The following is a 570,432-nucleotide window of genomic DNA, read 5'->3' on the forward strand; positions in this document are numbered from 1 at the left end:
TACTATTTCTTTATTAACAATAGAATACAAGTTTATAAGTCCACAAAATACATGTCGCCATATTCAAACAGGACTTACGACGAGCATAGTCGTGCACATACTCGTATAAGCAAGCGCCAGATCATAAAGTTCTTTCATGATAAACAAATTAGAAAATAGTTCATTTTCTACGTTATTGAAAATGAAAATACAGGGTGATACAAAAGAAAAATTTAAGGTGCAAACAAAAAACTCTAAACACTATAGACCTTGCTCGCTTTCACTCGACAATCAAGGAAACTAATATACAGGGTGATACAGAAAGAAAACAACTTCATTTCAGAATATACGTCAACGACAAACTTTCAAACACTACAATTATGGCTATATTTTCATGTGTTATAAATGGAATTTAACATGCAGGGTGTTGCAAAAAGAAAATTCATAGATCGGAACGAGACACTTCAAAACAACAAGTACAGCTCATTTGTGTATGGATGTCAAAGGAAATTGAGATACAGAGTGTCTCAAACAGAAAATTGCAACTTGCAATTGAAAAACAACCAAAACCTACAACTAAACCTTATGTTCACTCAATGAAAAAAAATGCACAGAGTGTTAGAGAAAGAAAACAAAAAGTTCAAGAAAGACAAGAACCAAAACTACAAAGACAATCTATTTTCCAGGTAACACCAGAATACAGAAATGGGTAGGATGTTATACGAAGAAAACAATTTATAATAAAATGCAATATTATTTTTTTAATTGTCCCGCTTGACACGCTAATTGTTGATAAAATACAAATAGATTTAGCAAATTAATTCAACGGTTTATTAGTGTGACGCGTAATGGAAACAAAGATTCGCGATTGATCATCTTATTTGGTTGGAGAAAACTTGTGACACAACCCGTCGTGGAGACGACAATTTCCTGATTAATTTTACTTACCTGGTAACTCCTATATTTGCTAATTGAGAACCAACAAGGTCTATTCTAAAATTGAGTTCAGTATAATTCCACAGGTGAAAAATAATCAGCGACGGCCGACGGAACCACACGCGAGCACAAATGAACTAACGATGAATCTGCGATTGATGAACATTTAACGCGATTCCAATATATGCCGTTAATTGTTTGTGGAATATAAACCGATATGCCTAATTATGATTGGACGAAACAGAACTAGTTGATGAACGTTGATGAACACGCGCGATTTACCTGGCGCCCGAAATAAAACTACAACGAGCTCAGTCTACGTCGACAACATGCGGTCTCTATCGGTTTGCGCTATACTTGCTGAACGCGACCCTGGAGATAGGTGGTTTCATTTTGCTTGTAGGCTGCAGTCAACTCAAAACAATGTTTATTCACGAATACTAATAAAGGTAATGGATGCCATGAATAATAAAATAAATAAAAATGTTATACGCAGGGAATACAAAGATAAACAACTACATTCTAGAAGGAAATCTAAAATCCCAGAAAGAGATCTTCCTAAACTTCAAAAAAATCAAAGATTTTTTGAATAATGAACGAGAAATTGAAGCCAAGCATTGAAGCAGATTCCGAATATGTCGAATTTTCAATCTGTCTCGTTCTATAGCTTTTAGTTAATGAGATAATAGCAACTGAAATATTGAGAAACACGAGTCTTATTTTCCCGGTTTTTGTATGGTATCTAATAAAAAAATTCCCGTAGATTAAGAATATGCAATTCATTCTTTTCCATCGCTTTTATTTTATAATATCGCGGTAAATGACAGTTAATAATGATTAATTTGTCACAGAAAGACAATACATGACAACACACATGTTCTCGACAATATGAAAACTTACTTGGTAAGCCACTTGCACCGCAATATGTGTAGCTAAATATGTAGTTGAATATATGTATATTCCATATTGGAGTTGGCACATGCACCGACGGAAACAGTACACTAAACATTAAATTCACATTTTATAATAAAGTATTCTATCTTCGTATTAATGTAATAGTCAATTTATTCTAACTACCATTAAGTATTGATCGAATACAGCGCAAATCACTGAATTAATTAATTAAGAACACAGGTAAAGCCGACCACACCGTCCGACGGCAGGAATAAACTATTTACCAAATGTCGCCGTTGATGTCAGCAGCGTGCAGAGTAGGGTAAAAGAGGGTAATGGGGGTCACTTAAGGGAAAACTCAAATATAATTTAAATTATAAACAAAATACTTATTGCAATCGCTTATAAGCATTGTTTACTTAAATACCTATTATTTGAAATAATTTTCGGTCACTTTGACAATCAATTTTGGATATTATTAAAGTTTAAAAAAAAAACAGATTTGACTCCCATTACACCGACATGCGGGTAATGGTGGTCACCCTGGGAACAATCGGAATCAAACGAAATCTAGCAGATATCGCAGACATAATATTCCGCAAAGTCCCACCCAGTGCATTTCACATGAGCCCATAGCCCACATGAAGTGCATCTGAACCACATTTAATTGTTTTTTTTTAAATCGTTGCACATTAGACATCAGTTTTCCAAATCTTCATCCTCATCGCCCTGGCATAAGTCATCAGTGCCAATATTGGAATCATAAGTTTTGTTACTTTCCCGCAGTATCGTTTCTGCAAGAAGGCTATTGAAAAATAAGTCACATTGCTTTTTATAGGCCATTTAAAGCGGACTAAAGACAAAAACGTCCATTGGGGGTCGCATGACTCCCATTGCCCACAATTGCACTATTGTGAAAAAAAAAAAAATATTTCTTCACAACATTAATGTAATCTGAACTGCATATCACGATTTTGAATGTTTAACTAAGACTATATAAAGTTTCATTCGAATATTGCAAGATATTCGACACTTATCGTCTAATTTGCGTGGACGTAAAATTAGATCAGCGGAGCTCAAAAATAAAATATTGGCGTATCTCAATGATACACGCACCGATTTGCATGATTTTTCGGGGGTGGCACTGGGGGCCAGAACGGAGGTAGGAACGCCGTTTACGCGTTACTCGTAACTATTGTTTCGTGGATATATGGGTGACTCCCATTACCCGCTGACTCCCATTACCCTACTCTCCCTACAGTTTGCCTCAGGTAACATTGGGCGCAGCATCACACACAAACCCAAACAGTGCTAACACGCACTACAAAAAACGAAAACAAGTCTCGAAATTATGTGTATACAAGCCAAATTCTATAAAATCAAACATAAACATTAAATAAATAACTCAAAACTTGTCGCAATTATCTTCTCCCACTACTTCTGCAATATGTTTTGTTATCTTAAAAGTCATTTATTAATTTTATTAATTAGTTTCACATAAATCATTCGTTTTAAATCTTGAATCTTTACATGTGGCATGGATTTCAAATCCTCATTATTCATTTCAGTAAAGAAATTATCACATTCCACAACATGCAAATGTATTACTAAATGCTACTTTACTAGCTATTAAGCTAGCTATTAGATTACGGTAACATCTAAATTTTAAAATGCAACAATATTAACAAAGAAACATGATTATTGATTATAATTAATAACATATAACATTTCTTTACTATCACATACTAAACTAAGTTTCAAGGGCCTACAGAACTATTACAAGGATTATGCAAATTTAAAACATGTAGTTTTACCCATGCAGGATAGTAGTACATATAACTTATTTCAATTTTATTGCTACCGTAATACATTTGTAACACCATCATCAACTTAATAAAACCAGAAGTAAAATTTTATATAATACTAGTTAACCCGGCAAACGTTGTTTTGCCATATAAATTATTTTTAAGTTCTAGATAAATTCTAGTATAGACAAACAGTAACTTACATATTATAAGTATGTAAGTATGTAAAACTTGATTAACTAAACTAATCGTGTCAAATACACATAAAATTAATAATTTTATTATCTAAAATATAAAAATGAATCGCAAAATGTGTTGGTAACCGATTCACTCAACAACGCCTAGACCAATTTAGGTAATTTTTCTTTTAATATGTTTGTTAAAGTCTAAGGGTGGTTTTTTCGGCGACAAAAATTGGAATTATTACCGGTAAAACGGGGAAAAGCTGAGGTTTCCTTTTTTCTATTGATTAACGAAACAAATTCCGCAGCCTTCTTCGACTTATTTTTGATTTATGGTTTTCTACTGAGTTTTCTTTTGTCCACTGACAAACGATACAAATTCCGCAGTTTTCTTTGATTCATTTTTGTTTAATTCTTTCATTTCGTTTTTTGTGCAACGTGGTTAATTATCTACGATCACTAAGTATTGCATGTGACACAATTCGGGGTGTTTTAGTGGGTCCCACTAATATAATTTGTTCTTGAAAGGGTGGCGAAAGTTCGTGGAAGCGCCCTGTCAACGGGGTGACTGTTCTATTCAGGAGAATTTTTTGAACCGACTATAAAATAGAGAGGAACAAAATCTGCCACATTACAATTTTCTTTAATAGAACGAAGTCTGTTGGGTCCGCTAGTTATGAATAAAACAGTAATAATTAATATCAGAGTTACACTGAGATAGCAATATGATAATTGTAAACGTTACTACTACACTTGATACATATACCATAATGATGGCCTAAAACTGTGTAGGGAGTGAGAGAAGTCTTATTGTATGCGTGAAACAGGAGACCGACTTCAGTCTCATTCCTTCGAGCGGGATGAAAAAAAATTAAATTACCGAAATTGCTATAAAAATATAGGGGTTGGTGATAAAAAAAGTAAATATTTAGAGTTGTATGTATTTTTTTAATGCCACATTATATAAAAATAGAAACAACATTTTTTGTCCAAAATTTAACAAAAATTAAGGGTGAACAACCCTTATTACTTAGAGATATGAAGAATAGATAATATCCGATTCTCAGACCTATTGAATACGCATATAAAATTTTTCTTTGAGCGACATGAAAAATGATTAAATTACTAAAATGGCTATAAAGAAATAGGGGTTGGTGATAAAAAAGTAAAAATATAGAGATGTATGTATTTTTTAATGCCACATCATAAAAAAATAAAAACAAAAGAATTTGTCCAAAAATTAAAAAAAAAGTTAAGGGTGAACAACCCTTATCACTTAGGGGTATGAAAAATAGATGTTAGCCGATTCTCAGACCTACTAAATACGCATATAAAATTTGGTAAAAATCGGTAAAGCCGTTTCGGAGGAGTACGGAAACAAACACTGTGACACGCAAATTTTATATATATAGATTTATGTTTTATGAATTACTAGCTGACCCGGCAAACTTTGTTCCGCCTCGCTTTTCACGTGCAATTTTTTATTCTTCTTCAGTCCTTTCATTCGCAATCCTTCGAATCCTAGTTGCATTACGGTTTTGTCGGATAAGATTTGATCGTTTTGGTCGCTGCATGTTGAGTGGGGAAGCTACGAAGCATCGCACAAAGAAGAGACGGAGAAAACTCGTTTAGTATCTTCCAAAGAAGTTTTCATTTCAAAAAGTATTAAAAATGTATCCTACACTTTCTAAGTCTTATTCAAACAAACACATCAACCGAGCAACTTCAACCAACCCGTACAAAGCCACGCACTTCTATGCTTAGGGGGACGCTACGAATCGCACAAAGGGGAGACGGAGATAAAAAAAAACATTATATTTGTGTGCTCTTTTTCTCCCGTAGGCTAAACCATATAAGCGAATATGTTTGTTTCCTTTTAGTGTCGTTTAGTGTTCTTTAAAGGAGTTTTCACTTCAAAAAGTATCCTAGTAACCTTCTCCAAACAAAAACATCAACCGGCCAACTTCAACCCACACGTACACACATACACACGTCTATGCTACAAAGCATCGCACAAAGAGGAGACGGGGATAATAGAAAACTTTGTATTTGCGTTCTCTTATTCTCCCGCAAGATAATCCATATACGCAAATATGTTTGTCTCTTTTTAGTGTCGTTTAGTGCCCTTTTAGAAAAGTTTTCACTTCAAAAAGTATCCTATTACCTTCTCCTGGCCCTAAGCTACCTCTCCACCAATTTTTAGCTAAATTGGATTAGCCGTTCTTTAGTTATAAAGGAGTTAACCAACACGACTTTCTTTTATATACATATATAGATACTAGCGACCCGCCCCGGCTTCGCACGGAAGTAAAAAACCGCATCAAAATCCGTTGCGTAGTTTCAAAGATTTAAGCATACAAAGGGACAGACAGAGAAAGCGACTTTCCTTCTCCAAACAAAAACATCAACCGGTCAACTTCAACCCACACGTACACACATACACACGTCTATGCTTAAGGGGGGAAGCTACGAAGCGTCGCACAAAGAGAAGACGTAATAACAGACAAATAATTAGCAATAAATTAAAATTGGGCCTATAATTTGAGATTTAAACTATCCTATCTCTCAAGTTGGATCGAACTGCACATGGTGTGCGAATTTTATTATAATCGGTTAAGTGGTTCAGGAGTCCATTGAGGACAAACATTGTGACACGAGATTTATATATTATATTAAGATTAATGTATCAGTGTGTCCACCAAGTAAAGCTTAGTTAACACACACGTGGTGTGTAAAGCGTACTTTAACTTTTTACAATATTTAAATGTCAGTAAACTTATGAGTAAGAACCCGTGATGCCATTTTAGGAAAGATGAATATTTTCGACAGTGACTATCATCTAAACTAAAGGAATTGCAACCATAAAATTGTTGATTACGGAAGATTGGAAAATTCTCTATCAAATAAAAATTTAGAATAATTTAATTAAACGGAGTAAAAAAGTCAAAAAACGCCACTAAAAGTACTAAAAAGACACATTTTTCCATGTTTGGCAATTTTATTCAATCGCGAACATCTCGTAAACCAAAAGAGATAATTAAGATCGCATCGCAGCGTCTCAATCTACGGACTATTCTCTACAAGATAGGATAGTTAAAACAGAAATCTGAGAGATGAAATTTTAATTATTAAGAAAAAATTGCCCGGGGGAGAGGTGCTTGATAATTTTTATCGACGATTTTCGATAATTAATATCTCTTAAACTAAAAGAGATAACAACCAACGAATTGCTGATTATGGAAGACAGGAAAATTCTCTATCAGATAAAAATATAAAATAATAATATTTCTAACAGTAAAAAGTCATAAAACGTCACTAAAAGTACTAAAAATTGTCATTTTTTATTTTTGCCAATTTTATTTAATCGCGAATATCTCGTAAACTAAAAGAGATAATTAAGATTGCATCGCAGGGTCTTAATCTACGGACTATTCTCTACAAGATAGGATAGTTAAAACGGAAATCTGAGAGATGAAATTTTAATTCAAAAGAAAAAATTGCCAATTTCGATCATTAATATCTCTTAAACTAAAACAGATAGCAACCAACGAATTGCTGATTATGAAAGACTGAAAAATTCTCTATCAGATAAAAATATAAAATAATTATATTTCTAACAGTAAAAAGTCATAAAACTCCACTAAATGTACTAAAAAGTGACATTTTTGAATTTTTGACAATTTATTTTAATTGCAAATATGTCATAAACTGAAAGAAATAAAAAGGAACGAATCGCAGAGTCTTAATTTATGGACAATTCGTTTTAAAATAAGGTAGTTAAATTAGAAATTAAAGATATAAAATTTTAATTCTTAAGAAAAAATGGGCAATGGTGGTGCTTGATTTATTTCCACGATTTTCGACAGATCTTCAAAACTAAACAAGATAGCAACTAGAAAAACGATAATATAGTATTCAGTGAAATCTCAGTAATTCAAATTCGAATTAGCGAATTTGTCGGATTATCGAGGAATGCTACAATCCGGATTATCGCGGCTCCACTGTATTTAGAAACTATTTCGAATCAAGTGGCTTGTGGCAAGCTACGAAGCATCGCACAAAAAGGAGACGACGATAATAGGAAGCACTGTATATCAGGCTAAACCATATAAACGAATACGTTTGTTTCTTTTTAGTGACGCTTCATTAATTTTGACATCGGAACGATTCTAAAGAAGTTTTCACTTCAAAAATAAAAATATCACGAAGGGTTCGCGAAAAATGAGTCGGTTTCCACCAAAAGTTCAGAAAAATGCGGAAAAAGAGTAAAATCGGCGGTCATTTAAATATAGTCAGGGCAGAATTTCGCGGAGGTCAAGAGGTGCATCGTCAAAAATCATTCTTGCGCTACTAGAATCCGAAAAAAATATCAGAAAGGGTTCGCGAGATATGAACCATTTGCCACAGTAAGTTTTGAAAAATTCGAAAAAAGAGGCAACTTTTGCGTGTGTTTTAAGATACGTAACAAGGCAATAAATGTTGGACGCGTAAATTATAATGAAAAATATGATTGAATTAGAAACTTACGAATTGTTGTGCGCATCAGTCACCAGGGCACAGCAACTGCTGTAATTAAAAAAAAAAAGAAGTTGAAACATTTCATTAGATTATAGAATAATATATTCATACATCATAGAAGAAATACAATATGTGATGTTGAGTTAAAAGTTACTTACGCAAGGATAATGATAAATAAATCTACATGAGGGCCATCCTATATCCGATTCATTTAGCGACGGACACCGAACCTTGTTATTTGCACACGAAACGCGATCAAATATCTACCACTTTTGTACAATAATGTACATCAAGCGCGTCAATAATAAATAACATTACTATAGCAGTTACAATTGAATAATTGATTGATGATCAAATATAATGCAAATTTAGAAAGCAGACGTCTGAACAAACAATACGAGTCCGTCAAAACACGTAAGAACTACCCAACGATCGGCACGAAACTGGCTGCAAACCATCGATAACACATGCCGAAGCCGAGCAGGCAACGATGCGATAGTTTACGATAAGAAAGCAAAGAGATTTCAACGACGACACTCGGGGACCTCATGCGTTGCATTCCACGCTGAAGCGATAAATATGTAAATAGTGTTCAAAACAAACACAATTCTTGTGCCGAATGCCCACGTTTGCCGATAAATATCGAAATAAACAATACAATTCTATTTAATGATTTTTAGTTCATGCTAGTGCCATCTTTGAGTGACCGGAAATTATAAATGGCCTTTCAATTTACAACATGATAATTAAAAACAACAATTAGTACTGGAGATACAAGGTCTAGCATTAAGTTGTAAAAATTTAACAAAAACATCGTTCTTTGCTGTGTTGGGTACAGACATTGAAACATTTTCATCTTTCCTAAAATGACGAAAGTTTGGCCGTCACGGGCTCTTAGATTTTATACCCTATTTTTTAATAAAATAAAGATGATAACCTTTTTATTTAAATTTAATGTGTCACGAAATATTTATCTTATTTTTTTACGATAAATCAATGTATTGCAGATTACAAGGTACTTGAAGTGAATGAGGTCATGTAAGGGTTTTATTAATAAATTTAATAAATGTCAAGGTGATTAAAACGTAGTACAACGTAGAGCAATTTGAACAGATCTGTATCTAAAAATTCTCAGAGGGCAAGTAGCATCAATATCAATTCCGATTTTGCCAGTTAAGTTTGAATTAAAACATTGCAATTTCTTACTCTTGTTCAAGAAAACTCCGTAAATTTTTTTTACTATTACGCTTTTTTAGACATTGTGACCCTCAACAACAAGTGAATGATGGCTCCAACATTTAAAAACAGCGTTATACAATATTAAAGTTGTTGCAGAGTAAATTCACGTGTGCGAACTGAGAAGGTTACGTACTTGAAATGTCGGCCGCCAGTTGCCTTGAATTTGAATATTTCATATGCGTATCTATGGCTTATGTATAGGTACAAGCAAGTATGAAGCTATGAAGTGCGGAGTATCTTAAATGCGAAGCTCTAATGTGCACGTTCAGAAGCAAGTCATTGATTAAATATGCGCGCACAGGAAATTATTTATCAACCGCATTTACACCAGCCGATTTACTTTCCCTCTCTAGTGCAAGTGTAGTCAACTTGGTAATGACGCAGTGTTATTTATTTTTAGTTTAACTTTTGTAACCAGGGAAATGTAGCAGACAGTTCATCATAAAATATAATGTTCTTTTTATTACCCTTGCTTATCTAAATAGTCTTGTTAAAGTGATTAAGTGCTTTCTAATAAGCAATAAAATTTAATTCCTTTGCCTGTTAGTAAGCTCAAAAAAAAAGTACCGTAATACGCATTAATAACACGTGTCAAATGCGCAGTTAAATATAATTTTGTAAATTCATGACTTTCAAATATTAGCGTGATTGTAGCAGTCTTATTAAATACTATGCGCAAAAGTTAAAGACCTTATCACAAGTCTACTTGTAAATCTTGTAAATATTGAGTAGTCAGCTATCAACGCGTGAATCATAAAAAGTAGTCTCGAAGCGTCATTCGAGTTTCGTGCTGGTGTTCAGTCTGCGTTGTGCCTTCGAGGTAGTTGGACGTAGCGCTGAGGCAGTCGGAAGCAAGTTCAGGTAAGAAAACAAAGAATATAATACATCCAATCATAGGTACAATTCATTTGGTCGAACATATTGTATTAAAATTAGACTATAGCTTATAACTGCAAAAATCTAATATTATTTATATTCTTTGGAATTGACATATATGCATATTTTAAGATTAAAAAAAATATTTTAAGTATTTTAAAGTAATCATTTATATAGTTTGCCCCACATAGCTAGGACGCAGAGCAAATGTGTTACAAGTTCAATGCTAATAAGATTGCGAACCCCACCACATCATGTAACATTGAGCTCGTGAACATGTAATTATTATTCAGGAACCTACTGCGACTGCCTCGTACATGTCTCTTCTTATTCGCGTCGTTCTCCTTCTAATAACCTTCAGCACTTGCTTCAATATAACACCATTAGTTCAATTTAGTTCTTCTACCGAAACTCATCCATACAATCCTTCGAATGATTTGATTTGTTACAATTAGCAAGATTTATGACGCTACTTCTCGTTCCGGCCGTGCATCTTAAACTAACCGATATTTTACAATATAAACTGACCCAAATATATTCATGCAGTGAGTGAGATTTGTAAATGGTTCTCTATAACATTTCCTTGACCCATTATCGGTATGATAATGTTTAAATAGCACCGAGACCTCGGACACATTTGATCAAATTTATGTGATTAAATGTTCCGTGATTCACTAAAATCGAAAACCCCAAAGCGGAAGTGGTAAATCATTATACGCTAATATTTACACCAAATATAAGTGATTAATTTTTATTACGTATTTAATGATTTTGTGTCATGTTTAGGAGCATTAATCAAATGAACTTTTTGAGACGAGGGTTTCGAATGGGTGCTAATTTAAACAGGTAAATTATTACAATTGAGTTTACTTTGAGTTTGAGTCAAAGTTTATTCTAAAAAAATATTTTAAAAACACTGCTTGATTATACTCATCTTCCAGAAGATAAATCTATTATATTTGATTTTGCAATAGTAATAAATTACCGAGTGCTCCTAGCTGGGTTCTGCAAAATTCAAGTTGGCAAACAAGTTATTATTTTACTCAAAAAATGCAAGCCAACTTGTGTAGGTTCACATTTAATATTTCCATATTAAAAAATCTGAAAGTACACATAAAACATTGAATAAACCTAAAAAGAAATTTTATACTTCAGAACCATGCCAAGTTTACAACACGAAATAGACACCCCTTTTGAAAAGGCCACCTTTGGAATGGGATGCTTCTGGGCATGTGACTGCCTCTACGGCGCTACTCCAGGAGTCCTCCGTACTGTCGTCGGTTACTCCGGTGGAACTAAAGTAAATCCGAAATATCGGGACTTGTAAGTGAATTCAAACAATACATACTGTGTTGTAATTATTGTTTTTCAATTGAAGAGGTGACCACACTGAAGTGATTGAAATCCACTTTGATCCAAAAACAGTGAATTATGACAAACTACTCTCGCTGTTCTGGAACAACCATGAATACGGCCTAACTACCAAAATCAAGCGCCAATACATGTCTCTCATTTTATATCACAATGAAGAACAAAAGAAAATCGCTGAACAGTCCATGGATCGTGAGGCTAAAAAACGCAACGAGAAGTTAATCACAGAAATTGCACCAGCACGTGAATTCTATCCGGCCGAAGAGTAAGTAAAAAGGTAGTGCTTAGATTCTTTTTAACATTTTGATTTGTTTAGTTACCATCAAAAATACAGATTGCAACGGCATCCGTGGTTGTGCGAAATGCTCAAATTATCTCCACAGCTACTACAAACTTCGCACATAGCGGCCAGACTCAATGGTTATATCGTCGGTATTGGAAAAGAACAACATCTGGAAAATGAATTGCAGGGCTTTGGTTTCAATGAGAAAATGATCGAATACGTGAGAAAAGAGTGGCACGCAAATAAAGGTGGCACTCTCTACTGTTAGTTACATACATTTCTTCATCTTCAATAAAATGGAGATCAGTTTTATAGTGCCTTTAATAAAGACGCAACAACTTTTAATTTAATAATTCAACAATCTAAGAAAAAAACTTTGATTAAACTACAATGAAACCAAACAGCAGAAATCTCAAGTCCAAGGATAATAAAAGAGGATTCGTAAAAGTTGAACTAGCAAATAAACATGCTATGAAAATAAATAATTTGGCAGTCCGCTTCGTTGCTAAATCACAAATCTATCTGTTGTTATTAGAATTATCACTTAGTTATTTAAGTTAACTATGTTTAGATTAGTTTTTAAAAATTGATTACCATCAATGTAAAGTAAATAAAACAAGTATTCTGTAGTTCATATTTCAGTTCAGTATTTGATTTCCTGTTCTCTCTTCATAAAAGAAACTAGAAACGTTTGCAATGATTTTCGTTTTTTTTTTCTCGCGGAAGTCGATATTTACAAGAAATATTAGTAAATCTGTTACAGGTTGGAAACAAATATTGAATGTACGTAATATTCACTTAATTAGATTGGGTTCAGAGTTCTATGCTGGACTACGCCTATCTGCGTCTCTTTGTTTTTGTTATGATTTATGTATTGACGCTAAGCGCTTGCGACTTGCGAATTTCATTAATATGACAAAACTAGGGGTATATTTTGTGTATTTCCAGTGAAACCGACGAGAACAATAAAGTGTGTTGGAGGAAATCAACAATTGTTCAGTGCCAAGTTGAGACCGTGCTTTTCTATATATCGTTGGCGAGCGTTCGCGATTAACTGAGCCTTGCGTTCCTGAAAAGAGAGCGTGCGTTCATTGGCTGACTTGCCGAATGTCGACGCCGCCGTGTTAAATGGGTCCTTGTTGTTGGCCGTCACGGTGGGCACGCGGATTGGAGTCGAAGAGCGCGTTTGCGACGATGAGGAAGACGTGCCCGTCGACGGAGTAGGAAGAGTTTCCGGCGTGTACGTAACAAGTCCTTCCAGAATATTCGTTATTGTTACATCAATATTTCTTGTCTTTGCTGTTCCAACAAATAAACATGATTTAATAAGTTTAATTCAGTAAATTATTATAGCAGTTACCTAAATCTCGGTAAATTACGTTAAGGGGAACCATAGGCAAAACCTCCTTGACTTGTCTTCCCATCCTCTGTATTTCGGCGTTTATCACCGCCATCTGCGCATTGCGCACTGGCACATTCTGTATCCGCTGTTGCTCTATAACATATCTCTTTTGATACTCTTTCATGTCTTTCGCCGTGTACTGCGTCGCCGTAACATTGAGTGACTTGCCCATGTCAAGCTGTATCTTATTGCAGAACTCATCATCACTGAATGCCTTCTTCTCCACCGACGGCAAGAACCTAATTCTGTACACCGTCATAGGCGAAAACATGTAATAGAATAAATTGCTCCAGTAGCTCGAGTCAATCGTGCTAATTGCGATGTTAAAAACGGGACGCCTTGTCTCAATAAGAACTGGCTGTATTTTACTAGCAAGTGAGAATTGCCAAGCATTAAACTTGAGTAAACCTTTGCCATTGGTCTCAGATGTTTCTGGTTGCAGAAACAAGGAAGCCTTACATCTTGTGTTAAAATGCGCAATATTGTTTTTCAGACTTTCCAAGTTGGTTAAGGGTCCAAGAAACTTTTGCCCAAACAATTTTGATAACTGTGTATCAAGAGTAGCAGCAGGCTAAAAATAATTTTAAAATTAAATGCAAACTTGAATGAATTCAAAAAAGAAACAGGAAACTAGTGGTTGCATAATTGTAAAGCAATAAAATTAATAATACTTACAGTTATACATTGTGTTAAAATATGAATTACAAAACTATCTAAAGCCGAAACTTGATTTCCCACATAGGCATCAACATGTTCCTTCCTCTCTATATTTTCGGCATTCACCGAAATGCCAAACGTCACGCACAGCAATTTTTGATAGATGACTTGCAAGAATTTAACTTTTGGAAGTACTGTGGATAGTAGTAGAACAATGAGCAATAGTATTAATCGCACTAGCACAAGTAATATTCCAAATGGTAGATACAATAGCAGCAGAGCATTTGTGTCTGGAAATCTGTGAAAAATACCACACATTAGTTACAATTGCTCAAATATAAATCATTGAACGATTTTATGAATAAGCCTTTAGAACTTACCTGCTGTAATTGAACAATTGCTTTACTTCAATATTATTTACCATGATCCGTGTGTAGTGCGCGCGTAACGCGTGATCGTGCTTGATTATTTATGCAAAAAATAAATATTGTGATTCCAAAATTGTTTGTAATGCATTCGTCCCTGGTCGAACGTCGTCCCCAAACGAAATTTCAATTGGAATATTGCGAATCGGATTTTGCGATGGACAATCGCAGTTAGTCGTATGCGACGTTTGCGACACACCAGCAGGAACGATGGTGAAATTTGCGACAATCACTCCGCGTTAGCACAACACCGCGCACAACGGTAACGCGGTAACGTATGTGATTCTCGCCCCGCTTTGATTCACGAGCTTCACGTATCTGGTTTTGGATTTTACCGTAGGACACTTGGTCGCAATCCAAGAGTGCAAAGCAAAACAAGGTGTAAATCCAACGCGAAGATAGGTTACCAGCTGGGTCTTGACGTCACAATAAGCGTGATTAGCGTTCTAGACACGAAACGTCAAATTATATTGGCGTCTCGCTTGGATCCAAGGATTTTTGAGTCAGATTATTAAAACGCGAATAAGAGTGGAATAACGATAAATGGTAGAAATGGTAAATGTTAGATGAAAAATTAACTTGGTTTTTAAAACAAGTAAATTTCAGTATTTAACTAAAATGTGTACCAAATATTTTTTCTATTTTGCTCGAGGGTATTATAAGACCACTTTTACAGTCGCCATGGAGTTTAATTATTTATCATAAAACATATCATAAAGCATAATGTGACCAAGAAGTAAAGAGTAATTGACGATACATTATTCAATCGGCTATTTACAGGTTTATGGCTGGATAATAAATATACTTAGTTCACTAATTTAAAATATATTTATAAATAGCCAATACATTCTACCGCAAAATGTACTCAAATATAGTGATTTAAGATTTTTGGAGACATGCTTATACACTTGTGACGAATTGTATAAATATAACTGTAAAAATCATTTTACGCATTCAACCAAATAGATCATAACTAAAGCGTCCATTCTTTACATAATAAAGTAAATATATTGCTCAATCTTAGTTTATCTAAATAGATTTTTAAAGAGTTAAAATGTAGGCAACTTTTTATATACATCAAAGCGTCTTGTTTAACCTTACTTTTTCCTATTTTAATTATGAACTGTATAGTATGGTGATACTGTAACATTTTATTACTTGGAGTTAAATTTTGCAATTGCCTAACAATTAACGAATAGTCTATACATACAATGAGTGCGGAAAATAACGTTTGCTGTCACAAAGATAATCTGCCCACTAACAAGTTGAAGATCCTCGCCATTCACGGATACCGGCAGAATGCTGAAGTTTTCAAAAACAAAACTGGATCATTTAGAAAAATGTTACACAAGTGGGCTCAATTTACTTATATAACAGCACCACATAAGGTGCTTGTAGTAGAAAATGATGATACAGAAATAGGGCAAGCTAAGGATTTAGGTAATGATTTATAGAACTGATTTATAAGGAAATACACAAATGCTTATATTTTTAGAGCAATATGGTTGGTTCTTTAATAGAGAGGATAATTCATTTAGAGGTATCAGAAAAGGTGGTCCAGCTATTGGCTATGAAGAAAGCATCAAACTAATTGAGAAAGTTGTTGAAACTGATGGCCCTTTTGATGGCATTTTTGGTTTTTCACAAGGAGCATGTTTTGTTGGATTATTATGTGATTTACAGCATAGGGGCAGTAAGTATAATCATATCCTGATAAAACTTTATAAGTCTAATATGTTTTTGTTTCAGTGTTACCCTTTAAGTTTAACTTTGCAATCATGTCATCTGGATTCAAGTCTGGTAGTCTACCACACATGAAATATTATTCAGATACTATTGCCATACCTAGTTTACACATTTATGGCACAGCAGACAAAATCATTCCAACTGAAATGAGTTCTGACTTGGCAAGTTGCTTTGATAATCCAATGGTGGTCACACATCCAGGTGGTCATTATTTACCTGCTACTGCTACACAGAAGCATGATTTTCAAGCATTTATTAAGAATTTAAGAAGGTAAAACATTCACAGAATGTGTCTTATGCTAATGAAACAAATAACGAGATAAATAATAAAGTGGAACAATGAAACTCAAAATCAAAGTTTTGTTACATGTATGCACCTTTTACTGCCAATTGGTCAGCACCTTCATTGCCCTGAATTCCAGCATGTCCATTCACATGTTTCTAAAATCATAAATAACTATCATATGAGCTAAAAGGAGTAAATAATAGGGCTTGTTATTGATGTGACAGGCACATCTTCCTCATTTTATAAAGGCTGAAAGTTTGCGTGCGCATACCACTAATTTAGATAAGAACAATCATTCACGATTAAAGATATAAATTCTCTAGAATTTTGAAGAATTCAGTAATTCATATCAAAATGATTGGCCTTTGCATTATGACAAATTTAATTTATCCATTTCAACCATTTTTTATATGAAAATATATATTTCGTGTAAAACTACTTACATATTTAACATCATTTAAGATGTTGGCATTCTTTTCCAGAATCAATAATTCTTCCTTATTAATAACATCCTTTCCAGCTGCAGTTTTCCAATTGTTTCTTTTCCAGTTGGGCATCCATTTTGTTACACAATCAATAACAAATTTTGAATCAGTGTTAATTTGAATTTTTGCAAGATCTAAAAATATTAATTAATTCTGTTATGTATTAAATGGTGCAACCTTGGTGTACCATTCATTTCTGCAATTTTACAAGCTTCAGCACAAGCTAAAATTTCAGCAGCATTATTGGTCTGCCTATTTCCAGGACATGGTTTGCCAACATTCCTAAAATCATTGTAACAATGTTTAACCTAACATCATGTTTTTAAAAATAAATCAATTCTGAAAATACAATGTTATTTATCTTAGTTATACTTACAATGGATGATTTTCTCCAAACCACACACCAATTCCAGCCTTAGCACCACCTTTTCCATTGTTTGGACAAGCACCATCAGTATAAACAACAATATAATCTCCATCTTTATCAAATGATAATTTGGCTTTCTTTACCTTCTCTAACACACCAACACCTGAATTACATTGTAACAGTCTTTTTTGAACAAGTGGTCCAACATCAACCAATTTATTTATTGATTCTGCTTTAATTATTGGTGTGGCTTGTCCAGATTTGAGAGCATGTATCTCAGTCTTTATCCCTTCAACCTCAGCTAATAAATTCTGTATTGCCAATTCAGCCCTTGCAACCTTTTGCTCTAATCGCACGATTTTCAGTTTATTACTAAAATTGATTCATAATATTAATAAAATACTAAATCTTAAAGTTACTTTAACATTTACCTATCCATAGTTCTGGTTAATACTGATGATGGGTTTAGTAATTTACAATAAGTTAATACTTGTAACATGTAGTTCACCAAATATTACATTTATTGAGAATTTAAGCCTGCCACTAACCACTTTGTCTGCAACCGAGTTCACCTTTAACCTAAAATAATTTTCAGACATGCATGAAATGGATGTTGTTGAATCGGAGATTTTATCACTCCTTAGAGATTTTTGCAAAATAGTACCCCTGCATATAGATAAATGGAGAGATGTGCTAGATCATCTTCTAAACAAAGTAAAAGGAGTTGTCAACATGTCAGAACAATTGCAATATGTCTCAGAGTAAGAATTACATTATACAAAGAATATAAAAGTAATGACATTATTTTTAGAGCTAATATAGAGCACATGCCCAATTTCAAACTTGCTCAAAAAGGATTGAGATTCAATATCCTAACTAGTATTGAAGAGGATATGAAATTTGTAAGAGATTCTATGTAAGAAGAACATATTTGGTTGCCTACATTACTTATATATTATGATAATTTAAATTTATTTCAGAGACAAACTTAGTAGATTCAACACTCAAATTAAGGATAAATTGATAAAACTGGAAACTGCCTCATTACAACTTGACTGGGAAAAAGGAGATTGTACTTTATTACAAGGGACACCGGTAATCCCACCCTTAGGAAGACTTCTTCAAGATGCATTGCAATTTTATACATTTTTTGAAAGTGCATACAAAAATATGCAGAATTCGACAAAAAGAATGAGTTACTTACATCTAGACAATATGAAGCACTGGGAAAGTACGTTTATGATCGAGTTAGAGAGTAACCAGTGTGTTAATGGTTTACTCGCATTAACACAATATGTTGATAATGATGTACTAACATAGCTTAAGATAAAATGACTTGTTCACATGTGATGTAACTTATTTGAATGTAAGGAACAATTGGAAGGCAGAAGTTAAGCGTTTCTGTTTTCTCATCTCTTGCATTTATGCGTGGTTTTGCACTCCGTCTGCCTCATTTGCGTTGTTTGTGAGCCGAAAATAAGCGCAAGCGTCGAGACAGTACGTGGGTGGTTGAATGAACCCCTCGTGTGCGATCGGGGTGAGCGAGTGACGGTAGCCCCGTGACACGGTTTCGTCTTTTAGCGCCGCGCGTCGGTATTGATTTGCCCGATTCGCCGACGGCGGTGGTGAAGGTTTCGCGCGCGTGTCCAGAGTCGTTTCTGTGTCAGCCGGAGGTTGAGACCCAACCGAACAGTGAGTGTCCTCACGAACCGTCCACCCTCAACAAGTTTTCGGGTAAGTCGTCTGAATTTTCTTTTCATCGTACACATCCGATTTACACATCGCGCTTATATTGGTAGATTGCAATTTAAATTATAGCAGAAATAACATCGTAAAGTTTACGTTCATGGTGTGATAACTTAATAATTCCAGACGTGTTTTGTATTAACAAGAAGTTTAAATATGAATCGGTATGGATCTGGTTATTGAATACATGTTGGCGTCGGTTTTGGCATGGTGCCAACACATTAAAATGAAGGAGCAAGCAACGGAAACAATGGTGCGTTGAGAGATTAGGATAATCAATTAAAAACAGACATTTCAGAACAGACATACATTCTTATTTTACTGAATTGATTAACTGTAAAATAATGAATTTAAATTCCATTGATTTATTCGCATTAAACAGTGTAGGACTAAAAAACAATGTCGTAGTTAATATGCTCACAAAACTAAGTTTATTGTTTCGCCATTTTGCTTTTATGGCATCTTCAAAAATAACGTCCAAGAGGTACACAATGCAGTTTAGGTTTGTTTTATTTGGAAGGTTTGGCATTAATAAGGTGGGATACGTTTTGTGTAATCCAATTGCCATCCGTTTCAAAGCCATAAAATTGGTGTTCACAAAATCAATAAACGATTACCAATTAAATCTACTAAATAATTAATTACTCTTTTCACGCAATTATAATGAATTTTTAAATAAAATATTTTGAAAAATCCTTATTAATTCTTGTAAATATAACTATAATAATTAACATTTAAATGGTATAATGTTATACATATCACTATTAGCGAAAAAATGTTATTATTTTCCGACAACAATATAAATAAATCGTTTTGAATTGTATTTGATTCACTCGATATTAATTTAATTTAAATTTACAAGAAGATAAACAAGGAATTCATATTTTGATATGGTCATTTTTTAAAATTTTACTCTTAGTTACTTAGTTCTAGTTAAAGTGTTTTTCTATTGAACAAAAAAAAAACAAGAAATTAAGAATGCCTCAAGTCACATTCCGTTGAGTAACTTACTTGAATACACGAAACAAAATACACAAAATCACATCGATTGTTAGTTGACCGTTTGCTTTGAAAATTTTATATAATCAAACGGGTGCAAAGCGTGCCGCCCTCGCAATTTTATGCATGCAATTTATTGCTGCCCACGCGCTTTGCTATATTCGCCTGCTTGCCTGTGGCGGGTCGCTTACTGGCTACAGTTGTATCGATTTTACGTGTGCCGGCGCCTCCGCCACGTTCTTCCTTTTTACTATCAATGGAAACCTAGACTACGTCAGAGGTTTCAGCAAACAGTGACGTAATGTGAGTACATATTCGGATCACACAATGCATCCAAACACATTAAAAGCAAAACCACCAAAAATGAATTCTAAGCTATCGCAAGACGTGCGTGCGCATTTTTTCTTCGTTTTCCCAGCGTTAAGTAAATAAGTTAAACTCTACTTCTTTAAGTTAAGACCAAGAAAACGTGGTATGAAATTTAATCATTTTTTTACAGGCATGGAATTGTGATGCTTGACTTTATCATTGCTCTGCTGAGGTTGCCGTAATTGTTTTGCTGGTCACGTCGTCTTAATCGAACAAACATGGCTAACACGGCGCATTTGGTACGCCGACAGAGCTCGCGCGATTTAAATCCTCAGCGGTCTTTTGATCGGTTAGAATTGAAGGAAATGAGAGGCCGCTTGGTGTTAGAAAATGGCACCAAAGGTGCAGGCAAATCCAGCGGCGGTGGAGGTTCTTACGGCGCTACGAATGCGGCTTTTGAAAATACTAGCCCGAACAAGGCTGGTCATCTTATTTCAACGGCTGAGGCAGCAACGGCCATTCAATCTTCAGGCAGCAGCAAACGCAACTCGCAAGATGGTGGCAAAGCAGTTTTCAAACCCGATTGTGCTGAAGAAGAACGCGAGTCGTGGGATTCCAAACTCACATTTATACTGGCTACAGTGGGATACGCGGTTGGTCTAGGCAACGTATGGCGCTTTCCATACCTGGCACAAAAGAACGGAGGCGGCGCGTTTTTGATACCCTACTTTGTCATGTTAGCTATTCAAGGAATACCAATTTTTTATCTTGAGCTCGCCATTGGACAACGACTTCGGAAGGGCGCAATCGGTGTGTGGACACAGGTCTCACCCTATCTGTCAGGTAATTCGTCTTTTTTTCAGTTTGATTATGTCTCAGACTCAGACTACTATTAATTAAATCATTCGATAGGAATTGGAATAAGCAGTGCAATTGTGGCATTCAACGTGGCCCTCTATTACAACACCATCATCGCCTGGTGTCTTTTCTACTTCCTGCAGAGTTTCCAAGCTCAACTTCCTTGGGCCGAATGTCCAAAAGTGTTCTTTGATAACAAGACCTACACCGAGGAACCAGAGTGTGTCGCTAGCAGCCCTACACAGTACTTTTGGTACCGCTCCACGCTGATGGTGTCACCGGACATAAATTCGCCAGAAGTGTTCAATTGGAAAATCGCCATGTTGTTGATTATCTCCTGGCTGTTAGTCTACATGTGTATGATCAAAGGCATTACCTCCAGCACGAAGATTGTTTATATCACCGCCACGTTTCCCTACATCGTACTCATTACCTTCTTTTTTCGGGGGATCACGCTGAAGGGCGCTTCCGATGGAATATTTCATTTATTTACACCGAAGTGGCATACGCTAACGGATCCGGTTGTGTGGCTTGAAGCCGGAACACAAATATTTTTTCCTTAGGGCTGGCATTTGGCGGTTTGATAGCCTTTTCGTCATACAACCCAGTCAATAACAATTGTTATCGTGATGCCATTTTGGTATCGTTAACAAACTGCTTCACCTCAATGTTTGCCGGTATCGTGGTGTTCAGTATCATTGGTTTCAAGGCTACGATGACCTATGATCAATGTTTGAATGATCGCAATCACACTCTGAGTGCACTCATTGGAACAAATCACTACAATCATAGTGTGTTGCCAGCAGCGGGTGCCACGTTCGCTGTCAACACCCCGCATGGTATCAAGGAGATTGTTATGCCAAAACTACCCGAATGCGATTTACAAAAAGAACTGGACAATGTAAGTATCTTGCTATTGTAACTTTGTTTTAGTCCACATGAACGAAACAAATATTTCAATATACTTAAGTTCCTTAGAATACCATTCATTTAACTTAATGTTATTTCACATCTTAACACATTCTGGGTTTTTATCTTCTTGTAATCTCAAGTTTTTGAATTGCTTCAATTTATCTCTTTCGTGCGCGGTTTTTACATTCCTTGTTGAATGTCGAGCCTGTCCGCAGCCAGGATCGCGGTACACATTAATCTTATTTCTATACAGTATATGTACGTTAGGGTGGTCCTTAAAATGCATTTTTGAATTTCTTTGCTCCCAGGGGCTTAAACGCTTTCAAATCGATAAAAAATAATTTCCTGAAAATTTGAGCTCTTAATATTAACTTTAAGATAGTCCGCACTCTCAGATAAGGTTTTATGGAGATTACTTGGCAGAAAATGGATTTTAAGTAACAAATCGCGACATATTTATTGTAAATTTAATTCTCCATGTAAAAATACCTCAAACATATTTACTGCACCTATTGACTATTCAAATACTAAGCCTTAATCTTTTTCATATTATCCACTATTGCAGATTTTCGAGTATCACCATAATATTGCTTATATTCTGATAAAAATTGAACAATAAACTCCTATTTGCTATTATTTGCTATATATTCTAAATATTATCAAGTCAATAGGTGCAGTAAATATGTATGAGGTATTTTTACATGGAGAATTAAATTTACAATAAATATGTCACGGTTTGTTACTTGAAATCCATTTTCTGCCAAGTAATCTCCATAAAACCTTATCTGAGAGTGCGGACTATCTTAAAGTTAATATTAAGAGCTCAAATTTTCAGGGAATTTTTTATCGATTTGAAAGCGTTTAAGCCCCTGGGAGCAAAGAAATTCAAAAATGCATTTTAAGGACCACCCTAATGTACGTGTTTATGGGTATGCGTTTTTTGCTATAAGTATTGTTGTGTTCTTTCAGTCCGCATCTGGTACCGGGCTGGCATTTATAATATTCACCGAAGCCATAAATCAATTTCCTGGCGCACAGTTGTGGGCAGTGCTATTCTTCCTCATGCTGTTTACGTTAGGCATCGACTCGCAATTTGGTATGCTGGAAGGCGTTATCACTTCGTTTGTGGACATGAAACTCTTTCCGAATGCTGGAAAAGAGGTGATTACTGGCGGAATATGCGCCGCCTGCGCAGTGCTCTCCTTGGGCTTCGCACACGGCGCCGGCAGCTATGTTTTCGTATTGTTCGACAACTTTGCAGGAAATTTTCCATTGTTGATCATTGCGTTCTTCGAGTGCATTGCAGTTTCGTACATCTACGGCTTGAAACGGTACGAAAAGAAAACAAGTACAAATGCTTTTAGTTGTTTACAGTGTATACTATAGCTATATGTTTCTGTTTTCTAGCTTTGCTGACGACATTGAAATGATGACGGGTTCGCGACCAGCCCTGTACTGGATGATTTGCTGGAAGTATCTGTCCCCGTTGGCCATGCTCTCTATTCTAGCGGCAAGTTTCATCGAAATTGTCACCAAAGGATCTGGCTATGATGCATGGGTGCCATCGTTAGGCATAACGGAACGACATAGTTGGCCGACGTGGGCACTCGTCCTGATTTTCGTATTGATTTTCATGTCAGTGATTTGGATACCGGTCACCGCAATACTAAGGTAGAGTGCCGCATTTGCTGCTTTGCTGCGTAACTTGTATAAATCTACTCTGATGCTTCTAGACTCTTTGGGGTCGTGCTGATTGGTGAGGAGGAAAAGTCCTGGTTTCCGGCAAACGATCTTAAAGAGTTTCACGGTATTATGCCGCATGAGCCTACGCCAGCAGAACAACTTTTGTTTTGTATTCGGCCTGACGGCAGTGAAGGTATTTGCTGCCCAACCTACCACTCCTACGACTTGGACGAAGAGGATTAAGAAGAAAAAACAGAAAGACAATAATAAGATAAGTATTCCAACCACCTAGTTTTATAATGTTGATTTAACGACTGAAAACGTTCGACAATAATATGTTAGAAACGACGTAAAAAAGTCAACTTAATGCCAAAGTAAAAACCCAAAAACAAAAATATTATGACAATAAGCAAAATGAATATATTATTAAATAAGAGCAAGGAAAATCTTGCTATAGTGTTACATTATTCATATATATATATTATTCTGTGAATGTCACTTATTCAACTGAATTTATTGACAAACTCACCAATATTCATGATTAAAGATAGAGAATTTGATAATTTTAATAGATCCATTCCAGTCACTTGCCGAAAATTTAAAGACAATACTTATAATCACATGATGAAAAATTGTCCGCTATTAGTTATAATTTTTCCTCTCATTCAGAGAAAGAAAATTTAAAAAATCAATTTCTATTCAATATCTCGGCGATTGTATAACCAAGTAGTTTTTCATCATCTGATTTTCAGTGTTGCTATTCTTTAATGTGACATGGAACATCTGAGAATGTGATACCGTAATTGCACAAATCTGTATATTTTATTATTTTATCTTTATACTTAAACGCTCATACCAAGAATATCGGTTGAAAATGTGAAACTCGTGTTGCATTAAGATGAGGAACTGAAAGAAGCAAACATATCCATAAATTCAATGGTTCCCAACATAACATTTCAACCCTTTGTATTATTTCATTAACTAAAACGATTTGGGAATCACTTTTTAAAAACAAGAAAATTAATTCAACACATATCGAATATATTTCCATGCAACATTTAAATTGAAATGCTTATTGAAATCATCCCAATGAATATGGTTTTAGATTGCACAAAGCGGCGCTTCTGAATTAATTATTCAATAGTCAATTCAATAAATAAAACAGAAAATAGGTAATAGTTACCGAACTATTTAGCGCAACACAAGATTTGTCGATACAAGTGCATGAATGAATGCTTAATGCTATTAATTAAATTGCAAATGGATGCGACACAATGGTGCAGGTAACGATATGAAATAATAAATAAAATAGTAATGTACTTATATTTGTGTAGCTTTAGTATGTGATTGATCATTGTTACATTGTTAATGTTCAAAAAACAAACAAAGGACGTATTGGATCAACAAACGACAAGATGACGTCGGAAAAGTGATGTTAATTGAGATTTCAAAAGGATGTGAAAGAAATATAAAAATATGTATAAATTGTTACCGTAATTAACATAACAAAAAAGTACTAAATGTTAGCTTCGATTTGATTAGTTATTGACTGATTTACACAGCAATATAATTTGCTAAGAAATTCTAGAACAAGCACAGCTCGTTGGCAATAAATATTTTGTTATTTTATAGTATTATCATTGAGAACAATAAATAAATGTATGATTTTATTACAATCATATACGAATATGTAATGACAATAAATATTACGCATATAAAAAATTATATAAGTGAAAATTTTGAGAAATACTTCCAAAGCCGAAACGATGACAAATAACTAAATGTATTAATAAACCTTTTAAATCGTTGTACATGAACTCTCAGTTTGGGTAAAGTAACTGAAGATTAGTTTTGGACAAATAACTTACGATATACAAATGGATAAATGTTACGAATCTTATAAACATTTATTGAATTCTTTTGATTCAACTCGATAAACCAAATTAAGATGCAGACTCATATGATGATATAAAACATTATAAATAAATATGTGTACATTAACTAAATGAAGAGAAAACTATGAAAATAACAGATGTATAATAATGGAATTTATAACTATATGTATATAACGATTCTTGTTATATTATAAATGAATAAAAGATGTATAAAGGTGAAAAATGTTGCAAATAAATACCAAATGAATGTTGTTCACACATGTTTTTGAAAATTTATTTATTGTTTTAATAAATTACTAACTACCAGAAGGCATAGGTTACGAAACCTTTTGCAACAAAGTTTATTTCCAAATTTTGGAACACAATTACTACCTATAATAAATTTGTGCAACTTGAATGATTTGATTTATTTTCGGTTGCTAAATTATTTGACCGTTTTTGATATTTTTGATATTCGATAATTTGGTGTTATGTTCTTTTAATTGCTAGCATCGAATTTTTCGTTTTTAAATATATTCTGGTTTACGATATTTGAGCTATGAAATGAGCGTGTATAATCAATTTTGAATTGGACTACGGTAATTCAGTATACAAGTTCAAACGATTTAAGCCTGAAATAGTATTGGACAAATAGCCTTGCGTGGAAAATCGTGTAAAAGTGGCATTTATAAAAGGAGCACTAGTATGATAATCTGATTTTGTCGTGTGTTAAATTTCCTAATGCATTATTAATTTGTATCGACTATCGGACTAATCGATTGGAACAATTCCGATGTGGATTACAAGCAGGTGCAGACCAATGGTTAGCAAACAGAAAGAACGAAATATTATTATAATTGAATAAATTACAACTACATATTTGTAATCTGTAGAATTATTTTCATTGTAACTGATTTTTAAAGATAGTAGTAAATTAAATAAAAAAACTATTTTTTATGAGTCAAAGTTTCACAGCTTAAAGAAAACAAAATTTTAACATATGTAGAAAAAATTAAATCAACTAAATAAATACTAAATGAAAAAGTAACGAGATTTGTTTAGTTGGTCCCAATTTAAAAGTCGTTTTGAATTATTATCAAAATAAGTTATGTAGATTACATGCATAAATATTTGTTCTGCTTATTCCTATAGGAATATAGGTCGAATATAATCTAAATTAAATAATAGTATTTTATTCCAAAATAATTTAGTCCTATGCAATCACTTTTGAAAAACCGAGTAAAAACCTATATTTCTTTATAAAGTTAAAATTGGCAGCAATGCTTTATTATAAAAAGCCTAATATACCGCATCAAGCAGAAAATTGTAGGTTCATTAATGCGACGTTGTATTAAAAACTTCTGAATATCGGCATTAAAACCGCATCAACTGATTAATTTGCATTCGGCATTTACGGTATTCGGCTTCATCGCCATTCCCGGCACTGAGACGAAATGCAATTTCGATTTGGACGCGTGATCGTAATCCACAATTCCGGTACGGACCACACTACCAATTATATACTAGGAGTTCCAAGTAATAAATTTATAAAAACTAAACTAAGCTAAAATTTGACAGATCTTAAGTTTAAATACCTATGTATTGTAAAAATAATTTTAATGCGAATAGTTTTTTACAATATCAAAAAACTATATATTTTTAGATTATATATGAGTTTACATGAAACAATCCTTTTATATGCTTACATATCCTTTCAATTCGTATATGACTTTGGCGCGTCACGTAAAGATAATTAATTATGTGCTCCCTTAAGTTTGGGGCCACATTAGCATTAGTCAAATATATATATGTCGCATGGTTCCACTTCCATGTGTCAAATCGCGCAGTTGCGGGCCTATGATTAGGATCAACACCCGTCGCTCACCAGTTTATTCAAAAAGCTTTTTTGCATGGTTTTCGTATGACGTACTCCAATGCCATTAAACAAACGCGCACGGAAAATTTTTGCGTTATCAACATCACATTGCACGCGGCGCTTGGTACTCAACTATAAGTCAACATGAAGTTTTCGTCGTTTTTCACAATAAAGAATAAAATATTCAATATTTGCTGAAATATATATTGCTTGGAACAGCATGTATGTATATAATGTATAGTGTGTGGATGCTGAAATGTGGGTTCATAAAAACTGTTTAGATTAACAGTTTTTCCTTTTTTGTACTTATTTTTTTGATTAATTTAAGGTCGTTGGTTGTAATACCCAAACCATAGACCAAAAAATACTGCAGCTATAAACATAAAAACTCTGTGACACATTATTTCACTTACATAAATTAAGAATTAAGAAATGTATTGTACGGTACTTAAAAATATTTCAAAGCAAACTTCATAGTGAAGTATACTCACATATTATAATGAAATATTAATTTTATTTTACTTTATTTTAGGACTACTTGTATTGATTATGAAAGTGCAATTTAGGTGGTTTTAACGAACTCGTTATTTGCTACTGGCATGAGCATGATTGTTTAAAACACCTACATTATTACCTAATAGTATATTAAGTAACAAGTGGCTAAACGAGAGCATTACAGCTTTAGAGCTTTAACAACGTTTAGCCCCGTGGTGCTTACGCTATTTTTTCTACTTCCACTCTAGTTCCACGATTCGGTTTTTGTATTTCAACTTTTGTATTTTAAATCATCGAAATTTGCTCACACATTACTACAAAATGTACGGTTGTGTGCTGCTCCGTCGACAAATGCGCAGGCACAAGCTCCGTCTCGTAGATAATGTACGTAGATAATGAATATAACTCACGGCGTGGCCGTCCGTATATAAAATACTACTTTTTGTGCCTAAAAACCATGTAAAAACTTGCACTTGATAGGTGGAAGTAGAAAAATACAATTACCTACTAAAAGTATGTATTAATTCTAATTACATTAACCTAAATTTACATACGGTTTTAACATGTTGACTTAACGCTACGTTGTTTAGGGTGTGTATGTGTTCAAATGGAATTGGATATATGGCAATATAGTCACGGGTCGCGTAATTCTACCGAAAGCACAGCCAATTTTACCAATGATTTATAGAAGTGACTACTTGTAGAGACATTTATACTTGTTCATACATCCATTATTAGAAAATATTTATATATAAACTTATTATTCTTTAACGGTATTTAAATTTCATTTTACTGCCAAAAACCCATTACTTTATATTTACAGTGTTAAAAAAATTATAATACTAAAGTAATTCGAGTGTTTTTCATTAATTTTCATCCTATATTTCTACTTAATTCTTAATATATGCAACATGTTTCAAAATATTCAAAATAGCTGTATTTCGTACCTATTCAAAATTTTAATAAAATCATCTTGTTTTAGAACAACCATCAACTCCGTTAGAACTTTGACATCTATTATTTTCAACACTTTCCGCGAGCATACCTCGTTGTCATTAAATTTGCATCCACCCAAAATAAGCAAGAGCTTGAATCCCGCAGGAAATGAGTACGTTCAAAATAATTAACCCCGGAAAGATAAAGGGTATTTTCTTGCCGTGCTGCACCCTGAATATCATGAATAAACATCTTTACCAATTTTCTAAACCATCAGAACTTAGGACTGCCAAAATAATGATCGATGTGTTAAGCCATTCGTTATTACGAGTAACAAATATTAATATGCACATTTAATATTAAATTTAAAGGCAGGAGATTAAAGTTTAGAAAGGTATATGGAAAGGTTATTATATTTTATTAAGAGAGATATGATAGTTAAATTTTTTTGTTTGTGGTGAAGTCAAAGAGTTTTACCTTCACGATATGCATTTTATACTTTCTAGAATATGTAACAACCCGTAATTACATCTTGACAGTTTTGCAGTTTCCCGCCACGTTGCATCTCATATGTGATAACATGATGATCACAAGCTCACGTTATGTCTCTGGACGCGGCAGGTGCATTTTAATTATCGTTACAGGTGGTGCGTACAGGCAAACTGCTCGAATCGATAACGCAAATTTTACGACTACCATTATGCGCGCCATTTCATGACAACTGCGTGAACATATTCGCGCACAATTTATGATCGTCATATACCTACCTGTCTATGGAAGAGAATTCACTTTTAATAGTGCTAACACGTTATATTTGAAATATGTGAAATATTTTGTTTTCGCCCCAGGAATGATCGGATATAACATTTATTAAAGTGTTCTTATAGGTTTTGTATAGAACGTCAACCGTTTTGAGCATATAGCCAGAGCATATACGAGTAAGCCGCCCTGCCGCCTCTACTGCCGCCGCCGTCGCCGCCGCCGCCGCCGATCGTTTTGCGCGTGCCAGCAGGTCGCGCAGTATCAGCAGAGCGCGCGTCCCGGCCGGGTGTCTTGACGTTCGAGCGCTCTTGCTAACAACAAACAAAAAGTCGCCACAGCCGTCACACGCGCATTGCTCGCGTGCACCGCCGTCTCCTAAGCTAACACGCAGATTACACTAACGCTTTTACCATTAATACTATTCTTCACCGCGTTTTTCGCAGTTTTCATTTGCTAATTATTTGAGTTTAATGTAAACGAAAAAAATTAATATTTGAACGGAATCATTGATTTGCAACATAAAATAACATTGCGCGTGGTATTATTAAAAAAAGGAAATTCTAAAAACAACGTTCATTTCGAATGCTTGACGCTCGTTTCTGTAGTCGCCCCTTGACCCGAGTCGAGTTTATGTTCTTCAACGCAGCGCCTAATTTAATTAGATCATTTTGATGTTGTACTTCTAAGACTCGAATGCAATTATATTCCAACTACTATAAAGTGACACAAAGTGTAAAGCAATACTAACGTGCATCTTAATCAAAAACCTAAAATAATTGCGTATAAATCTGTGATAAACCGATAAAATCGTTATCTTTAAAATCACTTTCAATATTAAGTTTGGTTTTGTTTTGCGTTACGTATATTATGTTAACTGTAAATGAAAACTAAACATAATAAATATATAGTATAAACAAAACAACATCTAAAAGATCATCAAATAATGAAGAAGCAAGTGGTGTACGTGGTGATCATCATGGTGGCGGTACTGACACTCCAGTGCGCCGGTATGTCGTTGCGCGGTTCAGATCCGGCGCCGGGGCGATCCCCAGGCCCACCGATCACCACCTTCGCGTCGTCGACACCTTCAACGATGGTCGACCCACCTCCAACGTCTACATTGTTGCCTGTGTCTCCAATGGCGGACAGCTTACGATCGTCTAGCAAGGAACAAAAAAATTGTGATATATTTCGATATGCAAGCGCGACGAACGAAAACGAATCCGACGCCTACAACGTAACGCTCGCCCATGAACTTTTCGACGTTGGTATTTTAACACCGAAAGTCATCTATCAAGGTATATTATATATTACGTAATGTCTGCTATTTATATATAGTTTATGGTTTACCTGACAAGCGTGAATTCACACTCAATATGTATCAGGTTATTTCAAGATTCTACTTAGCGATCTGCTGCATTTTTATAACTGAATTCATTTTAAATAAAAATGAATAAATGTTTGTTATTAATATAATAAAAAATAACCATGACAATCATGTAATAATTGGAACTTAACATGTAATATGTAACTTAATTGGAACGTTGTAATTTAGTAAAACCACAACAATTAAGTAAATACTTGCGCGGATTTGGCAGCAAATGAATCTCCAGAACATTTAGCTTTTGAAAGAAAACTCCAATAAATTGATGTTGTATTTTGTATATAAACAACTAATTGCGCTTTTTTTACACTCCATTAGTTTATTTATTTATTCGATTCATTTAAGCCAAATCCTTATAAAATCGATCCCATTTGCGACCATTAATGGATAAACCTTTCTGGCCTTTCTTTGCTTCAGTTGCTTCTTAGATTCTCTTCTCCACTCACTCCAAGCAAACAAAAATTGAAATCACACTTTTTACATTGGTCGTTTTTTTCAACTGCAATGTTCTATATACATTCGCTTCAAATGTCTGGAAGAAAGAATCTTCATAAAATTATATTCAAACGATACGCGTTCGATGTTTCCCAGTGCGTTGAACAAAATATAGGTCACGTTTTCTTTCCGCCCAACGTTTGCCTCTCGTTCCAGGAGGTATATGTATGCGAACTGGTTTAAGGCTGTGTTACGTGTCACGAAACGCAGGGGATTATTTACGAGGTTGTTTTTGTTCCCTTTGTTTAATGCGTGTGGCGTGTAAGTCTTCCAGGGTTAGGTTATTAGCGTGTATGTATTCTCTTTAAAGGAAAGAAGTGCAAAGAACTCAAGATCTACCATGATGACACTTATAATAGGGAAATTATGATGCATATCGATTGGTTTATTGGCCAAACCAATTCAAAGCATTTTGAAATAAACTCAGTTCTATTCGAAGATATTTACTCGTAACACATTGTAACTGGCACGCTGCCCTGATATCCAGAAACTTTTTCGGAGTTGAAAAGAAGGAGTGCAATTCTAGGTCAATGAAGGTATTAGTCCTTGAGTAAACGGCTAAACACAAAATGTGTTTGTTAAACATAATAGGTACTATAAAAATGTATAAACAATGGTATAAACATTTAAAATGTTTTCATTAGAATTTTTGGCAATGTTGATAATGATTTTCATTAAATTCCCTATGAATTATGGATATACCTATATAAATTGTTAATAACTCTTGCAATTATTGTTTCCCGATATTAATTTTGAACTAAAAAATGCTTGATGCAATTACCTATTGAATGACACGTCGTTCATAATATTTGGTGCTTTTTAACTTAAATTTTGGAAATTTTGGATTTTTTGCATTAAAAAAATAATTGTGCAATGTACGAATAGCCATATCTATATCCAATAAAATTTATTGATATTTCTGAGTGTCCCATCGGACAGCATGCGTCGAGGTTAGATCTAATGGCCGGTGAAGGTCTTTATAATTTATGCTGATTCAAAGCTATAGTGCATATAGTGCATACACTGACCACCTTTGCACCCTTACACGATACATTGGTAAATCCTGCACAGTCGCATTGCCTTTTGCCTTGATGTGCGTTTGTTAGTTGCGAACAATTTGAGCTGAAGCTATAAATAGACGTCCTAGATATGGATATATGTTGGAAGTTAAAGGCGTCCGTACCCGGCGTGGCCCGCCAGAACGGCGTTGGTATAAAAAAAAAAACGCAAACAAATAGGATTGGCACGAGCGGCATTATCCAATCGAAAATAGGGTTGTTCTTAAAGCGATGCCAAAAACGATCCTTTGTTTTCTAATTTTACATCAAATTTGCGAATGGGTTTCTGTTAAAATTATATAAGAATTATAAAAATTAATAAAACCACTATAGGTTTATTACATATTATAAGTTTGAATGAAAATTTATTTGATTATTTGTGAAATTTTCATGCCAAAACCACGATACCAGTTTTGATCAACTTTGAAACAGAAATATTGTTAGGTTCGGATATAACAGACACGCTATTGATGCAAAAAATAACTTGAGGAGGGTAAAATTTGGGAAAGGATGGGTTAATATGGAAATTTAATCGTAATTGTAATTATATAATTCCAACCAAAATAGAACATTTACTTTTCACTAAAATTGACGCAGACAAATTCGCGAGGCAAGCTAGTTTAAAAAACAAAATTAAATGTAACACAAGACAATGTGTAATTCGATGACGTTTCAACTTGTAGAAATTACAAAAACTCAGTAATAATATAAATAAAATTGCTTGTAAATTGCAGTCAATAGCGAAAAGTGTGCAGTAATTAATCAAAAGACGATTGTTTAATTAATATATCTACAATTTTGTTAATTTTACTTCTCTTTTTTGTGACTATTGGTAGCAGTATAACTGAATAAGAAAATTTATTTAATATAAGATTTCGTTATTAAAAAAATAAACAAAAATAAACGCTGAGTAATTGCTGAATGTATAGACTTAATCTATATACGCAAAAAGCCGAAAGTTAAAATCGCGCCGTTACGACAAATACGATTGTAATTCGAGATAGTGAAAAATATGGCGAATATTTCTTCTAGCGCTAGCAACGAACACATTTTGTTTGCCAGGCAGTGCTGACCACTAGCTATCGTTCAATTTATCTAAATGTAAATAATTGTCGGTCCCAACAGCTAAATGACAATACGCTTTTGCTTCGAAAAATGATTTATGGCACCAGCGCGTAGTCAAGTGGAAAGTTGAGTGGAATGCTTAAATTGAGACTAAGGATAACAGCGATGAAATCAAATATATTTCTTGCTGAATGAATATTTATAACATAGCTGCAGTTAAAATTAAATTCAAACAAGATCGTTAAAATGTTGAATTGGTAAATTACTGATGTGGTGATTTAATAATACCCATATTAAGTCGTTAAACTATTTATAGAATGAATGTAGTTTTCTGCTTTGCTTGCCTGGCGCCTTCACATGGCTTGAATATGAGTAGCAAAACAATAATTAATCAATAATTTTAATTTTATGAATATTCAAGGTCATTGAAACCAATATATGAAGATTGTTATAAAATGTAAGTTTATTTTAAGTACATATCTGATAATTAAAAGTAATTAATGACCTTTTCTATTTCTTATAGGTCTATTTCCAAAATTTAAAGTACGAATGTTCTATAAAAATAAAATTAATTTCATTAGTTACATTATTCAAGAGCAATGATTTTATCACAAAGACTCATTTAGACTCACTTATTTAATATTTATATTGTCAAAATCAAGTCACAACTTGGCTAAAACAAAATCAAACAATAAACATAAATCTACCCAAAGTTCAAAGTTACGATTCATCCTTTCATCCGGCGTTCGGCCTTCAGCTTTTTTTGTTGATGGTTGTTATGTTTTTATATTCATATACATATAAACGAATAACGCTTTAACATTTCGTACTGAGATGTAGCCAAACGTGAAATGTGAGAATTCAGAATTTTATTTTTATTTTTTCATGCGATTTATGTGTGGGCGTTTGAAAGGAAATTTCCACTGTTGGTACAGCAATCTCAATATAAAAGCTTAAAAGAGACACACTGTGATATTCTGAAGAAGCTGAATTTCCAATTTCTGTATCCGTATAAATATTGCATTCGTTTGCGTGGCTAGTTGTATAAAACACAAGAATTAATATTTAACTAAACCTTGCTTAACACGAAATATTCCAATAGCATAACCATACTAAGCTAAATTTGAATTTATGATACACGCGTGCAAACAAATTCCAATTATTTAAATTGCTAGCTGCGATTTGTTTAGCGCTGCAGGGCAAGTCATAATTTGAATATATGCAATACAAATATCAAAATATACCGTTTTTATCTACTTCACATTAAATTATAAAATATAAAACTGGATTAATGTCAAAAGGAAGTATCAAACACCGAAGCCTTTTTTGTTCCAATTTTCAACCAGGCGTTGACGTTCCAATGAATAAACTGTCTGAAAAACAGACATCAAATGGGTTACTCTGCCATTTACCTTTTTTGTAGCGATGTGGGCGCACGGCGTGTCTCTAATCTACCATTTTCCTCCTGTCTGAATCGATTCGGAAGTGGCTTAGTCATATGATAGGCGACGTCGTTTTGTGTGTATTAGGTTTTGGCTTCCACTCACGCACGCCCACTCTTCGTATTTTCTTGAAGATAGCAAGGTTTCAAGGTATCGCCTAATGATCGCCTCAATAAATAGACAAAATGTGACTGTGGAGGCGACTAAGGGTGGAAATGAAAGTGTTAACTACTCCAGGAGGCCGGATAGACATTCCTTATCTCGATCGAGTTAAGCGCCGTCGATCGAATGGATGCCACGTTTGTACATTTAAGATACGCTTAATTGGATACCCGGTAAACGACTGTAATTATAAATGAGATTATTGGCACGCACATGTCTGGCTTGGAATTAGTTACCAAATCTAACCTTGAGACACACGTGTTCTAAACGTGAACGTTTTGATCATATAATTATGACATGTTTGTTGTTTATCCACGGAGTAGTATTGGATTGATAGTCTGAGTTGGAGATAGTTTCGAAATTAATAGGAATGGCCAAAAGTTTTGTGCCCGGTGCTTCTGGCATCTACTGTTATGTCGACTGTAGTGGGTCGGTGGACTAATGGTAGTTAATAGTTTTCCTATGGGAAATTTATTGTATTTCCCTAGTCATTCGGAAAGTGGCCTGACTTATACCACTACGCGGATGTGTATTGCTAAGCAGTATCACTATCCTTTATTGCGAACTGTTCACTGAACAATAGCGAAAATTTACGGTCATCTGTAACGCATTGCAAACCAGCCACGCAATCGGAAAACAACAATTGCTCTTCATATAAAACATCATGATGATAAATGGGAAAAGAATCAATAGATAATGTGATTGTATTCGAAATGTTTGTGAAAATAGTTCGTATCCACTCCAGGATCAGTCTGGGCGCTATTGTAAAGTCATAGGACAATCTGCATGCAATAATTGAAATCATTGCACGGCACGGTAAAACTGGAAATCAAAACATAGAGCAATAATCGAAAGCGTCAGTGAGGTGGAGGGAAATTGCGGCGCATCAGGTGGTAAACCTTTCCATTGCGGTGCAAACACAACGCTGCAAATTCAGATTCGAATTGAATGCAAAGCGTGCAAAATCAACATTTGATAATCGGCATGGCGCATCCACGTAGGTACATGCCTCATAGTCGCAAAATTTACACTTTATATTATCTAACAATCGGTACTCATTCAAGAATAGAACTGATCTAAGCACAACCTCATTAATGCAAATTATTAATGATTATTTTGCAATAAATTTCAACTATCAAAATCTTATGGTCTACGTTAAGGTTACTATACTGTTTTCATGTTCTACTTAAGCAACAATTATGCTTCCCGAATCTTGCATGAAGTATTTCCAAAGACAATGGAAAACCGTGAAGCTGAGGCATGCCCTCATTATTTTTGCGTGCTTTACGCTTGCTCTTTATCCTCCTTTTCCTCTATTATGCTTTTGTGTCGGGCTGCGACGCCCTTTTCCAACAGTGGCTAAAATACGCCACGCGTTCGCCAACACAACCGACTATCAACAGACACTTGGACGAAAACACAGACGACAGTAAATACTCGCACGAGCACTGTCAGACTGTGCGATTATCATTTTGTAAATAGTCCCAAAATAGCACTTTGCAGATGAGTAACAAAGGACAAAAGGGTAATATAATTATATATTCGATATTACATTACATTCTCATTACATTAACGTTGTCTCTGCCAATAATTGTACCAATTATTTAAATATATTCAGTTTTTTAAAATAACAACACTCAGTAATAATATTCACACGGGAGTTTCTATGGTATACATTTTGTGTCTGCAAAATATAAAGTACTTAAAACAGCCCAGTATCACGTACATAATTAGGGCAGATGTTAATTTTGTGCCAAGTAAAGATCCAGAAACATTTCGAATAAATTATAATAACTTGAACTTTGACTCAAAGTAAAAAAATATTTTTTCACGATATTATAATCTTCAGGAATTGCTTTTGCAGCATTTTCTTCACTTAAAAAGTTTTCAATATAAACTGAATAGGAACTGCATCGCTGAAAACGTCGCGTGTTAGAGCCTAACAAGTTGGAAAGCAGGTCGCAGATTGGCTAAAAGCTTTCCAGGTTGAAAGCTCGGAAGCAAACTGATGCAGCTGGTGAACCCATGTTACTAACGAACCCTATCTAGCGACTCTACACGTGGATGCAAAACGTAAATATTTGTATTCCATCAACCCTAATTTCATAAGCCCAGCATAAACACTATGAGTTTACCTAAGTCACTGAGTATTAACTGCGTAGTAGTTAAATTGCAGAAACAGTGTTGCATTTCTGCTTTGGTTGAATTCGTATTTAAATAAAAACTTTAAAAAACATGTTAAAAGTAGTTTGCGCGAAAGAGTAATTAATATTTCTCAACTGGAGACAACGTCTCTCTGCAGAGCAATATTTTTTCATTTAAGAGTAATTTGCATCACCTGCGAGTCACTAAGTAAAAACATGAAGCAAAAGTTGGCTCATGTTCTAATTAATATTAAAATGGAAAAATGTTCATTTCAGAGTAACGTTTAAAAACTTTATGTGAAATTCATTCATGTCAAAATGATTGAAGTATAATTTAGCCATCTGGCTATACAGAATAATAGTATAATAATAGTATTAAGTATCAAGTGGCTAAATTTTGATAAATCCGGTGCAAATATAGTAAATAACGCTCTCAGTGAAAATATATTTATAAATTAAAAATGTTGCACAACATTATCACCACAACACAAGTATTCTTGGTTGATTTCACTTATCAAAACGCGTCATTGGCGGCGAATGCTGCGTGGCTTTAACTTAATTAAATCTTTCGAGGCGTTCTTCAACGATTCGTAGTCTAGAAATTGCGCCAGCTTTGCGTGAGTGAATACAAAAGGCACTAATGATAAACATCTACCTACGCGTTGCGTCATTTTCTTCATGATTCAAGCTCGCCACCTATCGTGCATGGTATAATTTACTGGCATATTGAGCACCCTTTTGTTCTGAATTTGCTAAATTTACTTTATTTTCCATCAGTAGAAAATTTTTCCTTGGTGATAAGAGACTTGCTTATTGTTTTTAGATACATAATAAACGTTAACAAATATATTCATCATTTAAAAAAAGTGTAAGCATACAAAATCTTCTCGTTGTTATATAGAAAATGTATTAATTTAACTTGTCTTAGAAAAATGTTGATTGTGTGCTTTGTCAGCAAACAGTTCGTTTGATGTATACCTAAAATTGTACCTACAAGGTAAAAAATTGATGTATTCATTCATCGTTACTAAGTTTTATTTTTGTTTTTTTCAATCTCGTTCCATGCTATGGGTCGCAGGATTGTAGAATTTATGACTATGATTGTGGGACGGTAAACTGAGGTAGACGGGAAAAAAATATCGAATCGATTGATATTGAATCAGTTGCTTTATGCACCAATAAATTAAATCTGAAATTTAATAATCTTCATGAAAATTTAATGATTTTGTTTAACATGTAAATTGTTTAGTAGCATAAAATTTTATAATATAATTTTATTATAGGCTAGAATAATATTTATGAATTTAAGGCACTGTTTTTTTGTTTTCTAAAAAAATGTATAAACACATAATCAATCAGCCATTGAATAAATATTTGAAATAATGTTGCTTTAATTCAAGCCGCCCGTAATTTTAAATTGAGGCATGTTCCATGCCTTGTAAGGTGACAATTTTGGAAATAGCTATTTCAATTCAAAATAATCATCTTTAAGTGTCTTAATATTAATCAACTTATTACTGCAAAACATAATTTATCATTCTTTATTTGTGTCTGCCTAATCATTTTTTGCCCTACTATTAGAAGTTGAATCAATAACTCTACGAATTCTACGTATTGACGTATTGATTCAAAGTAATGACGCTATACGTTGCTTATGCTTGCACATGCCTAACGTGTCCAACTATTTCTAGTACCGTACCACGGCGTCACATTCAGCCGAAGCGAATAACACCACATAAAGGTGAAACGATTTCTACCACAAAACATATTTGACATAATCATAAGAAGGCATTTTTGCACGCATGTATACTAAAGTTTAAATAATATTATATGACTATAAGTACATATTAAAAGATTAGAAGGAAATTGTTTTATTTCGCGTTAATAAAATAGAAAATATGTGATGGATAAATAAATACAAAAAACACTATTAAAATAAATGTGATCGACTTGGTTAGATGCTTACATCCAGAAATATATGCAACAATTCATAGGAATAATAAAATATTCATTTATCTTCTCTATGCAATAAAGTTTCTTTAAGTTTTATTTTATTTTAAATGTGGATTGTATTAATGGCGCAAATAAAAACCATGCTTTGCATGAAAATTCAATTTATTATGCGTTTAAAAATTGTCCAAATTGGCCAAAAGAGAATTATTTGCATCCTTGTTGCTGATTCATTTATTCGTGTTTTTAAGAATAAATTTGAATAATATACTTGTATGTATCATGACGAACATCAAACATTAAAATATGGTGTCAACTTTAGTACATAAAGTACGACTATACAGTTGATATTAAATATTAATAGGTTCATTTAATTATAAAACAACAAATGTAAAATACATTTAATTTTAATAATTTAATTCATTAAATTTAATTAAACCAATTGGACATTAATATAGTGTACCTACTCGTATTAAAAAAAACTATCTAAATCACAATTGCTAGGAATTTAAATAATATTCGCCATAATTTTTCTTATTATACGAATACTTTATATAATTCTAAAATTTTCGATAAATTGATTTGATGTAAAGTCGATGCCCCTTTGTCCAGATCACAGACTCATCTACATGTGTACGAACTGTATTACTGCACTGTTTATGCATTGCTTGTTCAGTGAATAGATTGAGCATGTGACTTGCTAATGGGAAAAAGCACGGTGGTAGTTTCGAACCGCGCATAGAAAATGGTATCGGAGCAAGATGTTCATAGAACACGCAACCATGTAGTCCACTCAACTCGAGCGGTCCATGTCTGTAGTGTGCCAGGACTCGCTTATAAGTGCAGGTAAATTGTTGGATGACGTCAATTGCTTGCAAGGCCGTATTCCTAAGTACTTACGCGGGGTTGCTCGTTTAAATTACTAAAAGGCCGGATGCACTTTAGTGACGCCAGCGACAGGTTATACGCGTGATTATTCACGTATGGGGTGCATAAATTCTTTAATTATGCGCAAACCACGTCAAGGTACACTTTTTAATTATTATTATTTGTAATTATTTTATTATTGTCAATAATAACACTATAAATCACCTTTTTGTGTTTTTTTTATAATTTCACAGGACTATTATAGTTTGAAATGTGCTACGTTAAAATAAAATCAAAATTGAAGTAGGAATGAAATGTATGTATCACTTTCAGAATTTTTAAAGGATAACAAACATATCTATTAAATGCACTTTCAGAGTTAGATTATATAATCATCCTTATTCATTCTATGAGAATTCAAATAATCCGAGAATCCAAAGAATAGAATTTAAAGCCAAATATGTGATTTTCTACTCGACTGCACATATGTATTATTTCTTACCACAATTTTAAAAAAGTCTACAAGATTAATTTTTTCTTTTATTATTTCTCTTCCCATATTGCAAATGCAGTATCCTTCTTCATGTTACGTGGGTTGGGAGGATGCGATCGAGTTTGCCCTCTTGCTGAGAACGACAATCGGTCATGATCGCCATGTACGCAAGGTGACAGCTCTATTTTCGGTCATTAATCTTCGTTTCATGTGAGAGTTGTGGAGTTGTCGAATACATGTTTATTTATATACGTTTTGACGCTTGCATTTGAATAACAATTCCGGCGTATCGAGGACAGGGAGTGCGGGCGCGCCACAATGATAACGCATTGAGCAAATAAATGCGTTTGACGACATTCCGTATTTGAATTGCACAAAATGACATTTCCACAAAGAATGTATATTAGAAAAACTTAGAACTAAAAATTTAGAACAAAAATGTATTTACTATAGTATTACCAGGTTATACCTAAATCTGTCAAAACAATTTCTTTGCGTGTAAGTTCAAAAAAAAACTTGCAATTTAAAAAAAAATTATCCATATTTACTTACAATTTCAACAGTTTTGCAAGTACATATGCGAGTAATGATTAAATTTAATTTTATCAGTAAAAGAGATATTCATCTCATGCAGGTTATGGCCGTTCATATAGAAACAATTTATGCAATTATGCATCCCACACATTTTGCATTATAATTACTCAACTTGCATTATTCTTTGTGTCTGCACTTTACGATGCATTTCATACCAATTTAGGAAAATTGCTAAGCTTTTTGTGGTATTTCCGTTATAATTATATTACTTTTGTGCAGTCAGTGACTTTCATCAGAAGGTCTAAATAGGCAATAATAAAAGAGTCAAATACTACCATATCATCAATATGTTTTCAAAATTAATCGTAACGCAAGCAAACGTTTAATTTGGATCGTTAGGGAGAGAATGTCAATTAAAACGAAGCCATTGAATTTTATACCAAAAATAGAAATATTATCTTTTTTTATATGAAAATTCGTTATGAATAACAAAAAGCACTGTTACTTTTCTTCCGTTTGAAATATATTCTTGCATGCGGCGGCTACCTATCGTTCAATTTATAATAGGATCATATTCAAATGTCTGTAATCCCGAATACCTGCTGAAATTGCTGCTTATTGCTTATTATTGCTTATTGTTGACGTAGGCAAACAAAATGAAAATGCATCATTCTTCGCTTAGCTCCTAATGACATACAATGTAGGAATTGTAATAAGTTTCTATGGGACGCGGAACGTTCAATTGTTTACGTGTGCATTTTAGTTTACTCAGCATGTGCGTCGCATCGCTGGATTCAATTAATTCGTATTGCAAGTTGCAACTGCAAGCGCGACGGCGGGATGCCGGATGGACAAATTACGAATTACCAAATTGTCATCTTTGCAATCCCAGGACTTGGAATTGAAACGCAGAACGCTTTCGAACATTTGTTCGCAGCCAAGTAGTAAATCGAGGGATTTAATCGCATTTCAGTGTCATTTCCAAACAATTTGCTAAGTTCTTTAGCAATCAGGGGTTGAATTCGATCAATCTTACTATTCAAACAAATATTGTTTGCTTGTATCTAGAATTTGAAATATCAAAATAATAGTTTTTAAATTGCAGTTTGTAAACTGGCTGAAATGATTATGTTATAACTCATTAATCAAAATAATAATTCCCTCGGGAGTGGGACGTGTTACGTGTTACGTGATGGTGAAACTTGTTGCAGCTGCAATAGAGATAATTTCATGCCACAAGCTCGTCAACAACTATAAAGTCATTCATTATGTAACCGTCAACTTGCAATTTGCTTATATGCGCAAAGTTAGCCTCTAAGTAAGCCTGCATCAAAGGTGTCAACCTCTGACCATAATCAAAGTACAGCTATCCTTTAATACTCTCAACGCGTCTGAAATAACAATGGTGAACATTACCAACGTCTTTGAAAGCTCTAAAATATATTACTAACCTTTGTGGTACTTAGCTTTATTACATTGTTGGGAAAGTTTGCTTTTTTCTGAAAACTAAAAGTTCAACTTGTACCTACATACACGCATTAGCAGAAACGTGGTACAATTTGGTACCAACCTAGAGATATTACAAACGCCAAGCACGTAGCCAGCTATTGTGTCTCGTGTCGCGGTTATTGTTATACGTTCCCGTTATTGTTACGTTATATTATGTTATATGGTGGTGGTTTGACCGGGCTACGGCATGTTGGGTGATATCATCACAAAAGCCATATGTTCTGAAAGGATGCGGTATCGTCGTCACGTCCGAAGGATACAACTTACAACAGACCACAAGTTGCCGGCCTAATTAACCGCTGACTCGTCGTGGATTCCAGTTTCTGGAAAATTAGGACTCTGAAACGTGTTGTTAGGCGTCTACACTTGAGGTTAATCGACAACGACGATGATTTTTAGTTAGTGTAAGTTAGGTAGCTTATAGTCTTTCTGTACAATAATAAATTACAGATTTCAGTTGATTGAAAATACTAGATCATATATATGCAAGGTATAAATTTTGCGATTCAAGTCGATCTATGTCACCAGCACTACACTGGTTGCCAATTTACTCAGTTTCGTTTTCTATCTCTTGTGACCCCACAGCACCGCATGGGGTTAATAAATTTTGTCTGAACTAGGTCGTGCACGCGCCAAAGGAAAACAAGCAAATTTTTATAACTTGCTATAACTGAACTTTAAATTAGAATACAGAACTATTGCAAGGAAACTTTGGCTAACTTTATTTCAGACGAAGCTTTGGGCCATAATTCATAGTTCCAAAAGTATTTTTTCAAACACCGAACAAATTCTTAAATATTCTGTTAGTAGATCCAACTCACTTCAGAACTTTAATGTATTGGGAAATCATTTACAAATTGCCATATTTGTTATGAGTAACTCTGTTTCTGTAATCTTCAATTTAAATTATATTCATAGTTTTTAATTTATATTTTTGTTTGAATGTCAACCTACGGAATAAGTCCTCACCTGAAGAGTTGACAAATATGGCATATTTATTTTGCGGCAAATAAAACAAGAACATGCTACATGAACCAATTCACTGCCACACAAAACAAGCCATTATGTCTGTTTCATTTCATCAACATTAATCTAACGTGTCATTAACAAGTTGAATACTTTTACGTCTACCTGGGTAATACAATTAAATAATAGATTAGCCATCTCAGTTCTTGATGTCTTTTGCATTGAGATTTCTTCTTGCCCCAAGTTGGTATCTTCGGTCTCTTGTTTTCCTGTCTTACCCAATTTCCCCTTCAATTTCTAGTGTAAGGCTTGAAGTTTCAAGAAGAACTTCAAGTTACTGTTGTGTTAATTTGCTTTGATAGACGACTTTCAATTCGAAGTTGGTTCAACTCGTAACATCTCGAGAAGGGTTCGAAACGCGTGGAGGTTATGAAGAGTTTGAAGTATTATTGACTTACCGTTGATTCGCACCGTCGACATAATCGACAACTTTGTGTTTATCAAATTAAAACACTCTTAACACTCTCTTTCTCACATTGCCAATCTACTACTAATGCTGAGTTACTAATAGTTGTGATGATGTGGAAGACGTTGATAAATATAAGTCGGTGTTGCGTCGCAACGCGCCAATTCGACATGTGATTAATCATAGTGTTTGTAGAAATTGTTTTTTTTTTCACTTCTTTGGGGTCGCCTCGGATGTGGCTACAAAGTGTGATATGAGTAGCTTCATGCGGGAACACACGTTAATCGGCACATAAACAATGCCGGGAAATTGAAAGAAAAACTGTCAAAGAACCTGACATATTATCAAGCACCATCACTTATTTCAAGAGAAAAACAAAATGAAAAAGTATCAAAAACAGAAATTTTGCATTGATTTCCTAAATAATTGAAGTTTATTTGTGATTTGTTGAGCAATTGATTTGTTTGCCACCAGGCATCGTCATTAATTAAGATGATTGTTCGCGGTAAACAACTTAAATGTTTTTCATCCGTTTTCTACCGCTGTGGCGTTTACTTGAAAAGTTTGGTCGACGTATAGGACGCAAAACTTTTTAATTAGTTTGAGGTAATCAACTTACTTGGTAAATGCGTGGGTGCTATTCGCCAACGCGCGATGAAAGCATGTAACTTCTTTCAATGCATCATCCAACCTCACTGATGTGAAAACAAACAAAAAACAAATTCAGGCAACGTCAGGTACTCAGAACTCAGAATCCGCCGTAAAATCTAAACGATATGAGCAACATTCGTGTGCAAACCGGAGCCTTAAATGCTTAAGTAATTTCTTATGAAAATCTTGCCTAAGCTCATGCTCTCAGGGCGAGAGCTGCTACTACTCAAAGCACTTCAGTTTTTGTCATCTGTACGTGAAGTACATGTTCACTTTTACGATGTACCTTTATTTTTGACTCGTCTGCATAGGTTTGGATAAAAAGTTCTTAATGCGCCTGGAGACTCGAGCACAACGGATGTAAGATATGCCTGCGGTATCGAACGCATCTACCCCTCAGTGGGCGATTGTAGATAACGGGAATGTGAATCCGGCGAGAGCGCGACGTAACGGAGTCGCGTAGTCATAAATCTGGCGACAACGATTTGGGTCGAAACGCATTCTTATACTTATACATACGGTGATTGATTACAAAGAACTTTGCTCAACTTCGCAAAACAAATTCAATTTAACAATTTTAAGTGGTGCACTAAGAACGCGTTACCAATATCAATACTCATGTTACCAATTTGGGATGGCGAGCTGATATATGAACCAACATTAAATTTACATTTAGAATGTTCTTTATCAAGCCAAAAAGCAAATCTATAGAGATCAAGTTTGCTTCTTTTAAAGAAAATATATATTAGCGATGTTTTTCGTCATGTGAAGGCGACATAATTTTTAATATTTATATTTATTGTATTGATAATATAATATTATATTTCCAAGTAGTGTTCGAGCGAATTTCGAAGATTTCGAAATACAAAAGTTCAAATACAAAAACCTAAACGTGGAAATAGAATAGGAGTAGCCAAAAAAACCGCCTATCCACTTAATACTTAATATATTATTAAATGTAAGTCGAGGGCCTCGTTAATAAACAAAAATAAATAAATATTTTAAGTGATTTGTTTCATTGTTTGCAAACAAATCGAATTTCAACTTCACGGCTCGCTAGCTTATCAGCCATCCATGAATCCCGCCATTCCGCTCTTTTCGTTTGTTGTATCGTTCGACTCAACCGTTCGTTAAATCGACCCAATTATCCTAAACGATACTCACCGATTGAGGATTGTCGCACACGTCAACTTTCTGTCCTGAAAACCCCGGGCCGAATAAATGGAACGGAAAGAGTCCGGTAGGTCGTTGAACTAAATTCCAGTGTTGTCAGGTGGGGTGAGCTCATATATGTATATTATACGACTGTGGCAAGACGGGCTGTGAAAGTGGAGTATACGAGTACACACATTGACGTCATGGCATCACGAAGATCGATCGCCACCACCTGAAACTATCACATGCACATCGCAAGGGTATAACTTTGTTACGCGGTCATTTTACACTAACTTTATTGCTTCGATTAAACCGATTTTACTGAATTTACAAGAATTTTACACACACGTTCTCAAAGCAACCAAGTTGCAAATCTGCATTTGCAAACCAAAAAAGGTTCCTGTCTCTATTCTACTTATGCTTACCGGCCTCAAGTTTTATCATACTATACCAGGTTTTCGCTGCAAATTTACGAAATAAAACGACCAAAACATATAAATTACTACGTCATAATTTGGGTGCCAGAAAGAAATATTTATATATAGCCTGTGTTATTCATGACTGGAACATATCTAGATTCTTGCACGTTTCACGCTAGTGTACGGTAAGCAAATGAATATTTCAGTTGCGTTAAATATTTGATACTTTTAGGAATAGCCCACATAGCTGGACATCCAGAGTTCGTGGACATGTTTTTGTTGATTGGTTAAAAATAAATGAGCACACCACCAACCTACGAATAGCTTACAAAATTAATAATTCCACATAGGTACATTCAAATAAATTTTATACGTGCATGCATATATAAATACGATGTGGCAAAAAGGTACCTACTTAAATTTTATTTACGCATGTTATTGCATACAAGCGAATGGTTTTTGCATAGGTTTGAATAATTTTCAGTGCAAGATAGGAAGCTCTTCATTTGTATAAGTCAACTCGGAGGTTCTTGTGTTTTGTGTGAATGAATCGGTGCTATTAGAAAATGTCCCACATCGGCGCGCTCTTTCAAGTGATGCATTTGCACGAGTCATGCTTGACCTATATATAAATACCTACGCTACCTAAGGTTCTTACCTACGCAGATTTTATCACCTGGTATTGGAAAACGCAGGAAAACGGCACGGGAATGCGCAAATGTTGCAAATAGCATTCAATCACTACGACTTATGAACCGAACGTAAAAAGACCATATCCTTGAGTTTGTAAAGCGTTCCGAACTGCAGACGCGTGCAAAAACGAGATCGCAGAAATTTATGTTCCAAAATTAGTGAACGGCGCATATTTTCTGCAACTGGCTGCTGTTAACAACCAAGCATTCTGAAGTTTTAAAGTACATAAGCGGTCGTAGACTAGTGGTGTAGAATTTAACAATAGCTCTAAACGCCCCCAAACGATTTTCATTCGGAATTGCGTAAAATATATACACTGCTAACAGAATATCCAGCATGAATATTCATTGTGAAGATGTAAAATACCTAAATATAAAAAATCCCAGCACACAATGGCGCCACAGACGCCAATTTAAAATTCAACGTTTAGATAAGACAGACACGAACAGCAAAAATAGGTCACGTGCAAAATTAATTTGCAAACAATACCGGGAAGTTGACAGCAAACAAAGAGATTGCGTGCGCTCTTCCTTTTACACACTGTATTTATATTGCAGCCCAAATTTTTCATAATGTGATAAATTACCCAACCATCATCTTGACAAAAGTGTGGTCCTGGCTTTGTATGTGTATCTGGTAGAATGAAAAAGAACAACCAAAATGCAGGTTTTGCTTTTTTACACGCCACATTTGCCAAACATTTTAAATTCAGTGACAATAATCAATATGCGAACCGGGGCAAACACCATTTGCCTTTTTATTAGCGTTGTGCGTTTGAATCGGATTTGCAAATGAATAAATCCACAAAAGCAATTTCTGAGTTTAATCAAATAAAAACATATCGATATTACAAATTATAAATACTTGCGCTATATTTCATTACCTGCAAATTTTAAATTGCAGATGAAATAAAGAGCAAATTTCGTTGCTTCTTCGAATCAAATGTAACATCGATCTTGTATCCTGTTTTATATTTTATGTTTTGTTTGGATAAAAAGATTTTCCAGGGATCTTACAGCTAGCTTGGGGTGTTTTAAATCCTCAGTTCACCTGCCTGCACGTGAACTAAACGGTTTGCGAATCAGATGTGCTCTGAATGTGAAAGGAAGCTTCAAGTTCATATTCACTTTTGTTGTTCTCTGCGAATGTAAAAAATAGACGGCAGGCTAAGTCGGATATATATTAACCTTAAACAAAATGATGATCCCAATGTGTGTTTGTATAGATATTTTAAATTAACTGAACACAAATGTTGCAGAAATGCACTATTTTGTTTGTTTAGTCTCGAAGTGCTTCAAGTATTCTGCCTACAGCGTAGAAAAAAGATTGCTCTGGCTTAATTTTTGGGGAACCTTTCTTTTATCATTGTAATGCTACTTGTATTTCATTCGGAAACAGTGACGTATCTTCGATTTCAAATGAAACCAGAAACAAAAGGCAACAACAAAGAACTCCATATTTGAAACCACCAGGGATTCACCTTTTATTTTTGCCGTTTCGTATTTGTGGCTGCAGCTGTTGATAGAAATGCCAACCTGGGCAAACCCGGTGAATTTTTCGGTTGCATTACGGCACACTTTCTACCTCACGATCGTGCTACTCACACACCTAAAGATATTGATTTTTCCGATCATCTGGTCCTTGTGTGCCCACAGTTCGCATTCAGCGTTGTCTGTGCAGGCAAAGTAGCGCGTTCTCATCAGAAAGTTTTGTAAGCGCAAAGAGGGGAAATTTGCTTGACAAATATTATTTCAAGAAGATGGCGAACTTGGAATACAAACTGTGGTTATGACGCGTTAGATGGGCGATGAGGCGAATTGAGAGATATTGTGGAGAGTACGAAAAACAACAAAAAGTCTGACTGTTGCGTCATAAATTTTATTTTAGAAACGTTATTTACGAAATTAAAAGTGAATTTTGTAAGCATTCGCACAAATATGCGATAGTTCATTTGGATGGAAATAGATTATTTTTTCTACTACTTTTTTTCTACTTCTACTTTATTTCCACGTTTGAACTTGAACTTTAATATTTTAAATCTTCGAAATTCGCTCGCACACTACTGGGAAATTTATTACCATTGTAATAAATAATAATAATAATAAAATTATGTTAGAAAACGTTAATGTGACGCAAATATTTATTTTAGGCAAATATTTTGATAAGCAGCAGAGCAACCCGTTCAGTGCTCATGGACGTGCTCAGGAAATGCGACAACTTCATTCGCATTGTGTTCGTTCCAGAAGTGTCGAGGCGGTCACATGGAAAATTACGTAATTTAATGTGAAAATTGAACAGTGGCTTTAACTTTGCCACCACCACCACCATACATGCCTAGCACCAATGATCATGTCATATGCGTGCACCAAAATTTTCACCGAGAGCGAAGAAAATGACTTAATAATGATGTCGCTGCATTACTTACGCAGCAGCAACTATCTAGGTCCTTCTTATGGCCTTTCCGTGCTAGTCCATATCATAAAAATGTTACGACTTTCAGACTGATGCCAGTGAAAGACGGCGTCATCGGCATCACTGTTATTCACGCTTCCTATCTTGTCAAATCAATAATTTAGCAAATATGAACTATAAAACAATTAATACCTAATATGCACCAGATGTCGCTAATGTCGCTAAGATTATTGATTTACTGTAAATCTCAGTGGTTTAAATTATTTAGATAAACGTGAATAGTTATTAGTATTACAGCTAAACTACAATTTTATGTTGAAGCGCATATTGTAAAAGTGTAACATTCTTGTCTAGTCATGCGATTTGCTTGCCAAGGATATCATTCATTGAAACAATGGCTAAATAATAAATGATCGATGTGCGACCCAACCAAATACCCTCGTGCTACCACAGCAACCAGAAGAAAGTGAGAAATAAGCAATGAGCGCACGCTGAAGTTCTCTCCGTATAGAAACCAAGCTGAAGGAGCAGCTCGTGTAAAATATAGTAGTAATAGCAGACTCGTCAAGACGAGAGAACAATATATCCCGCAACGTCGAGCAGACGACGGCAGCAGGCGGCCGTTTGCTTCGAGTAACCATAACATACTATAACTGCTTGAGAAGACGTCATTTTATGAGTTTGTGACGAAACAACGGCCCGCTCCACGCAACAGAGAAACCACAATGCCACGCGTTTTCCAACGCGGCACCTTTGACCTTCGCAATGAAGTTGCTATCATATTCTCCCTTATACATTTCCGTTCTCTTGCAATTCGCTCGTCGAGAGGCATAAAGTGCTAGCAAGTCCCTGGCCAATGTCTCCATATTCAAAGCACTCTTGAACACGTCCAAATGCAATTTGATTTTAATTATTATTTATTACGATGTAAAAATATTAACGATTCTGTTCAATTGTTTTGGCAAAATATTACCTTGTTCAAATATCTTCAAACGTGATCAGGAAGCCATCGAATACTGTTGACGTTTAATATTGAATTACCATGGTTATGTTGTATTGAGTTGATTGATAGCATAATTCATGTGGGTGTACTAATTTCCTTTGGGCATTATTCACTGTTCAACTTCTGACCTTTACATCCAACAGATATTGACGCCTCAGTTTTCCTTCTCCCAACCGACAATGTGTGCGATGTATGTTAAATCAATAAATAAAACAGTTCAATTTAATATGTTTAACGCACTCCAGGCAACGATTTAGTATTCTTTCTTCATGGTATTCGTACTTGAACATCGTCAGTTATCTCAAGTTATGTTTGGCTTTATTCAGGCCGCGGAGAGAAGTTGCTTCATCCACGACTCCGAATGAAAGCACCCCTCGACTCCCGACGCTGAACTGTAAAACAAATGATTTACTATTCATAAGTTAATCTCGCCGACTGGCCCAGGCCAGCCAAAAATACAGATAAAAAACATTCGCGGGCGTATAAATAACGAACTAACGAAAAAAGAATGTAGCAATAAAATTATAAAAGAAAATTGGGTTTTGGATAAATTTTATATGTGTAGGATTTTTGGACGGTAAGAATAAAATGCAGCTATTTTTTTTGAAATTTTCCATGACAGCGTTTTGCATACCCTTACATTATATCCCTACTGCTTTTGAGGGATTCTTCGGAGTGCTTTTTACGACTGACCCTGGAGTCCATGCTGTTGTAAAAGGCAGTCCTTTGAATGACCTTGAAGTCCGCCAGTTTGTGGAGGCGGCATGAGAGAGTCCTTGGCGCATTCGCATCGCAACTTTTTGCAACTTTGGCTTGCTGCAAAGAGGGAAAAAGAAAAGTGTTATTTATTTATTCGATAGTTTCGCTGAATCTTCTTTAAGGATACAGCGAGTTAAGTTACGCGCGCAGCGTGTGTGAGGCGATGTGTCGACAGCCGCCGATATCTGTTGAAGGATGAAGAACGAGACATTCTGGCGCCGCAGCCGCCAATTGCCAGCTTTGCGCCTCAAATGCCTATATAACGCAAACCAGCATGAAGCTGTAACTGTATAGGATCATAAAAAGTATAGCGATGAACAAGCTGCGAACCGCTATAAAGAGTGTGAAATTCAAACCACAACAAACACTACCGATTAATTTGAAATAATATAGTAATGACTCTATATGAAATAATATTAGTATTAAACCTTATTAATGTTATAAATCCCAAAGTGAATTTTTGAAATTTCGAATACACATTTTCAAGAGTTTTGCAAAGAACACCGGTTTTGGTAGAAAATTATAATTTAAAGTAAATTAAGCAAGGAATGAAGATTGGTGTAATGAAACACGCATATTTAATATTTAAATAATTCAATCTGTGATAGATTGTGATTGCTAAAGTGCATACAAAGACTATTAATTAAATTTTTACTAAAAATTAGTTGTTGATACTATAACGACAACCCTGTTGTTATATTATATTTCACGGGTCTGTTGTGTGGCTTTTAGCTTGGCTGCATAAAGTTCACAACGCGACTCGCACGCGTGACATCGATTTTTCGTTATCGGCACTTAAAACACGCCATCGCTCTAACGCACACATTCAACACTTTTAAACAGTCACCACACTTGCACAATCACAAACTTTGCAAAATAGTAAACGAATGCGCACACTGTAATTCCCCTTGTCAGGTAATAAAATTGCATTTATTTGCTATAACTACTTATTACAACCGCTTCTTAGAATTAAAATTAGGAAAATAAATTAAAAGCGTCATATTATTAATATCCATTAATATTGTTATAACATAGAATTTAAGAAAGATTGTAGCATTTTAAAAGTTGTACATGTTTTTGAGGAACTTTATATGTGATGAAAGTTCTCGGGCTTTCCGGACTTCCGCCGGCTCTACTTCCAACTTACAGCTAGAAATGTCCATTTCCTAATATTCCCCAGTGTTTGCTGCTTAAAGTTTTTTGCTTGTATGTTTCAAAAACATTCGATATAATACATATTAATACTTTTACGCGTATATCACTGAAAAAGTTTTATTTCGTTTGAAAATCGCCTGAAGAAAACAGATCACACCAACTCTAAGTCCAAAAAGTTTGCTAACAACAATTCCGTAAAGAACAACAACATTCAGTAACTTCATAGGCGTTATACCATGTACAAGTAATAAGAATGGTGCAAACAAAGAGCTAATTAACAGTCGGAAGAAATGCAAATTTAAAACTTACTTTAGCTCAATGCGTTTTGCACTGTATAAACGCAATATGTCCGCAGTAATAAATTTAAATGAAATAAAAAAAATATAAATGCATTTGCTCTAGCGTGTAGGTTTAATTAACACCTTTGTATATTGCATGACTGCATAATTGAACGTAGGTTAAAATTATCTTCTCTAATGTGTGTGTTTTTTGTGATGCAATAGAGCCGAACATTGTAAAAGTTTAATTGCATAACTAAATTATCAGCTCAATTCTATCGCCTTTCGTGTGTTTCAATTTGGAATGCGCATCACGAACAACATTTATTGTGAGTATACTTGACGGTGTTTCATTGTAGACACTTACTTGTATCTAGGTACGGATAAAACTGTAGAATGTAAATTATTATTTATTTTATGTGTAAATGTAATTGGATATTTTAATTTTTAACAAAGTGTTCGATTACAATTTTATGTTTGGTGGGCAAGATAAAATTTGGATGAATTCAAATGAAGGTGTGCAAGGCACGAGGTTTTCTTATATTCAAACAATAGAAATTGCGCATTGCGCTTGAAATACCTTATATTCTTCAGCAACACTCACCTTAAAACAAAGGCAGTACAAGTATGATAAAAATGACAAAACTCAATTTAGGAATGCAAATTTGATTGTAACTCTATTTGAAGTTGATATTAATTGAACGGTGTAAGTTATAAACCCTGTGAATTGAAAATCAAATAATTTTAATTGGTTATTGTTTTAAAATATAGCGACGCTTTGTGCACAATTCAAATAAAAAGTAATTATATAATAATATTAAACCATAAGATAATTTCATATTCAGTTAAATTTGGACATGAGAGAGAAATTATTTGCTCGACGTCGAACAAAACATTATTCGTATATTCGTCGTCCCGGTAATGCGGATCATTACTCGAGTTCGGTCCGCTTCCACACTTTTACGCATTTCAAATTAATTGGGCACTGCGCTTTTCATTGAATCACAAGTGAATTACGTGTTGCTCAACCTCAAATTTCCTGGAATATCAGAAAATCCATTTTATCTCCTCTTGAAATTTGTACAAATATACGTTTCACCTACAAATATTCATTTGTAATTCAATATTTTAAATTTTCAATTATTAAACTCGAAAACATCCAAAAGATTCTCATTTCTTTAGTTCGAAATTTACTTTGCATTGTTTTGTGCTTTAATTGAGTAATGGCATTCTCTACGGCATTTCTCAAAAAGCCCATGAAACAAAGGGAGTTAATTGATTACCGATTGCCTCGTCAAGTTCATCATCATTAGCCCGCAAAGGCGTTGTACCCATTAATCGCGTCCCAGCTTCGATTCGAGTTTACGTACGAAATTAAAAGCGGTTCGTCTAACTTAACGAGTCTCTGGTGTGATGCAAGTTATTGCATTGAGAAGGCAAGCACAAGGCAACAAGGAAACAACAAAAAATGAGCATAGTGAACAAAAGATAACTCCGGACGTTTCACATCATTAACGTCGTCTCGGGAGCATTGTAACAATGAAAAATTAGTTGTATTGTAATCAATCTAACTTTTTCAAACGGATATTATCTTACATTTTCAAGAATTTAGCTAACTTCGTTTTTAATCATGCTCATGTGTATTTGTTGATGAACTTTGTTGCCTTTCTTTTTAAATATTACTTTTGCAATAGCGCAAAATAATTTGACTATAATTATATTGGTTACAAATAAATAGTTACGATTTATGATTATCATATTGGAAAAGCAAAATAGCTTAAATCATACTTAATACCGATTGCCTCATCGATTATTCAGGGAATTGGCAACCGAGCAAGGCGTGCAATCATATTTTACTTTTATTTTTTAAATTGTGAGCTGGTGGAAATGCGCGTTGCGACTTATGAAAAATTCATTTTTGCACTTTTATAATGTTCGTTCACTAAAAAATTCTTTATTGGAAACTAGTACCGTAAAATCTGAGACAAAATACAAAGTAAAAACTGTAAAATTCAAAGCGCAAACATTTATTATCCAGTTTTTAAAAATTAAAATCAAAATGGCTTTAAAAATAGTTAAACACATTTGGATTTTTTACTGTAATTCTTGTCATTTTGCTTGTCGTAAATACCATGAATTATTAAATCAATTGTCATGTTATTAAATTTCTAATTAATAGCACTTCCTCATCTCCGATGTTTCAAATGGCACATGCTCAATCTTCCGATATAGGAAGGATATCCTATAATATGTATGCGGCCATCTTGGAGTCTCTACTTTAATGCCATAATATTTTCTTTCTTTTGTGTCCGCATATTTTTATTTTATGTTCGCGATTCTTATAAATAACTTGCTGAGGTTTACGATTAGGCGACTGTCATTTGGTTTGCTCGCTTTTCTTGTGGTTTTGCCGATGAATATAGCAAACGGAAATGTGCTCTCGTAAATTTGTGTCCACTTAGCTGGTTGCCTGGCGCGGAGTGGAAGATTTAAGACAATAACATTAAAGAAAGACAATGAAAAAAACGGTCAACGGATGCATTTATAAGGCGTAGCTCGTATCTCAACGTTCAATAAATGTCATGTCATCGGTAATAAACTACTAGATCATTTTGTCGCATTTTACGAGCGGGTTTTGCATTGTTCTGCAATTTTGAAGTAAAAAAATGTGTAAACACTGTTGTTGTTTTTTTCATCTTGAGTTTTGTTCAACGTCTTACACAAAACATTAATAAAATAAATTAGAAGAAGTTTACGCTTTCCATGCTCTTCGACATAAGAGGAAACTTTTAAAATATGATCTTTATTTTATTTGGTTTATTTGTATATATAATGTTTATTCTTCTTCTTGAAAGTTACTGTACCTACACCTATCTCTCTTCCATTTTTTCATCACTCACTTTCATGCTGTTGGTGGAATATTATCCTGGCCGTAATAAATTACATTTACAAATGCTGCCCGCTTTATTTTCCTCGGTTGTTCAGAGTTGAAATCGGAGTCAGTCTAAGAAGACTAATGCGCTGACAAATCTACCAGACTTCATTCATTGTATTCTTGTACGTTCGTAGTTTTTTTATGCAAACTTACTTGGGGACTAGTAACGGTAAATAACAAAGATACGTAAGTCGTGTGAACAAATCCAAATGGATTTCATCGAAAGCCGAACGGCGCAACAAAAAGTTTCATATCACTTCTCAGACGCCTGCGGTGACAAATACGGCGCTGAGGGCTGCTTTCAGCGGCACATCACCTAGCGGCGGTAAAAAGTGTGGCACAAATTTTTATGTGGATTTGTATTGCCGATTCGAGCATAGGTATACTGATGACCTTTAAAAACCAGCGAAGGCGGAAATACAAGTACGCCCAAATGTATATTGCTTTTCGTCATATGAATTTATTCGTTTTAACATATACTGTTATGTCATGAACAAAAACAAAAGAAAATCAATATTTTCCAGTTGAATAATTTATAAATGCAAATATGATTTTGAAAAATGAATGAAAGTCACAGAAAATACTGTCTGACATTTGTATTTACAATTTCCCTTGCGATCTGAGCGTTTTTTTATTGCAATGCAAAGACGTGGGATATAAACGTGTATTTTCCATCTTGTTACAAATCGTATTTTAGAAAATCCCATTCCATCAGCACCAAAAGAATATCAAAACAATGAAATTTTAAAATATTATATTAAAATGAGCATAAATTATTCAAAGGATGTCTTCTTGAAAATAAAAATTATGTAGATAACTTCCTATAGTTAAATTTTAAAAGTAGTAGAACTTCTATTGTTGAAAAAAGTATTCCCAAATATGAATCCTCACAAGATATTTTCTAAGCTTTCAAAGTATGCGAAATTTAGAAAATTATATTTTTGTTATGGCTGAATATTTAATATAATTTTTCCAATAGTAACATTTAAATTGAAACACAATAATTTTTGCACTTGCTTCCTTAATTGTAGAACATAATAATAAAATCATATTTGTTTGTTCTGTTTCAGTCGTTATTACACGATCAACACTTACTTCTCAAGCGATAAGCGATGTTATGGTAACGTCGATAACGCAAAGTGGAGAACCTATTGGCTCATTTTATACCACCGATGGTAGCGAAGAATCATCGAGTAAATGTGCATCGCATCAATACAAAAGCCAATTTAGAGTTGGCGATGAAGAAATCGTGGTTAACTGGACGATTCCAAAGCCTATACACATACATAATCCGCAAACAAATATTAGTTTTGTGTAAGTATACTTTTGTATATTCTAGCTGTTTTTGTATTTTTCACAAACCCAAATTTATTTTAATTCTGTTTGTATCGTTAACTTTGTAATTTAAATTTGTTAAAAAAGGAGAACTTTGAACTTAATTAGCATTCGTGCAATGTCTGTTTTACATTGTTTCTTCAGTGGTCGACTACATTTTAGAACCGTGTTAGTGTGCTACTGGAATGATTGTATTGAATTTTGGCTTTTACGCTTAATGCGGTGTCCGTTGGGTCGTCAGAGAGCCGCAAACCCTCGGTGCTTTGCATATTCATACTGCGTTGCCGCGGCCGTAGTTGCGACACGTGCAACACGTGTCTCTTATACCAGTTGAACAAGTGCGCGTCGCGTCAGTTGAGAGTACTACACGAATAAACGGTGGCGGTGCTCGCCACCAACCGAGTGCAAACCGAAGAGATAAATGATTTTGAAGTTATAAGTTCAAGCGTACTACAGGATTCAACAAGTTTAGAAGAAGAAGAAAAAAAAAACAATCAACAGAAGCAGAAACTTGCATGTGACTATTAGAGTCACATTTGCGCTTCTTATTTTTATAATGTTAGTAATTTTTTAAAATAACATTGACTGTTTAAAATTTTTAATTATTTTACAGATTTTATTCCATTTTAATCTATGAGTAGTCGTGTTGAATGCACCACATTGTTGATGTTAACTTACATCACTTGAATTCTTCTTTTCGACAATTTAGATTCAATTTGCGTTATAAGATTTGGCATTTTCTGACGCATTTTCCGGCTTTGGTGGCTTTGCACACCCGTGGTAATGAATAAATTGGGTGAAATGGGCAAACGCCACCGCACGTTTGATTGGATGATTGATTGATTCTATTCAATCTGCCAGGAAGCTCTGTCCAGAATAATGAATAATCTGCTACTGAATGTTTTTCTACCCTCAGAGTAAAAATACAGTTAACAACAGCGTATTTAAACCAAAATTGTTAAAATTAATTTTAACCATTTTCTAAATTAATGTAGACTATTGGCAGGCTCGCGTGGCGATGTGCATGCTGAGCGTAAGCTAATTCGAGTCGTTGCTGATTCCATGTCTCCTTGTCGGCTTGTAAAGCCCGAAGCGTAGTTGCAAACACAAATAGATTACAAAAGCGAACCACAGACGCCGATCTGCATTAGAAAGCCATACTCGTGAACCTTACCCTCTCACATTTTCACTCCACATAATTGTTTATAATAGGCTCGGTTGCTTTGTAATTAAAATTAATTACGAACGCTGTTTATTCTGCATTATTTTCCTTCTATGGTAAACATTAAATGCGTTAAAGTTTGTTCCAAGCATAATTTGCACGAACGCGCCTCTATACGTCTAATGTTTATTAATTAATTTCTGCATCTTTTCCAGGCTGAAATACAGAGATTCGAATGCTGCAAGTGATTCCAATGTTCGAGTTGTTACGCTACACGTGGCGGTCATACAAGGTAGAGTAAAATTGAATTATTTTCCACAGTGTGAGTGAACGCTGATGAAAATTTAATAACAGGTTTCAAATGATATTTTTTATGAAATTTTAAATATTCATGAACTGAATGTGAAAAAAATTGCTGTGTGAGTGTTTGTTTTGCATATTTTTGGAATGTGTGCTTGCAGCATGTCAATTGTGGTTAAAAGCAACGGAGCGTACGGTGGCGTGGCGCGACGTACCAGCAGGCAACGATTGTGAAGTGGTCTTCCCGGGCGGTCACTCTACAGGCCATGGCATCGTCATCGAGATGATCAAATTGAATACTCCGTGTGCTAAGGGGTATCTCCACTTTGCTGGCACGAACAACACACAGAAATTGTCCTCACCCAGTTACCGCAGTCATCGTCAGGCGCGTTTGTGCGGTAAACTGGAAGAGCTCCCCGAAGCAGATCGACACATCTACTTTCCATCGGCACACAGCTCACCTCTAATGTATATTCACGGATCACCCATATTCGTTCTCTCATATCATCTCGTCGATTATTGTTACAATGTGACATTTACAACGCGCAATGGTACATTTGAGTTGCGTCCCACTGCGAGTGGTGAACTTGAGTGTACCTTTAAGATCAACTTACCATACGGCAATCGAGTAGCCTTAACGCTTCAATTTGGTGGGGATGTGACGACTGTGACCACAGATCGTCCATTATGGAAAAATAATTCGAGTGGATGTACAGGATTATTGGTGCGTTTACAAGATGGTCCATCGTTATGGTCACATTGTAATCGTCCTGGCGACGCTCAGAAAACTGTGGAGGTGGTATCCAGGGCCAATAAGGTTACGCTCAAGGTGACAGTTCACAAGGGTGCTGGCAGTCAATCGCTCGGAATGAGTTTAGGGTATCGCGCCCAACCGATCGAGGAAATGGTTGGGGCATGTGGGTTTGGCTGGGTTGCGCTACGGCAATTTTGCGTGTCTGCTATGGAGGGCGCACGATTGCCATGGGCGCAGGCCGAAATGGAATGTGCCCGCAAAGGGGGCCATTTAGTCAGCATACGCAACGAGCACGCACAAGCACTAATCGACAATTTGTTGTTAAACAGGTACAATACTTCAGTAGCAAATTCCAAACATTCTCGACCGCCTGTCCCAACTACCTTTCAACATGTATCATGATATTTTAGTAAAACGTACTTTATTTACGTTAAATGATCAAATTTCATTTTTAACAAACAAGATACATTTTACATTCAATCTCTTTATCCTTTTTATTTTCCATAATAAAGAATGCCGGCATAAAAGAAAAAAGAAAAACCTACGGCATGACACCCACGGCCTGAAAAACAACAGTGTATACTGAATACCTCACTCACCCTAGTAATTTATCAACGCGATTATGCAAATTTGGGAGTCCCTCGTGCAGGGTTTGACTCATACCTATACTTTTTCCCTTTATTGCTATTTGTCCTTTCTGTACGTTGCACCATCTAGGTTACAATTTGAAAAGGTTCTAATGCTTTGCATTGCAGTAATCATCATTATAATGCATTTTTTGATTTTGATTACTTGCTATTATAAACATATTTTTTAGTAGAATACATCTTCATTATAATAGTTCTTCCAGTCATTTGCTTCACCAGGCTTACCAAATTATGGTCAAAACCTTATTTATACTAAAAATAAGCAAAACTTGCGACGGGACGTGTGAAAAATCTCTCTTGGGCATTTGGTAGTCGTAATAACCGCCGCACTAATGGCCCTCTATCCCAATGTCCGTCTGCGTAGTCAGTGCCAAGTGCCGAATGGCGTGCCTGGTGGTTATTACTCCAAATTGCAATTTCTCTCAGTTTTCATCTAAATCCTGCAGTCTATCTACAACGGAAAGTTACTTTTTTTTTACAAACTTTCAACATCTATTATACTATTGTGACCTGTATTGCGCTATGGAAAGAAACCATTTTATTCTTGAACCATTTATAGAAAGTGATTGAAAACTATTAACTGAAAATAAACAAATTTATGCAATTAATGCTAATGATATGCATAGGGCAACTTAAATGTCTAATCACAACTATTATTTTATGCAAAACTTTCAATTCGGCATAGATTAAAGATCTCTTTCGTACCAATATTCCACAGGGATTTTAAGGAGTATCCCATTATTTCCTTATTTACGTAGGATTGTTTAACATCAGTTAAATTTAAATGAACTAGTACAAGCTATGATTGATTAGGAAAACAAAACCGATTAGCATATAAATTGCCCACATAGCAATTAGCAGAATGAAAAACTGAATTTGGTTTTATTAAAAAGTTTTGTGGAAAGCATTGCATTAGTTTCTTTCATCTATTTACGTTCTTCACCAAGAACACCCATTCACCATATTCTCTCTTTAGTTGTACTTTACGTGTTTCGTGTAAAGATTTACGGACTTGGTGGAGGTGTCAGTCAATGGTAACATTTTTTTACTTCACTTGCGTTCTTGCTAAAGGATTTGAATGTATTCTGTGTGTTGTGTAAGCTCTGCAAATACGAGCGTCTAAAAGCGTCTTTAAAAAAAATAGTCGGTAAAACACCCTCCTGCTTAACCAACAGACGCATTGACCTAACAAGCAGAGTAAACTTTTATTTCGGGATACCGACTCGAATATTTATAACTTGCACTTTCCACTCGAAGCAATCAGTGAATAAACCACTCGCAGGCCACTTCCGTATCCATTGAATCCAATCTGCTTTATTTGACTAATACAGTCTTGGGGGTAAAAATACTCCAGAATTTATTTCAGGTCCTGAAAAAAGGAGAAAAGTGTTAATGTTTTGTTTGTCTATATAGTCCCGGTTACAAGGAAAATAACGCATATTGGATAGGTGCGTCGGACCGAAGCCATGAAGGAGACTTTCATTGGTCTGATGGATTACCATTTTCTTTTACAAGTAGGTGGAGTAAGCCTTAATTGATGCTCCTATTTAACAACAAATAGTTTACCAATGCTTTAACCTTATGTTTTACTAATGCCTGATACAGATTGGTTTCCCGGGTGGTCTGAACATTCCGATTACAATCGACAGCCCAACGATGATGGTCTCAGCGAGCAGGACTGCGTAGAGGTTCGGCGGGTATATGCGTTGCCATCGTCTTCAGGTAGTCTTGCCGCTGGCTACATGTGGAACGATCGCGATTGCTCCACGCCAAATTACTTTATATGCGAACGCCTACAGAACGACGGTAATTTACGAGCAGCACAAAACTAATACGTACCGTGGCATTCACTATGATTTATCTTTCCATCGCCGTTTTCCATTTGGTTTTTGCCTGCTCCACGGTGACGGTGTGCGAATCTGGCACCCTGGGGTCGAATGCTGTAGAACCGCTAGAGGAAATCTGGGCGCCGGATTGCAATCGCACTGTGGTCCTCTCCAGGCAGCAACCACGGGCCGCCGTCTCGAGTCCGGGTTTCCCCCGCCAATATCCAGACAACGCTGACTGCGACACCGAGATTATCGCACCGCCCGGCTACCGACTTGTGCTGGATTTTGAGGAGCTTGTTATCGAAAATGAACCATCGTAAGTATGAGTATGCTTATTAATAGTGCGTAAGATTATTCTGAACTGTAGTAAACTTGTATAATCCTCGTATTGCGTGTGTACCAAATATCTATCAAAATGCAAAAGTTCTGCTTAATAAGCATGCCATTTACAATTATGTAAAAAAAAGCGCCTTGAATTTTAAATTTTTAAATTTTAAAACTGAAAAGTATCATTCTCAGGATTTAGGCAAAACTAAACTATGCAATTTGGTGCACTAATGTTTCAGTCCATAATCTAGCACAATAGCTATTATTGTTTTATGTTGGTGTGGTATATTGAGGAAAAAAAAATTTGTATAACAATGTTTTAACGCATATTTAACTTTTTAGCATTAAAACGGTTAAGTTTTCAAGTTTGTCTTTCAATTTCTCATTTAGTTTGCTAATATTTCACAGTGCTATAAAAAGATGCATAAAAGTCTGAAATCTGAGCAAGTTTGTAAAAGTTACAAGAAGGTTACGCGCGTAGGTGCGTCTCGTAAATTCTAGAGTTATTAAATACAACGTCTGGGACGTTATTGCAGCGTGAGGTTGTAACCCAGGGTAGAGACCTATGATTTTATACTACGTGTTCTTATAACTTTTCATACAATATTTAATGCTACAATGTAACCTTTCAAAGCCATTACTAGTTTAATTTATAACTACTGGTTGGTACAACGTCATTTATTAAATATTTTTACTTTGTACATCAGAAATATTTGCAAAAATTGTCAATATTGTCAATAGATAGTGGCTGGGCAGCCTTTCACTAAACGATCTTGCAAATATACTACTACCATTTCTTCAAATAAAATAAAGAGCGGAGCTCACTATACGATTTTGTTTTCAATGCGTTTTTCTGGTGTTTTGATAATAATTTAATAATATTTGCGTATTTCAGCTGCAGCTATGACTATTTAGAAATAATGGAGATCATGCAAAATCACGCAAATAGCAATGGCAGTAGCAACCACAGTGTCGGGGTTGCCATCGCCACCGTTGGTGAAAGTGATCATAAAGTCGGCGAGACGTCGTCCCGACGCCTCTGCGGCGACTGGAGCGCCAAGCTAAAGTTGTTGCGACACGTGAGTCGTGGGTCGCGCCTCAAGCTTAGATTCAGCTCGGATTACTCTCATCATTATGGTGGGTTCAAAGCGCGTGTCTCAATGGAGAGCGGTAAGAGCTACAACTTAATTGCCGAATAAATAAATGCACCTGACTCTAATTTCTTTATTTTCACATTACGCTTTAACTATATTACTTATATTTATATGTCACTTTCCCATATATGCATCTTCTAAAACTGTTCTATTCTCATTTTGTTCTCTCTGAATGAAAGCGGAATTTGTAATCGCTAGTTAACAATTTAATTTGCACATTGCAATTTTTGCACTTTGCATCAGCACACGGCACATACTCATTAAAGTCCTGATCACAAATGAAATGCAAACAACTAAAATTACGTCGTTCACCGTTTGTGTACGTTATGATGTTATGAAATCGCACAATTTTTCCTGCAGCGATGCGTCTCTCGCAACGTGCAGGTAAGGATGGTTCAATATCATTTGCTAGACTGTGTGTGCTTCCTGATATGCGCTTCTACTTGGGAGTGAAAATAAAATTCCTACCCCTTTTTGGTTGCAATATATAGCTTCATTTCAATTACATTTTATTTATATTTATTTATGATTTTTCTATTTCACAAATATTTTGTTAATATTTTATTGTCAAAGCACCAAACAAACTTGATCAACATTAATGTTGCAAGTTTCCATTAGATCTATCTAAATTACACATAGCATGGCTTTTTTTGTGATACACAACTCAAATCAACAAACATTGCATACTTCATGACATTTTTATTTCAAATAATTTCACCTGCATCATGCTATTAATAGAGAATGATGGTCTTAAATCCGCTTCCCGTTTTATGACACCGATTGTTACATCTGGATAGCTTTGCGACTTGAAATTTTGACGTACATGTAGATATAGCAATTCTCGTAAGCCCTTTTGCAATATTTCTAATGGATTTGCTTTCCTTATGCATATTTTATATATTGTGCTAGCAGATTGCAAGGTGTCTTTCAAGGGCAATTGCGTGTATGAGGTATCACACAACAAATTTATAATAACTTTCTATAGGCAAAGAAAAAATATACAACTATAAAAATTTGGGGAGGGGGAATAGCTCCAATATTAAATTTAAATCAGGTTAGGATTCTTTTCTTGTTCTATTAATAATTCGACAATGGCAAATTTAAATCGTTATTTTTAAAATTACCTCATGATTTACCCGATTATTGTGAATGCCAGTTAAATATTGACATTTTGTTCATTTAATTTAGCGCTGCAATGTTCTGATGATCGCTGGCAGGTCTTCAATCACTCGTGCTACTTATTCGTGCCATTTCCGGAGGTAAACTGGCCCACGGCACAACAGATTTGTCGAGGAAAAAATATTCGCGCACAACTCGCCTCAGTCCTCTCACCGGAAGAAGAGCGTTTCATTACAACCAATATTCGCAAGATGTCAGAATATCGCACAAGCGGTCGGTACTGGCTGGGTGCAAATGCTATCGAAAACGACGGCACCTACAGCTGGAGTGACGGCAGCCGCATGAACTACATGGGCTGGCTGCCCGGAGAAAATCGACATGAAGCAGACGCCCGCTGCTTAAGTATGCAATGGACACTCTCGCCCACCCCGATGCTGCCCAGTGGTTTATATTGGAAAGGTCAGAAATGCGACCAAGTTGGTGGCTACGTTTGTAAGCGAGCTACCCTGATTTCCGGCCAAGGCATCAATTTTAACAAAACAGTTAATGGCTCCGAGGGCAAATTGGTCACCCCAAATTATCCTGGTAACTATCACAACAACCTAGATTTTACAGTACGAATTGTTGGACCAGAACGAACGAGGATTGTGATACACTTCGAAAAATTGGACCTGGAATCACAAATTGAATGTCTTTACGATTACGTCGAACTGAAAAGTTTGAACAGGAATGGCAAACATCAAACCGGCCAAAATGAAGCTGCGGTTAAATGGTGTGGGAATCACGAAACTGACATGAATCGCTTTACTTTTGTGTCCGATGGAAACGAAGTCCAACTACGATTTCACTCTGATTATTCGATCACATATGGGGGTTTTGCACTTAGTTGGCATTCAGTGGATATTTCCAGTTGCCCGGTGCGCACTTTGACAGCTAAAGAGGGCGTTGTAGAGTCACCAAACTATCCTAATTTTTTGTTAGCCCGCTTGAATTGCACGTATACTATTACTGCGCCACCGGGTCGACGAGTTTGGCTCAACTTTGAAGACGTCGATGTAGACTCGCCGGATTATGATGATGAAACACGATTGTATTTAAATCTGGGCGAACATGTTCAAACGTTTAGACCATTTCAAACCGACGAGCTTGTCACTGACGGTAGCTTTGTATCAAACGGCAATTCGCTTAAAATTCGCCTGGTAACCAAAAATCACCCAAATGGCAAAGGTTTTCGTGCAACATACAAAACTTTAACTGTCATTGAAGTGGAGAAAGTCATCCAACTTAGCAATGTTACTGCTGGAATTCTGCTGAACTTGAATTATCCTGACAACGCCCCACATAATGCTGATGTAACGGAGCACTTTATTGCACCATTTGGATACCAAATATCTTTAGAATTGTTCCATTTGAAGCTGAGTGAAAATAATTGCAATAATCGTGGAATGATCGAAGTGCATGACAATTATGCTGACGTTAACGGAACATCATGGTACTTATGTTATGATGAAGATCAAAATGATGAAGAAGATGCCATTATTCCAAAAGCGCCTATCGCATTGACGTCTTTCTTAAATACTCTGCATTTACGACAAAAACATGGCATGCTAGGAATTCCATTGAATGGAACCCTACGTGTTCATCCAGATTTAACGCACATGGAAAAAATCATAAAGCACAATTCTGAGTATGTCGAAAGCTGCCGACCAAACCCCTGTATGCACGATGGAAAGTGCGTACACAACGGAACACAAAAAATTTGTCAGTGCCTTAAACACTTTACAGGTATAGTTTATTAAAATGCTTTAAGATAATTTTAAATATTTGGCAATTTTTGCCCACAGGAATATTTTGTGCGTTAACACATTGTGATCTGGAACCATGTGTTTTCGGTAAGTGCGAACTAACCGAGACGAGCTTCAAATGTCATTGCAAAAATGGCTACGTGGGGCCAACATGTGAACAAAAGAAGAAGCCATGTGAAGGTAATCCTTGCGAAGGTCGCGGTATATGCTTGGAGAAAGGCGAAAACTTCCGATGCAGGTGTCATGCTTGGTGGGAAGGCACACGATGCGAGCGTCGAATGCTGCACATTCCATACAAACCTCTAAGTGAGCGAATGCTACGTGAACCTTTCTGGTTGGGTCTCATGACGGTATTTGTGGTGATGGGAGTCATCGGCTTGGTGTGGTGCGCAAAACGACACTTTCCAGAGAAGATCGAAAAACTCCTCGCCGAGGAGGAAGATCGAAATCGTGGAGGAGGTAATTATTAGGGCTCGCCAATAGTAAGAAAATCTATTCGAATATCATTTTTGCATCTCGCTTTTTTTGCTGTTTTGCAGTTTCGAGTCTTCGCACAGCTTCAGTACGTGAGCAGTTAGCTGCTTCTGGCGCCGCTGCGGTTACCGTAACGCCGAGTCCAGGTCCGGGAGCTCCCCGCTCGCTGTTCGGCCGCCTGGGTATCCGCAAGCCATCCATCCTAAGCCTGACCAGTCCACATGCCAGCGGCTATTCGCCAGCCACCGCCCGAACCTTTAGTTTGGACGATTTGCTCAAACCTCCTATTAGACGTAAGGCCGTTTGTGCCGTTCGTCTGTTCGTGATGTCTCTGAACGCCTCTTCTCTCTATCTCTGAGTCTTTTATTTCTCTATCTGTAACTCCTGGATCCTGCTATTTGCACATTTTCTAATTGTAATTATAGTTCAGCAATTTACAACTTAATAATTCTTCATAAGTACTCAGGCATTCAATTTCAAATATTCTTCGTAGAATTAGGTAGATATATTGATTATAACTGTCTAGTCATTCATGAAGGCAAGACAGTTCTAGTCAATATCATTGATGTTCCTTTGGCTTATCTTCCTTCCAATTTCACATAGTGTTAGCGTGTGGCTGGTAGGTTGCACTATTCAAAGTAATATTAGCAAATGCCAACAATCACTTGCACTATACTTACGTAAAAATAACAAACACATAACAACCGAAACACACATGTGAACACTAACAATTTTGTGTTTATCTGTACTCCGATTGAAGTTCGTGTCGATGTTGTGTTGTATAAGTTCTAACGCGTATTTAACGGTGAACCGAAACGCGATGCGATGCGCTGCAAATGTAACTAGCTTTGGTTCCGAGTTCTCCAAACTACTTTACAACACACGTACCAATTAACACTTTGTCTCTCTTTTTTATGATCAGGTACACCCTCGCCAAAGAAAAAGCGAAACAATTCCACTCCAACCAAAAAAAACGCTGCAGAGAAGAAGCAAATACTCCAACAATTAATATCGCCCGGTGGAAAACAGCACGCAGGCAAGGTGACGCTTGGGGAATTGATGCAAATGACGGAACACAGTGGTGGCTCCTGCGGAATAGGCGAAGTAAATGGTGGGCGAAGTGCCAATCGCAACCGCCTTCATCCAAACGCTGCGGTGAGCAGCGATGACGAACAACAGACGTTTGTTACAAAAGAAACTAAGTTCGGTTCCCCTTCTAACCCCGCATCTACAGCACAAATGACTCTAACCGATCCAAAGTTGGAAAAGAAAGTAACGTTTGCCCGACTGCTCAGCAAGGTATCTGCAGAGATGAACAGCGGTGGCAGCTCGGACTTAGAACTAGGTATTATACAATCGAATAGATTAAGTTGCGCGATTGCACGGCCGAACAGCACGCCACCGTCGCCGTGCGCATATACGCGCTCACCGAACAGCACGTCAAGCAATCAAGGCAGCGACTCCTTCACAAGTAGCGACCTAGCACTACCGTCCGCTCTAAGTTGTAGCATTTCAGATCTAGCCATGTCCAGTCAGGCAAACAGGCCTCGTCTTCAACAGCGACAAAAACCATCCAGCGCCGACTCGATTTTGGCGATGTTCCGAAACTTTTCTTCCAGTTCCGCGGGCGTCAATTTACCAATCTCGTTGATGGTATCGCCATCCACTACACCGACGGCGTCTTCCCCGCAGGATGACGTCGCCGGTGACGATGATTCATCCACCTCATCTGTGTACACGCCTATGAGCATATCTTTAGCTACACCCGACAGTCCTGCCTCCGTTCATCAGCCGCCGACCACTATTGAATTGTGCGTAATAGACGCGATGAGTGCGCATAAATCATCTACAAGCGGTAGCAACTTTTTGCATCCGCCCACCATTCTGCTAGAATTACCAAGCACAATCAATAAGTGCCTTTCACCAATTCGAGAGTTACCGACACCGTTGCCGTCACCGATGCCGTCCCCGGCAGTTACGCCTATGATGAGGCGGAGCATACGCGTCCAAGAGGAGTATCCGTTAAGCGACGAAGAAAATGAAATTGCGGAAATTCCAATTGATCCACAGGCCGAAGACGGACTGATTTTTGAGGAAGCAGCTGTCATGCATCAAAATGCTGCTTCTTGTGGCAATCGGCCAAAGCAGAAGGTGCGTTTTTGAATCATTATATTGCTTTGTTATTTAATTATGAAACTATTTCTTATTGCAGAATCGACCACCTCTTTTGGGTCAAGCGCACTTGCTAATACCCAGCATCAACGTGACAGCAAACTCGTCTCCAGAAACCTCACCTACAAAACCATTAATCATTCCAATGCTAACCATCGAAACGCCTTCACCAACTCTCCACAACGCACCGAGGTTTATTTTACCCGGTTCGCCTCCACCTAGATTAGGGGTAAATTCTTTTCAATTTCCCACGTTAGAAAAATCCAGTAATACAACGACAATGCGTAAAACGTTAAAAGACTTTGATAAACCAACTTCTCTAGATCTTCCTTTCGTACCTCCCATGATTACTATAACTTGCAACATGAGTGAAGCGGAGTCAGACGCCGAGTCAATATCACCGAATATGAAAAACACGGCGTCTTCCAGTGGTATGAGTTATTTAAGTCCGTTTTCCATGGTTTCAAGGGGGGAGCACACTACTTCAGAGTCCAATTTAAGCTCTTCAGGATACTCATCTATGGCCAGCCCTGGTCCGTCTCGATGCGGTTCCAGTAATCCGCTCTGCCCGTCCGAAATGGAAGACCCCGGTCCACTAGGGCCAGGTTCACATCCTCCCTTAGGTCGCCGTCATTCGCCGCTTTTAAGAACGCCCAATATCTCAAAATCAAGCAATATCCAACCTGAACAACGCGGTCGTTCCGATTCCGAGACGCTCTCCGACGATATACTTGTTGAAAGCAATGATGAAGGTATTGGAACAGACCATCTTGATGAAAAAATTGAAGACGGTGAATTAAAAAGTGCTAAAGAATTAGAAGTGTTTATAACCGGAGAACCAGCTATGAATTTTTTGCAACCGCCATCAATAGTGGTGCATGCGGATGCAACAAACATGGATAAACTTCTCAGTCCAGTTAGTAGTCGTAGTGAAAGTCCTCTGAGCGATCGGTCAGGAGTTGGCCGTTTTTCTTCACAGTTCTACGGCAGAAATAAAGAATTTCTACCTTTCACTGATTCCGACGGATTGTATGACTTTTCAAGTTCGGACAAAGTCAACACAACAGGTATTCAATCACATCGAAAAACTGGTAGAAAACGTGACAAAAAGCTCATTCGTCAAAAATCTCCAAGTCCAACCAAATCGCCAACCTGCTATCATCTAGAGTTGCCTTTTAAGACTCCACGAAAACCGAGCCCGAAACGCCGTATGAGTCGAAACACTGTGGTTAGCTCGTCTTCCAGTTCTGACAGCGTAGCCTCCACGCGGGACATCACGAAATCATCGTCAAGTCCTAGCCCAGACACAATTCGTTGCTGGGCTGCAAATCTAGAGTGGCCAGATCCTATTCGCCGCGCCTCCGAGGCTTCGGCAGAAGAAACCGCCGATGTACGTATCGCATTTGCTTCTTAACCGCCTCTGTCTTATATGGCCTTAATCAACTTTTGAATTATGAATATCTGTGTTGATGTGTGTTGATTTGCATTAATCGAATACAACTTAAAGGCTCTTAGGACCATGTCGAGAAAAACCTTGCATGTCTGTATTTTTTGTAGCCCGAAGTTGTAAATCTGTTGATGCGTGATACGACTGACGCAAGCACGCAAATTTCGTATACGGAAAATTGATGACACAAAAATTTTCGTGGAATTACGGATGAGCTTGGCGGATGGCCGCGTGGATACAACAAGTATTTTCATTTATTGCGATTGTTTTTCTTCTCTATATGTTTTTACTCCATAAGTTTGTTCCCTTAACTCTATTCGCTTATTTTAGGCAGACCAACACATCTACAATTCATCGTCAATCAAACTCAATCGAATTGTAAACAACACAAATTCGTAATAATTCACTCTAGTGAAACATTTGGTCAACAAATTAAATTTATCAATCTGCAATGTAAACAGTAGTACTTAGCATTAATTATTAAGATTGTTAGTTTTCTTGCTAGCATTTATATAAAACGCATGCCGGTCGTGTGGTTTAAAATAGCTTATTGCATTAATGGTTGCGAATCTTTTTCTAGCTGCAGGAAATTATGCTATTAATGCAAATATACATCTACTTCATAAATCGGAAAATCTGGGTCACATTGATTGAATAAACTTGAGACTTTCAAGTTTTTCTTGACACTTTACACCCACACATATTACACATTGTAATCGTCGCCTGCTATCATTATAGATAGTTGTACATGTATCCATGTTACCTATATGTTCATAAAAAGTACCTTGCAGATTGCTAAATTCTGTAGTGTTAAAGATGAACCAAGCATTACTCAAACTCGTGCAAACCAACCATTAACATAATCTCAATCAATCGCAATTTGTGCATCCGCATTTTACAAATTTGTGCAAATGACTAACTTTTAACATATCTGACTGCATACATCCAGAACTTGCATGATGATTTTAATCATATAACTGGTTGTTCTCTAGGAGACAAACAACAGCATGCAGTCCAAACACGACGCACCGGCGGTACAGAAAACCAGCAAGATAAGTCGTCTGCGCGCGATCAGCCATCAAATTAGGTGATATGAACACAAATAATAAAACGTTTCAAAGTGTAACTAAATTATTATTTATAGATTTTTGAGGCGCCTTGAGCTGAGTCTAAAACGACGTGAACGCACAATTAGCCCGTCGGAGAGTTTGGACAGTGGTGATGCTGAAGATTCGCCTCGCGCAACGTCACCATTGTTGCATTCCCTGCAAGCACGGAAACCGGAAATGTGCAAGAGCCAAAGTGTTGGTAAAATGTCGAGCAGCACCACAACACCTTTACTTGTGGCAAGTAAAAATCGTCGAGGCAAAATCAAGCGCGGCGAGACGCTGCTCTTGCCTGATAACGAAACGTCCTGGAAGCGAGTTGTTATCACTGGAAGCGGTGGTCACTCAGATTAATTATCGGCCCATAACAAAACAAATTGTTGTGGAAATGCGTTTTTCCTAAGCATATACGAGTACACATATGATTGCATTGGAAAATATTGATACACAACAGGACCCATGAGTTATTATTTTCAAAAGTCGAAATATTTTATTGGATATTGGTTAGAAATTAATATATATATAGTGGATAGACCAACAAATATGAACAGTACTTATTAAATTACCTGCAATACTCTAGATTGAAGTTGATATTACGGTTCTTCAGATGAAAGCCTAAAGGAGTATCCGATATTTCATGCTTTATACTTCATACCATCATTTCACCTATGTTATACTTTATATTCAAACGCTCAAATCTTACTTTAATTGTATAGATCACATCACCACTTATACTGTCTGAAGGAACTAAGCACACATCGAGACATCACGACCATGATCCAAAGGAACATATTATTCTATTCAAGTTCACCTATAAAATCATTTTCTTCATTTAATTTATATTTGGATAAAATGCTACCATGTGTTCGGTTCGATTTAAAACTTTGCCATTTACGTATTCTTCCATGATCTAATGAGACTTTCATTAAAACGCAAGCAATGCACGTGTTTGTAAATAAATCTCATTAACTCGATTCAAAATGGCTAACAACTAGTGCACTTATTAAGTATTTTGTACGTTTTCGTCCAAAATAAGAACGATGAAAACAAGAAAATATAAATTGCTGTAGAATTTAAGAATATGGAACATCAGAAAAAGGCTTTGTATATGAGACTGATTTTCTACTGCTCGAACAAACATTTTAGCTGTTTCCTTAATAAATATACTATTAACGAAGCAAAGTGGACGAATTGAAATGAAGAATTTTGTCAAGTTAAGTAATTAACATGGTAGATGGTAAATATTTGATTATTGGTGATTTCAAATATATATATATATATATATAATATAATGTTAAAGAATACACATTGTACCGTTTATGATTATTGTTAATACGTGATCTTGTTAAAAGAAAGGTACGATTTGTATATAAAATACGAAATACGTTGCATTTAATTCATTTTAAGTTGATTGCACTTTGAATGTTGATAAGTACGTAAGAAAACAATGTTAAACTATCATATTATATTGATATAGATAAGTCTGTATTTTATTACAACTCATTGCGATTTAATCGCATTTGTGTGTGAATTGTATGCAACGAGCATTTTTTTAGTGTGTTTTTAACCACAAGCTGCAATTGATGGGTACTGAGAATCTAACTCACATACTATACAATTCATTATCGCACTATAATTATTTCATGTTAAACTGTGATATTATTTCACTTACATTCGTCGCGATGCATGTTCACATACTTTATTGCACATCAAGTTTGTTCGGAACATTTTATCATGCAATAAAGTGTTAACACTTTCACGAACTTCACTTCTAATAGCAATACTTGGCGGGAACAAAAACGAAACCAATAAAATAAGGAGAACCAATCTTAATTGCAAATAAAGCGCTGTTGTTTTTAACGACAAAATGAATTAAAAAGAGATCGAGAGATCGAGTTGGTAATAAACTTAAGCAAATAGACATTTAAAATACATTAAAAAAACATTAATACACTGTTGTCTTATTCAAGTGAGTTGAAACTTTGGTAGCTATCAAGTTGAACACAATCTAAATAAATACAACTGGCATACAAAAACGAGCAATTATTATAGATTATATACATACTATGAACAATGTAATTATACCTGTAATCAATTATTTAAAACTGAAACTTAAAAGCAAATTCAAGTATAGGCACGTAAACATTCCCTACACTCTTGTAGATGTTGTAGATCTGACTTATACGCAAAATATAGAATTAATTGACAGCATTTGATTTACTTTTATCTTAGGAAAAAACATGATATTGAAGAATAATGATTGTTATTTCGAATGTTATAATTGTACGTGAATATAACACGACAACGCATAAAATTTATTATGACGGAAATGAAATTCTGAATAAAAATTTAGATATTATTTTCTTCAAGAATAAAATAAATAAATCAAGAATGTTTCACAGTTTCCTATTAATTTCTACACTACGAGTACACCTTGTAAAATATTTATTTTAATGTAAAATTATATTTTATTGTTAACTATTTGCAGTGTCGACATTATTGAATCAAAAAACAGGCGATTCGCAATTCGCGCACAAGGTCGCATGCCATCGACGCGCTGGCCTTGCGCATCTCTTGCTTTCTTATCGTAAACTATCGCGTCATTGCTTGCTTCGTTACGGCATGCGCAATCGATGGGTTTGAAGTCAGTTTCGCGCCGGTCGCTAGTTAATCCAGGCGTGTTTTCATCCACTCGTATTGTTTGTTCGGACTTTTGCTTTTTAAATTTGCATTATATTCGTACATCAATCGAGTATTTAATTGTAACTACTATAGTAATGTGATTTATTATTTATGTGTTTAATATACATTATTGTAAAAAGTGGTAGATGTTTGATCGCGTTTCGTGTGCATACTTATGCAAGTGACGAGGTTCGAATGCGGTCGCTAAATGAATTGGATATAGGATGGCCCCCATGTAGATTAATTGATCATTATTCTTGTGTAAGTAACTTTTAATTCAACAACCCATGTTGTATTTCTTCTATGATGTATGAATATATTGTACTTAAATCTTTTGAAATATTTCAACTTTTTTTCTTTTAATTACAATTTGTAGGTGTATAATTCAATCACATTTTTCCTATTTGTATACAGATCACTGGTTGTGTAGGTTATGTTTGGTTGTAGCATGAATTGTCATGTATTTATCGTTTGTTTATTATAATACACATAATTTATTTGCATATAATTCGTATTGGGGCACGTGGTCTAATGGTTCCGATAGGCGTATGTGTCAATACTTATGGTATTTCATTGATTTTGTATTACAAAATATTTAGTACCGTCGCAAGCGGCCATATCGTTACAATATGCAATGTGACAATACCTATGGCAATTTTGCATGCGAAATTCCCCTAAACAAGTTTTCTAGGCGCATTCCCTAAGTTGGCCATCCTGCATGCGACCTTGTTTGTTGCATATAGTGCGCGTTTTAATGCGGCGTGCGCGCAGGATTATCGCGTGTGTTGGGCGCCGTTGCAGATTGTGCTGCGACATGTTCTCAGCGCAGTTTTTTACCGGTTGTCGGTCGGGTCGGGCGTGTTTCTCGTGGCTGTTATCATTTTATTTTGAGTTTGTAATTTGGTAAATCGCGTTCATTTCGATAGTCTATCGACTACATTTAGTTATTACTGACGCGTCTAGTATTTATTATTTGATAATGAGGTGTCGAATATAAAAAATCGTTAATTTTCTTTGCAACTTGTTTACAAGGCACGTTCGCGAGATACAGGTTACATGCAACGTCTTGCAACTTTTGTTGCGATATTATTTGGCCAATGGATTGGAGCATGGACAATCGCCTTCGGGAAAACCGAGAAAGAACGGTACAGTGCAAACTTTTTTAAAATTTAAATTGAACTATTTGGTATTTATATTTTAGATTTTTCTCTATTCAATGATAGGGCAAGAGTGCATTTTTAAGATGCACTCCTGAACCCCCGAGAAATTCGGTCGTAACTGCCTTAAAATGGCCCCCAAAGTTTGCCCTTTTCTTGCATTTTCTGAAACACGCGATGGAAAACAGGCTATATCTCAAGAACCTTTTGTCATATTTTTATTTTTTCTTTATTTAATGATAGGACAAGAGTGCATTTTTAAGATGCAACCCTGAACCCCCGCCAAATTTGGTCGTAACTGCCTCAAAATGGCCGCCAAAGTTTGCCCTTTTCTTGCATTTTTTAAAACAGGCGATGGAAAACAGGTCATATCTCGGGAACCCTTTGTCATATTTTAGATTTGTCTCCATTTAATGATAGGGCAAGAGCGCATTTCTAAGATGCATCCCTGAACCCTCGCGAAATTTGGTTGTAACTGCTTAAAAATGGCCGCCAAAGTTTGCCCTTTTCTTGCATTTTTCAAAACACGTGATGGAAAACAGGCCATAGCTCGGGAACCTTTTGTCATATTTTTATTTTCTCTTTATTTAATGATAGGACAAGAGTGCATTTTTAAGATGCACCTCATAACCCTCGCAGAATTTGGTCGTAACTGCCCCAAAATGACCGCCAAAGTTTGCCCTTTTCTTGCATTTTTTAAAACACGCGATGGAAAACAGGCCATATCTCGGGAACCCTTTGTCATATTTTTATTTTTTCTTTATTTAATGATAGGACAAGAGTGCATTTTTAAGATGCACCCCTGAACCCCGCAAAATTTGGTCGTAACTGCCTCAAAATGGCCGCCAAAGTTTGCCCTTTTCTTGCATTTTTCAAAACACACGGTGGAAAACAGGCCATATCTCGGGAACCCTTCGTCATATTTTATCTTTTTATTTATTTTATGATATGGCAAGAGTGCATTTTTAAAATGCACCTCATAACCCTCGCAAAATTTGGTCGTAACTGCCTCAAAATGGCCGCCAAAGTTTGCCCTTTTCTTGCATTTTTTAAAACACGCGATGGAAAACAGGCCATATCACGGGAACCCTTTGTCATATTTTTATTTTTTCTTTATTTAATGATAGGACAAGAGTGCATTTTTAAGATGCAACCCTGAACCCCCGCAGAATTTGGTCGTAACTGCCCCAAAATGGCCGCCAAAGTTTGCCCTTTTCTTGCATTTTTTAAAACACGCGATGGAAAACAGGCCATATCTCGGGAACCCTATGTCATATTTTTATTTTTTATTTATTTAATGATAGGAAAAGAGTGCATTGTTAAGATGCACCCCTGAACCGCCGCAAAATTTAGTCGTAACTGCCTCAAAATGGTCGCCAAAATTTGCCCTTTTCTTGCATTTTTCAAAACACACGGTGGAAAACAGACCATATCTCGGGAACCCTTTGTCATATTTTATCTTTTTATTTATTTTATGATATGGCAAGAGGGCATTTTTAAAATGCACCCCATAACCCTCGCGAAATTTGGTCGTAACTGCCTCAAAATGGCCGCCAAAGTTTGCCCTTTTCTTGCATTTTTTAAAACACGCGATGGCAAACAGGCCAGAAGTCGGGAACCCTTTGTCATATCTTTGTTTTTTTTATTTAATGAGAGGACATAAGTGCATTTTTAAGATGCACCCCTGAACCCCCGCAAAATTTGGTCGTAACTGCCTTAAAATGGCCTCTAAAATTTGCCCTTATCTTGCATTTTACAAAACACGCAGTGTAAAACAGGCCATATCTCGAGAACCCTTCGTTGTATATAGGATCCATGTGATTTGAAATTTTTTAATGTGATTTTGCTCGCAGAATTTTTTTTGCATTTTTTAAAACACGCGATGGAAAACAGGTTATATCTCGAGAACCTTTTGTCATATTTTTATTTTTTCTTTATTTAATGATAGGAAAAGAGTGCATTGTTAAGATGCACCCCTGAACCACCGCAAAATTTAGTCGTAACTGCCTCAAAATGGCCGCCAAAGTTTGCCCTTTTCTTGCATTTTGCAAAACACACGGTGGAAAACAGACCATATCTCGTGAACCCTTCGTCATATTTTATCTTTTTATTTATTTTATGATATGGTAAGAGGGCATTTTTAAAATGCACCTCATAACCCTCGCGAAATTTGGTCATAACTGCCTCAAAATGGCCGCCAAAGTTTGCCCTTTTCTTGCATTTTTCAAAACACACGGTGGAAAACAGGCCATATCTCGGGAACCCTTCGTCATATTTTATCTTTTTATTTATTTTATGATATGGTAAGAGGGCATTTTTAAAATGCACCCCATAACCCTTGCGAAATTTCGTCATAACTGCCTCAAAATGGCCGCCAAAGTTTGCCCTTTTCTTGCATTTTTTAAAACACGCGATGGAAACCAGGCCATATCACGGGAACCCTTTGTCATATTTTTGTTTTTTATTTAATGAGTGGACATAAGTGCATTTTAAGATGCACCCTTGAACCCCGCAAAATTTGGTCGTAACTGCCTTAAAATGGCCTCTAAAATTTGCCCTTATCTTGCATTTTTCAAAACAAACGGTGGAAAACAGTCCATATCTCGGGAACCCTTCGTCATATTTAATCTTTTTATTTATTTTATGATATGGCTTGAGTGCATTATTAAAATGCACCCCATAACCCTCGCGAAATTTCGTCGTAACTGCCTCAAAATGGCCGCCAAAGTTTGCCCTTTTCTTGCATTTTTTAAAACACGCGATGGCAAACAGGCCAGAACTCGGGAACCCTTTGTCATATCTTTGTTTTTTATTTAATGATAGGACATAAGTGCATTTTAAGATGCACCCTTGAACCCCGCAAAATTTGGTCGTAACTGCCTTAAAATGGCCTCTAAAATGTGCCCTTATCTTGCATTTTACAAAACACGCAGTGTAAAACAGGCCATATCTCGAGAACCCTTCGTTGTATATAGGATCCATGTGATTTTTGCCGAATGATTTGAAATTTTTTAATGTGATTTTGCACGCAGAATTCCACTATTACTTATCTGCATGCCACCTTGCTTGTTGCAAATACTGCAAATTGTATTGCGGCGGGCGTACAGTACTATTGCGTGTTGACGTGTGCCGCAGTTTTGTGCCGGTCGTTGGTTGGGTTGGACGAGTTTCTCGCGGCTGTTATTTTTTATTTTTTATTTTAGTATTCGGTAAATCGCGTTCATTTCGATCGTCCATCGACTGTATTTAGGTATTATTGACGTGTTTGGTGTTTTATTACAAAATCATTAATTTTCTTTGCGTTCGTTGTGCGTATTGCAAGTTGGTCCCATGCTATCAACTTGTTTACACTGCACGTTTGCGTGATACAGTAGGACATTGCATGCTACGTCTTGCCGCATTTGTTGTGATATTATTTGGGCAATGGATGAGTACATGGGCATTAATCTGCGTGGAAGCCGAGAAAGAACGGTGCAGTGCAGATTTTTTTAAATTTTAATTCACCTATTTGTGCATGCATTGTTCCACAAGTATTATCCACATGCGTGCAGTTGACTTAGGCCGGATTAGAATGATATATTGTTATTGTTGTAAACATGTCGTGAACTAATCGTGTTTAGTATTACTGTATTTAAATGTGATTTAATTTTAGGTCTTGGTGAATTTTGCTCCAAATAGTTGCCCGAGGATCAACTCTTGGCTACCAGAAGTGGCGTCCGTCTTGTCCATGTTCCAGCTACCTTCATGCGCCGCGGGAGAGAAAGGTAAAATGTACATTTTCATTGTGTTTGTTTACCGCCATTCCATTTAATTCATACGCGGTAATTAACTATGCATCCCGGCATATTAATACAATAACAAATTTGATTTTAGAATTTGAAGCGTAAATAAACCCGGATGCATACTACGGCGGAAAATTCATTCGATAATCACCTGCGATTCGACGTGTTCGCATATGACTGGTTTTGCTACGATATCAACCAAAGGGACACCTACAAACCTGGTGGAGAGCAAACGGGTTTCGATGGGATGCGAGAATTTGTCACTTATTTTGAAATCGCTTCTTGCGCCCACACATTATTTTTCAACCCAGTACAACTAATGCGCACAGGGAAGGACACAAAAAAAACTTCTCGATTATTAAACCACGAATGCATTCATTTAGTTAACTTATGATTAGCATTGTATATATTTAGGGACCTTTGACAATTAATGTGATGAGTGCTTGTGAAATAACATGCAGTGTAAACACTTTATAACGATACTTACTAAGAACAAATTTTACTCATCTAGTAATTTGCTACAAAACCAGCCTTCTTGTACGTATTTCTACCTCATTATTAAAAAAAAGTTATCAAGAGTTTACATTGTATTGCACATTTAATCGCTTCCCGATTATTGCTGAAAACTGGCGGAGTTGTCTCTGTATTTCTTGGCAGTAATGCGGATAAGGGTATTTGCTAGTTGGCACACTGTTGTCTAGCTTTAACTCGCGTAGGGGACGTTTCTAGAGAAATTGTCCATTGGGTTTGTTGCCGAAGTTGCGTGTGTAACATGTGTAAATTTGGTTGTGCAGTGGAATTTTTACTTGAAGGGTGAAATTGTTTTTCATTGTTATCCATGTTTCAATCATTATTTCTAACTGTCGCTCTCGAAGGGGTATTGTCGAAAGAAACGCAATTCCAATTGTAACGCATTCGAATAGTCCGTCGATAATGTTATAATAATATAATTTTATAATTTGTGATAAGATTATAATTTGTATGATTAGCACACGGGAAACCGGCAAGAATGACATTTTTTGTGTTTCAATGTGCTAATTTTTTATTGTATTCGGAGTCTAGCAGGCGCCCGAATTGTTATAAGATTACGATTATTTTATCAGATTTTAAGTATTAAATTTGTTTATCTTTTTCATATATGATTTGTATTATTAGGATACGGGAATCCTGCAAAAAAATAATCTTTGTGGTTTGATGTGCTGATTTTGTTTTAGGTGTGTAGCGGGCGAACCCGATACAATCATTATTTAATGTGGTTTTAAGTATTCTAGTTGTTTATCATTGAAATGTACAACATGTGTGTTTATTACAAGGGGAAGCCACAAAAGTGGTATTTTACCACAGAAGAATGCCTTTCCAACTGCGGGTCAGTTATCAATTTTCTGTCTTGCTTAGTTCGGCTTAGTCATTTGAGCGCTGTTGCGTGGTGCACACGTGTTTTATTCATTAATCAAACGTAGTGACGACTTCTCGCGTTTCTTGATATTTTATAGTATTACTAGAAACGGTTGACCATGAGAGGCATTTAGTGGTAACATTCCAGTGTAGCGCACAACGAATGATTTGAGTGATTCTTTGCGGAGCGTGCGCGGCGTCCGTCGTATATGTTTTGGTGACTGGATATTTACTTTAAGTTTAACTTATGTGTTTGACGTGAGTACAAGTGAGTATATTTGGAATCTCCGTGTGGAATAGTAGAGAAGGGCGTATCATCAATTACATTCAATTTGTGGAAACGTGTCTGTGCGCTTTAGTCCTTCATTGATAAAAGAACGAAGGAGTACCTAGCATCAAATAAAATTTGAATTTTATTTAATTTTTTAAATCTTACAGTTATCATGTTGTAAATTGTGAATGATTTAGTTAATAAAGGATAATTGAATTTTATATTTTTGTTTACATGTGTCCCTTGTGTTCACTTAGTCGTTTTCAGGATTAGTGTGAGGTCATGTTGTACTTTAAGAGTACACCACAGTATAGCATGGTATAGTAAAGTGTAGTATATGTATGTTGTTGTTTTATTTTACTATAAGACATGAAAACATATATAGAAGAAACCAATAAGATTTGATAAGAAAGCCGCGTGCCTCGCAGGTACGCAGCACATGTTGCTATCCAGTAGATCGGTGGTTCGATCCCCAGTTACAGAAGGCATTTTTCTCAAACATAAAAATATCAGGTGTAATTTGGGTTGCATATGTAAACTCAAATAAAATATGAGAGAAATTGAAATACAAGTGAAGGCACTAAGAAATGTATGTAAGTAAATAGAGAAACAGAGAAGAAAAAGAAGAAAAGTATTGGGGAGTAGAGTAGAGAAGATTTTTAATTTTTTGGCCCGTGTCGTTAGACAGTCTAAGTCACTGCTTCGATGTGTCCATTGCTCCCGGCCCATCCTACAGCTACGCTGTCTCTACGCTTCATCCCCGGAATTATCAGGCATATCAACAATTTTTATGGTGGGGGATCATCCCCAGAGAGAGGGAACTCCTTATAAGGACAATCCTTGTAAGGTCTTGTTCAAATATTTCTAAGTTTTAAGTCGTCTCAAGAGAGACGACACTTGAAAATATTCTTACAAGTTCTGACCTGTAGCTGAAATGAAAAAAGGAGCACACAAATCACACAGGTTACCTTAACCATTTTTATAGAGGGGATCATCCCCTGAGAGAGGGAACTCTCTTAGAGACCTGTTCCTGAAGGCGAACACACACATCAAAGAAGTCAATATATCTTTCTATTTCTTTATTAATAATAGAATACAAGTTTAGATTTTACAAGTCAACAAAATACATGTCGCCATATTGAAACAGGACTTACGACCTGCTTAGCCGCGCACATATCAGCAAGTACTACTTCATAAAGTTCTACTGGAATAATAAAATTAGAAAATAGCCAATTTTCTAGGTGATTGAAAATGGAAACAAATAAACAGGGTGTTACGAAAGGAAAATTTAAAGGGCAAACAAAAAAACTCTGAACACTACAAAGGCAGCTCGTTAACCCTGTATATAGAAAGAAAATTCGAAGTTCAAAACAGAGAAATCTTACAACTAAAGGTGATTTTCAACAAGCTGTTAGGAAAACTAATATACAAGGTGATACAAAAAGAAAATTACTACATCACAAAAGAAAATGCCAAGTTCAAGAACTAAAATAATAGGAAACACTAAATATAGAGTTTTTTTATAGGAAATTAAGGAAAACAAATATACAGGGTGTTACAAAAAGAAAATCAATAGTTCAAAGAAGAAAACACACAACAAATTTAGAAAATTTGTAATAGGAAATTAAGAAAAACAAACATACAGGGTGTTAAAAATAAGAAATTTCCAAATTTAAAAATAAAATACAAAGTTTATATAGAAAAAAACCCGAAAACGACAAATTTAGCCAGTTTTACATTAGAGAGCAAGGAAAATTAATACATAGGGTGATACAAGAAGAAAATCGCTATATTTAATAAGAAAATTCAAAATTTTCCATGCATGGAATTAGATTCACGATTAGAGAGGATGAAACAACGAAAATACAATTACATTTTAATTTAAGAATAAAGAGCTAGAAATTTTGAAAATTTCTTTGCGACGAATTCTCCAGATACGCCACAAGCAAGGCAAAACGTGTCCGCCGACGGCACCTCAAGCACACACGCGGAAAGAAATTTAAATCATCTTTTGCAAATACATAAGTCGCAATAATTAATTGTTAAACTACGAAAATACGTTAAAGAGCCTGCAGATTTATGAAATAAAAAGAAAATGCAAGCAAAATTCACGTTATTCGAAGTCGCCTCCGACGGCACGCATCAATTTTATTTTATTGCGGTACTCACGTTACCTGCGATTTAAGATAAATATGTAATTTTGATGTAATAACGTTTACAAACTTACCAGTGCATCAGATTATCAAAGATAGTACTGAAACAGAAAAAAAACACGTGAGTAAGAACTTGCACTATGATGCACACTTATTCAAATTCATTTTGTCGGATAATGAACATGTACTATTTTAACACACAAATTTCCCGGAATATCCTGCTAAGAAGAGTCGTTAATTACACTTACTTAAATTACGAATAGGATACATATTTCTAAATCCAATTCTCAGCCTCGAAATAATCCAATAGCCGACACGCAAATGTATACACGCGTAAATCATCCTTAACAAAGCACTCCACACGTCTGTTGTCATTTGGTGCCGCAAGTAATGCTGATTTATAATCAATAAAATGTAATGTAATCGGAATGAATGAAATAATGTCGCCAAGCCGAATGCTGGTAAGAACAGACTGAAGCGGTCGAACATTATAGCGATATAAAAACTTGTTTATACACAAACCCCGATAAGCGAGTAGAATTGAAACAGAGCATTTCTGATGCGTACTAAAATAAAATAAAATATAATATATCATTGCATCAGTTGTAAATTTCGTCGCAACTTTAAAAATAAAAATATTGCACCAATAGTTCCCGAGACACAGCCAAATTCTAATTTTTTTAACGCAATAAACCTCAATGCAGGGAAATAATTAAAGAAAAAAATATAGAATTAAAGTACTCATCAGGGAAAATTATTCCGAATTTACTGACACCGCGTCTGCGTGTTATACTAAAAAACTTCATAACTCGCGTTATGGATTTTTCTCACAATAAATTTTAATACAGGGGGATACAAAATTAAATTCTGTATCTAGAAAAATTATTACGAACTTATTGTGCTACCGTGTTCGCGGGTTATACTAAAAAACTACAATTCCTAGCGCAACGAGTCCTACGGCGCACACACACAACTTTCAATATAACTCGGGTTATGGAATTTTCTCGCAATAAATTTCAATACAAGGGGATACAGAATTGAATTCTGCATCTGGAAAAATTATTCCGAGCTAATTGTGACACCGCGTTCGCGTGTTATACTAAAAAAACTACAATTCCTAACACAACTAGTACTACGGCGCACACACACAACTTTCAATATAACTCGCGTAATAGAACTTTTTCGTGATTTTGGATTTACAGGTTTGATTTATGAGTTTTAAATATCTAAATCCAAAATCACGTTGTAATTTTAATAAATAAATATATTTTTATATACATATACAATATGGGTTACGTATTCGACATAGATAGTAATAAAAAAATTATAAAACACTGCAGATGCATATTATGACTAAGTCGATAGATGACCAAATATAATGCAAACTTTGAAACTTGATAAAACAAAACGCATTGCGCGATATACGTCTGGATACGCCAGAGACCGGCACGAAACTAGCTGCAATCCAACAATAGAGCATGCCGAAACTGCGCATGCAAGGATGCGACAGTTCACAATAAGATTCTGTGTCTGCTGCATAAACCCGGCTGGTAAAAGCAATAGATGCAAAGCCAGCGCGTTGATGCCACGCAACCATGTGCACGAATTGCAATAGACACTGTACCTGTCATAAGAACTAAACTAAAATCTGCTGCACGCGACAGCGCGACCAGAATCTTACGCGTAGTATCTCGCACGGCAAATGCGATAATATAAAATTAGCCCATTGGCCGGTTTAGCCTTTAGCTGATTAGCCTGGCTAATTTCGGTTAACCGGCTAAGCCGGTTAGCCGAAATTAGCCAGGCTAATGAGGTAAAGGCTAAACCGGCCAATTGGCTAATTTTATCTATATATATAAAATTTGCGTGTCACAGTGTTTGTTTCCATACTCCTCCGAAACGGCTTTACCGATTTTTACCAAATTTTATATGCGTATTCAGTAGGTCTGAGAATCGGCTAACATCTATTTTTCATACCCTAAGTGATAAGGGTTGTTCACCCTTAACTTTTTTAAATTTTGGACAAATTCTTTTGTTTTATTTTTTTATAATGTGGAATTAAAAAATACATACAACCCTAAATTTTTAGTTTTTTATCACCAACCCCTATTTCTTTATAGCCATTTTAGTAATTTAATCATTTTTCATCCCGCTCAAAGAAAATTTTTATATGCGTATTCAGTAGGTCTGAGAATTGGTAACTTCATATCTCTAAGTGATAAGGGTAGTAATTAATATCCACAACAATAATTATAAAAATATAAAATTAAGATAGGATAGTTAAAACGGAAATCTGAGAGATGAAATTTTAATTCTTAAGAAAAAGTGCCATGAGGGGGTGCTTGATACACTCTTTATCGACGATTTTCGATCATTAATATCTCTTAAACTAAAAGCGATAGCAACCCACGAATTGCTGATTATGAAAGACTGAAAAATTCTCTATCAGATAAAAATATAAAATAATTATATTTCCAATAGTAAAAGGTCAAAAACGCGACTAAAAGCAACAACGCGACAGTTTAAAGTAGAAACTGCTGCATACGGCGTGAGGAGATTTCAACGACGACACTCGGGAATCTCATGCGTTGCACGGCCAAGGCCGTGACTAAAGTACTTTATGGAGCTTGCGCGTGCGCAATTGCCTTTATATATTGCTCCATTGTAAAATTAACAGTAACTCAAAAGAAATCATCGTATTGAGTGTCATTGTTTGGGTACAACTGAACAATACAATTCACATATTAAAAAAAAGTGTTTATTATAACATTCAACATTAGTTGCAGGGAATTTGTGATTGTAACATTTAAATTACCGTGCACCATAGCGTCCATAGCGTTCAGGTTCAGGGGTACATCTTAAAAATGCACTCTTGCCCTATCATTAAATAGAGACAAAACTAAAATATGACAAAGGGTTCCCGAAATAGAGCCTGTTTTCAACTGCGTGTTTTGAAAAATGCAAAAAAGGAGCAAACTTTGGCGCCCATTTTGAGGCAATTACGACCGAATTTCGCGGGGCTTCAAGGATTCATCTTAAAAATGCACTCTTGTCCTATCATAAAATATAGAAAAAACTAAAATATGACAAAGCGTTCCCAAGATATGGCATATTTTCCACCGCAAGTAATAAAAAATGCTAGAAACGGGCAAACTTTGGCGGCCATTTTGAAGCTACTTAGCAAACAAGATCACATGCAAACCCAAAAAACACAAACATTTCACGAAGAAGGGTGAAAAAATCCATCTTTTATGCTAATTTTCGCAAGTCGCAGGTCGAATTTTCGTAACAAACAAATACGAGTATAAGCCGATGGAGAATTTTTGCAGAGACAAAACAAGCAATAAAACTTCTCCGCAAAGTGTAAAATCTATATATATAAAAGAAAGTCGTGTTGGTTAACTCCTTTATAACTAAAGAACGGCTAATCCAATTTAGCTAAAAATTGGTGGAGAGGTAGCTTAGGGCCAGGAGAAGGTAATAGGTAGAGACCGACCGAAATTTCGGTTTCGGTTTCGGTTTCGGCCAGTTTCGGCCAAGAATTCGAGTTTCGGCTTCAGTTTCGGTCAAAAATGGCCGAAACTTTCGGCCGCACCGAAACTCACTTTTCGTGAATTGTCGTGCGTCGCTCGGCTAACTTCGCGGCTAATGGCGGTCGTTACTTGCCATCTTAATTCGCTCATATTAATACTACATTAAGTATCAAGTGACTAAACGAGGACTTTACTCCCGAAATGGATTATGTATCTAAAAAACGTGGAAAAACTGGCGATGTTTAGGTAAAAGTAGAAAAATATGTTTATGTAAATTAGTTTCGGTTTCGGTTTCGGCCGAAACTGATTGCAGGGCCGAAATTTCGGTTTCGGTTTCGGCTAAAATCCACTTTCGGTCGGACTCTAGTAATAGGATACTTTTGAAGTGAAAACTTTTCTAAAAGGGCACTAAACGACACTAAAAAGAGACAAACATATTTGCGTATATGGATTTAAATCCATATCTTGCGGGAGAATAAGAGAACGCAAATACAAAGTTTTCTATTATCCCCGTCTCCTCTTTGTGCGATGCTTCGTAGCATAGACGTGTGTATGTGTGTACGTGTGGGTTGAAATTGACCGGTTGATGTTTTTGTTTGGAGAAGGTTACTAGGATACTTTTTGAAGTGAAAACTCCTTATATATGGTTTAGCCTACGGGAGAAAAAGAGCACACAAATATAATGTTTTCTATTATCTCCGTCTGTCCTTTGTGCAATTCATAGCTTCCCCCTAAGCATAGACGTGCGATTCGTAGCGTCCCCCTAAGCAAAGACGTGCGTGAAACGTTACATTTTTAAAGGAAACCGCAAGCCAAATCAGTGTAAAAGGGAACAAACATATTCGCTTATATGGTTTAGCCTACGGGAGAAAAAGAGCACACAAATATAATGTTTTTTATCTCCGTCTCCCTTTTGTGCGATTCGTAGCGTCCCCCTAAGCATAGACGTGCGTGGGTTTGTATGTGTTGGTTGAAGTTGCCCGGTTGATGTGTTGGTTTGAATAAGACTTAGTAAGTGTAGGATACTTTTTTTAATACTTTCTGAAATAAAAACTTCTTTGGAAGATACTAAACGAGTTTTCTCTGTCTCTTCTTTGTGCGATGCTTCGTAGGTAGCATCCCCACTCAACATGCAGCGACCAAAACGATCAAATCTTATCCGACAAAACCGTAATGCAACTAGGATTCAAAGGATTGCGAATGAAAGGACTGAAGAAGAACAAGAAATTGCACGTGAAAAGCGAGGCAGAACAAAGTTTGCCGGGTCAGCTAGTATGATATAAATGCAACTCGAAAATTTATTTAGACACTAATACTGATAAGCAATCGACGAAAATACGCCATAGGTATTGTCACATTGCATATTGAAACGATATGGCCGCTTGCGACGGTACTAAAATATATGCAAATGTATTATAATACGAAATGATCACGGCCAAGTATTTGGTGCAAAATTCACCACAAACTAAAGTTAAATCACATTTAAATACAGTAATACTAAACACGATTAGATAAGCATGTTCACAACAATAACACGATCGGTCGTTACAACTCGGCCTAAGCAAAGATTTAACTGGACGTCATACGCGTAAAACTTGTGAAACAATACGTGTACAAATAGGTGAATTAAAATTTAAAACAAGTTTGCACTGAACCGTTCTTTCTTGATTTTCCCGAAGAAGATTCCAGTTCCCAAATAATATCACAACAAAAGTTGCAGGACGTTGCATGCAATCTGTAACTCGCGAACCTGCAGTGTAAAGAAGTTGATAGCACGCAACTTGCGATACCTACAATGAATACAAAGAAAATTAACGATTTTGTATATTCGACACCTGATTATCTAATAATAAACACTAGACGCGTCAGTAATAACTAAATGCAGTCGATGGACTATCGAATTGAACGTGATTTACCGAATTACAAACTCAAAATAAAATGATAACAGCCACGAGAAACACGCCCGACCCAACCAACGACCGGCACAAAACTGCGCAATAAAACGCGCACTATATGCAACAAACAAGGTCACATGCAGGATGGCCAACTTAGGGAATGCGACTAGAAAACTTGTTTAGGGGAATTTCGCATGCAAAATCACCATCGGTATTGTCACATTTCATATTGTAACGATATGACCGCTTGCGACGGTACTAAATATATTGTAATACAAAATCAAAGAAATACCATAAGCGTCGAAAGAAAGGATTAACCTTAAGGGTTTCACAAAACTTTTAACACTCTGCGACATGTTTCGCCACACTGTGGCATCATCAGGCAGATGATTATTCATTAAAAGTTTTGTGAAACCCTTAAGGTTAATCCTTTCTTTCGACGATTATAATGGAGTTTCATCATGTAAGTGCCTCAACATTTCAATAAATACCATAAGTATTGACACATACGCCTATTGGAACCATTAGACCACGTGCCCCAATACGAATTATATGCAAATAAATTATGTGTATTATAATATACAAACGATAGTGATCTGTATACAAATAGGAAAAGGTGCAGAAATATTAATTTGTCGCGTAAATTAGAATGAAAAATAGGATTGAATTATAAACTTACGAATTGTTATGCGCATCATTCACTAGGACACAGCAAGTGCTGTAATTTAAAGAAAAAAAGGTGAAATATTTCAAAAGATTTAAGAACAATATATTCATACATCATAGAAGAAATACGATATGGGTTGTTGAATGAACATTTACTTACACAAGAATAATGATCAAGAAATCTTCATGAGGGCCATCCTAGATCCGATTCATTTAGCGACGGACACCTTGTTATCTGCATAAGTATGCACACGAAACGCGATCGAATATATACTACTTTTGTACAATAATGTACATTAAACGCAGAAATAATAAATCACATTATTATAGTAGTTACAATTAAATAGTCGCTAGATGATACAAACAACAATACGAACAAACAATACGAGTCGGTCAAAACACGCCTGGATCAAACAGCGACCGGCACGAAACTGGCTGCAAACAATTACACATGCCGTAGCCGAGCAAGCAACCACGCGACAGTTTACGATAAGAAAGCAAGAGATGCGCAAAACCGGCGCGCGGCAATGATACGCAACCTTGTGCGCGAATTGCAATAGGCACTTTACCCGCGATTTAAACAAAACAAGAATATGCTGCATGCGGCGTGAGGGGATTTCAACGACGACACAGGGGAATCTTGCGCGTGGCATTTCACACGCCGAATGCGAATAGAAAAAAGTTGTTTATACACAAACGCAGATAACAGCATTGCGTTCAAAACTATCGTCGGGCCTACGATTACGGATAAATATAAAAATAAGCAAAATAAGTCAATTTTATATTTTAAGTGCATCGTAGCGGCATCTGTAAACAATTCCTGTAAACAGTTCCTAAATTTAGATTATTAAAAATGATGAAAAATTGAATTCGAATTGTGTAATTTTTCCTTTTCCATTTTTGCACTATAAATTAATATGTAATTATTAAATTTTATTAGGAAATAGTGTTTTAAATCACATTTTTAAATGCAATTAAAAATTACAATAATAGTTTATTAATTTGATAAGAAACTATAGAGGAAATTACATATATAGTTTATTACACTAATTATTATAAATATCGAAAATTGATTGTTAGATTCGTTTCCAGGGAATAATTATATATTAAATAGCACTTAAAAATTCCTTCTAGTAAAATGATTTGCATTACTTTCAACTCAGTGCATTGAAAAATTGAATATAGCATTCAAACATAGCAAATCATTTAGATAGAAATTTAGATTTTAATCTTATTCATCAAATAAATAAATTTGTTCATAAATACTTCCTATACTTCCGCTATAACGTGGAACATACTTATAAATTAGTTCATCTCTCAATTGTTCATCAATTTCATGCTTGTTCTTTCTACATTCATCTATAAAAAAGTTTCCAAAATACTGAGCTGCTATTACTGCATTCCCACCATGTTCATAATGCGGTTCAAACTCAAATGCATTCTTTTCTGGATGAAATTGCACTCCGTAAAATGGTAGTGTTGTATGCTCGTACGAACTGATAAATTCTAACCCATTATCATCATAATTTGTGGATAAAACTCGCCACTCTTGCAGTAAGTTATATTTCTGGAAGGTTTTCTCTGTAAAACAGTATCGATGACTATTTGCCGTTACATTCTCTGAGCGAAGAATTTGTAAAATAGTATCAGGTACATTGCAAAATAAACGACTTGTATTGATATCAGGCTTAAGAATTAACGGCAGAGACTTTTTTCTGCTATTACACTGTGAACGAATTTCTTTTCCACTGAGTGAAGTTTGTATCATTAGTTCCATGCCTAAACAAATCGCCCAAATCGGGTAAAAATCATTGTTTTGGTTGCATTCCAGAGCAATATCGTACAAATATTGACCAGCTTCAGAAAAACCGGAGTTTGTGCCAAATAGTGCCGCACCACCAGGAAGCATTAATCTAAATATTTATATAATTTAAGTAAAAATTGTTAATATAGCTTTATCTTGAAATCTTACCCATTAGTTTTATCAACTATATTCTTGTAATATTCTCGGTTCTGACCAATTCTATAGATAAAATAAAGAAAAAAAATATTTTAAAGTTGAATATCTTTATAAATGCTTTTACCTGATAGGAAGTACTCTGCCACCAGCACTTTCCACAAATTTCACATAGGAAGCAGCTATGTATGAATGGACAATTTCATTCGGGTAAAGATGGCGTACCGAATGAGCTTCTTGTGCCAAAATGCCTATTATTGGTTTATGTGACCCGACAATATTTGGATTGGAGCTATCGTTAACTAAAAGTATAATACATATATAAAATAATTTAAACTGAAAGAAAATACTTTACCATTAATTAAAGGACTCATTTTAACAGGGCACTTCTTGTTGGACTTTTGAATAATTATACAATTATTGTTTGTTATTGATCGGCGCTGCGCATCACAACTTTACAACTGAAGTTCGGAACTTAATAACATAAACAGTCAACATGCCACCAGTTAAGGCTATTTTCATATTCCAATTAATTCATATCTTATTCACTTTTTTATTGTATAGTTCATACGAGTATATATCAAAAGCAAAGTGTATTGCGATGAAAATATTAAACATAGATGACCTTGCTGTTAATAAAACTTCTCTGTGAATATGTTGACGAAGCAATATGGAAATTTTTTAAAAAAAACTTTGATGGAAATATATAATAATTGTAATGTTTTTTATACGAGTATAACTGGAATAAACGAAACGTCACAATTTTATAATGAACTTGAATATTTTTGTTTTAGTTAATATATTATGTTTGTTTTATTATTTGAATCAGACGTTATCATATTATCAACATCAAGCCTACATATTCAAACTCTGATAAAAGAATTGATTGTATAATGCATACTAGAGTGAAAGTAACGCGCGTTGACCTGACCCTATATCATAAATTTACCCATAAATTAAACAAGTAGACTTGAAGTAAGTTGTGGTGTTGGGCGAACGGGTTTTGAAGCACACAACATTTGCCTAACATCAAGACAACGCAACTCACAGTGCGTTGGTGTCTGAAAAGTTTAAAATGATTTCTCGAAGACTGTTTTCCACTACTTCAAAATTACCACCATGTAATTTTGTTCCAAAAAAATATGACGTAAGTTTCTAAATATTTATATTTTTAATACTTGTGAATAAAATGATTTATCCTAGGGTCCAAGTTATGATAAACTGACAAAAATACGAAGAATCAATTTGAATCCAGCACTGACAACAATTTATAAGGATCCACTCGCTGTACACCAAGGTCACATGCAATGGCTCTTCGACATTAACGGCAAGAGATACCTCGACTTGTTCGGTGGCATCTGCACGGTGTCGGTAGGTCATTGCCATCCAAAAATCAACGCTGCTGTGAAGGATCAAATGGAGGTGCTTAACCACGTATCGAATATATTCCTTCATCCAAAAATCCACGAGTATGCCGAACGTCTTACTGCCAAAATGCCCGGTGACCTTAAAGTATTAGAAATAAATAAATAAACTTCTAAAATCTTAATACAATAATGAATTTTAGGTTGCATATTTTGTAAACAGTGGTTCAGAAGCTAATGATCTCGCCATTTTGATGGCTCGATTGTATACGAAAAATTTCGAAATTCTTAGCTTGAGAAACTGCTATCACGGCATGACTTGCGCCACGATGGGATTAACAGCAACCGGAAAGTATAAATATAATTATCCGAATGTTTCCGGTATACATCATGTAATGAATCCGGATGTATATAAAGGAATATGGGGTGGTAAAAATTGCCGGGACAGTGTTGTTCAAACTACACGCCAATGTAACTGCTCCGGAGAATGTGACGCAAAGCATAAATACATTGACCAGCTAAAGGAACATTTTGAGTATACGATTCCGAAATCAAAAGGTTTAGCAGCGTTTTTTGCTGAGAGTATTCAAGGTGTTGGTGGAAGTGTACAATTCCCAAAAGGTTATATCAAAGAAGCTGCTCAACTTGTAAGAGAAAATGGTGGATTAATGATATCTGACGAGGTACAAACTGGTTTTGGAAGAACTGGTGACCATTTCTGGGGTTTTGAGGGACATGAAATCGTTCCCGATATTGTTACAATGGCGAAGGGAATTGGAAATGGTTATCCTTTAGCTGCAGTGGTTACAACACCTAAAATAGCAGAAGCTTTAAATGCTGCTTCTCATTTTAATACTTTTGGTGGTAATCCAATTGCGTCAACAGTAGGAATAACAGTACTAGACGTAAATATTATAAATTACAATTTAAATTTGATATTAATAGTCAGAATTTACTTCATTTTAGATTATTGAAGAAGAAAAACTCCAGCAAAATAGCAAGGCAATAGGTACAAACTTTTTGAAGCAATTATCACAGTTACGTGAAGAATACCCAAAAACAATTGGTGACGTAAGAGGTAAAGGTCTTATGATTGGTGTAGAGTTGGTTAAAAATGGTACCACCGAACCGTTGCTGGATAAACAGATTTATGATGTTCTTAAAGACAAAGGAGTGATTATGGGTCAAGGAGGAGCATATGGCAATGTAAATACCAATAAATTATCAATTGATTTATAAAATTTATAAAATTGTCACAATTTTAAAATGTGTAGGTTATGCGAATCAAGCCCCCCATGTGCATCACACAACAAGACGTGGATTTCACAATGAGCACTCTTCGTGAAGCATTCACACAACTTAAATATAAATAAATGTATCACATTTCATTTACTGTAACAACAAATACAATAATAACTTATCCACATTGACCTTCGTTTTGATAACACCATTGTGGTGTCAGCGTTTCAGCCTCAATTCCTCTCTTGACCAGTCGTTCTCTTTGTCGGTGCATTCTGCTCTCAGCTACGTCACTTTTTGTACTTGGATTGGCCCACAACCTTTCTGCAGCAGCAGCCGCTCGAGGCCATACTCTGCCATCAAGTGCTTCCTCGGACAAGAACTCCGACCACATGCAAACTTCGCCACCCAAGACATTTTTGTGACTAGTCAATTTATTATTATACACAGTCCTCCAACCATAGTAAGTTGTAGTGCCCCAGAAACCGTGATCCAAATACCAAGCGTTCTTTGTAGATATCACCAACCTGTATCCTTTGTTCAAAAGATCATTTGGTAAAGGGTCAGTTGATGGCACCCAGGTTTGAATAACATATCTCTTGGGATCTAGGTACTTTTGAATGACATCTGTTGTTGTCAATTCACTACTCCACAACATGATCGTACTATCTTTATGACCCAGTAATTCATCGTATTTTGCAAGGGCTTTCTCTTGAAATTCACCCCATAAATCCAAGAAATCCGATTTGGTTTGACCTTTACCTTGTGCATGCAGGTAGTCAATAATTTCTTGCGTTGTATTCCAACAGTTTAGAACGATTTCATCACCTCCCATGTGAAATAATTCATTTTGAGGCAATAAGTCAGTTAAGTCATTGTACAACATTTTCAGTACATCGTATACGTTTTGATTTGCAGGGTTCAATTGCCCACAAGGTGCTTCAACGCAGTATTGTCGCCAAGGTTGTTGATTTATGCACACAGCAAGATTACCCAAATTTGCAGCGGGGCCCCATTGCCATCCATTACCAGCATGAGCAGGTGCGTCAACTTCCATAATAATCCGCACACCACGTAATAGAGCATAATGCACCAGCTCAGTAATATCTGCAGCAGTGTATACTTGTTTGTCGGAATAGGCACCAAGAGCAGACAAGTTTGGTAGTTGTTTCGAAACAAACGGAAAACTTTGCGAATCAGTGATGTGCCAATGAAGATAGTTTAATTTTGATGAGCCCATTCCATCAAGTTGGCGTTTGATTGCTTTGACAGAGAAATAGTTCCTAGCCGTGTCCAAAAGAAGAGATCTATGTGGATAGTATGGTTTGTCTAGGACGAGGGCAGATTTTAACATTACCAAACCATCTGGATAGGGAGCCACCATTTGTGAAAGGGTTTCTAATCCATGTCGGGCACCATAAAAATTAGGTGCGATGATCTGCCAAGTTCCATCTAATACCATATTGTTTTTATAGAAGTAACATTATTAATTTAAATTTATTATAATTATCATACCAGTGGTTTGTAGACGGTAACTTTCATCCGTGGTCCAGTCTAAGTCCATACTACCAGATGTAAACGTTACTTCGACGTTGACAAATTGTTCATCGGCTTCGTTGCAGTTCGGACCACATTCAGCAAACAAATTGCTTTGAAATACACCAACAACTTCTTCGAAATATTTTTTCGGTTTACCAGGAGCATCAATTTTAAAGTTAAACCGACTAAATAAAAAACAATTTAATTTAATTCACGATAACTGTTGTAATATAAATTGACCATACTTTGGATGCACTTTCACAAAAACGGTACTGCGGTTGAACTGCCGAGGTATCGGCCAAAAGGCGCCATAATTTCCGCAAACCAAACGGCACATCTCCACCGATAAATATTCCGCACTCGAGTTGTACTCTTGCCGTATGCACTGATTCTTACTGTTACACGTCCATTTCCACAGTTGACCTCTGCAACAATTCCACAAAAATAAACACAAACTCAAAAATAAAACAATAACACAAAACTTACTCATTGCCAGCGACTGCAGCGCCAATAACAAACGCACAAAGCACAATTAACGATCGTTTCTGCATGCTGCATGATAAAAGTCTCTGCGGTGCATTAAATATTAAATGATTCATTTCTGTGTAGCCTAAAGCACCTAACGACCTTAGTAACCGCACGTATTTAAAGTTCGCGTTATGTATACCCGCGCGTTTCTTCGTCGAACGCCTGTTCAATACTGAAGCTAGCGGCTAATGTGCGCTCTCCGAACCCAAGCGTGTGGTGATGCGCGTCGGCGATACACAAATGAATTAAATTAAGTCGAAGCCGATGTTATAATAATAAAACCTAGCGGGAAATGAGCGAGAGATTATCAGTCGACGATACCGAAGCCAGCGAAGCTTCATACAACATAATAGAACCGAACTCGCCGAGTGGAACGTCGAAGCACAATGTTTAAATAGCTTAAATAGCTCACAATCGCGACGAACCGCACGTATTATTTCGAGTGTGGCTTTTTAAATAATTAAATTGTCATTTGCCACACTCGTTTAAATTTACAAACAATACTATCTGTTTTGAGTAGCCTCTTGAAGTATTTACTTGTTAACAATTTGTTACAAAATAACAAAAAAACATGAACCTATTAATGATAAAATTTTTGTATTGTGTGATTAGCGATTGTGCAATCAAGTGGTTTTTATTATATTGGCGTTTTTATTCTTATCTAATTGATTAGCCTAATCACGAATTTTACAACATTCGAATCGATCTACATAGCTAGAATATTTGCTTCTAAATACATATTTTATAATTATATAATACATTATGTGGTTTTAGATGTTAAATTGTTTGACTTGTTGAATTTTGAAAATTAATTATTTACATCAACATCAATTTTATTGTTGTTTAAATGTTCACTTTCCGAAGTGTGTTTGCTCATCGAGAGATCGTCAGGGCCACCTGGTGAGAGAGGACGTGGGCTTGGTGAGCTTCGTATGCTGGGACTGCGACTACTGACGCCTGGAGAACAGGGGCATTGCGGTGGAGGCGGCTGAAGACCAGGATGCATCAGAGGATAGCCTTCTGGTAGTTTATCAGTTGGCATAGGATCACCTGGTAATCCACCACAATGTCTTCCTATAATTGTAAAAATATACAATTTTTAGTATAAAACTTTAAGATTTTAAACCGGATTAGCATACCAGAAATTATAAGTGGTGGTGAAGTTAACCCTAGACAACGCATCCTCCATGCGTCTTGAAGTAGTTGCAGACGAGCTTGTTTACGCCACTTTGCGCGTCGGTTTTGGAACCAAACCTGATTAAAATTGAATTTTGAGATAAAAATTTTAAAATTGTGTTTTAAAACATACCTGTACTCTTGCTTCAGATAAACTTATTCTCAATGCCACTTCCTCTCTGAGGAAGACATCAGGATAATGCGTTTTCTGAAACAATGCTTCAAGCTCTTGCAATTGTTGCGGGCTGAACGTGGTGCGATTCCGTCGTTGTCGGCGACGTCCAAACATGTATTCCGTCAGCAAATCTCCTGGCATAGGAGATAAATAAGGTCCAGCCATGTTTATGTAGTAACCACCAAAAATATCAAAGTTTTTAAACTTCAAACTATCTGTTTGCTTCAAAGCTGCTTCAAATGTAGTAACTTTAATATTTTGATATTTACACAAGTTAATAATTGTGATCACTTAAATGTAACTTTTATGTATGATTTCAAAATTAAGTTTGTTAAGTCGAGAGAGGAGTTCTTCAAGTTATTATCAGTTTAGCGTTTGGTCGCAAACTGCCGTCGGTGGCGGCTCAACTCGTCGTCCTTTGGGGCGCTCGACGATAGCTATCTGTTTGTTTGCCACGATCGCGGCAAGGGATGCTCCACCCCACTTTGGCACAGAACTGCAGCGATTGGTTCGAGCGTCGCGGCGCTCCGCTTTGCAGGGGCGTCGGGACGCCCGCGCACAATGCATGCGCGATTATTGCATCAAAATCTCAGAATCTGTCTTCTATGTTTGATGCTTTCATTATGTATTGATTAAAATTAAATAATTTTAATAAAGTAAAATAAATTATTATCAATTACTATCCAAAAATTATTGCAAACCTTCAAAAATGCAAAATATTGTATTAAAAATTAAATTAAATTCTTGTATCTGCAATATTTTATTATACTGATTTTTTAAATAAAAACACTGTGATACATTCTAGAAAAAAGTGCAGGATGCACGCGCAGCGCACAAAATTGAACGAACATATTTTCGCGTAGACAATGCGCGCATTGTGTCCGATTGTGAGTGGAGATTGTGAGTGGATTTTTTAAAGAATAAAGCGCGCGTTTTTTTTTTGTCGCTCGGCAACGAAACGAGTAAAAAATCGCGTTTTCTTCCTAGACACGCTTGCATTGTTCGCCTCCTCCGGCGAGAAGGCCGAAACGAATAAAAGCGTATACGCGCACGCCGACGAGCGTCTCGCGTAATGAAAATTATGCATTACTTCATATCCGAAGGGCTAACGCTAACGCAACGTCGATGAGGGGGTGGAGGTGCGCTGACGCCGCCCCTTATTCATATTGCTTCTGTTTTTCTTCTGCAAAAATTTTCATTAACAAAACACACAAATTCAAAATAAAAAATACAAGTATTTTAAAATTTTTGATAAATAAATAATGAAAAGTAAATTTGTATGTCAAACCTATGATTTAATAGCGTTGTGGCAATTGCTATTGAAAGTTTACATGTTTTATCATGTGGTGTTCAATCAATGTAATTAGAAATAAAATTATCGGGCACTTAACAAATTAATTTGTCACATTTGGCACGAGCTGCAGCCTCATTGCCGAGCGGCAGGCAAATCGTGGAATCGGGAATTAATTGTTTTGCCGCCGCATAATAGGACTGAATGTAATCAGGGACTGACACGACTCCCGGACGAGAAACCGAAGGGTGGCACATAATAGGCGTGTGCATTCACACAAAAGCAAGCACCGCTATTAAATGCACCAACTAAATATCATCCAAATATAATCATCCCCTTGTCCACTAACAGAGGAAAACGTCCTTGCGCAGTGACGTGCACGTGTTAAAGGGTTTTTGATTTTCCTCGGTTGCGCGGTGCGGCGTGGTTGGATGAAATTGTAGTTGTCGTTGGGGGCGGGCGTTGACGACTCCTTTTATTAATTACGAAACTCGGTGTTGTGACACGAGCGCGCGCCCATTGTTGCGAATCCGATTGTCGTATCGCATCAGATTTCGAGGCTGACACGTCGCATCTGCCGCCTCTGGTCGGCGGCGGCGTCGACGCTCGTCGAAAAATAATTAAACTACGCTATAGTCAACATTTCACGACGCCCTTTCGTTATTGCGTATAATAATCATCATGCTTAACAATGATGAGTTTGCGCGTATGCAGGAGCTCGCTGGTTATTAAGTTTAGCCAGCGACAGATGTGCACTTTGTTCGCGTCTTGTTCATTTGTCGAGTGAGTGTATACTTTGAAAGTTTATTCGGTGTGCGTCTTATCAGATGATGGATTTAGCTCGCTGAACATTCAAGTCGTACTTGAAGTTTACAATTGATTGCAATATCCGCTTGTTTAAAATCATTTTCAAATGTTTCGGCTGTGATAAAATGATTAATCTGTAAGCTGTTGTGATGTGTTTTTTGTTATTTGAAAAATAAATAAATTTCTATTGTGTATTTTTGTATTTGTGTATTTTTTAATCACGCATCGAATTTTAATTCCAGCAAACAATAGCGCCAAATGCAAATAAACACAAAACGTGAAACGCAATGAATAAAATCATACATCCGACGTTCGCCGCCCTCGCGCGCGCACACCCTTCGCTGCGCACAACAATGCGGCGAATTCGAAATTAAAAATCATTCGTTTCCGAATCGAGAACGCGCGCCGCGACGCTCGGCGACGCCCCGCCCGCATTGTTGAAATCAATCATCGCATGCGAATCATTCGTTAGCTCTGGCGTTCGTCATGCTCTTAATTGATTGTTTTTTTTCTCCTGCGAAACAGGCTGTCATCTGCTTTATTATAAAAAGCACTAGACGCAAATAAAAACGTTAAAAGTTTTATTCTAATAACAAAGTGTTGAGTGGTAATTATTTGACATACAACTTGTCAGTTGGATAAGTAGTGTTAAAAGTGAATCTGTAATCTAATCCGACATCATCTTCTTTACATGCTTTACAGACACACATGTCTATTATATCCTAATAGCTTTAACATGCTTTCATACCCTAACATGATCATAAGCTCACTCCACCAGCGTGTAAGTCATACATGTTTTGGTTTGTGCTTGGGGTGAGCTTTGAAGACAGGAGAGATGCAAGCAAATTAGAACTGCATGGGGTCGAGTGTATGCATGAGGCCCGTCAGGGGTGCGGGAGCTTTAGAAGTCAATTGAATATCATTTAACTAAATACACCGGATAAAGAGCACACAAGGTTCTTTTATGCAATGTGTACCCACCTACGATATGTTTATTTTTGATTTGAGTTTTATATTGGATCTGTTTTTCTTTGAAATGTGAATATTTCTATATTCAAAACATTAGTAAATTGCACTTTATATAATACTTGATTTTTGCCAGCGACATATCACATATTAATTACTCGTAACTCTCAATTTTTATTTCAAAATTAATAAATTCACTTTTATAGTTTTTTGTTTAATTTTTGAAGAAAAATATTGTTCTTTTAATAAAAAGTATCCTATGTTATTTACAATAACCTTAAATATATCTATACAAAATTTCATTATGATTGCTCAAGTAGTTTCCACTTAAATGCGTAACAAACATAGAAAATCACTCACACAGCCAATTTTTGCATATATATTATAAGGATGTAGAGATTTCTATTAAACATAACCTAATTTAGTCAACCTGTCAAATATTATGTAGTCTTTGTTTTAGGTTAAGACAATGTGCAGATGGATAAGGTGAGTGCGTTGTATCGTGTATCGCGAAGTCATTAAGAGCAACAGCACGCCTCGTTTGGCACACATTCATGCGGGGCGCGGGGTTGTGCGAGCGCGCGCGCTTCATATCAAAATGAATGCAAACTGAATGCATTTTCATTATGCCCGTCGCTCATTGCGCTGTGTCGCTGTGTCACCATCCTGACAATACTCAACGCGTCGTAATTATTTTTCGTTGTTTCGACGCGGATGAATATCTTTGGATGTAACATGCATGCACACTTCGCAACTGCGTTCCGCCAACTCATTTTCAGTTTTGTAATCTCACCTTTTTACAATCAAGTTGAAACAGTGAAGGAGGAGTAAAATTTAGAAAAGCCGATGATAATATATTTCGGATTTATTTAATGTTTTGATCGAACGGAGTTTTAAACTGTTGAAATGATAAAAAATTTGAAGACAGGCTATTTAGACTCTTAATTGATAATTTTAAATCATTTTTGAGTGTTTTGCATGGTATTTGCCTCCTGTGTAAGAGTTCAACTAAACTGTGCCATAGCATGAGTCTTATCGTTTATAATATAAAACAAATTCGGATTAGTTACAACATTTACATATAAAGAACGGTTGGGCAGATTTTGTTGATCTGAAATTTTAAAAATGTGTTGTGAGTTCCCTACCTATCCCAATAGAATATGGAGTTAAATGACAAAAAAGTTTGTTTTTAGTATATTGTCTAAAATTGTTTGTCAAAAGCCGAAATTTCCACTGCAAAATTGTAAATTTAAGACAAAATGTTCTAAAATTTAATCAACATGCCCCGTACGCGAATTTGTAATGAAATAAAGACGCGTAAAACACAAAACGCGTTTTGATGTCGTGGGCCCCGGCAGGTTCCTGATTCCTCCCGGCCGCAAAGAGCAGAATGCTCCAAGTTGAATACGCGCACTGTGCCGATGATCAATGACGTTAATAAACCGGCCGAGGCAACGCCGAGCCGAGCATTCCGGAGTTGATTAATTAACAACATTGCCCATCGCCACTGCGTACTGCCCTTCTCTTTGGCCGCACTCTCGGCCGTCTGGCACGCGGTCTCTTGTGTATGATTCCATCATAAGCTTTGCGCAACGAGCGCATAACAGGAAAGCCACAGCGACCCGACGACCCAACGTCGAGAATATGTCGATGCATACATTATGCTAACATATAATACCGTTAAATTTAACTCCTACACGAGCATTATACGAAATAATTCGCGATTCATTTAGAAAAAGAAATTTTGTAATTAATTCTCGGTGGCCGCTTTGATTTTCAATAGAAATTGTCCCGACGGGCATGAGAAAGTGCTAAACGAAATTTTCATTAAATGTTTTTGCTTCTTTTGGCGCGCGGCGAATGGAAAACCGCAGGAACTGAGCGAACCGCATTGGAAATTCGGTTTTCTTGCTTTTGCGTTGGAGAGTGTTGAATGTAAGCCAGTTAGCAGGTTCTTTCCATTGCTTTAAAATACTAACTGTTCTAATTATCTTCTTAACTTCACAAAATTACAATTATTTTAATTATTTCATAAAATTAAGCTCAAATACATTGTTATCTAATATTTATTCAATCTATCATTTTAATTAGTGATGTTTACTTTCGGCAAAATGAAATTTTCGTTACAATCTGACATCTAAACATTTTCGCGTAACGACTATCTAACCAACAGACTAATGTAAGAGTATAAGAGTAATTAAAGCATTTGCAAAGCGCTCTTTTTCATTCAGGGTTACCAAATGCATTTGTTTCTTTAAAATTGATATAAAAACATTTTCTATACAATTTTAAAAGAATTATTCATTAAATTATTCAATAAACTATTATAAGGCTCAATTTTTGAGTTTATTTACGTGTAGTTAGACGTTTTATGAATGGAATCTTAGTTAACCCTGTTTAAATTAACGCTGTTCATTAAAAAATTACTTTAAAAGCTGAAAAAGTTTCAGTTGATATTAATAAACCGAATAGACGAAAACAATGCGGTCGCAAAAAGGAGCAAAAGAAAACAGAGCAAAAAATTAATTAAACATGGCCGCCACAGTCACCATGTAACGTAATTAAAAGCATGTGGCTCTGAATGAATCTAAAAAAAAACACACACCCACGCACACAACGTGCGTTGATCATAACACAACATATCGTAATCATTTTTCATTTGTTAGCACGCCGGCTTTGGCGCAGCGCGCATGCAAAAAATGGAAAATAAAATGGGAACCGTGAAAAAGCGCGTGTATTTTTTTTTCTCTGCGCTGAACAAATAAATGCAGGATGGGAGGCGGTGGGCAGGGGCGGGTGTGAGTGGCAAAACAGGCGCTCGGCTCTCATTGAATCATACAGCGGGCGGGCGGGCGCACGCCGCCGCCGAGCACCGAGCGCTCTTTATGTTTTGTGAAATTTTTCAATCAGTGTTGTCGTCCATTAGTTATATTATACGCTCCGGCTGGTTGCTGCGGCCCGGCTGCGCCCATTCGGGGCTGATGCATTCTCGGCTCGCGCGCGCCGAATCGACGAGTGAATGGAGGAGAACAAGGAGGAATTTTCGCATGCAAACGTGCACGTATATGCATACGCCGTAAGGGCGCAAAAGCTCCGACGTAATCAGACTAGTTTGCGCACAGAATGGAAGCAAAATGCGAGGCGCAATGCGAGATAGATAATGCATCTCAAACGATTCGAGCGACGTACTCTTAACGCGCCCAGAAAAGAATATTACACCATAAACGCGTCAAACTGTTCATGTCACTCCACTATAAACAGATAAAAACACTCATCACATACTAATATCTAATAATTTCTATTATTAGTGATAATATTATCAGAAATCAGTTCAAAAATTGGTAAACAACATTCTCCTCGAACCAATCCCATTCAAAACGTAAATGGTTACCATCGACTGATAAAAATCGCAATTTGCCGTTTTCGTCCATAGATCTGAGTCCCAAACGTTCCTATTGACACAAATTATTTTAAAACACATTTACGAACTAAATTCTTCCAACTTACGTCCTGATAAATATCGCTTTCCTGTAAACTTTCAACAACTTCACTCTGTCCGGGTTTATAAAACCCAAACCACTCGGAATCGACAGGTTGTACCATCGTATCCTTTTCAAACTTAATCATTACAAGATTTTCAAGTGTGTCAAGGCGATCAATGTAGTCCTGATTAATGGTCACTTCGTTATTGATATCTGCAAGAAAAGTGCTGGCGTTTTTATATTCCGCTTCGTGTAACGGATCATGCCAGTACGTAGCTTGTACCAAAAAGTCTTGTACCCATCTATGAATAACAAAAACATAGAATTCACATACGCCTACATGAAAATTTACCAGCAGAAACTAATTTAAACTGATTTAACCACTTACTCAATGTAAGCTGCATGAGTTAACAACTTCCGAATGTAATCACACAATGTATGATTCAACGAGCCGCATTGTGGTACGCCGTAGACGCCCTGATGTTGACCGCCGACCGAGATAAGGTTTTTCATTTTTATGTCAGGGCACCGCTGAACTAATGCGCGCCTTGAATAAATAATTATAATATAATATTATAGAACGTTTTAGTTTTTTTCTTAGTTGTCTTACAAAAATTGTCCGCCTTGTGAGAAACCAATAGCGTTGAATCCATTTTGAAGCAGCGGATCTTTCTTGACAAGATCACACGCCATTTCAATTTGTTTATCCGGATGCATAAAATATCCATTGGTAACGTCTTCGATCACATTGTTGCCGATTCTAAGCGAATGCACGTAAACTCCTGGCAATGATTCATTCAAACTCTTTGCAATCGAACCCAGACTGAATGAAAAACAACAACTGTCGCCTAAAGTTAAAAATTTTAGTTTTTATTTAGTTTAAACGTTAATTATTTCTTAACAATTACTTACCCATGCCATGCCACATAACAATCGGTGTGTATTCATCATTTTTAACACTTTTGCATTCTATGCCTGTTAAAGTTGCAAGAAATGCAATGAAAACAAACGCGAATCGTGCTGAATTGCGCGACTCCATGATGCACTGTATTATTATTGTACTGAACAATGTAGTATCGTTCACGGAGTTGAATTAAATGATTAAGCGCCCTCCCTAAGTAAGTTATTGTTGTCTGTTGATATTGAAGACGCGTACTTACAAAGGAAATCGGAATCGGAATGCTCAGCGAACGACGCCAACAACAAATTGTATCTATTAATATTTATCAGTACATACACTCAAGTAATTTGATCAGTACTTGCCTTGTACTTGACCCGCACACCATATTAGAGTAATAATATAAAATATCGTTCCAATCGTTGTTTCATCTCCGTTTACTTTGTTACTAATGCCGTTAGAAAAGTTGTTCATGGTCGTATGTTACACTTGACGATAGGCAACCCAATATACACATAAAATGTAATATTGAAAGGTTTGCTTTGTTTTTTAGAATTTTTATTGTATACGTTTATGTATTCCATATAAAATATGTATATTTGGTCAATTCTGATCTATATAAATACAAATGGCACTTTATGCAGTCATTCATATCATGTCGATTCGGTTGCAACTTATACCTAACTTATGTACAAATTACGCTGGACTAGAATGTGTCAGATACGAGTTGAGCCAGACGTTGGTAAAAATATCGCGTGGGATACACATTTCACTACATGATTTAGTCAACCGTCCGCTGTGTCTTTGATTGCGTTTAGTTTCCACGCCCTTGGCGCAGAGCCATCGCAACATTTCTTCTTCCACCGGACTGACCACGTCGCTCATATCCACTAAACCGCTCTTCTTTTCATCGAAGAGGAAGTGACTTATCGTCTGACTCTTGCGCATCCGGCTGGTACGTCGGTGCGCATTCGATTCGAACTCTATGATATCCTTCATTACATTTGGCAGGATTTTTATTGTGGGGATTTTTCGAGGTGTAAGAGAATTTGTGGTCGGTTGCTTCCGGGACTTTGGTAAATTATCACTGAAAATAAAAAAAATTGTCAGTGATAACAATACTTGGTGATTAATTACTTATAAATTACACAATGGTCATGCAGGATGACGCATTGCAAATACATTTTTGTAATCAAACCTGTTAAGATGAGATTAATTATAAATACTATTGTCTGTTAATGAATCACAACCCAAACAAACAACAATGTGTTTGATTTGTGATAGATAATTTGTATAATAAAACTCGCAACTTATTTTTGTAAAAAATACACAAACAATTCTAATATTATGATATTTTAGAAAATTATTGTTTTACAGTTCGTAATATTCGTGTAATAAACATTTTAACATAAAATTTACCGTTTTGGAACAAACATTTATTTTTGAAAAACCCAACAAATGAAAAATGGTAAACCAACATTTTAAAAATAAAATTATTTGAAAACTTTGATCAAATGCAATCCTAAATATTTTAATGCATACGTTTTCAACCTTTCTATTACGATAGACAAAACAATTACCCTGAAATTGCGTTGTGTTTGATAAACAAACTTTATAGAATTCCACGTGCGACACACGGAAATTTTGTGATTCTATAAAGTTCCTAATCGTCATGCGGATAACAATTTATTACATATTTTTCCATACCCAACACTATCGCAATTTTTTAAATCCTATTGTTCGAATAGAAATGGCCATGATGGACACATGCTTGCACACTTTATTTAATGCGGTGTTTAGGACAAATAAAAATATGACGCAATAAAGCAAACAAGCGCGAAGTTAGCGCGCGCGACTCGGCGTTTGTTGTTTGTGGCACACGCCGAGTACATGTGCACCGAGATCGTTTTATCGCGCGGTTCAGCTCACACACGATCCACGATGACGCTCGAATCGTTTAATAATGTCCACCAACACATTCCTACGCCAGTTACGTTTCGATTTCGTTCGTCCTTCGCGACTTTGTCAAGAATAGAAACTTCTACAACCAGCAACAACAAACAGCGTGCAAATTATACCACAAGAATTTGTTTATTTAATCTCCATCACGACAATGACTCGAGATATATTACATGATGACAATCCAACACTGACTAATTCAAAACAGAAATTATGCATGTCATTATCCAAAGTAAAATCTGAGTGTTTTATGGATATGAAAACAAAAATGTGAAAAAATGTGAAAACAGTATTTACCTTCGATTAGAAAGTAGCCTCTGGAAGAACAAGTGCACGACCCACATGGTGTGCAGCAGAATACTCTGCACCAAGTCCATGGTGCGCAACTTTTAGCCAAAAGTGCGTTGTATTTACGAGTGGCATTAGATCTCTTCGGAAAAAATACGTCAACAAAACGTACCGGTGAGTTTTCGCACACCGCTGCAGAAATCACATGTTCGCGCGCTGGTGGATGCACAAAAATTGCGTGCAAATCGCGCGCGATGAAGTTTTACTCGCAGCAACGAGCGCCTCGAGCGACGTCACCGATGACACCGAGGAAACTAACGCGATAATACGGTTTCTAATTGAATTAGGTGCGCGCTGGCGGTCGTTGTCGTTCGTCCGCGTTCGCATCGACAATATCTTGTTCTTGCAGAGCGCGCGTATTGCTTGTCGTCACGTTACGCACTGGAACGCTAATAGAACAAGCAGTGCGCTCGTACGCTCCGGAATTGTCCAATAAATTGGGTGGAGAGGTCTATTATTCACCGAGACGTCACAAAAAAACAACACACGTCTTTTAAAGCATAAAGAATCGTTTAGCATTAGTTAAAACTTTATAGATTGATCAATAGATTAATATATTCAATAAATTACGAATAGTTTTCATTGTTTTTACAACTACGATATATAAATTGATAAAATCATTTATAAAATATGTCAACCGCATGAGTGGACGTACACAACCGCAAGGTTTTGTTAATTTATTAGATCTGGTAATAAATTTCCTTCGGTAGAGTTGCTGTTGCTTGTACTACTCGCCGAATTAGGACTGACATCTCTTAAATTCAAGGTTGAAAGTAGGGTTAGATTGTCCATCATGTTATAATCAGGTTCTTCTTCTTCCTTTGAAACAAAATCATCTAAATCAGGTATTAGTGATGCGCTAGGTGTAGTTGGTATTTCATCAGTTGTAGCGTCGGTTGTTTCCAATACATCAACGCCATCTTGTACCTCGACGCCATTTTCTATCTCGTCTTCATATGGTTCCTATAATATTGACTAATTAGTATTTAATTGTGTTAAAACAATGATAAAACTTGCAGTTGTGATTGGTGTTGTTGATTTGTATTGAAACGCATTGTTGGACAAGTCAACCTCGACGGGGAAAAGCGCTGGACCATTAAGAAGTGTCAACAAGTTGCCGTGCAGGTCAGCAAAGCCTTGAATTAGTTTAGCCAAGTGTCCACCGAGTGATTGGACGTGTTTGTTGTCTAAAAGTTCCATTTTCACGAGCACGTCTGACCGTAAACGTGCAAACTTTGCACGAGCTGCTTGCCGACATCTTAGGATTAACCTAAAATGGCACCGTAATTCGTAATAATCTGTTTTGGGTCTGTAATTTTTAGGTAAAACTACCTGTACTCATAGTTTCCTGTCTCTACACGATAAAGAGACTCTTGGATCGCCGCATAACTGCATTCTTCATCGTCCATTTCTTTGACTTTCAGACAATACGCCAAGTACTCGAACTTGGCGTCAGCGTACTTCTTGACTGTAAGCCTCGTATCCGGTATGGCTTTGTATAGATAAGTGCCCATATCAGATAATACCTATCGATACAAACAAACTTTACAACTTTTGCAAGTTTTATGACATAATGGGGACATACTGGTTTGACAGCCTTCAACATCTCGTACTCCATTCGCTCCATATTCCGATGTTGCTCGGCAAACAAACGGAAGGCTTCCGAAGCTCGAGGCTGAGGTTCACGTACGGCTAATTCAGCGAAAACTTCTCCCATTTGTTTGACTGCCAAAGACATATCAAAGTGAGCTTTAAGCACACGTTCGCAGTGTTCTACGAGTCCTCTGTACATCAATTCAGTTTCTTGCAACTCTTGTAGTTTTTTGACTAAAGTGTCATTGCATAAAATTGCTCTGGATAGGCCCAGAGCATCTGCCGTTGAAGAACTCATGTTTTCCACTAATCTATGTTTTACTTTTTTTAGAACTATGTCTAAAGATTTGCCTTGTTGTGGATCTGCGTGGAGTTTATTATAATTAATAACTACTTCATCCTAAGTTATAAAATAAATTGTTTAAATTAGTAAACATTGGAACAAGAAAATTGATGTAAAATATACTTTCGCTGCTTGAATCATTTTTGCCACTTCCACCTTAGTTTTTCCTTTAACCGGTTGTCCGTTAACGGAAACCAACTCATCGCCAGACTGTAAAGTACCATCCTTTGCAGCAGCGGTGTTGTCAAATATTTGCACGATGTACAAACAAGGACAAAGCGGAGCGCCGCCGCCGATACTGATGCCGATCAGATTGTTTGCATCCTTTTTAATGGCCACCGTGCCGGATGTCACGGTCATACCCCTGAAAAGCGCCATTGTAAAAGCGGAAAACATTCCAGGATGCACAACTCGCAATATTAACATGGCCGTTTCACCAAGTAGAAAAATTACTTTAAGCATTACATCATAGGTGGCACTAGCGTACGGTTAACACTTTTTAAAAGTTTTAAAATGAAACGGCCAAGTAGGTCACAATAGCACTATGACATTTTGCTGTGTTGTGGTGACTTGTGATTATTGTGAGTGTGTACAAAATAAATATATTGATAATAATAAAGTGTAGCAGTGTGGATGTGACTTGAGTGTTCTTCGCTAAGTTGCACACCTAATCTACAACTTGTTTGAGGCACGTTCAACAATTGCAAATCTAAACAAACAATTGCTATTAGTCACACAACGATTGTGTCACTTTAATAATTAAACTAAAGCTGCTGCACACATAGTTCAAGTGAATTATTAAATCTTTTTTTTGTTGGTGCGCAAGCCGGTATTGTTTTGCATACAATGTAAAATTGCTTAGCCATCTATGCTTTAGTCTACAGTTAAAGAAATAAAACTAGCGCGTTGATTAAAGCAAATTGTGGTCGATCGCATCGACGCATGCTTCAAAAATCACTAGAGGGTATTTACAGCGCTAATTTCGACTAGAACACAACACACTCACATGGTGTTTTCTCTCATTATCGTACTCTGCGCTTCGAACAACAGGCACTCGGCTTGTTCCTCGTCGTCATCGATAACACCACACTCATCGTCAGTATTAGTGGTTTTAGCATCATTTGTTTGAACGCTTTCGACGCTAACGACGCTATCAATATTGTTTGCTGTCGGCGTCGTTGTCGTCGATTTGCGAGACGATTGCTCGCTCGGCTTTCTGCGCATAACATAACACTTTGTTGACACAAATCTAAGTGCACTCAATTTCCCTACGCGAATAATACTTATGTAAAAAAATCTTTGCGTGTTTCATAAATAATAATAAAACACAAATTACAGTCTATCCTCGGATGGGAACATGTATTCTTCAAACGGTGATCTTGCAAGTTGCACGTACATCACATAAAATGTAAGAAATAAAATAAACTAAAAGAAAACTGTGTATATTGACGCGATAGTGAAATTCAACTGGTTTGTTCAACTGTGAGCCCAGCAGGCCGGAAAATAGTTTATCGTTGTGGCGTCCAATTAAATGAAACTGAACAATTTGTATGCGATAAGCCGGGCGCCCACACGAGGTGCACATATGCCACCGAACAACAGGATCCACCGTGTTTTATGTTGTGCACTTCGAAATACAAACTCAACCAAACAAAGCGAACATAATAAAACACGTTCTGTATAATTTGGTTTCACGCCCTGAGTACAAATGAATGAGTTATTATGATTGCGAATCGGTATTGAATCATGTGTATGCAATGATATGATAATGATTAGTTGGTGTAACAATTAATATTAAAGGTGAACGTACAGCTTATCCTCTTCAAGGTAGTAATCGTCGTCGTAATCCCACATCATAATTGTTGATGTGCTATGCTTTATATTTATATTTTATTGTTTTTTTGTGTATAAACTACGTTTCAGACATTATCAGCTGGCCGGTTATGTTGCGTGCACGAGTATACTAGCTGTGAGATGATAACAGAGGGGGCGTCGCGACGCTGGTAAAGTATTGATTATATTTTCCTATTGCGACGGAAATTTAGCCGAGAGAATTTATGTTGAAACGGGTGTTGTAGTGCCATCTATGAAGGAATGCTAATAAGATTACAGCTTATCCGTTGCTTCGATGTTGTTGCTTCTTCGTTTTTTTTGAAAACTTAATATAAAAAACATCGTACATCTCGTGAACTTACTAATTCATTTCTAGTTTGCCAACGTCATATTTTAGCGTAGATGTTTCTTTATACCGTGCATACTTTTAAACTCCCTAAACCTTCGAGAAGAACTTTAAAATGCGCATAATTGCCAAATATATTATATTAAAGAGCTATTAATTTTTTTTTTCTTTCAGTGATTTATCTGAGTTATGGAGAAATGTGTTGCGCACATAAATAAACAGTCATTGATATCGTGTGAATTATGAGTGAATTACAAATGGGGATTTACAAAGTCAAAACCAAAAAAATCGTACTGGCAGAATATGATTTGTTTGTTTTTTACAATGCAGATGTGTTTATGGTGATTTCTAGATCATTTTAAGTTTTATATATAAACTGGATTGAACTAGTATTTATTCAGTGTAGTGTTGATTATATTGTTGATATATTTAATATTTAGATCAATGATTTACTAAAACACATATTGTAGTAAAAATATAGTTACATTTTGTCCTCCAATATTGTATAGTAGTCATAGTAATATCCATACATGAGTCTCAGTTCTGCCGGAGGAAGTGGCCACATGAAACCATTCATAAAATCAACGAATCTGCAACGGAAAATAAAGCGGTTATTTACATCATACTGCAGGACAACTACCTCTTGATAGTACAAGTCTGAACCTATAAACTTGAACTGCTTGTGTAATTTTATTCAGCATGGACGCTCTTGGGATTTTTTATTGTTTTTATTTTTCCAATCGCTTCGACGTAATTGGCAAAATAAAAACAAAACGGCCACTCGGCGAGGTCAACTGGATAAGAACGCCCCACGAACGGCTTGTTGCTGAGCCATTGCATTCAACCAACTCGCGCACAGTTGACGTACTGTTCCGCGCAATCAACTCGCAACATCCGCAGTTATCTCGCGACGATGCCACCAAAGTATACCTACGTGAAATTTCTTCTCGTTCAGTTCTATTTCCTGCTGAGTGCACATTTAGGTTGGGCTGCATACTCTATTCCTGAGTTAACTTTTGAAGCATTAACTCCTACCGGCTTAAGAGTATCCATACCAGGTATGAATAAATTAAAAGTTTAAAAACTTTATTTAGTTTAATAATTTCGGAATAATAATTTTAGATGAACCCGGAATTCGACTATTAGCATTCCACGGAAGAATCAATGCTGAATTAAGTGAAGGGCAACCAGGAGAATTGCACAAAGAAGTTAGGAAAGCAACCAATGGAAGATGGGTCTATGAAGACCCAGATGTCGTACTTCACGTTGGGGATACCATCGGATACTGGGTGTTTGTACAGTATAAGAACTTTGGATTTAGGAAAGATAATTTGATATGGCGTGTAGAAGGTGATTTACAATATATATTTAATAATAATTTATAATAAAATCTTTCATTTTAGAACTGGGCACAAAGAGCCGAACAGGAGAAACAAATTGTGAAAAATCGAAAACAATTGTAAATGGTAAAACTGTATGTAAAGATGATTTAATCTTCCTTGATAGTTTTGAAAGACTAGATCATGATAAGTGGATAGTTGAAAAATATATCCCACTTTCAGGACCTGTAAGTTTACATTTTAAATTTGGCTTGTATGAATTACAATTTTCTTTTGAGTTTTTACAGTTTTTGATGAAATTCACCTAAAAACAAAATATTTCAAAATGGAAATAATTAATTACATATTTGATAACACAGATAAAGATTAATAATAACAATTATTACTTACAGAATTTTGAGTTTAATTACTATTCACCGAATTCTGTTGCTGTGGAAGATTCTAAATTGAAAATATCACCAATACCAAAGAATAATGAAGCAGATATAAGAGGAACATTGGATTTAACATCAGGGTAACTACATACACTAAACTATTACTAGTCCTATTACTAATTATTTTTAATTCGTAGTTGTACAAGACCAAATAATTGTATTTTCCAACAACAAGGTCCTTGGTATCTGCCTCCTGTACAATCAGGCATGATCACATCAAAACTTACTTTTAAATATGGCCGGATTGAAATAGACGCTAAATTGCCATGTGGTGATTGGATATATCCAGGTTTAACTATAGTTTTCTAAGCATTAAATATCCAATTGTTTATAAAATGCTTTATTTTTAGAAATCAGTTTAATACCAAAAGCATACCAAGAAAATGCAAATAAATCGAAAATTGTCATAGCGTATTCACGAGGAAATACAGCGTTGCTTTCCGCCAACGGAGATGACATTGGAGGAAAACTATTATTTTCCGGATATTCATCGAAACCCGAGGAACCAGACCGTAGTAAATTTTTACGATCCACACGAAGTAATGAACCTTATTGTCGCAGAAAGCACAGATTTACTCTTATTTGGGGACCAGGTATTTACTATCAAATTAATTGTTTTAAAGTTTTATTTAATTTTTTTTGAATTTTAGATGAAATATTATCATATATTGATGGTGATTCGAATCCGTTTGGACGAATTGACATGCGGGATCATACCGACATAAGACATGAAGAAGTAAGTGATAATACTTAATAATAATACTAATTAATTGAATTAATAAATAAAATAAAATTTGTTGTTTTAGTGTTTTATTAGTTTGGGTGTGTCAGTTGGCGGAATCAACGACTTTCCAAATTATTACACATCCACCGGTGGGATTGTAAAACCGTGGAAAAACAAAGACATTCTTCAGTTGAAGGAATTTTTTGCAGCGCGAGATAAATGGCTTCTCACCTGGGCGTTGGGCAATTCTTTGGAAGTGGACACGGTGCGCGTTTACGCTGTGTAGTTTGTTAATATTGCCTGTTAATATTTATTCAGATGCTACTTGTTCACAAATATAATTTAATAAAATAAGCAGTTGACTTTCGTAATAAAATATCATACATTTTATAAACTATTAAAAACCTGTCCTATAAACAGGTAAATGCACGGATTGGGCCCTAAAGTCAAAAAAACCAGTTCCACTTTTGCTAAATCTTCTTCATTTGGGCTGAAACCACCGGCCAGAATGTTCAAAATTGTGTTTTTTCTCAGTTTCCTCAAATATTTTGTATTTATCAACGGACAATTACATTTACCTCATATTCATGTAGGATTATTAGGTAACTACATTTTAATTATAGTTTTTTAATGTTAAATCCTTGTAAATTACATGTTTAACTTCCAGAATCATCAAATCTTGGATTATTTCATCATCATGACGATGTTCATCATAAAAATAAAAAATTTCAAGTTACGCCGCTGTTCGAACCATTGTCTCCAAAAGGTTTTCGCGTATCTATTAGAGGTAAGATATTATTTAAGGCTCTATGAGCATTTATAGCTAATAATTTCATTATCACCATACAAATATAAACTATCTTGACCAAATTTCGGAAATTCCATTAATTTATGTTTTCGTTTAAATAATAATACGTTTCCATTCGACAAACTGCTAAACTCATCAAATATTGATGTAGATATACGTTCATTTAGTAGAATGTAAATGACCCAAAGCACTAAACAAACAAAACAAACAAGTCAAACGATGAAGGTTCACTTAATCTGAATACGAACACAATATGCGTACGCCAAAACCAGTTCGATAGAGTATAAAACCAGACGTATAAAAACAACAGTCTCGCGGCTCGTGCAAACCACCGCACGGCAGTATCATGTCGTTGATGTAGTTAATCGGACGTTGGAGACTGTAAAAACCCATATTAGCGACACAACATCAATCAACATGCAGCAATATCTCATTTGTGTGATATTCGTTGCCTGTTTGGCGGGAGGTCATGGACAATTTGAAGTTCCGCAAGCCCTTTTTAAACCAATGTCACCGCAAGGGTTTCAAGTATCAATTCCAGGTATATTTATTTAAAAATATAAAATAAGAAAATTAATAGATTCTTTTAATCATTTAAAACCTCATGGTTAATTTAATTGGCAATAAAATTAACATTTGTCTGCGTGACAAAATTTTCTAGAGAAAACACGATTCGGTTTATTCGGTTTCCAAGGAAGACAAAACACACACCAAAACACACGATTTGATCACACAAAAACACGGCAAGCAGATGAACCAGAAGCATTCACAGTACCACCAGCACTAATTGAACCACTATCGCCGAAAGGCTTTCGCGTTTCTATACCTGGTAATCCCAACATTACAAAAACACATAAATTGCCTTTGAACATGTTTACACGTACACTTCAACAACTTTTATATAACTAAATAATGATTTCTATGTGTGTGTATGTTAATTAGATGTAATTATGTGTTAATTTGCTTAGATCAACCCGGAATCAAACTGTTTGCCTTTCATGGTAAGCTCAATGAAGAAATGAATGGCCGTGAAGGTGGTACATATTCGCGTGACATTATCAAGGCTAAAGATGGCCGCTGGACATTTATTGACAAAACGACACGATTGCGTCCAGGCGATGTAATCTACTACTGGACTTACGTGGATTACTTTGATGGCGAACGCAAGTTAGGATATGTGAATGATGATCAAAGCTATACCGTCACAGAGTTGATTCCGGACAAAACTGTGACCACCACAACGGCACGCACGACCACAACCAAAGCTCCGATAAACAATCCCAGTTGTCTTCCTACTGCGACTAAAGTCAATGGCAAAAAGTCCTGTTCTGGTAAAGTAATATTCCAAGAGAAGTTTAACAATAATTTTATGGCAAGAGGAATTGATAAATGGACCATTGAATGCCAGTTTGCTGGTAGTCCTGACTATGAATTTGTGCTTTATAATAACGATGAAAGAAACATTTACGTAAAGAAGAATCTGCTTCATATTCAACCGTCGCTGACCAATGATAGATTCGGGACAAATTTTGTTGATTCTGGGGAAGGCCTTGACCTTGGCACAAAGTATGATAACATTAATTGAATGCAAATATAATTTACTAATTGTTATCTGTTTCCTAGCTGTACGGGTACTCCGGGAACTCTTCATTGTGAACAGAAACCTCTGGGTTTTGTGATTCTACCACCAGTGTTATCAGCACGCATGAATACAAAAGACGCATTTTCTTTTGCGTATGGAATAATTGAAGTGCGTGCTAAGTTGCCAAAGGGTGACTGGATCTACCCGCAAATCTTTCTGAATCCAAAGAAACGTGAATACGGACGTGGTTATGAATCAGGACAAATTCGAATTGCTTTCCTTCCGGGTAACAGTCACAAAAGCACAAAGTTGTATGGCGGTGTTATTCTGGGTTCAAGTTTGGGTGGACGGTCTTACGCTATGAAGAGTGTTGATGCTCCGACTGGATCATGGTCTGATGACTTCCATGATTTTACTGTCAAGTGGGAACCGGAGAAGATTACTCTCATGGTGGATCATGAGGTCTATGGTACAATCACACCCGAAGAGGGAGGTTTTGCATCATTGGAAAAGGAATTAGGACTTACTGGAGCAAGCAGATGGAACAGTGGAACAGTATTTGCTCCTTTTGACCAAGAAGTAAGTGTTAAATGTATATAAATAAAGTTAATGTACAAAATATGATATATTGATGTTTCTAGATGTATATTTCAATTGGTGTTGGCGTTGGTGGGCATACATTCCCCGATGAACCTACTAAACCCTGGGTAAACAACGATCCCAAGAGTCAGAAAGTGTTCTATCGGGCATTGAGCACTTGGTATCCAACATGGAATAAAGATAGTGTGTTGCAAGTTGATTCTATTCAAGTGTATGCTCTGTAAACGTAACTTAGATTAAGATTTTATGTTTTATATATTTGTACCAAATTGATCTGATTTTTATAATTATACCTATATTATGCTTATCTAATGATATATAAAATTATTTCTTATCTCGTTACACAAATAGTATGAAAGCTGCAAAAGGGCAAAGTTTAAATCGTCATTACCATTAAACAACTGTTGCTGCTGCAACTGTTAAACAACGTATTGAGAACATGACTTCAATTCTTAATAACGTTAAAGTGTTTGCACTTTTCTACATTTACTTATTTACCAATTTAGTCAACACAAAAGAAACAGAAAGCAATAAATGCATAAGATCAGGAACAAGTTATAACGGTGAAATGGTTTGTCAAGGTGCTTTGATAGTCCAAGAGTTATTTTATGACTTGAACCAGAGCGTGTGGACAATTGAAAAATACATTCCCCAAGAACCGGTAAGGGCAAACAGAATTACTGTTTTAACCTTTTATTGTACGGAATTAATTTCAGAACTTCGAGTTTAATTATTATTCATCTGATAGTGTCTATATCCATGGAGGCTCTACATTAAGAATTACACCAGTGTCCATTGATTTCAACGAAGACGTCAAAGGGACACTGAATTTAACAAAAGGGTAGCATTTTTTAGCTTTAACTGCTTTATAACGAAATTACTGAGCTATATCTGTATTTTAGTTGCACACGTTCTGATCCAAATGAATGTTTTTATGAACACATGGGAGCTCAGCTTTTGCCATCTGTTAAATCCGGAAAAATTACCTCAAAATTCACATTCAAATATGGGCATGTTTTGATAGAAGCAAAGCTTCCGTGTGGGGACTGGATTGTACCAGGTTTGAGCAGTTTTACAATAAACTATTATTTGTATTACTATTTAACTTGTATTTGTAGAAATTAGTCTCACACCAACGAACCATCATCTAACACCGAACAACTCAAAAATTATAATTGCATACTCGCGTGGAAATGCGAATTTGCGTTCTGTAAATAGTAAAGACATTGGAGGGACCCTTCTATTTGCTGGATTTTATTCGAATGTTAGTGAACCTATAGTGCCTGGAGGCAATGCCAACTTAGGATATAAACGAAATGTTGAATCGTTTTGTCGTAAAAAACACTATTTTAAATTGGAGTGGAAGCCAGGTATTAAAACTTTAACTTGATTAATTTATATTTATAAATACAGGAAAATTACAGACTCCATATTGGCATTTGTTGATGATGAAAGCGTGCCGTTTGCACACATAGATATGCGAGGACAAACCGAAGACGCAGAAGTATAAATAAATAAATTTTGATTATTTCGTTAAATATCACTAATGTAATTGTTTTAGTATTATATTTCATTGGGTGTGTCAGTTGGCGGAATCAATGACTTCCCTGATAACTACGTATATAGTAATGATTACAAGAAACCATGGAAGAATAAGGACGTCCTTCAAAAGAAATCTTTTTACACATCGCGGAATACTTGGAGATCCACTTGGTCACAGAAGAATTCTTTGGAAGTGAAAATGGTACGCGTGTATGCTTTGTAAACCATTGGATTTATTAATCATGAAGAAGTGAGGAATAAGTGTAGGAGTTTAAGGTCATTTTCAGATTGTTGCTTGAAATATCCAACACAGATAATTTTGTTTAAAAATATTTTTTCAGTGTTTTTGAATTAGATAACCCTTGTAATCTATGATAACCTAAATTGTATTTTTTATCGTCATCTACATTTACTTGAAAATATAATTTACAAAAGCAAAAGTAAGCAAAAGAAATTAAATAAAAAAATCTACATGAAAAAGCAAGTAGAAGTGGGAGCTAGACGTCCCTAAAAGGCTACTCGAACAAAAAATCGAAAAACCTAGGGCCGCGGGAAACCCTTTTTTTATACCTGCGAAGAACCCGCTAAAAGTAGTGGAGAAAGATGCAGAAGATCCGAGTAGCAAATACCTGTGAGTCAAAGAGTAAGAAGCATTTGAGTCAGCCAACTGTTGACAAGAAGACCTGTGCTTAATTTCACTCCATTGTTAATATACACGCAAGAAATTCCCTCTTATATTTAATACTACCACTTTTTTTTTTAAATTAATGTAACACAATACGTCATAATTATTTAAAAAAGAAATAAAATTGAATACAAAACACTTACATTTTCTGAATCTATTACCAAAACTATTTCACTAAGATATTTCAATAAAATAACACATGCACTGACATTTCAATAAAAATAACGTCAGATAATAACATGAGTTACTTCAACACGTTAATAAATCTAAGTACAGCATTGATTTTTGCTCAAGTATTCCAGATTATTCTAACATGTTTGCTTGCATTTGCCTTTACTCATTTCATGACGATCCTCCATTGCAGCGTACCTACAACTTCCGGTCTCCTTGCTGGATTTATCACGCTTCCAACAGTCGTCCAATTAAAAACAGCCCAGATGTGTGCAACTATATCAACTATCTGCTCAATTACCAATAACAATTCTTTTGATTGCAGTAAAATGCAAACGTATAAAACAATGAGTTTTACCATTTGGTATAAACGTCTAGCAATATGCACATGTACAATTCTACAGAGTGTTTCCTTTTCACTTGCACTGGTAAATTTATTTGCTGCTAAAAGCTGTAAGGATACGTTTATGGAGATTATGCATGATTATGGCAACAAACAAAGTGCAAAAAGCATTGTTGATAATGTACAATGGTTTATACAATGTTGCGGTGCTGCTGGTTATAAGGATTGGTACGAGATTAACTGGGGAAACTTTATCGTTGACCTATTTCATCCCAAAAAGTAAACGTAATATATTTATAATACTCATTATAAATCAAACAATGACATTGGAATTTAATGCAGAAAGAAAGCAATTGAACAATTGTTAATCAGCGACACAGATGATTATCCTGATTTGGCGGCGATGCGTAATGATGCTGTGCCATTTTCCTGCTGTGCGGAAGTTGCATCAAGCGGGTGCATCCATCAAAATATTGAACAATTTGGAACCTACACGATTAACTCCCAAGGTTGTGGACACCAATTAGATTTAATAAACTGTACAGTTCTTGTTATGGAATTAATTATTTACACTATTGGGTTGGTAATTGAGGTTAAGTGTTATTTATTTTATTTTCTTCATTCCTTCATCATATATATAAATATTGTTTGTAGGTGATGATGTTGTATTATTTATTTAAATCCCATCACACATTGGATAAGAATTACGTGCGATATGAAAAAATACCAACTACGATCCGGTTGAAAAAGTTTCACAGCACTGAAAAGAAAGAATTCAGCAAGTTTTTGAATGACAACTCATCCGGTGCTGAAATTTAATTTATTCGGGAATGGAGAGATTTGATTAACACAAACATATTTAACTAAAGATGGCTATAAAAATATATTCTCAATTTTAAATATACTTTAGGTGTGTCTGTTCTAGAAACTAATTAATGCATATTTGTACAGAAACTTAGCAGCTAAAGTCGAATATATTAACGTAAACTTGGCAACAAATTGCAGGCCGCAGTATATGGCAGTATAGCTGTCACCTTCGCGTGTTAATAAGTATGATATGGCAGTCGTTCGTATAAACAAATTATGGTTCGATAACTTCGAGGATATTCGCATGGGTAATACTGTTTGTCGGCGAGGCAGAGTTCTTAGATGTTGACGCCTTGCTTGAGCTCCAAGAACTGGAAAGGCACGTGTAGTGTGCGATGTTTGTGCTCGACGACCAAATGCCCACGACGATGCGAAGCACCCACGACGAGAACGGTCTCACCTTTGAGAAGAACCGGCCCTTCACTGTTGACATCTTCAGGGAAGGACATCTTCATCATGCGCGTTTGTGGATAGCCCAGTTTTGTATTTCCGGCGACAGTGTATGAGCGACTTGGTGGTACCGGCGGTGGACGTTCTAAATCTAAACCGAAAAGATTGCACGTTTGTTGGATGATTTTCTGATCGCATTTTTCATTCGGGTCTGGTGGTGGTGTACCCGCAATGGGTTGAGGACGTGGGCGTGCTGTTGCACCCGTTGTACGATTGCTGGTATTAGTGTTGGTTATATTTGCGTTTGCCTTGGGAGTATTGGCAATAATCACTGGTTTCTCCCGACGGACATTGGCCCATCTGTAACGGCATCGCCAACCTCTCCAGGTTGCTTGGATTAGAGTCGCCGATTTTTGGCGTTTGTCAGTGCGTAAATTTTCCAAATGTTGACGAATGCCTTCGCTGAGGAATACGTGACGTTTTCCTAAAGCCCAACTGGTAGATACTGATGGGTTATGATGTTTTGAAATCAAATCGACCACGTACTGAAGTATCAAATGACAATCTTCAGTAAACTTCTCCTCGGTTCGATGCAGGCGTGTAAAAGGAGCCAGCAATCTATATCTTGAGTTAAATGCTTTGAAACGCATCCTGTGTGGATAACCACCAGCCATCAAATTCACAGTTTCCAAAACTTGCAACGACCGTATTTGAGCCACCACTGTGCCCCGATCAAAGCGATTGGGTGTCTCCTGCGAATTACTGCGAATGCAACGCACGAAATGAGGTCGAGCGTGCACGAGAGTACGGAGTAGATTATCAAGTCTTGTGTGGAAGTCTTGTGTCAGCGTTGAAACGGGTTCATCGCCATTGAGCAAATCGGTGTGTGACGTCGGCGAGATTCTGAAACTCACACCGCGCGGCACTTTATCCACCGAGTAAAGCGCCTTTAATTCGCTGCCGAACAAATGAGTAGCAAAACCAAAGTTGCAGTTGTGTTTGTAAAACACTGCCACCAAATCATCGGGTACCACATCTTTATTGGTATCCAGGAAATCCGAAGCGTCATAAACCACTCTTCCTGCAAAATGTTGTATGCCAAACAGACGCGGCTCAACAGATTTCGGCTCAAATAAACGTGTATTATTTTTATGTTGAACTTTAATTTTAGCCACATAGGATTCAGCTGTACCGCGAATAGAACATTCCACATCCAACATACTGAGGAGACCTGTTCTTAACGATGAAATCAAATCAATACAAGGCACATTATCAACATAGTCAACCTCAACATCGCAGCTTATTCCTTCATCTCGACATGATTCAATGCTTGATTTGAAAATATGCGTGTTGTAGAAATGCTGCATGGTTTCAGCACAAAGATTAATACACAAATGCTCCAACTGGCTGGGTTGCGGATCTTCAAACCCAAACATATCCAAAATACCAATGAAACCATCTGTTGCATGACGCACCGCATTGTTCAATGCAGCCATTGATTTACTACCAGCATTGGTCGAACCACCAATAGTTGAAGCATGTTGGCTGGTCACCTCAGCTTGATTATGCACTGATTCATTTGAATCTGAACTCAAAGTACCCAAAGTAGAACCCAATCTCTTTAGGCTATTCGCTCTGCGAACTATGGTTGCAACAGTTCGACAGTACAACGCCTTGGCAAGACAATCCCTAGTCATATTGGACATATTGGCATCACACACAGATTTCACCAGCTGACCTCTAGCATTATGTGTGCGATATGTCAAACCCCTGAAGAGAGAAGCACCCGAAACGCCGAGTAAACCAGCAACGGCGTTCAATTCAGCATCACCATTAACATCCACCTCTAAACCTTTCCCATCCTTAAATTGTACGTTTCCCAATAGAAGCACCGCCGCCAATACTCGCACTACATCTAGGAATGGAATACCCAACACGCCCAAGCATTGCTTCCACGCTTGGAACCTATTGGAATCCTCAGTCATATCCTGTCTGGTGTCACCACTCTGCAGGTATCTCAGATTAGACGGGGAGAAACCGTCCAGGTTAAGTTTAGTACGTTCTTCACTCGACAGCCCGGCAAGCATCTGGTAAAATATGTGGTAGTTCTTCTCGCCTTTGAGCGGTTCTATAACACGAGTCTGATCCAGAAAGTAGCAGTGTATCTTGGTTCGATACAAAGCTCCATCGGTGACCTGCACTTCGATGAATTGTCCAATACGGCTGGATTCTGAATTGGTAGCTGTTTTGGCGGATCCAAGCGATCGGAGTACGGTAAACGCTGCTGCGAGGTGTTTGAATGCGTCGGTTTCTGGCCCGCCACCAGCAACGGCAAACAGTTGACGGAGCAATAACATGGAGGCATGACTTTTCCCGGAACCACTAGTACCTATAAAATATATCAAAATATTTAATCTTAAATCACAAATTAAGCTTTCTATTAAAACATACCCGATAGAATGATAGCTTGTGGATAACCAGTCTCAGATTGTTGACGTACTGCTTCCTGGACAACTTTGTTCAGTTGGTTGCTAAGAGGTAAACCTCGAGTGCTACTCAAAGTCAGTGGATTACCCACATCTCGATAGGGATTAACGCAAAGTAGAATTGGACCAACATTTGTCTAAAATTGAAAGTTAATAAATTATTTTTATTATTTTCTGGGAAGTTTTAAGACTTACATAAAAATTGGAAGCCCTAAAACGAGTCTGCAGACATTTCATGACTGCATCCTCAGTCAGAGGTCCTTCGAGATGAATCAGATCTTCAAGATTAGCACCACCAGAAGGGGTAACAGCAGTAGTGCTGGAAGTCTTTGACTCGGTTTTCAATGTGGCCGCAGTAACGGCGCATGGTGCCACTTTGGGTGGCACCACAGGCTGCGGTGTTGGGGCCGGCGTAGGACATGGTACCGCCGTCCCAGCATTCTTTATCGGTGCCGGCGTACCTTGAACATGCAGCCGATTACGTAGTGTGACCAATTCGGTACTGAGACTACGCAGTCTCTGCTGCAAGTGCACCGCTTCATTAGACGAAGATGCATCTGAAAAAGAAGATTTTATAAGCAAAAAATTCAAATCTCATTACATTACAAAATAATGAGACATTAATTAGCATCTAATACCACACAATTACACGGTGGATTAACGGAATAATAGAAAATGGTAATTTTCTTTTAATATATATCACCTAGGGGCTTGCACAAGGCATGAGTGCAAAGGTAATGTCCAAATAAAAATTGAACTCAAGTTAAGTTGAATACCAAAGGCGCACAATAGACACAATAGCGCGAGAAGAGAACGGCGCATGAGAAGCTTTTCAGTGACCTGGGCTGGCGTCTCTCCGGTAACATCTCCATCCTCGTCCTTTGCGCTGAGAGCAAAGCGCACCATTGACGATGGGTGTTCCTCGAACGCGCGCTGCCCAAGCACTTACCTATTCTTGTTCTCTTCTATGTTACCTTACTCGCGCGGCGCGAGCTCGCATCGCGAGTGCATGTGTGAGTGTGAACAAAAACTCGTTTCACGTACATATCAACAAGAGGTAGTGACATCGAGTCAGCAGTAAACTACCCAACAGTACATGCAATTATAAAATTTACATCAAGAAATTAAATTAATTTTCCCTAAGCGAACGCAGTCATAACGCAGAGAGAAAAAAAGAAAAAAACGACTTGTTGACATAGTAAAGGACACGCGCGATGACAGCGACAAAGCCAATCCTGTGAAGTCATGTAGAAAAGTTCCGCGTTGTTGAAACTGCTTTAGATCTCGCGGTTTGCGGCTTGTTGCGCAATGTTCAAAGAGCCTTTTCATGCATCCCCGCTCAGAGAAAGTAATTGTGGTGCAACGGCGCGTATTTTTCATTTCTTTTCGATATGATTTTGAAAAACAATTTAACGGTGCTCAACTCTACTCAACGCACACACACCTTGGAGTTTCTTTTCAGTCTCCCAGAACTTTTGCAGTTCCGTGAAGTACTTGTCCAATATGAACACCTTGGAGAGCCCTAGCGTAGCCATCTTGGGTCAGGCCTCGAACGAGCTTTCGGCCATATTCCAGACATATCACACACGCATGTAAGCACCGTACACACGCAACGCACACTTAAGTAGCCAGCGCAGCGCCAAGGCTACGCACACCTGAGGAGATGCACACCGAAGAAGTCTCACACATCCACACACACACACTGAGGCACCCGCGCGCGCGTACACACGTCTTCCGATGGAAAGCGTAATATTCTCGAGCACTCTTGGGCACTCTGGCATGAGAACCGACGGCCGACTAAACGCGTTTCTTCGGCGCGGGCTCTACCTGCCGCTGGGAAAGAAGGCTTCTCCCCGCTCACCTGGTTTATACACCTGTGTATACGGACAGACACAACCAGGCGCAAGAGAACTCCGAGCCGAGGTGAGCCGCCACAGAAACTGCTTTTCATTTATTATATGCATACACATTTAAATAGACAACCGAGATTCGAAACAATTGAGGCTCTTGAAACTTGTACGAAGATTTCAATCGACCTGCAGCGATTTTAGCTGTCGAATCGGGCTTAAGTCAGGTCGATTTACCTAAGCCACTGATTTCATACGAGACAATCGTAAATCTAACAATGATCCTAGACTCGTTTCCGTGTTTAATCTTTCGTAACACTTGTAAAAGTACTTAAGTCATAACAATACTACGACTTAAATTGCACAAGTGCAATTTCTCTTGAAGCCTGTTCAACATGTGTTATTAAATCAATAATTAAGCCTACGGAAGAGGACATATAATATCCACTAATTGATACTTAAGCACAGGATATACAAAGTTGAAGTTTTCGACAATTATAGAAGATGACTTGAGTTGTTGATGAGTGTCACGTGTTGTAATGTTTAATGTTTTAGTTTTTCTGGTTCAAGTGATGTTGAAACATCCTATTATCCTCTGTTTATAGTGGCTAGAAGTTAGAAGTCCGATGAAATATGTCGTGTGGTCGGTTGTGATGTTGGACGACTATAAAAATTACGAGACGTGTTCGGGCGCACGCTTCTTCTCGCCGCTCTCGTATTCTTCGGCGGTCGCGCGCACAAGCCGCTCTCCGGCTGGGCGCGAGATGCTGCGACGCGGCTTTCATAGGTCATTGCCTGCTACCTGCTACCTGTCCCAGCTTTTTCTCTCCATCGGCGGCATGCATTATTTCTAATGTAGGTCGCCAAATTAAATAGAATCCGGCTGAAATTTCGTCGCATGCGTTCGTGGCGCGCGATTAATGTGATATTAAAAACTCGTCCGTCGCAAACATGATCATTCCAAATGGTCAAGTCGTTTCTAATGATTTGGAGATGCATGCAGTCGTGTAGGACGTTGACGGATCGCCCGAATCGTAATATCGGCTTAATGATAGTATTTTTGTCTTTTCAGGACGATGCGGCCGGTTCGATCTTCGAATGTAAGTAAGCGCCGGAGGTGATTTTCGAGAAACAAGAAGCCGAAACGAGCCAACTAAGTGAGTTTGAAATAACTGTTTAATAGCACGTTTCGTGCGTAATTCTAGCATCGAGAGATTTTTCGGAGCGAGGCATGTATGTAAAAATCCAGTCACAAATTAATGCAAAACTAATTTATATCAGCGATATCTCAAACAATAAAAAACGGGTCGAAATGTTTTGAATTTTAAATTAACTGCTATTTTGCTGCTGAGTACATAATATTACTCAGAAATTGCAGACAAAGTTGCCATCTATCAACGAATGGACGAGATTCTGAATTAAATTCCTTGAATGTTTCTTTTTGAATCTGCGTTAGTCTTTTTATTGCTCAAACCGGTTGAAGTAAAGGCAAAGCAAGTTGTAGAGTTTCATTGCCTTTATAATCTAGGCAACTATCAAGTCGCTTGTGTAAACTTGGTTGCCTAGTATAAACCCCACAATAATAATTTTTAAGCCCAGTAAATTTTTAGAATAATTTGATTGCCGGGCTATTTCTGTATGTTTCCTTTAATGCAAACTTAACAACTGTGAATGCGACAACTAATTATTCCTCAACCTTTTCAACAAAAGGATTTCCTTTTAAGGAATTTTCGTCTCTTACTTTCCCACATGAAACAAAAACTAATCGCCATTAACTTTACTGCTTCAGTGGCATTCGTTTATGAAGAACGGCTTAAAAAATATGCGCGCAGCATATTTCATAGCTGAGACCCAAGTTTGTGCAAGTCTAGCAAACGTCGCAACGTTTTATAAGATTTAACGTTCGGCTGCGTTTTATAGCGTTTACTTCAAGAACTCTTTACGGATGACAGCTTGAATGCGTGGTGAATATTTCATTAAAAGCGAATTACCATCAAAGGAAGCGTAACATTTTTCAATTAATTGATGAAAGTGACATAAAAAACATAATTTCGCTGCTGGTAGCGTTGTTGTTCTGCCTGCATCTTAAGTTACTTTTATTTTACCCTGTTTCTAATATATAACAAAAGCTCGCGTATCCACTTTCAACTATTGTCGCGCATTGCCCAGTTGGCAAAATATTTACGAGCGAATAAAACCGAGCAACAACCATGCTGTCCAGGCGTAGGTTTCCATGCGCCATTAGAGATACCTTTTAGCGTAATATTAACACTTTCGATGTCACCACAAAAAGCGAGATTGTAACGCAAACGCGAGTTAAATTAAATACCATCACCACTCAAGAGTCGAGTAGCGTAAAGGACGGGCATTGTTGGATATTTTTCTCGTCGCGAGTCGCGAGAATCCCGAGATTCCTTCAGCGCGCGCGTCTTGTCCGCCAGTGAACAAGTTTCGCTAAGAGCGTCTTAAATCAAACAGCTGAGCGGCGGCGCGCACGAAACACGGGAGCAAAACGCCAATGCACGCGCCACGTGATGCTCTTTAATGATTGCGGTATTGTTGTTGTGTGTTCGGTGTGCGCAACAAGTACCTACGCTTCAATTTGAAATTCCGAATTCCCTGCGAAGTGGCGGCGGCAACTTATTGACAGGCAGCAACCACAACATTTCGACACGACCAACATTACATTGTTAGCAAAGCTCGCAGCTTATTAAACTGGGTGAATCAACAACAATTTCAAACATTCGATAAATAACCTCCACCTAACGCAATAACAGTAATTAAATTCAAATTGCTCCACATTAAAATTATATCACATACAAATTATATTTATATTTTATGCTTCGTGAAAAAAAGTAAATAATAATAATTTTTATGTTTGGGCGGACAGTGGATAACTCAAATGAAATTTTTTACGTTTCACAATTTGTTGTGATTGGAACAAAATGATATAAAATTATAAGGACTTATTAGAACGCCGTGCGTGCACGTGAAAAGATCGAAAGGAATTGAAGACGGTTTAGCGGTCATCAATTATGACACTAACGACATGCTCTTAGACGCATTTAGTTATTATAATGAGGTACCTCTTGGCGCGTATCTAAGCCGAGCTGAGCTTGTTGTGGTCCAGCTTGTAATAGGTAATTTCTGCGCTTACAGTGTATACTGTTGTCTGCAGCAGCAACATGCATACTGGGCGATCGCGGATTTTTCCCCAAGCAACCACAACACGTAAATTATGACCATCTTAACGGAATCCACCCCTGGAGTGGAATAAATACCGGCAAGACAGAGTACGCTATGCAAAACTCAGCGGGCAGATTCCAGAGCGACGTGGAACATTTGAATATATAACCGAATCAAAAAACAAGTAGCCGTGGCGTGCGGCGAGCAGCAAGAATGTCGCATGTCACAGGCACATAACTGAAGAAAAGTCCGCGGCGCACTCGAATGCAGATGCGCCAGCCGGCGTGCGAATCTCTCTTACAACCAGCTCCGGCTGCTGGTAACAATGATAAGCAGTGTTGCTGAACATGAAACAAGGATGACTGCGTGCGCATACATATTGAATTCATTACCTGGAGCAATTGTTGTCGTAAAAAAATTAGTGTGATATGATTTAGTCATTGAAGAAAATATTGTGCTTGTTGAATTTGTTCGGCGACGCGTTGAAACCGGTAGCGCAATGTGGCGCAATGTTTACATGCGTTTGCTTGATTAACGAGCCCATTCATTCATTCCGAGCGCGGCGTGGACGGCCTTCTTTTTGTTTTCGTTTCCTGACTCCTTATACAATGCGACGTCAATTAGAATCAATTAGACAATTAGCTAGCGATTTAAATTGGAGCCTAAATTAGGAAATCGCATAAAACGGTTTGTTACGACTGGTCGTAAGCGGTGGAATCGAGTGTTCGTGTTTGCCATTCGTTTGTTGCTTTGTCCATTAATGGTATTATCGTGTGGAACTTAATTTTCCCATGTTGCTGACGCCTCGGTGGAATCGGTTGAATCTTATTCGCGTTTGCGAACATCTTCACATAAAACTGAAAGCACCATAACTTTTGGGCGATTGAGACAATTTGCACCAACTTTGTGTTAATTCCACGCTCGTTCACGGTACAAATATGGCCGGAAATTAAAATTCCAGCATGCGATAAAGCCAAATATTTTGTTAAACTATTTTATTTCTTCATTGCATCGTTGAGACTGCTGTGTACGATTCGTTTTTAATGATCATATAATGATCTCGAGAGCCTTCCGAGGACGGACGAGTGGACAATAAATCATCGCGACTGGAAAATTATTCGTTTCCGAAAAAAATTAAGCTCGATGCAATTTCACGCAGAAACAAAGAGCCAATTACGTTTCAGCGATTGCCATAAAAGTAATGTGAAGAAAATTGTTAATTTACGTAAAAGTAAACACCATAACAAGAAAATTACTGGTATAAAGTAAAATATTTATATAATATAATAATTTATATCTAATAATCAATCATAAAAAGTAAGTAAGGTTATGTTTGACAGCTACTACACGACTAATTTCAAAAAGCAAAACCAAGAAAAGTACTGAATCAAATTTAGTTTAAAATCAATATAAGACAATATTTATTGATGGGGAATTGCGCAGTACGCCGTATACATGGCAAAATTCCTGAAAAATGCGCCCCCATTGTTTATGCGGTTGCGTTTGATCGTACGCGACAAGACTAGCGATCAACAGATAACCACCATGATCTTCCATAATGCGTCCGGAACGAAGATTGCATTCAATTTTAAGTCGCAGTATCGGGAACGCTGCGCGCACGCCGGCGATATTTCCAATAACAGCACAAATTGTAATAATTCACGTCACTGACAAGCACATTCATTACGCTAGATCGCCCGGCGATCGGTAAAGCGCTTCAATCGAAAACTAATTTGCTTTAATAATGCTTTTTAATAAAGTTTTCTATTTATAAGCGGCCGCGTACGGCGCGCACGGCGGTGCCCATTGTGGTTGCGACTTTGTAAACCGTTCGTTTTGTGCGGATAAATACTCGCCCAGCGTTGGTTAAGCGCTGCGAAAGGTGAAGTTCACGTTAAAGCCTGGCTAAGCCCGCGCCAGAGAGTGGAGATATCTACGAGGCAGCCAATTTATTTATGCTCAATTATGTTGGCGGTCTCAAAAAGTACCTACCTAACTACAAATGTAAGTACAAATCTATGAGGAAACGCGGCGCGAGCGCATGGAATTCGTGATTTCGCGCGGATTATGCAATTTCATGAAGACGCCACAGCGTAACGTGGAGTTAACTCGGCGTGTCATTGTTGAACTCGCGTGTGTCACATATATTCACTCGCGTGAGCCACCAGCGCGTCGCCGGGGCGGCTTCGAACATTACTCACCGGGCGAATTGGACGTGGAATTACCGCTGCGGCTGCGACTGCGGCTCGAGGAGCTGTTGCCGGCGCTGTTGGCGTCGAAGTGCGACCTGGAGGCGGCTTCTATGACCTGCCCGAGTCGCTTTTGCAGAGCTTCCTTTTCGCGATATCTGCAAAACACACAGAAATTAAACTTAGTTAAGGGGTAAGTGTATTTTGAAGTTACTCCACACTAAAACAGAATGTCATAGAGGGCGCTGATGCAAAATGACAGAACATTTATCGCTAGTTTAGCATCATAGCTAAACATAACCCCAAATATTTTATTGCCCATTCAACTCCATGCTTTCAATTAACTCGGTACGATCTAATCAATATATCATTTTGTTGCCTATGCATGATGCATGACTAAAAGCCATTTCCGTAATAATTGTTGCGCAATTAAATTAAGCAAACTCAAGCGTCGCGGCAAACTTCTTCATCCGCTCAATGGGTGTTAAAAGATAATTGCAATCTGCGCATGTTTTTTTTTCTGAATTTTATGCGCATGCACCATGATATTATGATGTAGAGCAACTCACCGACAGAAAAACTCCGGCCGTATGCGATGCCGGGCGAGAAAATCGTCATACGCCCGCAGCACGGCGAGCAGGTGTCCCGCGGCGACCGCGCGCTTCTCGTACGTCTCGTCCGGCAACAGCATCGCGGCGGCATCTTCAACGGCCCGCCGACGATTACCACATTAGCACGTTGTACGAGTGTAATTTTCTAGGTCCCGCTCATCTGAAACAGTTGAATTGCCAATAAACAGGATAATATTCGATTGTAACAAATGAATACAAATATGTAATTATCTTTCGAGGCGGAAAACGTTTCTAAAGTCTCAAGTTTCAAAAGTGTTTGATGATTCATTATGTGGTAAGAAGTTTTATTATGACTTGTTTTTGAATGTTTAAGTGTATATTTTGGTGTTACTTATAAGCGGAAGAAGATTATAATATAATATAATCATAGTTAGAAACATAAACTTTAAGATAATTTGAGAGAAAATTAGTAAACCTACTTATTAGTCAAGTAAATATAATAATTTACTCACGAGCGCGTAAATTGTTTTAAACTTTGTTATTATATTCAATTTTGTTTTATTATTTACGTCGCGCAACCCAATGTCACCTTTGACATTGTATGAACCTCAATTTTGATGATATTTATGTATTCAGTCAACATGAATTGTTGTTGAATCAGGGTTTCTATCATTTCTTTTTGATTTATCTACAAAAATTGATTAATCTAAAATCTTTTGTAGTCGTTTTGCTGAATTTTCAAGAGTCACAAATGTGCTTTATAGGGAGCAACTTTAATCTATATTTATAATACATAGTTGCGTTAGTTACAGCACTTATAACTCTAGAACGGCTGGATGGCTTTTGTTAATCTATGATTTTTTGGATTTGCCTCTGCTTAGAATAGCAGAATAGCTATTAAAATATTAAAAATCATAATTTAAATGATGTCAAATAAAGCATGAAAATTAGTATAGGGATTTAATCGTAGTTGTAGCTATATTACTTATTTCGAGATGGAGGTAAAGTGTTTAATTAACAATTCTCATTTCGGTAAAATAAAATTTCAAATCTAATTGTTGGAATGAAATAATAATTTAAAACACAATTTCTATTATTCTAATAAAATAATTAATCACAGATTAAAAACGATTTAGGGAGGGTGGGGCAAAGTGGGCCCCAAAAGCGAAAAAGGGAATTTGTTTACTTTTTTTACTCGTTACACTATTTTTACATCCTTGTTCAGTATTCAATATTAATAAGACGTGTCTATCAAAATAAAAAATCAGAATATGGGGCAAAGTGGGCCCCACTCATAAAAATTAGGCTCTTACCTTTGTATCAATTTTTGCTTATATTATTTTCTTTTTTATTTCTTACTTCGAATTTGTTGTGGATAAGTTGTTCTTGCAACTTCATCTTATATATCAAAAATTTTAGGGGCCCACTTTGACCCTCAATTTTTAAGCCTCCTGAATTTCAGGGGCCCACTTTACCCCCAGGGCCCACTTTGCCCCCTTCCCTACATATTGATTTCACTAAAATATTCAACACGTTTTGCATAATTTGTTATATTAGTAACTCTAGCTTTTAACGTCGATTCATTTTTGACACGTTTTTCCGTCGAGATCAAAGCTCCGACAATTATTATGTAATCGCTAACAGGACAAGTCCTGTTACCACCTTAGATTACATTTGATTGACAGTGTTTAGCCTACACAAACCACTCAAATCTTAATCTGGACAAAAACGTAAATTTATCATATTACAGTAATAATTTCCCGAACAAAAACACAATCAAGATATTCATCAGCTCGAAGCTTACGTATCCACATACTTATAATTTATAATTTAAAATAAATACGAAAACGTTTAGTCGGCTGAGTCGTTTTCCGCGCCGAGCTCGCACGAAAAGCAAACGTGAATAAATCCCTCGCGAGCATCGGTGGTATATGGCCACGAAGAGATCGCTCGGCCCGCGCACTCGAAGCCCATAAATAACGATCGAGTATTTCGATAGTGCTCTTAATTGATGGTTACGGCGAAGCGCATACATCTGCGCGAGGAATTGTTAATTCTTAATTCGTGATCGAAGCGGCCATTGTGCGGCATTAAATTACCCACAATAAGATTTCAGTTATAAAAATACTACACACACAATTTATATGTTAAAGTATTCACGGTACAAACAAATTGAGCAAAAACTTTCGTTACAAAATACCAACGCAACATTGATAAAGACAAAAAAAAAAAGAACTTCAATTATTCACGGATTCGCCACGCGTTTCGTGGTGGAACGTTTACGAAAATCAATTTGCCGACCGCATTGTTCGGTGTTAATTAAAGTTCGTCGCGCACTTTGCGCGATAATCTCACACGGAACGGATTCGCGGCTGACCGCCACGGAAAGTGAACGTCAATTAATAACGCGCACATCACGTGTCACACAACCACATAATTTAAATTATTTTCTATATGAGAAATAAAGTTTTACTTACTTTTCGTGCACGTTTACAATCCAAGGATTAATATTCCGCAAGAGCACTTCACTCACATGGCGACAAAACAAGATACAGATTAATTAACGTGTTGACTTAATTAATTTCACTAAAGACCGGTTCGCGCCACGCACAACCAAAAATAATTACACAAACGAAAACGCGCAACGCACGCGTAAAAGTAAGTTAACGATTAATGCGTCCTGTATATGTGGTTGACAATCGTCGTGTGTTTGCCGGGCCCATGCGCGAAGAATCAAAACACAAGAAGAGACGACGTCGCGGTCGCGGAAACGCATGCGCCTCTTACTTAACGTAGGTACCTGCGCGGCGCTTGCGCGCGGAGGACTACGAAATGACCACACGTACGGGAGATTAGAATTCCCAGTAGATCTCCCGCCGTCTCCGACGGGCGACAAAAAATTAACGATCAATCGACGACCGATCGATCGAAGAGGTGGCGCACCTCGCACACTTGAGTTTTACTGCTTTCATCTTTCATCACGTCGCAGGCTGTCAGCGTCGTCGACATAAGCAGATAAGCAGCGCGCGGCAGCAGCCAGGAAGCCGTATTATCACGCATTGTGCGAAATTTTTCTTCGTTTCGCGACGGTAATAAAGCGCTCCCGGCGTGCGAAAGCGCTCTGCTCCGGCGAAAAGCAGACCAGTTCACGTGTGGACTATGAAATATGAAATGGTGTTCGTTCTGCCAGCTACCTGAACCACCTGAACACGTCTAACATCAACATGCTGTACGTGTGTACACACTCGCGCGTAATTACATTACATGCTAGCAATTCCAATCTAATTGCCGCATTCCACTATCAATTTTGATTAATTACTTCGATTTAATTAAAGATTTAAAGCGTGAACTATCAGACAATCCCGCCTAACGCATTCGACACAAAACAAACACGTAATAGACTCTGAAATTTTTACCTGTGAGAGTTTTTTGTTTTATTTTTTTTATTTTTTACTTTGTTGATGTTATATTGTTCCACAAGTCATTAAATACTTTGATGTGCGTATCATTCCGGTTAGTTATGACTTCCTAACCAATACTACAGTTTAATTTGAAAGGTTTATTTGCGTTTGCACCGCTTAATTATGTTTTACTAACGATTTTTTATTGCTTATTTGAATTTTTCTTATCGGTAGTCATCGGTAGTCTAATCTGCTAGCGCTTCTTGGCGCATCTTTATAAGTAACTGTAGTTTTAGGATCAACATTTTAAGCGATTTTACGACTTGCTAGAAATCTCGGCGATGTTCTGCGCTTCGGACCGCTACTGATTGTGAATTCATCATGAAATCGTGAAATTCGTGCCATTTCCGCGCAATATTTACGTACATTTATAGATTTGCACGCTGTGGAAAGGCGAATTCCAATGTGAGAGTAAAGTTCACATTTAAAATCACATTATCAAGAGTTTTGAGGTTATTGTTTCACATAACCTGCATTTCTGTCATTTTTCTGTCAAAAATCTTTTAATAACATTAGATTTCTATGATGGTTTACAATTGAACGATTCTGAGACACAAATGAAATTTGACATCGATGTGTGAATGCCCCCGAAATATAATACTTTGTGTTGCCATCAAAATATGTATTTCACATCGTAAACTTTCAGGTTTTACGAGTTATTATACGCGTCCCACATCCGAGCAGATAGCTAATTCAATTACTGGGAAAAATTAAACAAACTCCACGTTTGAAGCGAACATTAGCTTCATTTGTTTCGAACGGCAATAAATCTCGAATTTTTGTGTAAAATGAAGGTAAACACACGTGTAGGTAATCCATGAAATGAATTCATTTGTTCTATAATTGCTTCGTAATTGGGTTCCGGTGTTTGCATATTTTAACGTTTTAAACTCCTTATTATATTCAATTATGCAGTAAATTAATTTATTCCAAGCATTCAAAGCGTTTTTTTCCTTCTTTTTCTTCTTTTAAAAAGGCAGACGCGTTCAGCAACATTTTTTATTGAACTAGATTATCAATTACATTCAGGCTGGTTGTGGATAATAATCTGAAGGGTGTGATGGTGATTCGCCCTGTATATTAACAGCAGGTATCTCGTGTGCGGCGCATAAACGCGAAGAAGTCTCGCATGCGAGTTATAAATATAAAGTTAATCTCATAAATAACCGACATTTAAGCGGCCGCCGCCTAGTGGGAGGACACGAGCGTCGGATTAATTTGTCTCAAATATGATTTACTCGCCAGCTTTGCTAGCCAATTGGTCATTGATCAAAGCACAGTGTATTTGCACACCTTGACAAATATTTTTAACAACACTTAAAGTTAAGTGAGTTTAGGTATATATTGTGTATAATATATAAGCGTGAGCGTAGGTGATGTAAAAATGCTCAACGTTAACATGCAAAATGCACTTGTTTGACGCTGATAACTTCGGAATTATAAGTTGGCGGCGTTTCTCGGCGATTTGCATTGACCCGATGGGAGAGCGCGCGGCGAACGAGAGCCGGAACGGCCCTAATTACGGGTCAACGGCGAAGAAGACGCGGCGTGCTCAAACACGCCCTCACTCTCGATAGATCTCCGCGGAGCGCAGAGTGTGTGAGAACTGTGTGCGCCTTACCGTCCCCGAAGGATAAAACGCACACAAACGATGCGATTACCGGCCCGAAGCACGAGCAATAAAAAGCGAAACCATGAAGACGAAGCAAAACTTCAACAATACACCACACGAAGAGATCTTTTAAAAAACACAGCAAATAGCTATTTAATCTGTGTCTAAATTTTGCACAAACAGCCATAAATTATACCTGTGTATATATAAACACATAGCAATCATCTGTGTTTTGTGTTTGAATTAATTAATTCCTCTTGACATAATTTTCGGTCCCTCTTCTGGTCCCCTACCAAAAAAATCCTAATCATTTAATTATGTACAATCCAGAATTAGATTTAGTAACTACCAAAATGGTTCATTAATCATTCAAACGACCAACGTCGTGTTGTGTACACAATTTATTTATTACAATGGATTTAGACGATGTGCTTCCCGATATTGGCGAATTCGGCAAGTACCAAAAACTCGTCCTCTGGTTTGTCCTTTTACCCAGCGTCTTTCCTTGCGGTTTCCACGCGTACAATCAATTATTCATGTCCGCCACACCGGAGCATTGGTGTCACATTCCCGAGCTCGATGGCATCTCCCCAGACGTGATGAAGAACATCAGGTGAGGTTGAAATTTTTGAATCACGTGCGGCTTAGAATAATCTCCTAAATGTTTTGTTTTTTTTTCTTTTCAGTATTCCGCTTGAATTACGCGATGGCGTCTTGGCGCACAGCTCCTGCATGATGTACGATAGAAAGTATAAAAACTTGTCGTCGTCGTTGGCCGAGCCGCCGAAAGACACACGACAGATACCCTGCGCGCACGGCTGGACATTTGACCGGAGCGTCTACAAAGAGACTGTCATCACACAGGTGAGTACGCCACATAATTTACAACGCACCGAAATTTATCTCGCCGCCTGCGACGAGTGCGGACATAAATTCCGAGTGTTATACGCAGTGGCAGCTCGTCTGCGATAAAGATCTTTCCGCAACTCTGGCGCTCGTCCTGCTCGGCGTCGGCGGCCTGGTGGGCAACTATATTTTCGGCTACGTGCAGGACGGCATGGGACGCCGGCCGGCCTTCTTCATCTATCTTTTCATTCAGTGCGTCTTTGGTATCGCGACGGCATTCGCCAGGAATTTTGTCATGTGGACCGTGTTTCGGATGGGTGTCGGATTCACGGTTCCAGCTATTCTAGGAACTCCATATGTTTTAGGTAAACAAATAACTCAACCACATCAAGAACAATTTATAAATATTAATTTTAGCTATTGAATTGGTTGGTCCCAAACATAGGACACTTGTCACTGTGTTGATCAACATTGCCTATTCGCTTTCACTCACACTTTTAGCAATAATTGTTTGGGCTATACGCGATTGGCGTTTACTTGCGTTGGTCACAACGGTGCCATTTTTATTACTCTTTTTTGATTGGTGGATTTTACCGGAAAGTCCTCGGTGGTTACTTGCACAGGGACGATTTTTGAAGCTGAAAAAATAATTTGTCAAATGGCTAAGTAATATTTCAACACTTAAACGTGAAAAATATTAATTTTTAAATATTTATAAGAACAAATGGAAAAAAATTACCATCTAACTACATGGTTAACCTCAAAAGAAAAGTGGACAGAGAAAAATTAAAAATAGACACTTCGCGTAAATATGGCGTTTCAGATCTACTTCGCAGTTCAAATCTAAGATGGAAAACAGTCATAATCACATTTATCTGGTTTACTAACACTAGTGTCTATGTGGGTTTGTCATACTATGCACCTGCTTTGGGTGGTGATGAGTTCTTAAACTTCTTCCTTGCTGGCGCTGTTGAATTACCGACTTATTTGTTTTTATGGCCGTCATTGGAGCGTTGGGGTCGACGCTGGGCACTGTGTGTCAGTATGGTTATTGGTGGATCCGCCTGCTTGGCCACATTTTTAGTACAAAATGGTAATTAAACCCAACATGGTGCCTGCGTTTAAAAGCGCATAAAACAACTACCATGATTTTAGATAATGTTGTTACTTTGGGTTTGTATTGCGTTGGGAAAATGGGCATATCATCAAGTTTTGTCGTCCTTCCATTAATGGCATCGGAATTATATCCGACAGTGGTCCGAGGACTTGGAATGAGTATTAGTTCGGTGGTTGGAATGTTGGGACCCATTTTTATTCCGCTTGTCAACTATTTAGTACGTGTGTAACTCGGTAGGAATGGTATTTTGCAAGGTGTTGTGTTGATTCCAGGGTTCAGATATGCTCACGTTGCCGCTGATTATTATGGGCACGATGTTAGTAATGGGCGGCGTGTCTTCGCTTTTCCTTCCGGAAACATTAAATCAACATCTGCCGCAAACGCTTGAAGATGGTGAGAAAGTTGGGCTGGACTGCTTCGTGTGCTGCACACCTCCGCAAATCTACAGAGCCGGTGCCGCCGAACCGCCAAACAAAGACAAAACGAAGCAAAGCGATAATTAGGCCTCGTTTCGGTTATTAAAACGTTACATTGCATTGTATTTAAACCGTTCGAGTAGGTACTCTGTACTCATCACACTCGTGTGTTCGTAATAAACATCTGGAAACACTTCAACGCGTATCTTATCGATATTTCTAGTTTATATAAATTGAACTGTTACATCATTTTATGTTAGTCGTACAGACTCTGGGTTCAAGTAAGATGAGTTGCTTTTTATGTGTCATTACCGCGTTGGTAGTTGTGATTTCAACAACGATTGCGCTGGTCAGTCGAAAGCGTGACCCTGAGAAGATTTTTGGCATTTACAGTCGTCCCGGAAGATGGTTCTACCTCAAGTATTATGTGTTTTTAGCATTGTTATACGTGAGACAGTTTCTTTCTGGTTTGAAGAAGGCTGACACTGGTTTAGGATCAAACGTTCAAATTGATTATGATCATTTAGACTTGTGGAAGCCACTATCCAGTGACGCCAAGGTACGCATAACCTAATATTTATTTTTTTTAAGCAAATTACAATTATTTAAATGTTTGGTTATGTTTTTTAGGCCTTTGATGCTGTGTTCTTCCAAGCTGTTAATAATAAAGGATATTATTTATGTGGAGGCGTAGAGCGTCGGCAATTAAACAAAATAAATGGAGTATTCTATATAGTTGTGCCAGAACTGGGTCTTTTGCGAAGCGAACATTTACCGAAAACTAGTCTAGATGCGACAAATTCCGGTGAAGAAAATGCATTTGAAGGTGGGGGCATTCATCTTAGAATGATTGAACCAATGAAAAAATGGAAGGTCTCTTATAAAGGAAATATGTGGTTGGACGAAAAGAATAACAAAATAGATGTTGATATAAATGCAGAATGGACATCAAACTATCCACACTTTTTCTTCGATACTGGAATGGACAAAGGTTTAATTGCTGAGGCAATTGCACGCGAGCCATGGAGCAAAGAATTATTTAAGAATTTAAAAGCGTAAATATCAAACCATTCAAAATAAATGAATATTAATTCAAACATTTACAGCGCACATCAAACACATTATGAACAAATGGGCTACCTAAATGGCACGTTGAAAGTAAACGGAAAGGTACATAACCTTGAAATGTCTTCCTTTAGGGATCACAGTTTTGGTTAGTATTTTTTAACCTCGAAAACGGATGAAATTATTAAGCAATGATGTTTTACAGGAAATAAAAGAGATTGGTCACTCATGCACAGATATGCATTCCACATGATGTATCTAGACGACAGCACGCGAATCTGCGTCGGAGTGGTGAGCCAACCTTGCACAACCTCGCATTTAGCAATGGGTTATATTGTAACCCCAAAAAGGAAGATCCATCGTATTACAAGGTGTAACCTGCAACTCTTTGAACATGGTGAAAATGGTCGTCCACCAAAGAATATCGCCTTTTCTATCACCGCAAACTACATGCGCTACGATTGCTCGGTAAGTACACTCCACGAGTGCGAACATTTCAAAGGAAACGATGTTGAAGCCCGACTCTTGGAACGCTTCACCGTATGTAGGGTAAATGGTACCAATGGCAGGGGCATTGCTGAATGGCATTATAATAATGTAAAAAACGCGAAAGAGTGAAATTATTAGCAAGCCATTTTATTATAAAACATCTAAATATAAAAACAATATCATAAAAATATCATTTGACTTCACAACCAGCATAACTGCCATTTTTACGACAGTATGCGAGAAGTAAACCCCAATGTCTATCAGCCTGAAGCAAATTAGGGTTACCAACGACAATAGTCAAACATTGACTTCGAGTGAGCGCAACATTAAACCGTCTAGGGTTTGTAATAAACCCAAGTACGTATCTCTTGTCAAAATTGAGATCTTCAGGACATGAGCGCACCGTTGATAATATAATTACCTTAAACTCCAAGCCTTGGAATTCTTCCACTGTGCCCACTTTTGGCACATCAAAACCTGCCTCTCTGAGAATATCTCGTATTTGGCGAACCTATTCATATAAATATGATATATTAGAAATTCTACACCCAAAATACACTTGTAAATGAGGTTTACCTGTTTTATATATGGAGTTATAATACCGATATCCTTTTTGGACACACCCAATCTATACAATTCGTTGACATAGAAAAATACTTGCGATGCCTCATCAGGATTATACCAAGATGGAAAATCATCGCCACGTTGATTAACACCATCAATACCATGAAAAACAAGTGATGGCACCTTACCCTCATGAGTGGGTAACATATCTGCTAGTTTCTTCAGGAATAATGCTTCTTCTGACTCTGTTTCGGATACCTAAATATTAAAAAAAATAATGATAAATCCGCAAATAACAAATGTTGAAATAATCTTACAGTTGAACGCAATTCGTTATGATAAAAACAATTATTAGGAATTGCAAGTAAACCAGGCAGAGCGCGATAATTATACAGCAACTTCGTGACCAATCGAGGATCATAACCGCCCGTGTTAGGAAAACCAGCCATGTCTCGAATATATGGAAATCTATGAATCAACCTGTCCATATACGTTTCTTCCAGACCAAAATTCTTCGCATAGTCCGAAAGTACTACCGGACCCAATTGCATAGGATCACCAGCCATGATAATCTGCCCATCATTCATATCCACATGCGTCAGGGGAATCATAATCTCCGGTTCTTTACATTGTCCAGCTTCGTCAACAATAATATGCGTAAAGTGCCCTTTTTGAAGTCCCCATACTGCAGAGATCCTAATGCACTGCATGTTCCAATAGTGATACGATGTCTTCCGATTGCTCTCGTTGTCATATCCTCGACATACCCTTTCGCGGTAACAAAATTTTCTTCGGCCAGTGTTCCCTCCCTAGCAATACTAGGTATCGCGCAGTAAGGCACAATATTCGGTGGTATAGAATCATCCTGCATTGATTTGAATGAAACTAGTCGCACCAAGTCACCAGGCCGTAAACATCCAGTGGAAACAAGCCGCATTGTAAGCAGATTAGCAGCGCTATTTGAAGGCGTCGCAACTAACAACCTCGAATGTGAGATCATTCTCAATATCTGTAGAATGCATTCAATGATGGTGACTGTTTTACCAGTACCTGGCGGTCCAAAAATAATATACGGCAATGGACGTGATTCTCCGAGGAGAATATTACGCACTGCTTCTTTTTGATAGTAATTCAAGCTTTTATCGAACCATTCTAGTTTATATTGAAATTTCGGCAGGATGTTTTTCGATGGGTGATTCGATGTTAGCAGTAATTTGGTGCTGTTTTGTTTTGGTGGTGTGGTAACAATATTTTCATCAACATTTTCTACTGGTGTGGTATTAGCGGTATTCTTCACATCCATCGCATTCATTTTCTTTAGAAGATACATTTTATCCTTTCTCCGGACATCTTTTTTGTTCGTAGGTGGCGCTTCTCGTACTTTCATCTTGGTGCCTGTAGTACAAATGATATCTTCATAAGGCTCGTAAGTGAATTTCACTTGAGGTTTCTTCTTTAACACATGAGTGGGAAAGAGCAAATCAGCATAGGATTGCATTGCAAGAAAAACACTCTGATGCTCGCGTCTGAATGAATTTCTCGAACCCTGAACATGAATCTGATAATCTTCGCCTTTGTACTGTTGATGGAAAATAGGCGAAAACTTGAGTTTTAGATGGTTACCCATTGATTTATGTACGAATCCCTCATAAGGTGTTTGAGTGGCAAAACAAGTCGCAATCACTTTATCACCAATGATAACCGACGGCCTGTTTTCGGCCAATCCAGGCATCTCTAAGATCAAATAACTTCCATCAACTATAAAACTAGCTCGTTCTAAATCATACTTTCGCAGGCACATATTATAATTCAACTCTTCCAAATAAATAAGCAAATGGAAACGTTCTTCGTAATTGTTCAAAGAGAGCTGCTCGGTTAAGCACGGCTTCAATCTGATCAATTCATCAGCAAAGTTTTGCTTCAGATCATTCAAATCCTCATACTTAAAGTACAAAGTAGTGATATGGCCAGGAATCTTCCAATCATTCACCTTCTTCGCGAGAAACCTAGGCCCTTGTTTCATGGACTCTCCACGAATGGGCTGCCTATACCCTTGCTTCATGTGCTTCTTCATGTTATCATATTGCGTGTTGCGGTGAACAAAAGCAGTATTGGCCATCTGCGGCACAATGTTGCATGTCTCCAAATTGATCGTCACAACCCGTCCGACAATCACATCATCAAAATGAAATAAAATGGTTTCACTCGATTTCCCCGACGATTTAGCAACAACCGAAAACTTCAATTTGAGTGTTTGAGTGGGCGTTATCACTGTATTTTTAATTTTTGCACCTTCTAACCGGGTTTGATGCATAGCACCTTCAATAGTGATCTTTTTTAAATTTACCGCTTCATACTTCTCGTTTATCACGGTGAATTCGCACGTATGAGATTCATTAAAGCTCTTGGCTTCTATTACAACATTATCTGAGATTCGGATTCCATCTTTACTGTGCTCATAGACTTGAAGTTTGTTCAAGTTACCAAACTGATTTGAACTTTTCACAGCAGTTTTGAGCATGATCTTAAGTGCGCGCCATAGATTGTCAAACTGATTACTCTCAATTATTTCAACAACTACTTTATCACCCACCTTTGGAATGTAGCCATTTAGAAGCGCTTCTTTGTTGAAAAATATATCTCTGTTAATTATACCAGTGTATCTCTTTTCATTGAATGACTTTATAGTTCCATCCTTGATTTGTGCCCGGACTGGTCGTACTTTAACGATTTCTAAGATTTTCCCATTCAGATTAACTACATTCTCATCAATTTCCGATTTTGTCTCCAACTCCAAAAAATCGCCAACAATTGGAATGAATTCTGATTTGGTCTGGTTCAAATCAATCTCAATGTTGCCAGGATCTGCAATCAGTTTCCTCCCACATCTGCTGACAACTTGAACATTAATTGTTCTTAAACACCAAGAATTCCCTCCAGCTCTGGTTGCTTCTGTGCCCCATTCATCAACAATTTCTTTTACATTAGTTACTTTACCTTCATCTTGATATACAGTGTATGATACTTTCATGCCAGTGGTAAATAAAAGTTCAGATGCAAATTTATACTTGTTATCAATTTCATAAGTGTTGTTACCAGAGTTTGTAATTGTGCCAGTCTCATGTGTAATTTGATACTTTTGATTTAAGTCTTGCTCTTCGGAATCGTCGTCGGGTTTCTCATTTTCTTCCGCACGTTCGAGGATTTTATAGGCATCATCCAATGTCTCCTGATTTTCTTCCGGCGAACGCCAAATTATTTCTTGGATATACTTGAACATCGTTTAAATTTGAATCTAGTGCGTGCATGTAACTTTGAGGTTATAAACAAAGCAAAAAATAAGGAAATGATGACATTTGCAATAAAACCCAATGAAACTTCACCTCAATATTAATCAAGGCAGCCGTCTAATTTATAATATTCCCGCTGGTTGAAAATGTCTAACAATTTATCGATTTTTAACAAACATTTTCGAATGAAACAACGGACAACTAAGAGCAACCTTGCCGAAAGATGCTAAGTTGGTTGCCTGCTTTGGCCTGTTGCCTTGAAGTCGGTCTGACAGTTTCGTTGCCAGTAGATAAATAACGAGCGGATGAATAACATGATAAGACCAAAACAATTCTTGTAATCATCGACGAATTGAGCCGCATTCGTATCGATACGTGTTAATCTCGAGTAGGGGGATCCGCCACGCCAGTCAACATGTAGATTCTCCGTGCGGCATTCGACGCGCGGTGCTGATAACCAACCAACTTCCACGAACCAGAAACAAGTGCATTATGAGCGTTGCGGAACGACGATTTGCTGATGCCAGCGGCACGTGAGCGAAGGGCCCACAGCTGAGGATGGATTCCCTCAGCGTCGTGTTGGGGTTGCATGCCGATCCGCTGAACTCATTCACCAAGATGTGGTATCATGTCTTCCTGTGGGCCTTGTTTTCATCTATAATTGTACATATGGTAAATATCAATTATTATCTTGATAAATAAACATTACCAAGATGAAATACCAATGACTTCATTGAAATTGACGAGTTGCTTACATCTATTTATAGAAAAAAGTGTTTAATTATTTATAACATGATTGTTTTTGTTTGTAAACTTTTAGATAGCAGCATTAATTGCCTTTCTCACCCTGAGGAAGCATAAATTTGGCAAATTTTTCCCCATCCTGATATTATTCACTGGGGTGCTGATGCCCATCATGTCCGGCATTGTGAGCAGTGCAGCAATTGCATCCGTCTATCGCTTCTCCAGCCTGCCAATGCAGCCGCTATACGCATCGATGTGGGGCATTGGACAAACTTTGCTATATTGCGGCATAGGTTTCACGCGGATACTGGCGACATTATAAAAAAGTGACCTGCAACCCCACACAGACACTCGGAATGAGGAAAAGTGCTTATTAAACTACAACTAAACAATGGTGTGATTACAATAATTACACACAATTATACATGATGATAAAGGTGCTAATTTGGCATACATGAGTTTAGACTAAGTATAAGCCCACACTTATTATACCTACAATTGTATTTGTATCTACAATTCTGATCAAATGTTGCTTGTATACTGTGCGCCGAGGCACGTTAGCTGCAGATATTTTCATGCAATGTTCACCATTCTTTCAATTCACATGTTTAGAGAACGCAATGTGCAAAAACCTAAATGTATAAAGACATTTTGTAGTATTTTCGAAACTCGTAGGTTCGAGCGCGCATAATATTGAAGACTATTTTATAACAAAGAGAAATGAATGTAAAGTTTGTGCACTTGTACAAATAGTTTTTAAGGTACTTAATGTGTAATAGCGCCTATATGCATACCAAAGATGATATTTGTTTGTTGGTACAATGATTTAAGCGACACGATTTTTTAACATTCAAAAATGAAATAAAAGAATACGAGGAAATATTCGGTGTGTCATTGGTTGCATATATTCTTCTCACTGGTAAATGTATACTTCTGTTTGTTATTGCCTTGAGAAATTTGAAACCAACACTTGACGTTTGTGTGAAAGCATCTTTAGAAGTACTGGGCTAGTGTCAATGCCGTTTCGTCACTCAACAAATATTTTGGTTCTTCCTCGTCACCTCTTACCACTGCATGCAATGCAACGTTATTCGTTGCTATTGTTGTGAAATGCTCGCGATTAAAACGTGTGCATTCAAGTAATGGCTTCGTCCGGAGCTGGGTCAGCTGTGTCGTACAACGATGTGGCGAGCAAACTACTCAAAGATAAGTTATTGCTCACTGCTCTTGAACTGCACACTGAATTATTGGAGTCTGGTAAGGAAGTCAAGGAGCTGAAGGACTTTTTCTCCAATCCAGGCAACTTCGAGTCTCAAACTCAGGATGTATCATCTAGAATATGTAATTATTTTACTAAATATATCTTATTATATACAGTGAAACAATAAAAAACATACGATTCTAAAATTTCTAGCCCGATCTGGGAGTCAAACCACTTTGGACAGCTTGGATTTTACAAGATTCTCTGAAGATGGTGAGAGGAGTGCTGATGATAGAATTGCAGTATTAGAATTTGAGTTGAGGAAGGCTAAGGAGACCATCACAGCATTGAGAAACAATCTTACAGTTGCCACAGGTATTTATTAAATTCATATTTATGTTGGCTTAACTTGGCTAAATTTATGTTTACACAAGTCTACTTAACTGCTATGAGTCATTACATATAAAAATAATGAAGTATAACAGTGCAATACAGACATCAATATGAACAATTTATTCAAAAATACAATGTACATTTTCCATTGTTACCAAATTTTACATTTTCTTTGTCATTTGCCATTGAATTGATAAAAAATTTCGAATTCTTGATACATTTCAATCCAAAGATAAAAATTACACTTGACTCCTGCTACTTTTATTCTACTCTAATGCAATTGGGTTTATTTTGATGTGTTATTTCGTGTTGATTTATTTGTTTATTTTATTTTAAGAGTCTGAAAATAAGTCGCCTGATAAAGCAAGCCTGAAGCTAATTAACAATGATATCAAGCCACATGAACAAAGAGCTTTAAACTTTTTAATTAATGAGTATTTATTGTTGCATGGTTATAAATTAACATCTATCACGTTTGCGGACGAAAACGAAAATCAGGTTGGTACAAATACAAACAAAAACTATTAGAATGTATTAAAAAATATCTAATGTTGACACATTCCTAGGATTTTGAAGATTGGGATGATGTGGGTTTAAATATTGCCAAACCAGCAGAGTTGTTGAGTTTGTACAGAGAGGGACTTAAACAAACTGGCTGTAATTTAACAACAATATCAATACAAACAGATATCAAGGATGTGGAATTGGAGACGAAAATAGTCAGCCTTGTAAGTATTTCATTACAATTTTAAACTTGATTAAATGTTCGTTAAAATATTTAACTTTTTCAACTTTAGAACAAAGATATAGAGTTATTAAATAGAAAACTAGCATCAGTAGAGACCGAGCTTGAATCTATGCGCGAAGAAAACTTAAATCTCACGAGACAAGTAGAATCTAGTCAAAAAACGACGCCGCCCCAAGAAGCGTGTAGTAAAACCTCGACAATTGGTAGCGAATCTCCCGAACATTTCGAAATGTTGGATAAAGCATTATCTGAAGCTGATAATGTTTCCAACACGAGCATAAATGCGGAATGGACGCGTGTTAATAAAACCGACGTGGACTACAACAAAAAGAACGAATCATTTACGTTCATTAATAAAGCAAAGTCAGAGCGGTTCAAAAACGAACTTCTGAACATGTGTCCGGTGAAAGCCCCAATCGACAATGAAATATTGCTCAACACTCTTTCACATGGCAGCAATATCGAGAGCTTAGTGCAAGTTGCATCCGAATCATTACTTCGAATCATTCCGAATATTATCTTAAACAAACGCGAAGAAGCCATTCCATTGCTAATCTGCACGATAAATTTGAATCAAGTCTCGCCTACGAGAGAAAAACTACTGCAACAGTTGTTCAATCTGAAGAAAAAGCCATCCGAAGGTGAAAGAGCGTTGATTCTTAATGGAATTCTAGGAGTTGCCAAATGTTGTCCGGAAACCGTTGTTGAAAACGAAATTTTACCCTTGTGTTGGGAACAATTGACACATAAACACGTCGAAAGGCGATTCCTGGTAGTTGAATCATGTCGTATTCTGATTCCGTACGTTTCCGGTCCGATTCGAAATTCTTTGATGCTTTCAATGCTGCAACAAATGCTCGACGACAAAGAGGAATCTGTCAGAGAAGAAGTTATTAAAGTACTGGCACTCTTAGTTGGTTTTTGTGAAGATGTCGACAAATACAACCAGTGTGAAGAGTTGGCTTTCAATACTCTGAAGGATAGTAGTGAGAAAGTAGCCAAAATGGCGGTCGAATTACTGTTTCCAATCGTTGCAAAGTGGAGCTTTGATATTGGGCGCCTGCGAAGCGAATTAATTAAGAATCTGCTGCAGCGGATCAACGATGCGCTGAAGAACATGAAGGATGAATCTCCGAATAAACATAAATTATTCCCCGATGTGATATTAAGAGTCATTGGCGTGCTTAACACGCTGCTTCCGTTTCTGTTGATTAGCGTGGCGAACAATTCGGTCGTGCTGGATCGAATCGAGAAGGACATGATTATTGATTTAAGTATGTTTAAACTTATAATTTTGTTGTGTTTGTATATGAAACTTATTGGTATTGCAGGGCCTGAATTATTGAGCATCTGCACGAACATGACAAATCCGAACAACTTTTACACGAGCAGTTTTAGCGTGGGCATGATTCTCTACGAATTTGATAAATTATTTGAGCAGAACAACGAGTACACTTGGCCGGAACTTGAGTGGCTTACAGATACGGTGTAAGTTGATAATTTAATTAATAAGTTTATAGTTAAATTGATTAATTTGTGATTTTAGTTTCCCAGACTTATTAAACAGCTTGAATTTGATTGATATCACTCAACATGAAATACTACAAAGTTTTATGGATTTGTTTTCAAACATATGCATCGTTTTTGGGCGAAATTTTACAATGCGAAGAATACGCCCATTGCTACAGACCCAGGTGCAAAGTTTGGAAGCAATTCTACCAAGCTTCAACCAATACTCGCCCAGTCTTAACATAATCCCGGTGTACGTCGTATCGGTATTGAGTTATTGTGACACCGAGGAAGCTGAAGCTGTACTCAGTCGTTTTGTGTGTGCTATGCCACTGTTTGGGGCGCCTTTGGACTGCCTTGAAATAACTGTTCGGGGTTTATGCAAAATGGAGTTACAGGAGTTGGTATTGAATAGTTTGTGGCAAGGAGTTGTACATCAAAGGCCTCTCGTTCGTGGCGTCACTGCTGGGTTGTTTGCGACAATTATCGGCGCTTGTAACGAAGGATTGTTGAACGTTAAAGTTACTCCGGCTCTTGTTACACTTGCTAATGACACGGATATGTAAGTTCCGCTAAACTAATTCCTGTTTATAAGTGGATTATTATTATTTCTTGAATCTGAATTTAATAGGTTGGTGCGTACAGCAACAGTTCCTGCTCTAGGCTCGCTAATCACCGACTGCACACTGCAAGAATTACACGACAAAGCATACATGCAGCTGCAAATGTTTCTCTCTGATCCAGCGACGCAGGACAATCACACACTATTGCGTCAGATGGTAGTCACCATGGGCAATATCGTTTGTTATTGTAAACCGTCCTTCAGGCAGGATGTGATCCTCCCACAGCTGTCAGCTATATCTAACCAGATGGCGCAGGTGTCGAATCAATCGCGGAAAATCGACATGGCCGTCGCACTCATTGAATCATACCCTAATATTATTTACAGTCAGTTTAACAATAACATTGTGAGTAATATAGTACTACCAGGATTGAGGTAAGAGTACAAATTTAAACAACTTTTAAGAAGCTTTACTACGTGTTTTAAACTTCAGGTGTTTGGAACAGGCGATTAATGAGAATCCCACCTTAAATACGCACAAAGACGCTGTTAATTCAATGATCAAAGAGTGCGAGAATCGCTACGACCTCAGCTCTCCGAGCACGGAGAAAATGCCGAGTAGCGCAAGCAAAATCACGCAAAACGTCAATCAGAGCGTCGAGGAAATGAAACAACGTATGAGCAAGATGTTCAACAAGCCACCTGGTTCTGCAAAACAGAATCTCTCCACGCTTCAAGGATTCTTCAAGAAGAAATGAGTCTAACATTATAGTATTCTTTTAACGCGTATTTTATAGGCTCCCACAGTGCCTTAATGATGGCAATTCGCGCACATTACATTCTACAAATTTTATTGGTTGTGTTATAAGTTTTACCGAGTTGATGTCGGACGCTAGGAATATGTTTCTTAACAAATCGTACTTATTTAATCGAATCAAAAATCATGTTATAAGCATCTATGAGAAAATATATATGTTACGTTAACCGGCGGATATTACAATTTGCTGCTGCCAGAGAGGGCTTCGACTACAAGTCGAACAGCGTGCTTGGCTGTCCCGGGAGCGGTGGTAACTCCATAGCCACCGTGGCCGTAATTGTGCACCACTTTCATCGATTGACCCTCACATCGCAAGGTTTCACGCTCGACACGCACCGGATCACGATGGGGTCTTAATCCGACGTATTCAGCGACAGCGGGAGCTGTTTTCAGACTCGGGACTAACGCTTCGCAGCGTTCGCGAATCGCCAAACTGTCGTATTTGCTGACAGTGGTGTCATACGAGTCGTAATTCCGGCAGCCACCTAAGGTGACGGAATTGAAACCGGGGATCACGTAGGTGTCATAGTCGCCATAGAAGAAAGTTTTCAACCAATTGGCTTTCACCTAGAAAAAATATCGAATGGTAATAATCGCGTTCAATTATGCAACTCAAGTGGGACACTGTTTTTTTCTTCTGTAAATGATACTCAAGTGTTGAAAGTAGGTTGAAAGTTGTACCTTTATGACTTGACCTCGAATTGGCACAAGTTTATGATCATTGCAGAGCTGCTTAGCACCAAGGCCAGCGCAATTCACGACGACATCGTACGCTCCTCCGTGCAGATCTCGAAACGACGCAATTTCTTTCTTGACCAAGCGACCAGCGTTTTGCTTGAATCGCTCCGTCGCCCATGGAAGGAATCTTGCGGTCTCGGTGAGGATGGTCGTGAAGAATGAGCCATATTTCCAGTCGCCGGGACAAATGCGGAGTTCGGCTTCAGTGGCGCGCCGGTACAAAGGTACGAGATGCTCAATTAGATGATTCTATAGCAATAATACACCAATTTCATTCAAATTGATTCAAATAGAATTTTATGTCATGCGCGCATACTCGAACAATGTTTGCCGACTTGCTGGAAAATATATAACCGGAAAGATGCGTGATTCCGGCGTTGGCAGCCTCGCGACCTCCGCGCAGCTCATCCCAGTAGGAATAGGAATCGTTGACCCACTTGCTGCAAAATTACATCATAGCAACATCAATCAAATTGGCACGCCGCAGCTCTGCTCACCTTGTCGTGGCGTCATCAGGCCCACAGAAACTGGTGCCCGGGCGGAAAATGCCGGCGGCAACGTAGCTGGTCGTATCGGTGTTAAATTTATCGGCGATGACGTCGACCTTTGCCTGGCGGAAGGTTTCCTGCAATTGCAGTGCCGTCGTCAGACCCACCACACCGGCTCCCAGCACTCCGATTCTCAGCTCACTCATTGCGCGCTGCTACTGATAGTCGCTACGCTAATAATCAGCGGGTTATCAACCGGCACTTGTTATGTATGATTACTGGTAAAGAATGATTGGAAATAGGTGGGAGCTGATAATCAACATGAAAATACGATTAAAAAGCGCCTTTTCCACCGACTTCAATAATAAATAATGCATTTTATTGATGTTATTACTTCCTCAGAACGTATGATACAAGTTTGTGCATGAGTGACGTACCAACAGATAATGTTCCTCTCAAATAGCGATTCCAAATGGAGAATGTGACAATACAGTACAAGTATACAAAGCAAATTTCTATCAAATTACGATGCAATGTGTCTTTAGATGTATTCGAAATGCAGAGCGAATGAAAGATGCTGTTCACAATTTCTCGCACCTTTAATCCGCCCATCAACTTAGATGTCTAGCTAATATAAGAGTGAATGAATTCAATTTTCGATCGGTTTATTAATTCCAACATATGGGCGAAGATGTAACTTAAAATTAGTCATGTTTTCAAGACATTCGAGTAGCAGCGTTTGAATGGGAACAGAAATTCCTGAGACCAAACTTCTATATCGGTAACAAAACGTACTTCAGCTGTTGTTCCTTTTGTTTCGGTTGTCGTTTGTTTACAAGTACTTATTAAGTAGTTTTATATGTTATACAAATATTGGTGCTTTCCTCTAGTACTGCTTTTTGTTTCATTTTTGCTTGTTTTATGTATTTTTATGTTTTCATTTCGGAACTCTGTTGAGCTTGATTAAGTTGCTAACACAGTCCTCTACATACAATTATCTATTTGTGTATTTTTTTTTTGTTGATAGACATACAATTGTCATCTAGATTTCTCCTTGGCGATAGTGTAACGTAAATCATATATAAAAATAAAAATGAGCGTAAAATTAATAAAAAAGAATTCGATCGGTCGTCGAGGATGTTGAAGTGCTACAATGCAACGTGGTGGCTGGATGGTGGCGGTGGTATGTTTTGCGACAACGAAACACTCGAACTCAGAGCGACGCGGAATGCCAAGGAGCGCACGTAGATATTGTCTAATTTAACACATACATCACAAAGTTTCTCATCTATAATGATATATAAATTTTTATGTACAAGTGGCGTTCAATAACAAAGAAAGAAATTCGCCTCGAATCACGTTTATATTCCCTGTGGACGTCGCGGCGCGTCCACACATTCATCGAACTCACGCACACGTCGTCTCCACCAGCAGCAGCAGTCCGAGCTAAAAACATTGTAAATTAAATCGATATTGGGCTTCATTCACAATGGTCGTAACCAATCGTTTACAAATAATGCATAAACGCGTCGCCTCTGCCTCTCTCGCTTCATCCGTTCTCGTTTTCGATTGTTCGCTCTGTCATTCTGCTCTTTGTGTATGCTTCATGTTGTTTATAAATTGGACGCAGTGGCAGCGTGCGTGCCATTGTTTTGGTTTGCGATATTCTGTATGCGACATATCGAAAGCATCCCGATAAAAGCGCTCCTAACTAACTTTGTCGAAAAAAACTAAAACTTTCGACAATCGCTTGCAAATTTAAAAAGTTTTATTTTAATGTTACAGAGAGTCGTGGTGGTGGTGGTGGTGGCTGACGATGATTACTCGCTGACGACGGTGGTCGCTGAGGTTGTGTTGGTGGTGTTGACGATGAGCCAGGGATGTTTCAAGCAGTCGGCAGCTGTGGCTCGCCGATCCGGATCAAAGTCGAGCATCGGCTTGAGGAAGGCGGCGAATTCCTCGGCGTCCTTGCGATTCCACTCGTACTTCTCAGTGAGCACATCCTCCAGACACCACGGCTTCAAGCCGGTGATGTGACGCAGATCACCCTTCTTATTAAAGAATAACTTGGAGTTCTTACCCAAACCCGTGATGCGCTTGGGGATCTCACCGAGCAGCTCGATTATATGCGCGAGATGATCCTCGTCGCGGCTGTAATCATCTCCGGAGTGCGGCTCGAAGAGGTAGTCGCCTGTAGCGAGTTCAAACGCCATGCATGCTGTGCTCCAGATGTCTGCCGAGGTGCCATACCCGGCACCAAGCAACACCTCCAGCGATCGGTACTGGCGCGTTTGGATGTCTTCGGTGAAATGCTTGTCCACCCAGCAAGCATTGCCGAGATCAGCGATCTTCACGTCAAACTCACATTCGGTAAACGCCGGATCCGCCTCCGGTTTCGTCTCGCTTTTCGACGTCACTGAGGGAGAATCGTCCTCAGACATCTGCGTGACAATTTCAACCGATGTCTCGGTGGGCAACGGCGATTGCGGCGACTTCAGTTCAGTCTGCTCATCGCCGCCCCCAAGTTCCTCGACGCACTTACCATTTTGAACCTTGTCTTCCACCTCGGGCGTAGTTTCGGGGCTGGGACTAGCAGGACTCGTCCCGCCATTGCATTCGATTGGCTCTGCTTCAGTTGTTGTCGATTCATTCTCTCCATTTATTAGATCTTTGTTACCCTTCTTCTGCTCCTCGAGCTCGTTGATCTGCTCCATTTGGCGCTTGAGCAGCTCGTTCTGTCGCTTCGCCTTCTTCTTCAGTTTCTTCTTCTTGTTCTTGCTCATCTTCGCGTTCGTCTGCGACTCTTGCGGCGGCGCTGTACTGATTAACGACGTGGGTAGTTTCAGTCCGAGCTGCCGCATCTCAGCCGCCTCGCAAGCCAATTTCCTAATGTTATCCTCACTTACACAAATTAAGACATTTTCTGGTTTGATATCGGTATGAATGATTTTGCACTTTGTGTGCAGATAGTCGAGCCCTTCGAGCACCTGCCGCATGATCACTTTGACGTTCACTCTTGGTATGCCTCGATAATTGGACTTGATGATCAACTTGAGAAGATGATGGCCGAGCACCTCAAACACCATGCACACGTGCACTCCATTGACGCCACTAATTTTAAAGTCATTTAACAGCTGCACTGTCTTATTGCGCTTCGGATCTTCCGGGTCCGACTCGCGCACTGATTTGAGGATTTTGATCTCGTCCAACGCCGTCTCGGTGAAGTGCTGCGCCGACTTGACGATCTTCAGCGCGACGAAACGTTTGTCGTCGATGTCCCAGCACAGCCAAACCGTTGAGAAGTGGCCCCAGCCTAGCTTGCGGAACACATGGTAGCGATTGAGGAAAGTGTCGCCGATCTTAACCGGGTGATAACCTCCCTTGCGATAGTCGGTGGTGTCTTCCTGCTCCTCTTCCTCCTCACTATAGTAATCGAGACGCGCGTCCTCGATTGTCTCGTTACTCGAGCTGTGCGACGGCTCGAGACGAGACGCGTCGCGGTTACCGCCGCCGCCGCCGCCACCGCCCCCTTGGCCATTCACCTGCGGTTCGACATCGCCCTTTGCCTTCTTCTTACCCGGCTTGTGGCGCTTCTTCTTCGCCTGTATCGCCAGCACTCGACGGTTCACGTCCGATTTGGAGCTCATTGGTGCGAACGGCCTGTGCGGCTGGGCGGGCGCGTTACTTCGCTTTTATTGCGACAGTTTTGCAGATGTAAAAGACGTAACTCGGCGCGGAGACGTCAAAACGACGAACGTCTCATCGCGAACAGCTTATTTATTTGATTATGGCGGACGTACGTTTCTAGCGCACGGAAAAATTCAGGTAGTAGGCACTGGATTCGGCTCGCTCGCGACTGCAAAGGACGTAAGAGCGACGTCAGCGCCAAGCGCGACTCAGAACTGAACTCGCCCTACAAACAACTACGCGCGCTCAACTCATCGCACTATATATTCGCCAAATCGCAAACCACTTTACCTACAGGCACACAGGCCTACAACCCGTTCAGGTATAATGTTCACTCACCTTCCTTTTGCTTTCGGCGCTTTCGATCTCCCTTCCCGTGCGATCTCTTTGTCGTTGTTCTCGTCCACTGGTCAGTTCAGCATTTTGCACGTTTAGCAGCAGTTCCGGACTCCATGTTTTTATTCACAGACACATTTCATGTCTAGCGTTACTTTAAACCCAATTTCATTTGAAGAAACTATTTGGACATCATAGATACTAAAACTAGAATAAACATTAGATAACGTAATCTCAACTTTTATCTAGCTGTTTATTATCATTAGGGCTGGCAGTAAATGCATCATAATTGCTCTATTTTTTATGTTGTTAAACTGATAATACAAAGAAAGTAAATTTGTATTGTTCAATGAAATTAGTAAATTATGTTTAAATTGTAATGCGGCACTGTTGTATTTTTAAAAATGCGCATGCACCATGTTGACAAACTACAAAACTGCAAACTATTAGGATCATTTGATTATGCAATAAGTGAAATACATAATATTGAATATGTTCTATTTTAAATTGACCGTGTAGTTATAATACAATTACTTGAATTCTAATTAAATTAAGCGGAGTGAGATAAGTACTACTGAAACCTGGCAACATCGCAACGGCTGCAGCGCAAAGCAAACAAACATCGAGGCATTTAAAAACCTTGGTTTGGCGGGCATTTAACTCGTAACGGTTATGTTTGCACACCGTGTCTCTGTCTCCCTAATTTCAGTTAAAACCGCTTATAAGTATCAAGCGCACTAGTATTGCTAGTGGTGCATTATTAGTGTACGGAGCATCATACGCGAGGCATCGCATTAGTTTCAACAGTGCCGCGTACCTACTCACCGAGTGGGCATTTTTGGCAGCGTGTTTTGCATTCAATCGCATTTATTTTATTCCTGACAATGGCTCAACCATCGGTAGCCTGTTATTTCAACACGCGGAAACGCAACGCAACCGAGGACCTCAAAATAACTAGGGCACGCAAAGTGCTACATCAAGAAGTTTCGGACAGCAACGAGGCCCAGGACAATCATGATTTTATCGCTGACAAAGCCCCAATCAAAGCGAAAACGCTGCCGATCGACCCGACTTCGCTGAGCGCAAAAATAGTGCAGCTCGCGAATCTGCAAAATGAAGGTAAAATCAAGGCGAAGAAACCAGTGCGCTCGTCGAGAGCCAAAAAAGTGATTGACGATCAGCAAAACATCCAAGAACTACTTAATAACATGATCCACAAAGACAAAGATGAGCCTCAACAAACCAAACTAACAGAAAATGAAGATACTCGGGAGATTCAGCTGCACAAGACGCCGCCGGCGACGCCAACGAAGACCAATGCGATGGACAAGGTGAAGGTTTCAATTCAGGACATGAGTATGAAGGAAGTGCGGCAAAAATTGACTAGGAGCAGTCGTCTCGCCGAACTGAAAGCTTCCATGGCTAGATTTAAAGAAAAAGATGCTAAACTTAAAGAAATTGAGAAGCACGCACCCAAAACATCTGAAACTCCAGGCTTGAAAAGCTTTAAATCAATTGAACTTGAAGTTAACATGAGGTTTGTAATTTTTTACTTTATTTTTTAATTTTATTTTAGAAAATACTTTAATACAAAATATTGTTTTGTTTCAGTCCGGTAAAGTCCCAAACTCCGGAAAAAATGTACCTGAGCCCAAGAAAAGACTCCACTGCAAAGAGAAACCTACTCAATTTACTCTCCCCCAGCAAAAATGCAATTAATTTGCCAAAAACTAGTAATAAGTTGCTAACGACTGAAAAATTGGCATTAACATTACCATTTAAGTACAGAACTCTAGCGGAATTGTTTCGTAGCATTGATACCGTCTCGCAAATCATGCACAATCGCAAAGAAATGATTACATTCAAAAAACTCAAGCCGGCTGTTGAAGAGCTAATCAAACGTAACTTAACCGAAAAACATCTCGCGCAAATCAAATTTCTCCTTCCGGACGCTTTCACTTTTCGACAGGACAAACTCCGCGCTTATGGTTCTAAGGTGGAAAGCTGGGAGTTGGTTATCGAACCGCATATTGAGCAGGGTTCAATGTCGTCGGATGCTTTATTAGAGAGACGACGTAAACTGTTTAATGTACTCATCGAAAAGGTAAAAATTTACCATCAGGAGTTTCTGTCATCGTTGGAACCTCCGATTGTTGTTGATGCAGAGAAGATAAAACGCTGGCATCCAGAGTTTGACATCGAAAGAGTACCGGATATCGAATGTGCAGAGTTGCCGAAAGCTCCAGTGGAAGAAAAGTTTACTACAGGTAAAGATGTACTTGACCGAGCGAAACTTATGTTCAATTGCAACACGCGCATGGAGGCGGCGTTGGAACGCTTGCAGAAAGCTCGCGATAATTCATCTCATGATCAGGTTGTGCCGGAACCAGCAAAGGTACAATCTGAGACGTTATTGAAAGGTATTCCTAAGTCTTTATTGGAAAAAGTACGTCAAAAACAAGCTGCGAAAGCTTTGGAGTCTATGACGCGCACGGATGCTAAAGATAAAGAAGTGCAGGTGTATTCGCATCTGCCGGAGTTGGCAAGACTCACGAGGAATCTCTTTGTGGCCGAAAAGCGTAGTGTTTTGCAGCTCGACATTGTGCTAGAGAAGCTAGGCAACAGTATTCGCACGTTTTTGAAAAAAGAAGACATTGAAGCGCGGTTAAAACTCATCGAGAAAGAAGTGCCTGGCTGGTTGATGTTCCATAATATTCGTAATCAAATTTACATTAAAATCGCCAAAGACGCCGACCTCAGTATTGTGCAGCACAAATTGGAGAAAATACTCAAGCTTAAACAGTCTGCATGAAATTACCACCCTAACGACCGATTAACCTAAACTAAACTACTTAGACTACTTCCAGTTAAATTTTCATTTTGTCTTTTCAATAGGTCATTATCTTATGATAAGTAACAATGCCATATGTTTGGACGACTGAATAGGTTTAAGAATACTAACGATGCTTTTCACAGGAGGGCAAATTGCGTAATTATGTTGACATCATGTTTGTGATTCTATTGACGATGAATGTGCAACATTATTTAGCTATTTTGCATTCCTTGAATTCAAATAATAATAATAATTGACTCTCGTTTGAATATACATTTGGCATGATTGTATTATGATGTATTTGCTGATTAAATCAACTTCGACTTATATCATTACTTTCGGGTCACAACAAATATGATAAACGCTGTGGTAATGTAATAATCAACGAGTTTATTATGTGAATCACAATTTGCAATAGGTACCTACTTACATTACGGTGAATTGTTGCCGACGTGGTTACTTTTGATTGTTTCGATACGTCGAGTCGGCCATTTTGTTTGTTTACTTCGCAATTATTCAAACAGCATTGTTATTTGCAACTGCATGCAAAAATGTTCTATATCTAGGTAGTGTGCGTGCATTGACTGGATGGATTGTCGAAATGTGAGGAAAGCGCAGTTAACTCATGTAAAAGTCATTCGTGACGCTCTGCTCGATCTCGATCAAGATATTATACAAGCGCTTCTTGATTTCCTCGTCGGGTGCCATCCGCGACTTGCCAAACTCACTGCTCGGGTTTGCACACTGTCTTAAAATGGACGCCAACTCCGCAGGGGTATGCGGCGTCATTAAAAGACCAGGAATCATAACCGTATTGGACATCCGCCATCCAAGAAAGATTTTTTCGCAGACAATTTGCAGATTGCTGTTGGTTACCTGATTAGAGCATCGATGCGTCTTCACGTCGCAAGTTGACCGACAGTCGAAAAACTCACAGTCGTCATCAACATCACACGCGTTCAGTTCTTTGATTATGCTGTTTATTGCTGATCTTGGAAAGACGCCCACCAAATCGATGAATTTCATTCGGGAACCTTCTTTGACAACGCCGAAGTGTTCTAGTTTGATGTCACACAGGTGGAATGGTTCCTGAAAACTGTTCTCTAATTCTTCTATCAATTCCACGATTTGGATTGCTGTGCGTAATCGGATGGCCCATTCTTCTTTGTTTTCTTCAAATGTTAGAAACGAAGAGAGTCCTTGAATGGGTTCGAGGTATTCCACAGCAAAATATGGACCACAGGTGCCTAGCAATTGCGGGAAGATGTCGCGCTCTGAAAAAATGGCTGATAACAGATATTCGTTATCCTGGATTAACATCCAAATGTTTTCCAATTCCTGCTGGCGTTTCTTAACGTCTGTTTCAATATACATTGGCTTCAAACGACTGAGACGTTGTGCGGTATCCTTTGAAATCGTGATATTGAATTTGTTTCGGACTATGGCGCGAACAGTTGACAGGAATTCCGCTTCGGTGGGATATTTCACGACGCCATTATCATGCCAATGCAGATCATGCACCTCTGATGCTGCGGTTTTGAAGACCAAGCGTGTTTTGTGCCATTCTCCACTGAATACCGCCTCTTTGGTTGAGCGAAATGAGTGACAGTTGATGTTATTTATCGCGTCGTTTGTACACAACGGGGCACAAACCGAACCAATCGCTCTGCCAGCAGCATAGAGTTCGCACTAAAAAAATTCAAAGATATTGTTAATAATATTGTAGTTTAATTATGTCTAATGGATGATTACCATGCGTTTGACGTGCATCCATGCTTGCGCGTTTGTGCAGATAAAGTTCCAGCGGATCAGGAAATAAAATAGTGTTAGCAGGACGAACAGACACGAGACGATGGTGAATCTGTGATAGTAGAAAAAGCCAGGCAGGCGGCGCACAAAGAGCATTATTAAGGATATAAACATATATTAAGGATAATTCGAAACGCGTAGGGTTACATTTTCCCCACAACAGGAACACATGTTATGCGGCGACGTACGTCGATGCGATGCGGCGGTCTACGATGCGTTGCGCAGTGGTGCGGCGTCGCGCCGCCCCCAATGCGTCGACTCCGTGCACAATGCGGTGTAGTTTCATTCATCATATTTTTTTTAATACTGCAAGGAAAGCTTTGGGTACAATATTAGTATCAGAAGAAAAGACTAAAAGTTTCGTTTTATCCATTTAATTGTACAGTCCTTAAAAATTTGTGCTTATTAAAATAACTTTTTGATCACAAATTTAATTATTATTTGTTTGAGTAACAAACAAACAACAAACTCAACTTTGCATGTGCTGGACTAATCAGGCAATACGTAACTGTAATGATATTCACCTTGCCAAACAAAACGCAATAAAACAAGCAGATGCTATGCTAGCCAACAATGTCTATCTGTGCAGGAGAATATTCCTAACAGTACACTCAACTGGCAACTCTATTTTTAGCCAGTACAAGTTGAACCTGTGATGAGGTCGAACCTCAAGCACTCTATGTACTCGAATTCAAAGGTATCCAGTCTGTGTTGATATAAAAATTAACATCATAGATAACGCCACTGATTGTAACTTTTACAGTTTGGTACTTGAACAACAAACTCGGTTTAATAACAGAAACTGATAGCATGACAAGCGTAATATTTTTAAGTTGATAATATTATATTAGATTCAGAATGTAATAGAGTGCCGCTAGTCAGTTAGTGCAGTGGTAACGGTTGGACGCGCAAAACTTTTAACTTTTATATTAAGTGACAAGCAACTGTTCAACATGGGCGTGTTATCGACGATATTCCTAACATCAACGGCAGTATTTATTATTGTCATAAGTTTGGCGATTCATCACATTGGTAAACCACAAAGTGTGCCGGTTTTGGAGGAAGTCTATTGGGGACCTGGTAGTCCACCAGCTAAGCAACGTACGGATGTGTCCCCAATGAAGGTTACCTTTACCGAAGAGGTAAAGTTTAATTATTTTTTTACCTTGTTCTTTTTTAATTTAAAAATTGTTTACTGTAGATGATTAAAGACTTGAAAAACCGTTTGGCCAATACAAGATACACACCACCTTTAGAAGGTATAGCACAGGAATATGGATTCAACACGGATCTTCTCAAAGAAATCGTTGATTTCTGGCAAACAAAGTACAATTTCAAAGAGCGGGAGACATACCTCAACAAATATCCCCACTTTACGACTAATATCCAAGGCCTTGACATTCATTTCATGCATATTAAACCCAAGGACACTAAAGGTCTCACCGTTTTACCGCTGTTAATCTTACACGGATGGCCGGGTTCTTTCAGGGAGTTCTATAACCTAATTCCTCTGCTCACCACCAGAAATCCTAACCATAACTTTGTTTTCGAAGTGATTGCACCGTCTCTACCAGGTTTTGGATATTCTCAAGCCCCTGCTAAGCCAGGCTGCGGGGCTTTGGAAATGTCTGTCATCATGAAGAACCTTATGTTGCGTTTGGGCCATACTCAGTTTTATCTTCAAGGTGGTGATTGGGGTAGCATAGTCGCAGCTAACTTGGCGACATTATTCAGAGAACACGTACTTGGCATCCACTGCAATATGTGCTTCGTATCAACGCCATTATCGTGGTTGAAACGCATTGCGGGTACATTATACCCACCCGCCATTGTGGATGAAAAGTATCAAGAGCGTTATTACCCAATGAGTGCATGGTTCAAAAACATGATGTTAGAATCTGGTTATTTCCATCTTCAAGCAACCAAACCAGATACTGTAGGTGTTGGTTTGAATGACTCGCCTGCTGGTTTGGCTGCCTACATCCTGGAAAAATTCACCACTGGAACAAATGCAGCTTTTAAAGCAAGAAAAGATGGCGGATTAAAGGAATACTTCACCTACGATGATTTGTTAGATAACGTAATGATTTATTGGGTAACAAACAGCATGACAAGTGGAATGAGAATTTACGCCGAGTCATTTACAAATATACAAAGGTCAGTCTAATGAGTACAAGTACTTAATTGCACTTATTAATTATTTAATAATGATTTATTGTTTTTCTTCAGGGTGCCTATTGTTGTTCCCAGCGCATGCGCTAATTTTAGAAACGAACTTTTCTACACACCCGAAGGTGTCTTAAAAGATCGCTACGTAAATTTGGTACAAAATACACATTATGAAGATGGCGGACATTTCATTGCGATGCAAATGCCGAAGAAATTGTCTGAAGACTTTTTCGGTGCTGTTGCAAAAATGGAAGAACAGCATCAATTGAAACAAGCATCAGCAAAACAATCATCCAATGAACTATAAGTAATATAACTTCTGACAAAATGATTTTTGTATTGTTTACATTAAATTAAAATATATATTACATAAGATAATCAATCCATTAGTGTGTTTTTGATATTATTAAATTGATTAAAACGTTTTAAGTTGAAACAATTAAGTCTTGATAAAGCGTACAGATTAGAAGTTAAAATTAAAAATGAATCGATGATGTAATAAATACATTGAAATGAGTTCAAAACGTTGATAAGATTGGGTAGGGGAGTCCGGGGCAAGATGAAACTCGGGGCAGGACGGGAAGTGTGAAAGTTAGCAATATTATATTAGATTAACTACGTGACTGCATGAGCATTAAATATTAAAACGTTTAAATAAAATGGGCGTGCTAAAATGGATATTCTTCATAATTATTGGGGTAGCATTACTTATAATAACAAAATTTATAACTCATCCTGTAAAAGCACCTGTTTTGGAAGAGAAGTATTGGGGTCCTGGAAGTCCACCGTTGGTCAGCAGGAAGACTGTTTCTCAAATAGAAATTACATTTACAACTGAGGTAGGTTATATAAATAATAATTAAACAGAACATTATGAGAAATTATTATGTTGCGATATTATATGCAACCAAGTATACAGTTATAAATAATATGATTTTGAATTAGGCAATCAATGACTTAAGATATCGCTTAGGAAATACTCGATACACACCACCTTTAGAAGGAATAGCACAGGAATATGGTTTCAACACAGATCTCCTCAAAGAAATCGTTGATTTCTGGCAAAATAACTATGATTTCAAACAGCGGGAGGCGTACCTCAACAAATATCCCCATTTTAAGACTAATATTCAAGGACTTGATATGCATTTCGTGCATGTGAAGCCCAAGGACACTGCGGGTCTCACTGTGCTTCCACTCTTGTTACTACATGGATGGCCTGGCTCAGTGAGGGAGTTTTACGAATTGATTCCGTTTTTAACCACAAGAAATCCGAAGCATAACTTTGTGTTTGAAGTTATTGCACCCTCACTGCCAGGTTTTGGTTATTCTCAAGCCCCTGCGAAACCAGGTTGTGGTGCTGTGGAAATGGCTGTCATCATGAAGAACCTTATGTTGCGTCTGGGACATTCAAAGTTCTATATTCAGGGTGGTGATTGGGGTAGTATGATAGCGTCATACTTAGCTGCCGTTTATAAGGATCATGTGCTTGGTGTGCATTGCAATATGTGCTTAGTATCTACACCGTTAGCATGGATAAAGCGTTTTGCTGGAGTTCTCTACCCGCCAGCGATTGTCGACAAAAAGTACCAAGATCGTTATTACCCACTTGGTAGTTGGTTCAGAAATATGTTAGCCGAATCTGGTTATTATCACATTCAAGCGACTAAACCTGATACCGTAGGAGTAGGCTTGAATGACTCGCCTGCTGGTTTGGCTGCCTATATTCTGGAAAAATTCACTACGCTCACAGATCCTGCGTACCAAAAGAGAATTGATGGTGGATTGCATAAAGATTTTAGATATGAGAATCTTCTTGATAATATTATGATTTATTGGATTACTAATACTATGACAAGCGGGATGCGTATATATGCAGAGTCAAGAAGGAGTGATATTCAAAGGTAAATTGTTTTTAATCGTTGAATTGAATTTAATTCGTACTTTTTGTTGCAGGGTGCCCATTGAGGTGCCAAGCGCATGCGCCAATTTCAGGCACGAGCTTTTCTACACACCTGAAGCAGTTTTGCGGGATCGTTATGTAAATTTGGTACAAAACACTCACTATGACTTTGGCGGCCATTTTATTGCAATGCAAATGCCTGACATCTTGGCTGCCGACATATTTAGCGCTGTGGAGAAAATGGTATTACAGCAAGTAAATGACTATTCGTTCGAAAAAGATTTGTAGGCAATTATTTTTACACTCGCATTAATGTTTTATTTTAAATCTTATTTTTTAAATTGAGTCATTACCAAACAATTGTAGCATAAGTCGATACTACTTAAACCCGGTAAATGGCAAAGCATAAAATCTAATCGGAAACTAAACAAACACAATTGTGTGGAGTTTTATTACCCAAATCATAATAAATTAGCATATCAAGCCTGACCTAGTGTTAATTTATCCGCCGTAGACGGATGACTGGTCGAGGAATTTGTAAATTTTCCCTATTACCTGTTACCGTTTTCATTAACACACGCGAGCCGATGACGGCGATGGTCATTGCGCGACATGCAGCAAATTAGCGATCGGTAACCGGTAACTGTACCTACCAAACGCGGCAAGAAAGGTGAGTTAGATGGGCGATGGGTAAACGGGTAGAAGTGGAATCGGCCGGTATCTGTCGGCGCGGCATGCGTGCTGCTCGGCAGTAACTCGCCGCCACCGCTCCTTCGACGACCACCATTCACCTACGCCGAAAGTCCGAAAACGCGCGCGGCAGGCGCACACGAGCGAGCGGCGAGGCATGTTGGCACGCAGCAGGTGCCGCGTTGTTGCGTGCGATGGAAGTGCATAGGTGAGATTGCGCACCGACCGAACGATTGTCGTGCTGTGGTCAGCAACAGCGCCGCGAGAACGCGAAACTGGACCGAGAGTGCGGCTCGACTGCCATTATCGCGGAAAGCCCTTCCTCAAAAGACACAAAAACAACAATTTGTGACATTTGTGAATGTTTATATGTGGATGCTACAAAGTGTTAATAAATGTGTAGTGTAATTCAAAAGCAAGCATCAATTTTTTGTTGTTTTGTTTTGAGAATTGATTGATAGAAAGAGGCTGTGATTATGACGATCACCTATACCGGTGAGGTGTGCAACGGAAGCTCGTTCGGATGCTTCTGGACCGTGTTGAGGAAGTGAGTATCAAATTGTTTATTTCGACTGGTATCGAAAATCAAGAGAACAAATCACACAAAAAAAAAACGTAATGAAGTATTGCGCAACCGCGACGAATTACCCACATCACACATGATTGAGCTGTTCGTTTTTATGAGTTCCTTTACCGTGCAAACACAAACAATTTTGTAATTTACTCGCGCCGCAAAGATGTACAAAGACGCTTCAATCGCTTCAATGAACACCAGCGTTCATGGTTTGCGCAAAACGAAGTGCACTCCACAGCAACTAACGAATTAATATCATACTTACAGCTGGAGAATTCTATTAATCACTAAATGTCAGACGCTACACTAACCTAACTCAACATTTACAGCCATTTTCTATGGATAACCTATAAACGTAAATGTCAAGTTAAAAACTAACCTCTCTTAACTTACCAAGGTTGTTTTTGCTAATTTTTGACAATAGCGTCTTGTTAAATTCAAATTTTGTGCTTATTTTAATCAAATTCGTTTCGGATGGAATTTTTTTCGTCGATTGTTTCACTTGTTGCGCTTGTATCACGTCGCATGTTACATGAATTCGACTTTTAACTTATCGTTGTACCAGCATATGTTATTACCGGTAACGTAGTGAAAAGTTACATGAATTAATAAGCGCGCGATGCATTCGACACATGCATGTCGACGTGCGATCGGGCGATTGGTACGCGTGGACCTGCAGAGTGTTGTGTTGCATTATTGCACACCGACATTATCGCCATGTTTCTCAATCCATGGGTCGCGACATCGCCTGAATCTAATTTCGGGTTTAATTAGTATTAAAATATGCATATGCACGCCACTGGAACATATTGGTTATGATTGTAAGATAGGCAACTTTAATATCATGCATAAAAATGTCAGGCACTGATCTGTAATATCAGCGAATACGACAACAACAGAATGATGCTTTATTTTGTTTTATTACGGCGTGCGCACACGTTTTCGCGAAACAATCGTCCGGATCGGTAATCGACGTGATCGTCGTGATCGTAATATAGTTTTGGTCACGTTCGATGCGCGCGTTACATGATTACATGTGTTTCCAGCACGCGCTTTTTTCGAACGTCTCTGAAAAGCTGACGGCAATTAAACCGAAAGTGAAACATTGAATTAACATAATTACAGGCGGCTGCAGGTCGTAAACTCGTTGCCTCATAACACTCCTTAAAACATGCTGGATGTTATTTAAGCGAGAAAAACAAAAATTCGCGTTTAAATTTCGATTTAATTTCATTTAATTTACGATGACAATTGTGCAAAGGAATGCGGCGCGTGTGCGCACACCACCCGCGGACTTTCTACGTGCGATTCGAATTGAATTCGAAAATGAAGTCTGCCGCCATCGCCATTGTAATGCGTTAAGTGAATGTCAACCGATACAAACCGTGAAAATGCGTCGTCGTCTTTCTCGTGCGTCTCATTTCTACGAAACGTTTTACTATAGATTATAAACGTATATTTATACGAGATACGAGCAAAGCGTAAATATATTACTCATTGTTGTGACTCTTTCAATTGCAAACATGTCACCGCGATGAAAGGCAATTTCATATAAGTAGCTAGCTGGCAATCATAAAATGGTTGGCAAATCATCCAACTAATAAACATTCATTTATATTGTTTGCGTAAAAGTGTTTTATATACGCGACTTCATCCACGTGATTATTTTTATATACAAAGTTAATATAATACAATATATTTTAATTTTCATTTAATTTATAGAAATGAGAAATGTCAAAAATGCATTTTAACGCCATCTCGATTGAAATTATGTAACTAAAAATAGGATTCAATCTATTTATCAATTTTCCCCTCTTATTTTACACGTTTCCTGTTATATTTTTGAGATAAAAAGTAGCTCATTTGCTTTTCCAAGGTTAAAACTATTTCTATACCAAAATTTATATAAATTGCTTGAGTGGTTTTTGCTGGAAAGCGTCACAAACAAACAAACTTAAATTCGCATTCATAATATTTGATTTATTTGTGTTATTTATTTTTTGCAATACAAAGAGGAAACTTCGCATCAATCAAGACCTGTCACTTTGTCGGAAATTAATTTATTGGAATTGATTTGGTGCAATCGCGCAATAATTGACCGTGAGTTCTCGACAGCAAGCAGGAAAAGACATGAGATTATTACAAAAAATATTGCAGTGAATAAATACATAATATTAAACTGAACTGGTTCGATTAAAGTCGAATAAGTTGCCATGTTTCTTGTTACCGGCATATTAATGCCGAAATTAGACAAATTTCTCTTATTTTATTGTCACCGATTAAAATCTTGCAATTTCTTGCTACTTTATTCACTTTACGAAGCGGAAACTATTTCGTTGTTGTGGTTGTGTTGTTTTCGCCAATATTACATTCTTCTTAACTTTTTTTCTTATTTAATTTACGAAAAAGTTTTCAGAAAAAAATAATAAACGAGTCAGGTATTGAGTTTATGCAAAAAGTGTGCTGGTATTTTATAATTGAAACACGTAGCTATTTTCGTATAATCGGTCGTTGCTCGAAGCACGAAGATTGTGAAGACACGATCCCTCGAATTATTTATTAGCTGTTGTTATATGAATCACTGAGTCAAGATCACGCTTCACATTTTGACGAAACAAGAGAGGCGTGCTTCACAAGCAGCCAAGCAGGATATATCGGATGGAATCTTTACCTTAATAAAATTGGATTGCACAGATTTATCTAGATTGCACATTATTACCGTGGTTAATCAACAACACTGTTCGATATCAGCATAGAAAGGAAAAAAACACTTCATAAAACTATATTTAAACATAAAAAAACCCAGTCGTGTTAGTTACATCAATTATAACTCAGGAGCGGCTGGACAAATTTAGATAATCTATGATTTTTAGATTTATCTTTTCCTCGAATAAAAGAATAACTATTAAAATATCAAAAATTTTAATTTAAAGGGTCTTAAATAAATAATTCAATTCAATTTCGCACTTAAGCAGATTTTAAAATTTCTCAATTCTTTAAAATAAAATTCTAGTCTTCTGGAGTCAGTGATAACAAAGAAAAAATTAATTACGTGTTTACAAAAAATTATGGCGATGAAGTCGCGGGAAAAAACTAGTTTTATATATTTATATAGGTTATGTTGTAAAAATGACTCATATTGTACACTTTTAAGGGAAAAACCACGGAAGTCTTCGAATAGATGTGGTAATTATTTTACCTTGCGAACAAAAGTGAAAATAATGTCGAAAAATGAAATAGCAACAAAATGTGGCCGTGTGTGCGGTTACAATTCACAATTATGTAGTTAGTGCGCGCGCTGGCAGCTTTTGTGCTCAATGACTGAACAATTTTTGTTAGATTATGCCCCACGAGTCACGACTGATGATTATTATAAAAAAATTAAAACTAATAATAGTGTGGAGCAAATGTCGCAAATGCTACCGGCTTCGGTCACGTGACTAATAAAAAAATACAAGACGAATTTCATTACTACTAAATGCAAGTCAGCAATTATTTTAAAACAAAAACATGCATGTAACTAAAATAATTGATAATTGTTTATCAAAACCACGAAATCAAAACAATGAATTTAAATTTTCAAAATCTTAATTATTTACTTAATTGAAAGCCTAAAACAACATTTATCAGACACATTTATCACACGAAGCAAAGGTTGACATTCTTCGCAGATTAATTGAAAGTAATGAGTTGTATGAAATAATATTTTAACTATTTCGAGAAAACCTCGATGAATGTGATTTAAATGAAGACATAATGTAAACAGTAAACAACCGAACTCGCTCGTTAATCTTTTTCGCGAACACGGCGCGATAATCATATGCGCATAATTTACGCGTTAGACATCGATAAATCAGGCGCAGAAATGGATTCGAAAAATCAGAGGCTTCGATTACTTAATTATTGTTTATCACTCAACGCGAATGGAAATTTAATTAATCGTTCGTGGAATTACAACACGACACGATGAACGAGTGGCATAGATTATTTGGCAGATTTAATTGCATTTGATATTTTTATATCCGTAATCTTATATTACTGCAATAGAAAGGTTTTTGTGGTTATTAAGTTGAACAATTAGTTAATGCGGAGATTGCTACCGTAATTAGCATGTAATGGATATAATGTAAGAGGTTGTGTTGGAAGTCATCGGAGTTTTACGTCGGCTTCGGTCATTTTTCGTTCGCCGAACGAAACTTCACAAGAATCGAAAACTTTCACCACCGAATCGCCGCCGGTGCATAATTCGCGTTCATTTCTATTCATTTCGATATGTCAGTGTGTGTGTTGTATTGTAGTATTCTTATTTTCAATATTAATTTAATTTAGCGTGGTGATACGGACGTAATGAAAGTATTTTCGATATTTCTACGTCTGTTTATTGGTAGTGTGTTGTTGGTTGCCTGCTGTTAGTGACGCAATATCTCACAATCTGTTGATCTGTATGTATAATGCAAAACGAAGACGTGTTAGTTACAGCCTTTATAACTCAAGAACGGCTGGATTAATTTTAATGATCTATGATTTTTTAGATTTGTCTTCGTCTTGAATAGCAGAATAATTATTCAAATATCATATATTATGACTTAAAAGGTGTTAAATAAGGAATGAAAATTGATATAGCGATTGTGTTCGAACATAGAACAAGACGTAATATTACTTATTAATAAAATGTAAAACGAAACTTTGTGTAAATCAAAGTTTTGTTTAAAGTCAAAACTGACATAAATGTACAAAATTGTCGTATTTGCATACCGAAGTATTAGTTATTACATCACAAAATGCAAACAAACCTTTATAAATTAAAATGTCAAAATTACAGTTAAAGTCAACGTCAAGATTTTTCATTTCCTTAAAATTTTCTACTTATTTTCGTTGTTGTGCACGTTGAAGAATGTTGCAACGCTCGTGTTTACACAAAATAACAATGCGCCTAACATATTTACATCAATCATTACTCAAATACACATGTAAATATTTAAAATTCTGCAAAATTGCCAGGCTCGTGGCACGGCACTATATCTTACACTGTTCACAATTGCATGCATGTACATAATACTCAACTATGTATTTTTCTACGCCGAATGGAATTTAATGTCAATGTTGTCGGCACGTTTGCTATTAGCTACGAAAACGCCGCACGAAATTCCCAATAAGTCAATGTAGCAACGTAATTCAATACAAATACTGCTCATGTACATCACGAGCGAGTAGCTAAACGAATCTCGTTAAAGATCAGAATCAATAGCACTTGAACATCCTGCAATGTCAATGGTGATTGCGCGATTTGCGCGCCGACAAGAGGTGTTTTATAATAGTTAGCTTGCCAATTCGCGGCGTACTATTAATGAATGACATCACCATATACAAATATCCGTGCTTACCGCTTGGATAATTATATTGATAGCTTACTTCTTGTCAATGATTGCGCACGTGTGGCGTTATCGAAATTTGTTCGTGGAAATCTGCTGATTCAAACGCCACAATTTATATAACTAATTAAGGCTGTATAAACCTATATTTTAGTAAGCACCTAGAAACATAAGTAATTACCGGGACACTCATATTTGAGTGAATTAGCCGCCATTTTTTATTTATGCTAGGACGCATATTTTGTTGTTTTTACTGTTGCTTTCAACACGGCAATAACAATACCATTTAAGCGTCAATCTTAATTGCGCTCGTCCATAAACGGAAATTTACCGCCGTCCGCGAAACGTGAACGCTAATATTACGACGAGTTAATTAATTGCTTACCAATTTCGTACACGAAATAATCCCTGCAACACACACAGAGCAGATTATAACCGGCAGGCAGACGCTGAATTGACGGCTATTGACAAATAGGAAACATGTTAAACAATTAAAACGACACAAACAACAATTATTCGGAATGAACTTGAGACGTGAACTTAGCCATGGCAGTAAAAATTCAGGCGTTTTTTAATTGTTTATATAAGCGCGCGGTTAGGTAACACATCAAGCATCCGAAACAATTAATTCTTAATCGGCTATTGTGGCGAATTCAAACGCGTCTCTCATCGCCTTGAATCGCTAAAATGTGCATTGGAAATGCAGAATTAATTGAAGAATGATTAATTAAGCGCTGCACACGCTCGAATCAGTTTTAAATTAACTCGTAACGCTTTTATCCGATAATTACATTGTTTATCGTGTTATTGCGTTTCAATATATAATTTAATTTTGTTTTTATTTCCAGATGGAGAGGCAGTGTATACAAATTAGTCTGGCGAGAACTCCTAGCCTATTTATTCCTATATTATTTAATTAATTTATTGTATAGATTTGGATTAAATGATGAACAGCAAAGGTAGGTTATAATGTGTATACTTGGTTGCCTGTATTGACGTTTTTGTTTTGTTGGTTATGCAGAGTGTTCGAAAGGATACGGCTGTATTTCAGTCAGCAGAGCGAAACGATACCCATGTCCTTCGTGATGGGTTTCTACGTGTCCTTGGTGGTTAAAAGATGGTGGGAACAGTATAGATTATTGCCTTGGCCGGACACGCTGGCTTTGTTCCTGAATGCGGGTATTCCTGGCGCCGTAAGTAAGAGACACACATTGTAAATGATAATTTTACTATATTTCGTGTTTGCTTGTTTGGTGATATTCAGGATGAACGTCAAAGACTGATGCGTAGAAACATCGTTCGTTACGCAGTCCTCGCCTACGTCATCACCCTGCAGCGAGTGTCCTTGAGAGTGAAGAAACGTTTCCCATCGTGGCAGCACGTCGTAGATTCAGGTGCGTTGCCCAATATTTCGATACAGCATCAGGAAAGGAAGCGAAAGTTCAATAAACAATCACCACTCGTTTATAACAACGTAATGGCGGACAAAGCAGCGGAAGTTTCGCTTCCGGATGCACACGCTGCCGGCGGCGGTGATTCAATACGAAATTTATGTGAGTTTTTCATGTGTGCTGCAGGTCTGATGCTGGAAAGCGAGCGTAAAATATTTGAGCTCATGGACGGCAAGACGCCAATGTCGAAATACTGGATGCCCTTAGTCTGGGCGACGAATATTATAAATCGCGCCCGCAAAGAAGGCATGATTACCAGTGACCACATCGTTCAAACTCTTCTGACTGAATTATCGGACATCAGGAGGAGATTGGGTGCGCTCATTGGCTACGACACTGTTTGTGTGCCACTGGTTTACACACAGGTAAATTGACAAAAAGATCAAGGTGACGTATGAAGAAAATGTAACACTGTCAATTTTTTTCGATTAAATTCTTGGTGGCTTCAAGACGTCACAAATTCGATCGATTAAAACTTGAATCGTATGAATAATGCATTATTACGCGCTGGAATTCCATTCAATTTCGAATGATAATTACGCGCGTGGTGCGCATTATTAAAAACTAATTCAATCGACATTAGACTCATGATCATGAATGTGTCTTGTGTTGGTGATTTATTTGGGTTAATAACATAGTGCGTTGACAAATGTTTCGCGACGCACAAGAAATGGATTAATAAATTAGGACACTGATAGTGTCCTTGCATAGGTAGCAATTAATGCCAACAGCGCAAGGCGAAAAGAAATATTTGCATAAACCTAATTCTGACAGTCGTACGCCGCCATTTTGATTACCTTGCACTTCATACGAGTGAATCACACAATTGACGAAATTTTTTACAAGTGCAAACAATATTTATAATGATTTCCCGTACTGTTTAGTATGCATTGTGCGCGAATGCGCATGAAATTATCGATTAATGATTGCCCGAACGGTATGAATACGCAATTTATGCGCTGCGCATGTTTTACGCGAAATCTGCGTTAACCCACTAAAAATACACACATACTGGTGCAAATTTGCGCAAAAAAAAAACAAAAACCGCGCGCGCCATCAGCGTTAATTGTCGCGGCACGAAGCGTTTCGATTTCGAACATTCCGGAAAACAAACGTGTTGAAAACGAACAAGTTAAGGAAAGTTTTACGTTAGTGCCTTGATTTACTAAACACCAAAGCTGCTCACTGCGACGAGACATTTTCTTATCGCTTGCATATAGAACAACAAGCAATTATTATTCACACTTGTATATTTTAGTTATAGTGATATCTTAAGTTTATGACTACGCTGTGTTTGCTTCAAAAAAAATCTGTTTACTTATGAAACGTAAAAACATTAAAAACCTTGAGTTTTTCTTGCATTAACATTCGATTGCAATGCTCAATGGCCGAGGAAAGTAATTACCGGCGCATTCGCTTCCTCGTTGTAATCTAATTGATTTGCTCGAAGCTGAGTTAGTCGATGTCGTTGCACAGACTCCGGACGGCTAACAAACCGATAAAATTACCCAAGTACATCGACATCAGCCGTACCTATGTACGCGTCCAATGATTTATGGAAGATGTTATAAATCTCAGCATTGTATCCTGCCCGGGAATGCGCAGCAATTTCAAGTCAACGAAGAGCTAACAAATTGCATCGGTAATAATTTATCTCCGGATTGCTAATATTTTACAAACGTAGGATTTTTGCCCGGAAAAGGCTGACTTTAACTTTGAATAAACTGTTAGTTAAATGAATGTAAAGTCACCTGTACCCGCCGGCTGATAAAGCCAACTTATTTGAGTTGACTTAACTCTGAGCTGAGTCCGGTGTGTGCGCAGCTCTAGTTTACTTAGCTGCTTTTGTCCACTCGTTTCGTGCATGCTCGGCCTCGGTGCATAACATCCTGACTCTCGCGACTCGGATCGGTCGTCGAATCGGTTCGACTGGTCATTACGCGTTTACCTTGAACGTTCATTATGTATGTAATCGCCTCTAGAGGACTTGTTCTTATCGCATCGACTTATAAATATTATTGCGCCGAGTGCCGTGTTACTATACTTATCAATAAAACACATGCAAAACAAATTTTATTCACAGAAGTTGCGAATACTTCCTAATGTATTTTTTTTTCGCGTCTGATTAATGTTAATTTTATTTATGTATTCCGTGTTTGCGTTTTCATGCCGAATTTAGCAACCAATAACCATAACGAGAAATTATAGAAATTTTGCATGCGCGAATAAATACATAACGAAATTTTAAGTTGTAAATTGTTTCGTAGAGAGTGAAATTTCAATTTCACCCTAATATAGATTGGCGCCGCGATTTGGCGACTTTCTAATATCATTTCTAGGTGAAGTTCAAAAACGTACAAGACGACCGCCTAATTACGAATTAATCGTGTATATTAGTTGACCACAACTAAAACAGGAAGTTATTCATTAGTTTTGAATAAAAATCAACTGCATATAAGAATAAATTCTTCAACTTTCATAAATATATAAAATATTATCGAGACTTGCATTGAAATTCTCTTTATTTATAGGTTGTTACGCTGGCTTTGTACACTTACTTCATTGCTGCGTTACTGGGTCGACAATTTGTACCCAATGCCACTGAACCTGTTGGAAAATTCGAAGCGCCCGACATGTTCTTCCCATTTTTCACAGCTTTACAGGTTCGTAAATAATATATTTTTATATTTTTATATTGTGTGGTATTTAGACTAGTAGCCAATTATATTTTACCATTTTTAGTTCTGTTTTTACTTGGGCTGGTTGAAAGTCGCCGAGGTGTTGATCAATCCGTTCGGCGAAGACGACGATGACATCGAACTGAACTGGCTCATTGACAGACACATCAAGGTGAGTGCAAACATGTTCATTAAATCTTTATGACGCAAAATCATTAAATCAACAATATAACGTACATTTCTTATGAATTTCTACTTTTTCTCAGTGATGACGTCACTTTTTATTATATTTGATGATATACCTATACATTAAAATTCACGACATGACAATAATTGCAAATCGAATTTGCACTCACACTTCATGAATTGAATAATGTATAAGCATATTATATAACGGTTACAAAAATGACACCTGCTGTCCATGCAAAAAAATAGTTACAATTAGTTTCTAATATAGTTTGACACCGTTTAGTAAATTTGCAATCATTTCTAGGCCAGTTACATGATCGTTGACGAAATGCACGAGGAGCACCCTGAGTTGCTCAAGGATCAATATTGGGACGATGTGGTGCCAAAGGACCTTCCATATACTGTCGCTTCCGAGCACTACAGACGCGAAGAACCAAAAGGATCCGCTGAAAAATACAAAGTGAAAACCACTGATGCAATGTATGCCAACCTGATATCACCCAGGAAGACTTTAGTTGATGATAATTATGCCGATTATGTAAGTTACTATAATTATAAACACATGGAAGTTTTTTTGTTTGTTTTTTTTATTTTACCTTTGTATTATTGCAGGAAAGCGTGGATACTCCAATCGTGCAAAGAAGAAAAAGTTCCAATTGGTTTACACGTCAAATTTCCCGAACCAGAATGGGTTCTGGCCGCTCCGCATCAACTGCTTATAGTTCAGGCGGTTTGTTTTCAAGACACAGGGGTAATTCTGTTGATGCTGAAACAGCTGGTATTCCACAACCTAAAATGTCGATTTATGATCGTCTCGTTGGAAGAAAATCGGGCAGGAATCAAAGACACACAAAACAAAGTACACTTTTCATTATATAGCTTAAATAATGGTACTTATAATTGTGTATTTCTAGGTAATGGTCGTCTTTCGATTGGAGGTGCCCAAAACCCACTAAAATCACGACCAAGAATCCCAACTCCAGACGTTACGAAAGAAGTCGTCGATCGTGAAAATCGCCTCGCATTGCATGCTGTAAATCTACAAAACCCAATGTCTGGTGTGACTTTGATGCAACACCATGGAATACAAAACGCATCGTATCCTAACTATCCTTCTTCAGACATGCCTGTAGTTCAAGTCGTCCTTTCACCTATTCAGGAATTGGACGGAACAAGCAGTGTGAATAACACTTTACATGCAAATCAACCAGGAACAGCTGCTCTGGCGCAAGCTATCCTTTCACCTGGTGTTGGTCCTGTCCTCACCACACCAGTCAGTCTTCCAATGACTGTCTCACAACTTACTTCCTTAGGTTTGGCCCCAGTCACGAATTCCCCACTGGTAACAAGAACGATGCCTGTACGGGCGTCGCCAACATTCGCAAAATTATTCAATGACTCACCGAAAAGCAGTGGTAGCACTGCCGCGACCATCACAGAGCATCAAAGTGACGATGACCTGGATGAATGTAACAGTAACGGATCCAAAGGGTCGGGAAGTCATGTATCAAACACGACTGCATCGATTAAGTCAAAATCTGACGGAGAAACCGAACGAAAAATTTCAATGAATACGCCAACAAGTTTGGCAAGTCCCAATCTTGAGTCGTTGAATTCAGAAGGCGGTGAAACTAGCAGGAAAACCTCGGTTGCCTCGCAGAGTAATAACAGTTCATCGCCAAAACGTGAAGTTTATGTGTGAATCATGATGGTGCAAATATTGAATTAAGATGAAAGTAAAATCAAAAATATATTTGCCAAACGGCTATGTTGACCAAGACGAACCAATCGACGGATTGGGTTTTTTGACTTGAATCAACAACAAATTACAAAGGAAAACAATGAAGATTTATATTTATAGTTAAATGTATTGTTCGTGTTTGGGTTCATTTGATTTTTGAACGCATACATTAAGTGTAAGGAATTGTTTAATTTGTGATATTCTAGACGTACTTAACTGTCAATTAAAATTAAGAAACACATTATAATCAATATGTTAGATTAAAGGAGGTTAGTTAAAACGTAGAATTAAAGTGATAGTGATCTAATCGCTGCAAGATATTTTTAGATATGTGTAAGGAATGAATGAACTCTATGTCATTTATATGTTATTTATATAAAAACTATGTAAATATTAAAGATATCGCAATGAAAATGAAAATGGAATCTGGGCTGACTCAATATTTGTACTGAAACAGTGCTACTTCCATGAGATCTTAACGAAGAGTAGCGATAGCGCAAGCGCAAGATGAAGCTCTTGATTTATGACTTATCTGAGCAGTGAAATATCGCAAAGTTTATGCAGAAACGCTTCGAAGTCAGCGTCGTATTTAATTTACACGGTGAGAACAATAGATCCATCGACGCGTTCGCAACGGTAAGTAAGTAAGAGCGCGGGGCCGAACCGCGCCGGTTGGTATAACGCTGTGAGAAAACCGAAACAATGAATGCCGGTGTCCATTTTCATTGTGTCCGGAGTGCACCAAGCACAGCCGCACGGCGTACAGGTGTGCGTGGCTGTAGATGTGAACTCTTTATCGATGTGTGTTTGCGTTTTGGTCGCGGCGGCAGGTCGATCAGCGTTCGCGCGAGCCGCGACTACACTCCGCCGGGCGCACTCCGAAGGAGCACCTCTTCGCGGCGCGGTCAAAACGGCCGAAGAGACGGGCAGCAGAGCGCAAGTAATGCGTGCGCGCATGCACCGCGTGCTGAGTTAAAATAAGTGGGTGAATATGTGCCGGCGCGCAAGCCCACAGCCGGCCGCTGTAAATCGACGACGTGCTATCGTGTGAATTATGGCGATTCGGTGACATTTTGATTGCAAACAGTGACTGTTATACCATGGAAGGGCTGCTGCATCACTCGTACAGTTCGACGTTGAACTTTCTGAAAGGACGCGGACAAGATAATGCCAAGCATAAGAAGTAAGTCGTTGTTGTCATTACTCATTTTGTACTTGTTTACGATGAGAGGTTAATATGCGATGCGATTTTTTTCTCGCGCCGGTACAATAAAACTTGTTTAGGTAATCGACGAGCAATTAAAACTTTACGGTTGATTAAATTTCGAGACGCGGAAGGCAGGTTACCTGCAGATGACCCGCGATAATTCTACTTAAGTCACTTGGTCAGAGGTTTTCGTGTTATATTGCCGGTTATTACGTAAAATGACATAATTTTACCTCAAGATATAATTGAATGTCGCTGTAAAAAAGCATTAAACCTCATTTTTTATAATTTAATATTACAGTTGTAAAAACTATTATTTTAAATAGGACTTGGTACAAGAAAAAAAAAAGAAGTAAGTTATTGTTGAGTACAATGGAATGTGAGAAATATTATTCCGCTTTTTAATTGTTTCTGATGAGCTTATAAAACATGGAATCTAAACTAACGCTGCGTACGAAATTATGACATAATTTCCGTCGCCTCCTTGCCGGAATTCTATAATTTAAAGTCATAATCAAAACTTGTAGTTATATAAAAAGTTTGCACAGGATATCCGAATCCGATCCAAAGTTGGCAGAAGGCAAAAAATCTCACAGCTCAAGTATTTTTCCTTTGAGTAATCAGCTAATCGGGCATCGCTTAATAATCATCCATAATTCTGTGTGGCTTTTATGGACTTTATGGGCTTTAAGTACAAAATTAGTGCCCCTTTTGTGCACGGCGAACGTAAACCATTTCAATTAGTGGAAAAAAGCCATTCGAGCTATTTTCACATAGTAAAAGCGTTGCTGCCTCTCGAATAGCTTGTTGGAAGAATACTCGCCGAAACGCGCAAAAGGCATCGCCGATAACGCGCAGAAATGCTCCTTATTACGTCAAGTGACTGACGGTTCCCAGTCCCGTCTCGCCGCGCTTTGATCTTGCACCGACCGGCGATGCGGCTCGTCCGCGAACGCAAAACATTGTTGCGCGGATGGCGAAGATCGCACGAACATCAACAATAACTAAACCGTCGAGGCGCATCACCGAGATTACGATGAAAGTGCCAGTGCCGGGCGTCGTGTGACATTTCCATGGTTCCCACTCGTAAAATCGCGTTTACGATTCAAGAAGTACGCCATGTTCCATTTCCACCCACTGCGAATCGTTTAACGACGCATTCATTCAAGTTTTGTTGGTTTTCTACATCACACGGCGTAAAAATCTAAAAAATGCAATTTTTTAGGTTAGGTTTTGTTGACTATTAATTGGAAATTCTCGGCCGCCATATTGCTTGACCTTTTCCAACTAAATCCGTTGTTATCCGAGCGGAGATATGATTTATTCCGGCTTTTCAAACTTTTACTATCATTTTTACGGCGTCGTCAAACAATCCTCGTGAACTTTCCATCTCGCAGCTGTCACCATCGTGCCAATCAATCAAATACGCGGAGAAACGAAACGAAAACAACTTTTACATCGCAATGCAACACAACTTCAACGACATTTCCGTGAAATTTCCATGCGGTACACGGCTCTTTTTCTCGCCGGCGTTTTTGATTTGTTTTCGTTTCGCACCACGTAGGATTCAATGTTGCGCCGGGCAGACAAAAGAAGAAGGTGAAGCAGTTTATTTGATGACTCGAGTGCTGCTTTATGTTTTTTAGAATCCACTCTAATGTATATATATATACGCGGTGCGCGCATACAAACCCAGGGCATGGGATGGTGGAGGAGACCAGGGAGACCAAACGCGGTCGAAGTGTACGCCGTGGCCCCGTGATTGTGTCGGTGTGCGCCGGAGTGCTCTCGCAGCCGGAGCGAGTTTTTGACCTCCTATTGAATTGAAGTTTTCTCGTGGGAAGGAGGAGAAGCGCGCCGAAGAGTTTAAGTGAAGATCACCTCCGAGCGCACATTCAAAAGTCAGAAAGCACGGCGGCGGTGTATGCATATGGGATGTGTAAGGAAAAGGTGCGCGCGAGCGGAGGGCATTATGTCTTCGCGGCGCGCATTTATAGCTCTCGAGTGTAACGACGGCGATGACGAGTACGAGAGACCCGGGTACGTTGCACCAGCGCAACGAAAGGAAACCCATTTCGGAAAGGAGGCGACCAGCGACGGCTTCGCGCATGATTGTTTCCTCGTTTCGGTGCTTCCTTTTACGCCGCGGACAGGTTCGACTTTACTTTTGGCTGAAATTTCAGCGCGGCCATAAGCGTACTTACTCGTAACTTATATGAGCGTGTTTCCTGTTCTCGTAACAATTTGGCATGTTGTGTTAGTTTAATCTTTTATAACTCAAGAACGGCTGGGCGGATTTTCATCATCTATTATTTTATGGATTCATATTTGCCTAGAATAGTAGAATAATTATTAAAATATTCAAAATTATTACATAAAGGGTGTTAAATAAGGGATTAAAATTGGTATTAAGATTTATTCATAGTTATAGTTGAATATTTGAATACCAGATGGCGCTAAAGTGCATTATTACCGTTTCTCACTTTATTAAAATAATTTTTAGTAGAAACTCGCGAGCAAAAGCAAGTTTATGTTATTTCTGAGATAATATTAACTCGTATTCATATTGTAACTACTTAAGCACAAATTACCGCTTGTCATTGTTGGAAACTTTATTACGCATACTTATCTAGGTGCCATTTTTGGGACTTCCGGCATTTGCATCTTAATACACGATTTAAACCAACAATCGCAAGCAATTGTTGTGTGTATGTGGCTCGTTCGCAACGAAACAATTTAATATACACTCGTAGAGTCTAAGTGCCCATGTAGCTGAATATCATTAAGATTCTTTCGGCCATTTGCTTCATTTGCATCCTAAGAATGTGTAATTGTTCCTCTTCGGTGTAACTCCTAACATCGCGCAACAAGAGAGTTACTCGTTACTCATATCACATTTCTTTACATCTTTTCGTCGAAACAATGCCGGTTGCGCAAGCGAATATATTCCGAGAGGAGTTGTGAGTCCTGGGTCGAATCTTGAACCGCATGAACTTCACACCGGATGCACAAAGCGAAATAAATTAAAGCCATAAGAGATAGATTCCAGCTTCATTTCCATATATGCAGCGTGAGTGATCTATTCATTTTCAAGCATCCATCGTCCGATGGTGTGTATATGGGTATTATTCCAACAGGAGCGCGCAGCGGTTTTGTTCGATCGGGAGGTGGTGATAGCAGATTGTATTCAATCGAAATATTTGTGGGATAATCCATTTCGTTTACGGCGCTTTGTTGCGAACGCTTATTGATTAGTCCGTGTGTTCGAGAAAGGAGTTCAAGAAACTGATTTAACGAAACGCCGTAAAACGACAGCGGAAAAAAAAGGACGCATTGCATCATTGAGGCGAGCGTTTATTGTCCATCATTTCATAAGATAATTGGACGGCCATTGTATGCCTGCGGGCCGCGACCGTATTATCTAATTCAATCGATTCGTAAATTCGTATTTAAATGCGAAGCGAGCGGCTATAATTTCATGTTAAAATCTCTATTAAAATTTGTTTTGGCAGCAAATGAACTCGCCAGTTATTCTGTGCCCATATTGAGACGTCCCACTCGAATCGTAGTGAGCAATAATTAATTGCGCAAGTCGGTTTCGGTGATATTTCATTATTTATAGCCAATTTGCGGCGATATTCGCGCGATATCGAGGGCCTAGTTGCGGAGCGTGTCGGAGGATATCCGCTCGTTCGCTCGAGCGGGCATCGTGCCGTCGAATTTCGCGGGGATGTCACGAGACACAAGAGAAGTCGGCGCGCGATCTGCTGCTCGTCGCCGCGTCGCTGCGTCTCCTCGGTCACGACGATGACCTCGCTCTTGGCTCGCTCCCGGCGAGGCGCAAATTCACGGCCGATACGCGATTTTCTTTGTAATAAATTTCTGCGCGAGGTGTTGAAGTTTAAGGCCACGGTGACTCCGATGCAAAAGCATCATAAAAACGTGAAGGTGTTGCTCGCTTAGTTTGTTCTCATTTTTACTGCGGTGCATGTTGGGTTGCCTATAGTCAGGTGCTACAATCAATACTCTGCATGGCATTTTTAATGCATGTAAACGCGCGAAGGCGCCTAGAACGTTTCAATGGTGTAGATATTAAACACATGTTTTGCGCGGAAATATTATAATTTCGCTGGCGGAGTGTTTTTAAGTGCCCCATCATTAAATTGTAACCTGTGTGTATGTGTGTGTGCAGCGGTCGTAACCGTCTCGAATATTTTACGAACGGTGTTAATTGTCGCTGTAAAACGCGTGCGAAATGCGCGTCGTATTCGCGTTTAATGCGCCCCGGTGCAGAAATAGAAAAGACGTGCAGACGGTTCTGCGTGGCCGATTCGAAAAATGCATCGCGTTCTGCGTGGCTAACGAAAATGAAATGTCCGCCGTGCTCGTGAAGAGCAATATCGCGAATCGGCCGCAAGAGAGGCGAAGCGCACGATGTGGAATAATGTAGATGATGTCAAGGCGAATCTCGACAATAAAGCATTCCAGCGATATCGAACCATTACGGCAATTATTTTTATCATATTGTAGCATCGCATTATCTGCCCATCCGCGGCATTATGTTGGCAGGCGCACGAACCGAAGCCGAGGAGGAACGCGCGCGCGCGCCGTACGCAATCCGCAATATAATATAAAATATTATAGTTATTACAATGGTTGCGAGCAATGTTGTTGCAGCGAATATGTTTATGTGCGATTGCGCGCGAGCTTAATTGCAGGGGAGGCCGGCGAAGTTTCGCTCGTTTAGAGCTCGCTTTGATAATAATATGTATTAGGTACGAAAACACGTGGATAACGCCAAAAACGGAACGCCAGCCAGTCAATTCTCGTACGTGCGCATAAACCAAATTCAATTTGCATGCGCGCTTTACTTTCGTTTCGCGAATCGTTGTTGCAGGAGCAGCGTTCGATTCGATATCGGATTTTCGTGACTAATGTCGCGCCAAAATGAACTATAACAGGGTCAGGAAAGAGGTCCCTCCTTTTACGTCCGCATCGACTTTATCACCATCGGGCGCATGCATTATTCGTGTCTGATAATAATGTCCAATCGCGGCGGTGTGCTGCGCCGTTCACCGCGTGATTTTTGCGAGCGTGTGCCGATCACGACTCGTGTGCCGTTTGGTAGCGACGCGTCCATAAATAAGGGTCATTCTAAAGTTCAAATTATCTATAACGACGCGCGTATGAGGAATGGCCCGAACCGGATGTCTGCGCGCTGCCACCATTTGCGTTCGGCGTTTGCATTGTTTTTCGCGCGGTTGTAATCTAGGCACACTTAATAAATCATTCTCCTAACTAACGTCCGATTTTTCCGCGCGCGCCCGTACTGTTCGCGCAGGAAGAGAGCGAAGACGTTAGCGTCGACACTAACGAACCCGATTGTTTGCTTGTTTTCGTCGCATTTTGTTGTGTCTCTTCTTCTTCTTCTTTATTTGTTTTTTGCGCGCATCTCCGGCCGGCGAAGGCAGCTCCTCGCCGATGGTCATTATTTACTTAAGCGCTGATACTCTGACAGAATAGAGAAGTCGATCGCGTGTTCTCGCGGCGCATTTTACTTCTTGCTTCTTGCGAGCGCGAGAGCGCGCGCGCGCGCATTTTTCCGGCCGATGCGTGCCGAGCCCTCGGGGACATTTTTACACTTTGGTCAAGCGAACAAGCCATTCATTAGCATCTCAAATGATGTGCCACGACGACGATGGCGACGACGACGACCACGACGACGACGGCGACGGGCGTGCATTGAGATAGCGCGCGATGGCGATGCGGCAATGCGGAATGAAGAAGTCGCGCCGCGCTCGGAGGTGCGGGGGCCGCGAGGTCATGCCCGCGCCGCTGCCGTTGATGCATTTGCAGAAGAATGAAAAGAATTAGAAACATTAGCTGCGGTCGCGCCGCTGCAGCACAAGACTAAGTGCAAGGATAAACTTGCCTTGAGTTACGGACGCAAAAACCCGTAACAACTATCTAGCATTCGGAATTACTATTATTGCTCAAATCTCCGACCCATCCTTCGAGGTACTCAACATATTTCAGCCATATGGCTAAACAAGCTGGGGGAAATAAAATGCGCTGCGCCTGAAATCCTCCCAAAATTGGCGAAATTTCGACGCGCTTAATTGACATTTTTACACCACCGCCGTAAAACGCGCATAAGCCACTCGCGCACGACTCGCGTACTTATTTAATAACGTCTGCTCGGCACGACGCTTTAGTTTATTACACGTGGAAAAAAGAAACGCGCCTTGAATCTAAGAGACCCTGCTCGCATTTTTAGGGATGCCTTTATATGGCCACCACTCCTCAGCGCAGCGTTTAGTTAAGGTGCAACATAATGCACCTTTGTACGTGCCATGCTCGGATGGACGACTCAAAAATGTGTTACATTATTAACCGGACCGTGCACCAGACGGCGCACGGGCATTGTGCATCTAGGAGTTGGTAATAAAAGGCGTCTCAGATGAATAACTGCACGAAAGTGAAAAAGTGAAATTTGCGCCGCATACCAGCGCATTGCCTTAATTCCGACTGCGCGTTTATCTCCGACTTCCCGGCCAGATGCAATTCCAAATCGGTGCATCTCGACGCATTACTTTTGTCGCAATAAAATGCGAACAAGTTAAAATGCTGCGCGCCGATTTTTCCAATGCGCGAAGCCATGTGGTTGACGCTCAATTCTGGGACCAATCGTGATGCAATTTTTGTGCAAGAAGCCACATGTGGAACAACCAAATAGCACACGCTTGACAGTCACGACCACACGCGAGTAAAAATTGATACGTCAATGATTTCAGATTAGCTTCGAAGCAGAAATATTTTGCGCTGGAAAATTTATTGAGGTTACGCTTGCTATAGGCAACCAATCGAACATTTTATATTAGCTGTAAAGATAATGAACAGCGACTTCTATTTAAAGCATGAATTAAGCAAATAAAAAATAAGCAACTTATCAGCATCATTAGCCAATCCAACACCGCACGTCCGCATTGTATCCGTTCAGGCTGTTGTGTTGTCCTGTTGTGTCTCGGACGTAACAGGCGAACCGCCGCGTGGTTTATGGAACGCTACGCGAAGAAATGTTCGCTGATAAGACGCCGGCGGTCCGCATGCTAATTAAAGATTCGCGCAGATAACACGCCGACGTATCCCACTCCTAATAAACGCACATCTGCTGTCGTGCGGTTGCGCGGTGTTTGTTGTATCGCTGCTTAATTAGCTATCAATAAAAAATGTGTGTTTTGTTGTGAAAGTCACATTTGAGATTCACAAACAACGCACGCGGAATTAACTTATTGTACATAATTAAAGTCTGCGGAGTTATTTATAGTCTGAAAATCTTCTTCTGTTGCTTCTTCAGTCTACAAAAAATGTTAATTAATTTATGCTTAGGACTAGAGCGCGCTGCGATGGAAACACGACGGTGAAAAACACCAGCACGTCGTTAGGCTTTTGTTTTCTCGCTGGAATTATGCCTAATTGAACGCGATTGAACCAGCAAAACAAAACAGCGCAACGTCGGTTTTTATTTTATTATATTCTCACGCCTTGTAAACAATGATAAATCGTACGAAATTTGTACAAACACCAGCGTTTTACATTCTTTTCGCCCGTTCCACACACGTATATCTGATCCATCTGACGTGCGATTTGCATAATTCATTGTGCAGCCGCCATTGTCTACGATAAACAATAAATTCTGTCATTTCGCAATCGATTTTCGGCCGCGTAGAGAAAACTCTCGCCTTGAACTTTTCGTATTCTCTTCGAGACAAATTTCATTACGTTATAAAAATGCCAGCGCGCCGGCTACAGTTACGAATTTATGGAAACCGCTGCGGCTGCGCGCGCGCGCTCAAATGATTAATGAAGTATGATTATTGTAACATTTCCATTTTTCGATTCAGTCAACAAATTAGACTTATCTATTCCCATTCGCGCGCTCAAAGAGAGACATTCAAAGCGCACGCGGCGCGCTGTTTTGTCCACACACGACGTGTGTGTAATACTATTAGCTTTTGTGCATTGTGGTCGGCGCGAGTCCGCCGTCGCTCATTGTTGCTGCGCCGGCTGCGAATAAATGTTTAATGGCGTTTTCTAATGGCGGCCCGTTTCAGAAAGTTCAGCGCCGAGAGAGTGCCAAGCGCGGCATTAAATCCATTACTCTGATCATTTCAGTCAATAAAAGCAGCGTCGATTGCACGAAGGACGAAGAAGGAAACCCAAGAGAATTTCAACTCTCAAACTTTAAGGTTAGATTCGTATCGCGGTGTTTCGAAGAAAAGCTAGGTTACACCATGGCGCGCTTTTTTAGGTTAGATTTTATTTGTTCGGAAATAAGTGTTCAATTTTATAAATTGAGCGATACATAATACTATTTTTACACTAATAATGCAATTTATTATAATTGAACATTCACAGCATTTGCATACCTAACCTATATTATTATTCTTTTTCGAAACAGTTAACTCATCAAAAGTCGAAAAACTTTATTTTCAACGGATTTGCTTTTAATGTACATAAAATTGCTGTACCTACTTTTTTCTTGCTTAAGCAAACTAGTTTTTGCTATTCACTAGAAATTCAGAAAAATTACAATTCTTTTGAATATTTCGTGTTTTTTAGATAGGTAATTAATGTTTTAAAGTGTCTTTCATCTTAATATTCATTTGCTTGATAATGCCACAGTGCTGTAAAACTAATTGCAGTTGAAATTCAAATAAATAAGTAAAAACTGTAAACTTTTGCTTAAATTTTATAAAAACATTCATTTTCATTAAAATTTTTAAATAACTTTTAATTTCTTTGTTTCAAAAGAGCAAAGAAACCACATAACCTTACTTTTGCAATTGAGTAGGGCGTATTTTTGAGGTTATATCTGATTTTGACGGATGACAAACTGTATGTTACGTATTTTATGCTATGCTGGTGTTTTTTGCGGGAAAATTAAGTTTGTGTAGCTTTGTGCCGGCTGAAATAGGTTTTCCAGTTGAACTAGTTTAAAATAGCACTTTATTTTCTTGCGGCGGCGCAATCTGGCCGGCAAACGCGACTAGCATTTTGTTCTTCGAGCCTTATTTATCCAGTTGTATATCTTCGTATTTTACTGATTGGCGGCGCATTAAATGCGGCGTTTGTTTTGTTTTGCGCATTTTCTGCTCGGGAACAAACGGCAGGCGCGCGCCCGCGTCGAACTGGTCCCCAGGTCTCGCGCGTTGCTCCAATCGGGACGACGGCGTAGGCAAAAAGCATGCATCCGTGACGGACGCGCGCTAAATCAAGGCGTTCGGCTCGGCCGGGCGCGCATCCCGACGATGCCTGCCTGTGCAGTTGGCCAGCACACACCATCATCCGCAGACGGACGGCGAGAAAAGAAGAGCTCTCGCATTGTAATGCGTTCGCCGAGCGAAATAACATCGACGCGCAACAAGAGAAACAAACGCGCCCGGCCAACACGAAATAAAATAGAATCGAACAAACAGCGCGAGCAGGTCGCAAGTCTCTCGCGCCCGACGCGCAAATAAAGATTTTACTATTTTCACAGCCTGCACAATAATGCAACAAGCATTCGTTCGCACCTTTTATTTTTCGTTTATCGACCACATCGACACTACTCTTCGCGCGATGCGAATGCGAAAAAATTAATAGTCCACTTGTGCGCACCAAACAAAAGCAACAAGAAAAAAATCAGTCATGCTTCGATTGCCGCCCTTGTCTGGATCTAAAACTCGCATTATTTCAGCTTGATGTTATTATAATAAAATTTGATCCTGGCTTACCGATGACATTTTTTCTCTCTCGTTGCGCTTTTGTCAAGGTTCGCGTTCGCGCACCCCTGCGCGTAAAAATCGTGCGACATCCAGTCAGGTATTTATTGTCTCTGGTACATTATCAGATAAATGCCTCTCCGCGCGCCGGCGAAGAGCGACGCTCTTCCTCTTCGCCGCACGCCCGGCGTCATGGACGCGCATAAATCGCGTCATTTCGTCGTCGTGTGTTTCGGAATTTACATTTAAATTGTATGCATGCACACTTGTTGCGTTCGCGCATTTTTCCCCCTCGGTGGAATTCGATTTCATAGCTCACTTTCATAACATTCACCCTTGGTTACCATGAGATGTGGGTATGTGTATGTTGATCTGGTTCGTCGCCCGTCTGCCGAGTGCTCTAATTGCTTCGATATTTCGTCGATAAACGCGCGATATTTTATAATTCTTTTCGTTTCGATCCGCAGGCTCTCTTCGCTTGCACATGTATGCGATCGTATGTGAGTGTGTGCGTTGTGCGCGGCGTGCAATCGTCCGAAAGGTTGCTGAACTCCCAAGGACGAACGCGGTGCGCGTACGCGCTGCATTGGCCCAAGAAGAAGAAGAAGAAGGCATTGGAAAACGGCGATCGTCGGTGCGAATGCAACTTCTTCGATGAGCAGCAGCGCACTGCGGCAACCATACACACACGTACATATTACACACATGCGCACAAAAGATTGCCTCGCATCGCACGCGAAATTCGCTCGATTCACTTAATTCACAGCGTGCTACCGCGCACACCACACCACAAACATCAATTGTTTATCAAACTCAAACCAAGCATCGTTTCCGTCATTATTAATGTTTTATTTTTTATTCGCAGAATACCCAAGTCCGAGCCGAAAGCCACCAATATGCTGACAAGATGGTTGCGTGACCTGCGCGGCAGCACCATACTGCGTTCGAATTCTAACCTCGAAGATCAATCGCCAACCCTCAGCACGAAACAAAAAACTATTCAAGTGTCCAGATCGCAGTCGACTTTAGTGGCGCACAAACCAACAAGGAAGAAGAACAACGACAATCGTCGATATTCCTTCAATGATCACGCATTGCAAAATCAGAAAAGGTATTAGCAATAACTTCTATATTCGATTGCCCAATGAACAAGTGAGTCAGCCGGCCGGTTGAATGAATAAATAACGCTGATTATTATGTAGATTAAATTATACGTATTTATATATCATGCCATCGTGTCATTAGTAAATGCAATATTTAGGCATTGAATGCACAACGCCACATTAACATTATGTCATTGAATGTGCGTTGCGTACGCGTATGTGTGTGTGCGAGATGATGATTAAGGAGTTTTCGAAGATTTATTTGAAGGTTGCACAACGCGCCGCATTTATCAACTCGCATGCGCTAAGAATCAATTTATTTCAATGCAGTGTATTTCCATACAATTCGTTACATTCGTCCAGCGTGTACGCGAGCGCGATATGATGGATTCGGATGTAATACGCGACGCCAACAACAGCGTCCATTCTTCGATTCTTCGCGTCGGGGGCCTTCGATCGATATGCGCACATATTGCACCGAAGGAGCATCGAGTATAATGGGCATTTATTGCACAAGCCAACAAAGCAACAACAATCAAAAAGTTATGTGTTGCAATCTGTGATCTCTGATCAGCGATCACTACTCGCATTATTTAAATATTTTATTCTGAAGGCATTTTTTTTGCTTGGGTAAAAAGTTAATAATTGTGTAGTATGTGTGTGTTTTTGCGTGTTTATTAGTTTTTTTCATCATAGACTATATTTTAGTGGACTGTTGTTAGCTGGATGGAAAGTGATTTGTAAATTTGAATAATTCGAATAACTAATGATTCGTTGCGCGTCGCCTTCGGGTCGTCGTTGATTTGTTTCGACGGTTCGTTCAACTTGAACCTTCAAAATTCAAAGTATTCGTCATCGTCAGCCGTCGCATTGGCCAGTGTTACTAATATTAGGTATGCTTATCGGCGAAGCATGTCCGAACGATGTCCATTTCGTTTTATTTTCGTTCCAAATGTTTAAAAGCGTTGGATATGTGTTTTTTTGCTTCACTCTGGTGTTTTGCGAGATGCCTCTGATTGCGAACTCTATTACACGATGTTGCCGGCTTGTAGAAGCGCGTGTTCTTCTTCTTCTTCTTCTTTGTAGGCATATTGCCTGTTCCTACTTCAGACAGGGTTTAGGTGGTCGCTCCATCTCTTTCGGGGTCTTCCCAGGGATCGCTTTCCCTTGGCGATTTGTCCCTGGCTATTCGGACTATTCTGGTTTCGTCCATCCGTTCTATGTGTTCGTTCCACTCGATTTTGCGTCTTTTGCACCATTGTGTTATGTCTTCTATGTTGTTGCACGCTCTTCTGATGTCTTCGTTCTTTATCCGGTCGAGCAGTGTTTTGCCATCTATGTTTCTTAGTGTCCTCATTTCCGCGGTGGTGAGCAATCTCTGTGTGGTTGTCGTCTCTGCACGCGTTTCTGCCGAGTATGTAAATATGGGCCTGACTACTGCCTTGTAGATGGAAACTTTCGTCTCTGTTCTTAGATGTTTGTTGTCCCAAATCGTGTTCCTTAGGCATCCTGCTATTCTCAGGCCCTTTTCAACTTGCTCTGCTACTCCTTTTTCCACTCCTCCACTGCTGGATATGTTTATACCAAGATATCGGAACTCGCTCACTTGTTGTACGATTTGTCCATCGACTTCAAGTTTGCATCTTATTGGATGTGGTGCGATGACCATGCATTTGGTTTTTTCTGTTGCTATCTCCATGTTGAGGGCTTTGCTGGCAATGTTAAACTGGTGAATCATGCGTTGTAGGTTGTCTTCGCTATCGGAAATTAGCACGGCATCGGAAGCGCGTGTTAATTAGAGAAAATTTTGGCAAAAAGAGGCGATTAATTATCCTAATGACACCTTCGGCATCGGTAAGGTTTTGTGACGCTGATGTCGGTACGCGTGTTTTGAGTCCAGATGCACGCCGCAGGCGTCAACAGATTTAAAGCAAAAAGAGTTATAAATCAATTTTGATTTAGCCGGGCATTTTTTCCACATCGTCGCGAAATTCCATTGATGCTTTAATACGCGCTTATTAGCCGCCATAATAAGGACGCTGATGGTTTTGCGCGCTCTTCGGGCCGAGATTTTACGATATGCTAACGAAGCGCTCTCGCTCGCAGTTCGCGATCAAGACCTCTTGGGAACTATGGGAGGGAATTCATATTTTCCGCATAATTTTATAATTTAATACTATTATTCAAATAAAGCTGCAAAAAAACCACAAATTATGTAATTAATTATATGGCAGTTAGGAATTAATTAGCAGCAGCTTAGAGGTTTAAACGCGAGAGTTATGTGCTTCAATCCCGACATCCGCTGAATCGGAATGAAGAACGATCGGCGAGTGGGAAGTTCAAGGCATTGATTCGTCTGATATGAATATTGAAGGCAATAAAGATGTGATCGCGCGCGCGCGCATGCCCGATCTAATGCCGTGAAGGAGTTGCACACACTCTTTTCCGTGCGCGCAATCGGCAATTGTTTTATTTATGCGGATAATAAATGCACGAAAACGCGCCGCTCCAGCGCAGCGGTGTGCGCACGCGGAAAAAACGACTCAGGTTGAATATATCATTGGAATGCAGTTTTGCGACTCTCTTTGCGAGAGCCGGACGCGAAGGCTTCCAATCGTGTAAGTATGCACTTACGTCGAGATGCACGTGATTGAATACATTCGCACGGAATTCGTTTGCACCCCCATCGACTTTCCAAAGAGTTGAAATGTCGATCATAAGTGCATAGTTCATTTCGGGGTCGACTGTCAGTCTTGCGCGCAGAAATAGAAACGCTTCAATCAAACGAAAGCGAACAAGTCGCAACTCATTAAATCCGAATCGGCATGTCCGTCGCGCACGGCGTTTTGTTGCAACAATTCGATATGGTAAAACGTTCACTGCACAGAATGTGCAACATGCACAATGCGCACGACGCAGTGAACGCAAATTTCCACCAAACTTTGACAGATCTACGCCTAGATAGCTGTGAAAAAGTGCAATGCATAAATCACATTTTAACGACTTTATCGCACCCGGCGCAAATTTATTATGTGACAAATGTGGCATACACGACACTACACTATCGGCCGAATCGAATGTCTCAGCGCGTTGCTGCAATTACCAGCGTTCGAAAACATAACCTGTAAAAGATGGCGATGGCATCGCATCACGTGGCGACATCTAGCACACGCTGCGCGTAGCGGGCAGCGCACTCGCGGAATGTATAAAATTATGAAATTATACACTATTTATTTATAGTAAATGCATATTGCGAGGAAGACCTCCTGGTGATTATGTAGCCAGCGCTAAAGCTTAAACGCTCGCCAGCGAGTCGTCCTTACAAAACGCAGAAATGAAACAGAAATGAAAACGTTATTATCGTGGTCGCGCATTGACGCGCGCGCGCCTTGCTCGCTCGCCGGGGGAGGGAAGGACGCGAAGGACGTGGATGTTGTGTGGACGTGGACGTGCGGCGGAGACCTCCCGTCGGTGCTTTTTCGTCTTGTGGGCTCGCGCGCGCACACCAGCCGAAGAGCAAAAGTAAAGTTAATCTGCGATAATTACAATGGACATTAGAGCGCAAATTATAGTAAGTAATGGCCAGCCCGCGGGCGCCTATTTTTTAACTCTTGCACACTGTTTGCTCTTTGCGCGCCGCGTCGTCCCGGTGTTCGTTTTATTTTCGCGCGGCTGGCGCGAGCTTTATCTTGGCTGCGATTTTTGCGTTTATTTCTACGCATTAAATCATCCGATACGTTTGTTGCCCAACACACTGTGTGCGCGTGTAATTTAGCAAAGTTGCACTTGCGATCCAATAGGAGAGAGGGTCGGCTAGACAACGAGGTGCGAATCGCGTTGATACGCCTTGCAGGAGAGCCCGATGCGCCTAGTTTTCCTTTGTGCCGTGCGGCAATAAGTCTCTGGCCGTTATCGCGCGCTCGCGCGTACTGTGTGTGCCGTATGAACTCGTAGATTACGACCTGAAAGGGCATATATTTGCGCGAGAGCCGCGCATAACGCACCTCCCGGTGGTTTATTGCCCGTCCGTCTTCTTGGTCTTCTTGTCGGCTGGCTCCGATGGTGTGAAACACACAATGTACACACAATATTCTAATCTAAATGGAAACTCGTTATCGCCTATCTCCGGATGACTATATTTTATTACCTCCCGAGTTTGGGTTTTGCTAAAAATCACGCACGCAGATGAATAATTTATTCGGGATGAAAAATAAATTTCAAATTGGCAATTTATTAGATGATGGTCCTTCCACCCAAAGTGGGAGACTTCTTATATCCGTGCCTGACCGTTGAGCGGTGTGTGTGCGCTTCAGGTACTAGAACCGGCGGACCAGAGGCCGACTTTTACATTCTCGCTGGCTCAGCAAAGCCGCGCACGCCGCTTGCGAGTCAGTCACTTTGAGACGGTCGCGGTTGCGCGTTGTGTCTCTGAGTTCGCGCGGTGCGCGCGAGTAACCTCACAACCAGACGCATACTCGGACTTGTAACATCTACCTGCGATTTTCGTGCAATTTTTAAACCGAACCGCGACCATAAACTACTATTACCCCACGTAATAAGTAATAAACTTTGTGATAATAAAACTAGGTGCGTACGGGACGTGAATGTTGTGAATCAGTGCGATTATTACACGCCACACGAATTTGAAGTCGATCTGGTGTTCGATAATATTTTTTTGCTGTGTGTGTCAATTTTGTGAACGCACACGGAACTCTGTAACGCGGTTGGTTTACTTTGTGTGGTGATGCCCGAAGAGTTTCGTCCATCGGGCTGCTGGGCTCACGGATAGTGGGCATCATCGTCCAGTTCGTCCGGCGCGCCGCTAGCGCAGCGGTCGAAACGCATCCAACCGGTATTCGCCTGGTGTTTGGGCTGCAGGTGAGCAACAAGAGCGATGGCTACGGCCTTAGCGAAGGCAAAAGTAATGTCGGAGGCGCGCGAACACTAAGGCAGAAGCCGACAGAGGAGAAGAGCTCTGCTTCTTTTTTTTTATTTCGTACTGTTATCACCCGTTTTTGAACCTGACCTTAAGTCGTTATGAATCATTCAAGTTATTGACACGTTTATTCGTGTTGCATCTGGCCCAATGTGGCTGTGCGTGCGTGTGCAATTGGTATACGGAGTATGTATGGCTGTGGGTTCAGAGTTCTCGGCGTTCTCGCGGTGCTCAAGGAATTCCTGAATCGAGGAAGTCTGGGCGAACCTACCTTTTACTTAGCTTGTCAGACGGTCGGCAAAGCTATTAGCAAAAAAGTAACATTCCACTCGGAGGACTCTCTTCTCTTCTTCCAGCGAGGAGGCGCTATAGAGCTGTTGGTCGCTTCTCTTCGTGTGTTGTGTGTTGTGTTGCGCCGTAACCGTCGTCGCTCGTTACAATGTCCAAGATCGGCGCGCGCGCGACTCGCAAGCAAATGTGAACGAACGAACAACGCAAGAGTCGCAACACGGGACGCGACTTAAGTAAGCGCGAGCATTGAGCATCGAACACAACGCACAACAAGGGGACCGGTTTGTGATTTATTGCACTTTTTGGTCAATAGAATAAACGAACGCGCCGAACGTCGTCTCCGCGTGGCGGCGGGACTCTCCTGAGAAACTCGAACCCGTAGCTTTGGTAAAAATTAAACCAGCGGCCAAATATGCAAAAAATGCAGACAAATGCTTAAAAACAAAATATTTTGTTACATAATGTAATAAGTCACGGTTGACATTTGACCAAAATCACCATTTTCAATTTCGACACATAATACGTAGTATTTTATGCGCGAAGCGTGCGGACAAATGAACAATTTTGAATGGGGAACCGCGAAATTTTATTCGCCGCTGAACTTTGTGAATAGCGCTTCTGAAAATGGCAAAATTACTTAATAAAGCATCATAAAGTTATAAACCAGCTGCTATAGAGTAAATAACATTGCGTTTAGCAACGCAAGAGTTAAGTATATTTTTTTACTCGGATCATCACGTCACCGTCTCTTTGGTTTTTCGGTTTAGTGGAGCATTAAACGGTTTTCGGATGCCAAAGCAAAATCATGCGATGTTCGACGTTGAATCTTCGATATCCGCACGCGCTGCGCATCCTCATCTCGCCTCTCATTCGCTTGGTCACTCAAGTTGTTTCTTTTTCGGTTTTCGGAGCTCATCATCGCGTGGTACCGACTTCCTTCCAAAGTCACTCGTGAGGATATGACATAAGACGTGTTTCCGCTTGCGTTCAACGAACACGAACAATAATGTTCGCTCGCATAAATCAGGAAATTGTTTACGTGTTTACTGCTACACTTACATAATTAATAGCTGCGCGCGTACACGGCACGCATGTTTCGCGCCCGGCCGGCCATCTTGAATTTATATAAATTATGCGCGTGTGTGAAGTCATCGGGTGCATAATAATCATAATAATAATGCAAAGAAATGTTGAAATCGTGCCACAATAACGGAGAGCAAGGAAATCAGCAAACAGAGCGCTGCTAACCTTAACACAATGAATAATTAATTAGGATAATCAAATAAACAGTTTATGACGCAATTAAATACATACGATGTATCTAGATGTGTAGGTACTTAATAATAACCATCAATATCTCTTGGAGCACTTTTACTTGATTTTATATTTATAGCTCTTGAAAGGTCGAAAGGTTCGAATTCCCGTGCGTGTACTCACCGAGCGTGCATCCGTAAATATCACGGCCAACTAATGTCATTGACAGTCTGATAACAGCGGTTGCATCAAATTACTTCACATACGCAGCATGCAATAACAGCAGGTAACACACTCGCACATACCCTGCAGTCCATCCGAGCGCACAAGAATCATAAAAATTAACACACAGATACACGCGGACGCAATGATTTCGTAAGGAAATTGATGAAAATAGAAAGTGTTCTCGTCATTTACGAGTACGATATGTGTGCATACATGCAACGCAAACATAAATAAACAAATGCATGCTGAGAGTTCGTCTCTGTGGCCATAGAAAAACAAACGGCCGGCGTGAGTTTGAGCCGGAGCAATAAATAAGAAGTTAAAAAGTCGTAAAACAAAGAACGCATTTCGTTGCAATTAATATGCATGCATACGAAGGAGATGCTGTGTGTGTTTGTGTGTGAGTAGGAAGTCTAAAAGTGCAAGCGACTTGTCGTGGAATTCCAAATTTCCAATAATTTCGTTTTTACGATTGTGCATGAAAATTCCCGACAGTTTTACTTTCACTCTCCTTTTCGTCCTCGCCACGTGTATGTGTGTGTGTTCAGAAGAAGTTTTTTTTATTGTTTTTATGATGTATATGCATGCGCTCGTGCAGTAACCGATACGCCGCCGAAATATGTGATATTTTGAAATTGATAAGAATGCCATAAACTCTTTTACACGTTCGTTTACGTTGCTCGTTTTTTGTTTGTTGATGCAATGTTGATGTTGATGCATGATGCATTTTATGACTGTACTAATGAGTTAGTTACAGCACGACATGATGTCTTATAGTCACGCTGCCCTTACGTGACGCGCATGATGGTTCAATATGTCTAGTTATTTATTAATTATTCAATAACCAATTAAGTTATTTGAATTATTTTTGCTGAAATTTACAGAGTATTAAATTCTACACAAAATTACATAAAGATTTTATTGATTTAGTTTTATTATAATGAGATATACGACAATTTATCTTTAATTGTTAATAACTTTTTACATAATCATTTGAAAATTAAAATTTTATACTGTTAAGATGTAGAATTTAAATGCGAATCTATTTATAAAAGAATCGTGGATTAATCGTAAATAGTTTAAGTGTAATTAATTAATATGTGTAGCTGTGCGTATTACGCTTACGCGCGTGTCATTTGATTTAAATAAAAATCAATCGATATGAACAAAAAGAAGCATTAATGTTACAGAGACCTAATTACGCGTCCAGCTGCCGATCGCCGCAGCGTGCAGCGTTCTCGCACACACATACACACACAATTAGATGCGATGATGAGGCCTCATCAAAACGAATGTTAATTTAATTACGTTTCGGCGCCTTTACGAGCCGCGCGCACAGGCCTAATTTCTATGATTTTACGTAATCATCTTTAATCCTCAACGTGCGCGCCGTGTGCGGAATTTGTGTAATCTTAATTAATTTTGCGCCCGTGATATGATGTGCATGCGCTAAATTCGAATTTAAATTGAATGATTTCAATTTGTGTAAAATTCACTTCGAGTCTCGCCTTTCATGCGCGCGCGTCGACGTCAAGTCGAGATAAAACTAGTACATGATTCAAAGAGTTGTTATTACCAATCATTAAGACTTAAGACGGGCACACAACTCGAAGGGATTGATAGCGAGAAAGTAAAAGATCTCGAAGAATGTCTTCTTTCATAAAGCGGCGATTATGAGCGACGACGTGCGGCGGCCTGACGCGACTTTCGAAGGTTTTCCTCTCGTGAGCATCGATTTTATGGCTCGAGATTCCTCGCCCAGATGCTAAATAGGGTGCATTCAGCGGTTCATAATCATCATAATTTCCACATGCGGTCCGATACCGATACCAATTCCTTCGGTCGTCTCAGCTATGAATAGCCTCACTCGATTGCATGTGTGTCGTGTGTGTGTGTGTACACTCTCGAACTTGAACTTCATCGCGAGCGCACTTAGATTTCCATACTTATGGCGCTCGATGCCCATGTTCGAATACGAATGCAAGGAGCGCGCACGCATGTAAATAGCGAACGCGCGCCGACGTCCTGTCGCGGGATGGAGGAGCCGCCGAGGAAAATCGACGGTGCACGCGAGAGCTCATGCTCTCATTAAAATACGTCTCGAGGTGATTTCGTATTCTAATGACGAGAGCGCGCGGCCACGCTCGGACGCGATCGCGGCGCTTATATTTACTTATATTCATTAGTTTAATGCAGCCGGCGCGAAGATTTACTCGGCTGATCTCGTCGTGTGGCGCGCGCAAAAAGAGAAAAGTACGATTAGCGAATATGTGAAGCGGCGAAAAGCGAAACGCATTTTCCGTCGCGCTGTGATGTTGATAACGCCAGGCATTTTAATTAATCAAATGCGATTTGCGGTATTAATTTGTCGGTTTAATTCATCAATAAATTGAAAGTTAAAGATGAAAATCGCCCTCCTAACCTATAAATCGATCAAATTTATATTTGCGTTCAAAATTAACCGCACTTCGATCTATAACGTTTTTTTTTAATGTAATAACATTATAATATATTGTATTGCAATTGATATCGAATGGCAGTTGCATTTCATTGTTTTATTAATTTCAGCCACTGGTAACAATGGCGAGCGGCGGTTGTGCGTGGGCGGGCGCTGATAACAAATTCTGATAAGCGGCGGCGTTTTTCCATTTGGACAATGGCGCAATTTCTGCACGCATTCCTTATCCGTGTTTGTTGTTGCGGATAAGGCTTGGCCCGTCTTGTTATCACGCGTTATTGGCGTTGTGCGGGATGAAATTAAATTGAATTACATCTCAAATTGCGTGTGGCAAAACTGTTAAAATTAGCATTGTGTGCATTTGACACGTTTCGTGACTGCATCGATTCGAAACTAGCGTCATGCCTGCGCACACCTTCACTCGAAAATATCGCTTTGTTTTTCTTACAAGATGGCGGCTCGTGACATAAATTTTCAGTGACATAATAACCATTGTTCTGATTAATCGCGCTGTGTAATAATAAATACTTGTTTAATTAATACTGTGTTAAAAATAATTGCGTAAGAGTAGAAAAAAAATACTATGATTGTTATTTTTTTAACGGGTAAATAAGAATCTGGTGGTTATTGTCGTCATTTTTTTTTCGACTGGAGTCCCACGCATTTATCTATGCATCGTAACATAACTGTTCGTCGCGCGTTGAGCAATTGCAGTGCGCGCGCGACATCGGACCGTCTCCTCTTCTCGCAACATCAATTAGGCTCCGTTGCAGAATTTTCCCATGTCGTCCTCGTCCGTGCGCGTCGTTTGTTTAATAAAGAGCGCAGAGTGCGGACCGCGCGCGCTCCAGTATGTCGGATCGGTGCAATTTCCTTATTTAGCCATTAGTCAGTTACTCGATTGCGTCGTTTAGGCCCCGCGACTGCATTACCTGTGCACAAAACGCCGACACCGCAGCGCTAACCCAATTTATTCTAATAAGGAACGCGAATTTTTGATCGACGCTTAATTCCACTCACGCTGGACTGCACGAAATGCGAAAATCGTTTCGTTTCCAGCCAGATGCACAAAGCAAAGAAAATCGCTAACTTTCTACACATTATTAAGAGCACTTCTCATTCGTCGGCGGTGGCATTGCTCGCGAACGCAGCCAACGTAATAGAAAAGCTTTTAAACATTTTTTACGAAAAGATTTTAAGAAATGCGCGCATTGAAGAGCACCGTGCTCTTAAAAAGAGAAAATACGCGAATGAAAATTGCGCACTGGAGCCAGCCACTAATGCATTCTCACACACATCAATTCAATTAATTTAATACGTCTTAATAATAGTGCGTTCAAAAGGCCGGGCATTAAAATGCAAAAATGTGCGGATTTTACAAAACCTCTCACGCTGACGCTGAAAAATGATGGCAAACGATTTAAAATGCGTTGCTTTTGTTCTACTCTTTTGTTGTAGTCTCTTGTTTATTCAGGAACCATTTATCTTTCCGCTCGTTTTTTGGCAATTAATTTTCTTATTTCGCTTGTTTCTCTAAAAAGACATAGAAATATATTAATTAATTTGCGTGCGGTCGTCGTTATTTGTTACGTTACTGAAGCATGTTGAATATTAAAGCGTTGCCAGGCGTCGCTTTCCTAAGCATTTCGCATAATTTATGCGTTTCGATTTGTTTAATTGCACTTTCGTTCTTTATTCTCGCGTCGGTGTGGAATCGTTCTGCTCGAGTGTGCGTGCTCGTTGATTAAATAACTTCGATGTACGCCTGATGATGAGATTGTTTCACTTGATAATAATAAAACTACAGCGCGAAATAACGATGCGACGAACGATTTCCTCGCTTTGTCTTGATGAATTTTAATTAGCGAAATGTTACGCTCGCGACGAGTCGATTCGCGTCGAAATGTAAGTACCAGTTGTGTTACACGCCGCGTTGTGTGTTTTACATTTGTTTCGTTTTTATTTGTTACGCTGCGCTTGTGAGAATTTCAATTTTCTGCATTGTCAGTTACGCGCGTTTAGCTCCAACAGCATGCGAATGGAAATCGCACTTAGAATGTAAATGTGAAAATGATAATTTATAGAAAAGTCACCATTTTTATTCGTGCTGCATCGAGTGTGCAATATTATTACACATTACACATATGGCAGATTGAGATTTAGAGCGGAAAATCGTTAAACGAAATTTTGCGCATGTGCGCTTAATCGATTGGCGGCGTAACTTACACATGGGACATGCTGCGCATGCGTCGCTGTCTCAACAACTCGGCTTGCGTACTCTGGTAAACTGGAACGCGTTGCGTGATTTTTTCCCTCTGGATTTGCATAAACACCGTCTGCATATTTGTCCGCTGGTTTGCATTAAATTTACTTGTAGATTCGTTTGAAAAGTGACACATCAATGCGGGGTTTGCATTCGTCCGCGAGCGCGCGCGGTCATCGCGTTGTTGTTGGTTTGGACGCGCGCGCGAGTTTTACGCGTACGTGGACGTAACTTGACCTTGCTCCTTGCGCTCGCGCGCACTGCTGGCCGCGTAAGCAATGCGTAGAATTCGTGCGCATCTTACTTAGCGCACGGCGCGCAGCCGCTGTCTTCCAAGAAAATCCCAAAGAATTTCAATTGCACGAGTGCAATCGATCCGCGGATGATATTGCAGCGACCGACGCGCATATAGGCACCGAAGAATTCAGGGTAATTAACTCGAGAAATCGATTGCAAATAAAAGAGAGAAGTGGAAGATGAAAAAAAGAAGAAGAAAAAAACGCACGCGTTGAGGGAAATAACGCGTCCGTATTGCATCGACGTCCGACGACGTCTCCGCTCGCCCGGAGACATGTTAATTGTATCGAATGTAATTACATTAAACCGGCATTTTTCCCGTGCCGTTTCGGTTCACGTAACAACACTTGCTCAGCAATGGCTCGGCTTTCTCGGCCCCCTTTTTGCGCACTGCCAGCATTAGAAGAATTCGATCGGTGCAATGCAAACGTCCGAACGTTTTTCTGCGCGAGTATGCACTTTACGCGAACGATGTTGGAAATAATGGAAACCATTTCCGCATAAAAGACTTACGTAAAAGGGTATTGTTCAATTTAGCCAACGAGGAAAAATGCATTCGCCATTTCGTCGCAAACTAGACTGCAATTCGCGATAATCCAAATCGGAGCAAGTTTTGATTTTCGAAAAAGAAAACAAAAAACAACCCGACGGGCGATATGGTGTTGTGTAGGGTTTCGCGACGTTATCTAACATTACGACCTCGTCGATTGGATAGTACACGATTGTGTGGCCGGTGTGCAGACGCCTTGCCAGACGCGCCTTTCAGATAAACCTCGCATTGACAGCGCCATGCGCGCCGAACGCCGCGATAAGATGGTGGACTCGCCGGACGGCACATAAAAATCCGCGCGGCCGCGGCAAAGACGAATGATATCTGCGCAGATATCACGCGTTGACAGCGTACAAGTTGGCACCGAACGCACCGTCGATTTATCGCCCGCAAACCACAATAAAGTAAATTTAAGACAATTTAAAAATAAGATACAAATTTAACAACAACGCGGAGATTTAAATAAAAACCCTCCACGTATAATTACAAATCTGACAACTGTGTTTTGTTTTTTGTTTCAGGTGAGTGTCACATATTTCAAGGCTCTTGATTTTTTCTTCTTCGGGGTGTCCGCCTCGCATCTCACCTCATCGCGTGAATGTGTAAGTGTGTATTCCGCGTGCAGTAGGTCTCGGTCTCGTTTAAGAAAGACCATCGAATCTTCGCGTGGCGAAGAAGAGAGTTGCTGTAACGGTAAACAACGCATCGTTTTACAAGCGCGAAGCTGCATTGGCGTTGCGTTCGCGTTGTGTAAGCACATTACTGCGGATATTGGAACACATCTATCTCCCGAGGTGTACACACATACACACACACGCATGCATAGCATATGCATGTGTAATCTGTACCAGCGCGCGGTTTTTATCGATGTCGGGTCGCGGAACGCTCGCAACGCATATATCTTCTAATCGATAAGTGCGCGCCATAAATTATTCACGCGAACACACATTTTCTTTCCTCGCCGGCTCCTGTTACTTTTTATCGCGCGGAAAACGCGCTGGAAAACAATGCTGAAGATTTATATGCGCAGACATTTTCTCGCGCGAGAGATAAACTCAATAAATTACGCCTGCTTTGGAAATGCTGCTTTGTGTTCTGTAAGCTGAGATCTCTCTCGCTTGGCGAGTGTGGCACATCAACACCATCGGCGTTGATGGCTGATGTTCAATTATTTCTAGTTCATCCAGTTTCTCGCCGGCTTCGCTCGCCGCGGCCTAATGGTATTGTTCTTTGTTGCTTATTGGGATTTTTATGCGCGTAATGCACACGCTCATCTCATCTCGACAGCGGAACGTGTTAGAGGACACTAGGTCACTCTTAATTGCCCACGGTGGTACGCGCAGACGTCGCGGAACGCTCCTAATGACCATTTTCCACGTGCCACGCCAACAAAATACACCGCACACACGTTTAATTTCTGATTGGTTAGTAAGTACTTTCAATACTTACAGGTTAAATAAAAGAAACCACCACTGTCCCCGAGGTGTCGCGTCATCCCGGCCATTTTGTTTTCAATTTATGTTGATTGTCAACACGCAAAAATGTTCGAAAGCTTTTACACGCCAAGCGGTTCAAACGATAAATTGTACATGTTTATTATTGGCTTGCGCTCTTGCAGCAAGCAGAACACAAGTTCATGCAGGCAACGAGAGAAGTAGGAACGTCGTGAGATGAGCTCACAGGTTTTGAAAAGAAGGTTGAAAGTTGGCGGCGCGAGCGCGAGTACGTTTCGTTTACGTATTGATACATTAAAAACGGTATATTATCGAGCCCAGTTCCAGTTATACACCGCCTTTAGCCATTTTTGCCAACGAATTATTCTCCGCGTTCTTCTTGCAGCTTCGCGTACATAACCTGCACCAATTCATACCCGGCGCCGTGCGGCTGCTGCCATACGGGCTTTCTTTAGGTCAAAATCACACTCGGCGTTTTTTTATCAAGGCGAAACATGAACACACGATCTTGCTTTTTCGTTCCTCATTCCAATGCACTCACCGAATACTGTGTCAACTCAAATTTAATGACAATATCGTCGTTTTTTTTCTTTCGCTATTTTATTTATCCTGCGTGTCATTATGTTACTGTTGAACGAGTTAAAATGTTTTTGCTGCTTGATTGTCACATTTCGTGGCTTTAAACTTTAAACACATTTGTGCGTGTCATTTTCGGTTCACCTTGGATCTTGACTCTTGAATCGCTTCTTCTAAGCTATTCGCTCATTTTTTATTTGTCGCTGTGTTCTTTTTGCGAGCGCGCGCGCTAAGTGCAAGTACTAAGTGGCGATAACAATAGAAAATCTATAAGCCACGCGTACGTTCGTTTAATGCACGTAACAAGGTAATGCAGGGATTGATTGTCCTTGGCATTTATAGCGTGCGCAGCCAGTCGATGCACGGCGTACGCGCGCGCGATATTCGCGAGGATTACGAAGTCGTTTGCGCGAGACTCGCGCTGCTCACGCACACATGCAGTGCATGCGCAACGTGCACTCGTGTTGTGTTGGTTCGGGTTGGCTAAGAGGCTCGCGGCGCCTCGATGTCGGTAATCCGATATAATCTCTTTGTGCGAGCGCACGGACTCCTTCGCCTTGTGCGCTTTAAATGCGCATAGTTTTTGCGCATACAGGGCTTTGCGAGTTTCCTCCTTGCGGATGGACGAATTTTTCATCGCTCCGCTTTGCGATTCATTAACAACAAATGGTAGCTCATATATTTCGAGGTATGTGAGTAGAGTAGTGTGTTTGGATTTAGTGCTTTTAAGGGGAGGATTTTTGTTATTAATTAACTATTAGTAGGTAAACCATTTACATCAATTTGTTGAGTATTAAGTGCTGCATCAATAAACTGCATTTTATGGGTAAAACTATAAATTAGAAGTTTCATCGATGTTTAATAGAGTATAAAATATTGTTTAATAGTCTGATTAGGGAATGTTTACAAAATTTAATTGCGAAGCATTAATTGGAAATTGCATCTATAAAAATTAATTAAGGCTTTAGACCTGATAAAACTAAAAATCTACGGGTTTTAGATGAAAATAAGTCGGGAAACAGATAAAATTTGGCAGAAACATTGAAAAATTAAAAATAAATAATAAATAATTTATTTCTTCAATTTAGTTCTATAGAAACTCTTAAAAAAAGATGTTTTTTAAACACTCATCGATTTATTTTGTGCCGGTTATTTGCACAAAAATCAATAGAATTAAAAAAATAAAATAAAAATCAATGTATACCTGGTGCAATTATAACATAATCGTTTCAGCATTGTATATTTAACAATAACGATGCGCCGCGCGCGATATAATGCACTCGCGCATTTTTCGCCCCGCTAGAAATTGCCTAAGCATCAGAAACGGGGCAGACGCGCGCACGATGCACGCATAAACATCTGAAAAAAACGCGCGCGCCGCATTATCTCGGCGTTTGCATCTTAATTATTGGTTTTGCGCATCCCGACGGCGGGCGATGTGGGCAAAAATCGGCCCGCAATTGGAAACGAACTCATTGTTTTGTGCGCCGATAACACTCCGCGCTCGCGCTCGTGTGTTGCGCGACGCGCTATTAATTTTATTAAATAATAGCCTGTCGCGCGCCGCACGGCACGCGTAAATTATTTCGTATTAATTTCCCATGCGCGTGACGCGACAGACTGCATTCCTAATTGATTCACAATTAAATCTCCATGTCTGATGCAGAGTGCGGTGCTTCGATTCCAGCAAACAAAAATCAATGCCTCGTTAATTGTGCCCGGCTTCAAGATGATTTGTGTGACACACTTATTATCAGCTTGTCTATATCTAAAAATAGCTCAAATATAAAATATGTTACAGTCACGATTCGAGATGCACTTTTCGAACACACGCCGTACATGAGAAACTAATGCGATTATCGCGATTACATTTTAACGGCTTGGTTGTTTTGTGTGTGTGCGTCTACTTTGCTGCCTGGCTTACTTCGGTCGGTCGGTAGGTTGAGCACACCGGAGTGGAGCAAATAACACAACAATCCCGAAGAATTCGGCGTTGTCAACATAAGCCCGATGCGAGCGGCTTATCTATTTCACATCGGCGGCGCTCGCCTCTCTCGCATTGCTAAAGTTAAACAAACGATGCAGGTAGAAAAACTGGGTTGTGCGTGCCGATGCGAGCGTTGTCGAGTTTAGCGGTGTCGACGAAGGAAGAGACCACACAGGTTGACCTAAAACGCCGAAATTTATTTGTTTCTCCTAACAATGTGAATTATTAATAACGCTTTTATTGAAATAACCACTAAATCATAAACGCCGAACGAAACCAGATTACATCCGCGAAACCGCCGCTTTTATGGACGCGCTCGAATTTTTACAGCCAGCCGAACGATTTTAAATGTACCGTTTTTATATCGAGTTTATATTTCGTGTGAGCGCAACGTTCGACTACTGCCTCAATCAGAAAACCAGCTAGCTACTCGGTATTAACTTAACCACAACTAGAGTGAATCGGAATTTTGAATGAAACGACATCCAAATGAATTTATTTCTGTCGGTTTAATGTTGGTGTTCGTGTGTGTTCGCGTTCATTCTTCACTTTAGGACCAGATTCGGAGCGTTAACGAGTGGGGGGACGACATAAAAATAAATATAAAACACTTCCGCAATTAGGACCTTGACATGTTGTTAAACTGCTTCTACATGTTAAAGACATTAAATGGGAATATTTGCGCGAAAGAGTTTAGTGTTTTATTATTTGTCAATTTGGGTATGCACCAAATAATCGCCGAATAGTTTACTGTTTACTATTCATCAAAAAGCACCGGATATTTGGACAATTACTTTATTTGTATAAAGTGATTGATTTTGATAATATTGCAAGGATTAATCGTGACACAAGTGCTTTAAATGACAGAATAAAGCAAATTTAATGAAATTGAAAGAAAAATTAATTAAAACAACAGAGGAAAATATGAAACAAACAGGAATACTAAAGACACAGATGAAGACGATGCAGCGAAACTTGACGAAAATAACGCTAAAATAAATTAAATCATAAAGCTTTTAACGTTTAGTTTATTAACTTAAAAACTGTGATACGTATTTGAATTTAACATTTCTTCTCGTATTGTAAATGCCACCAAATTTAAAATTGTTTAAAAAATGCAATTACCTGAATACTCGGTGTTGTTCGGATCAAATATTCTGCCATTTGGTCAAATGTATAATCGACACATTTCTATAGATGTATAATATGAGTGGTGGTGGATTACGAGATGGATTAATCGCGCGTGTGGAATTTTCGTGCGCAAATTGAATGATTGCATGCTGCGCGAGCAGAAAGAATGAAAGAGGAAGAATGCGCTCGGGCGAATGCCGTCGGTATGTAATTATTAATCGAATTATGTAATGTAATCGATAGATCGACAGGCGATTTGAAAATCACTAGGAAATTGCTCATGTGAGCGCTCGGATAAATGGATAGATAAATCGATCACTTTCTAATTGGAACATTTCGACATTTGAGTTTTCATCATCAAATTTTTCTGTTAAAGCGTTAAATTAACACGAAAATAAATCATTTTTATAAGGGTGGTTTAAAAATGTCCTATTGTAGGCTATGATTGATTTTTTAAGCTGTGAAAAGTCGAAAAACCGCAAGCTCACGCTGCAGAAACACAAACCTCTGCGCAGCTAATTGAGAAATAAACAGGATTTCCGGTGGCATGTGAAGAGCGCCGACTTGCTCGATTACTTTTTAATCCAAATGGTAGTTAACACGATCCCATGCTTATGTCACACCATTCAAAACTGGCTGGTTTTCCTCTACAATTATAAACAACAATTCGTCGCTTGTCTATTTCTATGTCTTCGTTATGTTTCAATGCAGTCCACTTTTGGTTTTCACTACAACTCGATGTTTTCATAACTAAGCCACAATCGAATGTTTGCAATACGTAATTTGGGCCGCACAATGCGACGCATTATGCGGCTCGTTATTATTGTTATTAATAATAATTCTTGTTTATTATGTCAAGTCATGTTCCTCGCAGCCGCCGCGCGACTCTCCGCGAGCATGTGTAACAATGCGAACGAGCGTAAAAACCGAAAGTGAATTTTCTTTGTGTTGGAGCCACAGCGCCGTGCGGTGTTTGTTGTCTCTTTGCCCTCTTTGTGGATGGCGACGTTCCTCGATCGCGTGCACGTGATCCGACCGGCCACATGCGTGCGTTTTCTAATTCAATTTAAACGATCGCGCGTCGCCGCCGCCGCCGTCGTTATTATTGTCGGCGTGTGCTTCTCGCCGTCGGAGTTTTTGTTTCTCTCGGTCGCCGGTGTGCTGCTGCTGGTGCTCCATTCTTCCGATCGCGTAACCGCGAGTCGCGCGCGCGCGCGGCCTGCCGATACCGTAAACTATGCACCATTGAAATTCGAAAAGAATCAGAACAAACGCGAGAATATCGCCGAACGAAATAAGAAATACAGTAGCAGCTCGCGCGGTCTTTTCTTCTTCAGGCCGGTGCTGGCTTCTCTATTCAGGCTTCTGCTTGTGGTGTGCTCGTCGTCGTTCTGCTTTGGCGATTCGCGCGAGTACCGAGTACATGATGCTCGACGCCGCGCGCGGACGTGTGTGTGTTGTGTTTGTGTGCTGGACGCGGATCGGAGGCGAAGGCGAACAGTAGCGATGCCAATATTTATAACTCAATTAGCCGCGACAAGGGAGTATAAGTATAACCTAACCGACTTGCCCATATTTAGCGGCCGACTCGCAGGACGACTTTTAACTTTTCCTTTGTGGCTCGTGTCTCGTGCGGAGGTTTTTTCTGCTCTCGTTTGGCGTTACAGTATGTTATGTATAATCAATCTTTAATCATTACGTTACTAAACATTGCTAACTATTAATTTTCATTATTGCACAAATACTAATGATTATTTCATTGTTTTTTTGTTCTTTTGGATAAAAAATCATGTTTTAGAAGTACTAAAATGACAAAATGACGAAAATTAATATTAAGTAATCTATCTGTATGGATAAAACAAAAACGTGTTAGTTACAACACTTATAAGTCAAGAACTTCTTGACAGATTTTGATGATCTATGATTCATTGGATTTGTCTCCGCCATGAATAGCAGAATAATCATTAAAATATCAAAAATTATTACTTAAAGGGTGTTAAATAAGGGTTGAAAGTTATTATAGAGATTCAATCATAGTTATAGTTAATGTATCTGAATCCTAGATGGCGCTAATGTGTATTATTCATGTGACTGCTTATTCTGACTGCTTTTTGCTTGTATTTTTCTTATTATCGTGAAATTTATGTGAAACATTGTTGAAAGTATCCCGGGATTAAAAGTAAAAGTGCCCCAAGCCAATAATCATAATCCTGATAAATGAACTTATAAACGCAAACAATTTGAATATATATGTGCACAAAAAACGATCTTGTTGGAATTTGTCTCGTTGGCGATTTACAATTCAACGTCCGCGTCTTGTCCTGTCGCTCCGGTCGAGTTTCCAGTCGCTTGTTATAACATCGAATGCCAATCTATGCAAATGACCGATCGCTGGAACGCGTTCGCCCTTTTTTTGTGCTCGCTGCCCGGGCCGCATGTGCGTCTGGTTGCGTGTCTGGTGCATTCCACGCGCGCGTGCATTTTTTTGTTTTCGTGTGTGCGCCAGGCGCGTTCCGCAAGTGGGCGGCATGTGTGTAAATTATGATTCATAATTTAAGCTCGGCGATTTTTGCCCCGAAAGCAATGCGCGGTTCTCATCGGCCCCGGCCTTTCCAAGTGAAATGTCCGCGCGCACACGTACCAATAAACTAGGCGGTTGGTGTTCGGTTTTTTTTTCAACGCTGCATAACATAATTCGCGTATGAGCTAAGAATTTGACTTCGATTTGACTCACTCGACTGGCTGTAGATACTTTGTAAGTATCTACGTGGTGTGGAGGAGAAGGTGGACGTAAAACGACTACCAGTTACAAGTAGCAGGCGTCTAGCCGACAACAACGTGCAATGAACAATAAACAATCGATAAAAGATTGAATAAAAGGTATTTCGAATTGCGCTCTGGTTGTAATAATCTGGCACAAGGACAAGCATCGCACGGGGCCCAACCGAACAATGCCTAATGCGATTTATCGCACGGCGAATTACACCTTGATTTGATCGGGCAACAAATCGCAAACAAAATATTTGAACTTGAACGGCCAAATTATTAATAATCTTGACAGTTTTCTACATGTTTTCGTTTATTTTAAACTAGCCAGGCGGATTTTATATCTTTTCATCAATAACTGACTCTAATTAATTATTGTTTCAATTGATTTCTTACACAATATTGTTGATTACGTCTTGCAGACTAATCCTATTGCGATATTTCTTTTTCTTCAATTTTTTGTTGTTTTATTATTATTGTATTCTGGGCGAAGATAAGTCAAACAAATCGAAGATCTTAACTGTCAGTCTGACAGTTTTTGAGTTATAAATAGTCTAACACCACCGACTTTATAACAACAGATAAAAATAATATATTACTTGATTTGAACACTTACTTGCAAGTTATTATAAGTTATGAGTTATTATAAGCAAAAATAGCAATGTGTGTTGTATAGAAATCACGTACGCGTGATTTTTCCACATTTTTACCCATGCCCAGGCGTGGTCCTAATCGCAAACGACAGACCGTGGCGGATGGCGGATGTTCCTCCACCTCGCATGGCGCGCGCGGCGTTCGCACCGCATATTGCAAAAGGTCAATCTGTCAATTAAGAACGGGATTGTCTTGTCTCTCTCGGCGCTCGGCTCGCGGCGGCGCGCAATAAAACATTACCTAACTGAATGGCATATACACACGTTCCAGTCGGACCGTTGCTTTGGCCTGGCCCAAGAAGTCCCGACTATTAAGAGAGACCTGCTGCTCGCCGCCGATAAAAGAAAGCAGGAAAGAGTCGAAGCCTGCGCGCGCCGCTGTCTCTCAGTACCACCGAACAGAATGGTGCATTGTTTTTTTACTTTACCATACCGGCGGTTTCTTGTTTAACAATTAGCCTATGTTTTGGGCTTGTTTGTTTATTGTTAAGATCCGTGATTCGCGAGAGTTGATTAATCGTGTGTGTCAGTCATTCTCGGTTTTCTATACGGGGCTTATTATGAATGCTTATTTAGCACTTTTTTGTGCGCAAAACTCGGTTTGACTTGACTTGTGAGCAATTAATCAATTTCTGCAAAAACTGAGTATATATAATAACAGTAAAATTTACGAAAATTTCAAGTAAATATTTTAATTCGTTCCACGCGCACTTAAATTTCACCCAAATATGATTTCTATCATAATCTGTAATAAAATCTTTTTCGTATGCAATTTGTGCCTAATTTTATTATGTTGACAAATAAGTCTCTATAAGAAATGGAAGAAGAAAAAATGCGTCGTGATTTTATTTCTTTCATATTGTACTCGTCATGTCACATCAGCGCATGGTCGTGATGTTCAGGCGTTCATTCATATCTGGCACGACAATCAAAATCGTAAAATGTGCGCTGCTCTCCGCTGTGAATCGCGAGCGACGAGAATCCAAGCATGTCGCGCAGCGCGCTCATGTCACGTTACACTTGCAGTTTTCGTCGGTCGCGCCGCGTTTGTTCTACCAGTTTTCCCATGCATTAAACGCCGTCGTAAATTATCTCTCATCTACCGCCTGACGGTACACCTCCTCCTACACGGAAGATGACAAATTTGAGCATTTAAAACTGCATTTACTAGGAACAAATACACATTAATTAACAAAGCGTGACCGTGCACAAAAATGCGTGTGCGCTGAGCAGCTGAGCGTTTTGTTTGCATTTTGCACACGAGCGAAACCTAACCGCGCATATTTGGTTTGTGATGTCAGCGAGGTGAATTTTCGATGGCGAAATTACATAAATTCCCATGAATCCGCCGCGGAGTTTAATCTACTTACGAAAATCTGGTATCATTAATGTGGAACTCACGTCCGGAAGCTGTACTACCAGAGAGATAGGTGATAAGAGTCGGGACTGGCGAGTTTTCGAGGTTGATGCACAAAGAAAGCGAAATCGGACTTTGCGAAAGTTCACATCGTCAAGTTTACGATCTAACAACAAACAGAACGTGCTCGCAGATCACAACAAACGTTTTCCTAATCATCGACATTCGTTCCGAACAAAATGAAACAATAATATTATTGTAACAATGATGATAGTGCATATATCCGATTCGATTAGAATTACAGGCGACACACACACACACGTAACCCAAACGTCGAATAAAATCGAAAAACGCTGCTGCGGTTGAACCGTTTAGCACCGATTATTTTATTACACAATAATTGAACAATTTTCTACGAAGTTTACGACTCGAAATAAGCAAGCATGGCGATTCGTTTAAGAGTTTTAAGACTTTTGATATTTAAACTTCATGCTTTGGTTATTCGAGATTTGTTTCGACCTGAAATTTGTATATAGCGTGACGAATCGTTAAGTAACCAAGGCTGGGCGAGCAATCTCACAGCAGTTTTGGAAGCATTTTGCATTTTTAATTAACGAAAGAATCCGTTGCGCTTCTGAATCGCGCGCGCCGGGCCGTCCACGAAAAAGTTCACATTTTTCTCACACATTTTGCTGCTATAATAATGTTATAAAATATCCGCCACGAGGAGAAGCCAACAAAACATTTGAAAAACAAAGCACACACACACGCATGTTGTTATTTTCGTGTAATACTCACACATGTGTTGTGTGGTGTGATGTGGCCGGCGTCGAATTTAATATGAAATACGTTTTTATTTACAGCTAGGTATAATATAATTTTTGTTTGCCGGAGACATGCGGACGGCAGGCGATGTCAGGTTGTTAAATTTTAGATTAAGAATATATATGTATCCTGTTGGCGCGCGCGATATGTTGCCAATCAGAGGAGCGTCGCTTCTGCAACGTTTATTATATTTCATTATGTTTTACTACAAATCGATTTTACGCATGTTATATTTTGCGGTTTTGAAGGACGACGTTTAATTGATGATTCGCGCGAGACGAAATTGGCAAACATTTAAGGTAGCGTGGTATTTGACTAAAGAAATGTGGTACTTATTCATAGTGAATTCATAGTTGCTTCATATGTCAACTTGAAATTAGTACTAAAGATGATCGGAGATGATCCGAGTTAAAATAATAATAATTTGGTCGAATATATGAATATATTGTTGCTTTTGCCGACGTTTAACCAATATAATCTTTTTATTATTTTATTTATTATATTTTTATTATTTATTTTTATTATTTATTTTAAATTTAATATTACAATTTTATCACAAATCGATTAAAACTTTAAAGCCACAAAAGGGAATAAATGAATGGTTACTTTAATAAAATAATGGTTATAGGTAATTCTTATCTTGATTGTTTCTTGCTTTTCATCAACCAATTGCAAGAAAAATCCTTTGTTTTTGTTACGAAAAGTAATACGTATTTTGTCAACAAAATTATGTAGATTTAGATTGCAAACTTTTTTTATAGTGTGCAACTCAATATACCTTAAGTTTAACTTTGGTTAGTGTAAATATCACGCATTTATTTTATAATCCATTTTTTAACAACACTCGGGACACTTTGTAAGTACGTGGAGATACTTTATTTCACGTCAAGTTTTATATGGTTGAATTTATTATGCGATGTGATAATTTTTTTAATTCATTTTTGAGACGTTTTGTTTGAAATTTTTGCTGTTATCCTTTTTTTCCGAAAATTCGAGGGTGTACAAAAATTTATTTAGACCATAATTAAAAAGTGATACATTTAGCAACGCCAAAATTTTTAGTATCTCAAAACTGTTAATTTCATTTTCTTTCTTTGCTGCAGAAGCTTTTCCGATTAAGACGTTTGACAGGAGACGGTTTCTTTATCGGACGTTTTTGTTTGGCGGCAAGTTTCATTTTCTCTCGCTGGTTTTTTATGTGAAACCATTTCACTATGCCTTCCAGTATCATCATCATAGGCGATACGTTCTTGTGCCTCCTGTAGTAGCTCTGCATAAACTTCGTAAACTCTTCCGCTTCTCTTTTCATGTTGGTCTTTTTGGCGGGCCGAGTGGTGCTGGTAATTTTGGCACACATTATGCCGGTTACCTAGGTTCCTAGTGGTCCTATTACCATACTTGAGTATTTAATTTATTAATTAACTAATTGCATGCGCAGCGGAAGCCAACAGATAATTTAAAAGATAAGAAAAGAAAATTCGAAGATTGCTTTACTAAAACGTGATGACGTAAAAGTAGTTTTATAAATCTTTGACAGTTGATTTGTAAATAAAAATAAATGATAGATGGTGACTAGATTAATATCATATCCGAAAATTTAGAGTTTTCAACTTTTGAAATTGTCTGTAGGCAACCAATTTAACAGCCTGTTAGTTTTGAAAGCAAAATTTATCACTTCTGTCGTAATTACGCCGGTGTACGAGTACAAATGTACACATTATTAATGGACCCATTTGGTTTCCACCTAATTAATTAGAAATGAAAAGCTAATCAAGGTCTGCGATCCCTTCGGGGCCGGCACCGCGCCAGGTGACCGAAGGAAGATATAAATCATTCGTCATTCACGGCCCCCGATACGAAAAGTGGAGCCACGAACAAATACACACAGCTCACTCACTCACGCTCCGCTTGCATTCGTTTTCCAATCGCAAACAATGAAAAATTTTACACTCTGTTCTCATTCTGTGCGCGGCGCCGCGTTTTTCCATGGAAATGCCTGCTAATTATTTATCCACACTTTAATGTGTAAACTCCGCATTACATGGGCGGATGTGTTGCATTCTATTTTATCGCCCGTGAGAGATTCTAGTTATCAAGTTAGCACACTTTCTTGTTTCCATTTAATTGCGGCGCAGAGATGCACAATTATCGGTAACAAGTAAGATGAGCGATGCGCATAGGATCGATGCATAAAAGGCAAATAATGCGAGAAATTAGTACGCTCCCACATAGAGTGCAATTATATCTGACGCGATGATGCGCGTATCGTTTACCTCCTACGTGCATCTCGCATTTCGGAATCGCGCTTGTCTGATTGTTGATTTTCGTCTTGATTGGTGTTGCTTACCTTTCAACGAGCTGCAAGAGAAATCCTTTGTTTTGGTTAAGCAAAGTAATACTTTAATGTGTCAACAAAATTATGTAGGTTTAGAATTATTGCAATAAGTATGCAACCCAATATACCAATATCCACTGATGTATATTGGTTTGCATCACATTAAATTAAATACCACTCAGTTATTTTTTAATTAAATCTTTTTATTACACCGAGGACACTTTGTAAGTACGTAGTAATATTTAATTTCACGGTTCTCCTCACCCAGATTTTAATTGTCAATGTTAAGCAGAGTTTTACAGCGTTAACCTTTGACTCGCCAGTTGGCTGTGTGATTTACTCGTATTACCTTTTATTGCAAGCGCTCTCGGTGTTGCAAAAAAGCGTAATACTTACATAAAGATATACGCCTCGTGGAAGAATTACAGAATTTCATTTTGTTCGCGCACGTATGAGTCATAACCGCGCCGGGGCGTAGGTAACGATTAACAATACGCAAAAAAAAGAAACGAATAAAATGTGCTAAACGAGCAATGAATAATAAACTGTAGAAATGGGTGCGCGCGGCAAAGAAATTACGACTCATTGGCATTAATTAAATACGCTCATATGCAATAAACATGCAGAATTGGATTTTCTTCCGGTATGACCGCGTCGATCATAATTACTTGGTCACAAAATGAGTTTTCAAGTAGTTTTTTGTTGATTGTTATTGTTGGGTTGTTGTTGTTGGGTTACCTGACTGCCGGGACACCGTTGCAGCGGGAGTCATTGGCACCCAACCGATAAAATTCGTTCTGTCAGTGTGACAAATGCGATGCAAACGTAGAAAACGTTATCCGATCTCGCGACGCGATAAGACGCTGCTCTTCCTCGTCCGTATCGCCGCAAAGGTTTGACAATGCGCTTTGTGGCTGTGTGGTGTCTCTTGAGGTCCTGCGAGAGCAACCTGCTCGCTGGTAACCCAATCCTTGCCACACGCTCCTCGCGATCGTTTTGCATGACCACCAAAGTGGTTATTGCACCGCGCATTATATTTGGCTTCGCACAAAATCCGTAACATTTATTGCTAGCGCGCAGCCGAGTACGGGCATATATCGAAGGAAGCGGGAACGAGCGGAGGCACAAGTCACAGGTTCTCCTCCAGCGTGTTCCAAGTGCTCGTTGCTTGTTAGCCGAACGAGGTTCGCATCGTTCACGTCGTTCACATATTCATTGAACTGGACATGCATTGCAGGCGTACGTGAGTATGTGTGCGGGACATGGTATCGCGGACTCGTGGTTATATCCATAGAAGAGGTATCGAGAACATGGGAGAACAAAGTGTTGTACTCGCCAGGTTCTCTTCTTCTTGGCGGTTGTGCTGCCTAGTCGTGGTTCTGTGTGGTCTTCCAGCGCGAACGTAACGCGGTAGTGACTGGTGACGCCGAATCAACCGCTACCAGAAATACGAGCGCGCCGCTCCACTGCCTGAGGAATGTTTATTGTCCCCAGACAATGTGCGCCGCCTGTGCATGTACGATGTACGCTTTTCCGTATAACTGCACAACAATAGATGGCCAAATGTGCGCGGGAGGGACGCGGCTGGAAATCTAATCGCGGATGTCATTCAAGATGGCGTACTAAGATGCGAATAACGATCGTTTTCAGAAAAATAAAGATCACGGTCGTATTACGTGCGGGAGAATGTGTGGAGTGGCTCAAAATCCAATTTACGTCTAGGTATGATTTTGCAATCTGCAACCAATGCACAACAATTGTTTTACTGTGATTCACTTGCGCTTGCATTTAACATTTTGTGTGTAAGTTTGCGCATACTAAATGCGGTGAAACACATAAAAAGATAATTAGTGAGCTTAGTTATTTCTTTCTTTGATCCTCGATGAAGCAACGCCGAGCTGAAGAAGCATTGAGTCGAGTGAATGTCAAAATTTCTAAAAAGCGTAAAACGTGACCATCGTTATCCCATTTTCTTTCGTTATAATTACGTTTTTTACAATCTCTTATGTCATCACCATCACTTGTGAACGCGCGCAAATCGACAATAAAGAAAATACGACCGACAAACAAACACGATTTGTTACATTTTCGAAGGTGGAAGAGCCGGCGATCAAAACATCGTAAAAGTGCGTGAGGTAAAGTGAAAACAATGATTTTCATCAGTGATGGGCGATATTAGCACTGGTTTAATAGGTTAAGCACATGACTAGAATTAATTTTGATGTAAAAATAGTTTTATGTGTTTAAGCATTGAAATTTTATTTTTATTAAGTACTAGCTTTTGTCCGCGACTTCTTTTCAATAATTTGTAGTAAAAATTGAATGAATTTTTAATTTCTAATAAAAGATCAACGTGTGTGGCGATTCCGCCAATAAAATTTGCGAGTTTATTTTAAAAGAATAGGAATAGCTAATTCAACGCTTTAGCGCCATCAGGGAATCAACTATTAAACTATAATTATGATAGAATCTCTGTAACAATTTTCATCCCTTATTTAAAACCCTTTAGCTTACAATTTTTAATATTTTAATAGTTATTCTGCTATTAGGGGTGGAGACGAATCAAAAAAATCATTGATTATCAAAATCTGTCCCGCCGTTCTTGAGTTATAGATGATGTAACTAACAAATCCCTGTTTTTTATATATTTAGATAGAAATAAATATTTTTAACACCATCTAATGGTTGAGTCTCTATAGCAACTTCCCTTATTTTATGCCATGGAAATGATATTTTAAGACCACACTTAACATGATTACGATTATCCACTGAAATAGTCTGAAAATTGTCTAAAAATTTAATCAAAATCAACTCGGGTGTTTTAGAGTTTTTAGGAAACACTCAAACACATGAACATTTATACACTTATGAAAATATAAACATGTGACTCAAAATTATCTAATTTCTAATGGTCTACGGCGCATGTAATTTTGTACCTCAGCTCATAATCTCATAATTGTAAATTACGACCTGCGCCGTGAAATGATACTAATATTACCCATGCGGTATAGTACAACTTCAGTGATGCTTTTTTACTTAACGCAATAATTTTATTCACCTGCACTGCCAATTTTGGACTTCTCAATTTACACCCAAGGAATTATTTTAATTTACCGTTTTTATTGCGCAATTTACGAGTGTTGTTCCTTACTGCTGCAACGGCACATGTAAGAATATTAACACGTGTAAAGTGTAAACACTCCTCCTTCTATGACCATTTAATTACATAATTTTGAAATTCTTGCAAAAAAGCGAATTGCATTTCCGTGTGTTCCCACAACTGTTTTCACAAAGCGCTTTGGTGAATGGTGAATAAATAGTTAGCTACGTTGTGTTGGTCCATCAATTCCCTGGAACTATCAGGCGATCGATCGATTTATAACGAACTACATAATAGCGCATCGCAACAACAAAGATTTTTGATTGATTTATTTGTGAACAATTTGATGCGCTTCGCAATATTGTGCGCAACTTTTGAACCTTGCTTCTTACATTGTGCCACAAGCCCAATTCGTTTTTCATCTTCGTCCGATTGTTTCCTGCCAGCCATGCCACTCTTCCATACATTCATTATTATTATTACGAGCACCGGGCGACGTTACATTTGAGGATTAGAACATTAGCCGTCATTGTTACGAATCGTAATCGTAAATCGTGTTATAACACACACAATTCCGACTGCGCGCTGCTTTCTTGTTGCTGTTGATAATTTCGCATCGACGCCGAGGTCGTGATTCCCATATAATAGAAAACACGAGTGCTGTGGAATCATCTCGTTTGGTGTTTTGTTTGCTCGGCTGCCACTCTCCTTCGCCGGTTCACAGATTCGTCGGTAATGGGTAATAGATAAAAACGATCGAATGGATATTTCGACGAGTCGGTGAAGTTCGTGCATTCTTTTGTACTGTTAGACATAAATCACAGTACACGCTGCAGACATTCGCGCATCCACTTGGAACACAGAATTCGAATCAACGTCAAACAGTAAAGCACAAAGAGCATCGAGTGGAGCGCACAAAGTACAACATTGAAACGTTTTCAAAACAAAACAACCAGCGAGAACGAAAAAAAAACGTGTTTTGCTGTTTTCATGTCTAAGAGGAGGTTGCACAAAAAACAAATCCCTTTAAATTAGTTTCTGTCTAATGATGGAGTACCTAGTCACGCGGACAAATCAAAAATTCTGTCAAACATTATTTATGGCATGTCTTGAGATAATTAAACACGTAACAATAAATTCTAATATTAATAATTCCTAAATGTCAAGAGGCACAAGAGACACTTATTATTATATCCTCAGTCCAATTATTCTTTGATGTTTCGACGTGTCGAATCGAAATCTTTTAATTACGTTCTCGAATTAATCGTTTCGTATTGGATTTCATTGCGCCGACCAGCTGGGCTTCATAATTTTCGTCGTTACAGTTATACTGCACAAGTTATTATCGGCGCGGAAACGAGCCGCACAAAAACCGAAGACGATCGGCGAACTCGCTCACCAATAAAGGGCACTCGCGCAATTACGTCGAGGAAGAAGTCTAGTTTATTGCCATTGCAATATGTACCTCTGGCGCTCCGAGAAATATTAATTGGTCTCAGCTTTTGTTCTTTTTCGAGGTGGTGCCATTGCGCGCCGAGGAGAGGTTAATGTTGTTTCGCAATTTTGCAATCAATTCCAAGTTTATGTTATTGTAGGAAACATTGAAACTCTGAAAACATTAAATTTATTATTCTTTAACTATGGCGCTATTGTATCGAGTGCATACGGCTTCGCGGTAGAAGAATAAGCATGCAATTTGTTTGTTTTCTTACGTTATTATACATTATTCATGATTATGCGTTTGTTCATCTTTGTGTGCGCGGACGAATGATTAAGAAACGCGTTTTAATACGCGAATGTTTACACAACATGGCGTTTAATGCCTCAATGCAAGCCGTGTGTGTCATTTGATTGAGTTCGTTTATTGCGAGATTGGTGATAAATCAACGCGGCAAACACCTTGTATGCTCATTTAAATAAATCATCATTGATTGAGTCTCATTTACCCAATTACTGAATGCGCACATGTCCCGAATTAATAATTATGTGTTTTGCAACGAGCATCAATACAACAATAGCATTGAATATACGTGATAAGTTTACATCGAGAAATAAACCTTGAAACAATCGATTTGCGTTTTGTTCACAATTGCAGAGGCGAGGGGCGTGCGTAATCTAATTAACGAATTTTTCACGTTTTAATTGACAAACAATGATCGTGCAAGTTCTTCGATATCCGTTTGTTGCTGCGAGTTTCTTTGTTGTTGGATATTAATTTGCGATTTATTAAAAGTGTAATAGGTTTCTTGCCTTGATTCATGATTGTCGACTACTTAATCATAAGTAACTTTGGCAAACCTCATTCTACAGTTTAATTGACATTGAATACAAGACGCTAGAATGATTATAGTTATTAATTAATTGCTTGAAAACAATTTTATCAACATCATTTGTTCAGAAGTCGATAGCGAATTAAATTTAACATTTAACTACTTCAACTTTTTATTTGTAAGTTTATTATGTTAAAAGATATTAACGATTAAAGTTTGGTTTTATAAAATTTTATAAAATTGAGTTTTTTGTTTTATAACTTTGGTTTAAACGCTGTTTTTGATAAAATATTGACATAATTAGATGCATTAGATTTAATTCTGAGTCGATTTTTACGAATAATATCAATCTATGTTGATTGGTTTTCGAGTAATGAATCAATAATAACTAAAAAAAATTACCTGCGAGGGTTACCTACATTTTCTACGAGTTTTTAAGATTGTTTTGCTGCTACCTTTGCTCCGAAGCGTTCGCCGTGTTGCCAGTAAATGGGGGCAACCTATATACGTGCAGCCGATATTAGATATAGAAGTATCGCGATGAAAACAAAATAAAACCGCCGGGAAAACGTGAAAAAACGAACGGAACGGCTTTGTAGCCCAGAGTGTGCCGAGTGGCCGAAGAAGTGTTTGCACCGTGCGCGCACATCTCGAACAAACCGCATTCCATGCTGCTCGCTGCGCGATTGCCTTTTTATTTTCAGCTTTGAACAACCAATGTTTGTTTCATAGAAGCAAACCAAACCATAGAAGAGAATCTTACTCAGCTGGCTGGCAATTCGATTGAGTTAGTATTGTTGAAAAATTTGGACACAATAGTCTGCGAATCTGAAAGGATTTGTACTGGTTTTATAAAGCTAAAGAATATTTTCTTGTTTTTGTTCTTTTGCCCATATTAAGCCGCTTGGAATCGAATAAAATATCAATAATAAACCTATATAGCAGTTACATGCCGCAATGTTTAATGTGACTTATGAAAACGTTTACTCATAGCTGGTCTTCACCAAATTTGGACGTATTTATAATTATATAACACAAACTGTGTTTACATTTGTATTTAAGCTGTAAGTGTGGGTGGTTGAAATCATAGTTTCAACATAAGTTTCTGCGCCCGACGCAAATGCAGCAATTATTATTACAAAATTTATCTTCAACAAAACGAGAAATCGAATAAGCGCAAAATATTTTCATCCTGCCACGACGTTTCAATTAAAATTCTACATGGTATTATGCCGGGTAAGAAACCTACGAAATCATAAAACCCAACTGAGAATAGTAGGTGTCACTAATCAGCGGCAAACGTCGAAAAGCCGCCGATGCCGTTCACTTATTAAACATAACCAAGGCTCGAGCGCATAATCTCCGCGCATGTCTACAACTCCCTGCGTGCTTGTTGCATAGGCAACTTAATTAACACTTAAATTTCTGTGCCAACTGCATCGGATATAAATAAATTTACAGTAATTCTCGTAATTCTCACCGCACAATACAATCGCTGCTCGAAAACTGATTAACCTACGCGCGCCTGCGATTGTGTAATAGGGTTACGCGTTGCTTCATAATGCAAGCATAAACGGATGACATTATCGCGCCGAAATGTTTTCGGAAAAAAAGTAAAATTAAGTTCCTTAAGACCCCCACACTCGCGCACGTTTCGCGGCAGCAAACAGATGCAGGTCGTCGAATGTGTAAATTATACATTCGTACACACATTGTATTCATGGAGCGTTTCGCTCTTCTCCTCGCGTATAATTTACTGCCGTGGTTTGAACTTAGGTTAACGTTACTCGTGTATCTCGCACACCTCGAGACGACGAAAACGTGAGCATGATTAACGAATTATTGTTATGAATGTTATGTGGCTCCTTTAATCTGGTTATGTGATGTGGCGTCGAATCGACTTTGCTGCTCACGTACAAATGGATTATGAGTTTTCTCGGCCGGCGCGCGCAGAGAAAGAAATGAAATTATAATGGCAACGATGAAAGTAACGCAAAGTAGATTAATCTGTAATCCAATCGAATCCGTTGGCGCACAAGTGCCGTTAGAATTTGTGTGTTTTTTCTTTATTTCGAATCATATTTTATTTAAAACGTATTTTAACATGAATGTTTGTTTTTCGCCCTTTGCGCGTGCGTACACCATTCACTTGCGTAAAGTTGCTTTCTTTGTTATTAGCGTTGATGCTTAATTTGACGTTCGGTGATTGCACGATAGCGTGCAATATTGTTCCGCAACGCTCCGGCACGGATAATTTATGGCTGCATTTCGTTACTCGGCGCGTTTTTTCTTCGCGTTGAAAATCAGAGCGATCGTAATATGTATTTTGTGTCGGAGCGCTTCGGGGTGACTATATTTTAATGATTTTTTCGATTACGTTTTGTGAATTAATTTTCGTCGACACAATCTCCTTTCTCCTTGACTTTGTTTGATTTATTCATTCTAATAGATAGAATTTGAACGGCTTAAACATGTTTTTTGTTGATTGTCTATAAATTCAGGGAAATAATTTACGTGAATAGAGGAATACAAAAAATACAAGACATTTCCATTATTTAGGCTTTGCAAATGTGGCGTGGCAATAGCTGCTGCGTCACAATTATCTTTTCTTGGGGGTTGTGCCTATAGATAGTGCAATAAAAGCGGTCCATTGCTGTTATTTACGATGATGCGCCTATCCGTGCTGTGAAAGGCGGGTGACACTTTCCAGAAGACACTTCTGCTTCCCTTTTTTCAATGCAGATAAGCAAAACGTGCTTCTTCGCCGAAAGCACCATAAACCCAGGTACTTACATGCGGTATATTCTTACCTCGCACCCGTAAGACACATAATCTTACAAGCTTTCTTCAGTTGTTTACCAACGGGCGACAAGTACAGACGCGACGAGTTTAAATTCCAACAAAATATTATTTAATAGTTCGGAATGATTAAAAATTAATCGTGATGTTTTACTTGCAGAACTAGAGTGCAGTGTAATGGGTACGAATCGAAACGCAGGACACGCAAAGATATTTACGCGGATAGCATAATGATGCCATCGCGTTCGACGCCGAATCTGCAGCAGGAGACGCAGTCAGGCACTAAGCTGTACAGGAGTTCGTCAAGGGATGCAGAGTCGCCACCTCCAGCACCTCCTGTTCGTGACTCTTCCACACTGAAATCAGTGAAGTATGGACCGGGACATGAAAAATTTCCATCGTGGCCGGTGCCAGCAGCAGCTGAGACTCCACATGCATTGCGTGGACCGCCAAGTGGAGGCTCCCATCGGTCGAAATCCTGGACGGATCACACTAACTACCCTAAGGAACAGGTTGTCACGTACACTAGACCGTACATGAAGCGGCAACACTCGCAAACACAACAGGTAACGATTCACGCATGCATAAACTAAACATTTAATCCATAAAAACCCTACATTAAGTGCTTTAAAAGTACTAAAATAATCTTTTTATTGCAGAAACTCAAGACAGTGATGGAACGCTGCGAAAAAATAAACGGCGACTCGTATGAGCGACGTCTTTACCTGCCACACGTCGATCGCGACGGTAAACAGCTGGGGGATGCAGATTACGTTGTCCCCTCACCTCCGGAACGTGACACGTGCAAACCGCAGCTGACCCAAGCGGATCTTGAACAGTACGCGCATTTGTATCAGCAGGAAACGTCGGAAAACAATAAATATCCGGCTGGGCAGACGGAGCTCGAAAGTTTTATCAAATACTCGCTGTATCCGCATTCGAACGGGGTGCGTGGTGAAGATGGTATCTTAATGCATCTACAAGCTCATCAGAAACAATTATCCTACGCTCAGAGTGAAGGATATCATAGTTATGTGAGCAGTGCTGATTCTACGTCGACGCCATTCTTGGATCGACTGCGGAGAGACAGTGACGCTGTTCCCGGAAGATGGTCGGACGATGATAATAGACGTGAAGGCCGCGACAGTGTGGTGACGACCAGTTCGGGAAGTGCCTCGTCGAGTGAAACTCTCAAGTGGCATGGATCGATGAGTGATGTGTCGATTGCTAGCAGTTGCACTCACTTGGCATCCAACAAGCAGTTGATTGCACATAGTGCTCGAGTGCAAACGCCGCAGCGGCATCATTCCGAAAGTGTGCTCTTCATGTCGAGCGGAACCAATGATGCAAGTCCCGAAGGGTGGAAGCACAAAGAATCGAGAAAGAACAACGCCAACAAGTTGAAGCTGTTCCCTGTTAATACTTACACAGTGAAAGATGATTTGCCATCTAATCGGTATGTAAACTAATTTACATTATGCTTTGATGAGTTCTAAACGAGAGATTGCATCTTTTCAGATTGTCCGATTCGTTAACGGTCGCTGATCGCATCAACGAACTGGAAAAGCAACAAAAGTACTCATACTTGGATCCGGATAAAAAGCACAAGATTCCGGATCCGACACTCAAAGCCATACAGAAAAAGGCCTTGCTCTCGTTCTACGAGCGGCATCAGTCGAACAAAACCAACTGGCGGTCGGAACCACAACTCACGCCGGCCACGCCGCTTGCGGCCAATGCGACTCAAAGTGTGAATCCGCAGCCGCAACCGCAGCGTCACCAAACTCAGTTACCCTCGCGGCGTGCTTCTTCCGCTTCCGATTATTCGTCGAATAACGTTTCGAAGCGAAGCAGTATGGCGCCGAAACATCAACACAGCAACTCCTACGGCAGTTTGACGACGGATTTGTTGGGCCCAATCATTATGGGACCCTCCATTTCTTTGGATGATTGGGTGCCGGAACGGCCTCCCAAGAATCCGCACTTGCGCACTGCGTACCCCGATCTGTTTCGGGAACAGCGCGTGCCCAGCCCTGACTTGCCACCTCCTCCTCCACCAACCGAATTGGACGAGGAAGTGTTCGCCAATGACGATCCACTACCACCACCGCCGACCGAATTAGAAGCAGAGGCTTGGAATGATCAAGAACGGTTACAGGCAGGGAACGCACTGAATGGGGGTGGAAATAGTATTCGGGAAAATACGAGTAGTCATCAATATAGTGCGCAACAAGTGCCTGCTCCACAGGTGGCTGTGTCATCGGCAAACTATGTAAACGAAGATGATATGAAGAAACATATTGTGGGATTGCCGGAGAGCGGAAAAAAATCCGCCAGAGAACAACTGGGCATTACTGTCACTCGAAGTCCAAGCAAAAGAGTGGTTGGTTCTGTAGCGGTGAATCAAAAGGTGGGCAGTAGTAAACCCATGAGAGCTGAACCACTCTTTGACAAGAAACCAGTAGTTAAACTACAACAACGCGCTTCTTTCGCGGAGAGTTCCTCGAAGGACTGTCCGCCTCCATTGCAACCAAGGCAAATGCGAGTTAATCAAAGCATGAGGGCCAAAATGTCAGACCACAGACCCAAGGCTGTGGCCTTGCGGATATCGCCATCAACGGAGAGTCAAAAGCAACATATGATGAAGCCTACATCGCCTGGTTCTCCTAATTATCAAAAGTAAGTCACTTATTATTTTCTATCTAGTTTAAAGCCGTATGCCTCCGAATTCAATGTATAATTGGTTGCCTATGATAAACCGCAACAATGCAATTTAAATTAACTCTTCATGATGAATAATTCATAAAGCATCACAACAGCCGCCCGTCTCTTGATCTTCGGACAGGTGCACAAACCAAACAAAACGGTAAACAATGAGTTGATTCAATGACAATCAAACAGCAAGTCACGAAGTAAACCAACGTTAGGCGAATATTAATAACATCGGATGTTTCTCCGCATGTGATATGCCAACATAGAAAACATGTGCGAGCGTAATGAAATGTAAACGTGTATAACACGGAATTTCCCGCTTCACGTGCTTTCATCGAATTTGCTAATTAAAGTAGATATAAACTGTTGTACGTTACGGCCATTTCGTATCACATTTGCATATTGGCATGCTGAATCATACAATGATACAAAACACATAAATTATACGGCGCTACACCTTAACAAACATACGGAAATAATTACCGAAACGTTGACTTCATATTTCGGTACGAAAACCCGAGGATTAACGTATCTTGTTCAAGTGGTGCGCTTGCGGTGCGTGCAACGAATTTACGTCGTTTTTTATTTGGAAGTTTCGCTCCACCTGTCGCACATCCGGAGTTCAAAAACCGGAACACGAGGAGACGCCGTGGCAACATTTGCAATTGTTTCAAGCATTTTTGAATATATGCAACCGTCGGGTGCAAACCATGCGCGAATTGAGCTCTCCTGGAGCGTTTAATTTCGTACGTGTTCATCGCGATTATGACTTTTGGTTTATTGTCCCTTGAACGGTCAAGGATTTTGTGATTCATACATTTTATGCTTGTTTATACACAACCGTGGAAGAAAATTCGCGGATTACATGGTTGTAATCGGACGCCATTTTGTTTTATCAAGATTACCACGGCGTGCAACGTGAACTGATAATTAATATATTCCGTATGCATGCGTTGTTCGTGCTGCAGGTTGCAAGATTTGCGAAGATTTAAGCGTGAAGATCCCTCTTAGATGTCTTCATTAATTTCAACGCAACCGGCGGCAATTAAACGCCATGCATTTTACATGTTGCACGTGCAATTTTCCGTCGTGCATCTCCACCATCTCTGCCAACTATTGTTCGACAATAGAATGACCATTCGCACGCCGCTGCAATCTGCGAGCGCGCAAACGGCAATCGGAATCTTTCACATGAATCATATGAAAATTTAATAAGCACGTATGCCGCGCGGCGTTAGCGTATGCGATAAGACGTGTCCATTCCGCGATTCGGTCCATGTTTCACGTGTAATGTGTCTTGATTGTTAGGTGCGCGTTGGCGATGGCCGCTTCTTCCGAGATGTTATCTGCGCGGCGCGGCGCAAGCGGATGAAAAGTGTCGGCGTTAATGTTCGCGGCTTGTCGGCTGTTGTCTCACGCACCCAGGAGCGGGTAACAGGTAGTTTATCCCGGCTTTAAAAGGGCTTTAAGGTATTTATATCCGAGCAAATCAAGCAAAACGAAGTTGCGCGACGCATGCAGGAGCGTTGTTTTATTTATGTGATTACAGAGTGGGATTTTTAAGTAACCCGAGTTAATTTAATGTTACGATGTGTTTATCGCCAGTTTACATTAATTTCATGAAGCTGCGCGCCAGGCAAATTAAAACGTGTCGAAGACGAGTTATTTCGAGATGCAATTTTATATTTATCGCGGCTAGACGCATGGGGTGCGTCCTAGTTAGTGGCACATAAAATGTACTAGATATTTATTCTCCCTCGTTCGTGATTTCGGCCCACATTCAAGTGGCAGATGTCTCTGCGTAAACCTATTTTTATAGTTTAACATCTGGCATCTCTTTTATTGTGTTCATTCATGCGCTTCCCTCGTTTTTTGTTTGGTAAAGGTGGCGCGTGGCATACTGAAAGTGTATAAATCGTGTTCAATTTAAAATGTAGGTCCTGAAGTTTATTTATTTATTCGAAAAAGTCGTTAAGTTTTTTTTGCAAATAAGAACCTGACCTGCTTGCAAAATTTTTCGTTAGTAATAAACACCAGCTGATAGATGCGTGTCAATCTCTTTCAATCGAATTCGTACTTCATACATGTAATTATTGTAATTAGTAAACGATTTTTCACTTCGTTAACTTTCGACTTGCAATCCACATTCGGTACGCTTTCTTTCTCTTCGTCTAACTTTCCTCTTCTTCCAACTTCTTGACCTGTATGCGTTTATGCGTCTAAACGTCTTTGAAGCGACCAAGGCATAAATCTACTCCAATACACACTCGAGTTAATGATTCTCGTAACCATCGGTTGGTGTTCGTAATGTTAACACATTCCTAATTGCCGTGAATTTTCTAATCAACTGCACAAACTGCTCAACTGACGAAATGTTATCTTCTAAGATGAAAGGTGAAAAACAATTTTGCCATAAGCTGGAAAGCCATTAAAAGCAAACAAATTAATAATTAAGCGCAGAGTGGTACGGTATAGCTAGGTGTTACTTGAAGTTCACAGGTACTAAAACTTGCTCATTTTCCACATGTGAACCCCGACGCGATCTTCGTGCAGATATACCATTTCTTCATAGGTAGGGAGCTTCGGCGGCCAGGTAGTAGGTACTTACATTGTGCATCGCGGTCGGTGCTACTGCTACCGTCGTGTTTTACCATTTTACCATCGCGACTCGGTTAGTATGAGCTCAACCGCGTGAGTGAACGCACCGCACGCGACCGCCACACGCTGCTCACGAGAGTTTTCAGCTTTTATAATTATTGTATTATAACATCGACATTTCGAAGGTGATAAAAGTGAAAATGCGCAGTGCTCAGGTGTGAAAACTTGTTAAACTTTATTCAAACACCGATATTTTAAATGACATTCTGATGGCATAAAAGTAAAAACCAAAGAAACGTGGTGCAACATTGCTAAAACTTGGATTATAATTAGTGCAACCCCAAATCAATTGCTGCAATTAGCAATAATTACGCAAGATGGTTTTCGGCAGTGGAAACAAGTTTCGTATTCGAAGGTAAACCCACCAAATGCCAAACGGCAACTTATTTCATAATTTTCACCACACCGACACTAGTAGATCACGTCTATAACATTACGAGCAATAAAAAAGCATGGCACGCGTAGAATAAGTGAAACATCCAATAAATTGCCTGTGAGTTGATTATGGCGTTTGCGGCGTGAGTTATTGAGTTATTAGTTTTTGGGTTAACCGCTGGCCAGCCGTTGCTTGCCATTGATACAATTAGATTTTCGCGTCGAGATAAAATACACAAATAATAAATAATTGCTCGACGCGCTGGTTGCGCAATGTTTGTGTGCATTATTTCGCGTTCGAACGCGTTTACCTTGTCCGCACGGCGGCTGAGGTTTGAGGGCGGCACACCTACAAGTCGGAAGGTTAATAACAATTGGCCGCGGCGCGGAGAAACGCACTGAGTCAGCAATGCGCGCTACGGTCGTGTGAGTGTGTATTGCCAAACAGCATTCGTATAAATAATTAATTCAATTGTTCATTGCGGACGGACAGGACGCCACAAGCTAACACCTCGACTTTTCAATTCAATCAATTTGAGTCTTCAATGTTACTAATGAATATAATTTCCTTTGTTGTGAGTTTGACTAAGGTCTTTGTAGGGTTCAATTGAGGCAAAATAATTGAAAACATCAGTTGCGTATTAGATCATACATAATTCTGGTTGAGACTTGATGATTGTTTACATGTTTAGTGGATATTTCAATTTATCAATGGCGTTTGACGTGATTGCAATGCGATGTGTCAGAAATCATAAATAATGAGTGATTATTTTGATTAAAGCGCACCATCGCAATATTTTTATGTTTGAAGTTTGTCTATTGAAAGATAAGATAATATAAAAATACTGATAATGTATTGTACATATATAATATTTCGATAATAATTAATCCCCTAACGCGTATCTATTTATTTATGATTTGGTGCTTTTAATGGCGGAAATTAATAGCCAAAAGCCTTCAAAAATGGGCGTCCATTTGCATTTTTCAACACTCGCTTTGAATTTGGTAGTATGTAAATGGAAATGGCGTGACGACTGCACACTCAATTAACATAAACAGCATGTTTTGCCAAAATTCCACGCATGCGAGTTTCGCTCAAGAAACTTTCATTGAATCTTATTACGTTATTGTTTAACTTGCTTGAGTGTGTGCTGTGCGTGCGTTAACATTCGCAAATTATTAAAATATTAGAAATTTCTTTCGTCTTCTTCGGCGCATCTGTGTTTTCACTTACAAAGTTCGCCGACTTTGCAGCCAATTTACATATTTTTCACATTTTTACTCCATTCGCTTGTTTAATTATGCATTGTGACGACTCAGATGACAATGACCCCATGTTATAACCAGCATATATTTTCGCATCGACCAAGAATGCGGGATTTCATTCAAACAGTATCATTGTTTTTGCTTTATTTGTTCCCGATCGATTTTTCGGTTGGTATAAGTAGACGCGACCGAAGTCATTACAGTGCAAACAAAGTTTAGCTAATAACTTGTGACTTCTCTTGTTAATGACTTATCACGACCGGCGAACGACCGACCGTCGAAGCGTACTATAAAATGAAAAACAAACGCGATGTAATTATTATTGCGAAGACCGGTTTCAGTACGTATCAGAAATTTCGCGTCTCCCAATGCACAGCGAGTGTAGAACTTGCAGCACGCGCAGTTGATTAAAATTAACAGTTGGAACTGTTGAAAGTGTTTATGAGTTAATATTATCGCACGACTACCGACACTCATCATGCATAAAGGCATAGGAAACTTGAAATATGTGATGCGCAGTAATAAAGATATATCTTTGTTGCGTTGTATAATATATGCAAATTTCTAAGGTTGGTATATGTTTTATTGTGTGTTTAATATTTTCGATCAACAAATCATCAAATGTGCTACCGCGCTTAACCTAAATGCATCCACAGTTTTAATGTTTTCTCGGGCATGAGACATGCAAATATTTAAAGAAACATGCCCAGAATGCGAATTCCCGAAATGATGTAATAATATCGTCAGCGTTTCGCCGGCGACGTGCGCATGTTTACTCAGTCTTAATGTTCTGTATTCAATTATTTATAGTTTCATTGCGTTTTATTGCTGAACGGGCGCAACAAACGGCGAAACTCATACGCTGTGTGTTGCTTGCTGGTTATATTTAGATTTTTCGCATCAATGCGCCGAATGTACGCGGAATATTTACAGCAATTCGCGGCAACCCGGCGATTCATTTGAAACACTCGTCAGTACATGTGGAGATGCGAAACGTTCAACTTAATTAGTAAGGCAAACTCGTCGCGTTTCTTGTACGCTTACGAATCTCGTTCGTAATTGTTAAATAATGGCGAGTTGTTGTTGCTGCTGTTGGTCTGCACGTTACCGAATAGTCAAGTGAGTTGACGCAGTAACTCATATTATAGTTAACGCCATGACGTCCATTCTCACATTTTCCACGTTTTTTTTATTACATTAAGAGCGTCTTCGTGAAATTAATTTTTTGCCTTTAATTCGGTCCGTGTTACGTTTGCGATGAAGTCTTAGAGTTCACAGTAAAGTTCGTGTAGTGTTTTTTAAACGAGCTTGTTAGAGAGTCGAGTTTTTTCCTAGATTATGCTCCGAAATATTTTTGGTGTTTTATTGTTTCGAGTTGGTTTCGGTCTTGAACTCGTCTGGGGTTATTACGAATAACGGATGAGCGAGAGCGCGTTGCGTATCTCCACGAAAAATCTACAGTTATGCACTCGCGCCCGAAGTACACATTGTGCGCGTATTTTACAAGGTAGACAGGAGTGCGGCTCAATGGGTGACATGACATGCAACGAATCACCACAAGATGTTGATGCGCCGTTGGCAATCCAGCAGAAAATACCGATTTTGGCGCTGTTTTTACATACCGCGCATGATGTTTATGTTTAATTCATTATTGCCGGCGACTTTCTTTGCTCGTAAAAACGTGCAAATTTTCAAAGACGCGCGTTGACATTTGCAAAATGTAAATATTTGTGAATCTCGCCGAAGATGCCGAAGAGGAGACGACAGCAGGACAAACGACAAGCAGTTTTATAATTTTCTACCAGCGTGTATACACATCGGCAGGGTCAACAACAACATTGTACTTTCACTCGCGCCATGCAGAAGACAACCAGCAGCCGAAGAAGAGAAACATGCATGCCATCATCAACGGTCGCGCATCGCGATCGCCGAACGAATTCACCGAGCGAAAAAAAAACGAGTTAATAAAATTGTACGTACGTGTACATTGCGAACATGATGCATAAAACATTATTCGTTTACACGCGGATGAGCATCTGATTTGCGTGCGCATATAATTTTAGTGCTTGGAATCATGAAAAGGCCGAAATTTTTTTAGCCACTTTTACTATTAGCAGAAAGTGTTTTTTTTTTGGCGTTTGGGAGTGGTGCGTTATCCCCGAATTTTATCTCCTCAAATCAAAACAAAAGTGAAATCGCGATTTTCGACTAGACTTGGCGTGAATGAATCGAAATTAGTGCCAAGAGCACAAACAACTCTGACTAAGCGATATAGAGTAAGAGAGTAGTGCACGTTGATATAATTAAAGACCCGCGGTTATAAATTTATTAATTGCAATCGGAAACGCGGCGACCGGTCGTCGGTCGCACCAAGACTTTGTCGGCATTAACGACGATTGACAACTAATGACGCTGCTGCCCAATTAAAACTGGGCCAATTTCACTTGATTTTCTATTTGCGTTTATTTACACTTTTGCATCGCATCATGGTACGAAGAAAAAAGCACATCGATGTGATTTGGATCAATCATAACAAGTCGAAAATTTATAATTGCAAGAAACTAGCCAGGGTTTAATGCGCATGCGTGATACACATGCCAAGTGAAAATCTTGATCTTTAATCAGCTTCAATTGCAAAACGTATCAACGCATGCAAAACGCTGCTTTGATTACTTTAATTATACCCAATCGAGATTAATTCAATTATTTTAATTACGCAGGTTGTGTGTTTCTAATCTAATTGCTATTAATTTCACCAACGAGTATTTACATATCGATTATTTAATGTTTTCCAAACATACAATCACAATGTCAGGCACATATTAATAATAAATAATTTTACATTGTACTTAATGGTTATAATAATAATGTTTTAGAATGGCCAGTTTATTTGATGAATTGTCTTTTTATTTTAATTCAATGATTGCGATTGCGGCTTCATTAGCGGCAACAACCGACGGCGAATTCCGCAAACAACGAAATAACTGGCATAAAAAAAATAGAGAAATTTTGTGAAAGATATCCGGATTTCAATTCGTTGTTCTGCACTCCCTCGCCTCTCATATGCGAATCCGAGTAAAAGTGCAACAATGAGACTCTTCTTGTGCCGACTGCTCGTTATCGCCCGCTCATTATCTGCGCGCATCTCTGTATTGTGCTGCTCCTCTTCGTCTCTGATTTCTTCGGGAGGCAATCAACATCAGTCGGTTATGTACGCGGGCATATTCATTCACGCTAATGTCGGCCTTGACGGTAGAGGCAAAGTTATTGTTGATTGTCCGACACAATGGATGCTCAAGCGCCGCACTCGCCACGTACACACACACACACACTCACGCATACTAGAAGGCAACAAACAACAATGTGCATTATCATTATCATGCTTCATTGTTTTATTGTTGTCGGGAAAATAAAGAACCCAGTGAATGAACAAAAACTAATTTCCGTGTGACGTACTGGTTGTGCGGGCTTGTAGCTTTGGCAAATAGATTAGGAGGGCAGGTGAAGTGTTTATTTTCTCTGGCGATAAAATGTAAATATCAATGATTAACTACTTTCCCCGGTTGGGTCCGCTGGCTGGGTAACTGTAAACTCACAGAAGCGACGTTTGGATTTATCTTTATCTATGAGCAAACTTCAACATTCTTGTAGTTCAAAGAAACGATTCTCATCTCATGATGAGATGATGATCTGCTGATGACTTTATTATTTATTTCTTGGTGCGTTGAAGAAACCAAACAACACCTTTGAAAGAAAGTCTTTGTTTTATGGTATTAATGACTGATTTTTTGAGAAATTAACGCTCATTTTCACGCGTTAAGAAGTAAAAACCAAGTTTTCACATATAATAATTATCAATCAATTAAGCTTGCATCTGGCAAATGTGTGATTGAAAGAAAGCCACAATTCGTTTGTTTGTTTTGTACAGTAGCCAAGATAACAAACTTTCTTTAAAAAATACTCAAGACGAGGTTGTGGCAGTGTCCAGCAGTTCGACATTTAATTACCAAAGTCGTTAACACTTTCGCTTGCACCGCCGCACCGTCCATTGCTGGAAGACACGTATTTACATACTGACGTAACAAAACGGCGAACATCTGGTTGCCTCGTTGGACCAATCTATAAATTTATGTTTTTTTTTGTGTAGTTTGGCGCTTGCCAATTCGAGGCAAAGACTTTTATCGAACAATCATTAATAATTTGTTAAACTATAAAGAGAAATACACATCAAAATTGAGTACAAACATTGTATGATTATTAATGCAATGTAAATTTGTTTCAGAAGTCAGTCCAAAGCATCTTATTTGGCGTCCCGAAGAGAACGCGAAAGAATCGTACCGGATTCGGATACAGGAAGTTACAAACGCACCATTTCCCCCAATGGCCACGCGATTGCCAACGATTATCAGCAAACACAATGCCCGAAGGAGACCATCCTCAAGAAGAACAACAACAATGTCAACATCATTCGACGCGCTTCGATGAACGACAAATCGATGAAGATCGAAGAAAAGGAGAAGCATCCGATCATTCTACCCGACGTGCTTCCGGTGAATGTGAAGATGATGGCTCCGTGTTATCTGTCACTGCCGCCCGCTAGCATCGACGGTGTGAATGGCATTAACGGTTTTAATACCACGAACGGCAACAAGAAATCGCCGAAAGCAAGTCCGCCGAGTTCTCCAAGCAAAAGTCCGTACAATTCTTTAAGGTGTACATTGATATCAACACCACCATTTGTACAAACACCTCCCACACCACCAGCGAGTCCACGAATTGTTACTCGTCCTGTGTTGACTGCCGAAAGAACTAGGACTACTTTACGCACGCCATCAACTTGTTCACCTGCCTCGCCACGTTCGCCAATTTCACCAGTGTCTAGAGGTTCACCGGCTGCAAGTCGTTCGCCTACAACCGGAAGCCCTCCTGCGCTTCCAAGTTTACTATTTTCTGTTTCCTCACCTGTTAAAACATCACCACCTACCACTCCAACTTCACCTGTGCCTACCACTATATCAGTAGCACCTCGCATTCCAGAAAGTCCAAAAGAAATAAAACCAACGGAAACTGATACAAAGCCGGCTGAGAAGGTGGAGGCTGAACCACCACCTGTTGCAACCCTGGTGCCACATCAAAGGAAAAAGTTGCAGGAAGAAATTGACTGCGAACGACTTTCCGAAGACTTTGTGAATCAATTGCCTACGTCTGCTAAACTCAAGGATATCTTGGGTAAGATGATAGGTTTTTTAATGTATGTTCAAGGTTTGATTTTAATTGTTCATGTTGTAGTTCAAGGTCCTGATTATAAGAAACCTACTGATTATGTGAATGGGCTATTCAAGCTTGAGATTACCTCGCGGCCTAGGCCAGCCAATTCGCCGTTTAGCAGAAGCCGGACAAATACACCAAGCAGCAGTCCGCCACCATCGAGCACGATTCACAATGCGAATTCAACGTCAACCATTAGGTATGCAATTGTACTTATCACGTCGCAACTATTGTTAACAGTTTTTTTTATCTATTCAAAAGTGAATCGCCTTCGGCATTGTTGCGTCTGGAACCGGTTAGTCCGTTGTCAGCTACGTCGCCTTATTTCACCACCTCCGAGCCAAAAGCACGTCTTCTCACCAGATACAGTCAAGACATGAACCACCTAAATATTGTAAAGGATACCAAAGATCTCAGTCAGAAGAAGGTAAGGCATATGAGGCTTTGTAATGTTTTGAAAATGTTATTTAAACGATATTAAAATGTTTGCAGGATGAATTAATTAGTCGCCTAGATAGAAAATTGGAAGTGCTCCGGAGTGAGCAACTCGACTTAACAGAAGAGTGCCGCATCAATGAGGAACTGGGACAAAATGTCGAAGATCATGTGCAACGTTTAGCACGGCCACACGAAGCTTCGAAATTTCGGCTGCACGTTGAGGAAGTGGGCAAAATTACTAGTCTACTGCTGAGTCTGTCTGGAAGATTGGCTCGCGCCGAAAATGCATTGATGTCAACGTACGAAGATTATGCTGAACGGGTAAGAATGCATTTAATTTTTGTTTGGTTGTAATTTTAATTTCTTTACTTGATTTCTGCAGCGAATTTTGGAAACAAAACGGAACAAATTACTGGATCAACTAGAAGAGGCTAAGAAACTAAAAGAATGCATCGACAAGCGTAGTTTGAGTGTATCAACGATACTTAACAAGTACCTTAGTTCCGAAGAGTACGCCGACTACGACCACTTTATCAATATGAAGGCGAAACTTTTGATGGACTCCAAGGAGATAGCTGACAAGATCAAACTAGGCGAGGAGCAGCTCACGGCGCTGAAGGAGACGCTTATCATCGGCTCGTAGGTCGACAATGCTTTCAATCATTTTTATTGCTTAACGTGCCTAGTCCAGTAACGATTCCTTCGCTTTGTATTGTCTTGGAGAACTGCGCGTGTGCTTCGCTGATGAGTGGCAACGAAATGCAATTTGATGTGAACCTCGCAAATGCCACCTCTGATATTTTGCCAATAATCTGGTAATAATTCCTACTCGACCATCTCTTACCATTTAACCCGAAATGGCTAAGACGATGGCCAACAATCCAGATTACAACCTCCCACACGCGTGGGTCTTACATGCGACACTTAATGCGCATTTTTACTTATTTATTTTATAGGCTGTTATATATGTTTAGAATGTGCGCAGGTTTTACTTCTTTGCGTAGTTAAGGATCGTATTATTTACACTCATAAATATACATCTTCCTATCGAGTATTTAATAATGCAGCTAAATCACAGAAACATGTGTTTTCTTTTTATATTGCGCCACGAATGTGTATAGGTTTACGAATAGAATGGTGCTCTGGCAACTGAAATTATGATGCATTATGTACGAATAAGGTGTTACTTAACAATTGTGATCGACTATATATAAATATATAAATATAATATTAGTTTTACAATTACACATAATAATGTACGATTTACATGCACACTGCAGTTTGTTGTAAGAGAATACGTTTGTAACTTCCAGTATATAAGAAAGCTTTGTGCCTAGCTGCTTGCAATAAAATTCATCCAATTTTATAAATGGGTTTTTAAATAATGAATTTTTGTCATTGTCATCCTATATTTATCGGCAAACGTGGGCAATCGGAACGAGATTTGTGTTTGTTTTGAAGACAATTTACGTTCTTATCGCTTCCGCCGCGTGAAATGCAATGCATGAGATTCGCGGGAATCGCGATCTAAACCTATTGTAATTCGCGCACAAGGTCGTGTGCCATCGACGCGCCGGTTTTGCGCATCTCTTGCTTATCTTAAACTGTTGGGTCGTTGCTTGCTCGGTTAAGGCATGTGTTATCGATGGCTTGCAGCCAGTTTTGTGCCGGTCGCTGTTCGATCCAGACGTGTTTTGACCGACTGGTATTGTCTGTTCGGACTTCTGCTTTCTAAATTTACATTATATTTGATCATTAATCGAGTATATAATTGCAACTACTATAGTGATGTTATATATTACTTGCGCGATTAATGTACATTATTGTTAAAAAGTGGTAGTATATATTTGATCGAGTTTCGTGTGAACAGTTATGCAAGTTCAAGGTTCGGTGTCGGTCGCTAAATGAATCAGATATAGGATCATTATTATTCTCGCTTATGTTACTTTTAATTAATTCAACAACACATATTGTATTTTTTTATATTACGTGAATATATTATTCATAAACCTTATGATACGAGTATGTCTCAACTTTATCTCTTAATTACAGCACTTGCTGTGCCCTGGCGACTGATGCGCACAACAATTAGTAAGTTTATAATTCAATCATATTTTTCATTATAATTTATACGACAAACATGTATTGCCTTTTGCGCTTCTCGAATATTTTAAGACTTGCGTTGGAAAACTGCTCATATTTCGCAATCGTTTCGTGATATTTTTATTTTTTTCTTCCAGTTCTACTGGCGCAGGCATGTTTTTGGATGATGTACCCTTTGCTTTGCATCTTTCGCATTGCAAGATAGCCGCGTGCTATCAACTTGTTTACATTGCACGTTCGCCGACATACAAATTATATTCGCGATTCGTGTCGAGTGATTTTTTATATTAAAAGAGTTTATCTTTTAGTTAACGAATTGATCAAATATACATTAATTTGTACGGATCGCGCTCGCGAATTAGAAATTGTTTAAAGAACTTCGATTCACTTGTGTTATTTAAGGATTTATTAATCAGATTCCTAGTAAGTGATCCAAAGGAACACTTATGTAAACCTTTAATTGTTTATTAACTGAAGTTGAGAATACAATAATCCGGTACATTTTAGTTGGCGCACTATTTATACGTTTTTACATATGCGTTTTAAATAAATATGAAAAGGCGTAATGCGGTGTCTTTAGAAAAATGGAATCTAGAACAATTAGTTATTGCGCGGCTACGGCTTGTGCTATCGATGCAACCAGCTCGTGTCGTATTGTTTATTCGGACTTTTGTTTTTTAAATTTGCGTTATTTTTGCTTCTCAATCGACTATTTAATTGTGGCTACTAGGCTAATGATATTTATTATTAACGCGTTTAATGTACATTATTTAACAAAATATTAATATTCGTTTTTTAGGTTTGCTATCTTTACGTCGAAAGATGAAACAATAGGATGTGGCGCAACTGAGGAGGAACAGGCAGAATGCATTTGTCCAGACTGCGACTGTTTTAGTGAAATATCCATTGCAATGGATGTGCGTATTTTAAGGCAAGTCTTTACGTTCTCAATATGAATAATTGTATATATTTTTTATAATGTGTGTCAATAAAACACAATATAATATTACAATCTCTTTCATATTTCTTTTTGGTATCATCCTCCCTGTCGTTTTCAGTATTGATGTATTAAGTCATATTGCATATAAGACTTATGCGCGTGGAGCGTGTGCAACAACTTAGCATGGTGTTATTGTTTTTAAAAAGTTGAATAGAGTAAAAACATAAATAGAAGAATCAAATATTAATAATAAAAACACTCGGTGGTCGAGTGGGTACGTGCAACTGCTAGCATGCTAGTAGGCACGGATCGAGTCTCAGGTATAGAAGGCATTTTTCTAAAATATAAAAATATCAGGTGTAATTTGGGTTGCATATATGAATTGCAACGAAATATAAGAGAAATTGAAATACCAGTAAAGGCAATATGAAAAGTAAGAAAGTAAGTGGAGAAACGCATAGAAGAAATAGAAGATGAATGAGAAGTAGAGAGGATAGAAGGAAGAGAACAGAGTAGAGAAGAGGTGGAGATAGAAGAAAGAGAACAGGAGTGGATCAGATTTTTAAATTTTTTGGCCCGTGTCGTTAGACAGTCTAAGTCACTGCTTCGATGTGTCCATTGCTCCCGGCCCATCCTACAGCTACGATGTCTCTGCGCTTCATCCCCGGAATTATCAGGCATATCAACAATTTTTATGGTGGGGGATCATCCCCAGAGAGAGGGAACTCCTTATAAGGACATCCTTTTAAGGACTTGTAAAAATATTTTTAATTTTTAAATCGCCTCAAGAGAGGGGACACTTAAAATATTCTTACAAGTTCCGACCTGTACCTGAAATGAGAGAAGAAGTACACAAATCATACAGGTTACCTTAACAACTTTTATAGAGGGGATCATCCCCTGAGAGAGGGAACTCTTCCTGAAATGATAGAAGGCGTAGGTACATACCAATCAAAGAAGTCAATATATCTTACTATTTCTTTATTAACAATAGAATACAAGTTTAGACTTTACAAGTCAACAGAATACATGTCGCCATATTGAAAAAGAATTTACGACCTGCTAAGCCGCACACATATAAGCAAGTATCACTTCGTACAGTTCTACCGGAATAAGGCAATTAGCGAATAGTTAATTTTTTTTACGTTATGGAAAATGAAAACAAATATACAGGGTGATACAAAAGGAAAATTTACAGTGTAAACAAAAAACTCTAAACACTATAAACTTTGCGCGTTTTCTCTCGACAATCAAGGAAACTAATATACAGGGTGGTTCAACAAGAAAACAACTTCATTTTAGAATATACGTCAACGGGAAACTTTCAAACACCACAAATGTGAGTATCTTTTCACGTAACATAAAGGAAAATTAATATACAGGGTGTTGCAAAAAGAAAATTCATAGATCAAAACGAGACGCTTCAAACCAACAAATACAGCTCATTTATGCATGGAAGTTAAGATACAGAGTGTCTCAAACAGAAACTTGCAACTTGCAATTGAAAAAGAACCAAAACCTACAAGTATAATTAACGTTCACTCAAAGAAAAGGAATGCACAGAGTGTTAGAGAAAGAAAATCCAAAGTTCAAGAAAGACAAAAACCAAAACTACAAAGACAATCTATTTTTCACGTAGGTAACACCAGGGTACAGGATACATTATTTTTTAGTCCCGCTTGAGATGCTAGCCAACGGTCGACGGATCGCCATAAATTTACACCAAGCCACGTTAATTGTTGATAAAATACAAATAGATTTAGCAAATTAATGCTACGGTTTATTAGTGTGACGCGTATTCGCGATTGATCATCTTGTTTTGTTGGAGAAAACTTGTGACACAACCCGTGTTGGAGACGATAATTTCCTGATTAATTTTACTTACATGGTAGCTCCTATATATGCTAATTGAGAACCAACAAGTTCTATTCCAAAATTAAGTTCAGTATAATTCCACAGGTAAAAAATAATCAGCGACGGTCGACGGAACCACACGCGAGCACATAGAACTAACGATGAATCTGCGATTGATGATTGATGATGATGTTTGTGGAATATAAACCGATATACCTAATTATGATCGGACGAAACAGAACTAGTTGTGATGAACACGCGCGATTCACCCGGCGTCCGAAATAAAATTGCAATGTGCTCAGTCTACGGCGACAACACGTGGTCACTATCAGTTTGCGATATGCTTGCCGAACGCGACCCTGGATACCTATAGGTGATTTCATTTTGCTTGTTGGCAGGTAGGCAGGATGTCATGAATAATAAAATAAATAAAAATGTTATAAGCAGGGAATACAAAGAAAAACAACTACATTCTACAAGAAAATCTAAAATTCCAGGAAGAGATCTTCCTAAACTTCCAAAAATTCAACGAATTTTTGAATAATGTACGAGAAATTGAACCCAGGCATTGAATTACCTAATATAACTATCTTACCAAAGTGTTTAATAGCGGAACTCGGAAAGCAATTTCAGAAGCAGATTCCGAATATTTCGAATTTTTAATCTGTTTCGTTCTATGGCTTTTAGTTAATGAAATATTGTGAAACACGAGTCTTATTTTCCCGATTTTTGTATGGTACCTAATAAAAAATTTCCCGTAGATTAAGAATTTGCAATTAATTCTTTTCTCTCGCTTTTATTTTACAATATCGCGGTAAATACCAGTTCATAATGTTTAATTCGTCGCAGAATGACAATACATGACAACTGACATATTCTCGACAATATGAAAACTTACTTGTCAAGCCAATTGCACCGAAATATGTGTAGCTAAATATCTAGTTGAATATATGTATATTCCATAATGGAGTTAGCATATGCAACGACGGAAACAGTACACAAAAATTTGAATTCACATTTTATAATAAATAATTCCATCTTCGAATTGATTCAATGGTCAATTCACTTTAAATACCATTAAGTATTGATCGAATACAGCGCGAATCACTAAATTAATTAAATAAGAACACAGGTAAAGCCGACCACACCGTCCGTCGGCTAGAATAAAACTATTTGCCAAATGTCGCCGTTGATGTCAGCAGCGTGCAGAGGACCGTTTGCCCCAGGTAACATTGCGCGCAGCAACACACGCAAACCCAAACACTGATAACACGCACTACAAAAACCGAAAACAAGTCTTGAAATTATGTGTATACAAGCCAAATTCAATAAAATCAAACATTGTCACAATAATCTTCTCCCACTACTTCTGCAATATGTTTTGTTATCTTAAAAGTCATTTATTAATTTTATTAATTAGTTTCACATAAATCATTTGCTTTAAATCTAGAGTGTAAAAGTTAAGTGAAGAGACTTAAACGTTTACATGTGGCATGGATGTCAAATCCTCATTATATACAAGCAATATCGAAAAACAATAGTTTTACGAGAGTTTTACTTTAATAATTACTACTATAAAGATATCATACTATACTATTGCTATACTATTGCTATACTACTGCAATACTACTACTACTACTACTATAAGCATACTACCTATCTACAAGCTATAACTATTTCCCAAGTCCTACACGGGCAAGACAAGCCACATTTGTAAACAGCACAAAGGACAACGGCAAGGCAATCTATGTACAGATTAAAATATGTTTCCAACTTCTACACTATCCGCTACACTAGAAACATACCTACTACCCAAACAAACACACAGAAGGAGGCAACAACAACAACAGCACAATATACCTAAATCAAAAACAATCTTTTAATTAAGGACGTAATTTCATATGTGACAAACATACTTAACGATACCTTTTGCTACAGCAATACAATGTGAATTGTAACTACATTAAAAGCAAGCAGCAAGTGCTTGGCAAAATAAAAACTATCGCTTAGAATATTTTTAAACTATTTACCTCAGTCAAGTTCAAAACACAAATGAGAAAACAATTCTTGTGTTGATTTAAACAGGCGTTATAATTTTATAACAATAGTTTTGCGCTGTATTTTATTGTCCAAATTCAATTTGAAACACAAATTTGGCGCTGTTTTTTGGTCCAATTATATTGAAAGTAGAAAAAAGTATAGCGACGTTTGACGATGTTTATTAGCTTCACACTTCTGTTCTTTCCGAGTCTTCTGGTCTCTGTGTATCGCAAAATGTAAGATGTTGACGCTGCGCCCAGATCTATGGAATGCCCCAGTAAAAAATTAAATCTAAAAATCCGTAACATTTAAGATTAGGAAAACATAAAATTACATCACTTACAGTTTGAAACAAGAGCGAAAATTCTACCGCGTTCTGAGGAAACCAAAAGACGCTCCTCGTCATGGCCCGTGCAGATTAATGATCGGCTTCCACATCCACATGAGGTGAAAAGAAAATTGCATTAGCATAACAACGAGCAAGGAGCAATACAAACAACTTAGGCCCAATGTACCCACCTTGGTACTGTTTCTCACGACAAATGGTATTTAAAAGCCCTTCCTATAAACCGGTTCTGAAGTCGCTTTCAAGAACTATAAGAAAAACAATCAAATACTCAAAATAAAAAACTTGAATGCAGCAAATAAATAATTATATATTTTATTACATTAATTTAATAAAAATAACATTAAAACTTTTCATATTTATGTTATAGGTATGTATTATATTTTATATATATATATATAATTGTGTCAACCTATCGAGGCTTAGTTAACACACACGTTGTTTGTAAAGCGTACACTTTACACTTTTTAAAACACGTGTAGGGGAGAGTAGGGTAATGGGAGTCAGCGGGTAATGGGAGTCACGGCGTCCCTACCTCCGTTCTGGCCCCTCAGTGCCACCCCCGACAAATCATGCCAATCGGCGCGTGTATCATTGAGATACGCCATTGTTTTATTTTTGAGCTCCGCTGATCTAATTTTACGTACGTGCAATATTCGAATGAAACTTTTATATAGTCTTAGTTAAACATTCAAAATCGTGATATGTAGTTCAGATTACATCAATGTTTTGAAGAAATTTTTTTTTGTACTTTTTCGTAATAGTGTAGTTGTGGGCAATGGGAGTCATGCGACTCCCGATGGACGTTTTTGTCTTTAGTCCGCTCTAAATGGCCTACAAAAAAACAATATGACTTATTTTTCAATTACAATCTTGCAAAAAAGATATTGCAGGAAAGTAACAAAACTTATGATTTCAAAATTGGCACTGATGACTTATGCCAGGGCGATGAGGATGAAGATTTGGAAAAGAGATTTTTAATGTGTAACGATTAAAAAAAAAACAGTAAAATGTGGTTCAGATGCACCTCATGTGGGCTATGGGCTCATGTGGAATGCACTGGGTGATCACCATTACCCGCATGTCGGTGCAATGGGAGTCAAATCTGTTTTTTTTAACTTTAACAATATCCAAAATTGATTGTCAAAGTGACTGAAAATTATATCTAATAATAGTTTTTTAAGTAAACAATGCTTAAAGGCGGTTGCAATAAGTATTTTGTTTATAATTGAAATTATATTTTAGTTTTTCCTTAAGTGACCCCCATTACCCTCTTTTACCCTACATGTCAGTAAACGTATATTTATTTTCTTTTCAGTGTTACAGTAATACAATTATAACACTACACCTTGTAAAATAGAAATAAATAATTTTATAAATGATTTCGTTGCCTTAATAAAATTTTTAAAAAATGTATGTATGCTATTTTTTATGTACAACTTCTAATGTCCACCTCACACCAACACTTTTGTAAATGATATTTCACAATTTATATATGTGTAGAAGAGTAAAATATAACCTATTACGATTTTATTGCTACCGTAATACATTTGTAACACTACACATCGTAAAATTGAAATAAATGATTTTATAAGTTATTACATCAACGTAATAAAACCAAAAGTAAAATGTTATATATTTATGTTTTATGAATTATATTTAGAGTCCGACCGAAACTGGATTTTAAATTATAATAACCGAAATTTCGGTTCTGCAATCAGTTTCGGCCGAAACCGAAACTAATTTACATAAACATATTTTTCTAGTTCAACCTACACAGCGCCAGTTTTTACACGTTTTATAGAAACAAAATCCATCTCGTGAGTAAAGTCACTAGAATTCTTGGCCGAAACTGGCCGAAACCGAAACCGAAATTTCGGTCGGTCTCTAATTATATTTAATGTATCAATGTGTCTATCAAGCAAAGCTTAGATAACACACACGCGGTAAAGCGTACTTTACACTTTTTAAAACATTTAAATGTGGGTAAACTTATTTTAGGAAAGATAAATATTTTCGACAGTGAATATCATCTAAACTAAAAAAATAGCAACCAGAAAATTGTTGATTACGGAAGATTGGAAGATTCTCTATCAGATGGGAATTTAAAATAATTTAATTAAATGGGGTAAACGGTCTGAAAACGCGACTAAAAGTGCTACAAAGTGACATTTTTCAATTTTTGACGATTTATTTCAATTGGGAATATCTCGTAAACTAAAAAGAGATAATTAAGATCGCATCGCAGCGTCTTAATCTACGGACTATTCTCTATCAGATAAAAATATAAAATAGTTATGTTTCCAACAGTAAAAGGTAAAAAAATATACTGCATGCGATATGAGCAGATGGCAACGCGACACAAATAGGTTGTTTTACGCAAACGTTGATAAATAAACAATTTTTAGTTGATGCTAGTCCCACCTATGAATTAAACTGTAAATAAAAACAAACTAATTGTCAAAATTCTGATAAAAATAAAAATGAAAAACCACTCAGTGATATGAAACAAGAATTGTCCTTAGCTAATTTTTATTTATGAATTTTTCTCAGCCTCTCTTATTTTCCCAATTTGAATATCTTATCGTATAGAGAATTTTCCAAAGATTTATAATCTTTAATCCGAAATAATTGGAATTAAAATAAAAGCGAGACAAAAATGGGATAGGGATGGTTAGGGCGGAATTCCGCTGAATTGCATCTTAAAGTACAACTCTTGCGCTTTTGTAAGCGAAGGAAAAACTAAACAGTTAATTTTGAGATGTATCAGCCGAGTACGCGACTATCATATATATTTGCAACACGCGGTGGAACGCGATAAATCAAAACAATGTAAATACAAACTAATGGAGAATGCAGAAATTAAAATGAACAATATAATTGAATTATATACTTACCAATGCAGAACTCATGGACTCCAAGGCACGGCAAATACTGTAAATAATCAAAGAAACCCTATGTTAAAACAAAAACTTTTAATACAATTTAGTAATGTTATAATCACACAGCGGAGAAAAACAAACAATCTGTGCTGTTTAGTTAAAAGTTACTTACACTAGCACGATGGGCCATCCTAATGATGAATATCAAATCAACATGGGGACGAAACACTTAACCGGCATGTATGGACAATAAACGCGCAAACAGTAATTAACATTACTATAATCGATTGATGATCGAATATAATGCGAATTTGGAAAGTAGATATCCGGACAAACAACACGAGTCGCGTAAAATATTGGATCAAGCAGATACCGACACGAAACTGGCTGCAAACTGTGCAAGCAACGACGCAACAGTTTATGATAAGAAAGCAATAGATGCGCATAGCCAGTGCATCGATGGCACGCGACCTTGTTCGCGAATCGCTTTTGCACGTTGCCTGCGATCAAAACTAAACTAAGATGCGCCAACATGCGGCGTGAGGGAATCTCATGCATTGCATTCTCGCGGTAAATGCAATAAGAAAGTGAAAGTTGTGTTCGAAACAAACACAATTCTCGTGTCAAATACTCGCGCTTGCTGATAGCAATAGAAATAAACAATACATGTCTATTTTACAATTTTTGTTAATGCTAGTGCCATCTATAAATAATGCAAAGAGTAGGTAGTCCTGGAATTTGGATTAAAAAAAATAATAAAAATTTAAAATCCGAATTATGTAATTCAGATTTCTATACTGAAAGATTGTCCGATTTTACACAAGTTACGAGTATTTTAGCGATATTTAATTCAATAGAACAAGAGGGATTAAAAATTGAAAAGAACGAATCGCAGATTCTTAATCGACCGACGACGTTAACGATTCAACGATTCTAAAGCAGTTTTCACTTCAAACGATTAATTTTACTAAATTAAAAAGATATACAGTTGAATCCCGCTAATCCGGCACCTCTTGTAATCCGACAACAAGGGTCGCAAATGCGTGAATGAACAAGTTATAACTTGATTACAAGGTACTCTTATGTATAAGATTCCGGACTGTAGGGGTCTTATGCAGTCCTCTATAATCAGACTCTGCCCTGCAAAGAGATTGTCGGATTACCGAGATTCCACGGTATCTCGTAAACTAAAGAAGATAGAAAGAAACGAACTGCAGTCTTAATCTTCGGAAAATTCTCTAAAAAATAAGCTGATTAAATTAGAAATTTAAGATATGACATTTTAATTTATAAGAAAAAATGGGCAATAATAAATTCATACATTTTAGAAGAAATACAAAATGTGTAGTTGAATTAAAATTTACTTACGTAATGTTAATGATGAATAAATCTACATAAGGGCCATCCGATTTATTTAGCGAGGGGACACCGAACTTGGTTATTTGCATAAGTGTGCACACGAAACGCGATCAAATATCTACCACTTTTGTACAATAATGTTCATTAAACGCGCAAATAATAAATAACATGTCTATAGTCGTTATAATTGAATAATTGATTGATGATCAAATATAATGGAAATTTGGAAAGCAGAAGTCCCAACAAAAAATACGAGCCGGTCAAAACACGTATAGACTACCCAACGACAGGCATGAAACTGGCTGCAACCCATCGAGAGCGCATGCTGGCGTATGCCATAGCAGGCAACGACGCGACAGTTCACGATAAGAAAACAAGAGATGCGCAAAACCGGTGCGTCGATGACACACGATCTTGTGCGCGAATTGCAATAGACACGATACCTGCGGTCTAAACTAAACTAGAATATGCTATATTCGGCATGAGAAGATTTCAACGACGACACTCGGGGATCTCATGCGTTGCATTCCGTGCGACTGTAGCGATAAGAAAGTAAATAGTGTTTAAAACAAACACAATTCTCGTGCGGAATGCCCACGTTTGCCGATAAATATAGAAATAAACAATACAATTCTATTTTATGATTTTTAGTTCATGCTAGTGCCATCTGTGAGTGATACATATAGGAGTCCCGGAAATTGTAAATGGTCCACGAAGTATAGTGTATCTATACTTCGCGAAATGTCCTTTCAATTTACAATATGACAATTAAAAACGACAATTAGTACTGGAGATACAAGGTGTAGCACTAAGTTGTAAATATTTAACAAAAACATTCATTTTTACACGCATTATATTAGCTTCACATGTCTGTTTGTTTGTTTGTTTGCTTGTTTGTAACCAGCACGGCACACTTTACCAATTTCGATGAATAGACAGACTGAGACAGCAAAATATCATTTACATACCGATGACAGGATAAATACTTGCCTAGGCACCTACAAAAACAATTTATAATAAAGTTGCAATAATGCGTATTTTATAGCAACACCACATCATAAACAATACATTTCTCCTCTTATAAAACAATAATATTACACATACGGACATACGTTGTATTATTTCTATATTCCCCAGGGGAGATATTGCTAACATTAACTTTAATCTTCACATATTAGTTTTAGATCATTCTTCATCATATTCGGCTTGAGTAAATTTGATTACCTCTGCAGTGTAAATAAGTTACGATTTTTTTTATAGAAAAAAATTATTTATAACAGAGTGTGAACAATCAATTAATCTTAATTTAATATTACAATTAAAAGTTTAAACGTTTCGATAAGCTTGGCGCACCATCCGCAGCATCAAGCAACTTCCTTTTCAACGACGGTTTCTCCAAATTACGTTGATTCCTTATATTTTGGGGTAAAGGCAATTTAGGTCCATAAGTAGGCGCAGGTTTATTACTGAAATAGGGCATTTGCAAAAGTTCTGTGCAAGTTTTCCTCTCAATCGGATTCAGTGCTAACAACGAATTCAAAACGTCTAATAAATCATCCCCGGCTGCTGTGAAGATATGTTTTAATGGTACTGGTTGAAACGGTTTAAATTCAATATAAGCAATCAACTCCTTAATACCAGGCCAATTTTCTTCAGTAGGATTACCAAATACTTGAAATATTCTTGTAAGTTGATCCAAATCAGAATCTCCAGGCAAAAAAGGTACACGTAATAAAAGTTCTGCCAATATACACCCAACAGCCCACATATCAATACCTGTGCTGTATTGTTGAGCACCAAAGAGCAACTCTGGTGATCTATACCATCGAGTCACCACTTGATGAGTATTTATTCTATTTGGGGAACCAAATGCTTTGGCCAAGCCAAAATCTCCAATTTTTAGTACTCCATTTGCATTTACTAATAAATTATTAGGCTTCAAATCTCTGTGCAATATCCAGTTGAGATGGAGATATTCCAAGCCTTGAAGAGTTTGAATTGTGTATGATTTGATATTTGCAGTTGTTAGAATAATTGTGTTGTCTTTGATGATAATTTCAAGATCAGTATCCATGAAATCAAAAACAAGAGAAATGTTGGACATATGACCAAAAACATCCAGTAATCCGATTAGATTTTTGTGGCTAAGCTCCTGTAGGATTTTGATTTCTCTGAGGGCAGTTCGATTGATCCCATCTTTGGTTTCTATGTGGCTGCCAATTTTGATCTTCTTCACGGCGACTATTGTGTCGGTGTCGACATCACGCGCTTTGTACACGGTGGCAAACTGACCTTCACCGAGAAATTCAATTTTTTCGTATTTCTTCAACTTGTTTGCCATGTTTTTTGAAGAAGAAACAAGGAACTGTTTGATTTTAATTTTAACCTAAAACAGATTAGGACTTTAAACCTGGGAGAAGTTCGGTGTATTTTGGGTTGCATACAAGTAAGGAGTGAGGTAAAAAATTCATCTTCGTTATCAAAACCGTTTTATTCATCATCGCCTCTTGTAATTACAATTTAATAATCAAACGCGTAATCAAAGTAAGACGCATCAAAATTATGTAAACGAACGTAACCATCTTCACCACCAGAACTGTAGCTTTTACCATCCGGATGAAAAGCGACGCTGTTAATCGGTCCGAAATGTCCCTTCACGCGTCCAAACTCCTCCTCAAATACCAAATGGAAGAATCGCGAATCGAATTTACCAACACGCGACGATGTAGTGGTTACATCCATAGCATCCTGTCCACCACCCAAAACAACATGATCGTGGATCGGAGAAATAGCGGCTGAATTGACCGGCCGTTCGGTTTTGAACGTCTTCAAGAGCATCAAACTTTCAGAATCAAATAATTTTGCGGTGTGATCTTTAGAGGCGGTGATGAACATGGTAGCATCCTTGTTCATCTGCATGTCATTAATGAGACCCGTGTGTTCCTTGGTAGAGTTTAAATGATGACCCATCTAAAAACAAAACAAAGAATTTTAATCTTTGATAAATAAAAAAATAAAATTAATTTACCTTCAAATCCCACTGATTAAGTTCACCACTTTCATGACCAGTCAGAAGTGTTTCATCCAAATTGCCCCACAATAATGAAGCAACCCTCCCATCCTTGATTGGAATCCTCATGATGGGATCAGCATGTGAAATATCATCATCTACAGTCCTAGTGTCAATGATGAAGATCTCACAATTGTGCTTCATGGCTTTATCTGTTGAGTATGCAGCCATGTTTCCTGAATAACTGAAGTTGCATGTTCTCACAGAGGAGTTGGTTGCAATACAACCAATTTCCTTGCCAGTTTGGCAATCCCAAAGTCTCAGGGTGTTATCACCACCACCAGACATGAAATTCTTAGTCATCCAATCAATATCCAAACACCAGACTGCTCCCTGATGGCCATTGAAGGAGCCAAGTCTTTCTCCATTCAGTGAATACCAAACATTTGGTTTGTTATCCTTGGAACATGAGAAAAGCAAATCTCCTTCGCGATTGTACTTAATCTGCATAATAGCACGCTCGTGCCCGTGCAACATAAGCGGTTTCTAAGGAAAAATAAATTGTTTTTAGTAACATCTAATAGAAAAACATGTTCATTTTTAGGTTAAGTTTGAATGTGCGCATATTACACATCAAATAAACAATTGCACAAATTGTACAAGTAATAAACAATTGTTAAATGTAAAAAATAATACGTACCATGATGAATTAATACTTTTGGTCCGGTTTTAACGTGAAAATCTGTTGTATTTGTGGGTTTTTTGGAGGAACAGAATGCTGTCCTCTTGGTTTGACAACTGTCAAAAGAATGCGCACTGTCAAACATTCAAGAACGGCCAATGATATCTCGGAGGTTAGGTACGGTGTTTTTTCATCTGATTGCCAGCTCTGACTGTCAGTGTCACTCAGTCGAATCGAATACTCGTTGTTGAATCTCGAATGTTGAATGCTTGTCAATGGACCGAAACGGTGATAGAGGCGATGCGGCTGTGATTCGAGGGTAATTACATCTAATTACTCGCGAATTAGCTTTCGATATCGCGGATCTAGTTGGGCGGAGCGGAGTATGTTTAGTTTTAAGTCGTGATTTGCTGCTGGCCGTCCAGTGACCAACACGAAAATGCATCGAAGTGATCATATCGCTCTCAGCTTGCCAGCGAATGATGCTGGTGGCGAAAAACGAAGAAACAGATCTTTCTGGAGGGTAAGCAATGAATTAAAGAGGCAGATATACTTAGAAAAACAACATCTGATTAGTTTTTTGTTTTATTTTGTTCTTTATAAATCTTTTGCTCTATGTACTACAATTTTGTAAATATTTCAGATATGGAATCAATTATCGAGATTTCAACGCAACGCAATTTATATCCTGCTTACATTCTGCTTCTTTGGCATGCTGTATTTGACCACAGCAGATACTGAAACTATTGCTGAAGTGCCAACAGCAGGACCACTCATAAGCGCGATAAAGCGCGACATAGGAAATTCTCCCTCAAATAATAATAACAATAATAATAATCTACACCATCCTAATGATATTGTTGAAGAAAATGTAAATCTCAACCTGGAAGAATCTCACGTTCTAGAAGAGCCGAAAGGCATTCGGGACACACCGCAAACTATACTCAAAACGAAAATAACTTTCAGTAAACATCAAACTGAGAGGCAGAAAGCAGTTGTGCAAGCATTCCAGCATGCCTGGAAAGGGTACAAACGATTCGCATGGGGACATGACAATCTCAAACCAATCTCAGAGGGATACCATGAGTGGTTTGGTGTGGGGCTGACTATTGTTGACTCTTTAGATACCATGGTTATTATGGGTCTTGATAAAGGTATGATTTCACCTTAAATTCTCAAAATATAACCTTGAATAACTTTAAAATTATTTTTTATTGTAGAATTGGAGGAGTCGCGTGAATGGGTCGAAAAACATCTGAGTTTCGACGTGAATCGCGATGTTAATCTCTTCGAAATTACAATTCGTGTATTAGGTGGCCTCCTGAGTGCTTATCACATGACAGGCGATGAGCTCTATCTCAATAAAGCGGTTGATTTGGGTGATCGCCTTCTCACTTGTTTCGAATCCGTGTCGGGCGTGCCATTTTCCGATGTCAATTTGTTTACGCGTAAAGCGCATGCGCCAAAATGGTCACCCGACAGCAGCACCTCTGAGGTGACCACTATTCAACTGGAGTTCAGAGATTTGAGCCGGTGTACTGGCAATCCAAAATATGAGGTTTGATGCATGACTATCGCAAGTTAATTTGTAGTAAAACAATGTTGTTTTTTTAGCGAGTGGTAGCAGACGTGTCGCAGCATGTACACAATCTCGATAAAAAAGATGGCCTTGTACCTATCTTTATCAACGCCAACACAGGTTCGTTTTCATTCGCGACAATTACTCTAGGCGCTCGCGGTGATTCATACTACGAGTATTTATTAAAACAATGGATTCAGACTGGAAAAACAATAGATTAGTAAGTATAGTATTTTTTTATTTAACCTCAATTTATTGCTATAACTATTTGTTTAGTTTAAAAGAGGATTACATCGAGGCTATTCACGGTGTGGAGAAACATCTTGTCAAACGTACAGTTCCGAATGGTTTCTTATTTATTGGCGAGCTTTTAGCCGGTGGAAAAGAATTCAAACCTAAAATGGATCATCTTACTTGTTATCTACCCGGTACGCTTGCTCTGGGTGTGCACAACGGGTTGTCTGCCGACCACATGCGCCTTGCGGAAGATTTACTCACCACTTGTTATCAGACATATGCTCAACAACCCACATTCCTTGCACCTGAGATTACCTATTTTAATATTCAGGTTAGAAAACTTTTTGTCATCTTAAAATTGCATCATTAACCTAACTTAACCAATTTTTAATTATTCAGGGAGAAAACTCGAACGATATGTACGTCAAAACCAATGACGCACATAATCTGCTTCGGCCCGAATTTCTCGAGAGTCTTTTCTACATGTATCAACTCACTGGAAACTCGACGTACCAAGACTGGGGCTGGCAGATCTTCGAAGGCTTCCAGAAGTACACGAAGGTCGCCAACGGATACACGTCCATCGGCAATGTTCGCAGCGTGACGAACGTGCGACCGAAAGATATGATGGAGTCGTTCTTCCTCAGCGAGACGCTCAAGTATCTTTACTTGCTGTTTGCCGATGATCCCAAGCTGTTGGACATTGACAAGTTTGTCATTAATTCGGAAGCGCATCCGTTGCCCGTGTACAAGTCGTGATTCGTCAACGACACAGCAGCGCGCACGCGCGGAAGCATCATCTAGTCGTATACAAACACACAAACAATACTATTTACATGAGATTATTACTGCGCATGCGTAGTAACTTGCCAGTACCATAAGGATTTAGTAATTCTCGAGACTTTTTTCTTGTTAGTAATATTTTGAAATCGTGGGATCAATCATGGTGAGTTAAACAGTTCACATTTGATACAGAGTGTTTTTGCATCACTCATCCGATTTTATTATATAAAAATAGTTTCACCACATTCCACATTTCTCTCTACTCACTCACACATACTCAGACAGAAAAATGTACACACACACGCTGCCAGTAAAGAATAGAGCCAGAGAGTAAACTCAGTAGATGTTTTGCCAGGCGCATACTTAAATGTTAAGTATGCTTAATGATTAAATGTTAAGCGTATCTGAACAATTTTCGTAGATGGCAGTGTTGCCAATTGACGAAATGAAACGTTGCCAACATTCGAGTGCACAAATTGTTCGTAGTCGGCCATTTTGAGATTTTTAAGCGAATAATTGTTCTCGGCAGCACTGCGCATGTTTCTAGAAAATATACAAAACCACACGCACGTTCGAAGGTTTAACCTAAAAAAATATTTGTTTTTTGTACATACATGGCATTCGAAATGTTTTAAAACGGAATGTTATAGTGTTTAGATGGCGCCAATTACTTAGATAAAATCGTAGCATTAAACGAAATAATAGATAAATAACAACGCGTTGTGCGCGCCGGAAGACACGCCATCTTGCGTATTCTGCACACATGCGACCATAGGCGCTTAAATTATATCAATTTCCGGTGCCATCTTGAACGGGGTTATGTAATGACGCACTCGCAGCATTGCATCGTATAGTAGAGGCAATTGACCGTGCAGCTTTCCTCTTCCACTTCATCATCTTTCGCGTCGAGCGGCAGCATGAATGCCGTCTCCAGCTTGCTACCCCCGTTTAATTTTGTATCACCACCACCGCCGCCTTTATCTTCTTTGAAGTCCCGCTTGTCGTCTTTGCGCTCTTCGGGCTTGTAGCCTGGATTAGCATCGGGCGCCGACATGTCCACATCATCCTTTTCCTTCTCCTTGGCGTCTTTCTCTTTGAGATCGTCGGTTTCTTTTTCGGGAATGGGTTTTGCGATGTTTTGATCGATAGCGATCGCCTGTGATTCCTGACGTGCGGAAACATAACTCGTTGTTGGCGGTGGGGTTGATCGGCCGGGAGCAGGATATGAGAATTCTTTGTTATCGGCCGTCGGGGATGAATCACTAGCCATTATTGAACTGAAAAATACAAGTAACTTATAAAACAAATCGAAAAACGAGTTTAATTCTATGTTTTGTGTATTTTAACATAAAATTTAAAAACAAAGCAACAAGTACAAAAATCCAACACAGTGCATAAGAGTACATTGGGTTGCATACATCAAACGCGTGTCAGCAAACAAGAATTGTTTCAATTTGCATCATTCGCGGACGGTAACTCACCTCATCATCATGACAAAGCCGTTATTTTTAAGATATTTACTGGTGCCCACTTTAGACATGTCTGCAGAGATGACCCGAACGCGTACTTTTTTACAACAATCAAAGCGCACAACTATCACCCATGTTTACGCCAGTGGCACCAAAACGCACCTAGAACGCCAAACTATAATTTCACTAACTGAACCACACAAATTGGAAAATGACACCGCACACGCGCAAAACCACAAGAACATACCAAGCCACACGGAACTTTACTGAGCAAGGAAGTGATCTAATGTAAAGGCATACCAAGTACGTGAAGTATTCGAAGCATAGCTTGAATCACATGCAAGATGAAATGATTCATTGCCATTCTACTGTTAATTATAAAGTGCTAATATATTATGTTAATAGTAGCGCGGCGATACCTGTAGTACTCGTTGAGATACGGAAAACTCTCCGAGTTGAAGAACGGCAACATTTTCGCGCTGAAACTTTGCACCGCTCGAATAATGACAAGTTCATCGAGCTTTCGGGAAAGGAACGCCATGTTCTTCATTGTTTCATAGCGCTGTGCCATCGTCTTGCAATAACAAGCTCAACGCCGGTGTAAAATCACGTGTAAAATAAGGTAAAACACTTTTAAATTGGTTTAAATATCGCGGAAAAGGTCACAACGTCATTTTTTCAAGTGACAAATTTGAAATTTGTAGTCATTTCAGTCAAAGCAAAAGTGCGCTATTCAAAAATTTGCCAAAACCAAGTTTTCTGCAGTTTTGATATAATTTTAGAAGAAATAAGCCATATTTATGTTAATTTTAATACAATAATCTATTAAACATCAATCTTTTGTTGGAAATTTTAAGACGACAGCGTTTTTGTAATTAAAACAAAATTTATTTATGAAAAAACTGTTTTTCAAGTCAAACTTAAAAAAAACGCATGAAATAATGCATTTTCTCATAAAGTTCAATGAGAGTATGGCTGCAATTAATTATTTAGATGCTTCATAGAACTATGATGTAATCTAAATAGATTTGTTTAAATATTTACGTTTGGTAAGTGATCGCATGCTGATACTTCCCATGAATGTGCACATTTTACGCAAATTAATCATAATAAACTGCCCAGCGCGCAGAGTCGCATACATTTCGCTTGATTGACTGTAATAAAACGCCGTGCAAGGTTATCATAGATATAAAAAATGACGAAAATGACATACAACCGAGAATAATCCATTGAAATGCTTTTGCTTTTGTATCCATATGCTTTCCATGACCAATAAGATCAACGATTAAAGTTTAAGCAATTGTTCGACCACAAATAGTGGACAAGTAGGTCAGTTAGCGTTGTCAATTGTTTTATTAGTGATTAAACAGCGAAAAGCATTAAATTCAACTCACGCAGTGTGGAAATATCATCAAGAAAACAAAGCACGAAACTGTTGTTAACAAACAAAGGACGAAATTGTAATGTTTAAGTTGCGTGGGTGGACTACCAGTCAGGTTTTCTCAACTTCAACTCGCGCACGCTCTCTACCTTGATTGCATCCATGCAACAAATTCAAAAAGCTCCGCATACATCTTGCATTCCTCCTCCTCCACCACCACCACCACCAACACCACCAGTAAAGTTAAACCTTAGAACATCCTCCACCTTGCGCGCACACACTGCACACCTTCTCCCAACACCTGAACATCACCTGAATATCACACTTCACACATTCCAGAACACCGAGCGCCGAGAACAATAGTACACGCACGTCAGCCACACCACATATACTCGGACACTACACGATTTATATGTATGAATATATGCGATTTGTAGGTAGGATTAAGTTGGTTGAGTTGAGTGTTGTTGGTAGCTTACTGTCTGGATGTGGAATCGACGTGCCGATGGTAATGCTTCGCCTTGGTGTGCTTGTGGCCGCGGCCTGGCAACCAGAGGACGCGCAGACCTCGCGAACGCTTGCTTTTTCCTGCCACTTTGACGAGTTTACGCAGCGAGTGTCGAAATCGAATAGCGCGCCCGCCACCACAGCGCGCTCACGACTCAACGAGGTGCTTCGAGCGACTACGAACGCGGAATACGAATGCGGAATGCTTCGTATGCAACTGGAGCTCGCGCCGGGCTGGAGATGGAGGCTAGCAATAACGGGTTTGAAAGCGGCAAACCACGGCAAACATTGCTGAGCGAGTTGAAAGCGAGTCCGTGCTCGTGACTCAGAACTCGAGTGGAAGCGTAAACTCTATGGTAAACTTATTCTACGCACAAGTCGCGAGAGTCGCGAGCTAGGCTGCGGTGTGGTGATAAAAGGTAAGTCACGATTTATTGATGAATACATGCAGTGTAAAGTGATATGCATCTGCGTCAACTGCATTTACAAAATTAAATGTACGCCATTTTTATTTTGTTCTGCTAAAGTTGCTGTAATTTGATATTTTCATTGTTTAAACATGTTTAAACAATGGCTTCCATCTGAACTCTTGGTTGCATATGTATTAAATAGCATCTAAAGTTGGGCTAGAGCAACGACATCTGTATAAATCAACGTTACTATTGCGTCCATTTTGCGCATGCGTATTGATGACACGCCATGAATATGCCAAATAGAAAAAAAAATTGTTTTGTTGTTTAAATAAATAGCTGAAACTTAACTTTTAATTTTGCACGTGTACGATTTTGTGCGTATTGCACTCCCATGCTACTGGAGCTACTCGCTTACTCGGCGAAAGAAGAGACCATCGACCTTGGTCGCCTTGGTCGAGCTCATTGTACACTGCATTCTCACGCATACATTCAATCTGGTGTTCGATGTATTTCGATGTAATCGAACTTTCGTCCAGTCGGGTCACAACATGGTCACTAAGCGTCAGTGGTCCCAGCTACTGTTTATTTATATCAGCAATTCCTTCGCCATTAACGTCGTTAAAAGCAATTCGATCACTTGGTAGCACAACTGGTTAAACTTCTGCGATTCAAATTTAAAATATGAAATATTTACAACTAAAGAGTTAATTGAACTTAAACGATTATTTCAACATTTAACAAATTTCACAGTAATTTAAAACACATTTAAACGACAAACAAATTTATTTACACAAACAGGTCTATTATCACTTGTAATATAATTAATTTCAATATTAATTAAATTACATACATTAAAACTTAAGCGGTTCTTCAATTTCATAAATATTCTGATATCTCAACTTGGTTTGCGCGATGTCATCGTCAGTCGGAATTAGCGTTTTCGGCGGTATCATCGCCCCCACAGCGAAACGGCCCTCAGAATTTAGAAAGTTAAACGTGGCGCAAGCCTGTTCCGTAGGGAGAATCTCCATACTTAGTTTTAATTTGCGGCTCAAGGGTATTAATGTTCTATACACACATGAGTCTTGAATTCTATCGCCTATCCCAACTACAAGAATATCTACTTTCGGTTCGAGAATCGTGAACATTGCAAGTGAGTCTTCATTGATGTCTTCAACAGATGCCACATCCCATGATAATACAGATCTGGAAAATAAATAAAATGATAATAACATTAAGGTTGAATATAATGTATGCTATTTACCTAGGAAATATTAACATTGGGCCAAGAACAGTCATATCATTGTTCAATCGGAATCCAACTTGGCTTACTCCATTGATCATTATACCTAAATCAGCTTCATTATTAAGAATATGAACAGTTGTCTTGCCTTCCCCTTCATAGGTACTTGTTCCTTTATAAGGCATTGATTTATGAATATTTCTAAAACATTAAATACATTTTTAAATGAATTATGAAATGTTTAAAGGTTAAAATGAATTTTACCGAATAATTGTGGAGTTTCCAAATGTTTGTTGGGTATTATTGGTGAGATTCTTGTACAGGTGTGTTGTGCACTGTAAAAATCTTCGATTTATCCACATTTTTATTAATGTTTTTGAAATTTTCGTGTACTTCAATAAAGTTCAATTCAATCTTAGGTTATATTTTGAATCGCACGTCCTGCTTGACTTCTGTGTTTTTTACCTTTGACAATTACAACAGGATTGTAATTATTTTGAATTTTAATTTGTTTTTTATATGTTTTAAGTTTTACTATAAAAATATGAATTAAAAAACGTGGCGTGCACTTATTTTGAATGTTTTAGTAAATCATTTGTAAGCTGATAAATTTTAAGTTAGACTCTGTCCTACAAATTCTACATTGTTGCCATTGGTTGCCATTTGCCATGAGTATTATTGTTGTCTGGTCGAGTCATTTCGCACGGTACGTGCATCACGCGATGAAACATCGTTTAAAATTTGCAAATATTTTGATTCATCATTAAAACATCTAAATTTCCATTCGCAGTCGTGCGTGAAGTGTCCGCTAGTTCTGTTTCGTCCTATGTCTAGCTATGCATTGTGAATCCTGCGAGTGTTGTGATGTATGACGTGCAGGTCAGCGAGGCCAGTGCACGCGAAGAAAGCGAAGAAAGGGTATTGTGCGTTATCCATCTTCCAATCAGACATTTTGTGACATCTCGGGCAGTCCAAGACACCGTACGTTAGGTATTTTTAGATCTGTCGCGCATCTCGGTCGAGCAATGCACACGCCGACGACGAGATAATGGGCTACGACCTGAATCGCTTTCAAGGCGACGTCGACGAGGAGCTCGTCTGCGCGATCTGCAATGGTGTACTCGAGGATCCGCTCCAGGTAAACAAAAGACTTTCAATAACAAACAAAGAGAAAACAAAACGCAAAGTGTTTTAGCGTTATTCCTTTGTTTTATTTCCTAATTTATGATTATTCATTCAGGCACCAAACTGTGAGCATGCATTCTGTAAGAATTGCATCCAGGAATGGATCTCCAGACAACCCACATGTCCTGTAGACAGGCAACATATCACCAGTGGACAACTACGACCGGTTCCTCGTATACTAAGAAATTTACTTTCAAGGTACGTTGTTTTAAATCAGTTATTAATTGGAGTTAATTTTGTTTTGTTATCATTTTTAGACTTTCCATTAATTGTGATAATGCTCAACATGGCTGTACTTCAATGTTAAAACTAGACACATTAGCGAGACATCTAGAAGAATGCGAATTCAATCCAAAGCGGCCGCTGCCGTGCGAATCCGGCTGCGGGCTTATAGTGCCGAAGGACGAACTCAAAGACCACAACTGCATCAAAGACCTCAGGGGCTTAGTGCTGCAACAACAACAAAAACTGATGGAGTTTCAGCAGGATTTGACTGAACAAAGAATTAATACTAATGAGTTAAAGAAAGAATTACAACTACTTAAGGTGAGAGACAATTCTTATTAATAAATAACACAATAAATAAATAAATTGGGTACTTTAGGACTTTATGAGAGCTATGAAGATTTCAAATCCGACAATGCGCGCAATTGCTGACGCAATGGAAAGAGATGAAGTCGTAAGATGGAGTAATACTCTAACTAGAGCGAGGGTAACACGTTGGGGTGGCATGATATCAACCCCAGATGAAAGATTACAGGTAACAATAACATAAACAAGTTGTTTTTGACTTGGTTAAAAAATGCATAAAAATTTTATAGCGAATGATCAAAAGAGTTCTAAGTGAAATTGGATGCCCCTCGCACATTATCGATGATCTAATGGAGAACTGCCACGAGCGTCGTTGGCCGCCCGGCCTCTGCGCGCTTGAAACTCGCCAAAATAACCGCCGCCAGTATGAAAACTACGTGTGCAAGCGGGTGCCTGGTAAGCAGGCGGTGCTGGTGCTCGCTTGCGACAATGCGCACATGAGCGAGGACATGATGGTCGAGCCTGGCCTTGTGATGATTTTCGCGCACGGCATCGAATAAGAAACAAATTCGATGCGCGATTCTTTCTACATTTGTTTTACAAGGTTTACGTTTACACACGTTTTACATTTATAAACCCTGATTGACGTCTTTGTCATTAAAAAAGATTAGTTTTACTCCACCTCGCACGTTTAAGTTGATAGGTATTTTTTCGTTGGAGATCTCACGATTGCAAATCCGAATTTTTGCCGATTTTGAGCATACTAGTCACTTTAAATTTAAAGAAAACGAAATTTTTAAACTAAACCGCCTAGATGTTTCTTGTTTATTTTGTGAATCTGAAGAATTTCGTTTGTATTAAATTCGGATTGCTTTTAATTGTATTCGTTCTTCCCTTAATTTAATTAAGCTAAGTGTTACTCACCTAAATGTAGGTTGTGACGGCTAAGAAAAGTGGAATCTTTTGAGTTGTGGGCATTTATGTTTGTTCTGTTACACTGCCAAAAAAAGAATGCTAATATTAACAACTTTTAACGGTTTTAGACCAATTGTATTATATCGTCAAGATAAGAATGAAAAACGTGAAAATCTTTGCATGGAATGAAATGTAAGTTGTAAAATAATTGAAAAGTTGTTGTTTTTACCGATGTCGATACCCGTACACGCCTAATTCCATGATAAGGAAAATTACTGCTAGTCCCAGACCTGTAAGAAAAAGTAGAATTGCCGATTTAACGTGTTCCAGCGATGCGCTTGAATAACCTTCGCTTGTATCGCCTTTTGTAGAGATTTTTAACGATTTCTGTTTAATTCGTTTAAGTATCCCTGTTTCAAACATTTTCATTAACATTTGATTGATTGTTTTCTGTTGATTTGCGAGTCCTTTTCGTAACAGGAAACTTTCTTTATACTCTCTAATATTACTCTCTAATGTAATCACATTGTAATCGTTATGATCTGGCGCAGAAATGTATTCATCAAAGAGTATTTGCGGTCCTAAACCAATATTTGCTGCCGTATCGATTTGCTCAAACAGTTTTGTTAAATTATTGGTGTGACTTGCAATTTTCTACAAAAAGAGAAATGGACTATTGATTTATCACCGCCATTTTAAACTTACATAAGGTCCAAACTGATTTCCGGTGACGCCATAACCGATGATGTTGAATTGATCCACTGCGACATCAACGCTCTCTTGTTGGATTAGAACTGAGGTTATGGCGGCTGTGAAAGCCGTGTAGAGCAAATATGAGGTAATATAACCTAGCAGGAAGAATATTCTGCTTGTTACACGCGATGGAGTGTAACTTAAACCTTAAATTATTACATTATTCGTTATGTATTGCTGGACTTATGTTCTTACCTTGTTGGCAGGCTGCAGCAATAGCCCAAAGAGTAATTTCCACCCAGGACCAACGTCTACCATTGTAAATTCGCGAATAATAATGCGTAGAAATCCGCAAACACACTGCTAGAAGCAATAAAACGACAAGGAAAACCAACCATAATGTCCCGACAAATGTTAACACGAAAATATCTTTCGCCTTGTTTTGAAAACTATAAATTAGCGCATATCTGGATGATAAAATGGCGTGGAGTGGATGAAAGCCATTGAATCCATGACTTCCGGTCGTAGATGCATGCGTACATGCGTATAAATCAGCAGTTTCTTCAGTTTGATTCAGGTAACCAAAAAATAATTCATCGTTTTCAGTTAAAACATCCAGTAAATTTTGAATATAACTGGAATAAGCTTTTCCGCGTGCGTTTTCACATTCTGTCGGTTTAAAATAAACGTTAACAGCGATGTTTGTTTCGTTAGGAAGATCGTGCGTTAGGTACAGTTTTGTATCATCAAAAGAATAGTGATATTCAATCCAAGTGTAATTTATTTCTTCATTGGCAGTATTTAATATGGTGATTCTTGATTTATCAATAACTTTCTTTCGAATAAAGTGTTCCAAAGACTTTTTGTTCTCGCAGACGTGAAAACACAAAACTAAACAAATTGCAAGTGTTCTACTCTTCATCTTGCTTTCGACTGGAGTAGAGCGAGCATAAAAGTAATAGAAAATAAAAGCGTGAAAGATTACAATTACATTAGCAAAGTACACAATTGAGACATTGATTAAATGGTCGGGCACGAGCCGATTTGCACGCCCCCTTCGGCCATACTCTGCACAGGATAAATCGGTACATTGTTGACCACCACGTTACGAATACAGCCAACATACGGAACTCGTACTGAGATACCCTTTGCCTTTTGTATAATCCTATGACCGCCGAGGAACAAATACCCGATTGTGTCGGTCGATGCAGACTTTCTGTCACCCACACCCGGAATAGAGTAAATTCCGTTTGCAGCAACTGTGACAACGCTCTTGGATTTGACCGCCTGGATAGTATGCCACTGTCCATCGCAGAATTGGAACTTATCTGGTAGGAACTTCGCCGTAATTGGTCCTTTACCATTGTCCACGGTAACTTTAAGTGCGCCTTGATCTAACTCCAGCACGAAGTAATCACGTTTTCCATGGACGGCCATGATAAGACCGCTGGATGCACGCGGACGAAGATCCATTCGTACGTCGAACTCATAACCCACTTTGAAGCGGTCTTTAAGACGCAGGAAACCACCTGCTGAGCTGAAGAATATACCCTCTTCCATACTCTCTGAACAGGGGATAACCTTATGCGTGTTGGGGTTCTCCATCGGCTTGTCGTTCATATTGAAATTACGGATACAGCCGTTGTATTGATCAACCCACTTTAAGGGGAAGGATTCATGCGTGTAGACCTTTTCAGGCACACCACCAACGTAATACGGTTGGGCTACATCTAAACGGGTGATGTTTTGAGTAGCATGTGCGGTGGTCTCCTCACCATCAATGTCCAGTATGCCATAACCGTAATCTCTTCGGAATGTTGCTTTATGCCAGACATCGTCAGCGTACAAAAGAGAGGAGTTTACCATTGCGGTTTTACCATGGTTACTAAAGGTGAAGTATACCTGTAAAAAATAATTTCATGTTGAAACTAATATTACAGTAAAGGTTGAAAACACTGACATAACCATTATCGAGGAACAACGCAACATATTGCTTGTGAGTTGCATCCGATACATAGAAAAGAATTCCATTGTGTGACAATGTTTTAAACTCCAAACTGAAGACGAAACTCTTCCTGACTTTCCCTCTAGGCACGGAAAATTCTAACCTGCTACCCTTTTCAGTGTATTTATAACTTCCAGATTTTAAGACGTCTGGGTCCAAAGCAGGATCTCTGGGTAGTGCACATTCTGGTGATGCTGCTGTTGTCGTCGAAGGATGTGGCCTTGGAGTGGGCCAGGTCGTTGTCTCTATATCAGTGAGATCCATATTGACTTCCACTGGATCTTCTTCTATCTCACCATCGTCTTTGCCACCATCACCTCTCTTCGGAGTGTCATTCGTATTGAAGACCTCGGTGTGTTCCTCCTCAGGAGCTTCAGTGGCGTGTACGTCTTGTTCTTCCAATGGTGGAAGAGTAGGTACATTGTGGATGTCCGAATCACTTCCCACTAGTTTATCTAGTAGACATTTACCCAACTCCTCGCCGCGTTTAAGGGTAGCATTAGCAAAGTTAAGCAGGTTTCCGTTAACAGTTGCATCAGCAATGCACCCTGCGAATGGCCGGTATTTATCAATCATTCCTTTTTTGACCACGTAATGTTTAGGTAGTCCACCGATGAAGATCTCGCCATACATCAGAATTAATGGAGGAGGGACATCAGCTCTGTGCAATGAATAAAATTAATCAATAACAAGATGGCGGCTGGGTTAAAATACTTACATTTCAAAATCAAGGTCATCATAGTCCAACCGCAGGACTCTATCACTGTGTGTCACGCTCACCACGTGCCATTCGTTATCATTAAATTTGTTATTTTTGGACACAAGTTCTAATTTTTGACTGATTAACTTTAAGCGTCCATTCTCCAACGAGAGACTGATACCAGACTCTTGTTCTTCATTCGTGGCGTAGAACACAAGCCCAGATTTCTCTTGGGTTTTGAATTTAAGATTAACAATGAAGTCATTTGATGATGTGATGTTATCATGCTTGACAAAACCGGGTCTATTGGAATAGAAAGACACAACTCCGCTGAATTTAGCAGGGCAACCGGGGATAACACCGTAGGACTTGACGTTATCTGTAAGGTCAATGGGTCTTCCACCAATTTTCAGATTATTTATACAACCATCAAAGTCCACGTTGGTAACATCTTTGACTTTGTGCATCTGTGGGTAACCACCAACGAAGAAAGTCTCCTGCGGTTCCAGGAGATGACCTTGTATCGAAGATGACTGGTCTTCCACTTCGATATTATCAACGATGAATCTTCCTGAGGGACCATCCCTTCGAGCATTCACATGATGCCACTCACCATCATTAAACGTGGATTTGGTATGCCAGACTTTGGTACCGCTTCCAAGGTTGTATTTGTATAATATCTTCCCGTTTCGCAACTCTAGTGATAAGAAGGTTCTGTCATTTCCATACAGGAATAGAAGACCTTCAGTTGCAAAGGTCTTGAAGTCCAATTGGACATCACTTTCTCTACTAAAGGATAACGCGCGTGAATTCAAAATGGTGTATCCGTTCCCATTGAATCTGTATCCGTTTTGATGGGTTTTTAGTAACTTGGTCCTCTGAGGTGCTCCTACGTTGTTATCGTAACCTCTGTTGAAGTTCCACAAGGAAATTGGAGTATCTCCAATGACAACATCTTCGACCATCCCGTTAAATACATTGTTTCGGACCTTGAATGGTGGTTCAAAGTCAGTGGGGTGGCTTCCAATAAACAGCTTTGAATTATTCCGATCCAGGTTGAAAATGCTCGATGGGCCGTCCAGTTGTTTTTCGGCAGTGGTTACATTTTCGGACCCATCACGCATTTCTTCTTTAATGCTTAATTTGGCATTCAATCCAGTTCTGTCAATTATAAACTGGTACCATTCATTGTTGGCCACGTATTTATCGTTGATAATCTGCTCCTGTCCATTACCAAGGTCCAAGGTGAGTGTTGGGTAACCACTTACTACTTCTAACGCCATGTAGTCATCGTTTTTGTGTCTTCCTACATTGGACCCGTTACCGTTTCCTAAGAAGAGTAAAACACCATTGGGTTCGGCAGTCTTAAAGTATCCTGATATTTGGGTGGATGTGCTAAGTTCGTCAAGGTTGTCCGGATTGTGAAGTTCAAGAGTTGTGGAGGGTTTGAAGACTACACCTCCATCAATCCTGTTGGCTAAATCACGGGCCAGAGCAATTTGTTCATTGAGTTTGTTAATCTTGGACTCTAGATTTTTCTTCAATTCCGGTCTCTGTTCCGGTCGGTTTTCGATCGTGTTCAAAATCTGTGGTAATTTGTCATTTACAGAATCTAACTCTTTCTTAACCTGAACAATGGCTTGATTTGTTCCGAATACTTTTTGGCTCATATTTTTCGAGTCTAAGAGGTTGTACTCTATTTTAAGGAAGCCTTTCTCGGTTTCATTGAGGGTATCCTTTGCATTACTTTCGGCATTCTCGGCGTTTTTCTTTGCTTCCAGGAGGACAGAGTCTAAATTCTTACTGACGTAGTTTTTCAGGGCTTTGTCTAAATTCTCCAAAGTTTCCTTATTTCGTGTGTGTTGGTCTTGAACAGGATGGAACTTATTTGTGGCGTTTTTGACATCAGGCTCGAGTTGCCTGATGTCGTTCATTTGTTGATCGGCGGCTGCAAGGAGGTCTTTAGAAGCAAGATCACCTTTGTTGGTAATCACTTCCAATTCTGCAAGGTGATCATTGACTTCATCCGCCTTTCGGTTGGCACCCTCGACTGCTTTTTTTGCTTTCTCTACGGCTTCCTCAATGTTGGAGTATGCAGTAGCTGCGCTCACAGCCGCTTCTGAGTCTACTAGTGTTTCATTCAAGATTTTTCCGAGTTCATAGGCCTGTCCATACAAATCATCCGCGTGTTTTTCTATATCTGGGATACGCTCGTCTAACTTATCTAGTTTTTTTTCTGATTCATCCAGATTCTCGCCAAAACTGCCCTCAAGGATTTTAAGGTCTTCGAATTGATCGCTCATTTCGTCAAAATTGTCGCGTGCTTCATTCAGCAGTTTGGTAGAGTTTTTGTTCAAAGCCTGAGATTCGTTAATATTTTTCTGAGTCATTTGCGTTTGAGTATTGATGTTCATTAATTTTTGCTCCAGACGATCTTTTCTGTAAAGGGTATTCATAAAAATTGCTTAGAAACGCTTTCAGTATTTGAATAATCTTTAGTAAAGTCAGCCATGTTTCAAATAAAAAATGTTTTAAATGGGAGGTTGTCATTGAATTAGGCGAGTTTATCTCATCCGCTGATAATAACAGTGCTATCACATATCCGGTGACCTCTTATATGCCTCTTGATAATTTAAAATTGAAACAATAAAAGAATAATCAAATATTTTATTAAAGTTTGCTCTGCTATGAAAATAGTTTTATATCCTCCCGCTGTCGCGTTCGGCAGCGCAACAAGCGGCCGCGATTCACGGCTCGAGTTGTATGATTGTAAGGTTAGGTGGTAGTGTTGTTTAGCGATTCCGCCGACTGTACTTTAAATAAAACCCTTTAACGAGCACGAAAATGCTGCCGACAAAGGGATTTTTCAAAGACATCGATTGTCCGTATCACGAGCGTAAGTGCGGTCGGCCTTATTGTCATTTTAGACATCGCAAGAAAACTCAAGACGCCGAAGATGCGCCCGCGAGCACCTCCGCCGGCGTTCTCACTTACAAACCAACTCCGAAAAGTGAGCTCGCCAGCAGTAGAAGTCACATTCCCATCAGCTACGTGCCGGATGTGGTGCGCACTACGGCGCGGAAGAGCTACGACATCAAAGACCGACCCACCTACAAACCAACACCAAAAAGTGTTCTCTCAGGAGTATGCAAAGCAAGTGAAGAGAATGTGACAAGCACATATACACCTACACCCATTGAACAATTGAAAGATGTGCAAGACACTGAGATTAACTTGGAGGAGGAGATGAAGCTTATTGATGGCATTCTCACAGAGTCCAATGATGAAGTCAGCTCTCAGAAGGATAGTGGTCAAGAAGTGAAGAAAACATGTGGTAATTCTTATTGGAACTTGATTTATATCAAGTTAGTAAATTTGAACTTTTTGCAGATAATTTGAAGAGCACGCGGGAGAAGGCAAATGAAATAATTGCTGCACTAAGTTACACACCAGACAAAAAGAAGAGTCATACCAAAGACAAAGAAAAATCTAGAGATCACAAGTCTACAGATAGACATAAAGACAAGGATAAAGACAGAAAAATTGATAGACACAAAGATAAGGATAAAGATAAAGAAAGAAAAAGCAGTAGTAGTAGTTCAAGATCTTCTAGAGACAATAAAAAATCATCCTCTTCAACCTCAAGTAGAAGTAAAAGCTCATCTCACAAAAGTTCATCATCAAGTAAAAGTCGCGATAAAAACAAAGACAAACATAGATCTTCATCTAGTTCTAAGCATAAAACCGATAAAAACTCGAAAAACAGTCCAGAAATTGATTTGGGAGCTGATCTGGAAGATGATTTTGGCCTAGATGACGATATTGACATGGACTCAATGATGATCGAAGACGAATGTTTAAAAATATTCAATGAGTACAAAGCCCCAGTTGTTGAAGCAGTCCCACCACCAGAACCCCTCAAGGTAACAGTGCCTGCCGCGGAACCTAAAGAAGAGCTTTCATTCGGTAAAAAACGCATAGCATATAACAACGCGGTGAAAGACGAAGTAAAGGCGCGTCCTGCGTTCAAACCACTCATGTCCGCGGGAATGACGCTGCATAATCGGATGCGAATTGCGCGACAAGCTCAGGCCGACAATGAAGCGCACGGAATTATGGCGGAAATGCGTAACATCAAACGAATTGCTCATCAAAACACATCGTCTATGGTAGAAGCTAAGAAGATGAGACCTAATGGAGTGTCAAGAACTGAAAAACCTAAACCTACACCTGCACCAATACCACAACCACCATCTACATCTGTAATAGACGATATATTAAATGCCAAGTCTACAACGACGGCGGGAATTACAATTCCACCAGCTCCGCTTGTTTCAGCGAGGCCTGCAATTCGAAGAATAGCACCCGCCTCGAACGTGATGTCCATACAAATGGCTAAAGCCCGTATAGACGAGATTAAGAACAGGACCATCAATACGGGTAAAACTCTTTCGTGTACTGTTCCTAAAGGTGGCAAGCGAACCGCGCATGTTCCTGATATGTCTTTGGCGAATATTCCGGATGTACTACAAGCAGAACGATCAAAACTCCCGGTGAATGTCCGCACTCGTTATTTAGGTCTCTTGGCGGATGAATGTGTAAAATTATACGTTGCAACTGAAGATGCCTACAATCGCGCATTGAATGAAGAGTTTAAATGTTATGAGCGATGTAAAGCTCTTCCAACATATAGGAATTCAGCAATGTTGGCTGTGAATCGGCTTAGAAAAGAGGTTCACGAACGTGAGGCATCTGGTCTTGGGCCTTTGCAGCTTGGGGAAACAGCTGGTAAATCAACAGAGTCGTATCTTGAAGGTCGCAAATTCTATGACTTGGTGAAAGGGTATATGTTGACTGAGGAAGAGTTAGTGCAACATGGTTTTCCCCGAGAAGGACCTACTCCTGGAAAGGCTGTAATCAACTCGGAATACAAGCAGCAGGCGACTTCGGAGCACTTGGAACCCAATCAACGATTGTGTTGCAGGTGTCACAAGATTTATCCAATCAATCGCGACGGTTTTCCATTGTTTGAAGAAGAGTGCTGTTATCATCCGCTGAGGAAAAGAACAATACGCGGCGAGCGAACGTATTTGTGTTGCAAGAGCTCCGAAGATACTGGATGTGCTGTTTCCGGCACCCACGTTAGTGAGGTGTCCGCCGATCGAGAACTGGAAGGATTTCAGTCGACATTCGAATCGGAAATTGAGAATGACCCTCGGGATTATGCTGTATACGCGCTTGATTGTGAAATGTGTTACACTACGAAAGGATTGGAGCTAACACGTGTAACCGTTGTCAATTCCAAGCTCAAAACAGTCTACGAATCCTTAGTGAAACCTTTCAATCCGATCATTGACTATAATACGCGCTTCTCTGGTATTACCGCCGAGCATATGGAGAATACAACAACGAACATTCTACAGATCCAAGCGACCATTTTGCATCTGTGCAGTTCGAAGACAATTCTCATCGGGCATTCGTTAGAGTCGGATATGAAGGCTTTGAAAATTATACATAATTCAGTAGTGGATTCGTCGGTAATGTTTCCTCATAAATTCGGCCTACCACACAAGCGCGCACTGAGAGTGCTCGCTAGTGAGTATCTCAAGAAAATTATCCAGAATGATGTTGCCGGCCATGACAGCGCGGAGGATGCGCTCGCTGCCATGGAACTGGTGTTGTGGAAAGTAAAAGAAGACATGAAGGTGAAAGGCATTAAGACTTGATGACCCTTTAATGTCTTGCTGGACTTAAACCAGATTAATACTCGTACGTAAAACGATTTTTAGTGCCTCACTTCACTTCATTCATGTCTCTCGTCGTAGGTCTATTTTTGTACAGAATATTTATTGGCAATGTGCCAGTTAAAGAAAAAAACGAAAGGTTCCTTTGTGATGTACCCTGTACGCAAACCAACTCTGATTGTTAACTGTATTATACAGGGTCTTTATATAAAAGAGGTAGTTCTTACTTACCTTTACTGCTCCAAAACTAAACTAATTATCTCTAAGTATGTAAAAAGGTGACTTACCCATTGTTATCATATAAGATCTTCGCTTCTTGACTCTTGCCCAGTGAGAACTGCGTTTGATTGGTGAGGTCGTCGAGTTTATCATTGAAGTTCCGTATGGTCGTGCGCACCTGCCCAATCTGGTTGCTGAACATATCAATAGGGATTTGGAATTGGGCCAAGTCAGCCATTAGATTATCAGCTTGTTCCAAGGCATTGTATGCGGCTTGTTCCCTTTCTGTGAGGTTGTATAGTTTGATTTCATCCAGTATACTCTCGGCTCTCTTTGTGGCGTCTTCTATTCTTGGTGCTAAACGTAAACAAATAATTTAGTCATCTATATTGGTATAATTTTGAGCGAAGTGGGTAAACTTACAAAATTGCTCGAGAAGATCATCGGACATGCTGGTGATGTCATCCACAGTGTTGTCTACGTTGTCTGCGGCTATCTCCACCTCTTCCCACATTTTCATGCTGGTGGTATACTGGTCATCCGCACTCTTTACTAGATTCTTACTGTTGCCCAGTGAGAAATTCGCGAGTAGGTTCATATTATTCGCCTCGTTTTCCATTGTATCTAATTCGGACAGAATGGGCTTGAAGTTGACTTTATCTGGGGTGATTGCTTCTACTTTAGGTGTTAGACGGGTGATGGTGTCGTTGATGTGAGCTAGACGTCTGGCTTGGAAGAAACCTGTACCTGCGGTCTAATATAAAATTTTAGTGTTTATACCTTTAAGAATGTTTGGCGAAACTTACTTGGAACTCTTCTTGTATAGGGTCAATAAGACCGGAAAGATAATCAGTGAAGTCCAACAGGTCATCTGTGCAACTATCGCAACCGTGACATCCATACTCTTTGACGAAAGCCCACCTGTGTGGGCATTGATCGCATTTGTCTCCGGTCACTCCCGGAAGGCACTCGCATTGTCCTGTTTGAGCGTTGCAACTTACTCCGATTGAGAACTCATCTCGACATCCACATGCTACGACAAAATTATGAATATTGTTTTGTTTAGTGCGGTTGGCCAATGAGATACTTACAAATGCAACCCTCGGAAGTCAAATTCCAATACCCAGCTTGACACTTGCTGCACGTCCTCTCCGTAACACCTGGTTTGCACCTACATTGACCGGTGATGTCATCACACTGTTGTCCAATGGCAGATACATCGCACTCGCACGCCTGACACCCTTGACCGGAAGCATACCCGTAGTGATTTTCCTCGCAGCGATCGCATTTGTCGCCGACGACATTCTTTTTGCATACACATTCCCCTGTAAAGCTGTTACATTCGGCCGTGCCCAGCGAGTCGCATACGCACTGCTGGCAGTTCTTCGCATTCACCGCGTCGCCGTAAAAACTAGGCGCACACAGGGCGCATGCAGGCCCAAAGGTGTTGTTCAAGCATTGCAAGCATTCGCCAGTAACCGTATCACAAGAACGTATATCATTAGTGTCAATGTTACCCGAGCACTGGCAGGGTTTGCAGTAGTCGCCCTGCACCTCCGGACGTCCATAATATCCAGATGAACAACCTTCGCATCTAGCACCCCGGTAACCCTCATCGCAATTACAGTGGATCTTTTCGCCATCAGAGGAAACATCACAGCTGGAAGCGAAGTTGTTGCCGAGTAGTGGCAGGGGACAAGCGCAGATGAGACAGTCCATTGGAGTGCCCTGTTTTGCATTCCCATGATATCCAACGGCGCACTGATCGCAATGATCTCCGATGGTGTTGTGTTGGCAATTGAGACAGACTCCAGTGTGGAGGTCACATTCTGACGCGTGACCATTGCATAAGCATGGAACACAGAAACCACCATGTGGGCCAGTGCTGAGTCTGTAAAAACCAGGCGCGCACTCTTCGCATGATAACCCTGTGTAGTTCGGTGGGCAATCGCAGTATTCGACGGTATTTGCGATTTCCTGATGGTCTCTAGTTTTACCCTTTTCTGCATCATCAAAGGTTACACTGGATAACCTTGCAATTTCCGTAACAGACCAATAATTAGCACGGATGTAAATGCCTTTTAGGTCTTTAAGTACAACCATCAAGTGTTCGCGTTTGCTGGGGGCACCCGACGGTAGCACAAAATTGGTTTCAACAATCTGCACGCCAGTATTGAACTCTTCATCAGCTGGTGGCTGTTCAAATCCGTCATACTTCAAGTAGTTATTTGCCCCTACTAGGATTACATCGGGTCTCAACAATGCTTTACCACCATCACCGATCGTATACCAAACAGTATAGTTTAGCCATCCTCCATAGGCAGTCAGACTGTTACCAAGATAATCCTCTGGAGCTTTGAAGTAAAGAATTTGGTTCTTTTCCTGTTTTCCTAGTTCAAAAGAGATCCCTTGATGGTTAGGGTGTTCCAGCGTTACATTAACCGTGGTCACATTAAGTGATTCAAAGTTTTCTTCGATTGCGGCCACTTCCCAATTCTCCATGCTGTATCGAATTGTTCGGTGTAGGAAAGAGGAAACGTAACAGCGATTGGTCTTTCCGAAACAGAAGCACTCTGTACATCCATCTTCATTGTGTGCTTGCAAATTGTAGGTGCCTTCAACACAAATATCACAAGCTGGACCAGTTACCAATTTCTTACAGAAACACTCCGCAGAGTCCTGGTGACAAATATCTTTTTCAGTGCCCTGAATGTTACACTCACACCGATGGCAGTATGGAAAACTGAAGAATCCTGCCAGACATGTGTCACATTTCCTTCCGACGATGTTTGGTTTGCACGGACACTCACCGGTAAACAAGTCACACTGCAAGCTACCGTCAACACCCAATGGGTTACACTTACAATCCTCACATCCGCTGAATTCATCAAATCCGTAAGTTAGTGGCACGCACTGGTCGCATAGTGCACCGTGAACCCTCGGTGGGCAGATGCACTCACCTGTTGTTGGTTCGCAATTGCTGGAACTCATGGGACAATTACAGGGTTTGCAATCGGGGAATTCATAATAGCCTGGTTTGCAGATTGAGCAGTCGCGTCCAATGACGTTTTCTTTGCATTGACATTGCCCGCCGAATTTCTCACATTCGAAGCTCAGTGACCCATCGTAATCACACATACATCTGAGGGTGCCCGCATTGTAACCGGCTGTGATAGAAAACACCGAATCGCGACAGAAACCTTTCTCTTTCGTGTCAATATAGAAATGGTCCTTTCCACAGGTGTTAATGAATTCGTCCGTTCTACTGAAATCATCCTCCTCGGTAATTCGAGGTGTGTACAGGTCAGCAGGCACCACAAGGATGTAATCAAGATGGACGGGTTTTCCACTAGGCGATGAAACAGTCAACATGAAGTTTTCTGTCAGCGAGAATTTGTTGGTGCCATCTTTTTGTGTTACCACTGCGCGACATCCGTAGATCTTGGGGCAGTGATAAGCGCTAAGTTTCGCATCGTACATAAACCCGTTCTGGATGAGAATATCAAGGTCGTACTCTGGAGAATCTGGTTGGTAGAAATGGATGACGAACGTGTAGAATCCTGGGTTGGCTACCTTGGACCTAATATCAATGACGTTGTTTGTCTGATTAAGGTAAACATAATTGACCCCATGGACTGTTTTAATTACGGGACCAGATCTTCCGGACTGTGTATCGTTCTTATCAACGTAGTTCTTATCAAATCGGATTTTCTTTGACTCTTCGGGATTGTGATAAGTTGATTTTACGCAATCACCATTCTTTTGAATACAAACAGGCTTCGGTTGAATGTAGTCTACAGACCATTCATTATAGGGTATCGCATGGACACTATGGATTGCTACCGAGCCATTTGTAATCGCATTGGGTCCACCCAATGCAAACTTTACATGGAGGCCGTTTTCGTCGGTGTTGTATACTTTGATAATGCCGTCTTGGTCAACAACAACTTGGCGACACATTGTGGTGTAACCGCATTTGTACAGAACAATTTGGTCATGGCCATCAGCAGAAGATTCAATCACATTAGTATCTAATGTCGGGGTAGTCACGTTCAAATAGTGGGTGACAGTGTTCTCCAATGGAGTTATGTAGTTAATCAACAACACATACTTTCCGGGTTTCTTCAGTGTTATATTGTAATCAATTTCTGGTTGTTCAGAACTTACAATCGGGATCCGGACGTTTGTTAGGTTCAATTTCCTAAGGTGATACTCATCATCATAGAATTTCGAAGGGTTTGCAAATGCATTGTCTCCAAGATCAATATACGCCCCAGAACCTCTGCTGGTAGGGTATTGTTTTGCCTCGGGATATTTAAACTGGCGACATAATGTTTGTGGTACTGAGTCAACGTCCATGTCATTCTCCGGAGCAATCACACAGGGTTCCAACACTTTTTGGTTGAGTATGGTCGCCATGTAGAATTCTTCTGGTAAGATTACGAAATAATCCAAAAACAGACCTTTGTCCGCTTGAATAGACATGGTCCACTTGCCGGGATTCATTACGAAAGCAACCGGTGCATTACCAGCGTTGATTGTAACAAAAGACGGTTTTGATGTATTGAGGAATGTCACTGGATATTGTTGCTCGTCATTGGAGTTCTCGGGAGTCACCTTGACGACACCCTGGATAGGTGCCTTCCCTTTGTTGACATACCTCAACACTACACGGTACAAGGAAGGCTTGTGGATCTTGATATCATGCAGGATAGTTCTTTGCAGATGGCTAAATTTAGCATAACCCTTCCAGGAGTAGTCCGGGAAATCTGCCTCGCTGAAGGCATACCTAACAACTGAATCTGCAGTACGGCCATCTTCAGCTTCGTATTGATGTTGGTATAAAGTAGGGAAATAATGCATCCCCACAGGTTCTTTGCACGTTTGTCCTGTGATTCGCGGCTGGCATTGACATTGTCCTGAAATTTTGTGGCAGATCTTGCTGATGGAACCTCCGACGTCACAACCGCAGTCGGTACAACCAAATAAGTTATCTTCTTGCAGGTTGTATGTACCGTCATCGCACTCTGTACATCTACGTGCCACCACATTAGGTTTACATGTGCAGTCGCCTGATTCCGAATTACAAACTGCAATCCCACCAACAACACCAGGAATGTTACAGTGACACTCTTCACAGCCTCCAGAATTGTGGGCATTAAGATTCCAGTATAGAGGTTTACACTTGTCACATATACGGCCTTCTACGCGGTCTTTACATTGACATAGTTCACCTTTGGGTACAGATCCGCATCCCAAGAAAGCGGAAATGACACCGGCAGGGTTACAGTTACATTCCTCACACGCCGGGAAGTTGTAGAAAGATTCTCGGCAACGGTCACACTTAGCGCCTTCATAGTTATGATGACATTGGCAGATACCGTCGTTATTACAAGAAAGACCATTTGCACCGTGGCTATCACAATCACAAGCTGAAAATCAAGCAATAAAATGCCTGAATATTGAATTAAATTAACACTTACGTAAACATTCCGGATACGCATAATATCCAGGACTGCATTGTTCACACGTTCTTCCAGCGAAACCTCTGAGACATGTACACTTTCCGGTTGCACCACAAGTAGTAGCAGAAGATCCAATAGTACTACAGTTACACGGTTTGCAATCTGGGTATCCATAATAGTTGGTGTCGCACTGGTCACATCTTTCTCCAGTATATCCTAGCTTACAAATGCATTTACCATTGGTTTTATCGCAGACTTCTCCTACAGTGCCCTCCGTGTCACAGTTACACACTAGTAAAATAAAGCAAACATAATTTTTTGAGTAACTCTACATTGTTTCTGGTACTTACACGTGCAAGATGGGTAATTAAAGTAGGCATCACGACATTGTTCGCATCGTTTTCCACCGTAGTTGGATTTGCAGGTGCAGTTTCCGGAAGACTTGTCGCAAGCGCCAGAAATAGCCCCCAATGGATTGCACTCACAGGCTATAAACCAATGAAACAATATTAACCATCAGGATGATTTAAATTTTTGTTATAAATTCTTACGTTCACAGTTTGGAAATCCGAAATATTGTTCAGCGCATTCCCGACAATGTGGACCACCGAAATTATCCATACACTCGCAAATACCATCGGTTGCTTCGCATTGCTGCGTTATTGTTCCATTAATGAAACAATCGCAAGCGACACATTTTGGGTAACCGTAATATCCGAAACTGCACCTGTCACAATTGGGCTCTTGGTACTCTTTGCGACACTCACACTGTCCGGTCTCTTCAGCGCAATTTCCGGTTGAATGCGAATTTTCACAATCGCATGCTAAAGAATAGAACATAAAATGAGTTATACATTTTGATTAGTTTGTAGTTTTGTGTGCATACGTTGGCAAACATCGATTTCGTCCCAGCTTTTGCCACGTGGTCTGTAGAACTTTGACATGCATCGATTGCAATTTGTGCCTTCTGTATTGTGTCGACAGTTTTGACAAACACCGCCACCGGCATAATTTCCATGTATATCAATTGATTCTCCCTTCTTGTCTACTTCTTCATCGTAGATGCATTCGTTACTGTGGTTGAAACAATTGCAAGCTGTAATATTAATCAATTAATCAACTGAAGTAAACAAAATGGCGCTGTATTTATTACGTTCACATTCGAATGGGTCCGATTCTTTTCGCAATCTCCACGCTTTCTGTTCGAAGCCAGGACAACAACGATCGCACTTTGGTCCACATGTATTGTGTCTGCACAAACAGACCAAGATGGCGGGGTCGGTTGAATCTCTATTGTCGCATGAATCTGCATGGCCGTTACACATACAACGCCCTCCAATACTAATATCTTTAATTGAATAGAAGTATCTTCTTGTTACAGTTGGATCTTGTTTTGTGACAGACATCAAGTGTCCCAGGAGATTTTTGGTTCGTAATAAGCGCAGACGTACATTGGTGGCACGCGTCCATTCTTGTAACACACTGGAGTTGAAGTAGTTGTTAGCGGAAGGGCGATTGTTAAGCAGAGAAATTGGAATTTCGCCGCCTTCAAGTGGTACAATACGAGAAAAGTCTGTCGTACAGATGATGCTGTCATCTTTGGTAATAGGTAACAAAGATTCTTCTCCAAAGAAGGCAGAACAGTCTGATGTTGTCTCGGCAAAATATTGCCATGGTACGAAAGACTTTCCATAATCGGCGGATTTTTCTAGAACCCAAAGGCCAGGTCGCGGGGAGTTGCCCATTCGTACGTAGACATAAGCCACGTGAAATTCCTAGAGGTAAACAATTAAATATTTTTAAATTTTGTTTCATTATTATTTCGTAATTTAAAAAAAAGGTTTTTTTTTTAATTCTACTATTATCATGGCGGATGAAGTGGTGGGTTGTGCGATAAATATTTTCGTCAGGAAATTAACGCCTACAAGCTTGTAACAGACGAGCAATCGTGTTTTGTAACAAAGTGACCCTAATATTAGAGCGTGACATGGATGTCCCCAAACGTTCAAATCAAAGCAGGACTTTGATAAGATACAAAACAAACTTTACACTTCATTCAGTTTTATTTCGTGTATGAATATAATTTTTCAGAAATTAAATGATTAATAAGAGTTTTCTGCTTAAGCAGCAAAATACAACTCTCATTTTCGTCGTACTTATAGTTTGTAGTTAAAAATTATAGGTTATAATGACTGCCATCTTTATTAACCTATCTTAATGATTAAAAAACGTGTATTAAGATAAATTCTTGCACATAAAACTTAAATACCAATAAATAAATAACTAAAATTTCCTCAAATTATCTCGGTTATGTTAAAGGTGCAGAGAAAGAACGTTTCGAACAGATGTTTACCACATTTTCGTTCACTCGAAAATTTAATGTTGATGTGAACGAAACTAGGGACCGCATGGCATGTTAAAGTTTGAAGTCACGTAAACGACAAGCAATTGTCTCTTTGAAAGTGATCGCAGTTCACTGTTTACTGTTTTGTCCGAGGGTATTACAAGCTTGCGTGTACTTACTCTTGGGGTTGTTGACTTGACTTGTCTATTTTCCCTTTTTTCTTATTTTGTCGTAACAGGCGTTGAAATAGTAAATCAACGACGTATTACTATAAATAACAATTGAAATTTCTTGCCATCCATTTCCTAAATGAAAACATTCATCCGCAATGCCGGAAGCTACGGTAAATCTTGCGTATCTTTTTTACAACTTGAGTTCATGTAACAACCAGTAGAATAGTTATTAGCAGTAAAACCCACTTTACGATTGCAATGACCAGCAACGACTATTCGAATTGACTTCATCGGCTTGTGACTTGAATATTCCACCGCAATTGACAAACGTGTTTGTGACTTGTGTCGTGCTTTATAATAAGTTTCAGTTCCTTAAGACCGCCATTCTTAGCTTGCAGGTTTATAAAGCCATAAAAGTTATAAATGTAGTTTCAAAGCGTACTAATAGTGCGAATTCCGAGTACTGCCTACTACAAATAGCTGAGGATATCGTACGTGGACAACGGCAAGATGAACGGCAAAGAAATTTGTCATGAATGGGCATGAATGAAGTGAGAAATTTTAGAAATTTAAATTTTGTAAAATTCACCATTTTAGGCATCGATAAAGAAAGAGTAAATACAAAATTTAAGAAAATTAAATATAATATCAAATATGACACATGCGAGAACTACTGCGCATGCGCATTACATCATAACATAACCATAGTTATTTACCTGTCCCAAATCGATGGTCAAGTTGACTTCGTTGTATTTCATCCCCCTGGAAAGGGGCGGTGATTGCCACCATGTTTCACGTCCGTTGACGGCGAATTCAGGCGGATGTTGTTTATCCGGACGAGTGGGATCGCAATAATCGCAGTGCTATAAAACAGAGAATTATTCATGTTTAATTCATGTGTAGAAGATATTTCATGCTGACATAGTAGAATTGGTTGCAACTTAATGAAAGACTTCAATTGTTTAAATTTAGTCTTCTTATCAACCAAAAACGGTTGACTTAACTTTGACCGATCGCTTTTTTCTTATCATATGCAGGTCAAACCTTTATTTTTAAACTTTGAAACTTTCGCTTATTGGAATCATTAAAAGCGCAAGTGAATAAAACTGGGAACAGCGAGGTTAATAAACTATAATGCGTGATAAGAAAAAATATAGTTTATATATAAAATAGTACATGTAACTAATTTGAATATTTGTCGATAATAATTGTCGAGGTAACAAAATTTGCTAAACGTTTAAAGTTACATAGGTTTCAAATTTCAATACGATGCAAAATATATTTTTACATTCACAAAGTCTGCACTTAAATTTTCGGCTGGAAAATTTTTCGAAATTAAAAATTTGAAAATATTTACCTGTCCATGAATAACATTAACATTCACATCGTTCTCGGAGTTTGTGGGACCAACAAGTTTACAGTAAAGCTCGGGGCCTTCGGTATCCTCGCCGCACGTGGCCGACGCATACACTTTGCGCCCTTCGGCGAGATTAAAGTACGGGGGTGTCAGATAAGTTTTGTTTTCGGCTTTTTGCGCGCTTGCCCCCAACGCACAAGCACCAAACGCAATCAGCGCGATAGACAACACGCACGCCGGCGTGCGGCCGCGACGACGCGCAAACATCTTCACGAAGCAAAGTCACCAGCGCAACTGAGCACTGCGACTGAGCTTAAGCCGAACGCATCGATAGTAATAAAAGCTCTAAGCGTAAGCTCTGTAGTAGATAGTGGATACTAAGTACATTCACACACACATGTGCACACGAATGGAGCAGTGGAACAAGTGCAACAGTGTAACTATACTTATGTTAAGCACTTTTGCATTCAGACGAGACTTGGATGAGACTGAAAACTGAAACCGGCATGTGGAGACGGAGAGATGATGAGATTGGGTGAGATGAAGCGGTTTCGAGCTTCAAGGCCCAAGGGAGGCATGGAATGGTTGCTTAAGTTATAAGACAGGGCTGGGGTAAGAATTTTTAACTTTTAAGTCGGGATATTGCTCTACTCAAATATATAATTTATTTTTTCTATTATAAAAACGACATAATTACGTTTTGTTAGATTATTTCACACACTTTCTTTGGAATTAATTAATTTTTGTTAAACAATTTGTTAGTTTGACCCTGTAAAGAGACTTATCCCCACTTTTTCCCGCTCGGAGGGAACTTGGGAGATTAGCTGTTGAGCTTTGGCTTGTGATGAGATGAGACAAGAATTGTGATGGGAGAGAAAAGGGCAGAAAGGCGAGAAGAAAAAAAGGGACCCTCGGAGGGTTATCGTTTTCGAATTTAGCCCAACGATGAGAAGATAATATCGTTCTTCTGTGATTTTTATAGAATTTATCTCAAGCGTGCAAGGAACAATATTCTTATTGGGCTAAAATTATTTTTTCGATAAGGGAAGGTAATTATTTAGTTTTTTTTTGCATTTTTAAATCATTAACGATGTTTTAATTAAATATATTCATCAAAAACAGTTAACTATGCAGTAAGTAATTTGTAAGCATGTCAAGTTGATTATTTTCACTCACATGTTTAATATTTAACTTAATTTGCTATTTAATTAATTAATTGCTATTTAGTTGTTATTAGTTGAAATTTCCAAATAATTTGTCAATTTTATAGCTTTATTCTTTCCTCCTGAATATTTTATGCAACAATTCGTTACTTTACAAACTTAGCAACATAACATTCACTAACATTACTAGAATTACACAATAATCAACATTCCATAAAATTCTACCATAAAAATTACGTGGGTATTTAAAGTTTAACATACGTTCTTATTGTATTACGAATTTCAATGACAATAATATGCAGTTTTCTTATCACAGAAATTATTGCAAATAAAATGATTATTGTGAAGTGTTAAAACTTGAACAAAACTTGAACAACTTAGACTTAAATAACAAATTGAAAATATAACAAAAATAGCCTCATCTGAAATATGACTATAAATAAAACAATAAAAATATATTTGCGCGATGAATCAATCTCGGTGTTGAGTCGAATTTAATTAATGCAGATACTGATAACGGCAATTATCGGAGAGTCAACCCACCGGTAATATTGAAAGTAATTAAAAAATAAATTAAAAATAGTCTTTTATCGTTTCGAACTGCAACGTGTAATCACTATTGACTGATATTAAATTATTTTTATGTCTTTTACTGTAATTCGTGTCTATATATTGACACTTTTCGAATGTACGACTATTTCTATCACTTTTGACGCATATTCTTGGCACAAGTATGTCTTTATAAGTTACAATTACAGATCTTTTGATTCTACTTTGAATCTAACATGAATTCAATATGAAACATTCCTAATTTGCCAAAATTCATTGAATGAAAGTGCATTGATTAAATGCGACGAACAATTCAAACTTTTCATTCAGGTTTTTTAAGTTTTTCAAGATCTTTCGGTTTGAAATAGTATGCAGCAGCTAGAACAGAACTGCTGAGGAACGTATTAACCGTGAAGTTTAGCAGCAAAGTTGTATCGGCCGAGTCGATCAAAATCGTGAAGATTCGTGCTGAAAATGATAAAATTATTATAGTCATACAATAGAATAATAGTAAAAGTACTTACTGAAGTTTGTAAATGCTGATATACTCCAGGTGAGTAAACTAATTGATTCAGATTCCTTTGTTTTGAGGATTTCAAACAGTTGGACAACTTTTGCAGAGGCTCCAATTGGGGTACACATTGGCTGTAAATAAACATGTAATATTAATAAAACAAAATATTAAATAAATAAGTTGAACTTACAACAAGGAATATCAATAATTCTCTGGGTAAAATTCCTGATAAGAAACCAGCAGCAAAACAGAAGTATATGCAGGCTCCAACTGAACTTGCCATATTAAAACTTCCATTGTAGTATAAGACAAATAATATTAAAACCATTTGCTGGGCCAAGATGATAGGATACTCCATGTAAGATAATAATGCATAGCCATGGCGGTAATTGTAGGAGAACATGATTGTGTAACTAAAAATTAACAAATATTCATAGTAAATAATTTTAATTTTATTTTTAAACTTAGAAAAGTTTATTTTAACGTAAGGAATATGAATCTAATGCGTTTACCTGCATAATTCCATGATAAGTCCAGTCAAATTAATGCCCCTTGCATTTTTAACTCGAACAATGTTGATCACCTGGGGAATCTTTTGAATAAAACAAGTTGCGATGGTGATGACGCTCAAAAAATCCGAAATAGCCTCGAGTACCATCAGTCTTGCTTCGTAAGACATTTTTACTCCTCCAATTTGTTGCTTTGACTAGATTATTCTTGATATATCTTTATTAAGTTTTTTCAGGCCACTTCAGTATCTTCTGCTGCTTTCAGGTTCTAACCTTAAAACTTCGGTGTTCCTTTGTACTACAAATCGCAAACTGCCGCAAATAATTATCGAGTTTTTATTTATAAACTTTCAGAATAGGTGTTCGTATAAAAATAAAAGTAGTACTGTGTATCGCAGAGCAAACTGGGATCTGAGTTCGGCAGCGCGGGTTTGAACGATCGAGGTTTAAAGTTTATGTAACGCTTTTTTTTTCTGTTTTACGTAGATACTCGTTTTTATGTAATGTTGTTTTTTGGGCATTGACCATAATGATGCGAATTATTACCATTAACATTTGTTGTTAATTTCGAGTTTAAGCATAGTTAATTACACGAAATCTAAAACGCTGAAATGTTTTAGCGCATAAAATGCGTAAAAAGTTGACTTCCGCTGTGATTGCTTATACAAAGCGACTTAAGAATTTAAACTATTTATTACAGTTATAATTTGCATTATAAAAATAATTATATGTATTACAAAAATATGTTTATGTCTAGAATATTTTAAAATTACGTGATTTTTAACTTAATAACTGAAATAATACTTATTTTCGAATATAAATACCTTTTCAACACTTGGTGTAACAACAAAATGACTCAGCAGTGCAAAAAACAATTCAATTAAAATTCAACAAACCATTATTCCATACTAAAATAATATAATTATGTTTAAAAAAATTTAAAATTTCTAACAAATAGCCAACTTAAAACAAACTTACGAAAGTCCCTATGAATTAGAACTGCGTAGTTACACAAGAGCGCATGCGCTATGCGCCATGCATGTGTTCCTGCTGGAATGTTTACTGTGACAGTGATGTTTACATCCATCTGCTCCTAGTGTTCTGATTTCGCCTCGATTTCTTTGTCTGCTGTGGTAGGAGTGCGTGAACCTTTGACTCCAATCAGTATTAAATAAACATCGGTAGAGTTACGAGTGTAAGCATTATCGCGACTTTCCTTTAAACCAATATATGCAAGTTATAAATACAGTTGCAGTGCGAAGTGCAACGGTGAATGCCGTCAACGGTGCAGGCGCAGTCGATTGCAGACATTTACATCATAGCATCGAAGCAGAAACGTCGTTCGTCATCTGTGTTATTGTTTTGTTAGCTATGGCGTCGTAGGCCTGCTTCTTGCAGCTCGAAAATTACCTCTAATCGGCGCAGAAAATTTCCGCGGTGATAATGTATCCGAAGTCGCGTGATCTGGAAATCGTCTACAATCTGTTATGGCGCAGCAGGCCGCATCAGAGCGACGACAGGGCGAATATCGTCGGAATGTACGACATTCCGTCGACGACATTGAATTGGGAGACATTTAAATCGTATTTGGTGAGTCAATCATAAATTATCAATGTGCACATGTCATGCTTGACTCATTATATTTTATTAATTATATGTGTGTATACAGTTGAAAAATTCAGGAAGCAACGCCACTGATATCAAAGTATCCTACATTGATTCGGATGAGAAAGAGATTGCCATCAACAGTCAGAATGATTTTCAACTCGCGTTGTATTCGTTTAGGCGTCGCGCTCGAATCGGGGAAATTATCACTCTTATCGTGGATAAAGTTAACTCGCGCAAACCTATCACACCGTTAATTCAAAGCTCCGATGCTGAGATTCAAACACAAGAATACAAGGATGAAGCTACACAGCCAGCAAGCCTACAGCAGGATGATGATATTCCTCCCAAATGGTTTACTAAGCACATGAAGAAGGTAATAATACTTCATTATTATTTCTTGCATTACAAGTTTACTTTAATTAATTTTTATTTTTATTTGTGATTAGTTTAAGAAGCAAATGATGGAAGATATGAAACAGCAGTTTGCTCTGATAAGTTCAAAGATGCAAAACACATGTCAGCATTCACATCCTTCACGATCCAAGAACGCTCAGCCTGAATCATACAAACGATCCAGAAAGTTTGAGTTCACTAAAGTTTTGGAGTAAGTTAATATCACCAATAAACTTAAATAAAAATAAATTTATATTAATTTTTTTTTTTAAATTTGAATTAAAGTAAGGATATGTGCAAGAAATATGCGTTCAAACTGGATGAACAGCGCCCATCACAGAAAACCAAAGCAAAGAAACTCACCGCGATTAAAGTCTCGAGCGACAGCGACGTCGCCAAAGAATCCAAAGCAAAAGCGGCTCCGAAACCGATGAATTTCTTCTTTACTGATCCTACGCCACCGTTAAACGATGTCATCTTGAATTCATCGAGTGATAAAACGGCTGGTCCGTTGTATACCAATTCGGTGTATCTTCAAAAGTGGGAGGTGACTAATTCGGGGATTAGTGCTTGGGACGAACGCGTAAGTTTTATCTTTAAGTTTAAAACTAAAAACATGATTTACGCTATTTTGAATAATTTTCCTTAGACTGAGTTGCGTTATGCGTGGGGATCGGAAAAACTCCGACCTACGTTCACGATTCTCAAATGTCCGGAACTTCAACCGGGCGAAAAGGGTGAAATTTCCATCTGGTTCCAAATTCCATGTAAGTACATTGTTTTTCTGTGCCAAGGAAAACAAAAATATGAATTTGATTGAAATCAACAGCTACTCCTGGTTCGTATGAATGTTTCTGGCACTTCTATGATTGCGGTCGGCGTTTTGGTCGCTGGATCGGTTGCCAGTTGAATGTTATTGACTATCCGCGACAGCAACAGTCTGCCTATGATACACAACCGCTTCAAATTATGCCACATGCCTGTATCCCAACCGTTGACACTTTACTCACCGCTGCGCAGTTGGATCCAATCGATTTGAGTAACATGGGCATTGAAATTCCTTGCCAGTCACAGGCGCCCGTACAACTTCAACGCGAAGAAAGCAAGGAGAGTGATATCTCGCAAAGTTTAAATGAACTTGTGCTGGTTGAAACGAGCACAAACAATTTGGATTACACATCCAATTGTGAACCAAGTTCAGATTCGGATAATGTCAGTATGCTATCGGGAGCACAAACTCCTCATTCAGGCAGTTCTGATTATGTTCTCATCCCATCACCTGATACTACTACAACCGCTAATACTAATGAAATAGATCGCGTTGATGTTACAGTTTCAAGTAGCCAGGATGTTCTAACCTCAAATCAGTTGCAACAACAAGAGAATGCTTCGAATAATGTTGAAGTTGAGATTCCAATCGCGGATGATGTACAAGTTGCAGGTGAATCAGGAGTAAATGATGCGGTATCGGTTGCGTCAGAGGCTAAATCCGAACATAATACGGATGATGTCGAAGAGGAGTTGCGAGAAATCAAAATGGCGGATGTTGACCCTGAATATTCTGAATACGCGTATATTTACTACAACGGGGAGAAATATCCGTTTCACAAGGATTACTTGCGTGCGGAGTACTTTAACGAGGCAGAAAAATGCACACCATCTTCACACAGTTCAGGTAGTATGAGTATTTCATCGAAGGCTTCCAACGAAGTGGTGCTTGCTGAAGGTGCATCACAGGCTTGTTCACGACAGGCGAGTACCTCGTCACAGGAATCGAAGAGATTGTTTGTATTCCCACGTCATAGTCCTGGCTTTGAGGTGGTTTATCCCGCCGATGATGCTTCAAACAGCGCATCGATTCCGAAAACAGATTCGGCATCGATGTGCAGTTATGAAGGTGAAGAGTATTTTTCAATGAAGGACGGTTTTCAGTTTCCGCCAACAAGCGAGTCGAATTATTATCAGGAGGGGCATTCGAGCCTTCCAGGTCAGGGTGATATTTGTAGAATGCGCATGAGTGAGTCCAAGGAATATGTACCTTCTTCGAACAGGCCGAAAATTGATGAAGTTGCGACGCAACGTTCGGAATCAGTATCATCTGCATCAAGTGCAGAGATGTCACATTTGGCTATGCCACATACGACTGCGACGCCATCTATGACTTACACATCTTCGACTATCAAGATGGCGCCGGAGAGTGGGGATACGCCGCGTATACAATTGAAAGATACGTCGAGGGCGAGAGCATCTGCGACAACCGAAGTACACACACAGAAGTTTAACGGAAGGGTTTATCGTCCCTCGGTGGGACATCCAGGTAAAAGGGAGAATATCATGACTGAGGCAGCTATTATGGCTGGCACTGCCATGGGTAGTGTAAGGAATGTTGTTAATATGGTTTTAAATACAGGGGTAAGATAATTTTCACTTATTTGTAACAAAAATATGACTGTTTTGGACTTTATTGCTGTGTAGAATGGAAAATGGGTGAACGGTCACTGGGTGGCCGAAGGTGAGAACACAAAGCGCGAGAATGGATTGAAAATTCTCGCCGAGATGGGCTTCTTGAATCGAGACCTCAACGCCACACTGCTGGCGCGGTACAACGACGATGTACACAGGGTGATTTCAGAATTGGTGCAGTAAGTCAACAATGACCTTTAAATTGCAAATATTTGTGTTGTCAGCTGCCTGGCTGAACATAACTAAATCTCAATGTAGGCGTCTCGAGATTAATTAACTTAAAAAGTAATTAGAATGGGTTTTGATTTGTCTATAAACTTCGCTTACACGTTGATATGCTCCTAGTGATATAGATTTATTTTATTTTTTGATGATCTTAAAGTTTACGCAAGCTGGAAGAAATTATCTAGGATACGCGTTTGGTTTACTGTCTGTGGTTTTTATCTTTTGCATATTGCATATATCTATGTAATCACATACACAGAAGAAATAAATATAAATATATATTAGATATTCACCAATACACGGAAGACGCTCGATGGTTTTTTTAAAGTAATTTATTCATAAATTATTATCATCTACGTATTCATCATTTGTTTGTACATTTATGCATAAATCATTGCGTAGCATGGCGTCTAGAAAGCGCTCCAATATTAATAACCGTTCTAACCATAAAATGTGTCCGAAAATATATTCTCGCGTTCATCGTAAAAATAGTTTTCTATTAAAATTTGTAATTTACCGATTTAGAAGCGTCGCCATTCCCGAAAACTTTCCGCCTACTTTCTTTATCAGTTTCGCTTCGATGGCGGCGTGGATTTTCGCCACGAAATTCTCCAGCTCGTTATCGTCGTACGTATACATTAATTTAAGATTCTCCAATTCGATACGCTTTTCTTGAATGTTTTCGATCGCATGCTCCAGGCAATAGTAACCGTTATCTGGACTATCACAAATCTAAAATTTAAATCATTAACATCATATTTTAACATTTAAATGTTAAATAATTTACCATTGTACAATACAAATTCCACCTGCAGTCCTCACAGATATACTCAGTGTCCGTGTCCTGCATCTTCTTCTTGCGCTTCGCGTCCAATAAAGGCAACCTTTCAGTCTTCTTGATGCCCATTTCCTTAATCTTAGCTCGCTCTTTCTTTTCGCGTTCGATCATCCGCTCAATTGGGGAATAATCCTTTTAGAACCTTAACATCACTTCTTGGATCCTGTGCCATACTTAACAATAACCTTTCGTAGGAAAACATTGACGGCTCGCAACTATTCCGTAACTCCAGGAATACTTTATCAGCACAGGATAACCAATCAGGTGGTGCCCAGAACACACTCTCCGAGACTACATAACCCGCGCAGATATTCGAAGTAAATGCTTTTGGGAAAACAACAACAAATTGTCCTGGTTCCTGCAGGGTCTTAGTTAAAGATACTCCATGATCTACCAGGGTAGATGGTGGAACCATTACTGTATCGGTTGGTAGCCATAGGCTTTTATTCAAACAGTAATGCGGAACTAGTTTGACCATTGTTTCGTGGAACTTGTCACTCATCGAGTCCGGTATACCATACCAGATCTTATTCGCTCCTGTGTGTAAGTATTCAATCCACGGTAGACTATGCGGGTCTCTGTACCAGCAACATCCAGCGTACAGCATTCCCACATGAAGTGTAGGTACTGTTAAACCCATTACCGGCCCCATTGATCTCAATATAGACCCGCTGTTATTGGTTAAGACTTTTAAATTCCACGCGTGTCTCGCGAAAGGACTGTTTTTGGAAACTGCAAAGCCATAACCAAAGTTTCCCGAGTCTATGGATCCAGAATGCACGCAAATGTGATGCTGACGCTCCACAACATGCTTCCAGAATTCTTCCTCGACTTCTTGCGCTGTTGGCTCGCCTTCTTTGAACCACATCGCCATTGTATTGCGGGCAATGCGATAGAATGCGCTGAGTGCCATACTGCGCCCTTTAACAATGCATTCAATATCGGCTTCACTTTCGGACTCTTCTTCATCTTCCTCGTCTTCTTCATCTTCGGGCTCAGGCTCATCCAGGATCTGGGTGCCATTTTTAGCTTTTTCAAGCATTTTTGCTTCACGCTTCGCCCAATCGGCTTCGACTTGCGCGAATAATTTTTCTCTTTCGTCTAATAAATTTAGTAATGATAAACTTTTATTTTTAAAGATGATTTATATTACTTACCAGGTGATAATGTGTCATAGGGTAGGAGATATTTACAATACATGTCGTCAAGCTTTGTGACGCGATCTTGAGCAGATTTGGGAATCTTCATTAGTTCCGATACGCGCGGCCATTTTTTCTTTTCGATTACCTCTTTCAGTCCACCGAGGATTTGCACAGTTTGATAAAGTTTCGGTAAATCTACTTCAATCCCTCCAATCTAAAAATATCAGATTAAATTATTATTATTTCTTATTTTGTTTTAGGAATAACTTACCCATGGTGGATGTTTTAAGCTAATACTCTGCGTAGCCAAATATTTCCGAATGGCAACCAATTCCCGAAAGTTAGGCCCCCATCTATGCATCATCTTATGCACATACTGATTATAAGCAGTAAACCGCATCTCATCCAACACTTTACATTCAGGTTTGAAATTTCCCGGCGGAACAATCCTGCATACACCAAACCGCTCCGCCTTTTCTCGGATTTTCTCAATGTACTCTAACGGATCCACAAACTCTTTTCCGTTGGATGAAACACCGGCGCCTCAACAATCTTCGCATCATTCAACATATTCGGAAAGTCTGTATCGTTTACCGGTTTGTACAAATCCTCATTAACTTGTTTTGCTCTTTTATTGACTAATTTCGCTGATGAAGATGAGCTTGCACTCGGCGAGCTGGGGACTTTATATTTAAAATCACCCGAATCTGATGTTTCACTCATACTACAACATGGCTGTTTGGATCTCTCCGTCTTCTTAAACATATTTGGACTAGATGGTGGGAACATTGGTGTCGATTGCAAGTTTAGACTTCCAGAAGAATTGTGTCGCACTAGTTTTGCGCTCATTACAACTTTCTGGTTGTTCGATTCGGTGCCCATCTTTATAGCAACGCCTTGAATATTACTACCAGCCGCACCTTTGGATCCCGGCTGGAAGGGTAAATAAAACATGTGCTCATTGTCACCCTGACCTGCAGGTTCATTGTCTGTGGATTCGAGATTTACTTGGACTGTAATTGGTCCACTGGTATTCGATTCATCCGTTAACATAAGTGAAACTTCTTTTGTTTTATTCCCCACTGCAGATGTAGTCGGCACTGACGCCATATTGGAAGTTGTCGCCATTGTCGTAGGCAAACGGAACTTTTTCTGTTCGGTTTCCAGGCGATCAAGACCCAAACCTAATCCTAAATTTAATCGATTAATAGGATTAGGATCGTCTTCTGATCTGCTCGTGGCTGTACTACTGGGTCTTCTTGATGGTCTTCGAAACGGTGTGCTTACTGAATCTTCATTATCAGCTTCGAAAGCATACACACTGCTTTCGTTACACGCTGAGAATGCATTGGAGTTCTTTGAGATTTGTTCTGCTTTACGGAAAATAGTCTTCTTTTCATTTGATAAAGGTTTCTGGGAACTAGTAGTCGATTTTTCTGGTGTAGTATGCACGGAGGAAATTAAAATCGGCGCAGTTTTCGTTATTTCTTCTTTGAGTAACGAATTTTTCAAATGTTCCATGTTGAGTGTGCTTAAGTTGTTATCAAGTGAAGTTTCCGTTGGTATACGCTCGCCGAACTTTAGCATTTCATCATTTTCAGCTTTGATTACCATAACACCGGCCATTGCACTGTCGTTAAGCCATTTTTCGATTTGTTCATTAGACATATTAACTTTTCCTTTTCCAAATCTGAAAATATTAACCATAGCTTAGAAGTGTACTTGGTTGCATATCATTTACCATAAACTAACAAACTAATATTTTGTTTATATATAACCAAAGAGTGTAGCGTGTACAACAAGCAATTAAACTACATGGTGTGTTCGGTAACTAATTTATTAACTAAAACATAAGTGTCGTGACATACCTTTTACCAATATCTTTTGAAGAAAGCAGGACTTCTTGTGCAGCAGCTGGAACTTCAGTCTTTGCAACTTTCTTCTTCATCAATGGTCTCTCATTCTTGAAGAACTTCTCCTCTTCATCGGAAGTAGAAAATAAAGGTAAGTAATTCTGCGGCCGCTTTGCACACTCTCTCTTTTGTTTTACTGTGCTTTCTGCTTCACTCTTAGACTTTTCATTTTCAGAAGCTTTCTGTGTAAGTTTCACCAGTGGTTCTTCATCCGATTCACTGAAACTGAATGTATCATCCAATTTCTTGGTCTTTTTCTTTGTCATTGTCTTCTTGGGTACAGCCTGCACAGTTTCAGCTGCATCTAGCTTTTGCTTCTTTAACTTTTTAAGAATTAGTTTCTCAGAGTCAGAATCTGAAAAGTTTGCAGATGAATTCTTCGTTGGTGATCCTTGTTGATTTTTTGGAGATACTAAACTTTTTGATGACGTTTTATCAAGTAATTCTGGTTTGGATTTGGTTGTTTCCGTTTCTGATTCGCAATCTTTACGCTTCTTGTCTAATTTATCAATTTTTTCGGTTTTGTCTACTTTTGCAGGAGAATTTGCTGCTTTCTTGGCTGTTGTTTTCATTTTTGCTTTTAATTTTAGTTCGTTTTCTCTCTGCTCCATTTTGCGAACGTTTGGTAGCTCCGGAAAACTATCGATAGACATATTATCAACATCATCATCGTTCACCAACTTTCTACCTAGGATTTCCATGTAAATTGCGGCTGCTAACTTTGTTTTGCGCGCTGGCCTCTCTCGAATCGTCGAAGTTTCAGTTTTCTTTTCAACTTTATCACAAGTTTCGTTAGATTTGTCACTTACTTTCTTTGCTGTAGGTGTTTTATCTACTTTTTCACACAATGTTTTGTCTTGTTTCTCTTGTTTTTCCTTTTTCTCTACTTTATCAACCTTTTTGTTAAATTTGGGACTTAAAGGTTTGTCTACTTTTTCAGCTTTTTCCACTTTATCACATTTTTCTGTTAATTTTTCAATTTGCTTTATTTCCGGCACTGGTTTAAATGGAGCTATTTCTTCAATAACGATTCCTTTACCAACAATAAATTTATTATTTTCAATTATTGGTAGTATTGGTATTTTGGAAATGTCCGTTTTATCAATATCCAATTTTTCTTTCTCTTTGGGTTCCTTAGCTTTCACATTTTTCGTCAATTTGTCATCATTATTCTTTTTGTTGGTCACTTTTTCAGGCTTCTCTTGAATACTGCTATTTTCTTGTTTTTGTATACTTTTATTAGATTTGTTTACACTACTAACTGTTTTATTCTCTGTGTCATTCTTTGTTTCTGACACAGGACTTTTCACATTCACGGTTTGATCAGCTTTTTTTGCGGGTGTCTTCTTTAAAATTGGTGATTCCTTAGGTTTTTCATCATCGGTGACTTTCTTGGTGTCTTTTGTTTTCTTTTCAGTTTTCTTCACCTTTTTCTCCGGAGTTTCTTCCTTTTTAGATTTTTCATCAGGTGTATTTTTCTCACTTTTGTTAGTTGATTTTTTATTTGCTTCATCTTTGTCTTCAATCTTTTCCTTTTTCACTTTTGTTTCAGGTAACTTTTTAGTTTTTTCTTCCGTTTTCTTATTTGCTTCAATTTTCTTTATTACTTTTGGTTTATCCTCTTCAACTTTAACTTTACCTTTGATAATTCTCTTAGTTTTTGCATCCTTCTTAAGAGAATTTAATATTTCCTGCTTTTTTCGTACATTTTCTCGGGTATTGGCTCCCGGCGACTCTTTCGCTTCAACTTTCACATCAGCCTTAGTGTCACTCTTCTCTGATTTCTCAACTTTATCCTTAGTCTTAGTCTGCACTTTCTTTGCAATTGTTTTTGTTTTGATCTGCACTTTTCTAGTTAAAATTCTTCGCTTAGGCACGTTCAGTTCAGTTTTTCCTTGCAAAATTTTCCTTCTTAGTTGACTTCTCAACCTTGGAGAGGTTGGCGACCCTTTTAGATTCTGTTGCCGTATTAAGATGCGCTTATTTTGTAGAATATTCGACCGCGTCACCCTTAAATTTTGATTTTTCCTCTCTGGCAATTTCTTCTGGGGCGGTGTTTCCTCCTGAGATTCTTCTGAATTATCTGTGGAATATTCCTCATCATCTTCATCCTCTTCATCTTCTTGGTTCTCTTCTTCTTCTTCAACTTCTTCCTCTTCCAATTCGTCAACTGCTTTTATTGAATTCTTATTTTTTAAATTTTCTTTGATGTTTCCCTTTGTGTTGGCGATTTTTTTAATTTCTCGTTTAACCACACGATTCCTGAGATTCCTCAGCGTCATCTTTTGTTTAATGTTTGCGGTGCTGTTAGTTTGCTGAATACTCGACCTTCTTGTTGTGACTTTGACATGTTTCGTTGCGACTACAGTGATTTTAGTTTTCTGCGCGACATTCTTCTTTGTAACCGGCTCCGCTTTGGTGATGCTCCGTGTTGTTCGCACCACAGTTTTATTCGTGTGAACTTTTTCTGATAGTTTACTAATTGTTATGGCTCGGATTTTTGCCATCTTTTGCTCCTGATATTTCCTCCTCAGTGCTTGTAATGCCAATGCATGCCGACGCTTCTTATCCATGTGTCTTGAAACCACAACAGGATCGGCGCGCTTCCTTACTCCGAAAGCAATGAACGGTTTATCACCCTGAGCTTTACCAATGTTTGCCGGCAGAATAACGCCATTTTTGCTCGATCCAGGCGATTCCGAAATCGGCGGTGGACCCTCAGTCATTGCAGCATTATTAAAAAAGCTCAAGCTCTGAGGCAATGCAGGTGTGCCGCGAAAACATAAAAAGGTCAAGAAGTCTTCAGTATTGGGTCTCTTCATTGGTAGCAACTCAATAGGCTCTGGCATCACTTTTTCCTGGATTTCAATCTCTGTCACAGGAGTGAGTACTGGTGAATTTATGTTTGAGGTTTGGGCAAATTTCCTTTGTGCTTGGACTTTTGTCCTAAAAATAGAATAGAGAAAATACAACGTAAAATTGGAAACAAAAGTAGTGCGTAAAAGCGATGTTACCTTTTCGGGCTATCGTCCAGTATAAAACTGGACGACCTATTATCTTTGCGTTTTCGGTTGAAGACCATTTTAAAAAGTCGCACATAACCTCCACGCACTAAAAACCCAAAGAAGCTCGCCGAAAGCTTCGTCTAAACACGCAAAACAAAACACGCACGACAGGTGCACTCTTGTTTAAATTACAACGCACATGGTTAAGGGCTCAGTTGTTAATTAAAGTCTACATTTGATGAGGGTAAACAGTTTTAACACCTGCGTCGCTTTTTTTTCTTGTTTACAAGCGCAAAGCGCTCCAAAAGCTGCTGTTAACTAATGTCAGGTAGGCAACTAATCATACTTGAAAGCACGAAAGCTTACAGTGCACTTGGGGATATCTAGGGATATTACCAACTTTATCAATGCGCAATTTTTATTTTTTACGCACTAGTATAAATTTTGCAAAGATTAAAATCTAAGTACAAAACAACTGGGTACTGTTAAAAAAATCGTATATTAATAGAAACGCAAATATATCTTTGTAAATAAAATAGTTTATTTAGATTTCAGTTTGTGTTACAATATACTTAGTGGTGACATTTTTCGCCTAATTATAATAATAATATATAATTATATATAATAACTATAAAATAATAGTTCGAAAAATGCCAAAAATGCGAAACATGTTTCAGTAACGTATAATGTAACACAACACGAAATTAAAATGGAAATAAATAAAATAGTTTACTATAGTTTCTTTAAAATTTACGTCCAAAATTAAATAACACTTATTAAATAATATATTTATCAGAAGGAACTAAACACGGAATGTATAAAATTGTTATGCGCATACCGTGCGCCCATAAAAATGGTAGTAATGTATGAAAAATCGACGAAAACAAGTCACGTTGAAACTGCATTAACCGTACAAAATATGCCGCTTATCGCTGTAAATCCGAACAAATACGTGCGCGATTGTGCATATTCATGTGATTAAGAAACATTTCGTCTGATACAATTGCGAAACTCGTTCGTAACTGTTAAGTACATACATACATTTGAGCATACGTCACACACAGTAAAAAAGACGCACGAATTGCCCGAAAATGGTTTAAGTGCACATAAAAATTCCAAAATATCTAGATACATATTGGACCTCTTGTGTCATAACTTATGATAGATTGCGACATCAGATGCCGGACTAGGGAACGTCGAACACGCCAATTGGGCCAAGTGATTATTTGATTGTTTTTTTTGTGTTGTTTTTAGAATGGCACTCGTATTGATCGAGATCATCGAGATCAAGCGAACTGTTCGATTCGTAGTTCTTTTGAGGTTAGTAAGTTGGGTTAGGATTGGTGTCATCACCTATCGTGTCGATTGAGGATATTGAAGATCTCCTGCGAGTCTTGTTCCTCTTCGCTTTCGCTTGTCAGGTGCATTTGCTCGATTTCTTGTTCTTCCAGCAATGACTTGCCCACGCCGAAGTCGTAACTATCGGACTCATCAAATTCATATGTGCGCGTATGCGCCTGCAGCACACTGATTTTATGTACCACGTGAATGATGATTCCGCCAATACAGAAGATTAGACCGACTACATTTATCGCCGAAAATTTGTCGCCAGTAAGGAAGGCTAGGAACAGCATGAATAATTCCTAAAACAAATGTTTCTCGTTATCAGCTGTTTATGAATAATTGCACACTCTGATAATAACCAGTATTTTAAACATTTGCAATAAATGTACATACCTTGAATATTCCTGCGATCGATAAAGTTAAGCTGGAAGTATAACTGACTACCATCACTTCGGAAAATTCCATCAGGAACGCAATGAACGCTCCGGCGAGAATTTTAAAAATCAACCAACTCATCTCGTTTGAATCATCATCGGCGAGTTTACCAAATTCTTCCACGACTTTCGAGCCTTCCATTACCACCATGAACGGCAACACCGATATGATCATAAAGCCTTGCATGTGATAAATCATATCAATGGGACTTTTCATGCCCAATTTCGACTTTTGCATGAGCATCTGAACGCACGTCCATCGCACGCCGCTGCTTATTGATGCAATTAACACCAGGATAAAACCGAGGAGATTAAATTCGCTCGCTTTGTACGTCACAAGGCACAAGCCGAACGAAATCATCGTGACAATCGTCGCCAGACTCCAGGATTTCTTCTCCAGTTTGAATAGAATTGCAAAGACTAGAATAAAGATGATAGTGGTTGATTTTGCCATTGTATACAATGACACAGTGATCAGTTCAAGGCCCCAGTTGGAGAAACCGATGTCGATGCCGCTGAAAACGCCGGCGGGCGCGATCGCGAGCAAATATTCCTTCCATGTCAGGTTGAGTCGTTGCCGACCGAATTTTAAAGCTATTACACTACGGATGATCACAGCCAGAATCAGTTTCACAATCATATGAATGCAAACTGTGAAGAGTGGACTTTTAAAAGACTAAAAATTAAGAACATAATATTTATTCAATACAATAATTATCTTTCAAGTTGTTTACCTTGTAAAGCCATCTTTGATAAAATGTGAGTCCTATTGATGGGGCAAAATAGATGCCAATGAGGACTGCAGTGTAGAAAGACCGCCATAGGCATGCGGAGGTAAATATCCTTCGTGGGGGTGTGTCGCCGCCGCCGGCAGGGCCAAAGAGATCCTTCGGCTCGATGTCGACGTCGACTTTTTGATATTTCTGGTGGCGGCGTCCTAACATATTGTTGCAATTGTTGCGCGCTTTAGTGTTGGCATTATTCACTCATTCGGCGAGTGTTGCTGTCGTGGTTTTTGTTTCCGTCTTTCCGCTCAGCTGGCTTCGCCTCGACCGTGACAACGAACGCGCGCGGCGGTTAAACCCACCGAGCAAAAGGTGAACGTGGAGTCGTGGAATTTTGAGTGCGCCAACAATGCGACTAGGAGGTACAGCGATAACATATGGAAATACAATGTATGCGAAGTAAACACTGTGGCAGTAGCGGGAACATTGATTACAATGTGTGTCTTGATGTCTATAACCGCAAAATTTGATAGGAAACAACCAAGATGATAATTATATTTAATTGATTAAGACAATAAACGTAATGTGTTGTGTCGTATTGTTGCAAATCTTATTTTGCTATTACTAAGTTTATAATACAGGTTTTAATATGTGTTTCTGAATTGCCCCGGACATGTTGTATATTGTGAGTTGTTATTTCTCCTACGGCGCTTGCGTAGCATAAATACAAAATACAACAATCTTTGTTTTCCTAACCGCTTCAAACCTTTCAAATCTAATTTTCAATTTCCAAACATGTCACACGAAAATCTCTAAAAATACAAATTCGCTCATCGTATTCTTCTTTGATGTACTTTTTCTAAGCCATTAATGTGAGTATGAAAACATTCTGGAGAGAAATAACCTAACCATAATTAATTTCGGAACATTTTAGATGATTTCACCAAGAAAACAAGATCATGAAGATGATAAAGAATTAAGTCTTTCTCCTGTCCTCACAAGAAAACGCTTCTCGAGAAAACATGTGAATCGTAAGTTTTACAAACCTTCTACTTCGCCAGATGCAAAGCCAAATATACCATCACCCACAAAGTCTCCTAATTCATATATACCAGTGCCTGTTAAAGATTACATTAAAAATGCAGTACATTCAGTTAATATTCATCATTCAGATGAGCACAGTACAAGTTGCAGCAGTTTGACAAACTTTAAGCAACAGGTGATTAAAAATTGTGCTATATCAAGTGTGTTATCACCTAATAAAAGCCCTATAATAGTGAATAATCAAGTTTCAATATCAGAAGGCTCAATTAAAAATAAAAAGAGTTCTCCTAAACACATATTTCAAGAGTGTTCACAAAATAAAGTAAAATGTGCCTCTGGAGGATTTGGAGATATGTCTGAAGATGAATTTCATCAGTTTCATAGTAAACATTTGTTAAACATTCCTAGAAAAGTATTGGATATGCTTTATGAGAATAGCAAGTTTGCAGAAGGCAGTAAAACAACTGTAGAATCTGATACATCACCTTGCCTGTCACCATCCAGCAAAGAATCGATATCTAGTCCGCGGAATATTTCCAAAAGGCCTATCCAAACATTACCACAGTGCATTAAAGAAGAGGATACTGATAAAGAAGCTTGCAGTCAACCAAACTATAATGATAGTACCGATGAATCGGTTGCACATGTACCGCAATACCAGTTTATTCCAACAAATAATTGTAAAAACAAAGTGAAAAGTTCGTTTCTAACTAAAAATGTATTTGATAATTCACAAGTTGATGAGCATATTGAAACAGAAAAAAGAAATTTTAGTTTGTCACCTGATTTACAGCGTGTGATTCGAACGTGGACCGAAGATGAAAAGATAATCGCTAACACCAATCCTGAAAGAGCGCAGCGTGACGTCAGCGGAAACTTGTTTGGTAACCATAGCAACGACTACAGTAACCATGGGAACGCCAAACAACGGAGTGAAATCCCGTTGCTTGGTTTCTCCTCCGAAGAAATTGAATTAATCGAGAAGAAGTACCAAAGGTGTAAAGAATATTTAAATTCAATGGGTAATAAGAAGAATAAACTTAAACGACCAAGCGTCAAGAAAGTAGTGCAACATACAAAACCAACACAAGGTAATAAACATGTATTAAATGAGAATAGTATAATGGCGGTTTCATCTCCTGTAAATCAAACCAAACTCAAATCACAAAATGACATCGTTATTAATGGCGTCGAAGTTGAGAAAAAAGATGATTCTATTGCGCTGGCTGCTAACAATCGGGTACAGATTTGTATAGGTAATAATCGAATTCAAATTAATATCAAAGCCGATAAAAAACCGACATCTTCTGAAACATCTAATGTACCTAATAAGCAAGATAGTCAGTCGACGGGTAAATCCATTGAAATGCCTTCTGCAAACTCTGGAGATATAAAGAGTCATGGTTTCTGGAGTGGTAGCATCGACGATTGTAAACACAATGATAAACTACCAAATACTCTAAACAAGATTGAGAAACTTGTTGCTTCGATGCGTTCACCGTGTGTTGCGAAAAGTTCAGCATCAAATAATTCAATCATCAACGGGATTACCGAACTTTCCAGTAGTGGTTTTAAGTCAGGATCAGGACAGGCTCTATGCAAGACGGAACCTCTTGAAGAAAGCAGTAAATATAGCGGAGTAATTAACAAGAGTATTTCTTTCGATGCAGCCTGCGGGTTTCAATCAGGTGGTGGAAAACCAATAAAGTTAAATGCAAGTTTATTAAACAAGGCTTCAAAAATGTTTGATGACTTGAATGGTTCTTCTACTTCTGGTAGTGGAACAACAACGAGGGGAGAAGGTTTGACAAGCACTACTGGGAGCACCTCACCCACCACTCGATTTTCTGCTGATGTTACAAATACTTCTTCAGACGAATATAAAGCTTTTGAAAGGAAGGCGTCTCCAGTTAAAGAGAGAAAAATTTTAAAGGCAAAGTCATTGTTGGGTAAGCATCGTCGTGAAAATGAATGCGGCGGTGGCAAGGAAAATATTAGAAAGACATTATTCAGTGATAACTTTGAGGGTTCTAAAAATGTTGCTGAAATTGTGCAGTTCGGTAATGTCCAAACATTTAATTTTGACTTTAACGCTGGGTTTTCGAGCGCGTCGGGTAAGAAAATAAATTTATCCCCGGACAAGCTGAAGAAAGCTTCAGAAAAATTTCAAGATTTGGATTTTGCGAGTCCTAAACAAGGAAATAATACAAATTGTGGCGGTTTCTCCAGCGCTGCGGGTAAAAAAATAGAAGTGGACCATGAAAAAATTGCAAGAGCTACAGCAAAATATCATTTTTTAGATTTTGAGAGTGCTCAACAAAAGTACGGTTTAAAAGTTGAGTCTAAATATCCAGAAATGAACACCAGCGCTGTACAAACGGGAAGTATGAAAAACTGTAATGCGTTTGGTGGTTTTTCTAGCGCATCCGGAAAACAGATTGAAGTGGATGCAGAAAAGCTTCAAAATGCTACTTCCACATATCAAAACTTAGGCATTGATTTTGAATCTCCGCAAATTCAAGTACCTCCGACAAGAAATATAGGCGGTGGATTTTCAAGTGCCTCGGGCAAGAAAATAACAGTTGATCCTGAAAAAATAAAATCGTTTGCCGATAAATTTTACGAGAATTCTGACGTGCCTAGTACATCATCAACTAAAACAGCTCCCGAATTAATTCAAGATGTTGTTCAGTCGTATGACAAAGCACTGGAACGTTTGAACTCATCAAAAAAGTTTACATCTTTTGATGTCACTAAAACACCAGTTAGGAATGATATAATTGAGAGTAAGAAAGAAAATTCAACACCAATGAAACAAGTTTCAACAAGTGGTTTAGCCAAGAAACGATTGGGAATGTCAAGAGTAACAAATATAAGTTCGATACCTAAAGAAAAGTTAGAAAAAGCGCGATTACTCTTTGATGAATGCGATAAGGACTTAACAATCACACCTATGAAGAGTTTCTGCAAGACTTCAAGAGTTCACCCGTACAACACTCCTGGACCTGCTGCCAATAATTATTCAACTCCTCTTAGAAATAATAATTTTTTAAATGAAATGAGTACCAATAGAGGAAACGATAAGTTAATGACAAGCACTCCAATGGTTCAAAAGGTTAGTAATAGAAATTTTGATTTAGACTTCACTCCAATTAAAAGTAATGGCGGCAATAAAATTAATAAACGTAGGAGAAAGAGTCTTAATCATGATAATAGCGATGATGACTACGATGGCATATTGTTGTTTTGCGAAAAATCTAAAAGTAATTTTCAAGAATTGCAAAATGATATCGATGCGGAGTATTTACGGCTTAAGCGGAAATTGGAGATCCTCGAAGAACGTAAGAAAGCATTAGAATCTCAACGGTTGGTAGTTGATCAATGTGATCATGAACATAAAAGACCACGACTTGGTATACTTAGCATACGTAAAACGAAACAAAATCGTGTTAAACTTTTGGAGTTACCAGGAATAATCAACCAAAAATCAGATTGCTATACCATTGAGTTTAGAATTCAAGAAATTACTCCGCGCAACGCTGAACAAATTCACTTCTTGTCGTTGGTTAATGATAAACCTGTGGTACATTGCCTGGACGGTGCGAAGGTCATTCCAAATACACATAATACAATCGGCTTGACCGAGATTAACAACGCTTTTCAAGTCATGCCTGGCATTGAACCCAATTTGATTCCCAAAGGGTGGGTTGCCAATCATTACAAGTGGATCGTGTGGAAATTGGCATGTTACGAGAGGAGATTTCCGGATGGTTTAAAGGATTCATTGTCGGTGGATAATATTATGCAACAGTTGAAGTATAGGTATGATCGAGAAATTGATCGGGCAAATCGTCCTGCTATTAGGAGGATTATGGAGAAGGATGACGTTGCTAATAAACGGATGGTTTTATGTATTGCGGACATTATACAAGTACGTTGTTCAAATCTTTTTTTAATGTTTAGTGTATTTGAAAATTACTAATGAAAATTTACAGATTTGTGGTAAAAAAATCGAATTAATATTGACCGATGGATGGTATCCAATTCGGACTAGCATTGATCAGTTGTTAAGCCAACAAATATACAAAGGTAAACTTGTTGTTGGGACGAAGTTGATGATTCAAGGTGCGGAGATTTTGGATTGTGATGATGGGTGTCATCCTCTTGATGTAAGTTTTAATTGTTTTTTCTATCTATTTTTTTAATTCAGTTTTTTTTTTGTTTCTTCAGGCGCCTGATCATGTTAAATTGAAAATCGGCTACAATAACACACGTCGCGCATTGTGGCATCTGCGTCTTGGTTATTATCACATTCCAACCCCATTTCCAATCCATATTCGGTCGATTCAGCCTGATGGTGGATTGGTAGCCTGCGCTAAAGTCTATATTGTGAGAGTTTATCCAATTCGGTATATGGAGGAATTTAAAGGAATGAAAAGTGCGTAGGTTTTATCTTATTTGTATATTGTTGTTTCTAAGTTGTTGAGATGTTAATTTTTTATTAGTTTGGAGAAATGCAAAAGCTGAAGACAAACGTTCATCTGAATTTGAAAGGGAACGCATAAAGGAGCTTGAAAAGATCAAAAGTCAAGTCTATGATGAGTACGAGGCTAGTCTAAAGATGTCATCAATTAAAAAGTTGGATAAAAATCAACTGAAAACAGTAACTTGTCCAAAACAATTGTATCAATTGATTGAGGCATCCAATGATCCAGAAAGTTTTTATGTAAGTTATTTATTTAATGTAGAATTGAAAGTTATTAATTTATACACTTTAGAGTATGTTAAGTTCATCACAAAAATCCTCACTTGTGGAGTATAAACTGAATAATGCATCAGCACGCCAGAAAGAGATCTCTGACCGCATTTCGAAAAAAGTGGAAGAGATGAAATTAGCTCGGCGAGATGTCACACCATTGTTGAAGGTTTTGGTGACGGATGCACTCGAAGATAGTGCAAAGTGTACAGTGTTAAATGTGTGGAGGCCAACAGAAGATCAGATACAGATTTTGCTGGAAGAAAATTGTATTAGTATATATAATGTTGTTATGAAGTAAGTTATTGATCATTACAATTATTTATCACTAATGCTTTATATTTACGCGGAAATTTGTGTGTTGTTGTAGGAGGACCTATGAGCTGAGCACTGTGAGGCGTACCATGTTCCGCCTTCATGATGGAGTTATCAACAAACGATGTCAACGGCAACTGCTACCGATTTCGATGACAACCGATGTTTACTATAAGCCGTTGTTTAATGAATTTGATACCGTCGGAGTTATTGTGGAATTTACAATCGGGGATTATGAGCAGGAGGTTTGGCTGGCAGATTTTGCAGGAAGGTCAGTTACAAGTAGAACAATTTATTATTAAGTGTTAGACTATAACCAAGATTTTAACTTATATTTGTAGATTATTGTATGTGAAAATTGTCGATGGACCCAAAGTGTGCTCATTGCTTGACACAGTAAGTATTGGTCAGTCAATTGGACTGTGCAATCTTGTCATGCATACTCCACACAACGAGTTTGGTCAAGCATTGGCCAATCAGTACAGCTCACTATCACAATTTCCGCAGCAGACGTTTCTACAGCAAGGACTGGAACTCTTTAACTCCCAACTATCGGTAAGCACTAGATATAGATTTAGTAGTAAAATGTGAAAATAGTTTAGATTTTATTATTTTAACGGTAGACAATTACGTCTATTTATTTCTATCAATTGTATCACGTATATGTTATATTTGTATATTGTTTAGGATGTGGGAAAACTTGTTAATGACTGTAAATTGAAGATTGAAACATTGCGCACACTCGTGAATCTCAAACCGATAAACAACTATCAGGATAATTCTGTGCTGCATACGACGAAGCCGCACCTCTTTGATGATTCGTTAGACGAGGACGCAACAATTCCTTCGCGACTCACGATGTTTGACGTTGCGATGTCGCTTATTGACACTGACAAATTTGTTTAGTATAGTTTCTGAAACTTGGTGAAACATACTTTTAAATTCATGTTACCTTCCATGTTATTTAAAACATTGCATATTTTATTTCAGAGTCTATATTATTATTTTGTTTATGTATCTATCTAGTTGAAAAAGTGACTGTTTATGTTATGTTGAAATTTATATATCTAAAAATATTGAAACGATTACAGGACTTTGCCGAATTGGCGATATTGCTTTTAATTGATGATTGTATGTTTTTTTTCTTACTACAGTTGACTGAGAGCATAATCCTTACGGGTACTACACAATATTGTGCGAGCTACCACTGCGATCCCCTCCTGATACCTGATGCTTTCCACCTGCCGTGTCGTTAACGCAGCAGGCAGTTTGTGCCGGGTAATTTATGATGCTGGTCGTCGGTTAAATAACGCAGATTCTGATAATTGATTCTGTTAAGTCGATACGTGATAATTAATCGGTATTAGGTGTTACCAATTATTTCCTTCGGTATACCATGGAATTAGGGTGTTTTCACCAGGGTGGGTGTGTGTGTTATCGCCAGCCGTCGGCAACGTGAATGTGCACATTGTTGTGTTTGTGCTCATGGCTTTTCAGCATTATTCTGGAATGACTGACTTTGGATTGCACTGGTAAGTCTGTAATGATACAAAATTAATTGTCTGGCTTCCCGTGCGGTATGTTAATGACATTCACGTTATGTTTTTGGTGCAGAGACGTTGTGAATTAGCGGGATATGCTATTCTTACCAATTTAGAACGGAGTTTCTGGTTTTTCTGTTTCTAAAACAAAATCACGGGTAAGTAAAAATCAATTTTGGTTTTATCGCTGATGGGTCGAAAACATTTCCAATTACTCTTTAACTTTACGTCGAAAGATGAAACAATAGGATATGACGCAACTGAGGAGGAACAGGCAGAATGCATTTGCCCAGACTGCGACTGTTTTAGTATATCCACTGCAAAGGTGTAATGGATGTGCGTATTTTAAAGCAAGTCTTTACATTCTCGATATGAATAATTGTATATATTTTTTATAATGTTAGTAAATAAAACACAATATAATATTACAATCTCGTTCATATTTCTTTTTGGTATCATCCTCTCTGTCGTTTTAGGTATTGTTGTATTAAGTCACATTGCATATAAGTCTTATGCGCGTGGAGCGTGTGCAACATAGCTAAACTTAGCATGGTGTTATTGTTTTTAATAGGTAGAATAAAGTAAAAACTTAAATAGAAGAATCAAATAACAATAACAAAAACACTCGGTGGTCGAGTGGAGACGTGCACCTGCTGGCATGCTAGCAGACACGGATCGAATCTAAGGTATAGAAGGCATTTTTCTCAAATATAAAAATATCAGGTGTAATTTGGGTTGCATATATGAATTGCAATAAAATATAAGAGAAATTGAAATACAAGTGAAGGCATTATGAGAAGTAAGAAAGTAAGTGGAGAAACGCATAGAAGAAATAGAAGAAGAATGAGGAGTAGAGAGGATAGAAGGAAGAGAAGAAGAGAACAGAAACAGAGTAGAGAAGAGGAGGAGATAGAAATCCACAGGAGTGGATCAGATTTTTAAATTTTTTGGCCCGTGTCGTTAGACAGTAACTGCTTCGATGTGTCCATTGCTCCCGGCCCATCCTACAGCTACGATGTCTCTGCGCTTCATCCCCGGAATTATCAGGCATATCAACAATTTTTATGGTGGGGGATCATCCCCAGAGAGAGGGAACTCCTTATTAGGACATGCTTTTAAGGACTTGTAAAAATATTTTTAATTTTTAAGTCGCCTCAAGAGAGGGGACACTTAAAATATTCTTACAAGTTCCGACCTGTACCTGAAATGAGAGAAGGAGTACACAAATCATACAGGTTACCTTAACAATTTTCATAGAGGGGATCATCCCCTGAGAGAGGGAACTCTTGCTGAAATGATAGAAGACGTACATACGAGTACAAATCAAAGAATACAATATATTTTACTATTTCTTTATTAACAATAGAATAAAAGTTTGGACTTTACAAGTCAACAGAGTATATGTCGCCATATTGAAATAGGATTTTCGACCTGCTAAGCCGCGCACATATAAGCGAGTACCATTTCGTACAGTTTTACAGTGATACAAAAGGGAAATTTAAAGTGCAAACAAAAAACTCTAAACACAATAGACCTGGCTCGTTTTCACTCGACAATCAAGGAAACTAATATACAGGGTGTTACAAAAAGAAAACAACTTTATTTTTGAATATACGTCAACGACAAACTTTCAAACACTACAAATATGACTATCTTTTCACGTAACATAAAGGAAAATTAATATACAGGGTGTTGCATTTATGCATGAATGTCATAGGAAATTATGATGCTGAGTGTCTCAAACAGAAAATTGCAACTTGCAATTGAAAAACAACCAAAACCTACAAGTATAGCTTATGTTCACTCAATGAAAAGGAATGTACAAAGTGTTAGAGAAAGAAAATTCAAAGTTCAAGAAAGGCAAGAACCAAAACCACAAAGACAATATTTTTTTCAAGTAACACCAGGAGATAGGTATAAATAGGCAGGATGTTAAACAAAAAAAACAATTTATAATAAAAGGTAACATTATTTTTTTAATAGTCCCGCTTGAGATGCTAGCCGACGGTCGACGGATTGCCATAAATTTACACTAAGACATGTTAATTGTTAATAAAATACAGATTTGCGATTGATCATCTTGTGTTGTTGGAGAAAACTTGTGACACAACCCGTGTTGGAGACGACAATTTCCTGATTAGTTTTACTTAAATGGAAGCTCCTATATTTGCTAATTGAGAACTAACAAGTTCTATTCCAAAATTGAGTTAAGTATAATTCTACAGGTGAAAAATAATCAGGGAAGGCCGACGGAACCACACGCGAGCACAAATGATCTTACGATGAATCTGCGATTCATGAACATTTAACGCGATTCCTATATATGTCGTTAATTGTTTGTGGAATATACTCGTAAACCGATATACCTAATTATGATCGGACGAAACAGAACTACGAGTAGTTGTGATGAACACGCGCGATTTACCCGGCGTCCGAAATAAAAGTGCAATGTGCCCAGTCTACGGCGACAACACGCGGTCACTATCAGTTTGCGATATGCTTGCTGAACGCGACCCAGGAGATAAGTGGTTTCATTTTGCTTATTGGCTGCACGCAACTCAAAACAATGTTTATTCACGATTACTAATAAAGGCAGGATGTGATGAATAATAAAATAAATAAATATGTTATAAGCAGGGAATACAAAGAAAAACAACTAAATTCTAGAAGAAAATCTAAAATTCCAGGAAGAGATCTTCCTAAACTTCCAAAAAGTCGAAAACGAATTTTTGAATAATGTACGAGAAATTGAACCCAAGCAATGAATTACTTAATTATAACTATCTTACCAAAGCGTTTGACAGCGGAACTCGAAAAGCAATTACAGAAGCAGATTCCGAATATTTCGAATTTTCAATCTGTTTCGTTCTATCGCTTTTATTTAATGAGATAATAACAACTGAAATATTGTGAAACACGAGCCTTATTTTTGTATGGTACCTAATAAAAAATTTCCCATAAATTTATAATTTGCAATTCATTATTTTCTATCACTTTTACTTTACAATATCGCGGTAAATGACGCTTCATAATGTTTAATTCGTCGCAGAAATACAATACATGACAGCCCACATGCTCTCGACAATATGAAAACTTACTTGGCAAGCCACTTGCACCGCAATATGTGTAGCTTAATATCTAGTTCAGTGGTTCCTAACCTTTTCAAGGTCACTACCCCTGTGAACAAGTATGGGAATTGAGTTTACCCCTAGCTAATTTAAAATAGTTAACACCACATAAATTCGAACGAAAATATGCTTATTATATAAGAAATTGCACGATTACGTAACTACTAAAGTAATATATAAATAGCGCCATGCTACCATTTACCGTACTATTATTTTGTTTATTGCTATTTTAATACTATTTCGTGCCATCCCGTGTTACCCCCCTAGAATCTCCGTTTTACCCCTGCGGGGGTAATTACCCCCAGGTTAGGAACCCCTGATCTAGTTGAATATATGTATATTCCATATTGGAGTTAGCACATGCACCGACGGAAACAGTACACAAAACATTAAATTCACATATAAAAATAAATAATTCCATCTTGGAATTGATTCAATGGTCAATTCACTCTAAATATCAGTATTGATCGAATACAGCGCGAATCACTGAATTAATTAATTAAGAACACAGGTAAAGCCAACCACACCGCCCGACGGCTAGAATAAAACTATTTGCCAAATGTCGCCGTTCATGTCAGCAGCGTGCAGAATACCGTTTGTATCAGGTAACGTTGCGCGCAGCAACACACACACAAAACCCAAACACTGATAACACGCACTACAAAAAACGAAAACAAGTCTTGAAATTATGTGTATACAAGCCAAATTCAATAAAATCAAACGTAAATATTAACTAAATAACTCAAAACTTGACGCAATTATCTTCTTTCACTACTTCTGCAATATGTTTTGTTATCTTAAAAGTCATTTACTAATTTTAATAATTAGTTTCATATAAACCATTCGCTTTAAATCTAGAATGTTAAAAGTTAAGTGAAAAGACTCATTGAACTGAATTGCATCTTAAAGTACAACTTTTGCGCTTTTGTAAGCGAAGGAAAAACTAAACAGTTAATTTTGAGATGTATCAGCCGAGAACGCAACTATCATATATATTTGCAACACGCGGCGGAACGCGATAAATCAAAACAATGTAAATACAAACTAATGGAGAACACAGGAATTAAAATGAAAAATATAATTGAATTATATACTTACCAATGCCGAACTCATGGACTCCAAGGCACGGCAAATACTGTAAATAGACAAAGAAATTACACAGCGGAGAAAAACGAACAATCTGTGCTGTTTAGTTAAAAGTTACTTACACTAGCACGATGGGCCATCCTAATGATGAATATTAAATCAACATGGGGGTCGACTATAATCGATTGATGATCGAATATAATGCGAATTTGGAAAGTAGATAACCGGACAAACAATACGAGTCGCGTAAAATATTGGATCAAGCAGATACCGACACGAAACTGGCTGCAAACTGTGCAAGCAACGACGCGACAGTTTATGATAAGAAAGCAATAGATGCGCAAAGCCAGTGCGTCGGCAGGCGACCTTGTTCGCGAATCGCTTTTGCACGTTACCTGCGATCAAAACTAAACTAAGATGCGCCAACATGCGGCGTGAGGGAATCTCATGCATTGCATTCTCGCGGTAAATGCAATAAGAAAGTGAAAGTTGTGTTCGAAACAAACACAATTCTCGTGTCGAATGCTCGCGCTTGCTGATAGCTATAGAAATAAACAATACATGTCTATTTTACAATTTTTGTTAATGCTAGTGCCATCTATAAATAATGCAAAGAGTAGTCCCGGAATTTGGATTAAAAAAATTAATAAAAATTTGAAATCCGAATTATGTAATTCAGATTTCTTATACTGAAAGATTGCCCGATTTTACACAAGTTACGAGTATTTTAGCGATATTTAATTCAATAGAACAAGAGGGATTAAAAATTGAAAAGAACGAATCGCAGATTCTTAATCGACCGACGACGTTAACGATTCAACGATTCTGAAGAAGTTTTCACTTCAAAAGATTAAGTTTACTAAATTAAAAGGATATACAGTGGAATTCCGGTAATCCGACAAACAGTTTGCAGGGCATTGTCGGATTAGCGAATTTGTCGGATTATGGAGTGCTGCCTACGACCCTATACAATCCGGAACTTTTCACAAAAGAGTACCTGGTAATCCGACAAATTACAAATTCAATGAGAAGATTTATTGATTTAAAATTTAGTAAATTAAACAAAAAAAAATAGAAAAATTACGTTTTGCATATTATAAAATTTACGTCATTAATGCTATAAAACTTACAAAAAATATGCAATACAGTAGAATCCGTTTATTATGACTCCGCTTATATTGACCAACCGGTTATTATGACGTACCTACACTACCAAGTTTGGTTTTCATATAAAATTCTGTATAAAAAAAGTCGGATATAATGACTTCGCTTACAGTGACATGTCGCTTATTATGACCCATTTTTAACAGATTATGTCCGGTTATATTGACCAACATGATTCTTTACACCTCCGGTAATGTTCGTTGATACCCGACGACGTTCGACACGTGGCGAACTTTTTATATTTATTGCTACATTTCTTTTATGATTGTCAAATTACTTTTATGTATTTACTATCGGAAAGGCCAAATGCTTAAATAATAAATATAAGCATTCGGGCAGCAGTACCTTGACCACGACTTAATCCGTATTTTCCATTAATCCGAATTTGGCGTGGGTCATTCGACAATCTCAATGCTTTTTAAAAAACAAGAACCGCATTAAGCAATCGTTCAATTCAAATGTTTTGAAACCGAAGAGGCTTTGAAAATCACAAGAAAATTAATTAAATGAAAAAACAAAAGCAGAAAAAAATTACAGATTACTTGAAGTAAAAAATACACTTGTATGTGTTATAATATGCTGATTACGTGCAATTTTGATTTTGATTTAATATGTATGAATATGTACATCTTCTATATATATAAAATTTGCGTGTCACAGTGTTTGTTTCCATACTCCTCCGAAACGGCTTTACCGATTTTTACCAAATTTTATATGCGTATTCAGTAGGTCTGAGAATCGGCTAACATCTATTTTTCATACCCCTAAGTAATAAGGGTTGTTCACCCTTAACTTTTTTTTAAATTTTTGGACAAATTCTTTTGTTTTTATTTTTTTTTTATAATGTGGAATTAAAAAATACATACAACCCTAAATTTTTAGTTTTTTATCACCAACCCCTATTTCTTTATAGCCATTTTAGTAATTTAATCATTTTTCATTCCGCTCAAAGAAAATTTTTATATGCGTATTCAATAGGTCTGAGAATCGGTAACTTCATATCTCTAAGTGATAAGGGTTGTTCACCCTTAATTTTTTTTTAAATTTTGGTCGAAATTTTTTGTTTTTATTTTTTTTTAATGTGGCATTAAAATATACATACAACCCTAAATTTTTGGTTTCTTATCACCAACCCCTATTTTTTATAATAAGTAAGTTACTTTTTGTCTACAATAAAATTTATCTAGAAACTAGAAATAATTTATATGGCAAAACAACGTTTGCCCGGTTAAGTAGTATTTACATAAAAAAGGGATTTCATTTCACAAAACGCTTTGTATGACGTCCGCTTATTATGACGTGTTTGTCAATTCCCTTCGATGTCATTATAACCGGACTCTACTGTAATTTTACATTAGGAAATAAAAGTGTACAAATAAATGTACCTACTAAAATAATTAAAATTATGAATCAATCAATTTTAGAAGAATTAAAATATTCGTAATTTTTTTTGTTTAATTTTAAGTCCAAACTGAGCAATCAGATTTAAAACTATACCCGTCGCCTCGAGCCTCGAGTAGTGGTACGTACAAGTTATAACTTGTTCATTCACGCATTTGCGACCCTTGTTGTCGGATTACAAGAGGTGCAGGATTAAGCCGGGTCCGGATTACCGGGATTCCACTGTACTACATAGCAAATAACAACAAGCGTGAAATGCAATAAATAAATAAGGAAAGAATAATTTTATTATAAATTTACCATTGTCGCACACAACGCAACGAAAATCACGCCGACAGCAGCAGGAGGAAAAATATCCTTGAACATCCGTTACTACCTAGTAAGGGCGAAGGTTGTTTGCACCGAGAGGCACACACGCATGTCGCCACATGTACTACTTTTGCCAATAAACCGAAAACTAAGTGAAAATTCCATCTCGCAGGCAGCGAAACACGTTCGACGCGACGATCAAAACAAATTGGGCAGGTAACACAACCGCACTAGATCACAACACGCGAGTTACTGATACCTGGACATACCTGCATCAAGAACCGCAATCTTGCAGCAATATACGCATGAGTGTTGATTTACACTCACGGAACATGAAATAAAGTTGAAAAATCTTAGAGTTTAACTTGAGGACAAACTGTGTTAAAATCGATATAAACTACATTCTTAAATATGGTTTTATTTTTAATAAAATCATATTAATTTCAAACTACATCAAATTTACAGCGCATTGTAAAATCACAATTATACTAGGCTCAAAATTAATTTGAATGAAAAAGATAAACTCCAGAAAGCAACCGTTTTGCTGAGCAGTTGAATAAACAAAAAGAAAATCCAGTATAAATGAAATAAAGAAGCCCTTCCTCTTAAAACGACAAAAAAGAAAAAGTCGACTTGTTGACCAAAACAATTCATAAAAAATAAAATACCCAATAATTAAAACATAAAACAAATTGAAGCTGAAATGCTTCCTGTTATACAAAGACATTTATTACTTAATATTGTTTTCGATAATTCTGTATAATTATCTTACAATTATAATATAAACAACTATAACTATTTACAATGCAACTTCGTACAAGTTATCCATACAAGTCACCTTCATATTCGTGTGTTTACGACGTCGGTGTGTTGTATCTCATCGGATTTAGTTCAATTTTCAATATTTCTTTCCTTATATATCTTCTCCTCAATCAATCGTCATCATAATCAATAAAATTTCTTTAAATATTTAATAAATACATACCTAATCAATGTATATTTTTATTAATATAGTAATTACCAATCGTAATCATTTAATTAATAATTGTTATTAACAACTCTTATCACAGCGACCATCAGTTTATTACTGAAAATTGCGTGTTTTTTTGTTTCATTATAATATTTGTCTTTTTACGTTCAGAAACACATTCATTCACTTTGAAAAGTTCATGTTGAGTTTACGTTTTTTGTTTGTCAATCAAAGTCAGTAAAACTGATGTGGATACAGAGTGATATTCATAAGTGTATCGCTATTTCTTTCTTTTTGTTATCAAATTTTCGTTTGCTCTGTTCGGATGATACCTACAGAATGAAAATGAAATCATTTTGATTTAATACTTATTCTTGTTACAATGATTTTCGATATTAGTTGAATGAGAAACAAAATGAAAAATTATGTAGCCGTGAAAGCGTGCTTAGAATATTGAGTGGGTCGTGTATTCGCATATGTTGGTGCTTTAAATTAATCAAGTGCAATCAACAAACGCATTTTCTTCTTTTTGTTTTAATGAATTTGTCTTAGATAATTATATTTCGCAAACGTTATCGAAATAATTTGCTATAATGTCAGCCTAATCATCACTATCAATTAGTTATCATATATCGATATTGTAATTTCGCGTGCATATTACATATTTGCTTCATATTAAGAACAGGACGCTTACTGGTGCATCGTCCACGAAATGTGGCCTCGCAGAAGTAAGTTGGACGTACCGTAAAGGAGGGGTGCATTTTGCCGCGTACCTTTAGTGCCTTGGACTAAATCGTAATTTCTTCCACTAGTTACGACAATAACGTGCTATCAAATTTCGTAGTCAAACAGACATTATGTTTTTTACTAGTATCGATCGCTAACAATGCTATTATAGTTAATGATTTTGATGATGATTTTACATGTTAATTATCTAAAATCTCTTTATCGCAAATTACGAACAACTCTTGATTGTTTAAAGTTTCTTAACGATGTCCGACGACTGAAACGAATCGTGCTAATTATGAATGTCTACCTAATTCATCGTTTCGTTTAGGCCTAATATTATTTATTTACTTTCTTACGAAATGTCTCGTTATTTACCTGCTCTATTTAGTGATAGTATTAGAAAGTTATCAAGTAAGGTGATTCAAATTTACAGTGACCATGAAAGAAATTTCAATTTTGAATTTTACTCAATTCTGAACATTAGTTGAGAAATGCAATCAAATGCTTCCATTTTATGAAGCATTACTGAACATCTAAGAGTGCAAGAGAAAGATGTAAGAGTTTAGCAATTGCATAAAGAATCAACCGTATTTTCTTAAATATTGAAAACGCTAATCGATGCAAAATCATTGAATGCTAGTCATAGTTAAATTGGATAATCACGTTTAGCTACCTGTTCACATTATTCCGTTTCAGTTTGGCACGTATCGCGTAAATTTGATTCGTTTGTTAACTATCATTAATCTTGGTCTATGCTTAATTTATAAGTTAACTTGTATATCAAGTAAATGGATTTCCGAGGATTGTTTTGCTGTCAGGTCGATCTACACTTCTAAAGGATTGACACATCGCTTACATGTATGATTTCGGTACAGTGCTACTTAAATGGCTTAACAAATTTCGAGGCTGAAGTTATGTAATGGAGTTTCTTTATAGATGGGGCACTAAGTTCAACTCTATGAAGTATTTTAGTGAATTGTAAGTCAATTTCTATTCACCACAACCACAAGAATTCTTGGTCTACTGTGTTTTCGTACCTTTTGTTTTTGGTGTCTCTTGTCGTTTTATTCAACTAGTAAATGCAACGTAATATGCTAATTTTACGAACTATATTTTACACAATTCATTGGCGAACTTCATAACTATAAGATCGTGAAAAAATATAAGGCAAATAATTATAAAATAAAGAGAGAAAGTAACTTAAAGATAATGGTTTATAGTGTAGATGAGTTTTACAAGTACATAATAAAAATGAACCAAATGAATCATACCAATGTTATGAATTCCTTGTAAACAATTCTAACATTTTAATTAAAAATTAAGAGCACATGAAATCACATGAAATTTTCCGGCATATTATCATAAAATCAAAGTAAACTTAGCAGAAGTTTGCTTGTTGGCAGCACAATGCCAGCTTCAGTCCACCGAATGACTGCAAACATATAAATTTACAGCATTTACAGCCCATAGTTTTTAATTAAGAACTACAATCTGTGACCAGATACATGTTTCGTTTTACTAGTCTTTTATATGACAAATTTACAGTTGAACTACAATTGAAGACTGCAATCAGGCGCCACACAAATCTCTCGTTAACACTGAGTTCAACTACGAATCAATTCAGAAGATACTAGAATCACACACATGGCAGCATACTGATTTCTATTGCAGTGCACAGTGATCCTCTATCGACATTTACCGACTTTTTTGCGTGCCATCATAATGCAGTCTTTCATTTGCTTCATTTAGTGGTTAACATCAATCATATAAATAATAATCATGTTACAAGTAATGCATATTTCATTATCAGTATATCATCATCGTAATTAATAGTATCGACATTCGTCTCCTTGCAACAACTCTTCGTTTTAATATTTTCTTCATATTTTCATTATAATAGTATATTTTATAATTGAGCACCATGGAAGGAATGGATCTATTTTCAAAATTTCATTTTAGGTTTGTTTATCAATGCAATTTCATTATTTGTTAGCCAATTTTTATGTTTGTCAGCTGATCGTTTGCACTTTAGCCCTTTTTTGCATCATCCATTGTTTGCCAGTTCACGCAAAAACTATAAACATAAATCAAAACTTCCGGCTCATGAAGATGAAGAATTTTCTTCGATGCGCTCATTCACGTAATGTTAACTGGTGACTATATGTACGTAATATGAAAGATGAATATGTACAATTGGTACAAAACTCCATTGTAAAATTAGCCCTTAAAAAAAGAGAACGCTCCATTATCATAAAAATTATAATCACTAAACGAATAAGACAATAATTATAAAAAAATAATTATAAGACTTAAAAACATAATAAAATATAATCCGGCATTGATTGCGTACGCGATATGTACGCAGCGATTCACATAATTCTTCATTTATTTAGATAGTAGCTGTACATTGGTGAAGCACGTTCTGGCTGACAGCGTCAGCTCCAGGTAATGTCTTCTATCGCAGACCTATCGCATCCTTGATTCGTTAAACTTATGTTGTTGTAAAAATAGTGTCGTGGGTGGCGACTCCGCAAGAGATGAAGAGCAAGTGTAGCACAGTCAAGCCAGGTCATTGTGTTTTAAGTGTGTTCGGTTGGTATCTTGTAGCATTTTCGTCGGTGTGAAATTTCGTGAAATCATTGCTTACAATAGTTGTTTAGAGTTTATTTAATATAGGTATTGTTCCTGAGTTTGCGTCGCAACTCGCTTTACTTCGGTCGCGGTTTGAAAAACGACATTTCGGTATGTAAGTGCACACCTTCAACACTGAATATTGACACATCTAGAAATAATCAATAAATTAGTAAGTGAAACCAAAAGGTTTTGTTTGTGTAACTATTTTAAATAGAATCTGACATACCGTCCGGGAGTTCGTGTAGTTTCTTAGGTAATCCGGCGAAATACTGATGCTGCATGGCATCGTCAGCACCTATCCGATTCTCAGGGTTCAACTGCAAAAGAGAGGAGGCCATCGCTTCGCCCTGCGCGATGTCGAACAGTCGCGGCCAATAAATGCCCAAGTTCTTAGGTCTATATAGCACTAGTTTATGTGGCTTGTAGCCGGGCAATCGCGTCACACCGTCCCATGTTTCCTCTGTCGGCGTACCAAGCACCTGAACAACACAACAACAATAAATAAAAATCACATCCATACATATTAAAACTAAAGTAATATTACCTTAAATATCTTGTCAAGCTGGTCGTACGTGTCGCGGTTACCGGGGAAAATGGCCATGCCGGTGATCATCTCAACGAAGATACAACCGACGCCCCACATGTCCAGCGACGTCGAGTACTCTGTACTGCCCAGCAATACGTCTGGTGGCCGGTACCAAAGCGTCACCACCTCGTTGGAGTAGGTGTGGCTGGGCACGGACTTGGCTCGGGCAAGACCGAAGTCGGCTAGCTTCAGTTCGCCGATCTCGCTGATCAGCAGATTCTGCGGCTTAACGTCGCGATGCAGGACGCGGCGCGCATGGCAGTATGATAGTCCCCGCAGTAATTGAAAAAGAAACAGTCTGACATTGCGTGGATCCAGGCCTCCGCTATGTCGCTCCAGGTACTGTGATAAGTCTGTATGCTGCATTAGAGAATAAAAAAAAAATCAATTTACCATCTCATTAGGATGCAGATAATTTGATATACTTACAACAAATTCAAACACAAACGTAAGCGTTTCTCGCGTATGTACAATGTCATGTAAAGTGACAATGTTGGCGTGTTTCAGTTCTTTGAGAAGGGAAGCCTCCCGAATGGCCGTGAAGGGAGCACCCTCCTCCTCTTGCAGCCGAATTTCTTTCAATGCTACTACTTGATTTTTTAAACTGTAAACAAACAGAGCGCAAACAAACCCAATTAGAATCCTGGCTGGCGTTGCGCTTGTTGCCAACGAGCGCACCCTTTCGAAAGGGTGAGCGCGCGCGCAATAATCGCTTCGCTAATCTGCTAATTATAACAGCGAGCGAGGAAAATTAATGGGGGTGGCATACGTACTTGCTAAAACCCTTATAAACAGTTGCGTACGATCCCTCGCCTAATTGTTCTAATTTAATGTAAGCCTCGGACTTTCCAAACGGCGAATCGCCCTGCGACAAAAACAAAGACATTAATTCATGTGGCCGGGAAGCCAAAGTTCGAAAACGTTTCCAATTAAATGATTACCACTACAACTGCGTCATCTAAGTCATCGACACCGATGAAAGCCACCGCATTGAGTTCGTTTGCGAAAATAAAGCAATAAAACCTCTCGCTTAACGTTCGCACATGCACGAATGCGCAAGGGAAGATAACAACCGACGATAAAACACAACGCAGATCAATTAGACTCAGAGTCTTTTTTATTGAATTCTTTCTAATGCGTCCTTTGTCTCCGCGCTTAGAACGCAATGAGCGACTCAAGAAAAAACGGGTCATAAACATTCACAGCGTATGTTTGAATGACTACTTTTTTTATTCGCATTGAAGTCACGTAGGTGCAATTCACCGAGACGCGGGTGCATTTTAAATTTGACGATGGCCGTTGCTTCCGGAAACGCGGCAACAAACGCGTCTGGTTTCCCATTCAGGGCAACCCAGTGATTAGGTATATTCCGAGCGCCGGGAGGTGGGCGCAAATACTTTCTTTAACTGAAGTCCGGCTGCACCCTCGCAGGCGTCTAGACGACCTGATCCTGACCCGTGATACGTGACGCTTTTTTCAAAGCACCACATTAGCAAAATTAATATTATAAAATAAAATAGGAGAGGTAAATAAAGGAAATAGCCATGGAAATTAAGTGCGCTCATTTCATTGGATTCGCTAATTTCGTTGCCTTCGTTTTAGTAGCGCTGGAAGTTTAATGATTTTACTCGTAATGGAAGAGAATGGGTCGCGGATGGCGCTCTGCCAGAGGGATATTTGTTTGTTTGTTGATTGAGTGCGTATTTCGCCCGCGGCTTTGATTTTAATTGAATAAAGAAGCGCGCCTTGCTGAACGAAGAGAATTCCCATCTGGATGGATGTCATAGGGCGATTTGCAAAAGCGGCGCGAAACGAACTCAGGACACAACTGGGTTATTTACTAATTAGGCGCGTCGCTAAAGTGCCCCAAGCTGCTGTCATCGTATACATCCGGGACTAACAAGCGAGGATAACAAGGGGCGAGGTGAGAATAACAGAAAATAACAAAATAATTTATCAACATTCCCAGAAACAAAAAAAAATTATAGTAAAAAATTCTGAAATTTGGAAATGTATAAAAGCTAAAAATGCCGCTTGAAAAAGGATCATAAAGTATGTTACGAGGTTAGGTAATATGCGGGCATCGTTTGCATTCGTTTCTCATAAACTTTGGAAGCATTTGGTCGTGATCGATGAACGCGATCGCTGCGAGTGCAGTCGAGGTGTAATAATTCCCAAGGTTTGACTTGCAAAGAAAAAAAACGCTGGAGATCGATTGCTCCACTGCCCAGACTTCGCTCTGGTATGAAAAATGTTCCAACCGCAAAAATATGATGCGATGGCTTTACAAGAAACTCATTTCGCCGCAAGTCTACAGACATAAATACTTAATGTTGATTTATATACGCGTTTGAACCCTTAGGATCTCATGAAACGTTTGCGCCAACTTCAAAATGGGCAACAGAATTTATTTGCTCAATACAGTTGTAATGGTGTTTTAATAAACACAAAAAATAAGTTGGGTGTAAACATTACTTACCCCGAAAGCAGAGAAGCGCTTCATCCGGCGATGGTCCGACCCCTGATTGAGAAGCACCTCCGACTTGGGTCTCGGGGGCTTTTTCGGTCTGAGGATCACGCGCGTCTCCTCCCTGATGTCGTCATCCAACAGCTTGCTGTCCGACGAGACGGAGAGCTGTCGCTTTACCCTGTCGTGACCCGACATGTTGTTCCATTCTGCAACAAAGCGAAAAAACGCGTAAATAAGATACGAAGAGAGAGATTTACGTATAGACAAATTGCACGTCGTTCGCTCCAGAGCTAACGGCAAAAAATTAGATAAATCGGTAAGCAACAAAAAATCGAGAAGAGAAAATTGTCAAGGGGTGGATAAAACCATTGGATTGACACTTTAATTTCGTCTGAAAGACATTTCAAATGGAAATAAAAGATGAGCTGTGTGTATATTGCGAATGTAAATGTGGAAATATAGAAACGCGTTAATGTCACACACAATTGAGACGAGTAGTAAAGCAGTAAAATCTTAGTTATGATCGTTATAAGGAAGAATATAAAGACATAAAGCAAACACGCTAGAGACCATGACTGCGGATGAAATAAACTTACAGTTACAAGGAATATTATTGGATATTAAATTTCGGTTCATAATAACTTGACTAAAAGGACATTAAAGTAAAATATCAAACAAGTTTCACGAAGTTAATTCAAACAAAAGAAATTCCTAGATAAAACTGTCCATAACAACCTGTAGGTGCGACTATATTCTAATCCCTAGGGCATACTGAGGCTGCCTCTTAAAAACACTTTAATTTTTAATCTTCGGAACTTTACGCCGTAAATTTCACGTCGCTATCCTGCAGTTTCGCAGTAACTAAACATGCAGTTGGTTCACGTATGCAACGCAATGCAATCATATTTACTCAACGACTTTTATTTGCCCCTTTTCGTGATTTTTTTCTTCTTTCGTATGGCGTTTTTCGTTCTATATTAAATTTGGCTGGTCGTGGAGCGCTGCATTTTACGCCATATCTGCCTCTGTCACTTTGTTGCATTGTTCATGCACGCCACACATTTCATCCGACTATGATTCATAAAGCAACGAGGTTAAGTTAAATTGTAAAATGTAACTAAATTGCACCAGACAGTAGAAAACAGTGTGACACCAACATTAAAATTTCCCAAAAATAGTGTTGTTTTAAATTTAAGCCCAAAAATAAGTATAACCATATGAAAAAGAAAGGATTTTAATTTTAAAATGTCAATTAAGATTAAAATTTGTAAACGAACATCTTGAACGTTGAAATTCGCAATTTTAAACGAATTTCACCCCCATGAAAGCAAACAAAACGAAAAGCGATATCGCTTATTAACGCTAATTAGTTTTTTTTGCGCTCGCAAACGACGCAAACACCATTCACAAAATGCGCCTTAGAAACGTGAAGAGGTTCACTTCGTTCAGTTAATGCGAGACCTGTGGAGTAACCTCCGCGACGCTTCTCTTATCGCAAAGACGGAAAGGGCAAGGGCGGGCAGGAAAGAGCATATAATACTAAAACGTAACGAGCACGAGAGCACGTCGTTACGGTCTCAATTTGAGCAGCGGCGTAATGTGCGTGTACGCCGCATTGAACACTCGAGCGTGCATCCTGCACGGGCGCCCATCATCAAGAAGGCGGCTGGAGACGTCTGCGTACGCGGTACCAATTAGCGCCGCCATCGTGCCGCACAAAGCGTTGTAAAATATCCGCTTTCAAGTGGCAGGTGAACGAGGGCTTTCAACTATTGACGATTAACGGGATGTCTTCCTGCGATAAGACGACTGATTCTCATGTGGGAGATGAACAGGCAAATTAACAGTTACTTTAGAAGTTATATTGATAATTATTAAGTTCAAGTTAAAATATTTTAGGGATAATAATTACGGCTACCCTCGGTATATTACCCACAAAGGTCACGCAAATAAAGCTAATCGCGTTGCGATCGCAATAGTGTTCGAATTGCAATGGAACAGCGTCAAAATTGGTGGAGGCGACGGGTTACCGCCGCACATTTAAATGCACCACACAATAAACGCAATAATGTATGTAGATAAAGCGCGACCGCCGGCGGCGGCGGACGTTATCAAATTGTCTGCGCATTTTGCACACGATGGAATGAACCAAGCTCCAAACGTGTACATCGTACAAATGAACATTCAATCCTATGAAAAAACTATCCAAACCAGACACAGAACTAATTAATACAAACAAAATTAATTACGCTAACAGTAATTTAATACGCCGCTATTATCAAAACTCGGGATTTTACTCGATTCCGATTGTTATAAAGTTTAAATCGCTCGTCGTTTTAACACCAAGGAAGCGATTTACCGAAGCAAAGAGGTGATCGGATCGTTCCAGATTGGAAGTTAAATTGAAGGCGAAAACGTGATGGGTAATGCGAGATTTCCAATCTAAATCGCAATCTCGTCGACGTCACCGCCGCCGTCGTCGACTCCACTGGTTTACAGTTACTCGTGCGCAAAGCGCCGAACCTCATTGTCTTATTTTCATCATTTTCTAATGCACCGCGTCCCAATCGCACGCCTTTCAGACTTCGTCAAAATATAACACCGTATTATCGGACCATTTGTCAAATTATCCTTAGACGACGAGACCTCGATGATCGGATTGCCAGCTGTCGCTCGCGGAATTAATCATACGCCTGGGTGTGTCTCGTGTGATGAGACAAAACATCATTCCGTGAAATTAGCACATCACTTACGTAGATGTGTGTTGTGTGTATGTTGACCAGTGCACACGTCCACGCTATTGTAATCAATCGTAATCAGTGCAATCGCAAATCTATTGTTGCCGCAAGCAACGCATTATGCATGTATTATGCATGCGATGCGAATATATTTATGACGCAATAATGTGCGTCATTACGTGCTGTTATTGATTGGTGTTCAATACGCTTTGATTTCATGCGCATTTCTCCTTTGCATTTTACGGAATTAATTAAAGTACAATCAACACTATTATGCGGAAATCCGAATAATCTGAGCAAACATATTCAGGGTAATAACATCAATACAGTACACGATTCAGTGGAATGAAGGTAAATGTTTGTACGTATTCGGAAATCAGAGAAATGCTCACAGGGTTCGCAGAAACATAATTAACTGAATGCATATTTAGAAATTGCATGCATCAATTTGACATAGCGTAATATCCAATTTCCGAAAGTCATTTTAACTTTGTACCTATGTTCTTCCCCGAAAACTTTGCCGCCAACTTCTCTATTATTATGTCTAATAGTAATATGTTTCAGTGCAAAGATGGCACGCTAGTTATTAATGCGGCAAATTGACGCCGCGCAGAATAAGTTCCAGTTGGCGCGAACTGTAGCCAGCGCGCGCCGCCTTCCCGGCCGGAAAATTATAGCTTCGATTAACTCGGTAATTAATTATTAGCCGCGCGCGATCCGCCTCGCCTCTGTCGGCTTTTAAAACCCGAGGCGTTACTTCTGCAAAGTCCTATAACGCCGTAAACACGCAGGCTTAACATCTGCCACTTAGACAACTAATAAGTCATCTTAATTTTCATTTTAACGTTGATATAAATACACTCGTTACTCTAGAATGCAGTAAACGGCGGAGAGAAAATTAAAGCATGTGAAGTATAGACATGTGATAATAAATATTGCAGCAGAGTCTGGAGGCAGATAAGAAGTTGAAGTTTGTTGCAACATAAATCATTTTCATTGGCATAATGAATTTTTGATGCCGCGCACTGCACTTTGACGTTCGTCGTTACGTCTTTCTTGTAGGTTTTACTGTGTTTCATACAAGTTCCCATTCGGAAGCTTTGAAAAGTTTACAACAAAAGCGTCATATTCGTCCGGGATATATAACAAACATATGTTATAATGTGAAGTCGTAACAAAGTTTTATGTTTCTTCAAACTCTGAAGTCATATTGAGCAAACAAACAAACTTTTAAAGTTTCATAAGATTTATGAAAATAAAATTTATAAATTATAACCAAAATATACCTATTTGAGCTCTAAATATTATATTTTCTATGACAATCATCTTGTGTCGTAATAAATGTCTCACATCTATACAAATATCGCCCAACATCTCATCAGAATCATTTGCAGACAGTTTATTGCGGAAGTTGAAAAGTCTCTGTCAAATAGTCGTCGCTGACTAACCGACGCCAAGTGAATATTACGTATTCTATTTTCCGCAATAATCCCAGACGCAAAACAATAACGCATAACAATAACTGGTACGCGACATGCGGGCAAAGTTGCAAAGTGCTTAACCGAAACTATCATCAACCCGCCGCGCGATGCTTGTAATTGTTGACAGTCGTTAATAAGTTTGCGTTTAATAAGTGCGCACAACTGCCATCCACAAGCACCAGTCTCGAGAAGTCATCACAGTCATAATCAGCCAAATTGTTTGTAGCAACACAATACACAATATAAATGCAAATATTCATAAAATATTTTAATACTTTTAATACAAACTTCTTTTTCTATTTTTAAGTAAAAACGTGTCTCAAAAGTGGCAATGACTCTGCTCGCAGACATGAATTTTGCTGAACAGAATGCCCGCCGGGCTTTAATTAATGCAGCGTGATTAAAATCGGCTAATGAAGTATTTATCAAGCGTCGCGACGCAGGAGCATCGCTTGTTTGCATTCGGTTGGCTCATCGCGCTATCGATGTCCGCACCGCTCATGAAATTACCAAGTGCAATCAAAACTTTGCCACTTTCGCATTTAACATTAATACAATTAAAGGCAAATTCATGATATTGAGAATATTTCGTATAATGAGCTCAAATAAGATTTCTACTCGAAATAGTAAACTAATTTTGACGCTGGGTTGGCACAATATTATCCATGCAGAAAGTGTTCGCTTTATCCACCCTCCAGACAAATTTAATTTCCTTGGCGCTTTTTTCCGTCTCGTGTTTGCGCTTTGTGCCTGCATTTTCCATGAGCGTTCTTTATTTCTAGCTTTAAATCCTCTCATTCCTCTCATATTTGATCACAAAGTTCTTTCATCCACCGGTATTTAAGTTAAGCAAAAAATGTTATTAAATATTTTAAAAAATCAACAAGAACTTAATTAAAACTGTTTATTAGTTATAGTTTTGTTTGTAAATTCCAAAAGTTATTTAATATTTCTACCTACGCAGTAAATTGAAAAACTAATAAATAATATCGGTAAATAATTCATTATTCACACTTAAACTGAATTTACAACGCTTCAACATATCAATAAATAAAATAATCTTGCATTTAACAAATAAAGCGTGCACAAAATATAAATTACATCCATTGAATATATAGATTTAAATCTTGCATTGTGTACAACTAATAAATCAAAAGCGTGCATCGCGACTGACTCACAACCACCGACATGGTCTTGAACTTTGGTTATAATTGCACGCATCGTGTAAACTGCACTTGTGCCAAGCGCGTACCAAGCACGTATTGTCAACTTGTGTACACTACGAGTTAAAACGTGACAAAATAATAAGTAAAAGTAATATAATAGAGAACAAATATCGTAAAAGTAAACAATACAGTTTTTATTTATTACTTGCTGCAATTTCTACAAAGAGCCTTAATAAATATTTAATATGATAACGAATGACAACGTTTTCCTTTCTTAGCTCGTCATAACAAAACAATGCATGACGCTCTAAACAATAAATAATTAAAGTGCCCCGACAATCGTCCATCAAGCGTCATCGATCAATACACGCACACTTCTTTGCTAGGATGTGGCGCTCCCAAGTAAATATTCGCATGATGCGAGAATGAAATCGTTGAAAATACACTCGAGCGTGCTCAAGCTGACAATTTCAAAGAATTGCGTTCGAAAGTAATACTGCTTCACCGTGTTAGCCGGTCATTAAAAAGTATGACGTTATTGCAAGCCGTTCTATTATTACCGGTACAATGATGAATCGATTGGCAGAGAAAGAATGCTTAGGTGATGAATAATTTATTGCTTCATTTCTCTTCGATTCCTGTTGAAGTAAAGTACACACCTGAGTTGTAAATTACATTTGAAGTTACACTTTTATTACGAATCGAAATAATTTTTACCTCAATTTTCAAAGCAATGAAAATGTGAATATTGGATAGCACTGCGGTCGAAGTGAACTTTTAGTTTGTTACTTTTACATTTTGACGCACAATGAATAAATGACGTGAAGTGTAATTAATCCGAGTTAAAAATTCATCACAATGCTCGTTAAACTTTTGCATATCACATACAAAGTGTTGCAGAAGTAGTAATTGCCGCAGTTCTCGTCTAAACATTTCTAAATTTACTTTTATTATTGATTAATATCTCATGTGACAATGTGTTAAGTGCTTGCTTATACTCTTGATGTAACTCCGTTGATATTGTCAAGGTTCCCTGCCTATCGATTGTTTACACACTCGGTGAAGTCCGTGAACTTTCAACTCTTCGCGGTTGGCAGACGTTCAAGCGCAAACGAGTGCGCGCAGAGCCGCACGGAGCGCATTAAAACTTTGTTACACTTTTGATAACGCGCGCCGGGCGTTTGATATAAAACTTTTCTATTTAACCGCGAATGGCGAATGGCCAGAGCCGCTGGGCAGCCTACGCAAACTCTTCTCGTGCGTGCACAAGCATATAACATCCAGCGAAACACAAAACTTTGTCTTTTGTCATCAACATGTTTCAATTCGTTTAACATTTATATAAAAACATAGGCATGTGGATGTAATGTGCAGATTTGATTGTTTTAATGTAGTTTGTAATTGTCGGGCACAAGGCCGACATGGACATGCACGAAGAAAATTCGTGACCTAACGACATAACATTTGGTTTTTTTCTGATGTTGATGACATGCGATTGTAATGTAAGTATAACAAATTGAAAACACGTTTCGACCTCGTTGTGCGAGGTACACGAGTTGTCTACTGCCATTACACGCATCGGTAGAAACTAATAAACGGCACCAATTTGGGTAGTATTCCTATTGAAAATATTATTTTATATTCTTTTTCAAAAGATTTATGGGGAATTTTCTTCGCGTATGTGTTTTATTAAGTATCAAGGGTGTGATTTGATATCTTTATACATTTTTCTGAGAATGTCGTTAGTATTATCTAAATAGAGCAATATTTTCTTTTTAATGTAGAAAAAGAAAACAAGAAAAAAATTAACCAGCAAAATATATATAAAAAATTAAATTAGTTTTTCTATTAATGTTAATTTAAATATAAATTCATTTAAATTTTTTTGAATAAAAATGCAAAAAATGACAAAATGAAGTTAAATTAATTACATACTGTAACAGAATAAAATGCAAAACAACAAATATTTTAGTTGGTTCGAATTAAATTCAATTAAAATCATTTTCATCCACAACTCCTATCAAATAACACTGATAAATTTAACAGAAAATAACGAGTTCCACAACACAACGCCCAAAAACAAATTATTACTAAAAGTGTTACAATTCTCTTCCGATGCCCAACCCCCATTACATTTTTTCCGCTCGCTTTTTTATTCGATGTAAATTTAAACATAAAAAATTTCCACAACGCTGTCTGTACTAGACAACAAATTGCATGTTTTATATTATGTTAGCGCACCGCCCTTCCGCCTCCATCCCGTGTTTGTCGACTTTCCGGCCGGCGTTTTTGCATGTTTTCACATTGTGCGTTGTATTTAAACGAGCGCATTTTTTCCGCAATTATTTTTCATCTATTGTTACAGAGCCACGCCAGCGCCGTTAGTCGAAAGCATTAGTTTAGTAATTTTAAACAAGCGCGCCGAATAAAGCACGGTGGGTTGCGGACGCAAACGGCCTCTCGCAATTTGATTTATATCGTCACAGGATTTCGGGATAAAATCGCACACAAAGCACCCCTGCGAGGACGACCGCACACACCAACATTACCGCGGTGCAACAATCAACATGGGTCACAACCTGGACGATTAAGGGTTGATAAATGGATGAGTAAGTCGTAGAAATCTCAAGATGGAACAATGTTATGCAATTTAATTGCGAACAAAGAAAATTATCCGAATTATAACATAAATTTAAATATAAAATAATATAAATCATAGAAAATTTAATGTTTTAACACCCAGTGTAATTAATATTAAACGTAAAGAGGCAAAAGGGGTGCAAATTAATTTACGTCTGGCTGCACATCTCTTTGAGAGGGCGGCCGCAAGCCCATAGGTATATACCCAAGTGTGCGTACGTGCGGCGGCGGAGGCGGCTTATCGCGTTTTCTTATCACTGCGTTCGGTCGTAACTATTAAGTCCCGTGCATGCACGAGTAAATAAACGCACTGCAAACGCGTTGGGGGTTGCGCGCGGAAACTTCAAGGCGTTGAGCTTCGATCGAAGTTAAAGTTGAGTCTAGTTGATGCGATGCGCATCAGAAGCTTGCAGAGAGTTTCGGCTAGAGTGGCTAGACAAACACATCCCGATGCGTTCGCCTTAATGTGGTGGAGGCGCCGGGTCATGCGGTGCGTGTGGTATGAGGGCAACTAAGCTTCAGACTAAGTGCGAACCCATTCAACGCGTAATTATAAAGGCACGAGGGCGAAAGCAATTTAATTGTGACGACCACATAAACGCCCAAGCAGAAGACATCAAAGCATGAGAAAGTTTAGTTCAAGAACAAAAAAAAGTTAATATCACAAAGATGAAAGAATGCGAATGTCAAGGATAAAACTCTTCAAGGATAATTTCCAATGAAAACTTGCGCGGAATGTTTTTCAAGGCTTTCGCGTAGATTCCCTGCATGCTTCATAAATATGTCAAGAGTCTCGGCATTGCGCTTGTTGTATTCCATCCCCCCATGGAACAAAGGACAAGGACTACGATGCTAGATAAAAAAAAAACAAGAAGAACGAAGCTTACAACTACCACAAGTTTTGTCCATGTAGTAATAGTATTAGATTTTGTTTGACAGGTCATCAGGTAGTGAATAATTGTCCCTTGTCTTTTCATGTCCCTACAAAGAGCAAAAGTTGGAAAAAGTCAAAATTGATTTGTACTAACTGAAGTAAACAAACCACAAACCACCAGCGTATCCTACAGGTGCTTCAGAAGATGATAGATTAAGGAAATAAGACGTCTGAACTTGGCGAAGAGAAAGTCGCCGCCAACGAAAATACAATGTGACAGTCAGCGCAGAAATAGAAATTACAGGAATAGAACTAAGGATGAAAAAACAATGCGCGCCTGGAAGACAGTTACAAATGGTGTATTTTGTAAGCAGAAGAAGAAAAAGAAACTCACTTGATATGGGTTATTTTTATCCCATTTTATATCCGAAAATAATTCAGTGTGACAAATTCGCAAAGTTTGATTTATCACACACGACACCAGACACTCTGTATAATTTCCATTTACCTGTGTCACTTTTTCCATGTTCAACCAGCACGCTACGATAGTTTTGCTAGTGAAATTATTCACCTCTCGTACTTTTGACACTTCCAACCCGACTGCATGCCATCGCCGGCGACAGAAATTAATTACCGAAATATGTTCCTCGTCGCGACGGCGTGAAATTCGGCAAATTTTCGCGCCTCCACTCGGCAATCAGTCATAGACCCTCCAGGTAACAGGCATGTAATGATATTTAAAGCCCGAAGCGTTATGCGACTAAATTGCGCTGCTTCCGGTTAACGCATCCACCTAACACTCACACGCACACACATTTCCAGGATCTAGGTACATGAGTATCATATGAGAAGAGTGGCAGACACGCTGTTGCTACTTAGTTGGTTAGTAAGCGTAGACTTTCCCTTTTAAATGATGTATAGCGGGCGCACAACACGTCATCTAGATTAATGTCTAGGCATACGCGTCACAAAGGACTAAGAGGTCCTCGGCGTGCATTATGAATTACGTCGGCTGGCGCCAGGACTCCGGGACAAGCATTTGTTATGCGATGTGGACGGATGTTGTGGCTCTGGCGCGGTTAATTAGTTTCTCCTTTCTTCTACCAATGTGCGAGCATTAAAAAAAACTCCATGCGATACAGAGTTAACGAAATCTATTGTTTGTGCAGGATGTGAGGGGAAATTCGAGTTTGGTGGGCAGGTAATCGAGAATCGAGAACAAATGAGTTTGATCACATTCATCAAGGGTTATTTCTGGAGTACGACTAACGATCGTACTAATTATACCAACCAAGGATAATTAACACATACACATTGTTAGTTATACTTAATTTGATAAACCATAATGGTTATAACTACTTATTCACCATACAAAAATATGTATAATATTGGGATACATTTATAAACGTTCACAAATTATCCTTGAAAATCCTGTGTCCTGTTATCAGAAACGAAACCCACGCTAATTATCATAGAATTTCAGTGAGTCACCATAACACAGGACATGAATAATAGGCATTGTGATAGAATCAAAACCACGAAACCCGATCGCATAAACAACAGAGCGCGGTGGCGGCAGGCGTGCCGGCAACAACCACGGACGGATTGCGCCGCGCCGAAATGGTTGATGGCAAAACGTGACCCACATCAATTACACCGCGCGTCCGTATCTCAGTCAGCTTCGATTCCACGCACGCAATTCGCGTACACCAAACCAGGCAGCAAAACAAACTCTATCATGCAAGCAGGAAGGATGATATCTACAAGGGGATCAGCAATCAATTAATTTAATCCAAAGTATATCGCGCATTAAAAACCCATCAAATCCACCAGAAACCATAAAACACAGCCGGTAATAAACTCATATATTTCGCTGTATATAAATCAAGTGCTCAAAACAAAAACTGCAACTAGGCTAAAAGTTGAGTTTATTAGTGGATTTACTTTGGCGAACGCCGGGTATAAATGTGAATCGTTAATTAAATCAGACGCCCGTCATTATTCATGAATTAAAATACGAAATATATTCTGCAGATACTAAGATAGAATTTGCTTCGAACACCGCGCTTTGATGATTCGTATGCCTCTGTCCATGACGCCTATTTCTGCGCGTTAATTAATCATTAACCGTACGTCGGTGCGTCGTGCACGCCCCAATTATCCTTCCAGGCGTGTATTAATTTTAGCCAACATGAACATCATTTACTATAGGTATATGAAGTCCAGTGCTGACGTCATACAATTCCATTTGCAATTTAATTTTATTAAATTCTTGCTTTTGCCCGCTTAGGTTTTAATAAAATAAATAGTTTACTTATTGCTTTCGTGCTCATATGACAAAGTATTAAGTGTTGATTCCAGGAATAAGATATTCCTTTATATTTTAAAGAAATGAGAAAAACTAATAATGCAGTTTTGCTCTATCGCAATCGGAATTATCATTTCAACTTCCATCCCTTATTCTACACCCTTCAAGTTATATTTATGCAACAAAAACTATCCTATTTTATTTTCCTTAGTCTGAAATATCTCTATACCAAAATTTATCAAAATTAGTTCAGTGGTTTTCGCGTAAGAGCGTAACAAACATACAAACAATCTCCCAGACGCATTTATAATATTACCTCGGATAAAAAATCAAAAACTAAAGTTGATAAACACTGACCTGCTGGAATATTTCCGTTGGGTTCTAACCTATCTAGGAATTCGTCACTGTAGCCGTTGTAGTGTAGCTTTCGCTCATCCTGCTCTTCCTTCGAGACGGCTGTAACAAAATAAACAAATATTATTACATGTCATAAAAAGCCAATGTTAAATCAGCAAAATAAAATAAGTAAAGCTCATGCAAAAGCTCATGAAAAAACAAGTCGAAACGAAGTTAATCAATCATTTTGTTGGCTGTTTTTTGTGCTTGGTTTACTTCGTTTTATGAGAGTTCCCGCTGGAATTGCGTAATGCGAATTTCGTATTGCGATGTTGGTCGTTCGTCCTTTTGACCTTCATCTATTTTTATATATGCCGTTGATCTGCGATGCGCGCAGCATTGCCAACGCTTCAATTCGCGTTCGGGGTGTTATTTTTGTTTTCTGCTGATAATGTAAGTTCTGCGTGGGAGAATTTGTTCCCGGGAGTGAATAGCGGTCGATAAAACGCAAAGTGTACAAAAGTCGATGGGAACAGACATCCAGGCGTCCGCAGAGGTAGTAAACTGAACCGCAAGAAAGCATTAGAAACCTGAATCTGGTATAATTCGATTGAATAACCCAATTTGTCAAAATGCGACTTTGTTATCAATCTCCTAGTTTCACTAAAAAGCCTGATTACAGATACCATGATACTATTAACCCCTATAATTTCCAACGCAGTTAATATTAGTATTCATGAGGAGTTACGACTTGGCTGAATTTCTACTCAGTCCCGTTTGCGGGCTCGTTTCGGGTGCGGGCGCAACCCGAATTTCAGGGTTCACATTCAGCGCCAGCGTCTAGGCCGTTTCCGGCGCTTCCGTTCATTTACATTACACCGCGCCGGCGTTACATAATTGCCAATTGGCGTTATGTTCGGAACGCAACCGAAGTTGAAGCAGACGCAGACACCGACGCCGCACTGTCGGTCGCAGAACTGGATCGTAATAAAACGATGACGGTTCCGAGATAAGGGAGCAAACCAGGCACACCGACCCAGGAATTTCGACCCGCTGCGTCCGCTCCCCTTTTGTCGTCACCGTTTAGTCGAGATCGGACGGCGCAATCCCATTCTACATCATCAACACTCTGCGAACCGAAACGGTGAATTCTACAATGGACATCATCACAGAATGTGTGTCAATTGCAATTCGGACCTTTCGAGAGGGTATCGCACATAATAACGGCTGTCAACATGTACCAATGATCCCGATAATCATGACAAATAGTGAGAATTCAACAAAAAATAAAAAATAAATTTTTCTTGGCGGCAAAATTGTGGTGATTGAAGTATAAATCATAGAAATTGCACATTTTCCAAGAAGCATGCAATACTCGTATAGAGAAAATGCAGTAAACATTACTCACGCCGAGTTAGACTGCACTCGAGCTATTCAAATATGAATTGAATTTTATAATGAAATTGCAGCATCATAACTTATTCACTCATTATGCATTCATTCATATGAGCGATGAGTCAGAGAATCATATTATTTAACGCCCACATTAATACATAAACATAAAATGTTACTCATCACAAAATTAAAACAACATGTAAATTAGAAATGATTTCATCCGTCTGCTGCACAACGTGATGATAATAATGCCATTGCGGTCATCCGAGCTCTCCACAACATTCTGGTCGTCGCCAACTCGGGTGAATTGAGTTCGAGATCAAAATTCAAGCTGCTGAAGTAAAGTAGAGAAGTAGAGCGGTTTGTTGAGCTGGGCGTGCGGGGCGGCACAACAAGAGTGCGCGCGGGATCGATATCAGGGTCACAGTCCTCAGCCAGCAGTGGAGTGCCGCCGCCGTGGATCGGAGTGGCGCCCTGGAATCGCTTCCCGCGCCCTCGAATGTAGGTCACGTGAAGGCGAGGCGGCGGCGGCAACGCATTTTACAGACCACCGCCGTCGTCCTGCGCCCGGGCAGGCAAGCAAAGAAGAGGAAACAAGAGCGGTGCGCACAGTATTCACCAACAGTCCAAACGAATACGTTGGATTTTTTACAATTCGGGTGAGCGTCCAAACGACCACAGCAGAGAGACCAACAACCCGGAGAAAAGTCGAATAACGATGTCGTATCATGTATGATGCAGCATGTGTAGGTGGGACGTGCAGAGACATGAAAACGTTTGGGATGAGGTACAAAGTATCCAACATGGGATGCGGTATATTGAAACATAAAACACGAACGAACCATATCTGCCAATTTAGAAGCAGTGGAATGTAACAAACTCCCACATAAATAATTTATCGCCAAAATAATCATGTCACCGTTTTTTCCCTTTTTTAATACGGCAATATTTGATAACATCCGAAACATGCAGTATGCAAGGTTAACACTCCGTGCACCATATATATTTCCGCAAGCCGGGAGCGTTTTGTAGGGCACGCGCAAACATTTAAATTCAGTTGTTTAGGTTCAACGAGAAGTTCTTGTTGTTGGTAGATAAACCCAGCGAATGGATTAGCTTTATCGCTCCATGCAAACCGCTCCCAGTGAGAACGTTGTGCTGCAACGTTTTGTTCGCGTTGTTCCCCAAATAAAGCCGGAAACGAGCCCGCAACGCTTTTTGTATTCAATGACTTTCCACTACTGCATATATGTATGCCCAGTGTCTGGAAGAACGCCGATAAAATTTTGATTTGAATCTGTTTTGGATCCACTTCTTTTCGTTGAGGTCGTTTACGCTAGATAGATTAGTTAAATCTAAACTTCTATCCTGTGCAGATTGAATGGTGGAATATACGAGTATATAGCACACGTTAAAAATGTAGGAGGTATTTGAGCAAAGCACTCCGTTGTGAACAAATGAAATAAATTTTAATTTCCTACGTTTTCGTTCATTGCGTGTGCGTGTTTTTCTTCCTGTTTCGGGAAGTTTGTATTTCCTATTTCGTTTTATTGCTTTTTTTTCGCTCCATTTCTACCAATTTCCCGTATTTTATTAACATTGGCGCGTGCGACCCGCTGGCATCAAACTGTCTTCTTGTTTTCGGTTATTTAACATAACGGCTTCATTGTGTCACGATGTCACCTCGCCGGAAGCATCACATCTTGGATTACTTAATAATTTACACAGTTCCGGATAATCTGTGATTCAAAAACATCCAATTCGCATTTTAAGATGATTGGAATAAATATATTCTACATCCCTAGGTGTATAATGATAAAATAGGAAAATTAATAATTTAAAGCACAATCTGTGCAGGATGCACCCAGGCTTGACATTTTCGGTCACATTGACAAACTGTGCGCTCGGCGAGTGTTGGTAAATAATGAATATTGTCAATTTGGAGCCAATCTTTTCCGGCTCCCCTCTTTTGCAGCAAGATCGGCTTAATCCTTAATTGCGTTAAAGGGGTTACGGCGTAATGAGAAAATGCCAAAAACCTCAAGAACTCCGATGACTCTTCTCCTTTCCGGGTTTAAAATGTCCATCATAATCTTTTATAATTTAGGCTGGAAACTTTTTGATGACTGCGTCTTTCGCGGCGTAATAATTTAGTTTGTTTGATTACCATCATGAATATTTCAATTTAAGTTGAGTGCAAATGATGTGACATTTTAAAATTTTATACGACACAGAGGTCTAGAGATCAAAAATCGAGATAAATTATTCAAAATTTTAATTTTACAACAATTTTGAAGAACAAGGGACTAAAAATTAATAGCAACAGAAAAACATATCGCATTGCTTCATGAACTCCTACATATTGCAAGAGTTCCGCATCGAAACCTTATTTATAATTCACAAAAACTTTCTGGTGCCTTGTTGCCCCTCTTCATTACATCCAACATGAGTCGACATTCGTCTCTAATACTTTACGTTACAAAGCTTGTGCTGCGTGAACAAACAAAGAATAATCTAATCTAATCGAGTGTATACCTTCGTGTGAATGAACCTCCGAAACTACTCGCAGAGAAAAAAAAACTTGCAAAACTGCAGCGGAGCGCAAGCAATCGACGAGGAAAAAATTCCCAAAGGTATCGAACGCAGTTGAAACTGACAAGTGGAGGCAACTCAAACAGGGCATGAACAAAACTGCCAAAACACGAAAGGAACGACCGACTACACTACGAATCAGGAATTCATCCAGCTCTACTTCCACGAGGAAGCGAAGAAAGAAAGAAAAGCGAATGCAGTCGCTCACACGAGTTGGAGAAACTGCAAGTTTGAAGTTGCAAGCACATATATTCCCAATTCACCATTCCCGGCGCCTCCACCGAACACAAAAACTCCGCAGGAAAGCTTTGTGCACTGTGTAACTAGATGCGACGTCTCGCTGGCCGGAAGAAAAGTTCATGCGGATGTGAAAAATCGACGCGATACATTACTGTCAAAACGGCGAAACTGAAACTAGATTAGGAGTCGCCGTTGTAGCCGGGATAAAGATGGCTTAGGGTCGAAAGTACATAATATGCATGAAATATACTTTTGTCTACGACTCCACATCTAGATCCAGTCCATCACGTCGTGATTTCGCAACAGCTTTATTTGATAATACAGCAAATATTTTCGGGAATAAAAATATAATAAAAGTGATGAATCGTTTATTATTATACAGAAAAAATAAAAATAAAAACGCGAAATAAATGCAACTCAACCGCGAATTACGTCAGTGAGAAATAAATTTAACAGAAGCGCGGAAGCGGGTGCTCATTTAGGAAAAATTGTCGCGTTGGAAAGCAGAAGAGTGGAATTCCACTAGAAACGGTGTACTGAAGTACTGAAAGACACGGAAGAGCGCCGAACAAAGGCAATTCAAGAGCGGGTACAATTCACACACCCTGGAATAAAATCTTAACAAGAAAAAACTAAAATTAAATATAAAATTCTCACTGATATTATATAAGTGAATATTAGTTTGTTTGTTGCACACGCTCAAACCATTGAATTAATTTTGATAAATTTTAGTATAGAGATATATTAGACAAAGGAAAATAAAATAGACTACTTTTTGTTGCGTAAAATTAACATTCAGGGTGTAAAATACAGGATGAAAGTGAGTATGGAAATTCAATCATAATTATAGTTATCTAATTCAAACCGAGGTGGCGCTGTCGGCCCACAATAGGTTCAAACACAAAAATATTCCTTTTTACTTAATTACACAAGTTATTCAAATTAAAATCGTGGGCGAAAGCTAGTAATAAATTAATTCCTGTATAAATAAATTACTTTAATTGCTACTATCCAAAAATTTTGCAACTAATATACTTTAATTAACTACCTGATCGAATCAAAATCCCTATACTCTCATAGTTATTAACTCATCAATTCCACGAGTGATGCAGCCTCATGAACTCCATGTCCACTAATAATGCCATTGCGTAATCATCGACTGGCGAACAAATGTACTGGCTTCTAATTAAAACCGAATTTATATTCACGTTCGAGAAGTGCACGCGCGCGCGGGGGATAATTCGCATCGCGTATCATTCCGATGCCGCATTTTGATCATTTGTATTCCGTGTCACGTTGCAAACAAAGCTGCAATTGCGCAACACAAACAAATCTTCGACGTGCAAGCGCAACAGTGCGCCGCCCCGTGTGCCATGCACTTAAAATCGATAATAATGTCGTTAAAAACATGACGTTAATTAAATTATTATCATTACCGTTCGAGCGCGCGTCCGACATTAAAATTCATTAAAAATTTACCCTCGTCAACACGGACGCTGTGTGTTTGCATGATGGATTATTTACCCCCTTTGTTATTTATTCAAGGTTTTAAACTAATTAATGTGTGTGAACGCAAAGCACACATGGTTTTTTATTTTGTAAAAATTTAGGATTTTTGGTGACAGTAGGATAAGCAACTTTTGTCTAAAACTTTCATTTCTTCTGCTATGCGACATTAATAAAACTTTTTCGGAAAAAAACTTTTGCAACAATATAGGCCAGGCAAAAATCCACGTCGTACTTAACCAACTTCTTTTTATCTTTTATCTTTCCTTCCTCCGTTAACAACCGCAGATAAAGCCGCGTTGTTTCATTTATTTTCATTCGTATTCTAGTCGAATGTGCGTGCTGTAGCAACTTTGACTCACTCGGAACTGTGCTGCTTCTTCCTTCCCTAAATGTACTTTTGTCTTCTTCGCTAACAAAGCTTAATGACATAATTTTTTTCTAGCACTGGCTCTCACATTACGCAACGTAAAATAAATTTTTCGTATTTATTTTCAAATGGTATAAATGTTTCAATTTCTGTTGGCTGAAATAAAAGCTACATAAACAGCTACTTTTCAATCTGTCGCATTTAAACATTTCATCCGCGTGTTACGTTATTTTCACATCCGTTATGCGATTTACTGAATTACACTTCAGGCATCAAGTTATCACGACTTCAGTGTTATTGTGTGTGAGCCGAGTGAAGCGCCGAGTCGAGGATGGAAACAATAACAGAAGTACTTTTATAACTACTTGCCAACATAACGCAACAATAGGGGTGAATTGTGCTAACAAATGAGAGATACAGCGAGAAGCGTGAATAAATGAGTGAATAGATTGCGAATTTGTCGGGGCTCAAAAGTCGGAAATGGTAAGAAGATAAGTAGAAACTATAGTGCTAAATAGAAACTTGTTTACAACAAATGCGAACAAAACAAACTCAACAAAACAAAAATAAGTATAAAAATCAAGCTACAACATTATTATTGAAACATTTTAGGGCCTAGAAAGTAATTTTAGACTCTGATTATGCAAAATTATCAAAATTTACTAAATTGCTTCTAAATTTACACAAATCTTTGTTTTTTTTTACTTAATTACACCCCGTGATTCCTGATAAATCATAAATTAAATATTTATGTAATACCAACTTTATACACTCACGACTCACCAAAAGAATAATGACGGCAATAAAAGCCGAGTGCAGAACAAATCTTCACACATCTTCCGTGACTTCACACTCAAATTTCCATACTTTTTCAAATTTAAGCACTCATGTGTGCAGTGTGTAAAAGCGAAAGAAAATTGCGTTTTCTTTGCTTGTTTTCGACCTGTCACACTTATGCAGATACGCCTCATCTTCGGCGTGCTTCCTCCGTTTAAACTCGGTAAAAACATGTTTTTCTTCTTCTTTAAATTCCCACACGCACATCTCGGCAATTTACAATGTTCCACGGATGATGCTTTTTTCTGTATTTATTCCGTCACAACGCGAGCGATATTTCCACGTCGCGAACAATTCGCGCGCCATTTAAAACTTCAGCCATTTTGACACTTTCACAAAATTGTCCCACGATACGGTTACTCACGCGCATTTGTATCGAGCAATTCGTCGCAGATGTTACTTTTCCGGCAGCACTCATTTGAATATAAAATTATTTACGTATGGAAAACAAGGGCCCGGGTAGAAAATAATGGATCGGCGCGTTTTTCCTACCCTCGCCTGCCGAAATACGCGAATTCATCCTGTCTATACGTGAGGTGCAGCATGATGATGCACGCAGTAGCAAGGTATATATAACGAGGGAAGCTTCATCGAGCGCTAATCCGCAGCGCGTAATTTATACCTGGCAGTGTCGCGATGCATCACGCCCGTCCGTCTAAACTTTCAAGCTTTGCGCGTTCCCTTGTCGGACGTTTCAAACTGTCGTGTGTGTTTTACGCGTTGCGAGTTTATCAATAATCCCATTCATAAAATATTGCCTCGATGTTGAGCGGGCGTCACCGGGGTTTAAAACTATGAACAACAATACGGCAGCAATGCGTCGCGTCGGAATTAAGCGAATATCGGAAATAATTCTGATAAATACAATGCCAATTTGTTAATATTATAACTAATATATGTAGAATATGTAGACAAATTCGAAAAAATAATAAAAACATGATTTCTGTGTGATGATTTATCAAAATTCAACTTCAATGGATTGAAAGATAAATTTTATTATAATTTATTGAATTTCCTTCATGTATTAAATATATTTTACCTAAATGTTATATCAACATAAAGCTATTGTGTTACAATTATTTATAGTCCAGCGAACAGCCAGCTTTATCAATGTGAAAATATTGATTTTAATTGTTATTTCACAACTCGCTGAACAATGTTGTCAATGTTGAAGGCAATGAAAGCCAATTGATAATAATTACGTTACTGCCAACAACATTTAGGTCATTATGATTTTAATTTGAAAATATGTTATCGAGACACGCAGCAAAAATTCACAAATTTCCAAAATAAATACGAAATTTACATAGTTACATCAAACACAACTTTCGCAATCAGTAGACAACAGTGTAAACACGTATAGTTGTCATTACCTTTGACACAACGTCTTCAAAGACATCACTACGTGTAGTTTAACGTCGCAGACATGTTGATAATGATGTGTAAACTTGACAAAATTTGAAACAATTTCATTTGCCATTCGCAAGAGGCACTAGCGCTGCTGGGGAAAGTTTAAGAAGAGTTTTCAAAGACGCTTCAAGTCTTCAGTGGAGCCATTATATAAGGTTGTGAAAATGAAGCAGTCTCAAGAGTGAAAAAGCGCACAAAGAACAATCAAGGACAAAGGAAACGCAGAAAACGACTGTTCCTAAAAACACAACCAAATTGCGAAATTAATTAAAATCACAAATTTTGTTTCATTTAAGCGTCCAGAAATAACTTCACATTAAATTAAATTTCATATCGCCTGCAAAATCAACTCTCGACTTTGATTTAATTTTAATTAACTTTCGGCCACTTCAATTCAAAGAATGTCCTTTCAATCCCAACTGCATTAACAATTTGTTCTCTTTGATTAAATTACTATTACGAGTCGAAATATAATATAAAATATAAATGCAATACAAGATTTTAAATTTCCAAAGTCGGAAGTCCTCTGCTAAGCGAATGTCGACATTGTTACAATAATAATCCAGCAAAGTCTCAAGAGAACCCGCTTGGTTGCCATGAAGAGGTTAAATCGGAAGGCAGACTCTCCCTTCACATCCCTTAGCCCTCAATCATAACACAACTGCGATGAGTGCAGGATGCCAGCCGATGCTGCATATTATAAATCTTTAGACGTCGAGAGCAAAGAGGGCTCTTAACAGTTAATGCCCAAGTTTAGGGGAGACACTTGTCAACGCACGTATCATCTCGTCGATGGCGCGTCGCCAGGAGGCACGAGCAAAAGTCGCACAGGACGCGCAGGAACTCACGCTGGGGTGGCGAGCGGCAATATCTAAGAATCTTTTTTCCGAAACTGCGTTTTCAAGGGCGCTGCATTCGAGATTCGCCGTTTATGAATGAGAGTGCTGTACCTCCAAGGCACACATAAGGGTATCAGAGAATAGTCACTTAGTAGATGAATGAATGCGAAGAGTGGAGAGGAAAATGAGGGAAAACAATGTGTGCTTGCGTGTTTTTTGTATCCTTGTGAGGATAACATCTGGAACGGGAGATAATGGCGATAACTGCGGAACACTTTCATATTCCTCTTTGGATTAATAAAATGCAGGAATAAATAGAACCACAACTGTGCACAAGAAGATCAAAAAGTATTATTTGTCTTTTTAGTAACCAGGTTGATTTCTAACACAAATTTGTTGTTGTGTAGCAGCAGTAGCAATCTTTTAATTACTTTTCGCACCAGTGTGGCGGAACGCGACACGAACTCGCCGCCGTCGCGATAACGAAGTTTTGCGTAACGCCTTTTAATTTCTTCATTTATTCGCGTTCCCGTTTCGCATTTTCCGCTCCGACATAAATTCTTCACGAGCGCGCGCTACGACTTCATCATCGCAATCATTCCCGCGCCGTAGAAAACTGAACAGTGTTTTCGGAAAATTCAAACTTAAAATTACAGCACTAGGAGAAGCTGCGAATTTAATGCAATGCGCCTTCTCATGCACCGCCTAGATACGTGGAGTACTTCAAATGAATATTAAGGATGTGCAGGAATCTCACGATGCTGATGCTCGTGCCAAGCGCCACGGTTGAATCTGTTAGTTGCGAAAGCGCATACGACCCGGAATGACGCAAAAGTGGGCTCTTGCTGGTGCTAGGGTTCAGCAGCCCAGTTCAACGTGCGTCATAGCCGAAAAGGAGAAGTGCAGAGCGGTGGCAATTCCGCCGGTGGTGAGAATGGTGCGCGGCGGATGGCAGCACGGATGCGCTGTTAAATTTACTGCGTCGAGATTGCGGCCCCTCACACCCCCGTGCGCCTGTCCCCGGTCGGCGACGTGATGAATTAATCTTTGCGGTCCGCGGGATTTAGGTAACAAGTTTATTTTAGGCTTTGTGTTAAGTTCACAAGCGCGTTGTTATAAACTTAGCATGGGTAAAGTAAGAAAATTTCAAAAATGTCAAAAATAAAAATTTTAAATTTCATTTCATAGAGTAAAATTTATATAAGAATTGTCCTACTACTTTTATTTTTATTCCAAGAATATTTTTCAAAGCTTTCTTCTCCTTGAAAGTCAAAAATATCCTTTGTGCGCCACTTTAACTTCAACTGACCGAGCGTAAACTTAAAATCGTAACTTGAAACGTTAAGGTACAAGAGGGAAAGTTATATTTATTTTATTTTGATTATGTGCCCACCGTGCCGCACACACAAAACTCAATCCCCTCAACTTCTTTGTGCCGCCGACCACAGAGACGCAATCTTCGAGGTCGCCGCTGCCGGCGCCGATGCGTTATTGGAGCCGTTTGGTGGGCGATGAAGCGACGCAGGAACCATTTGTCAAACGGCTAATGGCCGACCACCGCCGTCCCGCAATCCGCACAAACCTTTTTCCAATTGATTTCCAATTTCCTATATTGATGCTATATTGCGTTTCCGCCAAGAAAATATTGACCGTAAAGGATGCAATTTCAAGTGCGATCATAATTCCTACACGACTAGAAGAAGAGATGCTACTTGAATTCCTACAACATCCAAGAGAAGAGAGCGTGCTTAATTTTTATTCCATTAATGTTCGATCCATTCAACCAATTTGTGGTTTCAAGCGGAAAATTGCTTCGACCCAATTTACACAAACGATGCGTGGTTGTATAAACTACGAACTGAAAACAGCCGTCAGCGATTTCCGTGAATTCAGTTGGACACGCTGAATGTTGTTATATTCAACAACAAAATAATTGGCACTAGTTAATTATTATCTTTGCGTTGTGTCACGATGAGCATTCACCGAATGCCTAAATTATTTGTCACTCAATGCAATGTGAAAAGACATTACTGATTAACCAACCCACCAGCCGTCGAGTTTGATAAACGTAATTTTAAATGTGGTTGCAATGCGCCGCGCTGATTAACAACACACTATTGACCACCATCCGCTGCCACTCGCGGTTTCAGTTTTGCTGTCATTTGAATCGTTCTAATCAGTTCGGTGTGCACTTTATTTAGCCAATTGGCACCGTAGTAATTAGCAGGAAATTGGGTTTTCGGTAATGCCATTACAACTTAATTTGCCACATGATAAAATTTATCATTATTACCTATTTATCAAAATGTAGAAATTAAATGTTACTACTTTTGGGATGCAATTTACGTAAATGCGAATTCAATAGTCGCCAAATCGTTGTGATTGGATAGCGGTTCCATTTAGAAAATGCAAAGCACAGCGAAAACTGAAATCCTCTTTCAATTTCGGCATAAGTGCCATGGATATTAAATATTTACGGTATGATAGATATTTCAGAATTAAATGGAATCAAAATAATCAAGCGTGTTTCAATTTAGTGAAAATTATGAATTGAGAGGACTATAATTATATCATTAACTGGCTTTAATAAATATAGTCGAATTCATTTCCATTTACATTTCATAATGTTTATTATTTATTTTTAGATGAATTGTTTTGAGTTTTTACATTTTTCGCCTTGAAGGCATCGACAGAAACTGATTCCACATCTAACTTTAAATAAAATTTCATAAAAAAATAGTTTCTTGTTTCTTGAAGCTATTATATGCCAATTCTCCCAATAAAATTCTCAATTTTTATTCAAAGAAATGAGAAAAGCTACTATTTCATCTATCAATCATAATATCAACTTTTATCCCTTATTTAACATCATTTAAGTATAATTTTCCTTCAAAATATCACACAATTACTCACTAAACCTATCTTAAGATACCGTGAAAGTTTCATCAAAATCGGTTCAGTCGTTTTGGAGTTCATAAATGCTCGACTTTTATACAGAGACTCAAACATTGTCCCTTTTCAAAATTTCCATTTATACCAAAATAACATACATTAACCATTCCTAATAGCTAAAAATAATACCCGTCGGTGTTAATTATTCACTCGCATAAAATTTAAAAAAATAATAATATCGCGTGCACCCGCCAAGGTTTTTCGTTGTAATATTTTTACTTCAACAAGTTTAATTTCACAATGTTTACAATGAAAACACGCGCATAATGTTCCGCTTATGCAATGAAGATGTGTCTACCTGCGCACGATTTTTTTCTTCCACAATACAGTATAATGTAAAAAAATATAAATACCCAAGCGTACTCGTAGATTATGATGTTATCAAGTGTATAAGTGTAAAACAACCTTGGCGAAAACATATCTAACAAGGATTCGCAACTTATACAACCTATCACCTTGGGTACTCGTAGATAGTGTAAAATATATGTTAAAGTATTGTGAAACTACATGACTACTACTACACCTGTGAGAATAATTATTAAAAAAATGATTTTATACCTTCTTCAAACATCTTGTATGAATAATCATAAATAATTTCCTATTAGGTGGTCCTCCACACGACACTAAATGCAAATTACAATTTCATATGAATTTGCACAGCGGAAAGTTGCTCTAAGCTCACTTCAGTTTTGGGTGTATGCGGAATAATATACAGAGCAAAAGTGTACTCCAGGGAAGCGTTTTACGTGAAATTTATACAACTCTCTGCGACTATAATGTGCTCAGTACGCGGTACGTGTATGTGTGTGCTCTCTTGCCTCCTTCGCCTTTGGAGAGCGCACAAGTACAACAGCGGAACGGATGCTGTTAACTATAGTGTAACACACATGAACTACAATTGCAAATTACGTACCCGTGCGCAGTGCCAGTGCACAGAATCCCCGCAATAACTAAAATGTTCATATCGCACACAAAATAGGAAAGGAACGAAATTTTTATTTTGAAATGCATAAAGAAAACGGTGGAAACCGTTTCCATTTCGTATGAAAATTTAATTTTTAGATTATGTAAGTACACGAACTATAAATATCAAGCATAAATAGTCGCTGTGTACGAATTATTTAATAGAAAAAATATTGCATTTTGCAAAAAATTAAAAGATACTAAATTTAGTAATTAAATTAAGATAAAAATGTTAGTTTAAATCATTTTTAAGTATTGAAATTAAATTTCTGAAACCATGTCAACATATCCTCTATGTTTCTATACTTTCAACTCAGATTAATTAAAATTCAACTCTTAAATTTTCTACCATTATGAAACCCCGCATTGGAAATGTGATTACGCGAGTATTTCTGTTTGTAATAAGTTTTTCCGTCCCGCAATTTCACAGAATATTTTTATGCATGAAAAATCATAAAAACCAGCTCGCTTAAAAACGCACGTTATTTTCGCGATTTCCCTTTGCATAAACAAACCTCGCCATTCAACCTCAACCCCCCAGAAGCAGTACACATGTACTCGATACTCTCTTCAACCACCGCCACCAGCAGCAAACGCCGCGGTGAAGTACTACTTCAATAAACTCCAAGCTGTGCGCACTTCAATTCAGTTTTTCCAGTTTTTAGCCTTCGGACCCTTGTAACTTATCCATTCCATACGAATATATGCACAGAAACCATAAAATCAAGTGCAATTTACATATTCGTAGAAAGTCGGACCTTGCGCACGCTCACAACCGGAGTATAGTTGCGCAAAATAACCGAGAAATATGATTTGCATACGTCAATATTGGATTGAAAAATGAATATGTACTGTGTAAGTAAAAACCCTTTTCATGTACTCGGTGGAAAAACCCGTCGAAGGAAAAATGTCTGGATACTCACCTGTAACAAGAAAAAAATGGTATTAAGATAAAATCAAATGTTCAACAAAGTTCATTCATTCATAAATTCAGTAATGTAGCGAATATTCTTTTTATTACGAAAGGCATGCAAGCATTTCATCGTGTTGTTCATTTTGCAGTGTTATTTTCGTCGCGTGATGCCGCTTTTATGCAAATGTACTTCTCAGCAAAGCTTTCAGCTTCTTACACGTCTAAGCCAGCAATACCAGCAACGCCAGCGACAGCTAAGAGCACGAAACAATTTCGGTAAAAGTTTCGCACTCGTATACATCCCTTATACGCTTACAAAGTTTAAGCACAAGCTCACACTGCGACGCTGGACGCAAAATGAAATGACCCCGAAGAAAAATCCCGCGACGAAGCACAATGGCAAAAATGGCGAGTGCCGAGTGGAAAAACTGAAGAAAATCGTTGCGGCGGTTATCCGTGAGTTGTTAATACGCGCTGCTTTAAGCCTTTCTCTCGGGTAAAAGCTAAAGCTCGCGATCGAGCGACCAAATTGTGCTCGAGCGGTGGCGAAGCGAACAAAATTACAAGATTAGGCCAGCTTTGCACAAACACGCGGCGGTGGCAAGTGATTGCGTGCCACCGTATGAATGAACACACAAGGCCAACGAAAGCAAAATAAAAGCATCCTCGTTTTGTTTCATTTCCCACACGCAGAGCTTTATTGCAAGTTGGAAAAAAAAAGCGCAAACGAGTTAACGGGGCGTCAATAAATTTCCCGTCTGGAATATTCAATATTCTCAACTAAAAGCTTATAATTTATGGCGCGAAACACATAAATAGTGATTACTGCAGAGACGTCGTCGCCGAAAGAAATGGAAAGTTTCCCAAATGAGAGTTTAAAGAGTCGTAAATTCATTAGGCGTTCCACAACCACTGACACTCACGTACCTCGGGCGGAAAATAGATTTTCTAATTATAACACCTTCATGCCAGAAAGGTTAGAAACATACAATGTGTCAAAAACGAAAAAATATTAAAAATATACTTTTCTTCGTTGGACGCACAGTAAATTTACATTTTTTGAAAGAAACCCTTGCGTTGAACCCGTTCGCTTTTTTCGCTTCGGACGTCGTTATGAAACGTTTTTCCGTGCTGGTGAAAGAAAGTCGCGCATAAATCACTTTCGTTCGGCGTACATTCTTCGCGCTCGTCGGGCCGGCGAAATCCCGAGACAAGACTAAATGGAGAAATGAATGGAAGAGTCGACGAATAATCTATTTAAAAAAAACGAGCCATTAATACTTTTCCGCTTTTACGTCGTCATTGGTCTTTTCAACACGGTACTATCTCTTATGATTTCACCACTGGAGACGGGATAGAAAAATAACCAAACGAAAAACATGCATTTTCAGCAGATTTTCCTCTAAAAAGCGACAAGATAAATTAAATAATTAATAAAATTTCAAGTTTATAAACTTTAAATTTAGTTGATTTGGTTTTAGGTTATTCACTAGTGCAATTAGTTGAAGTGGTTGAAGTTGAAGTTGCTTAAGCTCACGTTTAGGCACTATCCCCTCATAGCGTTTTGCTTTATGACGAGTTTAAATTGAATTGCCCACTTACGTGCACTCACGACTTCCAAACTTTAAACTTCGCCATCGACGTGCGAGTAGTCGCTAGGTCCTCGCAGTACTTTAGAGTTCAAACATCAACTTCATATCCAGCACGTCATGAGTGCACCTCCGCGCATTAAAACACTTCAGGTGAAAATATCGTCGGCATTTCACAATTGTAATCATTACCCATTACACATCACCCTCCGTGGAGGTAAGCTAAGATTGAATGAATTCTTAATATAACCCAGTCAGCACCTGGTGTAGTGGCACAGTGTGTTTATTTAGCAATGTCGGGGTGTGAGTAAGACTTCTGGAGCAATTGAAAATTTTAATAATCGAAAGCTTTAAACTCTCAAACAAGTCTGGCTTTGCACCTGCTGGGGATAGGCACATTACGAATTGAAGGATTTAAAATTTTGTGGAACCTATAAGCGTTTAGTCAAATCCTTAATAATGTAAAAAGTAAACCTTTGTAAGCCGCGAAGGGATTCGATAAAATCCCCAATCGAACGTACAGTAAGCAGTAATGTGTTAATATTAATTAGCTGCGATGAATAATTCGCTTCATGTATATGCACAGGATTTACTTTTCAAGTTATTAGCAATTTTATAAAATTACTGCGCAAATTACTCAGAAATTTTCGTGATTAAGTGATAATAGAATTTATTTGTTAAAGTGCTGTACAAATTTGCTCAATGTCTACGCTACTGCAGCGTAATAAAATAAAAACTCAAGCGAAGAGGTTTTATTGCCTTCCGCAGCCAGAGCCAGCATTCCTGGAGGACTAGACGATCTAAAGGGAGAAACCATCGCCACCACTACTAGTACCTCGAATTTATATTGTTCGAACACTCCTGGCGAGCATTCACCTAGGGTTTCTATAGTATCCATAGAAGGTAAACCAACATCCACCACTATATTTCGCAATTTTCGTAGTTTCACCTGGCTTGCAGGTCGTTGGAGAGTTACAGAATGGATAAACGTCTAAAGTATGTGCTGGATATTGCATGGATCAACATTCCACAAAATAAAAACAAACAAATACAACTTCACTAGAAAACCTCAGGTAAATAAATACAAACTGAACAAAACAAAACCTTAGTCTGTTTTAGACGTGACTCCAACTAATCCTAATCAGCAAAGACACTCCTAGTAGGTATCTCCTCGAAGACATGCATTAATCGTCTATCGGTTAAAGGACAAGACACGAACAGAAGCTTATAGGTTCCGTATTTAGAGGTGGAAGTCATTAAACTACGAGGTTCGCAGAACTAGTGGATAGAGAACTACTACGAAACTCCACGCTAGCAATGTTCGCCTGAGAGGTCCCTTATAATTGCCAGAAAGCCACTACTTCATTCAACTCCGCAACTCCTCAAGCGCACACAGTCAGAAACTCAAAGCCAGACCAATCGACACATTCAAATTTCTCCCTCATTCCTTGCACAAGGACATTCCTGAAGAAAACCAGACGATCCCAAAAACCTCAAACCTCAAGTGTTCTCTGGCTGTCTACGTTGACGGTCAACCCTATAGGTATGGATTGACTTGAAGGGGCATGACTCCCATGAGGGCAAACGTGCTCACAGTGCCAAAACCAGATCATTAATTCACTAATTAATTAGGATACGGAGATGAATTGTACTTAGATTATCATTGCTTTAGATAAATATATGATTTTTTTCTTTCCCAGCCATATCTACTAGAATTAGTTACTACACTAAATCCTTTGAAGCGTGAATACTGAGAACATCAAGCGTTTAGAAATGGCTGCCGCAAGTCGTAAAATGAGTGCATTGCTTTAATTATGATTTTTATTGTGGATTTTACGAGCGTGACCCTTTCGGACGACGGAAAAACAGACACATAAACCGGAATATTTATTTATAAGGTGGCGAATGACCCATACCTAACCCGAAAAAATATCAAAATCAAATTTCCTAAAACTTCATTCTTTCATTCACAAACTTCTGCATGTAGTATGCTTAAAAATAAATTGTTGGTGCTTACATCTACAGGAGCTGTGTTTGCACAGAGTCGATTTACCGTCACTTTGTTCTATTCGAGCCCATTTCGCAAAACGCTTTGAAAACGATCGCAATGCGTCTTTTTCGCCGCTTGGTCTCGCATCGCTTCTTGCGCCGTTCGCGCCTATCGTAAAACGCGTTTTATGTGTTCGTCGTGGGGTCATATCTAAATATAATCAAACGACATATTACCATTTATTACCATTTTACCAATTCGATCGCTTTTTTCGCCTTCCTTTTTCTTGCTCTCCTCTGCTCGCCAGCGAAAGCAAACAACAATAAAACCCAGCGAATCGCTAAACAAACAGCGCCGTAAATAACTACTCTTGCGATAAGTAACTGAAATGTGTGACCCGTCAAAGTACTAACGTATTCCCACAGGACAATTATAAATAAATACATAAGTAAATATCGCACAAAATAAATTTTACTTGTCGTCGCAGAGAATATTTAAATCCGCAGTAATTATTTTAATCCTATTATGTCAAAAGAAAACATTTGTGCCTAAACTTGATTCGTTTGTATGCGCAGTGCACTAACAGACAAGACAAAAGCCCAGACAAAGTGCAGTCAATGAAAAACAGTCTCTACGTGCGTCGTATTAATGAACGACTGCCGAGAATTAGTGGCTTCTTGCAATCGCAGCAATTGTATCTCAAGCAGTGATTACCGCCGACCGAGCCGCCGACGGCAATGGAATTTTGATCATTTCCTGTCTGGCAAAACTCCCAAATACAATAAAAATATCAAAAATTTCATTTTATATATTTATTAAATATAAATGCCCTTCAAAAAGCTTTTAAATCTCATTACCCATTTCCTATACGCAGCGTTTTATTCAATGTCCGTTCCCCCTACAATTTTTCATCTCCCGCGTTTTGAAAAAGTGAAGCTCCTTTGACTTTTCGAACAGATATATTGTTTTTCTCTCGATACTCATAGGTTCATTCATCCGATACGCGATACAAAGGCGCAAGCGGGTCGTCGGGCATATAATTTAATAAAAACGTTTTTTGACAAGGGTCCAGAGTCGGGAGATGACCAAAGACACCGGACTCCCCCGCACCAGACAGACACTTCCGGCTTTGAGTAATAGCCGCTCATATCTATATGCCATTTACGGGCACGCCCGATTGATATCAGTATAATCCCCCATTGTCGATGCGTAGACAAGAAATAGGATGCGCATGTAAAGGGTGCGTTTTGATTTCTTATTCTTCGAGAGCCGTGCGGCCGCAGCTGAGAAGGGGATTGCCTTTCTGCCAAAACGCATACATATTTCAGCAGCAAAAATTGCCTTTTCTGGCTTGCGGAGATTTCGACTTTCTGCCTGCAGACTTTTATTAGCGCAACCCTATATATACGAAAAAAGCCGATTCGGTTTGAATTTTAATAAAACTCCCAAGTGTTTAATTCGCTTTGCATTCCAATTTCGACATGTCCGTTCGAAAGCTGCGCAAATTGCGATTCGGAATCGCGGCGCGGCACTAAATGAATGAAATGAGTAAATGAATCAACATACAAATGAATGAGCGCGCTGTGGCAACCAAGGAATGAACGAATTCTTTTTCGGTTGCGCTACAAAGAAGAAATGAGGGGTGGCTGCGTTTAATGTCGAATAAGTAAGCATCGAGCTAACCGAGATAGATGCGCGGATAGCGACTCAGGATTACATTTAGCTAATTATTTTAGTGCGCAATGAGGAAAAAAGGCACCAGAAGAGAGGAAATGTTGAAAGACAATCGCGCGAGCCGTGTGGAGGGAAATAAAAAGTTTGCTCCCCTCGAAAGTCAGGCGCACAAATGGTTAATTAAAGCTTCGTTTTTAAAATCGCATTTCTTTAGTGCGCTACTCAAGTGAATGTGCATTTAATTTTGCAGGGAACAAAAAATATTACAATGGAGTTTACTAGAAAAGCAGAAAAATAATGTAAAGGAGGTTTAATTGCCATGAATGTCTTTTAATTTACTTAATTAATTGTAATCTAGTGGTAGACAATCAGAAAAAAATTATGTGGAACTAAACAGCTCCAAAAAAACTTTTCAAAACATAAAAATTAGTTTTTCAAGTAAAATTTACCCCAAAATCAAGAAAAAACATTTTTGCTAATAAATAAATATCTATTGATTTTTCTGTCATGTAACCCACCTATCCTTCCACCTCTTTTCTATACCACATCAAGTTTATATTTATAAAATAATTTCTTTGTGTGGTCAAGCAAATAAATCGTTTTTCGATTAAAAAAGGAGCCTACAACAAACGAAATTGAATATCCATTCCATACACACAGCTAACCCTTGGGGGTGGCAAAGTCGGCAACATATGAATGCGAGCAAACATTTCACAACGCTGAAAGAAGTCCATCCAGGCCGGCGAATGCAATCCCACATCCTGCATTCGATCTGAGTACTCAAAGACTCAAAGGAAACGAATATAAGCGCAACAAAAGATGCATTTTCTTTTCAATTGCTAGGCGTTTTTTTTTCGCTTTGAATTGCAATATTTTCCTTTATACGAAACAAAAATTCAAACACAGTTATGAAAAGAATAAACAAAACCAAAAATATCCTGAATTGATGTCAGCAACATCATGCTGTTGTTTATCTGCCCATGACACGTGGCAGTGGCAAATCTCGCATCCAATTCGACTGTTTCAGTCGTTTCGTGCGAAATATCACGGGGGGTAGAAGCGCCAAGTTGAAATTCAATTAATTTACGCCGTTAACGAGTCACGTCAAGCCGTCGAGCACCACCATTAGCAGTGTATTGTTACACTGTATTGTTTCATTTGGTATAACCTATTCAAAACAACCGTTGCCTTGTCTTGCTTCCATCAGCCGGCGCAATGAAATCGAAACGTCTTCGAGGAAACAAACACCATGATAAGACATTCTAAATTTCAAGTTATAGGTATCCGTATAACTTGGCTAATCAGGAAAATCGTCGTAGACGGAATTTACAAGTAAGCCTCTGCATCCAGTGGAAATTGGCGAATTCGAATTCCCAGTGAAACAAGAAAGTCCCCAGTTACAAAATCGAACCAAACCAAAGTTCACTTGAATTGACACGACATGTATAAAATCAACTCGCGGCGGATTCTAACTAGAAACCTTAAGAGTTGTAAAATCCCTGTGGATTATGGCGTCACTGGTCGCTTAGCGTGCGACAACGCAGCCGACAAATTAACATTGATGCTTCGTTGGAAAGTTGTTCAATCTCATTTGAGGTTTGCTGACGTTTTCCTAAAGTTTACCACTGCTAACTGGAAACCAAAGGATTACACGGTATACTCATGTTATTTATAACTTCCAATCAACGTGAATTCAGGACAAATTTTAATAATAAAAGAAATAATTATAACTCTAGACAAAAAAATTACTAATTGAAAAGAAGAGCAAATCAACTGAATTTTCAAACTTTTTTGCGTATGAAAAGCAAAAAAGTTGTGTAATTCTTTTGAAACATCAAAGGAAAGTTGATCACTTGCATGAAATTGAAGGGGAGTTGCTTTTACTGACTGAAATAGATTCACCATAGAGGAAAGTCATGTTGTAGTGCACACCGCGTGAATCAACCCTTTTGTTTCCCTCTGGGGAGACATATTTTACATATATTTATGCATATTTGGCAGTTGGTTAGTTAAGACTTCCGCATGAGAGGGGAACACACCCGTTTTTGCCACCCCATACGCAACTATTATATAAATTACAATTCTTACAACTGTACACTTTCATTCAACTTCAAAATTCACCAATTACTATTTTGGTAACTAAATCTTTTGTTACTTCATCCATTCACCAGATGGTTGATTTTATTTTCGTAAAAACCTAGAAATTCGATTCCAGTTTGAAACTAAATAAAACTAGAAGCAAATACTCTCTGCTCTCACAGGCTGGTCGTAACCGCACTCCACAACTCGACAATTCTCGTTACCGTTTGCGAACCATCGCCAACATTTCATCCACATCCACAAACCGGCAAAAGAAACAAACGAGGGGCTGTTTGTTTACATCCGCCCACACACACACTGCGTGCGGGCATACATCATGTGCGCGCCCGCCGCCGACCATCCGAAACGATGAATACATTCAGGCAGCGGCGAACAAATTACACATATTTACATTCATATTCACCAGCGCACGCGTTCATATTTCAGCCCGAACGCATTGCATAATATTCGTTAGTACATCACATCAGTCAGTACATTTGTACACACAATCATGCGTATTTATACATCCGCTGAGTGCGCGTAAGCCTTTCAATTCGAATTACAATATTACATCCTCAAATATTGCCACGCTACATAAATACTAATTTTTCACATTTAGAATTTATGTTTGATATATGTTGGAATCTAGGTAGATATAAGAAAATGTAAAATACGAAAGGTCGTTTCCAGCAGAAAGCAAATAATTTGCAAATACTCATTTACACGTGCTACACGTGTGACCTCTGAACTTTTGAATCATTGCTGACATAAGCCACTTATACCGCTTTCCATAGAAATGTAAGAACATACCTTATGTTTCCAAACACAACGTTCACCTACTTATGAAGATAGACTCATGGTACTTACCTAAAACAAAGAGAAAACATAAAATTAGTCATAGAAAACATACCTTTTATTATTTTCAAGATTTACGTTATGAATGTAATTAAATTATAGAGCTTTATATGATTTATTATTGAGTTTAGTATTGAATCTGGCTATGTATACGACACAATTACATTAGTGTTCACTACAATAGCACATGTAACGTAATGTAATGTAATAATATTGAAAGAGTTGATATCAAATTCCACTCAAATATTTCGATCATGTTTGCATATCGGAAATGAAATTGTGCACCATTACATATTGATACAATCATTCAATATTGCTCCACCACTACAGCTGCACTATGCGCGCCGAAATATTACAGCAGAAACATGCGCGTAGATCCGTAGATAGAGATAAAAATGAAATTGAAATGTATTGTTGCACAAAGAGTTGATGCATACACATAGTAGCGTGGTGCAACGTTTCGTGCAGCACGCCGAAAACAATGTTCAATTTCATTTTTCAATCAGAATCAGCGGCGTCGAAATCACGGCGGCGAGCTTCGCGGACATCGTTTGCTTTTCCGGGGGACCATGGGCCATCATGCCATCAGCATGTTTGCGTCGACAACGATACTCAAACACAGTGAAATTCGCATAGTGTAGTTTCATCATGCGACGACTGCAAAATGCGATTCAGACTAAACGAAGCGCACGAGTTTTGCAAAGTTGGTATGATTCAATCGCGTTTGTTTATTGAATTACCGAATGCCTGATTGCTGTTTGTCTAATTTCAGTTTGTAGATGTAAGTATAGTACGTTGGAAGTATTTGTAGTAATTGGAAATGTATGAATGGTATTATTTTCGTAGAATTTAGAGGAAAATGGAAATTTTGTCTTAGAATTTTATAAAATTAACCTCAAAGAGGACTTTTTTCTGTCTGGATCAATGGAACGGATTGCTCGCTTCAACAATAAGACAGTGACGAGTAAAATTCTTCAAAGATCAACTAAAAAGGACCTCTAAAAACCCAAAGAAAGACTGAATTTAACTGTCCTAAAATAAGACTCTTTGAAAGAAGCTTGAAGTTAAATATTTGAGTTAACAATAATAAACTCTTCCTCAACAGTGACTCTTATCACTTACCATCCTCCTTTCTGCATTTCTTGCTCACAAACCAACTCCTTCACTTCCAAACCACTCCACCTCATAACACCCCCTTAAGGGGGGCTTGCACACATAAGTGTAGCGCTAGTACCCCCACTCCAAAACACAGAAATATAGACTTTGACGCCATTCTTCGTGATCTTTTAGTGTGTGCCACACTCAATTCAGTTTACCCCCCATTTGCCCATTTAATTGCCATCGCGGCGCGCGGCGAAATTGGATTGCATGACTGCGCGGAATGCCTCCACGGCGGCTTTGGGCGACACGCCAAAAGTCCAACCGCTTCGCGTCTCCTACACACGTCTATTCATCGTCTTTCCGGCCCTTGGGGGGATATATCGCTATGCGCTTTGCACTCGCTCTGCATACTGCATACATCCGCGCATGCACATTGCATGAGCATCGGGGTAAACCGCACTCATAACCTAGGCGTGCGCCTCGATCGTAAACTCGTAATAAATCCCACCTAAACATAGCATCCAACACACACACACCGAAGGCCTTTATTTATAAACACAAAGCTTTGAAAAATTAAAAAGCATTTTATCACAAGTTATGCGCACGCCGCGCGCGCCAGTACCGAGAACAAGCTGCAAACAAGCAAGCAGCATGAATGATTTCATAGCTTCAATGTTACAAACCTCAAATATAAACCAGCGTCCAGGTTCAAGTCAGTTCAATGTATAAATATAGTCCTTCCGCTGTGCGCCGAGCACGGACAGTCAGGCTTGTGTCCTTTTGTTCTTAATTTTTAGTCTAAGAAACTATCCAGACCACGAGCCAGTATGAATAAGGGAAATAAATTACGAGGAAAAATAAGTCGCCAGCGTCAAGTTGACTTCCTCGAAGTCGCAAGGAAATAAAAGAGCTCCCGGACACGATGCGACGTGAGCGGGGTGACAAGGAAGTCAGTGCGCAGGAGTTGCATTGTCCTCCGGGGTGGGCAACGCAAGTGCAGTACTCTACACCCTCAGGAGCTGGTTATAAACGACGAAACAAACGACGGCGTTAAATCTTTTTAATTATCGCAAGAGTGTGGGTTCGGAACGCCCACGAGTGTGGCACAAGGTGCACGATCAATCAAGAGGGTCGCACAGAAGAGGGATTAAACACCCTCTATCAATATAGTATACCTAATGTTGCAGAAAAAAACTTGCAGAAATAAAATACAATTATTTAATTAAATTTCGACGTATTTACTCCAAAATACTTTAAAAAGTATTAAATTTTATATTAATTTAATAAATTTATATGTGGTTTGTTTATGTCTTACTAAATTCACTTCATTTTCTTGTTGTGTATGACCCGCCTCGAACCTGACCGATATTGATAGGCGACACATGCGACCTGTCATCGTCCTCTTCTCTTCGACTTCCTGCTGCCCGTCTGCTGAGCAACGCACTCCCGCTTCTAATTTCGCAACCTTCGTCTTTGCCCCGGCAAACTCTCGACAAACAAGCGACCCTAGAAAATGCGCGCGTGGCGGCAACACGAAAGAAGTTTGTCGACGACGTCGGCAACAACAGCCGATGTCGACGTATTACTATGCGCGCGTATGGAATACAAATGAGGTACGGCGAAACGCTGCGAGGCGTGCGCTTCTGCATGAAGCGAAAGATTCTTCAATATTTCGTCAAAATATTCCAATATCGTACAAACAAGCGCACAAGCAGCTCGACGACCCAAACAAAACACAATGTATTCACATATTCAAAGTGCAGCTAAAGATGCTCATGTAGCATGAAACAACATCATACATCATGGCGCATATTTAAAATTAAAATATTTTTAGGCAGATAGCCAAATAGCCAACACAATATCAAAACATTGGGGTGGAATCCAGGAATGCAATACGAGTGTGCAGGTTGTAACTAAGTGCATGTAGGTACATGCAGGCTTATTCACAAACGTACAAGGGATTAACCACAGTTTGGGTAGCACGCGAGTGCGGATAACGGCCATGCATGTCCTGGTTTTCGTCCTCGCGGCCATAGGGAGAAAGATATGCGCACAAAACACGCACAAATTGCAATAAACGACACTGTTCATTCGTGCATTATGCAATAAACCAAAGCACCCTTCCGGGTGTAAATTTTGCAATATTTTACCGATGCTGATTTAATTAGAATTACACTCCGCGCAGACAATATACATTATTTGACAATGATTTAGAAATTTCAGCCACGTAGCGTAATTTATTTCGAACGCGCATTAATTGTTAATTAAAGTTTTAAGTGCGCTCGCATTTGTATGTGCGCCGAAATAGAAACATGAGAAACGCATGAGAGCGCCAAACGGATAAATTAGCACCTAATAGATCAACACGCGCGGCACGGTGTAATAAAATCGTAAAATAACGCGCGCCGTAGAATGCAATTCAGCGCATCGCAGCGCGCGAATACTTTCAAAATTAATCTCAAAGTATTTACAAACGGAGCGCGCTCGCATTCATTAATCAAGCAAATGCATGACGGAAATGCCATCATATTAGCGCCATTAATTCAATGAAAAGCAATCAACGACAGTTTTAATTAGCCATTAATTACCTTCGCCTACTTGGCGGCTCACCGCACCACTCAAGGCGATGCTGAAATTTAATTATAAGCTACAGCACTAGCATTCGCGTATCGATGTGCTGCTTTCAAAATATTGTGATGGTGCATATCCGGGGGAACTTGAACAACAAACAACAAATCGTTAAAAAAGATCAATGGTAAAATTAACTGAGTAAAACTTTACATGTATTCATGTTCAAGTGGTTGGCGAGTTGTGTGAGTGGTTCGGGTCAATACCAGCAACTTCGAACGACGTGAATATTTTACTGGCTCGTTCGCGCTAATAATACAAGTTGAATGTCACGGCACAAACCGCAAGACAAGGTCCTACATTGAAATCTATAATTTCCTCAACGCGTGCGTTTGATTTTTTTCCTCTCTCTCCAAGTCACATCGATTTGAATAGATACAAATTACACTCAATCTAAACGCACATGCCGAGGGTGGATTTTTCAGCCTAGCAACACGAAATTCCATTTTTAGATGGCATTAAAGTATTACCAATCGATTTGTTCGTGTACACCCTGCTTTGCCGTCGTCTGCACACAGGTTGATGTTGATAATGCGCGGCTCCGGTGTTTCGATGAGGGTGGAAAGTGAAAAGAAATATGCGACGCGATTGACGATTACGCGACGTTTCGACGTGTTGCTGCCATCCCTAAATCTGTTGCCGGTGGGCAGACGACGGCGCCGGGGAAAATATCGAGCCTCTTCCATTCGATTACGCGAACGCGTCAGATTAATAATTAACAATTAATCCAGCGTAGACGTAGACTTGCATAGGGTGAGTTGAGGGTGAGGCATGGCTATTACACGTGGGATGATGTACGAGCAGCTGAGTAAACGAGGTTTTAATTGCATTCCTCCGACAAGCAGACGCGAAATGTAAAGTATAGAAATAATCAAATGATTCAAAATTTTGTTATACGCCACCCAGCTAACCAGTGACAGTAAAAATAAAAATACAATTTATAGCCACAGGAATAATCCAAGATCCTCCTTCGGATAGCGTTTTGGACACGTCGAGTATTTATTATTTTCTAAATTAGAGCAACATCTATTCTTACCACTCGACTATACTAGTTCATAAGATGAGCCCAGCAATTTCCTGCACAATGCAAAAGAAATGTTCTCGACGCTCGAGTCCGAAGCATTCTCCACCGGCCATTTATAAACACCGCCTCTCGGAACGTGCCCGACCGATGGCCTGGCTAGCTGCTTTTCTAATGTCTTCCCTTCACGAAGATTGATGCCCAGCGGGCAAGTTCCATAAGAAACTGCGTACTGCAATCGCCCATTCCAACCCAACAGCAGCATTGCGCGTTCTTGCTTGCCGCGCGCAGCCAAATTGAATTTGCGTTGAATTGTTGAAAATGACCATCGCCCCATGTCTAGCGCTTATCACACGTCACACATACGTGCAAAACTACTCCGCAAAATTGAGAGGAATTCGAAATAAAATAAAACCCAAGTAAAAAATTGACTACAATGAAACGTAGCAGCAGACCAAGAAAAAGTAAAGTACTTCACCACACACACAAGTAAATGCCCGCCGAGTTTAGTACGTACAGTGCTTCGCACTTTACAATTTAACCTCGCCGCCAGGCCGGGCGCTGCCATTTACCTCGTCCATTAATTTCATCCTTGAGTTACGGCTTTTAAATTGCATTACGGCTCGCCGACGCGAGGAAAGTGCGAAAATTTCGTTACCTTGCAAATTCGTAAGTACTCCCGAGTCTTGTATTGAATTGTAGGCGATGACGTGTGCATATGCCGACGTATTGTTTTATTTTGTGTGATATGTTATTAAGCTCTACGCATTCGAACGCTGCGCCGCGTTGCACTACAAGGCGAGGGTGCAATTGGTTGTTTCGATGCAGAATGTGTCTGGCGTAATTGTGCGTTAATGCAAAGACGAGAGAACACACAACGCGCACGGAACGTGATCGCAAACCGAATGGGATATTGACGCATTCAGGCACAACGACAAACAAGCAAACAACACATGCGTGGATGGCTGATGTGTGTATATGTTGAATGAGAGGCAAATTTGATTGAATTAATAATATTATTAGCGCAAATTTAATAATAACCGCGATGCATCAGACTAATTGCTTTAATAAGCGGATGTTTCAATGAATAATATTGCCGTCAACACAGAAAACTAGATTTTAATCCTGTTGTCATTGGCAATCATAAACAAACGCTTAGTTTGCAGTCGGAAAATTAATCGGCAACTCAAACAATGTTATATATTTTTTATGATAAAATTAATTTAGTAATTTTTTACATTGTCTCACAACGATGGAACTTTTGTACTACAATTTGTATTCGCGCTAATAACGCATGCAAATATTTGCAACGCAAACAAGTTAGCAGAATTCCAACTCATACCAACACAACTAACATTAAAATACGCGAGCATCGTTTTTCTCCATCATCGCCGAGTATGTGCAGCATGTATGTAAATTGAAAACATAAAATGAAAATCCAGCACGTTTTAACGCGGTAGAAAAACGTGGCAAAATGCGGCACGTGCAGCTTTGTTTCACTCGCGCCTCACTTGCATTTTCAACTTGTATTATTTCGGAAGGAGGGCGATGAAAACCTACAGGGTTTAGACGCAGGGACTAAAGCATGTGGCAGCCACAAAAGGCGCGATATTGTTGCTCATAATTTATTCAGTCGCGATGAGGGAGGTCTGCGAATGGCCTACGCGCGGCGATCCCAACAATCGTCGAGAGCACAGCCAAATGAGGAAAAAGAAAGAAAATTAGAAGCAGGGTGAGAGAAGAAAAAATTACACACACAAAAAAGAGCAACACAAAGAGTGTGAGACGAAGAAAAACTACGAAAAAGAAAACTTCTTCACTGTTGATGTTGATGAATGCAAATATTAAAATCTAAATACGTAATTTTTTCTTGCTTCAAATTCAAATTCGTGTAAATCTTCAACATCTCCTAATTTCCACTAATTTATTTTAAATCGATTCTTTGTTCGCCCTACAATTCCACTGTCGAAACACGTCCGCCAAATTCCAGTCGAAAGAGAGGCGAGAGGCGAAAATCATTACGTGAATTATTGATATAAACAGGAGAAGAAAACGCGGAGAATGCACACGCGCGCCGCCTCCAAACGAGGTGGATTTGTATTAGACATTTCGGAGTACGCACCCCAACCACCCCCGGACAAATGTATAGGCAAATAAATCGCGTCCTGAGCACTCCGGGCGAAACACACTCGAAGAACAAGCGCAAAAGGCAGTCGTGCGCACCAACACGTATAATAAATAACAAATAACAAACAAGAAACAGCCAAAAATGTAGGTAGAAGAAAAACATAACATCACAAAATTGCGACGCATCAAACCGTGAAAAGTAAATGATGGCGGCACGATGAAACGCCGCGCAAACAAAACGTAAAATTAATTAATATCTGAAGATTGTCATTGATAACATTTCACAATTTCGAGTTATTTAATTGTATATCAATCAATTAATCACAACTGTCAATGATAATACCATTGAAACAAGAAAATCCGGGAAAATTAATTTCATAAAACAATCTGTATATCCACAACCGCTCAATATGATGTATTGTTTTAACCGGCATGTTTGCCTACCCTGGTGAATCAATATTAATTCACACCTGAGTTACATGTGATACCTACACCACCGCCAATGCGATCCTCAGTCAAACATATTGACGCCAGCCAGCCGCAAACACGGAAATCCACTTAAATTACAACATTCATGTTGCTACATTCGATTGAAATTCAAAACGATAGCGATATACCAGCACAAAAATTAAATCATCATCCGCTAATCCACGATTCAATTAAGCCCACCACCCCCGCCCCTAATTCGCGTAGGTACATAATTTCTAATCTAAATTTTTAATGCGAAATTTGTTTTTTAATCAAATTCGGTGCGCAATGACGACCGGATTTGCATCAAAATACATCTTCTTGCACGCGCAACGCAACGTCGTGCACATTAATTTACACGGAGAAACAACCCCTCCTGGACGCTGCCTAAAACGGGTGCCCGTAGATTTTCCGCCTTTTAATCTATTAAAATATTCCCCGGATGCAATGTATCCGGCGATGCGGGAGACGCCTGCGATCGCCATCCCTTATATCATACTCTTGTATACATACATAACAAGCCACCACCATGGACAGACGCAGCACTAACTCACATCAGAACACCACTCTCCTCTACAAACACTAATGAGTTAAACAAAGACGGAAGAAAAAAGTTTGCGTTGCAAGGATCGACGCTTCGACAAATGATGTAAAACTTGTAATGATGTAAATGGACGAGATGGAAAACGCCGCCGCAGGCAAGAACAGACGGCGAACGCGCCTCCACCATCGCCCGGCTCCTCCGCCAGCGGGCAGACAATGCACAAGTCTGGATGTTAGTCAATTTCAGACGTCCCCGCAAAGAAGGAAACTTTTTCCAACAGATTATGTGCACGACTCGAACATGGTACCTTCGAACTTGTCGAACTTTGCACTTAGCAGCGTAGCGAGCCTTGGAAAATATAGGATGTTGCGTTCTTCCATCCTTTGTGTACACGCAATTTCCACACGCGCAGAAAAAAAGTTGAAAATAACTAAAAACATTGAAAACACCTTTGTGTGGAAGACTGTGGAGGAGGGTTGAGTCCTCGATAAAAACATGTCGATGGAAACAAACACGTGTGCGACGTCCTTTCGGTCGTATAAAAGCGCCGATGGCTGGCCTGCCGGCGGCGTACAACCCGCGCTGTATTACATCCATCAAGCCGGGAGAGACACGGAGGATGTCCCGCGGTGATTTTTCCACGTCGTGCGTTCTATCGACGTGTGACTTCCCCGAAGCATCGGCAGATAGCTGTCGATGTGTAGCTTCGGGGAAGCGGCGACGGCCGCGAGCGCATGGAAAATAATCATGTCAAGGCGGGTCTTATGATTGATAACGCGCGCTTTCCGATTGATTGCCTTTGATTTATCTGCACGTCTCCGGCCGCACGTGAATTCCCATCGCCAGCATTAGTGAGATTAAAGCCACAAAATGCAAAAAATATAAACGCGAAAAAAGTTTTAAAATGCATGAAAACTAATAAATATAAAAAGAGAATTTAAAATTTAAAACTAAAAGTTATAAAATGTTCCGTGAATATTAAATTCTTTATATGCAAGCTGAATTATTGATGTGTGTTCATTTTTTGCTCGTATAAATGCAATGCAAGTACATAACTCACTCTTATCGCGTGTAGTAATGTTAATAACTTTAATGCAAATTCCATTTGATAATTATATAATTAGTTTTCATTTTTTTTGCTCGACATACAGTCGGAGTAAGCGTTACGGTTGCACGTTAATGTTATAAGCTTATTACATTATCTGCAACTTGCAACACGTCTGTTTTGCATGCATTTATTTGATGTTTTCGTTTTATACGTTTTCACACATGAAATTTATGCAAAATTTTCATGGAAAAACGAACATAGAAAAATACTTCGTATATTAAGGTGTAAAATGAGTCCTTTAGGAATTACGTACATAGTGATATTATCAATGTAAGTAAATTCATTTTCCAAAAGAATAAAATTAATTAAAAAACGCTTCAAAAATTAAAATTTTAAAAAACCATCTACAACAAAATCCTTAAGTTGTTACACTTGAGTAAATCTTCTTTATTTCATCATTTCAAGCCCAAGTATATTCCTCTACATCCTCTGCGCCCATGTTTCAACCCTCCTGCACATATACTATAGAAAGGATAAAAGTACTACGCAAGCATGTTATGACACTTTTACCACCTTGATGAAACAGGGGCGCAAACGTCCTTTCAGGATGTCCTCCGCACTTGTACTTTTGAGCGCAGTTTCTATACAGTGCATAACTCAAAGCGGGCATTTTTTTAACATCCTCTCATGTCAGTCTGGCGGCCGAGCACCGAATATGAGACTTTAATGCGTATGAGGGGAAATTCATGAATATTTCATTCAACTTTTTGGTTTCGCGTATTTTTTCTAACTCTCCCGCTTCTTGAAAAAAATATTTCTTGATAGAAAAGTATGATGAATGTATCTCGGTTGGACTGGCCTAAATATCAGAAATTCCCTCAATATTCAAAAAGTTTTCCCCATTGCAATAAACACCGAATGCGATGGAAATTTTGCGCATCGACTTTTGTTATTACTCTGCTGTTAATTAAACCAATAATTAATCTACACTCGTGTACTTTTGTCGTGCGAGTCGTGTTCGTGAGGTTAACGATAATAAATATTTGCGCACATTTAATGAGCAAACACGCGCGGCGGCCGGCAATGCTACTAATCGGACTAACATGAAATACAAATCGAAGATGCCGCCACAAACAAGCGCCCGGTAGGTACGTTCAAATATCGCTTATTGTGTTACCAACAATGGTAAATAGATGAAGTTAATACAATTACCAGGCTACAATCGCAATTATCGGTCGCCAAAAACAAACGTAAAATTTCCATTGTGTACCACCAAACTAAATTCGACCATATCAACTAAAACAAACCCGAAACAAACTAAAACATCTTATTTCTAGTATAAAACTGATTAAAAGACGCGATTAAATCATTTTATCGAATTATCCGAATCAAGATCAAGCTGGAACTTCGTCCTGGATAAAATAGAGTCGTCCGTCGTCGCCGAGTCCAATTTAACCCTTTTCAATCTCACATCCGAGAGCAAATTAACCGCCGCCTCCGTCGTTTACTTCTAGCCTAAGCGAGACAATGTACACACACAGAGAAAAAGTTTTCCCGGTGTTGTTTTTTTTCGGCGTTTTTGTGTTTTTGTTTTCGTGTCGCTCGCTGCTCGTGCACGCTTGTTTAGCCAGCAACCAAAAGCAACCAAAACAAACACCCACAAAACGACGAAAAACGACCGCAATCACTAGGACGACAGCCGCGGAAGGAAACAACTCTCGCTGCGTAAAAAAAGCAATGCGCCTTCGCTCACAAGAATGGCGAATAGATTCACGAGTGCAAAGCGAAATGGATGGAAGTGAGCACGATACCATGACACACATATAGATATAAAGTGTTTTTAGTGCATGTTTTGTTTTCATTTGCTTTGAAAAAGCTCAAGAAAACATTTCTTACAAAAAAAGAAAGAAAGTGAAATGTGATTTGTAATTACAACTTTTTGCCACTCTGATATTGATTATATTTATATCTTTCGTAATTTCTTCTACAAGTAATAAATATCCCCGGCTAGCAGTTATTGCAATCATTCGCAGTACGATTCCCCCCTTTGTAATTGCAAACGACGATGATCCCATCACACTCCCCCGCACATTGTGCACTTTTTGCCCGTTTGCCAATCTCGGCGATCCCTTTGCAAGAGAAGCGCAAAAAAATGATAAGAATCGTCACATCTTCATCTCTATCGTCAGGGCCATTCGTCTAATATAGCAGCCAAGCTCCATAGCTCCAAGATAGAGTGGTAATCTGAAGGCCATTCGAGACCAGCATAGACGAAACTATCTCAGAACTCTAGTGATACACCAAAGACATAATAGAGTTGAGCGCAAAAAGCGGCGAAGAAAGTGGCTAAAAACAGCTTGATTATTGTCATTTATCGTTCGGAATGCGCAGCGTTTGTCAATGTCTAGATCTATGCGTTTTGATATCATGAGAATATAATCAAATTTGAATGATCTTATTGCAACAGTGCAATTTTCTATTCCCATAGAGATAATATTTACTTGCATTATCTTACAAGTTGCAGTTCTTGGCCGATGTAGATATCAGTTTAGTAGTTCCGTTATACCATCATCAAGTTTAGCTAACAATGCTCTTACTTTGTGGCAACGTCCTTCTTCCGCTCTTAATTCTACTGTTTAACGTTTTCAAAACTCTCATCCAAGCAAGAGAAACGCCTGCTACTGGCACTTATTAATGTAGCATTGCAGCATCTTCCATTATACTTGATAAACACAACCAAGCAACAATACCACAACAACAAGAGGAACAACAAGGAAATTATCCGTTGTTAATTGATGGTAAATGCATTTTATGAGAGCAACAAACAAACTAAACACACAACGGTGCATGCTACCACTTCATTTGCAACCGATTATTAATTACTTTCTTTTCACTTATGTGTACGTACATTTCTATTCATATTTCTTCATTTCTTCATTCAAGTACTCGTAATAATGTATTATATTGTTTTTTCTTGCTGCTAAACTTTTACTTTTACTCTATACAGATTATTATTTATTATTCGTTTTCCTTATTACATTTTTTGTTGCTTTATCGTTTAAATAAATAAATAGCTTATTATAATAATAAGTTATGAAATATTCACCTTACGTATTAAAAGTTGATCTCGTTCTCACATGCTACAGATATTCAGTAGGTGGAAGTTTTATAGCTTACAAACATTAACGATCGAGGAATTCGGCGTGTGGGTTTCCACGTTTCCCAATAAACCAATACAGAAACGACTTGTCCTCTAACCACAAGTGCTGTACATACAATAAACATTGATTACACAATATCATAGATATGATTACAGCATTTTTAAATTATTTCGGAAATCAGCTGATGTAATCATAGAAAATATTAATATTTTTCTATTTATAAATAAAAAAAGGAAAAATTCAATTGTTTATTACTAAATAATTTAAGAGTAATTTAAATATTTTTATTCCTTTTAAAATAATTATGGCATGTATGTAAAAGAGTAATTATTTCACATCAACGCATTTAAATAATTCTAAGAAGCAGACTTCCGAACGATGCCTTGTGCATACATAAAATAACTAAAACAACACTCAGGTGAACCAAGCAACTCGACCACATTCTACTTAAGGTTACACCCAGCTATGGCATTACAAAACAATTGTGAGAACGCACCAAGCGACTAATCGCCATTCATTCATCCGGCGTAATTTTAATCTTATGCATTTAAGTGATTCTAAAGTCGCACGTCCTTGAACATGTCTAGAATTATATTCCACCCGAGTATTTATAGCGAAATCACATGTCTACAGAAAAATTCACACTGATAATATTTACTAATGACAATTTCCGCAAATTTAAGCTAAGCCACGCATTGCTTTATTAAACTGATTAGTGCTCATAGACTTGATTCATTATCACATCGCATACTCAATTCACACTCACAGACGAAAAGGAAAGTCTCAATTTAATTCAATAATCGTATTATATGCGTGCATGCTACGCAATGAATCAAATTCAAACGCCAACGCAGAACCGTCACTATTACACGAGCAAATCATAAGCACCGACACTGTGCACGATTTAATATTGCTTATATGGTTATTATAAATCAGGTCCTGCAAGTGAAAATTTCTACATGGTAGTATAAAGTATGAGTTATGATCTGCTATTGCAACTCGTCGCTGTTGCAACAAAACTAATTTGCTTATTTGCCTATTATAATAAATGAACGGGAGAGTTGACAGCGCGCGCTGCATGAGCGTGGTGTGGCGACTATCACTATGATTACCAGCCGCTATAATTCATTGTAATTGAAATAATGTCAGTGTATTATAATGCAGTGTGAGTACGATGTCCTATTTTTTACGTTCCAGTGCATTCAAAGGTATTTATTTCGCTCAGACTAAACAAAACATAAAAAATTCCAAGAAAAATACGTTTTCAGGAAAATTTCCTATTTCTACATTGAACACAATAAAAATCTTATTTTTTTTCTTCGATGATAATTTGTTGAAGAAAATAACTTCAAATCACATGATTGATAGCTTAACATTTATTTTTAACTTTCAAGATCAATTTCAAGTTTTTTATGAGGAAAAGTGTCAATTGGTCAAGTTAATGGCGTTAATATAAATAAATGCCACCATAAAGTATCAAAAACACGCTTTTTGTTAACTACGACTTGTTTGCCGTGTCCACAGCGATTTAAAACAGTGCAAAACGAATAAAAGGAGGAATTTTATCTCGGCAATGGCAGTTCTCAGGATTGTGCGGTGTACGTGCAAAAAATGCGATTCAAGGTAATCGAGCACAGGAACTGTAAGCATTACAATTACCTGCACATTGAATTACGAGCATCGACGACAATGCCACCGCAATTAATACGCCACACGAGCATCGGCCGCAGACGCATAAATAATTGTGATTAATTATCACAACACGTTTCTGATTAACAAATTTTAATTACGTAAGTCATGTTTTTTCGTGGAATATCAATTAAAAATAGTGTTAGAGATCTAAACAAATAAAGCGATTTCCTATAAAAGCACGTGAAACGTTTAAAAAATCAATAAAATAAACTTGAACAAATAATATTTAACAATGAAGCGATGAGTAATATGAATCTGATACACTGCATCATTTGCATATTAAAGTGCATATAAATTCAAGCATTACAACCGGAAATGGTAATTAGCGGTCGCTCCAAACTGTAATATATACAGGATCGGATTAATTGAAATTTTAAAAAACATCCACTTCATCAATGACTCAAAATTAAAACAAAACTAAAAATTATTCATCATAATTTTACTAAAAATATACTGAATATTTAAATTCACCCCTGGATAATACACACAGTTATATATAATTGCATGTGCACTCCACCATCAGCTAAATCGACCGAAAGTGCTTAACTCTGCCGGTTTCAAACAGAACACCCACCCGCACACCCTGAGCTTCTTTAAACAAGGAAACACATTCAATTTCCTGTAGAAAATTATTCGTTTTCAAACCCTCCGTACGTGCCGTGCTCCTAGTACAACTCAGCGAAACATATGCGTTACACATGATATTTTTCCTCCGCGCCAGCGCTGATAAATCAAATTGCGATTGTAAATTGTACATTATGTACGCTTTACTTCGCCATCAAGGTGCAGTACGTAGAGTATTAAAGACCCTTCCGCACGTTGAATATTTCGCCCACGCCTAAAACCTCCTCATAATGAAATATTACGTACGTCATGAAAAAAAAAACGCCGCTTCGAAAAATTATTGGCTTCGTTCATTAACTTCCTTCGGCATTGTGAATATGCCGGACATAAATTTCTATTGTGTGCTCGATATTTACGATATTCAACTTCCGAACAGCATACACATGATTGCGTACTAAATTCGTAAATATGAGAGCATCCTAATGAAAAAAAAAGCACTTAAACATAAACCGTGTACAATTTCGATGATTAACCTGGTTACGGAAAAAGTTACAGTGCGGTTGTCGGCTGTCGCAAACGAAGCATTAAAGCACGAGTCATTAGTTTTAATCGATGGTTACATAAAAATCGCCCGTAAACTACAAGAAAAAGCGTCGACGCAGCGCGATAATAAAAAAAAACAACCACGAACACACAGTGCATAACCTTGTAAACAAGTAAAATTTATGTACTTTAATTTCCCATACTACACCTACGAGTACATCAACGATTATTTTAAATTTTTAAACTTTTTGATTGATTATTATTATTTCGTACCTTCCTTCCGCGTTGAAGTTTTTTTATCGTCTCGTTTCGTTTTGCTTTATAACTTTTTATGGGCATAAACTTTGCGTAAAGCAAACACGGCGTAATATTCGGCGAGGAATTCGTGGGGCGCGATTTTTATTCGAGTTTTTTTTATTATTTTTTATTTGAATTATAGGCACGCGGCTGCACTCGACTTCAAAACGCAAGTCGATGATCTTTAATGTAATCGCATCATGGACCCAGCGCGTAGAAAAATATGAACTTGCTGTGCGAAGAGTCGTAAAAAATCACAACCCCAACGCCAACGAGCGGGAATCACCCCAATAACGTTTTTGCATTATTATCGTTAGTGCCCGGCAAGTATTCAAACTATTCGAAAATATTCCGACTGAAAGAAATTTCCAAGGGTGCCGCACACAAAGTGTGCATCATGCAGGAATTCAATGCGATTATTAAAATATTTTTGCGCCCCCCTTATTCAAAAACTAAGAGGGATGCCGAGAAAATGCTCTATAAAATAAACCGGTACATTCTGGAAGCGTCAAAGAAATAATGAAGTACGCGCCAAGAAAGTTTTGCAAAACAAAAGTTTTGAAATTTCGAAATTCGAGCCGAAACATCAAATTCGCTTGTAGTCGAATTCGAACATCTTGGTCTAAGAATAGACGCACTTTGCAATCGTTTCTGCCCTTTATGCCGCCAAAACTTTCCAAGTTGGAGTTTTGAGCGAATCCTGCGTCGCCTGCGTACCAAGGTACAATATAAAAGTTATGATGTACTGAGTGGTTGCACTCAGCGCTATTATTTTCCGCAATATATAATATCAGACGAGGGGTGAAAAGAAACGCACCCCCGGCATGCCGCAGATAACTCGGCCGACTTTTACTTTACTTATAACGCGACGAAAGTACAATAGAGTTAAAAGCAGTGGGAATAACTTAGGCGACAACTACATATTTATATACAAAGTGTTTCAATATAAAAAATTTCAAGAAAAAACTAAATTTTATTATGTTTAAAATATTATTGGAACATTTTGTATATAACGCTTTTTGATATAAACGTTGAAAACACTTACATAATCGTCCGAAGGAATGCGACAGTCTTTTCCTGAGTTTCTGCATCTTGGAGGACAAAGCGCCACTTTTCTTCTCCCTCATGGTGACACCGGAGGGAAGGCCGACTGTAACAGAGCAAAACAAACGTTTCTTTTAGTTGGCGTTCCACGAGGCTAAATAAAATGTATACGGGCGATGAATACAGAGAAAAAAGCTTTACTCAAGAGCTGAAAATCAGCTTGGTGCAAGTCTAGCGGAGCCAAAACAAAGAAAAACACAAACGCAATCGCCAAAGGAGAAAGAATAAAAATACAAAAAAATATGGAAAATATCGAGTATAAAAATCACATTTTAAGGTCGCTTTCATGTCCCTTAGGGGGAATATTTAGCCTCGAAACAAAAAACAAGAAAATCAAAAAGAAGATCAAAGAATTTTTTGTTATTTAAACTGTAAAACAAACATATAACTCCAAATAAATGAATTATTTATACAAAAACTCAGATAATTGAAAAAATCAAGCACAATTAGCTGTTTCACGAATTGTGACAATACAGAGTCATATGCTGCGCACATGACGCGACATTTTCGGCATAAATACTTAGTGTCCGCCGCGTGATAATTTGATTCGCGACCAAACGAATCCAGCCGTCACAGCGTTCTTTTGATCACTTGTTAATTGTTAGCTTGTGCTGGTGTTTAAAGCATTCCCGACGACATTGTCGCATTGTGTTGCATTCGCTAACCGGATTACAAGGCGTTTGCTCTCCGCCAGTGTCACACTCGAAACTCGACTCATTTGTGCGCGCCTGATGCGTTAATGACTTGATGATTTCATGCCGGCTGCAATTGACTTTTCCCACACGCTGACGCAGAGTGCACGAGCACATCTTGCACACAAATTCTATTCCATCCATCTAGAAATTTGTTTGGTATACATGTCACTCGATTCTATTTTCTAAAGTCTTCGTATAAATACTTCTTTGTGTGTGGCTGCCTCATCATCTGTTAATGCTTCTGTATTTTTTATCGCAACTGGTTCGTTGACACGCAAACTTGTTTGAAAATTAACTATATAGCTGAATTAAAGCTTGACTGGTGCATTGTGGTAAAGTGAATGTTTTGTTCTCATACTCATGTGCGCGCTTGCATTCATTCAATTGATCATCAGATGTTGCTCATCGCTTTAAACTTGTAAAACGATCGCATTGTTTTATGGTCGGCTGTCGGCCTGTTTACGGCGTTATTCACATATTGTTTGCATCCGGCTGGCGCACTATTTGAAATTAACAAGATTTTGATCTTGTTATTTTTTCTCACCGGCGAGATATTGAAATTTTTGAAGTGAATTTGTTTTTGTTTGCCTTCTTCCGCATCAGAGCGAGATTAAAATTGAAAGAAACAACGCATTTGTAGTGCAGGAGCTCCGCCCAGTGAGTTCTACGCATGCGCAGTTAGGAATTCAGTGACTTTTCGCACATTTTTTCGTGGTTTCGTACACATTCATGTGGTTAACATTCATTCCGATAAGATTGTGAAACGGACGAATTGATGTTAATATGTTGCGACTATGCTATTTCAATATTTAACCATTTGTCGATTAACAACTTTTCATTTACTCACGCTTGAGGCATACCAACAATATTTGAAGAATGCATTCCATGTCAATCATACACAAGGCGAAATTTATACTCGAAATTGTTTTAATTTGAAATTTGCTGACTTTTGGATAATTTACTGCTGTGCACGCGTTGTTTTTGCTTAGACTGCAGTTTATTTTATGTCATAATACGAACTTTATGAATTTTACATTCCGAAAATGTCTAAATTAAAATCTTTACGATCACATCGTGTGCACAACATGAGAAAAAGTAGTAAATACTGAAATTGCACTTGCATGTACAAAATAGACATAAATCTTGAGAGATCCCAATAATTTCATAAGAGACATCCCACATCCACATCCAATTTGGTTGCTTTAAACTTTATTAGAAATCTGTGGGCTGAAAGCATACACTTACTAAATTAAAAATACTTAATTTAATTTGCGGGACATGGATAAATGCACTCCTCGCTTGTATAATGCAAGTGCATAAATTCACTAAAAATACAATAAACAATAGAAAAGCGGCTGAATTCGTATCCGTTTATTGACTTTCTTCAACTTTGTACTGCGCACAGAAATAACACACTAGTACAAGTACTAGTACTGGTACAAAACGTTACGACTCGCAATGAATAATTTATTGCGACAAAATTTATTATCTTCGGGAAATTTAAATGCTATAAATAATCGATAAAACTGCATGTAAGCGTTGTTGAAAAGACAATGCATTGCATAACAAAAGTGCATTTAATTTACCTACTTGAATATAATTAGAAAATAACAAAAATTTACTGAAAGACTTATTTAAGTTTGTTTGTAGACTTTTCACCGGAAAACTTCTGAATGAATTTTTGTGAATTTTGAAATTTGGGAAAATTAAACTTTGGAAAAGAACATAGGCGACTTTTTGTCCCAAAAATCAATTTTGAAGATTCAATATAAAAGAAAAGTTTTTACGAAAAATCACTGTTTTCCTAACAAATATACTCATTATAAATGCAAATATTAGTTTTCCTGTTTATTTGTGGCGTTTCCACACTAAAATCATTGAATGATTTTTAATATATTTTGGTATAGAGATAGTTTTGATCAAGGAAATGCAAAGAGGCAACTTTTTATCGCAAAAACGTAACATGAAATGTTTAAAATAAGAACTCAAATTTACAATGACGAATCATGACGCAAAAGTGCATTATGAACATTTCTCATTTCTTTAAATAAAAATTGATAAACAAACTTAAATAATAAAAATTTATATTTTACTACAAGACACATATTTACTGTAAATTCACAAAATAAACTTCTTAAAATCTTATTTTGCGCACTCAAAATAGTAATTTTCTTCAGAAGTAAATTACTTCCGAGCAAAGCTCGCACAGATTACTACACAACATAAACAAAACAAACCATTTTATTTTTTGTGTCAACCGGGAGTCATGGACAAGTAGAGACAGTCCAAAGACTTTTTTTATTTAGTATCCATAGTTATTAATTGCATTTGACCTCCGCGACAGCATTACACATCACTTACACACTTCTATTTCCTATCCAACACACATCCCGAGACCTAAATAATCGCCGTATCAAACAGAAGCGACCACCGAGGCGACGGCCACAAAACGATATCCGTTTTATTTAATACTTGGAGGACAAAGCTTGTTTTGATATGTTTCTTTTTTTAATATAAAATGATATCCAGGCGCACTCTGAATGCGAACGCATTCCAGCGTCATTAATCATTCCCCGCATTTATATTTATATACACAATGTGTATCAAAATAAAATTTGTAGGAAATTTGTATAACACATGCCGATAAAGTCGACATTCTACTTGACTGGACTGGACTTGAATGAATTAATTCTCTACATTTTAGCCCACGCTCTACAATCGCAGAAGATGAAAAAACTGAATGCCCACATTTTAAGCAATCAATCACTTTGATAGAATGGTGGCAAAATGGTGCGCGGAGAAAGTCGCAACTTGGTTGCAATGTGCATAATATGTAAATTTTAGATATAATTTATAATATTGCGCACATTGCATAATATTGGTTTTTATGCCTGAATGACTGACCAAAAAGGTGAGCTGCGGTTGAGTGTTGAAATCATTAATTAAAAGCGCACAACGTTCATTCATTAAATTTTATTTTGTGTGTCTAACCGTGTGTGATATTAATATGGAAATTTTGTAACATTAAATGAGTGTGGAGCCCAAACAAGCTTGTAAGTTTTGATATTTTATGACAAAATCGAAACTAGTACAATAATGTCAATTAATTTCAATGAAAGTGCAAATTCAAACAAAGTTCAATAAATGTGAGGACATATCTACTGTAGTTTTGAAAGTTTGAAAACTCAGTTTCACATCGAGAGACCACTTGAAAATTGATCAATTACTCGTCATTATTTGCGTCCATTATTAACATCTGTTTAATCTTGACATTGATGACATTCAAACTATCTCGTTTACAACCAAATACAGAATGTAATTAAACTGCTTTCTATTCGAGTTTTCCAGCTTATTATTTTATTATCTATCGGCTATTCAGTACATGACAATTATGGTAAATGTTATAAATTCAAATGTACGTTTGTGACACTTTCAGACATAAACTATTAAACAAATTTTTATAAATTTTGGTATCGTGATATTTTTGGGAAAGAAAATTAAAATAGGTTGATTTTTGTCACAAAAATATAACTGGTAGCGTGTAAAATAAGGCATGAAAGTTGATATGAAGATTCAATCATAGTTATAGTTCTAGAAATCTGATCAAGATGGCGGAAAAGCATATTATAAGCCTTTCTCGTCATTTAAGATTAAATTTAAAATCTTAACGTCAAAAAATGACTAAAAATAGCTTTAAAAAACAACAAACAAATTAGTTAAGCAACTTTTAACTAAAATCAACGAGAAAAAAAAATAGAACTACATATTTTTATCAAGTTTAAAACATCGCAACGTCTAATTAAAAAGCCCATATTTCTTAATTAAAGAAAAAACTAAAATTCTTCACGCAATTATTAATAAATCATCTAAACTAAACCGATATTAACCCGCATATGTTAGATGATAAGCTCGCCATAAATAAAAACATCTCGGCATTATAGATTTAGAGAAGATCAACTGATAGCGCTATTTTCGTACCGGTTGCGGTTGTGTCCCAAGCAGAACCTCAATATATTGATTAATACCTTCATCGCGTCGGCACTTAACATCATCATCACCGAGAACGCAAGCAGTCAGTCAAGAGCGACACAAAAAAAGAAGTGCGGCTATAAATAAACATCGATAGACGCTTATTACAACATTATAAGCCTTAATGAAATTATTTTCGGAAGCATTCGCCGATCAAACAGCCGTTTATTATGGAAGTTAAGTGGAAGCAGACTAGACGCGAAACGTTATTATAAATAAAATCGAACTTTCAATGAGCCAGTTGAGCTATTTTTAATGATCAAACACAATTTTCCGTGAAATCGTAGGAAGAATGTGTAAAATAAACTAAAAGTCGATGCATACTTCTTTGTTGGTCAAGGATAAACAATGTTATTTCAGCATTATTCCAACAAAACATCTATTTAATTTAAACTTGTAAAATACTCTACTTTTATTTTAAAACTTAAAATAAAAAGTGTTCTAAAGTAGTATCTAAGCTGATCTGAAAGGTCTGCAAATCTGATCTCGCACTAGCATAATGTGATCCTTTTCGGGTTCATGTTAAATCACCTGACACGAATCGTTTTACGTCACGGTCTTCAGCTTTTATCGAATTAAGATTTTTTTCACTATTTTTTCGTTGTAGTAAAATATTTCCGTTCGGTCTACGGGCAGCGTTTTCAAGTTAAATCACCTGTCACGAATCATGTTACATTATCTGCATTTCAAATGCTTCTCAAGCTCTAGAAATATTCTACTTCTTCATAAATCTTGTGCTGGGCTATTTCTATAGATCCCACAACAACTTTTCACGGATATTTGATTTCAAAGAAGTATAAATAAATAAATGCACTCTCCGTACACTTGCAGCCTGCACGCCCGATTGATTTTCAACGTTGTCGCGTGCTGACACACTTTCTAACCCGTCGAGTGGTTTATGTGCATGAACAATAATTAAGTGCCAATTTTCTGCACGATGTCAAAACCAGCTCCGATGGTATTTGAGAGACATGCTGCGAAATTTTAGACGTTTGATGATTCTTAGCATCCATTAAAAAGCCATTTGGTCCTCTTCAATCACAACCAATCGCAATACCGAGAGACAAAAGCCAACAAAAAGGGAGCGGCATGTTTATTTAATGTCTTTATCTTGTAAAAACACGAGTGCATGCTGCGAGACAACAAGCGTTGACATTGTCTTCGCCAAACGTCAATAAACGATGCGTGAAGCATCGTCAATTGGATTCGAGCCACAGCGTCCCTCTTCAGTCTCACGAGTGACAATAAGCCGTCTTCTTGATATCAAGGGGATGAATGTAGATTTTTGGCTTGCGGTCGCATCCGGTAAACCATTTGTTTTCCGCGCATCACTCAGGATCGAATGTTTGCAGAAATATGTATTAGTAGCGCATTGACATGAATGCAACACCCCTGAACATCGATGGGGGGAAATGCCACGATCCATCAGCGCGCGAGGAAAAACCAGCAACAAATCCGCGCGCCACCACAAAAGCAGATTTAATTTATTGATGGACCGACCCAAAGTGTACGAGAGACCAAAGAGAATGCGTTAAAACGTCAATGCCAACGCTGGCGAATGACAAACGACGCAACCATAACGTGTTCTCGCTATGCGTACATTTGCACCCCCAAAGCACTCACGAAAATGTGTAAATGTGGAGAGGAAAAACGCATTTTCGCCGAGTTAACTATGTAAATTTATGAATGAACAAAAATCACTCAGCTTAGCCACCAGCGGGAGAGTAAAACTAAGCCAATATACACCCGTGGTAATTTTCCAATCACCCTGTGTAGTTGGATTTGTTGTTTACACAAGTGGAGAGCTTTCCGGCGGGCTTATTTTAATTTCCGCATAGCGCATGATAGGTGTACGTGAATATATGAAAGCTAAAAAGCATCCACTCGTTCGTTGTTGTCCAGCGCAAAACAAACACAACACCAGCATTCACATTCGCATAAAGTTAGCGGGGCACTTCGATTGTACACAAAACAACGGACAACAGCTTTGCTGGTACGGATGGAAGCGATGCGATTACGTATTAATTCGGGGCGGCTCGCCCGCAATTACGAACGCCGATTGCCGGCGAGCTGGCGGCGCAAATAAATCAACAATTTCCCATTAACAACACAAACGGAGTGTGCGCGCACGCGCCGCAAACACATATATACATAGATGAACGAGTATGTCTCCCGAATTAATTGTAAATCAGTGAATACGGCCCATATGGGGCAGCCGCGTGTGTGTAGTTTGCGAGGGAGGATGTCGTGATTACACCAACGACTAAGCCTATGGTCCAACCGAGTCTAGACTGTAGACAAATTAAACAAAACGAAACATTCGACGCCAACACGGATGGTCGCGGATGGTTTTTATGTTTGCATTACGACGCGACGACAACATGCAGCCCAACCAAATGTGCAATCAAACTTGATTTTCATGTTTAGGTATTTATATTTAGCCAACAAATAAATATTTTATAAAAATGCCAACAATGCACGAATAGAAGAAATATTTACTTAATTAAAATACTGGAATGTTTTTACTACAACTAATTAATTTCATTACACGTTCTTGGGCTATTTTTAACTTCCAAGAGGTTAACACTGGACAATTACACGTCGACATTCATTCCAAGAGTGCCGGCAAAGTTTAGCACTCGCCGTTGAACACGAAATATTAGCAATAAAAGAAATAAACGCCCGACACCAACTGAGCAAATACAAGAGAACCTGAGAGCACCAAGAAGTTCAAGTGGAAGTTGGATGCGCGCACTTTTCCACTGAAATGTGCAATTTCTTAAAACTATTTGCCGTAAAGATTTGCGCCAACCTCGCCTACTAATACATCCATTGCGCCAGCGGCTAGCGAAGAGAACAAAACTATACACGAGTAGTTTTAATGAACAAATAGCTGAATGTCGTCGCCTTCTATTTCCACTCGACTGGCCGTCGTCGCCGAGGCACTGGCCGCGCGCGAATAAATAAAAGATCGCAACGTCGACGATGAGGCGGGGGCATAAAATCGCGCTCGCATCACAACCGCACGACGAGTTTGAAATTTGCTGTATGCGTTTATGTGTGTAGGTATATCTGTGTGCACTGAATGCATCTGTAATTACAACCAACAAGTAACAAACTAGACGGGCGCAGACATGCGACTAGACGATGCGTGATGCTTCGGATGCGTCGAGAAATACAAGATGCGAAAGCAGCGAGAGTCGGAAATTAATGAGATTGGATGCCTCCAATATGAGAATATGAATTCATATTTTGATGTTTCAATGACAAGTGCTCACGATATGACAGGCACATGATTACTAAAATGTCATTAAACTCGCTGCAACAGACGTAAAAATAGTTACGAATAGTGCGTTGACTCGTGGACGTATTTTTAAATTTTGCGATCGACAAAAATAGAAATTTGTTGATTGAAGAACGATCGTTAATTTTCAGTGTGTAATAAATTTCACCATCAATTGAATATCACCTGCTAAAACTACGATAAAAATAAATTGAGTGTCAATGTCCATTCGTGACGTTTAATTTCTGATGATAAACATCATATTAATACCCTTTCTGCGTGAACTAGCAGCGAAAACGAGAAAACAAGAATGCAAAAATAAATGGAAACATATGTATCAATGTCGTGGCGTTTTCATTCGATGCAACTGATATTGATTTACCGTCATGCACACTCTGACAATCAAATTAAAAATAGTTTTTATTGCCGACAAGAATTTATGGTGTAATTTTTAATTTTTTCTCCTTTTTTTCTCTAGATTAATATAAATTTCTATCAATTCGTAATGCAGCCCACATGTGTAGGATGACTTCATCGATTAATTAGACAAAACGTTTACAGAGTGGTATATAAATTGTACTTAGTGTTTAGTTTGATAGCTAATAGTCTAAGTAAAAGTCTAGGCAAACACTCTATGCCAGCCTACATGCATTAAAACATTAAGTCTTTGTTTCGTCGTGCGGCCGACCGCCAATTCGGAATTTAATGATTCATTGAACGTGTGCATTAGCATTATGCGAGTAAAGTTGAGTAATTACTAGCATGCCGCCCCCGCGCGCGCACTGAACCCAGCGCGCCAAGTTGTCGGCTCAACAGAGCGCAAAACCGCTAGGAATTAATGTCTTTATAACTATTTAATTAATACGTATAAACTTGGGCAAATTAATTCACTAAAAACCTGTTAGGAGATAAGTTTTCCTCTTGGTGAATCAAGAAAAACATTAAAAACAAGAAAATATTTTGGTTATTCTCTGTTTGAAGCCATAGATAAAGCAATACTCAATTCTTATCTGAAGTTGTCTTCGCGCAAAAGTCGTGCCAAACTATCGATATCGAAATATCGAGCAACATCGACCACGACACTCAAATCCCACCAAAACTTTCGCGCGGCTGTCGATGGAGAAAAAGAACGCGATTGCCCCGTGGTACGTGCATCCTGTGAGGACGAACGTGATAAACCGTAATAGATGTTCGCCCATTTGTGCCGGATTTTCCGTCTTCGCCATCCGTCGCAGATCGCAAACACACATACAAGTCTCTACCTGATACCCTCCCCACATACTAGCATCATTCCCATACCACCCCACGTACACTTTATTATGACGGCTGCCGGTTGCCTGCCAGGCGAATATCGGCACCGAAAAATACAAGCAGCGTGGGGACGAGTCGAGTTTTATGGGCACTATTCTTAAATGATAACTGGGTCAGATGTTATCCCAGAGTGCATTCGAACACGCCCGAAAACACGCACGAGCAGACGAGAAGAAGCCGAAACCGAAAGCTTATCTAGTGAAGAGTATTGTCGAATAAAACGGTCTAATGCTTTTATTCAAGTTGGAGGAAATATATGTTTGGTGTTTTGGATTCGAAGAGCAATTTATTTTATTGTAAAATATTTCTATTTTTTTAAATTTTAATTAAAATTCAAGCGACCTTCTAAAATTTTCAATTTTAAAATCGAAAAATGTTAATATTTGACAGTTGCAAACGACTGCATAACTAATTTACTGCACAAAGTTGAAAATTTACCATCGTTATTGTAAATTGCCTAGACATCTGATCAAACATCGTAAAAGTTATTAACAAGTCAATAAAATTTTAAAGTAAACGACACGAACGTGACTGAGAATATTTAAAATTTGACGAAAATCATTTTAAAATGACCATAAAAGTGATCCTAACAAAATATAAAATGTTTCCTAAACTATTTCGACTTAAATCAATTCTCGGAAATCTCTATCTTTATGCACATTTTATATGAATCACGAAAGATAAGATATTAAACTATTTGCTTAAATTTTCAAAAAAACCCACACATTATCTCAATATAAATACCGAATAAAAATTTATCAAAGCAGCAATTTCAAGATTCTTCCCGATTTTCACATCTGACGCGCTGAGATAGTCGCCGTTTATGCATCCAAGTGCGTTCTGGTCTAGGCAAAGCGGCACGGATATAAAGGCCGGCTTTGTCTCTTCCTGCGCGCTCGTCGAATCTGAACGGATCTACAAACGTCGCGGCTCACAAAGCATACACTCACACACACTTACATACATACATACATGCACTCAGTGGCGGTGAGAAGCGTCTAGGATAAAGCATTTTATTTCGTGATAAACGCGCGCGCGTATGAAACAGCCCCGGCTGAGCGCGCGCATGTAAATTCTTTTAGCGGCGCGCCGCGACAGCGAATCGTCCCACGAACACGCGCGCCTGAATTCTATTTATTCTTATTATCTCTTCATACTTCATATACTTGATATTCCAGGCGCACGCAATCAGAGATAGACGCGTCAACTGTGCAAGCAACCGCGACAAAAAAGAAACCGTCAGAGCCCAGTGATGTGAATACGAAAAATAAATGTCTTGAAATAACTACACAAATCAAAAATCAATTTTTAATTTAAGCATTGAAAAGAAAATTTTAGTTTTAGAGCACGAAAAAAATTGTAAATCACGAAAATGTGTTTATTTTAATATAAAGTAGCTTAACTAATTATTGTCTTGCCTAATTCCTGTCAATTCCGCCAAAAACATTCCTAATTTCGAATTATATAACTAAAACAATGATTAAATCTTCATAACAATTTTCATCCCTTATTTTCCACCCATCAAGTTAAATTTTTACAACAAAAAGTAGCTTATTTTATTTTCCATGATCAAAACGATCCCAAAACCAAAATTTATCCCAATTATTCGAATGGTTTCCCCGTGAAAGCGTGACAAATAAACAAACTGACATTTCACATTTGCAAAATGTATTACCAAGCAAAACCGAAAATACAATTTGCGGCTTTTCAGCACACACATTAATACCTACATCAAAGGCGTAAAATTACACACAAATATTGCCACATTCCGCACATCCTCCGCCATAAAATTATGCAATAACACACACAAACGTTGCCGTTGTTGCTAATATAGTATGAGTATAATAGTATGACAAAGCACGAAGAAATTTAAAATATGCTAAAATATAAATAAATAAAAGAAATAGAAACACTCACTATAACATTTATTACAAAACGCGTTGACTATTTTGTTGAAATGTTCAAATCTTAAAATCAAAACAACTCCGCGCGATGTTCTTTTATTCTACTTATTCTGCACTATTGGCACTATTCTGCCGCAAAGTCACCGATAGAAGAATGTGTAAAGTAAACAAACAACTGATAAGACGACCGCGTCACGTACACACCACGTTTTCGGGTATGCAAAACTCAATTACTCGAACTTACGCAAAAAGTACTGATTTCAAGAAAAATCTAATTATAATTAATTAATGTACGCGATTCGCTTTACAAAATGAGCCAGGTTCGCGGTTTCAACCGTTAAAATTGCGTTTCTTTCGCGGCGATGAGCAAACCCCTATCTAATACCATGTAAAAAATACACGATGCACACAAATTTATATAAATCATTAATATTTTAAGTTAATTTGAAAAAAATTAATATATACTGCAAGTGACTCACTTGTGATGGTAATGTGCAATGATTTTCACATGGTAACGACACTTTTCTGCAGATTTTGTGAATTTTCAGCAAATTTTTAGTGGAGCTGCACGCTGCAACGACTGATTGTACTGAGTGTACGATGCGCGAGATTAAGCAGTGTTGGTCTTCCCCTGACATGCGCGCGAAGAACATCAGGTGATATGACGTAGGCATTGATAAACCCGAATGCGAAAAGGTGTAAACAACCCAAAATACAGACATTCAAGTCAATGTATTCTTTCTCACTTTCTAACGCGTCTTAAATACACGGCGCAAGTCTTTGTTACCACTTATAATTCGCTGCAAAAATAAGAATGCTGAATGAAATTGGAATTAAAAATATAACACTTAATTTAATTTTAGAAATTTATATTAACGATCAACGCGCAATTTAAAGAAAAATATAATATTGCAAGATTTGCAAATGTAATATCAGCTGAAGTGAATAACTTTGGATGAACCGGGCTCACCTGTTTGATGCATCGAATGAAAATCAAATGATTTAAGTAGTGAACAGCTGTAAAAGTTGTCAATTTTTATATCAATTTTATTAAAATCAATATTTTGCGTGCGCAAAATGCACGCTCGACTATCAAATCTATTTCAATGCCGCATCTACCGTGTGAAATCACATGGACACGGATGTACACACTCTACTACCACCAAACAATCTCCCTGCTGTAAATAAACTTGAGCTGCGCCATCACCTGATTTAATTTATTGCAAATACTGCATCCTAGTGTCATCTAGAATCCATTTAGAATGTTGACATCACAAAAACTCGTTTTTTGCATCAAACAAAACATCAACCACGAAAATACTATCGCGCACGCACGCCTCAAGTCACAACTCAACGCGTTCACTTCGCTATAGTTTACTGCAACATTTATTGTTGTTACATCGTAAAAACAAATAATTTATATCGCAATCATAACGCGGTCGGTGTGTGCGATCAACTCCAAAGAAACTACAAGTAACCTTATCTCGACTCTTGTCTTTGCTAAACCAAACTAACAACAACAACACTTAAACGCCTGTAAAAACCGGCTCATAAAACGTGCACTCCCAACTAAAACTAAAGCAGCAGGAGGAATTTGCGCACCCGAATAAAATCCCAAGGAGATATAATTTCATGTGTTGCGGGACAGCTTATGAGCAATTCGACAACATGCCAGAAAGATGGCCGGAAGTGCAATTCAAAGTCTTACACAAACCTAAAATATTGGCTTTATACGAGCAAGAGGCAGATGTGCTGCATATTAGGCGGCAGGTGGTTCAACACTTAAAAACAATTCGCGTTCACAACATAAATAAATAAATGCGAATAAACTAAATTTATTCATTTTAATAATATAGTCATCTACTGTATAAAATTACCTTTTTCAATGATGTCCTACTTGTATCTCGCACCGTTTCTTAATCTTCCTCCCAACTTGATTTTTTTGTTGTTGCTCGGCGAGGTCGAAGCGAAAACACTTCCTTTGCACGTTTGCAGATTTACAGTTTCATTTACTTTTTGCTATGCGAATTCGCTACCACATATTTCTCAACACATCCACTCAAAGATGAACAACAGCAACAACTAGCCGTAGCACGCAGGCAAGCGCACACACAAACAAAAGTACCGTAAAAGTAGGTACACTTTTATACGATTACAAGTCCGCTGTTGAAAATATTATAGGTCAAAACTTTTACGCAGCTATCTATGCGAGTGTTCTACATAAACAAACTGCACAATTCCGCACGGTGTGATATCACCCACAGAAAACAAACACCACAACTGCTTTCTTCACTCTTCCACACAACAACAACACTCAACACACGAGATTCAAACTATCGACACGCTAATCATGCACGACACTTCTTGTTCTTGTTGTTGATTAGTTTTCCGCGAATGGAATCTCATTGTTGTAATTGCGTCGCGGCGTTAACGACGATGACTACGAGTGCGTTTGCGTTTATTTATGCCGATATAATGCACACCGATTGTTGTGTTATCAATGCGATTAGATTACAAACAGGCAATGTGTGTGTGTTTATGCTTGACGCGATCTAGCACTGGCACTAGCACAACACCACGCTCCGTGTACCGCTCGACGCTACCTCCAGCACACGAGTGAATGAATCATGATGAGGTAATGGCAGAGCTATGAGCGGCCGCGGTGCGCGGCGTGCGCGTCGTGTGCGTTGTGGAGGGATTGCGCGCAGCGCGACATAAACAAACCTGCTGCTTCAGGTTCGGGAGCGCGCGGCGAACACAGTTCAAAACCGTTCTTGTTCTCGTTCTCGCGCGCAGTGAGTGTGTATGTGTGTGTGCGACGAGCGCAATCGGCCTTTTTCTACCAATTATCGCTGCAATTCGCTCATCCTTCTCCCTTCGGGGGCTTTGTGCACACAGCAGGACGCGCGCGTGGACGGAGGGTAACATCGCGCATGCTTTACGACCACGGCGGGGGGACGCGCAGCCGAGCCGAGCCGGCAAGTCCCCGATGTTAGTTAGGTTCCAGAGGTGCACGCCGCAACGAATTGAAATAGAAGGGCTGTGATGGTGTGCCGCGCTCCTGCTGCAACGCAACACACAACACAACACAAGGGGGCTGTGTGCATGTGGCTGTGCCTATTTTAGGACAGATTATGTTTTGACTGACTGCACTCGCCGGGCGCATTTAATACGCTTGCCCCTGCTGCACACCACATTCAACGCCTTAAAGTCAAATCCTCCCCGTGGATAATACTTCGGCTGTGCTTGTATTATCGCATGTTGCAAGCAAGCGCTTGAAACTTGCGACGCTTATAAATTGATAGATTTACGTGCATGACCAACTCTTGCATCATGGGTAATTACCGGAGGGCGCTTTCTAATTAGTACGATGCGTATGTAAGTAAATTATCGTGAGAAAAAGACGAGTCACGTGTTAAGAATGCGTGAAATGTGAAAAAGATGCAACCAAACACCGCGCATCCTTTCTATGATTATAATTGGGCTTAATATAGCTGGAAATTCAACCTTGAACTATAAATAAATTAATTTCCCGGATATTCCCTGCGTAATAAAAGCAATATAAAATATTTACATGCCTCAAATTACTTTGTGTAATTAAATTTTATATAAAAAATCAATATTTGTAATTTATTTAATGAAAAAGTGACTTTCACGGTAAATAAATGTAAAAATAAACAATTTACGATTAATAATACACAACAGTTTAATTTCATCAAGAGATTAATTAATTCGCGTTATTAATATCGAACAAACACTTCCACGAACAGTTGTGTTGAATGTTTATATGGTGGTAACGCAATTCGTAAAAGGAGTAATGTCAATGTCAGTTATAATAATGATAATAAACGTTACGTAAATATAAACACACAAAATACCGTAATACTGCTTCCACTTTTTCCACGTCCACAATAATAACATAAATTTATATAATACACAATAATAAAAATAATAATAAAGCAGCTGATTCAAGGTCAATTTTGCATTTTGGCCAATTTCTTGATTTATTTTATGCGATTTTATTAATATACCAGCTTTTATCGGCGACTTGGTCTAGGTAGTGTTTAATAAAAATGTAATTCGTGTTTACTCTCTTGTTCTAGACATAGTAGATGTCAATTCTATCAATAAGATTCGCAATTTTATTTTAAACAAATTAATTATATAAAGAAATGTTAACAATGCACTTCAGCGCGCCATCTCGGATTCAACTGTTTAACTATAACTATGATTGAATTCCAATGCCAACTTTTATCTTATAGAAAAGGCGGTTTTTAGGGTTTTCCCGGCAATTATTCGAATTTTTCTCGCTGCAAAAACCATCATTGGACTTAAACGAACATTAAAAAAAAAAGGTTTGGCCAAATTAGCCTAAGCGTTGTTGAGTTATGCGCTTACCAACAAATTTTGCGATTCATTTTTATATTATAGAAAACAGAATACACAATAATAAAAAATAATAATAAAGCAGCTGATCCAAGGTCAATTTTGCTGTTTGCAGTCGAATATCAAAAGATTATACTTAAGTGACCAATTTCTTGATTTATTTCATGCGATTTTATAAATATATTAGCATTCAATCGTAAATTGAGAACAAAAGCAAGAAAATTACCTTTGGCATTTATGCTATAAGCTGTAAATACGATAATAACTGCCAGTTATTTGTGTATATCCATTCAGAAGTCAAGAAACGACCATTGTACGTAAGTGATTTATAAATAATAAATGCGGCGATACAAATAGCAAGAAATCGACAATAAAATAAACAAGATATTTTATTCCGATTAGTCATTTCCTTTAAGCTAAGATTAACTTTAAAAATAAATAAATATACCGGTCTAGTCATACCGCGACATCAAGAATATTTATATTTAAACAAGATAACAATTTATTACGCAAATATATGTGCAATGTTTTTATCATATCATATTTCAGCTGTGAATTAAAATTTTATTTTCACGTCTTTTGTACTCGTAGATTGGTAAGTACGAGTAGTAACTGTTGGTTTACTTCTTGGCAGACACATAAAATTTTAACGATTGCATAAAACATGCCAACTTAAACAGACAATAACTACAATTTCGAATTAAAAAAAAACTAATACGAAACTAGTTAAACCTCCATATCAAAGTAAGATAATCATTTTATCAGAATTAAAGTAAGGTAATAACAAGTGCCACTGCACTTTATTTCTATTAACGATTGAGTGTTGAAAATATAGCAACGATACTATGTAGGAGTAATGTTACACTATAGTTGCACTATAGAGTAATGTTGGAAAGGGACATTATGACCTGAGGTACCCTCAGTACTTTGGGTTGTCAGCGGTCATCGTCAGTGTCATCTGTCTACCCGAGACGATCGGTCTACCTTTTTGCATTGTCATATTAATAACCAGTTTTCTTGCTTATTACATTTCAAGTGTATATTAACTCATCAATAAACATAATAAACTGTATCAAATATTATTCTTTCTAAAACCTTAATATTATATTGTCTAAGCTTCCAGCCTCCAATTCCAATATTGAGTAATTACACGTGTGGTAGACATGATTAAGAAATAGTGTAAACTCCGGCTATACTTTTTTACATTCTTACTGATATGAAATTCTGAGAAAACGAAAAAAGCAAAGAGATATGCACGTAAAAATATGGCGAAAAACAAAATGCAAATTTATCATGCTTACGAGTAAAATGCGAAAAAAGCGCGTACTGCGCTCAGCTTCCATTATGTTTTCGCCAGTGTTTCGACTTCCATTAAGCAATCAGGTAAATTATGATTTCGCTCGCCATACTCGCTTTAATGGTGACTTATTTATTGTCTGTTTTATCGTTATGCGCTTTTATTATGGCCGTATTAGTCGCTACACGATCTGCAGATTAATGTTGGGACCTTATTTCATTTATTTCAGCAATAAATATAGTAATTTGATATCAAAAAATTAAAAATAATAGTTTTTATCAAATAATTTAATTTAAGATTTTATTTTGAAGAGAAAGGATATATAATTGTTTATCATAATTAGTGGCAATACGTTAGTGCATCTATCCATCGTTTGATTTATATCTATGTACGTAAAATAAGGTTTTGTTAGTTACAACATTTATAACTCAAGAACAACTGAACAGATTGTGATGATCTATAGTTTATTGGATTCGTTTCCGCCACGAATAGCAGAATAACCATTAAAATATTAAAAATTATGACTCAAAGGGTGTTAACTAGGGGATGAAAATTGATATAGAGATTCAATCATAGTTACATATTTAATATTTACAATTTAAAATAATATTGAGCATTTTATCGATAGAATCGACACATACAACGTCCAAAACACAAAAACACATTTTTGCTAAAAACTACGCAATTTCCTGCATGAAAAAGTATTAAAGTAATAATACTATTTGAAACAGACGAATATGTAGCTTTCCATTTGCATAATACCATTGTACGCTGCATTCGAAAGTTCGTTTTCAGTTCCGCAACGTATATTCCAGACAACCACCCCTTAATTTACCCCTAAACCCTCATCGTCATCGCAACAGACCGACCCTAACCATCGGTCACACACCGATAGTGTTAAAAGGCTTAATATTATCACTATCCAGCCAGGGGTTAAATTTTAAATTGAACTCCCCGTCTATTACGGGAAATGAAAAGAAGTGAAAGCAAAAAAACGCAAACCGAAGATCAATAATTGCCGGTACAAAACTTACACCCCCATTGGGATTAGGGGGAAGTCCCGTAACGCCGGACGGCACCTAGCACCGGACACTCGTACTATTTAAGCTAGTTTAAATCTTTTCATTTCAAAAAACAAGTGAAAGGGGTGCGGGGAGCACACAGGTACAGGATCACTCGTCGTGGCTCGCCAGAAACGCACACGGCCACGGCGGGAGCAGCCGTTTGCTGTTTCAGGCGCAAAATCACGACGTCACCTAAATATCAATGTAAGTAATTCTAGTATATTTATGCATTTACATTTGAGTGGTATTCAAAGATACAAGTAGTACTTGATTGTTATCCGTAAAATGGTAGAATATTATTAGATTTTTTAAACAATTTTAGTAGGTACCACCAAATGAACGAAAATGTCTGTCCCTTAGCACCGGACACTAAGTTGTCCCTTAGCGCCGGACAGTAAACATATTGATATTTCTTGTGAGAGAGAGAGAGAGTGAGGAGATGGCTATGTTGCAGTCAATGCATACATTTAGTAAATGTATACATTTACTAGTCAATGCATACATTCGCTAAAATTCGTAGTTAAAGTATTTATTGTAACTGAAATGAACACATTAGCTAGTGGATGTATGCATTCACGGGCTGCTTCTAGTCAGTGTGTTATATCCGTTGATTAAATCGTTAAATTCTATCACCCCACCCCCCACCGCCCCATAAATAATACCAAACAAGGTAGCCTACCTAACCATATGACATATTTGAAATGTCCGGTGAGAGGGGTATGGCACAAATATGTGTCCGGTACTAGGTGCCACTTTTTAAAACTATACTTTTTATTACCAAAGTTTGATTGATAGTATTAATTATTTTTTAACAGAGGTTGCATTTTTGTTATTTTAATTTGATTTCTAACTTTGTTATCTACTATATGTCATAATTTAATTAACATTTCTTCAAATATTTTTTGATTTATTTATAAATAACCTTAGGTGTCCGCCACTAGGGGACTTCCCCCTACAATTTATTAAACTTCCGCATCGACTTTATGTGCGTCCCATTTAGACGCTGCGGCCGTGTTTGTTCAACCCCCGGGCGGCAGGGAAATAAATCGCAGCACAACATCATCGATGTCCCATCGATGCCGGGCGCGCGTTCGAAAATCGTTTGGGTACGGAAATAACGATGCTACCTAACAATCACCTACACATACTCATCTATGGAGTTTATATGGACGTGCCAATATAACGCGACGATAAATATCTCGACTCGAGCATCTTTCGCGCTCGTAAAAAGTAGAAAACAATCGCGAAACTCTTCGGATGGACAAGTTTATTTACACGGAATACTTTTTCGTAAAATAACGGTGATAACAAACTAACATCTAGCGAGCACGCGACGCATCCGAAACGATGCTCGAAATAAGTTTTCAATTAACCACAGCACAACTGCTACAAAGGCACGAAACAAAAGCAGCGAGGAAAACACAACGAAAAACAGACGTATAATTAATTAATTCAATTAGTATTGATTGTTAGAGTTGGTTCTTTCTGCGGGTAAGCAAATAAAACTTGTATTTATCTATTATGTAAAAGTTTCACATTTTCAATGCTAGCACTAATTTAAGTTCCGTTTATTATTATTTTTATTGCACTGACGAGTAATTCAAAGGTATTTTAAACGTGAATGGTGGAAAATATTCCATAGAATTTACTTTTGTTCGTCATGGAAATTCCCAGATTTAAATTCGTTTTCCCGTCAATTCCTGGCGTTTCCCACCTATTATAAGCGTGCGTGTCTGATATCAAATTGACGGGCGGCGGGCGCACACGTCCCAGACTTCTGACGCCGGCGGTGGAGTCGTCGCCGCCACCGCCACAATACATTCGTTTTCGCACGCGATGTATGCGCGCCTCCACCACACCTTATTCGTTTCATGAAGCGGCATATTGCGGAGGCGCCGGTCATGGACGAGTAGTAGATGCGTCGTTAAAATACACTAGTGAACAAATACGATTCACTGCGCGATGCAGTGGATATGCATGCAAGAGTGAATGAAACTAATTTTATTCTTATATATAGTGTCATCGTTCGTAATGATAACGAAGGGTTGAAAAAATCAATTGCAAACATTGTAGAAATATAAATTTTAATAATGCGTACCTTGTGATTTTGACACAAAGAGAGGCGAGATGGGATCATATAGTTGAAACTCACCTGAAATTAAGAAAAAAAAATTATTAAATAACAGTTAAATATAAATCTGTGATAAATTTTTGAAAAATTAATTTAAAATTTAATTATATTGCTTCCCGAAGTAAACTCGGCTCTAAAACAAATTGTGTTTATCACAATATTGTATAAATAGTAATATATTTTCAAAGCAGTGTTAGTTACATAATTTATAACACAAGTACGGCTGAACAAATTTTGATAATTTATGACTTGCTGGGTGTTTAATAAGAGATAAAAGTTAGTATAGAGTTTCAATCGTAGTTATAGTTGAATAATTATATCCGAGATGACGCTAAAAGCATTATTAGCATTTCCCGTTTCTTTAAAATAAAATAGCGAATCTATCTGATGAAATCAACACATACTAGGACCAAGAAAGTAAGAATTGATAAAATTTTACTAAAACTAATGTGACATTAGTTGTCGCGGGAAAAAGCTTTATTTTAAGAAAAATTACCGCATAAAATAATTCTTCCCCGCTTCGTAAAACACCACATATTTATAAACTCGAAGAAATATAATTTAACAAGCAAAGGTTACGTGATATGTAAAAACGTAATACTTAATAGCCAACAAAGAAACCACAGTTTATGTTAATCACTTGCTTTGTGTAAATTTCATGCATATTCATATTAATTTCCCATTTTCCTGACATATCAAAGCGTACGAAAAAATTTACTATGTCGACAGCATGTAATAAAGAAATTTAGATTACAACTTTCACATTTCTTTGTAATGCTTGTAATCAAAACTCATAATGTGAACAATTTATACAAATTAATATGTATTAAAGAAAAAAAATATATATATATATATATATTATATATATTTAGAAACATAAACTTCTCTTTTCCTTTTCGTCTTTACTAAATTTATATTCTTTGAATTTTTACAAGCTTGTTCGATACGAGTTTGATACTATATCGTTGTCTTTGGTACATGTGTATCTTAAGTTCAATTCGCGCCGAAACGACGCAATAACGAAAAACACTTTCGCGCAAATCGCTTTCGTTTAACACCGCGCCTCATGTGCACCAATCCAACCACCGCCGGCGCTTTCCCGACAAACAAACAACAAACACAACCAAAGCAGCAAGAGACAAACTCACGCAGGCCTCGAAATTCCAACTTATAAAACAAACAAAACCACACGCTTCCACCGCACACCAGGCGAAAGAAGAGCGAAGAAGAGGCAAAAGCGAAACCCAGCAAACAATCGCCGCCGTTGCCGCCGCCGCCACCGCCGAAGCAAACGGCATTTCAATAAAAGAAACAAACGCGTTACGAATCTATGGCGTTCATCTGGCGCGTCTCGTATATTCGACTTTCAATTCTTTGTCTCTCGCAAAGAGGAACAAGACTATAGACTACAAGGCATCAGAGTACCGAAGACGCTTTTGTTCCGCGCGCGTCGAAAACCACCTCGATTTTCATTTCCACTGCATGATGCAGACGTCTACCCGCTGCATTATATCAATGAATACTCGATGCGCACCTATTCCAGGCAAGTAAACACTAAATACGGCATTAAACCAACAACCAACAAATTTCGGCGTCGTGTCTCTCGTATATTTGCATTGTCGGGCGCGCATCATTCCCCGCCATCAATGTCATTAGATCGCACGCCAAAATGTCATTTGTCTACATACACATCCACATTGATTCTCCAATGCATGTAAAATAATTACACACGTGCGTGGAGGCTGTGTGAGTAAATTTGCATCGGGAATTAGGTTCATTTGGCCTGCGACACGCTTGTAACTTAATATGTGAAATTACGTCGAGGATGTGAGTGCCATCGAAACATCGCGAGTCGTCTAATAAATGTGCTTTCGAAAGGAGGGTGGCGCGCGGTTGATGTAATGCGATGTGCGGCACTTTAGTGCTAATTATAATTGACTAGGATTAGAGTTGGAAGTTTTGGGTGTGGATGTGGATGTGGAAATACCGAGAGTTAATTTGATTAAGTAAAACATTTTCAACGGTGAATAAAACTAGTCTAATGTAAAATAACGTTGAAAATTCGTGCAAATCAAGCAATAATCAGAGTTAGTTCACAACCTGCTGGAACAGATGCTGTGTGGGGGTGTACCCACCGAAAATAAATCTTCACGCGCCATTAGCCCAACTTTGGGCGCATTCGACACCTCGCCGCGCGGCTCAACAAACGGCAAACTGAAGCGAAGGTGCTGGTGTCGGCGCAAAAGCACTAAAACCATCAACAAATGGCTTAATACTACTCATTTCGGTCCGGTTCCTCCAGACGCTGATGTAACTGGAGTAGACCAGTAGTGTGCTCTTGTGCTTTTGCTGCTCGCCCGACATCCGACACCGCAATTTGTTCCAAGCGTCTGTTTTTGCACACTATGTGCCTCCGTTCGCTTCCTTCGTTTTGTCGCTGCAGCTGACAAAGATCTTCAGCAACAGTGAGCTACTTACTTACACTCGACACCGCAGGGCCGGAGCGAAATGTGCGAGACGAAAGCCGTTAAAAGAAATAAAAACCAATTTAGCAGACTAAACAAATCCCTTTTCCGAAATAAGATAAATATGTGCTCATTGTGTGCAAGTCTCGGGCCGCTTGTCGAGTTTGTACTTCAACGGTGGCGCACAAAGAATTGAACCGACAGTAAAGTGTATGCAAATGTTGAAAGCGAGAGGAGTGCCTGCCTTTCAATGGCAACACAATTATTTCCGGAATTGTGTAGACAAAGATGTGTAAAATTCAATTAAAACGAGGCATTCACTAAACTCAACATGTGACAAATTATTTTAACTTATTTCCATTTTTGGTTTAAAATTTGGTCATGTTTTACTATATTGGCATTTTTAAACAATATAAACGAATTAAGTGAAAATAAAAGCTAAAAAAATATTTTAACTAACGAAAAAATATATAAAGAATATGAATAAAATAAGCCCTACAAAGATCTAAACTCCATTCAATTCAATCTTTCAGCTATGCAAATGTGGAAAAATCACGAAAACAAATCTCTTCAATCTGTAAACAACCAGCTAAGCTTCTCGTCTGTACGTTTTAAGTAAAAAGATAGCGACGTGAGAATACACAATGCGGTAAATAAAAAAATAAAAACATCAAAATATGCAAATCGAAAAATTGATTTCCACAAAACGAGAGAGTAGAGCCGTGAGAAGACGCCGCCGACGGCGATGAATTTATGTTTTCCACTTTGTATGAAGCATGCACATCAGACACTTTCAAGCTTTCACACTTTTCCATTATCCGATTTTGTCGCTGCAATATGAATTTATGAATTTTATAAATTTGCTTCGCGTCAACGCGAAAAATAATCCCAAAAAACTATGAACGTGTGGGATCGGTGAGTGGGTGCAAATGTTATAATTGATGAGTGAGTTAAAGACACGATGTTTAATTATCACGAACAATGTTTATTAAGAAGTATGAAGAGAAGTGAAGTTAGTAGAACTGTAGAGTTTGAAGTGTGTGGAATAACTGTAGAAGTGTCGCTTGTGAAATGTGTAGAATAACTGACCTTCCTAAACCCTTGTCACTCACCAGCAACCCTTCAGGTTGATGGGTGGTGACAAGAAATTTGGAAGTAGGAAGAAAGCGATAGATTTGATTGGTAGAAGAAAGTGTGTGACATTGAAGAGAGGGAAAGTTGACCATCGGATTTTGGGAATCCGAGCCGGACCATCTGCTACTGACCGCACGCTAGATACAGCGTGCCAAACCGTCCGACTCGGGGATTAGGTTTTTCAAGGGTAATAAAAGTAATTAGGAATTTTGGGAATTTTATACGAAGAATTATGGCATGCAATATAGATGAAGAAAGTTATAGAGTGCATGCAATATAGATGAAGAAAATTAGAATAGATAGATAGAATAGAATTAGAATAAGCGTTGGGTAATGATCCCCACAGTACCCCCCTACCAGTGATAAAGTTACCGGAAACCGGCCTGAAAAAAATTGGGTGGAACATTGTTTCTGGTTGATCTTCGCACAGGGGCGGCGAAAGAAACCTTCTTCGGTTGCTTCTTGGGCGGAAGTGGACCTTGCTGTTGCATCTGGGCAGGCATCCCATCGGGGGGATGCGGAGACTCGATGGCGGCAGGCGGCATGTTGGTAGATGTAGTGGAATCCTGGGGAACGGAGGGAGTACCAGCTGCAGAGGTTTGAACGTTGGGCGTGCTAGCAGCAGAGGCACTACAGGTGGGCGTGCCCCCGGCAGTGGCGCTTGGAAGTTGCTGCGATTCTGCAGGTTGCGGCACGACGAATGAATGATAATCGGGCTCTTGTGGTATAGCATGTGCCGCCTCTTGTGTGGTGAAAGCAGGTTTCACTCGGTCTATGGAGACGGTGACATCCTTTCCCTTGATCCTCAGAACAAATAGTTTGTCAGTGCGTCTGACGACAAAGAAGGGACCATCATAGGGTGGCTGTAGGCCCTTGCGAACTGCATCATGTCGCACGAAGGCATATGTGCAATCCTGTAGGTTCTCATGTACGAACGTGCGTTTCGTACCATGACGTACCACTGTTGGCTGGATCCTGCGCATTTGTGATCGCAGATCCTGCAAGAATTCGGAGCCGGCGTCGTGAATCGTTGGTGTGTCGCCGAGGAATTCGCCAGGAAGACGAAGAGGTTGGCCGTATAGCATTTCCGCAGCTGTTGCTTGTAAGTCCTCCTTGATGGCTGTTCGCATACCTAAGAGAACGGTGGGCAATGCCTTTGTCCAAGTGTCTTCTTGCTGGCACATGAGGGCTGCTTTCAGCTGACGGTGCATGCGCTCTACCATTCCATTGGCTTGGGGGTGGTAAGCAGTTGTTCGCAGGTGGATCGATCCAAGCAAGGAGTTCAATGCCTTGAATAGATGCGACTCAAACTGCCGTCCTTGGTCGGATGTTATGCGGAGAGGTGTTCCGAAACGACAAATCCAATGCTCGTACAATGCGCGGGCGACAGTTGGTGCTTCTTGGTCCCGGAGTGGAATCGCTTCCGGCCAGCGCGAGAATCGGTCGATGATGGTCAGACAATATCGAAAACCATTCGAGTACGGCAGAATTACAATGTCGATATGTAGGTGTTCGAACCTGCCTGCTGGGACCTTGAATTCGCTGACTGGTGCGGACACATGTCTGGAGACCTTGGATTGCTGACATCTTAGACACTCTCGTGCCCACTGGCGACAATCGGCTTTGACGCTTAGCCAAACGAATCGTGCTGTTACCGCTTTTGTAGTAGCCTTAACGCCAGGATGCGACAAGTTGTGGATGGTGTCGAATGCCATGCGTCGGAATGATGGTGTCAGGTACGGACGGGCTGTTCTGTTGGATACGTCACATACCAGGGATGTTGTTGTTCCGGGAATACCAATTAGTTTTAATTGGAGTCCAGTGTCGTTGGACGACTCCAATTGTTGTAGCTCGATGTCCGTGCGCTGAGCCTCGGCGAGGCTCTCGTAGTTTATTGTTTCCGTTATCGTTGGGTAATGATCCCCACAAACGGTTTCCGAACCAAGTGAAATCTGAATTGTGCCGATACGAAAATCAAATATGTTTATTTGTAGCATTTGCCTACAAAGTGTTGCATTTATAAAATATTCTCAAATCGAGTATTATCTATAGCTCCACCTTCGTGTCAGATTTCCGGAGACATTTTGTACGTATTTTAATATAATATTAAATTGAATGGCAGTAGATTCCGCACTGACTGCTTCCCATCCATGCACCCGTTCGTATTGTATCGACGAAGAGAAAAAAAAATCTATTTACATTAAAATACGTCGCCAGTTTCGTCCGCCCATCCACTTTCCGCCTGCCTGCTTGAGACTTGGAGCAGCTGGGCCTTTCGATGCCAATATAAGATGTGGAGATTCATTGGCGGATGCGAGATAGGCGCTCACATGGCAGGCAAATGCAAAGGGAAACGCCGACGCTGCGCTAGCAGGAAAAGGCAATGCATACGCAAGCGGGCGTGGAGGAAAACGGAGCAACGAGATGAAATGAAATTTCCATTTTCACAGACCCAGACTCTGTTCTCCTTAGCTTCTCAAATCGGGAACAAGTGAGCACTAACTTTCAACAATTATTCAGATTCAGAAAATCATCATAGAAAACAAAGTCGTGTTAGTTACAACGTTTATAACTCAAAAATGGCTGCGTAGATTTTGAAGATCTATGATTTTTTGGATTCGTCTTAGCCTCGAATAGGAGAATATTTATTAAAATACCAGAAATTATTATCTACAGGGTGTTAAATATGAGATGAAAGTTGATATAGTATCATTTACATTTTTCATGTTTTTTAGAACAAAATTAATTAAATTTTTACTTCTTTTGAAGTAAAACTTCTTATAAAATATTCAAATATTTATTTGCCTTGCTTTTGAATTAAAATTCATTGTGATTTGAAGTCATGTTAGAACGAATCGTACGCATTAACACACATCGCCACACACGAGAACGAAAGATGATAAAAATGTAACTGTATCGATGTGATGCGTAACTTCATACACGTACAACGCAGCGTAATGCGCGTGTAATGTGCCAGTTACCATCATGCTCGTGTGTGCATCAGTGATTTAGGTGTCATTGACATAATGAACGGACGCCGCGAATCTGCCACAAAATACTCGCACGAGTCCATACTGCAGCCGACATAATAAACACTTTCGAGCTGAGATTTTCAGACAAAATTTTTGACGATCCGTACGATTTTGGTCCGCGTCCAAAAATTCAGAGTATTTAAGGAATAATGCACTGGTTGAATTTGAGTTTGCATGAACCTGTTACTTTGTAGATTGTTTCATGTTTTTGAAACTTAGATATATGAATAGAAACAAAACGTTGTTAAGTAATTTTAATTAATTAATATTTGGTCAAATTACACTTAGCTATAGTGGCGACCAGAGCTTTAACACAAATTGAATAGAATGAAAGCAAATGCGAATGGAGTGCTGCAGGATGTGATACAAGGATTAATTAAGAAATGCAGCTTACGCTTCGCCACCTAACGAATGCGCCCCAGGGGAGCACCTAACGCGTGTAGGACATTAGTATCCCGTATTAGTTTTACTCGATTAGTAGTTATTTTGATGAAATCAGCACTTTTCGGCTGGACACTGGCCACAATGCGATGCTACGTCTAGTGCAGGCGTTGGCGTAATTGAATTAGTGCGTGTGGTTGTTTTTTGTTGCTAGATTTATGTTTTTATTTCAGTTGTGAGCAAATATGCAATTTGGAAGAACAAAGCACTAATTTCAAGCTGCAATTCAGGATAAAGCTGGACAATCAGGGATTCTCAAACAAAAAATATTGATTTAATGAAAAATGTGATTAAAAGTGCTTAAAATGGAAATTTCGTGTTAATTTTTTTCGACGTTTTTTGATAGTGAATATCTTCTAAACCGATAACGCTAGATTCCAACGAAATACTGATTAGGAAGAATTGCAAAATTCTCTATCAGATAAAAATATAAAATAGTTATATTTCCAACACTAAAAGGTCGAAAATCGCCACTACAAGTATTAAATAGTGACATTTTACTATTTTTGCCCATTTTATTCAATCGCGAATATCTCGTGAACTAAAAGAGATAATTAAGATCTGATCGCAGCGTATTAATCTACGGACTATTCTCTATAAGATAGAATAGTTAAAACGGAAGTCTGAGATATGAAATTTTAATTTTTAAGAAAAAATGGACAAAGGGAGGTCCTTGATAATTTTTATCGACGATTCTTGATAGTGAATATCGTGCAATATAAGCAACTTTTCCCCAAAATTCAGTAAATTCTGTCTATTTGCGGGCTTCTAGCCCTCTTTTGTAACCAAAATACACACTGTACACAATTTGAGAAGTACTGGTTTGCATTATATTATCGAAAAAACACCAGAATGACTATGCTCTCCTGCACCGACCTTTTATATACACATGTGGAGGTACAGTGCGCGTGGGCAGGCAGAGATACTGCGCCAGACGTGTAAGTTGATTGGATACGGAGGGGCGATTACGGCGATGATAATTAAATCGAATTGTAGTTTTCAATTTCCGCGTTGCGCGCAGGTGCGTGCGTCATTGCATTAACAGCGAGTGCTAATAGTCTAGTGGTCTCGCTGATAAACACTCGTTTAAAGTGGCCGAAAATAAAGGTGATTCAATTTCAAGCAAAAAACGAACATTAGTTATTTATCTGGGAAGGTTCTATCTATGTAATAAAAATTATATTTTAATGACTCTATTGTATATGAAGTAAAATCTTAAAATTTTCAACTCATTGTTTGATATTTATCATTAAACTAAAATTGTAAAATTTAATTGTAAAAAATGCTTAGATAAAAATTGTTTATAACGATTTTTTTTTGCGTATACCTCACATTTTTTTCTTTTTAAAATTTATTTCCCGTTTTCGCATACCGATATGGTTCCTAAACACGTAAACTAAAACGTAAGCAGCGTGCCCCGCGCACGTATCCGAAAATTGCATTTCTTCCTCATGTCTGCCTCCATCGCTTTCAATCATTTTCCCCGCGAACTTGTTCCTTTCGCTCTTTAATGCGTTTAAAGACGCGCATCCGGTGTTGTTGTTCGCGCGCTCGTCTTCACGATATGTATTTATTACCGATCGCAAAAGCAGGAAAACGCGCAGCGGAAAAAAATTGCATTTTTCCGTGTTTCGCTTCTTTTCTTTCTGCACGGCATCAGCGTTTTGTACTTTTCACATAAACACGATGCCTATCTAGTTATAAAGCATTATTTCCAACTACTACCCATCTGCCGTTGCTGCCATTTTTTGCATGATACATTTAATGCACGCAAAATGTTTTTATATTCCACGTAAGCAATAGCAATACACAACACAAGCAAAACTGGAGAAAAGCGCATCGCATCACTTTCGCAAAAAAAACCGAGGGGAAATATCGAGAGGAGGCCTTTTTGCCATCATTCGTGCAAACTTTTCAATATTGCGTTACGCTTAGAACCGACCCACCGATCCGACATTTCGTGGTCCACGGAAGCGTGTTGTACCTGCATCTTATTCACCGCGGAACGCAATATCGGAGTTTTCCAAAGAAAATATATATTACGCAGAGAGGACTTTTATTGGTTTTTCCTGTCTTCCACTTTGGTAATTTCGCTCACCGGCACTGCTTCCGCGTGCATCCCATGCATTCAACCGAAGGTATTTGCACACCCGCCACACTGTGACACACACCACACAACCTTCTGCACCTTTTTTACGCTCCTCGACCACCTCGGGGGCATATTCTTTTCCCTCAGCGCTTGTTAACTTCCCTCAAATAGCCGCCGGGCGCATTCTTACGCTGTCATTGCTAACGTCAAACTGAAATGCACCTTGAAGACATAATTTACCTCCTGATTTACACGCGCACAATTTCAAGTAGAGTAAACACGACACGTCGCCACTTAAACGCCACGACTTAAACGACTCTCACATGCCCGCGAAATGAGCGTTACTCTCCATGCACGACGCTGATATGATTACCGCGGGCACGAGCGTAAATTAACTCTTCCGAAGAGAAGTGTGTGCTCCACTTCTCGGAAGAGACCAAAGCACGACGAGGCACGAAGAGATGTTGTATTAAGCAGCTTCAAGTTGTTGAAGATGCTCTCGCCCGGCGAAAACTTTGCGCCGTCGACAACTTTGATTAATTTCGAAATTATACGCGACGCTGCACTTTGCGCACGCGGACATTTCATGCACGCTGCGACTAAACGCGCGTATGATAGTAGAAATAATTTTATAATTAAAACTTACGCGCGAGTAACACACACTACTTGTAAACAAATTACGGAGCAAGATATTGTGCGCATGCGCAGCTGAAGCAGGCGCTTTTGTTGTTGAGCAAACTCAGGTGCAGTTTAATCTCTTCTGAATCGATTGTAGTTACCTGGTAGACGACAGTACACAATGCACACTGGTGTAATTTCATTATGTTGACCACAAACGCTACTATAGCAGGAGCGGCTAATTTACAAACGGTCTATTGCTAAAGTGACATTATACAGGGTCCTCAAAAACATCTAAACACTAAATAAAACGATTACTTAGTTAATTAAACATCGATTTCTAAATAAAAACATTTTATGCTGGTATTAATGCAACTGTTGTAATACAGTTTGATGCCTTTGTATGTACAGCTGCAAATTGAACCGATACTCAATGAAGGACTGTCCTACGAATTGATTAATTAGCACAAATTACAATTGATACATCGTGTCGACTCAGCGATTTCACGCAAATTGTAAAATGCATTTGTCATCATTCGTGCATGATGCAATCGCACAAAAATGCACAAAATAACAACAAGACCAATTTGTGCAGTTTAATCAACTGTCTTCGGCTCATCGCCAATTTCGCCATAAATCACGGAAACATGAAACCATGCAGCAGAACATGGTTGGCAATTTGTCCAATTGTTGCAAGACGCGAGTGGCGCGTAAAGACCAAACAAGCAAGTAACAATAAATCAGATGCAATTGTCAAACCGGATATAATCGAATGCAATGCAATGCAATGCAGAGTATTTCTATATATTCGCTGCGTCGTTTTGCAGTCGCATGCTTTTTACTGCATCCGCTCTTGTGTGTCAAGTGTCGATTGTAGTGCGCGTTGTGCACTATTGTCACACATAACGATGAATGCGCGCACATGCACAGCAATGGGACATGCGACATGTCGTGGGAAAAATTCAATAAGCCAAAATAAGAAAATTCATGTACGGGAAAATTGCCGCGCTGACATTTTCGCATCGCGCGCGGCGCAGATTGAAACGAGCAAACGAGCGCTGCTCGTGCGGAATTGTGCCCGGAGCAGCGACTGAAAATTTCCACGAAGAAATTACATTCATATTACCTACATAAACCACTACACTCGCCTACATTGTGGAAAATATCATTCTTTATCAACAACTACATTCATTAGTTTTAAATTTTATATTTTACCTCGTAAAAATCTTCGTTTAATTAAATCCCACATTACACCCTTGCGATAAAACTCAATCATGCACCAGGAGCAGAGAAAATCCGTGGCTGTTATTATCGAGCACGTTTATAATATTTGCGCGGTGGAAATATTTGTGCAGAAGCTCGCGTTGCACAAACCGAGCACACACAAAACGCCATCGATAACCAAAAACCAGCATCATACGAGCGCAAATTTTATTTAATTTCATAGTTTGTTAGCTCGCGCACTGCTCCTGCGGCGAAAGCAAATTTGCGCTATAAATACGTTTGTTTTGAAAACAACCACACCTGTTTATCCGCACAATATGCAAGCGGCGACACGCACCAACATTCGCACAAGAGCTGCACCATTACGCACACAATCACGCTCAATTAATAACGCCAGTCACACCAGAGTTGATTGACCGATACGCGGCGATTTGTCGCGCACACTTTTCAAACACTAATAATCATATAACCCGACTATAATTGTGTGTAATTACTGTTTTTATTCTATTTACGCTTTACCTGAATAATAGACTCGCTTTTCAATTGCATCTCGTTTGTTTCAATTTGTTTGATTGCATTTATTTAACGCATGTGTAATGTTTATGTTTAATTGACCTAATTTGTTGAATTAAGAGAGTTGTAGCCCGACCGCGTGTGTTTTTGTATAAATATTGATTGTTATTTTATTAGTGGAATGCGTGTCGTAACTGACTACTGTTCAAGTCGAAAATGAGCAAACAATGTGTGAAAGACTGGAAAAACCTCTCAACAGGCTAATCGTAAATTTCCCCTGCAATGCGCAGTGCATCGCATGCCACCCGGGGTGATATATTTTGTTTAAACAGTAATTTTTATCATGAAAATAGTGCAGCAGAGAAGCAACAGAGGATGAAACGAATAAAACGCCGAGACTGCAACGGTGATAAATCCTTGCCGGGACGTTACCAGCTCCAATCCTTATTTTATGACCAAAGAAATCGTCGCCGGCGACAGGATGGTGTTTAAAATGTGTCGAAAACTTCAAAGCACAACCTTTCAAGATTTATTTCGTAGAATTTAATTATTAAATGTTGAAAATATAAATATTTTCCCATTTCACAACTATTATCCTCGCAAATACCGGTTGATATGCGGCACACGTTTCTCACATAAACGCCCGTCGTAAAAAAAATTAATAAATTTGTTCCTAAACGACGGAAAAATGTTTTCTTTATCCTTTGCGAAATCAAATTTTACGAGTAATAAATAATAAAAAAAGAGCTCAGGCAAATAAAAATAAAACCGCATGGATGGAATAAAAGCCAAAGACAAAGCGACTGCAGCACACAGGCACGGTTTTTGGGCGCAAAAATAAATTAGATGCGGGAAGAGAGCACGTTAACGGCGAAAAGAATTGCGCACCGGAAAAATGATAGAAAATGGGGAAAAGAAAATTCAATATCCCACTGCGGATATTAAATCGAGGTCGCGCATTTTGAATGTAGATACGTGTTATATCTTCTCTGTGAAGTCGCAATGATAACAAAAGTATCATGCAAAGTAAATTGTGCTATAAGTTCACAATTGTTGAATAAAAAAATCAAAAAAAAAAATAAAAATAAAACAGCGGTGTTTTTTTTAGATTTAATTGAATACAAGTGTAATTAGTTTTTAAAATAAAAACTTAAAACAGTTTGTATATAAATAAAACATGAACGTCGTTGGTGTTGGCGGATTTTGCGGCACTTTGCTATTTTTGTCGCCGTCGCAGCGTGGACTGAAAGGCGAATTTTCATGGTGCGTCACTCGGCATAAAATCGTTAATCGAGAAGAAATTATTTCGAAAATTTCGTTTTCCCAGTATGACCGCTCTCGAAATGACAAATTAACTACACGAAAAACCATTCCGACGCAATTTTCGCAGCTTTTAGTCGGTCGCAAGTTAAAAAAAAAGGGTGTCAAACACATTTGCCTCGGCAATATAAAATCAATTAAGTCGTTTTAATATCAATCCACATTAAAAGTTTGCAATTTGTGTTTACGAGCGAAAGTATGCAATTAAATCGTCAAAATACTAAACTTTAGAAAATCACAAATAACAAACATTAAAAAAAATTAAACGTAACTAGTTTTTCGCTAGGAAATGATGCAAAAAACACATTAATTGTAGATAATCGCCGGCGTGCTACAGTTATGCAATTCGCGTATTTTCAGACTAATGGCCCCCGCCAATCAACTCTCCGGATAAACGGAGTCAATTACAATTTTACTCTCTGTACACACGGCATTTGCGCATCCGACTGTACGCGATTTACAAGTGCAAGTGCATTCGAGTTGCTTCCAGTCAACCCGAACAACATCATCATCATCACTAACGAGATGCATTATCCCGGGTCGATCGCATTAGAACAATTCAATTCAATTGACTGACAATTCACTCTCGCAGACCAATTCGACTCTCGGCCAGCCGTAGTAAATGCGAATGCATCCAGTATTGATTTTTAATTTTCGTAGTGGAACTGTCCATTAGCCAAATAAACTTGAAAGACAAACTCCAATAAACAATATTCAAAGATATTTTACAAAGTAAACATGAAGATCAAGCAGGAATTACAGATCTTTACATGAAGTTTTTAAAAATCCCTTCAAGATATCCACAATATAGTAGTTAAGCGGCTTAACAGACGCGAAAGCAAGCAAAAGTCGCACAATGGATTTTATTAAACTTTTCATTCATTCTTCTTTATTTGTGTGTTTTTTTTGCTTGTTTTAGACAACTGGGGACACAATTTCCGTGCGGAGGAAACTCGGCCACCCCTCTACGGTACGATTCTTTTTAATAAAGATCTTGCAAACAACAAGGAGAAAAATATTCATCCCAAAAACCCCGCTTCAAGTGTAGGTGTACAGATGGAGATAAAGATAAAGATTTTGAAATTGAAATACAGAAAAAAAACAGCGCGTAATATGGTGTTTGGTGCAGCGCACATTTTTCCAACCATTTTGCGTGCATTCGCGTGCAAGTTATGACCAGCAACAGGTATTATTACTTATTGCATTTGCTGCGTGTTGCAAAACACGTACACACACACACAAAAACCCACAGTAAGAGTAAATTACGAGACGTTTACATCTGGAGCGGGAGAAATTGGAGAAATAAATTCAGCGCTCGCATGCGAGCCAATAATTAGGCGTATAAATAATTAAATCGGGGGAAATGAGATAATTGCGGATAAACACTTATACGAAAAACCTGGCAAGAAAATTGGGATACAAATCATTACCTAAATTACACTACTTTAACCTAAATATTTTCAATATTAATTTAATTTTTTACTAATCAAATTTAATCATCGCTCGGGTGAGAGAATTAGAGAACCAAAACAAGATTACGAATTAACTAGTTAAATACCAAAGCTGGGAGCACGCAGTGTCCGTGTGGGCCGTTTGAAGGCCGATGCTTCGCCCATTTAGCCGTGCATTGCTACAAGTTTGTTGACCGTGTCGCTCTAGGAAGCGGTGGAATGGACAAACTAACGCAATCTACAGCTGCCAGCACAAAACAACAACAAAACGCTGCAGCGCGCGATTCATTGAATCCTCTGGTGTAAACATCACACCAAAAACCCACAAGCTAAATGATAGAGTATATAATTATAAGAAAGCGTCCGAGTCTCCAACCGCCTTGTATAGGTATGTAGACTTGTGGACTATGAGGATGCGAATTGTGGTCGGGGCTACACCAAGAAGTGACGATGCTGCTAAAGTAAACTAAAGTTGTGTAAAGTTGTCGCAAACGCAATATGACCGTAATGTTTGTTAACAAACTGAAATGGATTTCAGCGCGTGTTTGGGTGGTAACAACTTACGACTCTCTAAACAACGCTCGGCGGCCCAAAGTGGGATTTGATGCGATGACTAAGCCCACAGCGGCCACAGCTGTGCGCGTTGTAACCCAATGTCCAAAAGTGGACGTGCAATTAATACAAGTTTAGTCAAAGAGCAAAGCTTTAAACAAAGCTAACTCATTCAAACCGAGTCAATATTGTAACACATCCCGAAACATCTGATCTGAGGACAAAAGTTATGAAAGTAATCTTGAACTTTAAACAAGATCAATAATTGATTGTAAAAACATAGATAATCAGGTTGTAGACCTCATTTATCACATCCACTCGATGCCAATTAAGGTAATCGTAACTGGTGTCATCATCACATTTTGTCATTTAATAAATAACTCGTTTTGATTGCGCACAGACTGGAAGCACACAAATTACATATTTCTAGTTTTCTCGTGGGAGTCGCTTTAGCACACACGAGAGTGCGTCACATTCGCAGAAATGACACTACTTGCGCATAATTTTCACCCACTAGATATTTATCGCTTCTTCGCCTGATCGAAGAATAAAATTAGTAAAGTATAGCTAAACGCAATTTTCGCGATAAATTGTGAGGTGTCTCGTCATGTTGTAAATGTAATGTGTCGGCCGGGGCTTCCAAATAGAGTAAGTAAGTAAGTACGTACTTACTGACTATACTTAGAATGCTCAATACACAGACGCAGACTGTATTATACCTAAAATACCATCGTATGACGCCGGGGTTCGTCGAGGAGACAGTAAATAGGCATATAAAACGGCATTAAAACTACCTGTGCCTCTGTGTTACGGTGCTAAAATGAAAAGATGAATTTCCGCCCGAAAACATCAGGTAGATAAGGCCAGGCTTGTTTCTTAGTAGCAAAATATACAGAAAAACAACCTAAAAGAGCAAAAACTTATCAATAATTATAGGTGGATGAAATGGAAGCAACTTTAGTATAAACCAACTTAATAAATACTTAATCAGGTACTACTGGCGTCCAGGGTCGTCGAGTTGAAAGAGCATACATACTACTACCCTGAGATGTGAGTTGGGGTCACATTAAAAAATTCATGCGATTCCATGGAATTTTAATCCAGTTAGTGGCACTTTTCTAACATGGTACTTTTCGGCACGCCGTAAATGTTGTTTTAAACGCCTGTTAAAACACCCACTTCGAAGTGTTTCGCCGTTTAATAGCTGTGCGTAACTGTGGCCGAACAATTTGGTTCTTGGTCCATCGCCGGGCGCTTTGTAAACAATGCGTAACCTGGTTGTGCATCGCTCGTGCCCGCGTAACCCGTTCGCCTATGTACTAATTAATGCCGGCGCGGTCACGCTCGGTGTCTCCGCAATTAAAATATTATAAATAGCGGAGTGCGGGACGGTTATTTTGACCAGTGGCCGCTCATCGGACACGATTTATGTCGAATTACATCAAAATTGGCGCAAATTGATTGATTACATGTGGATTTGTTTGTTTTCTTTGTGGTTTGTTATTGCTAGGTCTAGTTTTGAGCTGTGTGGTGTTTGCTAGTGGTTTTTGAATAAATAATAATAAAGGGGCAACGCAGTTTGGCACTCACCATCCTTGAGGCTCTTGGAGTGCGCGGCCGGGGCCCCACTGCTGTGGCTCTTGTCAACCGTACAATACATACTCACGCGAGTTATCACAATCGCTTGGGGCACTCTCACCGAATCGCGTCGATCATCGTTTACGCGCTTTTTCGGTCGCGAGCTGCGGACACAACACACGCGGACGCGACACGGGAACTCAGCGGAACAACACCACTAACAACACCGAAACTCGGCCATTACTATTTTCGCTCGACGCAACTCGCCGCATCGCGCACAGATGTCGACCGTGTCGTTGACCTTGATTCCGACGTTTTGCGCGCTGCCACGTACACAGGATCCTACAGATTTATTCGTTAACATTTTTTCAGTTTTAACGCAAGAAAACTATTAGATTTATTAATATAAGTAGTTTTATTGCTCGTTTCTTAATTCTAAAGCATTCATTAATAGAACTACTACCACTTTGTATCTGTACAATTTGTATTTATATTTTAGTTAAGTGACATTGTATAAAATAGCAACGTGTGTTAGAAGTTGCCTATAGCTAAAAGTAAAAAGTCTCTTCAATAAAATGTAACAATATTGATAAATAAAAAATAGAAACAACAAAAATTGTATTTAATAATTACTATCTCTTATTATTTTTAGTATTTTAATAAAAAATACGTTTTTGTTAAACGTGTATGCTTAGTACCATACCTTAAAACAATACCTTGATGTTTTAAATTTGCATAGAATTTACAAGAATTACACACAAAAACAAACATTCAAACATTACAAATTGAACAAACATGCCTTTTCACAAATATTAACATGCAGTTGCACAAAGAGTTTTCAAAAAGCACTTGTCTAGCTGGCATTTTGCTAAGCTAGCAACTGTCATGGCAAGTAATCACTCCAGCTGTTTATAAACAGCAAATCCTTAAGTAAATTTACAACATTTCAATCTACCTATTAGGTTATCACTAATGGGCGTGCTGGCAATGCCTTACAACTAATTCGTATTAATATTTTAATAAATCCACAACAATGTCATCAAATGGAACAGTTAAAATCAATATCATCAATGTGGATCCAACTCACAAACAACTAAAAACAGAAAAAGTCAAACTAAAGATATTGTGTTTTGATATATCAAACTACTCACAAACAGCACAATTCTCCATATGTACATTTGCAGTATTTGTATTTTTCATACTCTATGGCTACATGCAAGAGTTAATCTTTACCATAGATGGATTCAAACCTTTCGGATGGTATTTAACATTAGTGCAATTCTTTTTTTACACTCTTTTTGGACTAACAGAGAAGTACCTGCAAGGAGTTGGAAGCAGAAAGTAAGTTATATGCATATTATAGATTTTAAATAATAATAATTAATACCTGTTAATTTTTAGAATTCCAATCAAAACTTATGCATTACTAGCATTACTTACCCTTGGTACAATGGGCTGTTCCAATTCATCTCTTGCCTATCTTAACTATCCAACACAGGTGATTTTTAAATGCTGCAAATTAATTCCAGTTATGATTGGTGGAATAATCATTCAAAAGAAATTATATGGAGTGTTGGATTTTTGTGCTGCTTCATTAATGTGTGTGGGCTTGATATTATTTACTTTAGGTTTGTACTAATATAACTAAAAACACTTCTGGAAACATTAGTTACATCTATATAATTGTGTTTTGATATATTTTAGCTGATTCAATGGTTGTGCCTAATTTTAACATGACTGGTGTGATTATAATTTCAATTGCACTGCTCTGCGATGCAATTATAGGCAATGTGCAAGAAAAATCCATGAAATCACATGGTGCGACAAATGTTGAAGTGGTTTTATACTCTTACTCCATTGGACTTGCATATTTATTTGCATTTATGTTTGTCAGTGGTGATTTATTCAAAGGATATGTGTTCTTTTCAGAGGTATAAACTAATATCACATTAATTTATTTTTACTTACTGTAATATCAATGTGGACTGAATTTTAGGATAGTTTAGTGAAATATGGATATGCATTTGTCTTCTCTTTGACTGGATATTTGGGTATCCAGATTGTGTTGACTCTAGTCCGAACTTGCGGTGCATTCGTCGCTGTTACAGTCACAACATGCCGCAAAGCAGTCACGATAATATTTTCATTTTTATTCTTTAGCAAACCATTCGTATTTCAGTACGTAACTTTATAAATTAAACACTTCTACCTGTTTAATTACTTGTGTCTCATTTTTTTTAGGTATGTAACGTCTGGATGTCTGGTTGTCGCCGGAATATATTTGAATATGTATAGCAAACGTCATCCAACTGCTGGGCGAGATATCTGTCGCAAGTTGAATGAATTTTCGAGGTTGGTGAGACGACGGCGTACCGCGCGACAGTTTAGCAGGTTTACCACAGAATTGTAAATATATTATACATATTTATCGGAAATAAATATCTGCAATTTGCGTGTTGTGTGTTGACATACCTGCGATTGCGTTATCTATGATGCTGAAAGATAAAAACTAATAAATTACAGGAGTCATCCCCACAGTGTTTTTTACACTTGTAGAATAGCACAATATTTTATTTCGAAATTTTCCTATATATACAAAAGTTTTTCGTATTTATCTCTTTATATCTTACTTAGAAGGGTATGAAAGTTCTATAAAATGTTTGTTTTATTTCATATTATATCCTAAACTATGGCATTTTCTTATACACAACAACATACAACTCTTTTCCTGCACTCTGTACTCCTACGCCTTCAATTTCCTGTATTTTGTCAACAAAATAAAAGGACTATTTAGATGTGTCACATATCGTTCATTGCGTGTGTGTGTGTGATTCGGTGTGTGGCTGTGTGTAATTGATTGTAACATATATTTGGTTGATGTATTATTTATCTGTTTGCGTGAATCATTGAAAATATTCGTGTTTTCTTGCCTCTGGACGAAGTTTACCCGGTTTGCTTCACGATTTATGACAAAATGGACGCTACAAGTTGTGCCGTTTATGCACGCCCAGGTTGTTGCTTCGAGTATGCATTGAATTCGCTAAAGAAATGCAGTCGTAACGTTGTACACAATCACAAATACACATTATAAGTTTTGCATCACACGACAATATAGGTAATAAATAGAATAAGAAGGTAGGCAACTTGAAACACAATCAAAAGTTTCTGTTTCCTTTTTGCAGTTTGATTGTGATTCAAGTTATGCTAATGTATGACTACAACGTTATCAGTAAATACAGATTATGCCAAAGTATTTCACCAATGTGCGAATTATTCTCGGATTCCAAATCGAAGAAATCATTTGATTATTGCACTGCTAATTCACATCATCATTTGCTAACTCATTCAAGTAACCGAATCAACTAAACAGCTTTATAAACGTTTCGAAGTTGCTAATTGATTAAGTCAATTTCGTGTCGCGTCCGCAATGTAAACATGAATGCTATATTCGTTTTCTCTTCGGAAAACAAAAAGCATCGCTAAATATACAGTGTTAAGATTAAACTATAATAATCATAGTTCACATCACATACAATATACAAAGTTCCTGTTTCGCGCATCCCAACTATCTTTACACAATATTCATTAAGGTTTAAGTGAATTCTCAGCGATTCTCTGCTTGTTCTTCATTTGCTTCCAGTTGTGCCATTAGAAAAAGTCGTCGAAAAGTTGTAAAGATTTCTGTTTGTATAATATAGCTATCGTATAAAAAAACACGTCGAAAAGCAGCTGTGCAAATCTATAAATCTCTAAAACCCATCAAATGACGTAATGAATAATGATAATGAACGTTTTTCACATGACTTGTACGTTTTGGTTTCGAGTTTAGTGTCATGGGCGACGCGCTCTCGCCCCCTGCACCACTTAAGTACCGATTCGCTAAAAAAAACACAAATACACAGGACTGGCTTCGACTTGTACTATTTTTGCGCCTCGTGTTTCCTCATTTGGCATTAAAATCGTGTGTTTACTAATAAGAATAATAAAAAGATAGAAGATGTTCATCATGTTCATTTAAAACCCTGTTAAAAATATTCCGTTTCGTGTTTCTGTATCGTCTTCGTTTCATACCCCAGCTTACGCGGGATGGTTTTAATCAGGGACCTCCTGTAGGGAATCTCGGATGTCACGTTGAATCCTTCAAAGTAGTGCGTGAGGAATTCGAATGTGGGCCGATTCTCCGGCTTGTTGTCCCAACAGCTCAGCATTATCTTGTAGATATCATCAGGCAGGTAATGCGAGGTGGGTTTGGGCATGCGATAGCCCTTCTCAACTTGTTCGATGACTTCACGTCCATGCATGCCCGGATACGGCACTTGTCCGAACGTGAACAACTCCATCAGTAGAATACCGTACGACCAGACGTCGGATTTGATCGAAAACCGGCCGTAGACAATCGCTTCAGGCGCCGTCCACTTGACAGGGAAGCGAGATCCTTGCTTGGGGCAGTATTCATTATCTTCGATAACGCGCGCAAGTCCAAAGTCGCAGATCTTCGCGATGTTGTTCTCACCGATCAATACATTACGCGCGGCGAGATCTCGATGAATTAATTGTTTCGTCTCTAAGTATTCCATGCCGGAGGCAACTTGGAAGGCGACATAAATCAAATCTTCGAAATCCAAGGTTTTACCTTCGTCCTTTCGCAAAAAGTCCAACAAACTGCCTTTCGACATGTATTCCTGCACGATGTAAATCGGCTCCTCCTTACTGCAGACAGCATAAAGAGCAACTAGTCGCTTATGCCGGAACTTCTTCATAATCGCAGCTTCTTGTAAGAACGCCGCTGTGGACATGGTGCCTTCCCGCAGCGTCTTCACAGCTACTTCAATCGAGTCACGCCACTTGCCGTAGTAAACCTCACCGAAGTTGCCCCTGCCCAAACGTTTGATCAACTTGATCTCATCGCGAGGAATCTCCCAGTCGTCGCGGAACGCCGGGCCAAGGTCCCACATCTGCGGCTGTGGTTTGGGGCACGGCTTCGAGAGAACGTGACACAATCCGAATGCATTGCCTGCAAAAATACGAACGAACGTGAGAATGCAAAAGCCTCAAAGCTATGCATAGCAAGTATACGATAAGTGGATGCGAATCTGATCGCAGGGAGAGAAAGGGCGGAGGACTTACGTGAATATGCTTGCACCAACTCGGAGAGGGTGAGGAATGTCTTGTTCGTCGAAATGTAGAAGCCGCCGTTATCCAACGGCTTGATTTTATAGTGCTTGACGTGATAGCCGCGCATCTCCTCCCAGTCCTTCACGGATAGTGAATAACCGTGTGGATTATGCTCGGATGGACGTACGAGGAAGGTTCCCCTTGCGTTTTCCTCGGCCAACAGCAGCTTATCTGCTTCTTTACGCGATACATTCTCAAAGAACCAACTAAAACAATAAATCAACATTTAATACACAAATAAACGCAATCGAAATGCATTCACTTACTCTTCGCTCTCGACGCTCAATTCAGGAGCAACAAAATTACCAGGAATAAATCCTTGCTCGCCAGTGGTTAAGTGAATGACGTTCAGCCAGTCGCCGTCAGAGTCGTCGATCACTTCCATGCGGTCGCCTTTCTTGAAGGAGACGTCGCTCACATCGCGCTCCTTGTAGTCGTAGACGGCGACGACGATGCGCGTCTTGGAGATTTGATTGTTGCGCGTCGGCGTGTGCTTCGTCCGAATGATGTCTGCATGACTGCGCTGCGGATCGGGCGTGTAGCGTGGATTCTGCTCCAATATATTATTCAATTTGCCTGCAAACACACAAGAATCACACTTGAGTAACCTGCCAACTGCCAACTACACAAACACTTCCATACAAATCACATTATCGCATGAATAATGCAAAATTAAGTTTTCTTGGTTATATACTTGATTATGTAGACTACCCTTATCACAGGTGGTAGTAGTGAAAAGTAGTCTTCTTAAAATTAATTTCGGTTTAGTGCCAGCGCTGTTCATTAACTCGGTATAACTTGAAGTCGTTGTAATCAAGTGGAATTGACTCAAGTAAGTTTGTTTCACGGAAACTAGCGTTCGCTGCCGGCCAAATTTGAAAGTCCTAATCGCATTAAGACGGTATTGTGTTAATGCTCGCGCATATTTGCATAATTAATGCGCGTTAATTCGTTTGCGTTGATTACTATTACCGCACAGCTTTACTCTACACACGAGAATGCGCAAAAGAAGCGGAGAAAATTAACAATTAAGGTCAAGTTTAAAACAAAAGCAAATAAAGACTAATTATTACATAAATGTTATATTTTCGTAGTAAATAATTATACGCTTAAAAATGATTTTGCTTTGTAGTGTTTTTAAGAAGTTCAGCGTTGTGAATACATTAGTGTTATCTGGAGTACACGAATATAAGAGAATCGCAGACGTTCGGTCATGAACGGCTCTCTTATCGTGCGATTCGTGTGCGTGCGTCGTTTGAGGCATTAGGAGCGTTTCGCGTCTCGCATTCCATCGAGAAACCTCAATTTCCGCTCGTTCAAGCGCAAGTACAAGAACTTCGAATTAAGCTCTCAACCACTCGACACGCATTACACTCGGATAAAAGTAACGAATCATTTTTTAATCCTTTAAGGTTAAGTTACAATTAAAAGCAGAATTCTGGCGAACTTGAATAAAATATTGATGAATACTTTTGTTTATGTCGTCACGGTCTAATGCACTGCAGATATTTGCCTACAAAGGAAGTCATAACTTAGCGTTCGTTTAATTATTGCTGATTAGTGCAATATTGGGCGTCGCCATGCGATGCCGCCACGCACGCATGCCTGCACTGACGATTAATTTGATTATTACTCAAACTCATTACGAGTTGAGAAATAATTAGCAAACCATGATCAATAAAATGGCATAAATACACAAATAACAGTATTGAAAAATAACCAAGTCGTTTTGTAACCTATAAAAAAAACTTGGATAAATTGTTTACTTAGTGACTTCCTGAGAGTTTATTTTTTTATACTTGCGCGTTTAATCTTTTCCCGGAAACTAAGCCACGACAAGTGCACAGCAAAGAATAAACCCATTATCTACGCGATACACTGAACGCACAGCGTCTTGCCCGCGTCGTGACAATTAAAAACTTTACAGACATCTTCATCAGTCAATTTAACAAACGCGGCGCCGTTCTATCGACAAGTTCCTCGAAAGCGTAAGCCGTGAAAGCGCAAAAAGTCCCAGAGGAAGCACGGAAAAAGAGTGCAGCGATCATTAATCATTTTTTTGGCATCAACAGTTCTTGACAATTTCAAATTAGATTACAAATAAATATTGCAGTAAATATACAAAGATGTATATCTGGTTGCCTATGTTTTGAGGTTGGTTCTAAGAAATTAAAATTTATTTTTTAAATTCACAAAAGGCCAAAATCTTCTCACAATCGTGTCGCGAAGCAAGCAGACTGTGTGTAATCCATCCATGCCGACGATGCATAAAACGTTCCTTCCATTAACGCCGCCATTAGACAAAAACCGAATGCTTGCTCCCCGGCCTGATTGAGATTGAGACACCGGCGACAAAACTCTACGCGTGCACGCTCTTAATGATCATTAATCATTCACGTGCACCAGCGAAGTTTTATAATTTCACACACTACTTCGTTAAAAATTCTCGTCTGCCGCTGACGCGTACAATTCCAACCGAAAACGACTTAAAACATTGTCTCAGTACAAAAACACTAAAAAAATGTCTGTTTTGGTCATTGCGTTATTAATTATACCACGAAGCATTGTTTAATAACAAAAAAAAAACACTAATTAACTAAATTGAGATGTTCTAACGTTTAATTTAATTAAAAATCATGATAAGAGTTGAGTGTAGTAATAATAAACGTCATAAAAACGTTATGTACGAGATTAGAGCTTGGCTAACTGTGGATAATCTATTAGAGGCGAAGAAAAGAAAACTCTTAAAAATCCGTGTGTGTTGATTTGTGGTTTACCTTCGAGGCCCGGATTGAGTCCGATGAACGTTTGCTGCTGTCGATGCCGCGGCCGCTTCTGGGCGCAGCACAAGCAATTACCCATGACGTCGGCGTCGATGTGCTGCTCGCTGTCTAGGTCAGTAAAGGTGCACCAGGAGGTTCATCTGCAACACCCACAAGAGAAGAGTTAGTATAGTATTAAAACGGTACATTCGAGATCCTATAATAAATATTACAACAACATACTCTCACAATATACAATCTACACGTATAAAGCATAGTGTGTTAGTTACATCGCTTATAACTCAAGAACCGCTGGACAGATTTTGATCATCTATGATTTTTTGGATTCATATCCGCCCCAAATAGGATAATAATTAATAAAATATCGAAAATTATGATTTTAAACGTGTTAAATAAGGAATGAATCATAGGGATTTAATCATGGTTTTAGTTAAATAATTGAATCATAGATGGCGCTAAAGTGCATTTTTCTCATTTAATTAAAATAAAATTACTCAACTTACTGATGCAATCGACACGCTTTAAGTCTTAAGTAATTAATTTTTACTTTTTTTTACAAAAATTACGAAGTGACGAGTAAAAACTAATATACAATAGATTACAGGTTTCTATAATTTTAAATTCACCAATATGTTTAATAAAATAAAATAATTTCAGGTCAAGATGAATTTACCACGCGAGCTTGACCGTAATTAACATTTGCTCGTTGAACCATGCGCGGTTTCAGTATTCTTGAAGTCTGTCATAATTATATTCAACGGAGGCGCCGCAAACGCGCATCAAACGATCCGCGATGATGCATGTAACGCATACGCGTACTTGAAACCATTAAACGATGACGCTGAGTTGTTACAAACAAACAGCGCACATTCGACTCCGCAATTCGATCGCGAACACGCTCACCGTCTGCTGCACTATAAATACGTCTAGGGCTATATATGTGTATGTAAGTCAATAGTCAATGAATTTGTATCAAGTTCAATCTAATCAATTCGTACTATTACTGTTAGTGTATCAAATACAAGCGATATTTTAGACATTGAGGCAATTTTAACCTTAAAATTGTTTAAAGTTGGGTTATGTCAGTCAATGACACAAAATTGACAGATGGAAATATGTCAACTTGTAAAAATGAGGTTATGTGAGGTTATACACAGTAAAAATCATCATCTAAACTTCTTCTGATGCATGGTTAAACAGATTTCTAAGTTTTCTTAGGTGACTTTTTGCGTTTCTAATAAATTGCTCAGTAAATTGATGAGTTACAGATTTCAGCGGCTTCCTCGCCGCGCCAGTATACCACATACATGAATGCATGCATGCTGAGGCTGTCAAGAGAGCAAAAAAGAAACGTAATTTGCAATTTCCCGTGCGGTGCTTAAGTTTAACTGGGAGAGCAGCGCGCAGGGAGTGAGCAAATTTGCTTTCGCTGCGCTTTGCAATCGCGCTGCAGTTAGCTTTACTCTATTGGCGCTGATAGCGCGAAATTGATTGCTTTAGATTTTCCACGGCGAGCTTAATCGATGTGCCAAACTCGCATTAAAGCGCAATATGTTGATCGGCAATTGATTTCGCGCTTGCGAATCGGTTAAAATTCAATTAATTTTGAAATAGAAAATTTTGTTCCGATTTTGTACTATAGGCAACCCAAAATACAAAAAATTGTCATCCATGTTGAATCAGTCACATAATTTTAGAAAATTCGGTTATATTTTGCACGATAGGCAACCAAAAATACAAAAAATTGACATTCATGTTGAATCAATGAATTTAATTTATATATTTGGCAACTATGAGAATTTCTACACCTACTAAACACATTCTAATGACTTTGTGCGTTGGGAATTTGTTCCAGTGCCAGGTTCCGTCATAAATCGGTTTGTCGATATTTATAAACAAGCGACTGCCTCCAATCTAAATCTATTTCAATCCTTCAAATACGCATGTCGACGTCGTGCTGGGTGAGTGTCAAGTTATGTGTTATAATGGTAATAATATCTCGTCGAACTGGTTGACCGAGGTCCGAGAAAATACTGTTAGCTACGCCAGCGTGCAATTAAGCATCGTTTTTTGCGTTAGCGGTCTTTCTACTTGACATTTCGATATTTTTCCTCCATTCTCTAGTAATAGAATTCAAGCACCAGAATCTCAAATCTGAGAATGAATTTTCGTGTTTTCCTACAAATTAATACATTTAAGTACGCGAAGCATTCGAATAGCAAAGATATCTGCGGATTATGGCAACGTGGCAGTAATCATGATAAATCTTTGATGGCCAACATTCCGATTGCAAATCTCTTTGCGCGTCGCTTGAAATTCGCCGACAAATTCAACTTAAAAGGCATCGCACGCCGCAGCCAGAGTCGCGTATGCATCTTCCTAACTGTTTCTAACCACCAGCGAACAAATATTCATCGTTCTATCAACAAATCATCGCCGGTTTCCATCGGCGTACCCGGTTGATTGCAATTCGGACAAAACGAGCATGAGAATTGCTTTTTAATTTACTAATCCTATTTTATTCCCATTTTCAATAACACGCTGAATGTTTTCAAACAGAGTTCTCCGCGCGGTCATTGTGATTAGTTTGTGATTAACCGTAATCCGCGTCGATAAGTAAAAGCGCCGGCATGCAGCAATGCGTGGTGTGTAACATTGCGGTGCTCTTCTCTTCAGACTCTTCATAACTTCGCTAATTGTCGGCATTAGCGAGTAATGTCTCTGATTAATTGGCGTGTTTCTTGTTAAGGCCGCGCAGAATGTGCACACAATGACAAGACTTCAATGAAGTTGAATAATGCGCATAACTGTATGGCTATTGTGAAATGCAACAAATCACAGAAAAGTGCACAATCAAGAAAGTAAATGATGATAAAATCACAACAATACTAATTGTTCATTATGGGGAGTTAATTTATTTTATTGTGGGTGTAAATTTTAATAAAAAAAAAGCTTAATTAATTATTTTCTTGTTTCTTGAATCGGTTATAAAGCAAATTGGTCAATAAAATTCTTTATTTTATTTTTGAAGCTATAAAATTTGAATTTTAACTTTCAACTCTTATTTCACACCCTTCTAGTTATTTTTTGTGATAAAAACTAGCATATTTGCTTTTCCATGGCCTAAAATATATCTCTACCAAAATTTATCAAAATTCCTCCAATAGTTTTGGCAGGAAATCGTCACAAACATACAAAAAATATAATAATACTCAGAATAAGTAAAATATTTTGCAAGTTGATAATTTTGTGGTTATCTTAACTAAAAAATTGTCATTTCAAACATAAAACACAACGTTTACAGACCTGAAATGTAACTAATGTATAATTAAAGATAACAGCATTAAAACACGCAATAAAATATGTAATTTTATGAATATGACAAAAGACAAAGCAAATGTTGCATCCAAAACTAAACATTAGCCTAAAATACGAAATGAGACTCGTAAAATTCACACTTTATAATCTAAAATTCCAAAGCTTTATTGCACCGTGACAATCACTATCTCCATGCCATACGAAATGAAAAAGCCATTAAAATATGCCCACGCGAAATAACATATAAACGCATTGCACACACGTGAACAATCGCATTAATAAAACCGAAATCGGTTCGCCACGCTTTGCATTGCTTCCCGCTGCATAAACACACTTGATTCAATTTACATGTACGCCAAATAATCACTGATAAAATCGCAGATATCAACGAACAACTACTCCAATTTCCAACAGCTTGACACCCAGTTTAGTCTCTCAACTTCGATTTCATTGCTCTGAATAACATAAGACTGGTCTATTGTGCCATTATTATTCATTTAGTTGCGATGAAGATAAGGGTTTCCCAAGAGAACAATTTCACGTGATAACTTGTATTGACTGAGTGACAAGTTAGTTATGAGTAATAAAGTTTAACGAGTTTAAAATAGTTGAGAAAAATATTCGTGTTATGAAACGATGATAAAATTTTCCTCCGATGTAGTTTATTAAAGTAAAAGAGGTTATGATCGAGATTATGATTACTATAACAACTAGAAAATTAGCAATAAAATGTGCCGTTCGACGGTTAGTGGTTTGCACCTGAGCAAACAATACGCGTGCGTAAAATTCGTCCGAGTGCACATTCCGGACGTAAATTCGATTCATCGTCACTTCCGCATTAAACTACGAAAGCACGGAGAAGAATAAATAATTGAATAAGTAGCCGGCGAAATAACGTAATAAACTGTGAAATGCCCACCATTGAGCATGGTATCTAGAGCTTGGCGTTCAAATAAAGAAAAAAATCAATTAAGTGCTGTAAAGATGTAAATTGGGTTGCATAACTTTAAATACTAACATAAAACGTTGATATAAAAATCTAGTTTCTTTTTATTTTGCAAGACGATGAGGTGGTAGGCATGAGTATCACTTGGTTGTTTCATGGCGGATTGAGGATGCGCGATTTTCAGGTCTAATAAAGATCAATCATTTCCGGCAGCCGAGCGAGAAAAAGAGTCGTCGCTTCTGAAAGCGCATTCGACTCGCCGCTGCGCTGGCAAAACTCGCATTAACAGCTTGAGTGAACATTCGCGTACTCGCCTAATGTATATAAATATAAATATTTTAATAAGCCATATCTGCGGGCATAATTTGCACTCGTTCGTCGGCGAAGTAAAAGTGTGTGGGATAATATCATGCATGTAACCGGTTGCGGTAGAGACATCCAGCAGCAAGTTACGGAAACGAAACCGGCAGCAAAAGGGATTAGGGATAAGTTTTAAATAAATAAATTATTTCACAAACGTACCAGGCAAATATGATTTTTATGCCGAGTATGAAAAACTTTGCCGCGTTTTGAGGTTAGAATCAAATAACTTTCAAAGAACTCTTACAGCATGAATGCACCCAGTGAAAAAGAAAAAAGTTCCAAAAGAATACGAAATTTGATAAAGGAACTTGAAAGGAAACGAAAAAATATCGCTGAAAGCGATGAAAATGTATAGAAATGGTATTGAAACTCAAGAAATAATAAAAGAATGTCGACTTTTCACTAATATTCCAACAAAAGCCTCGAAAACAAATCGATTTTTGATGTCAACACAAAAGAAAACCTCATTTACATAATTGAATTGCACATATACATATATTCTGCGCGAAATGAAAGAAAATAAAAGATGAAATCATGTCGTGTGACTCTGTGAAAGATTTCTCGTTTGATCATCAGTGGGTTTTCTAATCGGCGACGTGCAGTTTTACGCAGAATGCATGAAAGAAGCGCGGCTCAATAAACGTCCCAGTCGTATGATTACCGACCATAAAATTATAACAAGATGCATCTGCGCACAGCGCATCACATCCGCGCTTAAACTCACCTGTTCCCTGGGTAACAACTATCTATTGATTATGTGCTTATTATAACGCAATATGCGAGCGCGATTAGGATCTTGTAATGCGCAAGAAAGTCGAACGAGGAAGTTTTATTATTTTTAATATGCGCACGTGTGTGAGAATATAATATTCATTAAAAAAATATCAAGATGCAAATGATAAGCGTAATATATTCTTTAAAAATGAATTATTTTAGAGAAAAATCGATTTTTTCGATGAAAAATTGATAAAAACAAAGCAATAAAACCTAAATCCTTTAGGGTTTCACTTTCGACACTAGATTTGTGGCCTTAGGACGCTCTAATAAATATATCTGTGACTCTAGAGAGTAATAAAGTCCTAGGCGTTGGATTTATCATTAATACAAAGCTTTTTTCTCTTTTTTTCTCCGTTTTTTTTGCAGTTCTTGCTTTTATCTAAATCGGGTTTTAATAAATTTATGATTGTTTTACTCTTGCATTCCGCTTGCGGATTAAATCGTGATGCGATAGTTTCGCATGGATAGTAAATGAATAGTAAAATGCTTTGCATTTAATAAGAAGATCATATTTCTGAATGCGTGCTACATGAGCAAATAAAGCCGTTTTGAAAGCTGTATCAGTAAATCACGAGAAACAGAGCCGGAAAACTCGACAGTGCAATAAAATTGCTCGTTATTTATGCGATTTAAAATGGTTATTAATGATTATTATGAATATGCATTGTGCACAGTCTGGTTGAGCCACGTTGAGGCTTCATTCACGCTTTGTTATCAAGTTTTACGTTATTTTTATTGTTGAACATTATTCATATCGGTGTTATGCGTCAATATCACGATTTTATTTGTTCGTTATATGGATGCAAATAAAATGTAAATGGTTCTTGAATTTAGTATTTGTTAAAACCGTCAATAAGATTCTAAATAATAATTTAAACAACGAGAAATTTACATAAAATGAGTATAAAAGGGATTAAACGTCCATATTCACTTTAAACCCTTATTTTAATTAGTAACATTAAAATTTTTGGGATGAAAAGTAGTCTATTTGCTTTTCCTTGGTTAAAAATATCTCCATACAAAAATTTATCAAAATTAATGAAGTGGTTTTTGCGATAAAACGTAACAAACAAATAAAAAACTGTTCATGGGTATATTAACGTATTTTATCTAAATATTTGAACCAATATTAACGAAAATTTTGATGTATGTTAAGATCAAATTCAAAATCGTTTAGATTCGCAATTTAAAATTAAATAAATTTTAAAATTAGATTAAAACATCGTTTATTTCGTAGATTTCTTAAAAAAAAATTAAATATTAAAAACAAAATCGAACTTATTTAAGACAACACGTATGTATAAGAAGATGCTAAGTTTGTAATTATATTATTGTAAAAATCAACATTTAGTAATTTTACTACAAATAAATCAATAGTATATGACGACGGCTTCTAAACCAATAGCAAATTATTCACATTAAAAAATATTAATGTGTTTACACTTTACGTTTCGACGAACACATAACAACACTAATAACGTTTTCCTCTAATTTGTTTCTATTTACCGGTAACAATTATTATTAATTGCTCATTAGAAAGCATAGTTTTCCATTCGACCAAACGAAGAATTTAAAAAAACAAACATTACCAATAAACATGAAATTAAACCGCAGACATTAAAATATTGCAAACAATTACATTTGTGCAACGTGAAACCTAACTGTTGTTGCTTCTTGCGCACTTGCAACACCAGCAATTGTTTAATTGTGATTTAATTTCAGGTTCCAGCAGCTAACAAGCCATCGCCCATCGTTTTAATAACTAACTGCCACTAACTCGCGACTAATATTTATGCGCGTAATTTATGACCTCTTGAAATATTGCGCTGGACAACGACGGACATTAAAACACAACTGATACCTTGTAAACCTTTGCTGATTTATTATTTACGACAGTCTCTTACGGTAGTGAAATCGTAGGATTCTCATTTAATGTCGAAACCTGCGGTTCTGTGTAGTTCCTAGCTTAACTAGTTGAGATAAGCACACGATGAAGAAGAAAAAAGTCGTAGTATAGTTATTCTTCGGTTATATTGCACTCGACAGACTGGCGTTGGCCCAGTGGCAACGAAGCAATTAAATGCTCCTTCCTCGATTAGCATCTTTTCGGTTAGAGTGCCTGCCAGTGGGTTTTTGTTCTAGTTGTAACTTGTAACGAGACGAGCAGAGAGCAGACTTCATTCATTGTCTGCACCGGCGGGCATTATCGTTTCCACTTGCTAACAATGTTACGAGAGCAGGGAATCACTAAACATGCAAACTGTCATAATTTTGAGCACGGTAGCAAGAACAAGATCCGGGAAGATACAATCAGTGCGGAGATGTGAGTGAATATTTTATGTTCAATTATTTTAGGTTACAAATTGTTGCAAATTGGATTTTAGACTTGCTGCAACTATTTATAAAAATTTCCGCTGCAGGAGAATAAAAGTTTTTGTTTTATTTTTTAGTTGCCATCAAAAACAGCAGAAAATATGAAGCATATTGTGCTTAAAAGTATAATTTTTCATATTTAACATACGAATTTCTATGATTTTGAACATATTTCCTTTATTTTCAGAATAATTTTTGTTATATTTAGCAATATATTAATTATTTAACGAGTAAAATAATTATTTGTGTTCATGAATCACAAAATTGAGTGAATTGCTTTATTTTCAAGTGTTAAAAACACGATTTTACATATTTTGATGTAAAATATCAAATTATTTATGTTTCTAAAAGCATTGCAACTTTTTCTATGTTTATTTATGACCGAATTATGCACTAGTGCGCTAAAATAACCTTGTGAAGCTTACTAAATAAAACGATAACCTCAAAATATTTGACATCTCGTTATTTTAGGTTAATTTTTTTTTAATTGATTTCACATTAATTTTTCTTTGATTTTTAAATTTTTTTCCAACGACAATAATAAAATACTAATATAATTCTGTATTCATATAAAAGCATGCTCAGTTTTCTACTTTTGCAGTTAGAATAAGCCCAACTCTCTTTACAACATCTACGCTGATGCAGATGCATTTATGAGTTACTGCAGCTGCATCACATGAATACTAAATATGAATATTCATCCTCATTCGCATAAATCCCACAACAATGCTATATATGCCACCACAAATGCTGGCTCACAAAAAAAGAACACCATAACTAATGCTGTTAAGTTGACTATATAGCTAAGAATATGTGCGTTGAGCATCATGCTTTCGCAGTAAATGAACTTTTTTTGTTCAGGCACTCCTCTCTCGCGCACTTTTTGTGTAGTGTTGTTGCATTTTTTTGCACGCGGTTGTTACCAATTCGCACACTTTCTAATTCGCGTCGTATTGGCATGTACGCACACGCTCCTTGTGTTTCTGGTGCCGACGGCTAATTTACTAATCACAATCGAGACAATCGCCGACGAGGCTCATTACTGATTATAATATGCGTACCGGAATATATCCTTATAGGAGTAGCTAGGAAAATTTTATATCTGGGTTTCTATTTTGTTTGCTATAGGCAAAAGGCAAAAGTAGAGAAGAAAAATGGTTATTTGCAAGTAGATATGATTTTTGACTAAAATCATTAAAAAGGAAAAAATTGTCTGTTTGTTCTCGTTTCACACCTAAACGACGCCACCAATTTGGATGAAATTTGGTATAGAGATAGATGGGACTATGGAATAGAACATAGTCTACCTTTTAAAGCAAAAATAAAACTTTAAAGGTGTTAAATAGGAGATTAAAATTGACTTGGAGTATAAATCACCGTTCTTGGTACGAGTACATAATTTAAAGCAGGATGATACTAAAATGTATTTTTTGTTCTATTTATTAATTTTGCGTATTAATTAATGATTTCCCAAACAAATACATAAATAAGAATTAAGTGTAAAGTTGGTTGCCTGCAGCAACATGTCTACTCTTTGACACGTTCTGTTCGAAAACATAAATAACACATAAACAAACGTTTTTTATAATGGCAAAGGTCCCGCATAAATGATCTAAATTTACAAAACCAACGCTTAAAAATAAATCCAACAAGATAAAAATATCTACTCACAGATTTACCACATACGCTCGCTGATACTTCAACTTCAACTATTGCACAATTAATCTACACACATATATGTTCAAATTATGGCATAATTTAATTTTAACCTTCGCTCCGATATGTGTGTTATGAATTATTTTATCGTGTTACATTTATATTATTTATATTTACGTTATATTTACATGTTGTAGCCATTTCTAATATATGCAACGTTTAGGAACTGTTTAATTCACGCACCAAATCACTAATTTATTCGAGCAGCACTAACAGGGAACTGAAGCAAATTGGCGCACGATCAGAAACACAATTCGAGCCGCTTTAAAAGACAAATGCCGAGCGAACAATGACTAATGAGTTGTCCGCGCAATACTTTTATATATTAGTGTGGTGCACTTGTCTTTGCTTTAGTTTTAGAATCCAGTGTGGCGATTGTCGAACGCTAAGCAGGTTTGGTTTGCGTTTTTAATGTGAAGTTACTTGGAATTTTATACATTATGTTCCAGAATGTTGAATCATTTGAGCAATATTTTGATAATTAGAACAATGTTCTATTCTGACATTTTTTGGTTAGTGTGGAAATTGTAATAGGAAATATTTGAATGTGTAAAGTGATAGTTTTATGCACAAGTGCGCAAAATTGAATTTTCTGACGGTTTCCAATAAAAAAAAACTGATAACAATCATTGTATTACGTCAATAGGCACAAAATCAAAGAAAAAGTTTAAAAAGTGTCAAAAAGTAATTTTTTCGAACTTAAGACACTAATTTCGAAGATTTTGAAAAAGTAGCACTTTTCTATTGAAGATTGAAGTATTTCGACATATAAAAATCAAAATATTTATTAGTATTGCGTAAATTTACGTAATTAGAATATTTTCCCTATTTTCAAGTGTCAAAAACGCGATTTTACACACTTTATACCAAAAATCAGATTATTTACATTACTGAAAAACAACTCAACGTTTATTAATGTTAATAATAACTAGTGAGCAAAAACCAACTTATAAATGTTGCCAAACAGGAAAATAACCTCAAAATCCACTTAAATCGCATTGAATGTGAAAAAACTAATTTTTTACACTTTTTCGTTCGTTTTTTCATAATTTTTTACAACACAGTAAATCACATTATAAAAACACAGTGTATGACTGTATACATTTAATATTATTATTGCAGCATTAATGTTTATTATATTCCAGTTCTTTTCCGTAGGTTGAATACGAGCAGATCAATTGAGAACCAGTCAAGTCATTCTAGATTCCTAGATTGCAAGCCTCTGAACTACCTTGTTGCGTGCTTCATTCTTTCGAACCGTTTTTTGCCACCTAATCCATAATGTAATAATTTATTCCAGCAGCGCTGTAACTCAATACCGACGACTTCTTTGGCACTTGATATCAGGCGGCACGTGTCGTGTTAATCGCTTTTTATCGCTTAATACTTCTTTATTGTTTTGTTGTTGTCGATTAAACAAAAGTTTAACGTTTTTCAACACGACAAGAAGTGCCATTACAAGCGCACAATGTCGTCAAGTCAGCGCGAGAGTGAGTAAGCAACAAGGAAGCTATTAACTGTGTAACTCTATAACTCTGATAAGACAATGATATGCAAGTGGCAAGCAAATGGCACCCAGGCTTCCATAAAAGTTTGATGAACTTGTTACTTGTAAGTTATAACTTATAACTGCATTAACAAGTCGATCAAGTTATTTGTTGACGTTTTTATCGCACATAAACAGTTTGTTAATTAATTTAATAATTAATAATCAAAGAAAAACAACATATTTTTCTGTGATTATAAATTTAATGCGTAATTTATTTATTTTTACTAATAAATACAAACAAATTGCAAAATGTGTTATTAAATACGCATTAGATGCGAATATTTCACGTTTTTAGATTAAAATTGTCGTAAATTTGCGTAATTTTCTGATTCTGCAATTTACGAATATAAGGGCGTAACCAATTTCCTGTTTCAGCACATTTGCACACACAACATTGATGTAATTTTAATATTTGGCGTCGAATAAGTTTAAACTTCTTACGACTCGACTGCCATTTGCTGTCGAAGGTTATCGCAGTGCGGCTGGTTGGTTATTTGTATAATTTAGATGTGAAGCTAAATATTTAACTGTTTTTGCAATATTTACGTACGAATTGCACGCGTATTCGCATGCGAGTGTTTATAGAAAAATGCGTAAAGTAATGAGACTTTAAAAACGGCAATTTCCAGCTGGTAATGTCGCCATAATCGCATTAGAAACAAATTAGGATTTTGTTTTGAATAAATTGCATCATTGGCGAACAGACTGCAAAACAATTTGCAAACGATTTGTTTTGTTGCATTATGCGTGAGATTAATTTTAAGCAAGAAATAATTATAATATGATATTAAATGAATTTATCCATATTTTGAATTAGATGTGGCTGTATCGAGTGCATGGATTTATTGTGAAATTGTATCGGAATGATGTGAAATATTCGAGATGCTCATTGAAAAACAAAACAACAAGAAGTCAGAGATTGCGCACCGCTAACAAGCAATAAAGAACGTTTAAGCACGTATGAATTTATGTCATGGGATGACAAATATGTTATATTTGCTGTTTTGCTGAGAATTCTTGAAAGAGAAATTCAAACTCTAATTGTGAAAAGTGGACAATGATTTATTGTGCTTTTTATTGTTAAAAATGAAAATAAAGTGAAAATGTAGTGTAGTGTGATACTTTAATTGTAATTAAAGACTCAAAACTAATTGTGCAATTAAAGGAATTCTTTTGGAAATAAATTTAATATTAAATTCAACATCAATTTATCAAAATATCAGCTTGATAGAATTGAAATGAAAAAGTTATCAACAATTAAAGTTATATTTTGTAAGAATCAGAGAATTAATACAAATTAATCTGCCACACACAGAAAACAATTGTTACCAATAAAATATACGTGGATTAGTTCACAATTTAATACTAAATAAATTATTGAAAATTTCATTAAAAAATGTCGATTGGTTTTCGAGTTATCACTAAAAAACTATGCCGATATAAGTATCATTCACACCGCACCACAACTCAATTTGTTAGCAATAGTTTTTCATTAATTGCTCAAAAACTACTAGTGCTAGAACGATAATTCCTTCAGTAAAACACTCTTACTTAAATTATACGTCAACTCTCGATTCAATTCCAGCAATTAAACAATTGCTAATTGCTATTAAATAATTGAATTTAGTCAGAATTATAGAATGAGTCTGTAATTTCTAATTTATTATAGTTATCAACAAAACACTTACATAAATATACTCAGAATTTAATACTAAACAAAATTTTGAAATAATCATTAATATATAATAATTAGTTTTCGAATAATAAAAGAATAATAATATTTTTACCTCCGAATAAAAACACAGCGACTTTATCTAAAAGTTCAATGAAATATAATTACTAAAAACACGACTTTAACTACCGTAAACTATAAACAAATAGATTTTATCATCTAATAATTTATTTAATTCTCAATTATCTTAAGAACTATCTATGCGTTGCTATGACTGTCCGAATCAAACAATCTCCAGTGCTATCTGCGCCTCCAAAGAGAAAACCTTGAAAGAAATAATTATAATAACTCTTATCAAGATGAAATACCATTAAATATCCCAACATAATACGAATTAAGCGCTGCGTACATAAAATGTAATTTTCTCGGTGTTACTCATAGCTTTAATAATGACATTTAATAACGAAGGAAATAAATGCTTGCAGCAATTTAAATAATCCTGCCTCAGAGTTAACTCGTGTAATTATTGTTATCAAATGGTCATAGTCGCTGTGTGCGACGTAAATCAACTAATTATTTAATTATATTCTTCAAACAGAATCATCCTCTTTTAAAATACACAGCAATCTAGTTTTATATTCGTTTCTTTTTAGTTTTAATAAAAATAAAGAAGAAAAAAATTAATACAAATCGGATCAATTGGTTAGTAGTTATTTAATCGTTAAACCCATCAATCATGTGTAACGAGAGTTGATTAATTAATAAACTCGACATAAACTTTGATATTAACCAGCGCTCAGGTTCTTCATGTGAGTTATATGTTTTTGATTGGCATTTGACACTAAATGAGGATATTGTTGAATTATTTTCTAAGTGATTCACTTATTTTTAGATTAAATACGAATATAACTTTGTAATTTAATTAAATTTTCACAATAAATATAAAAAATAATTAAAATATTAAGAGTTAAAACTAAAAAAAGAAAAATTTTGTTTCATATGCATTGCAATGTCACAAAAACTTAATTAAATTTTTAATTAACAATATTTCAACGACATAAACAATTTACTTCACCTCACGCAAGTATGTATCGTCCTAAATATTTCTCGGAATGAATTAATAATTATACGCAAAATTACGTTTAAAAAACCTAGGCTTTAAAATTTCCAGACAGATTTACAACATTGTTCGTAGATTTTTACTATTACTCCACGTTATTTTACTTTTTGTGAACCTTCGTGTATTATAATTTAAAAAATGTAATTCCCTCATGCGGTAATGGTGATTTATCGCGCATGAACGCAAAAATAAATGCAATAAACTTGAAACAAAAGAACTATTGTGACTGACAGATTAATTTGCATACTATGCGCGTAATGCGCGCAACAATATTAAAACGCAACGTAAATCGAGTTTTTTTTAATGTGTCTATTCAGTAGTACATTGTAATGCTATTCGCATTAACCAAGCTAACGAAAAAATCGCGTTTGTAAAGTGCATATGATTATGATTATATGAATGACGAACAAATTGCACTTTGCCGCGGAATGAATGAATGCACATTTATTCTATGAGTAAACTCTTTCGTCTTTCGAGAACCCAGCTTGAAGAGGTTTTTTTTTTGCATGTCACTAAGTTGTTTTGTTTTTTGTGATTGCGGTTAGGATTTTTGTGCTGTGTGGCTGACGTCGTTGAGCGTCGTGAATGCATATAACTGTTAAAGGCTGCGCAAGAAATCCAGAAAATATGTATTTACGATTAGATGCTATTAGGAAGTCATTGTCTACAGGTCTCTACACATTCGTGCATGTTTGGTTACGCCTGTTAAGCGAGATAAGCGACACTTGAATATGACGCGATGCAAAAACGTTGCAACCAGACAAAGCCACGTCAAGGTCCTGATGCAAGAAAATATTGTTGACGAGGTGATGCAGTGTAATGCATTAAAAACAAAATGGTTACTAAAAATCAAAGCAATTAGATTTTCTTGTGATGATGTGATGAAATGTTTATTGCTGCAAACTTTTATTAATTACTCGGAGATTACTTAAGTTATTTTAATTATTTCTTCAGTAATGTGTTCAGTATTAAATTGAGCATCTAAAAAAGTCAAAATTTTATTTATAACAAATTTTTTTCTGTAGTTATAAGCACATTTGTGTGATATTTGTAAATTTTGATAAAATTCAATTTTAATTGTTTATAACATTTTATGCAATAATAATATTAATAATATTTTTTCAAAATTATACGTAGAATTTATTTAGGATTAACTTTTGAGGAAATGGCAAGCGCAGCATTAATACTTTTCGAGTAATAATTTAAAAACTAAGAAAAATCACAATAAAACTCTAAATAAAATATTTAAAAAAAATATTCCAACTTTAATTATTTATAACTTTTTGTATAATAATAATACCATAGATATTCTTTCAGAATTAGGCGTAGAATTTATCCAGAATTAACATTTGTAAAAATCACATGCATATCATAAATACTTTTCGTGTAATTTCACAAATAAAACCCAACTTTCTGCTTCACAGAAAATATTGGTTATTTCTTCAAGTCAGTATGTTTCCCTTTACCTACCTAATTGGCCAAGCTGTTAATATTCGCCTGACAATAAATGAATGCTCATGAACCGCAGACACACTTAAATAAACTCGTCCCTTCAACGTCACGCCGTAATTCAACGTCGAAGCGCACTCAAAATGGCCAGAAACAGACGCGACAATAAACATAAAACCAAACAAGCACGAGCTCCATTCAGTCAACGATCCAACAATCCAATGATTTCGGTCGTTCCCGTTTTCCTGCAGTATGCCCAGTACGCTCGACTAGACAAACCGAAGGGGTGGTTTGCATTACATTGCAGCCATCGAAACAAATGGAACGCACGAGGCGCACATTTCAACCAATTCTTATTCATTGTGTCGGCGTGTCGCCAGAGTGAGCTTTGAAAGAAAATAAACCCTCCCACTGGCATTACCCACAGATGTTGTGAATGAAAATGACATATTTTGATGCAAAAGTGTCAAAACATTGAAATCGAGTTTGTTTTGGTGAATTTTAAAGAATTTTGTAACAAGTTTAAAGTTTTAGTTTTAACTGTCGAATGAGGACACTTTTTAGTTATTGTTATTCAGTATGGCACATTACAATCGTCGCATAAGTCATAACTAACGGCAAATTCCACGCAGTGTCGAGTGGTATCAGAATACGAAATGAGTTTTCACTCAGTACAATACAATGTTTCTTGTTGTAGATAAGTTTGGACATGTTTGCAAAAATATCAAACGCGTTGACAATTAACGGTTTAATATTCTTAGAAAAACAAATCAAAAATTACTCACTTTCAATGAAAAAAGTTTGGATACTTTTGATAGTGTAGAATGGGTTGCATAACTGTAACAATAATAATTTCATTAGTATTTTCTATCTATGTAATATCTATAAAACCAAGTAAGGTTAGTTACATCATTTATAACTCAAGAACGGCTGGACAGATTTTGATGATCTATGATTTGTTGGATTAGTTTCAGTCCCAAATAGAAGAATATTATCATTTCTTAACATTGAAAATTACGCATTTTATTGATGAAATCACCAGATACTAAGTCATTTAACAAGAAAATAAAAATGAATTAGATTTTTACTAAAAACTACGAAGCAAAAACTAGTTTTTTACAAAACGAAAAATATTACAAAATAATATTACGTTTCCACATTTTGAAATGTAATGTTTTGTTGCGTTTGTGAAAACATGCCACATGCTAATGCGATAATAATAACACCTTCCGAAATTCGGTTAATAAATTCTCCACATATTACACAAATATTTTTCCATCTTTCAATTCATCAACACCAAACCAAAAACATCAAAAAATAAATTATTACACCACCACAAGATTAATCACATTGATATGCAATTTGTGACACTTGCCAACACAACATGTTCTTTCCATGTTCACACTTTTTTACAAATCTTCAACAGACCAACAAATTTCTGGTCGTAATCATCGTGAAATTGAATTACAGCGTGTCGGCGTATCAAATCCCATCCGTCGTAAATTGACACGATAATTACGTGTAACAATTTTGTCTACCATGGATTTGGCGGTTCACAAAAACAGCGAAAACATGTAAGTAGCTATATCAAAGTAGATATTACATGACGCATCGCTAACATTCGCAAGGCCAGCCAAAAAACACTAATTAAGTTCGAACAATTCAAGAATAATTACAATTCAACTAATAACTAATCATAATTCATTAATAAGAACCGTAATAATAATTATTTATAAATTGATGTAATGAGGAAGTTATTAATTGCCAATTTGATTTAACAAAACACAATAACGCTAGTTAAAGCATTAAAGACCATAATCAATTAATTGCGCGCGAATGCCTGTAAATGTTCAACCTTAAAACTATTCAATGGCAAGATAAATAGATAAGTTGCTCAAATAATTGCGAATTTAATTTGTTAACTGCATTCAACCACGAGTTGAAATTAAATGACTTGCACTGTTTTCTTTTCCCTCATGAAACGATGAAAGTGAAACTGGATTCTATTGGCATTTATAGTCGTCATTTATATCACATTAATTAATCTGTAATCTTGATCTAAAGTTACAAATATTCCACTTGAAATTAAACTCTAATTGCAATTAATATCTGCTTAGCAAATTAAATTGAATTATAATTTAAAGTGAGTGAATTTATTAGGTGATTTTGTGCGGATTGTGTGTTTATTAATTATGAGCGTTGAGATTTTAAGATAAAGATGCAAACTTTGCGAAAACTTAAGTTACTCGTACACCGTTGTGCATAACGCTCAATTGTCTGGAAAGGGCCCGGAAGTTTTTCGATTATGCATGCAAGTTTTGGGCGGATTTGCGTTGGAATTAGACGAGGTGTTAAAAGTTTCATCTCACTATGTGCTAGGTAAGTGTAATTCTGCAACAACATTTTGCAAAATTGAGGAAAAGTTTGCAAAGTTTAACGAAATAAATTTTAAGGTAATTTTTTGGTTCAAAATAACTATAAAAAATTTTGCTAAGATAAATTTTTTCTAAAATTAACTTTTTAATGTTTTATTGACAGGAATTTTGCAAAGAAAGACGCTGTCTTGACAATTATCAAACAAAAATAAAAAACTTTGAAAAAAACATTTTTAAACCAAATTTTTAAGCTTTTAACAATAATTATTAATAAAAAACTGAATTTTTATAATTAGAAATTAATATTCTATAAAAATAACAAAACTAAACAAAAATTAGGTTAATTGTATGTGATTTAAGATGATTTAAGACAAAATTATCAACAAATTTCATATTAAAAACTCGTGGGCGAAAATATAACATGTGTACAACATGCAGAAAATCCACACGGAAGCATTATAACAAATAAAGAAAAAGATGTTTAGCAGAAAGAAAGTGACACGCCAACATGCCCGACAAACATAAAACATATTTATAGTCAAGCATAATATGTATAATTACAGAATAAAACGATGAATGAAGACGACGCACGTCGTTGACTTGCATTGCATGCAACGATGCAACACATGCAACACTGTTCGTTGAGACAAGTGCATAACATCTGGTCTATGCACGACATCAGTCCATCCGTGCGCATCAAAATATCACTCCTGCGATCGTGCAGCAATAGCAAAGTTAAAGAAAACGCACACACAAAGAAATCGAAAACCAAGTGCTACTTTATAGTATAAGATTGCCAAGAAAAGAACAAAAGGGTTTGTTTTAGATGCACTCCAATAAAAAGCGAAACAAAAAATAGATAGCATGTTGAAAGAGCAAGTGGATAATTTATCTAATCCACGGTATGATGGTGTGGGTATTGTGTGCACTATATGATGACGTTGTGAGTGTTACGACTTCACGTTGCATTACATTGATTGTAATTGTAATGGTGTGTAATATAGTGTAATAGTAATATTGTGCGCGGTGCACGAGGAAACCGGCGGCGATAAAAGAAGCACAAAGAAACTAACTGCAGCTCGTGATGCGATAAGAATACGATATTGCCTTTTTGTGTGGTTTTTGTAGTAAGTAGTAAGGGTAATAAATTCAATTAATTTTATTGTGCAGTAGTACTGGATTTTCTTCGCAAATTCGTCTCAATTTTGATTTAAAATAATGAAATATGGTAATAATGTACTTTAGCGCATCTCTATTCGAATTATATAGCAACAATTACGGTTGAATGTCAATATAAAATTTGATACCATATTTTACAACCTTCTAGTTAGATTTTTGCGACAAAATGTAGCCTATGTCATTTTCCTGGGTCACAAATAACTTTATATAAAAATACATCAAAATTGGTTCAGTGGTTTATGAGGGAAAGCATTGCAAACAAACAAAATCACATTTGCGTCTAAAAGATTAGATGATTTCTATGTTGACTACATTTTATGAAAAATAATAGTAATTAATTAGTTATACAAGAACCATTTAACATACAATAATAATTTCTTTTGAAATTAACAAAGAATTAAGTTCTGAATCTTATATTACAAACAATTTTTTATTTAACTTTTTTTATCAAAAGATACAGGCCAAAATCTATGAATATTATATATCTTTTTGAAATATTGACTTTAATTGTTTATAATGTTTGGTAATAAATATAAACAAATAATTTTCTTATATAACTTGACGTAGAGTTTATCTTAAAATTAATTATTCCAAGAATAACGCTTTTACAACAAATTGTTTTTGAGTATTTAATAAATAAGTAAAACTTGTCAACTAACACTTTTACTTATCATAAATATAAAAACTTTGTCATATATTTCATCAATCATCATTTGTGATGCCTGCAATACTCGTACTTAAATATTAAGTCCCAAACTAGCCTGACAACAAAACATAGAAAATAACTGCGTCCATTAAAGTTATTACCTGTTTTTAGGAAAAACAACAACTTTCGTTTCTTAAAAACTCCTCAACTCTTCAATTCTTCACAAGAACGCTCATTATACGCGCGAGGTTCGTTATTTTTAAATATATTAATTACGATGAGACACATCGATGAGAACATCAGGATAATTATTTATTTGCTTCATCTGCGTGTAGTTGTGTTGTTGTATAAGTGCGTAGTGGAGTTAATTTATACGCACGCATAAATACCAAAGTGTGAAGATAAAAAGATAAATAGTTCTAGGTCTTCAACTCATCCTCAATACATAAAAGTCTACATAATTATCTCAATATAAGTAATAATATAAGTACTAATGCGTGGAGATATCTTCGTAGAAATAGAAACAAAGATCTTCTTCAGTTTCAAGGTTGGATAGATTATTTATTTCATTGAAATCAATGATAAAATACTTAATTTATACTAATAGTAGGTGGTAAAGATAAATCTGTATGTTTGTTTTATTTTCACGGCTAAATAAATAAATTAGTTTAAAAAAATGTATTTAGCACCATCTCGCATTAAATTAATAAACTATAACTATGATTGAAACTCTATGCCAATTTTAATCGCTTATTTAACGCCCTTTAAATCATAATTTTCTATATTTCAAAGGTTATTATGCTATTCCAGGCCTAGATAAATGCAATAAATCATAAATCATCAAAATATCTCCAGTCGTTCTTGAGTTATAAATGTTGTAACTAACACGACGTCAAAAATATATGAAAACTTCGCTTTTTAAATTAAAATTTATCATTTCAACACACTTCCCTATCACAACTCGCTTTTATAAATATTTTTACCATAAAAAATAATAAAATGAAATAATAGCACTAATAGACAAGCCTTGCTCCTAAAAATAGCCTAATTGTCAACAGGGTACATGAACTGCGAGCACGCTACTCACTCCTATTATTACGATTACTATAAATGTGCGTGGTACTGGCATTGCATAATTACGAGCGTTGCCAAAGTGGCTTATAGAGCACACGAAAACACAGCAGGTGCCAGGTGCCGATGTGCAATTAAATTAGAACAGAACAAACAATCGCCGATTATATTTAACTCTAGTTCTTTTCTAAAAAAATAAAATAAAATACGACAAACAAATTAAACGAAATAAAAAATCACAAATAAATTCGCTTTATGATATTATAAATCCACTGTATACAAAAGATGAATTTCGCCGGGGCATGTTCTGGACGATCACGACCCACGCACCAGGGAATCGCACATCTGCCCAGCAGAAGAAACCGCATAACGAGCACGATGGCGATGCACAATGGTAAAGAGGTGCACGAGATGCTCGCCAGACGTTGATTACACACGACGCGTGTGTGCTCGCCTGCATTTTGATGCACACACCAAGGTCTAGAACTCCGCATCCAAACTGTGGCTTTCTGTTTCACCTCTCTCTAGAGTACGAGTACGACCAGAGAGATAAAATATTAATTTCACTTGTATTTATGTTCGCGTGGGTGTCTTCATAATACATCAAAACTCTTTTGTTGCCTGTACAAGCCACACCAAACTAGATTCATCAAAAATTACACATAAAATATTAAACTATCATAAAAATAATACCGAAAAATGTTAAATAAAAATTATATATGTAAAATAAGTTAAAATAATTATTTTTGGTTTGGTTTCTTTGATGACTAGAGATTGTTGATTGCAGAGTGGGTTTGGTTCAGTGAATTAGCTTGCAGTCCCACACAATTCACGTAACGTATCAGTACGCGTGTATCGCGCACATCAAAGCGTTTTAATCAGCATGGCAGAGCAGAAAAAGGCGTAATAACACGTTTCACGAGTCAGGAAATTATTTCTACGGAGCGCACTTTTGATAGTGAAACCGAACGAAACAAGATAAACACTGAAACAAAAGAACTACGCCCATGCATCACTTTCTTTTGATTAAAACTTGAGCTATTGTTAACCAATTTAAACATTTTTCTACTTCCACCATAAAATTACTAGTTTTTACAGCTTTGAGACACAAAAAGTGATTCTGTAAGCTTGAAGCACCAAAGCCGGGACTAAAGTACTTTAATCACGAACTTTAGTCACGGGTTTGCACCTGCGCAATAATAAAAGGTAAAAACTGAAGAATTTATTAGAAAAATTAAAAATTTTATGTTACTTTAACATTTCAGCTGCATTTACCATGCCAGTTGGATTTTAATGACACAAAATGAGAAAACGTAATATCGTAAAATTATTCCACGGCGTTTGTTCCGTAATTCTTGCTTTGCTTATATCATAAATGCACTCGGCGGCGAGTTCAGTGCTCGAGTCGCTAAATGGCTTTATTCATTGCTCTTCCTCGTTGAAACAAACAAGGTTTCAACAGACAACATCATTGTTATCACCGTTACATCTCTGTGTTTCTTTCATCTCGTCGACACGCACACGCCGCACCAAAACAAACATTTGCAATGGTCGACAAAACAAAATTTATTGATTTTGATTTAGCTCCTTTTTCGCCGGCATGTCATGCAGCTGGGTTTGCTTGATTTATTGGGAATCCTTTTTTGGCGAATCCGTGCAGTCATAAATTCGCAATATCAATAATTCGGCATGAAAGCGAGAACACGCGTTCGCACGCGTTTTCGGCGAGGGTGGAAAGCCACATATTTACGTTTTATGTGGTGTGCGTGCATTGGCAGACAATGGAAAATACGGGCCGGGCGCCGCCAACAAATCGAATGAATATAAACACCACACTGTCGAAGCCTGCATATGCAAGAGGGATTCATTAAATTCCAACGGGGTATAGGTGTAGATTCTAACAAATAATTTCACATCGAGGATGAAACTGAACGCAATCAAACGAAATTACGTTTACCCTTTGAATAATAATGAATTTGTGTGTGATATTAATTCAAATAATAAAAGAAGCTATAAATCAATTAGAAAAAATAATAGAATGGAATTATTTTATTTTAAAGGAATGAGAAACGCTAATAATGCAAATTAACGCCATCTATGATTCAATTATTTAACTAAAACTATGATTGAATCTCTATATCAACTTTCATCCCTTATTCAACACGCTTTAAGTCACAATTTTTGATATTTTAATAATTATTCTGCTATTCGGGGAGGAAATGAATCCGAAAAATAATAGAACACCAAAATCTGTCAAACAGTTCTTGTGTTATAAACATTTTAACTAACCCGACTTTATTTTATATTTATATAAATTATTGTATTTCATGTAACTGTAAAATTAAATCAATAACATGAATTAATTTCATCCCAACTAGGCTCGCAGTTATTTGCCCGGTATGCTTAATTATCACCTTTTTATTCACGCTAATTAACTGTTATTGACTGCTGCCTTTTCGATCGCTTCCTGTCCATTCAAACCAACATTTTTTTGCAGTCGCATTTTATTGTGATGCGTTTTCGACCGAATTTCTCCACTTGCATTTAATTAATTTAAATTAAAGTGCTAATTGAGTGAATATTCATGTAAATTAAATCCGGCACTTCCTCCTAACCTGCGCGCGGTTATTTATTTCGTGATTTCCTCGTCACTATCTCCAATTTCGACGCCGTGGTAATTTGTGACGATTGTTACGATGACGATGATGTTCGTTCACACCGCCATGGTGTAATTTTGACATTATTACGTTTGGTCCCCAAACTGTCTTGATGTTGGTAACTTGTAAGTTTGCGCGAAGCAACAACCAGCGTAATCGCATTACTGGCGCAACCACCAAACGACAGAAGCACAAAGTCACACAAAGTCGAGTGCACTAGGAGACAACGTCAATAAAGCCAACGAAGGTTAGATGTGTGACGACGAGTGCGGTGAAAATGTTGAAACCACTTCACTGCTTCAGCTGCCACACCACTGTCGGTGTTGTTTGATTGTTTGCCGCTGTGTGTTTGGCGAACAATCGACGATAAAATGCTTCGCACATAAATGTTTCAACTTAGTACTCCGGAGGAGTAGGGTTGTGATTTGTAAAGTTAAAATTTGTCGGCTGCAGAGCACCACAACACCATTACCGAAACGAGTTCGGAACAATTCTCCGCCGGCGTCGTACTCGAGTGGCAATTGTGCCGCAACAAAAACAATTCGCGCTTGTGATTCAATGCGAATCAAGCGTAAAGCACAATGAATCGATGCGTAATGAATGGACTCGCGAATTCTAACGGTAATGTTACATAATTTTACCGAACAACAACACAAAAAACAAACAATGAATTAAAATTAAAATTAAAACAAACAAATTTAATTTATTTTATTTAAAGTTTTTGCTTCTTCTTTTTATGTAAATTGAAGTGTTAAAAATAAATAAATAAAAATCTAGATGTAGTATTGATACATAAGTAGCTTTCAGAAGGGAAGGGAACCTATTCTGACTGTTTGAAATGCGTCTGGAGTTCGTCTCAAGCGCGTGTGATATGTGTGCAAGAAACAATTTGTTTGGAAAACGCATTGCACTTGGCAGGATGGCAGCTGCACAGCTCAGGTTTAAGTTGAACAAAGTTATAGAAGTGTTCCGAAGTACGCCGCGATTTGTTTGACTGGAATATTTTTCCATTTCCGAGAATTCAATGCGTCGACGACACCGCGGATTGTATTTGAAATTTAAATTTTATTTTTTTTACATACAAAACACCTCGACACCTCGAATCACAGGCTTTCCTGTCTTGACACTTTAACAAAACGCAGAGATGGATTTAAAACGAAAAATTCAACTCAAACTTAGACTCGTTTATGTAAGTGGAATGTACCAGTAGACAAATGATAAAATCATGTCTCGTTTTCCCCTATTCTGCAGTAAAGTGTGTTTTCATCGCTCAATATCAACGAAACTTTTTTTCTTATTCTTCACAGCCACTTGGTAAAACATCCACGACGTGTTGGATGTTTTTTGGTGGTTGCTCCTGATGTGGGGCTGCAGGAACACGCATAAGAATGCGACGAAATGCGAAGAAATTAGTTTTTCCTTTCGGCGTTCAAGTTGAAGAAGAACAAGGAAACTTTTTGGGAAAAGCGCGTGCGTACATGCGTGGCTGCGTGCCGGTGCGTCCGCGCATACGAAACGACTTTCGGAATAAAATGCAAACAGTAAATTGAATGAATATTTTAATGCTCAACAAGAATAGCACAAGTCGTAAATTGTGCACTTAAGAGTGCTTGTGAATTTTGCGTTTCAATTCACCGTCTTCCACTGTCTATAATTATGTAAATGAGGGGTTGAAGAGATAATATTTCCCAAAATGCATACAATACCACAAAGAAAATGCAAATATTTCCATCACAGCATAAAAAACATAACCGCCCCTTAGGGAAACAAAAAACAGCAAATATTTACATTACTATTAAAGAATTACACGATCCAGATCCATACTAATAAGATACATAGATAAATATTTCATTTTATTTACTCAGGAATTAATCCACCCTCCCTGACCCTCCCTTCAGCTCGATGCTGAAGTCCGATTGAAATATTCTTAATGGTAATGCTTGGAACAAGTAAACCTGAATCAAGTCTACCGCCATTGACGCCCGCCCCTGCTTGAGTTCAGTTCGGTGTTCAGTTCAGCAGTCGGAGTGTACAAAGCTTCAACTAATATTGATCGTTTAATTTATACTACCACCCCTGCTGCACCATGGCTCCAGCGGCATTACGCTAGGTTCGGAATTTTGGAGGGTGGCGGCGTGTATATGCACTTTGCACATATCTATATCTGGAAGCTGATCTTCCCCATACTGCGGTGGCGGTACGCTTAGAGTAAGAATTGGTGAAATGGGAATGCAATCTAATTCACAACTGGTGTCGCCTCCGCCAAAATTATTCGGAAGCGCGGAAATTACACAATATGTCATTATAACTAAAATATATTCATTTTCTGGAAGTAACTGTCTATTGGTTGGTAAAGAAAAGGATCAAATATGATTTGACGTCTTTACATTTTGGATTTTGTGCGCATTTTCTTCAAATTTCGTGCGAAAAGACGTAAAACTGACATAAATGTCTGAAATTCCAGGAAAATATTTTACTACCTTAATATTTCCAACCGTGTTTATGTCTTTATACTCTTCGCAACGCTTGAAATCTTTGTAATTAAACATGTAAAAAATAGCGCCGACTTTATTCCGATTTTAATTGTCTGCCCGCGTTTTTTCATCTCCGAGGTGCGAGTTTAATTAAATCTGTGAAGGAAACGCATGTTCGATTTAGTCCAGGCGCGCTATTTTATTTTCCGCAGTGAATTTATTCGGTTGTGGATGATGCAAATGCGAAACTAATTAAAATTGGCTCCGACGAAACCAATTAAGAGCTGCAGCGCTCCATTCCCGACTCATTCTTACCGGGGTGCAACTTCCTAAAATATTGTATACAATGTGTTCCTAAAAATCAATAACATTTAGAGTAAAATCTGCTGTTTTTGTTGCTGCCGAGGCATAGGATATGCAATGTGAGGGTTGAATGTGCAAACGAGGAGAAGTCAAAAAGAGGGGACATCCGACACTCGGGTTATTTTTATGCACTTTGTGCCATTGTGAACGCACGCGGTGTGCAAATGCATTTTACGAGTGTTATGCCATTAAAATTAACGCCCTTCTCGCATTAACCTCTCCGATGCAACGGTTCCACTCGTGAGCATTAACCAAATTATAAATTATTATTTTAAAATAATATTACCTTCAAAACTCGCAGTATCCTTGCGTTTTACACTCGTATCTATAGTTGCGATGGCCTTACGTGGAATAATAATGATAATTTTAAGTTTTTTGTTAATTACTTGAAAACTATTAACGTTATTAATATAATTCTTTCATAGGTTTGTTCTGAATGAAATTCTTGATTATATCGCGTCGAAATTTTGTTAATAATGTTGTTATTTTAGAAGATATAAACAATTAAAGTTGAATTTTGTAAAAAAAAGTAAACTCGATACAAATTGCTCTGTAACTTTCGTTTAAAATTAAACTTTAGAAAAATTTCTTAATAAGAATATTAAAAATTTTATTCTGAACAGATACGTGAAGAAATCATTGAAATACGTTAATTAGTTTTCGAGTAATTAAGTAAAACGTATTGAATTATTTCGGTCACGTAAGAAACGCTGCACCTTTCCTGCATAGTTGAATAACACAGGAATATGAACTGAATGTTTACCTGCAATAGAAGAAAATATAAGTTAGATTTATTTTTATAATTATTGCTCATAAAAATAAATAATTTTAATTAAAACCGCAAATAAAAATAAAAAAAAAAAATGAGAAATTTAGGCATTAAATGAAAGATCATTCCACTAAAAACCGGTTGAGCATGTAGCATTTGCCCGAGTAGACTTCCATTTGCATTGACCACTTTTTGATAGTTCAAATATAAAATCTACGAAGCGGAAGTGAAAAAAAAGCGCCGCACGTACGGATTGTTTTGGCTGCATTCCAACCGCGACCGCGAGTCGTCTGCACGCTCATATTAATATCCAGGCTTGAGCCAACGCAATGGAAAAAATGTTTAACTCTTCTAAAAGTGGCAGAAGGAATAAAATGCGGTCGCGGTAAATAATACTAGGCATTATGTGTGTTTATGTGTGTCCAGTTTTGAACCGTGAAAGTGCTCAAGAATTATGTTGCCACAGTTATGTTTTTAATTAATAACTCGGAAACTATTACTCTGAAAAACAAATTTTCTTTAGGAATAGATTAACAGATAAATTTTGAATGGAAATAATACAAAAATGATATTGATAACGATTATTTTTCACAAGTTACAAAATATTTTTGTAATTTTTCAATTTAAAACAAAAATTCAACTTTAATTGTTAATAACTTTTTGTGCAACAATCCAATCATCAAAATTTTAAGCTTTTAAGATACAGAATTTAATACTAAGTAGATTTCTACAAGAACTTCCCAGAAATGTTAAATAACTTTTGAATAATTTAACATTTTATAAATAAATCAATGTACAATTTTTGCCCAGTTTTCAATTTTTCTAGTATTTATTTAGTCTTTATTCTGAATCATGTGGAACTCGATGATCTTTATGTACCCAAGCTTGAGTTGCGATGTAATAATAACCAGCATTTGTCTAAACATAGTGCGCGCTCAACCAGATGCAGATATAATTAAACATCATCGTGAGTGTGTGTTGACTTCGCGAAACCAAGGCAAAGAGTTCTCCAAACGTTCAAACACACTTTACTCGAGCCAGTCAAGACCAAAGCGAATCAAAGTTTAACTCAAGTTGAGTAAACTAATGTGTGTACACAATCAAACAGATGCAGATTTATAGTGGAAAACATAAACAGTTAGAAATGGAAATAAACGTTAATTAGTACAACACCAATAAATTGCAATCAATTTAAACATGTTGGGATAATCATATAAAAATTTGGTTAAGAACCAGTTTAAATTAATTTTGTCCACAGATATTTGGCTTAAAATAATGAGAATTGTTGATTTTTCATCAAGTTTTTATGTTTTTGTGAAAACTTGCAAAAAAAATAAAAATTGCATTTTCTTTACTCATTTGTTAAAATAAAGGTATTTAGGGCACGTAGGCATTAAAAATCAAATATTAAGCAAGTAAAATAAGTAAAAATGCTTAAAAAGATTGCTAAAAATGTTTTCGCATAAATTTTTTTCATAACAAAATAAAAAACTGTTAAACTAAATTAGATAGACATAAATACATTAAATTATATGGAACGTATTGCAACACTCAAATAAAAATAATTTACAACTTGGCATAAGAAAGAGAATAGTAGATATTACTTAAGAAAATACCTACGTATTCTAATAGTTGGCTTCTGGCTGAATGTGTATCATGAGAATAAAATACGCGTATCTCGGCATTGCATTCAAATTTTCGCTTGCCAAATAACAAACAATTAATACATCATTAACTTACAATAAAATTAAGAGTTTTTGAGAAGTGTGATTTATGTTGAGATATATTCCACTCGTATTTAATTATTAAATAATCGTTTGTATTCTTTTTCGTGTAAGAATTGGATTACGTGATACAAACAAACGTATTCACTTGAAAGCGAAAAATATATGTTTACTTCGTGTGCGCTACGAAGTCGACCTTGTCGTGCCACACTCTCAATTTCAAAGTCACGAGAATTAAAAATCTATTGTTATTAAATTTTGTTGATTAAATCTTTGTTTTTATTTAAAAAAATATTAAAAAAATTAGATTCGTTAAAAAAACATAATTTTGATGCCTAAAAACTAAAAACTTTGTTTTGTAGCTTATAAATTAATATTTTGTCTCTCTTTAAGTCTCATAAAATGTCTAAATAATTAGTTTCTTGTCAATAAAATCCTCAATTTTTATTTAAAAACATGGAAGACTGCAATAATACCCTGTATCGCCATATCAATTTTCATCCCTTATTTTTCACCCTTCTAGTCAAATTTTTACGACAAAAAGTAACCTATTTTATTTTCCATGGTCTAAAGTATTTCTACACCAAAATTTATCAAAATTAGTTGAGTGGTTTAAGAGTTAAAGCGACACAAACAAACAAAAACTCACATTTTTCGCATTTATAATATTACATTATATACTACATTTCCTAGGCAATAATATTGCATTCTAAAACCACAAAGAATATTCACGATTTCTTCTTACTACAAAATTTCAACTTAAAACTATATTTTTCGCAAATGTAATTAAATTTTCATCAAAGTAAAACTAATAAAACTAATTTAGTTTCCAGTTGTTTACATTACTAAACCCATTATGGTATTATGCAAGCCAAAACACGGTTAGACCATAACACACTTTTACTCCCATTCCTCATTCGCCACCGCGTTCACACTCGTTTTTTGTATAAATTTATTTAAACCATAATAGTCTCAACACGACCGCTGCCTACGTGTGTATGACATTATTAGCCTGCGCGTTACACTTTGCCATTTATAATCCAGTATTTTTTACATTTCATGCCATAAATTCAATGCAATTATTAACTGGCTAATACAATTTACACAACATTCATTCGATATTCGCATAGAATGCATTAATCGCTCAAGGAAGTAAAATCAATCAATGCGGACGCAGTATAGTACTCACATAACACAATTTCCATTTCGTTATTAGCACTACAAACGCTTTTATTAATACACAGCGATGTGTTCGTAAGAGTTTATTGGTTTGTTAGTTGTACCAAATGCGCGAATATGGCACGCCGATGAATTATGACTTCAACACACCGCCGCAATCCGCGCAGACGGTCGCAATGCATTAATCTCAACCCTAATATGGAATTTGTTTATTCTTTTAATAGGAATTCCATCGCACATTGGCGCACGCACGCAGCAATAAACAACATTGGCAAATCCGTACGAAGGCCCCGGCAATTGCAAACGCGCGCTCGGTTTTCTAGCTGATAGATGAAAGAAAATAAATTTACGTTGTTATTGCCTTTGTCTCTTGTCGCAATGTTTCATAAGCGTATACAAATCATGTCCATTTGTATACGCTCGCGAATCTACGCAGCAGTGTTTTCGCCATCAGCATTCGTAGATTAATTTTTTCGATTCGGGCGAATACTTGATTTATGAACGCGGACTGCGAACGCGGAATGAGTTTTCTAGCTGAAAACAATCACATTCAAATCTTTGTGAAACACTTGTCTTGTGCAATATTTTGACAATGAAACATGTCGAAGAGAAATTGTCTCATTGTTTGAGTCGTCAATTAATCGAACATTCTTTTGTGGATGAAGAAATTTTCTTGTTTAATGGTAATTATTGTGTGATAAACAAATATTTAAGTATTTAAGTACATATCGTATTGGAAATGTCAGTTATTTCATAATTACTCGAAAACTAATGGCGATAGAATAATGATTCTTTCAGTTTTGGATTGTGGTTTTAATTCTACGCATAATTACGAAATAATTACTTTGATTTTTGGTATGAATAAGAAGTTATTCTCGATTGAAATGTAATTTATGAAATAATTATGCATAAATTGAAAATCTTATTTGTTACTGCTCCAAAATGAGTGAGCAAATGATATTTAAATGTTTAAGTGACAATTGAAGATTTCGATTCATAAAAACATGAATTATAACAATAAAAAACATAAAAAAAAGCATGAATTGCTTGCAAAAATTGCAAATTTTATGCAAAACTTGATCTTAAAATTCACCAAACTGCATTTCAAACGTAGGCAGCAATAGACAGCAATAGATCTATTCAGAATTATAGTGCTATACCCAAAAATAAATTTATGAATAGCCAATAGCAGCAGATCTGCAATATTATGACATGAATGAAAATTATGTTCGAATTTATCATCATGCGAATGGTAAACGCGTATAGAACGAAATGTAACCGTAATCCAACCAACATCCCGAAAACACGAAACGTTCGTCCAACACGTGATATTCCGGTGGGTGTACTCGTATTCGATGCAGGAATTTGCGCCCGTGCAATAACGTAATATGAGTGATACGCGAACGCGGCACGTTCGCCGCGCGTAATAAATTCGCCCCGGCGTGAAGGCGAGAGGCAAGAACGAGCGTAATCGCAGCGCAACGAAACGATATTGCTGCGAGCGTAATTTAATGTCGACGGCGGCGTCGCGACGTCGACGACCCGGCCACGCCGGACGCAAACACGATGTGCATCGTGACCTACTAAATGCACCTATGCCATTTCACAGCGTCTCCGATGTGTCTGGGCTTAAATTCACAAGAAAATAAACTTCACTAACTAAAAACTAAAAATTTAAAACTTTTATTTGTTTCTGTGAATTTAATCCAATAATCCAACGGGAAATACGATGAAATATTTGCATTCACAGTTTGTCTGTTTTTTTTTCTTTATTTTTAATTCGATAAGCAAATATTGGCGATTTAACGGTACCACATGCGCAGGCGGAGTGACGTTAATATACTCCGGTTTTTTCTTTCGCCACAAAGAAAGTCCAATGACACAACTTTCCGGCTTCGATGTCTGCGAGTGCGGCTGCGGCTTGTTAACAAGCACAACCGTAAAAAGCCGGTATGCAGCATGATTCTCGAATCGTGGAAACGATAAACTCGCTTAAATTATTACCGCAAATTTATTCAGTCGGCAGACAAGTCTTGTATTTACGTACATGCTTGAGTATGACAAACAGTTTATGACAAACTGATTGCAATTAAGAATATTAAACTGCACGAGCGCAGCGGCGGTTTTAAAACGCATTATCATTTCAATGTTGTATGTGGGTCATTCGTGCAGGAATGAAGGCGCCACGAGCATTCAACCCGAAGAGTCACCCTAACATTAAATCAGGAAAACATCGTTGAAATTCCCCAAAGTCACATTAGCACATATTCATTGAGTAATGGGTGTGCAACCGACCAAAGAGCACTTTAATTTATTTTTTAATTTAAGAAATTTTTATATTTTTTCACAAAAAAAAAACAATTTTGTGTTTTTTGATATTTTTAAATGATTTAAAAGAAGTTTCTTAATTTTATACAATTTTATAAGCTATTTGACATATTTTACCGTATTTATATCATCGATAGACTTAACTTTTCATATTTTATTTTAAATTTTTCTTGCGCATCGGCGCATCTATAGTTCCTGCATCATTGAATAACGAATTACGAGTATGTAATATTATAGTACGTACGTGATGCGATATATTATCAGCCCCATGACCGCCCGAGCCGTTTAATAGCACACGTCGGACACACTCCGTTAATATATCATGCGCCCTTAGCACCCCTATATTCCTTCCGACTGGGGAGCGTTGTTCGTTAGCCCTTGGTCGTTAGCCGCCAACAACTCATTTTATCAGTTGGTGTGTAAGAGCGGCTCTTAAATGAATAACATAACCAAATACCTACGTATACTAGATAAGTGCGGATAGATAAAAATGTTGTTTGTGCTTTATCCAGCGTTGAAAAAAATGCAGTTCGTAGGCGTGTGTCGCGTTAATCAAGCGATTTAATATCACTTTTATGGCGTTTCCACGAATCAGGCAATTGTTTATCACGACCACGAATGACAGAATGCATATTGTGGAGATATGTGTGCTGTGTGGTGCACGGTAAACAAAAAATGGTTAATTATACGTTTTTGTTATAAGTAAATGATTAAATAAAAAGGAAGTGATAAGAAGTTTAAACATGTGGTTCACATAACAAGCAAATATGATAAGTAAAGTTGTTTGCAGCATGAGTGGAAAAGTGATTATAATATGGGCACGTTTTATACAATGTAGTGAAATATTTGTATTTTTTGTTAATTACTTGAAAACTAATCGATGGATAATAAAAATGTCAACAAAAATCTATTCTGTATTAAATTCTAGATCTAATAGTAAAAATATTTTAATGATATGAAGTTTCTATCAAAAGTTACAGGTCTATTATTGTAATATTTGTATTTGTTATATTTTTATGCAAAATTCAAGTTCAAGTTTTTGTTTATAACTCAGCTGGTAATAAATTTATCTGCTAAATCATTACACAGTTAAATAGAGAAATTAATGTGCAGTTATGCTGCAAAAAATGACAATTTTAAAACAAATAGTTATCGAGTTATTAACAAATTAAAAACACGCTACAATTTTATTTTACCCCGGAAATTTTTATACAACACTCAAGTTTTTATTTGTTTATTACTAAAGCTGCAATAAATGAATCTGCTAAATATTAACACAGTTAAATAGGGAAATTAATGTTGAGTTAATTTACAAAAAAGAACATTTCTAAAGCAAATAGTTATCAAGTTATTTACAAATTAAAAACACGTTGCAATTTTATTTTTTCCCAGGAATTCTGACTACAAATAAAAAATGGAAAAATCATGTTCAATATTTTCAGCTAACTGGAATATATAATTAAATCAGTAAATATTATCTCCTGTCATCAACAAGCGTGCAGAAATTGTTTTTTTTCTTTCGACTTGCACGCTTAGAACAGTTCTAATTTCGCATAAATTCCATCTATTCCTCTAGCCGACAAAAACACGCTAATGCGTTTCTTTGTTTCGTCTGCTGCGCTGCCTCGAATTGAATTACTTCCGTGTGATTGCGATAAAGAGTAGCAACCGAACAACATTTAATTACACGCACCAAACCACACTACACGAGTTCCCACAAACGACAAAAATCCCCTTTTCAAACACTTACTCGTTCAACACGACACAAGAAGGTAATACAAATACATATACAAAAGTACACATATGATCGAAAGCAATCATCTCGAAGTACGAGTAAGAACGAAAACAAAACGGTAATTTATTATGTATTATGTTGCGCCAACATACCTTTTCGTTAAGCGTGCCGCTCGTGCGAGATTCACCTCGCGATGTCTGCTCGATGATAATGAATACTCCGTGAGTTCCTGGAAACAAATGAATTTGAGCACAATTAATATTCGGTTGTATCACGCTTCGGAATGCACATTAGTAATAAAATGTGGTAAATTACATGTTTTAAGAAAAAGTATTGCATGTGGTTGTTCTTTTTGTCGTTGATTAGGTTATCAGAAGGCTATATTTGTGTATAATGATTCATTTTGGTTAGGTTTTCAATCAGGAAATGGGTTGGAAGTAAAATGTTTTACTTTATTTGTGAAAGGATATGCTCTTATCAACTACGTCAGAATTATTTACAAATTGACGTATTAAACATAAAAAAATTCAAGGGTATATGAGAAATATATAAAACAGAGTTGTGTTAGTTACAACGTTTATAACTCAATAACGGGTGGACAGATTTTGACAAAAATTGATTTGTTGCATTCGTCTCCGTCTTGAGTATGAGAATAACTATTAGAATATCAAAAATTGTGACTTCGAGGGTATGAAATAAGGGATGAAACTTGGTGTAGAGGTTCAATCATAGTTATAGCTAAATAATTGAATTCTAAATGGCGTTAAGTGCATTATTAGCATTTCTAACTTCTTTCAAATAATATAATGAAGTTTCTTCTTCTTCTAGTGCTCCTACTGCCATTTTCTCTTATAAAATTTTGTGATATTTTAATAATTATTTTGCCATTCATAAATCAACATAGCTTGATTGATTTCTTAACTTAATTTTATTTGCTTTATAACTTACTAAGCATAACTAAACTACATTTTTTTTCGGTCTACATCATTAACATAATTACATAATTTCAGCACAATTGTGTATTTGTTACCCATACTTATGAAAAGAAGCACATTACAGATCAAACTCCAAGCACATAAATGCGCACACCAAAGAATACTCGTAAAAACCGTAAACGAATGTGAATTCCACTTTAATTCAGCTGTCATTGCCACCAACGAGCAACCATAGAGTAATCAACACGAACACACAAAAAAAACCTTTTGCTTAGACTTCACTTATGAGTCTAAGTAGATATGACTACGTTAGGCATGCAATTAACGCACGAACAGCACACACAACCCGTAAAATATTTCCTCAATATCATAATAACAATGTAACAATGAGTGACGAAAAAAACCTCTTATAAAACGGCGGAGACAAACAAGCATCGAAGGTAATTGAGCGTTACTAACCAAATTTATAACTTTTTCGTTTTATAGCCTGACTTGACTTATCTCGCTAAGTATTCGTAGATTATCGCTGCCTGGAGCTTTTATTGATACTCGTAACGTGTTTTTTTTATATTTTTTTGTATAGAAATCGTTGATCTCATCATGTCCACTAAACCAGGAATAAATCAACAATGGTTAAAAGAGGGAAAAAAAATGAATAACTTTGAATAAGCGAGGTATTATACCAGGAAACTCATCAGCATCAATGAAATCAGCAGCGTGGTAAGGCGAAGAATGGTATTTTCGATTCGATTTCCATGCATGAATTTACGTAAATCGACGGTGTAAGCGTTGAATTCCAAGTACAATCGAGTACAAGTACATATCAAACAAAACTGATGGATGAAGGATGTGTTAGAGGCGAGATGTAGATGTTGAGGTAAATGTATGCTAATGTTTCACGCAGGTATTTGAATAAATCCAAGAGTTAAAGAGTCAATGTCACTTTAAAACGCTAAATTTTGATATTACTTATTTAACGTTTTAGTTTATCTATAAATAAATTAATAAGTTCGGATTATGTATTTTAGATTGTTTATATCGAGGCTTGGAATTGAAAAACTGTGAAAAAATTATGTTATAAGTCGAAATTTGAATTTGTTTGTATGTTTGTGACGTTTTCGCGGCAAAACTATTCAACAAATATTGATACATTTTGGTATAAAGATAGTTATAACTAAGGAAAAGCAAATAGCCTACTTTTTGACACAAAAATTGCCCAGAGAGTGTAAAATAAGGGATGAAAGTTGGTAATTCATGCCGAGATGGTGTAAAGTGCAATATTATGGTTTCTCACTTCTCCATTTTAAATTAAGAACTTTATTGATGAATTCGGCATATAATATGTCCAAAAAACATTGAAGAAATAGGTTAAAGTAATTTTTACTTAATCATAATTTTCATCATTCGCACCCTAAATATAAAAACTGCACCTTAGACAACAATAAAAACAAAATAAAGTAGTTTTCAATGCGAAATTCAACTTTAAAAGCTTATAATGCCTTTAAAACAAACAAAAAATCACTTAATACGTTCCTGTACCTCAACTCAATGCGCTATGAATAGATAAATACGAAGTGATCTCGAGCTGGACGCAATCGTCGACGAGAGAACTTGCAATACTACTTACGCTCTTGAATATATTAATTTATCGATCCGATCCGTCAAGTCATTGAACCGCTGCGAAGCTCCGATGCATGCTGGACGAGCAAACATCGCCTAGGATTATTCCTCCATCCAGTCGTATACAGCCATAGAATGAGCTCCATAGGTTCGAATTCGACTCCGTGCTCAACTTCAGCTATAAACTTGTCGCATGCACATTTAAACGCGCACTTTGTGCATAATCTCATTGTTTATGACGCGTGTACGGTGCTGAATTTAAAAACGAACGCATGCGCCGTAATTAACTGTTTACATTTTGTTATCAGCCGTAATTTTTACTACATTTTTACGTGTGCAGTGGTTTTGAATAATGCATACAACTGATTGTTTCAGCCATCAAAAATCGCTCGGATTTTAATGGCTTTTAAAGTTTTCAACTTTCAAGCGGCGCAGCACTCTGTTACAAATGCATTATCACAACAAGAAATTGACTATTACTCACTGCAAGCAATGTACAATAAGAAAAGTACGGATAATATAAATTACAACCTCATGCGGTCCTAAAATAAAATTGAAACGAAAAAATACGATTTGAGAGGCCATTAAAAGCTTCTGTGTTTTCACACACCCAGCAAGGTCAGGAGGGAATTTATCATGCATCAAGATCGCGCTTTGTGCGTGTAACGCACTCTATTCATGATTATTATTATCGTAGAGCACTTATTCCGTCTTGATATAGATTCTCAATTACTAAGAGCGCACAGAGTCAAGGATTCGGTCATACATTTATCGATATAAGCAGTAAAACAACGAATTTTTAGGATTTCATTAATACTAATGTATCCGTTATGCAATTAACATTCAACTTCATCATTCTACGACTTTTAATGAGTTTTCAAGTTGTTTTGTTGTATCGCAGCGGAAAAACGAACAATATCGGTGTTTGTCTCAAATTGGTAAAGACTTTTCACACGTCTATATAAATTTACTTCCTTGTGAAACACAATTAAACATTCTAAACGATTTTCTCTTTTTTGCTTTTAAATTTCGCTTTCAAAACTTGAATTTTTCATACTAATGTCGGTCATTCGTATGAACACTTATGAGTGATGCTTAGCTTTAGCTTTGCCTGCTACCTTTTTTTGTAGCGTGAACCGAGAGGACATTTTAAACATTTCCAAAACGCCATTACCGCATTACGCGCACTTATTGTGGCGTAAAAAGCGGCTTTTTATCGCCGTTTACACACATCGCGCAGGCATGAGATGCTTTTACGGTTGCACAGTGCACCGGAGAAATTGAGACGACATAAAAAATATAAATAATAAACTACAGAAACGAATAAACTCCAAACGAGCTCCTGAGTATGTGTATACACCGTGTAAACTTACAACATTTCGGTGAAAAACGCAGTCAACTCAGACTCAACTTTCTTTTCGACTCGCGCAGCGCGATAAGAATAAGGATAATAAGCGTACTCGAGCTATAAAATTCAGTCGTAAAAATGTGAGCCTGGGCAATTATTCTTTGTTCTTTCATTGTGTGGTTTGGCCTGTGCGTGGTGTCACAAACATTTTTCAAAATTGCGGTCAATAATCTACTCAATTTCGTGTTTTGTGTGCACGATTCGTCAAGGCCAATTATTTTCGATAAATCAAATTTGTTCACCGGACACTAAAACGTCCATCGCTTACACTCGTGCATTTTTTATCACGAGTTTATCTAAGTAAACACGTCCGCCATGCGCAATGCTCCAATTATTCACGACTAAACAACAAGAAAAAGCAGAGGAAAAAAACAACTAACTTCAGTGATGATGAATTAATAAATAATCGGTTCGCCGTGCTCCAGCGCTTGCATTCGACGTTTCGACGTCATGGGACGCTGCCCGGCATTAATTTCGTCGTTTCTGTGCCGATCGTGTGAATTATTAACTACTGCGCTTACTGCTTGGCTCGTCTGGAAGTTTATGAATTTTGGAAGCGCGATTTGAACATCCGTGCGCGGTGATGGCGTAAGCCGAACGAGATGAGGAATTGTTTCGAGCACATAATTACGAAATAATAACCCCGGTAAAGAATCACCAGAGGATTGTGACTCGCGACTACGACGATTGTAACAAGTAACAGCCTTGTGACCTTGTTTTTTATTACTCTATATGTGTATAGAAACTCATCTCCCGCTAAGACGTAAAGTTAAAAATTAAAAAAAAAAAGTTAAAGTTGTCTAGGCGGACGAAAATAGGAAGAGTCACTGGAGGCGAATTTCGAAGTGTTACTACATGTGAAGTAATAAAATAAATATCAATCCAAACAGATGATTTATTGGCGTTTGATTCTCAACTCTACTCAGAAAAAAACAACGCGAAATTGATTTATGAAATTATCGAGGCGCGTCCAATATGTTTAATTCAATCAGATTGATAAACATGTACATAAAACACTTATCTGTAATCAGTAATCATCCATCATCGATCTCGTATGTTGGATCTTGTATACGGAAACGAAGTCTTAAACTAAAAAAACTAAATTTGTTTATCGGACGATCCTAGAGAATTTAAAAGGCGCATCAATTTCATAATCACGTAGCCATATTAAATACAACTTTCTTTCGATGTTGAATCATAAATAAACATCCGTATTCTGATTAATCCTAATCCCAAGCAATATAAATGCGAATGTGTGTTTGTGACGCGTTCACGCAGAAATTATTGAACCAATTTTGATAAATTTTGGTGGAGAAATACTTTTTACTAAGGAAAATAAAATAGCTTACTTTTTGTTCGAAAATTTTAACTGAAAGGGTGGAAAAGGGATAAAAGTGGTTACAAAGTTTTTATCATAGTTATAGTAATGTAATTCGCATATAGATGGCGCTAAAGTAAAATGTTTGCATTTCTCATTAATAAAAATTAAAAGAAAGAATTTTTGACAAATTTCGCACTTAATAAGCCCAAAACATGAAAATAATTAATAATTCCACATTTTATTAAAATCTATTTATGTGTAAAAGATTAACATGATTGATTGATGATACAGCAAATACTCGTATCGATTACGTGGTAACCAAAGTGAATCATGTGGTAATCGTAGTAAAAGTGTGCGAAAAGCACAAAGTGTCACGAAGGCGGCGAAACTTTTACAAACATTTATTTTTACTCATATCTGCCTGAGCGAATGTTGATGCTACACTCAACCAATGGCGAATTGGGTCTCAGTCGCAACACACGGACGTGCAATTCGAACTCGAAGCACGACGAAATTAGGTTGCGGACTGCGGTTTGTCGAGGCGACGAAAATATCTCAACTACGACTTGGACGATATACATTTATATTTTCGCCAAGTGGTCGCAAACGTCTTATCGTAATGTTTCACCTATGAATCGTGAGAAAATGTAGATTTTTTCCTCTAGAAAATTGCACCTCGTAAACATAGGAAATCGTCTCATTTATAACCACTTAGGTCCGACATTGTTCGTTTACAATTCGTGTTATCGAAGCACACAAGGTATACATAAAGATAAGCGCGTGTCGCGTTTGTGTTGCAACGTTATCGCCACCGCTGTAGGACCGCAGCTGATGACCTGTGAACCGGCCAACACTTTGTTTTATCTTTATATTCTTTCACGCCACGTAACTGTGTCGGGCCCTTTATCAGCATGCGGGAACTCGGCGTCTCTAACCGAGCAGAACATCCGCCAGACAGGCAACAACCGAAACACAGTAAAGTTTAGAAAACATTTAACTTGGAAGAAAATCTAAGCATCGCAACCCTAGAATACAATCGGATAGAACAAGAAAAGTACTTGCACAATGCACATGTGTGTCACATCTCGGCGAGGATGTGACAAAGTGACAAATAACAACGCTGCCGACATGAATCTTTCGTGTTGAGTCGCGACGCATTTATTTATCGATGTGCCTGGATTTCCAAGAAAACGCCGAGTATTTTAACGTCACTGCAATGCGACTGTGACAAATGTAAAACTGCGTCAAATAGAACAATGGGTGGATTTATTCAGACACCAAAACAAACACAAATACGCTTGGTTTATTCTGGTTGATTGTGATTGTCGACTGATAAAGAAAAATTTACAATAAATCGATTATGCACATTCCATCTGTAAATACATACCCTCAATTCTTATCACATGCACACATTCACACTATATATTCAATAAAATGAATTCAAATAAGGTATTTGCAATTTGATGCGACAAACTGTCATAAACACTGCGATAACAAATCGAAGAAATTTATTACGTTATTTCTGCGCGTTTTGTCCACAATCGGCGGGAGTGCATAGTGCCCTCATCCATCTCCACTGATGGGTCAAGAATTCCCAAATTCCTTCGTTTCCTCGAAGCGGCAACCCGAAGCGAAACAGTTTTATCGGTTTTATTATACGCCGCGCTGCGCCTCTCATAAGTCCATAATGTCTCCGTTTTCTCCAAGCTGTCCCTTGCAAAGCGCGGCAATATACCACCCGACGACCTCACCAGTCACCGCAAACCTATCTGCGCTTTTTCTCTATTTGTATTCTAACATGTGGAAACCGGACCCAATTTCATTTCGTGGGATATCTCGGAAATTTAATACAAACATTTTTGGGGGAAAGCGAAATAAATTTTTGAATTTTCTGCGAATATTTCGCATGAAACAATTATGAATATTAAATTAATACATATTTAACAGTTTAAGTAATATTATGACTGTGATTGGGAGTAAATTGTATGTTTGTGACGCTTTCACATAAAAACCATCGAACCAATTTTGATAAATTTTAGTTTGGAGATAGTTTTGTATTTGGAAAATAAAATAGACTACTTTTTATCGCAGAAAAATAACTTACAGGGTGTTAAATACTTGATAAAAATTAATATGGAGATTTAATCATAGTTATAGTTATATAATTCAAACCTAGATGGCGCTAAAATGCAAAATTAGCATTTCTAACTTCTTTAAAGTGAAATTATGCACATAATAAACACAAGAAACAAGAAATTTCACATTTAGGCTTATTTTTATGAGTATAGACGGTTAAATCACGTGGAAAAGCTACTAAATATATACCCAAAATATGTAGGTATAATACAGTGACAAAACGCCAGATGTTATCGTGGTGGATCTCCGAGGATGGCCCTCAGACTATTTGTCTAGTCTGCAGCAAGTCCTAAATGCGAGGCGTTCGTGTTAGTGTTGGTTTTGATAAGTTAAACTCCAGGCAGTTATCCCAAGTCAAACAGAAAATGTGGCAGCAACGTGTAACAGTCAGAATTATAATATTAGTGGTTGGAGTCGACCAGTCGACGAAGCCAAAGCTGCATTTTGTGTTCGGCTTGAAATTCATGTGACCATATGCCGATAAACCGATCACCGACAGTGGTTAACAATGCAAATGAAAGCAGATTAAAGAGATTAGACGAATCCGGCAACTTTCGGTTTTTCTAATTGTTTCAGCGACTTCAGCACTTTGGAGGCGATTAAATCGATCTGCAGATTTGTTAGGAAAGTAATTTGTGAAAAAAGTGATGATTCGATGGAAACTTTGTAAGAAAATAATATTTCCAGTCGATTAATCCACAATAATTCAATTTGTAACTTTTTTCTTTTAAAAAGTTAAAGAAAATTGCTTAAATTGGGTTAATATTTTTATATAAAGCTAAAAAAGTAATTAAAATGTAATAAAATAGAAGTTAAATCATAAGATTGCAAAAATATTGGTGAAATGGTAGATTGAGAGGTTTTGAGAAAATTGAGATTGAAATTCCAAGTACAAGTCAGCAACTCAGCGACTCCTTCACTCAGTCAGTAGACACATCGAAATTGGAATCCATATTGAATGAAATTCGCGATAGGAACGCGAGATTGAAGCGAGAGCAAAGAAATTGCGAATAAATTTTCTCCAACTGAAATTCACCGCATCAGTAAACAAAATATTTTACCTTTTATGGTATAATTATAAAAATAAAAACAAAAACTTGTAGCGTCACCAATATTAATATGTTATTATTGTACTTATTCCACAGCAGTGTAATTACAATGTGTGCGCATATCATTTAGGCCCTTTGCGAGCATTTATAATCCCCACGTTGCTTTCCCAGTGCATGTTTTAGCGGAAATCGTGAGTCATAGCAATAAACGCCGTAGTGTCGTGTCGTGCGTAGGTAAATTGCAGGTAAGTAGCCGAAGCCGGCACCAGCAAGTCGAGGGTTGTACGGAAAATATGTAAACCAAATAACCACCACCTTGGTCTCCATTGTGCCGCAACCATGACATTAAACTATTTGAGAATTAACTCGAAATCTATAATATAAAAATGAATCGCAAAATCTGTTGGTAAGCGCATAACTCAACAACGCTTAAACTAATTTGGCTAATTTTTTGTTTAAAATATTCGTTAAAGTCCAAGGATGGTTTTACGGCGAGAAAAATCGAATAAGTGCCGGAAAACCCTAAAACACCCTTTTCTATAGAATAAAAGTTAGCATTGAGATTCAATCATAGTTATAGTAAAATTCTTTATATAATTAATTTCTTTAAAAAAGAATTGCGAAACTTCTCAGTGTTTCCAAACAATAATCAAAACGCATATTTTTAATTGAAAATTTCAATGAAAATGCATGCAATTTTCCTGTTTGGAGAAAATTACAAGATACAAATGTATCTAATTATGTCTTCTTGTTCGTAGCAATAGTTTATCGAGCGCAAAAAGTCTCCCAACCAGTTATTACACAAGTACTCGATTGAAGACTATACGCACATCTTTAGCATCTTCTTTTCGACTTCCTCTTGTGTTCGTGTTCTTATTGCACAAGCTCGAATCGCCGTCTAACGCCGATCGAATAACTGTAATATTTTTTTAGGCACAGACCACCGACAAAATTTAATAATGCTAATATATGTCTAGGTGTATCAATCGTCTCTTCTCCGTTTACACACGTCGTAATCAACGATATTAAGAGTTGAATTCAAATTTTAGATTTGCGCTGCACGGAATAACACGAACAATTGCGCGCAGCGCGCAGTTACACAAAGCTCGATTACGCTTTGAAGTCATAAGTACGTTTTAATTATAAAAGCGAAAAGTACGGTTCATTTCGACGTTTTCATTGCAGCATTTTACTCCGGAATTGTGAAGCGCACAAAGCGGAAATAAACTAATTTGCTGCGAAAACTAGAAAAATACATGTCGTATTGATTTTATCCGGAAAAAAAGCACACACGACTGAATTATGTCTCTTCATGCGTGTTTTTGATTATAATTTTATACAAATGTAATATTTTAATGTAATTTATAAATTTACCTTAATTTGTGTTATATTTGTATATTAGCATCCCAAATTGTGCACACTTTTCACAAGTCACTGAATATTGTTGATGATAACGCCGAACAACGACTGAATTAGTATCACTAAACGTAGGTGTATTGAATGAATGTTGTGTCGCGGTGGATGTTATTAGTTAGCACCGTGTTGAATTGTTTCTTTAATTTGTTGTGAGATGAAGCACCAGCAGGAAAATTGCAAACGACTGCCGAGACGAACGGAACAAAGTCAGTTGGCCCCGACGGCCATTTTATCACTGCTTCTTTCGTGCGAGCGAAAACATGTTCTGCTGGATAATATGGAGGGCGCGCGTTGCGCCGCTGTGCTCGAATCCTCTCCCTACGCAAGCTGTACCGATCGTGTCGTGCCAAACAATAACAAACGGATTGCTTCGTTTAGTAGACATATTTTTGCAAAATATTGGCTGGTAAACGAGCAAAATATGAATGAATAACTGATACAATATATAAAACAAATAAATTGTTAAATTTGTTGATTTTGAAATTTAACGCATTGCTTATTTATGCTTCATATTATGTTATTATTTTTTTAATCCCATTTATTCATAATTTATCATTCAATAAACGTTATTTATCTTTAAATTATTAAATTTTTATTAAAATTTGTGCAGAAATCATACCCACAGCGCCATCTATATTCAGGTTGTTCAAACTAAGTAGAACGTCACATTGTCATATGATTGAACTCTTTATTAAACCGGCATTTTTTCAATTAAACTCTTAAATCTATCTAAGACAATAGTATTTGTACAATAACAATGATCTAAATCATAGGGTGGTTCTATGATTAAATGATCCTGAAACTTGAGGGCTTCTCCATCTTCAACAACATCAATTAAATTAAGCTTCAACCAATCTTTGAGTTTTTTCTTCTTTTCTTGGAGATCTTGTATGCTGTAGCTTTGGCACCTCTTTTCACTAAAAATATTTATTTCACCTATGTCCTGTGTGGTATCAATTTGTATGTTCTTGATTGTAGGTGCTGTGATGATAATCAGATCACCAGAACTATGTTCAGTCTTCTGTGTGGTTAGAACCACAGATTTGCTTTCTGGATCCACAACGTAAATATATCCAACGTGGGTTTTGTTGTCCACTGTTTGGATTGTTGCATGTATTCCGATGAATTTTCTTTTCGAGATCTCTTCGGCACTTTTATACATTTTAATTTTGATCACAGAATGTTGAAGATATGACCAATGTATACAAACATGCCAGAGGCAGAAAATGTTGAAATAGTCATGGTAGCGTCATCTGTTAGTGGTTTGCGTAACTTTTGAACCAATTGTATGATTCAAATAATTTTGGCACTTTATTAACAAAATTCGTTATGATTTGTTTATTTTTTATTATGTAATATTATTAGTCCTATAACTACCTACCCGTAACACAACATTCCTAAACGTGGATGATAAGAAATTGTATATTTTATTTCGTTACTAGAATTCGAGACTAATGATTGTCGATGAATCAACATGAATTTGTAAAATGCGTTCAATTTTTTGTTTATTTTGAGTCCCAGAATGATAATGTTTAAAAGCCTGATCAAAATAATAGTCATGATACCATCTGCGCGCTTAGTGGTTATAAAATGATTTGCAAAATAGCACGTACTTGATAGATGATGATGAATGAAATAATCGATAATATTAATCTCAGATTGGAGTATTTTTTAGTTATGCCACCTTTAATATATTAAATTATGTCTGTAATTTATCTTAAATTCCCGCATTCTGAGTCACTACATTCTGAAATAATGATAACAATTTAAAATACTTACTTTACTTAAGTAAATTATACTTGTAAATGCTTATAGATTAAAAAATTGTTTCTTGTTTTTTAACAATGCCATAAATCATTGAGCATAATAGTAGGTAACAGAATTTGTATAATAACATAATTCGGAAAATCTAAAACATTATAAACAAATATTAAAATAAAATAAAAATATATTTGTATCACATGGCAAAACGGCAGTTTTACTCACGAGATTGATTCTGAGCGAACTTAGCGAGCGTTTAATCAATCAAGTGTTTAACATCGTTTACCCACGAGATGCTTACGCTATTTTTCTACTTCCACTCTAGTTTTGCGTTGATGTTTTGTGTTTTGCATTTCACATAGTCTCTGAAAATACTTTAGTCACGGCCTTGCCAGTCCGTGTTTAAAGTCCCACTATTTGTGTCTTAAAACGCTTTAAAGGTGAAAGTAGAAAAATATATGATTTATTTAACATCTCCCTAAAAGTATATTTACCGATAAAACAATTCTATTGTCATGATATATAGCAGATTTTTTTGTGGGTTTCTTATGACTTTATTTAGTTATGCTGATAATGATACACAGATAAATTTATGATGATTTAAATGCCAAGAAAGGAATTTTGTCAAATCATCTTTGTAAAGCATTTCTACAATATTATTCATCACAATTGAAGTAAATAATAAAAGAAAATCCTCTAGTTTATTTTAAGTAACGCACAAACCAGTGATTGAGTTGCGGTACAAGTATCAACCATACCAATTTACACAGTTCTTATAAAAACGCAACCATCCGTTTACTTATGCTTGCCACAAATCAAAAACCTTAAAACTTTAACATTTTTAGAATGAAATATTTAAAACAACGTACAAATATGCAAATAACTGTTTAAAGTTAAAATGCGCATTAACCTTAAAACTTTAAAACCCAAAAACCTAAAAAATACTTTTACTTAAAAAAAGTCGATATACTCATATAAGGTACTAAGAGCATTGCGTATTATCAACGTGACTAGCTTAACCCGTGAAAAAAAAAAAACAATATATAGATACATACATTACACACATTTCTATAGTAGTACCGATGCTGGATTGTTGTGTTTAATGCTCATAATGCTCTTATCTCCAATAATATTCGTTATCGATGAGATGGCATTCTTTCCTGGAGAGTGATAATTAACACGTCAACGATTATCTCACAGATATCAGTGAGAGCTTGGCGCAATTCTGCTTCAGTTCACAAATCGACACCGGCTGGATGGTTGATATCGATATCACTAATTACTAATTATTTCAATTAATTTAGTTCAGTTACTGTGATTCAAGAATTACATTGCGACAAAATTGCAACAATTAAATCAGGTAAGTTTTAAAATAGATTTAAGTCAATTTAAAAACATTTAATCCAAAAATAAGCATAATGTAAGCATCTACAGGTAAAAATACATAAATTAAGTAAACGATAATCGCAAAATCGATTATGTCATTCGTCAACCATGTGACGCAAATGGATCTTTTTCTGTTGGGTGTAAATTTTAACTATTCGGTTGTTCATGTAAGTTTTTATGTTAGTTTGAACGTTTATATTAACGTTGCTAATGGTAACCACCAAATGTAACTTTTACAATGTTTATTATGTCAAACATTTTGTTATTATCTACTTATACATCGAAGAATATCAAAAAGTTAAGTTTTACACACTCTATTCTCTTTTTTACCAAAGAATGTCTTTATTTAATTATGATTGTCTAAACATTTGTAACTATGTTTAGTATGTAAATCGATAAAGTATGTTTATTGATTTTTCGCTAACGTGGGAGCCTCACACAAGTTCAATTTCATTGCTACCCTCAGTACCTCTCGTTTTCGTCATTTGCGTTCACCAACTCGAAGTATTAACAACAACCAAAGTGTCACACGTAGTTCAAAGACCGCGTTTGCAATGTAGCAAAAAATAATTCGCATAACAACCATGGATAACAAGTAATGTTTGCGATGTGAGGTGCAATTTGTTATTTATTTGCGTTAATTTATTATAAACGTCGAAACAATCAATGATAACCGAAGTCACAACGTCGTTATCGATACATCATACATCACATGTGGCAATGACTAGTATTTCTTGGTCGAGACCCAATAACTCGAAATAATTTTATCATCGCACGGCATGCGTCAAGGTACAATTCGGTAAAAGGTTTTAAACTCGTGAATAGAGCTCATCGATTGTGCGTTGTAATCGATATAATTTATTGGGCGATTTCTAGACTCGCTAGATTCGCTAATGGCGCAATTTATCTGCGGCTTATCGCGATTTTTAGGATAAAGCTCTGTCATATTACTCGAGTACTAAATATGTTCGTTTGTTTTTTAGGTGACGCGTACAATTGGTAAACCGTCGAGATGAAGGAAGTGAATTTGGCCACGAAGGGCCCTGACGAAAAGGATGATCCACTCAGTCCGTAAGTACCATAATAGTTTTTATGTAGGCAACACACTTTACATTTTATAGTATAAAACACAGTTTTACGGTTATATTTTTTAAACTACGCAACAGATTTTAGTGTGTTTTTTATTTAAAGACAGAGTAATTAAAGTGGAAAGTTTATATGTGCAATACAAACATATTAAACATATTAAACATATTAAACTTGAAACAGTCGAGAATTTTAACGATTTTAAATGCAAAGTAACGTAAAAACATATTTTTGTGAGTGTTTATTGCAAATATTGGCTAAAGTTTATGAGATAGGTAAAAATAATTTCAGAGAAAATAGTATATCATAAAAAGATCTACAAAAAAAAGTCCATGGTGACATATGTCTATCTTCTAAGGATAACTCACGGTAATCGTTTTTATCATTTTTAAATCGCAAAAGTATTCTATTATTTATAAAACTATTTTAAACAATACAGTATTGTAATATACAGTATACAGTAATAATACAGTAATATACATTTAATGTAGAAGAAATTGTCGTTTACAGCATATCTAAATAATAAATATCTTAAAAGATGTAAGAGTTTTAAAATTCAATAGCAGAACGATTTTGTCTTATTTTATCTACACATAATTACCGTGCAAAACCTAATAATTCTATTAAAATTTTCAGAACTTTTGTGGAAAGTGACGATAAAACGAAAAAAGAGAAGAAAGTTGAAGAATTCCCGCCGGTCCCATATTTCTCACTGGTAAATATACACAATAAAACATTTAAAATCCTTAAATTAAAAACAAATCATTTTCACATACACAGTTTCGCTATGGCACCGCCCTGGACAAATTTTTGATCTTCCTTGGAACAGTATCAGCCGTTGTCACGGCTGTATGCCAGCCGCTGAATATGTTGGTATTTGGTGATTTAACCGGCGACATGATTGAATACGCACAAGCAACTTTGAAATCCGATGCAGACATGGACAAAGCTCGCGATAAACTGGAAGACGCCATCATATGGTTCGTGATTTACAATTGTGCCATTGGTGTAGGCATGTTGGTCTTCAGCTACATATCAACACTTCTGTTTAATTACACCGGTATTCGCCAGAGTTTTCGAATTCGGTCGCTTTATTTGGAGCGTGTACTTAACCAGGATGTCAGTTGGTATGATGTGCATCAATCTGGAGATTTTGCCAGTCGTATGGGAGAGTAAGAGTTAAAACAATCAAATTTAAAAACAAAAAAATCATATTTATTAATTACAGTGACCTGTTGAAATTGGAAGAAGGTATTGGAGAGAAAGTCGTCATGTTTTTGCATTTCCAACTGTCGTTTGTTGGTTGTCTGGTGATGGCGTTGATCAAGGGATGGGAATTGGCATTGATTTGTTTGATCTCTTTACCAGTTACAATGATTTCCATGGGTATTGTTGCATATGTAAGTAAAAATTTACTTCCCTAAAGTAATTTATCTAATTTTGACTGTTTTATTACGCAGTTGACTTCGAAATTATCCAAAAACGAATTGGAAGCCTACGGACAAGCGGGTACCATTGCCGAAGAAGTTTTCAGCATAGTCCGAACAGTCTTGGCGTTTGGTGGTCAAAAAAAGGAACAAGATCGTTATGAAAAACATTTAGTTTTTGCTAGAGACAACAACATTAGACGTTCTATGTTGACCGGTATTGGTTTCGGTATTTTGTGGTTCTGCATCTATGCTAGTTACGCTCTTGCTTTCTGGTATGGCGTGGGTCTTATCATCGATGAAAGAAAAGAAATTGCAGATCCAGAAAAACGCACTTACACACCAGCCAACATGGTTACGGTGTTCTTCAGCGTGATGTCGGGCAGCATGAATTTCGGCATGTCTTCTCCCTACATTGAAGTATTCGGCGTGGCACGTGGTGCGGCCGCTAAAATCTTCGGAGTCATCGACGCCATCCCAAAAATTAACTCCTCCAAAGGCAAGGGTGTACAACCTGATAAATTCGAGGGAAATATCGTCTTTGAAGATATTAAATTTAACTATCCGTCAAGACCTGATGTGGAGGTAATACATTAATTAAATATTTTTTCATAAAAATTAGTGTTAATGTTAATATTTGTAGATTTTGAGAGGTTTGAATTTGACAATCAAAGCTGGTCAGACTGTGGCGTTGGTAGGAAGTTCCGGATGTGGAAAATCAACCTGTATCCAACTGATTCAAAGATTCTACGATCCGGATGTAGGCACTGTGTATTTAGATGGTCAAGATCTGACAACTTTAGATCTATCTCTTTTGAGGAGCAACATTGGCGTGGTTGGACAGGAACCTGTCCTCTTTGGTACCACAATCGCAGAAAACATTCGTTATGGCTACAAATGGGCCACAATGGAAGACATTGAACGTGCAGCAAAGAAATCCAACGCGCATAAGTTTATCTCTGCCCTTCCGGAAGGATACAATACAATGGTGGGCGAACGCGGTGCTCAGCTTTCCGGTGGACAGAAACAACGCATTGCTATTGCGCGTGCGCTTGTTCGGGAACCCAGTATTCTACTTTTGGATGAAGCCACTTCAGCTTTGGACACCAACAGCGAGGCCAAAGTGCAAGCAGCTTTAGATAACGTAAAACACTCATTAATTCAATACAATCTGATAATTAAACGAATTCAATTTGCAGGCGAGTAAGGATTGCACAACCATCATCATTGCTCATCGCTTATCAACCATCCGTGGCGCCAACCGTATTGTCGTGATCAAGGAAGGTCAAGCTGTCGAAGATGGAACACATGCTGAACTCATGGCTCTGCAAAAGGAATACTATCATTTAGTAACAAACCAAGTGGCTACAGTTGACGAAGATGATAATCAAGTTGTTGCTATTGATGAAACTGAAGAAGACGACGTTACGCCTGATCACTCTGGTCCCCGAGAAGTTGAAGAAGAAGATGCTCTTATTAAGGATGTTTCTCTTATGAAGGTCATAAGTTTAAACAAACCAGAATTGCTGCAGATTGTTATCGGTGTTATAGCCTCTGCGTTTATGGGTTTCGCTATGCCAATCTTTGCAGTTCTCTTCGGTGATATTCTCGGTGTGCTGCAATATGAAAACGAAAAGAAAATCCGTGATGAAACTGACATTTACTGTATTTACTTCGTTGCTGCTGGAGTTGGTGCTGGAGTTGCAACATTCTTACAGATTTACATGTTTGGAGACGCTGGCGAAAAGCTTGTGATGCGAATCAGAAGTCAGATGTTTGGCGCGATGTTAAAACAGGAAATTGGATGGTACGATAGGAAAGAGAATGGCGTCGGTGCGCTTTGTGCAAAGTTATCGAGTGAAGCAGCAAACATTCAAGGTGCGACTGGTCAGCGTATTGGTACCATTTTCCAATCGATTGCTACTTTGGCTCTTTCGCTTGGTTTGTCGATGTATTACGAATGGCGTCTGGGATTACTGGCGTTAGCTTTTGCTCCGATTATTATGGTATCTGTATTCCTACAGCAAAAGATGATGATGAATGAAACAGCTGGTTACAGAAAAAGTTTGGAGAATTCGACAAAACTTGCAGTGGAAGCGGTGTCACAAATTAGAACTGTTGCTTCTTTGGGTAACGAATCTACTTTCCATGGAAAATATGTCGAGGAGTTGTTACCGTACATTAAAAAGGCGAAATTCAACACACATTACCGAGCTGGAGTTTTGAGTATTGCCAGAAGTATTATGTTCTTTGCGTTTGCGGCTTGTATGTATTACGGAGGATATCTGATTCGTACAGATGACTTATCATACGAAAAAGTCTTAAAGTAAGTTTAACCTAAAAATTTTCTTTTGTTTTATCTAATTTTGCTGAATCTTTTAGAGTTACACAGTCTTTGATTATGGGTACAATTACAATTGCCAACGCTTTGGCTTTTACACCAAATTTCCAAAAGGGTTTGATGGCTGCATCTAAAGTATTCCAACTGCTGAAAAGAGAACCCAAAGTCCAAGATCCCACTAATCCTATCGTTGCGGATTCATATTATGGCGATATTAACTATTCCTCTATCGAGTTCAAGTACCCAACGCGTCCAGATATGAAAATTCTACGCGGGTTGAATTTGCTCGTGGGGCGTGGTAAGACCATCGCACTTGTGGGTCCCAGCGGCTGTGGAAAGTCCACCATCATTCAATTGATTGAACGATTCTACGATCCTACCTCCGGCACTGTGTCCATTAACAACAAGGATGTGAAATCGATTACTCTCGCTGATTTACGTGCAAATCTGGGTATTGTATCACAAGAACCCAACTTGTTTGATCGTACCATTGGTGAAAACATCGCTTACGGAGATAATTCTCGGAAGTGACCGAAGCGGAAGTTATCGAAGCCGCGAAGCAAGCTAATGTGCACAACTTTATTGTTGGATTGCCTTTGGTAAGTATTAATATATCATCAAGTGATTAATTATTATTTTTAATGAAAATTATGTTTGTGTAGGGTTATAGTACACCTCTGGGTGACAAGGGGACTCAATTATCTGGAGGTCAAAAACAGCGGGTGGCAATTGCACGTGCATTGGTGAGAAACCCACAAATTTTATTGCTTGATGAAGCCACTTCTGCTTTGGACACCGAGAGTGAAAAGGTAAGAATTAATTAATTTAATTGTTTGAATTAACATTAATTACTGACTCTTTTTGTAAACAGATTGTGCAAGAAGCCCTGGACAAAGCGAAAGAAGGACGTACTTGCATTACGATTGCTCATCGTTTGTCCACGATTCAAAACGCAGATGTAATTTGTGTGATTAACGAAGGGGTTGTACATGAATTGGGAACGCATACGCAGCTTCTGGCCCAGAAGGGCATGTACTATAATTTGCACAGAATACAAAATGGCAAACGTTGAATACCCACCATGAGGTTCATATAAAAAGTGATTTGTGATGTTTGTTCCTATTTGCACCAGGTGTGCCAGTGTGCATACTAGTGTATTTGAATGTTTGTGACATATTTATTGTTATGCTATTGTTATAGGTACACATATATAAATATATCTCCTGTAGATAATTGTTTATTGTACATGATTTACATGATTTATACCGACCCTTGAGCGCGATGTGAACCAAAAACTGGGAAGGAGAAGAGTTTAGAAATCGGTAGGCTGTAGCCTACCCGTAAAAAGTGGTGGGGGAAGGTGCGCTTGTTGAGTGGAAAGTTCCAGTGTTCATTTTATTATTTTTTTAAAAGAATATAAATATTCGATGTCAAATCTTAAGTCTATATAATGCTGATATTCTGTTAATCAATTGAATTTCATTGTGTTCATTAAATAATGATTAAAGAGTTATTTTGTGAACGATTGATTCCAAACGTCGTTGGTTTTGTCTGTGGAGAACGTTTGACTCGACCCTTTATGTTCAATAGTTGTATATTCAATATATGTTGAGATAATCATATGATAAAGCAGTAAAACTGCTTCTAAAGTCGATAAACCAAATCCTAGTGAATCATTTCAGTTCCATGCGAAATAAACTACGTAACCCAACTTTAAACAGCTGACTTTGTTTGATATTTTGTGTAGTGGTTTCACCTGTTAACACTTGGCAAAACACATTCATACATATCATGATAACAACCCAATTGCTTTGTTTTCTTTTACTGAATAAACACTAAAACATAAATTCACTAAAATGTCCACGAGTGCACCGTCTAACGCATATTTAGAATTATCTGAAAACCCCGTGCGTTTTGAAGCAGTAAATCAAGTCACAAATGTTTTCTTTGATGACTCAAATAAGCAAGTAAGTAATACATCAAAAATAGTAATTTAAACAATTCTAAACAAAAATAATTTGCAAGGTTTTTGCTGTACGTTCGGGTGGAGTAATGGGCGTTGTGGTGAAAGGTCCAAATGAAAACACAAAACCAATCAACTTTCGAATGGAAGATCATGGGCCAGTTATCTCCATTAAATTCTCTCTGGATCAGAAGATTTTGGCAGTGCAAAGAACAACAACTTCAGTGGAATTCATGAATTTCAATGGCATGACAGTAGAAACAGAGTACAGCCAACAATGCAAGAAAAACTCAGCAATTGTGGGCTTTGTATGGTCACAGAACAATGAAGTTGCATTCATGACTGACCATAGTGTGGAACTCTATCTTGTGATACCAGAGAAACGCTCTCTAAAGCATCTTAAAACATTATCAGTTACCATTCAATGGTTTGTGTGGTGTTCAGTGAGTAAAACAGCACTTTTGGCATCTGCACAAGGATCACATCTGCAACCAGTTGTGTTTAAACCTGGTTCTATTAGTAAACTACCAAAAGTTGAAAGTAAACAATGAATTAATTAAGTGTATAATTTAAATACAAATTGTTTTTGTTTAAATAGCTGAACCTGGGCGCATGGCATTAGAAAGAGATGTGACATTATCAACTCTATATGGGGTTTTATCAGTGCTGATTCTTAGACATCAGAGTGGTGTACAAACTGCAGAGGTTCATATTCATACTTTGAATGGATTGGGCCAAGCTCCAGTGAAAAGTCATGTGTTAAAGCTGGGCTTAACCGGACGTTTTGCTATTAATATTGTGGACAACTTAGTTTTAATTCATCATCAGGTAATTTTCAGGTGTCAGAAGAGGTTTTTATAGTTAAACATTTAATTTAAAGGCTTCCAGAAGTTCCTTGGTATTTGACATTGCATTACCAATTGAAAGTGATGGAAATGTCACTTACCACACGCCAATTGCACCTGCACGATCATTAAAACCTGCTACATTGTCTGTGCCAGGTTTGGTTGAACCACAGACTCACGTTTGTGAACTTTGTGAGTAAAAACATCCAAAAGTTTAATAAATTGATTTGTTGTCATGCTTTGTATTTCAGATTCGCCCAATTGGGTTGTATTCCAACCAAATATCGTAATTGATGCAAAACTTGGTTGTTTATGGCATTTAAACTTATGTCTACGAGAACTTTGTCAGCAAATTCAGGATTTGGGTATTTGTGCACAATTGATATTAAAAAGAGAAGGCGGAAAAGATGTTCTGTTAGAAGTAAAGTTTTAAAAATGTTTAGTACATGTGCATAAAGTGTTAAATTGTGTCTTTTTTAGGTTTTATTGTTAACAATTAAACAAGACCGACCACCGTTGAAGAAAATCCGCGAGTTCTTCAATCACATAAATCATGTCTACCGCGCATGGGCAGAAGGCGAGCTGACCAGTCAAATTGCATCGCCGGCGAATGCGCCGATTAATTCCAAGCAGGCTTGCAAACCACCAGTGCTAATTGAACAAATTGATATTTATAATAATATCCTACAACAGTTGGATAAGGATGAGCAATTTGAGAAACTAGAATGGATTTTAATCGCATTCGTTACATCTTTATCCGAGTATTCCATACCTGCTCAACATAATATCAACGAAATGTTATTAACAACTCTGGTAATAGTAAAAATTACCATTTTAATAATTAAATAAATAACAATTTATTTGTGTTCAGGTACGAAGAAAGAAGTTTTCTTCACTGCAACAACTTTTGCAATATGGCGTCGTGTCTGATTCTAAACCACTGGCATGTCTTTTACTTTCATTGGGAAACGTTCACCCAGCTGCTTCACAACTTGCTTTAGATATGTTGATGCGATTAAGTAAGAAAATATTACTTTTTCTGTTAATGAGATGTATGTATTATTTTTAAATTGTAGATGCTGTGGAGGAGATTCAAGAGGTTTTGCTAAGTCAAGGACAATTGTTGTCTGCGTTAAAACTGGGCAATGATAATGTCAGTGTGCGGAAATTCTTGGATGCTGCCAAGACGTCTGGTGATCCAGCTTTGTTTCATAGTGCATTGCACTATTTCAAGTCTAATCCACATTTTTCCAAGGCATGGGAAGGTAAATAGTAATAGAATATTAAACTACACTTGTGAAATTATAGAAAATCAAGCAATGAAACTTAATTTTATTTTATAGATGAACGACTTGGAGAATACGCTGTTATGTATGAGAGCCTATTTAATTAATTGACTTTAATGTAATAATATGTATCTATTGTTGTTATAAAAATATACTTATTATGTTATGTTTTATTTCTTACTTAGGTTTTCATACACATGCATTCAGGAGTTTTTTAGGGCATGTTGTAATGTACGAAGCACAAAACAGTGAAATGTTAATTCTGACAATGATTTGCAAAATATTTTGTGTTTTCGTTTCGCTTCACGAAAAGTTTTCGCGAGTCATTTTAGTCAATATCCCAGTGTCGCCATCTATGGTCATTTTCATTCGCGTAGAAATTTATACATTGTTGTAAAGATTGCAACAAGTTGTCATACAAATAATATCGTATTCTAATCGTAATAATAAAAATAAAACAATCGTTTTGTTTCATTACATGTCATGTATATACAATTAAATTGTTTGACAAATAATTTACTTTAATCTTTTATAAGTACTTTTTTCGTTTTAGATCAATTGAAACTAATTTCCAAATATAAATTCACCAAACCTAGCCAAAACCACGTGCAGCAATCGAATAAATTCTAATTGTCATGTTGGTGGCTAGTCGCTCAAAATCAGTTTTCACCAATGTGAAAGAATCCAAGCGTTTGTTCTGCCTGCGCCGCGTATTCGAAGAAACCCGACAAGCCCAACGTCTGCGCCATCCATCAGCTTCATTCATCACCCCACAGAACGAGCAGCAAGGCGAGCAACGGTTTCCTCGTGCTCGCAGAACGCCGATCCCACCGATTGTACCGTTAGCAGCGCCGCTCACCCCGCTCGCCGGCCGGTTAGCATCGTCGCCGTTGCTCGTCGCCGCGACTCGCCCGTGGTGCGCGCCTTCGGTTCAGTCGGTTGCCGTGTCAGTGTTGTTTTTGGGGCGCCGCGCCGATCGCTACACGAGCGCGCACAGCAGTCGGCGAGCCATTGGCAGCAGCGACGGTGCCATACGAGAGTACTCAACGATCGCGCAGCAAACCCCAGCGACGCACATCATGCCCGAGACGACGAAACCCTTCGAGCGCCTGCCGGCGACGGTACAGGCCAAACACTACAAGCTCTGCATCACGCCGAATCTCAAGACATTCGCCTTCGACGGCGAGGTGGACATTCAGCTTGAGGTAGGTTACTTTCTCTCCACGGTCTGCGCACAACATATGCCGGCCTTGTGCATATACGCCACGGCACGCTTTCGCCGCTAGTCGCAACTCGCGGCACTCAACGTGCCTCTCGCACTTTCGCTGCAATGCTCTTGATACATCATACATGATCGACCATTTTATCTTATCATACAAAAACCTCTGTTTGTAGACTTTGGGCTTGGGGTGATCACCCACAGTAACAAACTGCTTTACTGCTTTAATATAAATTACATATTCTCGTATTTATTCTAGATTCTCAGCCCAACAAATAAAATTATCTTAAATGCGCTCGACTTGGCAATCAACAAAGTCCTCATCGTCGGGCCCTCGAAAAATACTTTATCACCGAAGGCGATAAACATATCCGTGGAAAATGAGACGGCTGAGATACTACTCGAAGAACCACTTTCGACAGGTTCCTGGAGCATGCATATGGAATTCACAGGCGAAATCAATGATAAAATGAAGGGTTTATACCGCAGCAAGTATGTGAATGAACAAGGAGAAGATCAGTACGCTGCTGTCACGCAGTTTGAATCAACAGACGCTCGCAGATGTTTCCCCTGTTGGGATGAACCGGCATGCAAAGCCACTTTTGACATCTCTCTGATTGTACCACCGAAACTTGTCGCCCTTTCAAATATGCCCGTTAAAACCATGAATCCCTGCGGGGATCTGCTAAGATATGATTTCGAAACCACTCCGATCATGTCTACATACTTGGTGGCTGCCGTTGTGGGCGAGTATGATTATGTTGAAGATAGGTCTACTGATGGTGTGTTAGTTCGTGTTTACACACCTAGAGGGAAGAAGGAACAGGGGCAGTTTGCTCTGGAGGTTGCTACCAAAGTGTTGCCATATTATAAGGAGTATTTTAATATTGCTTATCCGCTGCCGAAAATTGATTTGATTGCCATTGCGGACTTCAGTGCTGGTGCTATGGAAAACTGGGGGCTTGTTACTTACAGGTATGCAAAAAATACGTTTGCATGAATAGCAAATATTCTAAATTTAGTTTTTGGACGAATATCAATTTATGTTTTTTTTATGTGTTAGGGAAACATGTTTGTTAGTTGACCCGCAAAACACATCAGCAGTCCGTAAACAATGGATTGCTTTGGTCGTTGGACACGAACTCGCACATCAGTGGTTCGGGAATTTGGTCACCATGGAATGGTGGACGCATCTGTGGCTGAATGAAGGTTATGCTTCGTTTGTGGAGTTCCTTTGCGTTAATCATCTGTTCCCCAAGTACGATATCTGGACACAGTTCGTCACAGATATCTATATCCGCGCGCTCGAACTCGATTGTCTCCGCAATTCGCATCCGATTGAAGTACCTGTTGGTCACCCATCTGAAATCGATGAAATCTTCGATGATATCAGCTACAACAAAGGTGCGTCTGTTATCCGCATGTTGCACCACTACATCGGAGACGAGGATTTCCGCAAGGGCATGAATCTGTACTTGACCAGACATCAGTACAAGAATACATTCACAGAAGATCTCTGGGGTGCTTTGGAAGAAGCCAGTAAGAAACCAGTTGGTGATGTTATGTCTACGTGGACCAAACAGATGGGTTTCCCTGTTGTGAAGGTATCTTATGCTAATGCGGCTGATGGGAAAGGTTGCACGCTTGCTTTGGAACAGAGCAAGTACTGCGCAGATGGTGTTCATCCAAAGGAGGAGTATTTGTGGATGATTCCGATCTCTGTTTCCACTTCGAAGAATCCAGGCGTGGAAACGGCGAGCACTGTCTTGAAGACAAAGACAGGAGAGCTCTTTGTACCTGATGTGGGGCCGAATGATTGGATCAAAGTAAACCCGGGAACCATTGGGTACTACCGGACGCAGTATCCCGTTGAGATGTTGGAAAGATTGGAGCCTGCGATCCGCGATCGTAGTCTGCCGCCTTTGGATCGTCTTGGTTTGTTGGATGAATTGTTTGCCATGGTGCAAGCTGGGCATACCAGTACCGTAGAGGTGTTGAAACTGATGAAGGCTTTTGAGGCGGAGGATAACTACACTGTCTGGTCGTCTATTACCAACATTTTGGCGAAGATCAGTGTTTTGTTATCGCATACCGATTGTGCAGATGCTTTCAGAAAGGTATTTTTAGTTTAATTAAGTTAAATTTTTGTATGACTTATAATTTTATTGATTTAGTATGAGAGGGATTTGTTATCACAAATCTCCAAGAGATTGGGCTGGAACCCATCGCCAGATGAGAGTCATCTGGACACATTGCTACGAGGTTTGGTACTTGGACGTTTGGCGTGGTTAGATGACGAAACCACTATCGCTGAGGCAAAGAAACGTTTTGCTACTCACATTGGGAATGGACCAACGTTACCTGCTGATCTTCGCAGCGCTTGTTACAAAGCAGTTCTTCGTGCTGGTGGTGCTGAAACATATGACACCATGTTGAAACTCTACAGATCCGCAGATCTGCACGAGGAGAAAGATCGTATTAGTCGTGCTCTTGGTGCTAGCAAAGACGTCAGCCAGTTGGCTAAAGTTCTAGAGTTTGCCATGTCTGTAAGTGCTTAAATTTATTTTTAACAGAATAGAAATTCATATAAATTTTTAATTTGTTTATAATTTTTAGGAGGAAGTAAGATCCCAAGATACAGTTTTCGTCATCATGTCTGTAGCAATGACACCCCCGGGCCGTAAACTCGCCTGGCAGTTCTTCAAAGATAACTGGAAGGTTCTGATCGATCGCTACCAGGGTGGTTTCCTCATGGCGCGACTCGTCAAGTTCACAACCGAGAATTTCGCAAGCGAAGAATTGGCCACTGAAGTGGAGCAGTTCTTCAAAGATCACAAATCGCCGGGTACTGAAAGAACCGTTCAGCAAGCAGTGGAAACTATCAGGTTGAATGCCGCCTGGCTGGATAGAGACACAGCGGCCATCAAGGCTTACCTGTCCGCATAAGCGGCGTGTAAGGACTTTCTTTACACATAATGAAAATATGCCAGTGATTGATTGTATGGTTGGTTCTTGCTTGAACATGCCAGTGCAAATGTTTTGTGTGTTTCTTTACAGGCAGAAGTGGGTAGAAATTCTTGTGCATTTGATGAGAGATGATTTTCATAAATTTTATATACATACATACAAATTATTATGGTAAAACACAATATGTACTTAATGATTTATTATTCTATTTGTGAATATACCTGTTAGATGGTAAACCAACTGGTGTGTGTGTGTTTTGTTTCGCCAGGGATTATGACATATTTTATTGTAACAGGTTTATTATTGTTGAAACAAAATTATTTGTGTTCAGTTTGCCTACCTTTAAAAGGGAAACACTTGTAAAGGAAACCGTCATCACTTCATTTGTTCAGCGCGCGTGGGTCGTTTAATTAACATGATCCAGCGCATGTATAAGCTTAAGTATACAAAGTTAAACCAGTGAATTCTTCGCTCGAGTGTCGCACAGTTGCCGATTATTTATAAACACGCGTACGTTAAATGTGCTGATATTCTAGAAATTTCCACACGGCGCATGCGTACTGCGCGCGTGCATTGCGTCTTCTTTTATTATTAGTCATCAGTATTTGTGTTTTGGAGTCGAGCGCAGCACGGACAGAACGTAAACATCTTGATTTTTTTTGGTAATCATCAAAACGATTTACGCGGTATTTGCATCGTACGATTTACGTTTGTCATCTATAAATCGCACCGAGGAAGTAGAGCCCACGCGGTCGCCGTGCGAAATATGCAATTCACATCTCGAGACACACGTAAGTTTGGCATGCGAAAACAATCCATCCGTCAATCCTTGACCCGAATTTATCGCTCGCGTTTTGTGTTGTGTGAATTGTAATTGCTATGTAACTGTGCCTTTTTAGTCAATTTGTCAATATGTCTGACGAGCCAGTCGTAGTGCAAGCGTTTGAGAAACTCGAACTGGAAACAGCCTCATCCAGCACCAGCAGCAGCACTAGGAAACCTATCACCACCCCAGAGACAGTACCAAATCCATTTATGAGGCGCAAGAGGTCCAAGTCGCTCTCCAGCATCAACATCTTCAGCACAACTGCATGCACATGCAAGCACCACATCAATCGAGTGAAAAACACCACCAGCTTCAAGCGGAACATCAATAAGAAGATACTCAAAGAGCCTGTGCTAAAAATACTAAACAAATGTTCCAAATGTAATTGTGTGAAGAAGTCGGCTCAGAATAAGGATGAGCAAAGACTTAAGTTGGAGAAGTTGTTTGGAGATTGTGCTGCTGAGGGGCAAGAGACTGATTTTAGGAGCATTGTTGATGGCTGCCAGCAGCTGAGTCTGGCAAATGCCAACGACGGGGTGCAGGACTATTCATTGCCAAGTTTTAAATCAGTTCGAACATCTAAGAGTGGTGCGTCTACGTCGAGAACGGAAAAAACGGACAGCTCGAATGTGAACGCGTCATGCTCGCATCAGGCGCGTATGTCTCCGCCGTGTGACGTGACCATTGACGAATTGGCCAGTTATTTTGAGACGTTTGTGCATATTCCGAAAAAGATGAGTTCGATGGCGGAGATGATGTATACATAAAGCTATACATTATGTTGTATTATACACTGTTCTAATTCATTATATACATATGTTTAATGACATTTGAATTAACATGGATTTAGATTTAGAATGATGCGCATAAGTGTAGTATAGATGTTGAAAAATAAGTACAACTTGATTTAAGTTCTGTTTAAACAATTATACTACACTTATTCTGATAAATGCATAAAAATCTGTGAATTCGTTTGTTAGAGTTTTTGACTTAGAAGACTAGATAATTTAATGGCCACAAAACAATTGCAAGACACGAGCCAAAACATATTTATCTGGAAATTTAAAGAATTAATGTTTTTTTCGCTTCTGTTTGGATGTTTATATGATTTTTATTGTTTTGTAAGAAAGAAAACATACAATTCCAAGTAAAAAATTTGTTGAGACAACGAAAACTATTAGCAATATAAGTCAAATTTAGAAATATTTGAATGTGATTATTAATTTCTACAAAATTGCAATTTGATAAAGAATTCCAGACTTGTGAGGCCTGTGGCTCATGCAATAATAATGAAAACTTGTCACTTGAATCTGAAATGTGGATACTGTTAGTGTTGTATGTACATAACAAAATTAACTCTTGTGAGAATCACGAACGCGCCCAGGAGAAAGTGCTCAGTCATTAAAAAGGCAAGAATGTAATCGCTGCAGTGTAATAGTATGTAAGTTCTTACTTTTGGCTGCTTGAATGTACGCTCCTACTCATCGGAAAATTTGCCATCGTTGTCTTTGCATTGCCGTTTGATTTCCGAACGTGGTTTGAATTAAATTATTACCATCTGAGTTATGAAACTTGTTAAAATTCGAATACTTGAATTAATAAAACCGAATATGTAGATAATTATTTTCTTATAATCCTAACCAAGGTTATAATCTAATCTCAAAATCGAGTGTGAGTTAATGTTTGTCTTTTATTGTTCCGGTAGTATGTTATTTATGCCTACTTTGGTTTTAACAATTCAAAAATATTAATATTGGCGCATTTATATATTTGTCCGGATGTTAGATAACATATGCCGTGACCTTCTTTTATTAGTGATTCTATTGGCAAAATTTACGTCAAACTTTTGCAAATAATTGATTCATTTTATTCTAATGTTTTAATCATTGGATAAGTATCAAACTCGCCTATTACAAATAATTAATTAATAAATACAATAATTAATTACGTAATATGATATATTGTAATTGAATACTTAGATTAATGATATCGTAATAAATTAATTTGAATGATGCATGATACGCATGCGCCATCCGAATTTGTACTCGCGCGCCTCTGGCGTGTCAATTTGTAAAGTGAAGTAGCATTTGTTGACTTGTTTAGTCTGCTGGCGTCCTTTGCGGTTTGGTGCGCGGACTTCGAACGTCTTTCCTGATTTTATTCGCAATCAGTGCGCGCCCCCGCTAATAATCACAACACATTATGGCGTTGCAGCCGCACAGCAAGAAGCGCGTCTGCTATTATTACGACAGTGAGTACATTTTATTATTTTCCCGCAATATTATTCATCTAACCTATCAGCAAAATGCGTTCGGTTGGCGGCATTCGTTTTCAATCATTGTCGGAAAGAAACAAATTTTAGGAAATTATATCACGTTTATGTTTAGTTATCATTGATATTTTTATGTTTCCTGTGCTAATGTTGGTGGTTTGTGCTTTTAATTGTGTAAATATGATCATTACACGGTTTTGTAAAGGCTTGTACGATTTTCGTATCTATAAGTCGAGATGTCCACCGTAGACTCGACATTTGGTCGAAGTACCGTAGTCGTCCGCGCGCTCTGATTGGTCGACGCAGTAGTATGGCGGCGCTACGATGCTACTTTCTACGGTGCATCGACCTTGTATGGGAGTCGAACATGGTCATCTCACCGATAATTTTGTAATTTGAGATTTAATTATCGCAATTTGTATCACGTTTCAGGTGATATTGGCAACTATTACTATGGGCAGGGACATCCCATGAAACCGCACCGCATACGCATGACTCATAATTTACTGCTCAACTATGGGTTGTACAGAAAGATGGAGATATACGTAAGTTTTCCGCGTGTTTTGAACTGTTCAAATGATTTTTAATTTTTATTGGTGTTGATTACCAGCGTCCACACAAAGCTACCGCGGACGAAATGACAAAGTTCCACTCGGACGACTACATCCGATTCCTACGGTCCATCCGACCAGATAACATGTCTGAATATAACAAACAAATGCAACGGTTTAATGTTGGTGAAGATTGTCCCGTCTTTGATGGACTGTATGAGTTTTGCCAACTGTCCGCGGGCGGTTCAGTTGCTGCGGCTGTGAAACTGAATAAGCAAGCGTCTGAAATTTGTATCAATTGGGGTGGTGGTCTGCATCACGCTAAGAAATCAGAAGCATCCGGATTCTGCTATGTTAATGACATTGTCCTGGGCATTCTTGAATTGTTGAAATATCACCAAAGAGTATTATACATTGATATCGACGTGCATCATGGCGATGGTGTCGAGGAAGCTTTCTACACCACTGATCGTGTTATGACCGTTTCTTTCCACAAGTATGGTGAATACTTTCCGGGAACAGGTGACTTGCGTGATATTGGTGCAGGCAAGGGCAAATACTACGCTGTGAACATTCCTCTACGCGACGGCATGGACGACGAATCGTACGAAAGCATCTTCGTGCCAATCATTAGCAAAGTTATGGAAACTTTCCAGCCCAGCGCTGTGGTTCTTCAATGCGGCGCTGATTCTCTTACAGGCGATCGTTTGGGTTGCTTCAATCTGACAGTCCGTGGACATGGTAAATGTGTGGAGTTTGTTAAGAAGTACGGCCTTCCATTTATGATGGTTGGTGGCGGCGGTTACACAATTCGCAACGTTTCGCGTGCGTGGACCTACGAAACATCTGTAGCACTAGGCGTAGAAATCGCTAATGAACTGCCTTACAACGACTACTTTGAATATTTTGGTCCGGACTTCAAGTTACACATCAGCCCGAGCAACATGGCAAATCAGAACACAACAGAATATTTGGAGAAGATCAAAACGCGTCTGTTTGAGAATCTGAGAATGTTACCGCATGCGCCCGGCGTGCAAGTTCAAGCAATTCCCGAGGATGCTATCAATGAAGATTCCGACACTGAAGACAAGGTCGACAAAGATGAGAGGCTACCGCAGAAGGATCTGGACAAACGCATCGTACCAGAAAACGAATTCTCGGACAGTGAAGATGAAGGCGAAGGAGGCAGGAGAGACAACAGGAGTTACAAGGGTAGAAAACGCCCACGGTTAGATAAGGGCGAGAACAAGGAGAGTGCGACTGAAGAAAAAGCAAAAGAAGAGGTTAAAGTAGAGAAAGGTACTTATTACTGCAAGTTTTTATAAATATACCATTGTAACATTGAATCTGTTTGTTTCAGGCGAAGAAAAAGAAGATGTTAAACCCGCAGCCACCGACGAAGCAAAGAAAGACACGGGACCAACACCGTGACACAACCAATTACATTCTAAGTACAAGTGACATTAATTTGTTCACTTATCAATAAATCAATCCGAGATCGAGTTACAGGCGTGAAATGAACCCGACCGTGCGGTATCTTATCAAAAACATTTGAATTAAACAAACAAATCGAAACTGTGAATGAATTTGAACCCGGCCACGATATTGTTCAAACCGATTGTGCTGACATTTAACGCAATTACATACAACATCAGTTAGAAGCACGGAATGAAAAGACTGTCCTTCAATTGATTTCAATAATTTTATCCTTGACTGTTAACTCGTCGCGATATTTAATTGTGCTGTAAGAAAGTTTAATTTATAACAATATCGATGTTTGAACAGTTTTATCAAATAAATCCATGAATACATAATTCATTGTAATGTGCATCTGGCACAGAAATTGTTTTGTGTATCTGATGTGAAATATGACTGCAAGGAAGGGCTTTATTGTGAGAAGCTCAAGTGTTACTTCTATACAGAAAAATACTTCTTCCTCCAAACATTGTTCAATATTATTTTTATATGTCTATCTAATGTTAGTGATACTTATCTAAAATTAATTAAGTTATTCTCAAACTAGACTAGGAAGTAGGCAGTTCTGGATGGAATGCAACAGACAACCACAGAAATAAACTATTTCTTATATTAAAGCCAATGAGTATTAATTATTTGTTACTATTACAGTTTTTTTAAGGTTTCAATCCATATTGATTGGCATGCTCTCCACTGATTGATTATTAAGACGATTGAGATTATTGATACGCACCTATACTACTCTTCAAATTTTTAAGAAATGTTCATTTTCTTAAAATTTGTATATTTTACATTCATTCCGGGACTACTGCCTGTATCGTTCAGAGATGGCACTAGCATGAACTAAAAATCATAAAATAGAATTGTACTCTTTATTTCTGTATTTATCGGCAAACATGGGCATTCGGCACGAGAATTGTGTTTGTTTTGAACACAATTTACTTTCTTATCGCTTCAGCCGCGTGGAATGCAACGCATGAGATTCACGAGTGCCGTCGTTGAAATCCCCTTACGCCGCATGCAGCATATTCTAGTTTTGTTAAAATCGCGGATATAAAGCCTATAGCAATTCGTGCACAAGGTCACGTACCATCGACGCGCCGGCTTTGCGCATCTCTTGCTTTCTTATCGTTGCGTCGTTGCTGCTTTGGTTACGGCGTATGCTGTCGGTGGTTTGCAGCCAGTTTCGTGCCGGCCGGTGTTTGATCCAGACGTGTGTTGATACGAGTCGGGTATTGTTTGTTCTTCTGCTTTCTAAATTTACATTGTATTCGATCATCAATCGACTATTTAATTGTCAGTGGCGGATTACGGCCTAGGCGCACTAGGCGCGCGCCTAGGGCCCCGGCTGCCTGGGGGGCCCCGGCTGCCTGAGGGGCCCCGGCTGCCTGAGGGGCCCCTGGCACTTATATGTCCCATATAGACATAGTAATTCCACAAATACTTCATCACTTGGTTTTGACCTCAGCCTTTATGAATAGCGTATTGGTTTTCACTTGGCGCCCAAAACGGCATTTCACACGTGTTCGCAAAGCAACCGTCACGGATATATAGCTGACTTAAAACTTTTTATCTCCGATTTTATTTCTTTATGGCAAACTGTTTAAAATAAAATTTGGATGTTTTCTGCCACGAATTTTTGTGACCTTTTCTTGAATATTTCGTTAGAAAGTTGTAGCTATAATGCGAGTAGTATATTGCCAATTTTTTTAAATTTCGAACATCTGTGGAGGAGATGAGTTGAGGAATATTCCATTGAGGTTGTAAAATAGCGGGTAACTCTCTTTTTTTGAATATTAATTATTTCGTCTTTCTATCATTTTTTCACATCTACGGAACACGTTGAACCGACGTTTATCCTCCTACAATTTTTATCTGGATTTTTGGGGTGGTAGTTGGATTAAAAAAAAAACAGAGAGTGGTCAGTGAGTCGTTAGAAGAAATTGTACTTAGAAAGTTACATGACTATGGCTTAGATATCACAAACTGTAGGGGCCAATCTTATGATAACGGTGCTAACATGTCTGGCAAGTACAGTGGATTACAGGCACGCATAAAACAACATTCCAAATCAGCTGCATTCATACCATGTGGAAGTCATTCTTTAAATTTGGCTGGGCATACTGCAGCGGAATCTTGTTCTGGAGCATTACAGTATTTTATGTTTTTGCAAAATATATAACTTTCTTTGCTGCATCTACAAGACGGTGGAATATTTTAACTGAATGCATGAAGGATAAGAATTCTAAAAGTATCAAGAGAATAATTGATACACGATGGTCCGCAAGAGCTGACGCTGTTTTAGCCCTAAGACTCAATTATCAATGAAAAAAAATGAAAAACAAATTTTTTTATTATCAACATTTTTTATATTGTATGTGATGTATTAACATCAGAAATTACTCGAAGGGGCGATGTCTATATCAATGTTCGTAACGATTTTAAAATTTTCTTTGATTTAAAATTAAGCCGTGTTGAGACTAATAATTGTGTAGAGCGATTATTGTCTAAGTATGAAAAAGATATTGAGCCAGAATATTTCACTGATGAGTTAACTCATTTTCTAAAATTCATACAAGAAGAAAATATTAGAGATCCACATGAAATGTATGCAACATTAAGCAATGGTCTAAAATCACAAACGAATGTTGAAGTAGACTTTGCGGCGCCCGTACGCTAAAACTATTAATTTTTCTGGGCTAATAACCGTTTTTGAAAATTTTCGGATTTAGGGGCCCCAAACTTGATTTGCGCCTAGGGCCCCACTGAAGCATAATCCGCCACTGTTAATTGTTACTACTATAGTAATGTAGTAATAATTATAAAAGCGGTAGATATTTGATCGCGGCCCGTGTGCACACTTATGCAACTTACATGGTTCGGTGTCGGTCGCTAAATGAATTGGACATAGCATCATCATTACCTTCGCGTAAGTTACTTTTAATTCAACAACACATATTGTATTTTTTCTATAGTATATGAATATATTATTCTTAAATCTTAGGAAATGTTTCAACTTCTTTTCTTTTAATTACAGAACTCGCTGTGCCCTGGCGACTGATGCGCACAACAATTCGTAAGTCTATAATTCAACCATATTTTTAATTCTAATTTACGCGACCAACATATATTGCCTCAAGACGTACATCAAAAGATCGCGATAGCATGCCTTTTTTTCTTCGAATATTGCAAGACGGTGGAACATGGGAACCCTTTGTGATACTTTTTTTTTATTCTAGTAACTGTCTTTAATTGGCCGCCAACATTTGCCCTTTTTTCAAAATTTTCAAAACTTTCGGTGGAACAAGGGTCATATCTCGCAAACCCTTCGTGAGGTTTGTATTTTTTCTTCGGATACTAGTTGCGCACGAACAGCTTGAGACGAGACACCTTCTTCAGCCGCGTGGAATCCAACACATGTGATTCCCGAGTGTTGTCGTTGAAATCCCTTCACGCCGCATGCAGCAAATTCTAGTTTTGTTTAGACCGCGGGTATCGTACCTATTGCAATTCGCGCACACGGTCGCGAACCATCGACGCGTCGACTTTGCGCATCTCTTGCTTTCTTATCGTAAACTGTCGCGTTGTTGCTTGTTTGGCTACGGCATGTGTTATCAATGGTTTGCAGTCAGTTTCGTGGCGGGTGCTGTTTGATCCAAACGTGTTTTGAGCGACTCGTATTGTTTGATCGGACTTCTGTTTTCTAAATTTACATTATATTCGACTATCAATCGACTATTTAACTACTATAGTATTGTTGTTTAATATTTGAGCGTTTAATTTACATTGTACAAATTCGCGAAATTCGGTCGTAACTGCCTCAAAATGGCCGCCAGAATTTGCCCTTTTCTTGCATTTTTTAAAACACGCGGTTAAAATAGGCCATATCTCGCGAACCCTTTATTATATTTTAGTTCTTTCTTTGTTTAATGATAGGGCAAGAATGCATTTTTAAAATGCACCCCTGAAGCCCCGCGAAATTCAGTCGTAACTGCCTTAAAATGGCTGCGAAAATTTGCCCTTTTCTTGCATTTTTTAAAACACACGGTGGAAAACAGGCCATATCTTGGGAACCCTTTGTAATATTTTAGTTTTTTTCTTTATTTAATGATATGGTAAGAGTGCATTTTTAAGATGCATCTTTGAACACCCGCAAAATTTTGTCGTAATTGCCTCAAAACGGCCGCCAAAATTTGCCCTTTTCTTGCATTTTTCAAAACACTCGGTGGAAAACAGGTCATATCTCGGAAACCCTTCGTCGGATTTTAGTTTTTTTATATTTAATGATAGGGCAAGAGTGAATTTTTAAGATGCACCTTTGAACATCCGCGAAATTCGGTCGTAATTGCCTCAAAATGGCCGCCAAAGTTTGCTCTTTTCTTGCAATTTTCCAAACACGTGGTGGTAAACAGGCCATATCTCGGAGACCCTTTGTCATATTTTAGTTTTTTCTTCATTTAATGACCGAGCAAGAATGCATTTTTAGGGTGCAGCCTTGAATTCTCGCGAAATTCGGTCGTAACTGCCTCAAAATGGCCGCGAAAATATGCCCTTTTCTTGCATTTTTAAAACACACGGTGGAAAACAGGCCATATCTCGGGATCCCTTTGTCATATTTTAGTTTTTTCTTTATTTAATGACAGGAAAAGAGAGCATTTTTAAGGTGCACCATTGAATTTACGCGAAATTCGGTCGTAACTGCCTCAAAATGGCCGCCAAAGTTTGCCCTTTTCTTGCATTTTTCAAAACACACGGTGGAAAACAGGTCATACCTCGGGAACCCTTCGTTGTATATAGAATCCAAGTGATTTTTGCCGAATGATTTGAAGTTTTTTAATGCGATTTTGCACGCAGAATTCCTGTTTTGCTTATCTGTATACTATATACTATTGCGTGTTGTCGTGTGCCGCAGTTTTGTGTCGGTCGTTGGTTGGGTCGGACGTGTTTCTCGCGGTTGTTATCGTTTATTTTTTAGTTTGTTATTCGGTAAATCGCGTTCATTTCGATCGTCCATCGACTGTATTTAGTTATTATTGACGTGTTTAGTGTTTTATTAGTAGATAATCGTTAATTTTCTTTGCGTTTGTTGTGTGAATTGCTATCAACTTGTTTACATTTCGTGCTCGCGAAATACAGATAACATGAACCTGCAACATCTTGCAACGTTTGTTGTGATATTATTTCGTTTAGTTACGGTATATCGGGGTTTGTCGTCGTGTTTGGTATTTTGCCCCAGGAACATGGACAATGTTCTTCATTGAAGCCGAGACAGAACGGTAGAGTGCAGAAGTTTCTATTTTCCTTTTCTGAAATTATAGTCTCCGCTATTGTTTTCGAAGTCTTATTTATACGCGTGCATTTAAATCTTTGCTTACGCTGGGTTAGAATAATATCTTATCTTGTATTCAAATGTGATTTAATTTTACTTCTTGGTGAATTAAGCGCCAAATATTTGCCCGAGGATCATCTTTTGTCTACCAGCAGTGACGTCCGTCTTGTCCATGTTCCAGCGACTTTCAGACACCGCGCAAAAAAAAGGTAAAGTGTACATTTTCATTATTTTTCTTTACTGCAATTCCATTTAATTTATACGCGGCAGTTAACTTAGCATAACATGTATTTTTATTGCAATATCAAATTTGTATACTTTTGAACTTCTATCATGATTAATATTTATTTAATTTTAGAATTTGGAGCGTAAAACACCCACTTAGGCATATACGGTGATAGAAAATACATCCGAGAATCCTCTGCCACAATATCAACCAAAGGGACATGTACCAGCCAGAACCGGAGTTGGGCGGTTGGGCGACCGCCCAGGGGCGCCGAACTTTAACGGGCGCCGACTCGCATTTGGCCGGTTTTTTCGTATGGGTTTGACTTGCAGAAATCTCGCCCAGGGCGCTAGTAGTGCTAAAACCGGCACTGTCGTTGCGCAAGGAATTGTAGTTTTTTTTATTATAACACGCGAACGCGGTCTTACTGCAAATTCGGAATAATTATCTTAGATGCGGAATTTAATTCTGTATCTCCCAGTATCAAAATTTATTTAGAGAAAATTCCGTAACACAAGTTATATTAATAGTTGTGTATATACGCACTTATACTCGTTGCGCTAGGAATTGTAGTTTTTTTTTTATTATAACACGCGAACGCGGTTTTACTGTAAGTTCGGAATAATTTTCTTAGATGTGGAATTTAATTTTGTATCTCTTTGTATCGAAATATGTTGCTAGAAAATTCCGTAACGCGAGTTATATTGATAGTTGTGAGTATACGCACTTGTACTCGTTACGCTAGGAATTGTAGTTTTTTTTATTATAACACGCGAACGCCGTCTTACTGTGAGTTTGGAATAATTTTCTTAGATGTGGAATTTAATTCTATATCTCCCTGTATCAAAATTTATTGCTAGAAAATTCCGTAACGCGAGTTATATTGATAGTTGTGTGTATACGCACTTGTACTCGTTGCGGTTGAAATTGTAGTTTTTTTTTAATTATAACACGCGAACGCGGTCTTACTGTAAGTTCGGAATAATTTTCTTAGATGCGGAATTTAATTCTGTATCTCCCTGTATCGAAATTTATTGCGAGAAAATTCCGTAACGCGAGTTATATTGATAGTTGTGTGTATACGCACTTATACTCGTTGCGCTAAGTATTGTAAGGTTATCAAGAGTATACATTGTATTGCATTTAATCGCTTCACGATTGTTGTTGAAAACTGGCGGAGTTGCAGTAATGCGGATAAGGGTATTTGCCAGTTGGCGCACTGTCTAGATTTAATTCGTCAAGAGGTCGTTTCTAGAGAAATTGTCCATGGGGTTGTTTAGTTTGTTGCAGAAGTCGCGTGTGTAACATGTGTAAATTTGGTTGTGCAGTGTGATTTTTACTTGAAGGGTCAAATTGTTTTTTTTTTCGCTTTTTTGGGATAGATCTTCCTAATTTTTTTAGTCCTTTGTGTTATCCTGTAGAATCATTATTTCTAATTGTTGCTCTCAAAGGCGTACTATCGAAAGAAACGCAATTCCAATTGTAACGCATTCGAATAGTCCGTCGATAATGTTATAATAATATAATTTTATAATTTATGATAAGATTACAATTAGTATGATTAGCACACGGGAAACCGGCAAGAATGTCATTTTTGTGTTTCAATATGCTAATTCTTATTGTATTAGGAGTCTAGCAGGCGAACGAAATGTTATAGGATTACGATTCTTTTATCAGATTTTAAGTATTAAATTTGTTTATCTTTTTCATATATGATTTGTATTATTAGGACACGGGAATCCTGCAAAAGAATAATCTTTGTGGTTTGATGTACTGATTTTCGGTTGTTTTAGGTGTTTAGCGGGCGAACCCGATGTTGTAGGACATTCATTATTCAATGTGATTCTAAGTATTCTAGTTGTTTATCATTGTCATATTCAACATTTGTGTTTATTACAAGGGGAAGCCACAAAAGTGGTATTTTACCACAGAAGAATGCCCCTCCAACTGCATGGTGCACACGTGTTTTGTTAATTAATCAAACGTGTGGACGTTTTCTAGCGTTTCTTGATATTTTATAGCATTACTTGAATCGATTGACAATGAGAGGCATTTAGTGGTAACATTCCAGTGTAGCGCACAACGAATGATTTGAGTGATTCTTTGCGGAGCATGCGTGGCGTCCTTCGGATATGTTTTGGTGTCTATGGATATTTACTGGAGTTCAAGTTAAACTTATGTGTTTGACGTGAGTACAAGTGAGTACATTTGGAATCTCCGTGTGGAATAGTAGAGAAGGGCATATCATCAATTACATACAATTTGCGGAAACGTGTTTGTACGCTTTAGTCCTTCATTGATAAGAGAACAAAGAAGTACGTAGCATCAAATATAATTTGACTTTTATTTAACTTTTTAAATCTTACTGTTACCATTTTGTAAATTGTGAATGATTCAGTTAATAAAGGATAATTGAAGTTTATATTTTTGTTTACATGTGTCCCTTGTGTTCACTTAGTCGTTTCCAGGATTTGTATGAGGTCATGTTGTACTTTAAGAGTACACCATAGTATAGCATGGTATAGTAAAGTGTAGTATATGTACGCTGTTGTTTTATTTTACTATAAGATATGAAAACATAAATAGAAGAAACCAATAAGATTTGATAAGAAAGCCGCGTGGCTCTCAGGTGTGCAGCACATGTTGCTATCCAGTAGATCGATGGTTCGATCCCCAATTATAGAAGGCATTTTTCTCAAATATAAAAATAACAGGTGTAATTTGGGTTGCATATGTAAACTCAAATGAAATATAAGAGAAATTGAAATACAAGTGAAGGCAATAGAGAAATAAGAAAGGAAGTAGAGAGAATAGAAGGAAGAGAAGAAGAGAACAGAGTAGAGAAGAGGAGGAGATAGAAGGAAGAGAACAAGAGTGGATCAGATTTTTAAATTTTTTGGCCCGTGTCGTTAGACAGTCTAAGGCCCACTACTTCGATGTGTCCATTGCTCCCGGCCCATCCTACAGCTACGATGTCTCTACGCTTCATCCCTGGAATTATCAGGCATATCAACAATTTTTATGGTGGGGGATCACCCCCAGAGAGAGGGAATTTCTTAGAAGGACTATCCTTATAAGATCTTGTTCAAATATTTCTAAGTTTTAAGTCGTCTCAAGAGATGCGACACTTAAAAATATTCTTACAAGTTCTGACCTGTAGCTGAAATGAAAGAAGGAGCACACAAATCACACAGGATACCTTAACAATTTTTATAGTGGGGATCATCCCCAGAGTGAGGGAACTCTCCTAGAGACCTGTGCCTGAAATGATAGAAGGGGTATACAAATCAAAGAAGTAAATATATCATACTATTTCTTTATTAATAATAGAACACAAGTTTAGATTTTACAGGTCAGCAATATACACGTCGCCATATAGAAACAGGACTTACGACCTGCTTAGCCGCGCACATATAAGCAAGTACCACTTCGAACAGTTCTACGGGAATAAGGAAATTAGCAAATAGTTCATTTTCTACGTTATTGAAAATGAAAACAAATATACAGGGTGTTACAAAAAGAAAACAACTTCCTTTTAAAATACACACCAACAACAAACTTTCAAACACTACAAATATGGCTATTTTTCACGTGACATAAAGGGAAATTAATATACAGGGTGTTGCAAAAAGAAAATTCATAGATCGGAACGAGACACTCCAAAACAATAAATACAGCTCATTTATGCATGGAAAAACAATCAAAACCTGCAAGTATAGCATATGTTCACTCAATGAAAAGGAATGCACAGAGTGTTAGAGAAAGAAAATCCAAAGTTCAAAGTTCGTAACACCACGATACAGGAATGGGCAGGATGTTATACTCGTACAAAGAAAACAATTTACAATAAGATGTAATATTAGTTTTTTAATAGGTCCGCTTGAGATGCTAGCGAATAGTCGACGGATCGCCATAAATTTACACTAAGATACGTTAATTGTAGGGCTGTACAAATTAGCCGGCCAAGCCGGTTAAGGAAGTTAACCAGGCTAATTAGCTGGCTGACTACTCGGCTTAGCCGGTTAACCGAAATTAGCCAGGCTAATCAGCTAAAGGCTAAACCGGCCAATTGGCTAATTTTATATTTTATACAATATCTGTTCGGGCCAAGTCCGACAAACGTATTGATAACGCGGCGAATTGTTATCACTTGCATTTGGAAACAAAGATATTGTATAAAATATAAAATTAGGCAATTGGCCTGTTTAGCCTTTAGCTGATTAGCCTGGCTAATTTCGGTTAACCGGCTAAGCCGAGTAGTCAGCCAGCTAACTAGCCTGGTTAACTTCCTTAACCGGCTTGGCCGGCTAATTTGTACAGCCCTAGTTAATTGTTGATGAAATACAAATAGATTTAGCATATTAATGCTATTAGTGTGACGTGTAATAGAAACAAAGATTCGCGATTGATTATCTTGTTTTGTTGCAGAAAACTTGTGACACAATCCGGGTTGGAGACGACAATTTCCTGATTAATTTTACTTAAATTATAGCTCCTATACTTGCTAATTGAGAACCAACAAGTTCTATTCCAAAATTGAGTTCAGTATAATTCCACAGGTGAAAAATAATCAGCGACGGCCGACGGAACCACCCGCGAGCACAAATGAACTAACGATGTGTCTGCGATTGAAGAACATTTAACGCGATTCCTATATATGTCGTTAATTGTTTGTTGAATATAAACCGATATATCTAATTATGATTGGATGAAACAGAACTAGTTGTGATGAACATGCGCGATTTACTCGGCGTCCGAAATAAAACTGCAACGTGCCCAGTCAACGGAGACAACACGCGGTCACTATCCGTTTGCGATATGCTTGCTGAACGCGACCCTGGAGTTAGGTGGTTTCATTTTGCTTGTTGGCTGCACGCAACTCAAAACAATTACTGAAGCAGATTCCAAATATTTCGAATTTTCAATCTGTTTCGTTCTATCGCTTTTAGTTAATGAGATAATATCCACTGAAATATTGAAAAACACGAGTCTTATTTTCCCGATTTTTGTATGGTATCTAATAAAAAATTGCTCTAGATTAAGAATTTGCAGTTCATTCTTTTCTATCGCTTTTATTTTACAATATCGCGGTAAATGACAGTTCATAATGTTTAATTCGACGCAAAAAGACAATACACATGTTCTCGACAATATGAAAACTTACTTGGCAAGCCACTTGCACCGCAATATGTGTAGCTGAATATCTAGTTGAATATATGTATATTCCAAACTGGAGTTAGCACATGCACCGACGGAAACAGTACACAAAACATTAAATTCACATTTTATAATAAATAATTCCATCTTCGAATTGATTCAATGGTCAATTCACTCTAAATATCATTAAGTATTGATCGAATACAGCGCGAATTACTGAATTAATTAATTACGAACACGGGTAAAGCCAACCACATCGTCCGACGGCCAGAATAAAACTATTTGCCAAATGTCGCCGTTGATGTCAGCAGGGTGCAGAGTACCGTTTGCCTCAGGTAACATTGCGCGCAGCAACACACAAACCCAAACACTGATAACACGCACTACAAAAAACGAAAACAAGTCTTGAATTTATGTGTATACAAGCCAAATTCAATGAAATCAAAAGTAAACATTAACTAAATAACTCAAAACTTGTCGCAATTATCTTCTTTCCCTACTTCTGCAATATGTTTTGTTATCTTAAAAGTAATTTATTAATTTTATTAATTAGTTTCATGTAAATCATTCGCTTTAAAAGTTAAGTGACAAGACTTAAACATTTACATGTGGCATGGTTTTCAAATCTATATTATATAAGATTAAAATAAATATCACCGCATTCGGTGCTTTATCCGAACTGCAACAGCAACTAGGTACGTAAATAAAAGTGAGTGAGTAAAGAAATTATCACATTCCACACGTTGCTATTGCATTGACGTCACTTGTTTTGAAAACAATAGTTTTACTTTAAAATTACTTGTAAAATTTATTTATTAAAAACTAAAGTCTTATAACGATATCATCAGACTAACTACTCCTATACTACTACTAGTGTAATATTTCTATATTACTGCTATATTATTGCTATACTACTGCTACTACTTCTATGTCCTATACAATACAGTGGAATCCCGGTAATTTGACAATCACTTTGAAGGGCAGTGTCGGATGAGCGAATTTGTCGGATTATAGAAAACTGCCTAAGACCCCTTACAGTCCGGAATTTTTTTCAAATATTTAAGTGATATCTGCTTAAGTGATATGCTGATGATAAAAATGTTTTGCTGATAATGATTTTTATAATAAGATTCATTATTTCTTAAGGAATACTTGCTTAAATTTACAATGCCAATATAAACAGCAAAATGTGATTTTATTCCAAGAAATAAAGATTCTATATCTGCAGGTAAACAAACTTATCTCTTGTGAACTCACTACCACCGACAAGCAATATTTAACGCGAAAACGTGCATCGTAGTGTCATCTAACCGACTATCTAGTAACGGCAGGTTTAAATTCAAAACACATCTTATCAAATATGCAACAAAGATGATATGGCATTTTATTCAGTCGCGAATATCTCGTAAACTAAATGAGATAATTAGTATCGCATCGCAGCGACTTAATCTACGGACTATTCTCTATAAGATAGGATCGTTAAAAAGGGAAATCTGAGAGATGAAATTTTAATTCTTAAGAAAAAATTGCCAAGGGGGGGTCCTTGATACATTTTTTCGACGATTTTTGATAATTAATATCTCTTAAAATAAAAGAGATCGCAACCAATAAATTGCTGATTACAAAAGATTGGAAAATTCTCTATCAGATAAAATATAAAATAATTATATTTCGAACAGAAAAAGGTCAAAAATTGCCACTAAAAGTACTAAAAAGTGACATTTTACAATTTTATTCAATCGCGAATATCTCGTAAACTAAAAGAGATAAATAAGATCTGATCGCAGCGTATTAATCTACGGATAATGCTTGATAAATTATTTCCACGATTTTTGACTGTGAATATCTTCTAAACAAAAAGAACGTTAATATAGTAGGTTCAGAAAATATTCAGAATCAAATGGCTTGTGGCATCTTTGTTACCTTTGTTTCTTTTTGGTGTCGTTTCATTAATTTTGAAATAACACCGATTATAAAGAAGTTTTCACTTTAAAAATATTATAGTGTAGGGGTGTCTGGCTGGGATTGGAACCTTAATAAGTGTCTAGTAATGAGCCGCGTATGTTAAAATAATGTTACGAATAAAATATTCAAAAATGGAGTTTGCTAAAATAACGAATTTGACATCATAATTGGTACATCTTTGTTGGTTGTTAACTGCCAAAGGAACCAAGATTGGGTACACACAAAGAAACATTTTCATTTTTCCTAAAATGACAAAAGTCTGGCCGTCATGGGCTCTTAGACTATAACGAATGTCCGACTCATAAATTTGAACGCAATATACGAGTATAATAGAATAGGAAACTTACCAATTACTGGAATTTAAGACACAGCGAGCACTGTAAATTAAATTTCATAAGATATAATTATAAATATGTATTATATTTACACATTCCAAAAAAATAAATAATATGTGTTGTTCAGTTAAAAGATACCTACCCAAGATGGATCATCCTAATTCATCAACATGACGGCGATATGCATCCCATTCATATAGCAACCGATGCCGAAGACAACCCACAATGGAACATGTGAAGCAAAGATTTTGTAACTTGTAATATGCACATAGACGCGTAAAAAATCAGGCAAACAGAAGAGCGAGAGACGCGTCTAAATCAACCAGAGATCGGCATTGAACTAGCATCAATATACACAAAATACCGAATATGCACACGACCGCTCCTGATAAGATAGACTGATGTGAAGCGAGAAGTCAGCGCAACAATAGCACGCAGTTTTGTTGCTCGAATTGCAATAGGCACTATACTTGAGATTCAAACCAAACTGGAATGTACTGAATGCAACACGCTCATATATGTTGTACCCAGCTGAGTGAGGCGAAAGGAGATGGCTACAATAACACACGGGAATCTTGTGCGTGGCGTTTCAAACGGCGAATGCGATATAAAAGTTGTTTATACACAAACGCAGATAACTGCATTGTGTTCAACACTATTCTCGGGTCCACGATTCCGGATAAATACAAAAATAAGCAGAATGAATCAATTTTATATTTAAGTGCATCGTAGCGGCATCTGTGAATGATACAGATCGAAGTTTCGGAATTAAAATATTGAAAAATTAAAATTCGAATTCTGTAATTTCAATTTCTTAAATTGGAAAATTGCCCTATTTTACTTGAAATATTTAAGTTTTTAGTTGACTAAGCCACAATTCCATCATAAATATATAGAACTAGCATTCAAATTCATAACAAAACACAAGATATAGATTTTTTTTAATTGGCACTATTGAAAATTTACTTCAATAAACCAAATTTGGAACACATTTTGGGACATTCACCAGCCCCTTCTATTTCAAATTTTATATATCTATTACATAAATAAGATTTTACGATAGTTGCACTATTTAACAATCCGGATTAACATATACAGATATCCATTTCAGCTCAACTTATTACCTCTTATATCACAGAAGAAAACTGAAGAATTTACAGTGTTCAGATGTTTCAATATTGTTTGATTGATCTATTAATTAGTTAAAGCATAATCTAGCTAGAAAAATTACTCAGCTTAAAACTCAATTTTGAGCAACTTCTTCTTCTACGCCAACGAAAACGAATGCTAAAGTTAAATCACAAATAAATCCACTCCACCTTGCTTCCTAGTTTGCTTGCTCGCATCTCCCATCAGCGTCCTATGCGAGCAACTTGCAATCCACGCACGCCGCCAAAAGAACGCTTCAATCAACCGATAAAATGCTTTCCAAACTCGAGCGTGGCTTATCCGGCAGCATTGGCCCGCCCAGATAACTGATCGGGTTAGCGAAGCGTCGCTGTTGCGGATTTAAGAAGAGCGGGCGTAGATTTCCTCTTTATATTTATCCATCACTAAAAGTAACAACAAGGTGTATTTTACAATATGCCAATGACACCAATATGTAACTTACCTTTTTCAGGATTCGTAGTTGGCCTTCTTTGAAAGAGTTTCTTTAGTACCTATTATTAAATTGTAAAATTTGTAATTGGCGTTGATTATTTGATATGTTAGTGCAGGCCCAAAATATTAGATTATTACCCAATCAATCTATGTTAAAATTAATATTACATACCAATACCACCACTACCAGAACTTATTAGAACATAATATATAAATATAATTTGTTAAATTAGTGATTCTTCCACCTCTGTTGCTTCCCCGTTTTCTTCAATGATCAATGTCGGTTGAGGATCGACCACCACCGCCACCCGTTTGTGTGCTCTCGGGTGTTTTGTACGAAGACGTGTAGATGGAAGCGATGGTGGTTTTTGCACCTAGTGATTCCAACAATTGTTAAACAGATGTATTTTTCAAAAATTACCCATGCTTTCATGCCAAATGCTAAATGTGAGTGTTGGTTACATATATATTTATTAGTTAGTATTGTATGGACAAATTCCTTGACACACATGCGGATATATTAATTATTATTTACTCATGCAATGATTCCGTACTAGACATGTTCGATAGTGTAACTTCGCTAATACTACTCAGCGTCGCCATCTTAGCTAACCCATTCGCATTGCTTTCGCATTGACATACACTTACTGGCTTGCTCTCCTTGCTGTCTGTATCGTCATCATCTGACGTGTGAACCTCTTCTTCCTCTTCTTCAGTAACCGCTACTAAGAGTTCCTTGCTTTCTATGGGTTCCATTTCGAGTTCGTTGCCTTCACCAAATCGAATGCGTTTATCTTTGCCATTCTTCCCGCTTGGTGTCGTTGGTGTTTCGGGTTTTTCTTTTTCTGGCGTTCCGGGGACCATGTCCTTCAAACTTGGGACGCTTCCATTGTTGTTGCCATTATTTAGTTTGATCGAGAGTTTACCATTGAGCAATGGTTTAATTGTTGTATCATTCGACTATTAATACAAAAAATAATTAAAAATTTCATATTAACTTCTTGTAGTTTATGATTACTGTTACCTCAATATTAAGTTGCGCTGGTTCTTGCATTTTAAGTGCTTGTTCCTTTGACCAAAAAATACTGGCGTCCGTCTCTAGTTCCTTCCGTCTTTTATATTGTTTGTTGTTGCGCCACACCTCATAATACGAGCAAATAATAACCAAAACAAATAAAGTAGCCAGAACTATTACAACTACTTCTGTATGGTTTTGTTCTTGTACTTCTGCGGCGTGGTAGTGAGATTTATAAAGAACACGTTGTGGTGCATCTTCAACCCAAGTCTTATCTTTTCCCTGCATAACATTTATAATCACTTATATTAAATTATTGACACAATGAAAGTTGAAATTTTACCTGACTTATGTTTAAATTTGTAGGCCCAGCTGGAATTTTATGCATTACATCAAAGTGTGCGCTGCATTGGGCACTCCTGACACCATGTGGATTTGACACATTCACTTTCTCCGCCCCCGCCTTTGTAAACAACATGTACTCCTCTAATGGCTTCATTGCATACTTGTTAATTTCAATAAATATGTCTGCAAACAAATGTCTACATTATCATTTCATCCGTTTTGTGATTATGACATGTGTACTCACTCGACAAACAACCCCCATATCCTTTGTAAATAGCAAATCGCGGATCCTGTGTGTTGTGCCCGCCGATTTGTACTTCATTGGCGCCCTTCTCGGGAATGGGGATGAATGTTTGCGCAGGGATCTGCACCATCGGGATGACCTCTCTATCGACGAGCAGTTCGGACTCGTTTGCTTCTCGTTTGTAATATACCGAATGTCTGGCGCCGTTGATAAAAGTTTTCTTGCTCACGATGGAACCGTACACGGCACCCTCGCGATCTTCTTGGAAAATCAGATGTCCTTCTGGCGTCAAACCAACCAAGAGGTAATAACTACGACTGGAACGCAAACAAAACATTGTAAGAAAATAAAGTAAGACAAATATTTCTTGTTACGTACTAGTTTTCGGTATGTAGCAGTAACAATACTGTATTTTTCTGTCGATTATCCATACTGGAAAAAGCGAGCTGTACTTTGACCGACTCCACGGTCCCGTTGAGGTAATAATCCCGCCACAAATTCGACTCTCCGCTGAAATCAGCGCCTTTTTCATCCGAACAAAAGTCGCCGTAGTAGCTCGTGTGCTCGCAGTCGCATCGATGTTCCTGATTACGAAAATCCTCAATGCAAATGCCATCGTTTTTGCACGGCACCGCATCGCACTTCATGTCGCAATGCTTAATGACGCCCAAAGTTTTATCGGATTTTTTCACTTTTGTGGGCAGATCTATTAGAGTTTGACCTATTAACAACCCGCGCAGGCATCCCACATAGCCGGGCAGGTTGGGCAACGTATTCGAAACGCGCAGAAGGGTTCCCGGATCGTAACCGCCGAGGTTCAGTTGAAAGTATTCGGTTGGGGGTGCTGGTGGTCGTTGGGGAGCCAAAACCTCTGGGAATGATTGGAATGTTGTCGCAAATTAGCTTACAGGGGGTTTTAACGCATCCAAAATTTAAATTTATACCAAATACTAAACACTGTTTTACCTTTTTCCGGATTTATCCACGGCTTGTGCGAATATTCGTCATGTAATAGAACGCCAACATTCAGGGTAGTGTTTTTGTCATTCACGTGCAGCGTGACATTAAATTCATTCCTCTCGATTGCGATCTGCACTGAAGTGCTCGTATTCAGTTCGGCATATTCCACCGTTAAATTCTTAATTTCATTGCCATAGTTGAACATATAAACGACTTTGGTTCCGTTCTCTAAATACAGCTGGACGAAATTGTTCAGATGGTCATTGGCGTAGAGAATGAGCGAAGTTTTATCGTACGTTCGCAAATTAATGAGCACCAAATCCTCGAATATTTCGCGCAGAACAAAGTTTTCGTCGAGTACCTCAGCACCCAAGTAGCTCTGCTTCAAATATGACTCGGGATGTGTGAATGTGATGGCGTTCGTGTTAATGTCTACAAAACAATTTAAAAGTGGGTTAGCGCCGTGTGGTAATAAAAGTTTACGTGGGTGCTATTACTGGTTTCGCAGTAGATTCCTTTGTACGCCCAACGATTCGGGCAGATGCACTCGAACGTGCTCCAAAGTTCCTTGCATTGGGCGCCATTTTTGCACGGATTGGGCACGCATGACGGCTTGCAATCTTTGATAATTTCACTAAGATGCACGCTCATGTAGGCATAAATATCAAGGATTTCTTCGTTTACCACTAACCCACGGAAACAACCGATTAAGCCTTGAGAAATCGATGATTTTGGATGAAGAAAATCGCTAAACAACATAATATATTAAATTAATTAACCTATAAATTCAATATGGAGGTTACTTACGGTGCTCCTCCAATGAACATTGACCCTTCAAATGGACCAAACTCTTCTTCTGGTTTTAAATCAACCATGCGGTAGTCTTCGTTTATCATTACACGCACATGATATTTATTGTAATCGATCCAAAGTTTGTGCCATTCCCCACCGTTGAGTTTCCTTCCGGAAATAATAACAATCTCCTTTGAAACACCGGTGTTTAATGTGAAATTAAAAGTTAACTGGAAGTCTGAAATGTTACAACGTAAATTACCAAGTGGAATAACGTCATATCATTAATGAATTACCGCTTGTCAATGCAACCATAAAACTCGGGTAGTTTGGTCGTATAGGTGGCTGGTACAATAAAATTGCCTTCTTTCCAGTTGTCCGGAATGAAAATGCCAAATCGCCTTTGCGCCAGCCGGGCACTTCGATGTATGATTGACTGGTCGTGAACGTAACGACGTACCTTTGAGTGTCTGCAAGCACACAGGCGTATAAATGCCACGCGGAGAGCTATTGCCCGAGGACGGATTTAGAAGGGACAGACCGGAATTGCGAAGGCATTGGTGCGCGTTTATACGCGAAGTTCAAATAGTCGATAGTTTGATAGTCGCCTCAAGTTCTAGTTTTACCTAGTTCTCAAGTTGCCGAAGGGAAACTTACTTGTTTCGACGCACTCTAATGGTCCGAGCGTAATCCGACCGAGCGCGTCCTCAGGTAGATTCGACTGCTGTAGGAAGACCATCTCGGTGATGCCCAGACTGTTGCCTAGCGTGTAATACCCATCATCCGAGTTCCATTTGTTATCCTCGACGTCATCACAATTGCACCATTGTGACGGATTTTCACATCTTTGACTCACTGAACACGGACATGTCCCTCTGTTCACGACAGAAACAATAATTCAAAATTTAATATTATTTATGTGCTTACAAACCTTTTGACATCACCGATGAAGTCTACCGTTTGATTGGCAGAACTAATGAACCACGTGGCCGAGTGCAGTTCCAACGGCGCTTTCAGACAATCGTACTTAATGTATTGGCTGCAGTTGAGCGAATGCGAGACTAATTCCTGCAGCATGTCGGCTGTAAACTCCCTGTACTTGATACTAAAGCTAAAGTCCTTCTCCGACGGCGAGCGAACGTCGATCTGACTTGGCAGATTGTGCTCGACGATCGTCTTGGTGGAATCCTCCAAGCTTTGGAACTCGCAACGCACGTGGGCGGGTGGAAACCGACCGTTACCGTCGATATCAATCAGATAGACATCAGGCTTGGTATAACCTGCGCACAAGGGCAGACAATGAAATCCACGTTAAAGAATTAGTCTCAGAATCGAAGAAAAAAAGATGTCAGATTGATGACCGAATCTTACCGAGCAAGGCGAGCTCCTCGCAGGTTTTACGATATTTTGCAAAATGACAGTTTTTGCCACGGTAGCCTGTGTTGGTGCAGTCACAGATCAAACGGTCCTCTTTCACAGAGCACTTTCCGCCATGCTCGCACGTGTTCGGCCGCTTGCACGGATCAATGAAGCGGCAATCGTCCAAAGTCACTTCCCCAACGACACGTTCCGTCTGTAGCACCGAGCGTGGCTCTACACGCTGACCATTAACTTCGATATCACGCATGCAACCAACAACTCCCGCATTTGTTCGGGACCCACTGCCAATTTTAATTTTGTCACCTTTCGAAAAATGAAGGTCTCCAATACTCTGCTGCTTGTATCGATTATCAACCGCTAAATAAATTTCTTCATCTTCGTATTTTAATGTTAACGTATGCCAAATCCCGCGTGTTTTCTTCACACTGATCAAATGAGTTGTATTTTTAGTAGAATCTGTTAATTCGAAGCGTACTTCATCATTGACAACCCGCACTTCCCAATAGAGACCTGTTTGGGCCTCACTGGATGCCAAAACGCTTAAATTACTGCTACTTTTAAACTCGAAGATGAGCGATAACGAATCTGTTAATTCATTCGGCCACCAAATATGCGACGACGTAAATGGATACGTAATCGGCATCACTTCAACGTCGTCTTCGATGTATTCAGGCCGCAGGATGCCGATGTAATGCACTTTGGGATTGGCCTTCTTGAGTTCGTAAATTATGGACACGTCGTTGTAGAACACGTACTTGAAGCAGCCGGCAAAGTTATTCTTGGAAAGCAGGCCCTTCTTTTTTTGCAACTCCGGTCCGCCCCCAATGTAAATCTCAGGATCGATGTACAGCAATGAATTGCCAGTTAGATCCAATGTTACCTTCTCCTCATTGAGCACCAAGTGCACTCGATCGTACTCGTGAAAAATCGTCAAATTATTCCATTCGCTGAAGTTAGCCGCTACCCCAAGCACAGTGCTCATCGGTCCGTCGCCAAAGTCCACTTCGATGTACACGGAATTGTTGTAGATGGAGGCGGCGAGGTAGTGATCGATACCCCGATCTCCTCCACTGGCGTAAAACAACGCCGAATCATCAAACTGGGTTTTGAAGAGCATGGAAAACCGATTCATCGCTGAGTGGACGCGATCTTTCCAGTCGTACACTCGATACGAAACGTAGGACGAGCCTCGGAGGGTTAACACCGTTGCAGCTGCAAGAAACAACAACCGCATGGAAAAGATCCCGAGAAGGTGATAAATGAGTGCCGTGAAAGGGGTTTAATTAAAAGCGCGGAGATAAAGTTAAATTAATTACTGTAAATGTCGCAGTACTCGCCCTCGTACTGCGTGCCAAAGCAGTCGCACGTGAGGCTGTTGTAGTGATTTATGCAGCGTGAGCCCAGGAAGCACAGGTTGTCGTAGGAGCTGCACTTGTTCGTGCAACCCTCTTGAACGTTTTCGTGTTTCGTCGCTATTAACGGGCTGATTGGTAAAAGATCAGACGCTGACTTTCCTGTGCTAAGAATCACGTCCTTGATGCATCCGACAAAAGATTCGATAATGTATTTCACACCATGCAGTCTCTCCTCAGAAGATAAACCTTTTAAATAACTCATATCAACAGAAAACAAAAATAAAATTTAGATAATATCACCTCCAATCAAAATAACTGAGGTAACATTTGCAGGTACTCCATAATTGTGTTCTTTATCCAAGCCCTTCAGATCTGTCTCACTCTTGAGGTCATCAACAGTAGCAGTCAGGCGGGCAGAATGCACGTCGATACGAACCTGCAATAGAAAAGTTAATCGTTCGATGATAATCTCTCCGCTGGTGAAAGAAAATTTGTCTTACAGTGACGGAATGCCATTCGTCTCGATTTAACCCTCTTCCCACTGTCAACGCAGTGGAATGCTTGCCGTAAACGTGCACGACCTTCAATTGTCCCTGCTGTACAATGATGTATAAAGCATAAGGTTGAAGAGCAACCCCAGAAGGAACCTTCACGTTGTGATACACCAACAGGCCATGCGGAAGACGAGTTCTGAACTGGAATGAAATCTGTCGACACAATCTGAAAGTCAATTAATTTACAATCGTGGTCCCAATGAGAAAGTCGATTGAAAACCTCAGTTGGAAGGTCTGGATGATGTCGCCGTCAATCTGAATAAAAGTATTCGACTGTGCGAACATGAATGTGTTCTGGTGTCCGGTTTCTTGAAACGTCAGTTGTGGTCCCCGGTCCTTCCAAGGCACCGGGTTGCCTTTCAGAAGTTTGCCTATGAATTGATCACGGTATTCATAAATGTTTGCCCGAAACGACAAGAGTGGTGACAGTGTTTACCGTTCGGGCTGATGCAGCGCTTGTAGCATTGCATTTCGGTGTCGAAGCGGTTCTTGTCGTTGCCGGCGCACCCGCCCCATACGAACATCTCGCAACGCTTCTTCTCCGGCACGTAGGCCCATTTGTAAATGTTGCGGTTGCATGGGCCCTTGTCGGGCGGGCCGGGACATCGCTGCGCCTCGCTCGACTCGCCGCCGCCGCTTTTGCTCGCCGCTTCGATCGCGCCGCATGCGATTATTAATAGTGTCACGGTAAACTGTACGTCTGCAAACATACGCAGGGCGTCTCTGTGTCAATACGCGTTATGTACAATGGATATTTGGCCGCCGTCATCCACCCGTTGTAAGCCTGCATGCAGCTAAGTAGATCGGCAAACAGCAGCGGGTGTTGAGAGAAACAAATATGCGCTATTGTTAATGTTAATGCAAAGATGGAAAACTAGTGAATTGAAACAACACACCCACTTTATTGGCGGTGTGTGCGTTATAAATTTAACTAAAACAAATTTACTTATTCACATTATTGATTAATCAAATTATTTCAGTTTGCTTTTAATAAGACCAAGAACAGTACTTCGGTAACAACTAAATTTGATAGTTTAAAGTGAATTGATGTAGAATTTATATAAACAAACATAATTAATATTAATATAAACCTGTGCGTAAGCAGTTGCCAGTTAAACTAATATGTGATTTAGATTTGTTCAAAGCTAAACGCCAGCGTTTATTGTCGGAGATGGAAATTTATTGCGTCAATGCATAATGATAACAATGAGCAAATTTAGTGGCCAATAAAATATTTAAAATTGCGACTATTCCGAACATCAATTTGCGAATTTTTATTGTAGTTTCCCGATTTGGTCTATGGCTGCATCGAAATAAATAAAACAGACTTTCCTAGCTATTATTTTACAAGCGATAAAACACTTTTAAAGAATCATTTATTTTTATTTTTGCCTAAAGCGACTGCACAAATTAGAGAATCATGACCTTCACATTGCACATTGCTTTGAATGCTGCGGAATATCGCTCAAATAGTTTTCAATTACAATTATGTTTCAATAACCGCATGATTCACATAATTGAGTTCTGGTAAGTCAATTTTATTGTGTTTAAATGTCACAGTTTAATTTTTGGCAGTGGAAATTTAAGTAGATTTAAGTATCTAATCATGATGTAATCCTTTATAATAAAACAATTAAATTCTAATTCAAGTGATTACCATTTGCTAATAAAATTGTTTTATCATAAGTGCATAATATGTTTTTATTAATAAAAATCTTATCAATGCAAACAATAATCAATAATGTTCAAATGCTTTTGCAAAGTTTGCTAGTTTGTAATTTTAATTAATAAATGAATACTTATGTAAACATATAGCTATGAATATTATTTGGTGTTGATACAATCGTGTAAATTTAATTATCACCTGTGTCAACACGCAACATTGCAATAATCGAGAGCATATTGTTTCAATGACTTGGCTTTCGAACTTAATTACACTAAAAATCCATGTGTTGTATTGTATTATCGCTGCGAGTTGGTTTATTTAACGAAATTTATTAGTTGCAGGTTAGTAGGAGTTCTGTTCACACATTTAAGTTATGAGGTGTTGAATAACGTGAATTAGATTGAGGCTGGTTGCGTCAAAAGCAAAAGTTAACATTCGTTAAGATTCGCACTTTTTGTTGTCATATTTAACACGTTATTTGCTATTGGATAATATGTGTTTGTTTAGGCTTTAGAACATTTTTCAGTAACTCTTCTTACTTAAATGTTTCAAGTTCAGATAAAATTCTAGTAACTAATTCTAGTTTTATTACCTAATGGGTATAATCATAATCATACTTGAATGCTATACTGTTTTTAAATAGCCTCGGAAAAATATGAAAAATACTTTAAAATGTCCTGTAAAGTGAGTGAGTTTTAAAACATTTGATTAGGCTTTATGGATAATATAAATCTTCTTTTGGTAAAAATAGCAGAAGTTGACAAGCTTTGGAAAGTTTTTTCGCCTTTTTGACCCATTTGAAAAGCAATTTACAAGTAATATCCGGAAACCGTACACAAAAATAAACTATGAGATAATTATTGGCGATATGATTACGTTTTCACTTTTAACATTTGATATTACGGAATTTATAGCATTGCTCCCATATTAATAGTATTTAAATGCAGCGATGCTGATTAAAGGCTACTTTTTATTATGTGTTAACATTAATTTAACATCTTAAATGTCTTAAATGAACTCCACGTGCGATTGTTCTTAAGCGGTGCGACTGACGCAACATAATCATATAAGATCCAGCCAGACATCACGTGAATCGAATAATCACCTGGCTAAGTTATAGTGTTGTTGTAGTGTTGCACGTATAACAAACACATTAAAGTCTACAACTACGCATTGCTGATATTGCATATAAGCTTAGCTTTTTCTATGTTAAGGTCATTGTCTAATCGGCGCTGAACAAATGTATAACCAGCGAGTTTCTGGTATTAACCTGTTAAGCAGCACTCTTATATTCTAATCATATTAGTATTAGTATTACGAGTATAATGTTTATAATTGCATAATATTAAATGAACTGTGTTAATTAGACACTTTTATTCTTTAGTGAATATTATTATAAAACCAATCGTTTTTTTTTTCGAATATTTAATGTCATGTCTCTTTTAAAATATGTGATTTATTGTTATACACATAAAAAATCAATACTTGTCTGGTGTAAACATTAAAAACCAGGTGTTAACCACAATTATATTGTTGCGAAACAAATTACAAATACTCTAAATGACTAATTGAATGTAAAACTGATCATTTTCGATTACCAGAAATAAAATCATATATGTATGTTATTACTGCCACGATTTGCATTATTTGTTTTTCAATTGCAACATTTGATTGTTTTATTAAAACGAATGAAAATTATTGAAAACAATCCAGTCTCAAAATTGGAATTGAATTTCGTAGCTGTCTATCGCTTGATAAATTTCGTATTTTGCATTGTGATTTGTTTATTTATTTTCGAATGATAACTAAAACTAAATAAATAGACGATTTTTTATCTTTCGATTGTTTTTAAACTCGATACTCAACACATGTGATGTGGCTTTAATTCGTCAATAATTTTATCACTCCACATTGCGTTCCGACCACCTTGCCAATAATTGTAATACTCAGTCAATGCAGGCAGTTATTTCTGCAATAATGCATTTATACATATTATCGGATTATTTTACAGCCTCAAATGGTTGACTGGCAGATGAACAAGGCTCGCTGAATGCAGAATGTCATGTCTGAATTGTCGAATAATCAAATTATTAAAATTCGTGATTGACTAACAAATATTGTCAATAATCATATAAATTACAATTAATACATAAAATATCGAATTTTATTCATTTCATTGGCATAATAAATATGTTAATTAGGTATAATAAAATTGATTCCATTGTATTATTATACTCTAGATAAAGTTTTTTCTTTAGTTGTGAAAACATTGTCTCGAAAACTACATGCAACATATCCGTACTTTGCACTCGCATCATCTCTCACTGGCGCGCCTCGCGCATTAAAATTAATTTAAACAATTCGAATCTAGCCTTACCCTTAATCTTAACGGAAGTGCGTGACGTCATTGTGCTCCAACTTCGCTGCAAGCGACGACGATAAATATTCCTTGCAACCAATGTTTGTACGTCTTTCACACCGATTCAACACATTATTAGACAAGAGGACGGATGATGGCACATCACACGATCACCATGCACACGAAACCGCAGATGCCTAATGGTCCGTTGATGAAGACGGCCGGCGTCGACGTGATGGCGAATTGGCCACTTATTCGATTAGAACTCGTCCGCCGTCTGTCTCTCATCAGCCGGCAACGCGCACTTCATGAGACATCCATTATATTGTTATTATAATTTATAGCGATTCACCTTATCCCGACGTATCCTGCGCCTGCCCGCCCAAAAGTTGCGCGCAAACCGAGCGCGCGTTTTCGACTCGAACTTTTCAATGCCGCACGTTAACTTTTGATGTCATCGCGCGCGCGAGTAATTTATACGTGTGCTCACACCTGAAACGAGGAAATTTACGCTTTTCTAATATTCAGTCAGATAAACACATCAAATAAAAGCGCGTGCTCTTGAATTTTCAAGATCGCCAAAAATTTCCGTTGAAAAATCACACAATTTTCACAATGATATTAAATTTTAAATATTTTACCGGTGACCAAAAATAAATTTAAATATTTATCGTTCGGTTTGTTTTATTGTTATTCTTATAACGTGTATTGTATATTTTTGTTATTACTATCTCGTTTGATGTTATTGTGCAGCAACGTTCAGCGTAAACAATATTGTTATATTACACGAGTTTTTTTATGAATACTGATGGGTACAATTTGTGCTAACAGCACAATTCGTCACAGTTTTCACGACCGTTGGTACAAGCCACATGCTAATACAATTTTCGAATGTTTATACGTCGCGAACCGAATTAAACTACAGCGCGATGTGCCCGTGAGAGCGGTTGCACGACGACTTGAAACGTGCGCGGAGTTCTTATCACGAGTGGCTGAGCAGACCACTTAAGTCGCGGGAATTTTTTCGAGTGTGTTTAAAGTTCAGCGTGCGCGATTCTAAGTGCGATTGCACTTGCCGTCCTAGACTTGTACACATGCACATGTGTATGTCGGGTTGCCTACAACAAGATTTATGTTAAGAGAAACTTTAAAACTCTTTAAAGTTTAAAAGAGTTTTTATCTGTAGTTTGAAATCATTTTAGAATATATGTCAGTATCATATTATGAGCGAGGTTGTAAATAAATTATGCAGACGAGTACTTTAAGATCAAATTCGGGAAGTTCGCGGAGTTTGCCGCGAAGAAGGAGCTAGTTTCATCCCAAAGTTAGCCAAACATATTTGTTCACGTTGTGTGGTGTAACTTTCCCATTTGCTAAACGCGACCGTCACTCACTGGCACATTAACTTAGCGAAATGGTGCACTCGCGCAGTAAAATGAGTATATTATGCGTGGGTGCATGCGTGATAAAACATAATATATGTCAAGCGAATGCACAGATTGCATTTTCATTCGAATATCTTAATTATTTTCTCATCACTAGTAAACAGAGTCATAATTGTAATAAATTTGCTGTTTCAAAGAAAAGGAAGTTGGACAATTTAATGAAAATTCAACAAAGTAACTAAAGATTTAGTTATTACTGTGAAAATGTGTGCAATGTGATGGATATCTTGTTTTATATACTCCCATATTGTAAAATACAGTTTTCTGTATCATATCTTTTCAACTCTAGGTATTTTATGTAATATAATAGATAAACGAGCGTGATAATATAGTTTAGATGATCTTTTCATATTCTTACCTTTCTGATGCCCTTTGTTTGTGAAAAAAACGGCTTTTACTTTTTATTTTACGTGAAATAAACCAAAAAATCATGAAAAAACTGAATGTCAACACTCTGGGCCGTTATTTTTGGTTTAATTGTTAAACATTTTATTTGAAAGTCTTTTAAATATGTCAAATACATGATATATTGTTAATTATTATATTAATATTATGAATATCCACATTCACATTTATTATAATCGATTGTAATAATAATAAGTAAAAAGAAAGAAACCCACATGAAATGAAAACATTTTGAATCGACCTAAAGTGAAAACGCATGGCAAACATGTTTATTCAACTATATGACAACGCTTGAATTAATATATTCATTATGTTTACAATTGATTTAGTTAATCTGGTTCTTTACTTAAGGTCAATCAAAGATGACTTTGTAAATCAATGTGTCAACTATACGTTATCGATTTACACATTACACAAATGCAAATGTTTGAATATTGTATCTGTAGTTAGACCGCTTCGAACTAATTTCGTTTTGCATCGCAAACGATTTATTGGTATAAATTGCAAATTGAATAACCACGAGAGTATATGAATCAATAAGTGTCGGTTACTGTGTTGCCATTGTTTCCATTATTTATCCCACTTGGCTGTTTCGGTATTTATTCTCGGAGAAAGCAACTCAAACTTACTTCGTAAATGTTTCCTCTTATTCTTATATTTAAAGTAGTATATTATGTGTTTATGCATGTAGCAATCAATTCTGTGTTTCAATTCATCATGATCAATATTTCTTTGATTCTTTGATTCCGTTGGTTGCTCTTGTCCGGTTGCGGATTTTCTCCAAATGGTAGTAGTTGTTTCTGTTTCATCGATGATTATTACGGCTATTTTACAATTCTACGAACATCTATACACTTTTCGAAATGCAAAACACCACTTGGTTGGCGCGGCCGCAGAGTCAATTAGCCGACGCCAATTAGTGGTCGAAATTCGCATTGCTTACTTAATGAGAGACAGGGGGATGCGAAGTCTGGAAGTGTAACAGATAGCTAAGTGGAGGTGTTGGGAACGCTGGAAATATGTCCGCGCGTGCATGTATCGGCGTGTTGTGCTGCTAATTCGGAATGCCTTCGGTAAGAAGGGTTGACAGTCAAGGAGGAGGAGGCAGCGGAAGGTGGCGGATGCAAAGATATTCCAATTTGAATGCGGGACCGACACGGGAAACGAGTTCTGACGTGACGCGAGTGTACCCGGAGATACGTCGCGATAACGCGAATGCAAATATTCAGGATGGCAGTGAACGCAGACCCATGACGCTCTGAAGGGAGGACGAAGGAAGGTAGCAGTGGCGGCTAGGGTATATGTGCACGCGAGAAGGTTTTGGTTTACATACACTTGCTAATACGTCATATGAAATGAGATGTTGGGATACGGATAACCAGGGGGATTAATAGAAATATGTTGTAATGATTGGATATTTCTAATCGGCGGCAAACCACTTGACCGCCTCGCTAACTGTAAATCATGCTGAAGTCACTCGGATCTAAATGTTGTTGCTAGTTATTTGATTGTTTGCAAACGTAGTTCTGCTAGTGCTTTCGATGTCGCTTGCTGCTCGATATTTTTAAATTGGGGATGGTTGGCTCGAGAAGGATGGAGCTTCTAACAGTTAGCAGACTGTTTACTGACGGTTGCGGCGTCCCGCTGTAACAACAAAAAACAAGCATACAATTAGTTATCATCTAACTTTTTCCAGTTAAACTTTCGCATTTAATGTGTCCAACAACGCGCATAGAAGTTTATTCTTAACCGAATGCGCAGCGGATCCTATTCTTGTAAATTGCGCTTGACATGTTGAATATATGCCGAGACATTTTTGACCCAGAAGCTTAACAAGCTGTGCGCTGAACGCCCGCTGCATGCATGCGAAATGTAAAATAGGAATATGCAACGGAGCGTGTTTAATATTTCACGTCCGGTTTTAAAATGAAGTCTCTTGTTGAGATGAAGTGGGTGTACTGATGTCGGAAGAATGCCGCACGGCCCGTGTTCGAGAAGTGCGAACCAACAAAATATGGCGTCGTTCAGGAAATTCAAAAAATGTGCAGACGTAGGTGTAATGCGAGATAAAATCCATCGTGTTTCCATATCGATACCCAACTTTATAGGAAAATAAAATATTTTCCAACATTTACCACTCTTCCTTGGTCGTCCGTTTCGATTTTCTGTTTCTTTTTGCTTTTATCTCAAATATTGGCAAACGATATCACATAGATACGCGTTCACCTTTCCGGGATATAGAAAAATATGTTTGCCTTAGATTAACTTTTGCTAGCAAGTGAAAAATGTATAAAATTGAATATTTTCCTCTTCAAAATAAATTTTATTAATATTGCCGGCATCTTCTCCCGAATGTGCAATTTTACGCAATGCAATTTTGTTGCGACATCCATGCGTATTTCCTTTGTTGGTGTCGATGAACGAAAATCGTCAACGTGCGTTTCATAAAAAACCTAAGAATGGCGATTTATCGCCGATAACGACTCCCCAGATAAGATTTTTACCTTTTTCTTCATTGTTTCGGTCACCATCCGGAACTTCGATGCAGTCTCTTATGTGCAGGATGGAAAGAAAACTCGTAGGTTGTCGTGTAAGTCGTAAAAAACGACCAGAAAGACTGACGGAGAGCATTTGATGCGGATATCCGGCAGGTTTGACCGGTCTGGTAAGACTGACGTGACAATTTTCCGGCTACGGACATAACCCACATCGCGTCCAAACCCGCACATCCCGTTTAAATGCCGACGAATTGGATGGATTGCGATGAAGTTGTTAACATGAACGAATAGTTCCTCGGCACGTCACTTAAATCAATTTATTTCCACGCTTTAAACTAAAAAGTTTCTCGAATTTCTTGAAGTAAAAACTTCAACAATATAATATAAAATATAAAAGCAAATGTTTTGAGTTTTAAATTTAAATATTGTGACAGCGTATAGAAAATTATTCATTCGGCAAAAGTAATAACTTTTAATTACTTCTTCACGGCGAGTTAAATTGAGCAGTAAAATTTTAGATGGAGGCGCGAGCGTTCGACGAATCGGAACGAAACGAAATAATTGTAATGAATCAGCACTTCGCTCGGTTTGGAAGCATTTGGTGAGAAAATCGCGGGCTCATTTCCGTCTAATACCGAGCGGCTAGGGGGAGACGCATTTGAATTTCTTATTCGATTTCTTAGCGCGTTTCCGCTTACGCGCCACGTTCGCCGACTACTCAATTATTCGCGTGGAATAAATTATTCGATCTCGTCTCATTATTCATTTCAAAGCGCACAAATTCGTAAATAATAATAAGACCTATTTGTATCAAACAAAATACAAACAAAATCATTTTTTACTTTAAATTAATTGAAAACACTTTTAATTTCCATAAAAAGTCCTTATTTTAGTAGAATTTTTAAAGACTACAAAAATAAAGAAAAGTTTTCAACTACTTTGTTATACCTGTTTGTGTCGCAATCTCAACACGAGTGGATGTTACATTTTACTTGGATTTTTTATTTATCCATGTGAAGAAAAACAGGGCAATGAAAACTTGAAAAGAAAACTAAAACTATATGTGCTATTCATATCTGAGCAGGGTTGTAACTTTACTGAACGGCATCATTGCGAGTTGCGGTGACGACGCAAGAGGCAAAAAGACGTAAAGAAAGTTTTCGTGGCTTGCTCGGAACGTTTCTTCGAATCCTATACGGAAGTCGCGCACTTAAAAATGCATTAAAGGCCGGGCGCAATAAATTTTCTATTAAGAGTGTGCGGATTGTGAAAAATAAACATTTTTTTATTCAATCATCAATCATTTGTTATTTAGAATCAAAATTTTATTGTCATGTTTTATCACACGGAGAAAATAAAAACCAATTGCAAATTAAGTTGGCCGAGTGAAAATTTTAGATTCAGAAAGAATAAAAGTACGTATTTGAATGTAGTAATGATTACGTCTTTAAATTGTCGCATCCAAATGCCAAAACCATTCGGGAAACGCCGTTAGTTATGAGTACGGTTTGAGTACGACATCGACGATCGTTTCGTGTCGTTGTATCAACAAATGGATTCGTAACAGTCGCAACGTATGCGTGAATATATCAGTACGTGTCCCAAAGGGTGCGGGTGTGTGTACAAAAGCGGATGCCGATGGTGATTCTCGTTGTTTCAATGGAAAATGCAAATTGTTATCGCGTCACTTTGCATTCCGCGTTCGGGAGAAGCGGTGGCGGTCTCGGCGTCGCACATTCCGTCACGAGATCATGAATATTCAATGCAAATAAAACGCGGAAGACTCTCGCCAAACTCTAATTCTCTAATACATACCCCAAATGCTACTGAAATGATGCTATGCTGGTTGAAGCCGCATGGCAAACGGTTGCAATGTATCCCGTCGCGCAAACAAAAGCGAAAAAGCATCAAGCGCGTAAAACAAAAGTCAAAACCAACAGCGAGCCCGCAGTGAACAGAGATCGAAAGCCTTGGATGGCGCGAGAGCTTTTGTCCCGGTCATTATACGCACCCCGAACGAGCGAATCTATAGTCATTTCATTCGCTTTATTTATCTTTTGTGGCGAAACCTGGCGGCATCCGTAAAATATGCGCGCCCGGAAATGAAGGCTACCGCATTAAAAATGTAATGACCAAGAAGCATAAAAAATAAAATATTTGCGCTTCGAGCAACTCGTAAAATTTTACATGTTATGCATTAATTTATAATATTATTTTCAGCTTCAGATATTCTTCGCTCGTAGTAAAATCCTGAATGGAAATGCAAGAAAAACACAACACTGGGCAAAAATCAACAATAAATTTCGTCGCTAATCCGGAAAAATACAGCCGTCACTCGTTTTTTCCCGTGTTGATTTTTTGTTGCTCGTTGTAGTTGTGTGTTTTTTTACGCGTTCGTAGAAAAGGGTCGTATATCGATCCCGGCCGCGCTGCTCTATGCTCTCCCGATTCTGTTCGCGCGTTATTGCTTCCGCGTTGGCATTGTCGTCCGGCACCAGTTTTCCGCATGCGAGCTTTCCACCCCGCTCGCGTCTTATTAAAATAATTGCATTAGCGCGCGCGGCGTGCGAAAAGAGAAAAAGGAAGCTGACGTTTTTACGCGAAATTAATCATCATCTGCGCTCGAGCCGGGCTTTCTTCGTCGGGAATCTAACGAGGAAAATACCGAAGTTGGCGCGCATCGACTCTACCCCACAGTGCATGCCCGGCTGAGAAAGAATAATTGACGCCCATGCCTGTCGTTGTGTGCTATGCAACGACCTGCAAAGTGGGCTGCATAACTGGCAGACGCGCAACGTCGGCATAACCTTTCTTTTTCATTTGCGTTTTTTGCGCGTTTCTCTCTGCTATTGCAATTCGCATTCCATCAACATCACGGCGATCAACGAGTATTATTATTATTATTACTTTCAAAGCATTTAAGGCATGTTGTTATACGTTTTTTTCTGGTTTTTCTTCGGTTTTGCCCCAATAGTTGAGAATAAAAGCCAAGTGGAAATTGCCGAGCGCGTAATTGTAATAATTGGAGGCGCCATGAGCAGAAATATCGCATTTGTGCAAAAACGAAGAATATAAAAGTAGAAATCTTCGATTTATCTGCGCACTGAAGAGACCGAGTGGAAATTTTCCAGCCAAACTGCAGAAGAAACTGGAAAACGATAATTGCGGCTAGTGGCTTCTATTTAATTGAAACGTTCAAAAGTTTTATGATCTTTAAGTGCCCGCCACATGCCCGGAGGCGGCGACTTCATTAAAGACATTACGATTACAATTAGTTAATTTCGAAGTCATTTCCCTGGAAAAGAAAAACCTAAAACGAAAATGTCTCTGCGTATGCACATGTCAAGGCAATTTGCGTAACTTAACCTAACTTATAAGCTAGTAAAAAGCTTCGTGTGTAGGCATGCACATAAAACGGTAATTTCGAACCAAACACCCATCCGTAGGAGATAAAACGAGAACGTAAAACGTGTTCGACTATTACCTTTACCTTTCGTCGGTTTCGCGCCCTTCGCTTTGCACTTCTTCGTGATCTGCCTGTTCTGCTCGCAGGAAGGGTCGCTGTTGGGCTTCAGCTTGTCGTTCCGCGTCATCTGGCTCTGCGCATTGCAATCGCCCCAAGCGCCCTTCTCGTATCGGCATGCTGGAAAATCGGACAAGCAGAAAAGCATTGTGTTATATCATTCGTCAGAGGCAGAGACAATCGCACCAGCTACAAGGCAATGGCGGACATTACATCAGCATGCGGTAACAGGGGTGTGTGTCAGTGTCAATATGGGATGGCAGATATCTCTTACACGACATGACGGACAACATTCACACAAATTCTCAGTCAATCGCATTCAATCATCAAAGTAAATTCAAACGTACACAGAAATTCCTTAAACAAATTTGTAAATTTCTGTTGAAATTTTAATTCATTACGTTGGCGTGTAGTATAATTGATTGTAATCCCACAAGGAGATCCCCTATTTGAGCTTCAGTCCGAAGATATAATTCCCGTTTGAGGAACACGGCGGACATGTTGCACGCCGAGCACGCCAGAAACAGGAGCGCACCGAACACAAGAAACATGAGACCCTGGGCGGCGGCATATGCCTTGCCCTGTTTCCTTTCATTAAGCGTTGATATCAATGATCGGCGAATGTTTGACGGCATTAATAATGCCGGGGCGTAAATATTTGCGCTCGGTATAATGCGAGAGCAGCAGCGTCGAATTCTGTGCGGCGCTATTGTTTGTCTGGCGAACGGGGTATTCACGTGTTTTGCCCGGCACAAGTAAATTAGCTGCCAAGGCAATACCAGATAATAACGGTTTAGTTCCAAAGCTGATTAGTTCAATATCTCGCTGGAAATCTTAAAATCCATGTTAAATTCTCTGCCTACATGCACTTTGAGTTGCCTAACGCTGAGTTTATATTTATACGCTAACTTGAAATGCAATTGCAAGGCAACTTAAAAGTTTGGTTAAGTGTATTGCATTCCAGCCGATTGAACGCATTGGAAAACACCTTAAATATAAACACACGCATTAAACTTTGCGTTACTGTTGAATGTTTCAAAAGTACCGAATAACGACCAACTCGAAACTCGTGTATCCATCCGTTAATTCATTAACACAATGAGCGTAATGTGTATTACGCTAAGCCAAGTAACGAATAACCATTTTACATTCGCTCGGCAAACAAACATTCCACTTGCGAAAACTTTCGAACGCCAGCAATTATTTTCTCATATTACACACATATCCGCAAACACTACTTGCTTGCAACTTTAGTCTTGGCTTCGTTTTCTACAAATTTGTATACAAATACAGCCGTTTCATTCGAATTTGAATATTGCACTTAGTTTCGCGTCGTGTCGTCCTTCGTGTGCCCGTATTGTTGTGCAGAAATAAATTCGCCTTTAAGTCTTCGCAAGCAGTACGCCGCTTGTCGGTGAACTATGTAATTTATTTTAAACCACCGTGGCGCGCTTCTTCTCGTGTTTCTTCCACTTTTAAATACCAAGTTGTTCTTCTAATTCCTCGTTATGTACGCTTTTCCGGATTGCAATCGTCCGCGCGCGGGCCTTATCTTCCAGCATGGCGCAAAGTTTGTCAGACACAAATTGGATTTTAGTTTTAATTGCTTTAATTAAATATTAAGGCAACAACCTCGAGCCATTAACCTCCAACTAGTTAAATATTAACTGGTGCAACGTTTAAATCACTTTGAACTGGTAGATTATGGTTGAAAAAAGTTTAATATTATATCAATATCTCATCTTTGATAAACCCACAGGAGCATTATAGACATCTGTGGTGTTCGGTGGGACTTTACGGCTGGTTATGCCTTAGTTTATGCGGTCATAAACAACCGAAATATCAATATCCTTCGTCCGATTTCGCCCAAAATATGTACATTCGTTCCTTTTACTATTGAAACCCTTGATACTTTACATCTCGACTTGGCGACGTATCGTCACTCGTTCGGAGGGTTCTCCCGGCTTGGGGTTTTGACGAAAAGCGCATTTCCGCGGCGCATTTTTATGCCCATTTTGTCGAATTTAAAATACTGCCAACGCACGCTTTCCCCAACTCTCATATTTTATTCCCTTTCTAACGCGACCCACCTCTATAAGCCAGTACCTACCGCCTTTTACTCCTGCACGCATGCATCGAGTTGATTTTTTTCTCTTCGCTTGGCAAACTAAATGCCTTCGAAAAAGGCGACTTGGGTGCTTTTTGTCCGAGGCACACACGTGTGCGGCATAATTTTTTTGTTTTATTAAATTTGCCCCAACGCGCGCCTTTTTCTCTGCAAAATTTTGTCCCTTTTTTCATCGTTCCCGAAATGGTAACATGGAGCATGCGAGCGTTTTATCCCGTTTCGGCTTGGGTGTTATCCTTTGAATGTAACTTCGTTTTGTCAATTTTAGCCTAGCTTTTTTTGCGCAGAGATCGAAAAAATGAAATTTTGCGATTGTGGCTGCCCTCCTATCGACATTACCATTCACCACACCGCAAGCGGGAGTATCACATAGATATTACTGGAACATTTTTGGTTACAAAGAACTTTTAAAACTTCGATGGAAATTTCAAATTTTCCTGTCCATGATTAGATTTCCACGCGAAACTCGCCAACAATAGTTGGCTTCCGTGTTCCAACGCAAATGAAGAGTTATTGCACATTGAAAAGTGCTTAATATTAAATACACACAGCAACAAAGTTTTGATGCGTGCTCAGCATGAGGTGAGCGCCGCCCCCGTGAATAATAAAACACTGTGCGAGCGGTCGTCGGGCAAGTTGTCGACTCGTGTACTATCTAAATCGCGGCGTCGAGTTTCAACACCGCCAAAGTGTTGTAGGTAAATACTCGCGCATATATACACGCGCGAACCAGGGGGGCGGCGGTGGATGGCGGCCTGCGGTCGGCGCGAGTGCAGTCACGCTTTGTAATTTTCGGACGGGCGGCGCAACAAACGGCGAAACAAACCGGACCGACGCTTTGATTTAAAACCTCCGCGTTTCCGGCGAAATGAGAATATCTCATCGACTTTTGCATTGCAACAGCTCCATACAATTCGCTTCAAACGGAACTAATTAACAGCGAATTTCCCAACCATACGATAGAGAATTTAAAAAACAAATAGAACACAAAATACAACACATTTAACCGACTTGTTTTGCATAAAATACACAAAAACGTTGAATTTAACAAAGAATTTTGTTGGGACATACTGTATAATCTTTTCGTGCAACCCTTCGTTAATAAGTTTGCGTTCCCTGTTACCCGCTGGTTGCAACAGGGCAAATACTTCATCCGGATGTGTGTGTATGGCTCCGGAGGAATTGTGCGTGTCAGAACATGTTAGAATGTAATCGCGTGCACGGCCGGCGGTCGGAATCCAGGATATGCGAATAGGAAAATGATTGTTATGATTGTTTCGTCTCCCTTTCCCTTCGCGGACGCAAAAGCAAATGGTCAGAGATGTACTCAAATAAATATCTAATTTGATCTCAGTAATTAATCCCATCAAATATTCAATACTTTTGTTGTAATCCTTGTTGACAGCGTACATTTTCCAAAAGCAGAAGGATTAAACATTGTGGCATTAGCACGTACCTAATCCGTGCCTGAATTAATGTATCACGTGATGCGCCGGCGGCCATATTGGCAAACACATCCGGCCGTTTTTGCCCGCACTGGCGACATGATGAATTTTGTGCGTGTTGCGTATAGTTGCTCCCGTGGGAGCGACTGGAAACTTGACTAATTCGCGAACGGGAAAATGAAGCGGAAGCCCCAGGACCCCCGTGTGGCACCCGGCACGGAAAACAAAGTGTCCTCGCGTTCATGCTGTTGCCTCGTCCTACTCTCCTACACCCTTAGATTGTCAAACGTAAACATGAATGCGCCCACCCATCGTGCGTGCGCGTCGAGATAGAGTGTAATTTGTCTCGGGCGCTAGCGTATTTTTAATGGAAATGTTTAATACAATTTTAAATTACTTCCGGGATAGAATCCGTCGAAATAAGATGTGTAACAGTGTAGGAAATACTTCTATTTTGTTTTATTCGATGGTTATGCCCGCAAGTTTAGCTTGAACTGAATGTCTTTATTTATTTAGTTGATTTGGGGTTATTTCTACTTTTATTATTATTTGCTTCCAGGATGCGAGGTATAAAGACTTTAAACCCAGCTAAGTAAGAAATGTGCGCGTGCTGAACCCCGTGCCGAATTTTCCACGCCCGTAAATCTACAGACAATTGATTGATATTCTCGCTACGAGCGCACATCGCGCAGGATGCGAATAAAATAAACAACAAGCCGCACGAAGAGAAACCTGGAAAATGTATCTCTCGAAGCCGACATCAGGATGCTCTCCAGATCCGAGAACGCTTTTCGTGCAACAAGCCTCATGCATTTGTTTAAAGTACCTTTAGCATCTATACAAACTGTTTTAAAAATACATAATCATATAAAACTAAAAGTTTACAAAAATTCTTGTTTCTGGTATCTATGAATTACGAATTCATCTTAAAATTGTAAATTTTATTCTAAAAAAGTAGAAATGCTAATAATTCACTTTGGCGCCATCTAGGATTGGATTGTGTAACTAAACAGTGAATTAATGTGTATAACAACTTTCATCCCTTATTTTTACCCTGGCAGTTATACTTTTGCATGAGAAAGTAGCCTATTTGCTTTTTCTGGGTCCAAAATATCTCTATACCAAAATTTATCAAAATTCATTCAGTAGTTTTTGCCTTAAAGCGACACAAACATACAAACACTTCCTGTCGCATTAATAATATTAATTAATGTTATTTATCCAACGTAATTAATACTCAATATCACAAATTCATGTAATGCAACTTGTTTTGTGTTTAAAAATTTATATACCCTGTATATAAATAGGACTACATTTATATCAGCCAGTGTTTTATGGCCTTCCCCTCATTTTATTTTGTATTTTTCTTGAGCCCGCTTTTTTATTCGTTTGACTGGTTAGTGTTCCGCCGAAGAAAATCGCGAACGATTTGGAAAATATAAATTCGCCGGCGGCGGCAGTAGCGGTGGTGCGAATAAATGTGCGGATTGCACAAACTTTCCGCAAGACGTCGCGCGCGTGAATGTAGATACAACACAACGCCGACATTTGCATTTTTAACACGCCATTTCACCTACTCGCCGCGCGGCATAACATAACACGTTTTTCTTCCATTCCGCATTTCCTTCCCGCGGCGTACTCTGCCAAAAAAACGCGATAAAATAAAATACAAAATCAATAACATTTATATCATAAATACGAACACATATGTGGGCGTATCGTCATATTCAGAACATCGAATAACGAAAATTCAACGCTACCAAGCAAAAAATTCAATGAAAAATATTTTTCGTTCTCGAATCGTTTTAATATCGTAACATCGTTATCTCGACGGAATGCAATCTGCGCAGAGTCCGCAGGGTGCGAGTGTCATTTTCGTCAAGTTAATTACACCTGCGACGCGCGCACGCTCGTAATTAAATAAAATTAATGAAGTGTCAAATCGGGATCGCGCGGTGCTGCACCCAAGGCGCCAAGGCGCGGCCGGGGTCGCGCTCTGCGAGTTGCAACTTACTTTGTTTCGCAAATTTTATAAGCTCGTTATGCCGGCTTTGGTAATCGGATACTCGAAGCCAAGCGTCGAAGTTAATTCCGAGTTAATGAAAATGTTGAAAAAAAAATTATTCAATTTAAAGCAGCTGGCTGACCCTCGACCCTTGGAGATCTAGGCAACTCAATTTGCAAGTTTTATTTATATTCTTTCTATTTGTGTGTGTGTGTTTTAATTAAAAGTATTTATGCACGTGCATTGCATAGCATTCACTCTTCGGCGCATTTCATTCGCACATTCTTTGCGCTTTTGCACTTTTGCTGCTGCACGGGCGATTTTTTCGTTGCGGTAGCTTTGTACGCTTGTTGCTTTCATCATGCACATTCCATCCAAGTCCATATTCAGTCATAGATTCACCGCAAACTCAAGCACTCAAGACACATTCTCTTCATTCTGTTACGGGTTGTAAGGAAGGTCGGGTTAGGAGTCTGAATGACTGAATGTAATTACCTTTTTTGCATTTCTTCTGAATGGTCTTGGTCGACTCGCAGGTGGACTGATCGCCCTTCTTCAGCGTCAACGTCCGCGAGCGCATGTTGTTCTTCGGGTCGCATTCCGTCCACGGGCCCTTCACATATCTGCAATTCTCTGCAAGAAAGGAGAGACACGAGACGCGTCCGAATTAGTACACAAACAGGTAGCGAAGACAAGAGAAACAAAACAAAAACAACAAGAAAGCAGAACGTAAACACGCAAACGAAAAGAGGTGAAGAGCTGCTGAGCACTGAACGCGAGCGCGCAAAGAAAACAAATGCTAAACGAGACGAGCACGCGCGCGCACACGCTCATTTAGCAAAAGGAGAAACACATTTTAAATAAAACCAACGCTTCGGGCTGAACATTGCCAACGGGACAAAAGTGAGCACAAAAACTAAATTGCTTTTCATCCCGTCCTTCTGCTGGCTCTGCAAATTATTCGTAAACAGAACGAAATTTTAGTTAACAAACCGACGACCATCAAGGCGCCGGCAACGTTGACAATGCGAATATTATATTTTCTTTACAAAATTCGTTTCGTATTGCGCAAACATTTGCACAATGCGCGCGGCAGACGTGCCGAACAAGCAGGATTTAAAATTGTTCCAACTTTTCCAACGAATGAGGACAATATTTGCATCATCCCAAAGGTGCGCGCGGAGCGGACGGACAGACCTAGTAGATTCACTTATCCCAAACATCGATTTAGCACAATGGGATTTCGATTAAAACACGTTCCCTCCAGCTCATATATTAGGCATGAAAGGTTTATACACCTTCTGGAGGACTAGGGCCATAAAATAGCGCATAGATAGACGAAGAAACGATCGTTAAATTGCCGACGCGGCTCCAAAATGCGAAGCGGAAACGAAGGGTCCTATTTTATTAATCAGATCGAAGGGTGGGCCATTTAACCGCACAGATTTCTATTTCTACATAAAGTGTCTTTCAAAGTCATAAACTTTACAAACTAGATGGAAATTAATCAATATAAAATATCTACCTGTATTTAACATGAAATGGGTTAATAGGTAACCGGAAGCAAAAGGTGGTATTTGCATAATACAAGACCAGAACCGATCGAGTAATCCGAATCGCCGCCCCAAGGATTTTCATTTCGAAAGCGCGTCGAACAGGTTAAATCTATGAGGCTAATATATACGCGCATGTAAGCGTTCCCCGCTGCCTCGACCCGCGCACATAATCGAATTAACATAAGATACTGCCGGCGGTGGCGGCGCCTATTAGAGGTTTCCCTCTCGGCCACTCCGCGGGCGGACGCGAGCTATGCAAATGACGTGATTTAACACGTTCGACTGCAGCCGACAAGCAGCAAACCTGACTCAAGCTTTGCCGCCCCTGAGTGAACTTGCGATTTCTGTCCGGAACGTCACTTGCAATACTCTAAATTGTTAGATTTTAGTATAAATTGTAAATTAAATTAATTTTTTTGTTTATAATTCAGTTTATTGTATATTGCCCAATTAACTCAGAATAAACAAAAATCTCTCCGCTCGACGTTTTTGTTCTGTTTGTTTCTAGGGGTCGGTAAATTCCGACTTGCTGCCTCTGCGCGCTCAAATAAATACGCAACATTAATGGCCAGCAACAGCAATCTAGTGATTATAAATAAAACACAAATCATAACGTAATCCACTCGAATTCGGAGCGCAGCGTGTCCCAACATCCGCTTTCCGCGTAATGTTTACAATTACAAAACAAATACCGTGATTAATGTTAGCCGCTCGCATTCGGAGAGTCTTCCAAACGCGCGCGCCCTCGCAATTTATGCAGTCGGACTAGGCTGATGCCCCACAATGGGTATCAATTTGATATTCATAATATTTTTGAATATTTTTGGCTCGGCTTTTGTTACGACCAAACACAAAAAAAAAACGTATATATCTACATTGTAGTGTGAGAAATGCGGAACGGAATTGTATAAACGCGAAATTGTACAATGTAGGTACACATGTGCAGAACGCACGCACGTTCAAACAATTCATTATTAAAATAAATTCGCGTGTTGGCTTTTTGTGCATATAAAAAAACTCCATCTGCGCCGCAACATTTTTCATTGCAAATACATAACTCGTTGGCTAAACTGAAATTATAAATATTACGGAAACTAAATGCGGATCTCAAATGTTTGACAGTTTTCAGTCAATATTTCAAGCATATGCATATAGATGTGTTGCATTTGCAAAATTAACAAAACGTAGCGACAAGTAATGCGGGTGGCGACGCCGACGCAATCCGAACATTATTTCCCGCTGCCGAAATTGACAGCTATTGTAAATTTCGTTGATCAAAATTGCGCTGCGTTCGGCAATCGCGGCGCCTCCACCATCGCTCGCGTTTGCATACGCGATCACTTGATTGGGAATACGTTTTGGCTTTTCGATGCGTGTTTGTTTTGACAGAACGCTGGCGTGTGCGTTTAATATAAATGAACGAATTTACGAGCCTGCGTGTGCGCGTGTATCGATTCGATATGCAATTCCGCAAACAAAATCGCAGTTGCAACATGGCCATTACCACAAAACACAAAATTGTTACATAAAACTGTATATATTTTGTTTTTTATTTCGAAATATTAAAAAAATAATTTAAATATACTATTCGCATCTGGTCTTAACAGAAACAAATGTCTGCTATAAAAACCAATGTGTAAATGAAGCCGAGAACACGTTTTACTTTTTTTTTGTGCGAACGCAATGAACATACATCAAGCTTTAAACTGGCGAACGCGACGTCGACAATTGGAACATTTGTAAAAAGTGCAAAAAGCACTCGCTGTTATAGAAATGCGCGGCGCGAGCAAGCGGAAAGAGTAATAGAGAGATACAGGGCAAACAAAACTACGCGAAGGCAGCAAAAAACGACCACGCGTGCTTTACTTTGTGCGAATAATGCGATTTACGGTATTATCTGCCCTTCGGATCGCAGATCGGCGCACACATTCTCCTATTTCGCTTTTTTCCACTTTCGGCATAATTCTGCTTTTGTTGGAACAAGTGCATATAGGTGCTGCTAATGGTGTTGCAAGAGTACAACACACAATCGATGAGTGAGCCATCTTTTTTTCTCTTTTTTATCTTGTTTCGCAAGGTAAAAATACGAGCAAGGACAAATAACAAAAGAAAAAACGACAAAAAAGCAAAAAAAAATAAAGAAAAACTAAAAAAAATATTTTTAACCTTGGTTTGGTAAATCCCTAAGTAAGTAATTGTTATTATGAAAATTAAGATATCTTATTACGCATGCCCACTAGCATACAGTAGTCCTACAATCATCCACACGTAAACCACTAATTTGCAAAGCGTTTTACCTTGCGTGTTCTCACATAGTTAACCCTTATTTCGCCTCCCGGCAGCGCCATCAATCGTGGCTGGCGAAAACGCCAGACAGTATTAATTACAATCGCATTATGTGAGTGATAATTTAGTCCTTGTGCCGTGGCGGTGCAATCAAATCATCTTCGCAACACCGACTATTACCAATATTACAGGCATTACACCCGCGATTGTTACCGGAATTACGTGGACCTGCGCTATTAGAAGATGTTATGGCTGATAGTGAACTGAGTCGGAATATGATGAGACATGCTTGGTGGCCATTAGATCGTATTATAATAACATCTTGCGCTGGGGTGTGTTATTACATATCTCACAGAGGCACGCGTGCAGAGATTGCGCATCTCTGATGAACGCGTGTGTTGCTTGATACGATTGCAACGCAATTAGCGTTGGTTTGCAGGCGTACATCGATTATTTACAAGCGCTTGCAGTATATTACGCACTACTGTTGGCAGGATGCGCTAATTTTGAAAATTTACTATGTTTGTTGTCCGCGGTAACAAACCAATGGATACTAAACAGTTTTTACAAAATTAGTAGCTGTTGTAAATTAACTTAAAACGTGTAATGTTGATAATGGACTGTAGTGCCATCTATTGGTTGAATTATGATACTGTTACTAAGATAATATTTCCATGCCAACTTTCAGCCCTAATTTTACACCCTTACAGTTATATATTAGTAATAAAAAGTAGCCAATATCCTTTTTTGATGTATGTTTTACAAAGTTGTAAAGTTTCATCAACATCGCTTTAGTAATTTCTGCGTGAAAGTGAAACAAACATACATTTCCTATGAAAATTATACATATTTACGATTATGATATTCCAAAATTCTTTATTTTTATGTTACCTTTTTACTACAAATAAAAATAAAATGATTTTTCTAACTGTTTGGTGCTTCTGGTTAAATAGCTATTGTAGTTTACATTTGCATGTAGTCGCGTGTGGTCGTTTCGGATGGTGTCGCGCGATAAACAAACAGATTTCGTTTTGCATAATTTACATCTGCGGCGGCGCAGGCAATTTGCAATTTGCTGGGAAATTCGTAAATTTGCGCTATTTCAAATATATCGCATCCGCCTCGCTGCGTTTCATTACATTCTTGAATTAATTGCATCGCAATGCAATTATAATCGCAATATTTGCAATCAAATTCCTCCAGCCGCCCTGTTTTTTCCACCGAAAATTATAAATGTTGATAATATTATGATTTTAATCGGATTAATTTCCGAGGTGAATAATAACAGCGAATGCAAATTAGTACGCTTTTCTTCACGTTTTAAAAACTCGCTGCGTGCATCAAAGCATCGGAGCATTCATTAAAAAATATTCAGCATTAAAATTTGCAATCCTTTCCGATGTGATAAAAAAGGGCGTAAAAGTGGCGTCCGTCTTTAATTATCTCCGTTCGGCACACAGCGCGGACTTTAAGACTTTACACAGACAATTTCGACGCGACGACTCTTTCATGCTGCTTTATTCGGCACATTCGGGGATGACATTCTTGGAAGAACATCGCAGCGTGCACGAAACGAGGGAACAGCGTCTTTATTTCCACGCAGCGGCTAAGAAACTCGAAAAAAGATCTTAAAAGGCAAAAAAACAAGGAGTACTTTTTAAAAGAAAAATCGCGGAAAGGGAATCTACAGCCGTGGCGCTTAATTCCGGTCGCGGCGCGAAAATCAAAAGAAAACTTTTGGCGAAGCATAAAATTCCGCAGCACAATAATAAAGTGTGTGTTTGTGTGCGCATGGCAATGTGGCCGGGTCTGTAGGCGAGAGAAAAATATTTAAACGAAAATACGAAATGAAAATATGAAGACGACTGTGAAGTGAAGAACGGCTGGCAGAGTGTATTGTGCAGATAATTGCTGCGAACGCGATGGATCTCTGTGGAACTCTGCTCGCGTCGGGCTGGAAATATTTTCACTCGACCGCATATAACAAACGCGGCGTAATTGCGTAATTAAATGAACTTATAAATACTTGTTTAACTCAACAGTCCCCCAAAGTCTGTACCATCTGCACGACGCGTCTGCTTAACTCCTCTTGTTCACTTGAATGCGCTCTGCGACGCGCTGCGTTTGTCTGTTTCGGCGGTGCGTGTTTAATGCAATTAATGTTTTTAGCATTTTCGGGATTTTCGCGTGGAAAGCGTCTGCAAATCGGATTTTGAAGAAAATACTTAACAAGAATATATTTTATTTTTCAAGTAGTGTGTAAAGTGCATAAATTATCAAATTCAAGTGTGTAAAATGATCTTTTTCGCACTTGTTTTATAAAAATGTTTTTTTTTTATTAAAAAATTTTACCTTTTACGCATTTCCATATAAAGATAAAATATGATGAATTGTTATTTGGTTATTATTCATTAACGAACGCAGGAAGCCGAAAAGACACGCTAATATTTTACGTTCGTCGCGTTTGTCGATGACGAAGTGTTGCGGTCGAGTCGGGCAGGCGCATCGAGACGCGAAGGTGAAAAAAGGGAAGGCGCGCACCCTCAGTCTTTGAGTCTCATTAATTTTGCACGTTGCCACCATCTCCACAACCCCCCTGGCATCCGTAAACCCAGCGCGCAACAATGCCTCCCGCTTCCCGCTGGCATAAATTATCCTAGCGCTGTGAACTTGTCTTAAATATGAAAATGTTACCAAGATAAATTCGCATTGTTTCATGCAGATTAGCATATTAGGAGAGGAAGGCGCTGGAGCAAACTGTCAAAAATGTTGGAAATGTTGAAACTCGATACGTTATGGATGTTCCTGAGCAAACAACCAAGCGATAACAATAACGACGTTACACAAACGCCACAAACAAAAAACAACTTAGAAATTCATCTCACGAATACTCGGAATATTCGTTTCATTTTAACCGGTATTAAATTTCATCAAGGCTGGAGATAAATATATCTAATTACCTTTGCGCTGCGATGAACATTGTCTACATGCGGGGCGAATTAAACCATCAAAGATCAAAGGGAAAAGTTCGATTCATAATTATACAAGTTAACGAATGATATATATGATCTAGTCACGGTTGTTAGTACTGCGTATTAATATTAATATGCTGTTTGAAATTTTAGGGGTGTTATCCCCTCGTGGTAGTTGGTTTTCATTCATTTCGCGCTACGTGCCGAGATTATCATTCAAGGGCCCTTCACGTACCTGATATTATAAGTTGGAGAAATTTCATCGGGAAGTTCGCGTGAATAATTGATTACCCCACCTGTACGAGTCCGGAAAAATCATACGCCACAAAATGAAGCTTATTAAAACTTAAACTATGATGATGATGATGAAGAAAACCATCATGGTTCTTGACGCTTAGACATATAAATTTAATTATGAGGTTGGATGTTGTTTTTCGTTTGCATTTCGCAACTTTTATCTTTTCAGTGCAACTTTTCGCGAATTCTTGCTTGAAGCATTACGAAACGCTTGACTACTATCGCCGTTATAGCGAAATATTTCGTTTTATTTGGGCTGCCCTTTGCTGTAGACACCGTGCTCGGCGGTACTTAAGTATATGAAAAGTTGCAGCAAAAGTAAAACTCGAAGCCTCGCAAAAGCTCGCTCCGGAGACGATGCAGGAGTAACACGAAGTGTTTTGTTAAGAGCCGTCCGTCCGCTGACAGTTTCGCCTCTGTCGTCGTTTTTTATTTCTATTTTCAGCGTTTTTTCTCTTCTTTTCTGTATTTCGTGCGCAACGGTTTCATTCTGCACATGCTGCTGCAGTGCTTTCACGCCACGACGAGAAGCACAGCATGTGAAAGATGAAGCGACGGCGAGAATCGTGCAGAAATCTTGCTGTCGAGCCAAGTCGTCCAAATGAAAACTGTCCGTTTAGCGAGCGAACACCGCGCAACTGGCATAAAGCAACAATGCGCCAGCAGGAAATGAGTTATGAAAATGGAAAACGACATTCGCTATATACTAGTATGAAACCTTCGACGTTTCATTTCGCATTACTCAAGATTTATATTAATATTTTTCAATTGTGTAATTTTCATCAAAATTTCACTCCGCACAACATGTTTGTGTCTTTTTGCTTGGATAAATAATTTCGACCGTTAGAAACGTATCATATCAAGCCAGTAAAGAAGAAAAAACCTCGGCATCAGCAGCAGGAACATACAATTCATCTGCCTTTGCTCATTTTTTTCCACGCCATTCATTCACGCTGGCGTTCGCTTTTTTCTCATTTCCTTCGGCTCATGTGATGTGATGCGAGCTTGTGCCTGTTGTGTTCGCTTCGTTTTTGTTGTTATTACCAAAAGAACAGTCCGGTCCAGAGAAAGTTATTGATTTTTACTGAATACTTCCTTTCTGCGCCCAATTGAAAATTGTACGTGGGTGTCAAATAAAAATTTTTCTTTGTACCTAACGAACCCAATAAATCTTAGCGTCATTGAAATTACATGACATCCAATATTAATATTTTTTGCGCCGGCTGTGTTCATTAAGAAAAATAATACGATACGTCGTTCGACGGCAGACGACAGCAAAAGAAGCTTTGATGAATTTTTTATGTAGCTAAAAAGATATGAATTATTAAGTCGCCTTCTACTTTGCTTCTTTGCGAGCTTATTTTTCTCCTCTTTCGCTGCGCTCACATTTAAGTGAGGACGGAACGATTTTTCATCCTTTGTTCGATGCACGCGTGCTATGTTTACGTGTGTATCGTGTGTTTATTAAACCGTGTCAAAAGTTCTAAGTAGAAAGTTTACCCTCACTTCCAGAGCATCCAGCGCAGTCCCAGTGCGTTGGTTGATTGAAGAAAAATACTCATGATATACCTACAACTTGTGTCCCTAAATGAAAAACTTTTTTTATTCCCCCCTAGTTTCCTATTCTCCTGGCAGGGTCCTTATTGAATCAGGCACTCAGCTTTAAATCTGCGTAATGTAAAAACGCACCAACGACATTATTATTAGACGGGATTTAATATTCTCGAAAATTACAGCGTGCACCCACGACCCTTCCGTTATTAGACTGCATCGCAACCGTAAAAAACAGACAATCTTCGCGAAACCAAAAGGGATCAAGCGATGGGGTCGGAAGGAAACAAGAGAGAAAAATTAATTTCGTAGTGCGCTCAAGCGACGCAATTTATTTTCCGATTTAAAAAGTCGCGTGGCTAAGTAAGTAAGCATAAAAGGCGCACCCTAATAGAAAGTTATACGATGACTCGGTGGAAACCAAGGAAGGAAGCAATGAAGACGTCAAACTGCAAGCAGAGAGTCTATTTTTTACTGCCTAGCAACGTTACTTAACAGCCCCCTTAGTTAAATAAAAATGAATCCGATATTAGCAAATATTAGCGCTATAAGTTCATGCTTTTTAAATCATCTCGAATGATTCCCCCTCGGAAATAAACCAGACGTAACCGCTCCAGTCGCCCGAGAACAAGTACATTAAAGTACAACGCATATGAAACTCAGATATGCATGAAATACACTTCTTCCCGCCGCACAAACCCAGAAAGGACAACGTGTAAAATGTTATGCGAATGTAATATCTATTCTGCGCTGCCATGGAAATAATGTTACGCCGGGCGTCATGACTCACGAGGAACGAGCTGCTCGTTGTTAGGTTAGGCCCGCGTAGGAAAATATGAGAATCTCGGTTAAAATATCATATCCGTGTTTCCATTTTATCACGCTGCCAGCCAGAGCTATAGATATGGGTAATATTCACGCGCATAGAATAAATATCGCCTGGATGGGATTACGGTCGGGGCAAAATTGAAACCGCGGTCGGCCATCCTTCGTTTCGAATTTCCTAACTAAGAAAGCAACGCTAAAAGGAGACACTGATGATATTTGCTTTTTAATATGCGGTATTACGCAAGAATTCAATTATACACCAAAGTGTATTTATATTTGATATTTACACAAATATGCAGATGCGTTATATTATACTTTTTAATATACTGACTTTTGCACGCAACTTTGACCCCGTAGTTTTTAGTAAAATGCGATTAATTCACTTTTACGCCGTCTTGGTTTCAATTATTTAGGTACAACTATGATGAAATCTCTATAACAATTTTCAATCCTTATTTGATACTCTTTAAATCATAATTTTTTAAAATTTTAATAGTTATTCTCCTATTAGAGACGGAGACGAACCTAAAAAATCATAGATCATCAAAATCTGTTCAGCTGCTCTCGAGATATAAGCGTTATAACTAACACGACTTTATTTTACATGCATATAGATATTTATGCGGGGGCGCTGGTAATCGACGCAATCCCAAACTTCTTTCTCTTTTCATATTATATTTATAGGCAACTTATTTTTCTTTTCCAAAAAACTAACATTTTAATTAAGCAGAATAAATAAAACCGTATGTTTAGCAAAACCCCAAAAATTGGAAGGCTTTCTTCCCTTATACGTATTATAACAAAGTATTTTAGGAAACGTCTCGACGTCGTGGTGCCAAAATACTGCGAAATGACGCTGAGCTGATGCAGGAGGCAGTCACACGGATAATAAAGAAGAAAGTAAGAGCGGGCGACTATGAAAAGAAATCCGAAAAATCTCCAATTTAAAATCTCTTCGAACTCATTCCGCCGGCGACCGCGACAGTGGCGCCTTTACAAATGCGATGCGCATATTTGCTCGCAAAGGAAGGAACGCCAAAAGAGGAAAACGCAAAGCCAAATAGAATCGAAAATAACACGTTCGCAAATAGCGCGCCAAAGCAAATATTTGCTTTGCAGTTTTGTGTTCCGCCAAAGAGAGAATAAAAAATAAGAATCAGTTCAATTACAGACGAGAGATGAATTCAACTCCAACACACACAACTCGACGAGCAAATAAATATTAATCACACTGCCAATAAATTTGTAATTGAAAACGCGCCGGCAGATGCAAGACATTGAAATAAAAATTAATATCGTGAAATGACATCGAATCGAATTTTTACGACGCGATGCTCGAGATCATGACAAGCAGATACGGCGAGTTATGAAATTCTTGTGATAGTCACTTCGTTTTAGATTTCACACGTTTAAAACCCACTTTTATCCGGCGATAATTCCGCACTGTGCTTGAGTTCCGACTTTATCGATTGTGAAACGTACTCGATTTCTTCATAATTCCAGTAATAAAATGCCATCGTCATAAAGTGCACCTTTATTGCTGTATTGATTTAGTTTTTTTTCTGCGCTTCTCGAAGCTCATTCGCGATATTCCATCATTCCATCGAAACACGAAAAATAATTAATTGCTTTTATCTCGTTGGAATTTTTTCTCGTTTAGTTTGCGCTGTTCGTGTTTCTCGGTGGCGGCCATTTCCACCACCGTCAGTTTCAGGCGTGGTGTGTAGGCCCATTTCCACTTTACTGCTCCTCTACGTTTGCCATTTTCACCCCACGCAGATGCGAAACGAAAGATATGAACTCGTCGTTCGTCTTCCGTCGCAAGCGCCGCAAGCGCTGTATGAACGCTCCAACAGTTTTTGTTTCAATTATTTATCTTCACGTAGTGGTGGTGGTGGCGAGACTCATTAGTCGAGATGCTGAATGCTGTGCTCCTTCTGCGAGTGAAAACCGTCGAGATATCCGATAATTAAACGCGTTTTTCGCTGGTTTCCGAAACCTCATCAAATCACACCACAATTAAAACGTACTGTATATTAATGTAAAGTAAAATTAAATATAGAATATGTGAAAATTCAGTTCAAACAAGAAACCGGAAACATGTACCTAGAGAGTTTACATCTCAATTAATATTTTACTCGCAATTTTATCAAAAAAGCTTAAAATTAAATTTTAAGAAATTAAAATACCAATAATGCACTTGAGCGCCACCAAGAGTTTAATTATATAACTATAATTACAATTACAGCACCATTCCAACTTTCATCCCTTATTTTACCCCCTTAACGTTTAATTTTTACTATAAAAAGTAGCCTATTTCCTCCTCCAAGATTTAAACTATGTCTACACCAAAATGTATGAAAATAACTTCAGTGGTTCCGGCGTGAAAGCGTCACAAACATACAAAAACCACACTCTCTCATTTATAATACTAGTTAGGATTACACAGTTGCCCTGCTCTTCACCCAAACAATAACGCGTTATGATTGGAAACAAATTATCCATCTGGCCATCGATTCGTATCGTGTACCTACTCTACACCCGTAAACTCTATAAACCGGATGGAAGAAGAACTCGATTCCAGCAAAGCCAACGCAGACAAGTGTCCGTGAGTGCGTGTACACACAAAATACACGTGTGTATAAATCGTGATTGATTACCCTTCATCCAATACATTATGGAGTGGAGTGGTGCCGACGGGCGGACGCTGCGAAGATGCCCGATGGAAAAACATGGACGGCGGTCGAGCCGCAGCAATCTGTTGCCTCACAACATTCATATACGTAGGTATATGTAACGCGGCACATGCATGTGATGTGTGCGATGATTTTCTAAACACGCCCTGTTCATGATACAAATGAAAATTACATGAGGTATGATGTGGAGAAGCGCCCAGCGCTCGCAGTGCAATCAATAGCATATTAATCATTTGTTTTAGCGGCAATTCTTCAATACCAACATCAAAATATTAAATAAACGGTATTTATAAAACATTTGTAATAAATTTACCTCACAAAACAAAATTTTTGTCCAAAAACAGATCAAATTAATAAAAAAATATTTAAAAAATATGAATAAATCTTTGTATCAACTTTTATTCCTTATTTCACCCCTTAAGAGTAAAATATTTGAAACAAAAAGTAGTCAATATCCTTTTCCAAGACTTAATCTACCTCTAAACAAAAATTCATCAAATTTAACCGAGTGGTTTCGACGTGAAATAGCAACACACATAGAAAAATAACTTTTTCACTCGTAATATCAACATTAAAGTATAGATTTGACATAAAATTTACCATGAAAAGCCAATTTCGCGCATTTAATATACAATTTAATATTATTAAATATTTAAAGAAGTTGTAATGAAACACGCCTAACGAAAGTATGACATAAAAGAAGGAGAATAATCAAAAAACAGTATAAAACTTTAACACCAGCAGGGCGTGTGTTGCCGCTATCACGAGCACATTTTCTATGTGAAGATATTTCGCTTGTCTGGCGAACACTAGACCGGAAAATATTACCGCCGTGAGCGCATGTAAACTCCCTCCGCATCTTAGCATTATTGTCGTGCTGTAAGTACACAACAATCCGACGCGGCACGAAATAATTGTGTGTATATATTGGAAAAGTTTCAGCCTGCGTATTTCATGTCGAGCACAATATTATTAATTCCGCGCGAGTATTCTCGGAAAATTTACACAAAGCGAGAAAAACCCCGGGTAAACATTGTTAGCAAAATTAAATTTTGTTTTGCAAATTCAAAGAGTTCTTTTTCGTATCAAAATTAAACAAAATAAATTGCCAGTTAGGAAAGCGCGCGCCTCATTACACAGTTAGAGTAAAATATATAAATAGTAATTTAACCTCGCAAGAATTGAAATTTAATGAATTTCCAACTTTTGTTTATACTTGTTAGTCCTCGACCACCCCGCCGGCTGCTGCGCTAATTTAGTTAATCTCGTTTTATATTATAACTCTGTTTTATTATAATAAGTTTTTTCCTTTTCCGCGCAAGCACTCGGATCCATTTTCTCCTTTGTGCTTAATTCAGCGCTGCTCGGCCATGGGGAGAGTTATTCAGAATTAAAACGCGCTTTCACTTTCCACTTCTAATGCGGGCTGAAAAGCCTAAAGGGCATCAAAGTCCTTTCTGCGCGGCTGTCAGTCTTCGGGCGTGTGACACGGTGTCACATTTTACCTTTTTCGCAGCGAGCGAGCAACTTTTAATGTCGCTGCTTTTATGATATCGTTCGCTCGGAGAGCACTAAAGCGGTTCCTTTTACAAATGGACAATTTGTGTACTCGCCACGGTCGTAAGTTTTAAACCTAAAAACCTCCAAGTATTCAAGTTATCTTAAGATTCACCACTTTGAAAAAATGCATTCAGATTACATCGTAAAATTATCGAGTTTTCTTTTGGACGCGAAATAATTTACTGACTGGAGTGGATTTACAGCCGGAAATAAAGCTCTAGTGATTTTTATAACAATTTTGTACCAGTGTTACGTAACACTAGGCGATAATAAAAAGCTGCGGATTTGAGCAACGGAAAATAACACGTTTCACACCCTGTCGTATAACGCCAGGCCATTGAAACGGGAAGCGATAAAAGCTTTTGATTTATTAATGTGCAATACGCATCCACGGTGAGCACTAAGAAAGTAGCTAACCGCCAAGAAGAGTATTGAGAATGCTGCCATGTGGAAAAACTGCTTTTTCAAAGCATTAAAAAAAGACTTCATTGTAATACTTTATACTTTGTATCAAAGGATGTTGAACTATAAGTGAACTAAAAGTTTTATAAACATCACAATATCAGCAATTTTTAAAAATTAAAAAAAAAACAACGTTTGTGTACAAAGTTTAAGCTGAAAATAATAGAAAACACTCGTGTGTTTGAAGCAGCGAGAGAAGAGAAACTTAAGAGTGTCTCAACCGCAAGTTTCGCTCTGTGTGCCGTGCACAAGTATAGTTTGTTGTCGGCATCAAGGGATTTATACGCCTCGTTGTCTCGACAGAAACGCCGACGAATGTTTTCCTAATAACGCTCATTATTCAAGTTGTTCCCACTGAGCGTAGACTAAACGTCCAAAACACAGCGTACAGAATTTCCTCAAAGGTCTTCAGCATTCTCTATGTCCTACATTGTGCAATTGTAGTGATAAAGATGAGGATAAAGATAGACAAAAACCGAAGAAAATTTATGAGCTCAAAGAGCAGCAAGAATTGTGCATGAATAATGCCGGGATGAAATCTTTTCCTTTATTTCACTTAGCATCAACATCCATTAAAGAGAATACGCGCTTGGAAAATATGTAGACTTTGTAGACCCCTAGCGAGCTGCCAGTCATTCGTCATATTAATTCTAATTCCTGCCATTAACTTGAATTATATCTCGCGGCGCGCCGACCACGATGATCAATCATGCCAATCACGCACGATGCGGGAATAAATGATCAATCAATAATAAAAGCTCCAAACTGCCAGAAATATAAGATCTGCGAAGGGAGTTCGTTGTGGCGTTTCGGAATGTGGAACATTTTCGTGCTTTTGCTTTCTTCTAGCTTTTCTTTCTAGGAAATCAAGAGGAGCGGGTATTTTTCCGCTTGTCATTGATCGACCTTACGACTGATTTACGATATACACGGTAATCTGTAATAGATGCCCGCATTACACACCCCTGCAATTCGGGGTGAGCGAAATGACGGTACTAAAACGCACCTACGCAAGCACAAAAAAACGAAATAAAACCAGAGCTCTGCGAGTCGAGGAAAAAAAAAAACACAACTTTTTAGCCTTTGTGTGGCACGGTGTCAATGCACCAGTGGAGTAGTGGTGGCTTTGGGGTGACTGCGTCCGCGTTAAAACCGCAATAAATCACTTTGCGATCATTTGTTGCCATTATAATTGCGATAATGCGTTATTGATTAGTCTCGTATTTTTCCAGCAATAATTTGTCATTCATTGGCGGCGTATCAGAACACAATAAACCTATTGAAGCTAATGTTTTTGTTAAGTGATTTTCGTTGTTGCTGGCTTGAATATTACAATGTTAAAATGAGTAATGCGCTGAATGCAAACGTAGTTTCACCTCACCCTATAAATTTTATCGCTGGCTCAACTCCCTTTGAGCTTTGAGGCTTTCGGTTTCGATAAACGCACAGCGGTGGCAATGGCGGGCCACATATCCGTAGGGAAAGTTCGCACCTTTCTCTCGAATTGCTTTACGAGATGCGTGCGCTACGCAGTGTGAAAGTTGGAAAACTTGAGGGAGAACGCGCCGAAATTTCCCATACTGCCGAGGCACGTCCTCGCATACTTTATACCCAAAGTGCCATTATCAAATTTATAAATATTCAATTTGCGCGCGTGTCGCCTGCGCCATATGAGCGACCGCCGCTCGTGATTTATCGCGTTCGATGTTGATGATACTTCGAGGGATCCAATTCGCACGTGGATAGTGAAGAAGCGCGTGCGAACGAGACCCAAGATCGGGAGACTGGTTTGATAAGCGATTCGATATTTCAAATAAGATTTACGCAAAGAGGATTATCTTCTCCACGTCTCGGATGGTGGAGGCGCCGGGCAAAAAGTGTTGAAAACGGGGAATATCGATGCCGAAAACTTTTTTTGATCGATTTATATTATAAAACTATAGAAAAAATGATTTAAATGGATTTAATTTAATGATAACCACTCATTTAAAATGATTTTCAACCAGTAAATTAATTAATATTAAAATAATTATCTTTTAATGACAAAAATTTCGTTGAAAATTTGAAATTTAAGGATTATTGCACATATCCTGTATATGCAAACTGTTGCAAAAAGTTTGGAACACGTTAGGGAAAATGGCGCACGACGTACGACACCAGTGCGGCCATGAATTGGGACAATGCTCCGCCAATGCCACAGCGATAGCCCTCCAACTCTCCTCAATAATATCGTTCATTGATATTCAAAGCGTTCAGCCGTGCAGGAAAACGTGCGCGCTCGTGGAAGCTTAGCGCACAGCGAGTTTGGGACCACTGCGAACAATCCGCCGCACTTTATACCGCCGACAGTACTTACAATACGTACAACTTCCAGAAATCGCGTTCGTGCACGCCCAGCGTCCATGTAGATACTCCACAAGTTATAACGCGAGAAACATTTATATCATTTACTACATACAGCGTGTTCAAAAGTCTAAAATTAAAAAAATAATTTTTAAAGAAAAAAACTCAAAAAAAATTAGTTTAACTTGTTTAAAATTAAGTTATTTGTGAAATTTGTATTTTCTATGTTAATATGAAGATGAACATGTTGTACGTATGTTAAATTTGATAGCAGATATGAATTTTAATCTTATGTTCATGTTGCACTAAATCCATTAGTGCAGGACAGTATAAATTTATCCAACTGAAGTAATTTCGCACAACTTGCGAAAACAGTAGTACCATTAGCACGAGTTTAGATTTAGCTCACATTCTGACTGCGATTCTAAATCTGAATCTGCGATTACTAGAAACTGGCGCAAGAACTATGCACATACGTTTACAGCACCAAATCCTGATCCAAACTCGCAATTCTCACATTAATTCCACTTGTGTAAGTTTCAAGTGAACAACACAAAAGTTTTGCGTTTGTAAAGCCATTAGAAACTAATTTTTAACACCGATAAACTTGATCTGTTCATTTGTATGAATATTCTAGGTAGTAAATGACAGCGCAAGATTCAATTGCAATTTAACATCTTGTCGTAGAAGTGAAATGATTGAAGTCTGCGGCTTCGCCGATCGGTTGATCGGTGAATGCAAACGCAAGGAACACGCGTTCCGTGTAATTACGTACGGGATGCGGTGTGATCTATTGATCTCGAGCGTCTTTGACTGCAACTCACGCTTTTAGTCTAGACAACGCCAAGTTGAGCATTGAATGGCGAATATTCCGCGACGTTGCACACTCAGCAAGTTTGTGTTCATGCTCAATCATATCCCTTGACAAATTTTGCCCCAATAAGCACATAATATAATAAAATCATAGAAAATTAATGATTGTTTTGAATGAGTAAACATCGTATAAGTTACCTCATCATATAACCAATCAATATTTTAAGATTTTAATTTTAAGTTTTTAGTTTGTTAGTAATTAACAAAGAAAATGATTGGTTAGTTTTTTTAGATGTTTAGGATGAATGATGAGATGACTTACGCATACCCCTATTCTTGGCACCTCTTTCGCCCCGGATGAGGATCTCGTGGTCGTCCTCCTCCCAGATTTCTCCATCGGCGAACGCCACGCTCACCAGGAAGACGATCGTGAACGCGAAGAAAACTAACCACTTCATGACGACGTCTGTTGATTTATTCGCTGTGCAACTGCAACAAAATTCATCACTCAATTTAAATCATTCTTCACTACAGTTTTATAAAAGTTAATTTCAGGATGTTTATGAGTTTTAGTGGTTTTAACCGCTTTTTATGTCGCTGCGGAATCCGTCGGGAACTGTACAGAAAAAAGAACAAACCAGGCAAGAATTTCTAATTTCGTCGCTGCACCGGAGCAATTAAAAGGCGCGTCTCGTAAAGAATCCTTGCTGGCACGACCTACATAAGGATAGTGGACTCGCTCACCGCAATCGCTATAAAAGTTTCATTAAAGTCTGGTTAAATGAGTTACAATTTTTCGAATTCTTCGTTTTCAATCAACCCGCCGAACGAAACAGAATATTAAGGTGCTTGTTAAGTTGCCTAATAAACGGACGCTGCGGAATTTTAATTTATTTAATAGAACACATCCTGGACATATTTAAACTTCCAACTTTTCGAATGAATTAAAAATGCCAGCAAACCAGCAGCACGACGACGCGCGGCGGGTTCTGTGGCAGACACAACTTTGTACTTTGCTTGTTTGCAACTCCTATCTCTCGCCATCGCTCGCACATGCATGACAACGGCGCGCAGGATTACAATGGCAATAATCCCCATCCCCATTCATCCCTATTCTATCCTCGCCAGGCATGTACGCACATTCAAAATTAGATTTTTTGTTGGGTAGCTTGTTTACGCCGAGAAATATTTCATTATTAAATTATATTCGGGAACTTTTCTTTTTATATTTTAAAATTTTCACATTATATAATAATTTTTTAAAAATTAAACAATGATTACTGGCTAATAATAGCATTTTAATGTTTTTTCATATTTTGTGATATGATTTTACGACGGTGCTGTGAAAAGTTTCTTGTATAATTATATTTCCAGGCGAGTAACCTCGAATGGCGCTAGATTTAATAAATAATTATCAAGCCGTCTCGAATGCAATGAAATGGTGGCCGTGCGGGTGCGATGCAGCAAGTTGAAAGCGACGCGCACGCAAAGTTGTGCGAATCCGTTCGCCGAGTTTCCACTTTTCCGAGAGTTTAGCGTTTGTGTATCAAAAGTTGCTACATAAATAACAATATAAAACGTACTCGTAATACTTCGCCCGGAGTGTGCGCAAATGTTATTTACAGTGTGCGAAATGACAGCCAACACAGTTATTAAATTTAAAATAAATATTTGCGTGAATTATTGCAGACAAAAACATCGAATTACACTTTCGTTACCATCCAAATTCAAAAACAAAAAATCATGATTCTACTCATACGTGTGTATCGTATATCTTTACGCTTCGTTTGCAATTTTGCATTTGTTTCCAAAGTGAAAGCTCCAGAAAAAAGGTGCATCTGTTCCCGACGCTATTCGATTATCTCTCTCACGTGACTTTCGAGTGTTTGCGATTTAAAAACGCAATCAAGATCCTGATTATCCGCCGCTGCGGCAGGACTTCGAGAGTTTCCATCCGCTCCAGCGCAGATAGATATAGCTAGCGCGGGAGGAGAAAATTCCATCCGCCTGACGTGCACAATCCACGACGTTCTCAAGCGTGATGATAAGCTAATGCGATCCGAAGTCTTTCTGCGCGCACACATCCCGCGGCCCTTTCGTCCCATTGGCACGCGCATCAAAGGCGCCGAGGGAAAACCGCCGAAAGTTTCGTCATTTTGATGAAAACTTGCAGGTAACATCCCGGTACAGAAAACTTGTAACATGTGATTCTTTAAAATCTAATGAGAACACAAATTTTCGCCTGAAATTCACTTTCTGAAGTACCTAAGGAAGTATCCTGACTAATCCTGGTTTTGGTTACTGCGGTGACTCTGGCGTCATGGGGCATGAAAAGTCGAAAAGTTTGCGGTAAGCTCCTGACGAATTTAAAACGTTGCGCAAACATCTGATATTTTCCGATCCGGGTTGCTGGAAGCGTCAGAAAGCGCGGTTAACGAACCTGGTCGTTTCGGCGTGTAATTAAAAAAAGTCGTGATTTCCCGCGGGAGAAGCTCGGAAACTCGTCCGACATTATTCGCACCATAGCCAGCTGCATCAAATGGTTGACATTAATACGAAATTGTTATAAATTATTATATTCGACGCTGCGAAACTTTTACGTAAAGTAAAGTAAATTCAGGGTTTAAATCAGATAAACTACCGTCAAACAAGGTACGCGCAACGAGGTAAAATCGATCGTTATCATCATGATTAATTACCAATATCGCCGATATCGCAAATAGGAATTGGAATAACGTTCTCAAATTGCAGGCGCACACTTTGAAATTTAATTATTCTGTAAGCGGCGAGCGCGCAAACTTTATTTGTTTCGTGATGGCCTGCGAATATTATACAGGGGGTGTCCATAATATTTGCTCTGCTTTGATGTAGAATTATGTTAATTTGTGTAACACCTAGTTTGATTGTTGCCTTTAATGTGAAAAGTGTAACTCATCCCAACGACACAGCATCGAGATAAAACACGTTGGGCTATCGCGCGCCCGCGTTCAGGGCAAGCTGAACGAAAATTTGCATGATTTGTGCTGCAGCGCGTATGCAAATGGCGGGCGCGCATGCAAGTTGCACAATAGATACCGTCACGCAGACGAAGGACGCACTCGGAACAAGAATGCAAATTACGCGACATTAAAATATCCGGCCCAAAAAGTGCCGCAAAGAGCAAACAAAAACAAACGAATCGAAATTGCGGTTTCCACATAGAAGCAAAGTGTGTGTGTGTGTGTGTGGCTTTATGCGTAATCCATTAGGTATAAATCAGCAAATCCTAGAAATCCTCCACATGCGGCGAGTACATAAAAAGTGTGAATAAAGAAACGCACATAAAAATGGCGTTTTTATTAATTCCCGAGCGTAGATGGCCAGTTATACAGTATAACAGCGTAGCAGCGCCATCTATATGACGCTATAAAGCGATGTTTTTTACGGGCGCACTTTGCGTGTGTCTTAAATGGCGTTATTCTGCGGCCTTCTTCGTGGCGCCGGTTCGCAAGTCATAATCTTATGCAAATAGATGAATTTTTCTAATTTATGCGATGGATTTGCGCCGGCGACGGGCGCAACCGAGAAGGGCCGAGGAGACTGATGGCGGCCATTAAGCCGCACCAGTGCCAAACCGCACAGTTTAAAAGATAACAAATCAAATCAAACGTCCTCCCTTGTTTTGCGCACCACGGCGTATGAGCGCAGATAATAAAGGACATTTATAAATCGTCGTGCGCGGAGCGTGCAACGTTCGACGGGGTTCTTGAAATAACGACCGAAATAAAGAATGTACAAGCCCCTGCTACACATACACAGAAAGCGTAAATAATAAAAGAAACAAATGTGGTTCAGTTGAGTTGAGGTGGTGTAATATAATACGCGTATTTTGTATACAGTTCGCGTCGGTGGAGGATCACTGAATGTCAGCCATGTTTGATGTTTACGGCTTACGATTCGCGTCTGCGCACTGGTGATACACGAATTTTCGATTACGAATGTAAATGCGATTGTGTGCCACACGCGTCTTATTTTTAAAATTCGCTGAAGTCTATATGTCAATGTGAATCAGCCTCTGACAGAGTATAAAAGCTTTCATTTCCCAGAAGCGTAATGAAAATACACAAACACGAAAAATAAATAAAAACACTTAAAATACTTAAAATATTTACGCGATGATAAAAATGCGTATTACTCGTCGGATGATAAAATGTTTTTAATTAAAATTAAATGAAGAGCGCGGCTGTGTAAAAAAAAACAAACAAGACAAACAGGACAAAGCGACCTGTCGTCCCTGCGCAGAAATTAATAAGCATTATGTCTGCGTTAGCGTTATCTAAACGTGTCCTGTGCTTCGCCTCAACTTTCCCAACCCTGTTTCTCCCGTCTCCAACCAAAGATAACTTGTATTTTCCGTGGAGATAAATAAGATGCTGCATTGGATTCTTCAGTTTCTTCAGTGGTATAACCTCATCCTTTTTCTTTCTTTGGTTATTTACACCCGGCGGATTCTACTGGATCTATTAGTCGATACTGGACGCAGCAGGCGTGTGTATTGGTCGTATTAATTTAGCGAAACCTCTTTGCGTTATTTATGCCCGCCGGCTCGGGGACGGTAATTGATTATCGATTCGGTTGCGTCGGAGCTACGCAGAGAAGAGAGCCGACTGGTGGTGGGTCTCTTTGGGCTGCTTATTTCCTTCGCAACGCCTCCGATGTAAACCGAAGCCCGAATGAGAAGATAAGCTCGAATTTACGTACCGTACCTGGCGAACACCTAGAATACAACAGCCTAGCACCCGTCAGGAAGGGGTTGCAACGACGAAAAAAACGCGAAAACAAAACCAGCGAGATGAGCAGACTTAGTAAAATGGAATCTTTGGTCGGATCGTTAGGTGGAACGACTTTTCGGTCGTGAGTTTGGTGCAGGTTCAGGTTTACAAAATCGCCGGCGATAACAATTTTAGATTATAATTATTATTACACCCCTGAACAAGTCGTTTTCTGCTTCGTTAAGAATTTATTTCAGGAATGAATTTTTCCCGACGATAATTTTAATTTTTACGCTTATTATCAACGTTGACAAGCCTAACTTATAACGGATACGATATACCCCGGCACGTATGCCAACGTGAGGGTGAAATTTTTAAACCGGCACGCAAGCCGCCGCCTACAACCGGCGTCGTACGTTCACCGAATGATTTATTTCGTTTCGGTGCATACTCGGCGTCCACGTAACATCTGTCAGAATCTCAGACATTGTTTCCGATAGGAAAATAAAGCAAAAACCTCGAGAAAAAATTCAATGTTCCAGCTGAGAGTGCTGAGTAACAAGTAACAACGGCCAGTGTATTATCAAAGTGAAAAGTGCGAGTGGGACGAAAACGCGCCCATCACTATGGTGGATGTCATTTTTCATCCCCGGGCGACTTTTGCTTTATTTTATTTTATGGTTCACAGCGTCGATTCGCTGTGATCACGACTGCCAAATCAACGCCTTTCAAAAATCTAAAAAATCTAAAAATAAAAACCTGGGAAAGAATGGTGCAAGTCAGCGGCAAATTTCGTGTCAGCATGGCTTACTGAAGAGTTACAGCGTTCAAACGACTCAGCGAAGGGTTAAAACCGTTAAGGCCGTTAAAATTTTCCATCCAGCGTTATTAAAAGCGTCGAATGTGTGATATAAGCGATTACGATCATGTTCCACATGACGTCGAGTAGATTGCAAAAGCGCAAAAACATGTCGCTGGCACACATTTTCACATTGAGCAGGTTGTGTGTGATATTACGAAAATGATATGTGAACAATCGAAAACTGTCCCGATTGTCCTCTCACGCATGATTCATTAATTTTCAATCAATCATTTGCGATGAAAACAAAATATTTTCGTTTTGATTAGAAAAAGATATTGCACAAATTAGCCAAAGATTGATTTTATTCATTAAACTTAAATTAACATTGTAGCGCACCGATTTCGCAATTAAAATTTTAATTACAGCGGATTTGTATGGAGCTAATACACAAAGTGTTCGCATGCGAATAAATCACAAACAACTAATACATTATCATACACCTGTGATCCAATCCATAACGCGTATAAATTCGCTGTTTGATTAACGTTGGCTTTAATTACAACGCAATTAAATCCGTGACGATTAAACAAAACTTATTGATTTTGATTTCGCAGCACTGGCGTGCGTTGCAGCAAACAAAAATGCATTTAGATAAATAACTACCCAGCCACTAACTATTACGACCGCCAGCAGTGCAAACTGGTGAAATGTTAATACGAGGCGCGGCGTGTGGTGCATTTGTGCACTAGTTGGCCCAGCCGAGTGATAAATTCCAATTAAAAGAGCGTTCGTGCGCGCGCCCTATATTTATTTGTATATTCGTTCGCTTTTTCTCAATTTCCGGTATGCAGGTGTGCGAGCGCGTCGGTGGGCGGTTAATCCCGGCGCGCGATGCACCCCCGGTCGATTTAATGTTATGTGCCTCGGTGGGCGAGCCGATCTAGTAAACCACGTGGTGTGCTGCCAACTAGACAACTAGGATAACCTACGGACAGGGCTGGGCCGCGCAGGTAGCTAGGATAACTATCATCGTAATGCAATAACAGCGCAACTGCCGGAAGCACGGTCGTGAGCGAAACAAGCCAACCGCATTATCAATCCGATAGGTAATAAATTGTGTTTTAGTCGGTTGCTGAACGGATAAAAATCAAAAACTTTTAAATCCACAAAAAAAACATAAATTTTTTATATATTTACGTTGACTTGTGTATTATTTATATGATTTTATGAAATATTATGACTTTAATATGCAATTATTCAAATTATTGTTTTTTTTTCTTTTCGCTGTGAAATTTTCTTTTTTTCTTTCACTTTACATTGACTACACGCGTACATTTTGCAGACTTATATCTTCTTTGCATTTTCCCAACCAGCCAGTGACAGTTACACCGCCAACGAAGGCGCATTGAATTTATAAAAAGGATGTTACCCTTTTTGGTTGCGTATCGCGGGCGGCACATCCGCTACCGCGCCACCAGGCGACAAAAACTTTCGCCAGGAGTTAGTGTCCTCCTTTCGGAAGAGACGCGCCCCGAACGTTCGGCTGCGGTCGGCGTTGGTGACGATGGCAATAAAAGTTAATATATACGCGTGGAAAAAGTTTGCCCGACGGAATATATCGTAAATCCTTTTTGGAAAGCTCCTCCAGGAGACGTGCGCTTAAAATTTGCAAGATTTTTATTCTTGCATAAAAAACAACTTCATACCGAGTGATCACAACTAAATTTCTTCTCTCTGTGTGCAGTTTTCCAATATTTTCCCCCCGTTTTTTGTGAATACTCGAGGTATAAATTGAAATAACACAACATACGGCGTGCGAAGCAGTCAATTTCGTTTTCTGACGTTCGAAGCTGAGTGGATGCGAGTTAACGCGAGTGGAAAATGTACTTTTGAACGATTGAATAGGAAATTTTCACCCCCCTTGACAGCGTGCGTAGGAAAGTACACCGCCCGCAACAGAAATATCTTATTAAAACATCGGAAATTGCAAATATTTGTGTGAATTCGTCGGTGCGGTTGTGCAAAACGAAGGCGGTTGACTGAACCGAATGTTTGGCTTTCGACTTACTGCGTTCGGGAGCTTTCAGTCTTTGCTCTTCTTGTGCAGATATACGGAGAGCGTGGAAGTCGAGACCTTTCGCGCTTTCGCCACCGAGAAGCCCAGCTAGCTCGCATGCAAAACCGCTATGTACACTTCTTAATAGTTAGCTTCGGTTTGGATTTCGGCTTTGGGCTTTTAGCGCTCGACTTCGCTGCCGCGGCTTTGCTATTTTAACGCGTCGAGAATATGCACATGCACATCGCCGGCTCTCGAACGAGCGAACATCAACAGCGAGATGAAGTGTTTAATCGAATTGCGAATAAATCATTCATGTGACTTTACACCGAGTGTGATCAAAAATTAAACACAACGCACCTAATGCAATTAAAAGTTAGCGCACATGTTGAAATCACATCTTATCAAAATTATATTCGAGGTGAAACACACGCAACACGCAAACCACAGTTTTCAGGTGATGTTCGAGTGTTGCGGCTTTATCTCAATTGCGAAATCCGAATTTTGACGAAAACTCAACTCGCGCGCGCTTGTTGTTATTCTCTAGCGCAATACGAAATCGCAGAATGCAGACGGAATGCAAAACTAGACCGACGTGAATTGTCGAGAGCACGGATGCGCACAAATGAACTCGAATTCGTGCTCACTTGGAAGACGACAACGACAGGGCAGCGCGAACGTCATCATAATGACGATATTGTTTAATGAAAGGATTTCCACTGTAATTTACGCATCAATAAACTTGCATCCTTCGAACGCCGGGCGCGACAATGCACGCCTTGCGATAACAAAAGCATCGCGAGCGCAAGTTACGCAAAACAAAACACTGCAAAACAAATGAAAGCATAATACAAAAGAATGCACCGAACAAAACTAAGTAAATCAATTTTGTTTTATAAGAAAACTTCGCAGCGCATGCGCACGTATAGAATTGAAACAAAACCATTTAATTTAACGTCCGACGCATCTTTATTTCCCTATCTTTAATCGCATCATTTTCTCGCATTGACAGGCGTTCATTCAATAAGCCGGTTGGTAATTTTAACGTCGCTTTTATGTCCCGTCCGTGCTCGTTAAACTTTTATGTGACGAGCCGCCATTGTGCGCTTCAAACAGCTACACCGCAAAACGCCGCTAACCTCAAAACATTTCATCCGCTCGTCTTTATATCACGGACGCTACTATTTAACACGGCTTGCGTGCAATTAACGCGCAAACAAACAAGAAATAAAACCCGATGTTTATTAATAAATATTATATAGAATGGTGCATGCAGGTTCGTTTGACGTCTTGACCGTTGACATTATTGGCTTCCGTGCGCTTTGTACCGGCATAAATGGCGCGACGCGTTCGTTACGTAAGCTGAAAGCTGAATCGCTAGAAAAGAGTCGCTTGAAAGAAGCCGATTACCTTTTGTGGACGCAATTCCGCATTAGTTGCGCCGTTGGACATAAAATGTAATGAGCGCCGTACTTCGAGGAAAGCACTTTTAAATTATTATACGTAACGTGTGCACAAGATGTCTTTTCATGTTAAACAAGTTTTTAGTGAAAAATGCTGAGTGAAGATATGGTTATGATTTCGTTGCGACTAAGTGAATATCTTCACGCGGTTAGTTTTTGTAATGCAATGCATCATGGGAATTCTTGTTATGTTACTATGGCAACGCGTGCGTTGCTATGACAACGGCAAACAAACAAGAGGGGAGATGTTGTGAACTATGCAAAGTTTTCATTCACTTTACACTCGTAGCACAATTCACTAAGGAAGTTTAACATTAGAAGTTTAACATTAAAATAGGTCCATGTGAGTAACGCCATACTTTTTTTTTATATTTTTGTGCCTTTTAAAGTGTAAGAAATTTTAAGAGGCTTGAAAAAAGAGAGAAATAGTGTGATCTGTGACCACATGTGTTTGCCGCACCATTCCAGACTCTCTGCCATGGTCAAACACGAGCGAAACATCTGAATTATTCAAACCGCACGAGTGCATTAACCATTCCGGTACATCAGTTTGGACGGTCGTCGACGCAGACACTTCGACTCGGCGCAATTTCGCTTCCACGATGTCGGCGTGCACTGCTCCATCCTCGTGTTTCCAAATTCCATGAGCAAGAGGTTCAGAACTGTGCGCCGTATGCTGTACTGTGTGTGTATATCCATATAAATTGGTCCAGAATTCACCACTGAAGTCCTAACTAGGGCTATCAGTAGGTGTGTTTACTCAAAGTGCAAAGTGGCGCACGACGTGTGCCACAATCCGAGTCAAATTGTATCAATTATGAATTTGAATTTAAAACAGGTACAATCAAAAGGTTGCCTCTAGAGGTAAGTTGTTAGTATTTATGAAGTGGCAAGGCAATTCCCATTCCCACCCTCCCACCATTTCAGTTGTTTTGGTGGTCCTATTCCGACTTCAGTCGGGCATGCACTGAAAGCTGACTGGCCTTAATCCAGCCCGAAGGTCTATCCACACACTACACACACATGTGTTTTAATCACAGAACGACGACAACGTGGACCGGCGATGCATTCGGTTCGGAGCAAATTGCAAATTGCAAAGTGCACATGGTATGGCCCTGTCGTGGACTTTAAAGTACCTCGACCAAAAGTGGCTGTCACTCCCCAATGGGTGCATATGGTGCATATAGACCGCACTGGAAATTTTACGCGTCAAAGTGCTCTTACCATACGCTCGCGGCATAAAATTCAGCCATTATCCATTACTGCCGCAAAGCCGGCATATTTTAAAAATATACATATATACGCTTCAAAACGAGCAAAATAGTTGTGATGGAAAATAAAACTTTTTACTCGGGTGTACGATACTCGAGTAAAATGCACCGCAACGTCATAATGGGAATAAATATCCCCGCGCCGCATGTCAGAAACAGAAGCGGAGGCGCTTTACAACAACCAACAACGTTTCCACTTTGTTTCAACTTGCAAGTTAAAATATACACACAAATAAAAACGAAACTAAACATTGAACGTCGCCCGTGCAGATGACGAATTATCCAGAGATTTTTCATTTTCAAAGTTTTCCATGCCGCCGCAAACAATCAAACAATCGGCCAAGTTATTCTCGAGTTGTAGAACAATAGCGGGCAAACTAAGAAATGTGCAAATCTGCTTGGGTGAAATACAGCTGTAACTCGCATTGCGAAACTAACCGCAGCGCAGTTTGTTGGTCATTTATGCGCCTCCATAATTGCGCTTTGTGACGAGCCGCATGACATCCTGGGCCAGGACTCTGCTATTCATAGGCATGTGCGGTCGAAATTCGCACGACTCGCACGATATGAATACAGTGATGTGAAATTACGTTCATTGTTGGCGCGCAACTCCAACACTAACTCAAGTTGAGGTCGTTGCAGGTTACACTATAACACAATGTACTCGCAGCGGAAACAAGCAAAGAGTCCTCTTACTCCTCTCGTATGCAATGGGCAAATAACTCGCGCGGATGGGACACAAACTACCTTCTACATGAATAATAAACATCTTTTGGTTAAATCCAGGTAGTAGGTAGTATAAATCTAGGTTACTGTTTCTTAAAAAGTGCAAATTAAATCGGTCAATGCAACGATTTAAAAACAAACAAGAACATAAATTCGCATCGACCTAATGGTCTAATGGAATGCACATAAACAACCCCAGTCAATATTGTTTGTGTTTCTATTTTCGTCGTGTTTTCGTATAATTTATTAAGAAATCACCGCAAAATGTCCTCAGATGTTGTGTGCCGTGCATAATGCGTTATTTATGTGTTTATATAGCCGATTGCAATATTGGCGAATGAAAACTATGTAATGGATGCACATAAAGTTAATGTGAAATGAAATACCGCGAGCTTCTTGGGACTAGAGCTCCGGTAAACAATTTTTATCGGCGAAATCCAATATTCCGGCGATCATTTCAAGTTATTTTTTATAGCGTTTTATAAAAGCCATAACTGTGTTTACGCAGAGTGAAAATATGTTGAAACTGTACAGTACCTATAATCCCCCAACATCAGATAATACTTAATCCACACGGGAAGAAAGTTAATTAAAATTTAGTAATTTTTAATAAAAACAGCATCGATTTTGTTTTGATCTTGTTGCTTTGTTGCTGTTATTGAATATAAGAGTAAAACTTTTACGATACATCTGTCCATGTTGTATTATATTATTAGAGGGTGTTATTAATACTCGGCTGCGATGTCTGTCGTCACATTCGCGTGTACTTAACGCGCCCTTGCTATAATTATAACAGCGAGTGCGAAATAACATCCGAGACATAATCATAACACTGCCGAAGAGTGCGGTTCATGCGCCGTAACGACACCGTGCTGCATGTGTGCCGCCCTATTCGGGGCTCGCAATAATAATCACAAGAGTTCTCCTCGGATCTCGTTTAACGAGCGCCCTCTGTACGCGCACTGCGTTCATAAACCCCGGCTGGGGGAAATTCGTACAGTACAAGTCCAGCCCAACGAATAATAATAACAACCGTAATGAGTGAGCAGCTCCTCGTGCTTTGTGAAGAAAATTAATTATTCGCATTGCAGATACGAGTATACGAGTATTTGTTCAAAACTGTGATTTTTTAGGTTATGGCGTGTGATTTGACAGCGTAATGACAGCAATATGATTTTGACAGATGCAATATGTGACAAAGTCAGTTTTGTTTGTTCTGCACGTGCTTGATATTCACAAAAATTTCAAAAACAAAAATTCGCTTTGTACTTTGTAGTCTCAATCAATTTTTTTCGATTATCACACGATTGTTTGCGTTTGCGTGACCAAAATCAAACCGAAATTCGACAAATGCGTTACAAATCCGATGCCGGAACTCGCGAAAAAAAACCAAAGCGCAATCATGTAAATTACATCAACATACCGACAAAGCCTACCCGTTCCATTCCGCAACCCCGCAGCACACATAATTTCGCATGTGTGTGGAAATAATGCAAATGCGATGCGAATGCGCCCGGCAAATCGAAAAATCTCCCGCGCGCGCGATTCGCTCATGATTGAATTTTTCATAGCGTACCGATTTTTTTAGCTCTCTGTGTGATATCTCTGTTTGTGCACATCGTGCCTGATCAACTTACAAGCTTGAGTTTTGCCGACTTTACACAGAGATAAAACGCAAAACACAGGAATTTTAATTTCGTTCGTCCCACAACAACAACAACAAACAACAACAACAGCGATAAATCTATATTTGTCTAAAAAAAAAGTTAGGGCTTTGTGCACAATGCGGCGTATTCATAACTTTGAGGAACTTCGAGTAGTTTGAAATTTTGGATGTTATCGTTGCAGCATGCCTGAAATTGCCTGCACAAATTTCACATATGAGTATTTTTACGAGAGCATAAATGCATTTTCTGGTTTATTAAAATTTAGTATCACATATATGCGTATAAAGGCAACATTTTGATACATTTGCACATCATTTGTGATGATTCGGATGCACATTGATATATTTACTGCGGAGGCGCAGGTAAACCGGAAACGGCCGGCACAAATCATTAATTCAACACTTAATGGCGGCTGGCGTTTGTTATATAAACAATATACGCATAAACCAACTGCCATCGTGATTTACTACTGTTAGTTGTATTGCGGTGCGTATATTTTTCATTATAAAGTTTTATTTGCCATAGTGTAATGAATAAATTACTAGCAATAAAATAAATTAATAAAAACACTTTATTTCGGGCCAGTTTTGAAATAAATTTTCATTCAAGTGTCAGGTAAATATACATTTAAATTAAAATATAAATTAAATATAGGTAGTCGTAAAGTAAACATTTTTTGAAGTAGGAGTTGACTAATTCGAAAATTATGTGTGTATAAAGTGACATAAAATATTTATAGGTATTCGTACGATTTTTTGTAGGAAAAAAATTGATTTTTCGGTGTTTTTTGACAAATTAAAGCATATTTTTTAATTTTTTTCTTAATTTCGCATTTATCACTTGTTTAAAATAAAATTATGAATTTTATTGATAGTATTGACACATATTAGACCCAAGAAAGTGAAAATTAATTAAAGTTTTACTAAAAACTACAAAAACCAGTTTTAAACAAGTCGCACCGCTAAATAATTTCAAACACTCTCTGAATAAGACATAAACCAGCTCTTATCACACAGTGAAACGTTCTCCTCTTCGCTTCGGTCTCTTCATATCAATCGACATACATAAGGCATCGACGTCGCTCGTTGATAACTCATATCCGCATGCCGCGCGTCGCGTGCACCAAACACCTCGGCCGCGCTCAACTATTGATACAAGCGTAAGCGTGTTGCGCCGAAGTTTCAGCGTGCGCACACATTCTGCGGTCGCGACGTGAAACTTTTATTTATGTGTTTGCTTATCAAACCTTGTCGCTCGTCGCATAAAATATAAATATAAATATTTATCGCGACGCTGCCCGACTTTATGCTCGCGTCTCATCTTGAGTTCCCCGCACGACAGTTTGCTCTGCACGAGTTTACGGTTGTCGCGAATATCTAACAGATATAGCTATTTCATGTGCCGTGATGTGACTCGTAAGATTATAACGTATTGTTCGACACACAATGCGAATTTCGATCGGAATGTACTTGAAAAGTGAATTAAAAATAGGAAATATCATTTTCACAAATTGTGGACAAAGAAAAAACTATAAAAATTGATAGAACATTAATTATTTAAATAAAAAATAATTTGTTTTGAAAAAAAGATTTTTATGATTTTCAATTTGTGAAATATTAATTTATTTACATGAATATCCAAAATCTATCCGCAAGTATTTCGTGCATATTAAATTTTTCTCGCAATTCTTTGGCAAACATTTCATTCAGTGGGTTTCTGCCTCGTTTGCAGATTCAATACCCACTTATTAAAGCCATTCGACGCATGCTGGTTACGCAATAATAAAATTTATTAAATTTCTTTTTGCGTTCGCTGGCGAGTAATGCGCGAACGCGATTGTATCCATCCCACTTGCGAAAGCATCGCAAAACCGTAAAACTGGAAAAGCCCGAAATTGAAACCGTTTCACATTCGTTCGTCTTTTATACGTCTTAGCTTTCGTTTGCCTTCCGCTGGCTTTTCCGCACACAAATTGTTAACAAGCTTATAATAACAAAGTAAACTGTTAAAATGGAAAATGTCAATGACTCTACTTTCCAAATTAAAAAATATTTTATTTTTTACTTTTATTTGTAGCCTTGTGAAATAAACTAGTATGTTTAAGTTTTTAATAAGTTAAAAACTGTATTATTAATCGTATAATGCGGCAATTTTGTTAAAATTATTTGATGAAAATAAAAGTTCAAATACGAGCGCATGTTTGAATGCGCTGTGCAGTCAAGCACAGCATAAATATATAATAATTATTTTAAAATGGTGGTGTACTAAAACTAAACGAACTACGCCGCGCTAAATAATTTAATGGTTAATGGAATTTTTAATAAATTTCACATTTCAACACCTCCGCATGGAGCAAATGTTTTAATCTAAACTGCAATTCGGCCACTCACCCGAAATTATTTATTATTGGGTTAATAAATATTTAAATTAAATTTGCTTCCGGTTCAAGTAATAAATTAGCAAAAAATAAAATCAAATTTAAAAAACTTTTTTCTATTTTTATCTTTAAAGCGCCAGTTTTACACGAGTATGAGATTCAAAAGGTGGTAATTTATACACGGACGGCCAAGGCCGTGACTAAAGTAATTTAGTCACGTATTCTCCTTTTCCAGGCCGAATATTCGGTTATTTGGCTAAAATTATACCCACACATCTCTAGTATTTACTTTCTTAAAAGTATTTTGTAGCCTTTTGCGTTTAGTTAATTCCCTAAAAGCCTTTGTCAACATAAAAGGATATTTATTCACTACGCTTTCGTAGCTTCCGCTTGCATTCGCTATTTTCTATCCGGAGCATTTGTATTATGCGCTATATTAATATTATTTCACATGATTGATTGTCGACGACGAGGCGCGGCGATTGCAACTGATTTCGACAGGAAATTAAATTTTCTTCTTCAATCATCTTTGCTTATCTTGTGCAGAGCGCAACGCCCATCCACCCACGACTTTTAACTAAACTCCAACAATGAGCGCAGGAAGTCAGAATCGAAAGCAAGTCGCAGTTCTTTGATTCTTTGTTCGGCGGGTGCGCTCGTCTATTCGTCTCCTCTTTTTTGTTTTATTAATCTGATTACAAATCGAAATGTGCTCATTAATCAATGTCAACAAAGTTGTATGCTTTTTTACTTTAAAACTTAATTTCAGTAAAAGCACTACACCAAAATGTAGTGATTTCAAGCATCACGGCACAAATCAGGCGCTGACACACACACAATACGTGAATAATTAATTAATTCTAAGTAATGAGCGAATAATCAGGTATTACGCACGTAAGCAGATAAAATCAGGTGTAAATAAGTATTAGCAGAACATCATTGGATTAATATGCGTATATACAATTCACACAAACCGCACACGCATTAGTCGTGGCGGATTAATTAAATTACAACACGTTAATTAGAATTACCTGGAGTGATTTAGAGCGATCGCACGGTTATTGCCTAATAAGATATGAAAATTTAATTTTCAGATGAAAATAAACAAATTTGGAATATGAAATTTGTTTATGATTCATGTGATGCTAGAAACGCTATTTTCAACACAGTGAATGATAAGAGAACTCGTCTATTATCGCGTTAACTGCCAAAGTGACCCGCAAACACCAATTGCATGCGTTTATGATTTCGAAATCATGCACATTGTTATTGCATCACAAAGTGACGAATCAACACTAATATAAATCACATTTTGTAAACTTTATTAGTAAATGGCTTTTTCTCATGCATTTTTGCTTATTTCTTGCCGATTTTGTCAATGAAATACTTGATTTAAATGCAAAGAAAAGAAAAATTGTAATAATGCGCCATCTCAATTCGAGTTATATAACTATAACTACGATTTATTTACCATACAAACTTTAATCGGTTATTTTAAACCCTAAAAGATTAATTTTTGCAACAAAAAGTAGCTTATTTTATTTTCCTAGGTCAAAAATATCTCTATAGCAAAATTTGCCAAAATTTGTTCGGTGGTTTTCCTGTGAAAGCGTCACAAATAAACAAACCAACTAAAAATTAATTTTACAACATAAGTTATCATTTAATTTTAATTTTTTGCACTTTAGCAAGTTTATAATAATGTTGGCAATGTCCTCCAAAGGTTTAATAATCAGAGTGTTATCTTTCGGAAACACTCTGTTGACCCAATTAACGTAACGCAACGCGAGCTGTTAGCAAAAGTACGGATGGCAATATAAAAGAAGTGTAAGTGCTGGACGAAGCATTCCCAAAAAGCCTCTTACTCTTATTCCCATCTTCGCGCTGCCGCCGCTGGCAGCCACCCCATGGGCAGCGGGTACTGGTATACCACTACCAACCACCCCCTCGTGCACAAAAGTTGCCGCTCTACGGCCGAATATTTACGGTATTTACAGCAAAAGTGCTGCGCTCCTCTCTCAGCGAAACTCAATTCATCAACACCCTCCCACACCTCGCGGCCCCGGGCGGCAAATGCTTTTTTAACCTCGCTTGTAAGTCTCGCTGCTCCGGCAGCTGCAAGATGTGCTTAAAAGCTTGAAATAAAAGTTGCACGCACGGCGACATATAATATCGCGCACTCACTACCCGGACGGGACTATTTTTCAGCAAACTTTCAAACATGTCACACGCTGTGTGCACATTTATGCGCATGCACACACTTTCCTTATTATTTTCTTTATTTGCAATAAAATTTTCCGAAATTTATCGCGCAGAATGCAGACGCTTTGCGTTCATTGATTAGTTTGGCTCGCGCCAAGTAATTCCGATATTGGCTCGTTGTTTGTGTGCCAAATTTAGGAAAATAATCAAATAAAACTCGCGACTGCAAGTTATTTCCGAATATGTTCGATTTTTTCGCCAATTGCAAACTGATTTCATTGAAAGTTTGCGCATAAAAACTTGATATAAAAATCCATTTTACCCTCTCGCACACACTAAGTACTTTTACCTGGTTGGCAAACTTTGAATTTATGACCACACCGTGCGCATAATAGCAATTTAAAAGTTTCGATCGAAAGCGTGGCGAGTTTCAACTCGTCGATTAAAATTTTATTCCGATACGATAATATTTTTAATGCACTTTCCGATGGGATAATTACAAATATCCCACACATAAATTGCGGCAACTTGCACATCGCTAATGATCCTTTAATACGGTGCGCATATTTTAATTAATTTTCATCCTACAACACAATAGCTCTCCATGCAAACGCAAATAAATCAAATAAAATCCAGCTATCCATCAGGATCGTCCTTATTTACAAGTTTTGTAAAGTTTAGTAATATACGAAGAGCACGTAATTACCGGCCATTAAAAATGTAAAAAGTGTCACTAATCTCCGTCAGACTATGAAAAGAGGTAAAGTTTTAATGACGAAATATGATCAAACAACATTTTGGCAGAAAAGAAGAAATTTCTTCCGTTTTTTTCATAAAAATTGTAAAAAATGTCAAAATTTAGATTTGCAATAATAATAATAGGCTAATATTCTATATTCACTAAACATAAACTCGTCGTTTTGAAAAGAAACTCACATATTTCAATACCAATATGGATGGATAAATAAACGTGATGTATTCTCCTTCAATGCAGGGTGTGATGGATGGCTCATGCGGGGCACCCGAAAATATCCAAAACACAAAACTGCCTGACGAATTCTTAAAGAAGTGTCAAGCGATGATGAATATGAAAGCCTATCACCAAATTTATCCCTCGTTATAGATATTATTTTTCCCCGCATATTTAGTGCGTTTCATTTCGTAAAAGCCTATTATACAGCTGCTTCAAATGCAAACGCTAATTTCGCCGTAAATACAATTTATTCGACTTTGACTTTGAGCTCTCTCACACCCTGTCGAACGCTTTATTAAACACGGCAACTCATAACAAGTCGCGCGACGCAGACAGGAAAGACAAAGTCATAAAATAAATTTAGGCGCTTTATTTATGTGCGTATTTCCCTTTCGTGTTGTTTCGCAAAATGAAAATTTGCAAGAGGAACGCAAGAAGAAAAAAAACACACGCACGCACTTTGCGTACATCAACTACGCTTCTTTTGCTTTCGTTGGCGTGGAGGAAGCTTAGAAAGATGAACGGGCGGCCGTTAACGTTAAATATTTCTTGTTTTTCTGTGTCAATGTTTCTGTCGCTTCGGCATGTTTGTTTGCCTAAACGAACGCCAAAGGAAGCCCGCAGAGCAATCGCATCTCGCCCACTGGCCGCCTGCCAATTCATTCGATTTCGTTCATTGTATTTGTAGCCCTCCATTAGTCGAGCGTCGAGCGACAAGCGCAAGGCAATGCATGATCACGCCGCTGATGCCGCTGAAGCTTCAAGAAGTGAACAATAAACTTTCCAGTCGACCGAAATAAACGAAGAACTAAATTTAAACTCCGAGTACACTTTTGCAACTTGCGAAACAATTCACAAAATACACATTTGCGCTGCGTTCGATTAAAATACAAACTAATATCCGGTTTATGTATATTGTGTTTATGATGAAAGAGAGGATGAAAAAAAAGTTTAGTATGTATTACTTACAGGGTTGCTGATGATGATGCGCGGGTTTTGTGAGCGCAAACACTCGGGCTAACTTTAGCGTTGATGTTCCGTTCGAGGGCAGGAGGGCACTGGATGTTCGTTCGGTCGCGACGGGCGAGCGAGAGCGTGCGGGATGCGTGTGCGGTTAGGTTGTGCACGGGTGGCGCAGCGTACGGAGCGCGATCGTCGACTACGCCGCGGCCGGCGGCGAGCAGAGCGCGCGGAGAAGACTTCTCTCTATTGATCACCGCCGGCGTCGTGCCCGCCGCGCGCGAGAGCAGGATGCACGCCCGAAACATCTTTCTGCGCGCAGAACACACAACACGAGCGCAGCCCGGCGACGGGAACCAGCGCAGAAATGCTACCAACTGCAACAACCAGCAAAACATCAACATGCTTAACCTACGTATTTACAAATTTAATTCAATTTTATTTCAATAATAAATATCACACGAATCACCATGATTAATGTTTAATCGAATCGTTTTCTGCGTAGGCAATCATCCGAACGCGCAGACAAAAAGACGAATTAATTGGAAACTGTTTGTCGTGTTCGGGCAAGAACCAACGAATCCCTCGGCATTGTGCACTGATACGGAAGATTAAACACTTTCTGATTGTGATCACTTGTTTTAAGCAAAAATAATTAAAATCGAGTTTTTGGATCAAAATCACTAAGCGAGTGTCTTTGGTGTGAAACTATAAAACGTGACGAGGGATGTGATTTTATTCACCGCCATCAAACCCAAGACCTACGACACATTTATTACCGCGTAGCCATTTTCACCCAGGCACTCTGCTACGTGTCAAGCCACAGCGATGGGATATTTAACGTAAGCTACGCATATTATTCCGCAAAAAGTAACCATCGGGAGAGGCGTAATATCGAAATGGAACACGTGCCCGGAAAACACTTGATCCGAACAATACATTCTCCCTCAAAGGGTGCAACGAACGGCCGGACATTGAAATAATACGAAGGTTCAAGTGGTAAATGGTAATGCAGATGGTTACGAGGTGAAATGCATCCGGAAGGCTACTAAAGCCCCCAAAAAACTACCCCGCTTGGCTCTATAAGGATAACACCTTCTACAACTATCCAGGACGGCTGGCAATTTACAAAAGCGTCGAGCGGCTCGGAATGGCATACAATCCAACTTGTCTCGCACTTGTCTAGCCCCAAGCAAGTGCGGATTGATAGATCAGCTTGTAAAGTGGGACTTTTATTAATATTCCCTTTGGGAGCTCTTATCGCATACTTTTTCTTTCTCGGGAATTTTATAGGAAGTGTAGAAATCATTATAACATTTCACTGATTTGTAAATATCCTAATGGTATGTTACAGAATAGTTCTTTGAAAAATCTAAGTAAAGTAATCGGTGGAATTGGGCCGAAGTCGGAGACTCGGAGTCAAAGTCGAACCTCAAAGTTTGACTTGGACGTGCGCAACGAACTTGACGAACGTAGAAACGACTAAAATGCAACCCAGGCACTTGTCATGGACACGGACATCTGGATGCTCGCCTGGGGCCCAGATGTTTTCAACTCTTCTCCTCTTCTTCTTTCCTCTCGGGCCCATTGAACTTCTGTCATGCTAACACGTCGATTCCCCACGTTATGATATTCTTTTGAGTTTCAGATTGAAGTTGTCGGCTTGCTTTCTCTGCGTGCACAGATCAATCGCGTTATTCACTTTTTGGTCCCTAAAACCAACGAAACATAACTATACTCGTATATTTTAACGATGTAGATAACACGCAGACCGCGCACATTCGTCTTGCGCTTAATAGTCTATTATCCCGGGTGCCATTCAATCAGTCACTTAAACTATTTTCCGTCTTTCTACGCTTGCGTTCGCAATGTGTTGCGTTGCTCCCCTTTTGTGCGCGACGCGTCTTCACAAACATCTCGAATAATTGTCTGCTGCAAAAAGTGTTGGCAGGACGACGAATACAATATGCTCTTCGAGAGCATCAAGGGTCTCAAGACAATGGACAATTCATCATGGTTGAATCAACCGACATGATTCTCACATCTGTTTTTGCTGACTAAACATAACTATCATTCTTTCTGATGAGTTACTTCAAACAAAACCAACTGCAAATGATAAAAGCTTTCATCAACACCCCGTATATTAAAATATGTCTAGTAGTAGATCTTGATAGTACTCGCACTAGTTTGCGCCGCCAAATTGCCAATCAAACATTGTTGTACGCGTCGCACCGTGATTGAATAAGTGTTTTGTAGTTGTGTCTACATTAGCATGTTGGCAATAACGAATAACACAATGTTTATGACCGGCAATAAAGCGGAAGATTCGTCGTGCGCATGCGCAAAGTAAACAAAACATAAATTGTTGTGTATCCCTGGATTGTTCTCTCCATTTCGCTATTTGTGCGTCCGCAGCACCGTGAGCCCATAAGGCCGCGCAGATATGATGAATGGTGAATTTACAAGCCGTTTAATCGATGCATCGATCCAGCAGGACGTGCGAAATGTGCGCCGTGATTAAGGGGCGAAAATCACAAACCGCTTTATCACATTACGTTCGCGATGCTTACGTGTTGACAAATCTGCTGAGGCAAATCCACCACACGAGTATCTCTGTAGGTATTCGTGACCCGAGATTCAGGCGCGCGGGCGGTGGGTTCGCATGTCACTGCAACATTGCATGTTATAAAAGATGGAAATCTGATCGTGGTGGTGGCAGTGGTGCAGGATGATCCGCTTAGTGCATCATGGGTTATCGTCGACATTTGTATGCGTGATGCTAGCAGGGATTTAGTATTACTAAATCATAAAATTATAAAATTTGAATTTACACAATGAGATAATTATTTGTTTGGTGGAAAGAAGATTAAATTATTGTGAAAGAATGATATATTTTCATAAATTAAGTTATTTTTATGGATAAATCAATTTGGCTTATGAATTTGGCCAAAAAGCCAAAAATTTGACATGAAAACTTTTAACTTTCAGATCACAATCAGTGAAGCCTAAAACTTGAACAAATTGATCATTATTTTGACAATTTTTGACAATTTTTATCTTATTTTACAGTATTTCAAACTGTTTTGGCTCATTGGCACCTTCATCTATTAAATTTGCCTTTCTGGGTTTGTATTTTTTAAATTAATTCATCAACACATTATTTTCATCACCAAATTATCAAAATTTTCGCTTTTTTCGCAGTTTAATTGCTAATAACTCACCAGAAATAAAAGCTGCCGTATATTTACCTATTCTGCGCATCTCTAGAAATGTTATATGATTAAAATTAAATCTCCATTCAAGCCCTTTTCAGAAGCTAAACTTTTTCGCTAGATAACAGTAGATAAAGTTGATCGTTCGATGTCGCGACAAGTGTAGCGATAATTCAAGATTTTACGCTTTTCGAACGTTCACCATTCGACAGAGCGTCCTCGCGATTCAATTGCATCGCTTTCGTTACCGTCGCCGCTTTTTTTACCCATCTCACGCTCATTGTACGGCATGTACAGCGTTGCTCCAGTGCGCCCGGCAACAAAAGACGCGAGATATAAGCGTTCGAAACTTCGCCCATTTTCTCGACATCCTCCTCCGGGCGCGCATCGCACAACTGTATTTTTCGCCTTTTATTCTTTCGCCTCGCTCCCATCTTCGCGCATAATAATGCACCCCCCAAACGAGCATGATTTATTCCCTGCTGCCAGTCGCACGTTTATTACATTCAAAGACAACTGCGCTTTGATATGCGCACATTTCCTCTGGTTGTATTTCTTTAATAATCATGCGCGACATTCTCGCTCCGTGCTCGCATATGAATGTACGGAGAATCCAAAGTGAAGCTGAAGGCGAGCAGTGTGACTGAGACCGCCTCGGGGAGCGGCAAGTGCAACATAATACTCTTATAATGACACCGCCAAAGGATGTAGTGTATCACTGTGTGTGTGCACATGCAAAACTCCATGCGCGACATGAAAGATTATAATACATCAGGACTATCAGCAGGAAAGAGTTAGCGTTGCGCTGCTCAAAGTGCGGTGCGCTGTAACTCACACGCTTCATTTTACGGCGTATCCAACGTCCAGGAACATTTTGCGGCGCATTTTACGCATGAGATGCATCACAAACGCGTAATGAGCGACGGTCTCTAATTATCCACTGCATTTGTATTTAGATGGAACAATGACATAGAAACAGCAAACAATTTATTTTTTTAGGTTAAATTAGGTTAGGTTTAGGTTTAATATAGGCCAATATTTGGTTTTGCAGTTCAAAATTTCTCAAAATAAAAGTTTTAGGTCAAATTTTTAATTTTTTTGTCGGTTTTTAGCGAATTTTTGATTATTTAACGACTTGATAGGTCTCAATTTAGGTTATGTTAGGTATTTTACATAACCTATATAATTCTACTCATATTCGGCTAATCCTGATTAAAATAAACCCAAAATAATCACTTCTGGAAGATTACCTAACCGAAAACAAATAAAAAACGAGGTAATCATGACCCGGAAATTGAAATATCACCACCACTTGCAATTGGACATTAATTGGCGCACTAATTAGATTAAAAACAAGACCTATTTATACAACCATTGTTATCAGCACAAAGCCATTCAAGGTTTACACGCACATCACATATCGACCACTCAGCCACTCAAACTCTGCCCTTTACTGCATGATATATTATCATACTCACGCATTAATTAACTAGCAATTGGATAAGGTATTAATAGCGAGGGTGAGAACGATGTGTGCACATCCACGACTGATACAAGGATACGCACTACCAAGCCATGCATAAAGCACACCACGAGTGTAATTTCAAGTTTGTTCCCTTTGCTGCTGCCAGAGACGTAGCTGCGCAGAGAAAGAGAAGACAGTGTGACTGTAGCAAGACGAGCACGAGCATGGTTTCCGTGGATCACAAACACACACATACATCCAGGTCGTCGTCTATTCAAGGCATTCACCATTCAGCGTGCGAACCTGCGAGAATGTGCAAACATGTAACGCCAGATTTTCTTGTTCGGCTTCAGCTTGCTTGCTCAGTTGCTCCCTTTCTGGACGGTTAATATCCCTTTTGTTTCCGACTACAACTCCAGACCAAAGCTGAACCCACGAATCTGATGATGAATGTTCATGAGCCATGCCGTCCCTCATATTATATCAATTAATTGGAAACTTGTTGTGTGTAGTTACGCACTGTGGCTTATTGTTGCAACATTTAACGATAGCATTCCATAATTAAACGCGGCGTGGTTCTTTGTTTGCAATATTACACGTGCCTGTTTGTACACCTTGTCTAATGTCCACTGTGTCCTTATACTCGTAGTCATCTATCCTTTCAACAAACGATTATGCTGAAGGCAAGTTTCGGTATTACCGCGGCAACCCTTGATGTTCCGGTAATGCAAAGTAAAGCAAAGGTGTAAAGGTAACGTGGATCCCACCTCTGAGATCCTCGGCCGATAATATAGTTTAGGTTAAATTGAAACTGTAAACTCGTATACTCTGCACCTTTCATCGGGGATCTAAAGTTTAAGATAATTATTCTCCACGTTTCACTAAGTTTTCTACACCTTTCGATATAATGGAAATTATTATTTGTGAGATTAACAGAGTGTAAATGTGAAGATGAAAAAGTAAGTGCTCGAGTGCAGCGAGATAGTAAAGCAAAGCCAAGGAAGTGAATTATAGAAAAGACGTGCAGCGCGAAGTCGGAATTCACGTGCACAGATAAAATATACGGAAATTATGATGCCACTTTCGTAGATAACCTGTTGAATATGTAATGCGCATCCGGTCGGAATGACACAAAGAAAAAATCAAAACTTTCTAAGTTATCGAATGTAAAATAACAGAAAAACATCAAAAAATAATATTATTTATACGAATGTGGTTTATTTGTTTGTTTGTGACGTTTTCACGCAAAAACCGCTGAAATAATTTTTAGAAATTTTAGTACATATATAGATATTTTAGACCAACGAGAAGCAAATAGGCAACTTTTTATTGTAAAAAGTAACAAGGAGGATGAAAAATAAGGGTTGAAAGTTAATATGAAGATTATATCATAGTTTTAGTTATAAATTTGAATCTAGATGGCGCGGAAGTGCATTTTTAGCATTTCTCATTTCTTTAAATAAAAATTGAGAATTTAATGGATAAATTCAGCAGGTAAAAGACGCAGGAAACAAGAAAGTAATTAGTTAGGCTATTTATATTAAAATCTGCGTCAATATAGTTGCGGATGTTGTATATGTACTCAAATATTGGGACATTGTTCAAAAACCTCAAAGCGATTGCGCTAATGGAGTTTTAAAAATAGGTTATTGAAACTAGAAGAGCGTGAGCACAACCGGATCGAACCGTCTGTAGGCATAAATTACTCGTATATTCAGCTCCCGAGTCCTGCGTTTTCCGCGTTTTCTGCACGCCAGCGAGCATGATTTGCTCCCGGCATGCGCTTTTTTGACACATTAACTAGATGCAAACATTGAAATTCAACAAAAAATAAATTACACTGCACTATATTGACCAGAATTTTGTTTTTATGTTTTACTTATTTGAGTGCACTCATTGTCTCATTAGACATTTGTATTATTTGTATTTACCTCATGCTGTTCATGTTTCCTATGTTGAAAAAGTAAGTAAAAAGGTAAAATAAGCGTTAAACGTTTGAGCGGCAAAAAGGAAATTTATATTGAGGATGCAGATGGAGTTCGGGCCGAGTGCAGTGCACCGTGATGGCCGTCCACGCTAGCGTTATTTCGGTTTGGCTTTCGAAACGTAAACATTTCCAGCCGGTGGTGGAGCTCTTTCAGATATTGCAATATGCAACATGCATTGATGCACCGCGCGCGCCATATTCGCCCCGATGCGGTCGGCGGCATTATGGCACAGTAAGAAAAGCGTTGCCGCATTCGCATGCAAAATACGTATTCGGTCGAACAAACATAATCGGATAGAAAGGTAGCGCTTAAATTGTGCACATGAACCGAAGTGGTGTTATTTTACTATTTTTCCGCGGTGTGCAACAAGAGCAAAACGCCGAATTCGTTTATTAGCTGCTTGGGATAAAAGGGCGCCAATCCATTACGGTTATATTTAGTTTCATTATGTATTTTAGCATTTTAATTACGTCGGATGAACCACGACCATTCATAACTTGTAATTTAACGAAATTGCACAAACATTTGTAGTAATTGCCCCGAGTAGGTGCACTGCAACATGGAAAATCTAGATAACTCAGAGCGTTGCTGGCCGCAATCGAAATTAGCCGCAACGTGGGCACGCGATGCGGCTGCACGCGACTCTTGCGCCGCCCAGAACCACCACACTGCCGCCGCCGTCGAGCGTAATTAACAAAATTAAACCGAGCGCGCAATTAATATTTGAAATAATTCATCCGCAAGATTTCCACTCAGCGTACTCAGTCTGCAACGCAAACAAACAGGCGACTCAACCTCCTCCAGTCCAAAACTCCAGAATTGAGAAAACCACTGCTGGAGGCATATTAACACAATCGCCATGGCATTATCGTGTTTGCACCCAAAAGAAACCGGTACACACAGTCGCTGGGATACAATTTAGAGGACTGAACAACTCCGATAAGGAGAAAAAGCTGCGTAAATTTTATTTATAAGTCGTTCACGCTTTCGGCCAGCGTCGCCGACGGCGTCTCCAGAGTGCTTGCAGCTAATCAATGTGCCCGAGCGGCCGCCATCATGAGCACGGGACACGCCAGCCGGGACAACTTGAGCGCGTATGAGGCGTATGCCTTGGAAATTTTACGGTTCGTAATTTCCTTCAGGGGTTGCTTGGCATGAGCAAGCGATATACGAACGATATCTGGTCTCAGAGGCTTTTAAGAACCTCGGTAAACCTTTGACTCACTTTATGTAGTTGGAGTCACATAATATTCTTCAATAAATATGATGAATTGAGTTAGAGAAGCAAATCAAATAGAAATATTATTTCATTTAGTTTTATGATGACTTATTGCAGATTTCAACTACAATAATGGTCAAAAATATATAGAATTTGTTAATAAAATGTTCAACTTTAATTTAAAGAAATGAAAATACAAATAATGCACTTTAGCGCCATCTAGCGCTTTCAATATATGTTTGAATCAATATACTAACTTTAATCTTTTATTTTACATCCTGTAAGTTATATTTCTGCGACAAAACGTAGTCTATTTGTTTTTCCATGGCCAAAAACATCTGTATATCAAAATTTATCAAAATCAGTTGATTGGTTTATCCGTAAAAGCGGAACAAACAAACTCACATTCCATTTTATAAGCTTAATTTGCCATTCCCAAGCCTCATTATATAAATTTAAAGCGTAATTTAATGATTTTTAGTCCAGGCCATTTTCCTTATTATAAACAACTAAAAATTCATAATATTTTACAAATAAACCATTTTTTAATCAATTTGATGAACTATTACACATATAAAAAATATCATCAAAGTATCTCTTTATTGTCCGGCGTATTTTTTTGGCATCGCAATGAATGGTCAGCGCGAGCTGGCGGGGTCGTAACGGTCGTAAAATGCTTCTAATTAATTGTTATGTCTCTAGTCCATGCTGTCTGCTGGTCGCCAGTTGCAGCAGCAGCTAGGCCGTGAGCTCTTGTTGCGTTCGCAACATATCGCTCGCTTCCCATCCGCGTTTTATATCGGCGCAGAAAACGAACGAAACGAAGCAATTACACGCGATAAAAGGGATTAATGCACGCTGCAACTTGCCGCACACTGAAACTTTCAGTTTTCCGCTGCAACTCATTTTTTTTTCTTCGCATGCATGCTGTGGAGTAATCCGTCTTATCAATATGCGCAAATAAGGCCACTGGAAACGCACGCAGAACGCATAAGAATGCAAACGTTGAAATAAATATGTCAACGGACTCTGGTTGCCTATTGGTGTTTAGATCGCGAGCGTGCCAATTACACTGCACTTGCGTTCCAAACGTTTACATTTTACATCTGGTGCTTGCTGGTATTTCATGTGTTGTGATTATAAACTAGTTCGATAACCCGTATACTAAATTTAATGTGTTTAATATTTTTACTGGTACATTGTAGAGTTGATGGTTTTTTTGTTGTTTAAAATTTGTTTTATCTTGCGGATATTAAGTAAGCTCACTGCGCGTAATGGGAGTAAACTCCCCTAGAGCTTTCGTTAATACGCGCGCTGATAAGAATGGTGACACGAAATGTGCGCACTCGCACTTATGTTTCTATTAACTTAATTGTGAATGACGTTAATCTGATAACTGTGTCGCGGTTTACCATTAGTGTCACGCGTGTTGCGTAACTATGGCAATTGTAATCAGAATAAATTCGAAATACATAAACGCAAATGCCACAATAACAATAATCATTTGCGTAATTGTTTTGGAACGTGATAGATGAAACTATAAATTTAATTTAATAATTAAATTTTTATTTTTTGTTTCTTGGACTTAGTATGTGTCGATTCGATCAATAAGATTCGTAATTTTATTTTAAATAAATAAGCTAATACCGCACTTGAGCGCCACCTACTGTTTAATTATTTAAGTATTACTATAATTTAATTTCTATACCAACTTTCATCTCTTATTTAACACCTCTTAGGTCATAACTTTCAATAATTGACTAATTTACTATTTACTTTACTATTCTGCTGTTTGGGACAAAGTATCCAACAAATCATAGATCGTCAAAATCGATCAAGGCGTTCTTGAGTTATAAATGATCTAATTAACACGACTTTGTTTTGTATATAAATTCCTTTATAGAAACCATTGAAACAAAATATTTTGTGCAAAAATATTATTATCCTCTTGAAGTAGGATAAGAAGTAATGAGTATTGATCATTCTGTTACAACAATAGAAGATAATACAACTGATTGTACTGTTTGGTAATCCTTAATGCCTTTAATACTTCGAATGAAAGACATGACAGAAACAAAAATTTGCAAACCCCCTCAACTGGATTAATGCGATCGGCGTGAAATAATGCTCGCTCGTATATTAACACACACACTGGATGAGTCCGGTTGATGACTGTTGATTTGTTGACGCTGAACGCGTGCGATTGCACCCTGGTGGAGGGTAGATTCGACCGGCACTAGGTCGTTCAGGGCGTGAGCGTTCCATGGGTAATAATGAATGAGTTTATGTTATGTTCAACGCACGGGCCGATATTTGGGTTAATTAAGTTTCACACTCGAATTGGCTCAGGCTCAGGCTACCAGCGTAACGGTTCACATCAATTTAGAGTGTTAGCTGCCAAGAAAAACATCCAAAGTATCAAAAGTGACAACATATAACCAAGTTTTACGAGTATGCTACACTCCGTTCAAAGTGTGTTGAGTGTATTGATGCATAGCCATGCTATGCAACCAGTTTTACATTCAACTCATAACATTTTTACCTCTAAATCGTTTTCCTTTAGTTTAATTATATTTTTAAATGATAATTTTTGTTTATTGGAAGACATATGAAGCAAAAATTTGTAAAATTTGAGTTTTGAGTCGTTTTTGAATGTATTATTCCATTATATTCACATTAGCACAACACAGCAAATGCGTTTGTATTTGTCCGGTGCGAGTGTTGACAATTACCAGCGGAAATGCACACGAAAATTAGTTTAGTAATAATGGCGACGAGTTCGCGTGTCTACGCCAGCGGAATAATCAGCGTGCAAATGTGCGGCCCTTTTTTCACCACGCTCTAGCTGACGCTGTTCATCCACGCCGCCAACTGGACACTAGCGTCGTGTCCACCCTCACTTGGAACATTTGGTGTTCCGCCGGGGCCGGCCACGCAAACGCGAAATTCATGAATTGCAAAATATGTCCGTGGCACAAAAAACCACATATGCTCATTATAAGAGTGTAGAATGTACGGTCTGAACAGGAATTCGTAAACTTAGGAATTCAAGCACTTTTAAAATAAAAATGTTTCTATCCGGGTTTATAAACGTATGTTATGTGACGCAGCGTAAATGAGAAGATGCAAAAGTGCACATACTCTGGCAACTGAAGCGCAATCGCATGCAGCTTGCAGCTTTCGAGACTTGGCAGCCATTGCGACGCTTTGAGGAGAACGTATGGAATGTACGCACTATTAACGCGGGTAGAATAAAGGCGTTAACAGTGCTCTTTGCTTATTGAATGGAGTTTCAAGACATGAAGTGTACTCAAAGGAACGACTAAACGTGAATGGAATTGAATGAAGCCTAAACTCATGCAAATAAATAAAAAATTTAAATTCGCAAATTTTGCAAAAAAAATTATTAAACTTGTGCGGGAACAAATTAACACATTTTATTTCGTTTGTGATGTTTGATAATGCACACAAAGGTAGCGCGCGTTTTTCGCTAAACATCGATTAAACGTCACGATCCTTTATGTCTGCTTAAGGCCAAAGCAGAAGCGTAATCCAACACTCGCACGCTGGCGACGTGCAAGCACGGGAAGCGGCGCACGTATATTACGTTGATATCCTTATACGTTATGTGCACACGAGAATTCGCCCCGCGCTAACAGCTCGGCGGCGGCGGCAACCGGCGGCAGCGGCTATAATAATATACACATATCCTTCGCCCCGGCTGCGAGCGCAGCGCTAACAGCCTGCCGGCATGTCGCTGGCGGCAGTGTCGGCGAGATGAGCGAAATTCCCCACGATATCGACTACCTAGCGCGCTTTGGTATCGTCTTTCATCACCATGTGCTTAACTTTTAAGATCGCTTCGACGCGCAGAGGTCGGAATCTTGAAAATCGCAATTGACGCGCTGGTGCATTTAGATGCTTGACATGTTATGCAAGTACGAGTATTTTGTTGTATGTGGAAATCGAGATGCAATTATTTGCGATGAGAATACAAAAATCTGTTTTTAGTAGTTGTAAACTTAGATCTTACCCAGTTGACATTTTACAGGGTTAATTGGAATAAATTAAATGCTTTTTACCTGTTTTTTACTCTTTTTTGAGAATATTTTCGCAAAAATTGAATTTAGAATAAAAAATACTGTTGATAACTTCAAATTAACGCAGTTTCAAAGTGATACCCAAAACAAGATAAGAACTATGACAAAGTCGAAGGTTTTGTGCAAAACTTGATATCGAAAAAATGTTGATTACGTTGCCATTTGGCAGGTAATCTATAAATTGTTTGCATGTTGAATAAAATTCCACCTGCACTGCATTTAAATATGAAAATTAATTTGGTGGCAAAGGTGGTCGGTGTACTATTTGCGGCTTACCCAAGAATAACATCATTATTATGCAAATGTGAAAATATTTGCCGAAAACAAACATCCGCGCTGCGGTGTAATTCCGGAGAACAATGAAAAATGTACTTCATTTTCACACAAACCGTACTACAACAACTCGAACATCAACGATTCAATATCCCGCAACTATACGACCCAAATTTATTAAAAATTCTTCATACGAGTAATTTCGGCGGAGTAAAATTCATAAACTTTAAACTCCCACATGAACCGAACCGGGTGTATTCAAAACAATTGCGGATAAAATTACAATAAACACAAAATTACCCAAAATGAAATAGATATTTATATGTGTTTAGTCAATTTTTAAATTGCTGCGGATATAAAAGAAGTGAATAAAAGATGATCAGCAGTATTCGTTGAATTTACCATTGAGTGTTAGGTGAACACCTCCGTCGACTTTGAGCACAATGCATTCACATTGTTGCACATTCAAGCCGGTTTTAATTACAAGGGAAACAAGGGAAGAAGCGCCTCCCACACCACGCTGCACAACATGCTCTTATCTTTCAACATTTTGCATGAATCCACTTCAGGTTTCTACCAACGTTTAGTCTACCTCTTCGTTTATACCTATAAAATAGTATAATATTAATGTAACACTCTGTATATATCCTGAATTCACCCCTTTGCCTACTGCTCGATTCTCTTCGCTGCGGTGCGCCTCCCGACACGTCACCACAATGCAGATTTATTTATTATTGTTTCAGCTCGTCCTCCCTCACGCTCTTTACCCTTCTATACTCTGCATGTTCGTGTGTAACAGGGTGTAGCTCAAGTTACAATCATCTCTATCTTGTTCAGTGTCCCTGTTCTTCCTGTTGTTGCTAGTTTTGCAAAGTTGATGTCACCGCATCAGACTCACATGCTACCCAGCAGACAGAACCACAGGTTACCTTTGAATGTATGCAAACCAAATTACAATTATTACCACGGTCAGAAGCGAACTGAATTCGCACAATGACGATAATAAAGCGACATTAAAATAATAGTGCCCGTGTATAAATCATCGCCAGCTGAGTTTGCGCAGAGAGTTTGGTGGAGAATCCACGTTATGGAAGATATCTAGTACGCGAAGTGAGGCAGGAAGGTTGGGGCTGCAGCGTAATAACTAAATTATTTTAGGGGTTGCCGAGGCGTTGAATAGTTGGTTCCTAACGAGATTTTTATGAGATTTGTGAAGCGATTGCGAAGGGGAAGCTGAAACGGCTTGCGTTTAGTTATCTAAATTGTAATTTGTGAACACATCTCAACTTAATACAGATTTATGAATAAAAATATTGAAAACTTTCACTTACAACCGTAATAACACTGTCACAACTACAAAATAAGTCATAATAAATGAATTTCTTACTTTTGCAAGTTTGAAGACTTAGTATAAAATAATAATTTATGAATAATCGGTAAATAATAATGCAAATGCATCAATAATTTCAATTTCGTGCAGTAAATAGAAACTGAATTAGCGTAACGCAGCCTGCGCCAGACTGCACCGACTGCGACGCGTAATTATGTCCAGAAGATTTAAGCGCTAACGAGTTATTAACGACGCACGGCACGCTACAGGGTGCTCGGGGTTAATTTTCCGAGGTAATGGACCCGAAACTTCTCTGCCTACCATCACACGCACGCTGAATGCTGAGAACCGCCGCCACCGCCACCGCCATGGCAGGAAATAAATGCTCGAAATGGCTCGAAAATGCTCTCTACGCATACTGAATAATGCAACCCACTTTGCACCTACGAGGCACACCTGTATTATATCGGACGCAGTCAACGTGCGCGTAGTTTCGACGAGTTCGAGCAGGTAAACGAAGTAGAAAGAAACACCCAACAGCTAGAGTGTTCTTTGTTTAACTAGTTTATAACTGCGCAGAGCTACGTCATCGTAACCGCCTCGCTCACACATTACAGGTGGAAGTGGTGCCGTAAACAAGCTTTCTTGCAAGCGTTCCAAGCCGCACGGCGCTGTAGTTCGTGCTAAAAGCATCGCAACACTTCGCAAAAAGGTACGTAGCTTTTTTTTGATGTTTTTATTACTCGGTACATCTTAATAGTGTAGGACAGCGACGTCTTGATAGCAGTTCATGAGTCATGTTTGATTAATCTTCATTAAAGTTAGTTGAATTTGTGCTGTGTTATGTGCAAGACACCACACCCACTTAGTCAACTATAGACTTCAGTGTTGTGTAGAACTTCACATGAGTTCATACGAGAGAATACATTCCATTCATTCTTAGCTAAAATTATTGTAAAATTAAGTTAATTTATATATTTTACAAAAGAATTAATGTTTTTCTTAATATTTTTAGGCAGCATTGATGTAAACTCAATGCCATCTGCCCATTGCCATGTCTGTGCTTGATATCAACGAACGACGAGCATACCTGCAGAGCCCTTACTTCAAAAAGCACGAATACGGTGATTTCAGCCCGTTTTACATCACTGTCACCGTCTGCACAATCATCGCAGCAATTATAATCATCATTAATATTGTTGGGTGTTGTTCAAAATACTCCACTTACTGGAACGACCGCCATACTGGTAACAGGTGGATAGTTTCGCTTTGGACAGCAACACCACATCTTCAGCCATCTTTGGATTACTCTGAACTTGATCCCAAGTTCATCCCGAGCAAGGTGGTAACGGAGTTGCCTAGGGACGTGACTCAATATAGTGATCTTGAGGTTGAGCTACCCTCCACACACGAGCAGTACCAGTACGAACCAAGAGGCTCAAGACAACAACCTATTGAATATTTAGAATTGCATCAGAAGAGTAGAGAGAGTGACATCTAGATATAATCATATTAATAAAAGAAAAGCAAAATGTTGCACATATATTGGCCGGTCACAGCTTGCGTAACGATGTTTCTCATCGTTGGCGTTATCATTGTGATGCTCAGATTTGGGCATCGTTTATGCAAGTTGAGGCATACTGCTCTGCCAGATGATAATGATTGGGAGGATAAAGCCTATGAACAAAAAGTGTCTTATGCTGAAGCAATGCCTTAAACATCATATTTTATAGCATTTTATGGATTATGTACAAGTAGTGTTAGTTTATACTAGAATCTCGAAAGCAATTTACATGAATATCCACGCAGAAAGTATTATTTTAAAAGTATGACTTTGTAATGTTTATAACTCTTGAAAAATCCGTCCATTTTGTATTTTTGAGTACTATTTCTATGTAATAAATAATTCTTAAAATACTTTTACCTTATTTTAGATGATTTTCTAGCAGAATATGTTTTTATTCAATAATCCAAGTAATCCTTTTGTTTTTCAATGACAACACACCTTAAATTTTTGTTTAATTTGTCAAAATTTGATTAAAAACCAAAAAAGCTCGTTATAACAAAACTTAGTCCTCGTTTCCTTTATAAATTCTTTTTATACACTGATTCAAACTGCACAAATCATGTGTGGCCAAAAATCTCTACCTGAAAAATCCTCCAATGAGTCTGTTAATTATGCCAGATCAACAGAACTTAATCCTCCTGCTGCAGCATATTTAGATTTTATAAGAACCTTTGGCAAAGGTAAAGCAGATTTCTTTTCGTTAGAAATGGCTTTGAGAGGTGCTGTTGAATGGATAAAGATGCAGAAGACAATTGAACCAGCTGAAAATTATTCGACTGTCAACGAGAAAATTGAACCTACCGGAAGTATTCTTCCTCCAAAAAAGGCAGTGAAACGGCTCAGGGTGAATGGCAAAAACAGCGGCAATAAAAAAAGAAAAACAAATGAAAACTAAAGAAAACTATGCCAATTTATCGTTCAAAATGTGTGAATCATTCTTGTTGTATGCCCGAGTTGTGAATAATAAAGATTTTAAAGGAATATTAGCTATATTTTGTGATAACTGTCATGTTTTTGTGTAGAAATTGTAAAATTGTCACCTGTTTTCCTTAAAATTGCTTGACGTTTAACTTTTTCAAATATTGTTTGATTTATTGCAGCTGCAGGGCAAAATTCCAGCTCTAAAACAGAATAAATTAATAATGATATTTAGTTAATAATTAAGTGAAGCAATAATAATAACCATAACGCACCACATTTATATTTGAATGTTTGCATAGATAATTTTTAAACACGGTTTTGTTGAGTTTTGATAAGCGTGCCTTTCTATTAATAACCACGCGTTGTTGAACGAAATAATGCCGACTAGAAGTAGTTTCACAACTCGAGTGCATAAACAGTTGCGCGCTTTTAATTAATATTTTGATAAGTAAAAAGCGAGCGGTTTTGATTTTCGAGCGTGGCGGCTCGTGTAGTTGCGCGCTCGGCCCGCTCGGCGATGACGCCAGCGACCTCAATTCGTGTTTTCGCTCGTTTCGCGTTCTTCGTCCGCCTCGCGCTCGTCCCGCTGGTGTGTGGTGCGTCTCGGTCGCGTCTCGGGTCTCGCACTCGCCGCACCAAGTGGCTCCTCCAAACCAACGGTTCGCAAAGCAGTGGGTGAATGCGCGATGAAGCTTTTGTTTTGAGAGTACGTAGATGTCATTTGTGTCGACTTTTCTCATCATTTCCCTCGTTTTTCTCGCCGCCGTGGACGACGAGCGAATGTATTTTGAACGCAAAACGGTGTGTTAGATATCTCGCAACTCAATCACAGCACCCGCTGGCCGCCCGAAGACGTTCGCGTCGCCAGCGACCAAGCTCCTCTCTTTCCCAAGGTCCCAAGCTGGCCCATTGTTTTCCTCCGACCGCACGCACGCAGCTTCACACGCCGTATAGTACTTTTTCCCGCACGTCCTCCGCTCCGTTCCGCTCGAATCGCTTCAAAAATCCGCTCGCGATTACTCGCAATATGTAAGTACAAGTCTCTAACCTCATTCAGTGGTGATGATGTTCTAGAAACCCCTCGGCGACCACTTTGCAACAAACAATGTTATGTGCATGCGAGATAGTTAAACGCAAGTCGCAGCATTGATACCTAGCGCGCGGGGCCCTAGCTCGCGACGGTGGGAATGGACCACTCTTTGTACATGCCATTTGCTACCCCAAACGGAGTACCACAGGAGTCCAAGCTGGCCACTTACATGGTATGTTTCTCACTCTCAATGCCACCCACTTTCTGTTATTGTTATTTCAAGAATATGTAGGCTATAGAATGTTTTCGTTGTTCTCTGTAGAATCGACAAAGTACAAGCACACCTGTGGGTACCAATAACTTATCTCAGTCATTTGCTAAAATTAGTATCGATTCACCCGTTTCTTCCAAGAAAGTAACACCGCAATCACCTGAGTTTGTTCCCGGATCTCGTGCTGTCACCTCCAGTAATTCAGGTATGATTTTTTTGCTTTTTTCATCATTTTCTTACTTAAAATTGTAATTAACACTCAAATATCACATGAAATTATAATCTTTTAAGACCAATTTTAAGCTGTAAGGAGTGCAAAACATTGAAATGTATAATGTTGTTTTTCCTTTGTTTTTAGCTTCGCCCAATTTATTTAATACATACTCGAACCAGCCGAACACGTTCTCAAGGTTGGTGGATTCTCCACACAGTGGCAATGGCTCACCGCATCTTACACCGCAACCGTCGCCACCGCCTAATAACCTGACAAATTGTTCTCCAATTCCAAATGTAGCTTTA

General features: G+C 38.1%; 56 protein-coding genes and 8 long non-coding RNA genes across 105 annotated transcripts in view; 33 read left to right on the plus strand and 31 right to left on the minus strand.

The window, feature by feature from the left end:
• Nucleotides 1-3,946: 3,946 nt before the first annotated feature.
• On the minus strand, nucleotides 3,947-8,755 carry LOC135794865 (uncharacterized). The gene is made up of 3 exons (XR_010548972.1): nucleotides 8,473-8,755; nucleotides 8,324-8,362; nucleotides 3,947-5,384 (listed from the first exon to the last, which is right to left on the minus strand). It is a non-coding gene; the product is annotated as an uncharacterized lncRNA (long non-coding RNA).
• Nucleotides 8,756-10,218: 1,463 nt separating this feature from the next.
• Nucleotides 10,219-12,717, plus strand: MsrA (methionine sulphoxide reductase A). Of its 6 annotated transcripts, none has more exons than XM_065306333.1 (5): nucleotides 10,219-10,414; nucleotides 11,216-11,275; nucleotides 11,585-11,752; nucleotides 11,808-12,065; nucleotides 12,117-12,717. In XM_065306333.1, exons 2-5 carry the CDS (start codon nucleotides 11,229-11,231, stop codon nucleotides 12,349-12,351), a joined length of 708 nt encoding a protein of 235 aa, XP_065162405.1. In that variant the 5' UTR covers nucleotides 10,219-10,414; nucleotides 11,216-11,228; the 3' UTR covers nucleotides 12,352-12,717. The 6 variants fall into 6 exon arrangements, with proteins under 6 accessions (XP_065162405.1, XP_065162407.1, XP_065162404.1 ...); XM_065306332.1 differs by lacking the exon at nucleotides 10,219-10,414 and adding an exon at nucleotides 10,761-10,974; XM_065306330.1 differs by lacking the exon at nucleotides 10,219-10,414 and adding an exon at nucleotides 11,043-11,132.
• On the minus strand, nucleotides 12,387-14,914 carry LOC135794861 (lipid droplet-regulating VLDL assembly factor AUP1-like). Its single transcript, XM_065306329.1, has 4 exons — nucleotides 14,523-14,914; nucleotides 14,161-14,440; nucleotides 13,444-14,056; nucleotides 12,387-13,382 (listed from the first exon to the last, which is right to left on the minus strand). The coding sequence occupies exons 1-4, from the start codon at nucleotides 14,564-14,566 to the stop codon at nucleotides 13,069-13,071; spliced, it is 1,251 nt and encodes a 416-aa protein (XP_065162401.1). The 5' UTR covers nucleotides 14,567-14,914; the 3' UTR covers nucleotides 12,387-13,068.
• On the plus strand, nucleotides 14,715-15,186 carry LOC135794863 (uncharacterized). The gene is made up of 2 exons (XR_010548968.1): nucleotides 14,715-14,842; nucleotides 14,908-15,186. It is a non-coding gene; the product is annotated as an uncharacterized lncRNA (long non-coding RNA).
• A 453-nt stretch (nucleotides 15,187-15,639) lies between these two features.
• Nucleotides 15,640-16,670, plus strand: LOC135794039 (esterase AAEL000016). The gene is made up of 3 exons (XM_065305172.1): nucleotides 15,640-16,007; nucleotides 16,063-16,260; nucleotides 16,317-16,670. Exons 1-3 carry the CDS (start codon nucleotides 15,779-15,781, stop codon nucleotides 16,586-16,588), a joined length of 699 nt encoding a protein of 232 aa, XP_065161244.1. The 5' UTR covers nucleotides 15,640-15,778; the 3' UTR covers nucleotides 16,589-16,670.
• Nucleotides 16,552-18,024, minus strand: rnh1 (ribonuclease H1). The gene is made up of 5 exons (XM_065305171.1): nucleotides 17,883-18,024; nucleotides 17,461-17,823; nucleotides 17,272-17,366; nucleotides 17,043-17,218; nucleotides 16,552-16,754 (listed from the first exon to the last, which is right to left on the minus strand). The coding sequence occupies exons 1-5, from the start codon at nucleotides 17,948-17,950 to the stop codon at nucleotides 16,677-16,679; spliced, it is 780 nt and encodes a 259-aa protein (XP_065161243.1). The 5' UTR covers nucleotides 17,951-18,024; the 3' UTR covers nucleotides 16,552-16,676.
• LOC135794040 (uncharacterized) lies at nucleotides 18,024-18,796 on the plus strand. Its single transcript, XM_065305173.1, has 3 exons — nucleotides 18,024-18,212; nucleotides 18,263-18,367; nucleotides 18,432-18,796. Exons 1-3 carry the CDS (start codon nucleotides 18,049-18,051, stop codon nucleotides 18,769-18,771), a joined length of 609 nt encoding a protein of 202 aa, XP_065161245.1. The 5' UTR covers nucleotides 18,024-18,048; the 3' UTR covers nucleotides 18,772-18,796.
• A 306-nt stretch (nucleotides 18,797-19,102) lies between these two features.
• On the plus strand, nucleotides 19,103-26,113 carry LOC135794211 (sodium-dependent neutral amino acid transporter B(0)AT3-like). Its single transcript, XM_065305408.1, is given in 7 exon segments — nucleotides 19,103-19,185; nucleotides 20,696-21,348; nucleotides 21,418-21,918; nucleotides 21,921-22,264; nucleotides 23,245-23,606; nucleotides 23,683-23,946; nucleotides 24,009-26,113. Coding segments are annotated over 6 exon segments (2,229 nt in total). The 5' UTR covers nucleotides 19,103-19,185; nucleotides 20,696-20,783; the 3' UTR covers nucleotides 24,202-26,113.
• Nucleotides 26,114-30,170: 4,057 nt separating this feature from the next.
• LOC135794859 (uncharacterized) lies at nucleotides 30,171-73,919 on the plus strand. Of its 6 annotated transcripts, XM_065306327.1 has the most exons (17): nucleotides 30,171-31,199; nucleotides 56,967-57,210; nucleotides 58,609-58,685; nucleotides 58,855-59,776; nucleotides 61,508-61,608; nucleotides 61,700-61,900; nucleotides 62,041-62,239; nucleotides 63,146-63,420; nucleotides 63,765-63,788; nucleotides 64,593-66,308; nucleotides 66,368-66,787; nucleotides 66,868-67,095; nucleotides 67,725-68,147; nucleotides 68,319-68,953; nucleotides 69,015-70,364; nucleotides 71,414-71,508; nucleotides 71,566-73,919. In XM_065306327.1, exons 1-17 carry the CDS (start codon nucleotides 30,845-30,847, stop codon nucleotides 71,879-71,881), a joined length of 7,581 nt encoding a protein of 2,526 aa, XP_065162399.1. In that variant the 5' UTR covers nucleotides 30,171-30,844; the 3' UTR covers nucleotides 71,882-73,919. The 6 variants fall into 6 exon arrangements, with proteins under 6 accessions (XP_065162399.1, XP_065162395.1, XP_065162397.1 ...); XM_065306323.1 differs by having other exon boundaries at nucleotides 67,725-68,953; XM_065306325.1 differs by having other exon boundaries at nucleotides 66,868-66,984; nucleotides 67,725-68,953.
• On the minus strand, nucleotides 60,844-89,612 carry LOC135794864 (uncharacterized). 3 transcript variants are annotated; one of them, XR_010548971.1, is made up of 4 exons: nucleotides 89,222-89,612; nucleotides 89,075-89,113; nucleotides 83,042-83,068; nucleotides 60,844-61,463 (listed from the first exon to the last, which is right to left on the minus strand). It is a non-coding gene; the product is annotated as an uncharacterized lncRNA (long non-coding RNA). The 3 variants fall into 3 exon arrangements; XR_010548969.1 differs by lacking the exon at nucleotides 60,844-61,463 and having other exon boundaries at nucleotides 81,893-83,068; XR_010548970.1 differs by lacking the exons at nucleotides 60,844-61,463; nucleotides 83,042-83,068 and adding an exon at nucleotides 87,728-88,290.
• On the plus strand, nucleotides 75,227-80,285 carry LOC135794239 (uncharacterized). The gene is made up of 3 exons (XR_010548840.1): nucleotides 75,227-75,354; nucleotides 79,019-79,130; nucleotides 79,240-80,285. It is a non-coding gene; the product is annotated as an uncharacterized lncRNA (long non-coding RNA).
• A 423-nt stretch (nucleotides 89,613-90,035) lies between the features above and the next one.
• On the minus strand, nucleotides 90,036-91,892 carry LOC135793742 (gamma-glutamyl hydrolase-like). The gene is made up of 4 exons (XM_065304812.1): nucleotides 91,374-91,892; nucleotides 91,146-91,320; nucleotides 91,034-91,084; nucleotides 90,036-90,974 (listed from the first exon to the last, which is right to left on the minus strand). Exons 1-4 carry the CDS (start codon nucleotides 91,390-91,392, stop codon nucleotides 90,293-90,295), a joined length of 927 nt encoding a protein of 308 aa, XP_065160884.1. The 5' UTR covers nucleotides 91,393-91,892; the 3' UTR covers nucleotides 90,036-90,292.
• A 70-nt stretch (nucleotides 91,893-91,962) lies between these two features.
• On the plus strand, nucleotides 91,963-93,812 carry LOC135793740 (alanine--glyoxylate aminotransferase 2, mitochondrial). Its single transcript, XM_065304810.1, has 5 exons — nucleotides 91,963-92,165; nucleotides 92,222-92,530; nucleotides 92,586-93,287; nucleotides 93,349-93,588; nucleotides 93,657-93,812. The coding sequence occupies exons 1-5, from the start codon at nucleotides 92,094-92,096 to the stop codon at nucleotides 93,753-93,755; spliced, it is 1,422 nt and encodes a 473-aa protein (XP_065160882.1). The 5' UTR covers nucleotides 91,963-92,093; the 3' UTR covers nucleotides 93,756-93,812.
• Nucleotides 93,600-96,077, minus strand: Hexo2 (Hexosaminidase 2). The gene is made up of 4 exons (XM_065304809.1): nucleotides 95,647-96,077; nucleotides 95,406-95,585; nucleotides 95,137-95,345; nucleotides 93,600-95,073 (listed from the first exon to the last, which is right to left on the minus strand). Exons 1-4 carry the CDS (start codon nucleotides 95,757-95,759, stop codon nucleotides 93,800-93,802), a joined length of 1,776 nt encoding a protein of 591 aa, XP_065160881.1. The 5' UTR covers nucleotides 95,760-96,077; the 3' UTR covers nucleotides 93,600-93,799.
• Nucleotides 96,078-96,316: 239 nt separating this feature from the next.
• LOC135793988 (retina and anterior neural fold homeobox protein 2-like) lies at nucleotides 96,317-97,489 on the minus strand. The gene is made up of 3 exons (XM_065305112.1): nucleotides 96,998-97,489; nucleotides 96,828-96,942; nucleotides 96,317-96,762 (listed from the first exon to the last, which is right to left on the minus strand). Exons 1-3 carry the CDS (start codon nucleotides 97,202-97,204, stop codon nucleotides 96,497-96,499), a joined length of 588 nt encoding a protein of 195 aa, XP_065161184.1. The 5' UTR covers nucleotides 97,205-97,489; the 3' UTR covers nucleotides 96,317-96,496.
• A 5,896-nt stretch (nucleotides 97,490-103,385) lies between these two features.
• On the minus strand, nucleotides 103,386-104,876 carry Ppt1 (Palmitoyl-protein thioesterase 1). The gene is made up of 5 exons (XM_065305684.1): nucleotides 104,498-104,876; nucleotides 104,196-104,433; nucleotides 103,974-104,132; nucleotides 103,611-103,887; nucleotides 103,386-103,555 (listed from the first exon to the last, which is right to left on the minus strand). The coding sequence occupies exons 1-5, from the start codon at nucleotides 104,622-104,624 to the stop codon at nucleotides 103,430-103,432; spliced, it is 927 nt and encodes a 308-aa protein (XP_065161756.1). The 5' UTR covers nucleotides 104,625-104,876; the 3' UTR covers nucleotides 103,386-103,429.
• Nucleotides 104,877-105,053: 177 nt separating this feature from the next.
• Nucleotides 105,054-107,182, minus strand: LOC135794406 (uncharacterized). Its single transcript, XM_065305685.1, has 2 exons — nucleotides 106,740-107,182; nucleotides 105,054-105,570 (listed from the first exon to the last, which is right to left on the minus strand). The coding sequence occupies exons 1-2, from the start codon at nucleotides 106,817-106,819 to the stop codon at nucleotides 105,180-105,182; spliced, it is 471 nt and encodes a 156-aa protein (XP_065161757.1). The 5' UTR covers nucleotides 106,820-107,182; the 3' UTR covers nucleotides 105,054-105,179.
• A 145-nt stretch (nucleotides 107,183-107,327) lies between these two features.
• PICK1 (protein interacting with PRKCA 1) lies at nucleotides 107,328-118,842 on the minus strand. Of its 5 annotated transcripts, none has more exons than XM_065305680.1 (7): nucleotides 118,764-118,842; nucleotides 111,391-111,495; nucleotides 108,850-109,090; nucleotides 108,376-108,783; nucleotides 108,123-108,316; nucleotides 107,808-108,060; nucleotides 107,328-107,753 (listed from the first exon to the last, which is right to left on the minus strand). In XM_065305680.1, exons 2-7 carry the CDS (start codon nucleotides 111,480-111,482, stop codon nucleotides 107,463-107,465), a joined length of 1,479 nt encoding a protein of 492 aa, XP_065161752.1. In that variant the 5' UTR covers nucleotides 111,483-111,495; nucleotides 118,764-118,842; the 3' UTR covers nucleotides 107,328-107,462. The 5 variants fall into 5 exon arrangements, with proteins under 5 accessions (XP_065161752.1, XP_065161750.1, XP_065161751.1 ...); XM_065305678.1 differs by lacking the exons at nucleotides 111,391-111,495; nucleotides 118,764-118,842 and adding exons at nucleotides 109,733-109,942; nucleotides 110,537-110,678; XM_065305679.1 differs by lacking the exon at nucleotides 118,764-118,842 and having other exon boundaries at nucleotides 111,391-111,570.
• LOC135794594 (uncharacterized) lies at nucleotides 111,664-118,375 on the plus strand. The gene is made up of 21 exons (XM_065305928.1): nucleotides 111,664-111,963; nucleotides 112,028-112,255; nucleotides 112,309-112,472; nucleotides 112,638-112,759; nucleotides 112,817-112,968; nucleotides 113,030-113,272; nucleotides 113,330-113,415; nucleotides 113,486-113,688; nucleotides 113,938-114,005; nucleotides 114,071-114,190; nucleotides 114,456-114,752; nucleotides 114,873-115,040; nucleotides 115,180-115,777; nucleotides 115,835-116,372; nucleotides 116,435-116,614; nucleotides 116,794-117,054; nucleotides 117,110-117,234; nucleotides 117,296-117,453; nucleotides 117,512-117,763; nucleotides 117,818-117,897; nucleotides 117,955-118,375. The coding sequence occupies exons 1-21, from the start codon at nucleotides 111,819-111,821 to the stop codon at nucleotides 118,156-118,158; spliced, it is 4,392 nt and encodes a 1,463-aa protein (XP_065162000.1). The 5' UTR covers nucleotides 111,664-111,818; the 3' UTR covers nucleotides 118,159-118,375.
• A 306-nt stretch (nucleotides 118,843-119,148) lies between the features above and the next one.
• LOC135794408 (peripherin-2-like) lies at nucleotides 119,149-120,018 on the plus strand. The gene is made up of 3 exons (XM_065305688.1): nucleotides 119,149-119,413; nucleotides 119,477-119,726; nucleotides 119,789-120,018. The coding sequence occupies exons 1-3, from the start codon at nucleotides 119,259-119,261 to the stop codon at nucleotides 119,951-119,953; spliced, it is 570 nt and encodes a 189-aa protein (XP_065161760.1). The 5' UTR covers nucleotides 119,149-119,258; the 3' UTR covers nucleotides 119,954-120,018.
• On the minus strand, nucleotides 119,993-130,849 carry dachs (unconventional myosin-IXb-like dachs). Of its 2 annotated transcripts, XM_065305686.1 has the most exons (5): nucleotides 130,669-130,849; nucleotides 130,112-130,257; nucleotides 123,073-123,434; nucleotides 122,843-123,014; nucleotides 119,993-122,780 (listed from the first exon to the last, which is right to left on the minus strand). In XM_065305686.1, exons 1-5 carry the CDS (start codon nucleotides 130,788-130,790, stop codon nucleotides 120,280-120,282), a joined length of 3,303 nt encoding a protein of 1,100 aa, XP_065161758.1. In that variant the 5' UTR covers nucleotides 130,791-130,849; the 3' UTR covers nucleotides 119,993-120,279. The 2 variants fall into 2 exon arrangements, with proteins under 2 accessions (XP_065161758.1, XP_065161759.1); XM_065305687.1 differs by lacking the exons at nucleotides 130,112-130,257; nucleotides 130,669-130,849 and adding an exon at nucleotides 124,322-124,461.
• Nucleotides 130,850-135,350: 4,501 nt separating this feature from the next.
• Nucleotides 135,351-138,322, plus strand: Balat (Beta-alanine transporter). The gene is given in 8 exon segments (XM_065304416.1): nucleotides 135,351-136,357; nucleotides 136,431-136,608; nucleotides 136,697-136,955; nucleotides 137,008-137,220; nucleotides 137,223-137,256; nucleotides 137,310-137,683; nucleotides 137,746-137,924; nucleotides 137,980-138,322. Coding segments are annotated over 8 exon segments (1,668 nt in total). The 5' UTR covers nucleotides 135,351-136,157; the 3' UTR covers nucleotides 138,211-138,322.
• A 38-nt stretch (nucleotides 138,323-138,360) lies between these two features.
• LOC135793452 (uncharacterized) lies at nucleotides 138,361-139,865 on the plus strand. The gene is made up of 4 exons (XM_065304420.1): nucleotides 138,361-138,682; nucleotides 138,754-139,178; nucleotides 139,230-139,336; nucleotides 139,394-139,865. The coding sequence occupies exons 1-4, from the start codon at nucleotides 138,377-138,379 to the stop codon at nucleotides 139,804-139,806; spliced, it is 1,251 nt and encodes a 416-aa protein (XP_065160492.1). The 5' UTR covers nucleotides 138,361-138,376; the 3' UTR covers nucleotides 139,807-139,865.
• Nucleotides 139,809-143,760, minus strand: LOC135793443 (probable RNA helicase armi). The gene is given in 4 exon segments (XM_065304410.1): nucleotides 139,809-140,188; nucleotides 140,254-140,499; nucleotides 140,559-140,926; nucleotides 140,929-143,760. Coding segments are annotated over 4 exon segments (3,528 nt in total). The 5' UTR covers nucleotides 143,522-143,760; the 3' UTR covers nucleotides 139,809-139,867.
• Nucleotides 143,761-143,808: 48 nt separating this feature from the next.
• LOC135793455 (transmembrane protein 170A) lies at nucleotides 143,809-145,155 on the plus strand. Its single transcript, XM_065304424.1, has 2 exons — nucleotides 143,809-144,203; nucleotides 144,352-145,155. The coding sequence occupies exons 1-2, from the start codon at nucleotides 144,090-144,092 to the stop codon at nucleotides 144,595-144,597; spliced, it is 360 nt and encodes a 119-aa protein (XP_065160496.1). The 5' UTR covers nucleotides 143,809-144,089; the 3' UTR covers nucleotides 144,598-145,155.
• Nucleotides 145,156-145,287: 132 nt separating this feature from the next.
• Nucleotides 145,288-149,672, plus strand: LOC135793444 (RAB11-binding protein RELCH homolog). Its single transcript, XM_065304411.1, has 9 exons — nucleotides 145,288-145,616; nucleotides 145,690-145,851; nucleotides 146,207-146,367; nucleotides 146,436-146,597; nucleotides 146,667-147,891; nucleotides 147,949-148,105; nucleotides 148,164-148,688; nucleotides 148,758-149,123; nucleotides 149,182-149,672. The coding sequence occupies exons 1-9, from the start codon at nucleotides 145,418-145,420 to the stop codon at nucleotides 149,444-149,446; spliced, it is 3,222 nt and encodes a 1,073-aa protein (XP_065160483.1). The 5' UTR covers nucleotides 145,288-145,417; the 3' UTR covers nucleotides 149,447-149,672.
• Daao1 (D-amino acid oxidase 1) lies at nucleotides 149,588-154,916 on the minus strand. Of its 2 annotated transcripts, none has more exons than XM_065304422.1 (5): nucleotides 154,758-154,916; nucleotides 150,741-150,964; nucleotides 150,560-150,683; nucleotides 150,187-150,492; nucleotides 149,588-150,072 (listed from the first exon to the last, which is right to left on the minus strand). In XM_065304422.1, exons 2-5 carry the CDS (start codon nucleotides 150,935-150,937, stop codon nucleotides 149,683-149,685), a joined length of 1,017 nt encoding a protein of 338 aa, XP_065160494.1. In that variant the 5' UTR covers nucleotides 150,938-150,964; nucleotides 154,758-154,916; the 3' UTR covers nucleotides 149,588-149,682. The 2 variants fall into 2 exon arrangements, with proteins under 2 accessions (XP_065160494.1, XP_065160495.1); XM_065304423.1 differs by having other exon boundaries at nucleotides 150,741-150,959; nucleotides 154,758-154,913.
• LOC135793447 (SRSF protein kinase 3-like) lies at nucleotides 151,089-154,730 on the minus strand. Its single transcript, XM_065304415.1, has one exon. The coding sequence runs from the start codon at nucleotides 154,376-154,378 to the stop codon at nucleotides 152,552-152,554; it is 1,827 nt and encodes a 608-aa protein (XP_065160487.1). The 5' UTR covers nucleotides 154,379-154,730; the 3' UTR covers nucleotides 151,089-152,551.
• A 310-nt stretch (nucleotides 154,917-155,226) lies between the features above and the next one.
• dup (double parked) lies at nucleotides 155,227-157,914 on the plus strand. Its single transcript, XM_065304414.1, has 2 exons — nucleotides 155,227-156,291; nucleotides 156,366-157,914. Exons 1-2 carry the CDS (start codon nucleotides 155,639-155,641, stop codon nucleotides 157,564-157,566), a joined length of 1,854 nt encoding a protein of 617 aa, XP_065160486.1. The 5' UTR covers nucleotides 155,227-155,638; the 3' UTR covers nucleotides 157,567-157,914.
• A 43-nt stretch (nucleotides 157,915-157,957) lies between these two features.
• Nucleotides 157,958-159,672, minus strand: aln (divergent protein kinase domain 1C). The gene is made up of 2 exons (XM_065304421.1): nucleotides 159,340-159,672; nucleotides 157,958-159,276 (listed from the first exon to the last, which is right to left on the minus strand). The coding sequence occupies exons 1-2, from the start codon at nucleotides 159,508-159,510 to the stop codon at nucleotides 158,206-158,208; spliced, it is 1,242 nt and encodes a 413-aa protein (XP_065160493.1). The 5' UTR covers nucleotides 159,511-159,672; the 3' UTR covers nucleotides 157,958-158,205.
• A 320-nt stretch (nucleotides 159,673-159,992) lies between these two features.
• Nucleotides 159,993-161,947, plus strand: LOC135793450 (juvenile hormone epoxide hydrolase 2-like). The gene is made up of 4 exons (XM_065304417.1): nucleotides 159,993-160,093; nucleotides 160,160-160,538; nucleotides 160,598-161,553; nucleotides 161,626-161,947. The coding sequence occupies exons 2-4, from the start codon at nucleotides 160,350-160,352 to the stop codon at nucleotides 161,870-161,872; spliced, it is 1,392 nt and encodes a 463-aa protein (XP_065160489.1). The 5' UTR covers nucleotides 159,993-160,093; nucleotides 160,160-160,349; the 3' UTR covers nucleotides 161,873-161,947.
• A 133-nt stretch (nucleotides 161,948-162,080) lies between these two features.
• LOC135793451 (juvenile hormone epoxide hydrolase 2-like) lies at nucleotides 162,081-163,957 on the plus strand. Its single transcript, XM_065304418.1, has 3 exons — nucleotides 162,081-162,404; nucleotides 162,511-163,469; nucleotides 163,522-163,957. Exons 1-3 carry the CDS (start codon nucleotides 162,225-162,227, stop codon nucleotides 163,754-163,756), a joined length of 1,374 nt encoding a protein of 457 aa, XP_065160490.1. The 5' UTR covers nucleotides 162,081-162,224; the 3' UTR covers nucleotides 163,757-163,957.
• Nucleotides 163,958-164,212: 255 nt separating this feature from the next.
• Nucleotides 164,213-176,588, plus strand: Best2 (bestrophin 2). 2 transcript variants are annotated; one of them, XM_065304412.1, is made up of 10 exons: nucleotides 164,213-164,705; nucleotides 170,953-171,063; nucleotides 171,126-171,297; nucleotides 171,369-171,498; nucleotides 171,682-171,920; nucleotides 174,087-174,218; nucleotides 174,298-174,405; nucleotides 174,727-174,960; nucleotides 175,035-175,281; nucleotides 175,337-176,588. In XM_065304412.1, the coding sequence occupies exons 1-10, from the start codon at nucleotides 164,635-164,637 to the stop codon at nucleotides 176,122-176,124; spliced, it is 2,232 nt and encodes a 743-aa protein (XP_065160484.1). In that variant the 5' UTR covers nucleotides 164,213-164,634; the 3' UTR covers nucleotides 176,125-176,588. The 2 variants fall into 2 exon arrangements, with proteins under 2 accessions (XP_065160484.1, XP_065160485.1); XM_065304413.1 differs by lacking the exons at nucleotides 164,213-164,705; nucleotides 170,953-171,063 and having other exon boundaries at nucleotides 171,180-171,301.
• A 453-nt stretch (nucleotides 176,589-177,041) lies between these two features.
• Nucleotides 177,042-235,851, plus strand: Shrm (shroom). Of its 3 annotated transcripts, none has more exons than XM_065304688.1 (10): nucleotides 177,042-177,346; nucleotides 188,000-188,245; nucleotides 221,925-222,330; nucleotides 222,424-223,220; nucleotides 223,283-224,443; nucleotides 233,058-234,004; nucleotides 234,065-234,242; nucleotides 234,305-234,470; nucleotides 234,536-234,802; nucleotides 234,864-235,851. In XM_065304688.1, exons 1-10 carry the CDS (start codon nucleotides 177,264-177,266, stop codon nucleotides 235,122-235,124), a joined length of 4,512 nt encoding a protein of 1,503 aa, XP_065160760.1. In that variant the 5' UTR covers nucleotides 177,042-177,263; the 3' UTR covers nucleotides 235,125-235,851. The 3 variants fall into 3 exon arrangements, with proteins under 3 accessions (XP_065160760.1, XP_065160761.1, XP_065160762.1); XM_065304689.1 differs by having other exon boundaries at nucleotides 233,061-234,004; XM_065304690.1 differs by lacking the exons at nucleotides 177,042-177,346; nucleotides 188,000-188,245 and adding an exon at nucleotides 192,624-193,115.
• Nucleotides 235,852-241,235: 5,384 nt separating this feature from the next.
• LOC135794375 (uncharacterized) lies at nucleotides 241,236-246,477 on the minus strand. Of its 2 annotated transcripts, none has more exons than XR_010548877.1 (4): nucleotides 246,015-246,477; nucleotides 244,662-244,698; nucleotides 241,762-242,012; nucleotides 241,236-241,709 (listed from the first exon to the last, which is right to left on the minus strand). It is a non-coding gene; the product is annotated as an uncharacterized lncRNA (long non-coding RNA). The 2 variants fall into 2 exon arrangements; XR_010548878.1 differs by lacking the exon at nucleotides 246,015-246,477 and adding an exon at nucleotides 244,819-245,119.
• A 363-nt stretch (nucleotides 246,478-246,840) lies between these two features.
• Cdk7 (Cyclin-dependent kinase 7) lies at nucleotides 246,841-248,421 on the minus strand. Its single transcript, XM_065305401.1, has one exon. It carries the CDS (start codon nucleotides 248,344-248,346, stop codon nucleotides 247,324-247,326), a length of 1,023 nt encoding a protein of 340 aa, XP_065161473.1. The 5' UTR covers nucleotides 248,347-248,421; the 3' UTR covers nucleotides 246,841-247,323.
• Nucleotides 248,422-248,477: 56 nt separating this feature from the next.
• Nucleotides 248,478-249,870, minus strand: eIF3i (eukaryotic translation initiation factor 3 subunit i). The gene is made up of 3 exons (XM_065305708.1): nucleotides 249,716-249,870; nucleotides 249,034-249,561; nucleotides 248,478-248,975 (listed from the first exon to the last, which is right to left on the minus strand). The coding sequence occupies exons 1-3, from the start codon at nucleotides 249,716-249,718 to the stop codon at nucleotides 248,526-248,528; spliced, it is 981 nt and encodes a 326-aa protein (XP_065161780.1). The 5' UTR covers nucleotides 249,719-249,870; the 3' UTR covers nucleotides 248,478-248,525.
• Nucleotides 249,871-249,919: 49 nt separating this feature from the next.
• Nucleotides 249,920-252,635, plus strand: alpha-Man-Ib (alpha-Mannosidase class I b). Its single transcript, XM_065305706.1, has 6 exons — nucleotides 249,920-250,220; nucleotides 250,341-250,851; nucleotides 250,918-251,255; nucleotides 251,312-251,496; nucleotides 251,553-251,844; nucleotides 251,913-252,635. The coding sequence occupies exons 1-6, from the start codon at nucleotides 250,137-250,139 to the stop codon at nucleotides 252,270-252,272; spliced, it is 1,770 nt and encodes a 589-aa protein (XP_065161778.1). The 5' UTR covers nucleotides 249,920-250,136; the 3' UTR covers nucleotides 252,273-252,635.
• LOC135794429 (uncharacterized) lies at nucleotides 252,479-255,901 on the minus strand. Of its 7 annotated transcripts, none has more exons than XM_065305715.1 (3): nucleotides 255,626-255,901; nucleotides 253,778-253,927; nucleotides 252,479-253,573 (listed from the first exon to the last, which is right to left on the minus strand). In XM_065305715.1, exons 2-3 carry the CDS (start codon nucleotides 253,834-253,836, stop codon nucleotides 253,114-253,116), a joined length of 519 nt encoding a protein of 172 aa, XP_065161787.1. In that variant the 5' UTR covers nucleotides 253,837-253,927; nucleotides 255,626-255,901; the 3' UTR covers nucleotides 252,479-253,113. The 7 variants fall into 7 exon arrangements, with proteins under 7 accessions (XP_065161787.1, XP_065161788.1, XP_065161789.1 ...); XM_065305716.1 differs by lacking the exon at nucleotides 255,626-255,901 and adding an exon at nucleotides 255,459-255,619; XM_065305717.1 differs by lacking the exon at nucleotides 255,626-255,901 and adding an exon at nucleotides 255,160-255,296.
• A 929-nt stretch (nucleotides 255,902-256,830) lies between these two features.
• On the minus strand, nucleotides 256,831-257,906 carry LOC135794428 (NADH dehydrogenase [ubiquinone] 1 alpha subcomplex assembly factor 3). The gene is made up of 3 exons (XM_065305712.1): nucleotides 257,574-257,906; nucleotides 257,331-257,510; nucleotides 256,831-257,272 (listed from the first exon to the last, which is right to left on the minus strand). Exons 1-3 carry the CDS (start codon nucleotides 257,669-257,671, stop codon nucleotides 256,918-256,920), a joined length of 633 nt encoding a protein of 210 aa, XP_065161784.1. The 5' UTR covers nucleotides 257,672-257,906; the 3' UTR covers nucleotides 256,831-256,917.
• A 66-nt stretch (nucleotides 257,907-257,972) lies between these two features.
• elgi (E3 ubiquitin-protein ligase NRDP1 elgi) lies at nucleotides 257,973-260,155 on the plus strand. The gene is made up of 5 exons (XM_065305709.1): nucleotides 257,973-258,447; nucleotides 258,550-258,692; nucleotides 258,752-259,040; nucleotides 259,099-259,254; nucleotides 259,316-260,155. Exons 1-5 carry the CDS (start codon nucleotides 258,358-258,360, stop codon nucleotides 259,583-259,585), a joined length of 948 nt encoding a protein of 315 aa, XP_065161781.1. The 5' UTR covers nucleotides 257,973-258,357; the 3' UTR covers nucleotides 259,586-260,155.
• Nucleotides 260,156-260,165: 10 nt separating this feature from the next.
• LOC135794595 (uncharacterized) lies at nucleotides 260,166-261,555 on the minus strand. Its single transcript, XM_065305929.1, has 3 exons — nucleotides 260,889-261,555; nucleotides 260,646-260,839; nucleotides 260,166-260,594 (listed from the first exon to the last, which is right to left on the minus strand). Exons 1-3 carry the CDS (start codon nucleotides 261,553-261,555, stop codon nucleotides 260,166-260,168), a joined length of 1,290 nt encoding a protein of 429 aa, XP_065162001.1.
• LanA (laminin subunit alpha) lies at nucleotides 261,397-279,111 on the minus strand. Its single transcript, XM_065305698.1, has 14 exons — nucleotides 278,641-279,111; nucleotides 278,000-278,146; nucleotides 275,920-276,541; nucleotides 275,653-275,862; nucleotides 275,318-275,590; nucleotides 275,117-275,254; nucleotides 274,785-275,057; nucleotides 270,393-274,733; nucleotides 270,108-270,334; nucleotides 269,725-270,055; nucleotides 269,370-269,658; nucleotides 263,357-265,777; nucleotides 262,594-263,299; nucleotides 261,397-262,535 (listed from the first exon to the last, which is right to left on the minus strand). The coding sequence occupies exons 1-14, from the start codon at nucleotides 278,905-278,907 to the stop codon at nucleotides 261,654-261,656; spliced, it is 11,127 nt and encodes a 3,708-aa protein (XP_065161770.1). The 5' UTR covers nucleotides 278,908-279,111; the 3' UTR covers nucleotides 261,397-261,653.
• On the plus strand, nucleotides 266,040-269,295 carry LOC135794421 (exonuclease GOR). Its single transcript, XM_065305702.1, has 2 exons — nucleotides 266,040-266,672; nucleotides 266,729-269,295. Exons 1-2 carry the CDS (start codon nucleotides 266,183-266,185, stop codon nucleotides 269,062-269,064), a joined length of 2,826 nt encoding a protein of 941 aa, XP_065161774.1. The 5' UTR covers nucleotides 266,040-266,182; the 3' UTR covers nucleotides 269,065-269,295.
• A 783-nt stretch (nucleotides 279,112-279,894) lies between the features above and the next one.
• LOC135794427 (solute carrier family 66 member 3) lies at nucleotides 279,895-282,017 on the minus strand. The gene is made up of 4 exons (XM_065305711.1): nucleotides 281,379-282,017; nucleotides 281,057-281,279; nucleotides 280,877-280,997; nucleotides 279,895-280,820 (listed from the first exon to the last, which is right to left on the minus strand). Exons 1-4 carry the CDS (start codon nucleotides 281,543-281,545, stop codon nucleotides 280,675-280,677), a joined length of 657 nt encoding a protein of 218 aa, XP_065161783.1. The 5' UTR covers nucleotides 281,546-282,017; the 3' UTR covers nucleotides 279,895-280,674.
• Nucleotides 282,018-282,406: 389 nt separating this feature from the next.
• LOC135794422 (next to BRCA1 gene 1 protein-like) lies at nucleotides 282,407-286,369 on the plus strand. Of its 3 annotated transcripts, none has more exons than XM_065305705.1 (8): nucleotides 282,407-282,965; nucleotides 283,045-283,356; nucleotides 283,430-283,587; nucleotides 283,662-283,959; nucleotides 284,026-284,143; nucleotides 284,206-285,194; nucleotides 285,309-285,788; nucleotides 285,852-286,369. In XM_065305705.1, the coding sequence occupies exons 1-8, from the start codon at nucleotides 282,819-282,821 to the stop codon at nucleotides 286,020-286,022; spliced, it is 2,673 nt and encodes an 890-aa protein (XP_065161777.1). In that variant the 5' UTR covers nucleotides 282,407-282,818; the 3' UTR covers nucleotides 286,023-286,369. The 3 variants fall into 3 exon arrangements, with proteins under 3 accessions (XP_065161777.1, XP_065161776.1, XP_065161775.1); XM_065305704.1 differs by having other exon boundaries at nucleotides 282,409-282,570; nucleotides 282,625-282,965; nucleotides 284,206-285,788; XM_065305703.1 differs by having other exon boundaries at nucleotides 282,409-282,965; nucleotides 284,206-285,788.
• A 9-nt stretch (nucleotides 286,370-286,378) lies between these two features.
• Nucleotides 286,379-293,318, minus strand: Jarid2 (Jumonji, AT rich interactive domain 2). Its single transcript, XM_065305699.1, is given in 8 exon segments — nucleotides 286,379-286,796; nucleotides 286,852-287,023; nucleotides 287,025-288,003; nucleotides 288,060-288,258; nucleotides 288,316-288,560; nucleotides 288,563-289,734; nucleotides 289,913-292,903; nucleotides 292,972-293,318. Coding segments are annotated over 8 exon segments (6,045 nt in total). The 5' UTR covers nucleotides 293,040-293,318; the 3' UTR covers nucleotides 286,379-286,577.
• Nucleotides 293,319-293,680: 362 nt separating this feature from the next.
• Nucleotides 293,681-295,899, minus strand: LOC135794424 (solute carrier family 35 member C2). Its single transcript, XM_065305707.1, has 3 exons — nucleotides 295,475-295,899; nucleotides 294,700-295,416; nucleotides 293,681-294,605 (listed from the first exon to the last, which is right to left on the minus strand). Exons 1-3 carry the CDS (start codon nucleotides 295,682-295,684, stop codon nucleotides 294,312-294,314), a joined length of 1,221 nt encoding a protein of 406 aa, XP_065161779.1. The 5' UTR covers nucleotides 295,685-295,899; the 3' UTR covers nucleotides 293,681-294,311.
• A 145-nt stretch (nucleotides 295,900-296,044) lies between these two features.
• LOC135794420 (breast cancer type 2 susceptibility protein-like) lies at nucleotides 296,045-302,702 on the plus strand. Its single transcript, XM_065305700.1, has 9 exons — nucleotides 296,045-296,337; nucleotides 296,400-300,440; nucleotides 300,505-300,678; nucleotides 300,740-300,947; nucleotides 301,015-301,235; nucleotides 301,288-301,562; nucleotides 301,636-301,851; nucleotides 301,922-302,135; nucleotides 302,268-302,702. Exons 2-9 carry the CDS (start codon nucleotides 296,400-296,402, stop codon nucleotides 302,484-302,486), a joined length of 5,568 nt encoding a protein of 1,855 aa, XP_065161772.1. The 5' UTR covers nucleotides 296,045-296,337; the 3' UTR covers nucleotides 302,487-302,702.
• A 10,300-nt stretch (nucleotides 302,703-313,002) lies between these two features.
• On the minus strand, nucleotides 313,003-404,433 carry Eip63E (cyclin dependent kinase Eip63E). Of its 3 annotated transcripts, XM_065304306.1 has the most exons (10): nucleotides 404,173-404,433; nucleotides 387,711-387,764; nucleotides 367,585-367,689; nucleotides 329,163-329,261; nucleotides 317,608-317,804; nucleotides 315,902-315,993; nucleotides 315,558-315,732; nucleotides 315,087-315,488; nucleotides 314,769-315,021; nucleotides 313,003-314,690 (listed from the first exon to the last, which is right to left on the minus strand). In XM_065304306.1, exons 1-10 carry the CDS (start codon nucleotides 404,240-404,242, stop codon nucleotides 314,617-314,619), a joined length of 1,521 nt encoding a protein of 506 aa, XP_065160378.1. In that variant the 5' UTR covers nucleotides 404,243-404,433; the 3' UTR covers nucleotides 313,003-314,616. The 3 variants fall into 3 exon arrangements, with proteins under 3 accessions (XP_065160378.1, XP_065160379.1, XP_065160380.1); XM_065304307.1 differs by lacking the exon at nucleotides 387,711-387,764 and having other exon boundaries at nucleotides 404,173-404,431; XM_065304308.1 differs by lacking the exons at nucleotides 387,711-387,764; nucleotides 404,173-404,433 and adding an exon at nucleotides 380,743-381,486.
• Nucleotides 404,434-405,193: 760 nt separating this feature from the next.
• On the plus strand, nucleotides 405,194-406,612 carry Papst2 (PAPS transporter 2). Its single transcript, XM_065305500.1, has 5 exons — nucleotides 405,194-405,501; nucleotides 405,562-405,788; nucleotides 405,865-406,091; nucleotides 406,157-406,338; nucleotides 406,402-406,612. The coding sequence occupies exons 1-5, from the start codon at nucleotides 405,194-405,196 to the stop codon at nucleotides 406,568-406,570; spliced, it is 1,113 nt and encodes a 370-aa protein (XP_065161572.1). The 3' UTR covers nucleotides 406,571-406,612.
• Nucleotides 406,613-406,710: 98 nt separating this feature from the next.
• Nucleotides 406,711-456,043, minus strand: LOC135793913 (tyrosine-protein kinase Src64B-like). 3 transcript variants are annotated; one of them, XM_065305038.1, is made up of 7 exons: nucleotides 455,745-456,043; nucleotides 446,054-446,130; nucleotides 428,187-428,238; nucleotides 412,113-412,258; nucleotides 409,602-409,911; nucleotides 409,288-409,541; nucleotides 406,711-409,174 (listed from the first exon to the last, which is right to left on the minus strand). In XM_065305038.1, exons 4-7 carry the CDS (start codon nucleotides 412,195-412,197, stop codon nucleotides 408,186-408,188), a joined length of 1,638 nt encoding a protein of 545 aa, XP_065161110.1. In that variant the 5' UTR covers nucleotides 412,198-412,258; nucleotides 428,187-428,238; nucleotides 446,054-446,130; nucleotides 455,745-456,043; the 3' UTR covers nucleotides 406,711-408,185. The 3 variants fall into 3 exon arrangements, with proteins under 3 accessions (XP_065161110.1, XP_065161111.1, XP_065161113.1); XM_065305039.1 differs by lacking the exon at nucleotides 428,187-428,238; XM_065305041.1 differs by lacking the exons at nucleotides 412,113-412,258; nucleotides 428,187-428,238; nucleotides 446,054-446,130; nucleotides 455,745-456,043 and adding an exon at nucleotides 410,030-410,145.
• Nucleotides 456,044-456,477: 434 nt separating this feature from the next.
• On the minus strand, nucleotides 456,478-456,948 carry LOC135794596 (gem-associated protein 6-like). Its single transcript, XM_065305930.1, has one exon. The coding sequence runs from the start codon at nucleotides 456,946-456,948 to the stop codon at nucleotides 456,478-456,480; it is 471 nt and encodes a 156-aa protein (XP_065162002.1).
• A 2,511-nt stretch (nucleotides 456,949-459,459) lies between these two features.
• LOC135793829 (ATP-dependent translocase ABCB1-like) lies at nucleotides 459,460-465,020 on the plus strand. Its single transcript, XM_065304939.1, is given in 12 exon segments — nucleotides 459,460-459,722; nucleotides 459,917-460,004; nucleotides 460,656-460,734; nucleotides 460,800-461,191; nucleotides 461,248-461,419; nucleotides 461,480-462,031; nucleotides 462,090-462,590; nucleotides 462,646-463,772; nucleotides 463,829-464,310; nucleotides 464,313-464,386; nucleotides 464,450-464,596; nucleotides 464,659-465,020. Coding segments are annotated over 11 exon segments (3,786 nt in total). The 5' UTR covers nucleotides 459,460-459,722; nucleotides 459,917-459,945; the 3' UTR covers nucleotides 464,860-465,020.
• Nucleotides 465,021-465,165: 145 nt separating this feature from the next.
• On the plus strand, nucleotides 465,166-468,061 carry LOC135793830 (regulator of MON1-CCZ1 complex-like). Its single transcript, XM_065304940.1, has 9 exons — nucleotides 465,166-465,754; nucleotides 465,813-466,290; nucleotides 466,349-466,578; nucleotides 466,631-466,787; nucleotides 466,847-467,016; nucleotides 467,076-467,408; nucleotides 467,467-467,614; nucleotides 467,672-467,860; nucleotides 467,939-468,061. The coding sequence occupies exons 1-9, from the start codon at nucleotides 465,644-465,646 to the stop codon at nucleotides 467,986-467,988; spliced, it is 1,866 nt and encodes a 621-aa protein (XP_065161012.1). The 5' UTR covers nucleotides 465,166-465,643; the 3' UTR covers nucleotides 467,989-468,061.
• Nucleotides 468,062-468,449: 388 nt separating this feature from the next.
• On the plus strand, nucleotides 468,450-472,307 carry LOC135793363 (puromycin-sensitive aminopeptidase-like). The gene is made up of 5 exons (XM_065304296.1): nucleotides 468,450-469,086; nucleotides 469,360-470,075; nucleotides 470,164-471,217; nucleotides 471,275-471,646; nucleotides 471,717-472,307. The coding sequence occupies exons 1-5, from the start codon at nucleotides 468,517-468,519 to the stop codon at nucleotides 472,044-472,046; spliced, it is 3,042 nt and encodes a 1,013-aa protein (XP_065160368.1). The 5' UTR covers nucleotides 468,450-468,516; the 3' UTR covers nucleotides 472,047-472,307.
• A 79-nt stretch (nucleotides 472,308-472,386) lies between these two features.
• On the plus strand, nucleotides 472,387-474,513 carry LOC135793364 (uncharacterized). Its single transcript, XM_065304297.1, has 2 exons — nucleotides 472,387-472,858; nucleotides 472,967-474,513. Exon 2 carries the CDS (start codon nucleotides 472,980-472,982, stop codon nucleotides 473,658-473,660), a length of 681 nt encoding a protein of 226 aa, XP_065160369.1. The 5' UTR covers nucleotides 472,387-472,858; nucleotides 472,967-472,979; the 3' UTR covers nucleotides 473,661-474,513.
• A 470-nt stretch (nucleotides 474,514-474,983) lies between these two features.
• LOC135794025 (histone deacetylase HDAC1) lies at nucleotides 474,984-477,809 on the plus strand. The gene is made up of 4 exons (XM_065305154.1): nucleotides 474,984-475,144; nucleotides 475,598-475,710; nucleotides 475,776-477,015; nucleotides 477,077-477,809. Exons 1-4 carry the CDS (start codon nucleotides 475,096-475,098, stop codon nucleotides 477,145-477,147), a joined length of 1,473 nt encoding a protein of 490 aa, XP_065161226.1. The 5' UTR covers nucleotides 474,984-475,095; the 3' UTR covers nucleotides 477,148-477,809.
• A 446-nt stretch (nucleotides 477,810-478,255) lies between these two features.
• LOC135794142 (uncharacterized) lies at nucleotides 478,256-484,458 on the plus strand. The gene is made up of 4 exons (XR_010548817.1): nucleotides 478,256-480,121; nucleotides 480,230-480,268; nucleotides 480,432-482,730; nucleotides 482,880-484,458. It is a non-coding gene; the product is annotated as an uncharacterized lncRNA (long non-coding RNA).
• A 6,726-nt stretch (nucleotides 484,459-491,184) lies between these two features.
• On the minus strand, nucleotides 491,185-503,445 carry LOC135793849 (axotactin-like). Of its 2 annotated transcripts, XM_065304961.1 has the most exons (20): nucleotides 502,495-503,445; nucleotides 498,888-499,151; nucleotides 498,672-498,822; nucleotides 498,398-498,617; nucleotides 498,198-498,333; nucleotides 497,859-498,143; nucleotides 496,534-497,754; nucleotides 496,094-496,442; nucleotides 495,820-496,037; nucleotides 495,459-495,632; nucleotides 495,178-495,400; nucleotides 494,868-495,118; nucleotides 494,377-494,802; nucleotides 493,789-494,281; nucleotides 493,411-493,727; nucleotides 493,165-493,349; nucleotides 492,831-493,103; nucleotides 492,455-492,766; nucleotides 491,817-491,865; nucleotides 491,185-491,757 (listed from the first exon to the last, which is right to left on the minus strand). In XM_065304961.1, exons 1-20 carry the CDS (start codon nucleotides 502,523-502,525, stop codon nucleotides 491,714-491,716), a joined length of 5,622 nt encoding a protein of 1,873 aa, XP_065161033.1. In that variant the 5' UTR covers nucleotides 502,526-503,445; the 3' UTR covers nucleotides 491,185-491,713. The 2 variants fall into 2 exon arrangements, with proteins under 2 accessions (XP_065161033.1, XP_065161032.1); XM_065304960.1 differs by lacking the exons at nucleotides 491,185-491,757; nucleotides 491,817-491,865 and adding an exon at nucleotides 491,953-492,180 and having other exon boundaries at nucleotides 502,495-503,444.
• A 938-nt stretch (nucleotides 503,446-504,383) lies between these two features.
• Nucleotides 504,384-552,860, minus strand: LOC135793847 (uncharacterized). 3 transcript variants are annotated; one of them, XM_065304957.1, is made up of 5 exons: nucleotides 552,547-552,860; nucleotides 533,618-533,778; nucleotides 516,421-516,558; nucleotides 510,309-510,467; nucleotides 504,384-505,970 (listed from the first exon to the last, which is right to left on the minus strand). In XM_065304957.1, the coding sequence occupies exons 1-5, from the start codon at nucleotides 552,843-552,845 to the stop codon at nucleotides 505,948-505,950; spliced, it is 780 nt and encodes a 259-aa protein (XP_065161029.1). In that variant the 5' UTR covers nucleotides 552,846-552,860; the 3' UTR covers nucleotides 504,384-505,947. The 3 variants fall into 3 exon arrangements, with proteins under 3 accessions (XP_065161029.1, XP_065161030.1, XP_065161028.1); XM_065304958.1 differs by having other exon boundaries at nucleotides 510,315-510,467; nucleotides 533,612-533,778; XM_065304956.1 differs by having other exon boundaries at nucleotides 533,612-533,778.
• A 13,744-nt stretch (nucleotides 552,861-566,604) lies between these two features.
• Nucleotides 566,605-567,439, plus strand: LOC135793220 (uncharacterized). Of its 2 annotated transcripts, XR_010548566.1 has the most exons (3): nucleotides 566,616-566,634; nucleotides 566,704-566,836; nucleotides 567,140-567,439. It is a non-coding gene; the product is annotated as an uncharacterized lncRNA (long non-coding RNA). The 2 variants fall into 2 exon arrangements; XR_010548565.1 differs by having other exon boundaries at nucleotides 566,605-566,836.
• Nucleotides 567,440-567,881: 442 nt separating this feature from the next.
• LOC135793221 (uncharacterized) lies at nucleotides 567,882-569,100 on the minus strand. The gene is made up of 3 exons (XR_010548567.1): nucleotides 568,885-569,100; nucleotides 568,732-568,812; nucleotides 567,882-568,452 (listed from the first exon to the last, which is right to left on the minus strand). It is a non-coding gene; the product is annotated as an uncharacterized lncRNA (long non-coding RNA).
• Nucleotides 569,101-569,201: 101 nt separating this feature from the next.
• Nucleotides 569,202-570,432, plus strand: part of LOC135793218 (PAN2-PAN3 deadenylation complex subunit PAN3-like) — a 3,761-nt gene continuing 2,530 nt past the window's right edge. Inside the window, exons 1-4 of one of the 4 annotated variants that reach the window (XM_065304082.1) lie at nucleotides 569,202-569,318; nucleotides 569,687-569,874; nucleotides 569,965-570,118; nucleotides 570,272-570,432. The exon at nucleotides 570,272-570,432 is cut by the window's right edge and continues 30 nt beyond it. In XM_065304082.1, the coding sequence (XP_065160154.1) occupies nucleotides 569,800-569,874; nucleotides 569,965-570,118; nucleotides 570,272-570,432 (390 nt within the window). In that variant the 5' untranslated portion in view covers nucleotides 569,202-569,318; nucleotides 569,687-569,799. Of the gene's footprint in view, nucleotides 569,875-569,964; nucleotides 570,119-570,271 lie in introns of all 4 variants that reach the window. The other 3 variants (XM_065304081.1, XM_065304079.1, XM_065304080.1) reach the window with 3 other exon arrangements.

Source organism: Atheta coriaria, unplaced genomic scaffold, assembly GCF_025399875.1.
Source record: "Atheta coriaria isolate IRGN ID8LTWV9N9 unplaced genomic scaffold, Caltech_Dcor_3.1 hic_scaffold_6_pilon, whole genome shotgun sequence".
NCBI lineage: Eukaryota > Metazoa > Arthropoda > Insecta > Coleoptera > Staphylinidae > Dalotia > Dalotia coriaria.

Bases quoted from the DNA above. Each gene is read 5' to 3' on its own strand.
- MsrA (XM_065306330.1), top strand. From the start codon at position 11,089: ATGTTCCGTGATTCACTAAAATCGAAAACCCCAAAGCGGAAGTG. The intron at 11,133-11,215 runs GTAAATCATTAT...TGTCATGTTTAG, and splicing joins AAAACCCCAAAGCGGAAGTG to GAGCATTAATCAAATGAACT. The intron at 12,066-12,116 runs GTAAGTAAAAAG...TGATTTGTTTAG, and splicing joins GAATTCTATCCGGCCGAAGA to TTACCATCAAAAATACAGAT.
- LOC135794861 (XM_065306329.1), bottom strand. From the start codon at position 14,566: ATGGTAAATAATATTGAAGTAAAGCAATTGTTCAATTACAGCAG. The intron at 14,441-14,522 runs GTAAGTTCTAAA...TATTTTTCACAG, and splicing joins CAATTGTTCAATTACAGCAG to ATTTCCAGACACAAATGCTC. The intron at 13,383-13,443 runs GTAACTGCTATA...TTGTTGGAACAG, and splicing joins CGTAATTTACCGAGATTTAG to CAAAGACAAGAAATATTGAT.
- LOC135794039 (XM_065305172.1), top strand. From the start codon at position 15,779: ATGAGTGCGGAAAATAACGTTTGCTGTCACAAAGATAATCTGCCCACT. The intron at 16,008-16,062 runs GTAATGATTTAT...TTATATTTTTAG, and splicing joins AGGGCAAGCTAAGGATTTAG to AGCAATATGGTTGGTTCTTT. The intron at 16,261-16,316 runs GTAAGTATAATC...TTTTTGTTTCAG, and splicing joins TGATTTACAGCATAGGGGCA to TGTTACCCTTTAAGTTTAAC.
- rnh1 (XM_065305171.1), bottom strand. From the start codon at position 17,950: ATGTTACAAGTATTAACTTATTGTAAATTACTAAACCCATCATCAGTA. The intron at 17,824-17,882 runs GTAAATGTTAAA...AATCAATTTTAG, and splicing joins TTAACCAGAACTATGGATAG to TAATAAACTGAAAATCGTGC. The intron at 16,755-17,042 runs GTAAGTAGTTTT...TTATGATTTTAG, and splicing joins TCTTAAATGATGTTAAATAT to AAACATGTGAATGGACATGC.
- LOC135794040 (XM_065305173.1), top strand. From the start codon at position 18,049: ATGCATGAAATGGATGTTGTTGAATCGGAGATTTTATCACTCCTTAGA. The intron at 18,213-18,262 runs GTAAGAATTACA...CATTATTTTTAG, and splicing joins CAATTGCAATATGTCTCAGA to AGCTAATATAGAGCACATGC. The intron at 18,368-18,431 runs GTAAGAAGAACA...AATTTATTTCAG, and splicing joins AAATTTGTAAGAGATTCTAT to AGACAAACTTAGTAGATTCA.
- LOC135794859 (XM_065306323.1), top strand. From the start codon at position 30,845: ATGAAGAAGCAAGTGGTGTACGTGGTGATCATCATGGTGGCGGTACTG. The intron at 62,240-63,145 runs GTAAGTATGAGT...TGCGTATTTCAG, and splicing joins GTTATCGAAAATGAACCATC to CTGCAGCTATGACTATTTAG. The intron at 63,421-63,764 runs GTAAGAGCTACA...TTTTTCCTGCAG, and splicing joins GCGTGTCTCAATGGAGAGCG to CGATGCGTCTCTCGCAACGT.
- LOC135793742 (XM_065304812.1), bottom strand. The intron at 91,085-91,145 runs GTAAAAGCATTT...TTTTATCTATAG, and splicing joins GGCAGAGTACTTCCTATCAG to AATTGGTCAGAACCGAGAAT. The intron at 90,975-91,033 runs GTAAGATTTCAA...ATAAATATTTAG, and splicing joins ATAGTTGATAAAACTAATGG to ATTAATGCTTCCTGGTGGTG.
- LOC135793740 (XM_065304810.1), top strand. From the start codon at position 92,094: ATGATTTCTCGAAGACTGTTTTCCACTACTTCAAAATTACCACCATGT. The intron at 92,166-92,221 runs GTAAGTTTCTAA...GATTTATCCTAG, and splicing joins TTGTTCCAAAAAAATATGAC to GGTCCAAGTTATGATAAACT. The intron at 92,531-92,585 runs GTATTAGAAATA...AATGAATTTTAG, and splicing joins AAATGCCCGGTGACCTTAAA to GTTGCATATTTTGTAAACAG.
- Hexo2 (XM_065304809.1), bottom strand. From the start codon at position 95,759: ATGAATCATTTAATATTTAATGCACCGCAGAGACTTTTATCATGCAGC. The intron at 95,586-95,646 runs GTAAGTTTTGTG...GAATTGTTGCAG, and splicing joins GCTGCAGTCGCTGGCAATGA to AGGTCAACTGTGGAAATGGA. The intron at 95,074-95,136 runs GTATGATAATTA...ATATGGTATTAG, and splicing joins TTACCGTCTACAAACCACTG to ATGGAACTTGGCAGATCATC.
- LOC135793988 (XM_065305112.1), bottom strand. From the start codon at position 97,204: ATGGCTGGACCTTATTTATCTCCTATGCCAGGAGATTTGCTGACGGAA. The intron at 96,943-96,997 runs GTATGTTTTAAA...AATTTTAATCAG, and splicing joins TATCTGAAGCAAGAGTACAG to GTTTGGTTCCAAAACCGACG. The intron at 96,763-96,827 runs GTATGCTAATCC...TTACAATTATAG, and splicing joins ACCACCACTTATAATTTCTG to GAAGACATTGTGGTGGATTA.
- Ppt1 (XM_065305684.1), bottom strand. From the start codon at position 104,624: ATGGAGTCGCGCAATTCAGCACGATTCGCGTTTGTTTTCATTGCATTT. The intron at 104,434-104,497 runs GTAAGTAATTGT...TTTTAACTTTAG, and splicing joins TGTTATGTGGCATGGCATGG to GCGACAGTTGTTGTTTTTCA. The intron at 103,888-103,973 runs GTAAGTGGTTAA...TGTTATTCATAG, and splicing joins ACTCATGCAGCTTACATTGA to ATGGGTACAAGACTTTTTGG.
- LOC135794406 (XM_065305685.1), bottom strand. From the start codon at position 106,819: ATGGACTTGGTGCAGAGTATTCTGCTGCACACCATGTGGGTCGTGCAC. The intron at 105,571-106,739 runs GTAAATACTGTT...TTTTATTTTCAG, and splicing joins AGGCTACTTTCTAATCGAAG to TGATAATTTACCAAAGTCCC.
- PICK1 (XM_065305678.1), bottom strand. From the start codon at position 110,583: ATGATGTGGGATTACGACGACGATTACTACCTTGAAGAGGATAAGCT. The intron at 109,943-110,536 runs GTACGTTCACCT...TGTTATGCGCAG, and splicing joins TACCTTGAAGAGGATAAGCT to AAAGCCGAGCGAGCAATCGT. The intron at 108,061-108,122 runs GTAGTTTTACCT...GTGCCATTTTAG, and splicing joins ACAGGAAACTATGAGTACAG to GTTAATCCTAAGATGTCGGC.
- LOC135794594 (XM_065305928.1), top strand. From the start codon at position 111,819: ATGCCACCAAAGTATACCTACGTGAAATTTCTTCTCGTTCAGTTCTAT. The intron at 116,615-116,793 runs TAAACGTAACTT...TACCATTAAACA, and splicing joins CTATTCAAGTGTATGCTCTG to ACTGTTGCTGCTGCAACTGT. The intron at 117,235-117,295 runs GTAGCATTTTTT...TCTGTATTTTAG, and splicing joins ACACTGAATTTAACAAAAGG to TTGCACACGTTCTGATCCAA.
- LOC135794408 (XM_065305688.1), top strand. From the start codon at position 119,259: ATGGAGATTATGCATGATTATGGCAACAAACAAAGTGCAAAAAGCATT. The intron at 119,414-119,476 runs GTAAACGTAATA...AATTTAATGCAG, and splicing joins GACCTATTTCATCCCAAAAA to AAAGAAAGCAATTGAACAAT. The intron at 119,727-119,788 runs GTTAAGTGTTAT...TATTGTTTGTAG, and splicing joins CTATTGGGTTGGTAATTGAG to GTGATGATGTTGTATTATTT.
- dachs (XM_065305686.1), bottom strand. From the start codon at position 130,790: ATGCTGTTGCCGGACGAGACGTACGAGAAGCGCGCGGTCGCCGCGGGA. The intron at 123,015-123,072 runs GTAAGTCTTAAA...TTTCAATTTTAG, and splicing joins TTAGGGCTTCCAATTTTTAT to ACAAATGTTGGTCCAATTCT. The intron at 122,781-122,842 runs GTATGTTTTAAT...TATATTTTATAG, and splicing joins ACAAGCTATCATTCTATCGG to GTACTAGTGGTTCCGGGAAA.
- LOC135793452 (XM_065304420.1), top strand. From the start codon at position 138,377: ATGTTAGTCGTACAGACTCTGGGTTCAAGTAAGATGAGTTGCTTTTTA. The intron at 139,179-139,229 runs GTAAATATCAAA...AAACATTTACAG, and splicing joins TTATTTAAGAATTTAAAAGC to CGCACATCAAACACATTATG. The intron at 139,337-139,393 runs GTTAGTATTTTT...GATGTTTTACAG, and splicing joins CTTTAGGGATCACAGTTTTG to GAAATAAAAGAGATTGGTCA.
- LOC135793455 (XM_065304424.1), top strand. From the start codon at position 144,090: ATGGATTCCCTCAGCGTCGTGTTGGGGTTGCATGCCGATCCGCTGAAC. The intron at 144,204-144,351 runs GTAAATATCAAT...GTAAACTTTTAG, and splicing joins CATCTATAATTGTACATATG to ATAGCAGCATTAATTGCCTT.
- LOC135793444 (XM_065304411.1), top strand. From the start codon at position 145,418: ATGGCTTCGTCCGGAGCTGGGTCAGCTGTGTCGTACAACGATGTGGCG. The intron at 145,852-146,206 runs GTATTTATTAAA...TTTTATTTTAAG, and splicing joins CAATCTTACAGTTGCCACAG to AGTCTGAAAATAAGTCGCCT. The intron at 148,689-148,757 runs GTAAGTTCCGCT...TGAATTTAATAG, and splicing joins CTTGCTAATGACACGGATAT to GTTGGTGCGTACAGCAACAG.
- Daao1 (XM_065304422.1), bottom strand. From the start codon at position 150,937: ATGAGTGAGCTGAGAATCGGAGTGCTGGGAGCCGGTGTGGTGGGTCTG. The intron at 150,493-150,559 runs GTATGCGCGCAT...TTATTGCTATAG, and splicing joins AGTCGGCAAACATTGTTCGA to AATCATCTAATTGAGCATCT. The intron at 150,073-150,186 runs GTACAACTTTCA...TATTTTTTCTAG, and splicing joins TTCGAGGTCAAGTCATAAAG to GTGAAAGCCAATTGGTTGAA.
- LOC135793447 (XM_065304415.1), bottom strand. From the start codon at position 154,378: ATGAGCTCCAAATCGGACGTGAACCGTCGAGTGCTGGCGATACAGGCG.
- dup (XM_065304414.1), top strand. From the start codon at position 155,639: ATGGCTCAACCATCGGTAGCCTGTTATTTCAACACGCGGAAACGCAAC. The intron at 156,292-156,365 runs GTTTGTAATTTT...GTTTTGTTTCAG, and splicing joins GAACTTGAAGTTAACATGAG to TCCGGTAAAGTCCCAAACTC.
- aln (XM_065304421.1), bottom strand. From the start codon at position 159,510: ATGTTTATATCCTTAATAATGCTCTTTGTGCGCCGCCTGCCTGGCTTT. The intron at 159,277-159,339 runs GTAATCATCCAT...GAATTTTTTTAG, and splicing joins GGATGCACGTCAAACGCATG to TGCGAACTCTATGCTGCTGG.
- LOC135793450 (XM_065304417.1), top strand. From the start codon at position 160,350: ATGGGCGTGTTATCGACGATATTCCTAACATCAACGGCAGTATTTATT. The intron at 160,539-160,597 runs GTAAAGTTTAAT...TGTTTACTGTAG, and splicing joins AGGTTACCTTTACCGAAGAG to ATGATTAAAGACTTGAAAAA. The intron at 161,554-161,625 runs GTCAGTCTAATG...GTTTTTCTTCAG, and splicing joins TCATTTACAAATATACAAAG to GGTGCCTATTGTTGTTCCCA.
- LOC135793451 (XM_065304418.1), top strand. From the start codon at position 162,225: ATGGGCGTGCTAAAATGGATATTCTTCATAATTATTGGGGTAGCATTA. The intron at 162,405-162,510 runs GTAGGTTATATA...ATTTTGAATTAG, and splicing joins AAATTACATTTACAACTGAG to GCAATCAATGACTTAAGATA. The intron at 163,470-163,521 runs GTAAATTGTTTT...TTTTTGTTGCAG, and splicing joins AGAAGGAGTGATATTCAAAG to GGTGCCCATTGAGGTGCCAA.
- Best2 (XM_065304412.1), top strand. From the start codon at position 164,635: ATGACGATCACCTATACCGGTGAGGTGTGCAACGGAAGCTCGTTCGGA. The intron at 171,298-171,368 runs GTAAGTAAGAGA...GGTGATATTCAG, and splicing joins ATGCGGGTATTCCTGGCGCC to GATGAACGTCAAAGACTGAT. The intron at 174,406-174,726 runs GTGAGTGCAAAC...AATCATTTCTAG, and splicing joins TCATTGACAGACACATCAAG to GCCAGTTACATGATCGTTGA.
- Shrm (XM_065304688.1), top strand. From the start codon at position 177,264: ATGGAAGGGCTGCTGCATCACTCGTACAGTTCGACGTTGAACTTTCTG. The intron at 177,347-187,999 runs GTAAGTCGTTGT...TTTTATTCGCAG, and splicing joins GATAATGCCAAGCATAAGAA to AATACCCAAGTCCGAGCCGA. The intron at 234,471-234,535 runs GTAAGGCATATG...AAATGTTTGCAG, and splicing joins AAGATCTCAGTCAGAAGAAG to GATGAATTAATTAGTCGCCT.
- Cdk7 (XM_065305401.1), bottom strand. From the start codon at position 248,346: ATGGCAAACAAGTTGAAGAAATACGAAAAAATTGAATTTCTCGGTGAA.
- eIF3i (XM_065305708.1), bottom strand. The intron at 248,976-249,033 runs GTAAATTAATTT...TTTTGTTTTTAG, and splicing joins TTAATCAGTGGGATTTGAAG to ATGGGTCATCATTTAAACTC.
- alpha-Man-Ib (XM_065305706.1), top strand. From the start codon at position 250,137: ATGCATCGAAGTGATCATATCGCTCTCAGCTTGCCAGCGAATGATGCT. The intron at 251,497-251,552 runs GTAAGTATAGTA...CTATTTGTTTAG, and splicing joins ACTGGAAAAACAATAGATTA to TTTAAAAGAGGATTACATCG. The intron at 251,845-251,912 runs GTTAGAAAACTT...TTAATTATTCAG, and splicing joins TTACCTATTTTAATATTCAG to GGAGAAAACTCGAACGATAT.
- LOC135794429 (XM_065305714.1), bottom strand. From the start codon at position 254,336: ATGGCACAGCGCTATGAAACAATGAAGAACATGGCGTTCCTTTCCCGA. The intron at 253,574-254,184 runs GTATCGCCGCGC...TGTATTTTTCAG, and splicing joins TATCTCAACGAGTACTACAG to TTCAATAATGGCTAGTGATT.
- LOC135794428 (XM_065305712.1), bottom strand. From the start codon at position 257,671: ATGTGGATAAATCGAAGATTTTTACAGTGCACAACACACCTGTACAAG. The intron at 257,511-257,573 runs GTAAAATTCATT...TTAATGTTTTAG, and splicing joins GGAAACTCCACAATTATTCG to AAATATTCATAAATCAATGC. The intron at 257,273-257,330 runs GTAAATAGCATA...TTTATTTTCCAG, and splicing joins CCAATGTTAATATTTCCTAG to ATCTGTATTATCATGGGATG.
- elgi (XM_065305709.1), top strand. From the start codon at position 258,358: ATGGGCTACGACCTGAATCGCTTTCAAGGCGACGTCGACGAGGAGCTC. The intron at 258,448-258,549 runs GTAAACAAAAGA...TTATTCATTCAG, and splicing joins TACTCGAGGATCCGCTCCAG to GCACCAAACTGTGAGCATGC. The intron at 259,041-259,098 runs GTGAGAGACAAT...TGGGTACTTTAG, and splicing joins AAGAATTACAACTACTTAAG to GACTTTATGAGAGCTATGAA.
- LOC135794595 (XM_065305929.1), bottom strand. From the start codon at position 261,555: ATGAAGAGTAGAACACTTGCAATTTGTTTAGTTTTGTGTTTTCACGTC. The intron at 260,840-260,888 runs GTAAGAACATAA...TAATAATTTAAG, and splicing joins TGCTGCAGCCTGCCAACAAG to GTTTAAGTTACACTCCATCG. The intron at 260,595-260,645 runs GTAAGTTTAAAA...CTCTTTTTGTAG, and splicing joins GAAATCAGTTTGGACCTTAT to AAAATTGCAAGTCACACCAA.
- LOC135794421 (XM_065305702.1), top strand. From the start codon at position 266,183: ATGCTGCCGACAAAGGGATTTTTCAAAGACATCGATTGTCCGTATCAC. The intron at 266,673-266,728 runs GTAATTCTTATT...AACTTTTTGCAG, and splicing joins AGAAGTGAAGAAAACATGTG to ATAATTTGAAGAGCACGCGG.
- LanA (XM_065305698.1), bottom strand. From the start codon at position 278,907: ATGTTTGCGCGTCGTCGCGGCCGCACGCCGGCGTGCGTGTTGTCTATC. The intron at 275,255-275,317 runs GTAAGAATTTAT...ATTGGTTTATAG, and splicing joins CGGATTTCCAAACTGTGAAC to CCTGTGAGTGCAATCCATTG. The intron at 265,778-269,369 runs GTAAGTCACCTT...TACCCTTTACAG, and splicing joins ATCTTATATGATAACAATGG to AAAAGATCGTCTGGAGCAAA.
- LOC135794427 (XM_065305711.1), bottom strand. From the start codon at position 281,545: ATGTCTTACGAAGCAAGACTGATGGTACTCGAGGCTATTTCGGATTTT. The intron at 281,280-281,378 runs GTAAACGCATTA...GTTAATTTTTAG, and splicing joins CTTATCATGGAATTATGCAG to TTACACAATCATGTTCTCCT. The intron at 280,821-280,876 runs GTAAGTACTTTT...TATCATTTTCAG, and splicing joins ATCAGCATTTACAAACTTCA to CACGAATCTTCACGATTTTG.
- LOC135794422 (XM_065305703.1), top strand. From the start codon at position 282,819: ATGTATCCGAAGTCGCGTGATCTGGAAATCGTCTACAATCTGTTATGG. The intron at 282,966-283,044 runs GTGAGTCAATCA...GTGTGTATACAG, and splicing joins AGACATTTAAATCGTATTTG to TTGAAAAATTCAGGAAGCAA. The intron at 283,357-283,429 runs GTAATAATACTT...ATTTGTGATTAG, and splicing joins TTACTAAGCACATGAAGAAG to TTTAAGAAGCAAATGATGGA.
- LOC135794424 (XM_065305707.1), bottom strand. From the start codon at position 295,684: ATGTTAGGACGCCGCCACCAGAAATATCAAAAAGTCGACGTCGACATC. The intron at 295,417-295,474 runs GTAAACAACTTG...CTTAATTTTTAG, and splicing joins ATCAAAGATGGCTTTACAAG to TCTTTTAAAAGTCCACTCTT. The intron at 294,606-294,699 runs GTATGTACATTT...CATTTGTTTTAG, and splicing joins CGATCGCAGGAATATTCAAG to GAATTATTCATGCTGTTCCT.
- LOC135794420 (XM_065305700.1), top strand. From the start codon at position 296,400: ATGATTTCACCAAGAAAACAAGATCATGAAGATGATAAAGAATTAAGT. The intron at 300,441-300,504 runs GTACGTTGTTCA...GAAAATTTACAG, and splicing joins GTATTGCGGACATTATACAA to ATTTGTGGTAAAAAAATCGA. The intron at 300,948-301,014 runs GTGCGTAGGTTT...ATTTTTTATTAG, and splicing joins GGAATTTAAAGGAATGAAAA to TTTGGAGAAATGCAAAAGCT.
- Eip63E (XM_065304306.1), bottom strand. From the start codon at position 404,242: ATGTATTGTACGGTTGACAAGAGCCACAGCAGTGGGGCCCCGGCCGCG. The intron at 315,733-315,901 runs GTACGTATGCCA...GTTTGTTTACAG, and splicing joins GTTTATAAGGGTTTTAGCAA to TTTAAAAAATCAAGTAGTAG. The intron at 314,691-314,768 runs GTATGTCAGATT...GATTATTTCTAG, and splicing joins ACTACACGAACTCCCGGACG to ATGTGTCAATATTCAGTGTT.
- Papst2 (XM_065305500.1), top strand. From the start codon at position 405,194: ATGTCATCAAATGGAACAGTTAAAATCAATATCATCAATGTGGATCCA. The intron at 405,789-405,864 runs GTTTGTACTAAT...GATATATTTTAG, and splicing joins CTTGATATTATTTACTTTAG to CTGATTCAATGGTTGTGCCT. The intron at 406,092-406,156 runs GTATAAACTAAT...ACTGAATTTTAG, and splicing joins GATATGTGTTCTTTTCAGAG to GATAGTTTAGTGAAATATGG.
- LOC135793913 (XM_065305039.1), bottom strand. From the start codon at position 412,197: ATGGGTAATTGCTTGTGCTGCGCCCAGAAGCGGCCGCGGCATCGACAG. The intron at 409,542-409,601 runs GTAAGTGAATGC...TTATTGTTTTAG, and splicing joins TTGAGCGTCGAGAGCGAAGA to TTGGTTCTTTGAGAATGTAT. The intron at 409,175-409,287 runs GTAAGTCCTCCG...GTATTTTTGCAG, and splicing joins GTTGGTGCAAGCATATTCAC to GCAATGCATTCGGATTGTGT.
- LOC135794596 (XM_065305930.1), bottom strand. From the start codon at position 456,948: ATGTATAAAAGTGCCGAAGAGATCTCGAAAAGAAAATTCATCGGAATA.
- LOC135793830 (XM_065304940.1), top strand. From the start codon at position 465,644: ATGTCCACGAGTGCACCGTCTAACGCATATTTAGAATTATCTGAAAAC. The intron at 466,291-466,348 runs GTAAACAATGAA...TTGTTTAAATAG, and splicing joins TAAACTACCAAAAGTTGAAA to CTGAACCTGGGCGCATGGCA. The intron at 467,017-467,075 runs GTAAAGTTTTAA...TGTCTTTTTTAG, and splicing joins GAAAAGATGTTCTGTTAGAA to GTTTTATTGTTAACAATTAA.
- LOC135793363 (XM_065304296.1), top strand. From the start codon at position 468,517: ATGTTGGTGGCTAGTCGCTCAAAATCAGTTTTCACCAATGTGAAAGAA. The intron at 470,076-470,163 runs GTATGCAAAAAA...TTTATGTGTTAG, and splicing joins TGGGGGCTTGTTACTTACAG to GGAAACATGTTTGTTAGTTG. The intron at 471,647-471,716 runs GTAAGTGCTTAA...TATAATTTTTAG, and splicing joins TTCTAGAGTTTGCCATGTCT to GAGGAAGTAAGATCCCAAGA.
- LOC135793364 (XM_065304297.1), top strand. From the start codon at position 472,980: ATGTCTGACGAGCCAGTCGTAGTGCAAGCGTTTGAGAAACTCGAACTG.
- LOC135794025 (XM_065305154.1), top strand. From the start codon at position 475,096: ATGGCGTTGCAGCCGCACAGCAAGAAGCGCGTCTGCTATTATTACGAC. The intron at 475,145-475,597 runs GTGAGTACATTT...ATCACGTTTCAG, and splicing joins CGTCTGCTATTATTACGACA to GTGATATTGGCAACTATTAC. The intron at 477,016-477,076 runs GTACTTATTACT...TGTTTGTTTCAG, and splicing joins AGAGGTTAAAGTAGAGAAAG to GCGAAGAAAAAGAAGATGTT.
- LOC135793849 (XM_065304960.1), bottom strand. From the start codon at position 502,525: ATGACGTCACGCACTTCCGTTAAGATTAAGG. The intron at 495,633-495,819 runs GTAAGTTTCCCT...GTGTGCTTGCAG, and splicing joins ATTAGAGTGCGTCGAAACAA to ACACTCAAAGGTACGTCGTT. The intron at 492,767-492,830 runs GTAACAGTAATC...TTGTATTAATAG, and splicing joins CAGCGCAACTTAATATTGAG to TCGAATGATACAACAATTAA.
- LOC135793847 (XM_065304956.1), bottom strand. From the start codon at position 552,845: ATGTTTCGGGCGTGCATCCTGCTCTCGCGCGCGGCGGGCACGACGCCG. The intron at 516,559-533,611 runs GTAAGTCATCTC...CCTTTCTTGCAG, and splicing joins TGCCAAGAATAGGGGTATGC to AGAATTGCAGATATGTGAAG. The intron at 505,971-510,308 runs GTAATAGTCGAA...TTGTTGTTACAG, and splicing joins GAAACCGACGAAAGGTAAAG to CGGGACGCCGCAACCGTCAG.